Below are 565,112 nucleotides of genomic sequence, written 5' to 3' on the forward strand. Positions count from 1 at the left end.
ATCTCAGGCTCGTCCGTTCCGTTTTTTCTCCCAATTGGATAATTGAATTTCCTCTTTGTTTCGAAAAAATTCATTTACCCGAATCATTCTTATTACTTTTCTTTTCTCATTGGAAGAATTAGAGTTTAACTAGCTTTTTTAATCCTTTTCACGATCGAAAGAATTCTTTGTATCATCGTGGATGGTATTGCTTCGTGATTTCTTGAATTAATCAAACAGATTGCAGAGAATCGTATTAGACCGTAGTAATCGTAATCATCGTGATTCTAAGAAATCGCCAAGTTCTAAGAAACCACCACAACGACAGAGTCGCGTTCACCGCACAAGCCAGATCCACTTACCCCCGATTTCTAATGCGTCTCGGTTAGCCCGCGGTTTTCCTCGTTTCTCGGTGGAATTTCGCAAGCTTCGACCGGCTTGTTACGTAAGATATACCGCTGAACTAAAGTATCAAAGTATGAGCGAAAACTCAGCTCTGCCTCGTGAAACAAAGTGGAAAAATATTGGACTGAATGGAATCTGTATTACCACAAACATATATCGATGTTCTCTTCATTTTTGTCTAGTCCAGAACCAAAGAAAATTCCAGTCACTCTCGAAGCATCGTTTTTGTGTTTTCCATCTGTCACAGGTCCTTTATACGAACAGAAAGACGAAAATTGAAGAAATTAAACATTCCGTGGCGAAAAATACTTTAGATTCTTCATCACGGAACTAAAAGACGCTCTTCTTGTTTTAGACTTAAACAAAACTGTCCAATTTTCGTCCACGTACCATTTTGGTATCTCTCATCCTTCATAAATACTTTAAACTCATAAACTAACCGAAAAATGAAGGAAGAAAATACGCTAAAGGACATCATAGAACTGAAAGCTTGCGTCCTGTTCATTCTAGAATCAAAAGAGGATTCCTTGTCATAGAAGTAAAATATTCATGTCTCTTAGAGTCGAAGCATTGATTAATACCATCTACCTGTTTTTATCCTCCATTTCCTAAGATCGATGTCGATTTAAAGAGAGAAAGAGGGATAAGATAAAAAGAGTCGTAGCCGTTTACGAACTTTCCTTGTTAGATGATGGAGGCCAGAAATCGCGCAGAACGTCGTCGGATTCGCAGGCCAAACCGTTATAGCGGAGACGTGGGGAACGGTATCGTGGAGTAGGTCCGGTTGCCGTGATTGGGTAATGAAATTCGCGCGTCTAGTGGAATTCAGAAATTTGATTACCGTTGCCAGCGACCACGCTGACGCATTCTGAACGGAGTTGACACCTTGGCCTTGAGAAACGAGCGAGGACAACCGCGGTTTGGATGGAATGCGAAGAAAGAAACGAAACCTTGATTTCAAGGGAGCTTGAGGGAAAAGTGACGAGTCAACTGCACAGGAATGCTGGCAAAAGGAAACCGCGTCTTGGTTGATTTTACTTGAAATTGCAAAGAGAAAGTTCTTTGTTTTTTGGAAGATGATATTTGTTCTATCTTGAGATGTAAATAGGACAGTATCCTCGCAGAGACTTGAAGAAAAAAAAACGAATTTTAAAACACGAATATTTGCAATTTTTTACGGCCTACGAAATTTTTTGCTCATTTGTTAAACCATGTACGAAACTAGCTGAAGATGAAATATGCAACGTCACGTGGTAAGAATAATTCTAAACTAACAATTCTAAATTGACAAAGCTTTAACAGCATGTATAACCAAAGAACACAATATTGTATCGAAGAAATAAAAATCTGGAGAACATCGTGAATTCTATAAAGCTTCTTGTCGAGGAAAACGTTAAAAGATACTAACATATATTTTTATTATATTATACTTTGTTATATCTGTACTTATCTTTCTAATGTTAAAGAGGCTCCAATTACACTTACTTGGAAAAATTCTTAACAAAAGTTACAAGTAGAACAAATGTCGAATTCCTCGAAGATAGACTTCTGAAGAAATCTTGATTAAATATCGTTTCTCACAGTTGGATACTTTGACGTTTAAAGTTGCAACACGTACGGTTCGTCGCAGGCCGTGAGAGAAACAGATTTACGGATTAAAAGAAGTAACCCGACGATGATTGTGTGTGTGTTCCATGGACACGTACATGGAATAAAGTGGATCCCCTTCTCCCATAAAGAGACCTGGAACTACGAACCTGCTCGCTTCTCTCGATGGCAGTGACCTGTTATAGGTCTCTCTCACGGGGCCTCATGCTTTATGCTCACGTGCGATCCCTCGGTTAAATGCCAGGCCTTTTGTGCGGCTAGGAAATTCGTCCGTCGATGTTATTGTTCGCCATTACGCAAACCTAAACCACGAGAAAATTCGTAAGGTAACCGGGCGACTCCAGTGGATTCCACTCGGTCGAATTACTCGCATTTTTAACTTACGCTTTTAAAACATTTTCATCGTGGGTTGATCGATAATGGATAAACGTTTGCTTTGTCGTTTGAGCAGCTCGATTCAGATACTTTTACAATTAGGAAAGTTCAAATTTGTGATATTTAGATGGTAGATTTTTATGCAACTATAGGATATTTGAAAGTGCAAAGACACATATAATGCACACAGTATGCAAGAATATATAAAATATCGGAAATGTAGTACTCTTTATAACATTTAATAGGCAAAGCAAATCTCTATCCAGATTCTATTCTTTTAATTGTATCCATGAAAATATTTGCATAAAAATTCACAGTAACTACTTAATAATTTTCCATTTCACACCAATTTCTCAGAAAGTTTATTTCCCCGGTTTTCGTTAATCTCCTATGAAATCGACAATTCGTTTCTGAGAAGCTACGAATTCTCGGTATGCAGAACAGTCTTCCAGACTAAAGGATACCTGTCTCGGCTTCTTTCTTTTGGGCCATTTTGCCGGACCGTTTCCCATTAAGATCACGAGATCAACCCTTCAGAATGTGTTCCTGCGAACTCACCTTGAAACCTCACTTTCCTAAAATTTCTGCAGCGTAACGAAATTAGGAACGGATAGAGAAAGGTCGACCATCCTGGGATTCGGAGCAAAATCGTGAAACGAGCACGGTTCAGTGCACAAGCATCGATGAGGTCGTAGAAAGAATTCGAGTGGTATTCCGCGAAGCGCCCATGGGTGCACGTCACTCGACGCTGTTTTCGCATGAGTTTCATGTTCGTAGCTCCTGCCATCAATAGTCATGTCGATGTATTGCAAGCTATGACCCGATGACTATCTAAAGGCACACGGCTACGTGACGGAAAAGCGGATATTCCGTGCCGGAAGTTCCCGTTGCTCCCGATGCGCGTACCTGAAAGAATTTTTCTAGTTTCTCCTGCGGTATTCGCGCTGATTATGAATATAATCCTCCTTTCTTGGTGTTTGTCAGACAACCGAGAGGCAATTAAATCATGGTTACTAATTAAGGAAGAAAGTCGAAGGGAAATTTATTACTTCTCATGGATTTTCTTTCAATCCTAATCGATATGACTTATTTATCATTTTCTTTTTTCATTGAAATTTTACAAGTTTGCTATAGTATAGTCTGGAAGATTTTAATAACCTTTTATGTAAAATATATGGACAAGGGTTTGTACTTACTTATTAGACCACTAGGAGGCAATTAAAGACAATTAAAACAAAGTCAAAACTACAGAAGCAAAGATCATTTTCGTATGTACGAATGGACTCTATAAGAACATGTAATATTATTCAAATCGATTCAGAAAGCTAGATATCGTGAAAACGAAGAATAATTTCTAGATTGCGTGCAGCGAAATGATGTTTACAAAATGTGTTTCTCAAATATTAGAAATTTTACTTTATCAAACATTTCGAATGCATTTCTCGGAGCATTCGTGAGAGCATTCTTGAAAGACTATCAAGAATGTTTGGAGCAATGTATCTTGGTGCATATTAAATGAAGTGTTAATTAATAGAAGGAATGTTCAGTGGAACGACACCCGTTAGATTGGCAGGGCAACGACGTCTTAAGTCGGCCGCATTAGTAAAAGTGAACCGCTATGGAGCAACACACCTCATCTCTCCTTCCGTTATTCTAACTGACTGGAGATTTCAATGCGCGCATATACACAGCGCGAACTATATCGACACGATGCAGTCAATAGACGGTCGAGCCTTATGGTTGAATGAGATTACCACAACGGTCGTACTAAAAAGGATACTTTTAATATAAAAATGTAAAAATTCATTTTTATAGTTCGTTAAACCGTTTCTTTGTGATATTACCTCTATTCAAATTGTATTCTTATTTTAATTTCAAATTTTAGTTCATGACATCGAAATTCATCAGAAGCAAAAATTGATCATTTTCATATTACTGTATGAATATTTATGTATTTATGAGACATTTAAAAATACGATCGTATAAGTACAGTACTCGTATGATGTTCACCGAGTGATAGAAATTTGGGTAGGTTCCATTTAATTTTCTATAGTTACGTTCATAAAAAATATAAATTTGCATAAACGCTCACCATCTATTTGTACATGTTTCGAAAGTAAACGACTCAGTTTAATGAGCGAAGTCGTAAAACAAATCACAGGAATAATCATCAAACAATTGTCCAATTTTCCAACCACCGGATCAGTAATTTAATTATAGAAAAACGTTCAAGCTGAACTCCTCGACTTTTACAATTTTGTATTCGTCTAGCTTCGATACTTGTTTCATGATAAAGGAGAAAGTTTCGTAATAATCGAACTACAGATATTTTCTCAAGACGCAAAAACATTCCGAAGTAATCGCGCCTATTAGCAGAACCGATTTCGCGTTTCTTAGTCGCGCTTTCGACGGATCGAACGTTAACCAAATCGTCTTAATTAACACTCTACTCGTTTGGCCAGTGGCCGAGTCGCCACGTAACCGGAAGAGCGATCATTACGTCAATGCAACCCCTATTTTTACGTTCGATGGACTTTCTCGCGTTCCTGCGGCTCTCAAACGATCGTTAGACTGAAAAACAGCTTTCTTAGTGTTGGAAAATGATGACACGAGATGGAAAGTATGAGGTGTTTTAAGTGTTAAGGAGAGATTCTTACGTGCGTCTCATAGCCTACGGCTTATTTGCGTAGAACTTTCGAAGCTTCCTCGGCACGAGGTAGTAGAAAGCAGTCAAGATCGTCGACGTGCCTTGCAGACGATTGATCTACGACTCAAGGATCTACATGGTACGCGGCAAGGTTGAACTTCGCGGAAATCGTGTACAGAGCGCTCGGATAGAAACGTAAGAAGGAACTATTTAACCGATTAGATAGTTTGATTACGAAACAGAACGGTAGAAAATTTAAAAGAACTGTGTATTTTGGGCAAAAATAGTTGATATTTTTATATTGAAATAAATGTTCTATAAATAAAATATTCGAGATATATAATATAATAAATATTAATATGAATAATTGATGATATAAATGAAATGTTGAAAGGTTATTTGAGTAAGTGAAAGTATTGAAGTATTTTAATTTTTTAAGAATAATGTGACTTAAATGTTCCTGGTAAATAAGACATTCCAGGGTTAGATGAATATAAATTTCAATTATTTAAGAGTAACTTGGTTTCCATGTGCTCGCTGAATAAAATATTCAAATTAATCGACATGAATTTAATTTGACTTTTATCAGGTATAAATTACATTAGGATTTAATTAAATCTGCTTTAGGTATATGTCTATGATATAGTATTATAAATTTGAATATAATATTCTCGTATATAAAATATTGAAAGATTATAAAATTAATCGAAGAAGAATTTAAGTTGTTTAAAAATAATTTCGTTTTAAAACAAGTTACTCTCTGAAATGATGAAAGCATCTTTTCGTCCATGTCCAAAGGAAACGAAACATTCAAATAACGATTCCACAGACGAATATAAATATTTCTTTTTCGCAAAGAATTTAAAAATACACGCGAAGCGCTCGGTTCGCAGACGAGAAAGGATACTTTCTTTCCTTTTTATCGGGGTACCGTGACTCGAGTCGCTAACGGTGAGGTTATTGCATTTCCACCGGACAGGATTCTCTGCATATCTCTTGGCTTTTCTTCATACCGCAATTGAAACACACTGGATCATCTCATGTCATTAGCTCGCTCTTCTAATTTCTCGCTCGAAATTATACCTCTTTTAATGATTAATATTAACTGTACCACTTTTTCACGTTGCTCTCTTGAAAAACATTAATTCCTTAGCTGTCAAAGACGTTGATAAATCGTGTAAAAAGAGAATCATCAGCTGCGATCGTTCACACAGAGAGCAATTAAATTAAGAAAAAAGTCGCCGGTCTTTTTGAGGATGTTTTTAGCAAATTCGAAACGGTATACCGTTTTATACCGGAAACTTGAGGCTGTGTCATGCATCGACGCTTAGAATATGTTGACCGATATTACTCTTAGTCATGGGAAGGCTTTTTGTCGCAGGCTCAAGCCGATCAGAACGGTGATTCGAAAAAGATGTCAGCGTTCCTTCGAAAGATTGCAATATCATTTGTGCATCGTAATTTTTCTTTTTATTCGTATTACAGTTACGCCGGCCATTAGTATTTGGCAATATAATGCAGTTCTATCAAATGGCTGGTATTTTCGTTACTAATGGATTGATGAACTGTTTGCAAACGTACAATGAAAAACATAATGTTGCAAAGCATGGAGGAAAAAGGAAACGACATCGTAACATTTCAGGATCATTAGAGGATAATTAATGATTTTTGTAGTAAAATGTGCTACGTTTAAGTATACAAAAAAGATACAGTCACCGAATTGAGATTCTTCGACGAAATCGGTATAAAAAAATATATAGAATGCATATAATGTAGAATTTACTGGCTGAAACAAATTTGTGTAGGTTTCACTAAACTTTCACAAAAATTGTATTATTCAAAAATTGTTCAATTATTAAAATAGTAATTTAATTATAATAATTTATAATAATATAATTATTTGGACACGCAATGCAATTCGATGAAAATGTTGGTATTTCTATTACAATTGGATTGACGAGCTGTTTGCAAATGTACAATGAAAACTACAATGTTGTGAGGCGAAGTATGGAGGAAAAAGGAAACGAGCAAGTGTCCCAACATCGTTAACCCGGAAAAAGAGAAAGAAGATTGCCAAGTATCTTAAAAGCTTTCCCCGGCTACCTCGAGACCGGTATTGCTCTTTTACCGGAAATATAAGTGGGATTTCTTTGTAGCTTCGAACTCTCTGGTAAAAGTTTGTCACGGTTCTGGTATTACTCGTTACTCGACTATCATTATTCGTAATTATTCAGACGCAAACCCAAAGACGCTAAAGCAATTTGCTAATAAATATCGCACAATGGAGTATCCTAGAATGGGCAATTTTTATCAATAAATTCAGGATGTTATAACGTTATAACGAAAGCAGTTACGCTATAACGATCGCAATTTATCCTCTTCATACGAGTGTTAGATTATTTATTCTTCCTTTTAGGGAAAGTTTATTCACGATTTAACAAATAACGGCATATGAAATTTAAATAGATCATTATTATTATTATTATGTTATTTTTATTCGACGATGGCTTGGAATTTCCCTAAATAGAAAATTTTAATATTTTAATTAAGCTGTCGACTCTAGTGTATAATTAACTATACTGTACGTAAACGGTTTCAATTAAAATAATGTACGGAAAAGGCATAGGTCTGAATAATAATTGCTGAAACCATTTACATATTTTCAATAATTGGAAAAGTTTCAAATTGAAACTCGTCAAAATACCAAATCTCGCTAGGAAAAATTAGGCTAACGTAACCCATTGTGTAAATTTCGGTATAAAAGACATATAAGTGACTTGAACAAAATATGATTTATATGAAAGGAATGTACAACGAAACGTTTCATTTCCATGTTGCCATTGTCGGAAATGGCGAGAACGAAAAGTAAAGGAGGAGAAGCGAAGAGAATTCCTGTACAAGGAGGTGATTGCTCGAGGTGTACGCAGCCTCTGGATTCCTCGTAATTAACGTGACAACGACCCACTGACCCACTCGATCGACGATTTCAGGAACCTTCGAAACGTCAGGGTGCAACCCACTCTGTTCTGAAATAAAATCGCTCAACAGGAATATTTTTCACATACCAACGATATTCTCACCCATGAACCGAACTAAGCTATCTCTCCTATAAATATAGAATCGTCGTAAAATTTCTAAGAAAGTCTAATCTCTTTACCAAGTAATAACGTAATCGATTTATATAGATATTAAATTTATTATTTAGCAAAGTTTCCGACAACGATTAGAAAGCTCGTCTTTCTTAACGTTCTTCTCATTTTCTGCGAAGAAAATAAAATTACTAACACCATTGAACAGTTCTCTCGGCGTCGATAAAAAGCAAACACGGCACAGAAAAAGACACGGTTCGAGTTTAGATAAGATCGCAAGGAAAATCATAAAACGAGGATACAGCGAGTCGAACGATTTACGTCGATTCCAACGATCGTCCTTCGAAGGATCTCGCGTGGTTCCATCTTCTGAAATAAATACGCGAACGAGTCGGCCCTGGACCCATTTGCATACTAATGTTCCATTCTCGACTGGTCCAGTGTGCTCGCGTGTTTTCGGCATTCTGCCTTTTTTATCCACTTCGAACGAGACTGTAAAGATCGGAAGATACGCCTGGTATTCGTGATATCTCCGCGGAATTTTATTTTCTAATTATAGAAGTTAGTGGATTCTGTCGAAACTATTTTGAAGTTTCTTCAATGCTTCGATGCTTGATTCCAAGTTGTCTAAATCTACTAATACAGCGTATAATGTTCATTATCATTTCTGATCGTCTTTGATCGATTTGACAATTCGCTCAAAATGTTAAATTTTGTATTCTAGTTATTATTCTAATATATTTTTGAACGTTCTTCCTGTCAGAAAATTTTGTTACAATGGTTTAAACAAACTACTAGATTTATTTAGAAATAGACGCGAAAGTCGTCTCTATTGCAAATTCGTCTACCTGACAATCGTGCAAAATATAATTAAAGCGCTGTTTTATACAACAATTTATTCGGTAATAAGTATATGTATACCTGAATGATTACTATAAAACGATATTTCCAATGATAAATTTTGCATTGCCTTTTTTATCATTTATATTTCGACAAGAGCAAAATCTGGTGACTTTTCGTCTATTATAATTTCAAATAATAATGAAAAATATTTCCTTTGCTACTGACCAGGTGTACAAATAATTAACGTCCAACACGCGCTTCTTTACAGAACAGTTTATTCAGTAACATTACACCGTCTTTTTATAATCTATCCTTAATTTTAATTTTAATTAACATTTACGATTTATTTTCCAAAGGTTGAAATATGCTTGTGAAAGAACTCTTCAGTCATTTTATTCCATCATAATTTCCACTAATAAAAGTGAAAAATATTTCTTTTACTACCGTGGAATTAAACGATCGAGTGAAAAAAAAATACGAAGCTATTAAGAATCCTGTTTGCAGCGTCATACGCAGACTATGAGTAATTCCGGTTGGAATTTCCGGCGTGGAAGAGCCGTTCCCCCACAATTTCTACGTCTTCCCTTTGGATTAAGAGCGGACGACGTTTTCCATGTAATTAGTCGCGAGTACAGGAAGCGGCGAGGAATCGTAGAACGCGAGCGTGTCACGTGAAGCCAGAAAACATGGAATCAGGGTCGCGTGACCGAAGACCCTGACAGTGGCCAACTCGCGAGATTTTGTCTTGTGAAACCACTTGAAAATGAATAATCATATAAAATACAGGAAATGTGACTTAACATGTTTCCCACTTGTGGTTTTCAATCACGGGGCATCCTGTAAAATGAACAGATAGATGGAAAGAGAAGTTAACTAAGAAATCGTTAAACTTTGATTCGATTTAGAATTTATTAGAAATAAAAGCAACGTCTATAAATCTTTCTCATTAGCGCGTGTAATTAATGTTTCTTATCGTGGGTTATTGGAGTGTGAAATTTTCAGATTACGAAGTGTAGATGTTAATTCTAGATGGAGGGAAAAAGTTGATAATGCAACGTGTACCTAATGCGATTTATAGCGATTAAATTAATTAAAGAATTCGTGCCAGATAGAAGTTATTCGACTGTGATAAGCGGAGAATATCTGAAGATTATATACATGTATGCAAAATGATAATTAATTCCTAGTATATGTATAATCACTCACCAACATTTACATGCTGTTTCTTCTTTGGAACTAATAGGGGATAGTTTGAAACATATGTTGTTTGATATCTGACAGCCGTCCGTTTTACGTAATTAAAAATGTTATCTCCAAGAGGTAAGAATCGCTAGATCTCATAAAGAGTATAAAAAATTTGTATATCACGGAATGACAGAATCGTTGCAATTTCTACTACGGGTTTGAGGAAGTTACAAGAGATTTATTGCAAACATACACCGAGTAAGAAATTAATATACACTAGGAATAGTAGTATTAAACGTGCAATTAATGCATTATATATAATAGTAAATAAGTAAGTATCGTGGCTTATTAATATAGAGAATAATTGATTGTTCGAATACTTTGATTTTCTCTGCTTCCAGCTTCTAATATAAATTTTCTAATCCTTTTCAAGTTTTATCCATATGATCATGATAGTCTTATTACAGTGCTAATAAGATTTCAAAATGTTTCCTATAATATGTACATAAGAAGTTTCTAGAAGTGTTTGAATATTTGTATGAATCAATGGTCGCACTGTCTACGATGGCTAATGGTCTTCCTCTCGAATGAAATACAAATACGTTGCAGATAAAATGACAGATGAGAGAAAACTAATTAAGTGGCAAGTATCGAACATTTTGACACCTGTATGTAAGATCACATATGCCGACCTGTCCTTTATAGGTCAGAGACTGCACGATCACAGTGAACGAGGTGAACGCTTACAATTCTCTTTTGACAGAGGCCGATTCCAGGTCTCCAGGTCGAGTCGTCTGGATGTCCGCTTCGCTTCGCGGCTCGTCGCGTGGCCACGAAGGCGAAATCGCGAATATTTATTGCGCAACTGCACGAATCGAAGCATTCGCCGTTAATGCTTTGAAAAGGGAACGCGTCTGTGAAAATCGAATCATTGCCATTTAATGGTAAACTGGCGTTGCAATTCCTTTCGTTATCTAATCCACTCTTTATTCCTAGGAATTTCTGATTTATTACGTACACTTTTCTTTAGCACTTGAATTTGTGTTTGGCCTAACAAAATTCACAGCGCACTTTCATCGAACATTCGATTTTTTTTTAAACAAAGAAAGAACATTTGTGTTTGGGAATTTGAAGAGACATTCGATGGCTAATTGTAATTTTGCTCCTTATATCTTTTGTTTCTCTTCTGGAAAAATTGACATAGTATTTTGAGAAAATTTGGAAGAAGTTTTCGTTGGAAAACGTATCTGTGATTTAATCATGAAAAGGACGTTTGTCACTAGAAATATATTGTACCGTAGTTTAAAGGAGAGCTGAATTTCAAAGTTCAGACGTCGATGCTTAAATCTTGCCACGAGATATATCGCTGCGACGCGAAACTGCTTCGCTAAATATTTATGAACGGGGTATTCATGAATTCGATCGTAACGTGTATCGTTTTCACGAGTAATCCGTGTTAACCCTTTCCCTGCGATTTCGTCCGTAAATCAGGGTGTCGAAAATTCTGTGTCGACACACAGACTCTGTTAATTTTCATGAAAGCTGCCTTTGCAGCACAAAACGCGTACTTTCTTCCACGTTCTAAACTGCAAGATTTAATCATTCCTTATTAATATTAATAGAACTATCAATGTGAAAAAAATTCTAATTCTTAAGTTCTCAGATATATGTCAGATTTATAAAAATGCCTTTTACCGAATTTTGTCTGATTTGTCGGAAAAATGTATAAATATGAACGCGCCTGTTGTATCACAAAATGTGATATTTGATACACGTTGAATGCTTTTCATTAATTTAGTTGTGTGCTTGTGTCTTAAAAAAAAACTCGTTGTTTCATTAGTATAGCATATATAGAATACAAAAATTAAATAAATTAAAACTTGTTAGATTCTGCAGAAGATTGGTGTCTTAATACCTGCATTTAGTAATGCACATTGTACATGGTTTTATCTTCTCCTGCATTATGTAACTTTTCTTATACCATTCATTTTAGTTTCTTTGGTGTTATTTCCAGCAAATTACTTGAATGGCATCGAAAAAAGAAAAAGGTGGTACCCATTCGTTTCTTCTCTTCCGTAGCCATAAACTCTTCTGACTATAAAATTTACGACTTCGCAATTCAAAACTCATAATTAATTCTCAGAAATGCTGTGAGTATCGAAAGTGATATATCAGATTCCATCAAACCGTCTCTTCTTCCTCTTGTTTTCATTTTCTTGAAACTAACTGGAATAATTTTGAATCTTAGAATCACCAAAGTGACCAAAATAAATGGTTCCTTTCAAGTTCTCTATTTTAGCCAAATACTTAAACGTAATTTTCATGCTTCGTTCCTCGCTAATCCTAATCCTAATCCTAATCCTAATCACTTCTCCATTCCCATTACAAATTTCTCCAGCTTCCTCCATCGTCATCAGGAATTCATTCAACCGAGAACAGCTCGGAACAAAACACTGTTGGTTGCATCACTCGATTCCGTGAAAAAGAAGTACGATGATAGAAAGAGAAGGCTATCGGCGTTCCTCGGCAAAATCGGCTCGGAAGAATGTCCATTTTCCTCGGCACAGTTCCAGACACCCCATCGGACGAAGGGTTCCCGAGGCAGATACGGCCTTTGTCAGGGAGTGCCTTTCCCGAAGCAGAAAAGCGGCAGAAAGAGAATCAGAAGAAGAAGGAAGAAAGAGGGAGAAGAAGAAAGAAAGAGAGAAGGGGCCTGGTGGAATAGTGGGGCCCAGTCGGTCGAAGTCTCACGCCTTCCGTCAGTCCTCAGTCTGACGGGGAGCGTACAAGCGTCAACAGCCTCGCTGTTCAATTCCTACCTTCTCTCCGTGCGCGTTCTACCATCAGAAACCTCGCTGTGGAACACCAATCTCGTATTCCACTTCTGCGTACCCAACACGATCCTCCAGGGACCATAAACAAGAAATAAATTCGTCAAAGTGGGACCAGTCGTCAAGTGAATGCGACCTCAGCGCCATCTATACGAAACACAGTACAGTAATAGTGTAGAACATCGGAAGTAATCATTGAAAGTTCGACTAATAATATCGGATAAACGAAATCAGGGCATAGGTAGACGTATATCTGGATATTTATCCAAGTTGTGAGTGCCGATGAGACATAGAGGAACGTCAGAGACGACGGCCTGCGTGGCTGACGAGGCCTGTCGACCGCGCCTCTGGATTCCAACGGCGGCGACACACTCAGCGTGCCCGTTCGATCGTCGGTGAGCGTTCCCTTGGTAAAAAGAGTGTGTACTTGTCGGTGGATCGGTACACGTGGAGGTAAGGGGCAACCAGGAGGACGTAGACGCCACTGGTGTACACCGCATACCACAGGAGGACCTGGCTTGAGCGGCTGGTAGAGAAAGGTGGGAGAAAAAGGATTGGTGGGGGGTTGAAAAAGGTTGGTAAGAGTCGGGCCGGGACGCGTTGGTAGAAAGAAAAACGGACTGACACAGAGGAGGAGAAGGCCAGGTAGAAGAGGAGACACGGCCAGGTAGCTAGTTGGTGGGGAAGTCGTCAGAAGGCGGCCATAATGGCCTGACGCGATCTCTCGCGAGCGGCGGCTACAGCTGCTGCGAAATAGCCGAGAGCGGCTCTCTCGTCCACGCACGCGTATTTTGCAACCGGGCTACGTCTTTGGAAAGTGACTGCGTAATCGCGAGTGGAGTGTGTTACCGGGTGGAGTCCTCTGTAACGTTGTTCCGTGTGTACCTTACGGTCGCGTGTGTTCCTTGAATTTTATTCAGTCGAATCGATGGTTACACGGTGTCCGATGATTCGATGGTTCTGAATGGTTGCTGGCTTCTTTACGCGTAGTATGTTTCTGCTCCTCTTCCGAGAGTATTCATCTTGATAGAAGAGGATAATAAATCAAAACGACGTAAAAGAAACATAACAAGAATCTTCGGTCTACTGATCAGTGATCACTAGTATTGGATCCGACGGTCTGACCTAACGAATACAAAAATGAGAGGTGCCAATCAGGATACGGCGACGCCGTACTGTCGCTGCAGAGTCCTTTACTTAGGCAGCTCGGTGCCCCATGCGAGTAAGGAAGGTTTGCTAGGGGTGCAAGAACCTTTGAGAGAACTATACCCAGAACAGGGTGCCTTGGGAGCACGTGGACTGGACTCCTGGCTGAGCGTCTGGAGCAACGGCCTGCTGCTGGAGAATGTGGACGAGCACCGCAAGAAGGTCACCAGGTTCTTTCCCATCGAGGCGCTGCACTACTGCGCTGCTGTGAGGCATGTCAAAGGCGGAAGCGGCGACGCCTCGAACACGAGGTTCCTTCCCTTGGACTCTCCCTTCGCTAGAACGCCCAGTGCCAACCATCCGCCGCTTTTCGCCGCGGTTCTGCGACGAACCACGGGTATCAAGGTTCTCGAATGTCACGCATTTATATGCAAGCGCGACATGGCGGCCAACGCCCTGGTCAGATGTTGCTTTCACGCGTACGCGGACAGTAGCTACGCCAAGGGCCTTGATCCCTCTGCCACGACGACCAACGGAGTCACCAGTGGACATCCTTCGAATAACAGTCTCTACCACACTCTAGGAGGATCCAGTACTACCCTAGATAGTCCACAAGCGACTCGTTTAGACGCTACCTCAACAGACGACCTTAGCTTGTACAATGGAGATGAGAATCATAAGGTCTGGGCCAGAGGTCGAGAAGAGGTGGACGGTTTATATCAGGAACAGGGGACTCTGAGAAGCACCAAGGGATCTAGACCTCGTCAGCTGGTCGCTCCACCTCCTCCACCGCCTCCGCCCCCTCCACCTTCTCAACCTTTGCTCCTCGAAGAATCTTCATCGTCCTCAGTCCGCAGAAAAGCGAACAAGAAACTCAAGAAGCTCAAAAACCGATCCTCTCACGAAGATCCCTTGCAACAAGCTCACCTTCATCCTCAGTTGCATCAAGGAATATACACTAACGGTCATGGACACCATACTCTGGGTCATCCAGTGAGGCAACAGCACTATCATCCTCATCCTCTGCCACCTAGCAGTCGATCAGTCGCAGGAACTTTGGCCAGACCAGCGCCAGTTTTATTGGTACCAGCCGCAACTTTACCTAGGAAGGCTCACCATCATCCTAAAGGGCTCAGACCGATTCCAGCAGCCGCTCCAATCGTTCCGGTGTACGCTCCATTACCTGTGGTGCCTCCACCCGCTGCAGCCATTTATCCAGCTGGAACTTACGGGACAGCTGGAAATAGGGGCAGAAGACAGCATCTTGAGGCGGATTCTTCGACCCTAGGAGCTTCCAGAAGACTGGCTGCCTCTCACGCGGATCTTACCACCGCAGAGATGAGCAGAGCAGCTGATAGCCCAGAGAACGAGTCGCGTTTTGGAACTGGAATCTATAGAAGAAAGGGCCACTTGAACGAAAGAGCGTTCTCATACAGCATTCGCGCGGAGCATCGTAGCAGAAGTCACGGAAGTTTGGCCTCTCTGGGCTTCAGCGGGCAAAATGGAAACGCGCTGCCCAAAGAAGAGAAGAAGGACAGGGAGATTGCTCAGTTGGTGGCTGGTTTGAACCTGGATGACAGTCCTGAGAGGGTACAGCCGATGCCAGCTAACTCGAGGAGCGGTTACTCGCACCATCAGCAACAACTTCAGCCTCTACCTAGGCCACGACCTCGTTAGGAATTTTCCGGATGTCGATTCTTATTGTAATCATGAGAAATAATCGATGAGTCAAGTCTGGAAGTTATACAGTCGGTCCAATATGAAGGCAGATGTTGTTCTATTTGGATTTTGGTTGTTGAAGACGCTTTGTTGCTTCATGATAATGTGAAAAAGCTTGTTTGAGACTGGACCGTTTAGTCAGAGACCAGATAACAGTGTGAACAGACCACTTGGACCGATTATCTTTCTGTTTGTTGAATAAGAACGTATGGTGTTGTCCATTGTTTTGGATGGAAAGTGATTTTCATAGGAAATTTGGACTCGTTTTCTGGAGTCTATGGACTGTTAATCGAGGCACTAGTTTATGGGGGAAAAGATTGGTTCGTGGTGTTAGCGTGGAAAATCGCGATGGGTGGTCGAGTGCCCGACTGGTTCAGTTGGCTTTCGTTTCTTAGAAGAACCTTGCCCGAGTAGGAAAATTACGGATAGGCAAAAAGCTGAAGAACACCCGGCCTCATCTTCGTCTCGCTGATTTCTACCTGTGACCTCGATCGTCTTATCTCGAGAGTCGATCACCTTTGTCGAATTCAGGACTTTGATCGTGGGATGCATTGAAAAAACTCGAGCAGAAATTCAATTCGAATAAATTGAGTTTTAAAGTATTTTTGTGAATTTTCAGATGGGGTTTTAACATTTTTATTCTTTTATTTAGAATCTCTTCGGTTTTATTTATATCTTACTTGTTTTCTTCGTAAGTTGTCAACTTTTGCTATTTCTACTTTTTAATTTGGAATTTTATAATTTTTATGTATGTCTCGATTCTCTATATAATTTGAAATTTTTCGTTCTTTAACACTGATTATTTCTGTTGTCGTTTTTCGTTTGACAAAAGGTCCGAGAATTTTTATCGCGGTTGGCGGAAAAGATTGACGACGACGTAATATTTTTGCGCGACCTTCCTGTCGCGAAATGAACAGGCTAATTGGACGAGCTCGAATTATTGTCGTCCAACGAAGATCGTTCTAATGGCTGGAACTCGTTAGACACAGACACGCAACTTTGCAATGTTTCCTTCCAGTTGGCAGAATTACAACTTTGTTTAGGATCCTCCTTCACTAACAGAAAATTACTCAGGAATCGTTAAAATTTTTCAACAGTCAAAAAGTTGTCTTTTTCCAATATTGCAATCGTTCTTTATTTGACAATTCGTTAATGAATTTATTGCGCACGAATTTTTGAAATTTCTACAAATTAATCATAATATAAAATTTTGTTTAAAGTAATTAGAGGGTTTATTAAGAACCTTTATAAGAATTTTCTCTCTCTTTATCTTTTAAACCTTAGAATTTCTTATACTCGGTTACAATATGAAATTTTGTATGAAACAATTGGAAGATCGTTTTTGTTTAATGAAATGGTCATTTTTCTTTTTATAATTTCTCTATGTATTCGATTGAAATTTCTTTGTTGTATTAATGATGATTACCTCGCTATATTTTGTTATAATCGAGGAATCGTATCAGTGGTTTCCCCTAGAAAAGATTACGCGACGGTTCGAATCTCCGACGCACGAGTTACAGCCGACTTGCTCGTGAGAACGTGAACGTTAATCTTAATTGCATGAGAAAAAGTTATACGGCGAGGGTTTCGAGAGCCTTAAGAAACAGAGAACTTTGCATTTCACCGCCTTTCTTTCGTATAATGCTTCGGGAAAAGAGCGAAATAATTAAGACGCTTAGAAACCATGTTGATCAATTCAATGTATTGAAGCACAGCAAAAAATAACGATATTGCAAACATTGCTTTTAAAAAATCTGTCTTGAAATTTACAATTATTTATCATAAATGAATTTATGAAAGTCAGTAAACTTGCTCTTCAGAAGTGGTATGTTTCATAATATCAAGGCGATCTTGCGCAGTTAAACTAATATCATTAGTAAAATTTTACAAGTTATAAGTTATCGGTATTAACTTTTCTATATAATAATCAACAAGTTTGACGAGAAATGAAATTTTAAAAATTGTGATTGGATTTTTTAGGGAGACTTTCTAAAGCGTAGAATGCATATAAAATGCGTATAAGATAAAGAAATATTCAAAGTGTAGTATTCGTTATAATATTGATTATAATATTATTAGTTATTAAATTGCTGTGCAAGAATGCTCAAATATAATAAAATTAACTAATTTACAAAAGACAGGATAGAAGCAGATTTTGACTTCCGAAAGATTCTCATTCAACATTTTCTACGCCAAAATCCTTCATCAATAATTTACACGAATCTATCAGAAAGTTAACGCAAACACGAAGAATGAACGATCAACGTTATCGCTTTCACGACAAATCAGGTTTCGTAAACGCGATTAATTGCGAACCGGCCTTGCAGTATTAGCCTCAAATCCTGTTACGACCGCTAATTACTCAGATCTATGAAATATCCCACGCAACACATGATAATTACGATCGTTTGCATGGTGTTCGCTTCTTTATCTTTTTATTTGACCCGCAACACGATGAGAAAAATGAGAGGAGATTGTAGGGGCGCCAACATTAACATGAGGGGGATTTGCATCGCATTCCTTTGACGTACGGCCTCGTTTTTCCATGAGAAAACACAACGATAATGAACGACTGTTTAATAACCACGGAGACATCGAGATTGCTTAAGTCTAATAGTTCGACGCGATTTCGCGCTTATGAGAACGAAATCTGGGAAATCCCAGATGCAATCTCGAACACTGTGCAACAGTATCACCAGCTTACGAAGCTGGCAAACACGTTCCAGACAATTAACCTAACGATCGTAATTAGAACGCGGTTTAATGGCGAGGAAAATTTCGCGAGACCTCTGATTCTCCACGTTCTAATAAAAAATTGAGAGATCATTTTGATCTCTGCGCCTTTTTGTTGAAAATATTTGACATTCGAAAATTTACACAGATTGATCCGATTTTTGTCCTTGGCGATAATTTGAAAAATGATATCATTTCCTCCTTCTATTTCGAGATTAAATCGATGAAATTTTCGTACTTTGAGAGAAATATTAAAAATTAGAAGAGCGAGCCGAATAGGTTGGATTCTCGTTTTTCAATATAATAATTATCAACAATTTGGCGATAATAAATATCAAATTATTTGAGAAATATCATCATTTCCTACTTTATTTGGAGGCTATATTATTGTTAATTTAAAAGAAAGATAGATATTGTTTTAAAAGGATGATAGAAGTACAATATTTTCGGAAATAAATGAATGCAGCGAACAATACATCCATAAATAATGAAATAAAAATGTTTAGTAATGGTTGTTTTAACAAAATGATGAACATACTTGGATTAATAAGTGGAAAATATTGAAAGATTATTTTTTAATTGAGATAAATTCTTCGTCCGTCGAAAAAATTACGTGGAGGGATTAGAAACTTAATTAACAGCATCGATGAAAGGGAAAAAGGGTCTGAATTAATTACCTGAAATTTTACTATTCAATTCAGAGACGCGTGTTTGCTCAAGCATCGAGCATGCCTGTTTCGAAACTGGTTACAGATACCTCGTATGCTCGGATGAATACACATTCCTATCGTCGCGTATGCATATACAATTAGGCTCAATTATTATCGATTCGTGGCCGACGCGAGTCTGCTACGCTTGCCGCGACATATTTCGTTATTCAACGTGGTTTTCCTCTCTGGCTTTCTCGTCTGTGCACTTTGAAGAAATATGTACTTTACCTCGATGAAAATGAAAAATACCTTTACTCATCGAGTCATCTGTCTTGTTTGACTTTGAGAATATTTTAAAGTTATTTTTATAGATTTATTAAGCCATCGAATATGTACTTATGAACATTATTTAAATATTTAAAAAACCAATGCATTCGAAGCTTTAGCTTAAGAATAATCCATGATCATGAGACTGAGAGGGACTTTTCGTTAAGTAAAATAATGTCAGTGAGTTATATTTAATTATATCAGCAAATAACAATGAATAATTTCATCAGTAAATGTGCATTTTCTTGAAAAACTTACTTCCATCGATCTTATTAAATCAAGAATCGAGCACTATTGTAATTTCTTCAGTTTATAAACGTTTCATAATCTCTCGGGAGGAGCAAATCTTCTTTTAACTCCTTGTTTTATTATTAAAAGACGTCAATCGCCTGTCTGTGGCTGGAAGGAAAACAAAATCGGAAAGATTACAACGTCTACGATTCTCGACGTTCCTTTCTTGCTAGTCGAGATTGCGCAGCGATCTTCTGACAGGACGTGAAAAAGGACCTAAAAAGATTAAAGGCATAAACGTGGTTAATGATCGGCAGACGAACGTATGCAAATGAATGGGTATCGCGCAGCATTGCCTGGAAGCGTTGCTTTTTACTGCTCGCGCTTCATCGATCGCATTGATCGACTCGGTGAAAAGTGTCGCTTCGGTTTCGCAACGAGTTTCTCCGTTCTCGCGACACGTAACTCGCGACGATTGCAATAAGAGGGAGAGAAAAAAAGAAAAAGACTGGAGAAAAAAAGAATGAATTGCGTGGTAATTTCAAGGTATCGCGAGTGCAATGGACCGAATTATGCCGCTGAATATATTATTCATAGATAGGAAAATCCCACGTGCGTTGCATGATTTCGTTTAGCAAGGTCGTAGATACATTTTCGATGGAAGAATTGAAAGGAGAATTCAAAACAATCCTTCGTGGAGTAAGATACATAAAATATAGCAAAATTTTCAAGAATTAGAGAAATTCTGCATCGGAACGAAGTAATTTGCAAAAATTGCTGGAGTTTGCAAATTTTCGGCGAAGGCGCGATTAAAATAATGTTAATAAATATATGAGACTGAGTAAAGAATCTTTTTCATAATAAAATATAAAATTCACAAGAATTGTCCATACAAACGAAGAAATCGCTAAAAATCAGAAAAATTCACAAGTTTTTCATAAGAACCACGTTCAGAGTTGATTTTTCCAAAAGATATATTCACGATCAACTATTTCGTCTATTCTTGCCTCCACGATGTAGTTATGGGTTTAACAAACGGAAACGAGTACGTGGACAGACCACGTAATCGCTTTTCGTAACCACATTCGGTGGTCGAAGGAGTTTATGAAACACTGACGACCCACTGACACTTATCAGGCAACAAACTGAAGTCTCTATCTTGCGACATGACGAAAATTCCTTTCACTGTTCGCAAATTGATTGTTCTCGAGTGGACCGTTCTTCAATTCTGATGGCGTCACTATCTCAAACGAATCTAAATACAGTCTCGTCATAGCAATCAAAGTGTTTCGAAAATTTCTGTTGAAGAAATTTCAACGTTAATTCGATTTTATGCAAACGATCTTCCAACTGTTCTGTTCGTTATAGTACTAAAAATGATTTGCTAAATTGGCCATTAAAAGTTAGAAACAACTGGAAAAATACACAGAAGAAATTTCAATTTCAATTGCATTTTATGACAAGGATCTTCCAATTGCTCCATTCGTTATAGTAATAAAAAGAAGATTTGTCAAATTGGTTATCCAATTTTCCACGCTAAAATCACAAATTCTTCCCTTCGACAGCGAATTGTTAACTATGCACGCAAGCTTTTATTCTGTAAAAGTTCGATAAACAACGACAGCTTTAGCAAAGCGTTAGCGAAGCGTTAGCCAGCATGGGAATCAGTGCCAAACGCCATAAATTGTCCGACTTTGTAAAATTGTATCGCGACTGTTTTTGCTCCTTTCAGAATGTCACGTTTAATTCCTTCGCTGTGCTGAATTTAACAGAAAGAAGTGTCCTGTTCCTTCAAACTTAATGGGGATGACACGCGAGTTTTCGTGAATTCGCCTAGTCATTAAGGTTATCAGGCTGGAACGGAAGTTTCGCTCGTTTGTTCCTCGAGGTTGACAAAAATTAGTTTTAGTAGCCTTTTTAACACGTTGTCTACCACGATGAACACCTACGTTACTGTATCTTTTTAGTATGTTTAAAAGAACATAAATTTCATGTACTAAAAAATTATTAACAATATGAATGACTTAGGTAACATTGTTAGAAAAAGGTGCGCAAATGTGATATAATATTTTGTAAAAATCGAATACTACACGATGCAGTATATTTCAATGTATTGCGAATCCCAGTGCAAAATAGTAAATAAAAGTGTATGTAAAATTCGCGTGGCAGTCAACGTGTTAATTACCAGGTGGTACCATAAGTAATCTCTGGACAGCGGATTTTTATGCATTTGTAGGAAATTTGAAAATGCAAAATGGTAGAGAATACACATAATATAAAATATCCGAAGCAGATAGCGCTTTCTACGATACTTGGTAGGTAAGACAATTTTCTACCAAAGTTCTACTTTTTTAAATATATATTCACATATATATTCATAACATATTTATATTCTCGAAAATATGAATTTGCATAAAAATCCGCGATCTAGTAATCTTACTTTTTATTTTGCGCCTTGATGCGAAAGATAAAATGAAATAATACGTAGACTGCGGATTTTTACGCGATTGTGGTATATTTGAAAATGCAAAATTACACGGAATACACACAATATATGCAGTAATACAGAGAATATCCGAAGTATAGCACTCATTATGATATTTTAACAGGTAAAGAAAATTTCCGCTTAGGTTCCATTCTCCCAGTTGCGATCAGAAAAATTTTAGATTTGCATAAATATCCGCCGACTAATAATAAGTAGTATGAAGATTTATATCGATGCTAATACAACGCGCAACCATTGAAAATACTTTACGATATAGTAAAAATCGATATCACATAAAATGAAAGTTATATTTTTCATTCCTGCTAACTTTAATACATTTATTTTATTCTAAAGTAAAATCTACTCGAAAATAAAATGAAAGTATTGAAAGGGATACTAAAAATACTTTGTCCGCTTTTCGTCGAGATTATCGAATTTGTTATTCGTAAATTTAGCTTCACAGCGAAAGGATCGAACGAAATCTCGAAAGGGCGATACACGGCTGCCTTCGACGTTCTTAATCGCGATCGAGGACAAGGTTAACAGTTCCGTAACAGAGATCAGCCCGGTGTCATAAAAGAAGAAGAAAGAATCGATCTTCGAGAGTTGCAAGTCGAGCAGGAGGTGTGCAACTGGAACTTATTTATTTAATCGTATGTGCCAGATGATTGTATAGGAAGTTTCAACCAGTGGAGTGTTTTCAACTCGACGATAATTATTGTACTCGAAACAAACCCTTCGATCGAACAGAATCGTATAAATCGTGGCAAATATTTGCAGAGCAAAGTTTTCTTATATTCCTTCCTCGATGAAATTCAACTTTCGATAATAATTGCATTGCAGATAACAAAAAGATATCGTGTTTTACTCTGCGAATAATTGTACATTTCTGTTGAAGGGTGAAACGAATCGTTCACGGTCGATGGTAGTTACAGTTTCTTAGGATTTTCTCGCCGGAATTATTGTTATTAACTCTTCGTTTGACGAATAAAATCAACACTAACCATTAAAGAGTAAAGCAAAAGAGAAAGAGGTGAAAAGAAATTAACAGATCAAGGGAGAAATGGGCTGCTCAAACGAAGAGTTAAACGAAAAGCGGAGATTGGGCCATTCAGAAGTCAAATTTATCGAAGTCTCATTTTTTAGAATCTTTTTATTTTACTTCAATAATAATAATAATAATAATAATAATAATAGTAAGCAAATTATTGTTAATCGTTGTTTACTAGAATATTATGATTTTACGTCGTTTAATTTTTGAAAAAATACAAAATAGATGTGGATGGAGTTGATAAGTTTGGTTTCTGTGTGACTCAGTTGCGCGAGATCATGACGAAGCGCAAACGATTATTTATTTATCGTGGTCTGTGCTTGTTTCGCGGACGTGTACCGTAATGAAAATGTATTTATCACACGGCGAACGCGATGGAGTCTTCTCGCATCTGTTTTCTGGTAGCTTCGTGTTGCCCTGCATAATGCAAACTTCTCTCGTGACACGCTTATGTCTACATCCATCCTCTTACGTAAGCCTTTTAAAGATCACCGATTCGAACATGCAGAGTGCTATTTTCTTGTGCACGAAATATTCAATAAAAGTCGACGAGTTTCCCTTTCAACTATTTATCTTGTATTTTTTTGGAATATTTGTGTAGTTTAAAATTAAAAAGAACATTAACTCAGGTATTCCTTTATTCTTAAGATAATGTAATTTTTGTTTCTATTGAGATCTAAATTGATATGAGGTATAAAAATTAAAGTTTCGCTGTTATTAATTAAAGTTTATCGGTGTTAGCCACTTCTTTTAAGAAAATAACTATCGCTCCGAAAGAATGACGTTGGAAATCATAAGATGAAATAATTTTATCTTCGTCATTTTGGAAGATCGACCGGCATATCTGATTTAATTCGATTCAATTTTGTTGTGTTCCGGATTTTTTATTTTTTGTTCCATATTTGGTTTCTATAGGGTGCGCAAAAGTGTCGTGATAAATTTTGTAAATCGGATAGTAAGCATTCTGCATGGGACGAGTATGATTCAAGAAGAAGAAGAAGAGAGCGAAGACGTTTCTTCTAAAAATGGCGCACATGAAGTACCAGAAGCGGAGATCCGTCCTATCCTCTTGAATTACTTGTGAACATATTATGTATATTGTTACGTGTCGATTGCCATGCAAGATTAATTAATAATAAACTAACAATGCAACTAAAAATCGGGCAGCAGAATTTTAATTTCCGATTTGGGAAAATTGTTCTTAAAACAAATGAAACACTGAATATATTATAAAAAATAGTATAAAAGAAGTATATTATAAAAAAGAAAGCTTCTATTACCTAAAACAGAAATATTGCTAATGGAAAAAGAAGAGAAATGCAATTCTAGATGTGGATCATCTTACGAACCATTCAGAAGCCACATTGATCAATTCCATAAATCGAAGAGTGCAGAAAAGCGATGATATTGCAAAACATCGCTTTTTTCTATTCACCTTACAATTTACTATTATTTACATGACATCTTTTTACAATAGGCAAACTTAAGTCATTTGTTCCTTGAGAATTAAAGATTAGATACTAGAATCGTATGCCGATATGGCGAAATTAAAAAAATTAATAAAAAATGGAATTACGATCAATTTGAAGAGGTTCATTGATATTTAATACTTTACAACGCTAGACTGCGGATTTTTGTGTATTTAGAGGAAATTTGAACTTTGCACATACTATGAAAAAATACACGAAGTATACAAAGTAAAGTACTTATTATCATTTGAGTAGATAAAACAAATTTCTATCTAATCTTCATTTTTTATCTATATTCATAAGAATATAAAATTGCATAAACATCCGCAAGTCTATTAACAACAATTGTATCGTTATGTAAGTATAAATAACTTTATGACAAATAGTACAGCTTTAGTTTTCCTGGTGAGATACACAGAATTCGATAGATGTCAACATAGAAAGTAGCCTTAATAAAATAAGCAATAAATAACGTAATACTTGAGTGGTGCTATGTGCTATGTGCTATTTTCAGTCGATAGCGATAATTAGTCACATGTGTAGACTTTCGTAATTGACTATACGCTGGTCTCTTCACACTCACACATTCGTCGACCACATTCCATTCTCGCGTGCAATTTTCAGGGTTAACCACAGCCGACGATACGCCAGTTTCGCGATCGCGGTAAACGTCCCTGGAATGCAAATCGCCTTGATTGGCAGCCTAAGTGGAACGCTTCTTTCCTTCTTTATTTCTCCTCGACGGTTTTGAAAACGAGTCTCGTTGAACTCTTCTATCGCGAATCCTTCATTGGTAGACCTACGTTAGACGTGTTGTATTTCCAATCCAACGTGTCGAGAATTTTAATGAAATTTCCTTGGATCTCCTTTATTGGCTCGTTTCCTTGTTTTCATCGACTTGTTCGCTTCGCTGGGATTTCTTTGGAAATCTCCATCATGACTGACTGTAGATTAAGTTTATTAATAATTGAAAATTGATTTCAAGAATGTTAGCTTCTAAATCGTCCATTCGAAGATTCAGATATTCGCGATTAATACTTCGTCGTAGTAAATTAGAAATTAATCATTAGAGATTAGTTGCGAAACGTTTGACTTCAAAACGAAAGTTTTGGAGGTCCGAAAGTTCTCGATTAATAATTAATTACAGAAGATTAATCTCGAAGCGTAACAATGATTTTCCCGATATTTCTTATTTTTTATTTGCGCCACTTTTAAGACCATAATAAACAGGATTGCCATTAACTCGTCTCCAATAAACGGAACTAACAAGTCTCCTAATCACGAAGAAACGTGTCTCGTTGCACATGATCACTGCCAATCGTCACGTTTAATCTGCAAAAACAGCATCACGGTTGATCAGTCTTAAAATTCTCGTGATACGTAGATTACGGGGATCGAGGCGATGACACCAGCTGTTTAGACGTGCCAACCTTACGACAGGTCGAGTGCATCCAACCGATTCGCGTTTCTACAGCTAATTATCGTATGTTACGTGTTCGTATGCCACTTTTTTTCCTCAGCGCTATGAAAGTCTCGGAACATCCATCTAAATTACGATTGAAATTACACTGATACTTGGACGAGCTTCTAGAATAGTCCTCGATGATGATAGACGATTACTTTGAACGATGACAAGATATAAAGAATATAAAAAGACAACCTTGGATTATGAACGCGCGAGAATCGACCTTCGTTGTGCATCTGCACCTGACGTAACTCAGAAAATCCGTGTCCCATCTTTTAATCCGTTTTCCTTCTTTTGAAATCATTGATATCGCTATTTTTAGTTTTATCTTTAAAACTTGGACCCTCTTGCATAATTTATCATCTAGTAACTAATAGATTGCGGATTTTCATGCAATTATGAGATATTTGAAGGTACAAAGATTACTTTATATGTATTAGTTATTTTCTTAAATTTAAGAAATAGATTGTACGATAGTTGAAGATAATTAATTTTGTTTGAAGAAAAATTATAAAAGAAAATTATTCTCAAGGAGGATACATTTTGCTTTGTTTTTTTTATAAAATCCTTCTTGTTCAAAGGATTTTTCAATTTTAAATAAATTGATTTTTCCCAACAACTATACCGTATCAACGTGGGAGTGAACGGTATAACAGTACTTACTAAAACAATGGTAACACAAGCAGTCCCGTTACAGATTGAAATTTACAAACAAGAGTTACCGAGCACTGCGAATAATTCATAAATTATAATATGATGGCGATTTACGCAAACTGTCGGCAACCAAATCGTGGGAAAGATTCGGAAGAATAAAGATTCACCCCCACCGCCAATAGAAACTTCTCCAAAATTTGTGCATACATGTTATTCATAATAATTACATTTTTTAAATAACTAAATTTTCGGCATACCATTATCTAAGTAATCGAAGATTCTTTTAAAGAATTTCACGAACGTTCAGAGACTTTTTCGTGGAGACTTTTTCCTCTAGAAAACTTCCACATTGATTATGAAATAATTATTTTCAGGATTTAGATTTTTTAAATACAATTTTCGATAAAGTACTATCTACAACTTCAGAGAATTCTTAGCATATCTTCTCTCGAAAAACTTTCAGATTCTTTTCAAAACTATTTTTCCAAGGATTTTCCGCAATGAAAGTATTCAACTACAGTCGTAATTACAATCGAAGGACGAATACGCATAATTTTCTAAGACATGATTACCAGATAAGAAACGCGTCCTCGTTTAAAAAACACGAGAGAAGGGGTGAAAATGTAGAATTGAAAGATCTCACATGCGTAACTGTGATTTTCACATTGAAGGTAATCATCGATTGGAATGTGCCATCGAAAAAATTACTCGTTCCATTCGAAATACATGATTTTAGTTTTTACCAAAAAAGTTTGATCGAGCAGTTTTCATAAATTTTACGATAATTGGAGAAAATTAATTTTAATTGAAGAAAAATTAAAAAAATATTATTTTTCTCTTTTTACGATATTTTGTTCCTAGAATTTTTAATCTTTCACAATTAGAGAGTGAGCAAGATTAGCAAGAATCATCAAAGAGAAATCTTAGTGTCAAGAAAATTCAACAACAATTCAATGATAGAACAAGTGCATGTATACTGCTGTTTTTATTGAAAAGCTCTCACAAATTATTTTTTATTTACTACTTTAAATTATAAGACAGATACGAAGCAACTGAAATAACAGATCTGTAGCAAAATATCTAGAAGATAAAAGCAAAAGAGATAAACATTCGATTTGTACGAGACATCAGAAAGTGTTTGAAATAGTTACGTTCGACAATGTACGCAATGCGTAGAGAGAAAAATGATCTTTGTTAAGTTTCCATGTAATTTCGCCGTGAGAACATCAATAGCCTGCAATACAGTTAGAAGGTAACGCGACAATTTTACAGTTACATATACGTGCACGCACAAGCGTATACACTTTTAGGTAGAAACAAGGTCAGCAACGAAACGACACGGTCATTCGTGAAATTCCGTGCATCAGTTATCGATCGATATCTAATTACTCATAAAATTTATTTTTCTAACGGGACTATGTAATTGAGGCGATTTGCGAATCGAACGCTGCACCGTTACCATATTGCAGTGAAAATTTTTTCGTAGTATAACGACTTTGTTATCTGCATCTTCGATCTTTTGACGAGCAAGAGTATTGGTACTTTAGAGATACAGGGATATTTGCAAGAAACGATGCTAATGTAAATATTTTCTGAGAAATTCCAAAAATGGTAAAAAATTCAGGAAAATTATTGTATTGAAATAGAAAATAAAAAAGAGATACTTCAAAAGGTTTATAATAATATAATAATATCCATTTAATAAGGATATGGTGATGATTACCTCGAAAACCCTACATTATCACGATTAAGATTGAAAATGCAAATTATTACGAAATGGAAAGTGTAATAATTACTATTTTAATTATTTCTTTTCTGGAATCTAGATTATGATCGAATTATTTTTACAAATTCAAATGACCATTCGATTCTTTTAAAAATCTCAGTTATGCTAATTATTTCTAAGAACGCAAGAATTTTGGCAAGTGAAGGATTTTTAATTTCTAAAGAAAGGCAAGACCAAACTATATTCGGGTACTTCAGTTCGCACGAGAGATTTTCCTCTACAAATGTGGCAGATGAAAGATTAAAAGAGGCCTCCAAAGCAAATTACACTTTCAATCGTCTAGGTCACCGAATCCGAAAGAAACACGAAGGTTAAAAGACGAGGTACGATAAATTCCAGTATTACCTCCAATTGTCCACGCGTTTCTCAGTCGTTGACAATCGCGCGTTCCTTTTCGTACGAAGCAGACTGTGTAATTGCATCACGCATGCTCGCGACTGGATCAAGAGGAAACAAGCGGAGAACAGCACAAAGGAAACTTTTAAAAGAGGTCTGCATTATAAACGGGGAACTTGTAAGTGGATAATGTATCCGGTTTTGAATAGGAATGAGAAAGAAACGACCGATGCATGACGCGAATTAAATTAATTAGATTAAAGTTGATAATGGGGATTTTAGTTTTGTTTTAAGAAAGAAACGACAAAGGGCTTATTGTAGAACAATTTACTAAGTAATAATGTCAGTCAATTGATAAATTGTCAATTGCAGATTGTAAACTTTTCTTTTCTAATTTTATAGCTTTATGTCAAATATAATAATCCAATAATCAAAAAGTATGATGAATCGTTTGATAGCTTATCATAAGGAAACATCAAATTTCAACCTGGTATGTCAAAAAAAATTCAGATTGTTCATTTTTATACTATTTTTCTTATTTAATGGTATGTAAATGTCTTAACAAAATTCTGGAATATGTTACAGAATATTTGTAGATCCTTTTGCCGCGAATCCTAGACGCAAGAAATGAGAAACGCTAAAAAATGTAAATTTCGTGCTAGGATTTACATATTGGCGTAATTACTGTCCTCAATATTTTTGTTCAAAGCATTGATTACAATATTAGTACAATAAATACAATCGACAACACCAATGAATGCAATAAATATTGTCGTGTTCGCTATATTAGGAAATATATGTCCGACATCAAATGGCATTAAGGACTAACGGTCAGCCATTTTTTTCCAGGAATTCCAATTGTATTTCGCTCCACTTTTGCAGAAGGATATAATTGAAGAGCGATTATCACTGAAACATAGTTTCAGCGTCCATTTGTCGCCTTCAGAAGGAGATAATAGAACCAATTATGAAACCAATGTGAAAATATGATTGAATGATATAATTGCCGAACAAATAGCAGTGCTAGAGATAATTTCCGAAGATCAAAGGACACTTATAAACTTTGATAATTGTGCAAAAATGTGCAATAACCAGAAATGCAAAAATATCGAACCTTCGAAAGAAAGCAATGTAAGTAATTGAAGAATCAATGTGAAAATATGGTTAAACGATATGATTATAGAAGAAATAACGATGCTAGAGATAATTAGCAAATACCACAGGTATATATTTATGAACTCGGATATTTGTACAAAAACGTTGCATAACCAGCGATTGAAAAAAGAAATAGGAGGCAGCGACAGCTGCGAAAGCGAGTCGATGAAAAATCAGCGGCCACGATAACTTCCGCTTCGAAGCGGTATCCACCAGCTGTCGTTAATGAAACGATACCTACGTAGCCGTATAATGGTACAATGCATAAAATAACTGGACATTATTGTAAAATTGCCGGCATGTATTAATCAAAGTAACCGCAAACATGGGAAAGGAGGAACTTCGCCTGTCTTCCGAGAACCTGAAGAGTACGTGCAATCACTTTTTACTGTCAATATCGATTCTTGCAGCTTTTAACAGCCTTTGTCCCCCCCCCCCCCAAGTTTTACGTTCCTTTCGAATAAATCGTAAAAAAGTGGCCAGCTTTTTCTTTTTCACCGAAACTGCGTCACAGATGTTTATGCAAGTCCTTATTTTTATAAACCTAATTAAGCAAATGTAATCGATTATAAGTAGAGATTTATTTCATCAATTAAATATTATAGCAAGTACTGTACTTTGAATGTTTTGCATACTTTCTTGTATTTCTATATATTCCGGTATACTTTTGTATGTTGTGGAATAATTTTACATAATTTTGCATAATTTTGCATATTTTTTCATATTTTTGTATGTTTTTGTATATTTTTGTATATTACGTGTATTTTACTCTTGTTTGTAATTTTACTTTTCCTATAAATGCATATTATTTAATTATTATTTAATTATTAACAATGCTCTCTTTTCGCTAATTATGTTTAGAATGAAAACGAAACAAATCTTTTTTTTTACGAATAAGAAAGAAATAATTCTCAATTACTATGAAAATAGTTTTAATTACAATATCGTGTTTCATTTTTAATAAACCTACTAATGTTGACAGTAATGTTGACATAATTTCCAAATTATGATTGTTTATGAATATATATAATTGGAAGCATAGGCAGGATCTGAAATATAAATTTACTAATTCAAGGGCTAGTGAATAATTGTTTACCTTAATATCTAGAATAAATAAATCATTGATATATCAATTATTGCCTGTGTCAAGGGATTATGTCTCAAACATTGGAATTGAAAAAAGGGAGGGCTTAAGCTAAATTCGTGGAATAATTGTCGGTAGAAAGCAGAAGAATTTGCTGAGAGCGCGTTTATCGTTCAGACGATTACTTTCGCCGCGATAATGTCGCCATAATGGAGAAAAAGGCGATCAGATAAACAAGGATCGTAAACAAGAAATTAAAATATGCAAATGGTTGGACAGGGAATATACCTATAAACGAGGGTACTTTACAACGTTCTTGTACCGTTAAAATTACTATTTCCAAGTCCACCTTATTTCAAGATGAACTTTGATCTCGTCGTGTATGAGCGATCACATTAGTGATTATTACATAAGTATAAGCGTGTCTAATGCGATCCATCTAGGCACACACAGCTTGAATATCAAGTTCAGGATGAAAAGAAACGAAACATTCGTGTGGGAAAATATTTTTTTATGGAAATATCACTGGATGCATTTTTCTCCTAGATTTTTGTCGTGGATTTTTCTCATAGATCTTTTTCATCGTTCGAAATATAAATTAGATCTTTAGAAAGTGCCAATGTATTATAGAATATGTCGATTTTGCAACTTGCAGATGTTTTTATAAACGTTATTTCAAAATGTGCGTAAGCAATTTTAAAATCGAATAATCAAATTCCATATTACCAAAACTGTTCTTTTAATTGGTTATGAACTTACACGTGTATTTTTATGCCCTCTTCACCGTTCAAAAAATTAACTTTTTATTAAAATTTCATAGATATATTACCCATTTTCAGGAAACTAAACTTGTATTTTTCAAGTTGTATGACTATCGAAGTTGTTTGAAATAAGAAAGATGAACAAAAATGGTCGTGTCTCGTCCATGTGCTGCATCTATTATTAACGAAATAAAAGTTAATATAATTGTTCTGTAAATATCCTTTACTTTAACGGCAACGATCCTGTTGAAGTCCAAGAGCGACTAATTGTAAGAAACAAATTTCATCCTTTCCCTTAAAATTAAAAATTTCATTTAATAGCCGCATATGTAAATCCTTTTCTTACTGCTTTCTCATTATCACTATTAAACCTCGTCTACTTGATATCCACAAAATTACCATTTACCATTACATGTTTCCAAAATATTCTCCTTATCAATATAATCCATTCAACCCCACATCTAATTTTTTTAATTAGATATTTCATTTAATCGTCACTTACGTAGAACCCAATCTCCTGCTCTCCATTTTTCTCAAAACCTCTTTCATTGCCACTACTAAAATCTCGCCTATTCGGTATTCGAAAAAATTACCATTTACTGTTACGTATTCCCAAGATATTCTTCTTATCAATTTAATCTACTCCATACTTAATTTTCTAGCATTCCTCCGTCAACAACGTTCCTGTCGAAGGCTAAAGAACGACTAACAATCATCCGTGTTGCTTCGCGCTCGCCGGTCGGCGAAGGAGCAGGACAAATAAGACCAACTAGTCTATGGTGGAACAGAGAGGGCAACTGCATCGTTGGAATAACAGTACTCTCACATTGGTGAACGCCGTCGAAGCACGGTACCGTTATCGGCACGTTACCGCGTTACCACGCCGACGAGGACCAGCGACGGAAACCAGAGAATCCAGACTGCTCCTCAGCTTCTCCCGTAAGGCTCCTCCTCCACCTCCTCCTTTCTTTCTTCGTGTTCTCGTTGCTCCATGTGTTTCCTTGACCCCACGCGTCCTTTCCCGGACAGAATAAAGATGTTGGTCACTAGATATACGATGCCAGTGAAAAGTATTATTATCAAAAGTACTATTAAAAGTATTATTATAAGTATAATGATACTATAATGGTATCATAAGTATACTGATATTTAGTATGGATCGAACGCTTCTCACTGTTTCTAGTTTTTAGTTGCTTTATTACAAACCTGTTTGTTATTTCTTTTGCGTCATGCCTGTCTTTATAGGAATTTTATGCAACTTTGCAATTTCAAATTTTCTACAAGTGTATAAAAATGTGTTAATAACTTTTGTATTAGATATTTTTCACGATGTTGTTGACAGTCACTTATTCTGGAATTTATTCGCGTATATGCTCGTATAGCAATCTTTATATTAGATATCTTTTACTGTGTTACCGATAGTCGCATATTCTGGAATTTAGTTTTATACATGCACATATTAATAAATGGTGACTTGTATTGAAGATTTAAACATATTTTGTAAAATTGTGCCAGCTTTTATTAAACTTTCTTCCGTCCGCTACCGTATATATTCAGAGTAAATCTCGTTATAGTTGTTTGATAGTCTGATCTCGGTTGAACATTTTGGTTTATGAGCTGTCTTTTTGAATTTATAGAGATGAATTCGGGACGATGTTAATGGATTAACAATTTTGGTTTGCTTTCTATATGCTAATCTCAGGTCGACTCTTTGGACTTTGTTTGGACCGGATAAAATGGCATGGTTTCTGATGATTGTCGTTTAGTTGAGTGGAGGATTTTAGGGCTGGGATTTTTGGATTTTCTGAAAATTGTAATTAGGTACTAATTGAAATTTATTGAAACTAAATTTTAAAAATTTTAATTATTAAACAGTTTAATTGATAGACATTTTCATTAACAGATCATTATCTGAATAGAAAATATTCTTTTTAGAAAGTATTCGCTGTATTCTTTGGAATAATTGTTTTTGGGCCGCAAAAGTCGAAAGAGTTAAGAGTGTCGGTTATTTTCTCGAGGGAAATTGTTCGTTAGAAAACGTCTCGAAATTTCTTCGATAGTAATCACACGTGTGCCTGCTGTGAGAGACAATGGAGTTTGGTTTTCTTCTGTAATTCTACTTCGATGTAAGTGTTTCAATTTAGTATTATAATGGTAATAAGAGACAGGAACGTTTTTCAGTTCCTCGATACTTTCGGTCTTCCCTGAATGATGGTTACCACATTAAATGCACAGTAATTAGCATAATATACGTAACTAGTTTTCGACCTACTTTCCTACTGTTGAATTTCTTCGGCTTGCTAAAGCGCAGGAGTTTTAATAAACTATCATTACCAGTAATATATTGTAGTTTTCCAGTACCTTTTGTTCCACAAAAGCACTCATCGAGTACGTGGAAACGTTTAATCGTGATCTTTGAAATTTCGAAATTGGTATTCCCGTGTGTCCTACTTTTTCTGTCTCTTTTTGAAGAATATTCCGTATGATAGATACAGTGGAAAAGGAACGAAAAGAAACAGGAATGAAACAAATTTTGTAAAAGATGTTTTTGGAAAAATTAATACCTAAATTTGTAGCGATTGCTTAAAGAAACATAAAATGTCTTTAATTAATTGTTATATTCTCACGATCGAGAAAAGATTGGCATTTTTCTTATTAATATTTCCTACTATTCAAAATTAATATTTTCCTCTTTATCTTTCAAAAGGAAAATCAATACTTCAAATCATCGAATTCTGTCTCAAAATATTGAAGTGTACAATTCTCCTCAACAAGCAAAATAAACAAGAAGAAAAATTATCTCTTCACATCTTCCAAACTATCCACTTCCCTCAAAAGTGCAATATTTCTCCAAAAAATAATTCTCTAATATATCCCAAACTGTGTTTATTTTCTCAAAAAGGCCGATAGTGACAAATTTTCCTTAAGAATCGAACGAAAACTAACATTTCTTCAAAAACTAATTTTCTAAGATCGTCTATACTCCGAAAAAAAAAAATGATAAAATACCAAATCTCCATTAAAAATTCAAAAGTTAACATTTCTTCAAATATTCCAAATTTTTGTGAAAAGCCCAAAACCGTTAGATTTTCGTCGAAAATCGGTCACAGCAACACTTCTCATTTCTTACCCACGCCACGAACGTCAAACTCATGAGAAATAGATATCGATATTGGACCAATTAATCGCAATGATGCGTACGTGTCAGGCGAGGCACGACGCACAAGATTTCCGGTAAAAAGCCACGACCAGACATTCACCCTTCCCGTGGAACAGCAGAAAGGCTCTCTCCGTCGATCTTCATCCTCCTGCTCCTCCTGTTCTTCCTCCTTCTCCTCGCTCCAGCGTGGAGGAGCCGACTCACTGGCTAGAGAACTCGAGTCTCTCCTGCGGAACATCCCCGGCAGTTTCACGTCGACGGTCATCCGGATCGACTCGTGGCCAAGGTCGATCATCAACGGCAACGTTCTTTTCGCGTGAAAAACGTCGGTTTTTTCATATTTCTTGCTGAACAGTCGATTGTCTATTGAAGATCTGTGAAATTATAACAGCTGATTATCCATTGAAAATTTGTGAAATTACAAAAATTGATTGTTCATTGCGACAGTTGATAATCTATCGACAATTTGTGGAATTACGCCAATTGGATTATTTATTTGAATATTTGTGAAATTACAAGAATCGATTGTCCTCCGTTACAACGATCGATTATCTGCTGAAAATTTGTGAAATTTGAAATCGAACAAGTGTTTCTTACATTTCATTTCATATTGTGGTATCGATACAAAGAAGATGGAGGAGTCCGGAGAACCGTGGATCTACACGATCTAAGTGATCTATACGATAATATGGGATTCGTGGCGGTGGTGCGCTGGTGTTTTTCGAGAAACTTTAGAAAACTTTTGTTTAGGAGACTCTGTTTGAGGATTTTTGGGCGAAATTGAGATCGTGGAGCATTGGAAAGTAAGTGGATGAATTTTGATATCTTGTTGCATATTCGAGATCACGTTCTACAGAAGCGTCGATGGATCTCTGACTCTGGAATACTATGGTGGGGTACTGTGTTCTCCATTTATTTTTGATTTAGTTATTTTTTAGATATCGTAGTTCTCTGTTATTTACACTTTCTTGCATCCGACACGAGACTGTTTAATCATTGGTTTGAACTTGTTTGAAGTAGATATTATGATATTAAAATTGTACTTTTCAATCATCTTAGTACCCTACTTTTACTCATTCTCATTATGTGTTAGGCTGTTTAGAGTTCACATTTGCTGATAATCTTCTGACATGGAGAAACTAAGGTTATTTAATAACAGATTTGAACTTGTTTAAAGCGAGTAGTATGTCAGATTATGAATATTTTTCAACCATTTAAAACTATCTTTCTATATTCTCCCTCATATATCATAGAATTAGAAATACAAATGAGGAATTAGAATTAGAAATACAAATATCATCTACCTCCTCGATTTTAAGCAGATATCTTCTTCCATCATCTGAAATTCGAACGGTTGCTTAAATTGTACTTTCTTCTACCTAGATTTTATTTATTTGTCCGAAATTGGCATTTCTACCGCAAAGAGACGACTCCGATACGATTTTCCCTGGCACGCGAACAGTTTCGTGCGTCCGGTTACTTCCGTTCGTTTATTCGATTCCCATTAGACCGAACTCGGCTAGTAAACGAACCGTGAACTTGGTAATTGCAAGTTGAACGATCCACACACGCTTTAAATCCGGCCGCGCATGTTAGCTTCTCCACGCGATTCGTCGACACGTGATGCTGTAATCTGTTTGTCGACCTTAATACCGTTGCCTTCAACGCGGTGAACGAGGATCCTTCGTCATCCGTAGCGCTGACAGTCGCCTAAACGTCCAACAATTGGTTTACCTTGTAATTGGCTGTAAATTAATGGAAACTGGCAAACCAAGAAAACCAGTGGCTTAGAAAGATTAATAGCAGAGTAGAAGAACAAATGTTTTAATATTTCGATAGAGATCCTGAATAAGAATTTTTAAAATAATATAAACCTTCTCCCTCGGATCATTAAATTTTGAATATCTTAATTTTTGAATACTTCAAATATCAGATATTTTAAATTAAAGTTGATATCGTTATTATGTTTCAAATGTTTGAATCTTTTAATATTCGGAACTTCAAGCTTTTTAAATTTCGGCAAACTTACATTTGTATTCAGTAACTTTCAAATCCTACAGGATTGCAGTGGATATAATTCGGTCTCTTTCCTTCCAAAGATTTGAAATTAAAGTAGAAAAATTAAATAAGCACGAATCTTGTCCAACGAGGTTTAGTCGAGACGAAAATAGGAATATTTAATTGATGTGGCTAAAGATCAAAGAGACGTATAACTGTGAATCGAGTCCAGTTGTAAAATTTACCCTCGTTATTCATTTTGAGTAAAAATTAAACGCATGCCTTAATTGTCCTTAATTGACCGTGCCTTAACTTAATGAAGCATTCAACAAGATTCCATTTTGTAAACGCATCTGAAACAAAATAGTGGTCCATAAAGTTGAACAAGATCTGTTTCTCGTGTTCACGATGCGTTAACTTTACGACTACATCTTGTCAATTAGATTCATTTTATTTTTAAATCAAAAAAACAATACGTTTTAAAATAAATTGCCAAGGAATTAGATTAGAATTTTATCAGTCGACTTTCGTCGTTTCATAGTATATACGTGATACCAAATATTCAAACGAAGAACATAAAATAAAAGTCACTAGGATTTAAACGAAATTTTCATGATATTTATAAACGAAACACATACGTAGGATTTTCCAACACAGAAATATATTTATACAAAAATTATTTATTGGCACATACGTAGGATAGAAACTAAATCATTAAAACAAATCTTGAAAGAAATCTGCAATCGATATTATTGTGTTACTAAATCAAAATCATTAGATTTAATATTAGTCCATAATTCGAACGAACAAGTATTCGAATTGAAAGTTCAATTGGAAATCTATGACCAGGATTCCAACCATGATCATCTCGAAATCGATTCGTTCCCGTTGCCGTAATTAGCTGGTTGGATCGGTAATCGTCCAATTTTCGATAATCAGTTTCGTCACGACCTCGGCGTGCAACGGTGAACACGTGAACAGATGGGCTCCGTTTACGTGTACGTGTCAGCGACAGTTATTCCCCATAATACGCGAGCCGACAGACGCCTTTCTGAAAAGTCCCTCGATCCGGCTAACTGTAAAAGATTTCACGCTGCTTCGTTTCCCAGCAGAATACGACGTAAAATTAGAAATTCTAATTACCAACGGATACGCTGTACCTTCGACTTATTTTCGACAGAATTTCATACGGTTCGCGTTAGAAATTCTTTTATCGGTTATTCTTTATTCCTTTTTCTTCCATTAGGCCACTTATACAGGTTTGAAGTGGAATGATAAAGAGTAGCGTTAATCACTAATAATGACGACATCGCTAACGTTTTTGAGGATATCAATATCTAAATGTCGAGTGGATCAATTTTTATATACAATCGGGGACAAAGTTTCGCAATGACATATTGGGTTTTACGTAAGTGAGAATTGAGTGGCGGATTAAACGAATTCTTTCGTTGTATAGAGAACGATGAAATTTGACAATAAATTGGCTATTTCTACGAAAAAAAGAATTGAAATTTTGTAAACCATTTTAATTCTACAAGAAAAGAATGAAATTTGGAGCCAAATAGAAATAGAAATTGGAATACACTTTTTGTTTCGAAAAGCGTGAAATTTAAGAAGGAAGAATTGAATATCGAATAAGGAGGGATTGCGATAGATGTTTGGCTCTATAAAAAGAGGATGATATCTGCGGACGATGGATTGGAAATTTAATAGTTAAGAATAGAAAAAAATAGAATTGAAATTTTGGAACTGTGCAACAGTCAACGTATTAAAAGAAACGCGACGAGCCTCGCGCTGAAAATCGAGCGGCGGTAAGCTGATGGCATGCACGCGATAATTCTACACGAGTGGATATCGAGTACCGCGTGCCCGCGATTTCTACCGCGGTGAACAATGCTATCTTTCGCGAAATGCAATCCCTTCTTCCCACTTGGAGAACCATATTCTTCGTGTGATTGGCGAGCTTGTAAATGAGTGACGGCGCGGCGCCACGAGTGTGAAAATTTCGCTGGAATTCGCTGATGCAACAATAGCAAAAACGTTCCAGTTATTATGTTTTGCGAGCAGACACGAACTATAGGCAAACAGCGATTCATCTGACATAGTTATGGGACAGTAAATCTTTTCGATGATATACACGAAATGTTTGTCGGGAATCATAGGCTGAGAAATGTTCGTAGGAACGATATTATTAGGTTAATTAGACTGATGATGTTTATGCAATTTCATGTTCTATGAATGCAACTTACGATATGAAACTTTAATTAGAGCTTTGAATATTTCATAAATTTCTGCTCTTTGTTAATGTCCCCAAAACTTAAATCAACACCCGTAGAATTCTATATAAATTATAATGAACATTCTTCATTGATGATGTTTATCATTTAGAATGTAAAACGTTAGGTGATTAAGTAGCTCAAAAACAAGTAACCTGATAAAAACTTGTCCTAGCTATTTACGATCCAGAGATACTTGTTAAGATGGATAACCGATCATAAATGTCTCACAATCTCTGTTCCAACAAGCACGTTTCACGCTACATGTTTGAAAAGGATACAGTCGATGGCCTTGATTAAAAGTACCGCCTCAAAGGGTGAAATTACGAGCTGCCCGCCACTTTTACTCGAGCCCAGATTCGAAACGGTGTCTGTCGATCGTTCTTCATCCAGTCTCGTCTTGCAATTACAGTTTTAATTGCCATTATCCGACGTGATACGTATTCTCGAATAAATTTAACGCATACTGCGGACCAGCAGCAAGGGTCCGTGGAAACGAGGTGAGATCCTGTCCAGATCTCACCTCTTTCGAATCTTTCGAACTTTGTTAACTGTCAGAATTTCTGAACAAATTTCTATCGAGCATTGAGGCGTTCATTGTTTATTCTTAGGTTCGATACAGATGCTACGTGGTTGATTTCTCAATAGCGACACTGTGTAATTAAACAGGTCTATAAGTCTACATAAATCCCTTAAATATAAAATACAGTAAAATCTCTATGTACATGTTTTGAACGCATTAAGACACATATTGTTAAATATATAATAATTTACGTGGATATCTTTGTGTTGTACTTCCATGAATTAACACAATTAAGCGAAGATGCATTGATCGATGGGACAGATGGTGTTTCCATGAAATAAAACACGATTTTTTACATTGAGTTTGTATTTAACCTTTCAACATTTACATAATACCTAACATTTATATAATACTTAATATTAATTAGACTTCTAAAGAACAGATTTCTGAAATAAGTAGATCAGTTTCTGCTTCATAACACTGTATTATTTATTAACACTGTACAAATACACAGAGTGTATATAATATAAAAAAATATATAAAATATCGAAAGTATGCCATTCGTCGTTACAATATTTAGCGAGTGAAACAAATCTCTCTACTTATTTTCAGATTCTATCTCTTTACTTGCATTTATAAAAATTTAAGTTGGCATAAATATCTGCAGTCTAGTTATAAGAATTGCTGTTTGATATAAAGTAATTACTATTTCATTGGTATAATTAATCGATAAAATTATGAAAGGAGATCGCACATACATATTTAGAAAACGATTGAGACTAGATATCCTTCATAAGGATGGTTGAATTGTTCCAGAACGAATGACGTCGCTCGATGAAAACACGACGAAGAGAAAAGCTCCAGGGAGCTTAAAAGAGATACAGACGTGGATCGTGCTCTAGTTTAGATCTAGAGCCGAATATGTCTTGCGTGGGAATGTCCTGTTACGAGGATGGCTTCCGGTTGGCTGGTCCCGCATCGGAATGCTCCCTCAGAAGCAAGGCTCGCATCGATGCCCTGTTCGAAGATTCGAGGTATGATTTTCAGTTAGTAATTCAATTCAGACTCGTTTTAGAATTTTTAATACAACTTGATAAATTGTGTTAACTCGCCTTACAATTTTTAATACGATCCAGTAAAAAAGTACTGTACCAAACTCAAATAACAAACGATACACTTCTTCATTAATTTCGCAAGACAGTACAATTTTTATAAAAAGATTCCTAAAAGGCTACAGTGAAACTTATTGATTCAGGTCGATCTACGGATCGAACATTGGCGGTTGGTATGGCGCGGTATCAACCATGAACTCGAATCATCTGGAGGACATGGGGGTGGACGAGCAGAGAAGGGTGAACAGCGCCGTGCAGGCGAGGATCGAGGCGATGTTCGCTTCCGTGGAAGCCGAAAGCGAAACACCTGGAGAATGCGCCGCCGCGATTTTACCGGTAAATATATCGATTACTTTCCTCCGTGGTTCTTCGTCATTTTCGTGCCACCAAACACTTTTCTCTAGTCTTGGGAACCTGTAGAACGATATTATCGCTCATTGTTGGTATACTCATTAATCAAACTCATCGTTAGTATCACTGTTAGTAGCGTATTGATCCCCAAAGTATGCATACAGTGGCGTTTATGTTAAAATGTTCTAGCCTTTGTAGCCTTTGTACTTAAATATTGCAGCGTAAGTTTCAATGCACTTAACTTAATATTATTAAATACTCGACTTACATTCAAATATTATTAAAAGATGTTTCTTTTTATTTTTACTGTCAAAGTTTCTTACGAGGGAATTTTTCTTTTATTAAATATAGAAAATATCACAGTATAAATGTTAATGCACTTGTCGTTTCAAATGTCGTTAGAAGACATTGCTTTCCTTTCATTGTTGAACTAGAGTTGGCCAGAAAATTCTACGTTCGAATTTCTTCTATCGTTTGTATATTCATTCGTCGAGATACGAGAACGAAGTCGATTCGATCGAAATCAGTTGTCGTAGAGTCGAATGCAGCGCGGATCCGCGCAACAAAGATTTCACTGCAATTAGACGGGATCACGAAGAAAAAGAGGATTTTCACTTATGTTAATTCGATCGTACGGCCGCGTCGCCGCGTCCCTGCCCCCGTGCACAGAAAAATCTCGGGGAATGGCCATTCGTTCCACTCTCGAGACGAGTTCGCAGCTGTTCGCGCCTTGGCCAAGGATTCACCTACTTCGCGGCCTGAAAATCGCCTCGAAACACGCACCGACCGCGTATTTCATATTTCGCTACGAAAACCTTGGACTTTTACGGACGTTACACGAAAACGCCTCGCTGTCTTTCCTTATTGCTTTCCTCGTTTAATTTCATTGCATTTTTTAAAAGAAATATTAACAGAGCATACGAATAGACTGGGGATTTTTATGCATTCACGAGGAATTTGAAAATCCAAAATTGTACGTAATATGGAAAAATATTTAAAATCATAAAGCAATATTTTGCCTGAGTTTCATTTTTTTAATTATATCTGCAAAAATATGAATCTGCATAAATACTCGTAGTCCAAATATGGGAAATATGAGAATATAAGAAAGAATGAAATATTCGAAGGTCAAACGAGTTTGCTAAAATATAAAATGTTCTAATCATTTTATATAATCCTCACTTACTCGACAATTCGTTCGTGTACAAAAATCAACGAATATATCGGATACATTTACGAATGGAAATAAAATTGAGATCGACGTATAATTGGTCTGGTGAACTGCTTGCTCGTTCGAAGACGAAGAGAAGCGAAAAAATAAAAAGATAGAAAAAGGGTAATAAAAATAGAATTTTTGCAGTTTTGTGCTCAACTGGAATATGGTCTAGTGTTACTTCTAGTTAAGTATGAATTTAGGTGGATGATTATGAAGAATATTTTTCGAATATTTTTGTTTAATGTCGAATTAAATATCTTTGCTATCTGATGCTTCCATACAGGCGTGTATTAAATAATATTTAGTTGAATGAGAGTAGAACGAAACGTGCTGGCAGAGATTAAGAACGTCGTAACACTTAATATTGCGTACTACTAATTATGCGACACGGTCGAGCGCAGTTTTCATCGAGTAGGAGGCGAATATCGTTCTTGATGTCTAGGGAACGGTGGAAAATATGCCAATGAGGATTGTTCGTACTATGGAAACATTATTTTCGTTCGATTTCAAGTTCCATCGCACGATATCGTGCCATAATCTTTTTCAAAATTTGATTTCTCCGGGGAAAAGCCTAGTTGAAGTACATAGCTGAAGTATGAAACATAATTGGTGTAGAAATCGAACGATATATTACATTTTCTTCAATTCAACAGAATGATACAGGACTTTCTTTCTTTTTTTATTTTTCATAGTTCTTCCTCTCCAAGTTACATTTATTACATATTGATTACGTTTGATTTACACTTATGGTCCACTTTTTAATCAGCAAGCTTAACATTTCTCGTACTTAACATTTGGACTTCAAATCTACAATTTAAACTTGACCTTAGAATGTACAGTGGAATCTCGGTTGTTCGAGCCCCGTTCAACCGAAGTGTTGTACTATCAGAGGTGCTCTGAACTTTACGGTAACTTCATTTTTTTTCGAAACTTTAACGCGAAGAGTACGAAAGTATAAATAGTCAAGTATTGTGAAAGTAGTTAACAAAACTTTCAACCGTTTAAATAATTAATTAAACCTAAATACGTGTTCAACATCGTACTATCAAAAGTTTTCTACGATTTTACGATTTTATAATTTATGAACTTTATAATTTAGAAAAGTTAATAGATTATTCCGTATTATCTCTGTTTTCAACTATCCGAGATCGGCCGGGTCCACATCACCTCGGATAATCGAGATTCTACTCTACCTCTTGTATCCTTATTCTCTATACTTTTACATATAACATAACAATATAAAATATAAAGATGCAAAAATATAATATAAAATACACAAAATAAAATTTGTTTTTTTCCAGTCATGTCAGTCCGGTGCTGAAAATGTAAAATCACATTCTCCCGAACGTAATTACATAATTAGAATTTAGATAAAAAATTGGTTTATCTGTTAAATATTGTAAAAGGTACCATACTTTGGATATTTCATATATTTTCGCGCGTTATATACATCCTGTGCATTTACGCATCTTCAAATTTTTCATAAATACTAAAAAGTCCGCAGTCTCTCGATAAGTACCCTAAGTCATTCTTAAAGACAAATTGCATGACTTTCCTCGAGCGGCCGTGGTCCCAGCGATTTTTAATCATCACTTTCATTCCGTTCACGATTCGCGAAGCGTGACGGGGCTTGCTCCTGACTATTTGGAGCATTGAAAAATTCCCCTTCGTTGCCGCGGATCGGTATGCGGATTTTTCTTATTGCCCCGCTTTTATGGCCTCCCTCTTCCGCATCGTTTCGTTGCGCCATCCTCGATGATGCCTTCGTCGAGGTCAGCAACAACTTCAGATCATTGCCTCGACGCCCATAGAGATACAATCTTAAGACCTGTAGAATTTCATCCACGCTTCGAATTGACGAGCTTTTATACTTATCAGCTCTTAACCATCCAATATGTAAGGATAAAGAGCACGTTTTATGAAAGATAGCGGCTCTGAGGCTGCGATGGGACGATAAAGAAAATGGGTAAGTAGGTTCATGAGAAATTTGAAAAAGGGACGCAAGAAGAACTCATACAGCGTCTCATGAAAAACGTATTCGAACACTTGTAGAAACTTTCATCAATGCACGTATATAACGTGTTACGTGAAACATTCTGAAATTTCATTAACACAGATCTATGAAATTTTATACATAATCGAGCAGAGAATCATTTTCTAAATGTACAGTGGGGTGCAAAAGAGATACATAATTAATTCTACAAGTAATTGTAGGACCGCATTTTTAACATTAAATTGATTATTTAATTTTTCAATTATTGAATCCTGAAATTTTGAAATATATATGCATATAGGGGTGACAAAATATCTAGTACAAACAATATATGATAATGATAGTAATATTAATTTCACAAAGATTATACATTCAAGATAGTTATTAGTGTTTTTTGGATAAATATATATCTCTATTAAATTACATACATTTTCAGAATATCTTCAAACTTGACCAATACGATCATGAAAATCGCGTCTCGTTAAAAATTTTTAAATGCTATTAATTTACTGCAAATAATTCGTAGAATTTATATGCATATTCACTGGAAATTATGTACACACTCGAGCTTGGTACATCCAATATATTCTTTTACGTATTTTATAAACCGTAAAAATGTCAAGGTATCCCAATTACAATTCTTTTCAAGTATAATCCATTACCATATCGACTATTTGTCCATCATCTGCAAATATGTGTCCCAATATGCAAATCAGCCTCGTCATTACATCAGAGGATGGCAAACAAAGACTCGTAGAATGATAAAAGAATATGTCACGTTGTTGTCTCTTCCAGAACAGGATAAGAATTCGTCATTTTACTGCCTTGATTATAACCGCATAATTGCGTTTAGAAATAACTTCTTCATTAAGATCCATTACAGTCTATATCTTCATGAAATAAATATCCATTCCTTAGAAGACACGAGAGACCGGAATAAAAATGGCACTTTATCGCGTGTTTTGATGTTCTTCCAATGAAAACACGCTGCGTCCCGTAACTACAAAACCTCAGAGAAACTTTCAATTTTTATATATTGTATCAAAAATATTTTACATGTCCAAACGAAGTTTGAAATTATATTAAGAAACAAGTTAGCCTTTCCTTTCCTAAAAAAAAGGCTAAATTACGTTCAATGGAAAAAAGAAACTCGTTAGAACGTAAGAAAAAAGTAGAGAACCGTTTATCTTCGTTTCATAATTGCAAAACCAGCATGACATCCAAATTGTACAAAAAAGTGGAATTGGACAAGTTGACTCAACAATCGAACTCGCGACAAAAAGAAATTGCAATAGGAACTTTCAGTTTGGCTGCTCACTTCTAAATATTTCTAACCGGACTTATCCTATCTGTTATATCTTATATCAAGTACCTGTATAAAAATGGAGAAAATGGTTTCGCGCTTATGACAGGCAATATACTTTTCGTTTCGTTCATGGAAGATAAGGAGATAAGGTTTAGTAAGTATTCTAAGCGTGAAGATAACCGATACTTTACGTTTCGCTTTTAATGGAAACGTGTTTCGCGCGCATCGTGAAACGTTTTACACTGGTCGTAGTTGGGGCTAATGGCCGATGAAAACTCCCGATAACGGCGCACCATCGATTAATCTACGTAATTTACACCGTACTTGCATCTTGGTGAACTTTCATTATCCTGTCGTTCGTGGCGCGTCCTTGTGCTTCTAGTAGAGCTATTACCTCTTTCTCATCCTGGTGATGTCGGTAAAAAGCGAGGTGCCTGCCACGAACATGATGCTCTTCGATATTTTCTAATTTAGAGTACTATAACGATGTATCGAAGAATCACATTCTATTGTATTTCTTGTAATTTGGTGCACTATGAAAAAGGGGCTTAAGTGTCCATTAAATGGCCATTAAATGACCATCAAATTATCCTTCCAGGTGAAATATATGGGCGCAGCACCTGTGGGAGGTCGCGTGGCAAGCGTTCGAGGCCTCCAAGAACCCCTACGTCAGCTTCTGGAAAGAATCCAATGTTCTGTGCGGGCGGAACTCGAAGTCTCCAGACGAGGGTTGACTTTCCGCACGTCTGACACCTGCGAGAAGAACAACCCCTTTCGCAGGATCGCCGTGTGGAGTGCACTGAGGCTTCGCAATAAACGCATGCCATCGGGAGAGCTGCATCACGCTTTCTTGCCGTTGGTCGGTGATCACGAACAGAGCCAGACAAGCGAGGAGAAGCACGCAGACTTGTACAGGTGAGCATGGCGATGGAAAGCGCCATCAGGTGAAATTAATAGCGTTGTGGCTACCTGTAATTAATTTTCAGTTCACGCTTGGATTGCAAAAATTACTTTGAAAAGGTTTATTCGGTTGATTTCAGGGAAACTTTGGTTTGAGAAACTTTGTTCAGGATGTGGATATTTCAGATTAATCATTTTAGAGTTTTATGTATCTCAGTATTATCATGGTTTTAGATATTTCAGACGAGCATCTTGAATTTTTAGGTATTTCAGGAATTTTTAGATAACCTTTTTGGGGTTTTAGGTGTTTTAGATAGCCAAATTTATATCTTGTGGTATTTCGGATAATCGTCTAAAATTTTTATATATTTTAGATAATCAGTCTGGCTTTCTAGATGTCTTAGGTAATTATTTTAAGCTTTTAGGTATTTCAGGTAATGAATTTAGGTTCTTAGATTTATTATGATGATAGATATAAATATAAAAAACGATTGCTTTTTAATTACTCTACATTATTCTCCGTTTTTGAGGCGTATTTTTCAATCGTTGGAATAGTTGATATTTTTTAATTAGCGTTATACTTCATTCAAACAAAAGTCCAAGTAGAACTACAAAAGTAGGTTTACAACGATTTAGGAAATTACAACTAAATTTAAAACACACGTGTTTCAGAACAATGCGTGGCCTGAAAACGACATCAGACCACTATTCACCGATATTTGCAGTAGTAATGCGACGACCAGGGGCGACCAGGTTACTAGAATGCCACGCGTTCGCGTGTGAGACGGAAGAGGATGCAGTGGCTGCTGCAGCGACCCTCTACAGATCTCTACTCGCTGATTTGGACGCGAATCGACGTCGGCCAAGGCACACGAACGGCGTCGGTTGCATGAGCATAGCCTCGGTAGCCTCCAGCGTCAGAGAACCGAGTCCAAGCAGCAGGCTCAGCACCAGAATGAACATATTACAATCGGAAGCTATCAGATCGACTCCTCAACATCCCGTGAGACCTCCAAGAACGAAGAAAACCTCCGTGTCCAGTTCAGTAACGGAAGAGGAAACTGAAAAATCATCTGGTTTACAAAAAGCTCCCAGAAGAAAGAAGAAAAATTCTGATATCAAAGCAGAAGACGTTTTGGAGGCTCGAGGAAGAAGAAAAGAGGCTAGTCCGAAAGAAAAAATTACTCCAGTGGTCCAGAGCTTCAGTCCTATTCAGACGAACTTCGACTCGAAAGTTTCCAAGAAAGAGGAACGCGAAAATTCGAAGAATAAAACGTTCGGAATTAAAAAAGAATTAAACGCTCCTGAAAAAATCGAAGTAGAAAACTCGAATAATTCTGCGAACAAGATTTACGACATAGGGGCCAATGGATTCTATGAGACAGTCTCTAACAGATACGAGAAGCTTCCAATAATTGGAAAAGCGGGGAAAATCGAGAGCCCGGCGCAAGAAACTCCGATTAAAGAAGCAGATGACGTGGAGGAAAGAATGTACGAAAAATCTCACGGTTCCTATGACCTGAATAATCCTGTGTCCTCGAGAGATGCGTCTAAGGATCAAGAAACACACTCTGCGAGGTCAGACGTTATAATCTACGACAGGATCGACAGATCAGGCTGCAAGAGCGAAGAAAACGCATTGTACGAACGAGCTTTGAAGAGAAACAGCAAAGAGAGGCTCTATGAGGAACACTTTAAAGATGTTGATAAAATATACAGTCTTGCCCAGGAAGAAATTTACAGTGACAGAGGTAGCAAACTGGGACCAGGGAAGATAAAGAGTTCTCAAGAAGATATATTCTTTGGTAGATCCTGTAATAACGAGATTTATCAGTTGAGCCAGGAGAGTCGTGGGGATTCTGTGTCAGTGGAACGAAGAAGATCCAGGGACCAAGAGAAGATCACACCTGGAAGACGAGTGAGCAGAGTGGTTACCATGGATAAACCTTTGAAGAAGCAACTCAGCGACTCCACGTCGAATTTGAATTTGATGGAGCATAATCAGCCAAGAGTCAGGAAGAGAAGCAGAGCTGGAAGTGAACCACCTGTTAGCAGGTCTGAGGATGCTACGAAGGCTCTCGAGGAGACTAGATTGAAGAGATCTCAGAGTGATATAGACGTGGACAGAGGAGATTTGATGACCAGAGTCGAGTTGCCCAGGAGAGGAAGCTTTTTGAATCCTGGAAGCGCTAGGAGACCTAATAGCATCAAAGGTGGCACTCCTTTGGGATTTACCGAACTTTTTGATGAGTTTAGGAATCAGGAGGGTCTGACTAGTGTCGACGACATCTTGGCTGCTATTATCGGTAAGTATTAATCGAGAAAGCTTCAAGATTGAAGATCTCCTATTGTTTGAATAATTTTAAGGGACTTGAAGATGCAGATTTATAGTTGACCACATTGGTTTTTTTATGAATTACAACTTTCTCTTTTATAAATTGTATGGGAATAATATAAAAACGATGACGAGGAAGAAACGTATATTATTATACCAATATTATTATAACACTTCCTCTTACTTTTATGTTAATAATATTATATGTATTCTTTCCTTTTATTATCAGATTAATTAAAAGCCAACCTTTCATTTGTTATTTTTTTTCTGTCAACTTATATTGTGAAATTCTTTTTCTTTTATACATATAAGTTTCGTTTTTTAATTAACTTTTACACGTTGTGTACTATTTCACTGTGCCTAGTCCTTAATAGGTTAATATGAAAAATGCTTTTCTATTTCATATTAAATGCTTCTTCTATTATCACATTCTATTACTATTTTATTTGATTCCTCTAGATCCTGAAGGCATGTCATTCAACGACTTGAAACCCTTGTACAAAGAGTTCTTGTTAAAATTAGCCGCCACATTGACACAGGATGAGCTATATCAGAGATCAGCGAGCATAATGAGGAGGCGTCGAAGGCCGCAACGAAGACGATCCAGTCGTCGAACCTGCTTACTTGGCAGGGCCATCAAAAGGTCTGTGTCGAGGTTGAAAGGTGGACCGACGGAATTCACTTCCGTGATCTTCCCTGCGAGAAGACTGAACGATAGTTTCGGTAGTAGCTCTTCTTGCGACGCCAGGAACAATCATAGGAATCGTGTATTGGCTAATAAATTGGGCAAGAGAAGATCTTCGTGGAGGACAAGTAAAAATGGCGCCTGCCATACTACTTCTGAAGATAGCGACACTTGTAAGTATTGTAATATATTTCAGCATCGTCTCGATATTTCTAATTTCTTAATATCTGACATTAAGATGATACAAAACCGATGTATCCGTAGGTGTAAAACTTTCTGAAACAACGTATATGTTTATATACCGTAGAACAGTTCGTACAAGCATTTTTCAGACAATTCCGACAATCCGTCAAAGAAATGCTTTGAACAAAAATATTAAAAGTTTCAAGACGACCTTAACTTTTTATGGGATTCAAAATTTATTGAAAACTTTTAATATCCAAAATGTATAGCGCACTGCTGCAAGTTGACTAACTTTCGTTCCAAACGTTTCTTTGGCAGATGATCGGAAATGTACATATATTTCGTTTATAAAGCAGAAAATTTTTGTATTAGTATGAAAATACTAAAAAATGATACGAAACTTAATGTACTTAAACCTAATTAATTAGTATGTAAAATAATGCAATATGTTCAAATATGTTTCTCTTTTTTTTTTCTTTGTAGCCACTGTAAAATAAGTTTTACTAAAACCCGATGATATTTCTGTTCAGGCAGAAGACTAAACAGAAGCGCAGGAGCGGCAGCGAACAGGAGCAGCAGCGGTTACGTGAGTTGCAGCGAGTGTAGCTACGATTCGGAGTCGTGCACCTGCGTGTCAGCGGACAAATGCTACTGCTCGTTGTCGAGGAGGATCCCGACGCAGCCTCACGTTCCTCCAAACACGGTGGTATGTGCTTGTGACACTGACAGCTGCTCTGAAAGCAATAAGTGTTACTGTGCTCGGCAGCCGATCCGGCCGACGATACTGGAGCAGTTAAGGCAGAGAGGCATCGTGCCCTCTGAAGGCACCCTCAGCCGAGCCGGAAGCCCGGACAAAGCTCGAGCGGTCAAGACCGGCAGATGTCGAACGCCTTCCCAAGGTTTGGATGTACTCAAGGTAATTCGAAACGTAAATATCCTAATTTCTATACAGGGTGAGTTGTAAATGTTCGTATTTCAAGAGATGAATCTATAGACATTGCGATAAGTAAAAAACATCTGATGAAAACACGTATCATGTACTTTAGTTTTTCAGTTATACAGGGTGGTTGGTAACTGGTGGTACAAGCGGAAAGGGGGTGATTCTACGCGAAAAAAGAAGTCGAAAATATAGAATAAAAATTTTTCGTTCGAGGCTTTGTTTTTGAGAAAATCGACTTTGAATTTTCGCTCGGTACGCGTGCACTTTATCACGTCTCGTTATAACGGATCTCACTGTAGATCGTTGTCTCGATTGACGTTATTATTTTAATTTTTTAAATTTAAAAATTTTTAAATTTTCAAATTTTTAAATATTTAAATATTTAAATTTTTAAATTTTTAAATTTTTAAATTTTTAAATTTTTAAATTTTTGAATTTTTAAATATTTAAATTTTTAAATTTTTAAATTTTTAAATTTTTAAATTTTTGAATTTTTAAATTTTTAAATTTTTAAATTTTTAAATTTCTAAATTTTAAAATTTTTCAATTTGTATTCTATATTTTCGACTTCTTTTTTCGCGTAGAATCACCCCTTTTCCGCTTGGACCACCAGTTACCAACCACCCTGTATATAAAATTCGATATATTGTCCAGTAATTCTATATCGAAGCTATCTTTTCATTCGATTGTTTGATCAAATATGCGTTTTTCTCGTTCTCTGGAACGCTTAAACAGTTTCAATAACATTAACGACACAGAGTAAGATTAATCAAGTTAAATTACATCGAACTGTAGGAAAGTTACCTCATCTTCGATTCCAATGATTTTTGGATATGTTGTAGAAATCGATATTTTGAACAACCTTTTCATACGCTGGTTTCGCTTAGTTTCCGAGATATTCGCAAAACCCTGTCGGTAGCGCTGCAGTGAATTCTGCCTATAGTTGTAAGTTTTGTGACAACGTGTGTATTAGCATTGGTTGGTAAATTAACGTAGGTAGTAAAATAATCGTTTCCTAAATTGTTGATTGCTGATTGTTTTATCAACTCATTTTCTAATCTCTTGTATTTCTTCATCTTTTATAGAGGATTGTTAAGATGAGAGGAATGAACGGTTCGTCAATCTATTCCAACTATTAGAAAAAATGTTTGTTTGATTATAAATGAAGAAATTTTAGTTGATTATAGTACGATGAACGAGGCTTCTTATTGTTTTTATTCGTTTCCAGAAGCAGTCATCGTCAAGCTACGGTAGTTCGAACAACTTCGCCCTAGATTACGACCTGTTCAATCCAGGACGAAAGTCTCAACAGTCTTCAGACAGCGAGAAGGTGCTAGTCGTTAGTGCTAGAGACACGCAGGGCCGTTTAGTGTACGTCGGTGGCGCTGACAGAGACAAGAAATGTCTTTCCCATTGTTCCAGTCGATCTGGAGCGCATCACGAAGCCCTTTCGATCAAGAAAAGCGCGGAAATCGCGGCCATCTTCGGCGCTGAATCGAGTAGAATCAGCAGGCGAACCAGTAACGCTTCCAGCGTCAAGAGTTCCATTAGTCTGGAGGCTGGTTTAGGCTACTTACCATGAAGATCCTTTTTTCCTTGATAAAATCACACCCTCTACTTGATCTGGTCGGCAAATTATAAGGATTAGAAAATATAGTTATATCACAGGATGATTGTAAATTAAATTAATGCGTCAAATTATACAGTAATGACATTTACACGACCTTAAGTAAAAAATAAGATACCGAGAAGTTTAAAAGATTTAAATTTATTATTTAAATTTAATTTTAAAGATTAAAATTAAATAAAGTATAAATCATTGATCAATCGTCATGTTATAACTTGACATCAAAAAATATAGAAAAGTCTATTCTTGAAAAAGAATTTTCGATCAGATTTAGTAGATATTATACATAAATATACATATATATATAAAGTTATTTTTTTATTTTTTATTAAAAAAAGACACCATTCAGCAAAGAGGTGTAAATACTGAAATAAATACTTCAAAGAGAACGTCCAGGAAGAAATACGTAAAAGATATCGAATTATTTTTTACGAGGGCATAAACGCTCCAGCGATAATAGTTTCTATTTTTACTTTTAGAATATTATTTGTCTTTTACTAAAGAAATACCTTGAGCTCGCGTTTTCGATATTCAATTACTATTTAATTGATTCAAGCTAATTGGCATGAAAAATCACGGGAATGTAATGTCTACGTATATATTGATATTATAGCGCGTGTATATTAATTAATAACGGTACTGTCATTTACATGGTTCGCAGAAATGTACCAGTTCTTTCCATAACGGTACCATATTCTCGTTTCTGCGAGACTTGATCTCAGCAAAAGTGGCTCTGAGTCGAGCACGCTAAAATTAGCGATTTACTGTTCGCACTACAGACATTACAAAAAAGGAAAATATTCAATATCGTCATTCTGATAACGTGTACGAATATCTTGCAAGTACCTGCATTATCACTTGTAAAATTTTCTTTCCTTTATTTTTGCATTCTTGACAATTATTTATAGATCAAAGTATCTATTGAGATGTAAACAATTTTTTTATTCGTCTTTTTGACTGCTGTTTAATGTATGCGTGAAAATAATTCGCAATGATAGCTAATCCAATTTAGCATAGATCTGTTTGTAAGATTTTTGGTTGAATATGATCAATTATTAGTTTGTATTTTTGTCAATCCTCTGTTGCTACACAGGACCTGATAACTCGACTAAAGATAGTTTAACAAACGAAGCAAGGGAACAGTGCAATACCACGCGCAGCCTCGTCTCTCCTGAGGTAAATTATCGTTTTATTATAATATGTACATTTCTCGTGTAATATGTATGAAATATGAGGCAATTCCTATTGTTGCACCGATACTTCTTCATGTACTATTAATAAAATCTTGATCCATTTTATGGAATTTTTCTGTGTACTCCGAGGGGACTTCTACGTCTTTCAGATTATCCAAGCCTATTTCCTCTTCTGTCCTAAAATTTAAGAAATATTCGCTAAGAATCACAATTTAAAAAGAATATTGGAAAAGATATAAGATTGTAAAATAGGAGCAAAATTTCGTACCTGATCAAAATATCTACAACATTCTCACAGATTAACAACGCTTTCTTATTCTGTTCCCATTTATGATACTCTCTGAGTATTATATATGTATTTTGTTTTCTCAATATTTCCCTGCCTTTCCTTGTTGCACAAAGTTGAGCTAAGGCTTCTAGTAATATGATCCTAAAACGCAACAAAAAAATAACAATTTCCATTTAGAAATATTATTGATTTCATAGACACGTTTCTGCACCTGATATCCAAGTCTGGCTCTCTCGTTTTCGTCTCTGACAAATATTGCAGAGTAGTTGGTAATTTATCATTGTCCTCGTCATCAAACTCTTCTGGTCCAGCCAATGGCAACAAAAGGTATGACAAAATATCCACTTCAGGACTTAATAACCATTCATGATTTTGTACATCAAAGCAACAGTTTTTTAAAGTGCCAATAATTCCACCGCGTCTCACTAAGCTGCTTGCATATTCTGTAAAAGGAAGCAGTCTCTGGATGACACTGCGGTCTTTGTCCATTAAATACCTATGGACATTAAATTCGCAATTTAATGAATTATAATTTATAAACATATTAATTAGCGATTAGATATAAATTATAAAGGATTAATTAATGATCACCTTCTCACATGTGGAGACTGACTGAGATTACTGAAAACTGGGCCTAAATAATGAAGGTTGGCTCCAGAATTGTTGTAATGAATTGCAGTGAATGCTGTCACAATAGAGTCCCATGTATAACCGCTTGTTTCAATAAGTGCTATAACTCTATCAACCAAGTGCTGTGGTCTGGTCATATTGGAAAGGATCATGCAGCATGGATCTGCCAAGATGCTTTCTTCGTCCATTATACAGCTATCAAGAAAAGCAAATGATGAAAAAAAGAAAGAAGAGTGTTATTTGGTCTTGTTAATAATGTGCTTACCTAATACAAACATGTATTAAATTGTAATTATATTTTCCATCCTTTGGGTGAGTTTCTGATATCAACAAAAATGCACTGGTTCCCGCTTCATCCGCAGTTATGTTTATTAAAGCCAGAGCTGCATCTTTGGAGATTGCTGCAGAAGAATCTTGTGTCAACGCAATTAATTGCGTCAATAAATCTGGAAGTTTTAATAGCAGCTCTCGTCCTTCTGTGGTTCCAGTTACGCCTGATATTCAAAGATTATTATGAAAATTAATAAAAATAAGAGGTTAGGATCACAAAGATTGAACACTTTTTGATCACAACTACTCACTGAGGATATGTTCTAATGCAACAGCTTTTAAGTCTAGTCGCGTATTCGGATTTAAGTATTGACAAATTTCTTGAAGGGACTCCATTGTAATTCAGTAACTTCTTAAAATAACATATGTATCGTATATTGATCGTACACGCGTGAGAAAACGATTATAGTGGTATCTAACGGTCAACGCGCTAAACTGAATAAAATTACTACTAAAGTTACTAGGGTAACCATTGGCAGTACTTGTTGAAGTCAAAATAAGTCACGAATTTATTTTGGGTAGAAGTTTCCAGCATATGTTGACAGATGTCTCTAATTTATTAGGACCATTTCCAATATGGTGCTCGTAACCACGTGGATACATAACCTATTCTAATTGTTTACTGGTAGAAAAGCAATATTTGTTTATAATACTGTTATTGAAATAAAATTATTAATGAAAAATGACGACTGACGAAAAAGTAACCACAGCAGAAGAAATATTGAGTGACAAATTGTCTGATATTGCAGACACAAATAATATAATTATTACCAATAATACGAAAAAAGTTAAAGCTAAGAAAGAAAAATCATTCGAGCAACAAATTCCAAAAGGTAAACCAAAGTCTGGTAGGATATGGAAGGAACAAAAGAAGAGGTTCGTAGAATAAAGAAGAAAAATATATCTGATTTTGTTGAGGTTAACCTTAAAGGCTGTGTTTGTTTTATAAACAGGTTTTCATCTATCGTGAAAACACGAGGCATACGATTGTCCTTTGACAAGAAACAAAAATTGAGGGATGATTTAAAACACGTTAAAGAAATGTCAAGAGCGATAAAGGCAGAAAAACAAGCAGAAAAGGAGGCAAAGAAAGAAAGAAGGAGGGCTAATCTAAAACGCACAAAGGAAAATGAGAAGAAGGGTGAAGTTGTACAAGTTGTAAGTGTCATTGTTAATAATTGCAATTGTTCCAGTATAAAATTAAATTAATAATTTAAAAAAATGTAAAATTACGATTAAATATAACGTTTATTTATAGATTACAAATACTGCAAAATTAAAGAAGATTAAGAAAAAACATCTAAGAATGATACAAAAAAGAGATACGCTCAATCTGTAGAAAAAAAGGATTTGTTGAAACTAATGTTTGTGATATATATAAAATCTAAGACAATGTCATTAATGGTAAAAGTTAGTATATCATGTGATATATCAACAAAATATGCATTTCGTTTACAAATACAGTTTTTAAATTGAATATATGTATATACTTTTTAAATGTTATCACAATTTGTAACACGTACGTAATCTTATTAAATATCATCATATTTCTTAATTTATCCAGTTTCGTTAACTGTTTGTAATTCCTAATTGTTTTTCTTCTCTTGCCTTTTGTTTTGATACAAAGTCTTTAAGATTCTCTCTCAAGTTGTATCCATTTTGGTTGACCCACTGAAAATAAATCATTAATGAAACTATTAAAGCTATTAAAGCAATGCTAAGTTAAAATGCTAAAAAATTTACCATTGTTTTGACCCATTTTGGGAGATTTTCCTTATTTTCATGCATCAGAAACCTAAAGAATAAACGAATTAATCATACTTCTAACAAAAACTTTTCATTTATATTCTGCTAAATTATCAACAACCTTTCATCGACTAGCAATACAGCTCCCCAATCGTTAATATGTCTCAAGCAACGACCTAAAGCTTGATTCAATGCCCTAAAAGCTTGTATACTGTACCACTCTGAACCCTTCAACAATCCTTTCTTAACGTTCGTATCATTATAACTCAGTTTCATATCAATCACAGGATCTTTCCTTACTGCATATGGTATTCCAACCTAAACAACAATATTGTAAATTTGTTCGTGATTTTCTCTTTTCAATTCTATTAAAACGGTCTAAGTAGTAGAAACTTACAGTAATGACACAACGTGCTTCATTATCCTTGAAATCAATTCCTTCTGCTACTTTTCCTCTGAAGACAGCCAGAAATAAAGCTCCAGTGATTTTTCCTCTTCGTTTACCAGATGTCTGTTCTATCACTTGACGATATTCATACATGATATCTTTAAGATCACCACCATAGCGTGGTTCTATGAAGATTTGCTTCACACTGGTGATTTTCGTCCAAATGGAATTACTTATCCATCTCTGCATTTGTGTGTGCATCACGTTATAAGATGAGAAGAAGCAAAGGATTCCATGTGGCACCGACTCACAAACATCTAACAATACTGCACCTAGTTCATCCTGGAAAAAATCATATATCAGCTATCTCAAACAGAACAGGACAATACTTTGAAATAATAAAAATCTCCAATTTAGTAACGCAACGACTAAAAAAGCGATTTTATTATAAGTGCTAAATTATTATATAAAGGGAAATTAGAAATTTTATCAAAAGTTAAATAAAATTGTAAAGAAAGCGACATAATACTTGAAAGGTCGAATTTTAGTATGCAATAGTGAATACGTTAAACTATTCTCACGAGAAAATGTGTAATTTTGTTATTACAATTATAAAGAAGGAAGTATATATGCATAACATACTTGAAAAGCCCAGCTGTTCACAGATTGATAATTCGCCCTTAGTTTAACTTCATTCGGTCCTTGAGGTACGCAGATTGCGTAAACTTGTTCCTTGGGTATCACGTGGCCGGTGTTGAGCACGTGTGCAAATGACGTTCCCAATTCGCTTTGGAACGACGCAGTCGGACTCAGGGTACCGGACGCGAGGATTATAGAGCGCGCTTGTCGAGCAAGCGGTGCAAATGTCACACCCGGATTCATGCACAGTAGTTTCAAGGTTCGTGCACGCTGTGTACACACTTTCGATGACAACCATGTATTCTCGATAGCCTGCGATTTTGGGAAGAAATCAGAAATTCTGTGATTTCCTTTTAAATACAATCTTTTTTAGGGGAACAGAGATTTTAAATTCTATTAAATCAATTGGATCTGAAATATTTTAAAATAAGAGAATATAAAGAATTTGTAGATCTTAAAAAAGTAAATTTATCATCTTTTGATTCTTAAATCCTAAATATAATATCATTGGCGGCTGCACAATTTCTTAAAATAATCGTCTTAGAGAATTCTTCTGTTTCAAATTATTTTTTTCACTCATAACTTGGAAAAATAATTTATATGTGCCTTGTAACTTTATTTCATTTTCTTCAATTAGACGCAATTGTGAAAAACGGATTTTCAATTTTACACTTACGTATTTGAAATCCTTTACTGTGGTTTCTGTTACACAGGCCCTAAAGTCGTTCATGTATTCGCTAGAAGTGATCATCCGTATAGTGAACATTAGTTGTTCAATTAATTTCTTAGTAGTGGGTGAAATGACCGGCTGTAACACTTTCTGAAATGTTCTCCTCTCCTCTTTCGCTCTATTCGAATCTGCAATTGCTGCGTTGCACGCACCCAGGAACGTGGTATACATGGCTTCGTTTAAACCGTTCATGTTAAATAATTCCAACAGCTCTGCACCGGTCCAGTACGGACTTGAAAGATTGTCGCTGTTATAGCCCTGTTAACAGAATTTACTATATCGCAATTTTAGAGGAAGATCTTTAGAAAATATTTAACTGTTCGAAACAATAGTTTTACAAATTGAGTTAAAATGAATGTGGTAAAAGAATTAATAGATTAGATTTCTCTAGTATTAAATAGTTTGAAATTAGATTAACTAAAAATGAACTAAATACTAAATAATTGTGGAATTTCAATTAGATTAATTAGATACCATAATAAAATACATAACAAGGTATAATATCTTCAATTGAAAACTGGATTGAAGTGCTATAGATATACCATACGTATTTTGATATTATAATCAAGCGATCGTGTAATTTTATTGTATAAATAATTTCTTGAGTAATTAACAAAAGGCTTACGACTTTATCGACGACCGTGATTTTCAGAAAATGCACCAGCTTGAGGGAATACGTTTGAAGAGTTTCATAAATCTCGGAATCTGCAGCTCTTTGTTTCATAAGAGATTCACATTCATTCGCAACGGCTGTAAGATGATCCTCGCGAAAACTAACGCTTGCAACTTCTCTGCAGATGTCTTCTATATTATGAGCTTCGTCCAGGATAATCACATGGCCGGTCACATCGAGTTGCATCTGAATCAATTATAAGATATTCTATGAAACTTCAGTAGAATATTTTCTACGTATTATTTTAATAAATAGACTCACACTTTCACGAATATCGGGATCGACGATGTAGTTATAAGGGCAGAAAATAATGTCCGCGTGTTCCGCTAAACTTCTGGCGGCAAAATATGGACACAGTCCTTCGTTTTTTCCGATGGCTACCAAGTCTTCGATGTCCCATATATCGTCCAAACCTCGACTTTTCACCCCGCGAAACGTTGCAATGGTCTTTTTGTTAGATTCGTTGTAAAACGGACAGCCTTTGTGCTACAAGAATTTTTTGCATTTTTAACTACATTGAAAAAAAGTAGGGAACAAAATGTAGAAGTTCGTCTGGACGACATTTTTACGCAAAGCAATTGTTTGGAAAGATTATCGAAGAAATTTTGGAAACTTTGGAATTTAGGAAGTTGGAATTTTTCCACGAAGATTTCCTTTTCTTGAAACATTGGAACATTTCTTCGAAAATTAGAACTTGAGATTTGTTCACGAGGATTCTTTTTACAAAATTAGAATAGGGTCAAAGCGTTGGAGGCAGTTTCGAAAAATTCCACGGACAATCAGAAAGTCGATTAGTTCTCGGGATCTGAGTGAAAACAAACATTTTGAGTGTCCAACAGGTCGTTGCAGAGCTCAGTTTTATTTTTCGTAGTCTCTTGGATGCAAGTGTGCTCTCTACTGCTCAAAATAGTCATTCTAAGAAAAAGAAGAAAAGGAAAGAGCAATTAAATTAGAAATTTCCTTCCAATGTAAGCTACTGAAAAACTTCTTCTTACTTTTTGTGTTTGTACGAAGTTTTCCTTAATTCCCTTACAACCTGTTCGATTTGCTTGTGCGTTCGCGTACCGTAGAATATTTTTGATATCTTTATCTTCTTTCTAAAACGATAATATACATTTATACTAACAAAAACGAACTGAACAATTTGGTTACGAAGTTGGAGTAATTCTCACGATTTTTCATACGAGTCCTCGAAATCTTCCTCCTCGTCATAGTCTTCGCAATAGTCCGTACATTTCGTACTCGAGCTTTCAGGAAGGTCTTCTCCATTGTTTTCGTGCGACGTCGTTGATTTGCAGTCCCCTGAAACAAATTCCGCTTGATAAAAATATTTAAATCTGTCCTTTACCGTCGTTGAGTTCAAGAAATTATACTTGAGATTCTTTTACGAGAGAAAAGGTATGTCAATAATTCTTTTCTTCGGTAAGTATCTTCCTTCTGCAACCATCCTTTTTACAATTTATCCGCTATCAACCGAAGAACTCGTGTTATTAACTCAAAACCTTCCAGCTTTTTCTTTCACCTCTTGCGCCCAAAAATACGATAATACAAAAAAATACAAATTATATATAAATTTTCTTTCTATTTCTAGAAGCTTTGTTTCATTTCGTTTATTAAAGAATTTACTGATTCCTTACTAAAACTACTGTAAAAAATTTAAAAAGAATCTGTCAGATCTATATCCTCCTTAATCTAATGTTCTTCCAATCCCTGCGTCTTCTTATACACTTTGAATTTGTTTATTTATATACGATAAAAATACAAAGATAAGCAAAGATGCGAAGTATAATAAAATACAATAAAACACTATATAACAACAAATATCATTCCATTGGAAAAGCTTGCGAATTTGAAATTTATATGCGCTACATCTCAATCTTCTTCAACCCTTTCTCTCATATCTTTCCTTATATGTTAAAATTTTTGTGGAAAGAAATTCTACGCAAAGATTATTAAAGAAATTACGAATTTTTCCCTGAAGATTTCTCGAAAACATGGAATATTTCTTCCCGATCGTTCATAGTAATATATTCCAAGATCTTGTGCACAATAAAAAAAGCCGAATGCGAAATAAGCAAAAATCCGCCGATTCGTTCGTGCATCGTAAAAAGTAGAAAAAGCAACTGCAATAAAAAATATCACATTCTCAAGAAATTTCCTAATCTCGTATAATAAAAAGTAGCTCTCAAATCTATATCCGCTATATCTCAGCCCTTTTCAACCCCTTCCCTTATACATTCCAAGTCCCGCGCCATTTATACACAATGAGGAAGCCGAATAAGAAATAAGCAAAAATCCGCCGATTCATTTTCAGATCACAAAGAACAAAAAAAAAAAAAAAAAGAAACGGAGAGTAGAAAGAAGAAGAAGAAGAAGAAGAAAAAAAGAAAATAAAAACGAGGCCAAGGGGCGAAACGTCGGAAAAGGGACAGGAATCTTTCATCGAATTCGCATGATCCCCGGGCGCATCCTCGATGCGAGCGATTTCTAAGGGGCGCGCTCGACTAACTGAAAAGGATTACGCTTATTTAGGAAGTTCCTCGCCGTTGAAAAGGATCTCTTCTCCGCAATACAGACAGGGAGAGAGAGAGAGAGAGAGAGAGAGAGAGATCATCTCTCCTCTCGTTTTCGCTCGTTCTGTTCTATTAATGCCTGTGAAAACGAGACGAGGAGACGAGCGAGAGGAATGTCAAAACAGCGGGATCGGTGGCAGGTGAAAGGGCAGGGAATCCATTGAGCGGGATCAATAGGGGTGGTTTAATCCACCCTCTCGCTGGATGTCGACAAAAGGGGCCAAGCTACTCGAAGGAAACGCACAGATGGGGCCGAAGAAGATGGAGAAGGGGCGGTTTTAATCCTTTCGCGTGCCTCGGTTTGCTTCGAGTCAGAAAAATAGAAATGATGGTGAAATGACAGTGAAAAGCCAATGAAATGGATGTTTATTCGTAAGCGGATTTCGACGAACGCGTACGAAGATCACTGGCAGAGGTCCTTCACGGGGTATTCGAAGATTTTCGAGAGGTAAATCCATTTCTCGATGCAGATGGGGTAGTTTGATGAATGATATTTGACATGATGTTTGACGAGCAGGAATGCGAGGTGAAGCCATTTCGTGATTGAGGACACGGTACTGTGATGGATGATATTTGACGTTGATAAGATTCGAGCAGCAGGTGGATGAACTTCTACCGATGTAGATGTTATTTTTGTGTTCGTTTACATCGTCTTTATACAGGCAAGTTTTGTAATATCGATGAGATTTTATTTTTATATCGATATTTTGTGTGCATAATATATTTTAGATTGTCTTTAGACTGTATTTTAAGATTGTATTTGTGGGTGGTTGAACCAATATCGATAGGATACAAAGATTCCGTTTTGGAGGTGATATTATTATGAATATTAATCGACATTATTTTAATGATTCTTCGCGAGTTTCTACATAGACGTATTGTAACATTGTGTGATAAGATTATTTATTAATTTAGGACGATCATAAAGTATCTGATTTTATTTTATCGCTTCTCACGAAAATTTTTCTTGGAAATTTAAACTGACAAATATTTAGATTGAAATGTAAAAAGTGTGTCGTTTCCACATTAAATACATAAAAGTTAAAAAATACACATTTTAATTACGAAACTATCATCTTCTAACGAATTCCACGTCGAGCCATTTCCTCGAAGCGATGTCTCCATCAATATTCGATATTCAATATCCGTATATGAAGGAGAAAATCTTAAGTTTCAACGTGATATACAGAACGACCTATGAAGACGAAAATATTTGTTGAACAAAAAGGAGATTTAAAAAATTAATACAATAAAATCAAATTATAATACGTACACCGTAGTGTAAATAATTAATAATTCATATACGTATGTTATAACACCTACTTTTACAATCCTTTAAAATACAATTCCATTTTCATAAATGATTCACTCCAAACGCAAAGAAATGAAAAGTTAAATACCAATATGAATAAATAATCCTACTTTAGAGAACCACTTACGTACAAATACAAATATTTATTTCGTAGAAAAAAAAATCTACAGGACAAACACAAAATTCCAATTATTCCCATAGTAAAGTAATCTATAAAACAAATTTGTCAATAATTTTCTCGAACTTTATTCAAACGTTAGTACATTTATAACTAACATCCTATAGCTATGAACAAATAGCTAACAATAAGAACAAGAAAAGGATATTCAAAATCTATTTCTTTAAGCGGAAATTTACACGTTCATGGCTTTGGCATAAACGGGACGATATCATGTATAGTGTAAATAATTAATAATTTCTCAGTTTATGCCTCCGTAAGCAATTTCAGCCGATATCGACTATCCTATCGAAAATTCCGGCTTAACGAACAACCATTTTCGAACGAATTCGAGGTGGAAGCGTGTCCTCGACGTCTCCATCGATCCCTTTTGGCTGGCACGAACGCAACAACCCGCAAGTGTCCGGACGTCGAGGGCGTAATTCGATGGCGACGTTAAAGGGGGCGTCTCTCAGGGGTGCGATAACTTTCGGCGTCGACTGTATCGCTGGATGATACCCCTCGGGGTTTTCTCCCCTCGGGTGTTGGGGTGTGTTTCGTTGCCAGGCAACGACACCCTCAAAGTCCCCGCTCTGATTGGCCCCGTCCCGCTTCTTCCTGTCTTAGCCTCTCTCTTCTCACCCCCTTCGACAATCAGCCAGCCGCGACCGTGCCTCCTATCGACGATCAAAACCACCCTTCCCCTCTTCGTCCCTCGTTTCGCCCATCGAGCTGTTCCTCAGCGACGAAAATGAAAAGTCGAACACCTTTTCTGCGCTCGATTGAACCGAATTCGATTTATTTGATATCAATCTCCACGATTTTGCTAATACGCGATTAACCCTCCATTCATGAGTCACCTCTTTATTTTTCTGTACAAAATCGTCGAAGCGATTTACATCTCGTATAGATTTATTATCGAGAGAACTTTAATGGAATAGAAAAATTAAAGTGAATAGAAAAAAGCAACAAAGGAAATATCTTTGTTCGTTAACTTACGACTTACAAACAGCGTGATCTGCTAAAATTAATAGAATAGAACGCGATTTCGAATCTCTCGACTTCTGTGATTTCTTCGATCGTTTCGGGTGCAGTGGATCGAATTCAATTTATTCGATGTATCTACTTGTACGAGTTTCGAATATGATATGGATATTTGATTAATTTTCTTCACTTGTGATTTCTTTGATCATCGCTTTCGACGAGTAAACTATAACGCGGTTGGATTTTATAAAATTTTTCATTAAGATTTTGTATCTCTTTTCCTTTTGGTTTGATACAAATGTACAGTTTCGATATAAATTATCAGTCATGTTCGAAGCATCGATTTCGTGCAGGATTCCGTGTTGAGGGAGAATAATCTCAACTTGCCCCAAGGACCTACTTTAAGAACCTTCTCGTCGAGATGTTCCATTTTTCGTTTGTTTTAAAGTATCATCACAAAGTTTCTGTTACATTCTCTGTAAAGTAGAACGCGAACGTTAACCTACTCCAACAAACGATCCATAGATCCACAAATAGCAATAGTTTCACGACACTATCTTATCAAACGATGTATGCAAAATGCATGCAAATGAGTTTACAAAAAACGTCAGAATTGTATCTATAAAAATATGAATTTTTCTCAAACATTTGCAGTTATAAAACAAGTTTATAAAATAAAATAAAAGTAGATCACAAAAGTAACAGAAAGCATTCGACTTCTGATTAGGCACAGCACAAGTATTAATACTTATGGGTGGCGGTATGATTGCTAGAATCGTAAATTTCTAAGTGAAATAAATAAGTTTAACAATTACACTTTACTACCTTGTACTATTAAATTATTTTAACTAAATAAATTTAGCTGCTTACGTGTAGCCAGTGTAACCGCTAAAAGTTTACATTTTCGGTATAAATAAAAAATACTGATCGCTAAAAGCTCCAATAAATTATTCTAACGAGATAGATTGAACTACAGTTGATGCAACTCATTGCGTAAATGAATTGAAACAATTTTGCTGATGGTGAACGAAATTACAATATGAGATAATAAAAACTGTGCGGTATTCGAATATCAAAGTTACTCGCTGTACTTAATTATACGATGTACAAATTCAAATTGGAATTAACCTCGTCGAAAAGCGATACGCGAGAAAAGTGTTGCATTCGAAGATCATCAGTTTGGCGCGCGAAAATGTCAACGAGACCGCTCGAATCCGGCAATTAATTTGATTCTCGGTCCACACGAGTTAATTCATATCACCGTGGCGATATTTTGAAATTTATTATACGGCGCGTAAACCGAGCTTCCTCCGGCAAGCAATTATACCAATTAACCATCGGCTCTCATTTCCATTCGTCGATTCGTTAAAGTATCGCGCTACTCTTTCATTCGATCCATCCCCTCTTCTTCTCTGAATTAAAATTATCAAACAAAACATTGACCATAAAAACGGTATGACTGTGTTAAAAATGAAAATCGAACGCAGAAATATGCGCTCGTATTTTCCATTGATCGAGAAGGATTTAATTGATATTTAATCGCGGAGAACGACCTTTGTTTGGAACGAAATCGAGGTCAAGATGCGTTCGATGATATCGCGCGTTATTGAGAGACCCCCAAATGAATCGTCCACTGTGCCGCTTCTTATCTTTGCGAATAATTCTGGCCGAGAAGGAAGAAGCAGAAAAAATGGAAAAGAAGAAAATCCAAGAGGAACAATACGGTGTCGTGTCCCGTTGCGTATTTCATTCCCATTCATCGTGGCCAGTATGAATGAACTCGTTTCACGTCGATCACTCGCTCCGTATCTCGCGCATACTCGTTCACGTATATCGCGAATAAATAAACAGTTGATTCCGCGAGCATAAAGCGGTCGATTCTTCGATTCTAGCCTGTGGATCGTTCGTACGATTTGCTGCGGAGGATAATTAATATCTGTTATCGTAAGCATAATCGCTACTTGGAGAGAATATTGGAATATACAGGGTGTGGTCGAATAACATGCACAAATGGGTACGAGATGATTCTTCATGGAAAAATAAGAACGAAATATGGAATAAAATTTGTTCATTTAAAGTTTAGTTTTCGACAAAGTCGAGCTTGAAAATTTATCAAGTATACTTGAACATGAACGTGTATGTAGAGTGATGAAAAGAATGATACGCGAGGAATATACGCGAATACTTCTACGTCAATTTTTCTCTCATTTAAAGAAACGAAAAATATGTTCTAATTTCGTAACATTTCGAAAAGATGTCGAACGTAAAATTGAAACGAGAACACGCATGCCAATGACATGTTCTTCCATTTTGTTCGAACAAGAGACAATTTTTAAAATATCATGGGTCAAGGAACGTAGCGGGGTTAAGCAACAATGGGTAAATAACCATTTTTCAAAATTCGCGCGAAACTAGTTTGCTCCTGAGTTACTAGCAAACTCCCTTCGAAACTATCTCTCTTGAAAAAGATCTGAATTTTTACTTCTTAGAAACGAAACGTTTTCTTAAACGTTATCCATCAAAATATCCGTATTTTTTCCTATTTTTGTCTCAATTATCGCAGCACGTCGTCGATTAATCGACACAGAAAGGGATAAATATCAACATATTTTTGTGCAAAACGAAAGAAAAACGAGGAATACGAGGGGATAAATTAAAATATGATTGGCATCGTAATATCGTAAACGAATTTATCGAAAGTTGGAGCAGCCTCACCCTGGCCTTCCTTTTGTCCGAAGTTGTCCAGAGAATTAGAGATTATTAGCAGGGGGATTTCGGTCTCTATCGATATGGCTTTTGTCTCGGCTCGCCATAAAGTTTCGCGAGGCACCGCAATCCAACCAATTAGCAACGATTTGCTAAATCAAGCCGCAGCCACGAATTAATTGGTCCTCGACTTTCTTCCACTACCCCAACCCCCAGCCATTTCGCCCTTTCTCGTTTTCTTCCTCGTCTGTCGTCGACAACAAATACTCTAAGTCCTCTTCGATGAGAGAAACCACCGCTCCTCTCCAAGGTTCACCTCGTATTTTTCTTGCTCGTTTTTCCCCGCCTGGCTGGAATATCGCGTTAAGAACACCGGAAGAAGCCGCGATCCGGGATCCCAATTATCGGTTCTGTCGAGGCGATCTCTTCTTTTTTAAGCAAGAATCCTTTTTATTCTTTCCTTCGGGACCGAATAGGGGAGACAGTGTTTCATCGATATTTTAGAGTAGGATAGAACGACAAAAAAAAAGAACACTCAAAAATAGATATTTTGAGATCGAGATACTTGCTAGATGACGTCTGACTTACTATTTGACCGAAATAGATTGTTGCTCAGAATTATAGCATTCATTTATTCTCTATCTATAGCGCAGTTAATTAAGTATTGTACGACTCTTCCCTACATGTATTCTTTATAATATGAGACGTATGTGGATCAGTGAATTGGATTCTTTTTTAGAAACGAAGTTAACACAGTCACGAACTAGGATAACGAATTGTTTCTTATCTTCGATTTTTCGAAACGCAATACCTGGAAACGATTCTTTCCTTCTCCTTTCTTTGTTCTTGTCGGCAGGCGATAAACGAAAAAGAGAAAAAAAAAAAAGAAAGAAAGAGGAATCGATCGTGGCCATTGTACCGCTAGGGATGGATTAGAAATTCTGCGATGCCGTGGCCGTTGACAAAGGAATTACGGGAATTTAAACGATTCGCCGTAGTTTACGGGTGCATCGTGTCCATATGTCGCGCACATCGGCGCCGGCATTGTGTCGCCGGATCGTTTTGCAATTCGCTCGCGCAGCGGGTGCATCGCGAAAACGCGGCAATTTCAATGCGAACGTTTCTGCGATGCTGCGCCCGAATGGGGTCGACGCCAGCTCGTTGATTAATTCGCGAGATTTTTCTCTTTTTTTCTTTCTTCTTTCGCTTAATTATTCGCCTGTGATTCGAATGCAGTTAGAACAAATTAGAATTCCGAATGAATGCAAGTATATAGAATCAATATTCAACGTTGTGCGACGCTTTGAATTTATTGTATGTATTTTACATACGTAATTTTATTTAAGTTTTTATTTGTTATATACTACTAAATATTATAATAATTAATGGAGATTGATATTTTCATTGATATCTATTCTTACTGCCTGTCCATTTATTTTTCTACCTAACTATATATGAAGAGCAAGGGAAAAACGACGAATGTCGTCATTTTCGTCATTTTCACAGTTTTATAACTGTGACACATTTCGTTTATGAGAATTGCAAAACTATCAAATTATAACGATTATGATGCTTCGAAATTTCTGCATAAGACAGCATTAAAGATTTGGTGTAGGTACTGGTTAAAAACAGGAAATGTTCACTCTGTACTCGAACAAAACACGGATAAAAATATTTTATAAATCATATTAGAGTTCGTTTTATTAATCATTCCTTTCTTATGAAGTTCATAAACTTCATTTTATGAACAGTGCAGTCGAATTCACTGAATCTTATTCCTCTTCTGATGGACTACAATATTCAAAATTAATTTTCCAAATAAAACCATTTTGTGACATTTCCTGTTTTTCTCCTTTTCCTTCAACAATACGTATCTAAATGGAAAATAATTTCGAAACTATTCCTAGATTATCAATACGGAATAAAAGAACGTTTTCTTTCAGATCCTCTTATTATCCCTCGTTCTCTTCTGTTCATATAGAATTTTACTAAACTACTCTATCTTTTATTTTTTCTTTTGTAAATTTTCCCTTTGTTTGGTGGAAACAATTATAGTACGATATAGATAGATGGAGAACCTTAAAACAACCCCTGAATTATCAATAGCGAATGAAACAATAGCCTTTTTCAGTTTATCTATTGATTCTGTGTGGCCATTTCAAAAGCTGTTCATAATTCAGTAATGAATAATCTATCTACAGTGTGCCGTAGAATTATTCGCACAGTCGAGAATGAAACAGAAATTTATGAAACAATAAAACAACGGAAAGGACTTCTTAATATTTGCTATTTAAAATTGAAAAATTGTAGTTTGAAAAATTATGAGATAATAAGTCATGACAATCCTTGAAAATTTTGCCACGTCAAAAAATTAACGCTGACAACAATAGCAACGATACTAAAAAAACAGCTACTCTAAGTTATAACGCAAAAAGGATATCCTACATTTCAATTATTATTTCACAATGAAAAGTATTATTTTCAATTCCGCTATTTGAGAATCTCGATCATATTATGTCTAAATAAAAAGATGTCAAAAGAACCAATTTTATTAAATTTTCACCTGTTGACGTACTAAAATTAATTCATGGTACAGAAGACTAAATTGTAAGGAAATGAATGAAATGGAACATCAATTGTCTGTCTTTCCACGTAAAGCCAGAAAGAATTAAAATTGCAGCAATGGAAGCTACGCGAATGGTGGTTGAATATACGCCATTTCTTTGGCGGAATAAAAGCAACGTGGAATCATTACATTCCTGGGCAAATAGGGGCGACGTGATCGCAATCCTCGGCAATAGTTCACGGCGTAGAAAAGACCGAGCGAGTGGAGGCGGCCAAACAAAGGGGGTTGCTGGCGATCGAGGCCTCCTCGTTCCGTGAAGAAAACAGGCAAAGAGTCGACGAGAATGCGGCATCCGGGATAGCATCCCCCGTGTCGTACAGAAACGTTATTAGCACGAGCCTCTGCTTCTACAACCACCCAGTGACCTCATCCCTGTGTGCGTTGCCTTTGCAAGGATGAAGAGAACGCGGAAGAGGAAAAATTGAGAAAAAGAGAGTGCATTACGTTGTAACGTATGAGATGCACGTTTGAACGTTCCAGATTCTTAATCTGCATTGCGTCGAGAAACGAGTACGTTCGTAAGCGTACGGTTATCGATAAGAGTTTATGAGAAATTTAAATAAAAAATCGTTCAGCCAAAACTTCTCACTGAAAAACCATTCGATGTGAGAAGCTGCGATGAGAAGTGGACGAATCGGTTATGAGAAATTCAAAGGAGTATGCCAAGAATCCGAATCTAGTTTGTAGAATTATTTACGAAACACGTGGGACAAATACAACGGAAAATTCAACAATGCAAATACCACAAGACGATCGATGAGATGAAAATGATACGGATGAGACAAAATCGTAGCTATATTAGGAGGTTTCCTTTATATACTTTGAGATTCTAAAGGAAATTGTAATTTCAAAGGTTGTAACACGATTTTTGCTTGTTAGCTAAGTTGCTAACGATTTTTTAATAACATCTAGTATTTACGAAAGGAACTGTATATCTATGCAGATTCGATAAAGTTTAGAACAAAAGTATCTTTCGAAAATTAACGGCCTTAAAAAAATTAACGATACTTCATTAAATCGTAGTAATCAATGAAAATGAATAGTAAAAAAGTAAAAATCTTTGTATGTTGCGATCTAATAAGATCTAAGAAGAATATCAAAACTATTTTGATAAAATAACGAGAAAATAAGAAACGAAGAAAAGATGAGAAAAGAGCCGAAGTTTCTAATCGAGAATGCTTAAGGGCAAAGCAAATACGCAGGGGAGAAAAATGCCTGCCTTAGTCGGATCGAGATACGGTTACTGGCGGAAAGTGAAGAAATAGGTCGAGCAAATACATAAATAAAAGGAAAAGTAGCGAGAGGAGCGTTGGGATTAAAGTGGGATGGGATCGGGGAGGCAAAGAAATACTTTCAGCGTTGGAAATACTTTTCTCCCAGCTATATTACTTTTTCTCGAACCAAGAAAACATTAGCTCCGAGTGAAAATGAGACACAGAGAACCTGGCAACCACGTCGATATTACGTTGAACGAAAAGAAAAAGGGATGAAAAACCGGTTGGAAGGAAAAACGCAGAAAAACCATCAGATGGAAGAACAGAAAACTAAAACTCAGAAAATGGACAAGTTTGAAGGAATAAGATGGACGGGAGGAGAATTGGAAGAATCGTGAATGATCTATCGGTACATATGTCGATTACTGTCGTTAGCTCTGCTTGGAGGAAGGGAATAATCGGGAAATGACGGAAAACCATCCAATTCTAAGAAAACCATTAGAAAGAACAAAATGGAAAGTTGGAAATGGTGCAAGAATTCGAATGACCGAAAAGCGGCCAAGCAGTAAGAAAATCACTAGAAAGAAGAAGAAAATTAAAACTCAGGAAATAGATGAAGATAGAAAAAACGAGTAACCAGCGATGAGGTGTATGACGCAGGAATTCTACGTCAACTAATACCACTAACGCTAATGCTGTCCCTACTCGAAGAAAGAAAAACTTTGAAAACTATAAAGAGCCTTGCGATACTATAAAACTCATTAGAAAGCAGAACAAAATGAAAGCTCATAAAATAGACGAGATCGAAGAGAGTTTCAACGTGGAACAGTGTACGGCGCAAGAATTCGAAGAATCGCGGATGATCTACCACTATACTACAGCAAACTTGTAGCACTAATACTACCCCTTGGAGAAAACGAAAAATCGTAGTGGAGGAAATGGTTCGAGGAGGAAGCAAAGAGACAGCGAGAAACGAAGAGGGAAGTGTGTACCGAGGGACAGGAACCGGTGTTTGGTCGACGGGGGTTGGGCGAGGAGGGTTCGGTCGCCATGGCGACAAGCAACCCCCGGGACCCACGGAGCTCGTCGCCGGGGTTGGTCGAAAAGGGTGGCCCAGGGCGTCTGTCGGGCAGGTTAGGCCGGGCGTATAGCCCGAATGTCACTCGACACAAGGGGGACACAAGGATGTCCTGGACGCGAGCGAGACGGAACGTTCGTTCGTGGGCTGTGTGAGCGAGCAAGAGGTTAGGGTGCGAAAGGTAGACGGGAAATGGGGGGATCGAGCTCGGTACAGAGAGAGACTCTGAGCGGAGGAGAGGGTGCAGGCAGGCCAAGATGGCCGACGACGCGACACCCACCATGTCAATAACACCCTTCTTCGACGCAAAACCGAGCCAACCTCCCTCGTTTCGCCCCGAGAGTCACCCTCAGCCCACCCAACGTCGCCCACCCACGCCACTCTCTCACCCATCCCTGCTTTCTAGCAGCTGCTTTTCCTTCCACGACCTTTCGTCAGCCAGCCAGCCAGCCAGCCAGGCCTCGCCTGTTCCTGGACTATATTCACCGAGGACGACGATGATGCGCTCTCTCGCCGCGATTTTCCCCGGCTTCTTGCCTCCGCTCGCGGTAATTAACGCGACGGATCCCCTGCCACCAGAAAGGGAAACGACTACGAAGGGTGGCAAGAGGGAGAGAAAGAGAAAGGGAAGAAGAGGGAGAGAGAGAGAGAGAGAGAGACTATGAGAGAAGGGAATTCACCGACACACGGAGGGAAAGCAGCACTCGCAGAGGCCATTGCTAGCGAGGGCGTAATTCCGTTAAGTGTCTTCGTAAACTTCGTTAGCTGCATTTCCCGACATTACTCACCCCAGCGCGCGTTTCTACGCACCCTGCGCGCTCGCTAGCTCGCCCCTGATACGTGTACCGAGCATGTTCGATGTATCTCGGGCTACGAGTACGACCAGTGAAAGTGCGAATAGTTTTTCTTTTTTTCTTCCTTTTTTTTTCTGTTTCTACCGAGTGTTCCTACTCTGAGAATTTAGAGAATTTAGTAGAGACGAGCGTAATGTCGAAAACTTTTCTGATAAAACGTACGAGCTTCTCGGAGACCATGCTGATCAGCTACAGAGATTAAAATGCAAGCGTTTTCTAAAATTTAACTTGGAATTTGCGATTATTTGTGTCACATCTTTGTGATAAATAAATTCGTAGAGGAATATCCTCTGTTTTTTTGAACAGTAACCACACGCGTAGGTACGTGGCTCGTAAATAGGGGACTTTATAGAAAGTGGAGTCGGTCAGTTTGGCTTTTGAGAAGCCTGTATTTTAATTTAATAGCGAACGATGACGAGATGGAAGAAATATTTGGAGATATTTTATGAAATAGTCGCAAGAGGGGATTTATCTTTATTGGAGAAATCAATTACTAATATTCGGATCGTGTAGTTAATGCGCGATTGTTCTTGACAACTTCGGCGCTAGCAGGCATTAAACGGTATCAAACGAACGCATTGACAATCTGTTTGTGCTTGCTAAGCCCCCTTAGGACATTCGATTTGCAATTCGTGTCATAATTAACGATCATCATTATCATTCGTAGTCATTGAAATGAAACTACAATCGGATTCGCAACATTAATATGCTTTACATATTATCGACGGAATTAATAACCGCGTATGGTATTCATTACATCTCTGCCGGGCCGTGCATCAACATCACTTAACATTCTAATTTAACAATAAAATCATTCGACCTCGTGTCCCACGTTTCCGTACAATTTTCAATGACGATCGTACTTGCATTTGTTACCGTTCGATGTGAATCTACCGTATCTAAACAATTTTGATTACGAGCACGCGTTACTTTATCCATTAAAATTGCTGTATACATTAAATAGTTAAATATAATTAATCATAAATATTCCACGAATCATATGGTTTGGACTGCAAACTTACTTCTATCAGAAAATCAAGGACACACTTCGATAATCAAATGCTCCAGGATTAACCGATTAATATTGGTTCGCGTTATTAATACGTAATTGAAAAAAAAGTAATTCTTCCTCCCACATGCCAGAAACATTTAGAATCGTTGAAAAATTCCTGAACTTCTTTAATCTAACGTTTTCCGTATTTTTCTTTAATTCCTCCACTTTAGTCGAAAAAGAACAACAAAACGGCAGGAACGAAACTTCATTTGAGAATTATTCGAGGGTGTGGAAACTATTTTCACGGCGTGTCGTCCAATTCAGCTTCAAGAATTGAACGAAACAAGTTCCTGTTTCCTTTCGAGATAATCAATGCGGGTCGAGCTTTCGCTTTTCAAAAACCGGCCACGCGTTGTACCGACGCGGGAAAAGCAGATGTTGCAAAATCGGTTAGGTCTATTAAATATAATAACCGACAGGGGTTTTCATGGTTGAACGAGCTGGAATATGTTACGTAATATTCTTCGTTCTTTTGCTGTCGGCCCTGCACAATGGAAGCAAGAGGCTGGAAGCTATGGACGATGCCTTGCATCCGCTTCGAAAGAACCTTTTTCCATCGCGAACTGTTACCATATTTTCGACTAGGTTAACCATGATTAACTTACGTGAAATATCCTCCTGGATTTGCTTTTCCAGTTTCTGGTTCTGCACTTCGGCTGGAACAGAGAAAGTATCGAGCATATTAGAAATTTGAGCTATATTTACACGTATCGTGACATACTGTTTGAAATCAGTTATGCAATTAGCTAGACAAAACTAATCGTAATTTCATAGGAAGGGAGTGTTGAATTGTCCATTGTCACCCCTTTGGCTCAGAATGGCTTTGAGATTATACTGTCGCTTATAAAAAGTAACTTAATTTAATTTAGGCACACGTTTTTCAAAGAGATCGCAACAATTAAGCGGTTAACAATAACCGGACATAATCTAATAATATTCTCATAATAAATGCGTAAAGGTATCTTTTAATTTGGCAATCAGAAAGAAATCATAAAAATTTATTTCGACTGATTAACGCGTAAATCGACGTAAAATTACAAATATAAAGACATATATGTAAAGATTATAAAAATTACATATTTTTCTGTGGCACATCGAGATCCGCAAAATTTGTTTGAAGTTGTTTCACCGACGTGCAACAATGTTCCAGCCTTATACAAGCTTAAATATAAGAAAGTTAGAATACCACAGTGCAATAACCACTATTTCGCTATACCTAAAAGGGAAGTCCTTAAACGTTAACGTTAACGTTTCAGTTACTTCAAGAACCCACGTCGCCAAGTGCTCGTACGTAGCTGTATCACGAGTCAAAGAGTGCCAACATGCCCGAAAGAGATCGCAGCCGCAGATTAGCGTCGTTTCGGAGGTGATCCCATTCGAAACGCTTAGCACGCGTTTTCCGGTAGCACCCAGTGGCACGCATCGGCTATAAAGCTAGACTCGATCTAGGGAGCGAGAGCTGGCAAAGGGTAGCAAAATGGAACGAGACGACGAATACTAGTTTACCGTAGAGCATAAGAAAAAAAGAAAAAGAGAGACGAAGAAGAAGAAGAAGACAGAGATCAAAGGAGAAGGGAATTGAACTGAGTAGTAGGAGGCAAAAGAAAATATCCCAGGGCAGGCACACACACGGCAACCCTCTCAAAAGATCTCCGCTAATGGGCATTATATTTTTCGTTAGGAGAGCCGACGGGATTATGGGCCTGTCAGAGGCCTAATAACTGGTCCCTCGGTGGGCCACCTCGCATCTGATACGGGAAACGGGGCCCTTCTCTTTATACAATGTGCGCATTAAAAACACTAATCGCAATGCGCACGAGCACGATCGCGTATTGTACTAGCGCATGGGATCATCAAAGGCCGCCGACCAAAGGCCGGGGGAAAAGCTTTTGCACAGTGGCCTCTCTTCACCTCTCTTTCTCTCTCGCTCCTCTTTTTACCGGCCGACCTCGTGAGACTTCTTCCAGGCCCAGCGAAGAGTTTCGTTTCTATCGCCGCCCACTCTTTCGCCTTTTGTGACCCCCCGTTTGCCTCGCGGGATTGATTTAATTTCTTGTTCCGCGAGAACTCGGTAACTTCGACAGAAACCGTGGTACGATACATTTTTTCTTCGTTTTCGTATTTCTAATACGACTTTCGCGCCATGATCCTTTTCCATAATAGAGAAATAACTCGCGGCTCTTCGTAAAAATAAATTTTTTTAACGAAGAGAACAGAACACATTCGGAATAGATGTCTCGGAAGAGAACTCCTTAGCTCTATGTAATTTGAATATGGAGCGTCCTATGATCTTTTCCTGAGTCACGACCTTCTTCTATAATGGGGAAATAGCTAACCTTTAATCTTTTCGTAAAAGAAAAATTTTGCAAGAAGGTATATCATTTGTTCTATAAAAAATATTCATGATAAGGTAAAGAGACACATTACAAAATAGAAATTGCAGAACAGAGTTTTTCATTTTCATTTCTTTTCAATATAATGTCTTCTGAGTCACGATTTTTTCTCTATAATAACCGAATAACTTTAACTCCTTTGTGAATGAAAATTCTCTTAATACTATAAAGAAAATACATAAGAGAGGTGTCTCAGAATATAATTCCAAGTTAAAAACCTTCACCACTAGAAAGATCACGACGACCCTCGAATAGAAAACACTTTGCGGCTCAATATACCATTGAGAACATAAGTTCCATAAAAAAAGAAAAAAAGAAAAAGAAAAAAGAAAAAAGACGAGTTATTGAGCGAATGTAAACTGACTTAGAAACGATGGGCACGATTAGGAAGGGTGCTAGATCGAGTGGTTGACATACCTTGCTTTTACGTGCTTCCTTTTGTGCTAGACTCGTGTTTCGAGTACTATAGATTGATCTTTGTTTTGTTGTTTTCTGGTGAAGGGGATATAGATGTAGGTTTTTTTGTTGATCGTAGAGGCAGGATTGAGTGAAAGGGTTGTTTCGGGGATTGACAGGGTGGAATGACTGTGGGAGATTATCGATGAACCGTTTCGCTGATTTCGAACGATGAATATGAGAATTAAGCAGGGATGAAGCACTTTACAGAGGGTAGTTCAAAATTTGAAATAAAAAAGGATAACCAGGATTTTTTCACTGTAATGTTCTAATAAAATAGATTTGAACGTGACGAAACGTAAATTGTAAAATGATTTTAATTAGTTAATCTGAATCGAGGCTCTCGGTCAATCCGATCAACTTAGCTTTCTCTTAATTTCTCAATTTCATTACGTAAGTACACGATTAACGTTCAATTCTTAGAAAGAAGCAAATTATTTGCTTTACTACTTTCTTCGCAGAAGAAGATATAAATAATAGGAAATCCCAAAGCAAATTTAAAAAGATAATGTTTGCAACATCATCCTCTTTTTTCTTCTTTTCAATTTATGGAGTTGATCAATGTGAATTCTGAACTGCTTAATTATTGGTAATGTTTTATTAACCAACGAGCTGGCGCGCCGCGGTAATTTCTGGTGAATTTGTAATCGGAGTCGAGTGTTAATCAGTTTTGACAATTTCGTTGGAATTAATTACGTGCACGCGATTTCAAAACTGCATCCGATATTCAGCTCGCACTGGAATACGTGATCCCGATAAACGCCGATTTAATGCAAAAAACAAACACCTTAACGAGATTTATCAACATCGATTTCGCGCGGGAATATTCATAATTTCATTACCAAAATTTTCCACGAGGGAAACTTTTCTCACATTTCACTTTACTTTCTCGTTTCTCATGCACTGTGCTCCTTCTTTATATAATTATGTAAGAAATTTGTTTCGCCCTACGAAGAGCGTAATATATATTTCGTATATTTTTGTATATATTAATAATTAACTCTCTAACGAACCCTAAAGAATTCTCCTTTCATCTAACATTCATCTAAATTTCCCTGCAAAGAAATATTAGTTCCAACTAATCCTCCAATCAACTCCAAAAAGTTTTCTCCGTCACTCACCATTCCCATTACAAATAAATCGCTATAACTAACCCTATAAGCAATTCTAAAAATTCCCTTTGTCACTTATCTTCGCCTAAATCCCACTAGAGCTAAATACTAAATGTGGTTACTCCTCTAAACTATCCTATTAAAAGATGTCCTGAAATTCCGCACATCCTATTGGAATCACAACTCCAGCCACGATAAACGATTCAACAAATTTCCCGCAGTCACCTATCATTACCTAAATCCCTAAATCACCGCTACAATTAAAATGCTAACCCCCAAACTAACCCCCAAAGCTATCCAAATCTTTCTTTCTGTTCGCCTGTCTTCGCCTAAATCACGCTAGAACTATATACCTATACCATCTACAACTACAACTACCCCTCTAGTCGACCTCTTACCTTACTAAATGTTCACGTTTATCTGAATCTCACTGAAATGAAATATTAACGAAAACGCAGAAAATGAAAACTGGATCATCGAGATCGGCCATTTTCCGTGATCGAACCGGCCCCTCGGCGTGCCGACAATTTCCTCCATCGTTTCGTGAAGGGGTTGCGGGTCTCCTGGAAGAAGGGGGGTTAGCGGTGGTGACGCGCTGACGGCGGAGGGTCGCTGGTACGGAATTTGAAGCCTGCGGGGACGGCCAGCGAGATATCCGAGGATATTATCCCTCGGGAAGCCGTGTAATGAAACCGTTCCGGCGCCCCCGTGCTATTATCCCCCCTGGCAATATAAGCCGGACAAGGATATAGGTGGCTGATACGTGGCGCATCAGCTGCACCCCGCCACGCCTTTCCCCCTTTTATATCTTCGCCAGCCGCAGCCCTCACCAATACACCACCCAGCTCGCCTTTCGCAGATAAGCGGAGGCGCAAGATAGGCATGCCGCGTCAGCGGAATAACGCGACGTCATCGTCATTCGAGGGTTCGCGTAATTGCCTGACCGTTCCAAGAACCGAGCAGCAGCAGCCGCCATCTCGCGCAACCCTTTCGCCAAGGGTGGCAACGACGAGGCAAAACACCTCAACGGAGGAAGAGGATAGTGGTACTACGACAGGAGCAGACGAGAAATTCTTTGGAGATTTTTATCGGTTCTTCTCTTAGGCGCTGGACTCTGTTGGTCTTTTCTTCTTTCAGGGTTTGAGAGGAAAGTCGATTTAGTAGATTTTTTAGTAGGAAACGAAGCTGGCTCGATAATTATTGTACGAAAATAATTGAATATTATAATGGACGGATTCGTAAAAGTCGTCTCGTCCAACTCAAGGGATAGTGTTTCGCAAGTGACGATTTAGATTTACGTTAGGATACATAGTTAATGATCTCCGACGTGTAAAATATAGAAATTAACGCAACAAAATTAAATATAATCTAGAAATTCATAACTTGGCATCAAATTTGTCGCGCAAAATACAGAAATACAGAACAAACTTAACTAACCATCATCGAGAAGTATCGGTAAATTTAGTGAAAAATGCAACCTAATGTTAGGAGAAAAAGCAAGATTGATATGTTCATTTCTGATTAAATTCTTTTATATATTTCATGAAACACGTAAATTACATCGGGGCGTTGCATCCGAAACGCAAACGATAACAAGATTGACCGCGTGGTAGGGGATTATCTCTCGTTTTTCCGCTTTTCCACCCTCGTTTATTTCGTCGACGAACGAGCGGAATAAGGGCGCAGGCTAGCAATTACACCATTTTTTGTCTCCCTTGACCTTCGCGGAAATTAAGCCGCTGCGGCAAAAAATAATTCGCCGGTGAGTAAACATTTCCGCCAGGCCGATTTTTACCTCGGCGTCCCCGTGTTTATTCTGTTTACGGTAATTAAATGTTCGCTTCCGGACCAAGCATTTCGTCGAAACGAAACGGAACCGTGTCGTGGCGCGATGAGTCGAATTAAAGAACCAGCGAAAACGTCGAATCATCCCCTTACTGTCTCTGCCGTAGTAAAAGAACGCGTATCTAACATTGTTTTCAGAATCTCAAAAGACATTTTCACGCTATTATAACCGTGCAGTGTAACTAATCTAATTATGACGTCTAACGAACGCAATGGAAAGAAATGGAATGTGAACAGAAATTTATTTCATTCTGTAAACGTTATAGCTAGACTGCAGAGTTTTCTGCATTAACGAGAAATTTAAAATTGCAGAAATGTACAAAATGCACGTGATAAAAAATATTCAAAGCGAAATACTCGCTACAATAATTTAATGGGCGAACAAGTCTTCATGTAGGTCACATTCCGTCAGTTATGTTGATAAAAATATGGAATTGTATAAAAATCCGCAGTCTAATCACGATCTACCATAAACCATCTTCTCTAAAAAAAGTCTGTACGATGTACTCCAAGTGGAAATCCTACGAAAAACCATCTTCTTAAACAAAAATCTATGAAAAACTTTGCTCTCCTTGTACAACTTTCTTCGACGAATGAATCGACGTCTTTTAAAACCGATCACGAAGATATCGATTACCAAGTGTCGTAAGAAAATTCAAAGCAAAGAGTAAAGTTTAAGATTGCCAGAGAGCGTGGTGGTAACGAAAGCAAGAGAAAGAAAGGAAGCAAGAAGAAGGAGGAAGAGGAGGAGGAGGAGGAGGAGGAGGAGGAGGAGGAGAAGAAAAACCAAGAGAAAGAAGAGAAGAAACGAGAGAGGGCAGAGAGAACGATATATTCCGCTCTCGGCACGTGCACGCGGTTAAAAAGGTTCGCCGCAAGAGAGAAGTTTCGACGTGCCGCGCGCTGGTTTATAAAAGCGGAACCGGCTGTCGTGATACGGATCTGACCAATCATAAAAGCCGCATAATGGCCACTTATTCATCCATGCCGGGCCGTGGAACGAACAAAGGCGGAAATTAGTCAGCTTCGGTATGCTTATTAATTGACTGACATTTCCGTCATATTATTGTACAATGAATCGAAAGCGGACGGTAGAGCCCTCGAAACCCCCGCGGCCAAGTTCTACCCCCCTTGACAAACCCCCTCCATGCCGCCCGTCCCTCCATCCACCATACACCATAGTCGTCATCGTCGTCGTTACTTGGGGGTTGCACATCGGGTTTCATAGAAGATTTGGAACGTAATGCCCGCGTCTCTCGTCGCCATCGATGCCTTCGTCGTCGATTGGGACGTTTGTGTTAATTGTACGTGGCACTCTTTCATTTAAATTTCATTCGAATATTTTTATAGAGGGTAACAAAAACGTACACTGAACGGTTATTCCAGTGAAAGACCCATTTTCGGGATGGTTTTGGTGATCTTTTTTACAAAGAAACTATAATACTCTTTGCAGTCGAGCTTTCAGGATATATTTATACATATTTTAATAACATTTGTCGTTTCTTTCGTCGAGAAAGAATCGAAATTGATGACATCACATGTCTTACGCAAGTGACAAAAAAAAAGCTTGTCTCGCGATATCCGCGACTTCGTTCGTTCTACTTATTTATGGTGAAAACCTCAAAGAGATTGTTAATTAAGATGACTTTAGCTAGGGCAGGTATTAAAATTAAAAAAAAGTAGATGATTAAAAAATAATCAAAAAATTGGCCATACTATGCAATTTAAGACTTGTCATGCTTTCCAAGACTTGTCATTGCCATATTGGCAATTATTTCTATTATAGCTATTAATTGCATCGTAGAATTAAAAATCTATTAATTTACAATCTGTTTATGAAAAATCATAGTATGGAGATTACAATGAGATACAAGAAGACACAAATATCTTCGTGATTTATAATTTTACTAGTTGATAAATATACAACAACGAATGGAAAATCTATTAGTTTATAGATTATTTTCCTTCCTGGCGACCCGATACAAGATTAATTAAAAAAAAAAGACGAGGAGAAACAAAGATAATTTCACAAAGAGACAGACAGAGATCCTTTGGAAACTGGAAGCCAGTATTAGGCAGGAAGCAAACGACAGAACGTCGAACATGCCGAATGGCGAACGAGCGGCCGACTAAATGGAGTCGCTCCCATCCTCGAAAACTAATGACAGTCGAAAACGCGATCGCTTTGCGAAACGAAATGGGGTGGCTGGTACAACCGAACCAACCAACCAACCAATCCTCGCCACAACCATGGATGATAAAAAAGAAAGCAAAGAGTGAGAGAGAAGAGAGAGAGAGAGAGAGAGAGAAAGAAAGAGAAGAGAGAAAAAAGAGGAAAGAAAGGAAGGAAGAACCGCATGTCTCAAGGGTGCTTGGTGCGATTCCATCGCGAAGGACTCATCCTCGGCAGCCTGAATACTATGGGCATTCAGAGCCCTTTTTTCCACGATAATTACACGCGAAGCCACTAATTACGGCTTTGCATGGCGCGCATCCTCCAGCCAGGAGAAAATGGAAGAAAGAAGGAGGAGGGTGGACCGGTTGAGAGACAGGGGGTGGAGAGATCGCGGAGAACAGGCGAGATCCGGGAATTGGAGATAGACGAAAGATGGAAAATGGGGCGGAAATTAAAACGTTCGCCGCGGATTTCTTCGATTTTCCCACGAGCCAGTTCTCTTTCTTTATTCCTTTTTTCGAAGGAGTTCCTTTATATTTGAGGTATATTTCGAGAGAATTTGATACAATAAACGGAGGTTTGTAAATAGAAATACATTTACAGGTAGAAATAAATTTCTAAAGGGGAATCATTGTTCCTAATATTTAATAATTACAGACGTTATCGTAGGATTAACGATCATTGACAGTCTCTTTTTTCCGAATTCCAGTCACTTCTTTGTGTTGTGGGTAGGTAGGTAGATTGGGGTTGAAGGAAACTCTGTCTTACGTTATTAAACGATCGTTTAACTTTATAGCGAGTAATATTAAAATTATCACTGAAAAGTGGGTAGAAAGGAAAATGAGACATCACCGCACTAAGTCAGTAAGGCTATTAAAAGCTCAATATAAAATATACGACAAAAAGCACACAATACGCGATATCCAAATTATAATAAATGAAAACGAAACGAGACAGTTGTCTTTACAAGTAAAAAACAAGTAAAAAGAGTAAAAAAACACAAGAATCAGAGGATGTCGATTAAATGTTCACTGATTGAACGTGTAAATATTTTATCGAATTTGAAAAAAACAAACGTAGCACTCCCGAGGAAGGGAAACCTGTCCTGAAACGTAAATTCAGAGAGTGCCCTGAGGGAGCGCCCTGAGGGAGCGCAACCCCGGACGACACTTTCATCCCGATTCCTGTAATTAGAATATTAATCGCGGGGCTGTTCGAACCCGGAGCCTGCCCTCTCCCCGATTATGCATTCCGTTTTCCATCCCCTCGCCATTCAGCCGGTACGCGAGTCCCATCTATTTTGTTTCTCCCTCGAATGATGTCGCGAAAGGGGTTGAAAACTTCTGTGAAGATCACCGACGCTTTAAACGTTTTCATTTCGTGCCACTGTCCTCTCCTCCATCTTTCTCGCGCCCTTTTTTTCTCCACGTGAACAGGCATCAGAGCATGAGAAAGAGAGAGATAGCGAGAAGAAAGAGAGGAAAAGGAAATAAAAAAGCGACAGAAGGGGAAAGAAGGAAGGAAAGCAAAGGGGAGAAGGGTCGCCATGGCGTCCACGGATCTGTAGCTGATTGGACGATGGCAAGGGTACGCGTTTTTAGCCTCCCTTCGGATCTGCCCTCATTGTCATTTTAATTTCAATCCCCTCGGGGCCGACCAAAGGTGGAGCGAATCAGGGGCGAGAGCGGTGCACGCACGGCACCCTTCGCAAGATTACCACGACGACTTCGGTATAACCAAGGGGACCCTCTAACGGGTGTCCCCCGAGAAATTTCGGATACCACATGGATTACCCGGGATGAATTTTATGGGTAGACGACTCGTTTTATTGCACCGCTGAAAGCTACGGTTTAGACGCTTGAATGTTGATTTGGTATTGAGAAGCGTGGTTCTGGGGTTTGGTAGTGGTTTTTGAGAGCGGCTTTTATACCTATCGACAATTTTTACCATATCGGCAATAGTCATTCGTTCTATGATATTTAAAATGGAAATTTTACTATTGTATTTATTCGTTTCTCTTTTCTTAAGATATACATTCATTTTGTAAAATTATGACGACACATTTTTACGTTTCTCTATATAATAGGATTTCTTAAATGCAAATAGAGGTTTATTAAAGAACAAGAAAAATACGTACTTCAGGGTAGAATCGTTAATTATTGATTTCCAGCTTTTTTCCGAATTTTATTGTCGTTCGCGTATTTTATACGCCACTATCCTTCTGCAGATACTTCATTAACCTTTAAAAGCTACCATCAAAGGAAATCACGTTAAATTTATTGAGGGTAAGATTCCACCGCGGCAGATATTTTCTCATTTTAAAGATCAATAAAGTCAAACAAATGGAATTATATATTTTACTATTTTTTAACATTAGACGAAAAGTGCCGAGATTATCGTAATAATTATAAACAATATCGATTAATATCGCTGATGGCCTTTAAACTTTCTGTGATAAAAAGTTTCGCCTTTTAAAAACGTCATATTCGTCAATTAAAAAATTAAAAAGGTTCAACTTTTAAAAATCTCAAATTTCAAATAAAAAGGGTCCAAAGCTCAAAGCGTACAAATCGTCAAGAGGTACGCGCCAAAAACAGTGAGGTCAGCGTCAAAAAACCTCAAAGCATGGAAATTTGCATATTTACGAATTAATTCTAGCTTAAAAAATTCAAGCTCTGAGAATATCCAGTTTCAAACGAGAATCTTTCAAAAGCGGGAGCATCCAGATTCCCACGCGTACATACGGAAAAGCTGCAAGACCAATGGCAAGAAAAATCAAGAGGCAAGAGTTTCTCGCTTTCCCGTGACTCTCTGCGAGGTACAGAGTTCATGAGCGGAAGTGTCGTCGGTGGAACTAGTATTTCCGGGGGTGTTCCACGGGCGAGAAAAAAGCCGTGGCAGCCAGCGGTGGTTGTTCTTTCGCCGAAATTAAACGAGCGCGGTTCATACCTCAGCCATCCGGCAGCTTTTATTCGATTCGCGATGCGACAGCCGAGATAGCCGACACACACCGTGCGGCTTATCCTCGTTCCCTCATCCCCCCTTAGACGCCTCTGAAAGCTTTTCCACCAGTCAGAGGGAGTAGATAGGAGACGGGGAAAGACACGAACCGTAGGAGAGGAGAATAGAAGAGGGAACGGCCAACGACGACAGAGATTCGAGATAGAAAAGGCGAGATGTTAGGTATAAGAAAGAGACAGAGACTTAGCTAAAAGAAGCGATATAGAGAAGGGAGTGGAAAAGAGAGAAAAATGAAGCAGAGAGGGGGTTGAATGAAGGAGGATGGCTGATGTTCCATCATGGGGAATGAAAATCAGGGACCCCCTGGGGGCTCGGAATTAAAATGGCTGTCACACGCAACCGGGGGTTGTGCTCTTCCTGCGGAAAACCTCACCGAGAGGAGGCGGCATGAAAAGAACCCCTTCCTTCCCTCCGATCCTATCCTCTTTCCTACTTCTGCAACATTTTTTCCCTCATTACCTTATCTCTCTCTTTTTCTCTTTCTATACTTTCTTTTTTGTTTTCTGCGCTACGCTTTTCCCATCGCCCTTCTCATTTTTGTTGCTTTTTCTGTTTGTTGTTTCCTTCGAGGGGGTGGAAATATCCGTAGGGGATGGAAACGCGCGTAGTAGCTGTCGTTTTATTTCGGTGTTGCAAATGAGGTCTAGACGTCGATTATTGTAACCTAAAGTTAGGAAAAGTTTACGGATGGCGAAGGGTTGTTTTATGGACAACGTGATTCGAAGTACGGTGTGTAGACACGCGATTGATTTGAGTAGGTTGTAACATATGTGACACGCTCGATTCTCAAACGAATCTTAAAAGATGTGTCTCTTAAAGAAGGTAGATTACAGACGTGTAGAAATTAAAAGGTCGGAACTGAGGAAATTTAATGATTCAATTGTCTTGAAAATAAGGGAATTTAATACATAGATATGTTTTTATTGTAAAGATATTTATCTACATTTAATGGAGAAAATTTTAATCAAAAAAATATGGAAGCACAGTTTTCAAGGTAGAGGAAATGTATTTCTTCATTCTACATTGCAGTGAAAAAGCATTTCGTAGCAAAATTAATCGAATTTGTCTATTTACCTATTCATAAGCCTGTTGGTACAGTGTTTACAGATTTTAGTATGATACATTTCAATGAAAAATAATAAATAACATTGAATGTTCAGCAGAAAGTCGAATGGTAAAAGCGATCTAACTGTTCGTATCTACAATTATGTCTAAGTGGAAAAAACTGGGGTAATTTGAAATCGCTAGGTTAATGGAGCGTGACTCGTCGTTTAAGCGAACGTTTCAGCGACTACGTTCAATCAAACGTGATGCATTAAAGTACTCGACGAAATACACGAAGAAACGGTATTCCGACCGGTAATGAGCTATAAACGTTTCTATTTATTCAACATTACTGACACGAAAGATCTTCTTCTACATCAATATTTATCGAACTAAAACACACACACATACAAAAAAAGAAAAAGAAAGAGAAATTGAGTAAATTATTGATGAATTAAGCAAGGACTCTATAAATATAAATTTTTTTGAGGCTTCAAGAGGCATGCATCGATCGTTGGATCGCGAACCGAATGAAAACCATGCCGCTTGAAACGCTGGCTTTTAAACAAAAGTTGCAAAATCGAGATAGCCTATAACTCACGCAGTGTTTCATGAAATCCAGTCAGGATAAAGTTGCGTTACAGTTAATTGGAAGTCAACTGTGATCGCGTTTGCCCTGTTTAAAATAGTATCAAAGGGAAAACCATCTAGCAGGATGCTTGCTGAGCCACTTTGAGCCGCGATAATCGCGGAATATACAGTGAAAGCTCGATTTTTCTCCAATAACGACCTCCTATTCGTCTCCGAAACCTCATAAGTTAATAAATAATTAACTAGATCAAGTAAAAAAATATTTATACACCATTATATTTATTATAATATTTACATACTAATTAATTGCAGGTGTATTAAATTTTGTATCATTTAGCAGCACTTTACATGATTGTGGAAATGAAACGTATATGGAACCTGATAAATAGATGCTCTATAGGAAAACAAGATATGCGCAAATACTGTACAATTCGCAGTTACTGTACAATTATAAAATAACGTGGAAACCCACCACGTGCTTCATAGATACGTTTGCAAATATCGGATGATTTTTCGTTGGAGGATCGAGCCGACCTTAAAGTCGATCAAAACTACCCACGTTAACTCCGTAACATACAGAGATGTCTGGCACATGTAATTTCTTTCGTACGTCATTTTAGACGCTCAGGTCTGCGAGATGCCAAGAATTCTACATAGTACTGTACAAAAAAATGCTATTTTTAATACACATCGAGTCCTATTTCATTATAATCGTGCAACTAGAAGTTGAATTCATATATGTATATTGGTTGAACCTCCAAACGTTAGTAATGGATTCTTGTGTAATAACCTGTCGACTAAAACTTGCCTGGTACAAACGTGACTTAACCCAGCATACCTTTCAATTAAAAAACGACCCGAAACCAGCCTGAACCCGAATAAGAAAACGAGAAAGAATGTTAAAAATTAAACCTTGCCTAATCCGCGCACAACGTAACCCGCGAAACTACACGCTCGCAAAAAAATTACACAACAAAGCTAAACAACCCCTAAAAAGAGAAAAAGAAGGTAGTATTAAAAAAGACGAAGAGAAGGGCAACAAAAGGAAAAACTGGCGGCTGGAGCTGGTCGAACGACGTGGCCTTTCTTCGCCGCGAGGCTAGACGAGGGGTTAATCCCCCGTTGGCGGTCGGGTGATATCACGGGGGGGTGTGGGCGCGACGCATGCGAAAATTGCGCCTTTTTTTCGCGACGATGCCTTTTTCCCGGGCGTATCTGGCGCGCGATATCTCGCTGTGCGCGCCGTCTTTTCTTCTCATTACCCGGCTGCCCCATTCCTGGCGTCTCTCATCCCTCTTTTCTGGTCGTCGACGGGGGAAGAGGGAGATGAGCGTCGCCCGTGCAGCGTCGTCATCCACCCCTGGCCTCACTGACTCATCGGGGGCGTCTAATAATGTCGCCAGCCAGGCGTTCCGCGTACCACACCCCCCTTTCGGCTTCGGCCACCCTCCTCCACCTCCTCCTCATCCTTCTCCTCCTTCCCTATCCTCACTCGTGGGGGTTGACGGCGGTGGAAGGAGGGGGTGTGACGGGTGGCGAGATAAAGCGGGGAAGACGGACGGAGTGAAAAACGAGGCGAGGGCGCGAGTAGACGGTGACGGGGCGCGGTGGGTTCAGGTGAAAATGTGAACAGAGGGAAAATACGGGAGGGTGAGAGAAGGGAGAAGTGAGACAGGAAGAGACGAATAGGATAGAGGGAGCAGAGAGAGGCCGCACCATCTCTGCCGCCGACAAAATGAGCCTCGCCAGCCACCGTCCTCTTTCCCATCCCCTCTGCCAACCGTGCACAGCCCTTCTAACGCAGGCTGCAACCCCCCGCAACCGATGCAGCCGCGGGAAAAGCAGCGAGAAAACGATTCGCGCCATCGGCTGTGCTTTCCTATCTTCGTTTCTCTTTCTCTCCCTCTCCATATCTTTCTCTTTGTTTCTCTTCCTCTATTTCTCTGTCTTTCGAAATGGAGAGGAAGAGTTTTCCAACGGGCTTCTGCAACTTGTCCCGCGATTGTTTCGTCCCTTTTCCTCTCGTCCATCGTATCCGCCTCCCTGTCTGCAATACCTCGCGAGTTCCTCGTCTTTGTTCTCGCGGATTCGTCCGCGTTTCTCGCAGGCGGCTGCACGGGTATCATGCCAGCTAGTGGAAATTTTGCAGGGTTTTTTGGTTTTCCGTTTTGGTCTCGCGGTGGGTCCGTTTCTTTAGCGCACCGGGTTGATTCTATCGCAACGTTTGACCGAGTCGCGACGCGCCGCTTTTTGACGCGCCGTGTGGCAATCTGTAGACATGTTTTTCAGACTGCAAACTGTTTCAGGTTTGGATTATTAGGAATTGTAACGCGAATATATAATTCGTTAAAATATACGAACAGATATAAAAGACTACAAAATGTATTATACCATCCGTGTCACGTTCGAGATTTCGAGTTATTAAAAATTCGGACGACGATAGCGCCAAAATATTTTTCAAACGCTACAAAATGTTAAGTTTAGGATTGCTTTTATCCTAATCTTTCGTCTAAAATGGTTTCTAGAAAAGGTGCTGGAATTTTCATAAATTGCTTTCCATATTATTCCATAAAAACCAATCGTAAATGGAATAAAATCTAACTTTTGTTATTACATCCCTCTGCATCGCTCGGGTTGTTACGATCGCTTGTAGATGGATTAAAAGAGCCAGTAAATGTTTAATACTTTAATAGGGAAAGGAAAGCGATACCGCGTAAATCGAGTCTCGCAATATACGTAAAGCCGGCTTCCTGATATTGACAGGAACCGGGAGAACTTACTCCCCTATCGCGACGATTTGTTTTGCCCTTATACTGCCAGTGACACGTTGCGCAGATAGGTGTGGTGCATGCCTCCGTATAACCACCCCCGCTTGTCAAGCTCGTGTGCGCACGCGGATGCGTGAAACGGTGGAAGCGGATGGTACATCAGCGACAACCAGCAATAATTAACTGGAAACTAAATAAAGTAACCTCGTTCCGTAATTTGTCCGCAGAATTGTTCAGTTGTCGCTCGAACAATTTTTAGTTTATATATTTCGAAAGTTGAGAAATTTATACGATTGGCAATTGAAAAATTGGGAAATTTAGAAATTGCAGATTTTTACGTTTGATTATTGGAAATTTGTGACCGACGAAGATTACAAATTTGCAGGGAAATCAAAATTTCTACATTTGTGGAAATCGGAGTTTCGAAATTTGTATGACTAATCGAATGTTCGGGAAAGTGGAAACGTAGAAATTTCTATATTTCTGAATCGAAGCGTGGGGGTTTCTGCGATTGGAAATTTAACGATATCAAAATTCAGAAACGTCGACATACGCGACTTGGAAGTTTAGGAGAATCAAAAAGCAGAAATTTCCATGCTCTCGAATCGAAGTTAAAAAATTCGTGATCTCGAAATGACTACAATTGTAAATCAAGAGTGTCAAAGAATGCGAATTTCTACAAAGAAGAAAACGCAAAATTTCAAGCTACCCAAATGAGCTGTAAAGTTTCCAAATTTGAAGTACAAAAGTGACAAGAGAAATTTTGCAGGTAGCAGCGTCCGAGAAAACTGATGATCTGCGCGTTATTAATTCTCTCCAAGTTGCACACATTGCGCGGTGTAATTCGAGTTTCTCGTAGGATCAAATTATTTGCGTTTTACACTTCGTTAAATGAATTGAAACATAAGTAACCAACGGTTTAATGAACGCAGCGCAGAGTTCGTTTATTTACGTTTTAATTATTCTCGCTTTCCCTTCGCCGGCCCGAATAAACACGCCCTTAAAAATCCACCGCACGAAAGAAGTTTATTATTTTATGCTCATTACCATGCACTGCACGGCAAAAATCAATTATACCAAGATCCGCGAAAAATTGTAATTTTCTACCATGCTGTTAACGCTAAAAAATAATGAATAAAATTAATTATGCCGAAAATCGATATAATTCCACAGCGAAACTTTTCTTTCGTTTTATTTCGATTAATTCGTTCCATCCTTCCTGTCTTAAATTAATTTATATCATTTTACGCTTCTTCGATTACTGTTTTTCATTCGATAATAGCAGAAAATAAATTTCTATCGTTATAATATAATTTCATTCATGAAATTTCGTTCATTCAGGGATCGTTTATTATTTTTTCCCTCGCCTCCTACGCATGTCATTCAATCTCCCTACGTTATATTTCCGAATAAGAAGATTCAAAGATTCATCTGAGAAAATTTTTCACAGAATCGCTCTTTTTTCTTGTCTTATTCTACCTTTCAGACTTTTCAAGAAATATATCGTCCACAACATATCTATTACGTTATTATTGCAAGATGAATGGAAAATCGACTGGCTAACGACGTTTGTGCGAGATAAAAGTCGAAACGTAGAACGAGTACTAATTCAGGTGAGCGTAGGTCGCTTAGATCGTAATTATCATTGAAAGAACGCCTTCGTGATTCCTTTTTTCGTAATTTAATCCGGCGCGGTTCGCGTTCCCTCTTTCCAGTCAACCTAATCCGCTCGAGTTATTTTTGTTACGAATTAATGAAGCAACAAACGAAAAAAAAAAAATAGAAGAGGAAGTAAAGGAATGCACGTTTGTATGTGTGTATATTTTTTATTATGAGAATTTCTTAAAAAAGTATGTATGTTTATTTCCAGTACCTATATTTTATTAGAAGAAACAAAAAAGACTTTACAAAAGGAAATTTTAATTTATCAATTGTTTTTATAGTTCATATTTTATATTTGTATTATTAAATTGCGTAATTAGTTAGTTCGTCTTTTCGTGACGTATTTAATACGGTGTATCAACGAGCAATAAGATTTTTAATTTACTAAGACAAATTTTGATATACATCTAAGACAGAAAATTAAAGTAGTATATCAGAAACGATTTTTTCGCACATTCTTCAAACTTAAGTTGATGAACCATAAAAAGCCACGATCGGGTCTAGAATGGTTCAAGAAATTATTGAAATATTTATTGTACTACTAATGTTAGAAAAGTCGCAAAACGTAATAAAATTACCTTCTAACGATCGCTTCGATGATAGAACAAAATCTGCAGACTTAGAACACGTACATTACTTGATCCATTTACAAAAGATAGTGAAATAAAATGACACCTAAATCGTTATTTAAATAAAGATTACACAAGGATCTTTATCCTTTGAAATAAACACGAACGAACTTGTCGCACGATATGAATACATTTTTATCTTTCAAATGCTGCGAACTGTAACATTTTCATTTTCGAAAAGTCACGTCCGTTCGAAAAAAGAAAAGAAACAAGAGAGGGAAAATAACCAGTGGAAACAGTTACATTATCGAAACGAGCGTTCTCAATTACACGGAAAAAGAGCGCGCTCGAAAACGCCCGAAAATAAATATGACCCGAGGCTAGAATGCGCGCGAACGGCCTTCACCACCCCCTTTGTGAACATACACAGAGAGAAGGGGTGGGTGGTTAGTGACTGTATTTTGACTTCTACATCGTTCGTTCTCACCCCGCGAAATATAATCTCGCCGATCGCGCACCGCCATCAAGTAGCAATATCCTGGAGTAGACACGTGCAATGCCGGACAAAGCGCTTCGATTTCGCTGATAGCGATCAAAGTAACTTTGTTCGCGGTTCGCCGAGCTCTGTATTCTCGTCCGCCGGCCAGATTGTTTCTCGTTCGTGTTCCGTACACTCTTCGCAATTGTCGCGAAAAATTTCCCTTTTTTACCTCACTCTTTTATCAATATCCCTTTTTTCTCCCTGTTAATAATTTGACAGAGAAAAATGGTCGACGGAGAATTTTTATCTCGCGAATAGGACTGAATTTTGTTGATTAGAATTGACAAAGAAATTTCGAAGTATTCCTTCATCGTTTGTCCTTTATTATTTGAATGTTATTTGTCTTTTATATTTTGTATAAAAATGTTGGAGAAACTTTCGTTGTTTGTTTTTTAGGTAAAACAGGTAGAAATAAATTACATTCGAGAAATAAATCGAGATCCTTCGTTTTATTTAATATATCGTTGAATATAATTTCTGTAGAGCGCAGAACGTCTATCAGAACCGGAAATAAAAAAGCAGAAGGAAATAATTCAGCTGTTCAAGAAACAGTTAAATTCATTTTAACTAAACTCGAAGGTCGGTCTTGTCCAAAAACTTATCAAATTCCATGTAAAGGCTTCATCAAAGCGAGAAATAAAAAATAAAAGGAAGAAACTATTTCAATTTTAAAGAGACACACAAATCCGTTCCGAATAAAATCATCTTCCTCAAAAGAATCTTCCAATCGCAACCTCGTAAAGAATCTCTGCAGAAACTAGGAATAAAAAATAATAGAAGAAAGCTATTTCGACCTTCAACAAAACAACTAAATCCACGCTACACAAAATTAAAAGTAGACTTCATTTTCCTGAAAAAGATTTTCGCACAAATTACAACGACCTGTAGAATCTCTTTGCCATAATTAGAAATGCAAAATGGAAGAACGAAACTATCGCAATCTTCAAAAGGACATACAAACCCTATCCAAATTGAAACCCTGTGCAGAATCTCTGCCAAAATTAGAATTGAAAAATAAAAAAAAGAAGCGATCTACTTCAACCTCCAAAAGAACAACCAAATCCGTTCTAAACAAAATCAAAAGTACACTTTATTTTCATCCCCCGAAGTTAATAAATTACAATTACCCTGTGCAGAATCTCTGCCAAAACTAGAAACAAAGCAACTGTTCCAACCCCCGAGAGAAGCTAAAATCAATTCTAATCAAAACGAAGACTAAACTCCATCGTCTGCAAAAAAATCTTCAAACTTAAACCAGAAACAAAAAAAAAAAAAGAAAAAAGAAAGAAGAGGAGGAAGAAACTTGGAAAAGAGGTTAGGTCGAAGAGTGGAGCTCGCGCGTAGGAGGAAGAAAAGGCCGGCGAGGAAGAGGGAATTTCGTAAATCGAGTTGGCCTTCCCGTGGAGGGTGTCGGTGCGTCTGTCCACCATATTGATCGCGAAGGCACCCCCGGTTGCCTATACAGCCACCTACACTCTCGTACCCACTCGTACACCCTCTCACTTCTCTCTGCACACACAGTGAATCAATGTGGCAGCCACAGGCGCACACACAGACGTTCACGTCTACAGCGAAAGATACACGTCCACGCTAGACGGTTGGCGCACATAACGTATAATATGTACATGTATACGTGTATGTACGAGAGGACAAGAGGGTGGAAATAGAGAGAGAGAAAGAGAGAGAGAGAGAGAGAGGGAGAATAACATAGGAGAGAAGTACATAGAGATCCGTTACAGGACCAGGGTTTAGGGGTGGCTTTCACCCTACGGTCCAGAGGGGGCTGTCGGCTGGCGCCGGAAGGAGGGTGAGAGCAAGAGGGTTGGCGGCTGCTGCAGGCGTGGGCGAGGGGTGGCTCCAGCTCGCGGGGGTGGCCAGGAAGGGAGGGAGATGAGGGACTCGGCTGGCGTTGGAGCCGACACTCACGGGTGCCGGCGTTTCCATGGCTACCACCACCCTCGCTGTGAACAAGCCCTCCACGTCATATTGGCATAGTATATTCCCCGCACCATAAAGCCAAATAATCTACCGAGTGATCCAATCTGAGGGGCCGCGCGATATGCAGGCGCACAGCTGCGTAGCGACACGCACCGCACGATCATCCCGTTTCTTCCCTATTGCTCGATGCCTTTGGTCACGAGGAGTTTGGCGAAGAGAAATAATGGGCCAATGGAAGCCATCGAGAGTCTATTCTGTAATGATGACTGTGTGTAGCTTCGACCCCTTTCCCTGTTCATGATTTTGCAGTCGACTACATGGTGTTCATGATTTTTTATGGAGTATGTGGAGATAGGAGAGCTTCTTTATCTGCGTCTTAGGATTTGCGAGTGACAATTGGCAGCTGGCATTTTTGAACGAATGAATCGTTAGTTTGAAGATATATACCAATTACCATTTTCCGGAAACACTGTATATATGAAAGTATTTCGATACTTATTATACGAAGCTTTTATGTATATATTGCATGTGTTATACTAAACATTTTGAAGTTTCATTGGCATTATAATGAGACAAGAGGGTCATAATTATGCTGGACAAATTTAAAACTAATTTGGAAACGCATATAGAAGCCACAAGATAGTTGCTGCAGACATACATTTAGTAAATAATTAATATACAGCATGTTAAAGATGATCCCACTAAATATTGTTGCTTATTAGTATAGTAGATAAATTGCTATTTAAACATACTTGTATAAAATATCTTCTAGTTACTATGTACATTTTCTGATTTGTTTCAAACTTCGCCGATATAATCGTGATAATCAAGTCTCACCACAGTACTAATGAAATTTCAATATGTTTTACATAAGACAGATAATATATCCATAAAAATGTGTTCGAAAAAAGCAAGTGTTGTAATACTTTGGTGAACAATTTTATTATTTATATAAACAATGTATGTCATTATATGTACGATATTGTCACATTTGTGATAAAAGATATAAATAGTCGGACGAACAAGAATGATTACGTAGAATGTTGATGATGTTTCTGCTGGTCGAAACTGTTTTCATCCGAACAAACATGTGATCAGTTGAAGCGAAACTAAATAACCGGAAATCTACCGGAGATTTTGTTCGTAGGAGTAGAAGTGTGGGCAGAGATCTTTCTTTTTTTCCTGGAGAATGAGACGCGGGGAGGTAGAACTCCTACGTTCTCGTCTAAAACTCTTGGAAGCCTGAAGAACACTCGCGGATGGAGTATTCCAGCATCAGCTTCTGCTTAGTACACTCTCGCTCGAAAACTTTCCATCTTTGTAGGTCGTAAATAAAACTACGTGCAGTTGCTTGCTGCTGTTTAACTTCCGCGACACCCCGTCGTTACATCGATGTGCTACACCGAGTGTGGTTCTATCAGAAGCTCGATTTTCCGATCTTTCGCGAGTTTCATCTTTGGAAATATATCTATTCAGATTAATCGAAAAAATATTGCAAATAAAAGCTCGTTGATATGGCGCGAAAAATTTACCGATGTATAAAGATATTGAAAAACACCATAAAGAACAGAAGTTGTTTCGTACTTTACAAGAAGCGTCATAGTTTTTATTCTATTTATTTACATTGTAGAGGAAGGTGAATTCAATGACGTTTGGTGGAATGTGTATCATTGTATCGTCGCTCGAAGAGATCGTAGCGTTTTTGTTAGATAACAAAATGTTTAAACAAGCACTGCTTTTTGTTAGACGCTAAAGCGAGTTAGAGGCAGAATCATGCAAAATTCGTTAATAAAGTAGGTTCTCTTTTCTCAGTAAGACTATGTCGAACCTCACATATACAAGAAATTTTGCATCATGGCTAGAACTTTTATCTCTGTCTCATTCGCCACATACGCTATAGTCTAATTATTATTTATCAGTCTTTGCAAATCTTATTCGAAAGACAGGCGACGAATAGCGGTAATTCTAATCCCAGTTAAACTTTTCTTAACTTTCGTCAAGAATCTTTCGATATTTTGTGATTTGTGGAAATGGAAATTTTCATTAGAATTATAACGTAACAAGCTGCTTGTACTGTTTGTTTCGGAAATGTAGTCTCTATTTTCTGTTTTTAAACGAACATGGATAGCTTTCGTCGAGGAAGATACACGGTTGGTAAAAAATTAGACGCAGTACCGACGTATTGGATCGAGACTGTGGAAACAAACTGACCGCCTCGAGGTACTTTCCGCGAATCGTTTAGTTACATTTGTTTTCGCTCTCTGTTTCTGGACCATGGGTTTCCCCTTTTACGTGTACGCGTCTCGCGATAACTACTCGACAAAATTGCACAAGCCGCGATGGTTATGGGTAGTCGCGATTCGCCACCATCACGCGAACCAAATTATGAATTTTTCTCGCGATATTTCAAGAATTTTCCTTTCTTCCAATTGCAGTGAACGAAAGGTTCTATTAATTTTTTTTTTACGCAAAGATTTCTCGTTGATTTGAGAATTTTCCTTTTATTATTGTAATTATTATTGTAGTAGCAACATCTTTATTTGTTAGCCTGACGATGAGATTATAACGTGATTTAAGAATTTTCTTAGTTCATTTAATTCGAATTTTTATAATTTCTTTTAATTTGCAAATTTTTCTCCGATTTGACAATTGTTATCAGCAGTTCTATTTGCTTTATTTGGTAATTTGAAGGCGAGAAGTTATACTTAGGTTTAACTTCGACCATTTTCTTCTTGCATATACACAGTGGCTACAAATTGAAATATACAGCTATTTTTCAATAAGGCGTTTCTTTTACACGCTTTCACGTTTCATTCCGAAATTTCCATATACGTATGAAAAAATTCTACGAAATTTAATATATCTGCACGTAATTTTCCTGTTACGTCATCCAAAATAATTTTGCAAACTTTGCTTTGCCAATAACAAGTAGTTTTACCAATTCGAAAGCCACAGATCGAGCCATGTGGACTTACAAAAAATTATAGCACGCAGCATAGCGGCAACGATATCGCCAACCGGAGAAATTCAATTCACTGGAACTGGAAAGGAAAAAAGAAGAAACCGCGTTGAAAGTCGATCGAACGAGTACGGCGAGAAAAGCAAGCAAAAGCTCCGGTCGGATTTATGAATTTATATCGCGAAACGTCGGCGACGCTCGATCTTCCCTCGAATTTGTTAAACAAATCTTCGCGTGCAAACAGGTCGGCTCGCCGGAAGCGAGTACGCGCGCGCGAATGAAATTAAAGCCCGCGCGTTGTTCGTGTGCGATCAAAGAAACAAGAAGAAGAAAGAAGAGAGAAAGAACGAGCAGAGGAGAGTGGGGAGGAAAAATACACGAATTGCAACGATTCAAGGGCCATCGTCGAGAGTTGAAATTACGAGTCGATTTATAACGCGAGACTGACAAAAGCGATCTGAAACTGGTTGATATAGGTTTTAAATTTTTTACCCGGAGAAATAAAAAAGATACGTAGGAAGGAAGAGTAAGGGGTAAAAAAAATTGAGGATTATTAAAATATTTATCGACGCATTTCTTTACGATCGAACACGTCGGCTCCAGTCTCGAATTTTAATAAAATGGAAAAAACGTTACGAGCTTCGGGTGGATTTGACAAACGCGAATATAATGTATAATCACGGTTTCATTTTATTTTAAACCCGTATAGCTAGAATTTCGCTTCCTCGTATGAGAAAAAATTCTCACTGATTGTAGTCTCTCATCGAGATCTAAAAATTAGAAATTGGTTATATTTGCAAAGGATATACAAAGGATGTAGAATGCGTACAGTGATGGATGAATAAAAATGTGAATTACGAATTATATATAGATTGATGTAAATTTCAAGTCACATAATGTTGCACAGAATTATATCGTTAATGGCAAACGTTGTATCGTTGCGATATTTCATTAATACTTTTCTTAAACCACTAGATCATCCAATAATCATTTCTTGATCGATTTAGATACATTCTAGAACTCTGTTTTTTAACATCGAAATTATGAAAAAGAATTTGTTATTTCAAGGATTTTGTCGTTGTTTATAATTCCATCCGAGTTCTACAATTTTATGAAACTCGAAGAAACGGAGATATTTCAAACATCGTGGTAAATCATGGAAGTTTTTGTTCTTTTACGTTGTTAATTTGTGCAATGGATTTTTGTAAAATACCTATTATTCTAAAAAATGTTGTTTCTAGTACGAATACTTAGCTTCCACGTATTATATCGATCTTAATAAACTGAAATTCTTAAAATGGAATAGAAAAGGATAATAAATAAATTATGGAAGAATATAAAAGATCGACGTGATTATTCACGTTTGGCTCTCTCATGACAAAAATTACATCTAACTAAGTCCTCCTGATTTTACTGTTGCGTGCCGCCACGACTCTTAATTACGCCAATAATCCGCGACGGGCGAGGAGTTTTCGGGACCCCCGCTTTTTCCAAATAAATTTCACATCGCGTACGCGTAACTTATGATAAACTGCCTCGTAACGACCGGCCAGAATAATCGTATTAAATTAATGGTCGCGCTCCTGAACGTCCAATTAATTACAACTTTTGCGATAAAGCCGGTTTAACGCGTTAACACGCTTTAGCTTCTGCCTTCCCGTAATTCTTCAAAGAATCTATTATTCACGTGTTTTACGTATAGGGTATTAACTGAGAGTTTCGTGAATCTATTTTCTTTATATCCAAGTTAATTGGCATCAACCGGATTGGTGCAGGTTTTATGAAAATGTAATTCTAAAGGATACTTCACTTTGAAAAATTTTCTGAAATTGAGAACATGTCGCTTAGTTAAGAAGTTCCAGAATTCTGTCTAATTCTATTGTAATTTCTAAAAAGCTCTGCTTTTATTTCGTTTCCATTTTCGTGGTTCTGTTTCGTTCTATTCTAACTATCGAAAGGTCCTATTTTTATTCCACTTTAATATTCTTAGGGTTGCACTTTATTCTGTTTCGTATTTGTAAAATTTCTAGTACACACGGAAACGTGTAATATACGATAAATGTACTAAAAGCACATAATATGAAAAAATGCCGTAAAATTCAGTGCAAAGTATATTTTAGAGAAACTGTGCTGATTCATTGTAAATTAAGTGAAATACGAATGAACATTGTTATCATTATTGAAAATTTGATGCAGAAAACCAAATAAAGTAACGTAGGTATTCGATCCGATACAAAGTAAGGAACAGACGTGTTGGAAAGGATGTAACAGAGATAAAAAATAGAAAAAGAGTAATCATTTCTAAAGATATTAAACTGATAATGAGAGAAGGGAAGAAGAACGCACGAATAGAAAATTTCTCAGACAGAGATTCTCAAGGGATCGGTCTTCCCTATCAAAAATACGTGACGACGAGGAAACACTGGTGTCGCGCATGGAAGAGCAATTAATAACGCTCCCACGGAATTATATCGGCTACGGAGAGTAGGGCTCAGGTGTGCAAACAAGCCCGCGGCTGAAATTACCGAAAACTCTCGGCTGCACCGGGATTTAATCTCTCGCCTACGGCCGATTGCCTTTGCTTTCCGAGCGCACACCTTGTCGCCATCGGCGATGCAGCTAACCCCTACTAAATATACCCCAAATCTAATTTCAAACTGAAGTAAATAGAAGAAAAAATAGAATTCACGAAAAGAGAAAAAAAAACAAATAAGAAGGAAGCTGTATCAATTTTCTTTAAATCTTCAATAGAATAAAACCGCGGAATAAATTCAAATGACAAAGAACGACGTCTATCTATGGTGATTTCTTATTTCGCTTTAATACACGTTCTTTATACGTAAATTAAATACCGATTTCTGGAAATATCGATTGGCGAGGGAAAATTGTGGAGGGCAAAAATCAAGAAATGGCAAGAGGCGGAATGGCTGCTCCCAGGCGGATTTCCTTTGCAGGCAAAGTCAGGTAAGGGAGCGACAGTTGGCCCTTTGAAATTCGAATTGTTCGTCAGCGGCGAGTGAGCAAGCGTTTCGTCGGCTTCTCCGGTTTCAACCGTCTAACCGCTTTCAGCACACTTCGGCCTGGACACCGTGCGACAATAAAACACATGAAAAAATGTAAAATAAATCGTGGACCGCTTCCTTTTCGGGGACGTGGCCGCCAGGGCCACGGACGGAACCGCGGCTTATTTGCTAACACGGCATCATCCGGCGCACGCTCTTTTAATCCTACGATTATACTGCTCACGATACTCGTGAAAATTTCTCGAGATACAGCTGAACAGATTCTAAAGAGAGAGTTGAATTTTGCACGTTTTCAAGGTATCTATCTTTCCCAGCTGATCAGAACAGGAACATTGAAAAATTCTGATTTGATTTTTTTATAGGCTGCGAGAATAGAAATGGGTTTACACGTTTTTCTGGAATATCTGAATATTAATTGCAAAAGTGTTTGAGATGGTACGTGTTCATTATCTGTTTGAATTGTTTGCAGACTGCAAGAATAGAGTGGTAGTTAGCAATTTTTCGAGTAGCCGTTTCAACTTCCAATTTTATATAACAATTCTTCTTAATAAATTAAAAGACCCTTTGGTTATTGAAACAAGAGCAGCATCGGAATATAACCATTGGGGACTGCGTTACTTCGTAAAATATCGTTTTCAATCGGACCATTCTTCTTTCGGTGTTGTGGAACAACGGCGATGTAACGAATTTCAATTGGGAAATAAAATTTCACCAGTGATTGCACGTAAAACTCGATACATTTTCAAGGGAAACCAAAAAGTGAATAGAGTATTGCATCGAGCGGTTTAGCTTGTGTTACCGCATCCTGCTAATTTTTGAAAAATGGAAGAATTGATTTGTTCGTTTCAATCCATAATTCACAAATCTCTGAATCGCTCGAAATCTACTTAAAAAACTCTGCTTGCTTATCCGCACACTGTATTCGTATAATCTCCAAACCAATACAAACTAAAAATTATTCGATTCCCCAATCCTAACCAGCTGCAAGGCTGTAAAACTATCCAATTATCCTACTCTTTCTATCCTAAAACGGTACCGAAATGTCCTAAAAATCGCCAACTTTATTCTCGCAACTTGCAAAATCTTAAACCTGTTAGAACTGTTCGCTAAACTGCGCGCGTTATTGCATTTTTGGGAGATTTAAGGTTCCAAAAATAAATGCAACATTTAATATAGAGCACTTACTACGATATTTAGTAGACGAAATAGGTTTCTATTTAAACTTCATTTCCTCGATCAAGTTCGTAAAAGCATAGAGTCGTATGATCAACATCCGCAGTTCATCGTTCGCCTCGTCTATCCAACTCGAGAAACAGACAATTTCACAGCAAATCCACGGCTCGAAGAATCAAACCTTACAAATACCAATTATCCATTCCGATTCGTACGAACGAGGAATTCGTTACGCGATGTTTATGCCGCGTGTAATGGACTTAATGCGATAGAGAGACAGAGTCTGGTACGAGGTGGTCAGATGGACGCACAAGCGGCAAGCTGATTGATAGAAAGAGAGATCCATGGAATAGGTAAGCTCCGAAGCTGGGAATTAGCAATGCAAGTGGAAAGCGCGCTCGTGCACGCGCCGGCTGACCAATCAAAGGCCTCGCGGCTCTCTCTATGAGGCCTATCGGATCCCTTACGTTTCACCCCCGTGTATGCATACGGGCACACGTGCACCGGGAACGTGGACGCGTAGCCAGGGCACCCTATTAACTGGCCGGTCCCTTCCCACCCTCGATTGAATTTCCATGTGTGGAATTAATTGCACGCCGCGCAACGGTTTAAAGCTTACAGGATGGATGCGCCGAATAGCCGCACGCGCGATGCGTAACATCGTTTGCTCTCGCGAGAGACCATCGACCCCGGTGTTTTTCTTCGTCGAGTCATCAGGACTCTAGAGAGGATCCTGGCTCGTCTTTTGTTCGTTCCTGTTGCTGTCGATGGCAGTTTGGCACAAGCTGTGGGAAGATTTTTGACGATGATCGGTAAACGACCAGATGGATTTTTAAACGATTGGATTGGATGTACTAGGTGTGCAGGGAAATGCGTAGAATTATTTTAGATGGCAGAAGCATGGACTAAATTAAATATACGCTGCAAGTTTCTATGGAATTTTAGAACGAAGGGTTTTCTTACGCGAGCGAGTTGAATATTTAAAGAGCTTCTTGGTGCATCGGTTAATAAGAAGGATTATCGTAGGTGAGAAAGTATAGACCGAGCTAAACATGTGCCGTAAGATTGTTTTTTACGGATTGTCAGAAAGAAAATTAAAATTAAAAGTAAAATTACCTTTATGAAAAAAAAAAACTATTTCTGGAGTGACAGTATCTTTTCCAACGACCTAAGTTAAGCTTCAAATCTCCAACACTTGAATCTTTCTTCCAGGTCACCAAGAGTAGAACCGGGCTGACTCCGGTACTCGACAACCTGACGTTCAGCCCGAAAACGCGAGAAGCTTCATCGTAGAAAGACAGTGACGGAAGTGGAGCCGCTTGTTCGTCATTTGCCAGGGGGTTTGTTTGCGCTCGCTGTTCTCGCGTAGATACCGGAGCCCTATTATCGCGATGGCCGCTTGTTTCCTTCGCCGTGACGAGGGGAAAAATGTACGAAGACTATACGAAGGGGAGAAAACACAGAGAGCGAGAGAGAGAGAGAGAGAGAGAGAGGGAGAGACAGAGAAGAAAAGAAGCGAGGAAGCTGGATGCTTGTTAGCAGCGGTAACTTGTTAGTCGAGCCACTCCAGTAGAAACTAGAGGAGAAGGACTCTTCTCCTCGGATTCGTTCCAGAGAGACGTTTCTGACGCGAAACTCGCCCCAAGAACAAGGAAATCCCTAGGTTTCTTTCGCAGCATCCTTCCTCCGGAAAAGCCACCGGAAACCGATCGAATCTCGATCGTTCTACCAGCTCGATACGCCCTTAAGCGAGGTTCGCCTTTGTTCGAATGACCTCTGCTACTTTCTTCGAGAACCATTGTTGCTCTTCGATAGAGTCTTCCAAGAGCTTTCTTAAGCTTTCTCGCGAGCGACGTGATAAAAGATTTATTAGGAAATCGGTACGAAGTTTGTGTACTTGTGATTTATAGGTAGATGATGAAGCGTTTGGCAGATTATGGGATTTTTGTGATCTTTCTTGAAGAATCTTTCAAAGAAAGATATATAAAATATATATTGGCATGTTGATCGATATTTTGTAAGCCTATTGTTCTCTTCGTTTCTTCATGTTTGTACCTCTTCGTGTATCTCGTTTTGGTTGAATAATTTGTTTCTAAGAAATTTGGAGTAGACAAAAGGGAAATTAACATTGAATACTACAACCAAATAATTAAAAACTATCGATATTTTAGTAACAAGATGTAACGAGCCGAGAAATATAGCGAGGTTAAAGTTTTTTAGTATTATTTATATCATTCTCTTACAATAAATAATTTTATAGAAGTAAGTCAATCAAATAACGTACTAGGCAATGAAATTCTTTTACGTCAAGTAATTTTGTGCGAGTAAATTATTTGTTTCTGAGAAATTGAGTATCAATAACGTACTTTAGTAGTGAACTAGTGAAATTTAAAAATTTGTAAAAGATGAAATAATAGATTAGTTTCTGAAGTGCACAAATACGTATGAATTGTGATATAACGCAATGTGAATGATCCAAATATGTACAAGATATAATGTGCAAATAATAAATTTGTTTATAACCGAATTTTGTCAGGTTATAAGAATATTTATGCGATTAAGTGATTAATATGCGCAAGAGATGTTTCTATGACACGAAAAGGGGTTGTTCGATTGGAACAGGCCGCGTACTTTTGACTGACACTGTACACCACTTACGTGGCGAATATGGGCACCGTGAGGGCAGAACTCCCTACAGGGTTGACGATCAGGGTAAATATGGCCACTGTAATGGCGTCCATGCGACATTTTACTCTTTGACGTGCCGAACGCCTTTACCAAAGGGATACCCTCTCTGTTTTACAAAACTAACCGGACAAATTCGATATTTCACTTTCAATCAATTTCAGCTAATCAACGATAGAGGAAAAAATGACATTTCGATCAGACTCGTTTATTTTCCTTTCGACATGTTTCGAAAGATCAAAAAGAAATTTATTTTCTGTAGAATACACGAAAGCCATCGAGTGTTACTATTTTAGGAGATTTCTTTTACGAATTGTTCAACCAAGCTCAATTATATTTTCCTTTTTTTTTCTTTTTCAAATAAAAAATTTCGGACAAACAAACAAAGAATTTCACGATTCCACAGCCAAGTTGAAATAAAAGATCGTGGTCCATAGTTAAAAACATTCGACGAAGCACGCGTATAAAAAATAGAGAAAAAAGAACGAATTCGAGAGGCAGAAAAAAAAAGAGTTCGTGTTAGTGTTATAAATGCATTAAAATGGATAATTCGCGTGCTGACGTTTCGTGCGATATATCGGCCGTTTTAGTCTTTTTTCTCTCTCTCTCTCTCTTCTCTACTTTTTTCTTCCTTCTCTATCACTTCTTTTTTTTTAAAGCCCACACGTTTTTTTAGTTTGAACAAAGTTTGACCACGTTGAAAACTGGAACGTTCACAGCTCTCGTGTACACGAACGGACTTTGTTTACTTTCATCGACCACATGATTTCATTTTTACCGACGATCTGCTTCAACGCACCCCAAGTGTTCTCCCCGAGCTTTTTTTCCTCCACGTACGCGGAAAATACCATCGGCGGTTTTTCAGGTTAATTAAGTCCGTTAATTTTTCACCGGCTTTTCGTATCACCACGACAACTTTCTCTCCTTTTTCTTTTTGCACGTTGTACGTTGTACTTTAAGAAGGTTCTCTTTCAATTTCGGCGTAAAAATTAAACTTTACACAAAATCGACTCAAAAATTACACACAAACATCCACATTAATCAAGATTTATATTATTGGCGGAAAGTTTGAAATTATTAGGCGTTCCTTAAAGCTCAGAACTATAAAATTGTCTGTCCTTAAGAAACATATTTGTCAAAAATCTATCGAACTAGAGGATACTTGAAGAATTAATTCAGAATTAACAACAATATATATCCATGTTCGTGGTCTTCGATTCTGCGCGATTCAATCGCGAAAATTCCAATTCCAAATTCCTAGCCAATAATGTATTTCTTATAAAAAGAAAGAAAACAGAACATGATACACACAGCTTCGTTAATTCGTTTCGTCAAGAGTATTCGACAGGAGCACCACCTCGCAACTTCCACTCGATGTTCGACATCACTCTGATGATCATATCATTTTACCATTTCAAACGATTCTCGTCGGACGAATCGTTTTCGAAGGTCGCGTCGCACCGAAGAACGCTCACTCGAGAGCGGGAAGGGAGCTAAAACGAGGAAGTAGAAAAACCTTTATCCTCGTTTAAAAAACACACCACTTCGATCCCTTTATTAGCCGATAAACGAGGAGAATCCGTCCTCCTGGTCTGAAGATCGCGTTCTATCCAATTAGAAAAAGAACGAATCCTCCCTTTTTCTTCCGGCATCGATCCTTACTCTTTCTCTCTTTTTCTCTCTTCCTCTCTTATAGGATACACGCGACGAAAGAGATAAAGAAGAAAGAGAGAGAGGGAGAGAAGGAGAGACAAACGTCTGGCTAACCAGCTCGGAGAGAAGGGTGCAGGATATCGAGAGGAGAGACAAGAACTCAGCATTCGTAAGGAGGAAAGGAAAGAGAAGAAAACGAATGTCGAGGTCCTGCGGGGATCCTCCCTCTTGGCGGGAAACGAAAACCTCGGCAACGAACAAAGAACAAAAGAGGGACGAGGCAGCAGCTTCCTTCATAAAGGCACAAAAGTACCATCTTCCTCGAGGAAGCCTCGAAGCCAGCAACCAGAAGCAGAAAAAGAGACAGTAAGAAGGAGAGAGAAAAGGAGAAATAATAAGAAAGAATGGGATATCTATTCGGTAAACAGACGGACAGACAGATGGACGGACAATAATGCTCATCGTTCGATGGACAAAAGCGTCTATTGCGTAAACACTCGAGGAGGAGCTGACCCGGACCAGCCCGTGCAACACAATGCTCCAGCCAGACGAGAAACAGGTCGTCGTGCAACAGCTACTTTTCACCGTAGATTAGCGGGATCAACAGGAACCTCTTCGTTCTCTCCTCCTGCCCCTTTTTCCATCAAACCGTTTCCCTGTTTCTCTACCGTCGTGTGTTTCGATCGATTTTACCGTTTGATAGGATTCAGCGAAATTCAACGGAGGTTCACGGAGGACGCGGAGGTTAAGGATCGTTTTTCGCGCAGGGTCCGATTACCATCGAGGTTTCCGTTTCTATCACCGAATGTGTTTCTATTATTGAATAGAGTAAACGATCTGATCTGCGGTCGAACCGGAGAGGTTACGATTGTTAACTGTTGCAGAATGGGGACATCGAGACGATTTTTTGGTACAGGTTTCAAGAGTTCTCTCGTCTTCTTGGGATTGTTTTGTACAGTGGGACGAGGATTCTTTGCGAATGGTTTCGTTCGATGGAATTCCTTGGGAAGAAAGTTTCGATTGGCGATAGCAACGCGATTACAAGCGAGGAAGCCTGCTCGTGAAAGAAACAGAGATATCGGGGAGCGTAAGGTTTCCTGGAAGCTCCGTGAAATTTCATTTCGATTAACTTTAAGAAGCCTTAGAAACGAGCAGGCGTGTCTTCACTGTTCTAAATCTACGATTAATTTTCTTGCTCGAATTGGCAGGATTAAATTCGGGAAAATTGGAAGATGGTTTCGATAGTCTTCTCTTTAATGAAACTACGTAACGCGCGATATACTCACTCTATCTGTACATTGTAATATCTGTTTTCGATTTAGATACAGAATTTACCATTGCTGGTATTCAAATATTGAAATATAACAGATATCTCGAAGTATAGCTTTACTTATACCTTAAACCAACATATATATACACCTATTTTTTTATCTATATTAAAAATGTCTATCTCTGTCACTCGTAAATAAACTGCGGATTTTTATCCAAGTTAATACGTTTATGGTCACGATTAAAGAAACAGAAGTTAAAAGGAGATTCGTTTTACCTATTACACCTTACAACGAGTATTCTACTGCACGTATATCACGTACCCTCCACACGCAGTCTGTATATTTTTGCATTTTCACATTTCGAATAAAGGCATAAAATATTCGCAGTCTACTTATAAACGTAATTTATCATTGCAAGTGCTAAAACATCCAAATATTACTAATATACCGTTGTAAATGATTCCAGTTTCAAAATACGAACATATTCTCGCTTCGCGTGTAGCTAAGCAAAACGCGTACGAGGAAAGGAATTAAGGAGGATCAAAGGGGCCAGATCCCGGAGTATTTAATTAAAGGAATTAGAAGCTATGCGATAGACCGACGGCCGGGATTACCAGTGTACGCGCTACGGAGAAGAGGGATACGAAATATCCCGCGGGACACTTTGCTCGTCTAGATTTCCCAGCAACGGTTGCTTATCGTTTCCTCTCCCTTTCTCTCTCCGGGGAATGCGAGTCGATGAAACGAATTTTGCGGCCCTCCCGCGGGACTAAATTAAAAGCTGCAACGCGCCCGAATCTAGTTTGCCCTCTACTAGACTGTTTTAATCATTTAGAATGCGCTTCTAGAGATCCCTAGACCGACAATCTTAGAATTTTCGTGTTTCGCAAAGTCTCGATGAGAAGTTTCAAAAATTACATTTATTTATATTTCCTATGATAGATCCTTTCTTTCGCAGATATACGCAGATGGAATATAATATATTTCGTGTTTCGCAAAATTGAGAAAATGAAATGAATTTGTTCTTCATTTTTTATAGATACATAAGATAGAATACGATACGTCTAGCGTTCCAACTATGCTACAATTCTCGAATTGTTTACGTGTTAACCCTGTTACATTTTTCCGATCATTCTCGATCTTTTTATATTTCTTTAACGCTAAAAGATACCTTCGGTTCGAACGAAATATGGGGGAACACCTTAAAACACTTAAACACTTAAAAACATCGCAAGTTGTTTGTTTGCCAGGATGAGAACTAGATTGAAATGCAAAAATTCGTGCATCGTAACAAAATTAAATCTCTAGTGCAACGAACACCATGATTGACTAGGATTTCCAAAATAAAATGACAAAAATACATCTCGTTTCTTCTCTAACTTTAATTACTTCAATCGAAAGGTGATTAATATTACCTATAATCTCCAAGTTACACAGAACAAAATGTTAAACTGCAAATTATTATTTCACGAAGATATCGCAATAAATCTATATGATATTGATAGTAGAAAGTAATTACGCTTCTACTGAGAAAGAAAACAGTGTTTTTTTTTTTTTATCGAGTACATACTAGCCCCAATTCTCGATTTCATTCTTATTTGAAGAGCACAGGCTCTTCGCGCTCCGTTTCCGCACTCCTTTCCCCCTTTAGTTTTCCCAACCGATCCACCACTTCTAACTTTTCCTCTCTACATAATAGTTCGTTTACTGACCATTTCTCTACAACTTCTCATCAACCGTTCCCTCCGTGCAAGTTCACGTTTCGTTCTTTTTTTTCTTTTTCTTTTCTCTCCGTTCTCGTTCGTTCAAAAGCTTACAGGCCATCCCTCTTCTCCACGTTCCATAGCGATAGATCCTTGGATCCTTCTTTTTCGCCCTCGAATACTTTCACGAAGGTCTACGGAGCATAAGAAACAACTTGCCCCTTCGGAGGTTGAACCTTGCACCGGTAATAAGATTTTCAAGCAAATCGATCGATGCTCAAGAGTAAATAAATAAGACGAGTATGTTTGATGTTTGTCGAAAGGAGAAACGTCAAATTGGATCACCAAAATCGCAGCAAAATAACGTTGAACTTGTATGATGTTGTTGGTGATACTGGCGAAACACCGTGACTTTCATACGATAAATTATCCAATATTTAATAAAGATAACAAACAAAATTGTGGATTTTTTTGGTAAAATATTATTATTATTGAAAGCGTAACAAAGCGATGCAGAGAAAGTAAATAAGTTTTCGCAAATGTATGAAATTTTCTATTTATGCTCTCGTTGTTATAAACCGCCAGTTTTTTGTTTTTGTAAATTATTTTCGAATAAAAATATTCATCTCGAGTACCTAATACAAACAAACTAAATTAAAGCTCCCTATTTATATTTCCAAAACCACTGAATGTATCAAAAAATACGAAAGTGCCTTGAATAAAAACGTGAAATAAAAAAAGATCGAATTTACCTATTTATGTTTTTGCCACTATAAAAAAGTGTATGAAACACAAATTACACAAAGTATGAAACATAAATTAAAATAAATAGAAATTATATTCTTCAGAAATATCAGCAAATGGCTGTGCCCAAATGAAAACTTGAAAAACTTTCAAGACGATCTATACCATCTATGATCTATGAAAGCTGATAACCAGAAAATTTCACAGCACCCGTTATACCGTGCGTCAAGAGTGGCGTCTAATGTCTGCGTTCTCATCTAACTTCGCCAGCCTTCTCCGGTCGATCTGGAGAAACAGGGGGAGAAACGAAAAAACAAAAAGGGGAAAAAGAGTGAAATACAGGCAGAGAACGAGAGGAGAGAGGCGAAGAACAGAGAGAAGAGGGGACGAGTTATAGTGGAGGAGGAAGAAGAGGCACGCTTTTCTCCGGAAGATGGAGTAATGAGTACGGTCAGCTAGACGAAAGTCTAAAAAGCGAAGTAGCTTCGTCCTCCTTCACATGTGTTCAACAACAAACGGCTTGGCTGCCACTCGAAAAACTCATCAGTGCTCCTAGATGCGCCTTGTCCCTCCTAGGACCAGCTCAGCGATAGACTCGATCCGATCTCTGGTTCCAAGCAAATGTTCTCCTCGTGAATGTATAAAATATAAAAAAATATATTCTTCGTTCGTTTTACGTTCTTTTGTAAGAGCGATGAAAATTTTAGGGATTTTAAGAATCACATAAGAGTTACAAGGATAGAATTTGTTCATAAGAATAAATGAGAAAGAAGAAGCGTAATTAGAAGAGGGTGTAAACTATCTAAATTAATTTCAGAGACAATTAAATTGGTAATTTCTTCAATTCTACTTGGATATGATTTTGGAAGCTCTACGGGTAATTCCAAAGTCTCCAGTTACGAGATAATTTTCTTTGGATAATTTTAAACTCAATTTGAGCGCTTTTTATTCGTAACAAATTTCGCAATATCGAAGAAAGGCTCGCTGTTAATACGTATAATTTCTTAAGTGTATGCTATATTATTTCCTGAGGCACTAAAAATTCTTGTGCTCCCTAACGAGATCGTAAAAATTCCGAGGCTGCATCACGGTTAGTAAAAAGTCTAGACAAAACGTTAACGAGTTTGACATCTCAATTTTGTACGAATTATATGCCGAGTTAAAACAAAGTATTCCATGTGCATCTTCATGTGCAAAAGTAACTTTTTAATTTTATACAGATAGAAAAACACGAGCAAATTTGATAGAATCTAAACCATCCTCGGATCGATTTCATCAGAGCAATACAAAATCAATGCAAAGAGAATTCAAGAAAGCTTGCCCCATTTTAATTCTCACCGCGACAGATCCAAAGACAGAAAGTTGTTTTTGTTGCCTAAAGTATCGCGACTATTCAACAAACGTATAACTAATTGCAAGTTTAAATCTTCGATACTTAAAATTCTTTCACAAATCTCCACCTGTCGATTCAGAATAATTTTGTAACATTTCCGCTAGAAGCTCCAACAACCGATAAAAGAAACTAACCTACGCTAGTACCTACTAAACGCTTGAAAATATTCTCATGCAAGGAGACGCTACTGCCAGGAAGTTTTCCACTTCCGCTATCCTATCAGCCACACTATGACTCTGGCTCTAATCACAAGCCAGAAAACCGCAAGCCCAACCTAAACCTACAGTACCGAGAGTGAACGTGAGAGCAGGTGGAGCCAAAGTCCAGGGTGCTTAAATTATTCAAATGTAATCGCATAATCGTCCACTCGATTCCAGGAATATTTCCTGCCTCGTTATCTCGAGTAGTCTGACAGGAGATGATTGGCACGAGCCGATCGCGACAAAGGAAGTACAGAAATAAATCGCGGCCGCGGCTCGGAGCTCTCGCTAATAACTCTGCCTCTCTCTTTTCCTCTGTGTTCCTCTGTTTGCACGAGGGTAGCCTGAATCCCGGTTACACTCTTCATCCGTCGCTCTCCACGGAGGCTCTCCCGGTCCCTCCGGCTGGAAACGGAACCGAATAAGAGAAGCGGGAGAGGCGGCGTGGCAAGAGAGCCACAGAAAAGAAGGGTAGGACTCTACGTAGGGTGTGCACAGAGGGCAAAGAGACGACCGGTGCATGTGCAAGGAGGAACACGCCTGTGCACATACACGCTCGCATGATTCTTCATACATACACGCACGCGTGTGCATGCGTTTAATTAAACGTGTACGTGTACACCTAGGTATGTATAAACACATATAAACGCAAGTAAGGAACGTAGGTACATACGAAGAACACGTATCTGGAACTTAGTGGATATACATATGTACACACGTATATGGAAAACATATATTAAATATGTATGGGGAGAATATACGTATAAACACGAATAAGGAAGAATATACATACAGACGTATGTACGAAGAATGTTGCATGCACATATGAAGAATTTATACAGTACATATGTACTGTAAATTCCTCATACACATGTTTCCGTATATTTTTTCTTATCTGCGTATATACGTGTTTGTACGTATAGACGTACACGTATAAACGCAAATAAGGAAGAATATAGGAACAAATATATATATTAGCAACTACGTACATACTGTTATACACTGTATATACATATATACTGTATAAATTCTTCATACGTATGTGTTGTCCATTATTCATATACTTTTAGGTACTAGAAATACATATGTATGCATATATATATATACATATAGATGTGTGTGTATCTATACACTGTACATATAATACATACACATGCGTTGCTATGTATTCTTTATACCATATATATTCTTCATACCTGTTCATACGTGTATTGTGCACACGTTTCTAGATATACACACGTATACATGTACTTACACGTATAAACGCAAATAAGAAAGAATATACGATCGCACACGTATAAGTATGTGGAACAGAGGAGGAGAGAAGAAACCTTGTCCGGGTCGGAGAGAACCAGAGGAGAGAGAAAGAGTCTCTCTCGCTTCGGAAGCTATAGGTGAGCCTCTATAGAAGGCCAGATGGGCGTGGTGGCTGTGACGGTTTTCGTCCAATGGGAATTGAGGATCCTCCTGGCTAGAAGGACAATGTACATGGGCATTTTGCGTGTGATGGAGACCATCCACGAGGACGGATCCTCGACAAAGAGCACCAAGTCGAACGACGAATGCCATCCGCCTCGGCGAGATCCCTCAGAGAGGCCTCTTCCTACGAGCAGCATCCGGTTTAGTCGGACGCGGAGGACCGTCGCGGAGGGAGATCCCGTGGATCGATGCCACTGATCGATCCGAAGTGCACTCGTATAATACGCGGCGGAGACGTAGGTCTTCCGACACGATTCCACGATTCCTTCTCGGTGATGGAAAACGACCATGGTGTTCCTCCTGGGGATTTTCAGGCAACGAAGAAATTGCGACTGCAGGATATGGACTGAGCTGCTTTTTAGACTCATCTTCTCTTCTTCAAGTCCTTTCTGTTTCAACTATCGTGCTGTTGGTCTACGCGGTCAATTGGAAAAGGGAAATTCTCTATTGTCTATCAGAGACGGCTCGGATTGTCGTTTAGTCTTAAGCGAGAAGATTCTTAACTTATTTTTATTATCGGCGTTCGTAATCGAGAAAACGAAGAAACAGATATTCCTGTTTTCACCGGAATTTCGCAGATTGTAATTTCCAAATTACAGAAATAATGGGAAAGAGTGTAATATTAATGGCTGTCGTTGATGTTCGTGGGAAATTGAAGAGCAAGATTCCTGTTCTTGCAAGCATCTTCGAGATTGTAATTTATTTCCACGCGAACAGACGGATAATTTTGATCCGCGTATGAAGCCGAAGGAAAACGTTTCTGTTGTGTATAGAGGAATTCGTAAGGCTGTAATTTATCCTCTCAACAGAGAAATAGATCATTTTGATCAAGATAAATGAACGAAACGGTTGTTCTTCAGAGAAAATGAATTGTGTTTGTAATTTATTTTTAACTAAAAAACAGCATAAATAAATTCAATCGAAATAATAGGAAATTCCGGGTACCTGGATTTCTTTGAAGCTCTCTCTAAATAATTAATAATATACGATTGCTCGGTGAAAGATGTATTTTCCGGGAAAATAGAACGATACGCCATCACGATAATTGTAAGTTAAATAAATTTAATGACTGTAATGCACAAGTGCTCGAAAATGTGATATATATCGAAACACGATAATGGCAGAAGGTAATTTCGAGAGTGGCGATGTTTAATAACGCATCAGGCACGGAACGCGTAGTCAGTTTCCAGCGATGAAGGTTGCGGATCGGCGTTAATCCTCTTCCGGATTTATTAAATGTAATATTTAATTCTCGATTAATCGTCCGCCAGGTCCGATTCAGGCGTCGATGCAAATTACTCTCGTCGACGGGCGGTGGCAAACAAATCGCGGGATACCTTGTCGAATATCGAATTTTGCAAATATTAACTCGACAGCTTTCACCACTTTCGCGGGCAAATATATCGTCCGCTTTCACTCGCGGTTTATCCCCCTTTGAAAGAAACCGTGTAAAATGTTTACCAATGATAGGTAGAGATATTATATAAGCATACTAATTTGATGCAATTTGATAGAAAATTGCAAGTGTAATAAAAACAATGGCGAAATTAGAGATGGAAAGAATATAAGCGCCGGTTTAGTCGAATGTAAAATTCTAGGCACGATATACATTACGATGTAAAAAATTGTGGTTTTATATGAATAATATAACGAATAAATATCGCAGGTTCTTTTTCTATGTATAATTCTTCGGCTGAATATGTTCATTACGTATGAATAGCCGTAATGAAATTGATATAAGGACAATAAATTTATAGATAAATATAACCGCGTTAATGCCTGAATAAAAGATGAAATTATCTAAAATTAACAGAAATAATTACGAAATCGAAAGGAGTCTAGAAAAAGGATAATCCTAAACTATAGGAATTTTAAAGGAAGCTGATCCAAAAACCAAACTATTGCAAATCAAACTACTATATTGGGAAAACAAAGTCAAAACTCAAACAAATCTAGAATAAATCTACTGCAAAACCAATCAAGAATTATTCAATAAAAATGAAAATATCTTTACTGATCATTTTCCCGTGTATAAATCAAAGAAAACTAATCCAATGCAAACTATGATAATCCAAAGAAAACTATGCCAAACCAGAGGAACCTAAAATAAATTTAATCTATCGTTATATTCTCTAATAAAAACAAGAATATCGCATGAACATCAAAGTAAACCTATTGATCATTTCCACGTGCATAACACAAAGATACCTAACCCAACCCAAAGCATCATAATTGAAAAGAAACCAAACGAAAGCCAAACAAATGTAAAATAAATCTACTCCACAAACCAGAAAGGAATTTTTCAATTAAGAAAGACGACAAATATCACATAAACGTCAAAGTATCCCTATTGATCATTTTCTCAGTTATAATTCCAAGATCAATCCAATTGAATCCAATCCAAACCATTATAAGGAAATCAGGAAACAAGGAAAAAGTCAAGATCAAACAAATGTAAGATAAACCTACTGCAAAATCAAAAGAGAAATCTCCAATAAAAAATGAAAAAAGAAATGCCAAATATCAAATCAATAGAAAAATAAAACGCATCTATCGCTTCCTAATTCTTATTCTCCCTAAAATAAGATTATTGTCTGAGCCAGAACGGCGAAAGGCGCGTAAAATAGAAGCGCGTGTATCCGTGTTTGCCGTCGGCGTAAAACAAAATGGAAGCCCTCTCGTTAAGAGGCGAACGGGACTGGTCGTGTCTCCTGGCCGATCGATATTATCATAACAAATTCCCATCGAGTGGTCGAATGCCCGATGAAGCTCCGTACCGGTGGTCTCATTAAACGCAGCCTCGTATAGCGCGCGCGGCCACGTAATGAGAATCAGTTAATTAGTGCCGTAGCACGGGGCGGTTTCGCTTCGTGTATACCAAGTGCATCACGTGCATGCTCGCCTTACACGCGTGTGGAAGGGAGGAAACGGATATCGCTAGCGTAGGTACCGAGAGACCGATGAAGAACTTACGGTACAGACGTACCTGACGTATACTAACGTACTACACGTTCATATAGTACCACACGTATACAAAGAAGTGTAGACGAAGAGGGAAATTGGAAGAAGAGAGACGAGGGATAGGGAGCAGTGAGTGGTCGTGAAATTTACTGCAACATGGAAGTACCTTCTCTCTCTCTCTCTCTCTCCCTCTCTCTCTCTCTCCCTCTCTCTCTCTCTCTCTCTCCCACAAGAGATCACTGCTACTACTCTTGATCATAGATGGACTGCGTATTTCTATGCAAATTAGTACCTTTGGAAATCTAATTAAACAAATGGAACCTAAGTAAAAACTGATTTTTAATGCAGTGAATATCACGACAGATGTATATATCTAGTCAGTTTGCGAATTCTATATTTACTTTAACGTGGAAGTATCTTCTCCTTCTGAAGTGATCACTGCTACTCTACTTGCTACTCTTGGTCATAGGACAGACTTTCTCTTGAGTTAGAGTTAGGTCTTCTTGTTTGAGTAGACGAGGTGGTTGAACTGCTGTGATGGCCATTTTGGGAATCGGTTGTCGAATTGTGACGAAGCTACACAAGTTCTCTTGTCCTTGATTAAAGACTATTTCATGTACTGTGGAATTTTCTTTCTGACGTTTTCTTTATGGAGCTGTTGAGTTATTTGAACGGTCACTTCGAATACGACGAATTTCTACGAGGATGAGATTACTTTGACATACAAAACTTGACGTTCCTCTACTTTTGACTATAATTTTTACTTTTTGAAGTTTCTCGTAAGAATCGACTTTTACTTGCGATCTTCTCAGATTTGCGATGACTACTTCGGGAATAAATCGTCCAGTTGTACCGAGGAGAATCGATCGATACAGGAAATTTGAAGCTTCTTCGTTCCTTGACTAATTGCAATTTTTTGTCTATTGGAATTTCTCTGCGGTTTTATTAATCGCAAGCTTTACGATTAATATAATGTAATCGAATTTTATGTATATCGCATTTATTACGAAACAGAACACAGGTAACACTGCAATTTTTCTCGTGTCCAGAATTTCGTTTTCCTCGCCGCAATTGACGCAGCATCTTGAATCGGCGCATCTTTTTTGACGATGCTTCACCCTCGAGGACGAGTCGAAACGGCTACGTTCTTACCCTCTGTTTTACGTATCACGTGGCCGACAGTCACGTAACTGTAAAACCTCCATTGCCTGACTACAGATATGTTGACAATAGATCGAAAGATAGAAATACAAACATGGTCTTTTCTATATTTCGCTTCCATGCCCATCTTTCGTGCTAATATTGCCGATTATAATTCTCTATTCGTCAGATTGCAGTTCACATAGCATAAATGTGTTTTTTGAACCGATTCAAAGAGAATTCGCAGACTATTTTCGACGTATTATATTTCGAAATACAGGATCTATTGACGGGAATGGAGAAAAGTTTTCGATAAAAGACGCGAGATCTCTGCAGACTCGCGATTTATACCTTCATTTCGATACAAAACTTGGGAAGTTTTATCAAAGCAACATGGGGTTGAGGATTCAAGAAACTTCTCCAATATGAAGTTCTCATGTGTTAGATTCGAAGATCACAAATTAACGCTACGTCTTGTTTTAATCTTTACGGAAAATTATAAATTAGTCATTTTAATTCTTTCACTATCAGAATATCGACGAATTCGGAATCTATCGATACTTAAACTCCACAGTCTCCGTAAAAATAGACGAAAGTTCCTCGAGTGTTTCCAACCGAAAATGAAGGACAAAGGAAAAGATGAAAAGTATTTCCTTTTTGTAGCACGTTTTGATCGTGGCAACTAGGATTATAGAACTATCAAAATGTGTCCATAAAATAGCGTGGAAATTGAACTAGCAATGAAAAACAGGGGATGTTCACTTTGTACTGAAATGAAACACGAAATTCGACGAGAATTGTAATTACTCTAAAATCATTACTCGAATGAGGATTCTTACGGTAATTGATATTTTTAAAAATATAATTAAGGAAACAGAAGCCAAGTAAAAAACTTTCCTGTGGTGCCTAATCAAGGTAGAAGCTTCATTCTATAAACGACACAGTTAAATTCATCGAGTATCGATCGCTGAAGATGGGCCATATGTTACAATCTAATATAAAGATACTAAAATACTGAACAGATTCGAAACGAGCGCAGGAAACAGCCGCGAAGTTCTTCGATGCCCGTAGATATCGGTGGGATAAACCGAAGCCAGACAAAAGCGCGCGATGGAAGAAGAGGGTTGGATGTTGCAGAAGGAAAGGGATAAATATTCGAACGTGGTTTTCATGGAAGTTCATCGACGCGACGCGTGGAGGGCGCAGTGACGCGAAGGCGGCTTTGTTTCCCATGCTCGGGAATATCCTGGAATCCTGGAGGAAGCTCTCGTCCCAACTCTCTTGCCTGCGACTCCTTTCCAGCCGCATTTTTAATTTCCATTGTCGTCGACCGTACCTCCTACCGGATGCATCGCGAACGCCCACGACCAGCCACTTCTCTCTTACCCCTCTCTCTAGCCACCCCATTTCAACCCCTTCAGTTCTGCATGCGCAAAACGGAGACGTCGCGATAAGCCTTCTGGCCCGCGCGATCCTGCCGCGTTCTCCTGCCGAGAGTAATCTTCGCCCGACTTCACTTCGAGTGTCCCTGTATGCTTCTTTTCGAAAGAAGCTGCGGAAATAACGAGCAATTTGGTCGGTATCTCCGATTTTTTTCCAATTTCAATGCGTTGAAACGCGTGGGTGTTCGAATAAACAGGGTATCGCGAAAAAGAAAGTATCGCAAACAATTCTACGTACTTTTGATTGTGAAAGGTAGACAGGTTCAGAAGAAGTTTAGTTTAATGTATATTAGTAGAGTAGTCAATTAACACGAAAACAAATTCAACACGTGGCTCGAGTTAGGATTAGATTTAGCGAAATAAAAATGACGAAATAAAAGTTAACGCGGTATATGCTACACCGAGGTTTAGGTAGCTTTATGCTAGGTTGGCAACTAAGTGATTGCGGATTTTGTCAATACCACCTAACGACAAAACCCGCAATCACTTAGTTGCCCAATAGTACAATTAAAAGTGCTTACTTTCTTACGATATTTTGCTTATTTAAATGGCCCTTTTTAACGCGTTAGAGCTGAAACAGTCGAAGATACAGACCAAATTGTTCACCGTCATCGAAGCTGTATAGAAGCTTTGTTTTTTTGAAGGTGGAGGCTGCTAGTTAGAGAGAGAAATGTTTGGCAAATGTTGAATGTTCGTTACTACAGATCATCATTCATTGTAGACCTAATAACAATTTAGGGTGGTTTCTTTCAATTCGAATTAATTTATTCACACGTAGAAATGGTTCAGCGACGATGAATATTTGGTAGTACAGAATATTCCTCTTGTCTTTATAAATCTATTTATGGTTTCAATTGATCAAGTCTAGTAGCAATTTAGGGTGGTTTCTTTCAATTCGAATTAATTTATTCGCTTACAATACAATAGTTGAATTTATCATTATTGATCACAGATGTAATATCAACTTGAATAATATTTGCATATCTGAATTAATATGTCTATAACCTATATTTATTACTTTGTCCATTGACCGAAATGATTGACGAATGTTGCACATTAATTACAACAGAATGTTCAAATTTATTATTTCTCAGAGATCTGGTCTTAACTCGGACAATTCTTTCCGATCTGACTTAATTTATTTATAAAGAAAAATGATTATTATTATGATAAATAAACACGATCAAATATTAATCGCAACAGAAAGTTTCAATTTAATTACCGATCACGAATATCGTATCAACGTGGATGATCTTTGCAATCATGACTTAATTTATCCATTGACAAACATCGAATATTAATTACAAAGAATGTGTTTATACAGAATACATGTTATGCAGAATATGCAAAATGAACTATGAAATAGCAATTTGTACAACTTGCTCAAATTGGATTTGCTAATTCAATTTCTAATTTCAAGTAGGAGCAATTACTTTTAAACAGATGAAAAATTCTATCAAATTCGATAAGCCAATTCAATTTGACGAGTCATAAATGACTCGTTGTTCCAACTGACTGGAGAAAGAGGTATTAAAATAAAAATCGAATCATGACGGTTGAAATTTTTGAAACTGAATAGGTTAACAAAAACGTTCGAAACGAGAATGAAGATGAAGAGGACAGAATAGGAGGCAAATACCGCGGACAGACGCTTTTATACGGCTACGATCCGACCAAGAGGAGCGCATAAGCTTTCCAAACGAATTGCTGCACGAATTTAATGCTCGTTTCCTCTCTATGCGGCTCATTTAAATTTTTACATACGCATGACATAAATCCCACTTATTGTAATGAAATAGTTGTCCCTCTGCAGCCAGTTCATCGAGTTTCCCGGTATTCTGTTCCGATTCGTTTTCGACTTTTACAGTTGTACGTTTTGAGGTATTATACTTGCTAAAATACGAACTAACGCGTGAATATATGATGGATGAATAGATAAATCGACGACTAGTTTACGTGGAGAATACTCAAAGACCTTGCGTACAAAATTTTTTCAACCAAGATACCACAAATTAGAAGATCCAGATTTTTACCGTTCTTTAACCTTCTCCATACTGCGTGGGACACAAATATTACACTAATCCACTAACTAATGTACTAACAATTTGTACTAAATATCAGCATGTATCCTAATACATATCGCTAGCAGTGTATTTATCACTCCATACTTTAATGCAGTCAAAAACGATATTTTTTAATCAAATAATGGATCTTCGTTCCTGAAAAAAGAAACAAACTCAACTTTCTATCCATAAATGAATTTCTCTGCAGATTATTCTCAAGATTTACTTATGAGTAGACCACGGGATCTCTATGCAAATTTACATTTTTACGAACACAATTATCTACGAGGAAACTTGCTTTACCCACTAAGCGTTTGTAACGAACGCTTTAAAAAATCTAGACATTTCGCATATTTCTTCACGTCGTACACGTTTTGTACATTTTTGCTTCTTCAAATCTCTCGTGAACCTTCCAAAAATCCGCTACAGTCTACTTACGAGTCACCGTGTATATAGGGTTCTGTTCCATTCTAACCGCGCCAGTAGCTTCGCACCGCCTCCACCAGATGGAGACACGTACACCAGACCTGAAATTCTGCATGGGGGCGCGATCAGAAAATTCGTGACCTTGAAAAATTAATCAAAGGATCGCGCGGAAGGATCGATCCATGGTAGCATGGCCAGTCGACTGTGGGAAAGCATAAAGGGGCTAAGCGTAGCTCTCTGGAAAGTCACGGGGCGGCATGAGTGCCCGCGGATCGCCGCGATCGCCAGTGACCAATTAAGAGAATTAAGGGTCATTAATTAGCATCCGCTTCCGCGACTCGCTCGACGATTCTTCGCGGCTGTGGGCACATTATTCGACGAAACGATGTGCCCGCTTCTCTCTTCCGTTTCGCAATCCGGCTGAGTAGTCTCTCATCGCCGGCTGCCAAGAATTTTCTCACCTAGTTTAATTCACGTCGTTTTGCGCTTCGATCGCAATGGCGGTTCGCCGAAGAGCGACGAGGAGAAATACCAATGCGCCAAGGGAAAACATAATAACGAGGAATCGCTTCGTGGAATGACAGCACCTCGAGGAACTTGCGAACTCCGGTCGTGAGAATCTGGTGTTTCGATCGAAAGCTCGAAAGATCACGAGCAGTTAATGAGCACACGAGGAACGACCCCTTGTTCGCGTTTAGAATTTCCCAGGACAGTAAAAAAATATTTTAGAATCTTTCGTGTCTCATCAATATGTAATTTCAATCTTTTTCTCGAACGAGAGCTTCCGGATATTTGTCCCTGATTCTTCCTCGTCTGCAATATACCTCTGTCACCCGAGCACTTAGCAAAGCATCGAAACACGTTGTTCGTACGTTTCCTATCGTTCGGGACAAATACGGGGGTCCGTAGAATGGAGTAACCACGACTATAACGATATAATGTGTAGATTCAATGCTACACCCTTCAAATAATGTATCGCTGTGAAGATCGTGTTCCTTTACAAAATTATCGACGGTAGGTTAATTGAACAGCTCGCATTAATCTTAATCTAGTGAAATTATGTGTAGACTGTTAGACAACCGAACCTATTTTATCAGGCTTCTTACACCACTAAATACGGTCATGCGGATACCATTGGTAGAGTTTGCAACACCGCCAACAGATTTCACAATAATCTCCATCTTTTCTCCGATACCGTCGATAAAGTTGAACATTCTATATATTGCTTTCTTCGCCATACTGTTTCTGTGCCGGACTAATCTCAGTCGCCTCGATCCATGTTAACCGATGTATTAATTCGCCTTCTTTACGGACCCACACCACAGATACACTAACATTAACTTGCGTAACCTATGAATAGTGCATGGCCCTCGCGCACTATCTCTACTTTGTGCTTTTCATCGAGCGGAGCATTTTATTTCGTTTTGTGCCTTCTATATCGTAAATGTATTCTAATTGTGAGGTTTTCGTCGTATAAGTCCCGGAAGGACTTTGCTCGTTTATTATACTGAATAAAATAAAAAAGATAAATAAAAGGTTCATCTTACTATGTGTTCGTAATTAGAACTATATGAAAGGATCGTGACTTATCAGACGAAGAAATTGAAATATTGTAATTAACAACGTTCCACATAGTTTTTGTAAAATCAACTGTTGTGCGAATACCTGTTACACCCACTGTATGTCGTTTTACATGAAAATGAATCGATTATGTCATGAGGCCCGCGTCCGATTATTGCACTAATCAGTAATTTACATCATCAAGAAGTTTAAGGAAGATCATTTTTAGGAATAACTTATTAAGAATCTAAAAAGTGTTTTTTTAACGCACGAATAGAATAGGCATCATTCACGACAATTACCGATTTTCATCTTGATCGGTTATCGATTAATTACCGATAATATTTGATAAAAAATATTCGATAAATATTTATATAAATAGTATATTAGTATAAATGGCATATAAAGGTTATATATATAATTATTTATACATTTATTTAATTACTTGTATAATAGTATGAAAAGGAGACGAAACTGGATTGTTTCGAGAGGAATGCGGATACAGTTCGAGAGGCTGTCTTCGGCATGTGAGAAATCGAAATCGAGCAGAGGCAAAATAAAGGCAGAAACATCGTTCACGGTACTTTAAAGTTCCATGAAGATGAAAGAAGACCAACATACTGACGAGAAAGTTTTCTGAAAGCACACGCGTTTGAAAAGTTCTGTACTTAATTCGCTATACTTGAAAGTTTTCTCGAGGTATATTTTGACGAAGATTGTTGAATGCGCGTTCAGTCGATAACGTCGATGGACTTACGAAGACCTACCGCAGCCTAAATGAAGACATTTTTTTCTGAAACTCATATTTTCGCAATTGTAGAACGAAAAGTTCATCGAAACAATAGACAAATTTTGTACATATGTTGTCCAAACTATCGATTCATTCGCGTTGCGGATTAAAACATTCTGTCGAGATAAATATTCGGGGTAAATGAAGATTTATTTGAATCCTTCTTCGAACTTCGAATCACGATTTTCATAGAATCGTGTAAAATAGAACGTCCTACATTTTGCGCATTTTTGCATCCTCGAATTCTTCATAAAAATAGAAAAATACGCGCTCCATTTGCCAATTTGTTCGAATCGTTCGTTATTTAACCCTATTGTGGGTAATCAGGTATCTACTTATATATTTACATGTTCTAAGAATCTTCTCATTTTTTTAATAACAAAATATCAAAACCATTGTGAATTCTCACACTTCTATATCAAATTTCGAAGCATCAAAACTTCACACTTACTCGTATAATTACATATTCAAAACTAAAAAGAATAAATCGTCTCGCTTCCATCGAACACTAGAAAATCAAACTCAACAAGAACATCGCAAACACAACGCCAACCTATTCCTCGATGCTCGACCCGAAACTTCGGACACCCGTTTAAATACCCGATATCGTTTATTTGGCTCGCAGGTTGCGCGCTTATGGCCGCTGATAAATTTCTGCGGCAGAAAATCAGGCGCGACCGTGGTTCTCGTAAAACGAGAAAGAGTAGAACGAAAGTACAAAGAAAAAGAAAAAAAAAAGAGGGAAAAAGAACACGAAGAACAAAAATCCAGCAACGAGCGAACGAGCGAGATAGAGAACGTTATATACGGAGAATCTACGGTTCGCGTAATGTACACTCGCGCGAATAAAGCTGGTTGACGTGGTGGGGGATTGACAGGGGCCGCGGAGTGGGGGTAAGAGGAACCGCAGAGACGCAGGAGAAGAAAAAAATACGGCGCGAGCAGAAGCGAGAGAAAAGATAGGAGAGAAGGTAGGAGAACGAGGAGAAGAGAGAAGTGGTCGATTAACCGGCGGAGAAACGAAGAGGAAGGATTAGCAGAGAAAGGAGGGGGGAGGGGTGGTAGAAAGAAGGTGGACGGCATCCTTTGATCTTACGCACACACGCTGCTGGAAAAAGGACACGCGCATATCTTCCGCAAAGACCCATACATATTCATGATGCCGGTGTGCACGCACGCGCAAAAAGCCGCGCGAACACGGCTCGCACACAACGCCACTAGCATTCGCCGGCGACGCGCGCTATCGCTTTTGTTCAACGTCGTGTGCACGCATATTGTGCGTATACACGCCATAAATTCGTACCGAGAGAGAGAGAGAGAGAAAGAGGGAGGGAGGGAGGAGCGCGCAGAAGTTTCTGCACTTAACTAAGCGAGGAGGGTGTCGCCCACCTTCCACGGCCGCCACCATTCCTTGCTTTTCTGCAAGGTAAGGTCCCAGAGTCGTTCGGTGAAGCTTGCGATAATGAAACGCTGGACCTGGACACGCGATCCGATCCTACGGAATGGCGCGCGAAGATACGCGCGCAGTTCGCTGGGTTCGTGGGAAAAGAGGGTTGCTTATGGTATAGTGCGTTTAGAGCGAGGGAGCGGACGCTCGCTCTTCGTCCGCTTTAGCTTAAAATTGGAAAATGAACAGATCAACACGGCGAAATTTTGTCTTTGGTAAAATTTAGAAATTACGGTGCAAACGAGGCGAATGTTTAGTCGAGAGACGACTGTAGGTTAATCGTCGTCGTGAAGAGGACAGTTGTTCTGGCTGTACAGGTGGAACGATCGACGCGACCTTGATCTTTCTCGAACAGCACGTTTACTGCACTGAGAAACGATGATCTTTTATATGGAGAGCGAACAATGATCAAGGCACGACACATTTTGACGATTAAGTAAAATACGGAAGCTTCGTAATTCACGATGATTAAATATACAGCTGAACTGTTCGAGCCAAGAGGTATGATTCTGATTTCTTTCGTCGTTGGGCGATTGCTTGCTGAATCGGACATCGAACATCCATGTGATTTAAGAATGCTTTATGTCTTGCACGAACGCGATCAAGTAAAGACCGTAAAACTTAGACCGAGCAAGAATCGAACGAGCATTTTTGTAGCATTTTATGGCAAGCGAGTACCAAACAGCAAACTTTCTAATTCCATTTTCTCGAAACTGTCTTAAATGGAAAGAATTATATTGTACATTTTCGATGCGGATTTTCATGTTGAATTGAAAGATTCTTTAAAGCGTACTGTTCAAAATGCTTCATAACGAAAACAGTTTATACACTGAATTAAATAATTCGATGTTATAGATATTATATGAACGAAAAATAGGGTACACCATAGTATGAAAGATTCTGTGTGGCAGCGATAGCCGCAACAAAAATGTCAATCATCGCAGCGACATCTAGAACACTAACCTACTTTATTATCACAAAAATCGTCAAAAAATCACTACACTCACTCGAAACGCTAAAAAAACCACGCACGCTAAAAACAGTTCGTGTAGCAAAAGAGCACGCGGTCTCGTGTTATCGCAACTTTTCGCGTCGTTATCCAAACGCATTCGCCCGAAAAGCTTAAAACCCAGTACAAGCTTCTCTCCCAAACAAAAAGCGGAGGGGAAAAAAAAACGGAAAAGTCGCTGAAAAAAAACGAAGCGTTTCACGCGATCCAGGGGGCTGAATTTCGCTCTTCTATCCGCGTGTTCTGTTTAGATGCGCACGGGGTTGCGGGGAAAACAAGCTATTTTTATATCGTTGAACACAGCAAACTGTGGAAACAGAGGTGGAAAAAGAGCGAGATGGGACTCGCCGATCGCGAGGATCAAGAGGTCGAAGGTCCAGCCTTCGAACAACGGTGGGGAAAACAATCGAAATTTCGATGCCGTTAATTCCGAGAGATTCCACTGTCTGCGGTCGGAAAACCCTTCGGTTCCTGGAACACGCGAAATTCCCGCGAAATTGGAGCGTTACAGTGACGATTAAAAAGCCGATTGATCGACGCTGCTCGATCGGACGCGTCGCGCCGCCTATCAAAAATTTATTTATTTAGACGGTTCCCTGTACGATCCTGTAATTCGACAAACTGAGTTTCCACGTTCCGAGCTTCCGTTCGACGAGGATTCCGAAGCTACGAAATAAAAACGAACGAGATAAACAATCTCGATAACCACTTTTGTGCCTTCGTTCGTTCCATTTTTACATCTACTTTTGTTTCGTTTTTTTCGAAGGAACATCGATGCACGATTACGTAGAATATCGCATATCTTATGAATTGTAGTGATTTTGAAATGCGTTGTCAAGGCCAACGTGCTGAGTAGTTTCATCGATACACGTAACAGTCGCTTGACCTGGATTTCTAAGATACGTGTAAAGGACAGAATTTTCGATGCTACATGTCGTATTTCTAAGATTTAATACATGCTTGAAATAGCCTTTGATTAGATTTAAAATACGTATACGTCACTACTCGAAATTATTCGAATTACTTCGATAGTTCCTGGACATTGCCTGAACGTAATTTAAATATAAAACAGTTTTTATAGCCCTGTGTTTGGATATTTTTGCATATTCCGTGCATTTTATGTATTTTGTGTATTTTTATGAAATTCCTCGCGAATTCGCAAAGATCCGTAATTAATTTATATAAAATACTAAAACGTGAAATCAACGATGGTTAGATGACACATTGAACGTGAAAATTACTTCGAAATCTGCTCTGAAGAGTTGAACATGGATATTCTCAAAGCATCGGAACGAGCTGGAATATACCTATAAAAACGCAACAATTACTCGACCAACTGAGTCTCCCATGAAGATGCTACAACTTGATAATAAAGGCAAACAGATAAACAATCATCCTTCCGTGATAACCATTCATCTACCTTCGTTTGCTCCTCTTTCGGATCCATCTTTTCCCCTGTTCTTTCTTTTCCTTTTCTCTCTCTCTTTCCCTCTTCTTCTTTAAGCTTGGAAGGCTGAAAAGGAACTCGAAGTTCCAGCGTGGGAAGGCTGGACGTTTTGGTAGCTGAATGTTGCCGTGCAAAATAATTCCGTTCGCGCACGACTCATTAGAAATTCAGACGGCGCGCAATTCGTTCGGGAATATATGTGTTTTACTGTTGGATTATGCCGAATTAAAAAGTCCGAATTACTGCGATCTTTGGCGCACACCAATTAAATCTAATTAGCCGATATGACTGGATACTTTAGTAGAAATAAAGGAACGTCAACCTCGCTCCTCACCATCGTTTACGGCCTTTGCCTTTCTTTTATTTTTCATATTTAGTCGCATCGTCGAATCGTCGCGTGACATCTCAAGTTTTCGAGATCCCTCGAGGAATATGTAAATTTCGCCGCGCTCGAAAAAAGTATCTTAACGATGTTTGCACTTTCGCCACGTGAAAATGCTGATATTCCACTGGCTACCGGTATTGGTCCCTGTAATCTTCAAGGCGGCGCCGACCTCGAGCTAATCGGTTGGAATTTATTAACACGGTTCGGCAATTAGCTTTTACAAATTGATATATATTATGTGAATCCTATCGTTTGCAAGTCTAACAGATTTATAAGTAGACTGTGGATATTTATGTAAATATATATTGTTATGAATTCATCGAAGGAGATCGTCGAATGTAGACACCGGACACTGAGTTTATCGAATCACAAAATTGGACAAGGAGAGCCGGTTAACCACCTGCACGAATCGTAATTTTAATGTATGATACTATCGATAAGATTTTAAATATATAATTTTGATTTCATATGATATAAAATGACGGATAGGAGAAAGCTTAAAATTGATACAGTGTGTGAATTTTAGCAACATTGTACTGTGCAAATATTGTACTGTATCGTACATTGTTACATTTATTCATTGCTTTTACTAAATATACTTTATACTTTCTTTTATCCGCCACTGCGTATCTATTCAGACCATAAGAAAATAGTAAACGTTCTTTTTAATTATCAATTTGTTACTAAGGGAATCACAGAACCGTATTCGAAGATTGTCAATCAATCTCGAGGTACGTCATTTATGAAAATCACCGATAAATTAAATAAAAGGCTCAACACACACAAATGCGCGCAAACGGGTACGTATTCCTGTCACGCCAAATTTCTACCTAACATTTCCAAGTAATAATTCTCCACTATCTAAATCATCACTAACATTCTCAGCTCCATTGTTCGAATCACTCATTCTAACTTACACAGACAAACAGACAAATCCTACATTGATCTAGGAAAGCCAACACCATGTGGACAATTTCGAGCAACTCAAAGTGTCCACTCCCCTTCGTTCTCCAAAAAAGTATCTACCATCGAGTCCTGTTTTAGTCTTCCTATTTTTTTTTTTTTTTTATTTTATTTTTGTACAATGCGTATAGCACGGTGGCACGTCACCAGGACGTTAATCGTGACGGAAGAGCCGGGTATTCGAAACGAAATGAAACGAACGAACGAACGAACGCGAGAAGGCGAAATCGACGCGATTCAGGAGGGGGAGAAAAATTGCTCGCGGAGGATCGGCGTGAATTGGCCGAGCTGGGGCGCCTGGCGCCCGCAATTTACCTGCAAAACATTTCCGGCCGAACGAAAAATGGCCACAGCACGTCGGCCCGTTCCACACAAATATACACGAACGCACACAAGCTGTGTGATACACACGAATACAGAGAGGATCGATTCCACGTGAATTACATCAGGGAATGCGCGGTCGAATTCGTCGGACGAGCCAATTCACCGGGCCGCGGATCATTCAAGGCCAACAGTCAATTTATCTCCAGACGGTTTATACGCGTCATTTTTCATTAACTTCGAGCAGCGCCAGCCGGAAGAACTACGAACGGGAACACGATCGCGTTCCCGAGGGCAATGGATGCTGGTTTTATGGAAATTAAGCAGAGCTAAGGAGAAGCATAGCCGACAGAAAGAGAGAGATAGGCTCATAATGGTCCTCCGAGTGTCGAGGCGTAAGTGGAAATCTATGGTAAAAGGTAGCAGACTGATTGGTCCACAGATGTTTTTTCTTTCTTCTTGAAAAGTTAAAACGATAAAAGCTTAAACATCTTAGCGCACCTTCTATTTCATTCAATGAAACTTTGATATCTGACGTGGATCGCAAACTTTAAATTACGCGTGTTTTTTGAGAAAAATCTGTGAATATATTACCATTTTATATATCAGCTATTTTGTTCGTCACGATAATATAAACTAATTATGTATAACGATCTGAAAATAGTATAGAAAATCTAAAACTGTCTTCTACATTTTTAATTATATTCTCAAAAATATGAATTTTCATAAGAATCCAATGTAAAAAAGGAAAAGATATTGAAATATGTATAAACATAAACCATCAGAAAATAATATAGACAGTCCGAAAATCGTTCGTTTTCATGGTTTCGACAGTGTATTTGATGTATCATAGGTGGAGTCGCGTAAGGAACTCGATCGAGCAGCAGCGATTGCACGCCCGGTTTGACCAAGCTGGCGGCTCCACGGCTCCAGGATCTCCCTCTACTTCCGAGAAAGGATTCGCGATTCAAAAAGCGCCGCCCCTGCAGATTCCAGACGACCCGCGATCTTACATAATTCCGCGCGCCCAGCGAGAGAAGATCGGCCGCCGTCCTGGAATCGCCCGTTCCAGGAGTTCTAGGGCTGGGCTAACGATTCCAGATAGCCGGCCCCTGCTTCTGACTAGCATCTCTCCCGCAGACCTCCGATTCTTTTAATCCGCCGTTCCAGAAATTCGTTTCTTCCTCCAACACCGTGCGCCCTTTGTTTCAGCCAGCACGCGTTTCCAAGGAATCAACAAACGTTCAAACAAAGTTGAAATTTTAGGGATTAATTCGCTTTCCCTTGTGATTTTCTTCCTTTCTGGCAAAATTTCAGGTCTCATCTCCCTATTTCTGTGTATATTCATGTCCGAAGCAAAGTTGCGATCTATCGATTGTTATTTCTTTGGTAAGAAACGAATTAATGATTCCTTTCTTGTTCATGAAAAAATATCATGAAAAAAGATCGTTTGTTCGAAACGAAGTGGGAATTTCCTGGTTTAGGATCATTTTTTCTCGAAAGCATTCAGAATTTTTCCTCGTGTACCTATATGTACGAAATCACATCAGTTAACTTTGCTATCAATTCGAAATAATGCTACAGAGATATCGATAGAAATCTCCGAGTATTTATCGAGTATTTATTCCGCAACTTGTATTTGTACCAACGACTCGCAAATTCGTCTGTAAATAATTTATTTATTTATTTGTTCAAAATATATTTGACGGACTGCGACAGCAATATTTCGCTCAACCTAACAACGACTAAATCCTCCACATTAGTGACAGAGATCAGAATTTCAAGCAGAGTTTTGCCATTATGAGATTCTTTGTTTCACCGGCGCAACATAGCGATATTAGATTGATAATTAGAACAAGTTTATGAAGATACTCTACTTTGCACAAGCTAGGAAATATCCCAAATTACTGTGATGAATTCTCAAACCGATATCTCGACTAATTCAACAAATACAATCCCCGAAGAAGTCGCGTCGTCCATAATAAAGTGTTAACTATGACCCGTAATCGACACCTACAGAATATCTACTTACATATAATCGCGCTAATAATCATCATCCTCGCAAGGAAAAAAATCTGAGACTCCACCTCTTGCTGGAGTTAGGCACGAACCGGAAAGAGTTAGAAAACGGTCGATGAAAATGGACGAATCATCATCGTGCAAGGACGAAGAGGAGCAAAGTCGAAGAACAGAGCGCGGAAAAGGCACAGAGGGGTGAAGAACGAGGAACGTATAAAGGGAAAGGGTTCGGAGAACGTCGGGGACCACCCGAGAGAGGAGTTCAGGACTGGTTGGGAACCGGCGGCGCACGCCATACCTTTGGGGGGTCCCTTATCTTCCGCGTCTGACCAGAACCATCCGGGACAGGCAAGACCTGTCCGCGAACCTTTTGCTCCCGCGAGCATTCTGCATCCTATTATCGATCAATAGCAGCGTATGCTCTTGCATAACGTCACGCTGTTACCGTACGATCGTACCTACCTTTTTGGGAAAATTCCAGTACATCGTATTTTACGCAGATACAGGTAATTCTTGCTTTACGAGTTTTTCCGTATTTTTATTTTGACGGATTTTTATCTTTACGAATCTTTTGGGTCAGAATTTTTACTTTAATGCTAAATATGTATATATATATATGTCGGATCACGATTCGAATTTTGGGCGCGCGACGACTCTTCATGTGGACTAGCCATCGTTTCACAAAGCCGAGATTTTATTTACACGTATATACAGGTCTATCACTAAGCTTAACAAATAATAAGTACAACTAATAATAAGTCTAACAAACACTAAGCCTAATGAATAATACGATCTACGAATAATCAAATTAAATAATACTATTAGCAATGTTTGAGTTCAAACGAATCCACGGTCACCGGGATAACTCCTTACTAAGCGAAACTAACTTAGACGCAAATGCGATCGTCGAAAATGCTCGATGTATCACTCTCCAAGGCAATCGCAAGAATGCCAGCCTCGTGGAGATTTTTCTCCCTGTACGATTGCATTTTGTTTTCTATACCCGTTTGGAAGCATCGAGAAGGTTCCAAACGCCGTTGCTAGGCACACTCGTTGGAAGCATTGAGAAAGTTCCAAACGCCGTTGCTAGGCAGTTTCTGCCTGGAGTTTTGATTACTAATACAATGTATGTCCCATTGCATCGGCACCTCCGAGGCAACATCACACGTGGCTAGGCCCGCTCTCGAGGCCGCATGCCGCCACAACCACATTTCTCGGAAAACACATACAACCACTCCAGACCTCCGTTAGATAAAACATCCATCCCGTGACCGTGGCTACGTTCAGCGACCGATTGTCACCTCGAACCCAATCTCGCTTATTACAAATCTTAAGCAATTACAACTATAATAAAATCTAGGCTAAGGTACTAGAGGATGTTCCCAAAATTTCCAAGGAAAGGCTTCGGCTTTCCTTTCATCTCCGACATATATATATACATAAATCAGTATAATTTGAATGGTATTAATTCAAGTAAATAGATTTATATAATTATGCTTCAATCTAGATAAAAATCGATATTGATTTTGGGAAAAATAGAGCTGTATGCTATTAGCAATTTTGAAGAAAAAAAAACCTAAAATCCGTCGTTTTGACGGGCTTGGCGGTTTTTCTGTTGAATTGTAGGCGACGAAGAAGACTGCGGATTCTAATACGAGTTTGTATTTTTATTAACATAATTAAGGAAATGGATCCTACTATGGAGATCTATTTGCCTATTCAAGGTCATAACAATTACTTCAAATTGAATATTTTTAATATTTTTGCATGCTACGTGCATTCTGTACATTCTTGCAATTGTAAGTTTCCCATAAACGCATAAAAAGTGGCAGCCTAATGACCATGTATGTTCGGGATAATTAAGCTTAATTAATCAGCATTCTGATTATTGAAAATTTTGAAACCTGTATCGATAGGAGATACGAATCATTCGAAGCTGACAATTGGGAGAGAGCTGTACGAATACTTTCGTGACTCGTATTTGTGAAATTATATCGTATTTTCAAGCTGTAGTTTGTATTTACAAGACTCGAGCCAATTAATGATTCATTAAATTAATGTGATATTTTTAATATCCGAGATATTTCAAGATCTCGCGCTAACAGTTAATTATAGATCATGGTTTTCGAGAATCATATGAGAATTCAATCTCAACGCCGTAATGATTGTTGGCTGTTAAGCTTATAGAAAACTGAAGAAACAAGAAGCAAAGTTACGTACGAACCTCAAACATCACATGGCACGTGATGTTTGAAAATTAATGGGGATACGTACTGAAACAACACTACTTTGCATAAACACAGCATAGCCGAGGATAGAAATAATAAAGAGGAATAAGAGGTAGCCGGGAGCGACACGAATCTTCCCTTGGGACACGTCCACGAGGCTGGGTATCGGTGGATATCGGTAAACAGAATAACGATTAGCCGATGTATTATTTTTTCAGCGTAGTCGGGGCTTCGTATCGACTGGCTGTGAATAATTGGCCTCGTTAACCGCCGCCACGCAATCAATTACGTTCCCCGGCCCCGTAATCCCTGAACGCCGCGGTTTATTATTGCAAACTTGATAATTTCGAACGTACCTGCTTACCCCCGAGGAACCAATCATCCTCGTCGAATCGAAAAATCGATCGTCAAAATAACGTCAACGAGATTAAAAAAGGGAACGAAAAAAAAGAGAGAACTACCACGTAAGCTGTCGTGGTCATTGAATCATAATAAGATCACATCCAAATTGCTCGGCTGCAAATCAGATTGATTAATGGCATAATGATGTGATATAACACGATGCAGCATATTATTCTAAATTACAGTAGCTCGCAAAAGTGCTTCAACACTCGTAGAAATTTTTTAGGAATATAATTACGTGTGTTATACGAAACGTTTTGAAATTACCATTTGACATTGGTCGAATTTGAAGCGAAATAAAAATGTATATGAAATCTGCAAGGCATCTATCGCAGATATATAGATCATGCAAGTATTTGAGCGAGGCAATCTTTGCCGCTAATTATATGTTTAAAATCACTGTTTTCGTCACCCACGTTTTCGCTCGTTCGTTCTCTCATTTCTGATGTTTCTTCTAGCTGAACTTAACATGTATTTGCAACGTTTTCTCTTTCTTTCGTTATTATTCCATCTCCACCGATCATATCTCGTTATTTGCAATGATTTTCATTATCCTGTACCAAGTTTCAGAACGATTACCTCGCTACCTAGGACCGGCTCATCTGCCAAATCTCATCGAAACCAAAATAGAAAAAACTGAAAGAATCATGGAATACGAAGCAAGCGTGTTGCTACTAAAATATCAAACCTCTCAAAAAACTGGAGTTAACCACTTTGACATACGAACGGCTCATGCAGTACACATATGGTCGTGCTTCTCGATTCTTTCTGTCGAACTTCACAGACATTTAGCTTCCCCCTATGAGGAATAATCGCGTAGCGATCGCACGAGCCCCCAACGAGAAAAATCGGCTCTAACGTTTCGGCGATTCGCGAAAAAGGAGGAACAAGCTCTACCTTGCGCGTATGCCAAAGCAGGACAAAGAGCGGTACGCCGGCTGAAAGCTGAAAAGAGAGGGAAATAAAGGGAAGAACGGTAGTTGAGGAATGGTGCAGGGCTACCCGCAGAGCACGCTACTTGCTGTGGCAGCTTCACGAACGAAAGACAAAGGAGGGCCCACGCTTTCATCCATGCCGACATTAAGGTACCTACCGTATACGCTCTTTTGGGACACAATAAGGTCCGCATGCGGGTCCAACGGATCTCACGTCTTCTACGTACGCATACAGCTTTCTTCACAATGAGAATCTGTCTCTCTTACTCCCCTTCTGAATCTCCCTTCCCTTCCCTCCTCTCCTCCAGGGTTCTCCACTGTTCTTGTCACTCTATCTCTCGATCTCTGTTCCGTTTGTTGCCCTCCTTTCGCTCCCTTTCGATTTTCTCTACGCTTTTGTGTCTTCCTTTGCTCGCTTTCGCCGACATTCTCTCCCTCTTTCGCCTCCCTCCGCGATTCTGTCTCTTCTTCTCGCTGTTTCGCAGCGCCTTCCGAAAACCATCCTCCGCGTGCTTCGTTTTAGTGCACTCGCGCGATGATACGGTTCTTGGTTATTGATACAATTAAGAGAAACTTGCGAGGCGTTTTATTTTGTTCCTTTTTCTCGTTAGGAAAATTGGATGTCAGGATGTAGAGGTTCGAGTCGATACGTATTTATAAATCTGGGTTTTGTCTCATAGTTTCTCTTCACAGGGCTCGAATATTAATCGTAATGTACATGTAACCATTTGTTATCTTGCACTTGAGAGGTATTCGGTCTTTACATGCTGTTTTAGAATAATCGCGAGTGGCGAGTAAAATCATGAATAAAATTTGCGATAGTGTTACGAGTGTTCGACAGCAACACGAGTGTCAACGTCAATGTGTACCGCGACAGAGTTTTGAGAAGATCGGAGAAGACTAGAAGAATTTAGATTAAGGTTTTTATCGATAATCCGCATTTAACAGAAAGGACAATGCATCATCCAGATGTATTCAAAAAATAAATATCCTCGTATGGTATATTGTAAAGAATGATCGTACAGAATACTGAAAAAGAGAAAATACGCAAATAGGAAAAAATCGATACGAATTAGAGACGATTTGGCTTTGAAGGAGGAATAAAGTGGGATTCGTTTTAAGATTGGGTATCATCTACCGGTGAGCCATTAAAATTTCACGAGCCACCAGTTGAAACCTGCAAAAATTCTACCTCCGCGCAGCCCTTTAAACCATTTTCTCCCTCCACTTTTTTTGAGAAAAATTCTCTCAGAAACGCGACTCCATCAAGAAACGCGATCCCGTGAAAAATGTTATGTAACTTGAAAACCAACCGGAGAAAAACATTTTCGCTGCCAGTAAAATATTCCATTTCAAAGGTAACAGATTTTAGTTTTAGCTACGTTTCAACGTCAACGTTTCTGTTAGACCCGCTTCCATTACCAACTCTTGTTCAAGATGTCTAAATTTTAATAGACAAAACCTCAAGGGAACAAATCCCTTTTCCTTTGCCAAGAACAGACCGCCGGCACTTGTTCTCCCTTTTTTTGGTCAACTTCAAATGTTCTGCCACGATCCTCCAAATTAAATATAATAATTAACCAACATGTAAAATTATGAAATCGCACAAAGTTTCGTTGGACGTTGGAAAATTGCCAACTTCTACTAAATCGTTTAAAAAGATAATTTAGAATTTAAGATAAGGAGATGTTAACATATGATCGAACAGATTGCTGGTTCTTCGTAGCTCGCGATAGAATCCTCTCAGTTCCATTCAATTCTTGAAATTGCCTATGTGTAACGTAGTAATCGAGCAAGATAGAAGATTACGATTTTACAATGTGCAAGTGAAATTCTACAAAATTTCTCGAGGGTTCACAAAATTCTACAGGAGTTTGTAAACTTGCATGAAAATTCTACAAACTGTCATGAAGTACTACGAAGTTTCGTGACATTTCCCAAGGATTCGCGAAATTCTACGGAATTCAATAGAATTTACGTGAGATTCTAGAAACATTGTCAGCAATTCTATAAAATTTCGCAAAATTTCAACAAATTGTACAAAGTTAGGCAAAATTCCACAAAATTTCCTCAAGTTTGTCGAATACCTGCTGAACTTCGTCTTTCACAAAATTTCCTAAAACTTGTGAAACTTTCACAAAATGCTGTAAAACGTCAGAGAACTTTCGAAAATTCAACAAAATCTCTAAGATTCCTTAAGAAGCCACTGACAACCCATGCCAAAAGATGCAAATAAGCTTGGAAATCAATTCAGACAGCGGTATAAACAGACGATTCGTGCAGCAGGAGCCGGATTGAGTGCGGTGAAGCGATTATGTTCGTTTCTGGGAACGATGCTCGACGATGGTACCACGGTTGGTACCTTTCGTCGCAACAAAAGCCCCGGGAGGACCCGGGCCGCGGGTTATTAATGTCAGAACGTCACAGAAGAGCGTACTCCGCGCGGTGGAGTTGCATGCTGAGGCGCAAAGACGATTCACGACGACGTCGGGGCCGACATTGCCCGGGACACAATATATAATTCCCCGTTCGCCGATAATTATTGCGACTCGGCAACTTTCATACAATGGCCCCTTCTCCGTGGGCCAGCCTATTCCGAAACTCTAGCTCGTACACGGAGAGTCGAGACGAACCTGCGCCTCGTAATAAAGTGACATTAGCCGGCATGCGATTCCGCGATAAACTTTCGAAATTTATACCCCCCACGACTTCTCACGATACACCCCTTTATCCCCTCGAAGGCAGAAACATCGTTTATTTGCTGTTTATACGGTAAGAGACAATTTCGACTTTGCAGATTCTTCGATAATGGCGAGGAACGCCGGGTTTTAGCGATGGTTGACTAATACCAGCTGAATTCACGAGATAATAAATCTTTGGTTTGACTGGAGTACGCTTGTTGTATGCGCTTGTGCGAGCTTGTTGTTTGGTCGAGTGTTTTTGCAGTTTGGTGGACGTAAGGTTTTTAACCCATCAATAGATTGGGTCGAGAGAGACTCGTTGTTAATTCTTTATTAACTTTGCCATTTAATCGAGAAAGTAGTTATTATTAGACTAGGATTTTTATGCAATTTTGTATTTCCTGTAACATAGCCAAAGGACGCACTTTACACAGCGATTTATCGCGTAATTGTTCGTTCTAAACTTTCTGTCATTTTGTTACCAAGGGACTGGGAGAGCCAGTTGTTGCGTGTTACGTTCACGTATTTGAGATCAACGATTTTTCTCGTGTCCGTTGTTTTATATCGTAATACGGGATTCTGACAATTTGAGAAGATGGACTCATTTGTGGAATTACTGTTTTTTTTTTTCTTTCTTTTTTGTTGGAGAAGAACGACGATGCTACGTGGTCGACATCGAAATTTTTCGGTAGCTTCTAGACGTCACTGATTGATATTCAGATCGAGAGGCATAGCAACTGTCATATGCGGAATTTAGATTTTTGGAATTCGTCTACGTGCTCCATTTTGATAACTGTTTTGTTGCTTGCCATCGTTGAATAATATTTAAATCCGCAAGTGATCTTAAAGCCAATTCTTCTTTCATAAATTCTGGAGCAATTATTAAGAAGATTATACGAATGTGTAACTATCGGAAATTTCTAATTTATGGAACCATATCTCACCGGACAACCAGACAAACCATGTTTCCGTTACGTTTGCTTAAATAATGATCAAAAGAACATAGCAGGATTAATTTAGTTCGAAATTGTATTGAGAAACAGTCAAGTTAATCTCTGTTACACCTTAAACATACAAAACTTGAGCAAACATATGTATAACTTCAATTTCCAATTAAAAAATTTCCTTCTTGTTTTAAGGAGCAATTTAAAAAAAAAAGGACGGTTCCATCCTGTAATTTTCATTATTCTATATCAACAAGGTATTGTATTACATTCTTACAGAATGTCGTGCTTCTATAAGCTTCTGTATATTCATTATTTTTTTTAGTGAAATCCATTCGTAATCGCGACTTGCTTCAAGACTATATTTCTAGCAACACTTGTCCCAAGAAAATTTTCAATGTTACGCAATCTCTGTCCTTTACTAAATGTCAGCACGATAATCGAAGAAACGAAAGAGAGAATGAATGATTCCTGTTTGACGCTAACGAAAAAATGAAGAGATAGTTCCCAGCATCGACGTTATTTATACTTAAACATCAGCGTGCGTGATTAGACACAGAGAAAAATATTCAAAATATTTCAACTGAGCCAGAAAGTAGGAATGTACTAAAAAATTTCATTCAAGTTTCGGGAAAACTGCACATTATATGCATTTCTTCATCCTTGTCCCGAATCCTCATTCAAATGTCGCACTGTGCGCAACCTCGATGGTCATCGTGGATCGCGTGTATCGATTAAACCAACGTCATAGGGAGAATTTTCCAGCAGTGGTTGGAGGAGCTAATGATTTATTTCCGCTCTCTGAGGGCACACGAGTCTACGGCGTTTCGGCGGCTAGCAGTACCACTCGACCTCCGTGCTGGAGCGTGACAGTGGCAGATTTAAAGGAGCAAGGGAATTATAACTGGAAAAAGGAGCATGTCGTGCCCGGGCCGAGTCGCAGGGACAGGCTGTCATGACTAACGCTAATCGAGGCACCGCAGTACACTCTTTCGTTCGCCTAATTACGAATGCGTACTACAAAGCGTATCGAGTGTCGCGCGACACGAGTGTTGAAATCAAAGTAGGCCGCCGGGGATCCGCACGCGCCTCTTTCGATCACGTTCGAGGGCACCAAACAGCCAATTTTTGCTCAATATGAAGTAGGAAAATATTCGAACGCTCGTTCCACATCTTTTTTACGAGTACGTTAAGTGTGTTATGGTTGCACAATTTTGAAATTTCGCTGGCACTGTTACGAGACTCGACTATCGTGATTATATTGGTAAAATGTGAAACACATGTGGCAGTATACATACACAGGAATTAGAAACACAAGGTGTATTTAATATCAATTATATATTTCACGGAGATGACAAAAATAATTAAACAATCTGTTATCTGTTATATTAATATAGTAGGAAAAGAGAAGAAATTCTGCGAGATTTTACACTGATTAATATTAAGCAATGATAACTTTGATCATCCTTATTCCTATCGAATCGCCGCACGTGTTTATATACAAATTTTGTTCGTCGTTTTAATACCTACGATATAATCTATAAATATCTACCACATATTTCGTAACGCCCTGTATAACGTATTTTCTCGAAGATTTCTCACAATTAATGTTAAATATCGGAAAAACGATCCATAATAGAGAAATTAATAAAAATTATTTAATTTAAAAATTACTGAAGAATAAAATCCTGCTATTATGTAATATATCTAATCTGTATTATCTTCCTATGTTACTATTATTATTTTTCAATCCAGAGATCAAAGATTCAGTCATTTTCTGATTGAAACGAGTACGTAACACCTTGCACGATTTTCCCCTAGCAACGCGACATAGCGTGGAAACGCGAGGGAAACTGCTGGCAACGATGATACGCTAGCATCAGAAAGGTACCAATTAATCCCAGGATTTCCTTCCTCCACGCTAGGACACATTCGATCCGCCAAGCGGAAAGGGGTTTCACGTGCTCGATAATTCCAGATTCACGAGGACGTTGTCACGAGAGAAGGAAGAGAAGGCGGAGGAGGAAACCCGGGGAGGTTCCATCCGTGATTTCGGAAGCGGAACGATGCGCTTCCTGACTTGTTCCAATTGCTCCTTCGACGTTTTCAATGGGAAAATACACAATGCACTGTGTTTCTCATCGTGGATGAACAAAATTTAAGCACTCGTGAAAATGCAGAAATTTGTCATCGACGATTAATGTGGCAGAGAAAGACAATCTTTTTGTTATATAAATTATATGAAATTTATACAAATTACGTATTCTTTCTTACGTATTATTACGTATTATTACGTACTCTAATCTTACGTATTACAGACGACTAAAATACGAAATTTGTATCAAAGAAACGTGAAAAATATGTAACAAAATATATAACGCAAGAAGAAGCGGGACAAAATTTCGTCCAAAAAATCAGCCAAATCCTGAATAACACATTTTTTTTAATACTGAAACTACGGACAATTAAGATGTGTAATGCAAGGAGAAAAATAAACTAAGACATTATTTATATATTTTATAAAAAATCGTTTAAGTCTCCAAAAATACAGAATGGTAGGAATCTATAAAATTACAAATCCATCACTTTGATCACTCTGATGACGCTAGTATTAAAGACTTGTTGCTTTAATCGCATTAGTATTTCAGTATTAAGATTCTCAATTACACGATTAATATTTTACTAATGAATATCTAATAAATCGTTCAGAGCTTATCAGAAGCTGCTACACAATTCGGCGATAGATATCACGAATAGAAGGAAGAAGAAGCGACGTTATAGTCTCCATTCGGTATCCAGTCGAATATTAAGATCACGAGCTATGATACGTAACCCCCTGAAGAGTTTGTGAATCATCGGGCCCGACTCTCGAACCTAACCCCACCCCCAAAGAATTTTCAGAGAGACAATGGCCCGTCTGCGTCGCGACTCTCCTGCCAGATAAGAAATGACGCGATTGTCGATAGAGAACGCTCATTTTTCCTCTCCTCGAACTGTAAGAAGCATCAGATAAAACGTTTACGAATCTCAGATTGTTCTCTTCGACGATCAATTTTAGATACAATTCTCGCGTCATATTTATTCCTTGGAAAAACACATGAAAGATAATTTTCATATTATGCACTATTAATTATTGCGAAATATCACACAACCATTGAAGAATCTCAATGTAAAGAAACGTTTCAGAGTCATCGTGTCACGATTTAATAAACTGTGAATATTTATGCGAATTCACATTTCTATAAATGCAAATAAGAAAATGGAATAGATATATTAATAATAATTCTAATACAATATAATTATACTATTATTGTGATACAAACGTAAAGTATAATGTATAAGATACACAATAAATTTGAAGTACGCAAAGTCGAATAATTAAATTTACACAGAATGTATATCTGTCCTGTACACTTTCGCAAACTTAAACTTCCTACACACGCACGAACATTCTCAGTCCACGAATTACAGAAGAAACTTGGATCACTTACTTTCCTCTATTGCCAAATTTTACGTTTATTACATCGAACAGCCAAAATTAGCTTCACGAAGTAACATGACACGAAACATTGGAAATTCCAAATGCTCGTAATTTTTCGTTCTTCGGTATACCTCTAATTTTAGCAACGCTGCCATTTCATGCCCCTAAATCAACCGCCAACGATAGTTTCCACAGTGGAGAAAACTACCGCGACAAAGTAAAGTAGCCGAGCAATTATGCAAATGCGAAATAATAACCGAATGGTAAAACGCAGACGCGAAACCACCCGGAAAGGACACGTAGTCGTCCTTTCGCGAGCTGGTACCGGTAAGGACGAGGCGATTGCGACATCCAATCTCGATTCTAATTGTTTAGGAATTGCGCGAATCGCGACCAATTAGCGGCATGCACCGTGAAAACAAGCACGGAATCCGGCTAACGTAAGGGCTAACCGAAATGGTCGAATAATTTAAATTAATAGGACAGCCGGAGGACAAGCTGACAGCCGGTTCACCCCGACTTCCACCACGGAACTTCTTAAACGTTCTCCTTCTCGTGCTGCTAAAGTCCTTGATTACACGCTTCGTACTTTCCGCACGCCACATAAATTCCTGCTTCGAGCGATTTCGAGTGAGGTTTTAATTATATCTTGGCGACTCTTTATTTTATCGGAGATAACGACTGCTGTAGAAAATTGATACTTTCTTTTTTTATTTCCTGTATTGGAAATTCAACCTCTTAATACAAAAAGTCTTGTTTGATTTTTAAGTCTACGCTGGCGATTCTTTGTTTTATTCGGCGAGAAAATTGATTCTGTTGTTTCTCGTATTGGGAATTGAGAATTGGAGAGGAAAATTGAAACTGACAACGCACAAATTTTTCTTTCGTCTGTTCGATGCATCAAACTTGTTTAGGGTAAAAGACAACGACGAGAGATACGAAAAATGATAATAAAAAGATAATAATATAAATGAACATTATATAGATTTATAAAGATTAACGACTAAAATAAGTAAATATTCAAACAAAGGTACACCGATTGTATCTATTGTCCATTTGGTTGCTAAAATTCGAATTTTCCTTTTTTTCACTTACGAATATTTAGTATGTATTAGAATGAGAAAATATCTGGATTCCTATTATTTCACTGCATTGACTTTCAATTCTAAAGAAAACTTGGTTTACTAGGATAGAAACTTAAATTATGATCTAGAATCACCATATTTCGTATGGAAGAAAGTATGTACAATAATCAGAAAGCTTGAACTCTAGATTTCTAACTTTCTACATTCTAATTCATAAATAAAATCTTAATATTAAATAAATATATGTAAATGAATTTTGGAATGCAAGTATTTACTCACCACGTTTTTCCATGGAAGCCGTCCTTGCATCAGACATGTAAAAGCTACTACATGTTTATTCTAAATAGATGGTTAATTTTCCAATCATTTCTCGAGACCGTTCACGACAGTAACAAGTTCCCGAAAAGTTCGCGAACTCGAGCAGCGACGAGCCGGCCAATTTAAACGACGAAGACGTGGCGCGACGTGGAACATTTTGCATCTCCCGCGAGACAGAGCACGTCGTTTGTTGTACTGACGCGTTAAGAAATTGTCTGCGAGACTTCCTGAACTTTCGAGCGAAACTCGAGGAAACTTTAATAAAGTAAAGCAGACAGCTGTGTTCAAGTTTGGAATTTGTACAACACTCGAAAATCTGTCGCAATGAGGTGAAACGTTTTCGATCGAACGCAATTTCGATCTAATAACCGATTATCAGAAAGTTATTGCGAAAAGTAAATACGAAATACGAGTTATCGGTAAAATAGAACAAAGACATGACGCGAGAAGACAGGTTTAATTTACAAAACTATTTCAATGACTTTGACATGCGGACTGAATTAGAGCGCAGATAACGTCAGAGTTTGCAAACAATATCAACACCGTGACCGTAAATAGAGAGGTTCCGTACTCGATACATGTAAGTTCATTTTTTCTATTGCCCGATAAGACATTGAAAATTTGTAATATGTTGATGTATATAATTTATATATAATAATGTAATAATGCAATATATATTATATTATTTAATATATATAATTATGTAATAATATAAAACTATTGTGTATATAATTTATAATTAATTAAAAAATTAATTAAACTCACCAACATGATGATCATGCCACGCCAGGACACCACAAAGAAGAGCCAAAGTTTTCCCACTTCCTGTTGGACTCTCTAGAAGGCAATTTTCCTGTTTTATACAACCTTGTATGAGCTGTAAAAATACAATTATTATTTACCATTAATAAATCATTTTACCAATATTCCATCTCTTCAATTAGATACTTAAATTATAAAAATTCTTACCTGATTCATTACAGCCACCTGACACGAGTAAGGCTTCACAGGAAGCTTTACTTTAATTCCAGATATCATTTGCTCGTGTTGTATACTCACTTGAGCCACAGTTTCTTCTTTTTGTTTATTGTTTGGTTCATCTTTAATTTTGGTTTGTTTAATGTGACTACCTTTGTGTTTCTTCTTTTCCTGCTTTTTTTTAAACCATGTTGGTTTTGAGTTGAAATCATCAGAAGAATTGGAATCACTGTGATCGTGCATGTTTCTTTTTTTTGGACTTGGGCCTTGTTGGTTCCAGTTAAACATGGAGGTCTTGGATTTCAAACTTGTGTTGTACGTAACTTCTTTAATATCTTCATCTGATTTTATACTGTCTGTAGATTTTTGAAATTTAGATAGTGTCTCTTCGTCATAACTTGTATCTGTTATCGATGGGTTTGAAGAATCCTTTTCACTTTCTATTATCTCATTAGTTGGCACAATATCACTTTCATCAGAAGATATCTCGATATTATTTGGGCTTTCTGGACATAAACTTTTCACCTGGGATCTTTCGTACGTCGAATCATTTCTTTTCAGACGTAATCTACTCATTCTATGAACAAAAATATGCACAATAAGCTAGAATCAACAACGAATGATACTTAAACAAGTATCTTGAAATAAAAAAATGTATGATATTTTAGAAATGTCTTGCAACTTAAGAATTGTTTTAACAATTACTGCATCACTGTGAAGTCTTTTTAGTGATATTCATAAAATGTCATACAAAATGAATGCAAAAATCTGAGGAAACAGAACAATAAGCTAATATAACCTAAAAAATCATATATTATCACGTGTACAGTTACATACTTTGTTTCTTCAAACCACTCTTCTAGTTTTAATTTGGCTCCCGTGTAGATGATGAATACGATCACTGCACTAATCACATAAATCACAAGCATCGATTAAGACTAATTAAAGCGAAAAGAAACATCTGGTGATTATGACCACACGCCACACGTGTTTCCCGCGTCTTTATTTATCCTTCGAAACGCGACAGTTCATATTATTCACATTGCGCGCGATATTTAAATTACATTTTCAAAGAAATTCATAAATACGGTTGCGTGTTACAACGAATGGAACTATGAAAGTATAAATTAAACGTGAAAAATGTAACTCTGTAAGACTGATAGATGTCAAGTTTTTGAACAGTCACGTGACTGAAGTATCACGTGCACTATATTTGAATTTTGAATGTCTTTCGTGGAAAAAGGTAATCTTATAATTTATTTTCTAAAATACAATTATACATCGTTACAAACATACTTTACAGAAAAAATTACCGGAAAATAATTATATTATGCTACGTATCATTTCATAGATACGCGATACGATAGAAGAAATATTCATTATTATATTTTCTTTCATTTCATATTATATTTTCATTCGTTCAATCTTTCATTTTCATTTTTGAAATTCATATTATCTGATTAATTTTATAATCTCTACTACTTTGACCAATGTATGACTCATTTAGACATTATGCGCAATATTTTTTCAAAAAAGCCAAATTTAACCTAAGAAGACGTTATGTGTCTTGCGATAATTCGCTTTCATAACATATAAAGGAATCCTGCCATCAGCGTCGACTAAATATACGGGACATTATTCCACACGAATCTCACCGCGGAAACATAATTTCTGAAGCGAACAGGATTAGACAGGTGAAACGCGTAGCCCCTCGGAGTCTTAATTCCGATGTTGTTCGGTGACCTTCATAAACAAGATACGTCTCTTCCTGACAGAAAGACGCGGGCAAAAAGGAGAGAAAGGTAAAAGGAATATAATTTCCACGTGTGATTTATGCCTCCTGGCTGGTCCAACGGATCAAACTTCTGATTTACGTGGCTGTTGTGTCCCGCAGTTTCGAAAGCGGTCCCCATCAAAGGGGGCCACGGAATTTAAAAGCCATCCGGCGCGTGTGCGACTTGAATAAGGAATCTTACTCTGTCCATGAGAAGAGAAGCATCTCAAGCTGACATGAATCCTTATCAAATTATCCGAAATTCCCACGCGCGACTGGATACACGACTTTCACGTGTACTTATGTACAGTGGCACACGGAAATATTTGAACATTTATAGCAACATGGGATTATTTTCGTTACCTATGCTTCAACGCTATAAAGTTGAATCGTGAACGTTGCATAGAATAATCAAACTCGTTGTACACAGATTCGTGAAAGTATTCGAACATTAGGACTAAATATTACGGGTAAACCTTTCGTGAATATTATTGTGTGTCAAGTTTCCGCATTTCGAAATCACAAAATTAATTTAAGAAGTTACAAAATATTTAGTACAGGTACTCGTATATGTGTTTTAGAGATTGTACAAACATTTAAGCAATCAATTATCCATTATATTAATAAATCTTAGTTTTTAGCGGGGCCGCATTTAACATTTATTATATGCTTAAGACGGATGTTCATGATGTATAGTAACTTTTTACTGAATATACATTTGCAATAAACGTAATGAAATTTCAGAAAGTTTCGTACAACACACATAGTATATCTGTAAAATTTTTTATGCTAAATTGTCTCGAATACTTTTACGAACCAGTGTACGTACGTCCGCACGGACATGAATTGAACGTGTACGCGTTCATGTTTCCATATCACAAACGTAGGACGTCTGAGAGAGACCGTGTCACGTATATGCAATGAAATTACTCAGACTGTAGAGAGCATTTTCAGCTCACGTACTTTTACTCGAATGATCCTCGCCGAGGAATCCTTGCGTTTTCACACGGTTATGATGTATATCTTAATGATAACACGCAGCATGGGCGGAATACGTTTCTCTCGTAACTCTCGATTTACTTCGCTGTCTCTGGTAGGTAGTCGAAAAATGTGTAGATGAAAAGCATATATCGCTGGTTCCTTGATCATTTCAAATCCAACTTTCCAATCGCTTACAGCATCCGTGGAACGAATTAGGTGAGCGAATGTAACAGAATCAGTGGTACACGAGATCTCAGTTACAATAGCTTCGAAGAATAGATCGAATGAAGTAGCTTCTCCAAAGATACTTTACAAAAAGTTAATAAATTGCCAATAAAATTAAAAAAGTTGAATAATAAACAATGTATGTCCACATTTGTTATTTCATTACTTATTTTGTACACCAATGACAATTTAATTTTTAAAACCAACGAATTAGAGCAAATTAGTTGATTTTATTATTATTCATACATAAAATGGAATAATAATTTATTCCTTTACTTAACAAATATATGTGATTACTGATTCACGTAGCATTTAGTATCATTCTAGTTTCTTTTCATCAGTTTATTAAAAATATAAATATAATCGTTAACTTGGATATCGACGCGACTGAACAAACGTGAAGTTTAAAATTTCTTATTTTATCGATAGGAAGCAGAATCAAAGATGTGCGGATTAATAGTACGCGACTATATCGAATACGCAATATACGAGCCATAAACGCGTGCCGAGTCTTCAACATTTCGGTTTTACGATCAACAGACGTGATTTACTTCTTGGTTGCCGGCGTCTGGTCGCTTCACGCTCAACGAGGGTGAGCATCGTGTCCGTCCACTGGGCTGTAAGTTATGCACAGCCAGTGTGATATCCATAAAATACGCCGAAGGGGCCGAGGAAGTCATTACTATAGGAAAGTGTGGCAAATTGCGTGTAACACCCCTCCCGAAAAGTTACAAAGAGTCCTCGGCCGGGTTTACGCGCCGCCGACTGTGTGACACGTCGATGAAACTCAACTCTTTTCCCGTTTCCCATGAAACTGCCTAAATATCCATAAAACGATCAAACAATATAAACATAAAACAAAAAAACACATATAGCTGTAATACGCGCAGCACGATGAATCACGAGTATCGGCCGCAAATTTTATACAAATCTTCCAATCTGTCGACTTGTTTTTCAACAATTCGCTAATTGCGCAACCCATCGACGAAACTCAACTCTTTTCCCGATTGCCAAAGTATCTGGCCAGATTGTAAATCTGCGTCAAACAATTCACCGATATAAATACCAAAAAATGCACACAATACAACTCTAATGTAACGAACGAATGATCGAATCTTCCAATTTTTTCATCTGTTTTTTCAACAATCCGCCGCCAATCGCGCAACGCGTCAACGAAGCTCCACTCCCTTCCCGCTTCTCGCGAAACTGCCTAAGTATCGAGTCTACAATTGCGATCTCCATAAAACAATTACCCAATACAAGCATGAAAAACGCACGTAGCTGCGATACTATGTGACGAGTGGCGAGCGGCTGGCACAAATTTTACACAAATTTTCCAATTTGCAGGCCTGTTTTTCAACAATCCGTGGCCGAACAAACACAGGCTGGTAAATAATGTCCGCGTTGTAATAACAAGCGGGGAGTACTTCGACGAATTAACACGAGTACCGTTCACGGTGTTCAATTAATCAAGCGAAACACGGGGGTGAGGGTTGTCGCGTGATCCCATCGAATGATCTGGGTCAAACCAGCGCCCTCTCTCCAATTCCTATCAATGCGTGCGACTAGTTCGAAACGGCGAGATACCTTTTGGACAAAAGCTTTCCACGAAGATATGCCTGATTTCAGGGTTTGGGTTGGTGGAATGGGGACGTGAATCGAAAGCTGAGGCGAAATTACGGGGTACGGTGGGAAGGAAAAAGAAAAAAAAGGAAAAGAAAAGAGGGAACAGAAATATGAAAGAGCGGGAAAGATCCCCCTGTCGATCTCGCTGGTATCCCGTGGTCACCCTGTGCGAATCCCGGGAATCGGTCTTTCTCGTGGTGGTCACGAAACCGGCCAGTGGAAGACAGAGAAAGAAATATGAAATATAAATAAAACATATTCTTACCAACAGCAAGTGCAATAAAAATGCGGGGAGATCAAGAGGGATGCCGGAGGAATACGTAATGTGCTCTCTTCTCTGCTCTCCGCCTATCCTGCTCTCTATCTCGTATCTCTTTCAACGTTCGCCTATATACTCTCCGTCGCTGCGTTTCTAATTTTTATTTTCCTGCTGGTCGATGATCGAAATACGTAAGAATTTCTGAACATTGACAGTGAGATTCGATTTTAATATACGTTTCTTTCCTTCAATTTTTATCTATATACAGTTCCTCGCTGCGTTCGCAATTTTCATCTTTTTCGTGGTGCATAGATCGTTGAAATATGTAGATATTTTTGGACATCGACAATGAGATTCGATTAGCAACGACTTATCTTTCATTCTGTCTTCTGTAAAATAAACCCGTCTCTATAAACCGAAGAGTAAAGAAAAGTATGTGGAATGTTACAATTTCTTTACAATTCTCTTGGAATTCATTTATGCCACTTTCTTGCAACGAATGATCTTGTGGAAGTAAATAATTTCCTATTCACGATACATATAATACGCAAGGATACATAAACTCTTCAAAATAAAGTACTCGTAATATCTAATAATTAAAGCTATTCCCTAACTAGATTCTATTTTTCATAGCCGCAATCTATTAATTAGATTAGATACTAAGAAGTTTGTAAACGATAGAGCAGAGCAATCTGCTTTCTGGAAGGCTAAAGTATACAGTAGCGAACAAAAGAAAGTGTATAAAATAAAAAGCATAGAAAAACAAAATGGGTTTACATGTAATAAGAGCGACGAATAAATATAATATACGTGACAGGATAGACGACTGTTACGAATATGACAAAAAAGTTTTACTTCGCAAGTTATCAACATTAAACGTTCTTTCATCAGTTGCTGTATCTATCTCCCTTTACACCAATTTTTTCCCCCAGAAAACGAACACGAAGAAGAATAACGCGAGGAAGAGACACGAGAGAAAGAAACAATTCCATAAACGAACGTAACGTCGCTGTATTCCCGGCAGCATCTTCGTCACTGAGGGAAAGGCACGCGGCAAACAAGCCAATAAACCGAATAAACGGTCGTCGGGACTTAATTAAGGAATGGCGACTGCATCCACGCCAACGGTGCCTTCATTTCGTCCGGCAGCTTTATCGCCGGTGCTTATCTATCGGCCATGAGATAAGATAAAAGGGTCAGAGTCGAGGGGAACAGGCGTAGATAGCCACCACCCTCTCCTCTTTGCCCCAAGTACGAAACTTTCGGGGGTGGAGGATACCATATGCGACCTTCTTCGTCCGCTAGAACGGTCCTATGTTCTCTTCTATCTTCCTTCTCGCACTCTCTGTTCCTCCCTTTTTACCCGGGGACAGAGACTTTTCCTCTTTGTTTCCTCGGGAGCTGGAGGGTCGAAAATCGAGCACGTCGCGTCCAGGAGCACGGCAGAAAGTAAAATAAAAGAATCATGCTGGCTGGGGACCGGGGAAACTGTCCATGTGCCAGCTCCTACGAGATGCATATGTTTTGTCCTCGATTGCATACTTTTCCGGGACTTGTTAAAGTCGAAGACCTCGAATTTCATCCCTCGTGTCTACAAGATCGAAGAAAAGTGATTTACACGGAGCGTAAAACGCGACTTGTTTGGATTTTGGAACAGTAGAATTTTCGCTTGAAATATATGTAACATTCTAACATTTGGAGACGCAATAACCTAAACTCTAAAATATCAAATACGTTTCCTTAGTTCATACCTTGGAGATCGAACGAACTGGCTATAAAAGTGTCTGTAGTTTGATCTGACCGGATCTTGGAAAAATGAAATTTCCCGAGGTGGTTTCCAGTTCGAAGTATAATCGTAAAATTCTCAAATACAAAATTGACAAGTTGTAAAATACCGTTCTAAGATTTCAAGACATAGTACCCGAAAATACGAAATGTTGGAACCCCTATAGAAACGTGTGCGATTTCTTCGCTGTGGATTTCGGAAAAGTTCAATATCCGGCAATGATTCCTAATTTGAAACGTACGATTCCAAGATCAGGACGTGGTTCTCTAAAATATAAAATGTCAGAACCTGTTAGAAATTTCAAGAATTGGAATTGTGTTCTATATATCAGTTAGAATCGCTGGGATTTTGGAAAAGTAGATTGCTGGAAAGGCACAAAGTTGTAAAGTTATGAAACATTGCTCCAAGATTTTAGAACGCCCATATCGTAAACGTCAAAGACGTTACACGACGAATCTGTAACGAAAGAATCTGAGTTTCAGAAACAGGGGAATCACGAAGTATAAAATTTGATTTCGTGGAAATTTTCGATTTGTTCGTGCTCGACGATATCGTAGCAGCTTGAAAAATTCCGTCGAAGCATAGGTACAGAAGGTAAAAGAGTGGAAGGCGAGGGCAGGACTGGAAGGAGCACGAAGGACAATAACTTCTCGACGAGGGCAGTCGAGGGACATCGATCAGATGCGATCACGGTGGAATTAGCCGTCCCTTGCAGGACTCTAGAACTCCTTTCGCCACCCCCTTTTGCTCGGAACCACCCTTGTCTGTGTTTCTTCGACCTCGACAAAAGGTTCGTCGACGATAAATGATTCTATTAGTGTACGCCGACAGAAATGCGTCTAGAACTGACGTAAGGATAAACATTTAATTCCCTTTGTCACAATATATTCATGTAACCATCAAATTCGCGTTACCCTTTTCGCTTTACTTCTGAAAATTCATTTCCAGATATTCGTACACATTTATGCAAAGTTTACGAAATACGCGTAATATGCAGAAATATATAAAATATCTCAAGTGGAAGTATTCGTTGGAATATTTAGCAGGCGAGGCAGCTTCTCGATTTACATTCCATTTTCTTAATTATTCTCACGAAAATACGAATTTATATAAACATCCATTGCACTCTGTGGAACAATTAGCGGCTACAGCTTGTCGTAATAGAAATAATATATCAGAGATTCTGAAGATTCGTATGTATGTGTTTTTAACGTTTATGTGTGTGTGTGTGTGTGTTGGCTTGTGAATGAGTAGCCACAATATTTAAATTAGATCCGGTAGTTTAACAAGAATCCATTCGCTGATGTAAAAGAGAATTTCGGAAGTGTTAGCATTCCTTAAATGGCTCCATATATTTTCATTATGAGAAGATGACGCTTTTGATACGTCGATAAATTCTTTATGTTTTCGAATTTGATGCCAATAAACCGTTGTTACACTTAGATCGATTCGTAGAACCCTCTGTATATGTATACAGTATATATACACTATATTATATACTATATATTATACATTTTATAATACAAAGTATCGTTAAATTGAATAAGGTAACATATACGCGTTTGAGGATTGCAGGAACAATTTCGGAAATTCGTAAGCAGCTCGCAAGCCACAATTTGTAGAGTTACGGAATGCTTGAAACACGTGTTACGAGGGTGAGCGATCAAGAATGCCATAAAATAGCGCTATAGTCGAGGACCTATCAAATATTGCGCGTGTTCCAACGAAAGACGCGCCGAGGAAAGTGAAAATACAAGGAGAGGGGTGGGTCGGTATGAAATATGGATAAGTTCGGTCTGACGCCACAAAAGGAAGCGTCATGGTAAATTAATCGGTCGGCGAGGAACACGCGAGACGTGTGATTTAATAAAAAGCCTCCCTTTTAGGATGGAAGGGGTGGAAACCAAGTCGCCACCCCCCGTCGTGTAATAAGTTTAGTTTCCACGAGGAGATAGTCATAAAACAGGACGTGCGTTCGCAGCGTGGTGCCTTGTTCTGCAGATTTCGCGAAGACGTTTAGGGGACAAGCGTTTTTCTCCCTTTTACCACCATGGTCAATGCCGAGACATTGTTTCGCTTGAAATAAGGTTACAACGTCGTTACTAGATTACGGATATTTATGCAAATTCAGACAATTAAAGAAATGGTACCTGAAAAGAAATTTATTTGACCATTTAGATATTGCAATAGGTGTTATACTTTGGATATTTCACATATTTTTGCGTATTATTCTGTGTATTTTGGCGTCCCTATATTTCTCATAAATGCATAAAAATCCACGATTTAGTTATAGTATTTTTTGGTAGGATTCTCTTTTTCTGCACATAATATCGCCGAATGTGGTATTTGTGAAAAATCGTACTTCAGAATCGATATTTCCCTTCCCGTATATTCATCTCTGATGTAATTCGTGTTTTGCTTTATCGATATAACACAACGTGTTTACGTCGTTTACTTTTCTTTCACTGCCCACCTTCTCTTTCTCTTCCTTTTTTTCTTTCCTAACGATGTAGAACGTCTGATTTAGACTGGGCGTGGCTGAATCTACTTTGCGGCAAACGGCTAATTAATTTCACGTAGACGGAAGGTGTGCTAATATGGATATTTTTCCAATGGCCCACAGGCTGAATTTATACAGCGAATTAAGTCAATTGAGTATTTTTGTGTGGTTCGTTTTTCTTTCCTTTTCTTTTCCTCTTTGTTCCTTTTTCCCTTTCTCAGGATGTAGAGCGTCTGATGTAGATTGGGCGTGGTTAATTCTACTTTACAGCGGAATGGCTAATTAATTTCACTTGGACGTAAGGCGCTAGTTTGATTTAGTAACAGCCGTACCTCGCATATTTCCTTATAAAGGCATTTAATTCGGTCACACCGCTTATCTTATTACTCATGCAATCTTTAAGCCGCCGCTTTGATAATTGCATAGCAGGTAATCGCGCCAGGTGGCTTATTCGAGAAATCATGGTTCCATGTTGCTCGCATTTTATTCGACGCCCGCGTTTAACCTGTTATATTACACAATTGGAGGAGTCGTGTTTTCAAGCCTGCTGAATATTAAAAGGTTCAATTAAACTGAGATAAGCGTCGTCGAATAAAAAACGCGAGGAAAGGATCGAATTATATTCTCTTTTCTTTTTTTCTTTTACCAAGCCACCGTGTCGTTGCAATTTCCTCCTTTAATCGTGTGTGTACGTGGTATTCAACGTCGCCCCGTCATGGTGTCCGCGTTTGTGACATAAGCTGTCACGAGTACGAGCTACGGGCACCGCGTAAAAGAGCGAAGAAACAATTGGAGTTTCGCGTACGATTCTTATCAACACGCGATCGTCGTTCGTCACGCGCTGGACAATGTTAATTTTTTATGTTTTATCACTTCCCTCTTTACAATCAGCCCGGGCCTATTATTAATTCATTATCGCGGCAACCAGCTGGTCATTTAGTCGTTTATGGGGATCTCGCGAGCCTAGACCCCTTTAAGCTTCCATTAAAACGTTGTTAGCAATATTTTCTCAAGGATCTTTCTCGTATCGTCGATTTATAAAACGGCGCACTCACTATTCCTGAACCTTTCCTTCGTAATAATAATTTTTCCATACGAAATGATCCGTTAAACTGTCATTAATTCTGCCTTATTACACATTTTGAGTGTCGAGTATCGAGTGGCACGGGAAATTCGTAGAGTTTTTGACAGTTGATATATTTCATTGTAATCTGTACGTTTATTTGTAATTTGTATTCTGCATTCGCGAATATTGTACGATTCGCTTAAGCATCGTATCTACTGGCCGTACTAATAAAACTACCAATTGGAAATTAATTGCTGAAAAACACGACTGGTCGATTAAATATTACAAATTTTGGAGGAATTGAAGTTATTAATGGGACGTGAAATTTCTGAGAAACTGCGCTTCGAAATAAATATTTCCTTTGTCCGATATCTATTTGTGACTCGCTCGCGCAATAAATCCACAACGTTACAGCGAACGAAATTAATTTAGCCATCGCTGCCGGCATCGATAAACATATCGTCGAATCCGAAACCACCTTCTTGCAGCAGCAATAAAATAACGACAAACCAGCGTGACCAAATTATTGTCAGCCCGAACGAGTGGTGTCGTCATCGACTCGCCACGCGTTCTCCCCGCGATAACACGAACAACCCCATGTTTTCCATCCCTCTTTCGCTCTTCGTTGATCCTTGACCTCCCCGTTGGATCCTGCAATTAATCTGGAATTGGATAGGGCGTCTTCCGTGGCGCAGAAACGCGCCACGCGAAAATATCGAGGAATTGCGAGAAAAGAGGGGGTGGGGCTAAGCAAAAGAAGGAAAAGGAAAGAAAAGATAAAACGAATCGCGAGGGAAGACTCGGAACGACCAGCCGCGTTCGAGAAACAGGGACGATCGTGTAGAGGTGGTGTAGTCATCTCAATTCTGTCGCAGAAAGCGAGGGGGTAAAGTTCAGTCGAGTGAGAGGGCGGTGATCATACAGGACATTGAGCATCGCGACGCCGACTGCGCCAAATTATAACTTATTTTATGACTTTTTTGCACCGGCCATTTAACCTGCCGCGCTACAGGGGGTTGCTATGGGGAGCTACAGTGTCCTGGCGAGAAATTCGGAAACGAAGTCACACCCTAATCACTTTCAGGTTTTTCCGAAGATGGGGTTGGATCGGCGTTTTCCAGAATCTTCCGTAAGAAACGATAAGCGACCTTCTTCCGTCGCAAAACCATCGTCATCCTAAATAATTTAACTGCAAATTAATGGTTCAGAAAACTTCTTAGATCGTGGAACATCATGGCAAGGCGTTATTTTATATCGAGGATACTCAATTTTATTTTGCCTATCTCCGCGAAACTTAGGTTGTCCTAAAAGTGTCTTCCTTTTGCAAACCTGTTTTTTACAACAATGCACCTTCGTACAGACGTGAAACCAAGTCTGTGAAATGTCGCGGTGTTTATCTCAACAGAACAAAATCGATCGTACGTAATTCAACAAAATAATATGAAACAAAAAACGTGCTTATAAAACGAAAGAAACTTTTCGGGCAACCTTTGCCATTATTAAGTTGATGTTGATACAATTCACGTTTCGCTATTGTAAATTTATAATAATTAGGAATCACGTAATTCTAACGTTCTAGAAATACAGCTGTTACAGTCTCTTTCGTGTTCCACGGCAGTTTCTTTTCAAACAACTTACCATACATTGGAAAACTCTTCAACAACAGATGGAACTACTTTCAAATCGTTACTATACGCAAAGTATAAATGAATATGCATAAAAATATAAATTGACATAAAAATGCACAATCTGATCGTAGAATACTTCCCGGCGATTTTTTACAGAAGCTTCGACTTGCCAGAACGTCTCTACGAATCGGAACGGCCTGATTATTATCGTCGCAGCGATTCATCGATCCGCTGCTCTTTGTGCGACTTCAGCAATTATCATGGCGGAGGGCTACGTGGGAACGTCGGTAGCGTTGATACGGGGCGACGTGGCCGTGTATTGTAATGGTTATTAGCGTCATTTAATTTTCTGTCGACGTTCGTTAATCGCGGCCCCACCCCCCTCAGGTTCTGTACCCGAGGAAATGGTCGATCCATTTGTCAGCGGCGCGCCGGAAGCGACGAAAGATTCGTCCGATGGACGGACGCGCAAAGGACTTCCTGCATATCGAGCATATTCCTATTTATTTCACGAGGATTATTTATTCCAGAGGGAATAAGCACGATGCTGCCGGTGTTCCATGCGTTTACCAGCATTTCGCTTCTCTCGTTCATCCGGTTATTAGTCGTAAAATTGGGAAAATGCCACGTCTCTTGGGCAAGATCGTGTGATCTCGTCCGATATTTACTGGCTGCACCCTTATTCGTGTTTTCGACCTGCATTCTCACGAGTCGAGATATTGAAAACATTAATTCGCGAGATATTAAAAATCGTAGAAACGGTTTTAATTCGTAGCTTGGTTTCCGTGCTTGAAAAATAGCAGGTTCGGTAAATAACAAAAATAGGTGACCGTTAGCACAAAGTATTTGGAACAGATTTAAGTGATATTTAAGACACGATAGAATTTTTCGATTCTTAGAATTAGACGTAAGATTTTTGAAGAAGGGATGCTTTAGGAATAGTAAGAGAAGAGAATAAGAAAGTTGAAGGGCTCATAACGAAAGCAAGTGTACGAAGAAAACAAGTGTTGAAGAGTAGTGGATTTCTGTCGCATATTTTTCTATATATATTTTTCCACTTGCTGTAATATGAAAATTATTATCGGTTCTAGAAAAACTCTTCTTGTCATAATCTAAACCTTGTATTCTATTATAATTTATTAGTTTATTATAATTTAATGAGACAATCTTCGTCCGCGATATAACGACAAATATACGTACTTATAGGAATTATGCGACATAATGAATGTTTAGTTTATTAAAAGCGAAACATATTGGACAGGAACGTGGATCCTTTTCGTTACGAGCCTGTCAATTATTTAAGAAGATCGCCTGGTCTATTTCCAAACAATTCGACTTTTCCCTGTCACGCGATACGATTAGCTTTAAGTTCCAATATCCCATTCAGACGATCCAGTGATACTCGGTTTCACCGATCCTGGTCATCCGACAAGCGATCCTGGCTTATCTCCGCAAAATAATCTCTTCATCCACACCGAGGGCTAATCCTTGGGGTTGATCCCCTTAGAGCGACGATCCACAAACCAACAGGCTAATCAGTGTGTCCGCACGAATAATCGTCCCTAAGACAGAAGAAAGAAAGGGGCCCACTGACTTTCGGATACCTTCAAAAGACGAATTCGAGCCGGCCTCGTTCAGTTATTCGATCAAGAGGAAAATTCTTTCGAAAGGAGGCTCGTTGAAGATGTTCCCGGAAGGAATGTTAATTTCTGTTACCCTCGTGATTGATCGTTCTCGCTTCTTGTCTCGAAACGAATACGCTTTAGATTATTTTGCGAAAGTGTATCACTCAGATTAGATTTTATTTAGAGTTTGGAGAAATTAGAGTTGATTTCGAACATTATTCTGCAAAATAGTAATTTCAATAACGAACCAATTCGTGAAACACAGACTGTAGGGTTCATGCAGATTTTTAATTTTCCAATGTCACTAGCAGAGGCTAACGTTGCAACGAGTACTACATTTTGGATATTTTGTGCAGCTTTGTGTACTCCGTTGCATCCATTCTTGCACTTTTTAATTTCTCATAAATGCTCAAACGCTGTAATTGTAATTGTACTATATAATTAAATAGTCTTACGAATTAAAATATTTCTACAGATCGTATTAGGATCTATAAACCGTCAATAGCTGCTTATACGTAAGTAATAAGTAAAAGAAGATTTTTATCAGTATCTGAATTAATTTTTAATCTGCAAAGCAGCAATTTTTGTTTATAAAGTACTTATAAAGTAAATATTGTACTATAGGTAGTCGTCTGTAAATATATCTATAGAAATTTGAGAGTTAATTTGAAGATAATGCACAAAACACTTAAACTATTGGTACTTAGTGATGACCAAAGACATGATCTCTTGCGTAAGCATGTTGGAGCCATTAAAAGAGACACGTCGTTAAAACGGTTTATCACGGGTGAACAGGTGTACCTCGTCCGTTATATTCTCTTTTTTTCTCCTACTCGTCGACCTTTAACTTGACTCCATTGGGTCGTTTAAGGGCAACACGACATTTTCACTCCCCTAAGGACACGCTCGTTATGATCACCATATGTAGCCGTCATTTGGGGCCGGCTGCTTCACGGAATGCCGCTCCAAGGAATATCGATTACGGTAATTACGCTTATCTAGTTTACTACCCGTGTAATCGATTCGGCTACTAGAAACCTCACTTAACGCAAAAACTTTATTATCTGCCGGTCAGCCAGGAAAAGCTGTAAAAACTTTTATGTCGTCGTCATTGCCGTCGAAGAAAGAAGACGAGGAACCAACCATTCCCGAGACGATGACGGAATTTTCGGACGAGGAGAAAAACTTTGGCCGAAAAACGCAACAGCAACTAGCGAACGATCGAAGGAACTTTTCAAGCCTGGAAAAATATCCCAAAAATCGGAAGAGGGGCCATAAACGTTTAAAAAATTGGAGGAAGATATTTTGAAAATAAGAAGAAATTTTGGAACCAATAGAATTCTTGTCAGCCATGAAACTTTTGTATTCTACGTGAGACGTGTGTATACGTGTAATAAACGATATATCGATAACAAACGATACACCGAACCTAGGCATTGTTCTCTTAAAAAACACCATTGTTCATTTCGACCGAATTTTTCCCATTGATTCGTCTCGTTACCCTCTACGTTTAACAATTCGTTGCCTTATCGTTTCACATAAATTTACAGTAAACAATCATCTATCTTTGACAAGCGTATAATTAAGAGGTCGTTTCACCGAAATCTTGCCGCAACCACGGAAACTGGAAACTAGTGGCACGCGGACCGATACGGTAGTTACAATCCAAACTGCCGATCGGAATTGGTAACAAGGTTTCCTCTGACGGTGGGGAGTGGAGGGATCAAGCGGAAACGATGGAGCCGCGAGCGGGGGTAGCGGAGAAGCGCCATAAATCTTGGTACAACCGAGGGTGTGGTCAAACGCAGTGTCGAATGACCGTGGTCTCGTCTACAAATCTATAAAGGGACGGTGGTGGCCGCCGCCCCCGCTCGTCCGCGAGCGTTGCACGCGTGCACGCTCCGATGCGCGTGTCTTTGCACGGCGCAGGAACAAACGAGCCTGTGGGACCGCTGGTCAAACACACTGCACACCTCTCTGTCGTCCGTAATATGTTCTCGTCACAGCCAACCGCCGTTTTCCCCTTTCGCGGAAATTGCCGTTTTTCGGTGATTTATCGTAAACCACCCCTCTCGCCCTGCCGCGTTACCTCGTGTCGTTCGTCGCGATGCTATTTTCCGACTGGGAGGAAAGAAGAGACGAGAGCGAGTTTCAAGGTGTTCAGCACGATTCCTGGTTTCTATGCAAAGTGTGCTGTGATGGTGTGCAGGGTGGCTCGTGGCAAGCTTCTTCGAGACGAACGTTGAGACGATCACTTTGTACGTAATTGGACATAATGGTTTAGCCTACAGCGAGTAGCGTTAACACGAAGATATATATTTCAAGAATTTTAGTCAAAAGGAGCGTACGCATTAAGCCTGCTGTCTTCTTTTCACGATCTTCTTTATTAGTCGTGTGTTTTTATCACTAAAGTCTTGGTTAAGGAACAATATCTTGGTTGAAGTAATTTTGTTTAGGAATAATAATTATAAATGATCAAAATTCTTTTCGATTCCCGGCAATCGTCAATGGCCGGGTTTTTTACAAACCGCATTTTCTCAGTTCTATCGCTAAAAGTTCCTTAAGCGCCAAGAAAACGCAAAAGAACTGTTATCATCGCGCGTGAACTTTTATTCCAAATTTTTGCCCTAAATCTTAAAGATTCTTTTTATCAATACTACGTCTTTTTGTTCGTTGAAACAATAGCGAGATTGGAATATAAAAATTCGTGGAATACATCAGGGTGAAACATGTGAAATAATACGTTCCTCTACCAACTACGTTAGTTCAACACATTAAAAAACCTTCAGCTGGTTAACTGTTACGAACAAATGTATACTTCGATAATGTCTCGCACACTGTATACCCAGAAACCAGCGTCTCCCGCTCTAATTTCCCTTTTTTTTCCTTCCTTTCACATGTTTCAACGTTTATGCATCGAGTCTTTGACAGCGTAGAAATTTTGGAGCAGAATTTTCCATCGGAAATGATAGTTATAGGAAAGATGCACCTGTCCGTAACGCGCGTATCCCACATATTCGGCGGCCGTTTAATTTCCCTCGGAACGATAATCGAATCCTCGTCCGGCGGGCGAGCGTGACGCTTATTGGCGTGCAGCACACGCGTGCACCGCGGGACGCGGAATAATGACGGTGAATCGACGCCGGTAGGAAGTGTCCCATATGTCAAATCGTTGCTGGACGACCGCGACACGCCAGTGGTTTCTGGTGTTGCGAAACGAACGGAGCCGACGTTTAGGGGAAGACGACAACGATGGTCTGCCGTTACATCGCGCTATTGTTACATCCTTTCAAACGTGAAATCATATTCGGTTAAGGGAGAATAAGTAGAGTAACAGGACCCGTCAGGTGCGATCTTATCAAGAAAGTCAACGTTGCGTCGATTTGGAATTTTATGCCGATTTCGAACAAACTTTCCAATTTTTTTAATTCGCTCTATTTCTTCGTTAATATCATTTCATTCGTTTTATAATTAGTTCTACGTCGATTCGTTTCACGTCGATCGAAGCTTCGGAATTTTGTGAACTCGTGTTTATTTCAATTTGCTTCCGCACTAATTTTTTGGATCAAGCTTGAGCTTTGGTCTTTCAGGGAGTTTGGTTCTGCATGCACTTTGATTCTTCTTTGGTTAAGTGAATCTTCTTAAATTTTACGATGCTGTAACCTTCTAAGATAGTTTCAATGCGACGCAAAATCATCCTGCGATCTTCTATTTGCAATATTTCAATTGGATTACGTGTCTCGAAAATAGATGGACGTCGACATGCTCCGAACTTCAATTTTGGTAGTGCAGCTTTGATAAATATAGGTCTTAAATGGTAGATACATGGTAAAACACAACATTGTATGGTAATACCGTATCATTGCATCGTATGAAATCGAATTTTGTAATATTACGTCATATCGCATGAACGTCATGAATCTCATGTCATAATATCATATAATTATATCGCACGAATATAATATTTTGCGATAATATTATGTCATTATACCGTATGTAACATAATATTCCGACTACATTGTACAAATCTAATCTTCTTATAATTCCACGCAACTTTCTCTACGTTTAGATCCACCCAATGCCTGGCATTCTAAAGACAGAAATATTTCGAAACTGTCTTGCTTCGAGGAAGCAACGATACTTTCTTTGAAGTATCGCGATACTTCCGAGAGATTAATTAACCTTCTAACGGTTGCAACAGTGCGTTCTCCGGAACCATATGTCCGTAGAAAAAATCCACGATGATAATGATTGACGTGTTCCGCTAATAAAAGACGCTCCCCAAGCGGTCTAGGAATTTCTCACAGCGAGACAGGAAGGGACACCTGGAGGATTCGCGTGGAACACAGGTGGATCCGTGAAGTTGCCGCTTCGACGCCGCGCCGGAAGTCACTTCCTGCGAATCGCCACCAGCAGAAATTTCGCCTATTATTATCCCTCGATTTTGCCTGTCTTTTCTCGGTAAAACGTAACCAAGTCAATTCTTACGCGTGTCGCTAACCCAACTATCCATTTGCTTTCCTTAAATCAGGATAATAAAGAAGAGTCTACATTGGCTACAGAAAGTATCGTCACACACTGCGATCGTAACAATTTCAATTGGACTATTAGCAAATTGCAAGAGTTACGATACAAGGATCAGTACTTTGGTTAAAGCAATTTTGTTTCGGAATAATAATTATAAATGATCAAAATTCATTTCGATTACCGGAAATCATCAATGGCTGGATTACTTTCAAAGCGCTTTTTCTCAGTTTCTACAAATTCGTATGTGCATTTCATTTTTATAGCGTACTACGAAATCATACGAAATTTAGTATGTTTGCCTATGTTTAAATAGCATAATAGATACAACTGTGTACCGATATTTAAGATAGACTCGTTATCGTTATTTAAACATTGTAGAATATTCATTCATCTGTGAAACTTTCAGCTTCTCTTACGTAATTAGATTCGGAAAGTAACTATTTTCGCCAGCTTCGTTCGGTTCTTTGGATTTAACATTTGCTCGTTCGCGAAAGAAAGAATTAAAATATATCGGTTAGGATTTCCTGTACTCGATAATCTGAGCATTTCGACTGCAACCGAATCAGACGATAAAATCACGCTCTTAACCTTCCAAAAACTCAGTAACCGTTAAACACGCGTATCAAAAGATCTGGCTACCAATGAGCAACGTTCTTGACCGACCACCGATCTCTTCGAAAGACGCAGGAAGTGTTGATATCAATAAAACCTGAACTTTTATTCCTCCCATGGCTTATTAGCCAGCATTAGGTGGACAGTTTGATCGCCGGTCTACCTGCTATCGGACACTACGATCGCCCTGACGAAGCGGAGGAAAAAGGAACACAATAAACAACTCTTTAGGGTCCCGGGTTGAAAAGAAGAGAGCAGCGCGCGATGCAGCGAAGGATTAAATTTCATGACGACCGTCTACTAATGACTCCGTCCGAAGAATTGGCCGATCGAATCGATTATAACCAGTCACCGTGGGCCCTCTAAAGAAGAGAGAGAGAAAGATAATAAAAAAGGAAGAAGAAAAACGATGAGAAGGATGTCGAAAGAGTGAGAGTGAGAGAGAGAGAGGAGAGAGAGAGAGGGGCAGAGAGTCCTCGTTCGTCGTCTCAATGGATCGTAAACAGGAAACGGGCGGACCTTTTTTCAGTCGGCACCCAGGGTCCGTTTTTCTGACCAATTTGCAGCCATTAACGCTCGTCCACGGGACTCGATCTTTCGGTTACACGCGCAAGAATTACGCTACGCGGGGCCGAAGAAGGAGACGACAACCGGGTATCGACCGTTCCAACCCGTCACAGACAATTTAACACCTGGCCTAAATGGTTTGTTAGCGCATAATATCGGCCGGCCTCGACAGGATACGGGACATTACAATATGGAAATGACGGGGACCCACCGGCCCGTCCATTGGATAACGCACCTCGGGCGCGGCCAATTTCTGTCATTTTAATACGCCCGCTCCGCGGACGAATCTACTGATAGGGAAACCGAGGACACGCGGGTAACGATGTTTCGGTATAGTAAGCTTTGATCTTGTATGTGGAAGAAGCGATGCTTCTCTCCGATCCTCTGTCTCCCGTCAAAGTTCGATTCGTCATTTATATCACATACTGTAAATTTATTTCCGAACAGAATTTTTCAATTTCTCGTTAGATCGTTAGACGAAAAGGTACAGCTACAGTAATGTCCTGAACTAAGTATAATATGTGTAACATATATATAAGAATGATCACTTTATGTGTGTCACGAGAGGAAAAAGATTGAAAATCGCTGTTCTAAATGTTTGTTTAAAACGTAGTACGGTGGAGTCTCTGATATCTCCGATATCCAAGGATATCGAATCGCGAATGCTTAAACGGCAGAAGTGATTATATGGAAATTAATTTCTTAAAGCTATAAGGTCTGGATTATCCTCGTATAAAAAAAAAAAAAAAAAAATACACACGTTAGGTAGTGTAATAAATGTGTATGTAACTGAATGATGTAAATCTGAACTTGTATGAACTGTAAATGAATATGTATATGTAGTGGATACGTCGTTAGTATCAAAGTTGGAGTAAGAAAAATCACGGTCGTGCGAGATAAGGAAACCCGGTGCATTAAATTGCCAGCCCGGAAACAATCACGTTGCCGGTGCTAATGGCGTACGAGCGAGCTTCGCGACAGGTTGGTATATGTAATATATCTTTTGGCGTGTGCAATTATCCTGATGCTCGAAAAAGGAGAGGGAGGACCGGGCGGATCTGGCGTGGACGCGTAATCGCTCTAAATTGGCCGGAAAACAGGCGAAAGGTCCCTCTGTGTTCGGCACACCGAAACGCGATCTTAATCCTCGGCCATCCTTGAACGATTTTAATGCCATTCATTGCTCACCACTAAGCTTTTGCACGAGTTTAATGCCGCTGATCTGCCGAATTTGTAAAGCGTGTGTTGTACATGTATTTCGAATGAATCGAGATAATCGTTTTCGTTGATACGCAATTCCTGGAAGACAGATGGAAACTGGTACAACACGAGTGACCTTCTAAAAATGAGATACTTGTAGGATATCTATTTTCGTTTTGCATTCTGAAAATTTTGTCATTTATACTGGTCTTGTTTCAAAAACTTCTTGTCATAGCGTAACAGTAACGTTTCGACGTAATAATTTTTATAAATGAAAGAATGATTCTCGAGTGTTTAAAAAATCTCGCAATTTTAACGTTAGGTTAAATCACTTCAAGCTATTCTTTGTAGACAAAGAATTCACTTTAAAGTACGATCTAGTGGCAGAAAGATCGGTTGCAGCGTCTGATCTCAGCTGACAACGAGTTGCCAATAATCTTAACGATCTGTTGTTGACTGCAAACGATGAATCAGTCAAAGAAAAATTGGAAACTTCCTGGTGAACGAATAACGTTGGATGGTGACCAGCGTTCAGCGACCTGATTACAGGGAATTTAAACGACGATGAAGTGACACCGAAATAAAAAGAATCCGCTGTTTAATGTGTTCCCACAGCACGTGTGAATTATACCGTAGAATCTTGTCTTTGTTACACCACACCTGCGGTGTCGCGGAATAATTTCTATTTCCATGAGCATCTGTGAAATTTGTCTAGCCACCCTGTAATTCCCCGTGTAAACGTCAACGAGGCCGATTAGTATCAGCAGGAAACGTAATTTATGCTCACGAATTAAAGGGAAGCCGAGTTTCTCTAAATTCCGCTACCCACAGCTGTCTTCAATTACTCAACCGCTATAACAATCGCTAACTTCTACGCCAGACTGCTGTCACAATTTGCCTGAAACGAGGAAACGATCTTTCAAACGCTATGTGAATGCAGATCCTCGTGACGCGAACACTCCACACAGCTGACTTGGGATCGAAGATTTTAAGACTTGAAAATTCTAGATAATATTATACCATCAAGGAACGACGTTGCATCAACGCGACATTTAACTTGTAATCTTTGTCCAGTCAATCTAAATTAATTGAATCTTCAATTTCAACATTTTAATTACGAGAGAGTGTTTCAAGGGTTTATTTTATATCCTCCCTACTACTTCTACATCTACTTCTTCCTTCTTCCAATTATACACATTCTACGATATAATGAAATTTGAAGAAATCCAAGTGTAACAAACTATGATTTTTTAAAGTTCCCTTGCCAACTCAATCTGTGACTTACGCGATGAACCTTCGTACAGTTTCCCCTTCGATTTATATTTTTTAAACATTCTGCCACAGTTTGATCTTTCATGAATGTTCCACGAACAAGTGTCTCATTTTGCAATACTATGAAAACGCTGCCAGTCAAAGTTATATGTGCGCTTCTGTCCATAAGTCACATTCAGACACTTGTCTACTTTCAATAAAATGATCGTTAAAATTAAAAAATGGACATATGCTCGGCATTACCTGACGCCAAAACGTTCCACGCGGAAGCTAATCTTATTTCGTAATACAAAATCGTACAATTCTTGACTGAATAACTCACGACCAAAGAATGAGACGAATTAAGAAACTCGAATCTATGTCGTACAATTCAATTTTGCTCAGAGGGAGCACGTGTAGGATGACCTGGACCTGGAGGATCGTCCATAACGTTGACGCGTGAAACAACGATCTCGAAAGCGACTCAAAGCCACTGCTACTCGCGCGGTTGGTCACAGTAAGTGAGCATACCTCGTAGCGATAATTTCTCCGCGGAGAACGTGAAACACCATCAAATAAATGCGTGGCCCCACACACTCTGTTCCGACTGAGACGCGTGGAGGAGGACAGTACGATGGTCTCGCGTTGCGCGTTCGACGAAGATAGGCTTCTGGGCCCTGAACGACGGTGGTGGGGTGAGTCAGCTGGCGGTGGCTTCTGTGTGGGCCCCTAAGCAGGGCCCTAAGGGCCTTAAGTACGGTGGGGCGCCTTATCTCGCCTCGTTACTTCGCCTTAACGGCGGCGAATGCTTGAAATATCGGCGCGGCGGCTTCCGTAATTCCGTATAGAAACGCCGCTTAATTTGGCCATTAGTGCGACCACGGTAATTCAGACGACCGCGATTACGCTCCGGCTTTACGGAAACCTCTGTCCGCCAGCCGATTTTCACCTGGCACGCCCCTGTCTTATCGGGATTCCAAGATTGTCTGCGAGCCGTCGCGTCCCCGGGGTGAGAACACCGCTTTTAGTCGGCGTTCGAAGAGGTTTTTTTCTCTGCTAAAAGATTGTCTTAGCACAGAGATTTCGTTTGCTTTCGAGCGTATGGGTCGCAGTGGTGGCTTGATGGATGTTTGTACCGTGATCGAGAACACAGATACGTAGTTTGCGGTAGAAACGAGCGGTTGGTTTTTAACGTGGTTTTGTTGAGGTGCGAGAATGCAGCTTTGAAATGGCCGAGATACAGGGATTGTGAAATTAATCAAGTAGGACATTTTTCGTGAAACGTAACTTAGCGAGTAGTTTTCTTGGTTCAAAATTGTCGATGTCTTTTTAAATTTATAAAGGAGGATTTATTAATATTTAGCATAAATTAATTTAAAATATAAATAATTCTGAACGGAAACAATATATGAACTGAAACTATCATTGGTTTCCTACTGCATAATTCCTATTCTTCTATGATACTATTAGGTTGTCCCAGAAGTTTCTTTCGTTTCATAAGTGAAATAATAGATGCACAACATTTTTTGTTTGTATTTTTGTAGTAATAGAATAAAATGGGTCAAACGTAATTCAATAAAATAATATAAAATAAAAAATGTCGTGCATCTACTACTTCCTTGTAAAATGAAAGGAACTTTTGGGAAAACCTGATACTAACCAAGAAACAGTATTCATTTTCAAAGATCATAACATACTGAATCTAATCTATCGTCTTCTTCTCAAACTTTCATTATACCTGTCGAACTCACGAATTTCCATCAACTGAGGAAATTCTTCTGAAATTTTCACCCGATATATATTATCAAACATAAACTGTGCATACATACCAGAGGCGGACGAACGATCTATTGGTACGTGTTCCATTTAATTATCCAACGCTGGTCATTATGCAAATACGCTCGGCGTCATCGATAATTCGAGTCCATGACTGTCAACGTTTCCCGTTGGAATTTCACCGATACTACAGTTATCAAAAGATACCCTAAACGATATTTGGTAACGAATGGTTACTCGAGTTACCTGAAATTCAGCATTGTGAAATTCAATCTTCAACTTTGCACGGAACAATCGAAATTTCTCATATCGTGGGTAGACTACCGATTCTTCTGAATTTATGAGAAATTCGATGACGAAGAAATAGACCGAATGTGCGCGTACTACGAAAACACAAATATAGAAAATACCGTAAGTATAATACTCGTTGTAATATTTACAGCAGGTGAAATAATTCTATACCTTTATGTACCATTTCGTTAATTATATTCGCAGAAATATGAATTTGCATAAGTATCTGCTAGTCTAATCAAGACAGACCACTAGTCGGTAATACGCTAATTAGAGCGCGGATGTTTATGCAATAATGGGATATTCGAAAGTGCAAACATACGCATAATACGCAAACACGTATAAAATATCTAAAGTACGCCACTCGTTTGTAATAATCGATAGACGAAGCAAGTTTCTCCCCAAATTTCATTTCTCCAATTGCCACCAGAAGAATTAAAATTTCCACGAATAACCGTAGTCTTTTCGTCATCAAATTTGCCTAATTACCACGTGAATCACTTAACTCGACTTTAATATACTTCTGGTTTCAAATAACCCCTAGCTTACCCCTATATTTGGGGGTTCGAACGTTCGGTTCTGTGCGGTTGGGAACCGGTTTTCGTCGCAGAGGACCGCGTTCCATCGTCTTTTCGCAATATCGGGAGATTGCATGAGACACGCCAGCTAGCGTCCGACCATTACGAATCAATAAGGGAACGAGGACGAGAAGAGACTTTCCGTGGGACGTTTAATTTGCCCGATGGATCGCGGGCCTGGCTTTTAACGACTGAAAACTGCGAACCGAGGACGCCGGTACCGGCTGTCACGGGACAGGGAGACAGGATAACGAGACGTTGACGGTCCAATTAGGTCCTAGACGCGCCTCTAAATTGCATTGCGAAACGATTCACGGATATGAACCTTCCCGCCGTTCCAATGGATCGTCCAGGCTTCCTCGATAGGTTAGGATTATTCCATGCGATGATGGCTGTCTTTGTACGGCTATTGATCCGAATTTGTTCGATGTTTAACCCATTCGTGATTGAGTCTTTCGTTTCCTCTTTCTCTTGCCGCTATTATTTCAAGCTTACAGAATTTTATATTCCTTAAAATGTCTTCGTTCGTAGTGAGGCATATAAATTATCGTTGGTGAGAATTTGAACATATGGGTTGGATCGTAATAAATTAATGTAATTACACGAGATCATTATACATTAGACAGCGATGTCGAGTTTGATTGAAATGTACAGGTTAACGATGAAATTATTATATATAATCGGAAGACAGTACTCGCTATACTTTTGTGGAATCAGCAGGCAATGAACTAATTTGCTATATAATATTCTGGTTGTTATTTAATAGTTGTTATTTAATACTATTGCCGCTTCGTCTCTGAAGACTCTCGAAAACGCTTCTCGATTTCAAAACTTGAATTTTGATTTGTGTTTAAAGAGCAATTACTAGATAATACCTGTAGATGTTAATGGTAAGTATCATATATGTGTTAGAGCATATATAGCAAATTAATTGATAGTCTGCCGATTGCACGAGCACCTACTGTCTTCCGATTACAGACTTATCGTTAATTCGCACAGCTTAACCAGTTAGCTGTTGCAAACCTCTTTGAAAAACATGTCGTGAAAGATAAGCTATGACGAGTATATTCGTCAAAAACAACTAACTAGTTATTACTTGAACAAAGATCTAAATAATGCAAAGCGAAGCTCTGGAAAGCCCCAAGCCAACATCCGAGGCGCGTCCTGCACCATCATCCACCTACTCCTCCGCGTCTCCTGAGAAACTCACACGGTGGACTCGCGTTTAACGCTATCGTCCGATTTATCGAGCGTCCGATGAAGATCGGAACCGGTCTCCTGTGTCCAGCCACCAACTTCCATTCCGCCGTGTTCGCCGCGTCCGTAGACCGGTCCCGCGCGTTCTCGTTCGAAGCTTTTGCCCGCCGCTTCCGAAGTCACTTTATTAAGCATAGCCAGCCAACCAGCCAGCCAGCCGCAGCCTCCGCCGCCGCGAGAAACGACAGAAAAAGCGAGAAGAGAGAGCCGCGAACAAGACTCGGTGTGAATCTCATCTTTTATTCAGCCAGCAGCTACTTGTATGCGCTCTGTGGCGATAAGAAGGGCGAGGCGGTGTTGGTGGCCGGAACAGAGGCACCGCGCCACTTAGGGTGTGAAATCGGCGACGTGCCATCGAGAAATCCGACTGGAGCACCCCGCTGTCCCCCTGGCGAATCGAGAGTCGCCAGGAACCCCGATCGAAAGAATTCAACGAGAATCCAAGCGACGAACGCCGCCCATAAAGTCGTCGTGGTCCTGGTATGCGGAGCGGAGCGGTCCGCGTCAAATCGTGCGGCACTTGACACGGGCTACGTTCGCTCGTTTCGAGTACAGGTATTTCCAGATGGTAGAACGCTCCTTCTGCAGGGAGGTATGGATGAGTGGAAGGTTTTGGATCGTTAGCTTTTGTGGGGTGAGAATGGTGCGGTTGGAAAGGTGGAACAAGGTGGTTCTTTAGATGCGCGCTTCTTAACCTGCGGCTCGCGAATCTCTTGCAGCCGCCAAGTCCTTGCACGCGCGAGTCATTATCGTATTTTTCCGATAAAACATATTTAGCACGTATATTTATTTGGTTGCAATAGCGCTTCTTCCCAAATTCGAATCAGCTGATGAGCATTTTAAATAGACACGTTACGTATTTGCCGCGTTATGCATTTGAATTTGGAGTTAAGTCTTGAGGAATTAATTGAAAGGAATACGCGGTTGCACGATGAACGAAAGGTTAAGACCGCTACTTTAGAACAAGAGAAAAATATTATACAACGACCGTAGATTAAAATTTAGCGTATCAGACGTCCAATTGTATTATATAAATTTGCTAAATTGATAAATCAAATTTGTTATCGTTGTACATTATTTATAATCTTTCTTCAATGAATAAATTCTCATTAGGAAGCGTTGGAAGGGAATTTCGTATGTAACAACTCGATACCAACATTCTACTGCTTAATCATAAAACGACACGCAAATTAGAAAATCGTCATAAATGTACTTCTCAAAAATCGATGCTGCTTTATAGAAACCAAAACTACCATATTAAGACGAAGAATATTTTAACGCTACAACGAGCGATACTTTTGGAATGTTAAAGAAGACGAAGAAATATTGTTTCCAGAATATACCAGCTTCGACGTTATCTCCTTGGAAAAGAACTTATTTCCTTGGTGAATTTCTTGCGTCCCTCTTTAATTCTCTCCGGTAGCCGGCTAAGGGCAATATTTGTTTCATTACCTGATAAAAATTCATCATAAAAACGCAACCAACTCTTCGAACAAGCTCCGATACTTTCTCCAAATTGAGGTAATTTGAGAATTCCACGGCATTCGTTCGAGGAGAATGTCAAAGTTACGGGAAAAGCGGAGTCACCGTAGTGAATTTTTGCCATAGCGAGGGTCAATTACCGAAGGACAAAGTTCGAGCAAACGGGTGCCCTGCGTGTCCCGTGGCAGTCATTACGCGGCCTTTATGGCCGGTCATTTAGTATGCTTTTTAGCTGCGGGTTTAACAGCTGTGCGTTTCACAGCTATACGCGGCCTGGCGTGCCGCGTTTCACTCTTCGTCGCAGGGAATGCACGCAATCGTCAGAAGAACCGAGTGCGTGCGGCCCGCACTGTCTCCGAGGAACCGGGACAAGCTGTCGAAGAACCGATTATCCCTCGGAACCTCTCGCGACTTACCTACGACGATTCCGCCACCGGGATATCGAGCGTTGTCCGCCTGCTCGTAAATTGCTTCCATAATTGTCTCTCGGATGATAGGTCGGCCAATTAACGATGGTAATTAACAGAGGTCGCCGCGGAGGATATTCTCGTGTGGCAGGAAGATGCCGCGGCTTCAACATTTTAGCTGAACACGTACTAGATCGTGCAATTATTTACGGTTCACTTTGAGGAGCAGTTAACACGACGTTACCTTTACTTGCACTTTTTAACAATTTTTATCTACGTGCAAATTATTAAGACGAACGTGTTTGTTTTCGGTAAAATTAGTTCGAAATGTTAATGGAAAGAATTTATGGCCCGAGTGTGAATCGGTTTTAATTAAAACATAGTAAATCGAAAGCATAGTACGTTTATTTGCACTTATATAAGTAAGTATATTTTAGTGTTCGAAAGCTTGACATCGTCGAGGGAAAAACAAATCTGGATACGGAAAATCCAAATCAACATACCGTTTGAGAAGAGTGCAAATATACAAACATGTTTGGCGAAACATAGGAAAATACGTGTTTTTTTATTAGCAACGGTCAAGCAACGGTTAAAGGAACGTTGCATCTCAGTTAAAAGAAGATTTAATAATTTCTCAAGCAAGATTCTCCAAGTAGAAGCAAGAATTTTCATAGCTATGTTTGGTTTCGTAGTCGAAACATTAAACTACTCTATTACGCTGCTGTATCAGGGGAACCTTATAAATAAAACTAAGAAATTTTCAAGTTATCGTTGACAGGTTTGACAGGCTGAATTTTAAGCTACCCTGTTACTAAGCTTAACTTCAATGGAGATACCTCTAAACAAAGAAGGGACGAGTTTTCATGCGACCGTCAATCACGATCCACTACCAGGGATCTCGGTACCAGCTGTCACGACGTCTTCTTTTAACAAAAAAAAAAAAAAAAAAGAAAGAAAAAGGACAGAGAGAAAAAGAAGGAAGGAGCTTGGACTACGGCGAAAGAATCAGGATAACGAGACGTTGACGGGCCAATTAGACCCTAGAACGTGGCAACAGTTTCCTCAGGAATGACACGTTATGCCAGTTTTAGAGGGTTGGCGTTTCCGGTTGAAGAAACCCCTTATTTTCTATACCGATCGAGATTTCAGGAAGAGACGAATTATCTTTAATTGAGATCTCAGTCGCGATTATTCTCGATAATTTCAGATTATAGAAACATATCCAGATCTCGATCGATTTTCAGACTAAATTTTTCCTCTACGAGTATTAAATGTCATAATCAGAACTTAAAAGAATGAAAATTCACTTAATCTTCTAAATTAATTAATTTACATTAAAATTTATTTACCATGTTTCTTCATTTGATCATATCTTATATAAGGATTGATGTACGGACATAGGGAATTTTGATTACAATTTAGGGAATTCACTGCGATTCTCCTGATTTTCTTTGATTCAAAATTGGCCTCAAGAGAAACAGATTTTTCAAGCGATCGATTAGCAATTCTTACAAAATTCTCTTTATATAATAATTTTTCTCTTTAAGAAACGATCTTTATTAAATACTATGATATCTTAGATCACTATAGAAAAGGGAATTTTTACGGAAATCTCTGTCATTTTTCTTCTTTCTTGGAACTGGTTCAAAGTTAATTTCGACAGACCAGAAACGATAGTTGCAACAGGAATTGTTTTAGCGATCTTTTTTTGAGGATCCAGAAACTTTCAGGAAATTCGCAGTAACTTTCCTCAGGAATAATATTCGTTAAATTTATCACGAAATCTTGAGAAATATCGATCCTTTACTCTCGATTACAATAAAAGTACAAATCTTCGTTATTAATTCTCATTTTTCATCGTGATTGGCATAGATCTAGGAACTTTCTGGGGAAACGCGTCAGATCTAGATCCCAGAAACTTTTTCCAGGAGTGGCCAGGTCGAACATAGAGTTCTCGTTAGACACCTATTTGCAATGCAAAGGAGAACGCGTTGCAGAAATGTGTTGCTCGTTAGAAAAGAACCGGACGAGTGGCTCCCCTCGCGAGTAAGTTTCGTGCCGCTAGTTTGGCCAGCCTGCCGTCGGCCGGTCGAACGGGAAGCCCCTTAAAACTCTTTGCGTGTCCGCGTTGGGAAACGGAAAACAGGAAAGGAAGATAGGAACGAACCGTTCTGTTCTTTTTCCTCGAGATTTCCTTTATCGACTGGTGTGTCCTGTATTTCTTGGCTACTCAACTAGTCCAGGAAATAAGAAATTGATATGTATCTTTGCTTTTATCTGAGCAAACTTCAGTACCACTATCATCGCTTCCTTTTTTTAGGACCTGACGCTTCCGCGTATGACGGTTTCATTTTCGTACTATTTCTGTTCCGCAATTGAGAAACTTCCTCGAAACAAATCTCGTAAGGACTTATAATTGACGAGTGCATTGTTAATTCTTGGATGTCGAACTTTCACGATGATTGGATGTCACGCCTTCTGGTTTTCGAACATACTCATTGCCTTTTAATATTTGTTAGTCAAATTTGTACGCATTTATGGGAAATCTAAAGTTGCAACAGTGCTCGCAATACACATAGGCAATACATATAAATAATATAGCCTTTGTTACGATATTTGCTAGATGAAACAAATTCCTATTTAAATCATATTTCTTCTTCCTTTAGCTACGTCCATAAAGATTCAAAGATGCATAAAAATCCACAATCTAGTTATTACGTTTGCATTGACACTTATAATGTTCAAAGAAGCGTCATTCGGAAGCACACAAGGGTATATTATATTTGAAGTTAGAGAGTACAGAGGGAAGAAACCCTGTACCAACGTTACATTTGTTTTCGATCTCTCGTAATTAGCAGATTGGTCGCATCGAAACTCGGTATACGTAAAGAAGAAAACGTAAAAATCTTAGGTTTTCGAGAAGCAGACATCCGACGCTGTTTTTCGCAGCGACAACTGTAACAGGTCGTGTGACTTACAATCCCGTTGTCACGGATCGTGTTAATTGGTCTTTACAGCCCTTTACAGCCGCGCGGCGGTTTAATCGTGTCGCTTTACAACCCGCTTGGAAACCCTTAATTCGTTTACGATCGCACCCACGAGGCTGGACGCGTAGGTGTCATAGTAGAGAGCTCGTTTCGAGCCCCTGGATTCATTAAAGTCCGCCTTCGCGTCTTTTGCTTTTACTGTTACACGGGCGACAAGCTTCGGACAGCTGGAATCGTTCGGTAGACTTGAGTTGAAAGATTATGTTAGTGGCTGCAATTAGTGTTGCGAATCGGTCACGGATAAGATAAACCGCGAAGGAGATCCGAGTTTCTGCTTTAAGATTATTTCTCGTGATTAATTTCAGATTCCGCTTCCAGATTAGATACTTTTTCGTACCGGTATTCGAAGACGGATTTATTTGTACAATTCAGAGGAGATATTTTTGTTGCATGTTGATTCACTCGTGGTTTGCACAGAATTTTTTAACATTTGAACATGAAGTTCTTTATAAAATTTGGAGAAGACATTGTTGTTTGACGTTGATCGGTTTCTTGCCCCGAGATTATCCTTTTTAATTCATTCGTAAGTTGGAGGATGAATTTATTTGTAAAATTTGGAGCAACTGTTTTAGTTTGAACTGTTTAGTTTTAGTTCGCGCGTTACCAAAATTTTGACTTGTTTGAGATACAAACCAGGTAGTTTTCCATCCTACCGAACATTTCGAAAAATCATTCCTTGCTCGATCGTCTGCAAAATTTGACAAAGTTTTACTCTCAAGAAGAGTATATTTGAGAACCTAACGAATTGTTCGAAATTACGAAGTTAACAAAACACGAACTTCTCGCGTTCTTCTCGTGTGTTCTTCGTATATCGTCGTTCACGAACGTGACCCTTTCGTAGGGAATTACAAAAAATCCCAAATATTCCTAACCTCAAAGATACGAATATGCAACGTATAACACATAAGAATACTTCACCCTATCTCTGTAAAAATCACCGAAAGCCGTCCGTGAGGTTCAGAAGCCAGATTCTATCGACCTTTCCTCGTTATTTCCTGCGCGATTAAAAATTTCCACGCGCGCAGCGTGTCACGCGTCGTCATTGTAATTCCTGGTCGTGTCTGGCGAGCGATCGTCCCTTAGAAAGTCTCTAAATAACGAGACTGGCTTATCTGGTCGTATCGAGGCGAGCCACCCTTTGCCTTTATAGTGGAACGCAGCGTGCGTTGAAAAACGTGCACGCGTGTTTCTGGGGACCAGGTCCGCCCGTTAACGGGAGGCTGAGGTGTCGCTGTTATTTAAGGGTGGCCGTGAATGGGTTCTGTGACGCGTTACCTGCGCCACCGGCTTTTCTCGAGGAATTTTTCCGGAAGCCCAATGGAGAACTGGAAGGATTTCTTTTTCTTCCAAGGACGATTAATGACGGTTTCTAGTGTTTCTTGGTGGGGCGAAAAATGATCGCAGTACTGTTATAATTTGCTGGATAATTTTTTAATCGAATACAGAAATTAGGTGCTTTTTCTTGTTACAGCAATTTCTTCTTGCGTTATCCTCTGAAGGACAATTAATGATAATCGTGGGACGATTTACAAAATCGACAGAATTATTTCAGCGTTGGAATAACGCGATAGAATTTCCAAAATAGCCAATTTTTCATCGAATATAGAAATTTGATTTATTTCTATTGCATGTAGGTTATAATTGTTACGAGGAAGATTTGTCCTTCTTTTATCGACGAGTTCAAAGTAGTTAGGGTTACTTTGCATCGTCTTTTACATATTTACGGTTGTGAGAAATTACACAAATTATTCGATTACTATGTATTTGTATAATTGAAGGGAGGAAAAGAGTAAAAGTATATTTAATTTGGCAAACCTGAGGATAAACTGGCATTTTAATAGAGAAATTTGCATGTTAGAATTTTAACATCTGTATGTTTCTAAATATTATACTTGTTATATCGCTGCAGATTAACTGCATAGCAAACAGTGCAGATAACAAAACTCTTAAATTAAGTACGAATTTTATACATCATTTGCTGTACTTATTTTGTTCGTGAAAAAATACACGTGTTTCACCATTTCTCTACTCAAACCCGCAATTTAATATTCACACAATTACTACCAGGGAAACCAAGGTATAGTTTTGTTTCATTTTAAATTATACAGCTATCAGTTGGATTGTTTTTGCAAAAAATTCATGAATATTATGTTCCAAATACATGCCACTTTACGCATTATATTTGCTCAGTGGATTTCTATTTCTAAGACTTATCTTAATAACACAGCTGCAGAATTTATCGTAACTATCACATTTCTGGGTGGCAAAATCCTGTTTCACTTAATTAGCTCAGTCCTACTTAATTATTCGCTGTGTGTGTTTTATTCAATAAATTACATACATAATTGTTTCATATTAGTTAAGTGTGCAGTCCTACTTAATTATTCGCTGTGAATGTTTTATTTAATGAATTACATACATAATCGTCTGACATTAGCTAAGTTACTCTAAGCATGACTCTATATAGAATAATGCGTTTTATTTATTCCATCAAATGAAATATTTTCTTTGATATTTGCTGATCCCAGGCGTCGAAACTCGCGCATACTCGTTAACGAATCGTAGAAGCGACGTGTTGCGATTGATCGAGCTACTGCGAGTCAGAATTTTTCCACGGAAAATTATCGAGCACGTGGAACGCGCGACACGTTTCGCTATTTTTCCGCATTCTACATCTACACTGTCCACCACCACTTTTCCTCTGGCTAAATGAATTCTGCAATTAACAGCGCGCATAACTCACTGACCTCGCTAATTTACTACCGATACCTTGCCGCTGTAAATCACTTTTTCCGCGACGGATATACAACGTGGCGCAAAAGACATACATATAATCGGAATACATTAGCTACTTCGTTACTCCTTCGTTTTTCTCTTTAATTTTCCGACGCCGCGCCACCACATTGTAATAGTCGATACAACGCTATGTTTATAGTCGCAACATCGCAGCCGTGTTAATTGGTTTCGTGCTATCAACGTCGTTCCTTTAACGTCTGTACTCGGATTTGTAATTTGTAATTAAATCGCTCTGTTGGTAAATTCTCATTTTTACTTTTGACGATCTCTGACATCGCGAACAATTTTCGCGTTTCTTTATGCTTCGTTGATATTTACCAGCGCCAAAGTTGGAACTTGATGGATTTTTTATCTTAATCGAGGTAGCGGATTTTACCCGCGCACCCCGTAAGGGATTTCTGAAACTAAATTCAGCAGTTAACAGGTTAATGGCTACTTTTTCCAATGTACAAAACGATGACAGAATATATTCGTATTAAACAACTTGCTGGAGTTGGTGTAATTACGTGTTAATTAGCAAGCTACGCATATAGCTACAAAGAGAGCAATATGGCCGTGATAATTGATCGAAAGTGGTTAATAAAGAAACGTGGAAACCTAGCATAACCTAACATAACGATGTAATGAATAGTTTCACCGATGCTGCCATAAGAAGCTCATAAATAATCGATTTCATGGGGGTAGAGATAAGTTTGAACAACGGATCGGGCGCTGCGTATCGAAAATTAAAATCGAAGTGTCGGATCGCGCAATTACGCCGCGTATTACGACTTGCGACGTGCACACGCTGTGGGCTTTTAATTAAAAAGATAAAACATCGGCGCACAAAGGGCAATCGACGCCACGTTCGATAGCAGTATATTTATTAATTAATAAAACGACCTATTAATAAAACGATTAACAGGATTTATTAGGTAGGTCGGCGGAAATTGAATAATACACGTCTCGGTAATTTCACGCTGTTACAGGAGATTTATTATATTTATCGCGACCTAACAGCTGCCATTTTTATCGTTTTCTCGCATTGATGTAGCAACGTAATTGATTTAAAACGATTCTCGCGGTCATAATCTTCATGTCTTGCTATAGTTTACCTTCTGCTCTAAGAGATTATTTTTAACGGTTCGTAGTGGACCGTGAATCACGTAAATTGAATTATTCGATGATAAATTCAGAGAGAAAATTATTTAATTATTAAAAAAACAAACAGTGAGACAGTGAGAGAAATGAATAATCTTGTTTACGACAAATATTGGTCAAATTGATTTCGCTATGGATCGAATCAAAGTATGCGATACTTTAGCGAAAAATATTGTTCTAACGCTGTAGCATGTCGTTTAAGTTTTCGATAATTCATTTTCGTGAATATAGAGAAAATATCTGGACAGTAAAGAAACAAGTTTTCAGCTTCTTTAGTAGGAAAAATTTTCTAAATGTATACGGTGGCGAAGAAATATTGCAACCAGCACTTGACATGTTCTTAACTTGTCGATTTCAGTACAAATGTACAGAGAAGTACGTGGACCTATCCGAATCACAATGCGACAAGTTTCTAACCATAACGCAAACAATTTTTGTATACTATTTAATATTTATTATATAATAATACTTTGTAAAGAAGAAAAAATCTTACCTGGGCATAAACAATTTTTGTAAGCACGTAGAGTGATTCGAAATACACCTGCGACCTAACTAAAAATACTGTAGCTACAGTGTGAAAGAAACTTTACCCTGATAATGAACAATTCCCGCAATTATATAGAATAATTTAAAATACACGTCCTGATTTAAATATCGTAGCAATCGGTGGTAGACAAATTTTTATTGGGCTTCCATAATCAATGTACGAAAATAACGGTAACCTAATCTGACTGTAGAGAGGACAGTGCTGTGCCTAAAGCAGCCAGCGCCCCTGATCATCGAGCCTGGAGGAAAAAATAGAGAAGAAAATCCAGCTGCGTGGTAAAAACGAGGGCCAGGACGTAACGGAGAATGCACTGTTGGAATTAAGGTTCAACAGGAATGAAGGATGGCGGACGGAGGTGGAATGAGGACAGGAATGGTCCAACGACGCCAAGGGGTAAAGGGGGTACCGGTAGAGAATACCAGAAGACGACCGTTCACCGCTGATGGATGGAGCTCGGTGTCTCCATTGGCGCCGAACTCATCGTCGCCTTTTTTAATAATTTGGTACATTCCTAATAAATTTTAGAAGAACCATAATATCAGATACATCGCAAGTGCATTGAGGTTGTCATCTGACGAAAGATTTGTTACCATATCTGCGCTATCACGATGATTATAGATAGCCACGAGTGACAGAAACGTATGTTGCAACGAGAAATTGAGATCGACGTTTGTTAATCACGCGCGAGGGTAAATTATGCTACGTTTCGAGAATTTGCTTGCGGATAAAAAATTATGCGATGGAAGAAAGAATCGTGAAATCGAGCGTACGTTTACCCTCGACATCCAGACTCGATTCTAACGTTCTTCGTAACATTCTTCGATCTTGACGAAGATTCGCCCAGAATCAAATTCGTCAAGTCGAGTGTAGCATCAACCACGTATAATACCATGTATCATCCTCTGACCTTCAACCTTGTTGGTCTCTTTTTAGCCGTATCATATTTTCAAGTAGCAAAAAATATCGCAAGTTTGAGAAATACGTCAAGTCGAGGCACAAAGTATGGAATAAGATAGAATTGAGAAATATAGAACAATCTAAAGAATCGTTATCGACACGTGTAACATCTTCTATCGATTCTATACAAATTGTAGGTTTGCTTAAGAGATGAAAGTGTCAGTTAGGGCGAAAATTGCCATCGCGGACTTCCAGTATCATCGAAACTCCGCGAAAGCTGCTACGTTCACGGGATGAAACCGAGCAATTTCCACGCCATTGGTCGACGACCAGGAACGTCCAGTTTTTCACGAAGAGACAAGTGTCGCTCGACACCATTGCCCCCTCGCGAAAACCACGTTCACGTGTGCTACCTGCTGCAGAGGGATCCTCTGACTGGTGACGCTCTTCCAACGGCCGGTCGGACAGGTAATAACGACTCGGAGGTCGTTTTCTCGGCTTTGCCTCGCCTGACATCCGCTTCATCCGTTTGATCCCGGGCTGCCGGCATGTCGCCGGAGAACGAGGAATTAATTAAATTGTTGCCGGGTAAGGTTCGACTGGTGGCGGTTGCTGCTGCGAGTTTGCTCTTTCGACCAGGGGGTTGAACTCAGGTAGCTGTATCTTAGATCCTGTACCGATCGGTTCGAAGGTGTCTACCGATGATTCTAGAGATCTCTGTTCCTTCGAGAACGCCATTCATTATCGCTTCGCTCTCTGTCACGGACTCTCTGACACTGAGCGTTTTTGCGTATGGTGGTAGCACGCAGCGTTGATTTTAGATAAAGAGATTTGTCGTTAATTAGGCCACTTGGGTTCGGATTATTTTTTATGTTATTCGCTATTTGATCACCTTAGGAGTGATTTTATGAAGGACAGAAAGAGACGTTGTTCGAATTATCTCTTATTTGCGATGCGGACATACGATATCCGATCTTCGAGATCAGTATCGACCTCTTTACATGGCTGACGCTAGAAAAAGGACCATACGCTAGACGTAGACACCATTCAAATAATCTGGCAAAAGGAATTTCTGCTCGAAGAAACCATGGTCAGACGTATGCTCAAACGTTTTAAACCCTTGGACAATAATAATAGATTGTAACTCCATCAGCTATGCTATTAAGAAACGAAGATATGAACCGATATGATCATCGCTGCACTGATTAATTAATTGAAAGATTTGCCTACTGCGATGAATTAACATATGGCTGGACATATAATAAGCGTGGATGAAAAAAAAAACATTTATTTTTAATCAAATTCATTCTTGTATGGTGATAAAATAGAACCTTGATCGTAAATAAAAAAACTTGTTGTTAATTAAATTAGTTACGTTAACATTATGTTCGTACACTGTTCCTTTCAAGGAAGAATGAACTAACTTACTGATTGTACGTTTAAGTAACGAAAATTTATTGAAATTCATAAGTTGGTCGATTCAGTTTCCAAGAGACTCGTTAATATTCGTAGCGATAAGTTTTAAAAAATTAAACAAAGTACAAAATATTGATTAATCGCCAATGAACGTTAGAAGACATCGGACAACTGACCTTGAAGTAAAATATCTAATATTAAATATGTGCAGCTTCGATCGAATTTGCTTGAAAGTATCCAGAGACGATTTCCAAGATTTGTAAAGAAAGGAGAGGGTTAGGCGAGTCGTCGACGTATCGAACGAGTGTTCGAATAAACAAAAAGCTGACAAGTTGCTTCCGGAACAGTGTCGTCTTTATCGGCGATCTAATTGATTGCGAGAGATCGAGTCAGCTTCGTATAAGGTCACGGCGCGCGGGCTTCGCTGAAATTCCGGTTCCCTCTTCAGCTTCCTCTGGTTCGCATAAACGGCCACTTAAGGTCTCGCTGCTCGACCAAATCACCGGATCGTATCGGCAGGCATGCAACAAAGCGAAGGAAAGCGACCAGGGGCCAACGGTTATCTCCACAAGGAAAGGAGGAACTGCGAGTGCTTTTAAATTCACTCCATGGACTTCCATGGAGCAATCCGCTGACTTTAAACCTTATTCTGCTTCTGAAGTTTCCCTTGTTCAGCCTGCGTTCGACGAATAATAGTTGTCTGCCATTATTTTTTCTTCTTCTTTTTTTTTTCCATTATTGGTAAAAGGAGTAGATACACATTTTTTTGAAAATTTTTATTCCTTCTGAATAGGCGATGGTTAATTGACTTCTCCGGATTAACCGAGTTTAGTTAATTTTTTAGGTCGTTGATTATTTATATAGAACATACCAAGATTTTTATAATTAATGCAAATATACATATATGTCAACAATCTTTTGCATAGAACTCTGTCATTATCGATCGAACGACTAGGTGTTCGTTTTATCAACAATTCGTACTCGTTTTGGACGTAAACGAAGGTTAATCTCTTCGGATCAGCTGCTTTGATCGGTCTTCAAGTTTGCCGAATATTACGTAAGATTGTTAATTTTTACAACTATCACAAATATATCTCGTTACTCGGGTCTCTCATCTTCCGCGTTCAATTATTTTACTAATCGTTTGAAACTTCGACTTAATTCTAAAAATATTTGAAATTCGTTTGTCTTAGTCCACTTTCGATTTCGTGTTCGCCAGAAATTTCCCGTTAAACGACAACTCGGTTAACGATTTAACAAATTAACCATATCAGATTATTGTTCCATGAAAATCAGTAAAAAGCACACGAAGGAGGTTACATAATTGAACATCTAGCAGTCGGAACAAAATTTCAGAAATTTCACGCTCATTATCTCTAAATAGATATTTTAGTTCCACTATTTTTCATAAGATCTCATGAATACGTCGTCGTATTAAGACGCCAAGGAGTTGTAGGGCCGGTTGGAACTCTGATTGCGCCACGATCGTTGGTTATTAGTTATTAAAGTACTGGCCGGCCATTACACTGGCCGCCTTTTCGAGGAACTTTCCTGTAGTACCTCACGCTCGTCCAAGTTTAATAGACTTTATTGTTTTACGAGCCAATTATAGATTACTTTTACGAGGCTAGCCCCGGCCGCTTCTCCATGGGCTAATCGTACGTTTCTAATGAATCTACCAAAAAAACCCTCACAAATTTCGTGACCCTCCCCACCCTCTCGCTCTTTCACAGCTATTAACTTCCTGCTCGATCCCGCCGTGCCACAAATTTTATCTGTTAGTCCGCCGAGTACGTTATCAGACGCTTCTTCCTCTTCTCTTCCCCAACTGTTCCAATTATTTTCCTCTGTATCAAATACGGCAAGAGATTGATCCCACGTGATCTTTGAGAATTTTATGTAATTTTACTCGAAATATCGTGTTTCTTGATTCATCTTTTCGAAATGTCTCTACCTCTTCCGCATATCTTGGATTCTCTTTTTATTCTGAATTTTTATCTTCCATATTCCACGTTCTTCGTCCAACTTCCAATACTTTTTCCTTTCGAACCTATTGAGACATTCTCTTTACCCTGTTTCGTTTATTCTTCCCAATTTTTCCAATTTTCATCGCTTGTTACCGCGATACTTTCGCCTTCTTCGCCAGAAGCTTTAACAAAAACACACGAGAACCAACGAAACTGCGAAAAGATTCCCTGTGCTTCGATTCTAACCCTCCTCCGTGGTTCGAACTTATCGGGTCTATTAACCGACGAAAACGCGACAAGAATTTGCAGCACGACGATCTCGCAGTTTGCAAAAAGTCGACGCGAGCTGTCAAGTTGCAAAGCAACGTCACTCCGCCTTCCGCCTTTCTTTGATCTCGAGACTGTAACCTTGGCTTCCGGTGGAGGAGCGCCTCTTTGTGTGTCCCAGGACCCGGTGTCTGGATCTGAGACTTGCATAGAACGTGGAGCGCGGTGGGGTGGGATGGGAGGGGTGGGTGGACGAAGAGATGTTTATATCAGGTTGGACGTTGGTTTCTGGGTGGACGAGGCGCGGGTGTCAGATGCATTCGAGATAAAAAACGTGGTCCGTGCACGGTTTCCGGTGCACGTACTCCCTCCATCGAGGGGGAGGAAGGGGGACGAAGGATTCTTCCCGTTGCCTTTGGCTACGACCGCAACGAAAACCGAAAACGTGGTGAAACTACGAAATATCCTCTCAACTCTTTTCACGAGCGAAGATAAGGATCGACGACCGAGCCTCGGACCCTGTCCTGCATCCTCGAGATCAGGATTACGCTGCAAGCGACATGGCGCTCGTTTCCAGGCGAAACGCTCGGACAAAAAGCCCTGGGAAAACGTGCTGTACGAGAATGACGCGATTCTCTGGTCCACATTTGCGGCCGTTGGTGAAATTGTGCAGGGAAATTTGGTAAACGGAACGAGGATTGAAACGTATGGAGAACGAATGTATGAGAAACTCGAGGAGTGAAAAGGATATCTGACAAATTTAACGAAACCACGAGGAAGGTTAGTATTGGGTGAGAATGAGTTTTGTAATTTCGAAGAATGATAGATTACGAGGATGCTGTGAAATATACTTGAAATTTGATATAATCGTAGAATTTAGACGAAGGATAATATGTTGATTAATTGGAAGCACAAAGCCTGTATATAGGTTGCTCTTAACTCGATAATATCCAATATGATTTATAAAATGCTGATCGAAAACTTAATCTCGAGTATCTGCAACGACTTACAAGCTCATATATCCAAAGGCAGATATACAAGTGGAACAAGAAGAAAAGAAGCGAACGCAAGATTTACCTGGCGATCGTCGAAGAATTCAGAAGGATTTCGCCGGCAAACAAATTGACGATATCGGCCTGTGAAGTCACCGATTCATGCATATTAAACAGTTCTCTTTAGGGCCTGATTGCGAACCAGGCATTAATCGCTGATTAATTATTTCAACGGCCGTGTGCTGGCCTGCTTATAAACGATATACAGTATGTCGCAGAAATACTCGTACCGTCGCAGCTATTCAATTCGAATGAAGATCGCAGCAGGGATAACTGATAAATTGTATATTTTTATCCATCTCTTTACTTCCCTGTTATTTTATTACTAACGAGTAGCACTTTATTTAATGTAACATGAATGAGAATGAAAAGTACGTGCTATGACCAAAGATGATGTCCTTTTTTCTTTTTTTAAATATCGTTGGTCGACGAAGGTTTGTACGAAGCTATTACGAAGCAATATTTACGAAGCAAATTACGGGGAGAATGTAAAAACCAAATAGGAAGACGAATTTGGTAACACTGTCCTCCTCCAATAAACGATAAATGTGACTTGTTATGTTCTTCTCCTTTTTAACACGAGAACTACCACACCAGTGCAAATGATCGGTTTTACAATTTCACGAATGTGCCAACCCTCGTTTAGGGATCGTAGTTCCAGACGAATTAATAATACCAAAAATGTATCACATAACATGGAATATAAAAATGTCCTATTATTATGTATTTTTTACCATTTTGACTGGTTTTGGTCTTCTCTCTGATATTCTCCGACAATATACAATTGGCAAATATCTATCAGTGTAGGTATACAGAGTGGTTGGTAACTGGTGGTACAAGCGGAAAGGAAAAATAAGTCGAAAATATAGAATAAAAATTTTTCGTTCGAGGCTTTGTTTTCGAGAAAATCGACTTTGAATTTTCGCTCGGTACGCGTGCACTTTATCACGTCTCGTTATAACGGATCTCACTGTAGATCGTTGTCTCGATTGACGTTACTTTTTAATTTAAAAAATTTTAAAATTTTAAAATTTTAAAATTTTCAAATTTTCAAATTTTTAAATTTTTAAATTTTTAAATTTTCAAATTTTCAAATTTTCAAATTTTCAAATTTTCAAATTTTTAAATTTTCAAATTTTTAAATTTTTAAATTTTCAAATTTTGAAATTTTTAAATTTTCAAATTTTTAAATTTTCAAATTTTTAAATTTTTAAATTTTTAAATTTTTATTCTATATTTTCGACTTCTTTTCACCCCCTTTCCGCTTGTACCACCAGTTACCAACCACCCTGTATATTAGAGTGTGGCAATTAAGCTTCTGATTGAAATATATCGTTTTCTAGAAGATAGCAATTGGCGACGATATATATGGAAATTTAAAGGAATCGTCGAATTCGATAATTGCGACAGTGCGGATACTTCTGTGACTTACTGTACGCACCAACACAGCCAGTTTCTCCTTTTTGCATGAGAACGAGGCAACCGTTGGCGTTTCTATAATTGCACAGACCGACGCTGTTAAGATTAATGCGCGTGTCCACTCATTCTGATCAGCTTTGGCCGAGGCGTAATCAAGATATTTCGCCGAGGCGGAGCGCTACAGTTTCTTTACGGTCAATTACACATATCATGCAATTTCTCTTCGGGGCCCTGAGTATTTACTTCGAGCCGTAGTTATGCACCCCGATTGTTCAAGATTTACCAACGCGATATTTCGTCGAACGATTCACGCGAAACTAGGGCGCATCCGATCGATTCGATACACTAAAACCAGGAATTTTAACACACCTGTTTCTCCTTCACTGTGATCCTCGTATTTGCCCTACTACGTGGACGCTTATTTATTTCTGGTAGAACGTAATACAGGGTGTGTCATGACACGTGGAACTCGCTTGGGGAGTGGACAAGAGACGCAAAAGCAAGGAGAAGAGTTCACACGAACATGCGTCCTATTTTACTCCGAATTTATGGGTGGATATATAAGTTTCTGTGTTACAATAATCCGAAATCGATTGTGTTCATAAAAGACGATGGAAATGGCTATCCTAGATCTATATTATTCGACGTATACCTGACATTTTTGAAAAATCGCGAGATTTCTTTGCGCGACGACCGCAAGCTCGCACATAGACCGAAGGTAGTCACTTTGAGCAGCTTTTATGTAGGTGAACAGTTGCTGATTATTGAAACTTAAAAATGATTACAGTTCTGAGGCAACGTCAGATAGCACGTACGTGCGTATGAATTATTTTCATTGCATCTGTGCCGCTCTTGAAGTGAGTCTTACGCTTTACGTAATTACAAAATTATAATTAGAAAGATTCAGAACGATTCGATCTCTCATGAGAACTATCATAGAGCACTATGACGCGACTAAAAATTAATACGTGGTCTATACGACGGAAGAACAAGTGTAATTTTATAAAACATTAAATACCACGGGATTAACGTAACTTTTCTATTATTACGATACTCATCGAGTCTACGTACGATAAAAAACGATACATATATACGATAATTAATAAATTTTATAAATATTTTCAAATTCCACGATCTATGTTATTCCTCTTCGATACCTCGACTCTGTAAAAAACGCTAAAAACGATGAAGATCGACGACGATCGAATACAGCTGAACTCTTGTAGCCCCAGGCACATTTATTCCCCTCAAAATTATTAAAATCTGCAACCTTGCGCGATCTTTATTCCGCCATAATGTCTCAATCCTGGGCCAAATCGTTTCCAAATGCACACCCTTACGAAGGGACCACCACCAGAAGCAAATTAATCGTCCGGTCTCGGCGTCATAACGATCGTAAGTAGGCGCCTCTGGTGGTGTCATCGGTTCTGGCTATCGTGCCATCTCTCAACCCCTTCCCCGGCGATCGCCCCTTAAATCAGTCTGGCCCGACTATAGGGAACATAATCGAACAGAAGGGGAAAGAGAGCGAGGCAGAGAGAGACGGAAGCCTTTTTCGATTTATTCCTCATACTCGGAGGCCGGTGTGGTCGGGTGTCGAAACACCTCGACCAATTATCGAGAAACTGGAATCCGTGGCCGAGGCAGCGGCCACCCAGAGGGCCCGGGCGTCCTCGGGGCCCCGCCAAACGAGCTCGCCCCATCGTCCGCTCTCGGAGTTAATTAAGCCCGATCTCTGCGCTGGCCGTGGACTTTATGCGCCGCGGCCGCGGCTGCGCGGCGATAGCTCGAGAAACGTGAAGTTCGGTGTCGTTTAATACTACGACTGCTCCGAACGAAGGATGCAGATATCGAGGCGAAAGATACGCATACATTTGAAAGTAATACAGGCGAAAGTATTCCGACACTCGGCATAGAATATTTTTGCCAATGTATTGCTTGCTGAACTTCATTAGCTATCGCGTAGCGAGACTCGACTGTCTTCATTGTACTGGTACAATTTCGGACAAGACATTTTTAGCCATTGTATGTATCGTAATATATGGTAATTGCATTTTCGGCGAGTTTTTTATTTTAACGACACTTTATACGGAAGAATAGTATTTTAATACGACGTAGCTGAAAATCGGAGGAATCCGAAGGTAGAAACGATTTAAGAGCAGCTGTCCATGTTTTAGGAAACCAAAACTTATCTCGAATCAGAGGTACGACATTCGACTTTTTCGACAATTTAGTATCACAACAGCCACTTTGCTATAAATTTTAAAAACGTTAACCAACGCGTACATACTTCTCCTGGACCACCCGGTTTATCACAGGGTACGTAGGCTAAGTGCATCTAATATCGCTCATCGAATTCCAAATCGTCCTCGTGTAAAAGATAAGGGAAACTTGTATACGAAACCATGAAACGAAAAAGACGTTAGTTTCATGCACGTAAAACACATCTGTACGCGATGTAGACTACAGTTTCAGTTCGTTGCCGATTTCTACCAACGCTATTTTTCAAAATATTACGCGTATTAGGCATATTTGTACTTAAAAGACTAAAACACTTACTAAAAAAACGAACAGAAATTTTACAACATTATAAGACACATACTGGACAAACGAAGTAACAGATTTATAAAAGCTACACTGATGTACATGCAACGAAGAGCGATATTGGGACGTTCGACGGTTCGTCGAGAAGAGTTTGCGTTTGCGAAGATGAAATTGCTCGCCGTTGACGAAGAATAATTTCTTTCGCTTTGTCGATCTGTGCTTTGTCGACTTTTGTATAAAAACCACACGAATTTGTGAAAAATTTCATTTTAGTCCTATGGCTGAGGTAGACTCCAGAAGGCATCGTATGTATTAAATATCAAGAGCTGTCTTGATATACTCATGGCCGGTAGCGTATATTAAAAGAACACGATCGAGAGATGCTGGAGGATTGGCAAGACGTAGAATCGAGCGTGGATCGTTGTTCGTGGGGCGCGACGGCACGAATAGAGAGATCGGCCAGACCGTGGTACGCGGTCGAACGCCGGTTTTATCGGTGAGGGTGTCGAAAAGATAGACATCGCCGGGGAATACGGCGACCAAAGCGAGATCACCGCCGCTGCTCGAGATAAGATCACGTCGGCCCCGCCAATACAGATCGTTTACCGAGACCGATCGGAGATCGGCTTTACGGTGTCCCTGCGGGATCCTTCGGAACCGATGCAATTAGATCCGAACAGTGGACATCCACGGAATCGAACGATTTTTAGACCGTTCCAACCGTCCGAACGTTCTCTGGCTTTCGAAGATTACGATGAGAATCGTACAAGTCCCAGAGTCGTTTTCAGATATTTTTATTACAATGTCTTTTCAAATGGTACTTTCAATGGATTCTTGCAGTAGATGATTTTATTTTTCGATATTGGAACGTTTAACAGTTTGTCGAGGAGAGTTTGCATTTGCGAAGATGAAATTGCTCGCCGTTGACGAGGAATAATTTCTTTCGCTTTGCCAACCTGTGCTTTGTCGATTTTTTGTATACAAACCACACGAATATGTGAAAAATTTCATTTTCGTCCTATGCCTAAAGAAGATTCCAGAAGACATTATCCAAGGGTATAAAAGAAATTCCATCAAAAGATAGAATTTCTAAAGACAACTCTTCCGTTCTAAAAGACAAACCAGTGCAACCACAAGACACAGAATTTCTATCGATCATCGAACCAAGCATCGCGCACGACCAGCATTTAAAAAGGTTCGTGTCTTTCACGAGTAGTTCGAATAATCGAGAGCTTTGTATCGCTGAATTCGAACGCGTTAAAAGTAAACCGAGAAAAAGAAGGAAGTCCAGAAGTATCGCGATAGATCTTTAAAAAAGCTAATCAAGCTTTAAATCGTTTAATTTTTCCCGAGATCGGAGTTTCCAAAGTCTCTTCCGCATCAACCGGAAGATTTTCATTTTACAAACCATCGAACGGGACATCGTCTACTTGCCATTATCCGAGAGCAAAGATTTCCTTAAAATATAAAACTTCAAAGAAAAAGAAAAAAAAATAGTCCCTGTCTAAACTGAGAATTTTCATTTTACAAACCATCGAACGAAACGTCATCCTATTCGCGATTGCCGGAGAACAAAAATCCCCGCAAAAACACGAAATTTATAGACGAATATAGGAAAATTGCCAAATTTCCAAAAACAACTCCTCCTCGTCCAATGAAATCCTTCAACGATGCTCGAAAAACGCGTAACATCGTCCTGCACGACGTAAATCCTCCGAAAATGATTCGGTTCGCCTAATAACTATTATAAACCGTGGCCGTGGCTCTGCAAGGGACAGGGTAGTGCGACTAGAACACCCTCGGTTTCGCTAATATCGACGGCTATCGTGGATCGCCCTCGGTGGTCGCTCGTAGACACGACAAAACCAGCACTAATTTCACAAACGAATAAACGCGGGCTGGCCACTGATCGTGAACGAGTCGAGCGTGGAAAACGAGTTTCGGGGGTGGAGGTTCTGCGAGAGGCGGCCGAGATGGAACGTGATAACGCGTGGGGCGATACCGATACACTGCTCGTCCGACGGAGATGAGTCAGCTGCGTCGACGAAATCGACTCACCCCATCGACAGGACTCACCATTCGAACCATGGGATGCGTTCGATGCTAGGTGACCGCGATCTTCGTGCACTATCGATCATTCTGAATCCCCGGATTTCGAATCGGTGGAATGGGCGGTAGTCCCTATCGGTTAAAATTGCTGGATCGAATTTGCGATCGTTAGACCGTGGATACCGTGCTACGGATTCTAAGTAAACATATTTGAGGCTGTGCTTCTTAAAACTGTTCTATCTGCACTAATTCGTGAACTGAGAAGATCGAGTTGAAAGTTTACGAAGTTTAATACGATTGTCTGGAATTAGGAGTTAGGAGAATCGTGCATTTGTTAGTTTTCAAGTAGAATTTTCATCGTATCATGATACACTCGTACTCTTTACACGAATGAGATGCACGTGGACTGGATAATTATTGAGTTGGCAACTAAGTGATTGCGGATTTTGTTATTATCACCTAATGACAAAATCTGCAATCATTTAGTTGCCAACGCAATATATTCTTTCTCAGAAATACAGTTAGAACAGTTGAGAAGCGGAGCAACGATCTGTATCTGTGTGTAGTACAGCATCGCTTGGAACTCGTAATCTTTAAGACCGCGATCTTCACCACGCAACGTTGAAAACGAAATTGATCGTGAACGAGAAATCGGAATATTTCGAACGTAAAACGAACGTATATACGGAAGAACGAGGAGATCGGAAAGAATTACAGGGTTGGCTCGGTGAATGAAAAAAGGCTCGGAGAACAATGCGGCGAGCCCCCGCTGAAGCCGCAAACTTTATAACGTCGGGACCGCGAATTTTGCAGAGCAATCTCCTTCCCGACGACGAGATTGCGGATCACGCTGATGACGTGAGTCAATTGTCACGCGAGCCGACTGAATCCAATCGACCGGCGACGCCCTTAATGTCGGATTTTAACAAGCGGCTTAATCCTTTCTCCCTTTTTTTCTCGCTCCCCTCCGCGATTCTTTACCCTCGCCTACTCATCCTCCTTTTGCTCTTTGCTCTGTCTCGAACCCTCCCCTCTTCTTCCCCCGTATTCCTTCCTCATCTCGATTTTCAAGATTTCTCATATGTTTTTTGAAATCTTTCGTCATTTTCCTCGACCTCGTGCGAAATCGCTCGCTTCTTTTCGTTTCACTGTCGCTCTTCTATTTTTCCTTATAAATTCCTCCCCTTGTCTCTTCTTTCTTCGCGAATTTCCTCGTAACTCGCGCATCTACAACCTCCTCTCCGCGCGTTCCATTTCCGCCGTATAATTTTCTTCCATTTCTTCGTGAATTCCCTCTTATCCTCGACATTTACGACTTCTTCTCTATTTCCTCCACTTCCGTCGTTTTCTTCCGTTTCTTCCAAATCCCTGCTTCCTTCTTCACAGTCATTCCTCCGACAACCCTGCCAACGCGTTTCCCTCGCCATCAAAAAGTGCGAAAGCTTAATTGGAGGAATTGGATCTTCCGGCCGGCTGCACGCAATCAGATGATTCCCGCAGTTCAAGCTCGCTGAAAATCCAACCGTGGAACCATGGGCAACCATGCGACCCAGGAATAGCAAGTGGGAGGGTTACGGGGGTGGCAGACGTCGTAACAAACGACGGCCAACTGTCTGCCCGCCATAAGGGGCTTTTCAGCTTCTGGATTATATAGAGAAGCCGTAACGGACAACTTTATACCAAGCCAGGTCTTCGACCAGTCCCTATCGATTCGCTCGATCGCCGATCCCTTCGTCTTCGCGTGTCCAAGATCTCCAACTCTCGTCTCTGGATCCTGGTAATTTCACGCGATTCGCTTCTCTTTCCACTCTCTTCATCTTCACATCTTTTTCTCAACTTTAACTTCATGTTGCCATGTAAAGATCGTACAGGAAGAATACGACGTGAAAGTAGGATTTTTATGCAGGTTTATACCGTTTTGGACGCGACAGAACAAATGAAACTTGTGCCGAGAGATTCGTCTCACCTGCTAAATACAGTGGACTGGAAATGTTTGGCTGCAAATGTTGATTTGTTGTATTTTGGGGAAATTTAAAACTGCAAAATATATGGGAAACAGATATATACAGAATGTATGATACATAAATACACGTATGTAAAATATTCCAAGCAGAGTATTTGTTATAACATTTAGCGAACGAGACAAACTTGTACGTCTAATTTGCATTTCTTCAGTCTCGTTGTTAGAAATATAAAATCGCATAAATTCACAGTCTAGTGTTTAAAACGGTGGAAATATACGTACGTCGATTAGGTTCGCACCTGGTTCGTTTATGACCACATTAAAGTATCCTTTCTTTAGTTGCAAAGCGACTATTAAAGTGACAAGATCAATGAAAACGTACTCGTCATATTTTTCCTATTATTTTCACGAGTTCTTCCACGTCTTTTCTTTTTCTGCTTCTCGTTTTCGTCTTTGGTCTTCGAGTTTGGCCTTCCGTTTCTGTTCGAGGGATGGGGAATTTGTTGCATCCGTTCGCTGCCACGTCGAAGATGGTCGTTTCGGTTCATTGCAGCTTCAGTCATCGATATCGCGCATCGATCGCGTTACCCGAAGCCCTGGGACGAGGATACGCCTGAGGATCGGTGTCGTTCGTTTCCTGATTCGTTTTCTTCTTTCTCTCTCGTGGCTTTCCTCTATATCGTTCGCTCGAACGTCGATCCGGGGTTTCTCGATGTTTCAAGCTTCTTCAAAGTGTCCCTCGTTTCCTGCTGACGTTATTCTTTCCTTTGCTTCTTTCTTTTCCCTGCATTCGCTTTATTTAATCCTTAGCGTTATTCTTTCCCTGCGTGGATCGATTCTTCGATTTTCTAGAATATTTTCTATTCAATATCTTTAATTCTCTCGTTTTCTAATATCTCGAGGTTATTCCTTACTGTTACTTCATTTCCTCTCCGATTTCTTGAGCCCACGTTTCTGCTTTTCTATTTTTTTATTTTTTACATTTTAGGGAATACTTTTTTAATGTTCTAGAAGATCGTTGAACGTTCTGCTCTTTTCTGACTGTTTCTTTCGTCGGATTCTTTTCCTAGTCCAAATCTCGACATTTTTATGTTAGTACAATACTTGGTCTTTACAAACGCATCGGGTAGAAGCGCGTTTCTATTAAAAGATCGTTAAGGATCACGGGGCAATCGAAGTCGGTAAACTGGCGAAGAAGTTGAAGCGGCATGCTGAAAGCACTTGCGCGTCGATCGATTTCTGGACTAGTGGAATCGATTGCAAAGTCGACAGGTTCGTGCAAAGCTGCCACGAGCAGACTGTAAGACGGTGTTCCGCTGTCAGCTTAGGGCAAAGCCGATTACACAGCGATGAAATTCGAAAGATAGAGTCTGCTAGCTGCATCCTCCACGCCAATGAATCATCCACTCTTTCCTTTTCTTTTATTTCTTCGTCGAAATTAAACAAGTTTTCATCCATAATGAAAACATACGAATACCATAAAACCTCGGATGTAGAAATGATTCAATATACGAATCATTGTATGGCAAATAATTCAGCATATAAACTATTCTAATTGTACAAATATAACTTCTTTAACACTTGTCGTATATTTGAGGTGACAATCCGTGCTTACATTAATTGTTTATTATATATTTTCAATAAATATTTCATAGTTTCTATGTACAATCTCAAACTAGTTTCAAATTTCATCAATATAATCGTGAAAATCGTGCCTCGTTACAATGTTAATAAAATTTCTGGATATTTTATGCCACTCATGAAATTTTTCTCTAGTAAATATTCAGATACTTTCGCGTGATACGATAATTCCGCAGAGGACGAGATGCAAAGACAGAAATTCTAAAATTAAAATCTATTATTCGGTGTAATAAGAAAATTAGGGAGTCGTCTATTATCGCGAAACTCGGGCTGTTCGGATGAACGAGATTCTATGGTGAAATTGCAAAAGCACCGGCAAAGTTGAAAACGAAGGAAATTTGGTATTTCGACTGGCAATTTTGCGAGCGCGTGTATTTACACGAAATTATTTACGCGATTTAATTTCATATTGGAAGGATATCGCGCGACGCGCCAAATAATCGACGTGTCGCTTTTTTTCCTTCTTTTTTTTATTTTTATCGTTTCATCGCAACCGATGCGTTTCAATAACGCAAAATCAGCGAATCGATTTGTCAATGTTATGCCGTGCCGATTTTTAACTGATCGCGCGCCGTTGAAGAGGCGAATCGCGTAATGGGCCCTTGCCTTTCGGCGCCGATGCGATTTTACGCGGCGCTAAATCGAGAAACGTGCGCGAAAAATTGTCGCACGACCGACGTCGAAAGCGAGAAACGCATAAAATCGGCTCGGTATCATTCACGAGCTTCTCCGATGACTGGAAAATTGTGAAGTGCAATCTGTGGAACTGAGTGAATGAGAGAAACAATATGCGATATATCTGAGTGAAAAAGGCGTTGGCTTTTAGGTCGGTTTTCGTATTATTGAACGTGAACGACTTAAAGAGAAAGACCTCGAAAGGATCTTCAAAATTGGGAAAAGTATTCAAGAATTCATAGAAGGAGTACTTTAGAAAAATTGTTAGTAATTCATAGGAAGAATTGCCATGAAACAAATGAGCAATGGAAGGAGCGATTAAGGAGAAAGGAAAATTAAGAGAACAAAAGTAGTTACGAAAAAATAAGAGGCCACCGATTCAAAGTAAATAATCGTAGGAAAAACTCGTATCAAGGAGAGGAACGTAAATTAAATCCAACTGGTGTGAGGATTCCAATGACTTGATTGGACTTTCTAAGGGTCCATTGACTACGACGAGTTTGTTTCGGAAGAATAAAGAGAAGAAAAAGAAAGCTTGAAAAGAATGAAATATATTTTTGAGAGAATCTGAATAATCGCATCGATAAATAAAACTACCTGAAAGCTAAGTAATCATTACTAATTCGAAAAAATGTCTATAATCCAACAGAAATTTGATCCTGGAAGAGTTAAGTACAGGAGTTTTTACTGAATTATATCCCAAATTAAATCCAACCAGGGTGAGGAATTCATTGACTTGATTGGACTTTCTAAGAGCCTGCAAGAAGTTTGTTTCAGAAGAACGAGAAGTTAGAGAAGAAACTTAAAAAAGATCGAGAAATCCGAAGAATTGGAATGACGTTAGACCTTGGAATTTTAGGTTGGAATTGAGCATTGGAATATTAGGAACAAATATACATTTAGCTACAAATATAGTTCTTCTATAAGGTTTAATTATAAAGAATAAGTATAGTTTTGAATATAGTTTCTTTATAATCGTTTCGCCGGACACAAAGAAATTTTCACTTTGAAGAGTGCGATTTTCGTTTGGTCGCAGATAGATCAGCTTGAAAATATTCGAGCTAATTAGACCGAGCTAAAATTGGACACCAGCCCAATAGTGGAAGCTTCATGGCTGATGTTCGTCCAGAACCAAGTGCCACCTGATAAGATCTGCTCCCTTAGAGAGCTATCAGACGGCTGAAAATAACAGACCAGCGAGTTTATGACCTGTGACAACTTTTTATGGAATATTTTCAGCCAGCGCCGCTTGTAATTGCCTGCATTAATTAGCCTTCGCCAATGATCGCCTTTTCGAATGCCCATACTGTTTAAGGTTCTTGGTTACGGGATCTACTTGTCCCTGAAGATGATAAAGATGATAAATATATTTCCATAAGTCTCATTGCGTCTCTGTATTTTTCAATTTGTTCCACGAGAAATTATTTTTAAACGAGGATAAACTAATCTGGACACGGTGTGCACTAACTTTTGCATCGAAGATTAAACTAATTCGTTTCTAATTAATAAATTAAACTAATTTCTATAGGTACTTTTTAAATACTTTAAATACTTTTTCGAACCGTAAAACCTGTATGAAAAATTCTGACGATAATGGTATCAAACGAATACACGAATCTTCTTTCACAGCCACAATTTTAAAGAAATACCATTATACGATGTAAATTAATTGAAAAAAATTGCAAACGAAGAAAGAATAAATGATGACGTGCGACTTCCAAACGGCAGCGCATTTCCTGCAACAAATTCTCCACCGAACCAATCTTTGCTACATCGACGAGCTTCTAATTGATCATCGCCAGGTCGATAATCTCGTGGAACGAGGGAATATACCGAAGAACCGCGCGAAAAACAGTTCGAAACGAACCTGCCCGGTGAGCCTGCGGGCCGTTCAACACGATTAACAGGAGGAAACGAAGGAGAAAGAAAAAAAGGCGTACGAGGAACGCGATAATCAGTCGCTGGCCGGAAGGTGCTAACGGAATTAAGCCAGCGTTTCCTTACTCCTGGCTAATTTCTTGTGTGGTCCTCTCCTTCCTCTCCCTTCTTCTGCAACGAGAGGGCTAAACGAGTCGATAAATCTTGCCCGCGTTCGCTGCATGCACTGCCGCATAACGGCGTGCTCGTGTCCGCTTTATATCGAGTGGCGTAATTAGGCCCAGAGACAACAGGTGAGCAGCTTGTGACACAGCTGCCGGTTTCCTTCGAAATGCTGACGTTTGGCCGGGCTTTTATCTATTCCCTGGATCGACCGATCCGACCAGAGAGCTTCTTCCTGATACGCTTCGTTGGAGCTGGCCAACGTGCAACGACAGGGAAATGGAAAATTGGAACGACGTTCGGAGAAAAGGAATCGTTGCGAGCTACGTGGTTCTTACGGATCGCTGGGGTAATTAAGGCGGATGGAACGGAATAGGAATAGGAGTTTTGGATAAGCTGCACTGTAAACTGTGATAACCGAGAAATGGAAATTTCCAATGTTGCAATTAGTTTGCGAGGAGTTGAAAGATAAATTGCATCTGAATTGCAGATGAACAGTGTGCATTTTTGCAATGTGTATTTTTACTACAGCACGATCTTTCGAATTGACTTTGCTGGAGTTGAGACGTCGAGGAAACGAAATTATATTACATCTGTGGGTGAGAATTATTGAAGAATACGTGATTTTATGGAAAAGGTGAAACTACCGATTAATTCGTCGATTACTTTAATTATCATACACGTGAATTCACAGAAATGGAATTTCTTGACAAAACTGTTTCTCTTTCGAAAACTCGTTCACTTCGAATTTCATCGACGATAGAAAGGTCCAAATATTGGTATTCTTAGAACCATGAGGAAATTATAGGACAGTCAGGCCGCGGATTTACTCGTTAAAGAATCGACATTGGAGCAAGAGCCACCCTGTATGCCTCGCTGGCAAGCTCAGACCTCCCGAAGATATTAATCGCGAGCGTCGCCGTTTTGCATAATTTTGTAATGCATCCCGTCAACGAACGATAGCATCTTTCGCACGGCGAGGGAACGCACGTGGGTGTTTTGCACCGCTCTCGTACTCCGTGCTTACGTAAGTCTGATAGATTGGAATTATCCGCGAAATTTATGTAGCTCGCCGGTCCGCACCGAGGAAACTCGCCCTCGTGAGTTTATTAACGCGCGTACGCCCCGGGTAACGAGATACCCGCCGTTTTTTCCTCATTCACCGTTATTATAGCAGAAAATTATACCAGAAAAATCCTCTTTAACGTGGGTTAACAATTTTTTTTTTTTTTTTGAGATCATCGCTTTAGCAAAAACACCGTCGACGTTGCTCTATTTTTTAACCTCGCCCCCTTTTAATTTTAGAAGTTCCGCCAGTGTTTCGTTTCACTCGATCTATTTTATCGTATCGTGGAAAAATTATGGCAAGAAGAACTGTACCCCTCGTTTATTTTGGCGATAGAAAAATATCCAAATATTTGGATCGATACAAGTGTCGGTAAATTTCTGTCGCAAAAATTGCCGAAAACGAACGTTCGTTAGACATTTCACTCTTTTACGGGCGTAGCTAAAAAAAAAGTTGGATTTACGTACGTGGAAAGAAACGTTAAATAATTAAGATACATGTAACGTATTTTTGCACATTATGCGAATCCTGAAGATCTTTTCCGTAAAACAGTCTATCGATAACGAGAATAAGAAGCAAAGTTATCATTGATCCACGTTCGTTTACAATTTTACAACGGACTTATACTCTGTCAAAAATATGTAAACGAATATTCGAATATTTCCAAGAAGTAATTTGTCTAAAAAGCGGAGAAAATGGATAGATCTCCAGAAATAAAATATCAAGTCGCGTTTCACGAGGGACCATCGCTCATAGGATCTCCACGATTTCCCTTTGCGCGGGCTCATACGTCAGAATCCAAGGCAGCCCGCTTCTAACAGCGAGCACGACTCGTTTCACTCGGACTATTTGTCGCGGCGAATCACGGCGATTCGTAAAGAAAAAAGCCGACTTGACGGATACCCAACGGACGACGAAGCTCGTTTAACGAGCCGTTGCTTGTGAAATAAAACAAAAAAAAAAAAAAAAGAAACAAAAAGAAAAAGAAAGGAAAAAGAAAGGAAAGTAAATGGTCAGAGCATCGGGGTCAAAAGAAAGCACGAGGACATTGTAATCGTTTTGCACGATAATTTAACGGGCCGTCAGACACGGCTACACGAAAGCATCGTTCGTGTTTCATTTCACATTTTCGATTAGCCGAAACACAACGTTCCTTCCCCTTGTCCATTCCCTTTTATTAAAGCCTCTCTATTCCCTGCGACTTCTTATTCTACTTTTTCTCTCTGGCTGTCTTTCATGTTCTTGACGTTGTTTTCGGGTATTTTTTGGCCCCTCTTTGCCTCCGTATTTTTAACCCGGTTTTCCATCTTTTATATTTCAGCGTTTCAGCAAAGGGGCCAGACTTCTAACGCTTTGACAAAACATTTATATGAATTATTATGTACTATTCGAATACTTAATCATAGTTTATCGATACTTTGTTAAAACACGAGACAGTTCTTAAAATTATAATTAGATCGAAAATGAGCTGTTTCTCATTTTATTGTTCGTATTCTAACTCGTACAGATCCATCTAATTTCCTCTTTTCTCTTTTACTCTCAACCTCGTAGCACTCGATTTTACTTCGTTTCTCTTACCTTCCCTTAACACGATCTTCTTCCTTCTTGACATTTTCCTATATATTTTCTATATTTCATCTTGGTTCATCTTTCGTTCTTCCCTACGCATCTTAACTCGCGCAAATCCGTCTAATTTCACTTCTCTTCTCCTACTCTCGGTTTGTTCTTCTCCCCTACTTCCTCTCACGCACTCTCTTACTCAATACGCGCCTTTCCAATACTTCAACATCCACTAACCAGTTCCTACCTCGACACGTCCATTGTTCTCTTTCCTCAATCACTCATTCGCCAACATCCTCTAGCCACTTTCCTCATTTTCCTCTTCCATCCACTCCTTTCACCAATTCCTCCCATTCCGAATTTCCTCTCTCCGTCTTGAAACGCACGCAAACACACGTATACGCCGTCGCAGCCTCGAATAGCCCTCTTTCCTCTGGAAGTCGGGCGGCTGTGTTCGCGCGGCCTCCGGCTCTCGACAGCAGGCGCGGCAATAAATTTTCGCGCGCCGACACCGAGCAATATTTCCTTGCCGTTTGTACGCGCCAGTTCTCCTCTTTTTGCCGGGGCCCCCGGTACACGCGGATAAACGCGCTGCGTATTACGGTTAAACGGCGAGAAAAAAACCCGCCAGCCCGTTCCATTTCAATTTGCGAAATGGCGCTCTGCGGCTACCGTGGCCCGTTGCTTGTCGCTGCTGTCGCCGGCTACCTTTCGCTTCGTGAAATCCGAGATCAGGATTAGGTCGCTTATTACGCAATTGATGGCCACTTTTCAAGGATTTTTCAGAAATTCCACCGAATTTTGATAAATCGCTGGCTCGGTATTTTCGAGGTTCAAGTAATGGTAATATCGCTGTTTCACCGGCTACCATTCGCTTGGCAGATTCAGCATCGGGACGAGCCGATTCAATTTATCGTGGAATTGATGGGAATTCTTGAGATATTAGGTACGGTAGTTCAGAGTTTCGAGGATTCAAGTGTCAGTAATTGTAACGTTTACCTGATTATCGCTATTCCGCTGGCTACCTTTCGCTCAAATTTATCACGTCTTTATTGCGAACGTTCGAGATATCAGATATGGTAGTTCAGCATTTTGGGAGTTTAATCGTCAATCATGATGATAATTAATCTGATTGTCCCTGTTCCGCCGGCTAGCTTTCTCTTGGGAGATTTCAGAATGAGGAAGAGACGGTGGATTTTATCGCGGAATCGATGAGAACTTTTGAGAAATTGGTTATGACAGTCGAGTATTCTGTAGCAGAATACCACGCAAACTCCTTCCGATACTTTCTAATTAACCAAATAAAAATTGTCACGATAAAACTATCCTCCTCATCGAACGTCGTGACGACGTTAATTCTCGATAGAGATTATCACGATCGGAAAGATCGAGAGCCAGGGTGGCAATCGGTCCGTGACAACGACCAGCCAGAAGAAGGACACGAGAGTCATGGCTTGTTCGCGTGGTTTCCGCCGCTGGTTCCCGCGCTCTTCTGCTTACAATGCCACATAAAATCGGGCCACAACGCACCGGCCAGCTTATTAAATTATGCTCGTTAGGAAGTTTCGAGTTGAAGCCGACGCGTTTAACATTCTGGCCATACCAGCGCTTTGTCCCGCGGTCGCGAGGATTCACCAAGGATCGAGGACCTGTTTCCTGTCTGCATCAATCAGGAATTTCCTTCTTTCGTTCTTTCTCTTAACGTACAACATCTTTTTGCCAACTTAGGATTTTAATGGCTCGTTGATGCCATTTACCAACTGTTTTATCATCGAGCAAGTAGTATACACTTTCGCGTGTAATACTTTTCATCGTGTTTGCTTCATTCCTGTAATATTTTTAATATGGCTGAGTTTCGTGGCAGCTCGATGACGGTGTTTAGTGTTTTCCACTTGCTGTTTTTCTTCAACTTAGGTATTTTAGCTATTTTCATTTATTCCGCAGTAATCTTCCGGTATCGTCTTTCGACGACGTAATCTTTCGCCTTAATCTTCGTCGCGCGATTATTAATTGACTTAGAAATTTCACTTGGAAGTAAGAAATGTATGCACGTTTCGATAAATGTTATCTATGGTCTTCCTCGTAGTTGGATTAAATTATGAAATTTCTTTTGTCGAATCATCCATGCGAATGTTATTCTTTCTACAATTTTACAACGAACTAGCGACAAACTATTTTCAGCATCTTCGTATACTCTGTATTCTTGCAATCGTTGCTAACCTTCCAAAGCATGTAATCTTTTAGTAATTTTAATTTTCTATACTTATTGATTCATGATCGATCCTCTACAAGTAATCCATGTGTGTGAAATATTCCATCGCTATATATTTATTAACCCATTAATTAAAAACCAAGCATTGGTTCGTCGTAATTTCATAAATACTTCAACTTCGTTCAGTTCCATAAGATCGTAGCGACGTGAAAAATATTAGTCGAATGTTGGAATTCTCTTTCAGAGCCACGATATTAAAAAAAAAAAAAAACAGAATTCGATAATGTAAATTGATCGAAAAGAATTCATCGCGATCATCATCGTTGCACCGACAGCACATAATTTGTCGCTTCCTGCTTTCAAGTAAAAGCGAGACAATTATTGCTTCCTATACGCGTATTGTACGTTCCAAATCAAAATGAAAAATCGTAACCACCAACAATCTTCGTCTTATAAATTCCACTCTGTTACACAGGGTTATTATTGCGATTGGCATAACGAGCTTATGTCCTGTTTTATCGTTTAACATTGCAATAAGATTTTCTATTGAAATCGAGAATCAGGAAACCTGATTTCCCAGTGTGGCAGGCTAATCCAAGGTCCATTGTGAACGCGGAGCCATAAATCAACGCGATCGAAAGCTTTTTCCGCGGCTATCCACGTTTTTCCCCCGATGATTCTCATGATAATTATTATTTACGAGGTCCCATAGTATCGTCGGTTGCGTTACGTTACTCTACGATCATTTTTTCATTCGTTTCTTTATGTGTCCTCTTTACTGGCGCCTCCTTCTCATCGTCGCTTCCTGCTTCGCAGCCAAGTCGTTCCCATTTTCGCTAATGCGCCCTTTGTTGTTACCTTTCCCATAATTGTTGCTGCCCAACACGATCTTCCAATAACGATCCTACCTTTTTATCGCTTTTGACGATCGTCCGTGCCATTTCTGTTTCTATTTTGTCCCCGTTTCATTTTCCCCCTTTTCAGCCGTTTCGTCGCTACTTATCGTTTCATTTGTTTCGAACACGTCACGAATTTAGAAACGTATGAACGAAGGGTGAAACGTAAAATTGGTTTATAAACGCGAATGATAAAATTTCATTTAGCAAGAAGGAAATTATCGTGCTTAATTTTGATTGGTTGCGTTCTCGCGTACAGTCTGCGTTGCTAATTATTGTCATGTCGTTAATTATATGCCGTTAATTATAGATTATACGTCTAGATTCTTATTAAAGTATAATTATTCGTGAGCTTCGTTGATTATATTAAACTTTATAAAACGAATGAAAAAGTTGATACTCCGATATGAAAATAATTTACAATTCTGAATCAGTAGCAAATATACCTTGACCGTCTGTAGCGTGCAGTCTCATTCCGCTCATTCTTACGATATAAAATTCATTTAAGCGAACATTAGCATCAACGTTTCAAAATAAGTCTCGTTTAAACCAGCATTGACATCGACATTTCTATTTTATAATTCGTGTCATTTATTTAAATAAGGTCCGTTTTATCGAAAACAGTACTCGATAGTCGGTACAGTGGACCGTTTCAAGTGCTCCTGCCTGTCAACAAATTGGATGCTGTAAATCGCGAGCGAAAATCAGAAGACCGAAAAGCAGCTGGGCTTCGCGGGAATTAAACGCATGGCCGATTAATTGCGGCCACGATACGATCGTTTCGTTCCATTCGTTCGTTATCTGTGTGATCCAGCGTGTCCTCATTACCGCCTCTTATCTGTATTAAAATTAATAAAGAGAGATCGCGAGAGGCGTGCAGCTGCGTTGACCCGCGCGGATCACAGTTTCAGCCTCTCGAACGACGTCTGATCCCGTATAAATTATAGTCTTTATACTCGGCGTGAAACCACGATAGCGGTTTTACAGTGATCTTCGTTCTACGGTGGAATTAGTTCACCAGCTTCATGTAAAATTAATGAGAAGGAAGGAGCTGCACGGTATAAATGTGCTTCGAGTTTTTCGATTTATTCCGCAGATTAAAGTTCCAGCAGTTGTACAAGATTGTATTAAGATTGTCAATAAAATTCGATAGCGGTTTCACAGTGAACTTCATACTACGAGGCAATCGATTCACCAGCTTACTGTAAAATTAATTAAACCCAAGTGCTTGGTAAGTCGTCCGACTTGTCGTAGGCAGTAGGTTTTTTTCGAGATTAGATAGAAAGTCGTGTTGAGATCGTCAGAAATGATCTTAATCTTTTAGTATCTTAGGTATTGTAAGGTCAGACATAACCATAGTGACTCCTATGATCCAGACTATAGTAAAGTGCTATAATCCTTTAAACCTTCTTTCGTCTTCCACCATAGTCTCGAGTAGATTACCTAATTCCAGTATTTCATTCGAAGGTGTATTCTACGTTCTACACAGAAGATAATAATTTTCTAATCGCGAGAAATATTTCTAAAACGTAAACGGGAACGAAATACTCTGAAACGAAATATCTTCGTTCGAAACGCTGTACAGATCGCCTACGACTCGACAACGCCAATTGATGTTTTGTATGCAACAACTATATCCAATTATAATAAAAGTCGTAGTATCTGTAAGATTGCGAGGCAGGCAAAAATCGTAGGATGAAAATGGCAGAGAAGAGAACAGAGTGGGAAAAGAGAGAGAAGAAAGAGAAGAATCGGCGCGACGCGGCGCCCTGCGCCGTAAATCCTGTTACTCGGTGCCGGCGAGGAGAGGTGCGCGCAGGTGTTGCCGAGGTATCCTCGTTATTTATTGATTTACTTAATTCGGCCAACAGAGGACCGCGGGCCCCTGCCCGTTTGAAGAGAGCCGGCTCATTTCGTGATTAAAAGACGTTACGGACGCCTCGACGCAGCATGTGTGTGGCGGCAGTCGGCTCCTTCCCAACCCACACACCGCCCTGCACACCGTTCTGCACGTCGTTTGCACCCCTCCGAGCCGGTGTCCATATTTTTCCGGTTAACGGCTCTCGCCTTTCTCGGTTTATTGCGATTAGACAAGCCGAGAGTCGGATAAGCGCGGCCGAAGGTCGCTTTATGGCCGCCACAACGTTTAGGGACTTTGTTCTAAGGATTTCTGGAGACGTCTTAGAAAACCTAAGTTACAATTAAATATATTATGTTGCATAAGCAGTTATGAACAAATAAAAGTGAATATAATACAACAAGGTAGGTGAAATATCGAAAGAAATTTAGCGAAGGAAACAAATCTCTGTTTAGACTCTGTCTCGTTATTTGTATTCGTAAAAATAGAAATTTGCATGAAAATTCGTAATCTTCTTGTGGCGAGACAGGCAGAATTTCATTTGGCCGGTCTACGAACATTATACCAAACTTCTTCCAAGAACAGAAAGCCACAGTTACGATTGATGCATATTCGAACTGGCGCAACGCGAGGACGTGGCCTGCAAACGTGCCAACGTGACCTGCGAACATGGCTAGCGAATTCTGATTTCTGTGCGGAATCCGCGTTCAAATGCCACGCCGTCTGACGTTTCCAACCATGCAAAGGCTACACTCGTACACTCATAGCGATCTACAGTGGCTACAAAAAGTATCGGCATTCTGTTTATCCTAACATTTGTATACTAATTAGTCAAGGTCCATAACATACTAATTAAAAAAGGCTCGAGTCTATTAAATTTCGTATCTTCCAACGGTACTTCCGTATGTCTACAAAAGTTTGGTACCATGAAAGAGAAACGTAGGACCTGGTAAAGGACCGCTTCGTTAAAAAACGAGACTATGTGCTAATACCTCTTGTAGCCACTGTATATAACTATTCGATTACATTGATAAATATATCGATTTATCCAGACTCGTCCGAACAGGCCTAACATCCGCGAAATTCGACTTTGAATATTGGGTTGGCAACCAAGTGATTGCAGATTTTGTCATTAGGTGGTAATAACAAAATCCGCAAGAACTTGGTTGCCAACCCAATAGAACCTCAGTCCCACGAATCGAAATCCTCGATCGTCGAAAGTGATCAGGCTGGATCGGAGCGAGTGAAACCCCACTGCAGGACTGGACAGAGCTGCTCACCAGCCGGGGGTCCCTATTAATGCCCATTTCGCGTTTAATCTGATCGCTGATCTCTCAGAACGCGAACGGTCGCGACTGACCGGCAGATAGAGCGCGAAAAGTGATGAGAAGCGCGGAGATAAGGGAACGTGGTGGAACGGGTGGTTAGGATGACGGCCACGAGGCGGGAAGAGCGACAAGGACGATGGAAATACTAATAGCGGTGGGGATATCGGGCCCTGGAGCAAGCGGGTCCGACGCTGCGGGGGGCCTCACACGCACGAGCCAACACATCGCCTTGAAAAACCAACATCGGCGCCGACAAATAACTACCCATATTATCCGATCTTGTAGGCTACCATCTCACCACGAGCCCTTTGTGAGGGGGCCAGCGTTATGTATAGCGGGCCCCATGGAACCGAGACGGTAAAATACAGCCGTCCCCACCACCGATCTTCTTCTTGGTATACCTTTGCGTTTCTCGTTTATTTTAAACGAAATTTTGGCGCGCGTATTTTTATCAAGTTTGTCTTGTTGCGATGTTTTATTCTGGGATTAGACGGTTAATGTATTGCTTGGTGTCTTTAGATAATTAAATACAGCCGTTCTGTCCATTGCTTCCCTCCTTTCGCGTTTCTTGTCTGTTCTACGTGAACTTTTGCCATAGTATGCGTTTGTAGTGAAGTTTGTTGTAACGTTTAATTTTGAGATTAAATATCTAGCATTAGCTGGCGTCGTTGTAACTTTAATGCTACAGTGCCACTTGATTTCCTTCGTGGGATACCTTTGTATTTCCTGTTCATTTTCAATGAAATTTTCAGGATGTTTAATTTTCAGGTGGTTCAGGATCACGTGGTTAACGTATTGGTTGACGTCTTTACGTATACGATATGTCTATTATAATATATAGCCGCCTCCTCTACTGGTTTCCTTCTTGGTACACACCTTCGCGTTTCTCGTTTATTCAAAATGAGATTTTGGCGTACGTCTCTTTATGGAGTTTGTTCCGTGATTTTTGTTGTAACGTTTATTTCTGGAATTAGATGGCTGATGTCTTTATGCAAATTATACAGCCAAAGACAAGAAAAGAAAAAAGACAGAGGTTTAACAGACTTGCCAGTCCTAACGTTAAATTTATCGAATCTCCTTCCTTTCTCACCATTAAAAATTGATTTCCTCAATAAATCTATCTCGTACCATTTCTTATATTTACTTCGACTCATTAACTCAATTTAATTCCACCTTTTACAACTGATAACAGACAACGTTCTGCTTGTCTTTCGTGACCATCGAAGTGGTTCACCGAACAAATAATAAAGTAATTAAAAGAGTGTGTCGTTGCTGAGGAACCAGTCTGCCGGTCGCTTATCTCGCCGTCACAGCGAAGCGAAATTTATATTTCCTGCCATTATTTTTGCCGCGTATTCCGCAAGAGTCTGGAAACGAATAAAACTCGCCCGCAGTACCAGGAGACGATACCGTTACGCGTAAATCCGCCGTTCTCGCCTGATACTAATAAAGACTGACCTGTCTGCTCGTAGGTGCGAAAAACGTCTCGAGCTCCAACGGAAACGTCCATTCAGCGATAAAACGGGGATTAATCAAAGCGATAGAAACGTTTTAGCGACTCGAGAACCGCTCAAGTAGTAGAGCTCCTTTCTGAAGACTTTCAGATTGGATCGAGAAACGAGATCTTACGCTTAATTGAATCTCGCGCCATTGAATCTCTTCAAGTCGTTTACTCAATATTTCTCGAAATGTATACGGTGACCCACCAAACCATTCGAACATTTATCGCACAATGTTTCTGCGGACATATCACGCACGTTGTACGAAACTTTCTAAAGTTCCGTTAGCACCGTAACGAAACACGACTATCGCGATTACAATAGGAAAATTTGAAATCAAACGGGACACGCGTGTAGAAGTTACAAGATATTTATTGCAAATATACGCTGAGCGAAAAATTGGTATATGGCTTGTATAGTACGTAGTAGTCTTAAACATACAATTAATGCTAAAGATCGTCACACTGTATATCGTGGCTTGTTAATATAGTGAATAATTTGATTGTTTAAATAGTTTGCAGATACGAATGAATATCTGTAAATATAACTTGCACGTATATTTTTGCATCCGTTTCAAATTTTGCCAATATAATCGCGATAGTCGTGATCTCGTTACAATGCTGATGTGATTTCGAAATGCTTCGTATAATATATGCATAAGAAGAAGGAGCCACTGTATATAGAATTTTTCATTGCTTTTGTATCTTCGTTGCTTTTTAAAACGTATCGATTCGATTAAACCAGTAAGTGATAAATGAAAAGGAAATGTTAAATGTTAAAAAAAAGAAAAAAAAAAAAGAAATTGAATTGATATATTTTGACATGAAAATTTGTAGAACGACGTGAATGACATTTAATAAGCAAGCATAGGTGTATCGAGGTATTAATTAACGTGGCATCAGCGCGATTAACGAAGGCGGGAAATTAATTAGTCAAGCGCGGATTTGACGGGGCGGTGGTTAATGAAGTGTAGAATTGTCGGAGTTTTATTTAATTACTCGGTGCCGAGTCGAGGACGCTCGTTAAAAAATTATAACGTCGTTAAAATTTTAACGAGGCCGACTGGACAGAATTTTCGAAATGTTCTATCATCGACGCCGCGAGAAAGTTTTTAATTAATTAGCCATAGATTCCGCGCAGAATGTCAATGAATTTGTTATGACGCTATTAAAATGCCGAGCAATTATTTATAAATCTGACAGACTAATAGCTCGATCATTCAAAAAATCTTTCCGTTGTTCTTCCATTTTTTTTCATCCTCCCTTGACTAAATTTTTATCCGTTTCCTTTTGAAGTAACCTCGAATTTAACCCTTTCATCCTTCCAGAACGATAATTCCATCCAATGTTTTATGATTTTTACAGTACGTTCGCACTATGCAATATCCTTTTCCGGAACTAATTAACAGAGAAATACTACAACTGAATTAATACATCGAATCGAAAACTCAAATAAAGAAAGGTAATTTGGACAGATTTTTTCAAATAAATTTGGACGTACTCGGATTAATATATCACCTGAAAGAATCATTTCCTATAATCTCCGCTAACACAGTATTTCAATGAATTTCTTCAGAATAATTTACGTAGTCAAATATATGACACTCGCGTTAAGCCATGTACGTCATTCGGACTACTCGGATGGCATATTAATAAACTTCACAAATCAACAATTATCACATCATCTTCTTACAATAAGTAATCTTATAGAAGTAAATAATTCGTTTAAAAAAAAGTCTAATTGTAGAATAAAGGATAAAAAGTGTCCTACTAATTGTATGTATCCCAATGAAATTGAGAAAGTTACAAAACACGATGTTGATCGATTTGACTTTTAAAGCTTCGTTTAAGAGTGCAAGAAAGTAGCGTAGAATGTTAATTAGATGCTTCCAGCTGGTTCCCTTTCCTATTCACGCGGCGTAGCTAGACAACTAGCGCCATCAGGCCAGATCTCCTTCTAAGAGCATTCGAAGCGCCACAAAAGCGTTCAAGCGGAGTGGACGAAGGCCGTGCGACGTTTACAAGGCGTCCGATTAATTTCTCGTCGGTCGGGATGAATCTTTCGGTCCGCAGGAGGAACGTAAGGGCCGGTCTTCTGGCCTTTCATGGCCAGGAGACGCTGAAGGCTCCGCGGCACCCACGGCACCGATTGTAAATTAGGGCAAATTGATCGCAAATCAGCCGCGCCGGACGAGAGTCACTCCCACACGATCCGTCCGGGAAAGGGGAAGAGACGCAAACATGCCCAGCCCAGGACTTTGTACGCGAGACCAGGCCTTGAACGACGATGAGAGAGAAAAGTAATGCCCGAACGGTCGCGGGTTTATTGGCCATCTTAGTTTCCAACGATCGCCGCGAATGTAAATCCTCTAAACGACTAACGCGTTTAGCTTTGGTGTCTTAGCTTCGGGGAACGTTCCTAGGATTGGTGCTCGTTTATGCGCTCCTTTAAACAATTAGGCGATCGTTCTTCGCGTCATTTTGATTTTTATATCCGGCCTTTTGCGGTTCTACATATATATACACCCTGTTCATAATTATTAGCACAGCGTAACTTTATACCATAAGATGTGATGATTGGAATAAATTGTCAGGAATCAATCGATCGGACAGAATTTTGCATTCATGCCAGATAACGATTCAAAAATGAGAGGAGCAATTATGAACATTAATAATTATGAACATTACAAATGCTAAGAGGAAAAATCTGGAATCGAATAACAAGAAATAATCCGAACGTTGAAAATGATTAAAATAGTCGAGGAAAGACATAATCTCGTAAACTGGTTTACATTATGACACTGAATGCATGAATTTTATTTATCCCACGTTCTATAATCTTTATCTGTCTTGATCTAAGGTCTCCAATCTTGTTCCAGATAGATGAACCTTGGCACTCACGTTCTACCGAAAATTATAAAATTGTAGTAGAAATATTTCTAACCCACTTGTTAATATACAATGATAATATTAGTTGGAAAATTATTGTGCAAGAGATGGCGGGTTTAAAGGAGTGTAGCCCACCAGTACCTAAGAATCTTCTTGATAACGATTTTAAAAGGATCCTTGGAATCCCTGACCATCGGAAGAGCATCGTGTCGTCGAGCTCTGTCCCGAAGCATCTCCAGAATTCAACCACCCGTTCTCACCTGGACACCAGAGAGGCAGGCACCTTTCGAGGGTGAGAGAACTGTACCAATGTAACAGTTCGGTGCCTTTAAGCGGCTTCGAGACGGCGGCATCGGCGCCCTCAAACGCGCCGACAAACGTTGTCCCGCTAGAAAGCCCTCGTTCCGCTAACCCTTTCCCAAAGCCACGCCGCGTCTCGTTCTCTCATCGTGAAACGGCGATCGAAGGACCGTTTTCGGGGACCAGGTGCGAATGGAGAACAGGCGGAAAGTTTCACATCGATGTGGTCTCGTTAGGCATTCGCAAACCAAGGATTCCATTCGATCAATCGCTCGCAATACCATGAAGCTACCCTAAAATTTTCAATCTTTATGCTATACTATAAAACGCAATTACATCATCAGAGGACTGCAAATATTTCGGCTTCATTTTTAGCAATACAATTGAAAACACGGAATTTAGGTAAAGAACTTGCTTGACTTATCGAATATTGTACAAAGTAGTATTCTTTGGATATTTTATATTCATTCTGTACGTTTATGAAACTTTAAACATAAGATTGGATAAAATCTAATTACAAGTAAAAGGTTAATTGGACAGTCAAGCTTCTAAGGTTCTTGTCATAGCTTCAATCGTTCGTGTTCCGTGTTCAACCTTTGCACAAAACTTCTAGGACATTAGCCATCTTCAATAAAACTTCCATACTTGGTGTGGGCTATGACTTTTAAGTAATATACTTTCTTCGTCGTCCAAACTGTCAAGTTATGCAAAATATTGGAACACAATTCAGCTATGCAACTCTTTTCAACTTTCAAGAAGATATGGTAACTGTCGTAGCAGTTTTGGGCTACGGTGTGCATGCGTGTAGTACTTCATAGTCCAGTTCTCAAGATTCCACTCGCATCGTACTCGCGATAGCAACTTTCATCACAAACAGGAACGATCAAAAAGCTGCATCAGAATGCCTCCAGTCTTCCTTTATCCCAAAGCAAGAACCCAAACAGGAATCCCAATGCCGAATCTCTGAGAACTTAAAGTTGACGATGTCAATTAACAATCCCAGCCGCGGCCCAATTAATCAGCCAGGGCATAACCGAAAAACGAGAAGCAAGAACCGTGGACAAGCATCAATCTCGCGTCGGTTGCCAGCGTAAATCCGCTCCGTCCGACACTCTCCGTTTCCATTATTCCTCTTCCCATCGAAGACACCAAGCCAGGACCGAAACAAGCCGAGTCCCGAGAGAGAGAGAGAGAGAGAGAGTAGAGGTAGAAGGCTCGAGCCAAAGCGACCAAAGCCACGGATATCTATAGCCCACGACGAAGAGGTGTACACGACTAGAGAGGATGGCTCCCGGTCGCGCTGGATGGACACGGACAGGTCCGCATTGTATTCTGCGGCCAGTAAATCCTGGTGCTCGTAGTGTAAATGAGAGCCAGCCGGGGCGGGGAACGGTGGTACCCGGCTAGGCTTGGACCAGAAAGGGCCAAGGCTCCTCTCCGCTTCCAACTAACGCGCCGACGATGGCGAAACAGAGACGGAAAGATTTATCTGCGAGCCGCGAGCACGCCACGGCAGCCCTTTGTCGCTGGCCGCGGTGAGAAGTTCGCATTTTTCGCCATTTTTTTCCTACCGTTCCGCGTCCGTTTCCGTCTCCTTCCGATCCTTTCGTCGGATTTTTTTCATAGTTTCTTCTTCTTCTTCTTCTTCTTCTCCTGCGGAGTTCTTCGTTTGGTGGACGCAAGGAAAGACGGAGGAATCGAGGGAATCTGACGGGGCTCAACGTGCTTGATTGTCCACGATTGTTAGAGATACTTTGCATTTAGAGGAGAATTGCCAGATGGAGTATGAATTAGAAAAGAAGTTGGAGGTTGCATGATTATGTCTTAGGGGAAGATCGATTTTATGTTTGGTTTCGGTAATGGATACTGGAGGGTGGGTTGGCAATAGGTGACACGAACCAGATACGAGTTAGTGTCGTGTGTGCTTCGCAGGGAATTTGTAATTAATCCAGCTGACACGTTGTTGACTAGGCGTGACTAGGCGTGGTTGCTTTTATTTCCTATCACTGTTCTTTATTTCTTTCTACTAGAGACAAAATAATCGACGATTATATCTTATATAAAGGTTAATCCCTATATTTTGGTTGAACCTATGATAATTCGCGAGATCTTAGGCTACCAAATAAGCTGTCGGTTTCGTTAAACAAACAGCTACATGAATTTAATTTAGGTCGAGTCAGGGATCGTAGTCACCATGAAAAAGCAACAGAAATGTAAATAGTTACATTTCTTACTCCGATATAAAGTTTGTGAAACGACACGAAATATACCAGGCAAGCTACAAAATTCACATTTTTCGTCTTCAACCTTTCCTCTACTCGATCCACTTCCATTCTCTCCAGACAAAGCCATAATTACAATCAATTCCTCTCGATCTCGCGATCATTGCTCACGAAACCATTCCAATCGTTCAGAAGCACACTAACGGCGTCCTCCATCATTTCTTCCATCTCTTCCAGCCCGAAAACACAGCCACAAAAGTCCGTTTCCCCCAAAACCATCCAGCCCAGATAGACAGTTGGGTCAGACGTCGGAGACAGATCGATCGATCAGTCTAAAAACGCGTGCAACCTTAATTTCTCCGCATGGATCGTCACGTAAGACGTCCCTTCGCGTTCCAGAGGGTCGGCCAAGAAAGCGAAAGCCGACCGCCGAGTCGGCCACTTTGCATAGTTTAGCGCTGCGACACCTCCCGGTGTCAATTAAATCCTCGTCGGCTATCGGACTGTGTCGAGTGGTCCATGGGTCCCCTTCAACTCCGAAACTAGCCCCCTTGCCTCTGTCGTGGACGAGTTTCGACGCCGATCAAAGACCACCGGGCATTCCAATTGCTTCCTAATCTTCGTATCGTCGGAGCCAGGCTTTTTTCTTACCTTTTAGCCTTTATCGGTTACGAGTTTTTGATTGATCTATATGGTTCCCTGGGGTGGTATTTTTTTCTTGATAGGATAGCGAGCAGGGACCAGTTGTCTCGAAGTGATTTTATCGAGCTTCGATATTCGAGATGAAGTTCTTCGTGGAAAATCATTCCGGTATAGAACGATGCTATGATTAATTACTTGATGAAGATAATTCCGTGTTATTGTATATTAAATCTACTGTTTCATTTGTATATCGTTATTGATTTATTTATGCACTTCAGCTTCAGATTAATGAATTTCAAAAAATATTTACACAGCTTGAAAGGAAGTATCGAAAAGTGGTGATCGATTATATATTCGTGGCTATGGTTTTCTATCGCGAGGAAACAAAATTCTAATTATAACCACACTTAATTATTAAACTGCGAATTTCCATGCGCTCGTAGGAAATTAAAAATCGATTACTAAACATCGTTAGAATCCACATAATATGCAAAAGTACGGAAGATATCCAAAGCATAACGTTAATCGTGATATTCAGTGGATGAAATTAATTTTTTACTTAGGTTCCATTTGTTTAATTGGATTTATAAGAATACGAGTTTGCATAAAAATTCACGGTTTACCGATCGCTAACCCTAAAACTACCCCTAAGAACTTCTTCGACGCTTCGAAATATCTTGCAGCAAGAAAATAACAATGGCTATTAATTTTCCCTCACTTTCTATTTCGAAATGGTTTCTCGGGTGGAGAAGCATTCTACGTGGCAGACAGACGCGGAAAAAGGATCCGTGCCTAATGGGAATCGAAGGAAACACGCGGCCCAGCCGGAGGTCCTCGCCGAACCAATTTGTATGCTGATGGCTATCTCCGTGGAATAATTTATAAACGATATTAAACCGTGCTCTTTGGCCGGAGCACGCTACACGCTTGGTACCGGCCAGCCCTCGGGCCCACCCCTTTGCCAAAGGGGGTGGTCTCGAATTTATCGTCGGGAATGCAATCTGTCATCGCGTATTGGCCGCGACTTCTGCGACTATTAAATGTAAATCCGTTTCGATCCACCGGGAACGAGTCAATCGATTCTACCACTAACAAACGACTCGCAAGGTGTAAGTGGGTTAAAAGGGGTGATTTTTAAATGTTTTCTCAATGGCCAATTCCCTTTAATTTATTCGAAATTTATTTATTACTTTCTTAAGCTTATATCATAATTAGGAAGCGGGGATATTTTTCGAATTTATTTTCTATTTGTCCTTTTCTTTTTGGAGAAGCGTTTTGATCTATCGAGGAGGGAAATAGGGTTTCCAAATATAGTATTGGAAAGTGGAGTTTTCGAACTTTTCGAGGAGTTTTATGAGATAAAATATGGAGATCTTAAGTTTCATATTGGACAAATAAAAAACTGAACACGATTCCAAATGCAAGAGAAAATTTAACCCGGAAAATTCCACCGAAACGTCCACTTTTAATTCATAAAAAAGAGCACTATACTGCTATCTTCGAAACTCAACAAAATAATTAATTATCATTTAATTTCGATAATTACCAAGAGTTGTATTTTCTTGTATGTAAGCAAAGCACCGAATACAATAGAAAATTCAAGCTGAGAAACCTCAACCATGCGAGCTTCCATCTTAAACGTTCCAAAAAGATTTATGGAAACTTATCATGGTCATACGAAAGTTATTAAGAATGACGATAGCCTAACCCTAATCCTAAACATGGCATCTGTTTGAATTTCACAAGGGCGCAATTTGCGCATAAATGTTGCTAACAGGGAAAAACACGTTAAGGGAAGGAGTTTCGTTTCGCGAACGACTTTTTAAGAAACCGCTAATCCAACCTCGAGGGGGTGGCGGCTATGCTAATATCGAAGCGGAAGGGGATACAAGGGGGTTGGCCGTATTCAGAGACAACGAAAAGACGAGCAGCTTTCGTGATCGAATCGATTACCGCGAAACTGGCTGGCTGCTCGGCGAACGCGCGGAATAAAATCGAAAAACGAGCCGCATAAAAGTCAACCGATACGTATCTCTTGCCTCCGCTGGAATCCCTGAGCCCCTTCCAACTGTTCCCGTGTTTCGTGATGGTTAAGTGATCGCGTTTTACGTGCCTCAACTCGGATCGTCGATTATTGCTTTCGTCGAGTTTAAAGGGCAGGACATTGATTCGTTATCGAACCCGGCAAATTACTTCTGCTTGTCTTTCGGCGTTTGAAAGCAAGGAGGACATTGAAATAAGAGGGTTAAGAGAACGTAATTATATTAGGAATATTGGTTTCTTTTGCAGATTTTTCTGCTGATAAGTTTCTATTACTTTAAATAAAGAGATTAAACAGAACACGATGCAGTGTATTAAGTAAGAATATCGATTTCTTTTATGGATATACTTGGCTTCCAACAGAATTTCTATTGAAACTACAAGCCAACTTTAATTCGATGCTTGTAATTCGTTGCTTGTGATCTTTTTCTTCATTCAAATGTATTTCTGTAATTTAGATATTAGACAATCTTCAGTTTAAATCGATAAATAGATGAAATTGAAGATGAGAGAAATATCTGATAACTGTGACACCTATCGTAACTGAATAATTACCTTGCTTGTTTGTGACATGTATTAAAGAATATGTCAGATGTTGAATATTAAAGAATATTTAGTTATAAGAAATAAATAAATAAGATGATGGAAGTAGGAGGAATAATCGTCTGTTTTTGCTGAAAATTGATAGTAATCCAATCCTTTTCCTCTCTTTCTAACTTACATGTTAGATATTAAACTTAAACAAGTTGATAAATAAACTAATGAAAAGAAACTAATTAACTTCAGTAACAACTTATTTACAGTAGTTTAATGTTTTCCTTTCTTTTCTTATGTCACAAATTATACATGTTAAAGAGTTCCCTTAAAAGAATAAATAAATGACAGAAGAGAGATAAACCTACTAAATTACTTTCTGAAGCAATTTACATTTTAATGTAATTGAAATTTCTGCTATCTGATACGCGGTCTCAGAATGAAAATTATTCTGTGCCGAATGAATTAGTACGATTAAATTCTACGCAACTGGCAAGGTTCATGAAGTGTTTCAAAGAGGAAAGTCTGAACATCGATGGAAATAATTCTGCTAATAGTTTCATGCTGAACACTAATGACAGCCTTGCTACAAGAGTTTCCTATAATTAGCGCCAAGTCGAACTTCAATCTCTTTGGTGCCCGCAATAATTCACACCTGCAACAGCCGCTCCCTGTCTTATTAACTTCGATACAGGGAGATACTTTGTAATTCAAACGCGTCCCAACCACCAATTAGCCAGAAGGAATTCCATAAAATCGCGAGTCTCCCGAGTAAACTGTTATATCTATCTATCAAATAGTTTCGTCGTTCACACTATTAACGTTTAATGAACATCTTTCTAAATTCCTAATATCCTCAAGTTTCTATCATAACATTGGTAATTTACGAAATAAGCTTTGAAGCATAGTCATTGATCTAGCTAACTTTAACATATTAAAGACTAAATTATCGATAGACGTATATAAATAAATAAAGTAGATAAAAATGTTAGATATCTGCATTGTATAAATCAAAGACATAATAGAGATTTCTGTAGTTTAAAGACAGTGCTATAAACGGTTCAAGTTCTTCGAATATTATTAAATTGTAGTATCTAAATTTTATTCTTTATTATTACTTTATTATTACTGCCAATTATAACTCGATAAAGATTTATTTCACGTACTATATATTATAGCGAGCGTTTCGCTTTAGACGTTTTCAGAAATTCTTACACGTCATGTAGGTATATTTCTGCACTTTTAAATTTCCAATAAATGCATAAACATCCGTGATGTAATTACGATTATGGAAGATTAATACTCTGAGGCATCGAAATTACCAACATAAATTTCATTAGTGGCATCACACATAATGCAGTTACTAATTATTTATTTCCTACTGAAACCTCAAGATATAAATTTTCTGTATCTGATACAGAGATGAATAAACGCAAGACATTTTGAAGATAAAGGGTCAGATAAAGATCATTGTTTCCTAAATTAATCGCACTCAATTTTTTGTCATTTCATTACAAGGAATTAAATGATCTCTTGAGCTTATAGACAGTATTATTCGTCGCAAAAGAAAAGAGAAATAAAACGTGAAAGAAAGAAAAAATTCGGGTGGAACGTTCCATTGGTAAATAAGCGGGCAGGCCATGACCTACTCCACCGCAAAACGCTCGAGACCAGCCACATTTCCTGGCAGTTGGTATTTTCTCCCGACCCGAAGGTTCTTCCTTCCCTTCAATTTCATCTTGCTTCCTGCAAGACTATCCTCGACTTAATAGCGTTCGCGGATTCGACGTGCACGCACGCCACTCGTAATTGCCCGCGCGGTGTTTGCAGATGTAATTGTGTCTCGCGGTCGAAGCGACCACGATAGAACATTTATTGGCACGAAGTGGTTGTTTACCCTTCGATTTTAATATAGACGGTCCTGTGGATTTTGCTTAATCCGACACGAACCTTTGTTTGCCTCCACTTTCAACTAATTCGTGTTTTACACGTTTACTTGTTGGTCAGATTTCTGTTATTTATAATGATACACGTTGACAGGTGATTTTATATAAGACAGTCGTCTATGATATGTTGTAAAATTTCATGAATTATTTGAGAAGATATTGACAGGATGATCATCACAATGGCGATGAGTTCAGGCTGGAAAATGAATATTTGAGAATATTTTATTATTTACGATGCTACTTGTTAACGAGGTTTAATTAACCCAGGCTTAAAATAAGTTTCCGTCGTGGGAAGTTGGACTGACCTAGGTATAACCGAAATTTAAATTTGCATAAACCTAATGGAATTTTAATTTAACACCTTGTATGTCAGTAGAATCTGAGCTGTTCAACGCGAGAAGTTATTGCCACATAATGCAAATCATCTCTAAATGATAGCTTCCTGATTCTCTTCTTTTATTATCTACTGTACAGTTGCTATGGAGACAATATACGTCATGCATATTTGTCGCATGATATCTTAAATTCACCTCGAGACCTGATCGAAGTTAAATATATATCCAAAAGCAATTTAAATCCACGTTAAATCAAATTTATTTAATCTTATACGGAGCACGTTCAGTTCCTGTTTAGTTCGAGTATTATTGCAAGAGATGAACCAAAAGATACAAAACACAGTATCCAAAGATGTAAAGTCCAAAATACACTACGATAACTATATACGTAATATCTACATTATTCCAAAGGATAATATAAAAATACGAAATACATAGTGGCGGTCGAAAAAAAGTAAGATTGGAATGGATGCATTCGAACAATTTTTACATTAAACACTTCTTACTATGTTAGTAACAATTGTCAATTCTATAATATATATTGCACTTATTCATTACATTTTAACTTTTAAAGTTCCTTTGGTTCGTCAATCTAAACTCCAAATACAAAACCCAGAAGACGTACTAATGATATATAATGAAATTTTGTTCAGCCATCTGAAGATATCATTCCAGTCTTATCCACCAGATATAAAATATAGAAATATCTACTAACCAAATACAATTAAAAGATAAAAAATAATTACATTTTCTCACCTTAATAAGCTCGTTCCCGCAGAGATTAATTTGCACTTAATGCAAGTTAATCTATAATCAAGTTCTATTTAACCAGGACTTAACCGACGTCTAAATCACAGGGATCGGTAATGAAAGAACGCTGAAGTAATCCCGTGTTCGCGTTCACCGTTCGTTAATTGATTCCGTTTAGCTGGAACTAGGCAACAACTTGGACGAGCAATTATCGCCTCTGGCCGTGGTAAAAAATCGGCGGGAGACAAGAGTGAAAGGATTGGAACGGTGTCAGCGGCGGCGGTGAATCGATTGCGTTGCATTAATTGACCATGAAAATGGAATGTCACGGCTCGTAGATTTTCCAGATTAGGCATTGCCGTGACTGCCACTCGTTTCTGCCCGAGAGATTATCGCCATATTCTCACCGACGTGTCCAACAGTCCATGCGTTTTTTTCAACCGTACCAACCGTTGCAACACCAACGTGGAAAATCTGCACGATCGTCCGCCATTTTTATCGTATATCTATCTGAATTTCTCACAAATATAAAAGCGTTTCATTAGACTTTCATTTTACCTTTTCGTCCCTCCAGTTTTATAACGTTTTTCTACTTCGTTCCACCTCTATTCATTCTTTGTATCTCCTTCTGTTAGTTACTTCCGGTTTGGACCGTCTCCATCGTTATTTGATCCTTTACAGTAAAACTCCATTTACCTGAATTGTATTAATCGAAAGAAAATTTGTATTTATGTTAAAAGTAGTAACGTTGACAAGAATAATGAGAAACGGATAAAATAATATTGGGAATATACGTTGTATTACCAATGTATGCTGTTAGTTAAGTAATAGGTAATGGATAGAATTGATGAAATGCTATTTTAAAGTTCTATTGTATTTGATTTAAAGATTTACGCCTTTTCTGAATTACCTCGTCTAAACATCTGAAGAATATAAAAAAGGAACAAAGGAAGAAGAATAATAGTGGAGATGGACATCGTTAATTACAAATACTTTTCAATTTTATAATGGCAATGGAATTTCGCGGACACGGCGTAAAATCGCGCACATGAAACATTCATCGCGCTCGAGGATAATCGAAGGAGGTTAAGCATGCGACGAATTCGCCCTGGCGAGCGTTTCAAACATTTATGGATTAACATTTTCATCACGCGACGCTCGCGGTTCGTGCACGCCGAGCGGAAAAATTTATTTCCACCAAGGGCCAAGACGAGAATCCTGTAAATTTTTTACAGGTTAATCGTAAAAGTCTCCGACGCCGGTAAAATAGTCCTCTCGTTTTGCTCGCTTTCTTCCATTCGACAGAATGAATATAGTGCCTCGTGGAATCATTCGAAAGCTTACCATAGAAAATTTTCATGTACATATTCTATTTGTTATGTAAAACATTTTAAAATTTCATTAGCTGTAACGAGACACGAGTGTCATGATCATGTTGAGAAAGTTTGAAACCAATCTGAAAATGTAATGTAAAAATTACAAGATATTTACTGCGCAAATATATCTAATAAAAGTAGTAAAAGTAGTATACAAATTAATTTATAAGAAATTATTATAGAGTATGAATAGCCATCTTGAACATTCTATGTGTTACAGGTGGTTCCATTGAATATCGAGGCTTACTAACATAATGGACAATTGTTTAAACCATTTGTGGTAAGAAATACATATTTGCACCTAAATATCTTGCAACTTCTATGCATGTACATTTTCAGATTAGTTGGAAATTTTATCGATACAATTACAATAGTCGAGTCTCATAACGGCGCTAATGAAATATCAAGATATTAAAAAAAGTTATCTACAAGTGTTGGAATATCTTCGCGAGCTACTGTATTCTCGAAAAATAATGGAGGGAATAAATATTCATACAGAGAGACCGTCTGCGCGTTTTTCGATACACCTTGAATCATCATCGTTCATGGCCCCGGAGAAAAAACGAGGAAGCCATTAAAAAATTTCAACATCGATTACGGTGATCGTTCGTTTCTTAAAAATTGCAAAATTAATGGGGAACACCCAGGCGAACCAGTCGACGTTCCGGAGATTTCGCGATTACGCCTTAACAGTTACAACGTGTTGCCATTGAGAAAAAAGCTCATAATTACAACTCGCGGCGGTAAACCGTCTTTTTTCACCTTTTTCGCGAACGGAGGTCCGGCTCGAGACGATGCGCCTCGTGAAAGATGAGAGATAATTCATCAATCGTTCCATAGCCATCGATAATCGAACTTTACTTTTTAATCGAGTACCAAGAAATTTCAAATACACCACTATCTTCTTAGGTCTGTAGCCTGATTAGTCATCGAGGTTACGAGGTTTGACGTATTCACGTACAGTAGCTTACGAAAGTATTCGAATTCATTATATGTATTAGTCGGGACACTTTAAAATTTCATTAACATTATAATGAGACCTGGCTATCAGTAATAATTTGTTACTATCTGTTGCCGTATTTATCTATTTAATTTTGCTTGTCAAAATGGATAAGAATGAAAGTTGAATTTTTTTTAAATAACGTTCAAGAATGACTAAGAATGTGGGACATAGTTTTGAAAAATAAGACATTACTTACGCAATCATTTAGTGATTGATATTAAATTAATATTAATAAACCACAATACTTAATGCGACCATCTTTAGCACTAATTATATATTGACTGCGATTGTCTACGCGATTTTATATTTTTCTTAATGTGATTAAAGAAATAGATTTAAAATAAAAATTCGTTTTATTTACTGAATATTAATTAAATATTCTAATAACTATCTTACTTTGAATATTTTATACATTTTTACGTGTTATATGCATTTCGTAAATCTTGGAAACCTTAAGTGTCCCAAAAACGCGCAGACATCCGTAGTAATTTGATAAATGTATGTTGTTCCTCATGAAAGTGCCAATGAAATTTCAAAATGCTTTACGCAACATACGCACTATACACATAAAAGCTTTCTATGACAAATGTTCGGATATTTTCACGAGATAGTATAGGTTAAACCTACCATGATACCATTGTTGCACGTTGGAGTTCGATTGGGTCGAATATAGGTTATAGCCGGGTTAACCTAGCTTAAAACCACTGAGCACGGGTATTAATGCCATTGTTTGAATAATAACGATATGGTTCGCTGTAGTTAATCAAATCTGCACATGCAAATACTCGCGACGATTTAATATGTAAATGTCCTCGGCTCCCCATCGAATTTGCACAAAATTAACAAGCAACCCGAAATTTCCGCGGAAGTGACCCCAATAACAATTTCCTCGTCGTTACATCGTACACACTCGCACACGCAAATCGTATACGAGAATTCATCGCGACCACTTTACTTCTTTTTTTGTTTTTGTTCGTAAACCTATATGTATACAAGAACAGACTCTGCTCTCTCCCCTCCCCTCTCTCTCATTCACTCACTCACACTCCCTCTCTGTCTCTCTCTCTCTCTCTCCCTTTCTCTCTCCGGCGAATTGGCGCGCGTGCATGAATTATTTATACTCACGTAGGCAGCTTGTTTACAACGTGGCCGCGATATTTCGTGGTAGGAAGAAAAAGGTAGCCGTGGAGCCGCACGTTTCCGACGACAAAAATGCCCGCTTACACGATCCCGGCCGGTTCTAATTATACAATCACGCAATTTGTACGTTCACGTGCGATTAAGTCGTTAGCTTTTATGGCGGACGAGGCGGAAAAATTAAGAGACTCGCCCCCCCTGAGGGACCGATTTTTAATGGTCCCGATTTTATTTATTTCACCACTGTATTTTATCGTATGCGGAGAATGACCGTGTCCGCGGTGCTACAACGATTATTACGCTACTTACGCTAAAGATCGATCACGTGATTAACAGTGATTACTAGATCCGACGCCAGGTGGTACACATTCGCCTGACTCGTTCGCGCGCATAACCAACTTTGAAACTTCTCCTTCGTCCGTGATTCCTATATAGGTCAGCTTACCTGATAGATTTCCGATATCGTGGATTATCGTCTCATTCTTTTTGCGGGAAGAAAACATGGATTGGCCGCCTAGAACGCAATCCGTTGAAAGTAACCGGTTCACCGGGGCCGCTGTATCAGGTGATCTCTCGTTACGGAACGCAGCCCCGGAGCAGCTTCTTCGGTAAATTTCTGTTCTCGATCTCGTTTAACCTCACCCTAACACGAATCCAATCGTGCACCTGGCGTACGAGCTCGATCGAAAATTAATAAAAACCACCGGATCGAATTTACACGGAAGTAAAGTGGTTGGTCCAGGCGAGGTCTAATTATCGAAATAATGAAACTCTTTGAGCTGATTCAAATTGAATGTTTGCGGAGATAATGACGTAACGGAGCGTCATGATGACGTTAATCGATCTGTTATACTTTTTAGTTACGAAGTATTTCCTTTTAGTCGTATCTTAAAGTGTATGAACGTTGTTCGTACACCGTGCAAAGAAAAGATATTTAATCACGATATAGGGTGAAAAGATACAGAGAAGAAAGTCAATGTCGTATTTTTAAATTAATATATGTATATATATATATATATTATATAATATATATATATAATTCTTAGTCACGTGGATCTCGGAGGGCGTTTCTGGGAGGTAAGGGCGTAGCAGGATCGGGCTGGATGGGTGTACAATATACAATGCAAACCACGGAATATCACGGATTCTCGTGTTACTTTAGAACGTTTCGATTCTCCTCGAGTTACACTTGTTTCTTTGTTTCCTTTTGTTCATTTATTTTATTGCTTTTCTCTCGACAACGTGTTCTCTTTTCTTTCTCTCTCGCGCTTTCTTTCTCGCTTTCTCTCTCTCGCATACTTTCTAAGCACATAGGACCGCACGCAACGCGCTTCGAGAAGTAACCGCAATGAAAATACAGGAGTGAAACGAAGATAAACAAAACGGGACCGATGATGGTTGAGCAAGATTCTCACGGAACTTCGATTGTGGAAAGATCGCAGCTTGACGTAGGGCCCCGTTACTCGACGATACGGCCCTGATTTGCGCACCAATACTGCGCGTTGCATTCGCGTCGCTTTCGAGCCTCGTTTGCGCTCGAATCTTATATTTTCGCTTCGAGTTTTCTCATACTGTCATTCAATGGTTCTTTTTCGGTTTTTTAGAGCCGAAGAAGCGACATTTTGCTCTTACAAAATTTCCTGTGCAGTTACATTTTCGTTCCAATCGACAGATGTGGCCACGTTTCACTCGTTTTCCCTAAAACAGCCCTACTTTTGTATAATTTTGAATTTTTCTCTCTCGGTTCAATAGTAGTACGATTATAGATTATAGATTTTAAGCAGCGGAAGTGTCGAGGAAAACGAGCTTCAGTCGCGGAAATAGAACTCGATCGGTCAAGTCTAGTAAACTTAACGCTGTTAACCCTTTGATCTCGACTTCATCAAATGAATATTTTTTATGCAACGATATTGATATTTTTAACAAGATTTTTTGATTTGCCACTGTGTCAACTGTTTAAGTGTCAAAGGAAGGATGGTGTTGGATTAATTTGTTTAAATCGTCGGGATGCAATTTATACCCTAAAAAGTAGAGTAAATGAAGGAAAGCGAGAAAAGAAAAAGAGAGCGGGAGAAACATTTAACGCATTTATTTAAAATTTTAAATAGGAAAAAAATATTTTAAAAATCATTATAATGACAGTTTGTAACTGACAAAGTAGCATTAATTAATTAAAAAAAGACGTAGGAACAGAGATATAATAGGTATTCACATTTTTATACAATAAAACACGTCGGAGGTATCACGAGTTGTTCTATCATAGAATTAAAAAAAAAACAAAAAAAAAATTAAGAAGGACCTTTCGAAAAATAATTCTAGCGACGCATCAGATTCACCACAGCTGTAGTTCAGTATTTTATACAATCGCAACATTGCGTGGTGTTACAGAACACGACATTTACATAGGAATAATATTTCGACTACCGTTAACCACAGTTCGCAAAACTCGAACAAACTATAACGTTAATCACTAGAGGCGGATTAAACGGAACTAATTACAAAACTTCACATTTTTACACGGTAACAGCAACAAAATTTTATATCGTATACTACAATCCGTCCCGTTGCTACATTCTCATTAAAAAAGAAAAAGTGAGGAAAAGAACGAAGGAATAAGGAGAGGAGCTCTTTATCGGCATGGAAGAAAGTAATTTTACATTTACACATACATCGATTGACGAAAACGAGCTCCGAGAACGCAAATTGCACTCCAACCCCCGATAAGACATCCACCAGTACTATCACCCTTCCTACAACCAAGCAGTTCTATCAATTTTCATCCAGTACGATATTAATCTGGTCGAAATAATCACCAGAATTCAAAAATGTTACCGACCAAAGGGTTACTTACGAAGACGCACGAAATTGATGTTGTTGCGAGCATTTTTATCTTCCAGAAACAACACAGGTCCTGAATTTCTTCTTCTCTTTTTTTTTTTTTTTTATATCGTTCTTGGGTATTTTTATTTTCGAGAAACTGATTGCTCGATGTTCTACGACAATTCCCGCGATTAATCTACATCGATCGCTAACGTTTATACAAACAGGAGGGACGCAAGGGTTGGGAAGGGCGAGTGGTGTTCCATTTTCGAAGCAACGACGTCGAGATGGGGTGGATGAACGCCTCGAGAGAAATCTTTCAGTGTCGTTTCGATTCGGCTTGGAAACGTTCATGAAACGAGGTTGGTGACGGTTGTGCCCTCTATGCAGGCACCGAATCGAAGAACGACGATCGATCATTCGGTTTTTTACTTTTGATCATCTAAAACACGCGTCGACGCGATTTTCGCGGCCGAATAGCGAGTCGAATCTTTTTCTATTCTCGAATTATATCGTTCGTTTGTTGCACATCTTCACCACTTTCTGTATGGTTTGTTTGTTTGTTTCGTTTTCTTCGCTACTTCCGAGGGCGTCGAGGCGTGATCGGGTAGCGTGCGTTTATGCTTCGTTCACGTCTCTCTAATAATTAATATAATATTATATTCAATAATTAATACAGAGAGAGAGTAGTTATTTATATATATATAATATATATATATATAGTATAATATAATATCACTAGGGTACATATGTACAGGGGCTGCAAATAGTAGGAGGTGCTCTCGTATTGCAATGTCTCCCTCTCGCTTACACCTAAAACGCACGCGGGTAGAACGCAACCACTGTCGCTAGCCACGCTATTCGTTAATCTTTCCATCCTCGCGAAACACATTCATGGCTTTCTAGTTACTTTCCGAAACACTTCGAGCGTGACATCTCTTGAAACCCCCAAAAGATCAACCACTATAAAATTGACGATCATTGAAAGCTTGGAATTTCAGAATTTTGTACTTCGAATCTTTCACACGAACTCAGTGTCTAAACAATCGATCCGAGCAATAGCCAAATGTATCTATACTGCACGAACTCGTTTCCAAGCGTTCCAGGACCATCAACCAGAGAAAGCCATTTCATGGCTTTGTCAAGAAGCTAATCGTTCAAGATAATTGGATATCCCGAAAGTGTTTTCTCACACTCTAAGTGATTCGAAGAGTTCCTCTTGAAATTGTGCCCCGAAACAACTCTCACGTCCATGTAGCAAGGTCTCAGCCCCATTGAACCACGCTCGTCCCACCCTTTCGTGCCCCGTAAACAGAAATGTACACCAGCAACGGTCGTAGAGTCTTGAAGCAGTGTCCAACGCGCGGAGAAGCCGGGCCCCGCGCGATTCATCCCGGCCATTTTATGTACACACTCGCAGGAAAACGGCGTGGTGTCCCGGAAGATCGAGCCCGGCGAACACACGGCCAGTCCTCAGGCTAAAATTGCACTTCGTTATGTCGAGCGTCCCTCGTCCAGGTGCCCGGGGCCCGGCTCGCCATGGACCGACCCGGATCGGGGCACGGAGGATGTCAGAGACCGACGACCTTCTCCCCTGCTACGACGGCTCGGAGGTTGAGTCCGGCTCCCTCTCGTCGCCGGATAGCTCTTCAGGCTCGCAAGGTTCGGCCAACTGCTCGTCATCGGGGTCGTCGTTCGTGCTGGTCACGGGCTCGTTCTCCTGTCACGGACTCCCTCCGCCAGCGTCCGCGTCCCCCCTGTGTCCACCGGGTGTTAGACTAGGGCTACGCCTCCTTTTCTCTTGTAAGCCGTTCACCATGTTCTCTATGGATTTTAGTTCACCCGCTGAACTGCCGCCCGACGTTAGGCCAGCCGTTGGTGTGGGAGAGCTAGTTGGAGGCCTTGGAGGTGGAGACCTTGGGCTGAGTGTCCTACTACCAGGGGTGACAGTTTCGAACGCGGATCCGTGTGACGGTGCTGGTAAGGTATACGGCGCGAATCGATGTCCTTTTAGTTGATGTAGAGGACTGGCCAGGGGGTGAGGATAGTGAGCGAACAAGGCTGGGTGCTGGGACGCAGCTAAAGCCAGTTGCGCGTTGAACAACATGCCTGGAGTGACTCCACCATGGATTCCCAGGGGACTGGGTGGTATTAGAGGCCCTGGTCCTGGGTATAACCCAGGTACCGGTGGATAGAGGTACGGTAACAGGGGCGGATGAAGCGGTGGACCAACCGATACGTCCGGTCGAGGCCCTTCTGAACCCGTTGGGCCTGGTCCACCGCCGCTCTCGGAACCCGATGACTCGCTACCCTCCCCTCTTTCGCTTGTTCGATCGTCCCTCTCGCGAGAGTGTTCGCGCTCGCGTTGATGATGCGCTGGATGGGGTGTATCGGGTCCCACGACGTCTAGAAGTTTGTCCTCGTCATCTAAGAGGTCGTTAACCGAATTGGAAGAACGACGCTTCTCGGGGGATGCTGGCCCACCTGCTGTTAGACGGGAACCGCCTCCTGACACTGTCAACAGCGCCTGCCTTCTGCAACAACGACGCGGAGTTAGCAATCTTTTAGGGCTCGTTGGGATGTTTTCTTTTAATGGATTATTTTTTTTAGGAAGGTTTAGCTTCATGGAAAGCTTTTTGGATTTTTTTAGTTACAGGAGGTTAGAGTCATAGAATTTTTGGAAATCAGACGGTTATCATAGCTAGCCTTCAATAAGTTTGCTGCAGGCCAAATATTTGACAGACGAAATAAATTTTCTTCCACTTTTTTTCCTATTTTTCTGGCTAGTGTATTACTTTAATATCATTACCATACAGGGACAGTTGGCCAAGTTTCTTATTAATTTATTCTTTAGTTACTTAGCAGCGCGTATTTATCAGCAATTTGCATCACATTAGTTGAATACTACTTTAGTAATTCATTGTCAGAAGCATTATTGCATGAAGTGTAGAGAATATTGATCCGAGGTCTTTTATTAACGTTGAAAGTCATGTTATATGTTATAAAAAGAAGGGTTGTAACAATAAATTTTTACAGATTAGACTGTGAAAATAGAAGGATCGATTTTATGAAATATTTTACAACTATTTCTATTCAATTAAAAATTCTATATATTTTAAACTGTTACATTTTTTTTTTTTTAGAGTCCAAAGAGTATTATAAATATTATTCCAGCGATATTTAAGGTAAATTCGTTGTATGTCAAAAATGTAACAATTATCGGTTTAGTAGATGCAATCATTTGAAATTCACCCTTTAATCGAGGTGTTTCGCACCTGTGGCAAATTACAGGCGTTTTAGCCGTCGCGTGTGATCGTTGTAGCGACACTCATACGGCTGTTGCTGGCAAGCGTGCGTCTAAAATGTGTATTGATCGTGTGTTGTATGTATGACGTGTCAGTAGATCGATTATATTGGACCAAGTTTGTGCAATAAAAGACTATGTTTTAATTTTAATGCAACGCAAAATGTTCGATGCTTCGAAAGTACAGCTTCAGTAAAATTATAATCAGACATGTAAATTCATCTTAATTGTAGTGAAACTTAAATTTTTTCAATTTTTTCAAATCGGTTGCTCGAAAAAGAATTTTATTTATAATTTTTCTTTCTAATTTTTAATTATAACTTTGTGTTTATACTTTCGAAATAATAGATACGTTTAATTGTATCTTATTATTTTCATTTCAAATTCTTTGATAGTTTCGACATATCGTGATATACGAAGCAATTTATTTTTAAACAATGACACGCTTCAATTTTCGAAGCAATTCCCCTCGAAAACCCTGGCGAATCCAATTTTCAAACCAATTTATCCTAAGAAACTTGACGATTTCGGGTTGAAAACCAATTTACCCCAAAAACCGCCGTTGCTCGACACTCAAATCGACCTATCTGCGCGCCTATTCCAAATCTCAATTACTCGAACGACGTAACTGGAAAATTTTATCAGCCGACTGATGTGAAACGAGTCGTCTGGAAAATTTAGGACAGCTCGCGCCAATTATTATTTCCAACAATAATAAAACAATAAGCGTAAAGTATTCTAAACAAAAATAAAAAGCATACAAACTTGAAATATCTATGAGCTTGATGTCTCTCAGACAGAATTTCCTATTTATCTCATTAACACTAATATTACTCTACAAAAACACTCTTAACAATTCTCACAAATTTCGAATCACACTACCCACTTACTTACCCTACACACACGTAACCAACAAATTGACAGAGCCAGATACTCTAAACCACATTCTCCTAATATTAGTTCCAAGCACACTAGATAATTTGAAATTTCACATTGTATCGCGTCTTCCCACCAAATGCCAACAGGTACGATAAAGCTTTTTTTAAGCGATCATCATGCAAATCAGCGTTTTTTAACGAACACGTTTCGGGAACGTAAGTATCGTGTAAGACTCGGCTTGAGCCGCTCGAGAGCCGGACGTAACGAGAGGCTCACCGATGCCTTAATGCCGCGTAATGCGATCAATGCACCGACACAGCCGTGGCAAAACGTCGACAAGGCTTGAAACAGAGAGCAACCGAGTCGATGGACAACGTGAACACGATCGAGAGAAAGAAGGAGAAACATTAGCGAGTACATTGTCGGTGTACTGGATGAATCCGTGAGCGTGGAAAGGGTGTTACGCTACTACGGTTCTCCGGTTTCCGACGCGCTTAAGTGCAAAAACACGTTAAAATCAATAGTTTGCGTGGACGACACGGGATTTAGTAAGCGAGCTGTACTCTCTTTTCTTTCCCTCATCCCTATGGTCTTCGATGGTGGAACGATCTGAAAGATCGAGAAGGGGAGCTTTCCACAGACTTGGAACAGATCCACGATATTTACTTTTACCCGGAGTCGAGGGCGACATTTTAGGGTGAGATTAGGAGAGTGATTTGTATCCTTTGACGATGGTTTGGGATAATTTGCGAAGAAATTTTCAGACGCGTGTGAGAAATTATTGATTAAACGATTGAGAAATGATTAACCTCCGTCCTATTTCGTAAGTATCGGAAGATGTGGTGGCTTGATATATAATTTCTTGAATTTGTGATGATCGAGATTTTGGTGATTTAACGAACGATTTATATCGTTTCAGATGGCTTTCCTGAGACTAAAAAACAGAGGAATGTTTGATTTACATCCCCGTTTAGAAGCATTAGCTGACGATTGCAACGTTGAACTTGCAAACGAGAAAATAATAATTTAGTAAATAGTAATTTCCATTTTTGACAATTCTCCTTTCTCTTTTTCTTCTTCCTTCTTTCTTCCTCTTTCTCCGAAATTTCTACAATTTCTCACGTCATAGCAATTCGAAGATCGAGTATACTTATGGAGTAGTTACTTAGTAGTTTCTCGTTTCCTATTCTAATCTTCGCTTAAGCATCTGTGCATCGGCAGTGCGATTCAACGGCTGACAAATCGCAAGATTATCCGCGGAATACGCGCGTCTCCTCGACCGATCTTGCTGTTACTTGCACACGCAAGTAGGATGAAGCAGGTAATTGGATTCACTATGTGTGCTTCTGTTGTGCACGCGGTCGTTCCAATTTCCAACTAGTTCACGCCTTGTACTCGTGATTTCAATGTTCTTATCATTCCAAATACCTTCTTACATCTGTCTCACCATAATCTCACGGTAAACCATGAAACAAACAACAATTTCACCCTGCGATATCTGCAAATTCGTGTTTTGACGAGCAAAAAGAAAGTCGCGAAGAAACGTACAGATTTCTTTCTCTAAATATTCAATCTACGATATTTTCTACATCTTCTCACATTATCCATTCTACGTTTAACACAGACTTCTTCAGCCCTTCAACATAAACCTAAAGCAACTCCTATCACTCGCACCCCTCTAAATATTACAATACACTATGATCATTATAATACTTCTTTAACCCTTTGCCAAAAACCCAAAGCAACTTTTATCACTTGCACCCTCTCGATAATCCCTTAATGAAAACGCAACGCCTACAAAGAATCCCACTAATCCTCCTAACCTAACCACCAAACTGCTAGCACCCCCAGCAGCCCTTTTTCTTAAACCGCGATTACGAGACGAAGGGTGAGGTTGACTTCGTTAGAGGGAAAGAACGAGTCAAAGGTGGCGCATAATTTCACCATAATTACCCAGGTCGCCGATCGAGTGTCTGTGATCGCCTGATCGAACGTTCAGACGGAATAATGAAAAAATCCAGCAGCCCCGGGGTTTTGCCTTTGACGTTCGGCCTTTGGTGTATCGGTGTCATCCCACCCCAAAGATCGTGTCATCGTCGAGGATTTATAATCAACCCCTCGAAGCTTGCTGGGCCCTCGTTTTTGTGTTTCCACCACCACGTAGCCACCCCCGTGGAACAGCTTCGGTTCTCTCGTTGCGCACACCCCCGCTGATACCCTATGAAATTCTGTCAAGGCTCGATGATTCCCGTCTTCTTAATGGATCGTTGACGGTGAAAACGTCTTTCTCACGCTACACGTATATATATAGATGCGCTCTTCTTTTTTCCTGAGATATTGTCAGGATCGCGGAAGGGGGTAAGGGGATGACGACGATACGATGACGGTTGGATATCAGGGGAATTATTATTATTTCCTATCACTCGAAAACACACGAGGGCGCGGGATTCGAGTGGCCGTTTCAGCCACGATGGTTCTGAATGCTAGCTGACGTATCGCGGAATTTCAGTTTGGAGCTGTTTGGGGTGTGATAGAAGAAGGAGCACGGGGGTTTTAGGTTTTCACTATGTTGATTGTTTTAAGTGTTTGCTGGCAAGTGGAGTTTCATGCTGATGGCACTTTTCATTGGTTTATCGATTATGTACTTTGATGATCCTTCACCATATTTTTTCATATTGCTTCGTTCATTGTGTGTTGCCATGGTTATTTATTATGTAATATTTTATCTAGTTTTTCAACGTTTCTTTGCAAATGAAGCTCTATGCTGGAGGGATTATCTTATTGGTTTCGCGATCGGAGAAATTATAGTCAGTTGGAGAACTGGTTTGTACATCGAAGAAATATCATGACAATGGGTAATTAGAAGAAGAATTCGTTCGTAGATACAAAGCTTCTTCGATATTAATACAAATTCTAATCATCTCAGTTTCAGAAACAGAAGATTCAAAATCTAAAGTCTTTTGGATACTCTTAGACCACTTCGCCTTGTATTTACAGAAAAGTAGAAGATACGACGTTTATACGATAGTTCTTTACATTTCAAAAATTAGCAGCCAGTTTGTAAGATTCATCTTCAATATCATTATCGAAGTGTCAAACCAAGTTCAGTTTAAAAATACAATAGTAAATAATTTACTGACAGAAGCGACTGAACAATAAACTGCATCTGGCGACTTAGGTTCAAACGGAGCCTCATAAATTTAGAATCTCATCCCAATGTGATTCACAATCGTTACAAACGATTCGTAATTCGTGCTACAACTATACCTGGGCATGACGGTCTCTAAGATTCGAGGATTACGTCGATAGTGTCGCGTAAACGCAACAAATGACGAGGCGTGGCGATTAATAACGCGAAGCCAACGTGGAAACGTGGCCGCGGACAGATTGATTCTTCGTGAGGCACGATACGATCGTTCCGGCGCGCGCCTTGATAAATGACGTGACAACGAGCCACGCCGGGGCCAGTGCTGCCCTTTTTTTTTTATCTCCTCCTTCGCTTCGTTCTTTTCCCCTCCTTTTTTACACGAGGAAAATATTTCTTTTTAACCGGCATGACGAATCGACTGGCCACGCTCGAGCAGCGTTCCGCGCCTCACGACTACTCGCAACTTAAAAACTTAATGAAATAACGTGGCCGAACTCGCCGACACTAGGCACGCGATTATACCAAATCTGTCCAGTCATCGTGGCTTCTTTTTTAGTTGAGGGAAAATTTGACGATCGACTTAATCGAGATCCAACAAAGAAGATTATCGAGGTTAATATTAGGGCCCCATTTTTAAGGATTCGCCCTTCACTGTATGGGCATTATGGCGCAGGATGGCGTTCATACACGCGAAAATCAAAATGATATACAGATGACGATATGTCTAGAGAGACGAGAGTATTCGTTGAAAGAAATGATTCGAACTATTTCATTTGTTATAATCTAATTACGTTCGTAGATACGTAAACGAGGTTCGACGATATGATCATTTTGCCTTTGAAACTACTTAAATTCCCTGATTTGCTCAAATTTCCCGTGATCTTTAATTTGAATCACTTAGTTTTGAAAAGAACGAACGTTCAACACAACCATTGACTCGTCTGACCATTTTAAATTAACAATTTTTTAATCATGTTACTTTGCATGGTATCACTGTATAATCCGAAATTTTTGTAATTTTCGAGAAGGAAAGCAGTCGATTAATACAAACTACGTCGTATGTTTTAAGAATCTCATGTCTGAAACCAGGTGTTCCTGCTCCGTCTAATATGTGTAACGATTAGCCTGGGGACATTTATGCAGGTTCATATCTTTGAGAGTAAAATTAAAAACGTAGAACGCCGATAAACAATTACTTGCCAAATATTATACTTTGGATACCTCGTCTACCTTTTCATGTCATGTGCATTCTGCGCAAATTTTGTACTTGCGAAGTTTCTACGAACGCGAAAAACTCCATATGAAAACTCTAACAACGATTTCTACGTTCCTTTATCGCGACGAGAAAAGTGGCAGTGACGTATCGATACGGAGGATGTTTAAACCATAAGCAGGGAAAAAGGATCGAGAAAGGGAATAACGAAAAGAAAGAGGAAGGAAAATAAAGCAGGAGGCCTTGTACGCCGGAAGTAGTCCGCCCCACCACGAAACCGGCCTTTATGCGCCAGTTACTGGCTGTAGCGGCGATATAAAATTCAAAGCCACCAAGTAGCACCCTCCACGCTAACGACAGCGCCGCCCCTGAGCATCAGTATGCTAATCCGATGATTGGCTATGTTCCAACCCCGTTCGCTTCTCCTTCTCTCCCTCTCTCTTTCCCTTTCTAACCAGCGTGGCTCCATCTCCTGGTTCTCTGCGGCTTCCTGATGGGATCCGACCACCCTTAACCGAAACCATAAGCCAAAACTAACCCTTATTCTAATTAGGCGGCGCCACGACGCGCCCCCCTGCTTTGCATATTTTCTCGATTAACCTCGCCCTTTCTTTATCCGGCCGGTGCGTCGGGCGTCGCTTCAATTTCCGCGGAATTTCCTCCGTACTTTGCCCTCCTCCCGTGGTTTTTCCCATCGCCAATTCCACCTCCACCCTGCAGGGCACTTATCTAAGGAACCGTTGAAACCAGCGGCCGCTTCCGAGTATATTTTACGTTCTACGTTTGGGAAATAAACCGAAATTCGATGGCTTCAGACTAATTGTCTTTTTTCTTGCGGGGGTGTTTTTTTTTTAACGACGTTAGATTATTTCTGTAAAAGAACGTTTATTAAGTTTGAAGGAAGAATTTCTTTTCCTTCATTCGTATTTCGTATTCCACGTTCTGTTCGCTCTGTCTTCTTTTATATTTATTATTCTATAATATTTTTACAACGTATAATCTACCTTATCTCACTGTATTTCTATTTTGTATCTCGAAATTTCCTTAATTCGACTGCAACAGAATTAAATAGAAAAATGTGAAAATCATAGACCTATTATCTCTACTGTAATAAAAATGTCATGTACCTTACGCTTTATTCTTCTAATTCGATCCTATAATAATTAGAAAGAAAGACAACGACCCATCCTTCATCAAAAAATCACCCAGCACCCAAAAATCCAACTGTATTAATTATAAATTATTCTCTTGATTCGATTCTAAAATAATAATGAAGAAAGGTAACAAAGACTCATCCAGCACTCAAAAAACCAAGCTCTCATATTAATATACAGTGTACCTTAGCCGAATTCTAAACTAATCGAACACACCAAAAAATCACGTGTCACTGAAATTCGCCGCAATCCTAAAGCCAAGCTTGTGGACTCAATTAAATTCCCATAAACCACCCCAAAGTCCGTCTAGTTGGTCCGTTTCTCAAGGTCCTCAGTGACGATACCTGAACGTCCCGCAGACGACAAATTGGCGAAGCTTTGACTCGCGTGTAGCAAGGATTAGCGAGGTTAACGAAGCTGGCACGAGGTTTATATGCATAGAGCGACTTAACCTCGTCAAGATCCACTCGAGGGCCAACAGAAACCCCCCGGATGAAATTGAAACGGGTCCGAGTATATGCGACCCTCGCTTATATAAGCTCGTAAAGCCGCGATATTGAATACAAATGGACGATACCAGGGTGCAAATGAGCCCCGGTGGAAGCAACCCCCGGCCCTGGGGGCTGACCCCGAGCCCTGATCCGTTCAGCTTAATAGCGAGAACCGAGGGGAGAGCATGGTAAGCTCGTCGATCAATTAGGTCCATCTAGAAGACAGGATCTGGAATTGCTTTTTGTTCGATGGGGTTACGATCCGGAGAGAGGGTGGACCATTACGCGGTTGCCCCTTTCAGCTGGTTTTTAAAGGACGATTTTTTAGTTTCTGTTCTTTAGTGCGAGAAAATTAGAGTTTTCTAATTTTTGTGAATTTTTATCCACTATAAATTCGTTTGTTCCTTTCTACAGAGGCCTTGAAAATATTTATCGATGATAATTTCGATACAGGGAATTAAAATCAGAGCTGTTTCTGCAGGTTAATGGCTTTGGTAAAATATCTATATTTTATATTATTTTCTTTATGATTCTATTATTAAAATATAATAATTTGTGGTTGGTTAATTGGAATTGGATTTTTACCAAGGATTTCATCTTCTGACAATGACATCATTAAAATAGTAAACTGAACCAAAATATTTGACAACTTTAAGCAACAAGTCTTATTTTTTCTACTTTAATGAAATTTTGAAAGCGATACTCACTTTTTCTCGCGCTTCCCCGCCCCCGTGTCCCGAAATCCCTTCGCGAACGGGTTATTGTCGATCTTCAGCTGGGTGATCTGCAACAAAAGGGAATTACAATGCTACGGCATTTCGTTAATGAGATATCGACATTTGCGAGTAACACAAAACCGAGAATAATTAATCGAATACGCTGTCAGTGTTGGACAAAGGCCTCATTAACAAACATCCCTGCAAGAGATCATTTCGACAACACTGTTACACATCTCTATACATTTTGCTTAAATAAATGGAAACTCTGTTTCCACAATGTCTTCAACAATTCATTTCACATATTACGTCAAATTATGATAAAGCAGATTTAAAAATTTTAAGCAAATATCTTCATTCTATTATCTTAATTTCTATAATTCCTACAAATAATATCGTACAATATCTTACAATTCTTCTAAATAATAAACACCAAAATGTAAAATAAAAATCCTGACCCTATGAAACAAACCTATTGTTCATAATCACGTCCGATTTCCGTAACAGATACATTGCAAAATTTCAACAAAATATCTTCAAACTATTAGCCCAATATTGTTCGACGTCCCTTTAATTTATGTAAATAGTACAGCTTTTCCTTCGATAACGAATATAATAACGAAACTTCAACAACGAAATACGTAAAATTTGCAGCCAGATATGAATTAAACGCAATTTTTTAAATAAACTATGAATTTATATAATGAGATTTTACGTTCCGGTTGCCTTCACACATACATTATACCACCTTTTGCAAAGAGTTGAAAACGAATCTTAAGGAATACTAAAAAATTCAGTAAACGTTTAAAAAATAAAAGAGCATAGTAGTTGCCATTTATGCATTCTTATTAGAAAAACACAAATCTCTTCGATCGACGTTGAAAACTTAGCCGAAAGTTTCCAAAGAATAAAATCACACTGAGAAAAGAAAATTCCGCTGGAGATCAGCGGGATGGATGGACAATTTTTTCGTTGGTCCAGATTCGGTTAATTAAAATCGCCTTTGGCGCGTAGAATGGCCAGATGGTTCCCGGAAGCTGCTTGCTTCCCGGTACGCGTTATTCTTGATTCTTGCGCGCGGGCGCAAAAGGGGCCCCTTGTCCGTATTTTTCGTCGCGCGATTCTTCCCTCTGCCGTTATCGCCTCTGTTTCCCGGTATCTCCTGCTTGCCAGAAGAAAGATATCGCCTATGTGGATCTTTTCGAGTGGCCTGGCCCTTCTGAGTTTCTCGAAACCCGGCTGATCTCGCCGGTTGTTTCGTGGGATCGTCGATTCCTCGTAACTTGGACCGATCGTTGCGGTATTTGATTATTGAAAAAGAGTTCTGGGAAAGAACGATCGCGTACAGAGGGTGGGACAATGGATGTCGAAACGATTACGGTGGACTGATGGTAGAAGTTATTGGAAATAACGGAGCTATGTGAATAACCTGGAGATAAGGATGTGATAACGTATCTTTCTCCTTTGGCTTGCGAACGAATTTCTTATAGAAATTAAAGAAGAATGAATAATATTCAGTTTCGACAGAGCAACAATATTTTCTTAGGTTATAGTATTTATTTGTAAAAATATATTTGTCAAAATTGGAGGCTGGAGACTGGATCGAACGACGCTTATGCTAGATTTATCTTTTTACGAGTACAATCAAAATGAACATGTATACAGAGATTTGTTTTATCTGCTAGATATTGCGACGAGTATTATGCTTTGAACATTTTATGCGTCTTTACATACTGTGCTTTCTATGCTTATTTCTACGGATTTGGATTTTTTTTTTAAATTAATAAATTAGATTGCATGAGAACATCTTCTTACTTCTTAAAATGTACCTAATTATTATAGAAATCAAAACGTTTGAATCTTTTCTTACAAAAACCTTTATCTTAAATTCTGGAATTACTCGGATAGGGTTAAAGGCGATGTCAAGGTTTGTTTGATTTTTAGGTGACACCGTGATCGTACATTGAATTGCCAAAGGGTTGATAAAGATTAAAAAGCAATGTAATTTGTAACTGGAATATTCTTTACTCTAATTGACGCAACCCCGAATTCGCCGATTAATTCTTTGCTTTGTTTTTCGCCGTAATTTCGCGAACAAACGATTGGAAGCTTGTTAATTAAATTGTCGAGGTTGGGCTGCAACCCGACCGTTAATTACAACATTTTCTTTAATTAATTTAATTAATTCGATACCCGGCCCTACCGGCTCGGTCCTAAACTTCGATAATTAATATGCAAAGGTAATGGCTCGATAATAAATTTCCAATAAAGAAACGGATAACGCTGTTACACTCAATCACCTTTGCACACACGAATAATGAGACTAAATATTAATTGACATGTTAATCAACTATTCTACGAAAAACATTTCTCCAATGCCTATTACGATTTCCTCTTCATCTCTCAAGATACCTCAACTATTTAAAGTTTCCCGCGTTTCTTATCATCATCATGTTCCCCTATAACCTTCAATTATGAATCGAACCGTAACATTAAAAAAAAAAAACTAGTACTAAAATTTCCTACATAATTTACCTTATTCACCATTTCGTTTTAAAAACAGAGGATAGTTATGCAAATTCATAATTTTTCATATCATATTCATATTTCTATAATAAATAATAGCAGTTTCGCTAAATATTCCAACGTTAACTTGCGTGTTTTCTATATCTTTCTATTTTACCCAAGTCTCGCGTATCTTCGCACCTTCAAACTCTCTACAAATGCACAGAAACTCTACGTATAAGCTCCTCTACCCCGCAAGCTTCTCAATAAAAGCCGCGATCGATCCCCGAAACTCCTGTCCATAGAAGCGAAACTAAAAAAGAGAAAAAGAAAAATCCCTATAAACCTGAAAAAGTCTCCAGACGACAATTTCCACCTGGAAACTTTTCTGCGTGGTAGAGACGAGCAAAAGAGACTGAAATCGAACAAAACCGTCGTCTCGACAAAAGGCCAGAGTCGATCAGAGAGTTCGTCGAGACCAGCTAGACTAACGAGTTTTCCCTTAGCGTTTTCGCAGACTCGATCGAGTCTGCCGCTAGCCGTTAACGGAAGTAGGAAGCAGACGTTCACTCACCTTCTCGTTCTGATAGGCGGTCACCGCGATAAACTCCGTCTCCTTGAAAACGTAACTCCTGAACGTCGAGTAGGGAAGCTTCAGGATGTCGTTGGCCCGCACCAGGTGAAACCTCGGCTGGTACTTGTGCATCGAGTTCAATATCGTCTGAAACAACCAATGGACCGTACATTGGGACAGACTGTTTCAGCTCTGAGCTCGTGCTCGCAATCGTTTCTCATTCTCTCTTCCTCTCTCGAGCGTGCTTTTTAGGAAATCGACTGGCCGCCACGAGCAAAACCGCCTCCGCGTACAGGTTATCTGTGTAGGTTGGCAACACTGCTGAGAATACCTTAATGGCGGATCTGGATCGTCGATTAGAAATTTGAATTAGAAAATATTTTTATTTGAGAATTTATGATATCAGGGTCTGATAATTTATCGAGATTACTGGACAGTTTTTTTTTCGAGATGGTAAATTAGTGGCGATGGAATTTTTTACTAGATACAGAATACCGAGAAGTCTAACTAGGGAATTTAATGATTTCTAGATATGCGACTTTTGGTAGTGGAAATTCTCACTAGACGTGGAATACAGCGAATATCATTTAGCAAAAGGTGAAACGTGAAGATTTAATTTTTCGAAACTTGCCTTGGAAGCTTACGCGCTTTCGATACTAATTGAGAATGACTGGACGATTTCTTTTAGACAAAATAATGTCTCGTTGATTGAATCTTACAGTAGATGAATTTTATTTTGTAAGATGATTATAAATGATTGATTTACTGGATTTTACTAATAAACTTGGACGCGATCTAAATGTTATTTCATAGACATATTCTCAATATTAGTAGAGGAATTTTCGAATGAAATAAAATTCAATTTTTTTCCATCTTTGTCTTTACCTTCTTCGGAAATTTACAGCCAGTGTCGGTCGATTTCGCTTTCAACTTGCTCTAACATCAGCCCATCACGAATATACTAGTCGAACACGATTCGGAAATTTACTTGCATCGAAGTATCGTCGATTTCTATACGAATCAAACTTTCCAGTTACGTGAAACGACGTTTTGTTCGCTAATATATTATACGCGATGGGCTGCTACAAACAAGCCAGATATCCCAGCAGAAGGGAGAAACCACGAGAAAGAGGAAAAGCAGGACAGAAGAGACACGAATTCTAGTCGGAGTTTATCATGCTCGTGGCATTCCAAAAGCGCGGTTTACAGATTGAGAAGATTATTTCGCAAAGCGGCATAATCGTTGCTCAAGTTGCATCATGCACCGCTGATCGACTCGTATAAACTCGTTCTAAAGCTCGTCTTTCTTTCATTTGTAGAACCAATGTCTCCGCCACGACGATGACGACTATCGTTTTTATACCTTATGCCAATCGTATCATCTCGATTTCTCAATTTTACCCTCAATCTTACCGTTGTTAGCCTCCAATTTCCTCGCTACTTTCAAAATCACGTTACGCAACAATCGTTTATTCCTTTATCAATTGACTTGAAACCAAGAAAAAAAAAAAAAAAGAAAAAAGAAAAAGAAAGAGGATATAAGAAACGTAAAAGCTCGTATAAAAGCGATAATAATTTTTATCAATATTCTTCGCTGTATTTATTTATGAAGTACACAACTCCGTGATTTAATTGAATACAATTCTTCAGCAATATAGCACTCGTAGTACATATATACAACATACATGTAATATAATGAATATTTTCGAACCAATTAAAATCCGTTGGACAAGAACCAAGAACGCTAAAGTACCTCTGCTGCGTTTCTAAAAAAAGAACAAAAATTGGCGTCTGCGTCCTTTCCTTTTGGAACACCTCAGTTATTTTCCAAGTTTCCCTAAATTTCGTAAATAGACGGCGAAATCTGAAAATGCAAAATTGCACAGGATACACGTAACACAAAAAGATACACAAGGTATGCAAAGCACAAGGATTTCTATAATAATATTCGATAAGTGAAAAAGTGTTCTTTTCGCTTTTTTATTTGTCTAATTATATTCTCAAAAATCAGGAAGTTGCAAAAAATCGGCAGTCTAATTGGAGGTAGCGGAGAAATCCGAAGGATCACGGAGAACTGTAGGATCCAGAGAACACGTGAGAATAAGAAGCTTCGCGAGGCTGCTTTTTGAAAGAAACGCCGGCGCAATCTCAGTTTTTAATGGCGAACGCTTTAAGAGCGATTCGTGGCAAAATAAAACGATCGGTTCGCTTTTAGTCGCGTCTGGTTGCACGCGCGCCGACGATGCAAATGGCGCGGTAGCAGCTAACAAGATTGCACAGGACATTCCATCGTGGAATGGACGCAGCTTCGTTGGCGTCTCGATAAATCTACGTTCCATCCTGGAGTCGCGGTAATTACGCCGCGGAATTTTCGTAATGGAGAACAGCAGGCCGGTTACTATTTTATAAGAAGACGGCCGTGGCGAACGATCCTCCGCTTCTGACGAATGAACTTTCAATGGAACGCCATTTTTCGTTATTTGTATTAAACTTTTGCGTTTTTCAATCCCATCGCTCTTTACCGATAAATATTCAGCACTGTCTATGGACAAATATTTATACAAAGAACGAGGATATACTCTGTCTATTACAAAATGCAGCAGTGGAAGAAATTATACCATTTAATGGAAAACCATTTTTGTTATGTTATGTATATTGGACTTTTGTGTTCTTTAAATCCTTGTCTCTTTTTCTTTTCTTTTTTTTTTTATTCATGAAGTAAATATTCAGATTTATTAGATCTTTAAAAAGGATCGAACGACGAAGGCGTGTCTGTGACAAAATGTAGGATCGGGAGAAATTATGGTAATCCTAAGAGGAAACTTAAGCATCGGTCTCTTTTATCGTCCCTTTGAATCAAATTCGCTATTAGACACACTCTTATTATTCCATCGTTATATCTGATCGTGTGGACGTAAAAATTACATAAATCCAATTATACAAGTCTCACGAAATACTGGCTAATCGACGTCATCGATTGGATTCGAAGCTTGAAGTTAGAAGATAAGAACATTTCTCATCGAGCTATTATAATTCAATGGCGTTAACGCACCATACGTATTTTTTCTATCTAAACATGGTTTCACGATATTTTTATAATATTCAGGCTGCGATTAAAAATCAGGAAAATCGAGCAAAAGAAACTTCTCTAATCATTCGAAATCATACGCGAATATAGTAATTCACGCATACAGCAGATTTACCATATACAGATGAAATTATCTAAAAATTCTGAATTTGCATAAAGAGCGGCAGTCTAATTACAGCGAATGTTATACTTTCTTTACACGTGCTTCCTCATCGCGTGTATTCTGCATATTCCGTACCATCGTATTTCCCATAAACGCATAGAAATCCCAATCGTAACCAGCATTCAACCACCTCCAACCGCCTCCACCTTCAGCCCAGAAAGCTTGCCTAGCCGACAACGAACGATAAAACGAACCAACAAAAACTCATCCATCTTGTCAGGCAAAGGACATCGCGCGACGTTTCTTGTCCGCGCCCACGTCGTCCGCTCTGAGAAACCAAAGTCCTCGAAAACGAACGTTGGTTAGAAACGAAAGGGGAGGATGAAGGGCAAAGGTCCGCGCGATAACGGCCCGGCAAAGAGAGAAACGGTGTCCAATGGAACTGTGGATAGCGAACGATGAAGAAGAGAAGGGGAATAGCTGCGACGGATCCGGCAATAAATAAAACGGCGCGCGTCCAACGTGGAAATCGCGATCACGCGAAAGAGAGAAGCTGGCTGGACCGCGACGGCCGCCATTACGCGCGGCTCCGCACAAAGGGGAAATAATTAGCGCTGCTCGACTGATAAGCCGGCCAATCTAGGCGTTTGTCATTAGCCTATCAAAGCCAAATACCAGCGAGTCTTCTTGCTCTTTTATTTACGATCCGCCTCGACTCGGTTTCGTTCGAAGCTGCGAGTTGGCAGAAGTTGGCGTTTCTGCTATCTTCTTTCCCTCTGCTGGACCTTCGGCCTCGACACGCCTCCGGCGCCGTGCAAAATACGTGCGAACGTAGATCGCTGCAATTAGTACTTCTCCTCGGTCTAATCGTGTACCTGAGCTTTCCGCTTTCCTTTTCCGAAGAATTCGGCAGATGATTCTTTGAGAGAGGTTTAACTGCGGCGATTTCGAACGGACGACGAAATGGAAGTCAGGAAATTGTTGAAGTCGATTTTGATAGTAAATATTCGTTGTATTTTGTTATAATTCTATGTCGAGTACGAGAGCTTCGTTTGTTACACGGTAGCAGGACGATATTATCTTTGAATGAAATTATTCAGCCACGTTAACACCCGAAACGTCGTAAAGTCAGCTCGAAAGCAACCTTACAGCGTCATCATCCGTTCCAAACCTACGAAACAATCGTCCACCTACATTTCCAGCCCTCGAATAATCAACTACGATCCACGCGTACTAGACATCATCGATCTCTCAGAACACGAGAAACAAAACTGTCGTATATAGGTGCCAGGAAGTATGAAAAAACGACCAGCTATCGAACAGCCAGCCACAACGAGTGCCACGCTTAGAACGTTTTAGATACGCACTCCGCTGCACTCCCGCGATTTTACATTTCCCATAAATACATAGAAATCCAAGACGGAGTGCTTACACAGAGACTGCGGATGTAAACGGAAATTCGAGTCTTTAGGAATACGAGTAAAGAGATGGAAACTAAGCGAATATTTGTTCCACTCTCTAACTATTACAGCGAGTATTATCATACTTTGGATATCTTATACGTTCTTTTTATACGCACTGCGCGTATTTCTGCGATTTCGAATTTCCCGTGAACGATAATTTCATCGTACAAATATACCAAGACGTATGTATGATAGAAGGTAGTAGCGTGAGCGTAAAGGAACTGGAAAGCAGCGAAGCCAAGGTACGAGGAGAGCAGGCTGGTCATGGAGACGACTCCGGCGACTTACATACGTATCGTGCCGCGTGAATTGACCGGCCAGATAAAAGGGGTGGGAGAGGCGGACACCGGAGGCAGGAAAGGGGAGGCCGAGGAAAGTGAGAGAATATCCTGGCCGACACAGAAGCCGACGCTGCTAATGACTCTGTCCGCGGTAATCTCCGGGTGTTATCTGTCCTGGCTACCTGGGGCCCACCTACTTCGAATCACGAACCTGCACACGCTTCCACCTCGTTTCCTGCCGATCAGCCGCCGCTCGAACGCGCGTCGTTCTCCGTTTCCAACGACTTCGCCCCGACAACACGACCACTGGTAGCACTTTAAGCTCGCTGCTGATTATTTCCCTGGTTGATCGCTTGCCTCTTTTTCTCTCAGCTCCATGTTGTAAAGTTAAAGGATGGAGGGTTATGGGTGGCGGATTTCGGAGACGCAATCTGAGATGGCGAGCCGCCGTGAATTTATAGACCAGCTCCTTCGATATTATCAGAGCGCGGATTTTTACGTACTTCAAATTTCAAGGAAAATGTAAAGATGCACGAGTGTACGGAATTCTCGCAAGGCACAAGGTAACGCAAAGAAATCTTTCGTCGTTGTATACTACGATAGCCGTAGGCGTATATCGCAACACCTTTGGATCGATGGAGGTCCGTGAAGAAAATCAGCCGGGAAATTGATCTTGTCTCTCGAATTCAACGTCAAATTCTTATTTATTGCGTGGTATTCTGATCATTTCGAGAATCAGAAGTCTCGAAGAAACCATAGAACTCGATCGCTCTCTTGAAAGGAAATGTTAATGTTTGTTCGAACGTCGGCGAAAGCCAAAATAATTCAGGCGAGATGGTTCTTCGCCGAAACAGTAAATCAAAAACACTATACTCGTCTTCCGTAGGTACACGATGATCTCCACTCGAAGCCAAGCAACATCCACCAATATCAAACACTCGATCCCCGCTAATCCCCTATATTCCAAATGGAGTAAGACGTTCCAGCTTCCTACTCAACTTCCTAAGCCAACAAAGAGAGAGTACAGATTCTATAAGAGGAATTCCACGGCGGACACGCGTAGTCAGCGAGGTCCTGGCCGCGTTGTTTGGTCAACCGATCTTACAGAAGGGCAAACAAGTCTCTCTGAACGCCGAAAGGGTTTGCCGGCGAAGGCTGCACGTCATCGACGGCTTCTTTCCGCGCGGAAAGTCGCGCGGCGAGAGAAGCGGACAAACGTGGAGACAAAGAGGTGCCCTCCAACCCTCTTTCTCCCACTCTCTTCCTTTCTGTTTCTTTCTCGCCGCGGCTCGAGGCGGCCCTTTTCACTTTGAGGGTTAAGAAGTTAGCTGATGGTTCGAGGATTACTTAGACTCCGTACATAAGGCAACTGTGCGCAGTTAGTTTGCGGTGCACACAGCCTCTGAAACGACCGGAGAGAGCTTCCTTCGCCTTTTTTCCTCTCTCGGTTTTCCCAACGACCGCCTTTCTCCCACTGAACTCGGACTCGGCGACGCTTCTGACGACTTGCCCCGCTCTCGGCTTCAGGATTTCGTTGTTTCCCCGGATTTCTGGTATTTTCGGTTTTAGAAGCGTGTTATCGCGTTCCGAGGAATTTTTTAGGTTCAGGTGCCAGTTCTGCGAAGTGGCGGACGAAGGAAAGTTTAAATATCGTTTCAATTTTATGGTAATTTCAGAAAATGGACTTTTATTTCACTGTGAATAGACGCGATACGATATCCCGAAATGCATAGTTAGGGTTAACACGGTGAAAAGTATCTGGTACAAACTTACCAATACTGATATGTCAGTGATAATTTCAAACTTTCTTTTTGTTGTACGTCGTCAAATAGTTTTGTATAATAGAGTTAGGGATGATATAATAATGTATTGTTCTACCTAATAAAATGAATCATGCATAATTCCATAAAATAATATAATTTATCAGACGTAAATCGATAAAATAATATAAAACAAAAAATGCTGCGCATCTGTTATTTCCTTATAAGACGAAAGTAACTTTTGGGACAATCTAATACTACTCTTTTGTGCTATTCCATACGAAAAGTAAGATAATTTTAGTGTTTACTATAGCGTGGTTCGGTGAAAATAGAAGATTACTTCATGGGAAGCTGGAAGACTGTTTCGCAAGAATGAGCAGAAATATCAACATTACCTGAAACCATTATTTATCTGTTATCACTCATTTTAGAACTATCATTATTACGCTATTACGTAAAAGCAGAAGGTTACTTTATAAGAAATTCGTAACATCGTTTCACAGATTGTTTCACAGAAATCCTCAGCATCTACTCGTTGCAACTCGTATTACCCAATGTCCTTAAACAGCGCCTAATCGTCAAATCCAGGCACTGGCGACTCTCGCAAAGCCTTGAGAGCCCATCTCACTCTGAACCTGTCGTGCAACCTGTCTCAAGCAACCAACATGTCCGAAACATCTGCAATTAACTCGTTCCTCTCCTTCTCTGTCTACTTCTGGCTAATCGCTATAACTAAAAAACGTAGGTCGAAGAAGAAGATCGCGTCCTTGGCGCGCGCGAGAGAGAGAGCACAGAAAGAGGAGAAAGGAAAAGGAAAGAGGAAGAAGTCGAAAGAAAGAAAAAATAAGTCCATGGGAAGAACCTAAGGGGGTAGAAAAGACGTTAAGCCGCACGCGTCGTGGCGAAGGGATGGAAGAGAAAGAAGAAGGGGTGGTGGACGAAAGGGTGGCGAGAACTGTGGCGCCACCTCGGCAGGAAACGGCAGAGGAGCGAAGGCAAGGCGCGCAGAGGGTCCTCCGTGTGTCGGGGGTGCGAGAAAGAAAAGGCGAGGCGGTGCGGCCAAGGGGGATGGAACGCGGAAGAGGAGAAGGAAGGAGGTGGTCGTCCTAGTATCGACCGGCTGAAAAAGGGGTGGATTTTTCTACCCCTGGGCGGAGGACCAGCATTAGGGGGACGTGTTCTGGACTCGATTACAACTAGCCCACCTCTGATCTCCGCAAGCCACCAGGAAACCCCTCTACCATACACTTTCACCCTGTCTCAACTTCTTTCCAAGATTCCTGTTAGGGGTTGCTTCTCCACTTTCTTTCATCTTTTTATTTTTACTTTTCCTCTTTCTCGTTTGTGCACTGTGTTTTTGGAACGTTGTCTGCGCTTGTTGGAAGTGTCGGCGAGTCTGAAGGTGAAAGTTTTTTATGGTCGTTGTTAGGGATTGCGTCTTGACCACGTAATATCCTTTTCTTTTCCTTTGGTTTCTGAGTTTTCAGAACTGGCTTTGGGATGATCGTTGTGGATGTTCGAAGGGTTGAATACTGGTAGGATTTTCGTTTAACATCGATGATAGGGTTTTTTTGACTTTGTTTCATCTTTCTACGTAATTGAGATTGATTTCATTAATAGAACGTTGAGTTTAAAGAAGTTCAGGTATCGAACAATCTCAATCATTTTATACCAAAAAACTGGCAAAATGTAATTTATACAACGATTAAAACCAACCAATTTATGCAAATATTTAACAAAGTCCACTGTCGTGTTTTACAACGAAACACATTCAAATTATTTTAATCGCATGTAAAAAAAAGAACCATTCAACCATTTGTTGAATTACAAAACTATCTCTTCCGTTTAGAACGATAAAATCCCTCTCAACAATAAATCGACCAAATTCTCCCAAATTAAAACGCTAACTATTCTGCCAATTAAAAATACACAACTCCTAGCAGGCGAACACCTCGACAATACACCTAAACAAACCTTTCAAAATCGCACTGTCGTCGCTGAATAAACTAAATAACCCAAAGTAACGCTCTAAACAAGCCAACCTTCTCCTTAACAGAGGAAGAAGAAGAATAACCGGAGTTCAGAGGACCGATCTATAGTCTAAAGTGTCTGTGAAACGAAAATCACTGGCCCATTCTGTCCCACGCGGCCATCTGAATAGAAACTGTGCGAGTTAATCGGCCTGGCTGAACTTCGACACCGGCTCGCTTCCCCGGAATCCAATTAATCCCCGGATCGGATCTAAGTTCGGGGAAGTGACGCGTGGGACTGTTCGCGTACCTCTTCCTCGAACGAATTACGCGTCATCCGCGATATCGTCGTCGTCGTGGTTGCTCTCTTGACGATCGTGCGCTGCAAAGAATCCGAAGAGGGAAAAGAAAAATGGATCCTCGGGGGCTTTCTCCGGCACTTTGCTCGGCCGGAAGCTAATTGGCCCGAATCGAGGGTGGCTTTTCCATCATCCGGTTCACGGCATTATGGCCGACTCGCACGTGAGCCTCGCCATCGACCAATGGGAACGCGAGTCGATGCACTCGAAGAACGGGACTCGACCGCTTCCCAACGATGTTCCTCGCCTTTCTTCCTTCCTCGCTTCCTTCCTTCGGCCTGATTCTGCCCGATCCGATGCGATAAAACCCCACGCTGAACTCGATAAACGCGTCTGATTTATCGTGAGAGAGGGTGCTTTCGAGATTTTCTAATCTTCTTAGGCAGGTCAGTCCGCTGCTCGGTAATAAGCGGTTTGAAAATCGGACGATCCACGAATTAAGGAATTAAGGGATGATGCACGAGAGGGCGGCGCAGCAGGAGGGTCAGAGGTGCCGGTTTTGGTTACAGAGAGACAATTTTACTCGGAGAGAGTACTCGCTTTGATAAGTTGCTGCTCGATCGAAATATTAAGTCCGTTCGTTTCTGGTGATCGTTGGCGATCTGACGAATCTTTGAGCATTTTAGAATTCTACCTTAAGAAGTTATTAATCAACCACTTTACATATTGCTACGCTATAAGTGTACGTGCATGTTTGGTTTTGGCGAAATTGGCCTAAGATCTTGTGCATCATACTTTGTCAAAGCTGAAGCAAAAACGTGTTTCTTTCGTTGATAGTTGAGAAGAGAGAACTTTTTCTTACGTTTCTAAAACAGATATTGTCTTGGTCAAAAGCCTTCTGCCGAAGCAGAATAAACGTTATTGTTTCGCTGACACTCTTTTCTGTTTCCAAGAGAATAAAAGTTTCCTATTCATACAAAAGTGAAGCAAAAGTTTCAGAGGATACACTTCGTTTTGTAACTATATTTTTTTTCTTCTGGAATAGAAAAGATAGCAGTGAAGAAATTACTGTTATGTAACTAATTGGAGATTTGAATAGTTTCGTCCGATCTTTGGATAAGACGATGGAATATGTTCGAGACCTTGCTCCTTATTCAGGAGGAATCTATCGTTGCCCCGGTTAATCGTAAATTATCAAAGCCAGTGTCGAGTGAACTGGCCACGATAGTACCTATTTACTTTCATTCGATGATCAAAGAACCGCGTTGGGCCGATAATTCTTATCTGAGCGTGGACAGTGGTCCCATTTAGTCTTTGAAGTGCGCGTGAATTTGTGTGCAATTCCGGTGTCGAAACTAGAACCGTAGAGCGTCATAATGGAGCCAGTCAGTAGAGAAGTTACACTGATTTGATTCAAAAATTGAAAAATTAAGAGATACAGTTATTTTTGATGCTTTAAACTTGGAATCTACGATTCTTTGTATCGTCTCCTTGCAATAAATGAACCATAATCCAACTTTAATCTAATTTTAATGTAATTTTAATGCAATTCAACTTTAATCGTGTAATTGGGCGAGAAGAAAACGAAAGGTGCGATTCATAATTAAATATTAATGGAATAGTCAAGTATTAACGTAGCGATTAATGTAGCAATTTTATTATCGAAGTAATGGAAATTAAATTAGAGTATTTTTAATAAATTACGAATTATAATGAATGGAAATATTGCTACGGGATAAGTAAGTTCTCCTCGTTTAGATTGTACGATGAAGTGATTTCGAATGTTGTTTACTCGGCTCGATCAGCACCCGGTCAACAGGGGCCAAGATGGCTGAATAAGTCGATTAGCGAATCGATTGAGGAAATTAATAATAATGAGGATGGTGGTGATTCTTGTCTCTTTTCAACAAGTTAGAACCGATTTAAAAGAACTTGGGAGAAACAAACTTGTTAATATCATCTTCAATCTCTTTCATTCACGAATACAACATTACATAGGTGCAAACTAAAAAACAAAAACTAACAAGTGCCTTTGGAAACTATTCGCCTTCCAATATTTGACGATTCACCTTCTCATTAACTAATCGTTCTATCATGAAAAAACAGAGAGATAAAAGGTACCTAAAAGATATTCGTCCCTTAACGCTTAACACTATAGTTTCTTCGCTTAACGATCGTTTCTATCGATCGTTTCGTTAAGAAGAAAAGCGAAAGACTAAAAAGATAGAAATATCAAAGAACGACCAAAAAGTGTCCGTAAAAAGTAATCGCCCTTTAACGCCTCATGTTTCTTCGTTTTCCGCTGATAATCATTTCTACCGATCGTCCTGTCAAAGGAAATGGAAAAGACACGAAGCTGGAAAAATTAGCACAGAGATAGACAGCGTTTCTGAAACGTAATCACCGTTTGACGCTGAATAAAATTCAGCCTTTTCCCTCGCCGATCGTCTGTATCGATCGGCCCGATGAAAACGACGATCGAGAAAGTAAGGGAACGGGGGAAAAGTGGACAAGAAAACGCGATGTTCGAGAAATCCAGTGTTTAAATACCCAGCGACGAAGGAAAAGGTAGAAACAGCGATCGAGGAACGTGTGACGCGGCGTCTTTTGAAAAACCACCCCCTCTGGATCTTTGCACGATTTCCATGCGGCGCGGAGGAGGAAAAAAAATCAGGCTGTGGAGAACGTTAAACGGAAATCAGCCGGCTGCTTACAAAGAGCCGACGCTTCTGGCGGGGGTGGTAGACGGGAAGAAAAATTCTTTGATGGTTGGAACGGTGGCGGCGGGCGTAGAACCGCGCGATGAAAGATGGGAAACGCCGCGGGGACACGGAGGTGGCGGGGGTAAGTGTGAAACTGCCGCCGATGTTCCGACAGGAATACAGGAATTTTCCTTCTCTCTGTCGCTGAATATTTTCCGCGGCCGGAATGCTTCAGCGCGGAATGTTCCTGCCTTTCAACGCGCCGATGGACGCGCGGAACGATATGGATTTATTCTTGCCGCGGTTCCCGCTATCGGAGAACGTTTATCATCGCTTAGATCGAAGATGTTTGAGCTTGCGAATGTTAGAACGTTCAAAGCTTCGAATTTTTGTCAGCGTTCGAATTGCTGGATGTTCGAGCATTCGAAATTTTCAAATCGAACTTTGTGCGCGAATTGCTGGATGTTCGAACATTCGAAACTTTCAAATCGAACCTTGTGCGCAAATTGTTGGATGTTCGAGCATTCGAAACTTTCAAATCGAACTTTGTGCGCGAATTGCTGGATGTTCGAACATTCGAAACTTTCAAATCGAACTTTGTGCGCGAATTGCTGGATGTTCGAGCGTTCGAAACTTTCAAATCGAACCTTGTGCGCAAATTGTTGGATGTTCGAGCATTCGAAACTTTCAAATCGAACTTTGTGCGCTAATTGCTGGATGTTGGAGCGTCCAAAACTTTCAAATCGAACTTTGTGCGCGAATTGGTGGATGTTCGAGCGCTCGAAACTTTCAAATCGAACTTTGTGCGCGAATTGGTGGATATTCGAGCGTTCGAAACTTTCAAATCGAACTTTGTGCGCGAATTGGTGGATGTTCGAGCGTTCGAAACTTTCAAATCGAACTTTGTGCGCGAATTGCTGGATGTTGGAGCGTTCGAAACTTCCAAATCGAACTGTGTGCGCGTATTTTAAATTGCTCGCTAAGTAACTCGATAAATATTTAACGATGCAAGCTGGAGAATTCGAAAGACGAGGAGTCCACGCGATTTCGATTTTTCGTATTGACGTCCTGCGATCGAACATTCGGAATTCGGATACTCGCAAAGATAAAACAGCTGTCGCGATTACTTGGTTTTCGAAATTTCGAATTCGTCGCGTTTCAGCTCGCGAGATCGAGAACTGAAAATAACAGAACTGGCGCGATTTCGATTCTCGAGATTTCAAATTCTCCATTGCGAGTATCGAAGTTGAATACCTACAAATTGTTTGCAACGTGAAACTCGAGAAATTTTATGCCTCCTAAAATAACGAATTCTCTAAAAGATAAATATGTGATTCTGAAAAATAACTTGCACACAACCGCTACGCAGCAAATTTGTATTAACCGTGGCGCAACTCGCGTAATTCCAATCCGCGGAAATCAAAGTTGCCAATGCGAAACTCCACGAATTTAACATTTCTGAAATAACGAACTCCCTGAAAAAAAATGGATATTTCAAAAAAAAAAAAGAAAAAAACATTCGTGCAATTGCAACGCGGGAAATATAAATGAGGCGCCGCGTGGTTCGACGAAATCAACCTCGGAGAATAAAAAAATTCGCTGAATTCGAGCACGTGCACGTGTGCGGCGCAGGAAATACGAATTCCGGTGATTAAAATCCTGTTTGCGACGGCCAGTACGTTGCCCTAATTGGAAAATTGAGTTGCGTATGAACGAAATGCGTTGCAGAACAGCGCAATCGTCTTTCTTCGAACGATTAGTAGCGGATAGACTTGGTAGAAAAAGTGGCTTGGTTATCGTGTTATCGCCGTGCACTTCGTATTGTGTACCCGACAAATGCTTAAGCTGTTGCTCATTAGCTAATCAATTACAAATTTGCCCGATACCAAAGCAAATAACGCTATAAAACTGCGAATGTCGCGCAAAAAGAAGTCGCTTCTTTATCGTAACTGGTGACAAACAAGATAAAACAGTCGCGAACCCGCTTGTTACGCAACTGTCGTTTACTTTTTTACAATTTTATTCTCGTTAAAATAATAAAACAGAAAGAGAGAGGCAGAGGGACATTCGTTTTTCTGCGTTTAAATTGTAAAATCGTGAACGTTACAAGGGGGAGGGGGCGGGAGAATGACCAGCCGCCTTTTTGCAACGCCGTTTAAATGAATTTTCGAGACGTAGATTCGATGAATCTCCACGGAAGAAAAATAAACGATAAATGCGTCGATAATGAAATATGTATAAAAATGCTCGTTCTGAAGCCTGGCAGACTGAAAGGGTGAGATACGACTTTGTTACTTTTTATGCAATATTAATGTCCGTCTATAATGTTCTCTTTTATATCTCTCTGTTTAATTACGCATAGCGGAATCTTAGCGTAATACGTCTAGCAAAAATATTCCACTAACTGGAAGATTCAAATGTAAAAGATTAACGTCGTCGAACAAATTTATTGAAACCTTGGAAGATGGAAATTACAGAGAATAAAAGTAGCTAGTTCGATACGTTTAAGAAAAATATTCCACCTGTGGACAAATTTCGGAACAAAAAATTCTATTGTATTGAATATTATTCGAGGTACTCGAAGATAAAAATCGAGAAGAATAGAAATATCGCGTAGACAGTTTCAAGGAGAAATTACGTCATCGAATATTCCTCGAAGCATCGAAAGAAGAATGGTAGAAAGATTAGAAACGTTCCTACATATTAAAAAAAAAAGAAAAAAATAGACTCCAACATCGACAGTCTTAAGTAACCACGAGAAATTACGCGTATCATCGAAAATATTCTACAAGACATCGGGCTTGTCGAAGAGACATCTCGATAAACATAATAAAGATTATTATAACCAATAAAGAATATTCCACGAACCTCGTAACTTCGAAATTAAGAAATCATCTCGTCAAATATTCCTCGAGTGATGGAAAAACGGCGGAGTAAATGAACAGAAAGAAGATTATCTTTTAAACACTCCCCTCTGCCCCTCAAAATCAATCTCCAGTACCAATTGTCCCAGGAAACAGAGAAAAGAAGATATTTTACGGACGATATCCGGATGTTGCACGGTCGTACTCGATCCCTGTAACAATTTCCCGGACAGTTTCCCATCGAAAAATCGAGCAACCCCCTTCCACCCCCTTCTGAATCGAAGATCACGATGACCAACAATGGTGCTGATTGAAAGCAATTATCGGACCTTTCTTCCTTGTACTTTTTAACTTACCGCCGCGGTCACACCCCTGTTGGCTTCCGCTCGAGATACCGTCAGCCCTGTGATTTTCACGTGGGGTGACGAGGTCAATCGTGACCCACGAAGAGAAAAAAAAAAAAAGAAAAAAAGAGAAGGAGAAGGAAAAGGAAAGCAGAAGGAAGGAAGGAGAGAAGAGGTAGCAAACAAGGGAGAAAAAACTGAATACATCGCCACCCCCTACGTTTTCGGCTCGCGTCTTTGACCACCCCCAGGAGGCTGCTAATCGAGCGCCGCTTTTTTTCCAATACAAACGAACCCCTCTGGGTGATATTTTTCTTGCGCTAGGCGGAAACCAAGGTGACCAGCGTGGATTCTTGGCGCAGAATGAATTTTGAGGGGGTTGTCGGGGGTGTAATTCGTGGCGGAAGACCGGATAGGGCGAGTTCGGTGCGTGGAATTTGTTTGAATAACATTGAATCGATCGGGGCGGTTCTTTAACGCGTTGACTTGCACGCCAACTTGATGTATTTGGCACACTGGCAGGCCGTGATAATTTGAAATATACTACGCCATAATATTTAATCTTTGCAAGGTATCTATCACGTTGTATTTGCGCACTCCTTTTCTGCCGATATTATCTAAATCAGCCACGCTGCTGAATATTATCTTATTTTAAACGTTCTAAAAAAACTGAGTTATCGAGGTCAACGGTGGCTACTTAATCAGCGTTTCAAGAAAGAATGGCAAATTGAGGTGATATTTATCGTCGTCTTCAGTGTCTAACAGCTTTAAATGTTTATCATTTTCTAGACTGTATTTATTAGAATTATTCCAATATATGTTTAGAATGTTGGCCGATCTTTATTCCGATTATTCGAGTTATTAGGTGAATTCGGTTCTATCGCCACCTTTTAACTGTATTTTATATCTCCACTTACGAATTAGTATACTTATCTACTAATTGTAGGTAGTTAAAGCGTATAGCCATCCATAAAAAAACTTTTCGTACGTTCTAAGGCCATTCTCGTTAAAAAAAGGATGCTACAAAATTTCACTGCGAAGCGTGTAGACTACGAAGGTTGGAAGGACAGAATATTTTAATGATAAAAATCAAAAAAATACAATTACCGCGAACAAACGATTTACCAGGTGGACAAAAAGCAATCGTAAATGTTTCAAATTGATCTTTTCCATTGTAAAAGAAACGAGAAAGGATGAAGTTTCCTGATTAATTTGGTAGAATCGATTTAGTTGAATAATAGGATATCGCTTTTGAGTATCATAAAATTTGAGAATGGATTCCACTTTGGTTGTACAGATAAGAAACGCCGCTAATCGCGAAATACGTGTTTCTTAATGTGGTCGATTAAACGAAATGCTAAAAATACAGATCGAAAATGTCAGCCAGCCACGCTGATATAAAAGGAACGAAATCTGTCCGAGAACTACGAGAGGACCGCTCTTTTACTTTCCCTTCGAATAATCGAGAAATTAAAGTCGATCCAGACGACGTATAATAAATTCATTAAGAAGTGGCGAGCGCGTCGATCAGCGCCGATCTAAAAACATCCCGATCCTTCCGCCATATTTTACTTAACATCCATCAAGCAAAAAGCAGTTTATCCTTCCCTATGGCAATAAAGTTAAGTAATAAAACTAAAATAGCGGCGACGTTAAAGACGCGACAATTAACGAGACACGATAAAACTAACGATTAACCGTCCCTAGATCTAAGCTACAAATTTCCATTCGAACAAGTCACAGCTGAAAGAAGGAAAAAATGGTCGTTTAACCGTAGAAACTGTCCTCACTTTCTCAACGATTTAACTGCGATGGAAATCAAAGGCGACACCGCGCGACATGTTACACATTGACAAGATCAAAAAAAAAAAAAAAGAAGAAAAAAAGAAAGGAAAGAGCTAACCTCTAATAAAGAAAAAATCAGAAAAAAGAAACACAGAGGCTCGTTAACAATTAAAGCGTTGACAGCAGATGATGAAAGGAAGGATACAAGGCGTTTCGTTTGAAAGACGATGCCTTTTCAGAAGGACCCTGTGAAAATATGTCGTAAATATGGGCTCGTAAAGAAGATAGGAGGAGCTAATACATACACTTTCGTTTAAAAGTTTGGAGATTTCCTTTTTCCAACAAACACAAGCTTTTTCTTACCCTTTTCCAACGTTTGAGAATATTACGTTCGTACGTTTTGTCTTTAAATGAGATACAATTAATTACAAGGAAAGGACATTCTTCTGCCAATTATAGTCTCGAGGCTTTCAATATTTCTTGCAGCATGACACTACGAAAGAATCTCCTGGGCGTAATAAAATATTTATAAATTCTACGATTAACAAATTTTTAAATCCATCCAAAAATCTCTCGTCTCTTTTTACGAGTCATTTTATCATGGTCACCAGTTGATTACGTTGTATTTACACTTGCAAGCGGCAAAATCCATCTAACCGAGACTCGTCTGTTCCTGTTAATTGTTAATTTTATAGCTGCAGATATTTGCAATTAAAAATTGCTTTTTTTTGACGCATTGTCGACAGCAAACGAGGAAAATAAAAAGAGAGAAAGTCGCGGAGAAATTTGTCATTTTTTAAACGTTGCGAACGAAGAACACAGGGAGAATCGACATTTTTCGTTTTATCAAACGTCGAAGCAAGAAACCATTTACATTTCACGTATTTTCCAAAAAGGCGCGGCAATTGGAGTACAATTTATTGCGATTTATTGCAATAAAATTCTAATATGTGGGAAACTTTTGAACAGGAATGTATACAGAGAATCGACGTGTGCGTTAAACGTCGTGATCGCTTGAGAATTATACTGTGTGTATATTTATTTGTTGGTACGTGTGTAGGTTTTCCGTTTCTCGTTTCATTTTACGACTTGGAACCGTCGGATTTCGTGGATCAGAATTTATCACGAGAATATCCGTGACCCCGGGAGACGCACGGATAACCTCGGGACTGGGCCTCTCTATCGCAATCTGTCTCAATAACTCGACGCAACGATGCGTGGCCGTCGATGCTGGTAATTGACGTGTCGACCCGTTTTTTCCGTGGGAAGCTAGGCGATCTAGTTTTATTCGCGCAACTTGTCGCCAAAGAACCAGAAGAAAGAGACAGATCTCGTTTGAGAATCGTAGATTTCGACGAACATTTCGATTGGAAATTTTCAGCAAATGCAGAATGAAACACATTTTCGATCAAATGATCGTCATTCGAATATAAAAAGCCTATAATCCTCGATAAATTATCTATTCATCGTGGAAATATCATTTACTAAAGTTTCTCAACAATTTTATAAAGTTATCTGAAATACAAATACAGGAATGATAGTCAAGAGCAATCGATTATTATAACATTTCACGTCTAAAACAAACCCCCAAAATATTCCCAACACCATAATCAATCAAATCGATTAATGAATGAAATCACGCTATCTAATACAATGTACAATAATACTATTTCACGAGTAAATCTAAGTTAAAAAGATTCTGAAGAAAAATTCGCAAATAATAGTAAACATTAACTGACAATAATATTTCATATATGAAACTTTGGAGCCCAAAGAAATCCTAAGCACAGCAACTAAAACCTCTAAAGCAGCTAAAAGAATTCTAAACAGAAATCTGTGAATAATAATAGTCCACAGTAATCGATACAGTAACATTTGTATCTAAAACTATCCAAATTCAGAAAAGTTCCAAACACAAATGCAAGAATTAGTCCAGAGTAGCTGACATAGTAATATTTCATATATGAAACCATGCAGCCCAAAGAAATCCTAAACACAAATCCAAGAACAATTGTCCACAGCAACTAAAACCTCTAAAGCAGCTAAAAGAATTCTAAACAGAAATCTGTGAATAATAATAGTCCTCAGTAATCGATACAGTAATGTTAATATCTAAAACTATTGAAATTCAGAAAAGTTGCAAATATAAATGCAATAGTAACAATCCAGAGTAACTGACATAATAATATTTCATATCTTTTCGATACGTTTTACTGTCAAAAAGCTTCCAAAAAATTGCAAACACAAGCGCAAGACTAACAGTAGGATAGTTAACCATCTAATACGAGTAACAACGTTTCACGACTAGACGTATTTAATCGAAACGCGGACCACTATAAAGATATCTCACTGGACCGACGTAGCAAGTATTAGGTTGTCCGAAAAATGTCTTTCTTTCGCAAACATGTTTTTCACAACAATACATCTTCATAGAAACGTGAAATCAAGTCTATGAAATGTCGCGGTGTTTATCTCAACAGAACAAAATGGATCGTACGTAATTCGACAAAATAATATAAAACAAAAAAAGAAGCATCGTGCGTCTATTATTTCCTCATAAAACGAAAGAAACTTTTCGGACAACCTAAAGTACTCCATCGAAAAATCTGTCGTTTCCAGAGAAATATTCACAAAATGATGACTTCGGTAGTTGAGTGGCCGAGTTCGGTGGACAATCAGGAAACCCCGGTGTGTAATTAGACATGTTTGCAGAGGCATCCACGGAGTGGCACAAAAGGTGTCCACGGGCCCTAGGAAGCGCCAGAGAAATCGGTAGGAGAGCAGAGCACAGAGAGAAAGAGAGAAAAAGAGAGAAGAAAACCATGCAAACACACGGTTGTCTCCCACGGAGGCAAGTAAGCGAGAGGTCGAGGTCCTAAAACATTCAAACGACAAACAACAAGGAGTCGCCTTTCCAGCGACTGTCGTTCGAGCGTCCGCTAATGGAGTTTGCGCGGCGGCACCTCTGATGTCCGATCGACGAACATCCGTGTCCCCTGGACCCTCGTTCGAGAAACGGGCGCCGCGACCGACCCGCGCAAACAGCGCCATCCGACTCGCCTTTCCAAATCTTCGGCTTCCGTTGAAGGTTTTTAGGCGACTCTCGTAGCAAAGAGGCTTTTAGACGGTTTCCAAACCGACGAAGAAGTCTCGTGTTTTTAGGCCAATTTGTTCGTTTTTAAGATTAGAAAAATATGGATTAATTTCAATTTAGTGACTCAGTTTGCGTCGCGATTACAATCTTTTTCGAGTCGCGAACGATCTTCTGTTAAGAGTCTATTAGGCAATTCTTGCGGTGACAAGATTTTAAATGGTTTCGCAGCTGTGCAAGGTGTTTTTCAAATTAAATTTCTCGTATTTTTACGGCAATTTAGTATTTTTCAAGGGGAAATGTAAATTAATTCCAAGTTAAATTTCTTGGAATTTTCAACGATCTTCCGTTAAAGGTCTCCGGTAATTTCTACGGTGAAAAGATTTTTGGATGGTTTCGAAGCTGCGGAAGGAGCTTCTCAAATGAAATTTTACGCATTTTTACAGCAATTTAATTAATTCAAGAGAAACCGCAAATTAATTTCATCTTAGATTTCTTGGAATTTGCAACGATCTTCTGTTAAAGTCTTTATCGTGTACGATCATCATTCGCAATTTTCTTCGAGCCAAGATTTTCCGCCGTTTACATCGTTTTTCCTCCGAGCTGTCCGATTCTACGATAAAAAGCGGCGATTAAGACCACGTCGAAGCGGCAGACGATCGAAAGAGAGAATCGAAGGACGAGGAAGAACGAAAATCAGGGTGGATTGTAAAATCGTGACGACGTCGTTGGCGGCGCAGCTGTTCCGAATTAGAGGCGCCTATAAAAAGGCTCGGTTCCCGCGGCGAGCCGCTTCTGGAATCTTATCACCTCGGGCCGAGGGTGATAATTAGATTTCGCGAACTGCCAGGCGATTCGTCGAACTGCCGTTTGAAGTTCAACGCCACCGCAAGACCGTCCTGGCCTTCGTTAAAGCCGCGCGACTTTTCAATTAACGCTCCTCGAAGCTCGATCCACGTGGTATTTTGGGAATACGTGATCGTTTGATTTTCGACATAGACGACGATGAAAATCATCGTTATTCGTAGATCATGGTAAATAAATTTTAATAGAAAAATTGCTACAAAATCTTCGTTCTAAATGTTGTACGTTCTTTTATCAGCTACCGTAGATATTATAAAAGGCACGATAGCAACCCAACGAAGAAGCACAAACACGTCAAATATTGGATTATTCGAAATATTAGAGAACATTTTGTTTCCAAGCGTTTTGCAAATATTTTTCAAGTTAAAGCGATCCTGGGTTTAAATGTTTGTAGAAGCGCGTCGTATTTTTGGCGCACTCGCAAGTGCTTCTTATCTTGATTTCTAAATTTTATATGAGAACAGCAAGCGTCAGACGTATAATACGCGAGTCGATAGTTTATTTATGGCGACTAAGATTATCTTGCTGATGTAAGACTTTCGTGTGAGTGATTTATCGTCGGATTCGAGAAGAAGATTTTGTTCTGGCAACACTCATACCTCTGTTCCTTAATATTTCGCTACAGCATAAATTACAGCTGTTAATACAGCTACTCGCTTGTAACTTGATTTTTTTATACCTAAAACGACTATTTTCAATAACAATAGAGAAAACTTGCATAAAATTAATTCCCGATATGAATTGGGTTGGCAACTAAGTGGTTGCGGATTTTGTCAATACGACCTAATGACAAAATCCGCAATCACTTAATTGCCAACCAAACGGATAACAACTGTAAAATCAACGAATTGATGCAATGGTTAAAAATCAAAAGAACCAACGAGCTGCCCAATTTTTCTACCATACGTTGACTTCTCTAACGTTTTCTCGATTCGCTGTTACGATTCCATGAACGCAAGTGATTTTTTAAATACGCTGCATCGATCTGCAGCCAAACGTTTCAGGTATAATTGTTATTACTCGGAATTCGATTTGATCGGTAAGCGATGGAAGTGGCAATGATAGTCGATGATAGTGGAAGAAAACGGTTGTTCCATTATTGCGTCGACTAATGGCCGACGACGGTAACCGCGAGCACGGAATGATGGCCACGCGTGGAATTCGAAGGATCCCGAAGAAAATCCGTTTCCGAGCGATCGGCGCCTCGATTTCTCCGAAACGCAGCAAGGCCGGTGCACGTAACAGCCGTTTCGATTCTTTCAGATAAATCCTTACAAATCTTGCACGCAACAAACCCAGGAAATTCTAAAAACAAACGCCTAATAAATTAAATATCGAGCTATAGTCTCGAGATAAGACGTAGACTTTGGAGCAGATGAAATTCTTTAACAAATATCCGCATTTCTAAAGGAGTACATGCGCAAGATATTCCGAAGGGAAGAATTAAATGTAGGAAAAGTGTACTGGGATCAGAAACAAAGTATAGATCGTTCAATACGTAAGATTCTTAACCAAATATCTGCGCGTGAAAAACGAATCTCTGAAAAAGTACATCCAAATATCGAGGAAGAATTAAATGCGCGAGAAGTAAGCAAATACGTAGATTCAAAACGAATTATATAGATTTCACGATGCATAAAATGCTCAGCAAATAGCGTTTCTAAAAGATTCGGAATAATAATTCTTACCGTCTATGAAAATATCGATCTGCCCCTCGGTCGCTCGGAGATAACGATTTTTTAATCTAAACGTGTCAATGTTGTCGCGCTACTTTCGTGAAAATTAAATTCCATCGCGTTTATATCTGCAAGGATTACGATCAGTCAAATTCCAACTATCTCGTCGTTATTAACTTTCAATTCTCTAGTTACAGCGATTTCCGATCCAGAAACACGACTCGTTGTTCGATCGTTGATGGAATTAAACGGTCGAAGGAAAAAAGATAGCGAAAAAGAAAAAAGAAAGAAAAAGAATTATTACACTCTGCAGCTTCTTTCAAACTCTGCCAAATCACGATTAAGTAATTTGCCCAATTTTTTTCACCGTTGCATCTCTCGCTGCAGTTCCCGACTTTTCGCAAAAACTGTGATCTCAGCCAATCTGAGGAAGCTGGCCCACGATCCTGAGGGACGTCGCCGGTCTGTTTTTGGCTGGTCGGTGGCGGCCGTACAAGCGGCGCCTTTGAGCAAATTGAAAACATCGCTGGATTCGGCCAATTACCGAAACATAATGAGCCCCGTTCTACGACCCGCTCTTTTCCCGCGCGATATAGACGTCTGGCCTCGGCGAAATTCTACGGGCCACGGGTGTGGCGCCACTCGGCTACGAGGAACTCGCCGGTTCGTGGATTTCCGGCTTCTGCCGATTCCACGCATCTGCCGCTTCCTCCATAGGCCGACCAAACGTTCGCTAAATTCCCGATCGAGCTTCTTATTTTTAACACATTGTTGACCTGAGACGTGTTCGATCGTCGTACAGAATCACGGTATATGCAACGTTGTTAAAGCGTAATTGCTTGGTTAGCCCAAGGGGGACGGATGGTTGTCGCGTAACAACAGCAAGAGCAAGCGATTTTTATGAATTTTTTCTTCCTTTTTTAGGTCAATAGTCACATGGGACTAGACATTTTTTGGGATGTAAACATGGAAGTACAAATGTGATCTTTTCAATTTTAATTCTTCTTATCGTCTGTTAACATTTTTAACTGCCACAACCTCGACAACTTTTTAAACTGGCCCGCCCGATAAGTGAAAGATTAATCGATCAATCAGGTTCGGGCAACGCTCATTCGTTTCGTTACGCATTTCCCCGAGGATTGAATTTCAAATTTCTACTCGATTATTTATTCGTAAGATTTTTCATTCAAACAATGTAAACTCGATTTTTCTACCAGGGAAGATAAATTTTTCCTCTAAACGCTACAACTTTCTAATCATTCGTGTTTTTTTCTCGAAGACAGGTTCGATCCTGGTGTAAAATATCTAACATTAAGGAAATTTCGTAACCTCTGCGTTCCGATGACTGCGACAAACGCTGCACTGCACGCCAACAATGATTACATTGTCGAAGACGATCGCAGGACGTTGTACAATGTACAAATCACTCGCTTTTATCGTCGTTACGCGGGAATCCCTTCTTAAAATTGACAGCGTTCATTATGTAATTTGTGATCGTGTTCGTCATGCACCTTTCGTCACGTTCGGTTTGAGCCTTCTAAACCTACGATTTTTTAAGCCTTCGTCCATTCCAGAGAACTTTATTTCGAAACTTTCGTTCATTTCTGCCGCAGAATCTATTGCGTTACCGGTCAAAGTAATCTCGTTTATCGTATCTCGTTGATCTTTATGCAGTTACAGGAAATTTGAGAGCGTAATTATTGCGCAGAATTCACGTAATACGAGAAAACGTATAAAACATCGAAAGCATAGTGCTTTCTACGATACCTACCAGATAAAACGATTTTTCCACGTAGGTTCTGATCTCTCGATTATATTCGAAAAAATACAAACTTGTAGAAGAACTCGCGCTCTGATCATCGTTTTAACCACATTTCGTGGTTGAATTATCTGCTCGTTATTATGCATTGACAGTGTGTTACCAGCTGATTATTTGCGACGAAAGACTCACGCTTGGCCGAGCTTCGAAACTTCGAAAAAATCCAACGACAAAGGAAAATTTCCTAACTCTACTACGCGTTCTAAAATAGAATAATATCGCAGAGTTCGAAACTTCACAGTTTACATAGACGAACTTTCATCACGTACAAACGTGCTGCCTGACTTATGGATGACCACGTCCGGATCAACTTAAAGATACATTCGAGCTAAAACGAAATGCCTAGCCAATATACGTACAGTCCACTTTTAAACTAAGGAACAGAGAAATGTTTCACTTATTCAAAGAAAAGAGTTGCTGCCTGTAAGCCATAGGAAACGATGATCGAAAGTTGGATTTCCGGGTCACATGTCCCTCTGGAAATAACCTATCGCGCGATCCACTTCACACGGGCAGACGCTCTCTATAAGGAAAATGACTAGCCATTCTATATATCTTTACAGTAGGACAAACGACACCAATTTCTATAAATAACGACGTACTATAGATCTGTTCGCGACAATGGATCAACAGCGTATAAACATAGTGGAACTTAAAGACTTATTTTTACCGTACGTCGATGGCGTGTTTGGCGCGTCGCGTGTCGAAAAGTTCGTATAAAGCTCGAGAGAGAGCCGATGCTCTTTATTCGACTTGTTTCCAAGCTCGAGTAATATTTACCCTTTCTTCTAATGCGACCCTCGTTGGGCTGCTGCTTCACGCATGGCTACGGACATTTGCATTTCGAAGTGGTTTTGTCGTCACTTTTTCACGTTTCCACGCGATTTCTCTTTCGTATCGCGAATTGCCAGACTTTGTTCGCACTCTCTCGCACGATAATCCAGCGATTAATAATCGGATCAGGGAGCCTCGTGCAAATTTGTACACGAGTTTGTTTTAAAATAAAAATTCGAGAAATTACTGTTAACGTTACGTAAGAATCTACTGTGTGGTCGACTAGTAGACTCTGAGTTGGAGAATAGTTTGTTTCGTCTAATAAAGATTGATAAATTATCAAGGAATTGTAAAGAACACAGCTTGTTTTCCGTATCTTACGTGTACTGATATTACGTGGGAATTCTATGTGTACCTGGCCAGTACACCGTAGAATTTGTATATTTAATATTAATATTAATATAAAACATTATTTTTTTAACTTGTCTCATCCAGCGAATATTAAAAGACGATAGGAGAATTATAAAAATTCTACTATGTTCTATCTCTTTACGCCTTTAAATTCTACAAAAATGCCGGGAAATCTGTGGAATTAGTTTGTGGATACTGATAAACGAGAACAAAACAGCAGAAATACAACCAACAACGTAACCAGTAATATTTTTTAAACGTCTATTCGAGAGAGTAACAAACGTTCACAAAAAAAAGCAACTTCATCGATATAAAATTCATCTCCAACGTATCTACTAAATTCCTCCTCCCTCCAAAAAAAAAAAAAAAGAAGATACCATTTTTCCTCACAGTTTTCGTCCTATTTTCAACGAAAAGCAGGAACGCGTCGTTAAAGTCGGCGAGAAAACGACCGACGACTCGAAAAGAATGCGCTGCGAAGCGGCCAGAGCTGGACGGCCATATTGAAAAATGAGTTTGAAATGATAAAATACAATCTCCCGAGCTGGAGGAAAGGGGGAGGGCGTTTAATGGGTCCGCTTCGTCGGGACGGCTTCCTGCTTAACGCCGAGCCACTCGGCCACGTCCGCTCGTTCCCCAATTCGCTCTTTCCCTTTCTCCCTCTCTGTCTCGCTGCCCGACGATCGGCCCGCCAATCATAATTTCTATCAGAGCCACCTCCGGGTGACGATAGCCGACAATTCACGAGATTGCCCGGACGCCTTTTGTCTCCGCTGCCCCCGTCGCTTCAACCAATCTTGCCACGCGTTCCGACGACCACACGCTCTTCCACTCGCGTCATTGCGTCCGATTCTCCTTCCTCCCTGTTCGCCAGACGCGATCTTCAATCGAGCTTCATACCGTTTCAGTTGGTTGTAGAGCTTTTTTTCGCTCAACTTTTTCCACTTCGTCAGAGAATTCGGGCTAAGATCCATGTTTTCCAACGTTTGAGCTCCTTAGAGTGTTGCGGGGGTTGGACGTGTCCGATTGTTCTTTCTTTTACGAGTTAGGTGCGATTCGATCGAGTTTGATACCGTTTCACCTGGTTGCAAGATTTTTCTACCTAATCCTTTTGGTTTAATCGGAGAACGTTTGGGATCCTCCAAGGGTTACAGGAGTTAGACGAGTCTGGTTCTTCTTCCTTTTAGGATTCAACCGAGTTTGGTACTGTCTCAGGTGGTTGGAAAAGTTTCTTATTGAATTTTTCCGCTGTTTTCCGCCACGTCTGATCTTTCTTCCCATGGGAAGACAGTCGAATTAACGTCTTAGAAGAGGCTGTATTTCATCTGTTAATATTCACTGATTTCAAACTAGCTGTTTCAAACTTCCTCAAACTGCTGCCCACTTCGCGAGAAAACACAAACATTTAATCGGTTTAAAAAATTTAGTAACGTAGCCCATCGATGACCGTCGCGCCAGTCAATTTGTTAATAGATTAATAAAAAGAAAAAAAAAGAGAAGAGAGAAGAAAGAAGAGAAGAAAAGGAAGGAATCGCGTGAAGCGAGTGAACGACGTGTATCCAACCCTTTAGCCGATTTACCCCGTGGACCGTGAAAGCGTCGCGACCCGGTGACGTCAGTTTCTGCGAGCTTTCAGCGCGGAATCGCGGCCAACTCGCCATTCATCGTATTTCAGACGCGTCACGGAAATCCACGCGCTGTTCCTTCGCGTGTACGCGTGTATACGTAGACAGAGAGAAGAAGAGGGGGTTGGAAAAAGCTTAGAGGGTGGTTTCCGGAAGGAGCGCGTCAAAGAAGCGGCGGCCTCGTCGCGCACCTTTCCCCAGCCGCGATTGTGCGAGGAATCCGCGTAATTAAGCGGCTGTTGCTCGACCCGCAGCCACTCCCAGAGACTAGCGTAAGAAACGCGAAGAAGAAGTGGCCCTGGCTGGGTTAGACACGCTCGAGAATTCACTGCAAGTTTTACCAACAGAAAGAGGCAACGGGAGGTTGTCGCGTCTCGCGTTTCTGTGCCTCTGGACTTTGAGTTTGGACTCTGCAATTTGAAACTGGCATCGTTTCTCAGCTCGTGATTGGAGGTGTACGGTCTCTAGAATTTTCATTTCATCTTTCTTCAGATTGAAGCGAGTTCGTCGATGTTTTATCAGGTAAAAGCTCGTCGAATGGACTCTCCAGGAATTTGAGTCGACCGGAACTTCGTTCTAGATTCAAAGAATACAATTCCTCTGCTCTAAATTTGGTTAAATTAAATTAATCTTACACGTCAGTGTTTCGAAACGCGAACCTGCATCAGCCAAACATTTTTCAAACTAGAAAATTCACTTGCGCAAAAGCAAGCAGCTTCTTAAACCGGGAGCAAATAAACCAGTCAACCGATCGAATAATGTTCATTTCAATTTCCCTGTGTATCGGGTAACTTGCCTCCCAATCGTCAAAACCAAAATGGCTCACCCGTTTTCAGCAAACTTTTCATCTTCGAGTCGAAGATGACCTAGCATTGGTGAAGCACTGGACAAGCTTGTTCACCCTGCTCGATTAACTCCCCCGGGGACTAATTAAGCAATTCTTACTTTAATTTTACTCTGCATTGGCTAGTTTCTCTGTGAGCCGTCAAAAGATTCCGTTCGCCCATTTCCAGCGAACTTGTGATCTGCAGGTCGAAGGTGTCCCAAGAATCGCTCTCAAGCCCAGAAACTCTGTCTCATCCGCATCTCGTGATGATGGCGTGCCACGTAGCTCAGCCTGCAGGCCACGGTTCGCTGCCTCGGCTCCTTCCCCGTCTGTCTTTCTCTTTCTAGCGCGTTGCTGTCTGCTGAACCAGCCTGGGAGAAGATGATGGATCCAGCAGAGCGGGAGGGGATGGATGGTTACCTTGGTAGGCAGATATAATGTAGCCAGCTGTAGGCAGTCGGTAATCACATGTTTGTTTAACCTCCAAAACCCCTCATCTACGGGGTCGGCCCCTCGAGCACCCCGGGCCACCCCGAGCTTCGCCAAACAAAGATGTCGTTTCTTCTTTCTCCTTTTTCGTCCATCCTCTCCCTTTCCCTTGCCTCTATTCGTTCCTCTCTCATTTACGCTCTCGTGACTGCTCCGGTCTTCGTCTAGAGGCTGCTGGACGCATCCGATGGGCGCCAGCCTCACAAAGTGATGGATGACCTCGGTCCACGGCGCGTATTAATGGAGCAGAGATTTCACGCGTCTCAGAGCCTCGTAAAGCACGGATTAGCCGCGTTTTTCACGCACCAGACGGCTTCAGGGACACACGCGGCTACCTTCTCGCTTTTGGCCGAGCTGCTCTTTGCCATGATTTATCGTCCTCTCGTTCAGATAACCCAGGGATAATTGTATTTTTTGAGAAGATCAGGCCGAGGTGGGTGGAGGTTAGGCTGACAGGATTATTAGCTTCTTTGTTTACTCGAAAGGATTCGCTGCTTTTGTGGAAGTGAAGAATCTGTCTAGCCGAGGTGGTTTGAAGATGTCTAGCCTTGTGTTTGGAAATATTGATGAATGAGAGTAATTTACTAAGTTCTGTCTGCAGCACAGAAACTGTATCTCTTGAATTTAGAATGTGAAGCTCGAGCTCGCTCAAATTACTTCTTTCCTTTACGCTCCGATATCTGTTCTATCTTTAGCTCGTTCAACATCGGCGCGTGTATTAGGCGAATTAACCTCGTATCGTTTAAGCCAGTTCCATGATTTCATCTTCGCGATTAACACGATTAACACACCTTTCAAAATCACAAAATAAAACCTCAACCATTTTGTCCACTCATCCTGCGCTCCTTTAACGATCGCTTCTTAACGACCATACACTTCATTAAAATATTAATAACTTTTTTGCAGGAATGCAACTCTCTTGTTATCGAACTTGGAATGATCGGTCTAACGAAATCAAGGAATAGCAGATATCATTTATTCTGAGACCCGAATCCAATCCAATTTCCCAAAACCTCGCAAAACGTCGTCAAAATTCCTAGCTAAAGAGCATTTTTAAAAACTCTCCGAGAAGACGTGTTCGATCCGACGATAGCTGGTTGAAAAGTTGATCGAAAGCAGCCTAACATCTTCAACGAAAATTCCTAGCGGACGATGCCGAAGGTAGCAATCTCCGTTTCCTTCCCACCGATCCGATAATTAGACGTATTTGCGAATGCCGTGGAATATTCGACGTCGAATCTGCAAAATTCCTAACGATTACCCATTACGCTGTTCTTCGAGCCAACGAATCGAACGTTCGTTCGATTAATCCCTTCGCGAACATTAACCGAACGCTTGGGCGCTGCTAGGTTTTATACGGCGACGATACGCCATCGTTGGCAACAGTCCGATCCAACCTGATCCAGCTACGACTCTCCCTCCGCTCGTTGCACATGCGCTCGCAAATTCGTTGCGGATACTTATGACTACATTATGGCTGTGGATCGGCCGTGCAACAGGAATTACCGCGGCCGTTATCGAGCAAAGCGCTGATCCGCCGAGTTCCCGACGGAAGTTGCCTTATCATCCTGCATAATTGCGAGAGGAGAGGCCGCGCAAATAGGCGAGCTTTCGGTTTTCTTGCCGAGGTATTCCTAGGCGGAACCAAACGGATAAGAAAGAGAGCCGAGGTTATTGGTCGCGCAGACACGAGCAGCTCGGTCTCTTCGTTACAGTTCGCCATGGACCATCTTGGTGCGTAATGTGGATTCCTCCGAGGATATAGCTTCGCCGTGTACGGAGCAGCTTCTGTTACAGGCTGATTATTGGCGGTCGAACAACGTGGAGAACCAGAGGCGTGTCGTTTTAACGAATGGCGGTTGGAATTTTGTGAAACGGTTTGAGAAATTCTTGGATATTTAGGCTGACTATCGGTGGGATTCGCGGCTTTCGTTGCGTCCAAATGGGTGAAATTGTGCAATCGGTTTCCAGATCTCGCATTTAGTTCGAGATATAGTTGTAGATGTTACATAGTTAGGCATTGTGAATGCCATATATCCCTAGGGACGTCAAATAGGTTAAAGGAGAAAAATAAGGATGAATCTGAGAACGTAGTGTTTCAAAGTACGGCGGAATCTTTGCTAGAGATCGATCGTTGGAAGTTGAAACGCGGAGAATATTGATTGCAGTTTCAACGGATGGTGCGGACGATGATGCGGAGATATACGTGAAACGGAGAAATTATTACGACGAAAAATTGATGTTGCTCGGTTAGGCGAACTAAATATGCACTTTGGACATGAATATTTTCTATAGACGAGGAAAAATTGTACGAGGAAAATAGTACAAGGTCGGGCGTGACTACAAAGGCATATAAAATGTCAAATATAAAATATACAGATGGCATAAAATATTTAAGAGATAAGATGTACTACTTATTACTCAAGTTTCATTTTTTTTTATCAGTTTCTGTAAAAATGGAAATTTGCATAAATATGCGCAGTATAGTTATCGTCATTACAGAAGCATCGTACCATTTTACTATACGTCACTATAACATTATGCAGAGTAGATGAAGCAGTTACATTAAAAGCCAGACTAATGAACTTCATCAAGGTTAATCGTTCGATTTCTGCGGAATTAACCAGTTAGCTGATTTCGACGAGTATACTCGTCATGAAGAAATAGCGATATTTTGCGTTATGACCAGCCCTGTAACCAACGAAATTAAGAAATAAAACGGTAATTTCATTACAACTTAATTCTATGTTATAACAGCCACACATACTCTGTGTTTGACGAGTATACTCGTCGTCGCTTACTTTTTGCGACGCATTTTAGGTACACGATTTTCAAAGAAATCGCAACAGCTAACTGGTTAAATACCCATCACGTACTCTGCTACTAAAATTACGAATTTTTCAAGAATATAAATATAGTATAACAACCACGTACGAACCGCCATATATCTAATCTAATCAAAGCAAAAGAGAGCAGTACGCTATTACATAAGCGAAAATTCTGCGCGTTAAATCGGCAGAAAAATAAAAAATCCAGGCGCCAGATTCATCATCCTCTCTTCTCAAAAAATTCTCCGTAAATTCTCATAGAATAAATAAAAACGCTACGTTGTTCAACGACTCAAACAATCAGCACCTAAAATCTATCATCTCCCAACCCAACGTAAAGTAAACGTAAAGTCGCAGTGTGTTCAACGACCTAAAAATCATCGCTTCGGAAACCACTATCTCATCTGCCTCCCAAAAATCTAAAAGACACGAAACGCCACAAACTATAATATAACTAAAAACCCTGTGTGTATTCGACGACCGAAAAAATCAGCGCCCGAGAGCCAGCATTTCCTCCCCCAAAGAAAATCTCTTTCTCCAAACACGTATCTACCTATATAACCCATACCTGCACTATAACTAAAAGGCGGTAATACCTATAACTAAAAACTTTGTGTATTCAACGACCCAAAAATCACCGCCTAAGAGCCACCATTTCCTCTCGCAAAGAAAATCTCTCTCCAAACATCACCTCTATACATACGCCTACATATAAGCTATACCTGTATAAGTGTACATCCACACGCTTTCACCAAAGAGGCATGGGTGCTCCATCAAATTCCTATCGACGCGGTCGGTGCAACGGCGGCCGAGGTGTATCCTTTGGTGGTCGCACGACGTCGTTCCACGGCTGGCAGAAGGGGGCAGAAGGAAGGCGGAGCACCGTGGCGCCATGTCGCGGGGGGTCCAACGGCACCCACACACCCTCACCTTCACATCCATGTTCCTCTTCACTGAACCTTCCTCTGTGTTTCACCAATATCTCTCTCTCTCTCTCTCTCTCTCTCTCTCTCTTCCTTTCTCTCATACCCTGACTCTCTCACCAAACCAACACCACGAAACTTTACAGTCGAAGGGTGGAGGCACACCGACGCCAGGCACGGTTATTAACCGTGGACTCTATCGCTGGAGGTGTGCTGATGGAGGCTGAGATTTGTGATTTAGATGAGCTCACCTCCGGACAACGTGGCTCGCCCCCTTCTACCTCTGCCCCTCTCACAAACTCGAGAACCGCCGCCGCCGCCGCAGCCTCGAGGGCTTTGTTTTAACTGTTCAAAGTTTCAGCTGCGGCAGGCCCTTAACTAGTCGCGGCCAGGTATACAAACCAGGGACCCCCTCCGTGAAAAAGGAGGATAGGGGAGGTTGATAGAGGCTCGCGTTGGGGGTTCCAGGATCTTGGAGGAACGTCCTCCAAGGGACTGGAACGCCGCGGGGATTTGAATATGGGCCGGGGTCTGTCTTTCTTCTTGCTTTTGCTTCTTTCCGTTCGGTCGTTCGTTCGTTTTTTCGCTTTTCGACTGTTCTAGGCTCTCGTTGGTGAGCTGCAACTTTCTCATGCACGCGAAATCTTTCTTGCCGTTTTGTGACGCTGGCTGCGACGTGAACTCGCTTTGGAAATATGTAGCATACTATGTTTAGCTTGGACATACGAGTGCAAGTAGCGGAGTTTGCAATGTTGGTCATGGTGCAAGCGACAGTGTACTTCTTTGTGGATGGTGTACTTTTGAAATACCAAGCGAGATGAAAGTAATTGTGGTGTGTGACAGGTGGTGTAAGAGTCTTTTCCCATTCGGCAGACTCGTTTTTGGCTCTGTCTGTGCGCTTTTTAAATTTTGGGTTCCAGTTGGAAACTAGGAACTGTTGGAAGTTTCTCGTACAACGAGATATTTCTTCCTTGGGATCTTTAACGTTCGTTGTGACGTACGGTTGTTTTTTAGAAAGCGTAGTTCTTTATGGGCAAGAAATACGCGATGTTCCTCATACGTCCAACATCAGATATACTCCAAGTCATACATCAAACAACGTCCACGTTTATCCCTCCTCGTATTTCTTCATCGACTTGCAATTAACAATTCACAACTGTCTGCCCGGCTTAATCTTCCCGATTCTTTTTTCAGAAACGTTTCTCATCCATCAGGAGGCACGCAAAGACTCTAATCTCCTGTACAAACCAGCGTAACAATTCCATACTGGAAACGAACACGTAGCTCGTAGAAATCACTGTGGCGTTTTAAAAACGCCACAAAGCCAGAAAGGCCGCCAGTTAATAACCGTAATGTAAAATATAAAATATGGTGGATGAATCTTTCATTCTTGCATGGAACGGAACGAAATGGGCTTGGAAACGCGACGAATCGAAATAACAGCGTTTAATGGCGAACGGACGAGGGAAAGCGTATTTCGACGCTCGGTTCAATGCGGACGTCCACATGAACAATTTATTCCCTGCGCGATTTACATGACCGGCGGTGCGCGCTTTTATTTACCCGCGACGTGGAACGCGTGTATTTTTCTTCGTTTTTATTTCTTTTTTTTCCTTTTTTATCGAAGAAAAAAAACGCTCCGCCCCCGGTGCGTGTCGTCGTGAATACGACACGCGACCACCGTGCGTTTCGCGCTATAATTCACTCGCCGCGCTCCGGCGATCAATTATAAATTTTCATGATCGGTTGACGTCAACCGTTCGAATGACGAACGATGAATACTGCATTTCGCCGAGCTCCTTCGACGGCCTGGCGTTGCGAAACCAACGCGAAAAGAAAAAAAAAAAAAAGGAGAAAAACAGCAACCTGTGTACAGGTGGGAAAGTGGTTCTTGGAAGACGTAGTACTACGCTCTAACCTTGTAACTTTGAGTCATGGAATAAGGTAGCGATAGAAGGACTTTGGAACAGGGAACTTTGTTCCCTGGAAGTTAGTCAGTTTGAAGTTTGTTTTAATACGAAATCGAATTATGAACATCCCGAATAGCTAGACCCTGGTATTTACATAAATTCGTATTTTAATCGGTGCAATTAAAAAGTGGAAAATTGTTTTATCTAGCAAACGTTATGGATAGTACCGTGTATCTTCGATATTTTCTACATTTTCTATGTGCACTTTTCATCGTTTACATTTACACTTATCATAGGACTAATAATACGGTTTCAACGTAATACGGAAGCATGTTAAAACACTTTGACTGCCACGCTGAAATCAAATGTCTCATTCAGGACGCCACGGGAGTATTTTTATTATTCGAAACATATAATGACAAAATAATAATAAATTGGTGGTCTAAGACAATATTCTTCCCCTAATGCAATTTTTATCTTATTGGTGGTCACGGGTGACCACCGTGGCGCCTTGATAACAGTTGATAACGCCATAATATAACAAGGCTTCGTTTATTTCGACAAACCATTCGCACTCGTTATTTTGTCGTAAGCAAAACGTGCAGAATATATTGTTGAAACGTGTAGAAGATATTAGTAAACGGTATTTGCTCATTCTATATATAATAGCAAGGTATGTTCACACTTCTAACTTCAATCGTATAATTATAAAGCAGTATTTACGATTATTTTCTAAGCTGTGTTTATAATAATATTCGTAGATTACTCCTGAAAGATATGGATGCAAACACAGTGCACCGTTAGATGCAAGATTTCTTCTCATTTTTCTTTCTTTTTTATCGATGCTCTAATAAAACTGTTTCATTGTTCTTCAAAGTATCTTCTATTTATCGGTCACATTCAAAATGCCCTAATTGTCAATTTTCATTCAATTTTTACAATCGTAAGAAGTTCAAGCGCTCCGGTCACCAATGATCAACGTGACAGTCAAAGCGTTCAAATGGTTTTCTTCGAGCTTTTCACGCGTTTGTTAACATTGGAGAAACACAACTGAGTAGAATATGATCGAAAGAACGATTAAACGATGACGATCGACGGATTTGAAAATACTACGAACAGAGTAACCATTTCTGTCCCGATAAAGATCGTTTCGATCTCGATCGAAGATACACGGCGTTCTTGAATTTCACAGAGCTTAACACCGTCAGCGCCATCGTTTTAAAAATTCATAGGGAAGCCGTGTCATCCCGTTTACGAGATTGATATCGCGTTCAGGTGCTGACACGTCCAGCAGTTTTCCCGCTTTGCCTCCATTTTTAATGCGGCTGACTATAGCGCCAAGGCGACGCGATAATACGCCAGCTGTCAAGAACGGGTGCTAAGGACGATGAAATAATAATTCGCGGCAACTACCGGTCAGTCGGCAGCGAAAGAATTTATTCACGAGTATAGACGCTTCTTCGCGCCCCCCACCACCCTCTTTTTCACCCCCGTCACGTGTAAAAGCGAGAAAAAGTGGTTTTCCGGGCTCATAGTGTGGAATAGCTTATTCGCTCGAACAGGTGTTTCAAGCCGCACGATTTTCTTGACGCTACAGTGATTCATTTTGACGTTATCGTTGTACACGCTTCTCGTGGATACAGGTGAGACAGGGAATTTCTGTTTAATCGAGTCATCGATTCCAAGTTGTTTCGTAGAACGTAGAAATTTGTTCAACAATTTTCGCCTTGAAAAACTTGGACTTTGAATTCCTTGGAAATTCAGCACAGCTTTCCGAATTCTTTATTTTATGTTAAAATACCAAACATAGTAAAATTTGATAGAGTTTCCAAGTGAACACAAATAGACGTTCTAATACTTGCAATTAGTGTACTGTCGCTCGTAAGCGAACGCTTTGCTCGATTTACATTAACGATACACGAATACTAGTAAAATATATAAATCAGTGGCAAACTAATGATGAAAAGTGTCTATATTCTATGTGTCGTAGCTCGAATTATTCGCTATATAATATCTTCATCAACCTAAGACAACCTTCTCTGTTTTACCTGTACGTTGACAACTGGCAAACAGGCTGAAGATAATGTACTTTCCGTATAACACCGTACTGCACCACCATGTTTCACGCTAAAATAACAGATACCAATTCTTCTATCGCGTAGCTTATACGTTCAAAAGTAAATTTTGTCGTGTCACAATATCTCTGTACCTCGGCTCTAACGAAGCACGAAATAATCCCGAGTCTCTCTGCACGTGTTTTTCTTTCATATTAATTAATTATCAATTAAACTAATTTTTCAAAATTTAATTTGCATTTTTTAATCTAATTTAGAAATTAGATCGGAGAAAAAAAACAGCTATCTATACACTTTCGGTAACCGAAATGATCCCTACAGCCGCGAGAAAAATTCCCCAGAATCAGTAGGCGGGAGAATCAAACCTCGCAGATTCGGTAAAAAAATTCCTGTTCGCTCGGTTTCGCTATCTATTTCAGGATTGCGGGGCGGGTTCTGGGTCGTCCTTCCAGGAAGATGGAAACGGGATCCGGGCGAGCGCGTCGATTTAATCGGTAGCCGGGAAAGGGGTCGCATAAATAAGATCTATCTCGCGTGGAACACGGGAATCCTTTACCGCGTAGATAAAAGCCCGGGACACCCCGTAGATAAGGCGCCGCCTTTCATCGCGCCGACCCGATAAACTGTCGTCTTCGTGTTTCTTGACGTTCCTTAAATCCCACCGGGTACACACCGGCTACCGCTCCCCTCTCTCTCTCTCTCTCTCTCTCTCTCTTTCTCTCTCCTCCTCCCTTCCCTTTTCAACCCTTTACAGTCTTTCTCACTGCGAGCGTTTCTCGCCTCGACTGTTACCCGCAGATCTAATCTCGATACTTTGCTCGCCGAGTGCCAAGCGTGATATTGAATTTTAATGCAGGCTACTTTGTGCTGGCCGGCTTCGATTAACTCTTTGAACCCGCGGCCTCCGCAGGGGTGGCTCGCGATCTCGTCTACGACCTTCATCTGTGCGATCTAGTCGAGGCAAATAGGCAAAACCATTCGTGGCTTATGTACAGGGTACGTGGAAGTTCCGAGGATCCGGACGCTTTCACCGCTGATAGAGAAACGAGGAAGGACGTTGAAGCGAAATAAATTGGATTTAGAATTTTTTGAAAAATACAATTGTTCCTTTTTTATATTTGTGGGGATAATTCATTCGTTACGATCGTAAAGTAAAATGTGTCTTCTTGCGACTGTAGCTCCTCTAGCTTCCACTTAACTCGCGTCTGACTATGTTTCGTGATTCAAGAAGAAATTCGGATGACAATGAAAAGGTGTTAATCCTACTGCGATCTTCGAATTTTTGTATTTCCTTTGAAGAGAACGGGCTTGCAATATTCCAAGAGACCACTTTGGTCGAACTCGAGACGTCTCTTAATACGCTAGAAAAGTACGATTGTGCAATAAAAGTTAATTCAGAGGGTTGACAACGCAGTACAAGTGGATTTATCTTTGAACGAGAAGTGTTAGGTAGATGATACATTTACACTGTACATGGGAGTGTGTGTGTAAGCGTCAGAGGACGTCCAGGTCCTAGTTGAGACAAAAGACTGTTAGTGGGTGTTAGAAGCTTCTAGAACAGTCTGTCTGACAACAAGCGTGCGTGTAAGAAGGTCTTCAGAGTGTAATATATATGTATCGATGTTGTGTGCTAACAAAGTTATTAATTTGTTATACCTTAACAAGAAGAATACAGGAAATGCTAGGCAAAATTCCCATTTACGAATGTGATTTTTAACGATGGTTCAGAAGACCGTTTAATCGATGAGACTTGTCTTACTTCGATCGTTGGAAGAAATTCAACGAAACATGGGTGACCGATCGGATGAGCCACGGAAGACGCCAATAGAAAGAAGCAAGAAACAGGAACTGAATGAAGTTTAGGAAAATAGAAAATCATCGCTATCGCTACAACGTTGGTAACACTTCTTGCGTTCGATGCATCATCTAAACGATGCACGCAACGATTCACGCGCTCGCGGAACAGGATGTTTCCCACGGTGTATGAGTGGCGTGAAATTTTTCCTTTTAAACAGAGATTTATTGCTGGATGTTAAACGGTGAGGTTGAACGATGGTTCGTTATCAATATGCTCGTCGGCTGCGTCGTCTAACGCGGTAGACCGCCTTTATTGGCGACAGAGCTGCCAATTGAGGCACCGGGCATTAACATTAATGCCAGTCCCCATTGTGCTAGTGTCCTCAAAGCGAAGGTGAAATCGCAGGTTCCAGGCAGAAATGGAACTCACGATACGTGGCCTTCGAAGTTGCATCTAGGTACGTTCTATTGGAATCATCGAATTCGATATACATTGGATAGAATCGACCACCGATCGACCATACTTTTCCTGTCATCGTCGTATCATGGTAGCGCTATCGTGGAAACAAGCCTATCGAAAGATATAGGTGTGTTCTTTTTTTGCAAATCTCGCAAAATCTTCAACTTCGCACAGTGGATTTTTTCAACTCTAAGGTAGAACTTGGTTCGCAGACTCTTGCTCGTTGCATCCGCTTATTCGAATTATATTCCGAAATGCCATTGCATAGACGAAAAACCATAGATAATGGGGAGAATCGTAGCCGATGGAGAAAACTCCTATTGTATAAATTGTTTAATTCACAATTTGTATAAACGAAGTTTCACTGTATTTTTAGTTCAACTTTTCTAGATCGAAACTCTCGTCCTTCTGCGCTATTTCTACAAGAATGGAACAGTATTAATTGGATATTTACGCATTTTTGAGAAATTTAAGATTTCTACGACGTACATAACGACGTATAGAACTATACAAAGTGTACAAAGTGTACGAATGGATGAAAAAAATTTCTATTTATTCGGTCATGTTCAGACAAATATAAAGTTGTACGGACATCGGTAATCGTAAGATTACAGGAATTTTTGAGTAACCGCCAAGATGCACAGACTTGTAAATTACAAGATCGATACGTATCTTGTTAAAGTTTCATGCGAAATAAAATTCTTCGAAGCTAATTTTCTTTGCTCTGCCGATATTTCGCTCAGCTCGAGGTCCCTTTCAAACTCGATAGATTTCGTTTGATAATTTTCCATATTCCATTCCCAAAATTACGATACAAGTGAGAATCGACCGAAAGAACGAAGCAGAGTTGGAACAGTTAGAAAGATATCCCACGATAGAAAGCACGGTGACTCATCGTCGCAGGTTACTCGGCTTGGCCATTCCGCCGACTGTGGTATCGCGTCCAGCTTCAGTCAGCGCTAAAGCCGACTACTTGTTCCCGGTTAACAGCGTGGCATTTAGCGTGTCGACCGGCTAAATACCGATACACGTTAGAGAGAAGGCTGCCATCGACTCGTCGTCGGCGTTCCTGCGAGCTGGCCAAGATCGAAGCTCGTTCTCCTTTGCGTCCGGAATTTTCTGGTCGGTAGGTGGCCATCATCCCCATTACACCGGCTCATTATGCTCCGACGTATTTCCATAACGACTTGTTAGCCACGACGAACCGGGCGCGAGCGTGCTTTCCAACCATGTACCTACCTGGACGTGCACCCCGCCGTGGGTGGCGCCCCCGTGGGAAACCGAGCTATACGCCTTTTTTCCTTTTATTTCATTTTCGATCTCGTATCCGTAAAATGAAATTGAGAAATATCGAAGAAATATCAGTCGATCGATCTCCGTTTCTAAACGAATCGTATCATGTATTATATAGAGGTTCGTAAGCTCAAAATTAGTCAATATTAGGGTATCTTAAAGGATTAGGTATTCTTGACGAGTATACTCGTCGTGAAGAAATGACAATATTACCGACGAGTGTTGTCGGTAATAAAATAACAAAATAAAACAGTGATCTCGTTAATTAAGCTTAATTCTATGTTACAACAGCCACGCGTACCTTACGTTCGACGAGTATACTCGTCATCGTTTATCTTTTTCGGACACGTTTTAGGTAGATACTTTTCAAAGTTTTCACACAGAACGCAACAGTCAGCTGGTTAAGGCGTATTTTATAAAGGATATGTTAAATCGTCGAGGTTTTAATTGATCGTCATCAGTCTTTCTACGAGGATTTACATTTTTATGCGAACGAGGAGAAAAGATGGAACGTAAATGGATATTTGTTCGTATTATTTCGCAGATGGAGAAGTTACGACAAATACTCTACACTTTGGAAGTTTTGTGCAGCTCTGCCTGTCCGAAAGGTGACCATGCGAAAGATGGTGAAAATTATTTAGAAGAGTGGCGAGCACCTCGACGTGCCCATAATCCTCTCGATTTAATCGATCGACTAATTATTATTTCACTTCTAACTTCAGTTACTATTATCGCTCTAACTTCTGATAAACTAGATTTACCGCGATATAAATCGTATTTTACTGCGTTGTGGGCGGTGCTTGTATCGGATACCGAACCCACCGCGTTTCTATCATTCCTTTATTTCCCCTGGCTTGTTTTCCTTTTTATTTTACGACGGTTTGGTTGCCATGGAGCAACGTTTCCCTCGTTTCCCGCCACCAGACCCCATAAGATTTACTCAGTTCACGATTACGCGGTTTTCAGAGGGGAGAGAGGAGAGGGAGGACGGTGGTTTAATTGGGAACGCGCGGTCAAGCCTCGATCGCCACTCGACCGCCTCGTTACGGATTTTGTTAATGAAGACGTCGAACCCTCAGGGATCTGCACTGGAACGAGTTCTGCTCGGTCAGGGGATTTGAGTTTGCTGCGATCTTTTAGCTTCTCTTCGTGAAAGAAGACCAGATTTGGTAGAATTTGCGGACAGAATTGGATACACTGATTTTTGGGATGATACGCGAGAGAAATATTTTTTTTCTTGTATATGAAACTTTGTATAGAAATATCGAGTAACCGTGTATAGTACACTAATCGATCATTGGGAGAAAAGAACTCGTCAAACGTATACACTGGTCATGCATGAACCAGTAAAACGATAAATCTAACGACAAGTATAACAAAGTGTCCCTAAACGATATAAAGGACGAAAAATTTTCTAATTGCGACCATTTTGGAAAGCGTGTACCTAAAACGTGTAAAACGAGTATACTATACAGTATGTGCTACAGATACGCCAAAAAGAATCAAACACAGAGAATACCCGATCTACTTCACACGCACACACGCGCGTTATTCTAAAATTAAGAAAGGAAAAAGGGAATCAGATTAGAGAAACGCGGTAGCACTCACTGGAGAACCATTGGTATACTCTTAATTATGTAATAAATATATAATAATCATACGATATATCACATAAAACCAATTAAAAATTTTACGCGAAAACTATTACGTTCACCAAGACGAAAAAGTGTACCAAACAGCCCAGGTGGTAAATCGTTCAGGCCGAGCATACAATGACGAAAGAAAGGAAGAAGTTGAAGCGTAAGAAACGTGGCGGATAAGGCGAAGGACAGTAGTCGTAGGTAAGAAAAGAGCCGCGAAGAGATCCATCCAAGAGCTGCGACTAACGAAGGAAGAGCAAAGGGAACGAACGCAGCGACGCGACGCGATGCGACGCGACGAAGGTAACCGCGAGTTTCCCGGCGTGGCAGTGTTCCCAACATGGCAATAATATGTGGTATGGACACTTTTATGGTGGTGTGGACGCGATCCAGCCACCGATCCAAGGCCTCTAACTCTGGACAGGTAATTTACAGGGACCTTCGTCGTCGATTGAGACGTCTGCTGGATCGCGTGGAGGCATGCAACACGCACGTTTCCTCTTTTCTCTTTTAAGCGTTTACGCTCGATGTGCTCCGCTGCAAGAGGCATCGCATGGTGTTTCGCGGCTAAACAATTAGATCGGGTAGGACGAAGGCATCGAACAATCTTCGCAAGCGAGTTTCCCTAGCGGGGAAACAGCTGCGGATCGATCTGCATATGGCTGACTCGCGCGAATGTATTGGCGAGTCGCCGATATCGTGCTACCTATATCAGGCCAGAGCTACCAATGGAATGCGTTCTGAGATGGGTAGGAAAACATTCTATGGGGAACGATTCCTTTTTGGTAAACTTGCGAGCGCGCTTTTCGACGATCTTTGTGATTTAGTGTCTTTCAGGCTGACATTTTTTCGTGTATTATCCTGACAGGTAATTGGGGATTTACTTGTTCTTTCTTTTGCATAAATATCGGGTCTGGTTTTATTTAGAATATGGGAAAATTGTCGTTCACAGGTTTGCTTGAATTATTCGCTGATTCTTCTTTTTCCTCTGCGCTTCTTCTTCTTGTTTCGGTAAGTTGGACGCAAGCTGTTGTTCGATCAAGGGATGCTTTCAGCGAAATACTATTTTGTTCTTCGAGTTTTATAATTTTAGCCCTTGAGAATAGCGAAAAGGCGAGAAATTGTTCTGGAAGCACCGAGATCTTTAAAATTGATTATTTCGCTCGGAATGTCAGATCGCGAAGAACTCGTATTTCTTCAAAGTCATACGACAGCCGATATCAAATATTTTTCTCATTCGCATCTATCGCATTTCACGATCAACGTTTTCTTCGTACAAGTGGCGACACGCGAGTCGTTCGATTTGTAAAAGTCCAATTACTTTTATCAACCACATTCCGGCAGACCCGTGGAACTCTTCTGCAACCTGAATTGCAATATCGATATCGATAAATATTACAAATCGAACGAATCATAATATTACTTTACCGATAGACCGTGGATTTCTATGCGCTTGCAGGAAATTCGTAAATGAGAAACGCATAAATTTACGCGTAATATGACAAAAACGTTGTAAAATATCGAAAGTACAGCGCTTTCTACGACACTCGTCTAAATACTCAGCTATAGCCATAAAATTCTCGCTTCTTGCTCTTGCTTGAAAATCGCCATACTAATCGCTTGTCAGCTTCTCTTTATCGACAACTTGTAAGCTACCACTTTCTGTTTCTCAATATCGAGTAGCGATGTTCCAGCTCTTCTCGATATTTAGAAGAGCATTCTCTCTCCGTTAGTCGACTGGTTTCAGTCCAACTGGTTAGATACTCGGGGCATGGGGAGCGTTGATTTATAACAAGCCTCGATTAATAGCAACAGAGTCCGGTTGATTAAAATATCAAGCGGGACGAAGTTTCTCTCGCCAACCGGGGGCCTCTTAATCTTGGCGCAATCTGCATTCTGGTAAGTCGCGCCGCGTCGACACGCCGCGGACTTGTACGCGTAACTCAGCTGTATGCAGATGCGACACGCAGCTGCGGACTTGTTAATTCACCGACGATTCTCCTGGCTATTTTGCGCGTTCGCCGCTTCGCCTTACGAATATGATGTTAATGTAACGTTACCGGCAGCTTCTTTTTGCGCCCATCGGCCGGTTCCGATTTACGGACGAAGCGGCGTAAGAAACTCTACGTTGCTCGGTAATTAGACGGCGGATGTTTGCGCGAGTTCGTACTTCCAAGGATACAATTGAAGAAGCAGAGAATCTCGATCGCAGGATTGTTTCACGCGTCATGAGATCAACTCGATCGAATGTACATGAGATCAACTCGATCGAATGTACTCGTCGTTCTTGTAAAAATTGAGGTGAATGTGTTGTCCGTGATGATTGTAGATGCTGGCTGTAAATGTCGCTGCTGGGGTACTGCTATTTTTCTTCCAATTTAGACGCGTGGAAGAAAAATCGGGTCCCGAACGTTCGTAACCTAAGGCGCTAACCACTGCGCCACCGTCGTCCGGTAGAAGTTAGTGTCGAGTGGCGGTATTTGTCGTCGAGTGCCGCCACAAAATCATCGTTCGCAAATATAAATCTGTGGCCAACTTCATCTGTTAGCTGCAAACGACTACCACTTCTCCATGCTGAACTAGGTAGGGTGCCCTTCCTAGCCTGGGATCGCGTCTGTGCACCGTAAAACGCGGAGAAGTAAATTTTGATTGGACAGCAGCGAAGCGAGAGGGGCGGTTAGCCCGAAAAGAACGTCGATTCTTTTCCGGATAAAACGTTGGAAATGGAAGAGGGGGTAAGAAACAGGACGGTTATACCCTCTTGATGTATCGTATCGAGGATCTATGATCCCTCGAGGTCCTTTGCGGTGGACCGTAATCCCGGAACCCCATATAAAGCCACCGTAAGAGATAGTTGGCCGTAATACGATAGAGAATCACGAGAGACCGAGAAAGAAGAGATAGAAGGAGAAAGAGAAAGATTGTGGGCCCTTTATCGCGTTCGACGATCGGCATACACGAGCCATATGTCGTTCGTTCCTCTTCTGCTCTTCGTTTATGTTGCCCTTTCGTATTATTTATCCTCCAACCCCCACCCTCCTTCGTTGGTTCACGGGGAGAAATCCCGTTACGCCCCATGAATTATCCAGAATTGGCGAAAATTGCAGGCAATTTTCGTCAGCCCACTGACCGAACGTCCGAGAACTCCAATTCCAGTTTACTTTGGTCCTTCAAGGGAGCTGTCGCGTCAGCAACATGCTGCCCAGGAGGACAGGTTAACGCCGTTGCACACGTGGTGTCTCTTGTTGTACGTACGCGTAATTGCAAATTGGACAATCGATGGGCGGAGGGGTGACAATTTGCATGACGGAGGGCTGCGTACAGTTGCTCGCGAGAATATTCGAGGAAACGTCCTGCGAACATGTTCTACGCGGACCATTTTGCAATTCCATTGTCGATGTAACTAAACAGCAATTAGCATTGGCAAAACTCGTTACGTCTTTGGCAGACGACGTGTGAATTTTTTAAAGTAAACGTACACGCGTGACGAAGCTGAAAGACAGTTGACCGCCAACCACTGCTAAACAACGAAATACGGTAGGATCCCCTATAGCGCGAGAGATAAAGTACGCTGTAGGTTGCACCAATACGGGACCCACAGCCAGAGAACTAAAATAAATGGTTTTCCTAAGCGACGCAACTAATTCTTTGGAAAAATAACCGTCACGGAATATGCACGTTTCCGTTTACAAAACTAACGGTGTAACTATGATTTTCCAGGCGATTCAAAAACGCGTATATTATTCGCATGGCGGCCGGTTTCGTCGGAGGCACCATGAAGACATCAAATACGGTGCGAGATCGTTTCATCCTTCAAAACGATACGACCAGTGTTACCTCGCTCTGAATATCTTCGTGCTATATTTTTGCAAATTATGTACGCCTCGTGGAAGACAAACCGCTCAGAGGAGAACAGAAGTCGAAACGTCGGCGAGGTTTCAAAAAGCGAGAGACACGATGAATGCAAGTTAGAATCAGAAAGTTGACGGCCGGTTTCCCGTGAAATTGATGATCTCTCGTTGGAGGCGCCACGAAGCCACACGATCGGCCCGAGGCAACCCTGGATTATGAATGGACCGCAGGTTTTCTCGATTGTTTCGCGCGCAGGTAGAACAGACGTACACAGCAACGACACAACCTTCAGAGTTCGTCCCACCGAGGAAATTATACGATGCCATGGGATTCGTTAAGAAAAATTAGTGGCCCGAGGCCCTGGCGGATGCCCTCCTTCTCCAAACCATCGATTCGACCGGCAAATTACCCGGACCAAGCCGAAACAGTGCCACTCAGCGTCTCTCGATGATAAATACGAATGGAAAGGCTACGGGCTTTTTCGTGCATTTCGAGCTTTCCACGACCTGTTTCTTTCGACGAGAGAAACACAGGTGACTGAACGAACACTCGGCTGTAACTGCATCGATATTATTGGCGAAATTTCGCGAGACGTATCTTCCCAGTAAATTGTGGATTTTTATTCAGTACAAAATTGCACAGAATACGCGTAATATGAAAAATCGTATAAAATGTGTAAAATTTTCTAATAATTGGTAAATGAAACAATCTTCTATGAGTTATGAATAGATATTAGTATGTTCTTTTGTGTAATAGTAATCAATTTGATAATAAAGTATATATAAAGGAAATTTTAGAAATCGTCAGGCACGTGATCGTTCTACTTGATTGAAAATTATGAAATTAAATACGCAAGTTTTAAAATAAGAATAAAAAAAAAAAATAAGAACGCAAGTTTTCTAGTTTACAAGATTGCCAGACAATGTTGCAATTTGTAAAGATTTAGAAATAGAATAAATTTACGAAAAAAAATCTCTCAATTCGTCATTGGTACTTGCTAAGATTTGTAACTAGGGTTCCTTCATAAAGAACGTAATTATTGCACATCCTGTCAACGACAAAGGATATTTTTAAAGTATCAATCGGTACATACAGTCATGTTTCTGTCACAATAAAAGTTTCTATTAATCTTTTTAACCACGCAACTCGCAAACCCTCACTTTCGTATCTAAGCCATCCAACGGGGGTTGGTTCGTTACTGGGGAAAATATGGCGTGTTCTATGGGTTCTCGAAAAAACTGATACTTCGGGGTAACGTTGCTATCGTACCCGAAGCGCAGCGCGCGACTTAAAGATGCTTTCGAAGCAAAGCTCCACCGAGTGCTCAGTAACTGAGAATTTCCCGATTATTAAACCAATCTGGACTAGTTCCAATTAATTCGAAGCAAAGAAATGTCAAAAAATGCGTGACAGCGAGCGACATTTATTTATCAAAGGTGGAAAAAATATCAATGTGCGAAAAGTTCAAATAATCCAGACGAAACTTACTATTGGGTTGGCAACTAAGTGGTTGCGGATTATGTCAGTACCACCGAATGACAAAATCCGCAATCACTTATTTGCTAACCCAATACATTAACTTTCATAGGAAATAGGGAAGATGAAAAAGCTTTTGTATCGCGATTAGCGTTCAAATAACTGAATTTCTGTTGAGAGGGTAACGTGGAACGGTCCTTGGAACGAAACGTGTTCATTTATATCAATTTCATTTACTGAATGCGCGAATCGCAGGAAAAGAGAGAAAAGGGCGGCGAAAAAGAATTTTATCGCTGACGTGTTAAACGTTCCCAAATTTAGCCAGTTTCACGATGATTTCGATACAACGTGGAAAAACTCGGAAGCTTTATGCATATCTGGAGCGCGAAAATCGCGTCGATGGTTTTCATTTAGATCGATTCCACCAACTGGTTGGCCTGCATCGACGAAATTCAATTCTCGTCGCTATCCATCTGATAATTTGCTTTTTATTTACTAACTGCTCGTATTTCAAAAATGAAACTACCGCAACATCCTCTTCCTTTATCCTTGTAGCGGCACTCGACAGTCCTATCCACCTCGTCCTCCTGTATTTCCGCGAAAGAAAAATCGAACCATCGAAATGCAAACAACGTACGAATCGTCATTTCCATCGAACGACTATGGTTTAACAAATATTTGTTCGAAATGGATGCTAACATTAAAATTCGTCTTCACATTGTCAATTATAATTATTTCTAACATAATGAATAGCCGTTTGCAATTATGTTTCAAATATACAAGCGTGTTTTAAACCTAAACGTATTATATCTTTTTGAAGGTAAATAGCAACGAATGGATAATATTAGTTGATAATAATAATAGCATCAATTTACTTAATACTGGCCCCCACAATTAATATCATTAATCTCTTTCGAGTTTTCCAGAAAGTGATCAAAACACGTGTTTAATCCCAAAATCAAATGCAGTAGACGCTACTAACTAATTGCTAGAATTGCTGTTCCATAAACGTTGGAAGATACGGTTTATTCTATTGTTCGCTTCCGATCTTCCTATTGAAACGCTCCGATTTCAGCGACGACAAAAGAGAAGGAAATAAACTTGGAAATCAAAGTAGCAAAATGCGAAGGACAGGTAACGTTTGCTCCCCATGCGTCAGATTTTTTCGAGAACCGACAGAACCACCCCTATTTTCCCCAGCAACGAACCAACCCCCGTGGATGTCGCGCGCTCGCCAAGGTGCAAGCGCGTCCCTCGCGCGCGCGAATCGACGAGATAAAGCGGCGCGATTTTCGATTGAAGTTTCAAAGGGATCCGCGGTGGCTTTGTTGCCTCGCAGACGCAGCTTTTTTTCCCGAGTAGGGGTAACGATAATCGAAGATTAAAAGTACCCGAACCTCGTGTCCCCGCGGAGTACGCGTTTTTGAATTTCCTCCGAGCTTCCCCCCCCCCCCCCCCTCTTTTTTTCCCTACTGTCTAGTCGTTCAAACCATCGCCGGCTAAGTAATCACGGAGAAACGAGCCTGATTGGTCCTCGCCGATTCCACTTTGCTTCTCATAATGGAGAACACTTGAACGATACTTGAAAAATTTCTCCAACGATCGAGTCGAATTTGCGCTTCGAAACCAAAAGATTTCGAATTTGTTAAACGTTTCGTACATTATACAGGGTGGAGTGAATTTTGTATCGTACAGGGCGGGTCAAAAGATTTTTCAGAATATTCGTTACGAATTTTCATATCGTTCGAGCGATCTTTTTATCCGAACGTATCGTTGGTTTGCTGAAAAGAGTGTCGTTTAAAAATTGTCGATTTTAAGATCGTCCTGGTTGTTTGCATCTTTTTCGAATTCTGCTTGTTTAAGTAATCCATGAATTTTCGTAATATCCAAGAAGTAGCATCTTTCTGTACCTGGACATATCGTTGCTTTGCTATAGAAGGGTACAAACGAATGTTTAAAAAGTGCGAAATTTGGGATGTTTTTTAATATTTTTTAAATACGAGAACGAGGTATTCCCTCTGCCAAGAATATCATAATCTTCGATTATTCGATATAATTACGTACAGTATTGCAAAAGGTACTGGCAAAGGCTCTTGTTTTCCAACGAAACATTCTTTTATCAAATTGTCTAAATCTTGTCTAAATCTAAGAAATTTAACGTATTTTAACCCGATTAACCCACGTAAATACCATCGTAAATGTAACAGCCTAATATACTAATACTAATACTGATCTAATACTATAAATGACCATTGTTTTCGTAGCTGCTGTAAATCGAACACTTTAAAAGATTTGAATCCTTCTTGATAGTAAAATGTCTAATACGACATAAGATATCTGAGAAATAAGATAAAAGGAAAAGATACGCACACGCATACATATGTTCGATCAACATAATAAGTGAAATGGCGAAGAATTTAGGGGCAGCAGGGAGGAGCGAAAAACCGTGGAAAAAGGAACGCTTTCGACGAGAGCTTCAAAGTTAAACACAAATGGGGAGGAATCTTCGGAGGCTTTTTGTGCCTCTTCTTCGTCCCCGCTGCGGCAAGACAGCGGCTCGAGAGCCCGAAGAGGCCTCATAATTTAGCTGTTTGCGTGAATTTTAAATTCGACGAAGCTGCCACTTGCCTCTCTAAGCCTGGTCGTTGCTCAACGTTCTCGCTCCACCGCCAAAAAGCTTGTGCTATTAATATTTATCGAAACGTTTCGACGTCCTTATCGAGAAACTGACTGTCGATTCGACGTGTTCGATGCTTGTTCCGTGGCCATTCCGCGTGAATATATAGCACAAGGGTGCTTTTATCTTCATCGAGTTGGAAACATGTGACGCGGAGAATCGGAATCCAAGTGGAAGCGAGCCTCTTACGATTTGATTGATTAGAGATTCGTCAAGTATCATGATAACGAGCAAGTCTGATGATGGCAGGAAAATTGGAAGGAGAATTAGAAATACGAGAAGTTTCAGGATGATCGATGGAACATCGACGTTTCTTTTTATAGAAGAATTCGAACATTACATCAATTGAATAACAAATATCGTTTGCTTTGGTTAGAACGTGTTAATAAATATCTGTAGCTTGTTTTAAAATAAAAGTTTTAATCGAAGTGAAACGTCACCACAGTGGCGAGGAAATCTGGCGACGAGAACAAAATTCGAGACATTAATAAACTCTGTAAGATCGACTAAAGCTTTATTTTTTAAAGCAGAATTAAATAGGTCGCTTTTTAAATAAAAGAGGAACAGTCCTACGCTTCGAGAATATTAGAAAATTCCATATCTCCGACAAAATCCTTTAATGTTACACTTGAAAGAATCGCCAATTAAAAGATTGATAATTTTCAAATTGCATCGTCGTAGACCGCATGCGTCTCGTTCAAAGAGGTCTGTAATTTCATCGAACCTAACATAACATTTGAATCTCTTGCTCTTTCATCGAGTGGAAACAATTCGTTTAAAGGGGGCATGCGCGATCGTGGATTTCAAGCGAGCAGATATATAAAAGGGAGAGAAAAAAAGGAAAAAGAAGGAAAAGCAAGGCGAAGACCTTAGGAGTCGGACCTTATTAAGCCATTGGACTTTCTCCTTTGTCATTTCTTCCCGCGTGGCCTCGCACTCGAACAAGAGATACAGAACGTTCCGCGTTGCGTGACTCACCCCCGCCGCGGTTTTCTTTCCATTTGCGCAATGGAACGATGTCTTTCCTTCGTACTTTGTCTTCGAGGGGTCGCCTCACGTGTAATTCGCCCCGCGTTCCTTTTTCTTTCTATTCGCTCGCAATTGGATACATCCCGTCGTTTATCCAAGTTTCCATTCAGAATTCGTTTAAATAAATAACCCTTAAGCTTCTCTCTGTTTGGTAATTCTTGAAATAATTTGTTTTATATTCGGCTTCAATCAAGTTCTTGTTCAAGTTTCGTTTAACATATGAAACAAATACAAGTCTCTGTGTATGAGTCGGAATGAGAATTCGAGTAACTTTGAGAATTTTTGATGCAATGATTAGAATTATGCCGGCTTGAGAAAGTACTTTCAGAAAATACGGTGTTCAAGAAAATACTTTCGGAAAATACGGTATCGAAGAAGGTGCTTTCAGACAGCACGGTATCCGAGGAAGTGCTTTCAGACAGTACGGTGTTCAAGAAAATACTTTCGGGCAATAGGGTATCGGAGAAAGTGCTTTCAGACAGCACGGTATTCAAGAAAGTGCTTTCAGACCGCACGGTATTCAAGAAAGTGCTTTCAGACAGTACGGTATTGAAGAAAGTATTCAAGGCTTAATACAAGCATTTAAGTCCAGAAAAGGATTCGATACAAGCACACAAAAATGTGTTTGAACATTTGTGGAAATTTTTGTGGATATATCGGATTGTAACACAAAGTCCTGTTTTTATATGTATTATAAAAATGGCGAAGACAGGACAAATGTTTGCAGGTTACAATTTAATATTACGAATTGCAAGGAACATTTTGGAATTTTACTAAAATTGCGAGAGGACAGGAATTCGATTGTCCCGTTGAAATTGTAAGTCGTTTACTGCCGACAAATAAATATTCGGTCAACAAATTACTACACGTACGTACTACGAATAACAGTTTAAACGCTTAAAATACGACTTATAAAAAGAATGGCAAGAAACATGTATCACGCACCGTTTCACTGTAATATAACGACAGATGAATTGCGTGTAAAAAAATTCAGAAAAAACGCGTATCATTCCCTCCAACAACTCATTCGATCCTTTTACATTCCCACTAATAAGAGTAATCATGCTCGAACACTGTTCATCCTTGCGTTATTCTCTTTTTCCTCTGCGAAAGCAAAGCAAAGCTATCTTCACACTTGTCCACCATCAACGATCAAGCGAAACACGCGATACACTGTAGAAGGATCGCAGTATCATCATCGTGGTGGATTTCTGCCGCGTCATGATACGAAAAAACGCGACTTCTCGCGCTAAGCTCGTTCGGGGTGGTCCAGGATCAGCACGAAGCGTGGCATTAAAGGATAACCACGGGTAATCGCGACTTCCTGACCGCCGGCTCGTTGCGTGGTCGTAGCAAAAACCGGTAAAACTTTGTTCAAGGGCCTCGTAAAATAGCCAGGTACGCGATATTAATGGGTGAAAACGCGAGAACGCGTCGCCCACGGCGCTGATCGGAATCCACCTCGCCCCGTAATCAACGAATCGTTCGGGCTACACGCGAATAGTTACGGCGAATAGTTACGACTTTTCCCGGGACAATTTTAGTGATTTTCTCGGTTTTACTGTACGCAAAAAAATATAAATGATTTTAACGTCTAACTGCCGCGATGAAATAGAAGTTGCATTATTTTCCCATTTTCCCATGGGATTCTGGAATATCTGAATGAAAATTTGAATTTCTAGTTATAGTTTGTAATTACAAGGCTCAAAATAATTAGCGCTGCATGCGAATAGTTACGACTTCTCCTGGCACTATTTTAGTGATTTTCTCAGTTTCATTAGACGGAGAAAATTACGATTTTAGCTTCTAACTGCCACGTTGAAATAGAAATTATATTAATTTTCCCATGGGATTCACGGGTGTCTCAATGGAATTTTCAACTGTGACTCGCAGTTTGTAATTATAAGGCTCGATGTAATTGTGACTAAACACGAATAGTCACGAATTTTTCTCGTACTATTTCAGCGATCTTTTCAGTTTCGCTGTACACGGAAAATTATAACTTTAACTTCTAACTGTTATAATGAAGCAGAAATAGATAGAGGGTGTTCCAAATATGACATCGACAAACTCTGTCAACATATTTGGAAGGTTACTTCGAGCGAAAAGTATTATATGCACCGTACAGATAAAGGTATCGATAGTCTTTGCCAACCAAACACGTTGGCAAAGTTTACCAATCGAGACGTGCAATAGCCTGTGCATTGATCTTCGTTTGAACGAGAATTTGACATTCGATTTGTGGTTTGTAAGATTTTCAAGATGATCGAAGATTAGTAAAACTTTGTAAAATGTTTATGATATCTGCGATACACCAGGCAATTAAAAAGCGATTAAATATAGCAATTAAAAATTGAAATCCCTGTTATCCATCGCACGTCGTGAAAGTTATTTTTTCCACTTGTGCACCCGATGAGAGTGCCACGAGAAAGAGGAAAATCAATCATTGCGAACGCATTCTCAAAAAACGTATCGTTTTATCCAACAAATGTTTTAAACCTAACATATTCCAAATGGTATAGTTCGTAGGCAATTCGAATGCACTAACCTTACCCTACACAGGGTGCACCAAAGCGAGGATCAAAGTTGCGAAACAAAGTGTCTGCGATTTATTTCATTTTCGGTCCACGTGCACATTTTACTTGCTTCGGTTGACAACGTGAACACGTGTTCGTTGTAATCGCATTGTAATCCCAAGCTATTAAAAGCTGCGCCATTTAAAGGCTAGAAAAACTACGAAATCACGATTGTCAGGGAATTTGAACGCGATATAAAACGAAGATTCGAGGAAACGGGGACAATTTCTACTAAAGTGTTCGCAACGTTTCACATGACTACTTCTGCATAATCTCGTGGTTTCTGAAACACTTCCGGTCGATTGTTACCGGTTGCAACATCGACAGTGTTCCGAGTGTTAACCTAAACGAACCGCGGGTTCCTCCGATCCGAGACGAAAGGGAGAAAAAAGAAGTAGAACGACGGTAATAATTATGGGGGAATAACAATTACGACGAGTGGAATGCAACGTTTTAATAAGAGGCTCGCTTTTTCCTTGGCTGCATCGGAGCTGCACCTGGATAGCGCAACTGCGCCTTTTTCTCGGACGGAATCACGCGATGCTTCTTCAATGATCCTGCTCGTTAGTTCGTTCGTGAAAGGTGTACACGGAACCGTGGCGCATCCGCAAAAACGTTTAGGAACTGTGAAACATACTTATGATTGCTCTTCAACTCCGTTTTAAAGTATATTTTCCTTCGTTTTTCATTTATACTCGATCTTCATCTTGCTCCGTTCTTTCCATTATTTTCGACCCAATAAAAGTCATTTACAAGCTATAAACAATCTACTTTACTATATTTCTGGGTAATTAGTGTCTCTAACACACTTCACATCGAAATATATTATCTTTCTTTCTTCGAGTTGTACTCCATCTTAACCTTCCTCCGTTCTTTCCATTATTTTCCAACCAATAAACATTATTTCTAAGCAGTAAACAATCTAACTTTACTGCATTTCCGTATGATTAGTCTTAAACTTCACATCGAAATATATGACGTTTATTTCTACGAGTTATAACGCGTCTTAACCTTCCTCGTTTCTATCGATTAGTTCCAGTGCAATAAAAATCATTTCTAAGCTGTAAACGATCCATTTTCATATATTTCTCGGTGTGATTACTCTTGAACTTCACTTCGAAATGTATTATTTTACTTTCACCGAGATATACTCTATCTTAACCTTGCTCGGTTCTTTCCATTATTTCCCACCCAATAAAAATCATTTACAAGCTGTGAACAATCTACCGTACCGTATCTCTCCGTCCGATTACTCTACGGTGTATTTTTATTTCGCCGAGACGTACACCATTCGAACCACGTTCGAACCACGCCACGTTCTTTCCATTCGAAGATGGTATATTCGAAGATGGTATCCCACTGGGGGTAGCCATCCACATGTTATATTATTATACCACTAAGCTATAATATTTTACCAAATGTCCTACTGGACAAATTGTAAAATGTAGATAAATAAAAAAAAAAAAAAAACGTTCTTTCCATCATTTCCCACCCAATTGAAAAATCATTGCAAAGCCGAAAATGTTGTTATCGTGGCTTATACCTTCGAGTCCCTGTTCGAGTAGAAACGAAATTTTCAATTTCAACGCGAGAAACTTTCGTGGGATCACGGGATGACGCAGAAATTACTGTGCGACCTATACTTGTATCAAAAATACCTCGAAATGCAAAGAGTTGCCTCGGCTAAAAATTCGGAAGCTATTGGCTTGGCAACTAAGTGATTGCCACCTAATGACAAAGTTCGCAATCGCTTAACTTTCACCGTAATTTGCACGATGTGCGATGAATAACAAGGATTTCAATTTTTAATTGCTACATTTAGTTGCCAATCCAATAGCTTGCGAATTTTTAGCCGAGGAAACTCTTTGCAATTCGAGGTATTTTCGCATTCGAAACTATCATTGTCATATTTATAGGCTGGATTCGTTTCAATTCTGTCGTATTTATTGGGTTGGCCACCTAATGACAAAATTCGCAATGCAAAGAGATGCCTCGGCGAAAAATTCGCAAACTATAGGGTTGGCAACTAAATATAGCAATTAAAGATTGAAATCGAAAGTTACTTTTTCCACTTATGCGCCCAATGAGAGTGCCACGAGGAAAAGGAAACTCATCCTCAAACAAACGTTTATCCAACGTTTCAACGTTATCAAACGTTTATCGTTTTATCCAACAAATGTTTTAAACCTAATATATTCCAAATGATATAGTTCGTGAGCAATTCGACTCCACAAATCTTACCCTACACAGGGTGCACGAAAGTCAGGATTAAAGTTGCGAAACAAAGTCTCTGCGATTTATTTCATTTCCGTTCCACGTGCGTATTTTACTTCCTTTGGTTGACAACGTGAACACGTGTTCGTTGTAATCGCATTGTAATCCGAAACTATTAAAAGCTGCGCCATTTAAAGACATTTAAAGGTAATGACATTACCAACTAATGACAAAATCCGCGATCACTTAGTTGCCAGCCCAATAAATACGACAGAATTGAAACGATAAATATGATAACGACGGATTCGAAGGCGAAAAGTATCGCGTAGAAATAAGCCTTGTAACAATTTATACGACGAAAAAACGAAGTAACGAATTTAAGAAAAAGGACGATAAAGCGTCTTCGTGGTATAATTCTCGAGCAACCGGCCAACGATAGGGTCGAAACGATTAGTATCGAACTACAAGCGGTGTTTCCCGACGGTAGCCGATGATAATTGTCGGAGATAAATGAAGGAAGGGCCACTCTCTCCGCGGTGGTAGCCATCGGTCACAGGGAAACAACACGAAGCCGTAAAAGACTAAAACGACTTTCAGGCCAGATGACTCGGTTTTCGATCGGTAGACTGCTTCCCATTGCTTGGCTCGCTTGCCAAGTGGTTCTCCCTAACCAACCACCGTTTTTCGAATACGTTATCGGCCCATTTCGACGAGATGACGATCCTAAAGCTGGAAACTTCGTTTCATCGCGTCGTCTCGTACTTTTGGAAATGAATTAACCAGTGTCAGATGTTTCGAATATAACGTGAATTTTTCGTACATTTTTATTATTCAGGATACTGCTTGTTTTCTTTCGTCATTTTGGGATTTTCAACAACCGATGCTGACGTTTCTAAAATACAGCGTGAAATAAGAAGAATTGCGAAAGATGAATCGACACGAGTCAGCTTCTTGTTCCAAAGTGTTTCTCGATCTTCCAACGAATCTACGACTTCTAACGAATCTTGGATTCATGAGAGACGAACCTACATTTATACGATAGAACACGAAACAATAAGAATAACGAAATGAGAATAGCGGAAAACGGATAAACACGAGTCAGCTTCTTGTCTGAAAATGTTCCCCGACTTTCCAACGAATCCTACATTTTCAACGAATTTGCAAGCTCAAGTAAAGCTTGGATTTACGAAACATAAGACACGCGTATTTATAAAATACAGCGTGAAATAATAAGAACGAGGAAGATAAGAAAAATAATAGAAAAGGAGGAAACACGAGCCGATTTCTTCCTTGAAAATGTACCTCGATTTGTCAATAAAAATTCTACTATTCCTCATCGTATCAACGACGATCAAATTTCTAGATTTACGGTTATTTTACGAATCTACGACTCCGAGTAAAACTTCTACGTTCTACCGAAACTAGAAACACGTTCCTCTTCGTCTCGTCGCCTCCGGCTGTAAACTAACCTTGTCAAAAGAAAAAAAGAAAAAAAGGAGAAAAAACGGAAACTGAGAGAGAAGGAAGCAACAACGACGTACAAGAGGGTAGCAAATTACAAGGAAAATTTTCCTTTTGTTCGCCCGTACGAGGTAGAGAGAGTTATTTTTCGTGGATACTACTGGTGGATAAGGCGAAGCAACGCGATGGCGGCGTGGCGTGATGTTGTTGGAGGGTAAATATTAATTAGCGCGGGCTCTGTGTTCATTTCGTTGTGCGCCGCTTTCGGCCCCGTTTACACGCCGACGTTCCTCGCAGCGGCGTTAACCCGAATAAACACATTTTCGGCCGGCGCCAGTCACACCTTCCGGGATTTTGGCTTTCCCGAATAATTAAACGAGGCCCTGAACTCCATGCCGCTTCCGGCCGACGAATTTCCGCGCTCCACCGGCCGAATTTTACGCTTCGTATCGATCCTTCGCTATTGGTCAATTGGAATTCACGTATTGCATAAGTGTCGCTACACACGCTCGCGTTTTACAAGTACGCGCACGCTTACGTATTTACGAATTGCAAATTCTTGCGAGTAAAAAATCATAAAAAAATAGCAAAAAAATAGACAAAAATCGACAGAAGAAACATATAAAATATTCAAATGATAATGAACGAATTTGTCAGTATAAATATCTTAATATTTGTTAGTATAAGTATCTTAAGCGAATTTGATTTCTTTTACGGATTTATTAGGTTGTCCTGCGATCTTGATGTTACCTTTGGACGATACAAGCGATGTTTATTAACAAGTAATATCGATCAAGTTATTATAAAGACAGGTAAGAAAACGTGCATGTAGCAGTGGTACGAGTATGTCAACTTTCCAACGGTTTGGTCTGCCGTTTGTTCTTTTCTCACGGTGCAATTCATTTAACATGTTTATTTCTGCTATTGCCTGGTATTTGCATATCTTTGGCTGCGTGTCAACAGCGTCAGATTGCAACGATGCAGGCGTTCAGGTGGTGATTTTAGTACCAGTATACAGTCAGCGGTACAGTGATCTTTCTCGCTTATTCTCGCGCGTGGAATGATGATGCGTGCTGATGATGGTTTACTCGTACTCGATCGGTAATCGAACAGGTTCGAGCGTACTCGCGCGATTTCTCAAACTCGATTTGACCACAAAGCGAATATCCCGGACTAAAACAATTTTACCCTGCGTTCTCTTATCCTTTTACAAACAGACCGCGCGTTTTCCTACATTTTCACATCTAACTAAGCCAGTAGACGCGTCTTTGAACCCTCGAACCTTATGCAAAAAAAGTAATTGCATAAAAAATCGAGGCGAAGAATGACTTTTGCGTTTGTACATGTTATTCCAACAGACCTTATATTCGTCGATTTTTTCTACCGTTTGTCCCGTGGAGTTAATCGATTTGGCAAAGAAGCGGCTGATATCGGCCGGCTCGGCGAAACGAACAATCGGGCGGCAGAAGTAAAAACGAGGCTGCATGAAAAAATCAGAGGCGAACAGAGCGGTGAAAAGCAAAGGGGGTTGACGAGTAGGAGGAGCAGCAGTTTTCTGTCGCTCACCATCGAAGCGTGAGGCGGACAAGTCCGCGGCTCTTCGTCCCGGTTTGTCCAAGCTAAGCCGGCGCGACATCTCGAAAACCACGACACGTCCTTTGGGCCTTTCCTCGTCTTTTGCCACGCTGCGTATCCTTCGACGTGTCGCGTTACGCAATCCGTCGACCAGGGAATTTCACGACGCTCGGATTCCTTTCTCTCTCTCTCTCTCTCTCTCTCTCTCTCTCTCTCTCTCTCTCTCTCTCGGTTTCTTTACTACAGCTACCGCAAATTTTTAAACGTTTGTGGGAAATTTCATGGTGTAAGCGCAAAGATAAGATGCAAAGTGTTTTTGAAATTGTGCTGCGATCGCAAAAGGAGGCGCTCTCTCGTGAAAGACTGAAAGTAGTGGAAATTGAAAATAAATGTTAACATTAAAATGAAATATAATTGAAATTCGATGAAGTTCATGTCGAAAACGCGTATAGAGTGAAATTTGTTCGTACGAAGCCGCGAGACTCGAGAGACTCGAATACGCGCATCGTCGAGACCGATTTGGTTGCTACTGAAATTAAGAATAGCGTCGAGCATGGTACACGGTTTTGGTTGCATCTTTAACTTTAGAGTTACGATATCGATAAATATTTTGTACGTTTAATATCGTAACGCTTTATTGTGTTTTGTCTTATCGTGTATCTTGTATATGTTTGAATAAAGAAATATCGAGATAGATTCGATGGATGAGTTTTAAATATCGTACAATAGCTGAGAATTTATCAAATATCATTCCAATTATTTTCGTATTTGAAACTTCCTTAAGTTCCATTAAATTTCCAGAAATTTATTCACAACGGGAATCAGTCTCAGCTACAAACCTAGAAACCTACCGAAGCAAAACCTACTAAATTGCAAACGAAGTACTGTAAACGAGGCGTCTTGGTGGCGCGAGATTTAAAACAGAAATTCCGATGCGAAAAGCGTTCGGAAAATAGAAATTCTCAGATAGTAAAATTCGCAAAGACAGCAATTGATGAGTATCGATATTTGTAAAGATAAAAATTCGCGCGGATAAGAATCCGCGAAAGTAAAAATTCGCAAACGAAAATTAAAATTCGCAAAGATAATATCGGCAACTAAGTGATTGCGGATTTTGTCAATACCACCTAATGGCAAAACCAGCAGTCACTTAGTTGCCAACGCAATAGTTCGCCGAGGCAATAATTTGCGAAGACAGAAATTGGCAAAAATTGAAATTCGCAAGGACGGGAATTCAAATTGAATATTGAAAGCAGTGGACATATAAATTCGTGGTGATAAGAATTCGTACAGCGGCGATTAACTTAACGCGACGAGTACTCGCACGTGTACCTACGCGATTTCTGTTCACGAACGCTTTCGCTGGTGGAAGAAAAAGTGAAAGGAGTCGATGGCGGGTGCAACGAAGAACGATAAATTTCGGTCGGAATATTCGAAAGGTTCGGTGTCCCTGGTCTATTTCGCTTTGGTGGCGCCATGCGTGAGCCGGCGGAGGGGCGCGCCCGCCGAAAGAATTCCAGGAATTCCCGTCTCCCCGAACACGGGGGAATTCTTCGCACTGCCTGGACCACTTTGTCCCGGCGACCCTTTATTTTCCTTTCGTGCCGCTTTTTCTGCGGACTCGCGCGCCCGACACGCGCGAAATCGTCGCGGAAATTCGGTCGCCTCTAGGAAAATTTCGCTGGAGGAAATGGTCGCGAAGGGTGAGCTACGAGACTCGAATTCTTCGTTTCGCGTTATGAGAGGATGCTTCCCCGTGTCTCGAAAGTCAGCTCTATGACGTTCCGAGCGTTTATGGATTTTTTTTTTGCGCGCGTCAAGGTTCCCTTTTGTTTCTCTTTTCTCCCTTGCAATTCTTTCTTCAGCCTCTTGCTTTCACGAGTTTCTATACGAGGTATGGTAAAAACGCGTTATTTTGAGAATTATGCTTTCCTCTTCTTCTTCCTTCTTTACACTTCTTTCTTGCACTTTTCGTTCCAAGAAAGACATTTCTACGTAGACGATCAAACTGCAAGTCAAATTTCCCGATTAACGAAACAACGATTTACGAACGACGTTTCAAATGCCACGATAACTTGATTTTAAATTGAACAGCCGAAAAACGAATTGTAGAAGGAGGATAAATGAAATCGTTGGCTCGAAGTACTTGAAAGTTATTCCACTCCGATCGCTCAAGCCTAAATGCAAAAGAGACGAAGAGAACGCGACTTCCAATTTTCCCTTTCACCCTCTAAGAAACCATCCCCTACGATCGATTTTATCCAACAGTAGGAAGACCGGTAAATTAAATTTACCGCACGAGAGCCGAGAAAAATGTAATACTCGAAAACAAATAAAATAGAACTGTCATTTAATTTTCCATCGCCCTCCAAGAAACCACCCCTGACACCGCCTAATTGAACAAACGCGATCAGTTAACCAAATTCTGCGAACCTAACCAACTTCCTACCACCAACCCCGTGAACGTCCCTCGTTTCCTCCGAATCCTCCATCCTCCACGAAAAAACCACCCTCGATCATCCCTTAACGTCGCACAAATTACGACACCTCGAGCGCGTCGGCGAAAATTGCCCGACGAAAACAGTTGTTTCGACAGGGTCCAGCAGCGTGTGGGATTAAACCAACCCTTTGCCCAAGGCTCTTCCACCCCCTCCACGCGTCTCTTACAGCGATCCTTTTCGAAGGCGCGTGCAAAAAAGGAACACGAGGGACAGTTGGATCGGTGGAAGGGACTGTGTCTGCCCTTCCACAGGATACACTGCACATTCCCTGTCTCGCTCACCCTCTCCCCACCCCTGGCCCTTTGGCAGACACGTGGTGGGGGCGGCCGACCGCCTCCAGAAACGCCCTTCTTGCTTCCCCGACGCATATGCTGCGTCGTATGTGCAATATGTGCACGCGCATGCACGTTTGGCCCGTGAGACTGAGAATGCCTGATAGTGTGTACGTGTAGATGCGTGCGAGTGTGCGTGTTGGAGCGTTCACACGAAGCGCGAGCGCGCAACGAGGGAGAGGGATGGCGAGGAGCGGAGTGGTTACGGTCTTTGTCGTCTTCTCTGCTCTTTGTTAACAAGCTTTGCAAATCGGCCTCTGCCTTGGATGAACTTCTTCTTCTTCTTCTTCTTCTTCTTCTACTTTTTCTTCTTCTTGTTATTAGTCTTGGTCTTAGGTTTGCGAGTTTCGGTTAGGTTTGTTGCATCAAACAGAGGTGGAAACGATACGACGGGATAGTTGGGAATTTTTTTCAAGCTTTGCCTTGGTTTCGGGTAGTTTGCATTCTGACAGGATCTGCGAGGAAAATGCGTTTCTCAAACTTCTGGGTTATGTTTGTTTTTCAGCGCGAGGGTGGCTATGATACGAGATGTTTGGGGATAGTTTCGATCTTGGTAGAATTTAAGAAATATATTTCTCAGGTTTCTTTTTATTATTGTTATTCTTCATACTATTGTTATTATTATTATTATTGGTCTTAGGTTTTGAAGTTTCTATTAGGATTGTTTTCGTGCAAGGGGTGGGAATTTCGGAGGGTATGTTTCTGAGACTTATTATTATTATTATTATCATTAATATCGTTAGTCTTGGCCTTGAAAGTTTCAGTTAAGTTCGTTTAACATAGGAGTGGGAATGATACGGAATAGTTGGGAACCTTTTGCAGATTCAACGTTGTTTTTGAGTAATTTGAATTTTTACAGGCTCTGATAGAAAAATGTGTTTCTGAGATTTTTTCTTCTTATTATTATCATTATCGTTAGTCTTGGCCTTTGCTTTGAAAGTTTCAGTTAAGTTCGTTTAGCATAGGAGCGGGAATGATACGGAATAGTTGGGAACTTTTTGCAGATTCAGCGTTGTTTTTGAGTAATTTGAATTTTTACAGGCTCTGATAGAAAAATGTGTTTCTCAGGGTTTTCACTTTAAATTATTTTTGTATCCGAGCCTGCAAAATAAAAGGCGAAATAAAACAGAAGAATTCGAGGGATTAAATCGAAAGAATTACTACGAATTTTTGACAATTTGAACTTTCTGGACATTTAAGAGCAAGATATGGGAAATTCTAATAGTATAGTACCGTAAGAGGATGTAGAATAGCGGTGGAACATTTGATATTTTTTTTTACAATTTTACACTACATCTTGCGTGATTTCCAATTAATGATTTTCACATTCGAGAAGTAGAAAATAATGCGAGACAACAAAGAAACAGGCGTTTGAAGATATATCTAACGACTTCTAAACGTAGCCCGCCTACGATTCTCAGGATGAAGATATTTTCTACTGACGCTTGAAAAAAATCTTCCAAATATAAAACCATTCTCAACTGGAGAAAATTAGAAAAAGTGCGAAATAAGGGAAGAACGTTTCGATGGAATATGTTACGCGATTCGTTGCTAATGATTCAAAGCGAAGAATATTCTGCGGCAAGTTTTTCAAAATCCGTGGTGTAAAAAACGGCGTTTCTTTGAGCGGGTCACGATTAATTTTACAAGAAGAATTAACAAGCGTGGATGATATAGCGCGTTAAAGAATTCTCGTCTCGAATTACAAGAAACTTTTCCACCGTGTTTCACCGGGATAAAAGCCCGCGGCTTCCTTCAGAATTCTTTCTTCCACGCTCTCGCGGCGTTTAGAATTATTCCAGGCGAAGCGGCCGGGACTTTAGCGTCAGTTGTTTGCGAAAACATCGTCAAGGGTGGTAAATTACCTTCAACGAGAGAGCCTAGGATCCCTTCTCCGAGAAAGAACTCTTTCAGAAACATCTTCTTACCGACCATCCAAGAGCCGCCAGGATTCTACAAAAACTATTTAGCTGCTTCGAGGTTACACTTTGTCGACTGCCTTGAGAACGAAGGTTTCAGATAGTCGACGTACGAAATTTTATGCCGCCGCTGAAACAGCAATCAGCCTCCTTTTAGAAAAATTCTCAATTTCTTACTACCCTCGTCTTTCAATTTTCCATATTCGCTAGCAGTATCTTCGAATTGACTATCATCTCAGAATGGAGCGAGGCAATTTAGAAGTTTCGATATTAACGATACTCAATTACAGCTGAATAAGTGTAAACGTATAGTTCGATCGTACATTGCAATGAGAAAGTTGGCCGATGGAGCGAACTTATTTCGCTCTCGTCGTTGAGGAAGAGAACGAACCGATAGAAAAGTCAGTCGATGAATGCAACAAACTAATAGAGGAATCATTAATCAAGCGTCAAAATACTTTCACGAACCAGCGTATCTACTACACAGTATCGATTAAATCACGCGTCATCAATCACTAACAATTACTCGTTGAAACGGGTAAAGATAGAAAAATTGAGCAAATTATCTCCAATCCGAGAATCGCAGAATGTATGGAAGAGAAAAAAGTTTCAGAAATTTTTTCATGAAATTCTCTGTAGAATTCGTTGTTGATGATTGAAAACTAAGTAGATATTCTGTATCATATAGAGATAGAAAAATTGGGAAGATCATTTTCAGTTCGAGAAGTGGAAAACGCGCGAAGAAAGGGAAGAAGATTGGACAAATTTTTCCAAGAAATTTCCTCTATGATTCGTTGCTGATTAATTCAAAACCAAGCGTCGTACAAAGATAGAAAAATCGAGGAAATCATTTTCAATCCGAAAATTGGAAAATGTACAAAGCAAGAGAAGAACGTTTAAGAAGCTTTTTCCTAGGAATTTCCTGTGTGAAATGTTGGTTATTGATAATTCAAAAACAAATATTCTCGGGTGAAAATCGGCGCAAGAGAAAAATCGTCGGTTCAATTTTCCTCTCCGTCGGGAGTGGGTTTGACGGAAGTAAAAGCGTCGGGGGCAATTTCCGCGTTCCGCCTTTGAGCCGTCCGTTTTTTAAATCCCTGTTTTTCCACAGTTTTTCGCCGCGCGTTCGACGATCTTCAAACGCAAAGGCGATGCGAAATACAGGCAGCAGAACACAGCCACCGCCGAACTCCAGCTCTTTTCTTCGGCCAGTCTCGTCAAGGAGCACGCGTTTCTTTCCCTAATTAGAGCCTCCGTGTCTTTTGTTCTTTTTCGTCTGGCCTTTGTCAACGTTCGATTATTTTGATACGTCTTTCGTCGACGTGGCCCCGAGAAAGTCGCTTTCAAACTCTCCGTTTCTGGGTTACAACAAGCGAGCGAGTTAAGGAACGTTGGTTGGGTTTAACCCTGTCGTGTTCTTCCGGCTAATTCCGACGCGCTTTTTTCCTTTTTTTCTTTTCTTTTTTTCTGGTTTTCAGCATCGAAGAGTATCTCGAGTTTGAGCAAAATATAGGAGAATCGTTGCTGATACGTGTGACTTTTTCTTTCATTTTTACGTTGAATATTTCATTGCGACGTTTAAAGTCTTCTGATTTGCGGAAATACGAGCTACATTGCGATAGGTACGAAAGGTATAGTTGAGTAGTTAGGTGTGTGTATAAAGAAACGCGACGTTTCAACAACAGAATCGCCGACGATTAAGGTACAAAACTTGTACTGGAGAAATTTAAGTGCAAGGTGTATGGAAAGATACGTAATGCGGTATATTTGACAAAGACATAAAAATTTGTGTATATAAAATTACAAAGTAGTCGTTTTCATTATATTTGTTACAGGCTTGGTTTTTGAAAAAGTTACAGTACAGTGTGGTAGATCGGTAGATCGTTTACCGTATATTCATATTTTGTTCTTTACGCGTTCAATGAACACAAAGCAATAATCAGCTGTAAAAATCGTACAGAGGAAATCTACGCAGAACTGTACAGTAGAATCACGGAATTATCGCTGCTTGATATTTTCCAATCATCAAATACAATTCTATATGTCATTTTGAATTTCTATGGGAACAGTGGACCATACATAATTCAATAAAATAATATAAAACAAACAATATCGTGCGTCTATTATCTCCTCATAAAACGAAAGAAACCATCAATATTATCCGGCAACATATCAATACTATCTGGTGATACTAAAATTCCATCGACGGTATTTCAATACCAGTCTCGTTTCTTTATTTGTATTTATTGCCAGAAACACAAATTTGCATAAAAGTTCGCAGTCTGCTTAGGAAAATACTCTCGCGAGGTTGCCACGAGTTACGCAACTTTTTTGAAAAACATTTCCAAACCATTGCGCAAACAGATCGTCCTTCAACCCCTCGACACTTTCAAGTTTCCGTATGGAGAAACCTTCGCGTATCACCTAAACCTTCCTATCCAATTATCATTTGCCTGGCCCGTGAAAAACTCACCCTAAAAACCTACTTCCATCAGCCATCTTCCGGAGCCGCGAAACTCCAGTTGCTCCGTCCCTCCATATATACCGACATATGTACGTTCACCCCAAAAAAGAAGCTAGTGGAAACCCTCTTACAATTCGTCCGGCGACTCTCATCCCCCTTGTGTCCCACCCCTGACACACGTAAAACCATTCAGAAGAAAAGCATCCGTCTCTGTGGATCGCCATTACAGATCACAAGAAGATCCGCGGGAATCCATCAGCATCGCCCTTCGCGTGCAACTTCGTCTTCCGTTAACGCCAGGGGTTGCTGTGCGTGTTTTCGTCCGCCGGCAAGAGGGTGAGAAACGCGGCGACTCTCGATTGGATAAGACTGGATTGGCAAGACAGATCGTTCGGGATCGCCTTACAAGCCTGTTCGATTCTATTAAAACGAGCCGCCGGGGGTTGCGACCGCCCCGAAACTTCCACCGCCCCACTACCGAACATAAACGACGGTTCTTTGCAGCTGTAGGAGACAGCCGTAGGTTTCTAGGAGTCTGGTCGTCCGACGCTGTGTCGCGGGGGTGGCTATCGTCCGTTATTAATGGATCCACAGTGCCTCGGAGAAGTCAGGACAATGTGGATTATTTTTCTTTTTTTGGAGGGGGGGGGGGGGGGGAGAGGAGAGTTGGAGGAGTAGTTGGAATCGTAGACAAAGGACGGTCTCGTGTATTTTTGGAGCGGTAGATATTTTTGCTATCTACTGGAGATCGCGAGGTTGAAGGATTTCTTCGATTTTATGGTTTTAGATCGCTTCGGAAGTCTGCCTCTCGCAGCGATCCTGTAATTTTTATAGTTTCATCTCGTTGACGTTTTAACGAACGAACGTTCACGAGGTGGTGAAAAGACGTTTGATAAACATTCTGGAAACTGGAATTTTTGTTATAAGAAGCAGAAATTTTGCATAGGAGCAGTTAGAGGAGTATTACGATTTTGTTATTGGTAAAAATACATTGAACGTTTTACGCTGACTCAATTAGAACGTGAAATTGCGCGCAGGGACTGGCCAAGAGAATTTTCTCATACGTTGAACCTTAAAACACAACCACATTTTTCTCCATTCCCTTCAAATTTCAGACATTCTTAACGCTAGGGAAATATAATCGCAGCAGGAAATCGAGACAGTGGTTTGGAAATTACCGAGCAAAGTGGGATTGCACTGAATTTGCTCAACTATCGGCGGAACAAGACCTCCAGTCAACAGATCAAAATATTCGACCGAGTTGCAGGAAAGAAAGCAAGCTGCCCGAGCGCCTCCCTATCCATCGAGGGCGCAAGTAGTAGTCGCACGACAGTCGACTCGCGGCCTGATAACGCCAGCTGACATTCTAATTCACGATTTATGGCGGCGCGTGTCACCTGTCGCGTCCAACTTCTTCAAAGAGAGACGATGATCGACCGGAGGCAACAGCTGTCGCGGTTTTGCGCCGTGTTCTCGATCTCTACAATCGACTATCGATCTTTCCAACTGGTTCACTTACGAATTCACCCAGACAAAAGGAGCGTCGGCGTGTGACAGCTGTCAGTCAGCCGTCGCTTTTGATGAACCACGAAGAGAACAGAGCGGCGAGAAAGAGAAAAGAGAGAGGAGAGAGAGAGAGGATCGTTGTGCACGAGGCTTAAGCTCGCCGCGAGGTCAACCTGACGGTTCCGTGTTCCCACTGTAATTTCGTGGCGTGCGCGGTGGTCTGCTGGACTTCCGTGCCGCGGTCAACTCGACCAGATAAAGAGAGAAGCACGCTTTGCCTGACTTCTGCCCGGGCAACTGGCATTCGCCTGTAATTTCGCCCGAAACGCCGAATTTGGGTCGGTTTCGTCCTTTCTTTCGTTTTTCTTAACATTTGAATAATCGGTCCATCGACTTTCCATTGGAACGAAACGATTAATCCGTTTCCAGAGACCCTCGATTTAAGGAATCGAGTATCCCCACTTCGCGTCTTTAAATCTTCTGTAAATTGTACAAGTATACGTTTGACGTTAAATGTGACGCGCTTTGGCAAGAAACGATTCAGATGAGAAAAAGTCATTTCTTTTTTCTTTTTTGTACGGTTTGGTAGACGAAATTATTAATTATTCCAACGAGATCAAACTGAATTTGCCAAATGATTATCGACTTCGGAACTCGCAATTAAAGTAACGTATCAATAAGGAAAGCAGGCGCCTGTTTATCGCGTTAATTAAAATTACAAAACGTCTTTAATTGATCGTGCGAGCTTCATTGCTCGAAGATAACGTAGAGTTCCTATGTATAGTACGTAAGCTTGGTCAAGCTTAAACGAAACACGTAACGCAGCTGGTAACGAAACGGGCAGCCCCAACTGCATAACTTCGAGTGCATAATTTTCAACGAGTGCGTAACTTTGAACGCGTTTATCTCGCAAAGTCACCTTCTTAACTTCTTTTTACGAGAGCACGTCGCATGTACGTGCCCCCTAACCGCGATCGATCTTTCAAAACTCTCGGAAGCTCTTTAGCTACGTCGCGAGACGAAAAAATTAGCAAACGAAGGAAGATCTGTTCCGACACTGGCCTTGAACCTGACCGACTCTTGATCTGTCCCTAATAACAAACGACAAGCAGGCTGGTTCTTTCGACTCTCAAACTGTCATCATCGAGCCACTGGACGCCGTAACAATTTACGACTAGATCGTTTAATTTCGAAATTCTTCGTTTAATTCAACTGTACTGCCAGCGATCTCGAGAAAAGTGAAATACGAAAGGCGCGCATAATACGAAAAGAAATAAAATACGAGATAAAATGACTAGTAACGATTTCCGTTATATTAGCAAAAGTTCGTGCGTTTCATTTTATTTCGCATTTTTATTTCTAATGCAATAATTTGATGATTAACAGAACGAGGCCCGCGTCGCCGGACTGCCACTAGCCCTTGGTCGTTAATCAGCACCCGCATACACCGTCCTACCTCTTTTCCCTTTCTCTCTCTCTCTCTCTCTCTCTCTCTCTCTGCCACCCTTTTTGTCCCCCGTCGATCGCGCGCGAGACTGCAGTTCATGAATAACCGCCTTTCGCCTTGTTCGGTTCTTATTGGCAGCCGCGCAGGTGCCAGCCGCGCATTAGCATTCGACACGTGCAATTCGACGTGAGCCGGTATCGTTTTCCAGAAATTGGCTGGAGGTAGCCACCGCATCTTGTACGAATATACGTTATGGTCCGCTTTCTCGTTTTATTTTCTGCATAGCTTCAGGCTTCTTATTATATTGTCACGAAGTTTCTGGCCATGTCGAAAGTACGAGACATACGCGATGCTAAAAAAACCAGCTTCTCAAAAGCCAGACTAGTTCATTTTCTATCGATTTCTCGTTACGCGAGTATCCGATTAATGACCGATTTTCAAAAGAGAATTATCCACTTGCTCGTTTATTACAAAATCACATATGTGAGTAATCTGGTAGGACAAAATTCCAAGATAAACTGAGAAAATGGCGTTTGGAATATTCTTGGTTCCGGTTTACGCGGTTCTCTAATTGAGTAGCTTCTTAACCACCGGAACGTGCAACGGTGTCTGAGGAAATTCAGCTTGGCAAATAGAACTCGAGTAGTTTCCGCATAAATCGCGCACAACGTTTACGTAATCAAACAGTTTACGTATCTAGAGATACGCACGTATGAAAAAGTTCAGTATCTTTGCTAAGCTGTTTCAACGGTTCTTCTAACTCTCTTCCTCGTCCAATCGAGTTTAAAGGTTAAAAAGCGTTACGAATTTCGCTTAAAACGAGTCGAAATATATTTTCATGTTTCGTAAAAAATTCAGTGTCTATTGTTCGAGCAATCAAACGATAAGAAACTCGTTACTCGACTCGATAGAGCCTGACAAACACGGAACGCTTCGCTGGGAAATAAACGTATTGCGCGCTAGTGTTGGGTTGTCCGAAAAGTTTCTTTCGTTTCATAAGGTGATGAGCAACAATTTCTGTTTTATATTATTCTATTGAATTAGGTACGATCCATTTCGTTCCTTTTCTATTACTATGTTCTAGACTGATATAAAACAAAAAACATCGTGCGCCTCATTGAGATATGTATAATTTTATGTGCTAGACTAGGTTAGTTGCGTGATACTTGTATGTGAATATCAGTGTGTGCAAGTATGTGTGTGCGCTGCGTCTCGAAAACAAATGAATGTAAACCGTTCAGTCAATTAACAGTCGAGTATGGAAGAAAGTGCTGAGACGCGTGCAAGTGTGTATCGATGAATATCTTTGAAATCGTTCATCAAATAAATATATAATTCCAGGTGTAAATTTAGTATTCCCATACCATTATTTCGGCTATTAAGATGCAAAATTCTCAACGCGTCTCCTTATAAAACGGAAGAAACTTTTCGGACAACCTAATTCTCGTCGTAGACTTTACATCTCGAATGCTCGAAACAATTTCATTCGACGGCGGACAAAAGACGGTCAGGTAACTCCGATAAAAGCACGTAGCGTCGAAACTGGCGATTACGATCGGAGTGGAGCTGCTATCGGCGAGGATAATTGCACGACATCGGTGTCGGAGACACCGGCTAACGAAGTCCAACGAGCCGCGTGCTATAAAGATTGTAATCAGTCACCGCGATGGACGGCAAGGGTTGTTAGGGCCGGAGGAGTAGGCGCTAAACAGCAGATAATGAAACGAGTCGGCCAAGTAATTTTATCGTGGAATTAACGCGGTTCGATCAACCCACACACGCCTCTTGCCGCCTGGAAAACCGATCGTTCCTCGCCAACACGTTGACTTTCGTACGCCCACCTGGTGAGTGTGTTGTACGATAAAGGTACGAAGAGACGGCAATTTAAGTATCTTTTAAGGACAATCTTTCTGCCAGACTATAAGTCCAGTTATTATACACATTGGGCGTGAGAGATTTGCATGGGAAAATTTAATCGCCTTGCGGTCGATCGCAGAAGGTGGAGATTCCGTAGAACGAATCTTATGGTGTTGTATTTGGTCGAGCTAAATTGCCGGTTTAATGAAACCAAGCGCTGTCTTTCACCGTGTTTCCATAGGATGCCGGTTATAGACAGAGCTCGCGAGGAAGTTTTTTTATCAGACGTGATTATAGGAACTGAAGCAATTATAAGTAGAAAAGTGGAAACTTCTAACTGTACGTAGTTCTAATTTAGCGTTGTAGCGTCTGATTAGAAGGTTGTAGTCAGTTGCACCCAGAGTTTCTTAACAGAGTTGGATAAATACTCGATTAGACGTATGTAGATTAATCTTAATTTTCTCCGACGAATATTCGATTCCACGAAATCCGGAAACTGTATCCCTTCCGTGGAACAGCGCTCCCGTGAGCTCGCGCGTCAGTGATCCTAGCAGATAATAGTCGACCATATAACAATCCAACGAATTTACGTAAAGCGAAGATCCAAAGAGGCGAAAGTTGATGAATCGTTTCGATAGGAACGAAAAAGAGAAGTTAGATTTCCTAATTTTCTACAACAATTCGAGATTCTACTGTTCCCGTTAAATGCGAATACACTGGTCGCTCGATTTACACGGAGTATCCGTGGGTTCGTTTCGCGCGAATAAAATGAGGGACCAGTGTACATTTATCAGGTCGTCCGAAAAGTTTCTTTCGTTTCATATTATTTTATCGAATTACGTACGATCCATTTTACTCTATCAAAGTAAAGATCACAACGTTCGACAGATTAGGTCTGTAAAAGAAAGACACTTTTCGGACAACCTAATACATGAAGAATCAAATAGGAAAAATTGCATATTCAATCTACGCAATAAGAACGTCTATACACGCGCGTAACTTATTAATTTATACAACAGAAAATACATAATTGCACAATGCAACATGGATATCTAAAGGAACGAACAGTGGTAGCTAACGACAAGAAGAACGAACGAAGGATCTCACCCGTAAAGAAAATCGTCTCGTTTAGGTCTCACCCTTGCCATAGATAGGAAACGAAGGGAACAGCGATACGCTGATGCAAACGCAATAATTACGCGTATCTGGCCCCCTCGACGTTCGTGACGTACCCGTTATGTCATTATCCCATTTATTATAACGATCAGCAGCCACTATGGACCGGATTCCACGCCCGTTTCTCGCTCGACGAACGCAAATTGCCCGGCACTGAATCGACTCGACGCGATGATGTCTTGATATGGAATGCGCGATCGTTAATCGACTATGGAACACGAAGCTACGTCGGCGTCGGCTACGATACCGTACAATGATAAATAATTGTCGGCGATGAAAGAACATCGGGATTTCCCGTCCGGAAGATTGGGAAAAACCCCAATACCCTAGTCCAGACTTTTACTATAGCTACGCTTAAGTAATGAAAATAAGAAGTAGTTCTAATGTTCCAATCTGGCTTTATGACGATGGGTTCGGGCTCGAAGTGACATAGCGGGTCACTGAACGTAGCCACGGTCACGGGAGGGACGTGTAACTGACAGAGGTATGGAATGATGATATGGCTCTCCTTAAAAAACAAAGATTGACCCGAGAAGTGGGGTCAGGAATATATAAGGGCAGTTTCATTTGGATTACGGGTTAGTTAGTTAGTCGTTGGACGAATTGCTGATTGACGAATTGTGTATTACGTTTGTACTCGTCATCCCGTGGACCGTGGATTCGTTATCGAACCTGAATTCGTTGTCACCATCATCTCGACCATCCTATCGCCGCTATGGCTCATGGCCTCTTGTAGTGTCCACATTTGTACCGATAAGCATTAACTACATCCGCGATGGTAAAGTAAGTAAAGGTTCATCGAACGCCCCAAAATTCCAACCTGACTCCGACATACTAATATTAGTATCGGAGTAGCAAGCACTAAACTGAACAGTACGAAGAAAGCGAGAACTTTGAGTTCGTTCTTGGCTCGTCTATAGTCTCTAGCACTTGAATTTTCCACGTTGACATGGTAATACACAGTGGTGGGTAAAGGAAAATTTCAAGTTCGTACACTATGAAAATTAGTATCTAAACAGAAAGTACTAAAATGAGCAATACTAACCAAGTGACTACTTTGAGTTCAGCTTTGGTGTACGTGAAATCTCTGCTTGAAAGTTTAACGCTGCTACGCTGCGAATATTAACAATTTTTGTATTATCAACTCTTCGTCATATTGATAACTGGGTTGCTGATATCAATGCAAATTCCAGATTTTATCGATGTAATTAAAAAGAATTGAATTTACATAGAAGATCGTTTCACCTATTAAATATGGTACCAAGTATCACACTTTGGATATTTTACATATTTTTGTATATTATATTTCGCGACTTGGAATTTCCCAAATGCGCAAAAACTGGTAATTTATCGATAACAATTATATCTCTTTTATGCTATATATTATATTTATTCGTTGCCCTTATTAAATGTAAATTCATTATACTCTGTCTCTTTATACTTCTTACTTTATTTCAACTTTCTCTTCGCCGCCATAGTAAATGTGCATGTTCAAGGATCAAGAATGACGAAGATCGTCGACTGGGTGGTTCTCCATGTTCACGGGAAAGGTTTGTCGACCGCATTGACGGCGCTTTTTGCTAACCACGCGAGCCATTTGTACGGCTGTGTGGAGAAAACTGATGATCGCGAACAAAGTGGGACGTTTATGGTATTTGGCGATATTGGTGAAGTTCAAAGTAGTCATCGCGTTTTTCCTCGTGCGCACTAACATTCTCGTGAAAGTGGTCGTCAGATCTGACGCGTTCCACGTATCTGTTTTCTGTCTTTTGTTTGCTCCTTTTACGAAGTCAGGACTGTCGTACGATCGAACTAATATCATTAGCGAAATTTTGTAACTCATCGATATTAACGAGTTGGTTGGCGGACGATAACGACTACACGAGATTTTGCGCGTTTCTCATCGAAAAATCATCGACGCAGCCAAAACACGGGTTTTCAGAGGAAAAAGAAAAGGGAGGTAAAAGCAAACGAAAAAGAGATTTAAAAAAAGGCTTTTATTCGGGTATAATCAGAGCCGAGGGACGTGCAAATTCACCGGAGCCAGAAAGGAACGTGTGAACGAGCCCTCGTGAAATCCACCTCTTCGCCACCCCCATCGTTCCGGTTAGAATCTGCCGCAGAATTCGCGCGCGCGATCGTTACCGTAGAGAGGCGTCCCCGAGGGAAATCTGCAGGAGTGCGTGCCGAATGTGGTCATGCCAAACGATTCACAGCGACGTCTGCGAGAGAGGGTCTAAGCCCTTCCCTATCCTTATACTCTTCAAACACGATTGATGACATTTCGGAAAATTTCAACCTGATCATTCTTATTCGATCTCATCAGCTGTTTAAGTGGCAGTAATTCTATCAATATTGGGGATCGTTCTGTCCATTTAGAATACACTTCTTAATCGGTCTTATAATCAAAGACTTAAAGAATTTGCACATATAGATCCTGTAAAGTAACAAAATTGTTGTATAAGATATGACGATCACAAACGCCAGTTCTATAGTTATATACTGACTTCTGAATATTCTGAAAATTAATTTAATCGGGTTTTTATATACTATCATATATACAGGGTGGTTGGTAACTGGTGGTACAAGCGGAAAGGGGGTGATTCTACGCGAAAAAAGAAGTGGAAAATATAGAATAAAAATTTTTCGTTCGAGGCTTTGTTTTCGAGAAAATCGACTTTGAATTTTCGCTCGGTACGCGTGCACTTTATCGCGTCTCTTAACTCGCGACGTTACTTTTTTAATTTTAAAAATTTTCAAATTTTCAAATTTTCAAATTTTCAAATTTTTAAATTTTTAAATTTTTAAATTTTCAAATTTTTAAATTTTCAAATTTTCAAATTTTCAAATTTTCAAATTTTCAAATTTTCAAATTTTCAAATTTTCAAATTTTCAAATTTTCAAATTTTTAAATTTTCAAATTTTCAAATTTTCAAATTTTTAAATTTTTAAATTTTCAAATTTTTAAATTTTTAAATTTTTATTCTATATTTTCGACTTCTTTTTCGCGTAGAATCACCCCCTTTCCGCTTGTACCACCACTTACCAACCACCCTGTATATATAATTATACATATAGCCAATTCACAATATTTAACAGTATAGAAGCAACTTTTTATTCAAAGCCCAGTTTAACGATTATGTTCGGGGAAAAAATGAATTTGCACGAGCATTCACAGCAGTCTAGTCGTCAAATTTCCGAAATCTAACACCTGATTTCACGCTGCGCTTTAAATACTATTGTATTAGGTTGTCCGAAAAGTATCTTTCCTTCGCAAACGTGTTTTTTTACAACAGTGCAGCTTCGTACGAACGCGAAACCAAGTGTGTGAAGTGTCGCGGTGTTTAACTCAACAGAACAAAACAACAATATATAGAACAAAAAACGTTGTGCGTCTATTACTTCCTCATAAAACGAAAGAAACTTTTCGAACAACCTAATACGAGTACGTAGCTGCGTATAAAACTCTGCCTCACAGATATGACTATGAAAGTGTTGATTTCGCGAGAAAATAGTAAACAGTAATTTTCATCGTTACCTTCTTATAAATTTATATATTTTAAGTAACATTCGCGTATTGTTAATACAAATCGACCAGAGTGTCAACATACTGCAAGTACGTGTCCACATGGTCCTAGCTCGAAATCAAAGAGGGTGTAGGCGGCAGTGGTGCAGCGCAATGGCGCGTGCAACACGCTCGCGAGTGCAGGACACGCGAGTGCACGGAACACGAATCGGGTCGGTGTTGGTCGCACGGCGAACAGCAAAATGGCCCCCGACCACGGTCGAAGCTCACACGAACGACGCCTCGACGCGCACGCGATTCCGTAATGAGACAACGTGTGCGTGTAAACGAGCGAGCGCGCGCGTGTGCTAAGCCGCGTGGGTGCGTGCACGCAACGAAAACGCGTGGGACTAGCGTACAGAAACAAACAAAAAAAGAAAAAAGAAAGAAAAAAGGTAACCACGTCGAGCTCTTGTTCAACGAAAAGTAATTCGTTGTTTGTCTGTCCCTGTTTGTTTGCCCTTTTGTCCCTCTTTTAGTTTCTGTGTATTAGGATGTTGTTACCGGCAATCGGCGTTGAGAAACGTGTTTTTTTAGGGTTTTCGGGGGAAGAATAGGGAGGTTGATGGGGTTTTTTTGTTCAATTAACAATGGTGTTTCTGTGCCCATTAATCACCGTGAAGTATGAGTGTGGGTTTTACGAGTTGCCAACTTTAATATCGTTCGATATTTCGCATCCACATCTCATTTTCATATCTCGTTTCCACGTTGTTCTTTTTTCCGATATTCCACGTGTACTGGGGCAAACTGATGCTACGACGAGTAAAATTCTAGAAACGATTATGCACCCACTCAAAGGTATTGGGACATAATTATTCTAACGTGGTAGAATGTAATTATTATATTACAGATATCACGATCGTTGTATCAAACTTGTTATATCAAAACTAACGTATACCGAGGTTGAATGAGAATGTGAATGACAGATCTATGTAAATCAATTTTACTCTATAGTCGATAGGCAGAGATCAATAAAATACACACATGGCGCATACATTAGCTTAAAATTCGAATGAGATTACGTACACAGTGAAAACACCAAGAAATGATATCTACGCGGTAAAGAAAACGCACCATTTTACCAAACTACCAAGATTTTCCTAAAGACAGACTTTTCAAAGCTTTAATTCTAGCATCATCTTAGCATTCTAATCAAAAGAAACCTCCTAAACCATTAAACAACTTTAGAAATAACATTGTCTCTCCCCCCCCTCTCTCTCTCTCTCTCTCTCTTCGACCACCCCAAAGCCCACCAAGCGCACCCATCAGCCTCATCACCCGATACACTTCAATTTTTTCCACTCGTGATGACTGTTCCGCGCTCGGAACAATTTCGATCGCGAGTCACCGCGGGTAAAATGGGAAAAATCAACGATGGGATGGGGTGGGGTGGTACGGGGTGGAGGAATGGTAATGGAACGCTAAGCGACATGTCGACAGGGCAGAGAGGCAGAACTACAGGTGTGCAGGTACACGCTAAGCAAATCACGGGACGAGGAAAAAAAACGGGAGCGTGCAATTTCCCGCGTATCGCTCGGTTCCTCTCGCCAGTACGAAGCTTTTCCACTCGCGATCGAAGCCTGGACACACTGGATAATTAAAGCTGCGAGGCACGTTTGATCCAGTTTCGCTCGATTCGTTCGTCCGCGCTGATTGTTTCCCGTTTTAATTTTCGGAATATTGGAAAAAGGATACCGGCTCGAACGGTGCACCGCGGGAAATGGACATTAAAACTGATTTTCCGACCAACCTCCGATTGGACCTGTCTCTGGCTGATTCCATTTTTTTTTTTTTTTTTTTGCTACTTTTATTATATTTTTTTCTCTTTTTTAAGGTTGTTCGCTTCTCGAAGTTTCTCGCTGATGTTCGACGTCCAACGTGGCCGAGTAGGATTTTACATTTTGTACGAAGGTTTGGCAGGTTGACTGGATTTTTAAATAATCTTGGGTGCAGGTTTAACAAGAGATGTTGCGGTGGTGAAGGAAAATTTGAGGAAATACGAGAGGCTTAAAGCTGTGCAGCAGTTGCAGGGTTATCAAGTTAATTGGAGCGGCTGCTCTACACAGAATTTCTTGCTTATTTTAATATCTTTCTATCTATCTCTAACCACCTAGTGATCTTCAATTTCTAATATTTGTCATCGTCTGCTGTCAAAAGTGTTATTCGCTTGACGAACATTTACAAACGCCCTTCGCGAGAAACTTCGCGTATTCTAAAACAGTTTGCCAAACGAGTTCTAAGTTACCTTTCCATTCAATAATACACCCTGTTACACGCTTTACTTTGTCGACTTTGGCGTATCGCTAAACTCTATTTGACACGACGAAAGCTTAGAAGATTTCAGCAGAGTCTTGCGATCGATCGACGAATCGCTAACAAATATTAAGAATTTCCAAATGCTCCAAGAGTTAACAGATCGCAATTTCGTAATTCTAGGATTCCACCCATCTTCCTATTAGGAGAATATCGGTCAGATTTGCATATGACAGATTCGAGGAAGGAAATTCAGGTTGAAAAATCTAAGAACGACAGATAAGGAGATAGATACTCGCGAGAAAAGCGGTGGTACCGACGCCAGACGTGGAGAGGTTGCGCTTTTGTCGAAGCACTCGAAAACGAGGAGTCGCCGGATCTTCTTTATGCCAGCAGTTGGTCGATCCCGGCTGAAAGGACGACGGATGCCTGCTCGCGGCGCGGATTAAACGCCGAGATCAAGTATTCTTGATAAAGGTAGCGGATCAAGTGGCGCGGAGAACGACTAAATCGAGGGAAAACCAGCGACTCCGAGCCTCTGTCGCTCCTACGTCGTTTCTCTGTCCTGCAACTGACATACAACTGGTTCGCAAAAGTACTGGACCGTTTATCGTAGAAAACATTTACGTACGTTTACGTTGTGACGCGTTATGATAAAAGACTCTGAAATTTTATTTTTCGTTATTAAACGAATGCTGAACAGCGTACAAGGGACTTACAAGAATCCCGCGACGAAATTGTTTTGTAACTTTTCCAACCACTTAGGGTTGGAAAATGACCTAACGGAACGAGAAGCCAGTCGCAGACTGACGAGCTTCTGTGTATGTATAGATACGTTTTCTTCCGTCTTTGAATCTCGAAAATTTACTTCAAACCATCAGTTGCAATTAAAGGATTGCCTGAACCCTATTACCATTCGAACACTTTTCACCTTGCGCGACTATTAAACCAAGGCTTCCTCCAGAACTAACCAAACGAAGATCCATCAGTAGACAAACGACCTTCCATATGTACAAATGAGCCTTCAGCAGCACTAAACTACTGCGTTTGAATCTTGAAAACTTTTAGGTAAAACCGTGAGTAGCGCTTAAAGAATGTCGAAAATCCCGCCATTAAAAGCTCCATCCTCGGCGCGCTTATCGAACCAAAATCTCCTCATTTAATAGCTTCGCTTTAAGTCAATCACTTTAAGGACCGTTTAAACAAAAGGCGGATCGTTAGAAGAGCTTCGACAGTCCCAAGAAAACAGTTTCAGATATCCCTGGAACACGGACCTCGACTTGAATCTCGGTGTTTCCCTAATCTTCCTCGAACCACAGCGCAATCGGAGGACAAGTCGAGCGAAAATCAGGAAAATTAGCGCCAACAGCACTCGGACTGAGAGGGAGCGGACGGATCAGTAATCCTCGGCTGCCTTTTGTCGGGAAAATCCCATGGCGGCAAACGAAAATGAGACACTCGACTCGACTCGAGTCCTTCGAGATGGCTTCCTCGAGTGCTCGTCTTCAGACCCCTGGCACACGAGCAAACACAGCTCCGGCTAAAGGACCACGAGGTCAACAAACACCGGGGAAAACGGTCAGCTCCTGTTGCTCCCGTTTTCCTTTTTTTTTTCTTTCCTTTTCTGTTTAAAGGAGACTTCAAATCTTTGTGAATTTGGTTTCCCAGGAGCGCGGGAATTTTTAGGATCGCCCTGTTCATCGGACCGTGTCTTCGGGGTTAATGGATTCGGACTTTGGTCAATTCCTCGTGGAAAACTCGATGAATTTTGTCGTCGTTTTTGGAGATTTTCTTTGTTACCTGAGATGAAGGTTCTCGTGGTTACTTGATAGACACTTCGGAACTGTCTTTTTAGGGTGGAAGAGGGTTTGTGAGCAGAGGTGTGTTTTTCGAGAGGGTCTTACGCAGCTTGAAGGATGTTTTCAGGTTTTTGAAAAGTACTCGAGCAATCCTTTTTAACAGCTTTAATTGGTCACCCATGTTAGTATACGTTGTTTGGGATACTTCAATGCAAATGTACTCGAATGTCTTAGTTTTCTGTACACTGGAACAAGGGACTCGTGGTTGCCACTTTGTCTGCCTTTTAGCCGAGTTCTCCTGCAAACTACTTTTAATTAATTTTCGAAAGAAACTGGAAATTCGAAAGAGTCAGAGGCTGCTCTTATCAAAGTGACATATAATATATTCGCGTGAAATTGGAGAAGGTTTAGGTCATCGTTTCGTTGCTTTCGAATCTGTTTAAAAAATTCTGCGAATTTCACAACCTTCGCCTATTTTTATGAAAACGGACTGCATTTAAGATTGAAACATAGTCCGCGTGGAAAAGTTTGCATCGTTTTAACGAGATACATTTCTACATAAATATCAAAATCCATCGGAGACCGCGTACGATTAGAGTTTTATTTAGGAAGAACGACTCGATCCATGTGACAAAGGGGTTGAAAGCCGAATAAAAAGCCTTCTAGCTAACAACACATCTCCGAATTACTCAAGATAAAGGTCCAGCAGCTGACGATCACCTCTGAAAGCCTCGTTCCGCCCCACATATCGCGAACCAAAGCAATACTTGAAAACCGTGCTCCTCGAATCTTCCCCGAATTCGGAAAGGGTTGACCGACTCCGACAACCCTCTTAGAACTGCCTCTTGTACATTTTCTGGGCTCGTGCACAGGCTCATAGAGTCTGGAAGACACAAGTGAACCGTGTTTAACACGGTGGTTACCTTCAACCTCATCGAGGACCCATTCAGAATAAAATGGAAAGACGAAAAAAAAAAAAAAAAAACTGAGAAGCCTGGTGTGGCGTATCGGCAGCCAGTGCTCCACCATATAACGATAAGAAGAAATCAAAACATCCAAGAGTTAACAACGAGACCGACCCTAATTCCATTCGTCTTCCAAATATCGTTGTTCATTTATCATTCTTTATCTTGGAGTTGCTCGTGTAAAGAAATACGGAAAACACATATTCCATCTAATTTTATTAATTTCCAAACATTGTCAAACTTTGTCATTATTTGACAACTGTCACCACCATTTTACGTGGTAAATGTATTTCCATAATTCTCATCACAAAATCTGCAAATACGTATTTTAGGTGTCTAACTCTATCCAGGATCTATGTGCAACGAACTGAAGAAATCCAAGGGAAGACTGAGAAAATGGGAAACCTGTTGGCGCATATGACACACGGTGTTTCACCATACAGCGGTAGGAAGAGATGGAAACGAGCGAGAAGTTGACAGATATATCGATCCTAATTCCATTCGCCTTACCAAATCCAAAGTTATTCGTTTATTCGTCTCTATCTTAGAATTCTGCGCATAAGGAAGTGCCAAAAACATCTCTTCCGAATTAAACTTGAGCCAGACACCATTTCACACGATCGTATTAACCTATTATCCGCAGTACGAAGAAATTGGAACGATCGGACCAGAAGAGCGGAGCAGAGAAGAGAAGAGAGAGACGAGAGTAGGCTGAAGGGATGAGGAGGTGGAAGACGAGGAGGAAGAGAAAGGCTGCTGGTCGTAACAAAGGTCGGGCTGTGCCAACCATTGACATCGCTCTGGGCCCCGGCCTGGAGGACTAGATTTCACGAGCCAGCGATGCAGGATCCTTCAAAGGACGCCGACATGGGACTGCCGCAAAAAGGATTCGCAAAAAAGGAGAACGGTGCAGCGTCCACCGGGCAAAAGGGGGCCAGGGGAAGTGGTGGCCGCTGAAAGAACCAGGTTTCTTTGGCCCGACGTTGGCTTCCGCAGACCCACGGCCTCCCCTCTCTCCCTTTTCTCTTTTCGTCTTCGTCTTCTTCTCACAGAAAACGATCGAGAGACCACTATATGCAACCCGGCAAGGAGGCAGGAAGAGGCAGGGGCGAGGCTAATAGAGAGGAGCGGACCAGGCCACCATCGGGACACCGGCTGCTGCAACTACTTGACGCCGAAATCCATCGCGATAACTTAATCCGCTGGGATTATGGGCACACGAATTCTCGCAGATAGGTTAATTCGAGTGCTTTCTGCACTCTGCGCTTCGTACAGGCCAACGTGACAGTATATCATCGGCTTGTCGTTTTCTAAGGCTGAAAGGTAGAAAACATGGTAGTGACGTGTACGAGGTGATCGCTCAGATTGTTAGATTTTTATAGTATTTATAACAGCCATCAGGCATAGATTAATGCCAATTTAGGTGTCTGGTAGATTTTATGCTATCTATAATAATTAACAGGAACAGGATGATACCACCTGCTTTTGAGATTTTGATATAGGGAAACGTGGCAGTGTATTGGGAGCTCGCTGTTTGTTAAGGTGGAGGTGGAGAGTAGAGCGAGCGAGTTTGCTCAAGTTATTAGATCTTACGAGCGTATTCTTGATCTTAGGAATGGCTTGTGTTTTAAGTGGTAACCTTTTATGCTAATGAATTTGCAGAGCGATATGGAAGATAGAAAATTCACGACGTAGACAGGAAGTTGTGAGAGATCGACCACTCGGTTGCCACGAATTAATCTTTCGCTTTAATAAACGTACACTGTGGTATAGAAGGCAGAACATTGAGAAAACATGCGGCAAGTTTTAAGTGATAATTTTTTCCATCAATTAATTTGTAGGCTCGTGTGGATACGCGAAGTTGTAAGCGATCGACCAAATAGATTAATTTTTTGCGTTAATAAATTTATATGTTAATGTAACAGATAGAAAATTGGCGAAACGAAGAGGCGAAGTAGTAAAATGGTCATCGTCGAGGACGGAGACTGCCGCGTGCACGCGGCCTAACGAGCTTTTAATCGGTCGATCGTTAGGTCGTTAGCCGGGCAAACGTTAGCGATTAATTGCGAGACTCGGAGCTCCAACTTAGGCTAGTAAGTAAGTAATTGTTTGGTTGGCGTTACGTACAGTACTTACAAAGCCGTGCTTGTCGCTGATGTTGTTAGTGAGTTTGAGCTTGTGGAAGCTCACCACCTTCTGCATCCACTGCTCACCGCTACTCGGCGAATCAGGATGGATGTACATCCTCTTCGGCATTTCCGGGTCTGCCTTTCCCGCTACCATCCACCTGCTACTCGACAAACACGTTCAAAAAATCATTAAAAATCTTTTCAATCTTAACATTTCTTTATAAAGCAGGAAAATTTACATCTTTTCCAACGATTCGACAGATTCGAACGTATTTCACGTGCTCGTCCGCTTGCTACATATTCAAATTGCAAACATATTGAAAAAAAGATCTCTTCAATTTCTATACAATTTGCTTTTAGAGAGGGACACATCGATTTTTTCATCTATCGCGCATGTCGATCAGAGATTGCTGATGGTTAATGATATCAGAAGCTCGCGTTAATCGAACAATGATATTTGCCTAATCTTGCTACGACTCTTAGATGTTCATAGTGACAAATTTCGCTGCAATTTCACTGCTGAATATTTTCAGAAAAATTTCAGTATAAAATCGAAACAACTATTCTTCCAAGACAGTGTCGATAAGATGCAAAGTGTTGACACTGGCAACGATGAAACGATGAAGTTTCTACCAGGAAATCAGAATGACAATCCTTAATTTCTATTCTCTACAGAAAAAGATTAAAGGAAATCGCCACAAACGTACACGGCTAGGTCTCCCCATAAAAATCGTTGTAAACTACGTGTACTTAAATTTTCTACGAAGAGTTACGAATTGACCATCTTCGGCATAGTTTTCACGTTAAGTCGAAATTTCCAGCTACTTCTGTCCCGTTCTAGACCAGGACCAGACACTCGATACAGAAACAATTGGCGAATGCAACGAGAAGCAAACGGCGAGATCCACGAACAGAGAAGTCGACACACGGCCAATCGAAAGGCAGACCACAACGAACGATTACATCACTCGGACGACCGCAGCCACTTTGGAACTCGTTCGACGAGTTCTTCTTCGTCCGCTCGTTTTGACCCACCTGCGATGGATTCGAACGACCAGACACGCCTCCCTTCAAAGACAACAATCGTGATAGCCGGTGCTTAGAGGAATCAGCCGAGAAACTCGCTCGATCGACACCTTTTCATCCGCTTCCTATTCGCTACCTGGTACTCTAGTTACTCTAGGTACTCTAAGTCTACTGGACTTGGCGATTTTTCTTTCACTTTCAGATTTACTAAAGTTCGATATTAAATTGTTTCCTTAGGATTCGAGAGTCGAAAAGCGCGTAATATCGTAATCGTAGTATCGTAATATCGAGAAAAGTTGACGTTTACGTTTGGGGTGGAAATATTGGATTGGCAACTAAGCGATTGCGGGTTTTGTCATTAGGCGGTATTGACAAATCCGCAGTCACTTAGTTGCCAACCTAATATAACGGCCGTGGAATCTTAGAAAATTGTTATTCAGGTTATTTTAGCCAATAAATATGGCAAAATTTATAGACATTTATCTGCGACAAATCCTCTTTCTTTTCGTCCAACGAATAACTTTTCGCATTGAAAAACATCAATCGAGAAGAGAATTATTTACAACGATATACGGCGTTCGTGTAAGGTGTTGCGTACATTTTATTGAAAAATTTGTCGCCAAGAGAAAGTAGAAAAATTAGGACAGTTCGTAATATACGATTATTCGATTAAGTTGAAGCATTATTTTAATTATATATGAAAACGAATCGTATTACAGGGAGAATTATTTAAAGTAATCTTCGAGAAACTAAACGATTAATCTCGACAAAGTTGGTCACTTTTTCTGTGTAACTCAATTATCGTTTAAATTTTCCACCATTATTGCACCATTCTACGTTTCACCAAAGAAATCAAGATTTCTCCAAAGGATATCGCGAGTTTCAAATCTCGCGCCACCATCTCCGCGCTAAAGAACCTCTAAATAAGGAGATATGGACTGTTTAAGACAAACACCGTGGCTCTAAAAGCGGGAAATGAGAGTGCATAAACGATTTGGCCGACGCAAAAAAGCGAATAGAAAAAGAATACCGTTTCGTACGTTCGTGAGAACGAGCACGACCATAGCGGATCGCCATTTACGTGACAAGGAATCTCGAAGCCCAACGTGATTTTCGCGAAGTCGGTCGACGAATTTCCCGGCTGCTTTCCCGGCAGGCCGATTATGTTCCGTTTAGCACCCTCGCGACGCGGAAAAACGTTAAACGGAGCTAGACGATTGTGGCAACGCTCGTGAGAACGCGTGTCTGCACGTTTCGGCCATCCAGGAAAAAGTTAATGGCGAGCTAATGACTGGCAGAAGGTTGAATCGCTCGGTTGGAATCATTGCAAGTTACTTTACAAAGCAGTTTGTTTGGAAAAACTGGAACAGCGGCGAGGTTTCTTCTTCTCCTACTCGTTTGCATATTACTGTGCAATCGTGGGTATTTACGTAAATGTAGAAATTTTGAGGATTAAAGAAAGTAGAATTTTATTTAACAACGTGGGATGTCGATCGAAGAAAGTAGAATTTTATTTGGCAATTTAGAATTGCAATTGAAGTAAGTAGAATATTATTTTGGTATTCGGAACTCTGGTCGAGTTAAGTAGAATTTCATTTAGAAATTTGGAATTCTACACCATGGAAAATATATGGTGACAACGTATGACACCAAGAGAGAAATTTAGGCTACAAGTAAAACACGTTGGTCGATTAAAAGAGCGGAAGTTACGATAGAAAAAGAAGTTCGATTTCCTTCCTCGTTAAAACTCTCTTGTTTACATTTATCATTTTAATCAGACTTCGTGGAAACTATAATTTTCATGAACACGTGGATCAGGAAAGAAAACGACGAGTTAAGTTATAAATCGATACACGTGGTTAACGGCTGGCTTCGATTTCAGGCTCGTTATTTCAAGTGGCGCGTAATCTTCGAGCCCTGATAAGCATGAGGCGCTAAAATCGAAGCGAAAGTGTCGCCTGTGTAATCCAAGTTTGGTAGGTGATAATTTCGAAGTATAAATCTTTTTCCTGAGAAAAATGTCGGTTAAAATTGCCGGCTGAACGCTATCGGCGGATAAACGGTGCTTTTGGTAACTCCTCATTTCGAGACATAAACTTCTCGCCGAGAAAATTGGACGGTATGAAACGCAGTTCGACAGTTATTAACCAAGAAAAACTTCTATCGTTTCGTTCGTGATGGAAATAAAAAGAAGACCATAATTTTATTTAACAAAGTAATGTTATTATTATTTTAATGAACCACTTTCTACATTTTTCACATCCTTCGTTCCTTTTCTAAAAGAGAAAAAAGAAAGAAGATGGGTGAACTTTCTTATCCGACATGAGGCAAACAATTAAATTAAGGTAAAAACAGCTAATGAGAGGAAAAGTTGCTTTCAAGTTTTTTTTTTCGTTAAAAATTACAAGTCGAAGAAAAAGGAAAGAGAAAAATATGTTCCGGTGAAAGATGTCGATGAGGAAGTGGTAACGTACGAGTAATCGGATAATTGCATTAATTTCCGTGTTCGCGGTCGTCACGAAAGCTTGGACGCAACAGCTTGGCGGTTCGTGATCGCGATTCGTGGAACTATTCGAATCGTTAGAGCGTTCTACTCATGACAATTATACTGTTACAAGTTTCACCTAGACCCTTACCTGTTGTGGAACTTGTATCTGTAGTCGTCCGCTGCGACGATGTCCAGCAGGAGGATGTATTTGGCCTTCGCGTCCAATCCGGAAACTCGGAACTTCATCTGAGGGAACATCTGCCTGGAACCCCCGATCAATAGACACAGTTCGATCAGATAATTGCAGTAACATTCATTGGAATAAAATATAATTATCGAATAAAGTATATGGTTGACAAAATTTTGATTAAATCTGCGACTATATATTGCACACAAATAATTAACATCGAGTTTAATCATCTTGCAAATGTTCTCAAAATTTTGTCATCTATTGATTAATTTGTATTTTAAACCAGCCTTCAGCCAATACGAAAGAAGAACGTAAAGAAAATGACGTATTTTGATTCTATTCGAACCCCAAATATCCCAAACTCTGTCGCTTATTTATCAAATCTTATTGCATCGTTCGCTTACGTCAACTTTCCACGTCCGATAAATATATCACTGTAATGTCCATTAAGAATTTGCAAACACACATTGGGCTCTTCTCCCTCGTCTTATCGGTACAATTTTCAGCCAGCAATAATTCAACCTACAAAGGACAGCCTCAGTTTGTTCCCAAAACTCTGTCACCTGTCTATTCATTTCTGTTCCACAATTTTCCATCTATTGGATTGGCAACTAAGTGACTGCGGATTTTGTCATTAGGTAGTATTGACAAATCCGCAGTCACTTAGTTGCCAACCCAATATTCTAACTCGCACTCCAACAAACATTAACCAAAGCTACGCAAAAGGCATCAGCCCTGAAATCCAACGTATGCCAAGCATTCGTTTGGACTTTGCATTTCGACGCTTATTGCATCATTCGCCGACGATCGTTTACTCTTTCTACCACGATGAGATCATATCAGTGCGATTCCCATTCTGTTGTGCTGCGCTCTTTCTTCTCCGCAGACAGTCTAAGTTTGTTCTCAAAACTCTGTCACCTGTCTATTTATTTCTGTTCCACAATTTTCCATCTATTGGATTGGCAACTAAGTGACTGCGGATTTTGTCATTAGGTAGTATTGACAAATCCGCAGTCACTTAGTTGCCAGCCCAATATTCTGACTCGCACTCCAACAAGCATTAACCAAACCTATACAAAAGGCATCAGCCTTGAAATCCAACTTTGCATTTCGACGCTTATTGCATCATTCGCCGACGATCGTTTACTCTTTCAACCACGATGAGATCATATCACTGCGATTGCCATTCTGTTGTGTTGCGCTCTTTCTTCTTCGCTTACCCGAATATTAACAATTTCGAGGGAAAGAGAATTAACCCCAAGTCTATTGGTCAAATTCTACAGGTCGTAGACGAGCTTACTCGTCAGATCCTATTTCATCGTTCAAGCGACAGTTCTATGAAGACGTATCACTGGAATGAAAAATCTACGATGCTCGCGTACCGCGCTCTCCGGTCCCCCCTCGTCTTATCCACGGGATTTTCATTGGAATGCCGAAAGTCCGGAATAGAAACGTGCACGAGTCAATCGTGGCCGCTGTGACAGCGGACTGAGGCGCGTTCCCGCTGAATAAAAAGCGGATGCTGTCGCGAGAGAGGGCATCAGCACGCGGCGAAGAGCAGTTAGGGAGGAACTCGGTGCACGCCGTGGAATTATCATCCCGCGGGAAGAAAGGGCGCCTTCTGTCGCTGAAGCGCGCGTCACGGAACGCCTGGCCAGGCATTTCGGCGTGTTTTCACTTTTTCTAGCATCTCTTCGGACACCGCTGCCAACCGTTGGAATGTCGTGGCTTCGTGAAAATACCGGCCGTGGTCACGCGGAATTGAAATCGTTCTCCTCCGACTTTCGACGTTCTTGCGACGTTCTCCGCGAGGCTGAGGGCTCGCGGAACGTAACATGTGCCCCAACTGCGCGCCGAGAGCCGCTCCAGGGGCCCAATTGAAGTTTCCAACAGGCTACGAAGCACAGGTGAGAATTTTATTGAAACGTCGGCGAGCTGAGCGTGCTGGGCAGCGTAAACTGTGGGAGTGGCTCGCCAGCTAAGATGATGGTTCGATTTCGGACGAGATGGATGCTTCTTGGTAAACTGGACCTGTTGGTAGGTCGAACCTCTCTTAAGTATATACGTTCCGTGGAATTTTTCCTCTTACTTTTGCACGCGAACATGTTTCTTCGCGATGAATAGGCTGATTTTTGAGACGTCGAGCCCGGACACTTGTTTCTCAACTGATTATCGCACCTAATGCGACTGACAATAACCGATGGTTACAGCTTGAGCAACGTAGAGCCGAGCTTGCGAAACGCTTCTACGATAACGATTTAATACTATAGTCTCTATTGTGCTCTGACGTAGACAAACTTTGTAAAGAAAAAACCACACAAAAACGTAGAATAAAAATGATAGACGCTACGCGACCAATTTTCGTACACCATGACCGAAGCTTATGGGACACGAAGATACCGAGAATAATCTCTGGAACGACGTTAAAAATTCCTTATTTTACAACAAAACGCAACGTGGTATATGGAAATGTAAATAGAATATAAAAATACTAAAACGAAGATCGTCTAATGAAGAATGCAACGTTTTTCTTGATCTGAGCGTACATAAAAATAAGCAACATGGTGGCTCGTGATTAACATTTGTAGCATACGTGTGAACATACTGAAAATCTTCGAACGAAATCAACATTATATTTCACGGAACCAAAGGGAGAATATTCTTAGCGAAAACGATAATGAAAATACAAAGAAGGAAATTTCGATACTGCAACAAAGACGCGTGTAAATTGCCACAAGAGCGACGAACAAACCGATGATGATCGAATCATCGGATCGAAGTCAAGGACGCTTGGTATACCGAGAAAGGGATTATTCTTGCCAATATCGTACTTAGAGAAGAAGATGCTCGATAAAAGAGCATGAGTGTCGCAACGAGTGTCGCAAAACCTATGCGCTATCGTGTCAAGCATGGAAAAAACTGGCTACGATAAGCTTTGTTGACTCCATAGCGTTGGTCGGAGCTGGTGATTCGCGCGGCAGACATAACACGATTAATAAAATCCGAAGAACGCCCTCAGCCGCACGGGTTCAATTGCTTTGACATTGATTTTGCTGCAACATTCTGCACCACCTTGTTCTACGGCCGCTTACTTCCATCCGAGCAAGTCGTTTTAGACAACGATGAAGGTTGCCCGTAACAAATAATCCACCATTTAAACAGCTTATCGTATACAAACTGGGAAATTATGGCGGAACTAATGAATCGACGATTACGAGATGTTAGGGAGATTAGAAAGACGAAAGAGAAATTAGAGAGTGACAGGTCTTTCTTTCTTTGTCAGATATCTCTGCCTTTATCTTGCTTTATTTAAACTTTCTTCTGTTTTGAACTTGGATAAATTTCTTTGAAGAAACGAGAAGCTTTCAAACGAGTAGGTGAATGAAAATCTTTCCGTATCATTCTTCTTTCGATTTTTTGTTAAAGAAAAATTGTAGAAAAATTGTCTGCTAGTAGCTTCCTCCGAGAAACGAAGAACTAAAGAATCCTATTTCGCTCGTTACAACGCCTTTCTGTTTCCTAAGTAGCCTCCTTTAAAATTCATTCATCAACCCTGACACCTGACACGAAGAAAAGAACACGGACACGGCTATAAGAAATAATTGCCTATCTGTCTATTTTCCAACGAAGAATTTTACCAAATAATACGAAATTCGATGAAACCTGATCTGAACCTAGTTAATGAAATACACGCTATACAAACAAAAGCAAGTGTACGCGAATACTTTTTGTAGCCACTGTATCTCCTTCCGAAAAGAAACGAAGAGGAAATTTAAGAAACCTCGTTCCTCCTTCCAACGCACACCAAATTCCGTAAAATTCAATCATCAACGCCGACGTTCGACGAGAAGAAAAAAAGGCGAAAAAAAAAAAAGGAAGAAAACAGAAGCAGAAGAGGTGGAAAAGAGAAATAACGGATGGATAAGTATACTGTTCTAGGGGGTCAGGAAATTAAAATTCCTCAAGATCGGGAGCTATAATCCGAACGTTCCAATTTACACCGAGCCCACGGCTGGTTGCCGTACGTTGGAACGGCGTGGCTCGGACTTCCTCGCCGGGGCGAGCGGTTTCTCTCTCGAACATCGCAAAAAGAGTAGAGCGCACGTTCGAGAAACGTTTCGCGTACACCATTATGGAAGCTGCGACTGCCTTAAGAGAAATCGCTCGGTGCGCCTCCTTCGAATTATTGTACTTTTGTATGCTAACGGCGCGAGTATCCTTAAACGTCGTCGTTATAACGGCCGGGCCAATTACGGTAATTAGCCGCCATAAACGAGTAGCGTCTGAGAAAGCACCTTCGTGCACCGGTTGAACCCCTTTGAACGTACCACGGAACAATACGGCCGCTTCTACTTCTACCGATAAATACAAGTCAGGTTGTCGCCGCGTGGACATCCGTTGCGCCGATCCATTGTTTCAGGTCTTAAGACTCTGATAATCAATTAGAGATCCTAAATGTGGATGTACCGAGTGTGCAAGCGCAGCTTTCTTTTAATAGATTGTTAGTACTTACGAATTGTGAGGTATCGCGAGTTGAGCTACGACTCGAGGGAAGATTGAGAGTCGATCCGAGTTATCTCTGCGCTCTGACTGACTCGCGTGAACCTCGCATGCTCGAGAACGGAAACCGGAGTTTTAAAATACAACGAGATCAAGATGCCAACTCTCATCTTCGTCTCTAGCAGCCAGTTCGTGAGCTCAAGACCGAGAAAAGATTGGTTCAAAAAAAAAAAAAAAAAAAAAGAAAAAAGAACTGACAGATCTAGAAGAAAATTGACGAAGAACGAAAGCCAGGAAAAAATAAATGTAAAAATCACGAAAGATTAGCAGACCATCGAGTATCATAAAGCGAAGTTGCAGAGAACTTAAACTGAACGGGGAAGAAGGGGGATGAAAAATCGGTCGATCGGACGACTTTAAAGGCCGTTCAGGGATTTTTGGTAGCATCTGCCTACTGTGCTGAATATCGTGACGAAGGGTGGGATCGATTCTCATTCACGTGGAGCACACAGAAGGACGGTAAGCCGGATTATCCTTGCGATGCTTCGGCAAAATATCCCGCGGGAGGATGCTGACGACCGACTCGAATCGCTGGACTAACCTTCCTGAAAAACTTCCAGGCTTCTTTTTATCGTTTGTTCCGCCGCGCTTTCTTTGTTTTTCGAGCAACGGTAGCCATGAATAAATCAACGTGCAAGCCTACGTGCGGTGAACTTCGTTGAGACTGTAGGAAGTACTCCGTTGGAAACGTAGAATCGATTAAATATTCAAACGAACATAAACATCGTATCTAGATTTATTGCACATAACGTGTGTGCTGTGTTGAACAACGCTGGTTCTTTGGTAGAGAAGAGACACGAGAAACTTTGTGCTTACGTTATAGACTAATTACATTGACTCTTATGCAATTTTTATTTAGGGAAAAAGACGTACATACGTTTCCTGGTTTAAGTAGAAATATGTTTAAGCGAGCTTTTCTCGGGAGAGGGAAACTTATCCGAAAGATAGTTAAGCGGAGACTTAGATAAATTCCATCGTAAATTTCACAGTCAATCAAGAAACTAAAAAATTTGCCTCAAACTTTGAAAATTCAAGCTTCTATAAATCGAGAATGAACTTCTTCTTCGAAGATACCTTTACGTTTAATACAATTCCTGTTCGTTGCCTTCTATCGAATAATTCTAAACGTAGTAAAAATCGATCAAACCCGATCGTCGCTCTAAAAAACGTGGAAAAATTAACACGATTCGTAATATGCACAGGTCTACACTCTTAAAATCCTACTAATCGATAAACCATTAAAAACGCTCGTTTCAGTAGCTTGACGCAGCAGTTGCGTCGTCCTGCAATACAAAATCACCGGTATACTTGTCGAATGAGCAAATTATCTGTTCGAACATCTCACGAGACCGCTGAAAGCTGTAAATCGTCTGATAAAACTGCTCTTTTCACTGGCCCATCTGTAACTTTTAAAAAACTGTAACTTTTAAGGCATTCGATAAGACACGAACAAGAGAGAAAGAAAGAGAGAGAGAGAGAGAGAGAGAGAGAGGCGAAGGAGGAACGGTAGAACGACTGTGTCGGTTTGTAGAAGAGACGACGAACGACGTGGCACGGACCGTTAACGAGCATCGAGGAATCGGGGGCCGTTTTGGTCGATGAGAAAGGGCGTAACCCCGTGACATTCCTTTCGACGACGAGGCATCCTCCGGTTTAATGGCCCCTCGTACAGATTACGGAAAAAGAAATTCGGCTCTGCTTCTCCGTGGAACACGGACACGTGTTCGGCCTTATGATTTTATAAGAGACGAGTACCCTTACGCTCGGTTGGGAGCACACTCTTCAGGAGGATGGGTTAGGTTCCTGGAACGTTCGGATCCGGCAACCTTCCTTTTGCCACGTTTTTTGGCCGAATGGTAGGTTTCGAACAGAATTTGAAGGGTTTGGAGAGAAGCAGACTGGTTTGCAAGAGTTTTTGTTGGTTCGATAAAGTCATAATACCGTGGGTAGGTTTGATGTTGATTGGCAGAAAAATTACTGTCATTTTCCTTCAGGGTAAATGTTGGAATTATTAATTTCGTTCTGAGAATAAACTTTTATTTTTTTTTTGTAATTTAATTAATTAGAAGTTCTGCGAAGTTTCTTGGATTATGAATGACAGGCTCCACGGAAGAATATCAATCCTTCGCGGAACCTTCTTCCGTGTCATATATCGACGATCTGTTCCGTAATGCCATACGTATCGATGTCTTATACTTAAACACCTTGTGGCATTCATCGGATTGTCGAAACGAAGTGTATCATTTTGCCTACGCAATTTCATACGACTCTGCGTACTATCAAACAGATTACTTGCTGCAACGTCTTCTATGGTGGAAAAATCTACCGCCTTTGCTTATTCTTACGTAACAAACGCTTCGATCGTCATGAATAACTAAACCGGCGTATTGTTCCCAATTTTTCTTCCGGAACTTATACTCCTTCAATATCGGATGCATCGACAAACGTCATACAACGCAAGCAAACTTTAGAAACACTCATGATACTTCTTACGTCTCTTCTAAAAATTCCAAACGACTATTTCTCTGTTATCAGACTTATCGTCAAATCTCGAGCAACTCAGTCGAACAATTAAAATATCCAATAAAACTACCGATGCAAAACCCGTGATCTTCCTTATTTCCCTTTCAAAAACCTCGATTCCTCGATATCAAACGCGCCATAGCGCGAATCTCACATCAAACCACGTTCAACAGTGTCAAACTTCGAGGACATCTACAAAATCCATAATATTCCCCGTGTCTCTTCCAAAAATTCCAATTTTCCGTTGTTGTCAAAGCTAAACTCCTCGGTCAAACTCTCAAAGCACGAAATATAATCGCCAAACGAAAACTACTCGTCCTTTTTCCCTTCCAAATCTAATTCTCCGATATGAAACGTATGATCGGCGCGAACATCGCGCGAAATCGCGCCAAACTTCGGGAACACCCAGTACAGGCAATGTTCTCGGTGTTCCCGCAGTGTGTGGCAGGTGGAAGCGAGCTCTCGCTTCCAGGAAACCTCAGGAGCCCGCGGTGATGTGCGAGAACGAGGAGGACTACGACGACGAGGACGATATAAGCGCGGTGAGCAGCCACGTCCCTAAATTCTTCTCCCTTTCCCTTTGTCTCCGGTCGCATCCTCGTCCCACTCGCTTTTCGTACGATTCCTCTGTCCTCTTTCTCGCCACCGTCGCTCCTCTTCTTCCTTTTATTCGATAGCCGGCTCGCCGGATCCCCCTTCGCAGTATTTGTTTCTCAGACGGCGCTAATTTTCGGCGTTACGGCTCTATCGGCCGAGGCCGATCTCCAGATCGCCTCGGGCAAACTTTGGCTGCCTTCGACCGCGGCCTCCCGCCTCGTTAACCCGCCGAATCGAAGAAACTAGACGATTCACCAGGACACCTGTAGATTGGCTCTGTCACTTGGTTTACGCACCTCGATGTCTGGCGCGTGTATCAGCTTCTGAATGATTGCGAGAACAGATTGTTGAAGAGGTTCAACGATTACGATGAGAAAAAGTTGCCAATTACATAGTGATATGCATATCTACGTATTTACGACAGGAATGGGACGAGAGGTTTGACGAAGTTTGTGTTTGTTTTGATCGATTTGATTGCGATAATGCTTTTGGTTTTTCTTCTTATTTAGCTTTGGCCTTTTTAGACTTTTCCTGTAGGTTCATTGCACAAGAAGATTGCAGTAGAGGTTCGATGATGACGACGACGATGATGATGATACGAGAGTAATAATTATTTAGCGATATGCATATCGTTTATGGTATAAGTGGAACGAGACGTTGGACGACGTTTGAGCTCGTTTTCAGTAAATTTGATCGCAATGGAGCGGATGGTTGTCGGAGAGTAATTTGTAGTTGAAGGTGGAATTATAGAATTACGATGTTTACTGTCTGAGAGACTCGACGATTTTTTATTCGTTTAGTTTGATTTAGTGTAAGGTGGTTGCAGCACACCGAAAGGAAAAAAGTGAAAGTGTATAGATTGGTTTTGACGTACGATGAAAAGTGAGGAAGATAAGATGTCTCGGTAACAGGAGAAGATAAATTTAACGAATAATTACCAACATAAAATTAATGTCTCGTCATTTTTCATCGTTTTTTTTACTCGTTCTTTTTTTTTACTCTTCTATTAGAAATTATAATCTTTCTGAATCTGCTACATCGAAAGGGTTCCTAGTAATAGAAGATGGTGGAACGATCGAGAAACGTTGTAAGAAACGATCGATCGAAGCATTTAAATCAGTAGAATCATACTTGTACAAACAGCGACAAGGGATTATCCTTTTCAGCAGCCGTTGGATGAATAATAACGGCAAATGGGGAAGAAGAGAAAAGGCCGCACGTGTGCGCATAAGTGCGTCATCGCGCCAACATACGATCGCCATTCGATAAAATCCACCACGGATTTACGACGATCCCAGGATCGTTAGATCATCCGGCGCGATCCTCGCGAAATTTGCCACGTTCCAGCCTGTGTTCTCTGAGTTATTGCCTTGTTCTGCCTCGAAATGGCGAATATAACATAACGTTTCCGTTTTTCCTTCTCCAAACATCGTGGACTATGTCATATTAAAAATCACCAAGGCTTGTTTCATTTATTTCACGTTGACCCCTCTATTCGTAGAAAATATCATGTAATTTAATTACTATCACAAGATTTGTATAAAAAAAAGAATTCGATTTATTCATCAGCACTGACAAGATCTTAAAATAATGAAGAAAATTAAGATCTTTGTTCGGCAGTGATATTTAGATCTATTATTAAACGTTTCTAACTTCCAGATACGATGCTTACGATTAGGATCTAATAATGAGAACGATAACAGAATAAACGTAACGTCGTCGGTAGATGTTAATTAACGCTCTTATCTAGAAATATATTAACAACCCGTTTATGAAAACCGTACGCCTACAAAATAAATATTCCTCTTACTGTTCCTACAGATAAAACATACAGCACCGTTGACCCATTAAATTCAATGGAAAAAATCGACAAAAATGAAATGCCTCGTCGTTCTTAAATCCCTCACGGACGCGTTAAATTATCGCGGAGAATCTCGCTCTGGAAATCACACGAAATAAATATCCCTTCTCTCCTTCCACCGACTCTCGCCGCTAATCCATTAAATTCACTGGAAAAACGAAGCAGAATTAAACCGAGATGCTCTCTATCACTTTAAATTCCTTAATTCCTTAAGAACCAAGAAAATAATCTCGTTGGCCGCGAACCACGCGCAATCCAGAGGAAAAAAATAAACGACTGAAAAAAAACATGGAAGAGGGAATATTCGTTGGTAGCGAAATCCTTGGCAAAAGGCGTGGAATAATTAAATCCGAGGCATCGAGCAGCGACTACGATTCGTCTCGCGTTTTATGCTCGCTGTGTTCCATAGCGGGCCGGTTTTTATATACGCGCGTTGCCGCGCGTTCGCCTCGGCCGATAAATCGAACGTTGAATCGTTATTTACGGGGCGTGATTACCAGCGCGACGTTCGCGCCGAAAGCGCGCCCGCAACCCGGTAGCTTTCCGGTTAATTTATTTTATCGCTAAGCTTCGCCTACCGATGATTTGCCGGCCGTTGCGTTGGCCGCCTTTCGCTTCTCCACCGCCGACGATGCCCCCACCGTGACAATAAAATTGAAAGCCCCGCTGCGTTTTATGGCGAGATTAAAAAACGCGCGGCGGCCAAGGCTTACTGTAAATTGCGGGCAGCCGCGAGCCGAAGCTCCAACGGTGAGCCATCGAATGGAAACCAGGATTCCGTGAGATAACGCCGTAACACCGGCGCAGATTGCCTCGCGAAAAGCACCCGGCTAAATCATGGATCGCTCTCTTTGTTTAAGAGGATCGCGTGATACCAGCCACTAGTAGCATACGCTACACTCGATATATTACGTTGGCCGCGTAATGCAAGAGACGATCGGCATTCGCCGCTGTGGGTAAACCTGGTTCATCTTTGAGCATGGAATGAGGATGTTTGCGTTAATTGAACTGCCTAAGACGAATGCAAGGGCAGTTTTAAGAATTCCATCATATTTTGCGTGTTACAGTCGAACAATTTAAAAAATTTGAGGTGGTTGTTGGCGAAGGTGCCCACGAGAAATACTTTTGATGTTCAACAAAGTTTATTAAACTATTAACACAATCAACATTTAGCAATTTACGGTCAACAATTAACGATTAACTATCAACAATGATTAACGATTAACGATTAACTATCGACAACAAATAACGATTAACTATCAACAATGATTAACGATTAACGATTAACTATCGAGAGTTAATAGTCACGTATCTGTAATAGTGTTTGCTTCGCTATGACGCTAGCCCTTCGTACTTCGCAGCTCGTGGCAGAATGAATCTTTGTTTCGAAACCAAACGGATTCTTGTCTTTGTTGCCCCTCGATATCCTCACGCGTTTATTAGATGCCCGCGACGGTTGCCGCGTATGCATTCTTGCGAATATTCGGCGAAAGAACCGTAGGGATATCGATGGTACATTAGGCACGTCGACCTTGCGCTTTCAAGGTATAGCGCTTTGTGTCGCGAAGCCGTTGGAAAGTTCCGTGGTCTAGTGCCGCCGTGTAAGAATGTATCGAAATATGTATGCCACTTAAAAATTAATTTCTTCTCATGCCGTATATCGAAACAGTAAGACAGAGTTTCCCTTCGCCGCATTATTTGCCTACACCTCGTCTATTCTACTTTACGCTTGCAACGCTATCTGCAAGCGTACTACCATTACGCCGATCAGATCACATCCTTCACTTTCTATCTCCGAGAAACGTTTAGACAATCAAACGGTAAATCTTCGATACGTAACAGTGTTCCCTGTTGGATAACGAAAGTGTTAAAAAACCGAGGTAAATTTCGTCATAAGAAATTTGTACCTTTGAAACGAACGAATGAAATTGTATCTTTGAAATAAATGAATGAAATTGTACCTTTTAATTACCCTATCTCGGTATAATGCTTAAACGACGAAATAGTAGATCAACGACGTAGTATGACTTTCTTGCAAAGTTGCGAACGAAGCAACAAAGCAGCGTTCGAAGAGTGTGTCCGAATCTCACCACGAAGCTTAGCTTCCCCCATCCGGATGAAACATTTGAAACGACGCGATGCCTAAGGAGAACTGGTTCCCCGAAACGAGCGTTTGAAAATGAAACTTCGTAGATAGAATCGGCAATGACGTGAATTTTCACGACACGAAGAATTCCTCGCTTTTCGTCGTTTCAACGACCACATAGGAGTCTCCGTTGTAAAAAATGAAAGTCGTCCCTCTAATTCCTAGCAGCGTGAATTTTGCCACCCGACTTTCCATCCCTCGTCTCGATGAAACATTTAGACAATGGCCAAGGAGAAAAAACGCTTCGCCGAAGCAAGCGTTTGAAGATGAAGCTGTCGTCGACCGGTGGATAGAATTATTGCCAGTGGCGTGGATTTTCGCCACGCCAAGGCTTTGTTTCCGGCGATTCCATCGCGCCGAAGCGTGGATATCGCGCGCGCGTTCGCACTTCAGTTCGGCTTGCGGGGGGATGCTCGCGTGCGTCGCGTGCGACTTCCATCCGCCAACGACAATGCGCTTTTTCCTCGAGTCGCGTACACAACGGGCTCGCTCGGCGTGGAAACGAGCGGCGTGCGCGGCTCGTCCCATTATTTGCCCTCCGCGGCGCGATGTTTCTATCGCGTTAAAGCCGGCGACGATGACAGGGTGCGATCCGGAAGGGACTCTTTCACGTGTCGGGAGACAGGTTTTCGTCTTACGAGAGCGGACGAACCGCGAGATAATTAAGCCTGATGCTTCGCGTTCGGAGCTTGCAGTGCCATTCGAGCGATCCGCGCTTTGCTCCACTTCCAATGACGAGGTGCGTGTGCGAAGACGAAGTTTTTCCTGTTGTCGATCTCTGGCGAAATGGTTTGACAATGGGCACTCTGAAGTAACGAAGGGTCTCAAGTATCGGTCGATGCACTTTTGTGTATGTTGTATATATTAGGTTGTCCGAAAAGCTTCTCTCGTTTTACGAGGCACAACGTTTTTTGTTTTATATTATTTTGTCGAATTACGCACGATGGATTTTGTTCTGTTGAGCTGAACACCGCGACATTTCACAGACTTGGTTTCACGTTTGTACGAAGCTGCACTGTTGTAAAAAACACGTTTGCGAAAGAAGGGCACTTTTCGCACAACTTAATAGATCGATGCAAGTATCGTGTGTAAGTACTCGTAGATTAGATCCTAACGTATGAATGTCTAACTCTTGGCCATTTGCACGTTTCGAGTTTCTACGTGGATTGATACAAGTATCATCAGCACGTAGGTATTACGAATATCGCGTGCAAGTATATATCAGATAATAGCATACGGAATTTTCCTTTAATATTTTATACTGCTTCCGTAATATCGATATATAATACGCCCTAAACACGACGTTGAAAATTAAAACCATCTATGAAAGAGGAAATTTTAAAATGACGTAGGAAAATGGAGAAAGTTATTCATTGAAGGAAATGACGAACGATATACTAGAACTGAATCGATCTAGAAAATTGGTGTAATAAAATTGGACGTTTAATACGTCGCAATCTTAATAGACTTTATGGAAGTATTTCATTGATAATATAAAGTATCGTAAATGCTAGAAAGATTAGATATACGCTACATAGACAGTGTGTATTTATAGCCAATCATCCACGAAAGTCTAGAAAATTTCAGAAACTCCGTCTGAAAATCGAGAATACCCTTTCCATCGACTGTTCCGCCAAAAATTATATCATTCGTCCACGAACAAAACTCCATTAACGCTTTCACGTCCGACTGTTGTCAAGTAGTCGCCGAGTGCATGCAAAATGTTACAGCACGTTGACGTGACATCGTCACGCGCAAGTCCATGCTTTGCGTAAAGTTTCCCAACTTGAAAATTACCACAAAAACTGGCTATCGGCTAAGGTTGTCGGTAAATCAATGCGAAGCGTCAACACGACAACGACCGGCTGGTAACATTTACCAGGAGCCGGCAAGCTCCGCTAAGAATTCGCAAAACGTGACTAATCGCCCAAGATCGCATGACGCCACAGTGGCTTCGTCAGTTAGTTACACAGCGTTGATCGAACAAAAGCTACAAAATGCCCGTAGACAGGTTAACCCGACGAGTGACCGCGCGAAAGAAGGATCATCGTCGCGGAAAAAGGGATGGACGCGACGAAATCGAGGGGGTTAGAAGGATCTCGCCTTCCGAGCAAGCGTGAGCGGCCGAAGGAAAGAGAAAGAGAGAGTCTTGTCGAACAAATCGGTACAAACGATCGTCGTAAAGCAGTTAAGGCGAGTTTATATACGCGTTTCTCTCGCAGGGCCCCGTGGAGGCGGTCGAACCGAGATGACCAGCCCCGATAGGGAAACCGATAGTCGCTGGCCGAGACTTTCGAAGGCTTCCTTTATCCTGGGGCCGCGGTCCAGAACCCCCGCGGCGTGGAACTTTTTTAACTGGATCCACGGAGTGGGTCCGCAGCGGACTGTACCTCAAAGTTGCATCCTCCTCCTCTGCTCTCTCTTCCTTTCTGTGTGTTTGAAAATTTAAGTTCTCTAAACGCGAACACAGGTACGACGACCAGGGCGGAGACGGATCGCGTTGCCCGGACGATTTAATTCCGTTTTCCTCGCTCGGGTCTGGAACGAATCGCCTTTGTTTCTTCGTTAGTCGCTTTGTACGACTCTGTGTTTCGGTGAAACCGAAGGGTGGACGAAATTGGTGTTTAAGGAATTTCAAAGGCGATACCGTGCTACACTGTTCATTCGTAACCTCCTTGTCGCTGTTCTCGATGTTAACTGTGATTTGATGAAATCCGGACAGCTGTTCTTGTAATTTCTTTCGTTCGTTGGCAGCGTGTTATCGATGCGTTGCATCAGAACCTTTTAATCGCAACGTGTCGTTCATACGTGTTATCAGAATCTTTCGATTTCAAGTGTTGCTAGACCACACTCTGTTGGAATCTTTTCAGTATTATAGATATATATCTACTATGTATTGTTTGCTATATTTACTACACATACATAGAGCAACATTAAAATCTTCTAGATTCAAGTATATTATTAATACACCATGTATATTAGAAGCTTCCAATTCCATTTAATTTCAAGTACGTTAGACACCTCATTTAACGGAATATTAATTTTAATTTCACTACCTCCCTTAATCAAGCGTTTTTAGTACAAATCGAGGAAAATGTCAACGCATGTGTGTACTTATGGGCGACAGTGTAGCTCGCTGAAAAATGATTCACGTTCCTGTCTTCGCGTGTACGCGTCACCTCCACCACAATGAGCCGTGCACCGTATCCACTTGAGCGGTTGAAAGGGGATCCGAGGTCCACCTTTCACGCCCGAGGACAATAATTACCCGCGTCTCATTTATACCAGGCTGGCCGGGGAGCGGCTCGAAAAAAATACCGTGCTCCTTTTACAAAATAACACTCGAACGGGCAGCGCTGTCCAAAAGCCCCGGAATGATCGGCCCTCTAACAATGATCGACGGAACGCGGCTAATTGCATATTCATTGGGCCAGACAGCTCGTAAACAGAGCCTCGAACAACGCCACAAAATTCGGGAACAGGGAGCAATGGTGTTTGAATCCATGGGGCGTTAATCTTCTTTTGGGCCTTTTAGGAAATATTTCTTGGCAGGGAGGATGTTTTGGAAATTGGGTTTTCGGAGCGATCTGATTGCATCGTGAGAAACTTCTGGCAAGTTGCATTAGGAACGTTTTAACGAGTCGATAGCGAAGATTTAACAGCCAATAAAGTATAACGTGCATCGTAAGGATTCGAAGATTACAATAGACACTGTATCTATCCTTAATTACACACATCGATGTATCTCCGATCGCTAACGTAAGTATGTAACGTCTCCGATTACCTTTAGAGATTATCTTTAGCAAATCGTCGTGTTGTAATTAAATGAGCAATAAAAAGTACAAGTCTTGGGCAGAGGTTTCTTTCGACTATCAAGTATTGCAAGAAGCGTCGTACTTTAGATATTTCACACGTCCCTGAACGTTACATTCGTTCTATTAGTTGCTGTACTTTTTTAATTTCCCATAAATCAGTAGAAGTCCGTACTCTTATGACTAATCTGATATAATTACCCTTCGTGTCACGGGGTATATCAACATCTTTTATCGATCGATCAGTCGCCTGTTTCAAAAATTCACGTTTCATCGTACGCACGTTGAAGCTTTAAAACGATAAGAAAATAATTCAATGTAAAGAGAATTCAATTAACTGCTACACCTAAAATCTCGAAAAAAAAAAGAAAGAGAGAAGAAAAAAGAAGGAAACATATACGTTTATTCGCAACTCCATTCACCAGCCACTCAACCTCCCCAAAAGCTCGTAAATCACGCTGCAACCTCCGACACCTCGCAATCATCCCCTCCTTCCTCTCGCTCTTTTACAAAATTCGCGGAAACCAGCCGCACACGGTAGACGGGCGCCGCACGAAACGTCGTAGCGCAGTCTCCGGCTGAATTTTCGCGGGTTTCTCCAGCAAGTGGCCGACGAAAGTCAGAAAAGGAGGGTAAGAAGGTCCCGTGCTGCACTGACTGGACGCCGTGGTTTCCTGTGCGCTCGGCCAAGGTCAGCGGTCGAAATTCCCGCGGCCGGTCGACCCGGCATAATTTCGGCCGTTTATGACTCGCCAAGAACAAATAATAATTTAGTGGGCGTCTACCGGCTTCAACCCCCCGAGATACGTAGGCCTCGGCTCCCTGGCCGCCTAGCCAGGCCGACACACTGTATAAATAACGAGTGGCGCCAGCCGAACTTCCACTGTTACATTATCTCTTATGGTTTACACACGCCACGGCCCCCATTATACCCCGTCCCTATCCACACGGTTCACTCTCACACACGCGTCAAACAGCCGAGCCTCGTCTCTCTAACGTCTGCCATCTTTCACCCTCTTTCACGTTCGCAGAGGAAGAGAGAAAGGTTTCTTCTGCTCTTCCCCTTTAGACCTTATACGATTTCTTATTAGTCCTCGAGCTAACTCAAGGTGTGAGAAACTTGGAGATCGCTCATCAGTATACCGGGTGACTCTTCTCGTCTCTGGAAGTTGCTTTTAAAGAATGGCTCTACTATGGCAGCTTTTACTTCGTCAATGGGACTTTCGGTTAACAGGATCGTTCATAGGTGTAGGTGCGTTAGCAGTTCGCCGATAGATCGTCGGATCGGGCAAGCACTCGACATTAATTTTGTACCTGAATAACGAAACTGAGAAATATGGTACCGATCGATGGCGTAAATAAGCATAGGGACAGGTTATACGTTAATTTATTCGATTGGTTGCAAATTTGGAATGAAATTTTGGGAGAATTTGATTCCAAAGCTTTTCGTGTCTGTAAAACACCTTCTGAAAAATTCTTCTTCCAGTGACTCTTACCGCTGTCTTTCGCGATTCTTATACCAACGATTTCTTTTCTCATTCCTTTCTATTGTTCTCTTATTCGTAGTAGGTAGATCGAGAGAGAGAGAGAGAGAGAGAGAGAGAGAGAGAGAGAGAGAGAGTAGGGTTGTGAATGTTACGCGATAATTTGAAGGAGCTTATTGGGAAGATTGGAGAGGAAGACTAGTGCCAGAGGGCTCTCGAAGAAGGCTAGTGAAATAGATAGAATACAGTAGGAGAAACGCTGATCGGCCGTTTAACCTCTAATTTCAAACGAGCTCGAGATTCGAGCGAATTAGCTGGAGAAACAAACCGGAGGGTTTATCGATCCTCGCTTCTAGCCGACGGTTGTTCATCGAAGGTGCGAAAAATGTGAAGGCCTCTCTTGAATTATAATGACGCGATCGATATGTACCGGGTGTGCCAAAATTAATTTCGCTAATTTCCAACATTGCGAACTTGATGTTGTACAACGGAAAGAAATTAAAAGAATCGGACTATGTAGTTCAATTTTAGATGCAATAAATCTACGAGTGAATGATTGCGTTGCTTATTAAAACACGTGTAGCCATAAATTCGATCGAAACGCAAGGGATTAAATTACCGAGTCTTCATCAGACTTCCTCTACAGGTACATAAAGATGAAACAATAAATGAAACGACTGTAGATTAATCTTCTGTAAATTTTCAGATTATCGACACTCCTCTGCAATTTTCAAAGCCGATTATTTTTATAGCGTGTAACAAAACACACAAATAAATCGATCAATTCCATTAATGAAGTTTTTTTATTCTTTGAAAATTACACGCTAACCTTGCGTCCTGACGCTATAACCGAGAAATTTTAGAAAAAATAAAATTAGCCAGTTGAGTTTCTACGCGGCTCGAATGTTCAGTTACAAATTCAATGTATTGGGTTGGCAACTAAATGATTGTGAATTTTGTCAATACCACCAATGACAAAATCACTTAGTTGCCAATCCGATATAACCATACGGAAGATTGCAAAGTCCACTCGTAATAATTTTTACCTCCGCCTGGTAGATAAACTTACAATTTACTGTTTTAAAATAGCCCAACGGGATTTAACCAAGCGAACAACTCAAACTATCCTAAGCAAAAATTCGAGAAAATTTCAAAAGCTTCACAGACAGCACCGGGACGTATCTGAAACCGACGTTAAAACGATGGAGCAGAGGCTGTCGCGTTGAATGATCCCGAGAGGAAGACGAGTCAATTAATTGGCGGCTGGACGCGGCTCTTATCGATTTAAAATCCATTCGCTCCGCGGAGTAGCGTATTCTCGCGATTAGTATCGTAATACGTGGCCCGTTGAATCGTCGTTTGCCCAACCCGGCATTATTTTCAACGCTCCGTGTGTTATTAAGATCGACGATAAAACCGGTGCAGACACGAAAGCGCCAACGATCATTGTAACGTAGACTCGCTCGTTCGTTCGTTCGTTGGTCGTTGGTTGGTTGGCGCGCGCGCGCGCACCGACACAACCGGAAGACGAGCTCGAGCACGTTCCTCCGGCGATCGTGTAACCCGTGGCTACCGTGCAATTATGTCTTTGCCGAGAATTTCCACGCGTCACGGCCGATGAAATGCGCAAATACTGCGATTAACATCGGCGCTCTTTTCATTTTTTTAATCGAATTATCTACCGCCTTTCAGCTTCTATTCTAAACACTGATCGGCGATAAATAGGCAATTGAAATGTGTATTATAAACGGCGGAGGTGTGACAAAAAAGAAAGGGGCACGATTCTGTCTTAGTGGAAAGAAATATGTGAGTGGTGGAATAATTTATTTCAGCATTTACGATTGCGGTAATTGGACTATAGCGAAGCATAGTGAATTATGATAATACAGCGATTGTAAATGGAGATATAATTGTAAGAGATATTTCGAGCGATCGAGGAGACGAGAGTACAATTTAGGAATAAATAAGAATTTAATTGATAGGCCTTTTGTTATTTATTATTCGGTTCAGTTCGTAAGACGGACGATATGCTGAAAGTTTACAGTACTCGAGCGATAAATCAGACGAGTGTTATAATCGAGAAATATGTGCTTCTTCCATTGAAAATTTTCACTACTTTGTCTGTATCGGAAATTTTCGCTAAATTTACAGTTTGCAAAAGAAAAAGAGACGATATAGATATATCGTAAATACGAAAAATGACTTTCTGAATGAGAAAGGCTGACACGGTAGCTAACAATACAAATTCTAAAATAATCTATACCAGCTTCTACGATTATCTCAAGAAGTTTCACATCCTAATTTTACCGCGATCGAACAAGCTTAAATCATCAGCATCGATTTGACTTTTTTTTTTTCATTTTCCAGAAATTTAGAAAAATATCAAACATCGAAACACGCCCGTCTATACTAAAAATTTTCACCTCTGCGACGTCATTTATCATTCAAACCGCTGAAATGGAGATGAAGGATCGTTAGTCTCGCGATGCTTCATTTGAATGCACAACTTGCGATATAAGTAGATTGTTATCGACGTTCTGGTTAGAGGGAACAAGTCGTTTAAATAAAGGTCAAAGTATCGCTCGGATAGGTAGACGATGGCGTACGTTCGTTTCTTCAAGTACAATTTCCATTCTTCGATTATGTGAACGAATAATCGAACAGGTTGAGTGCTTTCTGTCTGGCTACCTACGCTTTATTATACCAAACTTGCCAATATTTTAACATACATTTTCCACGGATAGCTATTTACGATTTATTCTAATTCCTCAAAATAAAAAATATTCTCCGACTGTAAATTTTTCCCTACAACTTCCTTATCTTCAACCACGTTGATTACGATCGAACGAAGGAATATGCGATGCCTGTTTTGATTGCTGGCGAATTAACGAGCGGACGTAAATTAACAGAAACTTGCGGTGGCGCGAATGAGTGATCCTGTACCCTTCGAATTAATACGACCGGCTAAAAGTATGCTGGCCACATCCCGTGCAGGCTGCAGTGGCAGCTGGCGAATAGCGGGGTACCTATTAAAGTCCTCTGGATAAAGCGCGAGATTAATTGCCCGCATGCAATGGGTAATTGATCAGATCCAGCTCACTACTCGCCTCTGCGATGCACGTGGATCGAGGTAACGCGATCCTTCCACAGAGAAATATTTTGTTCGTTATTTATTTACCTGCCGATATCATTTTTACTCCTTCCTCTCTATTTTTTTTAATCTGGAATTAATTGCGTAAAAAAAAAAAAGAAGAAGAAGAAGAAAATGTAGACTCCTCTCGATTAAATCGTTCCGTATCGCTTCGCTAATTGTATTTGTACTTCTTGAAGATGGAATTCTTGTTTCATTCAGGGAGAAAGATATGTACGTGTTATGTATTTTTATTTCTTGGAAATTTGAGTTCTTCCTCGATCTCGTGCACTTTAGTTCTTTATTATTGAGTGTAGATTAGTCATTTCAGTTGGGGGACAGTCGATGTTATTTAATTTGGCGCAAAATACAAAGAGCGTGGTGAGTTTTGGTAAAAAAAAAGACGTGGGAAATTTTAGTGCTTCCGTGATTACTGAGCCAAAGAAAAATTCTGCGGTTAATAAGCATAATCGGTGGCTGTGACTAATACAATTAATTGGCCTCTTAGAACGATCCGGGAAACAAAAGTTTAACATTCATTATAACTCGTATTGTTCGGTAGTTATTTCCCATGATGATATAAATTATAATATAATTACACCTAGTTAGACGCTCGTATTACACCTATTATAATTCCATTTAAAAAACATGCATCTGATTCTTGCAGAATAAAAGTACAAAGTACAAAGCCCCAAGATAAACTGTTTCAAACTGTTCACGTGTTTCTCAGTCAATTTAAATAATTCTACTAAATGATTTTAATAAGTAGTTTAGAATAATTTCGTTTTCTTTCGCGACTGTAAAACGCAATTAACAAATTTCGCTCAATATTTCAAATTCATCGACAAGATTCAAGCTTTTTCTTTATAAATTACGAAAATTTCAACGTTCCCTTGTACTTCGTGTAGCGAGGTTCGATAAAATCGTTACAGCTTAACGAAGCAACACGTACAATGACTACGAAAGACATTTCCATATAACCTAATTTTCTAACGAAACTATTTTCTCGTCAGACGATATCAAGAAATTTTCCTCGATCGCTAAATTTTCCATCGAACAGATTAACGTGCAAATGCTATGATAAATACAACGATGCGCAAACACTTATCCCTCAGTCGACGCTCTATGTCAATCTATTTCCATCCTTCGATAACATTTTATCCATCCGCCTATTTTATTCTTCACCCATTTCGCTGCTTGAGCTTTAACGTAATCGATAAAAGAAGAAAAAAGGAACGAAATTACGGTTAAAGAATTCTCGCCGTCTTTCACAAGCTTCCTCTCTCCTCTAAACCGAAGAAACGTATCCAAATTCCCGCGAAAGAGCCCGGCAATTCCAAAGAAACCGTGAAACACGCGAGCGAGAGAAAAAGAAGGAGGAGAGTGGCGGCGGGCCAGAAGGTCGACGATATCAATTAATTCGCGAGAGAGGGCGAAAAGACGACGTTTGCCAGGGTGAAAGGGAAAAGGGTGTCGCGAAGACGGGGCTCGTCTCGAAGAATAGCCGCCACAAGAGCGAAGAACGTCGCGGGACGAGGTGAAATGAATTCGCGCGCGTCTGCAGCCGCTGTTCCCATCTCTCTCTCGTTTGCCACGAATTTCAACCCTTCCTCGCGTCACTGCCGCGCTCTTCTTTTCTATTTCATCCCCTCCACCCCCTTCCTCCAGGCTTTCCATCTATCTGGTTGCATTTCACATGGAATTCACACGTCTCGCGTGTACACTCGGTGAAAAAAAGAAAGGGGTGTAGGCGAGTGTATCCGAGGGGTGTAGGTCGAAAGAGGGCGAAGAAGGCGGCCGTAACAGCTTTCTATTTGCATACTGCCTCTCCCTTTTCATCCGCGAGCTCCCTTTCGACACCGGCGTTATTTGCATTCAGAAATTGGCCGGCAACCACCGCCGCGACCTCCTTCCTTCCTTCCTTCCTGCCTCACTCACTGCCACGAGCAATCGAAACTACCCTCTAACCATCCAACCAAGATCAAGATTTTCATCGACTATCTTGAATCTATGATTTTTGCAAGATTTTTGCCAGAGATCTGTGTGCGATTCTTCACGCGTACAGACATAATTGAAAGAGTAGAACGATTATTCGTAATGAAAACGGGTATTTGTATTTTTTAATCCCACGAAGAATTTTTCTTCGAAATTTCGAAAAGAAACTAAATCTTTAAGTATTTGTTCGTGGTGTTTTAAGAACCTGCTTCGAAATTTCTCTCGAATTCGTAAAGAGACTAGATATTTGAATACTTATTCTCAATTTTCTGACAATTTACCCCTGAGTTCTTGGGAAATTTCTTCTCAAACCAACTGCAAACTTTCAAATCTTCTCTCTCTGTTTAGGAGAAGTGAGATTTGATAGGAAGAAAAAATGGAGTCGTGTCGAAACACTCGCAATTTCTTAAGAACCTTCCTTTCAGTTACTTTCAAATCTCTTTTCGACATCAACCACGAGACCATAAATCTCTGACTGCTAGCCACCTTCGAGAAACGATAAAACCATAGATGCAAACGATCAAATTACTATTTTCAATGTTCTAAACGTCTTCCTCTGAATCGTAATTATATTTCCAAATATATGTAATTCAATTATACTTTCAAATTTCTTTCGAATCAATCATAAAATCTGCCACTTGCTACTCGCCATTCACAAGTTCCAAAAACGATGAATCTTGAAGAAAAAGGATCAAGCCACATCGAAATATATATATATACAATCTTCTTCAATCTCCTAAAAGCTTTGCCTTAAGTTACGATATTTCCAAACTCCCCCGGAAATCTACCACGAAATCTCAAACCTTTTACTCCCCATCGATAAAATCCAAAAGAAAACGAGTCAAGCCACACCGAAGGACGATACCACGTACGTATATTGCTTCAATTTCCTAAAAATCCCCTGAATTACACTATTTCTAAATTCCCTAGAAATCAACCAGCAAATCTCAAAATTATACTCGCCATTCACCAAATTCTACGAACGATAAAACTCGAAAGCGAACGCAAAACTAAATCGCCTCAAAACACACACACAGACACACACATATTCGTACATATTTCTTCAGTTTCCTAAAAATCCCCTGAATTATGCAATTTCCAAATTCCCTAGAAACCAACCAGCAAATCTCAAAATTGTACTCGCCATTCACCAAATTCCACGAACGATAAAGCTCGAAAGCGAACGCAAAACTAAATCGCCTCAAAACACACACACAGACACACACATATTCGTACATATTTCTTCAGTTTCCTAAAAATCCCCTGAATTACACTATTTCTAAATTCCCTAGAAACCAACCAGCAAATCTCAAAATTGTACTCGCCATTCACCAAATTCCACGAACGATAAAGCTCGAAAGCGAACGCAAAACTAAATCGCCTCAAAACACACACACAGACACACACATATTCGTACATATTTCTTCAGTTTCCTAAAAATCCCCTGAATTATACAATTGCCAAATTCCCTGCGAACCGATTGCAAAATCTCGAGCCTCTTAGTCGCACCATTCGCCAAATTCCAAGAACGATAAAATTCCAAAGGAAAAAAGAAAGAGGAGGAAAGAAAATTAAATCACTTTCATAAGTCAACCCTCCGGCTACCATTAGCGGATCGTGAAGGACATCTTGGTATCTTGCATGGACAATGGGCGCGGTCGAGATTCTGGAGAAGCAATCCAGTCCACAGGACAATCTGTCAGCGTTGCTGGTAACCGCGGCGCGTTACATATTCGCAGATACGCCGATAGGCGTAACCAGCACGGTACAAAGCGAGGAAAAAAGCGGCAGAGAGACGGTCACGTCCTGGTAAACGGTCGTTATCTATTCACACCGCTCGGACACCAATATAAATGGTAAGTGGGATACACGCAGTACACACCAACAAGAATGTACATGTGTTTCTGGACGGGCGCGAGCGCCCTTACGCGCCGCGATTCAACCCTCGTAATTCCTTTTTCGTTCGGTGCTGCCTTCGTTCGCCGATTCTGCTGGATTCTTCTTTTCTTTATCTTCTCTCTCACTTTACTTCTCTTTTTCTCTCTATCGTTGAATAAGCTTGGAGAAAACGTTTTAACGCGAAGCTATTCACTCTCCCAGATTTTTATTTATGCAGAATTTGATCCAAAGAAAGATTCGAGCAGAGCACTCGATCTGAATATTAAATATTTTTTCTATTTAAAGTTTCTATCGAAGAAACCAAAGAGGAACTGCGAGAAAACGGTAGAAGATATAAAAATAGTTGCGACATGTTCGCGAAAGAAGAAAATAAAGTTAGTGAAAGCGCGACTTTTCTCTGATTAAAAGAAATTTGATCCTGAGCGTGGAATATTTCAGCGAAAGAGAGTTTTAAATACGAAGAATTCAACGCGCAGAGAATTTTAGTCAAAGAATTAGGCTGCAAGCAGACGTAGAACGTGCAAAATTTCGTCTAAAAGAAATTCTCAATATTTCACGGTCAATGTTAACTTCCAAGCAAACTTTCGCTGCAGAAAATTCAATGTAAAGAGAACAAAGCACATGCGATTCAAAGAAAATTTTGAACAAAGAATACAAAGTGATTTTTCTAACCAGAGAACTCGATCTAAGGAAAATTTTAAGTACGAAACTTTCGACCGACAACTTTCAACGTATAGAATTTGATGCAACCAGAATTTCAACAGATCGATTTGACTCAAAGTAGGCTTCTTAAATAGAAAAAATCGAAAGAAAACTTCCAACTTTACTATATATTATTTATTTAATTATACATTTAATTATAACCCTAATATCATTAAGTCTACCAAATAAAACTCCAAATAAAAAAATCACAACGAACTCGAGTGCATACAAAACACACGAAGGGTAATTTCGAATGAGTGGATTCGAGAGGCATTCACCGTGATATCGATCGATTTTCGATCTCCATCACGGCTAGAACACATGTTCGTGCTTTCACGATCGACGGATGGATCGATCGATCGATGGTAGTCATCGATCGCGATGCATCCGCTCGAATTCGACATGTGCTCGTATGGATTATTATACGCGCACGTGCATGCAGCCAACTGTGGTACATCCTCGCGATCAACTTCCGTATCGATTTATGCGGTTCTCGACGTTTCGTACCAGCAGGATAACATGTTTACACATTCGGTTTATTTTCACGGTAATTTCAATGGTAAAGCCATTTTCGATTCTATAGGTTATTTATTTTACAAAATATGCAAGATTGGCATCTACATCGACGCGCATTTCAACGTCGAGTGATTTTGAGTATGTGATTCAATGATTTCGTTGCGATTTAAGCTCATTTGCAAAACCAACGTAGTGACACGAAACACGCTTTTTCCGTGAACGAAGTTCAGCCAGGTGAGGTTCTACCACGAATAAAGGATGGTACACTGAACTCGACGAAATAATCCGAAAAATTCTGCGAAAAGAACAAAATTCTTAAAAATGAGAAATCCTAAACTACCCTGCCCGTGAAAAAAAAGAAAATAAAATAAAATAATAGAATCCGTATGAAAATTTCAATTCTAAAAACATCGTTTTTACGCACGAAAATCAATGATAAAGAAAGAAGGAAATAAGAGAAATAGAAACAGACCCTACGCTTTTACAAGAACGAGTATAAAACTAATAAAAACACAATTTTTCTCCGATTAAAAGAACGACAAAATTCCATACCGAGATAGTTAATTCCAGTCGCGAGATAATTAGAATTATCGAGAATAATCTCACTTTAGATGGAAAATTTCATAAATAGTTAATATTAATTATAGCAACAGATCGAACGTGATATTTCTTCCTGCAGCGTTAAATACGAAATAAGGTAAAAATCATAATAAGTATTTTTTAAAATTGGAGAAACTTTAAACGAAATGCGTAACGTGTTAAACATGTGCGCATGTGTCCGTAATTTCGAAGCCTTAGTCGAGAGCCGTGAGAATTTCGTGGAACAACCTCGAGTCTAATTGCGAGATAAAAGGTGCACTTCCCTCGCGGTGTTATCGCTGCGTCGGCGCATAACGTGTAAGTTACACGCTCGTAAGCCCGCATTACGCATGCTAGATAATAGGACGCTAATTATTTCTAGCCGCGGCCGCTCGCTAATTTATTATACCCGGTCAGAGCGCTTCTTTCAGCTGGCACCATGGATCATCGGTATATGCACGTTGCCGAGTACCGCATCCCGCTCGTAACCGCGCTAAAAAAATCCCGGCAACGATCGATGATCGATGGGCGGAAATCCTGGCAAATTTTTCGTAATCGTTTTCATCATTATCATTCACCAGGTTTTAATTACTCTGGATTTTCTATTTTTACTGCATCCACTTCTTTTATTCCGTTTTTTGTTAAAACGTTGGCGATTTGTTCGTTTCTGCTATATATATTTTTCGTTTATTTATATTTTAAAATTGCAATTATGAAAATCGTCGCTACGTTTCCCAATTCTAAAATAATTAAGAATAATCCTGATACACAATTAGAGGTTGAAAAGACGCGTGTAAATAATTTTGCATTTTTTAAATAATTAGAACATTCCAACTAAAATTCCACACTCTACCGGTGTAATACTATCTCTTTCAAAACTGATTACCATTTTTCTCGATTACCATTTTTAATCTATTCGTCAAAATCTATTTATCCCATATTTTTAATAAGTAATTTTCTGCTCCATCCAAATATAACAGAATTCTTTCTTTTTTTATAGTTTAATACGAATTTTTTCAAGAACCTACGATGTAATTTCGTCTGGGAATTGAAAGAAGCGGAAAAGAAAGGACGGTCCCATGGACAACTTGCCTTTAGATTCCTCCACTTTCTGCAGAGTTGGCTTTTCCTCCCCACTCTCGATCCTACTCATCCTCCGGCTCCTCGTTTTATTCAAACACGAATGTCCTTATCTGGGATGGCACTTTGCAGCGTGTTTCAAGGCTACAAAAGCCTGTACACGCGATTACGAGATAGGGGATCGCGCGCACGCGAGCCCAACAGCTTCGGCCTTCCTCGAAGCCGAGCGGGTTTCGCGTGGACGCGAGGCGTTGAAGGATGAGCCGTCTGTCCGCTCGCGATCTGCCAACCGATCTGAGAACCAGGTTGACGCGAGTGGGTGGCGCCGATTGTCAGATCCTCGTTAAGAGTGCAACGTGATTTCGCAATAATCTCAGGTCAGTGCTTAGGACAATAGAGAAGGAGAGACTTTTTGGCTGATTTTTCTGCTGAACTTACTCGCGCTGTTAGGCAAGTTTGCTTAATTAATTTAATTACTTGGCAGTTACTTTAGACCCGTTTTTTCTCCATGATTAAACAAAATTTTTGTTTCGGTGCAAAGCTCAGTGACGTAAATTTTTAAATAGAAATATAATTCATATAAATTTACTGGTTTATTTGATCCTTTTAGAGCATGTAAATTAATATCGAACATGTACACTCGGTCATAAATATTAAAACACCTTGCTGTTATTAAGTTGGTCATTCCAGTTGATGATTAATCGATCAAATTTCGATATTCGCGCAAGGTTTTTTCTCCGTTCTGCGCTTCGTAAAGGAAATCCAACGACAGTTGTCTGAAACGATACTCGAAAGAAATTTTGAGATGTCGAAGAATCAGCCACGTTCCCATCACAAATCCGCATAAAAAAAAATTTGTGATTTGTCGGATAAAACAGAAACATTCATCGATTTAGGATACTTTTTAATGATATTTAAAGAGAATCCATTGATATTTAAAGGGAACGCGAGAGAAATAAAATTATTCGATGGCATAATATAACGAAACTACGAGCACACTGATAACGTGAAAATTATCTAAAAGGGAAGAAAACTATTATATAAATAAATTGACGAACATTTCACTTTTTCAAGCAATATTTCAATTAACGATAAAATCATAATTTTCAAGTAATATTATTAAAAATATATCTGTTGAAGTTTCTAATCGATCGTAATGCCTGCTAGTATTTTTCACATATTTATTCACGGTGACTCAACTTTCGAAAAAGTGACGCAATCCCAACCAATTATCTATACTCTTCGCGCGTGTATTTATGATAATCCTCTTACATATCGTAGAAATAATCGAAACGCAAATCGAATTAAAATCGAACACGGATCTCCGCGGAATAAGCGAGCCTCGAGCGGTTAATTGGCATCGAATGCACGCGCTTTAACTAAAATATCATTCGATACCCTCGATCGACATTAATTCCATGACGCGGCGGTTTCTTTTTCCTCGGCAATCGGTTATGATTTGCACACGTTACGATAGCCGGCTAGCCTGTATAGTTTTTCCTGGGAAACTCGATTGCAACATTAGCAGCTACTGGATACGCGTATTAAATTATTTACTATTTATTGAAACGTTATATCTTTGGCGTGCGGTAGCCGACTAATTTCTCGCTGCAACGCAATGATCCCGACGCAATTCCATACTGGTTCTTGTGCAAATTTTTCCAAGCCTTCGTTCGAACGTTCCAGTTGGAAAATTCTAAAATCGTTGGAAGGAATTCTTCCGAGTGTTCGAGAATAAAGAATTTCGTTTAGATATCGGATAAAGTTATTTTGAAAAAGTCGAAAGTTCTCGCCTGGCATAGCGAGAATTCTTTAGTTGGAATAAAGCGGGCTCGTCAACGTCGGCCAATCGTCCCACTTAGATGAAGAGAAAATTGTAATAACATCGTAACTCTGTTTTATGTCGAGATACGTGTGCGATAGATGTCAATTAATTAATGATCAGCTTAATTATCCTGACACTACATTTCTCTCTTGTCGTAAATCGTTTTCCAACCACGTCGTAAATATAGACTAGCATAAAAACGATATAATTGGAAGTATAAAAGGTAATAAAGAAATTTGTTCAAAAACATAGGCAGAATTTTACAATGACAGTAGCGATTCTCGTGAATGATCCTAACAAACCGTTGGTGTTTAAGTTGAAATTTCTTATACAGTCCTTATCCTTTTATTCTCAATTCATTTCGGAATCGTAAAGTCTATAATTTTTGTCCTCATCTTCCAAGCAACAACTAAGATTCTAAGATCTCTGAACTATGTTACGTCTTGCACAAATTCTACGACAGTTTTATAAAATGACAGTCGATACGATGTTGAATAAACAATAAACAACTATACGACAAAAATCCTACGTGTTTTTCAACATAACAGTATACTTTTATATTATTCGACCGACTGATAAGAACCGCTAATTGCGAAAGTGTACATCGAGAGTATTTGTTAATGAATATATTGTTAACTATATTGCAGTTTTTCTTCAGCACCTATCACGACCTATCCACCTCATTAGTAAGAAATTCGTGGAAAAGTCAGACGTGGGATACGAGAAAGATAAAAGTAAAAGAATGTTTGTTTATAATAAATTAATTCGCAAACATGCTGATCGACCAACTATGTTACGAAAATCCAGCTACGACGCCTTCCCTTCAGCACGTCGTAGAAAATCAACTCTAACAAGCATCGTCATGCTCTGATGCTATTTCAACGATTAATAAGAATTAACAAGCAACTCATCCAGAAATCAGACACGCGTAGAAAAATAGAATGAAACTTGCGCTGCGCGAGGAAAATCGAAATAACAAAAAAAAGTTCTTAATAACAGGGTTGCATCGAGTTACACATGGAACGCATACCATCACCCCCCGTCGCTTACTTCACTGTAGCTCTATTCTCCGCGCGGAGGAGGCAGAGAGGCGTAGAGCGCGCGAATAAAGAAATACTCAGCGACTCGACAGACCTAATTACGAGCCACTAAACCGAAAGCTCGAGCAATCAATCTCGCGCGCGTCGAAAGCGCCCCTTCTCGCTTCGCATCTACGACACTGACGCGCGTTTCTTTTGTTTATCCAACGATCTACACGCCGCGCGCTTACACCCTCCACGCTCTGTCCGACGTGTGTTTTTCCAAGCAACTCGAACGCATCTCATTTCCCGTGTTAGTTCGCACTTGTAGACCGCGTCACGTCGAGAAAAACACGATATATACTAAGACAGGATTATAGAGAATCAGTCGAGATTCGGCATCTTAATTTTTAACTGTTACTTTTTCTTTTCTCTTTTTTTCATTTAAGGTTTATAGTGAACGTTTATAGAAAATCGCGAACGACTTGGTACAATTGCAATTACATTTATTTATGTGATAGTGGAAATAAAGGTTGGGATATTTATCTACGTACATGGTTCTACACGATATTACATATGTTAAAATCATGGTGAATTTATATGCATATACGCGTTTAGTATCTCCATTTGTATAGTTGAACGTGCGTTTTGATTTCTTTAAGCAATGTACACTTTCATTGTTAATATCTTCGCGTAACTTCGTCATCTCATTGATATTGTTTTATTCTGGGATTACCGAGCCATCGTAGACTGTGACGAGTTACAGTTAGATTATTTAATTTTGCGATTTTTAATCCAATTTCATTTTATTGAAAATAACATCTATCACAGAGAACGTAATATTAAGCGTTTATATGGTAGTACTTTGGAGAAACCAGTAGAAAATTTCAGGTTGGAAAATCCACTTCCTTTGAATCGTACGATGATTCTTCGAACATTTTCTTGCGTCTTTTTATTGTACGTCTGCCAGGGCGTGGTACGTGTACTCGAGGGATCGTTTACTGAATTTCGATGTTTATACCATAAATTTGAAAAATTTAAGATAAATTATTACGGTCATCCATGATAATTAATTAATCTTAAATGGGCAATTTTTATTTATTTAGCTGTCGAATTTCATGTGTATTTTTATGACTCTCTTAAACATTTCGAAAATACTTATTTTTACTAAATACCTTGATTTAATTTCTAACATTTACTATTTAATATCTTAACAAATTCGTATCGTATCGTATCAAAGTATTTTCTTTTTCCTTTAGCCAGCGAGTAATATAACAACACAGAAAGTCAACAAAAACGGAGACATCGTGTTTTCTGAAGAAAACTATGCCGCCAATGTGATATTCCGTGGTGTGTTGTAGTCGTAATGGGAAAAGTGTCACGCGAGCGTTGCGATCGAGATAAGCTCGGAAGCGACGAACGGTTTCGCGCCGATAAAACGCGAATATTTGGCAGAGAAGGGAGGAAAATTGGGCGGAGCCGCGCGGACAATGCCGCGCAACTGAGCACCCCCTGTAAGGGGATGAAATCGCGCAAGCGTTGTAATATTTCATATGTTAGAAAACGTTTGATTGCTATCAAATTGTAACGATTTCGTAGAAAAAGGAAGAGGATCATATAGAACAAATAATAATAAAAAAATGCAGAACGGATATGAAATGTTGAAAAATACGACGAAGAAAATGGACCAATAAAGGAGAAAATTTGGAATAACCTAATCGTTGGCTTAAATAATTACCACGGCATTATTTATGTCACTTTCTCGTGTTTCGTATCTTTCCTTGGTGAACCTAAAGTACACAACGATTCCTTCGTTCTTTTGTTACCAAACTATGGGTGTTTGCATCTACCAAAAGTTAAAAGTATAAAAATGTATGAAACGTACATCTACAAAGATGTAATATACAATATTCAAAGTTACTATTCGTTGCAATATATTCAGCGAGTGTATGAAATAGCCTACATACGAGACGTTCTTTTTATTTATGTTCCATAGGAATCGGTATATCTACTCGTACAATACCACGTGTTCAATAATTTTGAGCAAAGTTCAAGATTGAAGCTTAACTTCACCTAATTTCCGATTTAGTAGATGTTAACCCTTTCGTTGTACGAGGTGGTTATTTAAACGTGTGTCGCGTCTAGTTATCACAAATGTTAATACGAACACGATGTATTAGAAGTAACAACGAACGACGTATTATTAAAATAGGCAGGCGTTTAGAACGCTTGTAAGTTTACAAGCAATGTCAACAAAGTGCGAGCTATCGAGACGTCATTCGTAAACAGTGTCGACTTTCCTTACACGCCTGTCGACGTTATTACCGTTCCGAGGTTTAATTAACTTAAAATTGCATAAATTATCCTACGTATCTCACAATTACTGTCATTAATATCTTACAATAAACGTCATTAATATCTCACGATCTTGCAATAACCATCGATCTATTTCCATTATATCTGCCACAAACTATTAATGTCATTTAGTTCTATAAATAACAGTAGGATTTATTTTCTAACAAAGGTAGAACTTTTCATTTGCACATTGCGCGTATCTCCTCGCGCAAAAGTCTTACCGCGTCCTTCGTTTCTAATAAACTTTCTCTGTTTGATACAAAAACTATGAATAAGCAACGCGATGTTTAAATTCCTCGATAAATACACAGATACGTTTGTGTTTCAATACTCGAATGGACGCACCATATGCGTCAATGTCAACAATATACGACGGCTACAAAAAGTATTTGTACACACCACTATTTTTCAATGAAGCGTTTCTTGAGCAGCTTGTATATTTTCTTTCCATTGTGCCAAATTTTATAATCGTACGAAAATACCACTGAATAGTACGACATTTACTACAGTTGTACCTAACTAAACTACTATACAAACGCTACAATAAACATACCGCGTAACTCCATTTATTGGAACGAAATTTTAGTTAACGTTCGATTAACCAAACTTTCGCTATTCGAATTCGCTTATCTGAAATCGACGAGCTCCTATCGTATAAAACTGTATAGATATCGATTGATATTAAACTATGAATGCAACTGTATAAACTATTTGCCCTGCGACGAGCTCAAATAAACCGAGTTCGATCGCAGCGTGTGTAAATATTTCTCTCGTAGCCGCTGTACGTTGGCAACCAAGTGATCGCGGATTTTTGCATTAGGTGGTATTGACAAAATCCGCAATCACTTAGTTGCCAACCCTCAAATAAATCTTCGAACGAAAAAAACAGAAACAAAGCTCACCGCAACGGTTCCACCTGGTCCGCGCGAATTCGAAGAACAGCTCGCTGTCCCGAGGTCGACGCCACGTGGGAATCGTCCAAGCGCGGAAGGGTGTAGCGGGAGCACGGAAACCCGGTGAAAAAGACGAAAGGATGGGGTGCTGGAGGGGTGGCGCTGAAAGGGCGCCCCCGCGCCTTTCCCGGCTGCTTTCGTTTCCTTCTCGCCGCGGAAACGTCGATACACGGCCGCCTGCGATACCACTCTCTGACACTTCCACCACAATCGCAGAGCGCATTTTCAGGCGCGCTCAGGCCACTACGGCTAATTACCAACCCCCGAACGCCAGGGTTGAACGTGGCACGAGCACGACCACGAAGGAGAAAGCATCCCCTTCGCGGCCAAAAGAGAAACTGAGAGCTCGCGCACATGCGCCACCAGCGGCAAAGGCGAATACACGCTGCGTGTGTGCGTGTACGCGTGTATGTGTGTGTTGTATACAAGACGGCATGGTGGGGCACAAGAGAGAGAGAGAGAGAGAGAGAGAGAGAGAGGAAGAGACGGTGCGATGCTTGAAATATGGAGGGAGCAAGAGAGACAGCAATCGCGGATTGATGCCACAGGTAAAGGGCGAAGCAGAGTAAGAAGACACGAGGGAACATGGACAAATGTAAGTTTTTAAAATTGCTAATTTATTTGTGTATGTATACGTATTAGTAACTTTTACATTGCGTATTCAACGAGTATGTATCGTTAAACTATCGACTTTTACGCAAAGTGGAAAAATACGTGGAATTCGAGTAATTCACATAATAATAATAATAAGATAATATTTTTATGATAATGTAGCGGCACTCGATAACAAAACATTCCAACGGTTTCGTATTTCCAAGTATTATATATAGGTCGTCGGAAAAGTTTCTTTCGTTTTGTAAGGAAATAATTGATGCACAACATTTTCCGTTTTATATTATTTTATCGAATTACGTATGATCCATTTTGTTCTACCAAAATATGGATCTCTCCTTATTTAGAATATTTTTGTTTCGCTAAATTCTATTTTCTGCGTAATAACGGCCTCCAGGTTGCGGATATACATAAATGACGATGTAGAGTTTTCCTTCAAGTAATTACTTGAACAGTTAATAATCGGTCCAGTACACACGTATGATAAATTTGCAAATTTCACGAAAGTTTCACGAGAGAAATTTATTCCACATTTTTTACCTACTTTTATATTTAGGATAATATCCTATCGATTATTTTCTCCTATTTGACCTGGAATTGACCATGTTCAAATATACTTGACAAATTTTCAAACTCGAAAACTCGGTCTCGGACGAAAAAATGTTATTCTACGTTTCCTTCCCATTTTTTTCGAAATATACGAAATCACTCGATCGCACTCTGTACGTGAAATAACGTATTGTATAAAATATGCAGAATACGGTAGTAGTCTCTACGTATAATATTCAATGTACAATAAAACAATTTCCCACTTAGCTTCCGTTCTCTTCATTATATTCATAAAGACTTTGAATTTACATAAAAATCCGCGGTCTATACGTTACATTTATTCACCGCCCTTGTCAAACATAATTCGATTTTATAACGTGTTTACATTTAAACTTTCTTTTTCGCGCTACTGTATTTCATAGAGGCGGTCCGCGAGACGAGCGCTGAAGAGGAATAAAAGAAAAGATGATTTTTAAAGAAGATGAAATAAAAGAATGACAAAAGATTCCAGTTGTTCGGAGGTTCGTACAGTTTTTGAAACTTTCTGAGGGAAGAAGGAAACTCGCAAATGGTTGTGAGATGGCAGCCAAGGCAACTAAGAATCGCTGGAATTTGGAACAAAAACGAAAAATGATAATCGATGATCGCGATAACGGATACAGGGGACAAAATCGAAAGTGTGACACGCGATTCCTCGCGATCCTGCTACAGATAGGATTGTTACGCGAGCCAGGAACCGGCGATTAGATTATTTCAACGTTCCTCTTCGACACTGACCTTTTTTCCTACCTCGAATAAATCGCCAAAGAATAAATCGCCGCCGATCGTTTCACCGATACACACGCGAACGCGTGACGGAAATCGCTTTTGTTTCGGCCGTTCCTCGCGAGAAAGTCGCGATAAGACGCGAAATATCGTTCACGAATTTCTGTGCTTGTTATTGCCGCTCGATTACTTTGTCCAGAGCCGAGTATTTGCTAGCGAAGGCGGAAATTTTTAGTTCCTAACGAAAAGAAATGAAGAAATTTTCCATCAGATAAGAATCGTTCGCGAACCTTCGTGTCCGAAGAAGTGGAATTTTTAAAGATTTGCCGTTGATTGGGCGTCAACGAGAACGTGTTGTGTAAAAAAATACGGCACACGAAGTTACTGATAGTTTAAACGGAAGGTGAATACTACGTTCAACGTGGTCTAATAGTAACGAGACTGATTATAGTGGTGGTTCGTAAGTACCGTGATTAAGTCGCCTGTATTTTTCTTTATACGACCTCTTCATTCACATTGACACTAATAACATTATACCACAAGTTCCAAACCTTTTTTCGGTCAACATGTGTTACTATGTTTTATCAATATGAATACAGTACAAATTTGTTTTACACACGGACGATCTAATATATGTACAAGATATAAGAGGATATCTATGTCTGGTAAAGTTTGACTAGAATTTTATAATTTCCCTTTGTATTTATTTTTCGACTAAAAATCACCCAGTGTTTTATATTCTTCCGAAATATTACATCGTATATTTTTATATTTATACAGAAGTTCAATCAGAATCCCGTGCAATTTTCCTTCTTCGATCGACGTTTCGTAATTTTCCTCGACCATTTCTTCCTCTCTGCAAATTCGTCTCGAGGTTCGAGTAGATTTTTTCAAGCGATCAGACATAACGTGTCTCTCACCGAGGACGTGCAGACAGGTGTCGCGTTAAGGCACGAAATTATCGTGCATTATCTGTTGGACAGGGTACAGTAATTTCACGGTTACGCAACGAAATGCGACATCGCGTCCCCTGTCGCGATCGAACACCGGCTATCGCATGATGAAATATACATGTCCATTTTGACGTTTGAACTTGTACTTATCGTTAATGTCGCTCGTCACCGTTATCTCTGACGAACGCGGCTTCTTTGCAGCGACAGGAAGTGGACAGTTATCGAGGGAAGGGGAAAACGATCGTGTGAAGATACCGGCGTTCCTGTTCGTTCCACTGCGATATCTTTTTTTCCGTCTCTTCGTTCCATTTGTTACTTTCGTGTCGTTCTGTACGCGTCGAATCAATACGACCAGCGAAACGCGCAATCTTCGATTAAATGACATGCACGATAAATTAATTGCAAACAATTTATGAGCTCGAATAAAGAAAGATGATCGTTATCCGTAGAAAATTCTTGTAGAAAATTGGACGAATATCCTGATGTCTTTAATTTCTTTCCATGAGTATACTTCAACTTTTTAAACGAGATATTCATCGTATTATGCAATTGTCGTGAGTAGATTGTTACAATAACGTTGGCTCTTAAACGTGGTGAAAATTGAGCAGGTTCTCTGCTACTTTTGAACGATAGCGTATTTTATAACTATAATTATGCTCAATAACGACTATGAAATTACATTTTACTACGAGTAGTAGCGTTATAGTAAAATCGACCTATACTTATGTAAATGTTGCGTAATTATGTCGTATGTGTAGGGTGTGCAAGGGAAAACAGTTCAAAAGTGAAATTTCAGTTTCTCGTTCGCGAAGAATGAACAAGGAGGAAGATTATTTTCGGCCGAAGCGAAGAAAAAGTCGCAACACGTTTGCAAAGAACTAAGATATGAGAGAATTCATAGGAGAGACGGTAAAAAGGTTACGAAAATTTCGACTCTTGACGCAATTATTAAGATATTCAGTGATAGCATCTTGATTTATGCTCGAACTTAACGTTCCTACTGTCTCGAGTTTCCAAAATGTGTAAAAATTAATTATTATCGTCGAAAATAGATTAATTCGAAGGTAGACACGTGTGTGCGAAGATAAAATTGAAGACAATTTTCGAACGAAAAGGAAGAAAGAAAGTAGCGAAATCTCAGCGATGAATGAGAAAGGAAGAATTTAAACGCGAGACGGGAGAAATGTCAGCAAAGTTTCGGCTCGCCATTCTATTACGTAAGACACTGAGCGAACCCGTGGACAGCTTTATGGTTTGTTGGCTCGCGTGCTTGCCGCCGGTGCTTTATTTGATTTAAAAATCAGTGAAATTAAGTTCCATAAAGCAGCCGCTAAACGATCTCAACGGACTGCGAACAGGCGAGCCCGCTGCTAACCGCATCAAATCGTCAGAAAGTTCTCTTTAGTCACGGCCAGAGGCCCCCGTTCTCTTCAACGTATGCTTAGACACTGTCTAATTGACTCGTTTAACCGGCCACTTCTCCACTTTCCTCCGTCCAATACGCTGCCTCCAATTTCCACGTTGTACTTCCGCTTGTTACACGCGACCAAAGCTGTAATTAGGCGTTTCTTCAGAAATTTAACGCGAGTAGGTACCATTAACCAGTTGATTTTCTCGGAACGATAGCTGCACTGAAACGTCGAACGTCTGTACGGCCGCTTAATTACGCTGAATTTCATTAACGTTGCAAGACACCGACGAGCTACCGATCGCGTGAACGCTGCACAACTTTGGAATCGGGCACCGTCTTCCAGGACATAACTTTATTATCGCGATGTTTAATGCAAGACGCGAGAACGTTGCGAGCTTTCCAAGAAATAACCGAGAAAGATACGATCGCTGTACGGTTCGCCAGCGTGCACGGAAACATAGGTCCTCGGTGTCAGAACCAAGCTGCAAATCGACAAGGAAATTATTATTATATATATATGTGTAATTTATATGTGAAAAATTCCATGTACAAAGCCGACAGTATATACAGAATTTTCTATTTGAAATTAGTTTTAATTTCTTCGAGTCTTAAGGTCTTAAAATATCTATAATCGTAGGTATCGGTTTATCGTTCGATGGAAATTATCATTTAAGAAACTTTTTCGATTTTGTACTGACAATCGAATCTGAGGAGAACATACAGAAGTTTGCTATAGACACTTTGCATGGAGACTTTTTGATCCACGATATGGCTTTGCTTGAAGTTACTTTCGCAACGAATCATTCGAATCAACTTCGAACCGTAAAACGGGATAAATGTCACTTTACCGTCATCGACGATGTAGCAAACATTCCTACGACGCGTTAAGAATGTTTCAAGCCATCTCTTAAAACAGTGTCGCGTATAAATCTCGAAAATTATCTCGCGAAACCATCCGCAAGAGAGTGCAAACTAACACCTCGTTGTAGTTCAATTTTACGACGAACTATTTCCCAGATCGCTTTCAAGCGGATAATAAAGTTCATAGAAACACAGTTCACGCGACATTTCCAAAATTACCTGCTAAAAGGATCCCAAAAAGACGGGCAAAAATAATCGTCCTCCGAATTACCCTCTCGCCTGATTTCCAACGAACCATCCGAGAAATCCATCAACATCCTCGCCACCTGACGTTCGCCGCTCTACGTTCCAAGAATCCTAGACGAATCCTGGCAACATCCCCCAGTTGTTGTCTAGGATAATCGGACAGGCGGTCTGCGCTCTAAATCAATCTCTTTTGCTAAATAATAAGCATCGAGTTAAGGGCAGAAAGAGGCCGAAGACGAGGTGGACGACGCTGCACGACGATCACGGATAATTACACGCGCGGAAATTGCGGCTGGCCCAATCTGCGTCCGGTGGTCTACGTCTCAATACACGCGCGCTTCTTTCCCCCCTTGGTCCCTCTTCGCCCCTCCTCTTTCCACCACGTTCGTTCCTGACCTGTACCAGTGGCCAACCACACGCACCGTACAACTTGACGAGGAAATAGGCGCGAGAAGGACGACGAAAAAGAAAAAGAGAGAGAGAGAGAGAGAGAGAGAGAGAGAGAGAGAGGAAAAGAAACACAGTGAAGCGGCATAATGCCCAGGGTGCTGCAGGGCCCAGAGAACTCCGGGCCTCTCTCCCCCTCCATAAGTATAGGGCTCGCTTAACGATGTTTGTTTTATACATTGGCAGCCTGTTCACCGAACCTGTAATCTTTCTAAACGAGATATTACCCGGGCCCGTCCGCGAAAAACGAAGCTGCCCGCTCGCTACAGCTATAGAACTTGGCGTTCTCTCCTCCGGGTATCGAACTGGCGAAATTGGCCCACCAAAGCCACAAATTGTTCGCCATTCAAGACTACGCTCTGCATAGACAGAAAGAAAAAGAGAGAGACTCGTGTTCGGCATCCGGACACGGGAGGTGAACTTAGTTCGGTTGTGAGAGTCCTTGGAAATTTCTGGAGCGAGCGATCAGCGGACATGGTCGTTCCGGGGACATGAGGTCGGTGAATGGATTGGAAGTTTAGGGGATCGTGACATCCTCGTGGCCTCGGTGTAGAGTTTCGTGCAAGACATTCTACAGAATGCGAAATTTATGTCGCAGCGGAAAGTTGTAGGATAAGTTCGAATTGGTAAATTAGTTCAGTGGTTGAAACATTGGGAAAATTAAAATTGAGAGTCCGAGTGTTTGGAAATCTTGTAAAGTTCCTATAGCAGAAATCTTTGAAAATTTATCGAGAAATAGTGGTTAGAAGAATAGGCTTGATGTTCAGGAGATAGGAGGATCTTAGTGTTTTTGGTGTGAAGTTTCATGCAGGAGGTTTTTTACAAACTCTACATTGGAAGAAGAAACTGTACAGTTTGGTAAATTAGTTCGGAGGTTGGAAAATTGGAGACTAAAATTGACAAGGTTTCTTTTTAAATCTTGGAGACCCGGAGCGTCCAAGCGTTTGCGAAATTCTGCGAAATTTCTGTAATACGAGTACTTGACATTTTAGGAACGTCGATTAGAAGAAATCTTCAAAAATGCAAAGCAAGCTCGATGAACGACTTCGAAGATTGGAGAATACATTCGTCGAAGTTTTTGGAGCTTCGTCAGAGTTGGAATATTCAAATGTTTGAGAATCTTGCGTAAAGAACCTCGACGAAATATAAAATTCATGTCACGATGAATGAATTATCATACGAATAATATGAGCTATACTATATAGCGAATATATTAATGATATTTACATATACAAATCATGTATTATACATTATATAGTATTACTCAAGAAATTAGAGATTAAAAAGAAAGAGATTACTCAAAAAATACGTGAAATTGAAATTCTGTATATATATAATTCTATATATAATTATATATACATATTCTATATATTAGTACACGTTTATTAGTTACATAACTGCACAGTTATGAATATACGCAATGTATCGTAGAACCAGTTGGCGAAACTACAATTTTCTAAAACGTTAACTTGCCCGAAACCAATGCACCTAAAAATTCACGAGCCTAAATATTCCTTTAACTTAGCTTTTGTTTTCAACTCCCGCGCAATATTTGAAACGGGTAATTTGAAATTCAAAGGTGCGGTAATTATTGAAATCGCAGGGAAAAAGAAGAAAACTACAGACGTAGGAGAGGAGAGGTTAAAGGTAGAAGAAACGATAACAGAACTAACAAATGCGACCATGGTATATAGTCGTGAGTTGGAATCACGATCCAGATACACACGCGCGTATTGTACGGCGTATGGTTCTTTCCCGAACTATTATAGTTCGCCTAGATATCTGTCCCCGTGTTTTCCATCGCTCTCGAAACTACCCCTTTTACGTATTTCTCCCCTTCGTAAAAGTTTGCGCTTGAAAGGATTTCCGATCGTCGAAGGACTGGGGAAAGTGTGCGCCGACCATAGAGGCTTTGAATCTTTAAAACGCGATGAAACGTGGTTCAGGACGGGGTATAGTCCGAGCAAATCGTGTGATTGGTAGATCGAGACAAGCTAGATTTTACGCTCTACTCTAGCCTAGATGAAGATTTCAATAGTAAATTAATTATTAGTAGGATTTCGATACATTTATGCGACACTTAACGAGGCAAGAACGCGCAGGATGCACGTGATGCGAGGGAAAAAGCACAAAATTTAAAGTAGACGAAAGAAATCTCTCTTCAGGAGTTGAACTCAGGAGTAGAAGTTGAACTCTTCGATGTTCTACGAATTAACGGTTTGATTTAGATAGAAATTTCTTGCTTGGAAAAACTTCGAAGACAGTGGAAAAATCTCGCCCTCGCTCCACTGATGTAAATCGATTAATTTTACAAAATATACGCAATTAATGAAAATTTTGCTTATCACGATCCAATAGTTTATGAATTAATCTTTGAAATTGGGATTGAACCTTCTTCGAAAATGCGCATATTTGGCAGGCAAAGAAAAATAGCTGCTCTGTTTGCGAATTTGCGAACGAAACAGGCCAAGAGCCGATCAACGCGATTTTCTGCGGTTTCTCGTGGCGACTTCTCGTGTTTCGCCTGGCAATCCGTCATTTTTCTCACGACTCTTGCCTTACGCAGCTACCTTCCGTCACGAGGGACAGCGATCGGTAATAAGTCTGGCTCAACAAAATCGCGACACATCGTCCAAATTAAGTCAAATCGCGGAAAAAGCGCGACGAGTACATTTTTGTCCACTCGACTTGCCAAAGAAACTTGATATTTTATAAATTACGAAGAAAGTGGAAAAGTACGTGTTTAGTTTTAAAATCAATTAAAAGAACGATTTTGATAATTTGAAGAACGATTGACAGAGAACTGTACTTTAAAACTGCTATTTTGTGAAAAATGGAAAATCTCGCTTATCACGTTTCTTATATGTACCCTTTAAATATAATGTCGTAAAATTTGTAATGTCTTCTATCTTTCTACCAGGTATATCGAGATTGAATTTTGCTTGGCCAATTTAAAATATTAGAATTTCTAGAAATACACACTGGCTCACATGTTCACAGCTAACAAACGCAGGAGCACGCTCCCTCTATTCGGTGATTACAACAACCAAATCGATTCCAAGAGTTCAATCATTAATGGATAACTACCGCCTATTGTCATTCGGAACAACAAGTAATCAAGTGAATCAAAGAAATACATACTATAATTGGATAGAAACCTCAAATAAGAATATAGAGCACATTTTCATCAAAGTTGATTTAACGATAAAACATGGTCCTTCAGTCGATCGTTTCAGATATACACGGTCGCAGATATTTTGTTGCAAAGTGATATAATGTTGAACACGCGAAGCGCGTTAGGTATGAAATTTATGCAACAGCGTAACATACGAACCACCGCTTCTTCTAAAAACGAATTAAATGTTCTTTAGACGCTCACTCGAGGTTTCCATTTAATCCAACAAAATGAACACTTACCGGCCGCTTTTGGTGATGACCATTTCCGTGCCGAGTTTATGGAATTTTTCCCAGAGTTCCTTGCCCTCGAGGGTTACCTTAGGATCATCCACGACACCGTCTTCCTCAGGATGATGAGGAGGTACGAGGGGATGGTGAGGCCCTGCGAGGGGGTGATGCGGTGCCAGAGGGTGTGGCGAGGTGTGCAACATCCCCGGGGGTAAGGGAGGCCTGAGTGGCCTCATCGCAGGCCCACCAGGACCACCCTGATGATGGTGGTGCAACGCTGCCGCCGCGGCCGCCAGGACAGCTGCTTCTTCGGGCGTATGTGGGCCTAAGCCTAAACCTGAAACAAGATTTTTCTTGTTAGTTTTGAATATCGAGGTGCGTACATATTTTTAATACAGTTCAATTAACTTCGTATCAGAAATTTTTAGGTAAATTCATCGGGGATTATATTTATTGTTAGTTTAAATTTTTTATTTATATATAGCATTTTTTTCTTGGAGAAACAGCCTTTAGATCCACATAGTCTACTTCGTATGCCATAATAAATTCTTGAAACTAGGACGGATCGAATGTGATTGAATTAAAGGAGATATTACAAAAAATTGTATGTATTAAATTTTAGAATAGAAGCGTGTTCTGCATCTATTCTGTATTTGTTGACCTTTAATGGGATTAATTGATTAAATCAATGGATACGTAGTTAGAAATGCGATGATTCTCTTACAATCTCTTTTGGTTTCATTGAACGAATTGGACTAGAACGATGTATTGGAAAAAAATGTTACTATTCTTGGTATAAGCTCTGAAGAATTAGATGAATTTCATTACTAGATACAGATACCGCATGTAGCAGAATATACTACTTTTTTAAAGGTTCTTTCAACTAAATTCCAACTATAATTCCAACTTCTCTCTTGATTTATTTCTATTCAACTAATATCATGGTAACATATATATTTCTGTTCTCAGTGTTCCAATTTCCCTCCAGTTTCTTTCATCGTCAGGCTTAAATTTGGTTCAAATACACGTACTACTTTATTCTTCGTTTCGATACTCTTAATTATTCGATAATCGTCTTAACGTCAAAGAAATACCATGCTCTTTTCTCCCATCAGCTGTTTTTGTAGATTCGTATGTAGAAAATTCCGAGAATTAATTCTGGTCGTTTCGATAATTGCCTGGTACAGATCCGATGGTGAAAGTGGAACTGCATGAGATTAAAATACCGAGAGAACCCCGAAAATGATTTATTTTATCGCGGCAACTGTTAAATAACTGTAATGCACGGGACGATAAACTTTATCTTCCGCTCTGGCCGCCGTGAATCGACAACAATATGCGACCGCGAGTGCCAGTTTGATAATGCACATTTGCAATTCCCTCGGTTGTTTAATTAAAATATTATTAGCGTTTAATTACGACCGAATTAATACCATCGCAAAAATAACAATAACGTATCACTTTTCGCTCTCGTTCGACGAGCGTAAACCCTCCATGGAAAAATATCCTGCGCGGAACGTTTGTTCGCTGGTGACCTCCGTTTCATCATCGAAGAACGTAAAATTAACTTTTTATTATGACCTAATTTTAACAATCACTGAATCTATCTCGGTATTCAAATGAAACTGAACTTCAGGTTTAAAGTACTAGATAATAATATACATCTAGGTTTGAAAATGCAATCAGCGAGACCTGAAAATTAATCAGAGCTGATTAAAATGTACTGTAACATTTATTAAGGAAAATTGAATTTCATAATATCAATGAATTTAATAATTTGACGATAATATCTACTATTAGATATGAAAGAATATAATCTCGGTTATGTTCAAACTGTTTCTCTAACGAATCGGAATAATTTTTGCAACCTCGTTTCATCGCTAATCGTGTAATTAACTTAAGTAACACACTGAACTAATAATTGTATAATGCGCGACATCGTGTGGCAAAAATACAAATCTGAGAAGAATCGTCAATGTTACAAATATCAGAAGTTTGTGTCGGATAAATATCGAACGATGTTCGCGTTCCGAGGTTGCTTTCTCAAAGAATCGAAGGGGAGAATCGAAGACGTGGTTTCCATCGCGATCGATGCGATCGATACGAGAGAAGGGCAATTGGCTGGAACAGAGATTGCTCTATTGACCCTCGAACGCGTCAGCTCTATTTTTAAGGTGCTGCGTATATGTTGAAAGAATTGCGAAGAAGCGTTCGCGAGCCGCTCGCGATTTCCCTCCAAAGGAAGGAAGGAAAAGAGAAGAGAGAAACGAATGTACCTTCCGGCAACTTTCAAACTTCTTGCAACAGAGCAGCCAGAGGGCACGAGAACAGGGGCTGGAAAAAGTAACCAGTAGTTTGAACGGGGGTTGGAAACTGTCAGCCGATCCACCCTCGCCAACTTTAAGCGGCTGTCTTTCATTCTTTATCCCTTGATCTCGTTGATTCTTGAATCTCTGAGTCGTCCCGTGTCGCCGATCGTGTCTCAATTGCCACGACTATTGCAAAATCCTCTTTTCTAAACTGTGAATTCTTTAACAAAGCGGAACGTTGTCTAGTAACTTTGACTTTCTTCAGGTTCTTTTGCCATTGTTGAACAGAGTACGGTGAAATATTCGAGTTGATAGATTTTTTAGTTGATCATGAGTAATATTAATTTTGCTAAGATTCTACCGTGATCTTCGAGATCGAGGTTCAACCTTGAACAAATATGGTGAACAATATATATATATTACACATTGTGTATATTACATATATGTATTGTATATATGAATATGGTGGATATATAATATATAATCCTCCAATATATTGTACATAGATCTTACGATTTGAACGTGTACTAAAAAAACACTGGACAAGTATCGTGTAAACTAGAAAAAATAACGTTTGAGTAAATAGCGCACACCTCCGAAGGAATTAATTTTAATCTTTTTTTAATAGAACCCGCTATTTAATCACGCAATTAGCTAAATGTTTTCAGTTACTCATCGCGTTATATCCTATTATAGCAATGTTTGCACAAATCGAAGTTATATTATTATATCGTCTAATTTATCGTTCTATGATAAAAGTAGCATGGAAGTGGACGCGAGATCTTCATAAATTCGTCGGTTCCCTTTCAAGTAAATTAAGAATCAATTACATGCGACACTTAAGATAAGCAAAGAAGATGCGATCGACTTTGAAATTCCTATTAGCGGTATCATCCATTCGCTTAGTTTATCGATATCTTCTTCCCAAATGAGATTACCAGTCCCAATTAAACAGATTGCCGTTTATTTTAGAATTAATAATCGCTACGCTAACACACACACACACACACACATACACAAAAAAGAGAGGAAAAGAAAAAAATCGTTGGCAATTTTTACCAACAAACAATCTGCATGGGAAAGAGAACCTTCTATCCGACCATCGACCGCTTTTTCATGCGAACAATTTCATTATTTACAGCAGCCTATCCTTCGATTCCCAACATGTTTTCTCTACTTCCAACCAATCACGAACTACCTGTTGCACCAGGGGCAAAAAAAGAAAAAAAGAAAATAACCAGCACTTTCGTTCGCAAAAATTTCGTTCGACCTCCGACCGGTTACAAAACTACACTTTGGTCTAAAAAAAAAAAAAAAAAAGAAGGATGTTAACTACCATACAACCTACACTTTTGTTTTATTCTATTCCATTCTATGAAACGATACACCGTCATCTTCTTTGTTCCAACAATTCTACTTTTTGAAAGAGTAGATCGTCGATTATCGTTAGAATGTTAATCACAAAAATATAGGCAATTAGTAACGTATATATTAAAAATTATATATGTATATTTCCCGATTTAAATGTTCGATTTCAATTAAGAAATTACTATAGAATTTGTTATATAATATATCGTATATATACAAATATAATATGATATAGTCTGTATAATATAGGGAATAATAAAACGCAATAAATTCAGGTAATACGAACATCCGTATTTGAAAATCGTACCATAACTTGTTAACTAGAATTTTCCAGATCAATTGCGCGATAATGGCTTATTCAAATGGACTCGTCACTTTATTAGTTCGAATAATCGACATTTTATCCTCTTTAAGTACTGTAATTTGCAAATTTTGTTTTCATCGCATTCATCCAACCTCTGATATATCCTATAAATAAATAAATAAATAAATAAATAAAAACAAAGAGAGAGATAAATTGCTAATTACATGTCTACCTAAACGAAAATGATATTTCATTCCGAAACTTTCTGACGTTTCTATTCTTCTTTATTTTTATTCGCCAATAAAATCCCGAAATTATTCATAAAAATTGCAAATTACAGACTTTAAAAGAAAGAATATTCTGAACTTTTTCACCATTCTTTTCTTTTTGAATCTTTATTCACCGATGCAATTTTGGCACATCGAAATTGCAAATTACTCTACTTCCTTAGAGCAAAGAAAATGATTCTTTCATTAGTCCCGTTTCTCAACTTTTTCAACGTCTCTGTTCTTCTAAATTTTTACATATCAAACCAATTATCAACAAATTACCATCTCCACCAAATCAGCTTAACGATTCGCGTTTACGGAGTTTTACTTTGCGGTGACTTTTTATCCATGATTTTAAATGAATGTAGGTACTTGACCGAGCCGGCTGCGAATTATCATTCATAACGATGCAAATCACGATTATATTATTTATGACTAATGACGCGGTTAATAGTTAACAACACGGACACGGCTCCCGGTATTTTCTTTCCGTTTCAATCAATTACCGAGCGCGACGGGGAAAAATGCAAACCTGTTGCCACCGTTAATGACTTCATGATTGTTATCATACAAAGTCTGCACGAGCCGATCATTAACTCCATACTGTTTATCTGTCTCGTATACCGTTCCTTCGTGCATCTCGTGTTCTTAATGTTCACCGCCGGTCTCCTTCATACTTTTTACGTACAATGAGCTTCGATTTTGTTATAGTCGAAGGAATAAAAATTAAAGTCGCTATTTGCATTCTAGAATTTTGCACAATCGAAATTAATACATCGTTCAATAGACGTGCAAAATGTTAACAACCTTAAAATCGATCGACTCTTTTTAATAACCTTTGATCTTTACCTGTCACTTACCATGCCAAAGACATTTCTGCTTTTAAGAAAAAATGGCAATTATAAGATTTAAGCGACGCCTTTGATTCTTACATATTCGATAAAAAAGGAAAAGTAAAATCTAAAGTCGTGATTTCAATCCCAGCATCGTCACTGAAAAATTGGGCAGGTAATCTGGTTGAAAGTAAAAGCGTAAAATTTGAAGTTTCAAAGTATAGGAAATTTCGTGATATTTCTCGCGTGGTTAAAATTGTTAAAATTCGCAGTGGCCGCATATTACACGCAGAAAGCTTGTACAATTTGCTTGTTGATTTTCTTCCACAAGCTTTGTAACGGAGCAATTGCATCACGATGTTGATATTCCTCTCGGCGCGCAGCGGAAACCTGGTTATTAATAATTTGATAATATTATTTCAGCATAAACGAACGATCCACGCGGTGCAATTAAATTGCATTGTTGTTGCATCGTCGTTGAAACTCGCCGGCCCCGTGGATATTTCGACGAATTTTCGGCAAAGAGCGCGACAACTTTGGAAAACCAGTACCTTCAACGTTTCGCGTTCGACGCAATTATTCGTGCGTTACCACTGGCCGAGATAATTACTGCTGCTCGTATGTTTTATATTTTACATGTTAATGACGATGATTCATCGAGGTCGTTGCATGTTTCGATTTCCAAACCACTTGTTGGCTCCAATCATAGATAGACAAAAAGAATCCATATCTTCTTGATTTACGTTTACATTAAAATATTTAATATTTTAGAGTACGCGATAAGGACTGAATTATTTTTCTCAACTGAAATTTATATTAAAAGATTCAGTGTCTTAAGACACTGATAATAACGTGATAATAACAAAGTATATATCTTTCTCTACTTAGATTTATAATAAAAAATTCAATACCTTAAGACATGCGATAATAAAGCAATATTTTCCTTGACTTGTATTATTACTCTGAAATAAATTTCAAATTTCACCATCTGAAAAGACACGTACGAATTTAGGATTACCATAAATATTTCATATATTTTTCTCGATTTAGATTCATATTAAGAAATTCAATACCTTTTAAAATACGTGATAAAAAGTAATATTACCACAAAGTTAAAAATACTTACTTTTTTCTAACCTAACTCGTCTCACTTCAGAAAATCGCTTCATAAAGAGGTTAAATCAGAGTATAAATACCAATACATATACAGTATTATTATATATATTAAGTATGTGATTACCGTACAAAGCTTCGTTCTTCTTTTGAATCGCTTCAAGTAGAATTCCAGCGATTGAATTTCCAAGGGAGCAATTATCGAGGTAGAACGTCGATTGAACATGGATCAGAAGGAAGGCAGAAACGATTTTCCGGGTGAATCGCGTACAACAGGAAAAATCGAGCGGTCAGTCTCGATAAACGATCGCTCCATTTTTTATCCGAGTGAATTTCACCTGGAAACGTGGACTACAATGCCAGCCGCCATTAATTGCGCCGCTTTCTATCGGTCGTCCGTTTTTATCCTCCCCCCTCCCCCCAAGAGCGGAATACAGGGTGTCTCGAAACGTGCATGGCTCGATTCAACTCGATTTCTTCCACCAGAAATATTGCACAAAATATTTACACACGCACACCCGTTTTGTTAAAAAATCGATTTGTATCTGACACTTCCATTTTGTTTAAAAATCAGCTTCGAAAATAGAATGCATTTATCGACACTCATCATGATATAAAAAGTTCTCTGTACTATTAATCAACTGAAACTACTGACGTTCGTTACCACTTACAGAAAATATCGTAATTCGAAAATATGATAGCACGTAACAATGTTACAAACAAATAAAATTAGATTAACAACAGGACACATTCCTCGATGCTTGTCACGATACAAAAATATGATCGATTCTTTCGTACGTATATATCGATTTTTTCTATGCGTATTATACTACCAACTTTTTACATATCGATTATACAAAACATGTTATAATTTGAAAGTATTATGACACGATAAATAATAATTCAACTATTAATCGAGCTTATTCTAATGAGATATTAATTGTGATACATGGAAACAAAATTTAATTCTATCGATGGTTGTTATAACGTAAACGATACTATAGATTCTTTAATATATCGATTCTCTTACGTGCGCTACTAGCATTCGTTATCGATTATAGGAAATGTTATAATTCGAAAATATGTATTAATTTATTATTTGTAGTTGATCATTTGAAAATATTCAGAATTAATTTCCAGAAAAAATGTTACGATAAACCAACGCTTATTATGACACGAAATATTTGATCGATTAATTCTTTGCTATATCGATTCTTCTCTTTACATTATTGACAATCGCAATCGATTATAAGAAGCGTCATAACTCGAAAGTATTATAGCACGACAAACAATAATTCGACGCTTAATCAAACTAATTCTAAAGAAATAGTACCTAGTTTTTAATAGTGATGCTTAAATGATTCGTGGAATGAGAATTTAATCGATATGAAGGAATCGTGAACAAGATACAACTGAACGAAAATCTTAATTATTAAAGAAAGAAGAAAATACTGTATTTACGAAGAGTTACATTACCTAAGCTTTCTGCACAACAGCTCGCACATTACACAGGTAAGTACGCAGTACATTCACTAATTCACCAGTTAACCAAACGAAAACAAACGACCAACAATTTATCAAAGTTCCGCGAACACAACGCTAACCTATCTTATACCTGCTTCGTATACGTCGCGTCTAAACTAAACATCAGTAATTACGAAATCTGCGTAGATGTCTCTGCGGTCGGACGTGTATACCCACCATGGCGCCTATATTCAAATCGAAATCTAATTAAATAAATATTCCATTAAGCTGAAATAACGATCAACTCTGAATATTTTTGCGCAATAATTTACCAACTAACGATATGAGATAATTTACAGATTATAAATTATAAATTAAAAATTGATACACTATGAGTTTTAGTAACTGTTATACTAAAAATTGTTCATCATATTGGTAACAATCATCTATAATATATATTATATTTATTCATTGCCTTTATATATAAATCCACTTTGTAAAATTATAATGCCTTTTTACATTTCTTATTTTATAAACTTTCTTTTGCCTGCTAACATGTGCTATGTACATAGCACAAATAATTTCAGAATTTTACGAGCAATAGAATGATTTCAAAATTCGTTTCTAGAAATTTCCTTGTTTATTAGTGTACTTGTTATATCCATTATTTCTTATTATCGTAAATACTTGCACTGTTTCAAACACTGATATTGTTTCCTTAAAAGTCGATGGACTTTTCGTGTATAACTATAAATTCCCAATACGTAACAATGGATTTTAAGACGCTTGAGCTGATATGAGAGAAATTTGAGAACTAAGAAATGGTTGGTAAAGGAGCATAGAAGATTTGTGAGCACAAGAGTTTAGAGTTCGGGCAGAAGCTATATTATAACTTGAATAGTTCTTGAGCAAATTTCGAGTAAACTTTGAGTAAAAATTTGAACAAAATTTGAGAAATTTTGGTAATGTAAAGGATCGAACCGATCGAACGTGTTTTCCTGGAATAATCGACGATTTCGCGACACCCGGTCTGCTTTTCCCGTTTTCTTTGGGCGTTTTCCTCATTCCGGCCGTTTTCTCCGGGACCACGGGTTACGCGGTGAAGTACGTGGCGCGAATTTCGAATGCGGCGAACGTCGGTCATGCCCTTGGCGAGATTAATCGCTGACCGGCTGCGGTCAGTTGGCTAGCAGCCCGGGTAGAAAAGAGGAAGAGGCCGAGAAATGACGGGACAGACGGCCAATAAGAATGACGGATCGCTTGTTCCCAATGACGTATCGGGGAAAAGCGCTACCGTGCAACTTTTCTAATTCTAATGTCTATAAATCGCTTTCTAAATCACTAAACTGATCCTTTCGCAACAAGATTAACGTTAGAAAATTCTTCAAAGATAGATGACGTTACGTGTCAAGATTGATCCATTAAAAAGAAAAGTTGTAGAAATTCTATTTATGTTTTATCGAGGGTAGACTCCGTTTTATTAAAAGAAGAAGTTTCAAAAGATCAGCGGATGTACGATTTATGGATCACTTTCTAACTCTACTGGTCCTTTCTCAAGCAGGTTAACAAAATTCTAATTTTCATTGGGACCTTTCATTAGAATGAAAAGTTTTACAAGTTGTACGAAGATTAAATCGATTCTCGAGTTGCGGTCAAATAAACCGAAGATGGAACAGCGATGTTTCAACGAGATTCTCCGAATGGTTTTGTATTAAAAGAACAAGTTTTAGAAGTTTGACGAATGTACGGTATACAAGTAGCTTCCTACGTCGATTTACCGGTCCTTCTCAAGATGTCAATGTTAGAAAATTCTTCCAAGGTAAACGAATTACGTACAAAAATCTTTTTCGTTACAAATAGAAGTTGTAAAATCAGCTGAGGATTGAGTTCCACTGTATCGAAGATACAAGAGCGATAATCGAAAGAACATTTTTTTTTATTGTATGTACAGTAGTCATTGTATAGTAGTTGCATGGACGTATGATCGACTTAGAACGACGTTCGATGGTGTTTGCAGCGAACGAGCGAGTGCTTTGCATTTTCTAGCGCAGTAGCTTAAGTTTAGCGACAAACGATCAATAAAGACTCCGCGGTTTAGGAGCACGCTTCGCGCCTATCGCCTTCGAAACGAGCATCGGGCGGCTCTTCGTCGACGGATATTCTTCGCACGTCTCGAGATACTCGGGCCGAGGGCCGCGCCGGGGAATGCAAACTGACTGCAATTTAAGAGCCGAGGGAAACTGCGAGACGAGAGCGCGAAAATTTCCGCCGTTCATACCTGCCAAAATCGATCCGTCTCCGCTTCTTTCAACCACCATTGTCACATTCTCTTCTATTAAGAATCGTTCAGGCTTTTTCCACTAAGAAGCTTGCAAGCTTTATTAAACGAGGACCACTTGTACAGAATAGTCAGAGTTGAAAGAAATCAATCGATATATTGGTTTTCCATTTAAAGGTTTGTAAATGGAATTTCGTATATTTATGGGGAAAAAGAATTGCTATTAATTATAGCTTTTAACCAATATGGCTTCACAATTGAGAGTATCGTTAGCGTGAGTTTCGATTAAATTCCATGACCGCATTTGCACCAATTACCAGAGATTTCAATTGTGCAGAATCTGATCTCACATCCTTGACAATTTCGGCAAATCAACGAATGCGTCTCGAAATATTCGCAAGCTCTCGCAAACCATTTGAATCTGTTCCAAAGACACCGAGATTAAAATTAAAGCGAAGATTAAAATTCGAGATATTCGTTGAGGTGTACAAGATTCGTGTACAATAGCGGCACTAATTTAATTATGAAAAAGCGTGTTGATGCTACATGCTTTACGGTTTCGAGTTTTCGAAACCGTTTAGAATCGCAGAATTCTCAGGCCAGCGTGTTAATTTCTTGAAAGAGTGCGGTTGCTCGATTGGACCTGGTGCGACGAGTACGCAACGAAGACAACACGTGTCGACGGGCTTGGCGAATTAATTCGTCGTTGAGGTAAACGAAGGGAATAACTAGCTGAAGCGGATGAGGTGGACGCGTGTAATAACGAGATGTCAGATAAGACATCGAGCGAGGCGAGTCGGCTGAAAATCGCTTCTCTCCGCGCTCCGATTCGCTTGTTCGCGCTGCTAGCGTGACACGCAGCCGCGTGCGACCGATACTCGACGCCGATCGCGCTCTGCACGAGATCCAGATCGCCGGAAATCGGTTCACGTCACGTTGCGCAGCTCGAAGACAGCCTCTTTGTGCGCTCGTCACGTCAAACGTTTGCAACTTCTTTTTGCACAGACTTTTGTTCAACGATCGCGGATGATTGAATCGTTCCTTTTTTGTGGTTTACCCTGACTATTGAATAAAGCTTCTTGCGTTCCTTTTTGGCACTCGAACGTTTGGCCGAATTACGTCAGAATAAAGATCACGTTTCCTTGGTTTGGCACCAAACGTTTTTCCAGAGTTTCGTCCAATGAAAAATAAAAGATCGAATTGTTTCTTCTTTCGTGAATTTTCCTTCCCGTTACCCTTTCCCGTTTTAATTTCCCTTACAGCGAATATTTTCATTTCCAGGTTTCGTTTAGTTGAAATGAAAAATGGAATTGTCTGTTCGTTCTATCTCTTTAGTTTGCATAATTGACATCGACGCAGTAATTGTAATTTTGCAGTTTGATTATTAGGTTGATCGTGGTTTATTTGTTTAGAAGCGAAGAGTATTTCGATACAGAAAATGATCGAAAGTGAAAGAAAGCAATTCATACACTGTTCGTATTCTTTTTTAACTAGAATTTTTCTTATTTCTAAGGGAAAAGGATCGTGGCTATTCTTCGTTGGAGTTTTGAAATTGCTTTGAAGCAGTCCAACGAAAAGTCGAGGCGATTTCGTGATCAAATATTTATGACGATTAGAACAATTATAGTACATTTGAAATATCTTAGTCGCCATCGTTTATGAATAATTTATTCGTTCAAAAGTAAAATTATTATAATTCTCGACGTTATTCAAAGTCAGAGGACACGCGTGACACTTCAAGGCGCTCGCAGTTTTGCATTGTCGATAGAAACTTCCAAATATTTCTAGCTTCACGTTTTCCAAGAACTCAATTTCTTCGAAAATTGTTCATTTCTTTTGTACCATTGATTCGCGTTTTCACACTATATACCTTCCATGGACACTTACGAATTCATATAAAAGGAATGTTTCTTCCTAAACAAACTGCGTCAAATCTTCCACTTTCCTTCGCGGTATTCGTCGAAAAAAAAAAAGAAAAAAAAATGGTTCAGTATTTTCCACGAAGAATCACAGAATTTTGCTTGCGTACGTTGCATTCAACACACCACTGTCCTTACGAGTTAACGATTTTCAAACGCGAACGTTCGAAAAAAATTAGAAATTTGTATATCAAACGACGAACTCTCTCGCGACGTCTAAATCAACGAAGTTGATTCGGCGGCCCTTGTTTTTCAAAACTAACGATCACTACTGTCCCCTAAACCGTTTCCAACGCTCACAAAACTGCAAAGTTTCACTATTCTCACGAATCACACTGTCACAATCGCAATTGATAATATCACACCACGAGTGCTCATTTCGTCGCCGAAAAAAATCTGCCAAACGTGTTCGTCTTCCTCGAGAAGTTTCACAGGAACAGGCGAACGCATAGCTCAGAACGAAAATCACTAATTGCTGTGGAAGATTGGCGCAGAAAATCGAGCGGATGAACTGCCCGGAAATCATAGTTGTTCGTCGTCAGTTCGCGATCTCAATTTGGCCACCTTGCCTTCGTTATTTCATTGATTTTCCAATGGAATCCGGATCGCTGTTTTTGGCTGGTTCGTTATCGGCTTCTCGATATCCGGGAAAGATACAGCAAAATCCATTTTTCCAACGATATTGCCTGCGCAAGGATTTTTGGAGCAATTTCCAGCGTCCGATTAAACCGGTAGCGGTTGCTGCCTTTATGGTATCATTGCTCGGACGATTTCCAAGTTCTGGAACGAGCAGGAGCAGCTGTTAATCATCCTGTTGAAGCAGAACCACGGGCACAACACTGTGACCCGCGATGGCTATCAACGCCGGATTAATTCACAGTTTCTCCGGCCGAGATTTATGGAGATAGCGATGCTTAATTCCTTGCGGTGCGGCTCTGTTGACAGCTTTTTTATCTATGCTCTGTTCCTGCTAATGGATCTTGAACACCGCGATCGCTCTTTTCTGCCCTCTCTTCGATCATTCGTGTCGTTTGCTTCCATCTATTGTATTTCTTGCATGTCGAAAACTTGAAGATAACTGATAGAATGCTTCCGTAATCACGCAGTTGAAATCGCGTCAGAAAATATTTTTGCTAACTTCTCTTTCCAAACAACGTAACACCGACGCTCGAAAATTTCCAGCGCTATTTGAATTTTGCACGAGCACCAACTTTCTCGTATACTTCTTCTACAATAGAACCAAGAATATCGTAATTCCAGCTTTTATCTTTAGACGTAGTTAATAATATAGTTTGATGTGAGAGCGATATTACGAATAAAATTGTTATTTACTCGATGAAGTGATTATTTAGTTCTTTCGAAATACCAACACGTAGCAAACCTTCGAGTCTTTGAACGAGCGTTTCTTTCATATTTGAAGAAGATCGAAAACTTTAAGAGACAACTGATAGCTGCTGAAGTTTTCGACTTGTTCGTGTTAACGAGTGTCGTTTCCTTTTCTTATCCGTCGTTCCTTCGATGACTCGTGGATTGTTCATCCGAGTTGCTCCGTCTTAACAGCTCCGAGAAACACCTGACAATAATCGACGAAGAATTTTCATACTTTTAGCCTCAATTTCTTACTCTCTTTTTTATTTCCTGTGAAAAATTTCCTTTTTAAATGACCTGACTATGGGTTTCTTTTTCATTCGAAGAAACTTTAAAGGACACTTGATTACTCGCGAACAGCTTTCACCTTTTAAAGCGTATTTTATCGAGTGAACTTTAGGTTGTGTTTCGGGTCCTTTTTCGAAACAAACTGAATTTGTTTCTTTTAACTGGGAAGATCTGCTAACGTAAAGGGGGAATTAGATCTTTCTGACGAATAAAACGAATAAAATTTCTCTGATGGCGACGACTACAATGCGCCAGCCGCTTAACAACATGGCCGACATTGCGCCAAAGAAACGCGCCAAGAATTCTTTGCGCTCCTCAGCTCCGTCTGCTACGTTCGACGCCGGGAAAACAGAAGAAATCCTGAAACTACACGGAGTAGCTTTTCAAAGTGTTCTGCATACTACGAACGCGACACCACGTTGATTAGAATCGCCAAACCACCATTGCATTCTCGCATAGTCCAAAGTCCAAATTACCGATCAAAGATTCGAAATCGTTTTCAAAAATAAAATCTATATTGATACAATATCTTACGTTTAAACTACACTGACATCTTTTGCCAATTGTATCCTGAATTCGACGACATCGTATTACCAAACAGCGAAATTCCAAGTGGATCGATTTTCTCAACTAATGGTTTCTATTGAAAATTTGTTTGAATTCGTAAATTCTACTCAATTCGTAGGTTTCGTAAAGTAGCAATTTCAAACATTGGCTCGATACGATCGTCAGACCACGAAAATAATTGTATCCTCGTAAAATTCCTATGAAACATCATTCGCAGAATTAATTCGCGCGGAAAACAGTGTCTTTACAAAAGTCGACATTTACAATGAGAATCCGGATCGAATTATCAGAGAATTTAATAAAATATTAGTGAAAAGGATCACTTTGTAATTCGGATGGTCGTCCGCGATAAGCCAGAGGATTTAAAGGCGAAGAATAATTACGGGGCGTTAATTAGCCGGGTTTTGCCGCGTCGGACGGCGACCAGACGGGTGTTTGCGAACAAAAGCACCACTTTTCCAGACTTTTCCCGTCGGACGCGTTGCGTAAGACGCGCGACATGTGGAAACCGAGCGCACTTCCGGTTCAGGATGGCACAGCGCCAGGACACAACCGGCGAGACGCGAGAACTTTGTCTCGGAGCTTGCGGAACTTCAGAATTCCTCCTCCCCCACCCTCTTTTTTTTTCTCATCGCCGAGAGATTTTTGATTAACCTGAAAAATACGAACTTTGATTTTCTCATTGTCGTACGATATTCTAAATCATAGTGTGCACTAATATTAGTTGAGTTATCGGACATCGTAACGTTGCTAATAAATTTTGAGGAGCCTTCGAACTATTTCGAATTTGTTAAATAATCTGTAAACGAGTAAAATAGAAGTGGAAAAATGTAAGCTTCCGTTTCGTACGAGCAGAAAGTGGAAGATATTTTTAAATAGCTTTAGGACACACGGATATTTTTGTTAATTTCGTGTGATAAAAGGTCGTTTGAAACAAGTGATTTATGGAAGACAATTGATGATGGTGAATTTGAAGTATGACAGAGGGCAGCTTGAGCTTCCATTTTGTATTCAGCTGACACCTGACGCTCACAATACACGTTTGTTTTAATTCCACTAAATTATTATATTTACGACAAGTTGATTAATTCTCATCTTCCTCGGCAGAATTCCTTCAAACGTTCATTGTTCCTTAACTGTCAAATAAGTTTCTTACGAACGACGGATTCAATGTACGTTCTGTTTTAAATTGGAATAAGCAAGAACAGCAGATCGTAATCAAAAGACTAAGACTGTCGTTGATCGACTTTGAATCGACCGAGGAAGAACTTCGACTTTGGTTTATTTCTGCAATTTGGGGGATCAGCGAATTTTTCCGCAACTTTAACTCGTTGCTGCGTCGAGTTTCCGCTTTAATTTTATTTTAATTACCAGCTGGCACGAAGACGCTCGAACTAGTAATCGAGGCGTAACGAATTTTCATTTCCTTTGCTTCTCCTTCGTTTGGTTAATACATTTGTCTTCGATTTTTGAACGCCAGTCGATGATGGAAAAAATGACACTTTCAAAGTGAATCTGCGTAAAAGCATCTTGCTAAGAAGCAAGCAAACACTTTGCCAAAAAATTGTTGTGTTATTTTTTCACGTAAAATCAAGAATTGTTTACTTGAAAAATACCTAGCAAATTCTACGTCATCAAATTAAAACATGTACATTGATCATATTCCAAAACGAGTTATTAAAATTCTTTCTCTATTAGCGTAACAATACACCAAACAATTCACTTTTCCTTAAAAGTTGTTCTTACTTATTCGCGAGAAAAATCACTCTCACATTGTTTCGTGAAAACAGACACGTAAAACGATGCAATTTCCATTTAACCAAATTTTTCCCCCGGATCTGTCATTGATCTATAACAAATCTCTGCAAAATTCTCTGCGCATCAATTTTTCTTCGCCTTCCAAACGAATTATTCTCGCTCGTCTTTGATAAACCTGCACGAAATTCTCCTCACAGCAATCATTTTGCGTTTGCCAAACAGACCAGTTTCACTGTGTAATAATAAACGATATAACGTAAGAGGAAAACATCGAAACGGCAAACCATGTAAAAGCACGTAATCTCTGAACGAAACTCGGTAACAACGTCGTCTGATTAAAGTGACAGGCGGCGAGGCAAGAATACGGTTAACAAAGCGAACGAACGTGAAACGTCGCTGCAGCCAACAAATGTATCCGCGGCGTGGATGAATAAGCGATGAAACGGTTGCATCGCGTGGCAGACGTCCGTCTCTCTCGATCTTCGATCAATCGTTGGAGAACCAGCAACGTCCAAACGATCAGAATCGAGAAATATTCCGATTTCTGCGATCAGTGATACGCGAAAAGCGGAGAAAGTGAGCGGCTCGGGTGAATTCCGCGCCGAAATCGCGGCGGTTTGCGCAAACCGCGCGCAACAAGTTCGACGCTGTCGCTCGTAAAACAAACCAGAGCCACGGTAATTAAATGCCTGTCGATTTTTCCGCGGTTGTTGCTGGTATTTCGGCGAGCATAAGGGAATCGTGCGACATGTATAGATTGGCGGATTTTTATGGACATAATTTAAAGCATGAAATCTAAATGGAGATTCGTTTTAACAAATAAAAATCACAACGAGTATTATACTTTCTAGCGTGTTCTATTCGACTGTATTCTTTCTGGTTTTTCCACCATTAAATTTCCTATAAATGCGCGAAAATCCGCAATCCAGTCGTGTATTTTTTCCACACGAATTTCCTCGGTTTTTCGATAAAGCTTTTTCGATTTCTTGCCGGAGTCCTTCGATGTTCCGCGCGTAACGATGAATTTCGTGTAGTCTCAGTCGGTTCGAGAAACGGAAGATGATTTATGGATGAACGTAGGAAATTTGTATGGCCGAGAAAGGATTTTAGAATTTGAGAAGGAGGTATATTTTGATCGAATATATCGAAGGCTTGTTTGGTTGGAAACAATTTCGAAATTTAAGAAGCGACGGTGTATCAGTTTGAAGTAGAATCTTTAGACGAACGCACTGAGAGTTTAGTTTGGATTAAAATAATCTGAACATTCGGGCAGTGAACTTGAGAATAAAATTTTGTGTCGGATTTTTCAATTTGAAAAGGACCTGTGTTTAAATTTCAGCGTTTGCAAACCGCATTGAAAGCTTATCCCGAACAATATTATTTTCCAGTCTGACAGATGATTCACCTAAATGCGAGAATAGAAGTTTCACACGGAGGAATTAATTTGTCCAACGCAATTTTGGAACCGAGAAAACGATTGTGTTTAAATTCGAGAATAGAAGATTCTGTGAAACGCGTTGCAAGCTTTTTTAAGGAGAGAAGATTCACTTCGGTGAATCGCAATTTGATTTCTTTGCGAATTTCGAATTTTAAACTACGATTATTATGAACTGCAGGCTCGTATGAAAGTTTTATGGAAAGTTTCTCGGAACTTGTGGAGTTTCCTGCCGTATGAATCTCAAAATTGCCAACTTTGGCGCTCGAACAATGCTTTCTGTCAGATCTCTTCACACACTAATACTAAACTTCGAATATTTCTCAGAAACCTACGAAAACGAAAGCAAGCCGCCTGTACAGCGAATTCTACATCCGCCAAAAATCCAATTTTCTTCCCAACTTACCAAAAAACTAACTGCTCTTGTCGACTGAAACTTCACCGACAGAATCAAACAGAAACTCATCCACGTCTCATTTTGCAACTCGCGTGGCATGTTCGCGACCGATTCAAGAAATTCCACCGCATAGTTAGATCGAATTTCAAGTTTGAGCAACTTGCTCGCTGAATTCTAGCCGCGAAACTAGTATTCGAAACTATTCTTAAGGAGATTCTAGCATTCGCGTGTTGTCGTCCAGTGAAACGAAAATCTCGTACTCGTCGCTACTTGAACCCCGAATTAAACACTCGCTGCCACTGTGTTTTAACGTCTCAATTTAGATTCTACCGGTAGCCAGAAGCAAGATCTACGAGGTGTATTTGTCGCAACATCTGATTCATCCGATCAACGTGTCTTTTTGCGCTCGAACACGATGTTTATCAGATTCTACGATTCGCTTATCAACGAAACAACCTGTTCTCGCGTTGGACATGTCGAAAGATTCTCAATTGGAAGCTAAAATACGTTTAGCCGAGAGATTGACGCGTGATCCATGTTTTTCGTCCGTTTGTTTTAATAGTTTTTTGTTGTATAATTACTTGTGTGAATGGTTACCGAGGATCTGATCAGATCCAGGCAGTTTGTGTAAGCTGTGTTTGTATAAGATGTTGCTTGTTTCGCAAAACGATTAACCAGCAGCGGATGAACACGATGTTGCGTTAAATGGCGATCTGCCGCGAAGAATGAAACGTTTACTCTTCGATTTTGTCGAAGATAAACGTACTTATGTAGATGGCTTAGCAATGATTCGTGCGTTGTTAACGAAAGTACGATTTTATTTAGTATTGTTTCATAAAAGTAGGTTCCTCCTTATCTATCTGTAGCCTGTATTATATCGGGAATATTGTAAAATAAATCTAAAGGTTGTACAGTATACTAATTTAGTACTGTACTTTAGAAAATTAAATTTTCTTTCAAAAACTTGCTTATTATATAGTAGCAACTGTGCGTATGATTCGCAAGATGTTCGCAAATTAACAGTTCCATCTATCATTCGTTCTCTTTTCCACGTATTTGGACTTCCAGGAAAGACTTATCGTACTCTATCAAACCTAAAACACAGAGAACTTGGAACACAAGTTGTACGGTTTAAAGAAACTAACGATTCTGTTCTGTAGTTTCTTGCAGAGAAGACTTCATCCTTTTGTATCGACTCAAAATTCTTATTTGAACCAAGTTTTGTGTAATATTAATAATCTAACGATTGTATATAACACATTTTTCATGTAACACCTATTGTCATTTCAAAAAAGACACCGACCTTCCTGTTTCAACTAACCTTTTCACTTATCATCCTCGAAACTCTAAGCGCGACTTGTACGACATTAACAAACTATTGTCACCTGCTGTCTATTATTTTCTTCCGAACAAGACTATTGATTTAAAATATCTACGTGTTACACTCAGAACTTGAAACATTAACAAACTCTTTACATCCGTTGTGTTTCAGAAAATATCCTAACCTTCTCTATCGACTTAGAACGTTTAATTATTTCTGGAAAAATTCCAAGAAGTTTCAAAGAATGAATTTTTGTCGAATCTACTGTCTTCTAAAAGATACTCCGATCTTAAAATCAAGCACATTTCCTACAACGTTAACAAATCAGACATTTCTATCTTCTTGCAGAAGAGACTTCAACCTTCCTCCGTCAACATAAAACATATTGTTGTACTGACAACTTGAAGCATAATTCCTACGATATTAACAAACTCTTGCCACCTACTGTCTTCTAGAAAATAATCTAACCTTCTCTATCAACTGAAAACCTTTAGTCATCGAACTGAAGTTCAACGCGAACAAACAAAATTAATTCCTGCAACTTTAACAAACTCCTCCCACCTACTGTTCTCCAGAAAATATTCCAACCTTCTTCATCAACTTCGAACCCTCACCTACTCCATCGAAGTACAACATCACCAAAGCAAATTTTCCTCCTTTTCTCTAACAACCGAAACATCTATTTGTTACACTGCGTTACACCTAAAGCTGTATCAATTGCACTGCAACCTACGAATCCTAAAACCGTGCACCTAAACCTGCAAGATTTACACATTCCACGTGATTTACATCTTCCACATCGTCGCTACTTCCTTCCGAGCCTCGGATCACTTCTTATCGCTCGTATTACACCGAAAGCTCGGCTACGTGTAATCACAAAGCTTGATCCTGGCCGAATCACGAGACACTGTAGCTTTGGAAACCGGGAAACCGAGTGTAATCTGTCATATGTCTCACCTGGCGGCGTGATGCCGTGAGGATTGAGATGCGGATGATGATGCGGGCTGCTGAGGATCCCTTTTCCCTGTAGATGATGCGCCGTCGGTCCAGGCGAACTCGTGGCTGGCAGATGCGCCGCCGGATTGTAGAATCCAGCGGCGGCCAGGGCGGCAGCGCTGAAGTAGCTGGCCGCTGCCACCGCCGAGGACGGATGCGACAATTCCCTCTGGCTTGGCAACGGGGGCGGCGTTTCCGGCGCGGCGGCCGGGCTTCCCGGTCCTCCGGGTGGCGGTGACGCGCTTCCCTGGGACGACGAGCCACCCAAAATCGGCGGATGTGTCGTCGCAGCGGTCAACAACGACGAGACGCTGAAGTCCGTCGGTCGCGGGGCGGCCGGCGCCGGCAGGTGGCCGCCGGATATGTGTCCGTTCGGGTTGCTGGACGGCGTGCCAGCGATCGAGGTCGCGAAGGCCGAGTGCTGATTCAGAGCCGTCGCTGACGCGGGGTACGCCATCCCAGGCCCCCCCGCCTCGGCCCTCGGCCCCGTGTTTGCACCCTCGACCACGTTAGCCTCCAATTCTCTGCGTCTACGTCGTTGACCCTCGATGTCCTTCGCGGAGGAGTCCACCTCCTCCTCCACCACCTCCTCGAGCCGTGATCGCTGCTGTAGCGCGGAGGGTTGCGGAGTGCTGGCGCAGTGGGTACCCCTGCACGCTGTGTCTTGTTCGAATCTCATCGAGACGGGCGGGTCTGCCGAGTCGCGCGAGATTCCTCTTCGAGTGACTCAAACCGGAGAACGGCGTCTTTTTATACTCTTCCTTCCTTTCTTTTTCTTATTTCTGACGTTTGTATCGATCTCGGATTTTACACTTAAACAATCGGATTTCAAACACGCACAATAACACAGATACACTTGGCAATGTTGGTGGAAAATCTTGGCGATTGGTTTTACACTTGGTTGCGGGTGGATTTCACTGAACCTCGCGATGCCACGTTGTCGACCGTCGTGTATGTCTCTGGTGGTCGATTCTTCGGCATGCTCGAGTTTGTCGAGGGTTTAGGAGCAACGTGTTCGAGGTGTTCAGGAGCGTAGGCCGAGGTCCTCGCTGCGTTGTCGTCGCGCCCGCTGCGAGCTCCCCACAAAGTCCGTCGCGAGTCGTCCTCTCGACATCGTACGTCTCGTGGACCTTGCGCGTTCTCGCGATTCCTCGTTATCTTCGAAGCGCCGCCAAGGCTTCGATCCACCACCAAAAAATTTCTCCAAGACGTGCTGTCAAGTCCCGTGCTGTCTGTGGAACTTTGTATCCGGGGATCTCAAAGAAACACGACGAAGCACACTTTCTCGATTCACCCGAGGAAAGATCTTCCTGTAGAATCGGCGGTGGCGCTTAGACAGAGTCACACCGTAAGCCAGAACACCGATTGCTCGGACAAGTACCACTATACGTGCACGTCGAGGACGTGTTAAATCCTTGTGTCGTTCACTGTTCACTGACTCACTGTGTCGTCCACCGATGTCCACTCGAGGCCAGTTCCGCAGAGCACTCACTTCCTCGACACGAATATCAACCGCGTTCGAACGAGGCGAGACAGACACGGCGAGACGCGACGCGAGCACGCGACCAATAGGGTGGAAACCTGCTTCTCGTCGTTGTCTTCGCGAACAGTGCCGGGAAGAGCGGAACGACACGAACGAGTCGGGTCGGAGCAGCGTCCGACGGCCGGACGACACAGGCCGGGGACGAGGACAGTTCGGACTAGCTTCCGATATCCTTACGCGAAAACGTAAGGCAAGAGAGACAAAAAGGCGAAGAGAGAAGAGAGAGGGCTCTCTAAACGAGACACGGTGATCGGGTGCTGTGCGCGCTGGTCGCCTCGGTCGGGGCTGGAGAGCGGACGAAAGGTGTTACTTGGGTGGCGCCGCGATGGTCACTGAGCAGCGCTAGGATTGACACCTCCTCTGGGGGCTCACCCCCACACCTCCCGCGGAGGTGTTGGTGTGCTAAAGTCCTCGTCCGGATTCAGGGCGTGTGTACGCGCGCGTCTACGTGAAGACGGGGGGCGGCCGCGTGTGCGTGTGTACAGACGGAACGGAGTGTGCCTGCGCCGCCGAACGGACGCGGGAGGCGTGAATGCTGGAGGGCAGCGACGCGAAGACTGAGACGGTGCAGGGGCTCCTCCTCCCTTCCCCTTAGACCGTTCGTGCAGCCGCCTAGTGGGGGAACCTGCCACGACAACCTAGCCGAAGCACGATGCACTACCGCGTGGAACGAGAACGGGACTACTAACCGGGTCGCGTGAACAACGAGGAGAGAGAGCTGTCTACCGAAACCCCACCACTTCTTCGAACGGGCGATAATGAGCGCTCGTAGTTCGGATTGGCGTTCCGGCGCCAATCCGAGCGGCGTTGCTCTCGACGCCTTTTCCGACGTTCCCTGTTTCCCTTCAGCGAACGATGCTTCTCTCTCTCTCTGTTTCGTTATCCCCACCATGCACGGATTCTACACACAACGCTCCGGACGTTCTTCCCTCGACTCTCTCTCTCTCTCTTTCTCGCGCGCGCGCACGGCCCCCACCATCGCGCGTTTAAGGGTGTTAACCGCGAGTACGCCCATTAACACCACCCTCCCCGCGGCACCGGGTTGTCGAGCGGGGGTTTACAGGGGGGTGGGGACGATCGACGTTGCTCGAAGCTTCGCTGTCGAGAACGATGCTGATTGACACGTTGCTGGATTTTCACCGGCCTCGCCGCACACCCACCGATAAAACCAAGCTGCTTTTCGCGATAAGAGCGTGACGCTCGCGGTACGTTTAGTTTAAGAGCTTCTGCAGGGTGTCAGATTCTGTATGACACAGTCTTTTGAGAATATTCTCAATCTCTGGAATCTTGGAAGTTAATTATATGTTACTCTTTCGGATATTCTCAGAGTATTCTTGACATCAAAGATATTTGCCGAAAGTAACGTTCTCGATGCTTCGAATCGAAAGTTATTTAAACTCGCAAGATTGCAAATCTCAGCTGATATTTCTTCGAACTGATAGATAAATAATCGCACGACACAAATATGCAACCAAAGTTACTCATATTCCAACAATTTCATGCGCCTCCAATTTCAGCCTCCTGCATAGAGCCAACAGGAATTCTCGTCCCCGCGGCGCGCCGGGTGCGCGCCGAGCCTCGACAGCCGGTTTTCACCATTAATCCGGAACGGCACTTCATCAGTCATAATTCAAGCCGATTGGCCGTGTCAAGAGCCGTCCGAGTTTTCCGCGAAAAGCCGAGTGAGAAATTTTCGCGAGCTGTGCCAAAGTTCGCGCTAGTCAGCGTCACGAGCATCACCCCGCGTCTCTTCCCCTCCCCTTCCTTTCTCGTACGGATCGTTCGAAGCGACCTGCGCTCTGCACCGCGAGAACCGTCAACGGAGGAGAAACCATTGATCCCGCCCATTCCGCCCCCACTCGCTACCCCTATCCCCTCCATCGCGCGTCACGTGACGCCTCCCAACAACCCGGTTCTACGTCAGTATCGTGGGTTCCTTCAGCACCTTCCCCTACCCCCATCCCGGTTCCGCCCCCCACCTCCACCGCGAAGCCACTCTCGGTTTTTCGCCCCGGTCGTCGTGTGGCCCCCTCGTCCTTCGCGCCGTCGAGTGTTAGCGAGACGCCCAGCGCGTCACAGTGTTGCCAAATCCGCGAGAGCTTTTCCACCGTGATTTTCAGAAACACTCTGCGCGATAGCCACGCTACGAAATCGGCCCACAAGATTACGTTGCTGCGCTGGACGAGGCGACCCGCTGCGTTATTCTATAAAGGAGTCGGATAATCGAGCATGTTTCTGTGGTGGTTTTTCGAATAGGAAATTTTATTAGGAAATATTTCGAAAACATTTCGGTTGATATCGGGATCGTAAAGGAGATTTGAAGATTATTTTGGAGGTTTTCGACATTTTTTATGGATCTTAGAATCTTTTTCATTTTTCTGTTAATTGAGTGAAGAGAAAATTTGATTAAACTTTGGAGATCGAAATTGGAATCGTACAAAGGCGGCGAAGGTGGTTTTGGGATTTTGGGAATCCGTAACAGTTGTGCTTCTGTTAAAGTTAGGGAAAGGAAATTTGGAAATTCGAAATTGGATTTCCAGAGGAATTTACGATTATTTCGAAGGGCTGTAGGTTGCTTGCTAGTTCTGTTCCTTTAAAAAAGATAGCTCGGTTCTTTGAATGATTTTAATAGTATTTTTCTATCGTTAACGAATTTCATAAATTTGAGGAACACGTAAAACGTTAAAATTATTTTTCGAAAGCTTACTTTTCTCCGAAGTTATTGATATTCGTGCTGTTTCATCCCAACGTGTCTTAGACATTTCAGAAATTTTGTTAAGGAATTAAAACTTTTTTCGTTTGTCAACATTCTGTCACAATACTTGGAGGATTCTAGTAAGGTTAACACATTCGTTGGTCTTAAAATATCGTCTATTAAAAGTATCTTTGTCTCAAACATCTAATAACGACTATTCCAGCACACCATTGTTCTTTTTAATCTTGCGATTCGTTAGCTCGAAATGCGTAAGGATAAAAATGCAAAAGTTGTGACAGATGTATTTTGTGGACGCAACGTGTGCATCAATAGCAAATGAATGAATCAAGGAGCATTTTTCGTGACGACATTGAAGGAAGCCTGTGACGATCTTCTCTACAAGTATCAATCGTACAATCGATTAATATTCGAATAAAAATTCCATTTCTTTTCTCCTGTAAATCTTCCCTTTCGTCAAATTCTCTCAAATTACAAAGAAGATTCGATTTATAACAGTGTCAAGGCTCTTATCTAATCTGTATCGTTAAATAAACTCACTGTAGAGCTTTTTACGCAACAAATTACTTTCATCGATCCTCTCGCCTCCAAAAAACGTAACGTTCAACAAGTTCCACTCAGCGCGAGCCAATCAATTAACGAATGACACGAATGGTTGAGTAGCGTTCGAATCGATGAATCAGTAAGAATATTCCTCGAATCCTTTAACATCCAATAATAATTCGTGTGTAACCATAACTATTAGTTTCGCGTCTAAATGTACAAATCAAAGTTAAATAAAATAATATAGCGATGAATGGTAACCGTATTGTCCCGAAGTGATTCAGCTTTGATATCCAAATCTAGCCGCGACCACATTGAAACCCGTTCACGCGCATTGTGAATCGCATGGCCAGTGTAAATAGAGTCCACGGACCGCGATCGATTCGGCTGGCTATCGTGTTTCGAGCCTCGACAGCGTTTATCGTAGCGCGAGCATTATTGTTTACGCCACGATTCTTTCCTCCCTCGAATCTTGAAAATTTTGAAGCCAAAGCGGGCATAGAGTTTGTTCGAAGACGACCAAAATTATTTCGATATCACTGGAGATTCTATCGCGGTTTTTATTCCGTGTCGAAAAATTCGCTGGAGATTTTATTCACAAATTTTTATTCAACCCTTTCACGCTACACAACACTGTACTTTAACGAGCTTTTAGCTAATAAAATGGTCAATGTATTTGTTGTATCTTCTTTATAAAAAAAAATTGCGGATATTAATAATCGATAGAACGTAACTTTTCCTTAAAAAAATTCGATCCTCTAAAGTTTAATTAATGCATGCTCGAGTTACTAGAAAACCATAAATATCTTTTTATTTTCTATTTGTATACGAGTTAATCTAATAAAATATGACCGTATGCATATACCTAAGTAGCGAATTTTGATGTAATAAATTTACAATTTTCGTGAATCGTTCTTTCGATTTAGCAGACAGTCGTTCACGTTAACTCTTTGCGGTCCTATGTCGGACCCAACTCGAAATTGTATTCCGTTCGATGTTCAATTTCAATACATAAAATGTGAAATACCGCGGCTGTTATATAGCTTGTCCAGGTTTCTCGTACTGTACTGCCAAATGCTTAATATACACTGTTAGCTGTCGAGTATCTGTCAAGCAAACAACCAAGAGCCACCTCTGAAGTAGCAAAGAACACACTGCACGGAACAATCCTTAATAAAAATCTCGTTTAATCCCATTGCATAAAGCAATCTGACTCTTAAACATTCTAATGGAACGACTTTTTGCTATCATTTTGTCTTGAAAAAAGTTTAAGATGCTTTCACCCGGACCGCTTCCGATTTTAATATATGCCATTCCACGCAAGAGAGAGAGAGAGAGAGAGAGACCGGTGAAATGGCCATGGGGAAGGTTTCACTCTGGATAATTGGTTTCTTGCGAAGATCTTGCGAGGGTTACGGCCGCTGCAGGAAAAGTGATTCCGAAAGGAAAAGTAACGCGAAAGAAGTTACCTCGTTTTCCGGGGGAGGCAAAGAAGCGGCAAGTTACGCGCGATACAAAGGCTCTTCCGTCTCGATCGATACTGCTTAACATCGGTTTCGATGGTTTTAAGACGCGCGGCCACCCGAGCACAGCCGTTCGAACAGTTGCAAAGTTCGCCGCGGGAGCAGCAACAAGCTGCACGGAACCGTATGCTGCTGCGTTAAGCCCTGTACACGCTTACGAAATTATTTTATTATACTAGGCATTCGTTTTAAGCCGAGAAAACCAGTTAACTCGTCACTTGGATAATAACCTCTTCATTTAGAGATCCTCTATCTGCTTACATCCTTGTTTAGCTGCTGCATTAAGCCCTGTACACGCTTAGGAAATTATTTTATTATACTAGACATTCGTTTTAAGTAGAGAAAATCAGTTAACTCGTCACGCGGATAATAATCTCTTCATTTAGAGATCTTCTATCTGCTTACATTCTTGTTTAGCTGTTGCATTAAGCCTTGTACACACTTACGAAATTATTTTATTATACTACACGTTGGTTTTAAACGTGACAGATGAGTTGGTTCCTCATTTTAAGCACCGTTTCTTTTGAAAATATACGACCAATATTATTTGTACGTTGTAATCTGTATGTAAAATAATGAACATCGCAGTAGAATTCCATGTATTTGAACTGCATTTAGATATCCATCGGATGAAATTTTAGTCAGTGTGCAAAATAATGAACATTACAGTAGAATTTCATCTGAATGAACTCCATTTACATGGCTATTGGAATGAAATTTTAATTAGTGTGTGGCGCAATGAATTCTCGTCGATTGAATCCACTTGTTCGATCATCAACTTCTACCGCATGAATGAAAATTCATAGCTAGCGAAGAAAATCAATAAATACTATTACTATCTTAATTCTATTTACGTATATCAACTTGTTTCATTAAAAGTAATGATGAAAAGTGACGTACGAAAATATCTCTTTAAATTTACGTTCAAAAATTCACGTTTGCTTTCTATCCATAGCAGTAAGACATTTGTTTCTTGAAAATTTAATATCAATCACCTCGCCACTTGAATAACAGAATCGACAAATTTGTGAAAAGTGAAATTGTTCATATGTACTGTGGTCATATATTGAAGCTTTTCTCATGATCAATGCTGTTTTTTTCTGAATGAAAATATGAGCATTTAGAAAAGAAGTCTACTATATATAAGATTGCATTAAATATTTAACATGCGATATAGAGAACAATATATTAACGCTCATTGATTTCTAGAACATAATAAAACGAACTTAGTTTACAAGTAAGTAATATGAACTGTTACCATAAACGTGACTATAACTTTAATTGATTCGTATTACAAGCGTGCGCGTGGTTTTACAATACTTATTTCTCCGAAATAACTTATCTTGTAAGGTCGTATGTACTGTAACTTGTTCTATAACTTCGTACGAACAAATATCTACATGTTTTACAAAGATATTCCGAAATGGTAATTACATGGTAATTACACGTATTTTGTAGCGTGTTCAAGGCTTTACTCATTACCAGACTCGCAGTTTACTACTCGAGGCTGGTTAATAGCTCCATTCACACATGACTCTATAATCCTAGCGCTGTCACGATGCGGATATATCAATACAGAAACACTTTCATTTTCATGCTCCTATTATTTTCTACTTTGCCACTTTGTCCTCTATCTAACTGGTATACGTCGACTATAATTCGAAGCCCCGAGGCCAATACTTAAGTAGTTCCGACCAGTATTAATGACTCATCAATCGATAACTACGGACTGATTTTCTTACCACCGAATCCCCTAGGACCTTCGTGAAATCCATACTCTTACAATGTGACTACATAGAAGATCTCAAACATATATTCTCATTGACATTATATTCGTTATATATTCATTATAGATGCACACACGATATTGTAAAAATCTGGAAATTACTTACGAACACGCAATGCATACTATAGAGAGTGATATTACTTTGATATTTCACACGTCATAACATTCTGTGTATCTTCATAACTAAACTAAGCATTATATGCAAATTAAATTCTTCAAGTCCCGTATCAGCCACGTTTGTTAAATATCGGCATTTAAAATTTCCCATAAGTCGATGAACATTGCCAATCTACTCGTCAGCTGCTCAACTTCCACCCCTCTCGTTGCACCAAAATGTCCAGATTCTCAAAACCCCCAAGAGCCCCTTATTCACCAAAGGATCCAAGAAACTACACCAATTTATTCCTATCTCTCTAAAACAGTCACCCATCGCCTGATAAGTATCTAGAATTCGACGCTGGTAAGCGTTGGACGAGACAAAAGCTCGGCCAGGCCAGGGAACGCGTCCGACGGGCTGAAGCAAGAGCAAACTTCGCGTCCTGGAAGGAGCCGGAGAGTCCAGTCGGGGCGAGAGGGAGATGGATCCAGCTTCGAGGAGGAAAGCGCTTAAAGATAGGGGGGAAGAGAAAAAAAAGGGAAGGAACAGGGATAAGAGGACAAAGAGCGTGCATGTGACGGGGATGAAGAGAAGCTAACCAGACGAAAGAGAGAGAGGAGAGGAAGGGAAAGGAGAGGTGGTCATAATCGCGCAGACCGCGTCATAATCCGCGACGAAAAACATTTGACGAGCGCGCCTGGCTGGTAAACGGGCAGCGGGACGGGGCGTGGTCTGAACTGGCTCCGCCCGCCGCGAACAACAATCCCCACTATCGCGTTGTAGCGGGTCGCCAAGTGGGGGGTTCCCCGGTGTCGCGGAACGCGCGGAATCGCCGGAACCGAGGGGTGGGGGGTCCGCGAGACGAGGACGGAGACTGGCTCGGCATTCGTCCCGTGACCACGACCCGAGCAGGACGGAGAAACTCGGCCGCGCCGCTTCCTGCCTTTTCTTTCACGCGCTTCTTTTTTTTTACACTGTGCCTTCGAGCACGTACTCGCGTATATACGTAGCGAAACGCGTCCGCGACCGCGCCACCGGGAATGGACACCTACGGCGGCCAAGTGTATCGATGTTCGAACGCCGTCTTTACGATCGACACTCGCCACGCTCTTGCCGCGTTCCAGATTCTGTCCGCTTCTTCCCCGGATTTTTATTTGTCATTATTTCGAATTAAGCAATGTGTTTCTTAATCAGAGATTTCTATAATTATAGAATTAGAGCTAGCGAAGGTATTATTAGTTCCAGTTAGGTCGACTTCAGTTCTTGCAGGTATAGATATAACGATCATAAGAGAAGAATACGACAGGGATGTTCGTTTTGATCTTGATGTCACTTTACGAGTAAGAAGGAATGTTTCGATGCAACATGGAAAGAAGTTGTTTTCGTTTACTTCCCAAGTAGATTGGACATATGTTTCTTCTAATGTCTCAGATCATTTGGTAATTATATCGAGGATGTTTTTGTCGATTCTCTGATTCCTTATAAGTAGGAAGGAACGTTTTAATGGAATATGCAATGAAGTCATTTTCCATTTACTTGTCGAGTCAGTTAGACATCATTTTGTTTCACACAGTGTCTCAGATTATATTCTTCTATACGTACAAATGCACAGAATACACCTTCAAAAATATAGAAAATATTCAAAATGGAATACCAGTCACAGCATTTAAAAATTTCCCACACAAATTTCCGTAATCTAGTTATAAAAAGTAATTTAATACAGTTATCCTGCCTAAGGTTCTTTTACAAATAGGAAAATTTTGCAAAATTAGAAAATCAAATAGAAACATAGTCTTCTCTTATCGACGAGTGATTTCCATCTTGGTTGACGAAGCTTATCAAATATCATCTAACGGACTAATTTCTCCTTTGCATAATCGTCAACCTGCCTCGACCAATCGCCATCAAAAGACGTATCGACTGACCAAAACCACAATTCCAGGATCTCGGTCCTCCGACCGGTCCACCAACTGTTGTTATCAATTTTCTCCATCATATTTCCTGTGCATCGATCATCCTAACGCTGAAATTCCACGTACTCACTGTGCAACATCGAAACCGATAACCGATCTCTCGTCTGACTGTTGCACGCAAGAAAATTGACTCGCGGATGCAAAACCGTCGGTGATAGAAGATTATAGCAGACGCCTTTGAGAGGCGGCGAAGCGGATAAGAGATCGGCAGCCACGGCCTGTTCTGCTTTTATTAGGACGCTTAGCCTCGCTGTGAGCTCGGCCAGGAGATAGTCCGCGCCAGATATTCCGTATTTTCTTGTATAATACGGCCCGCTAAATAAGGAGTTTCCAGGCGACCGGATCCCAGCCGGCGGTTCAACCATCGGCCAATCACCGTGTACCGATCCGATCGGGAATTTAATGCCGGTAATGATCGCGAGCCACGGCTGGCCAAGCCTCCGTAAACCGGCCCGAGTAAGATCTAATGCGTAATTGCCGGTGCAACGGAGTTAGCCCCAGTCGTTAACACTTTGTTCGTTGCATCGTGTTTCCAGTGCCGTTTCCACTCATCACGTTGCGCGCGTTCTATGATTCCACCATGTGATAAATTCGTTGCAGAAAACGATTTCGTTATTGCCAGAGGATCGCAGGATGATTTTCCCACCGCGATTCCATCCACACATTTTTCCTCGGATTTTAATTGACTTTGAGAAAGGAAGAATCGATGGATGTTCCTTTGTTGGTTCCTTCTGCTTGGATTAATCTTGGTTGTTTCCGGCGTTGTTGTCCGACACAGTTATTCTGGTAGCCACAGAGATATGTATGTAATTTAATCGAAGATGGTTTATATCTTTACTCGCGAGGCTTTATTAAAGGGATGAAAATTCCTGACGCGAGAATTATGTGGTCTCGTATATCGTCGAATTTCGTTGAATTTTTTCGTTGTTTCGTAGACTGTTGGAAAGTACCTGTGATAGCCTGAAATACGTAGTTTGATTGAAGATGGTTTATATCGTTAGTTGCGAGGCGTTACGTGCAGATTAAAATTATTGATGCGAGTTTCTTGGTTGTTTCATAGATCGTTGGAAAGTCTATGTGATAGCGTGATATATTGCGGATCATGAAAGTATTCGAACACTTAGCGTAGGAAAATTTACTTTGTATCATATAAAACATTAGTGCCATATTCATTGATATATTTATATTTATGATCGTGGTATATCTCGTGATTATGGTTTCATTATAGCGCTATTAGAATTTCAAAATGTTTCGTACAACGTAACATACAGAAAATATGATCATAGCAAGACGTCTAGAAGTGTCTACGATACTTTCGTCAGCAACTGTATGTAGTTTAATTCGATACGTCGTTATACATAGTTGTGCGATTTTATAAAATCATATGGCGTTTCTGTATATTTCTGGTTCGTTTCTGGTAATATGATTTCATCAATTCAATCAAATTTGTTAATGAAAACATCATTGAGAAGATTTAATCGTATATTTACATACACTGGACGGGAGTAATTGTTATCTTGAAACTTATACTAATACAATGAAACATGTGTTACGTAGGGCGAGTATAATCATGTGTGTGATTCTTCAAATAGATTTAATCTATGTATTTTTATATATTGTGTAAACAAAGCTAATAATTTATCATTACATTATACCGTAATTGACGAGGGATCAAACTAAATTATACCAATTACATAGAAATACATTACAGCAATTTTTACATTTTCATTTTATTCTAAATATCATATATTTTTCATATTAACCCTTTATGCCTCGAATAGCATTTTCTTTCTACCGCTACAAATATTTCACGCTGTTATTTCATAATTTGCTATATCTGTACCGAAATTTGTATATCGTTACAAACATGTATTAAGTAAATTTCACATGGAAGTTAGCCTCGCGTAAGAACATCCTCTTCGTCTTCTTTTTTTGTCGACCGCAACTATTGATTTATGAAGAAGTTTCTATAAGATAAAGAACGTATACTAAGTAATCATGCGATTTATGGAATAGTATCGTCTAATCGTTAATGATTTATTTCTAAAGTAGATCCAAGGAATAGTACATTATATAATTACCAAACAGTGCAATTATAATTACAATTACAGTTTTCTCAAATTCTATCGATTTCTGGCGAATTCCGAGGAACAGGATCTTCAAATAACTTGCTTTCTAACCCTCGGAATTTTCTAAAACGAATTTTAAACCTTCGCATCGCGCCAGGTGCATTTCTAATGCGTTGATAACGCTGTTCGAATAAAACATTGCACTTTGAAATAAAATACCATCGTGAGTACAAGCTTTCTCCAAATCTATCGATTTTTTGACGAAATTTCGTAATTTCGGATTTTCAGATAACTTTCCTCTTGATCCTAGCAATCCCGTGAAACACTTTGCACCACCGAGCGCGTCCGCAACGCGTTAACGATATCATTCGAATAAAAAATTGTACTTGATGGAATATGTCGAAAATATAGGATACGATTGAAGAAGGATTAATGACGAAATGAAAAGACAGGGACGGGGAAGAGTCGGTGAGACGACAGAACGATCTCGCAAGCGACTCGCGAAACGCGCATCGACCGGTCACCGAGCGGATATCGAACGTTTTGTTGGTCTCGCCGGTGCGATAAAAACGGGCCGCTCTATCATCCCCGTAAATCTCTGTCTGTTGGTGTGCATTTCCTTTGAAAGTGTTTCCTCCGTCGCTCGGTTCGCTGGCCTCCTCGGCTTCTTGCGCTCTTGCGACTTTATTTATCGCGATCCACCTGACGATTCGTCCGCCTCCAACCAAATGTTGCGCAACGTTGCGTTGAATTTCGCGCGATATCGCGATCACTCGAACGATTACGACGCTTCTACGATTACTCTCGCTCGATTTTTAACTGCGAAAATATAAATCGGGTCGGACGAGTCTCGGTGTGAAATTGATTTTCCATTTAATTTATTTCTCGGCATCGTTGACTCGGTGAAGCTACGAAGCCGGTAGAATTAGAGTTCCTTGACAGTGGTGTTCGTGATCGTAAAATAACCGATACCCTTGCGTTACGTAAGACTTCTTAGCGATGATAGAAAACGAAAGAAAATTATACGAAACCGTTGGTTTCTCACAGCGAATTTTGTGTCGATCATGGAAAAAGGGAAAACCGATTTAGTATTTAGCATCGACTTTGAAACTCTTCAAGTTGCAAATAAAGAGAGAACGAACATTGTTTTGCGTTATATAAATAAATTTTCGGATTAAATAGAAGAACATTGGGAATTCTTGATCGAGCAGTTACATTACGCAATTCTGGAATCGATGACAGCGTGTTCGTTGGCGAACGCGACAAAAACGTCGTTTACGATTACGTAAAAGAGGAGAAATATCGAAGTTTGCTACGCGAGCTCCTGTTCGCGAAATTAATAATTCCTGCAACCAATAAATATATTCTGCGGTTCTTGAGTTCCACGTTATTAAAGAAGGTAATAAAAGATGGCAGATTCTTGCGATATTAATTAGTCGCAAGGTGTATATGAAACCGTAAGAGAAGGATCGAGACTCGGCAGGGTAAAATTACTTTGATTTCGTGAGTAGTACGGATACGATAGGATAAGGCTTGATGTTGCTTTGAGCTGATCTTTGGAAGCAGTTTGCATTTGTGGTGCGCATTACCTGCGGTGTATTGAGAAACGAAGACAAGCAGCGAGCGAAACTAATTAGTTCCACCGTGAAAATATTTACCTGCTACTAGAAATTGATACAATTCCTTGAAATATTATACCGGTGAAAACACGATATTATATGAAATTCTGTCGCGTAAATAAAATTTTGTGTCACTTTAAATTTTAGAATAAACTACACACGAGAATTAGTCAAATACACGTTGCTACGTGTACTTCTCAAGAACCAAGCTATCAACGCAATTTGGACACACGAAACTAGGACCACAGTGTGCATGATGGCGAAAGTGAATGGCAAATTTATCGATTGGAAAAAAATCACGTCGAGAATTTCAACTTTTCCTCTTTCGAAACTCGTCTGGCTTTTCTTGCTCGCGCAATCTCAACTTCGTGGACCATCTTGCGGATGCGCGTAGCAGTATGAGCGTCGAACTAAAATCCATGAATTTGTCATTCATCAATTCCAAATTGTTAATTAAACTTTCCTCCTTTCGTGGAAATTCATCGTAAATTTTTCCTCGTAAAATCTGAATCCTATCGGCCTACTTTACCAGTAAAAGTATTACACGCAAACGATCGATTTGTCATTCGTCGACTCGTCAAAAATCCATACTTCCCTTCGTCTGAAACTCATATGGAATTTTTTCCACGCAAAGTCTGAACCCTGTGGACTACCTGTCGCGATTCCACGCCGCGGTTCAAACCTCCTTCCGCCACGGTCGTATTTCGAGAACCAAGATCTAACAAACCACGACGCATACCGGCCGCGTACATCGTCGCGCGGCCTATAAATCTCCTCGGCCCATAAACAAAGCTTTTGATGCAAAAGGTCGTTGCAGCATATGCGTGACGAGTTGGTCGGCTAGCAGCTCGCGATGCACACACGTACAACATACGGATGTGCCGCGCGTACACACAAAGACACGTATATGACGCGAGAGGGCGGGTGGATGCGTTGCCGGACGAGCCGAGGGAACAGAGTTGCTGACGCTGTTGCTGAACCCTGCTGAAAGCTCTCTGACGGCTGAATTTAACGCCAGCCCCGTCGACCCGCCGTGTAACTGGCAGCCTTTGCGCTCCAGGAACGTGGCCAGTTTCCACGATCGCCCTTTTGACTCTGCATCGAGAGACAAAGAGGGATGCTTGCCGCGGGTACATGGTGTTTCGTGGCGAACGTTGACGAGCTTAGCACGAACAATCGAACGTACAGCGGAGGTGATTTTTATAGTTTTTCGAGCGATTTTTCGAGGTAAAGCAAAGTGGAATTGGAATCTTCTCCGATGATTTTCGCACTCTATTTTTTTTTTTTTTTTTGTCCTCTTTTGTTCGCGGATTTTTAGCGTTTATCGATCTGAAACGTACGTTTGAAAATTTCGGGATTTGCCGGTAGAAGAGGAAAGTTTCTCGAATGATTCTAGAGCTTTGTGAGTTACTTTTTAAAGGGGATATTGGCGAAGTGGCGAGGTCGACGTGATCGACGTGAAACTATCGTTGGGCACGAAGCGGCATGATTTTTATAGTTTTCGGTGGTTCGGAGATTTTCCGAGGTGGCGCGAAAGCTCAGTTGGAATTTTCTTCGGTTTAAGAATTTTGGTGTTCACGAGCAGAGGAGAAAAGTTTCTCGAGTCATTCGTCGACTTTGTGGGCTACTTTTTAAAGGGGATATTGGCGAAGTAGAGAACGTTGACGAGATTGACGCGAAGCTATCGTTGGAGTAGGTTGATTTTTATAGTCTTCGGTGGTTTTTCAAATTTCTTCGGGACTTTCTTCGATGACTTTTTCACTCTTACGGGTTTCAGCGTTTATTGAGAAATATTCTCGAGACGTCGAACACGATTCCTCGAGAATTTTGAAATCTGTAAGAAAAGTGCAGATTGTTACATTATTTATGAGCTTCGAGGATTTTTTTTCATAGGAAATATTTGTGAAATGACGAAGGTTGACGACATAAAGTTGATTTCTATTATATTTTTCAATCCGTTTCAACATTTTTTAAGAAAGAATATCGACATTGAAAAAGTTGGTACAAAACAACTATTAAACACAGTAGGATGGTAATTTCGCAAGTTTCTGAGATCGTTTTACAAACTTCGAACGCTTCTTCTATTTCTACATTTCAATCTCTTGCCATTCTACTCGGATAACATCAATATCGAGTAATACAAGTTGACAAAAGCTTATTATTAATGTGAAATATTCATCAAACGTAAGACAAAGGTTTGTTAAATTTGTTTCTTCGATTTGTGAATATTAAGAAGAATATTAAAATTAGTATTAATTTATTAATTTAATTCCATTCGTCGATTCCCAGTCGTTTTATCGGAAAACGTTACTACTGAACTGTACTATAAAAGTATAGGATTATCTTGTAACTGAAATGAAAGATGTGGAAGAAACTCAAAGAGATATCAATCGGCTGTACATATCTGTAATGGATGCGATTAGAAGGCGTTGACTGTCAGCAGAATAAGAGACTCGTTTTCGACGTGGAACCGTCCGCGACAGTAATGGGCGTTGCGTGATATAACTCGTCACAGGTGTGTTCACCACGATATCTCCATATGTTGTACGTCTCTTTCCAAAGGCACCTTACTTCCACCCATCCTACGCTGTTAAACATCAAAAAAATTTGTCTTACAAGCAAAACCTGCCATCGATTGGCATCTCTTCGTGGCAAATCTTCTTCGACGAATATGGACGGAAATTTTCTTCATTCCCACGTTACGTTATTTCCACGTCGACAATTTGCACGCTGTTACTCCATTTTATTTCTATTAACAGAGAATAGGGAAAAAGAAGATGGTTAGCGTAGATGAATATATTTATTGATATTTATAACATTCTTCTCTTCCCAAAACACTCAAGTTGAGGTAAGAAAATTCTCGAAATATTAGGTTGTTCGGAAAGTGTCAGACACGCCTTTTACAACGATGCATCTTTATGCAAACATGAAACTTAATCTGTCGAACGTTTTTGATAGAACAAAATGGATCATACGTAATTCGATAAAATAATATAAAACGGGAAATGTGCATTCATTACTTCCTTATAAAACGAAAGAAACTTTTCCGACCACCTAATACAAAGATGCCTTAACACTAAACTGTCAACTTGCAATATGCGTATACCTAAGCGTGTTATGCGTAATTAATCAAAATAAAATTAATATAACGAAATAGGCAAGTATATAAAATTGTTGAGAATTGTGGATCTCTGAAGTCGAAATAATGTTATAGGAACACTAAATTTATGTCGAGGATTAATATTAAAATAGTAATATATTTATTTCATGGACGATTTCTTATATATTCATCGATACACACTTGCACGCGTCTCAGCACTTTCCTCTGTACCCGACTGTTAACCGACTGACTAGTTCACGTTCATCTGTTTCGAGACACCGCGCTCACACATTCCTCCGCACACTGATATTCACATACAAGTATCTCTACTACGCATTTAACCCAGTTCAGCACACAAAATTATACATATCTCAGCAAAAATGAACGCTAATATCCTCAAAAACGCTTTAAAATTTTTTGGAAAATAAAAAACCTGATCTTCCATGCTTCTATCGTTAACCCTGCTGCGAGCCTCCAGCTTTTACGTTCGAATCTCTCTCTTATTTCGACGATCGGAAAGACCGATGATTTACAAAATCTCTGGCGCGTTTGCTTCGTTTTCCTCTGCAATGGAGGAAGCTTGTCAGTGATAGAAAAATAAGGATCGATGATTGCTCGGTGTTTCCTCTCGAGCTTGAGAAATCTGTTAGTGACAGAGAAATACGATCGAGTGGAAGATAACCGAAATAACGCAACAGGGCTAAACCAATGCTCAGCCATTTGTAACTCGAAAATCGAATCTGAAAATCTTCTGCGCCGTCCTCTTCTTCTTTAACCCGTTCGAAAACCCGCAAGAAAACGAAAGAAAAGGTCGTTAATCACGGCCGCAGACCGGTGGCCGGATTTCGCTGGCGACAAACAGCCGTAATCATACACCAAGCGTATTACTTACCGCGAAACGTGGGTAATATGAACTGAATCACAGCCGTGGTGATTCCCACATTCCCGGAATAGCGTCACGCCGACGAGGCCGAGTTCCAACCCCATCCACAGGCCGCCTCCTTTCTCTCGGCAGTCTGTCGGATCGTCAGCGACCAAACCTAAAACCGCGACATCCACGACGAACCAATTAGCTTCTCGAACACAAAAATTACAATCTCTGGAAAGGATATTTCGTATTATCGTAGCTAGAACGGCGGATAAACGGAAATTTGTAAAATAAGAAGCAGACACAATGGTGGAGTAAGTCAGAAGGAACAAGCAATGCGAGAAACACTAGAATTTTAGAAAAAAGTGTCGTAATTGACAAGGACAATCGAGATGACCTGTTATCGACAGATGTTTGGCTCGACGATATTAGCTTTTATTTTCTTTTTTGTTAATGTTGTTTATACTAAATGTTAATTATTTTAACAGAAGTTATTATACACAAGTATGGATTTTCAACTTCCATTTGTCCGCCAAGGCGTAGAAAGACACCATAGGTTTACAAAATGGATTTACGTTTGATAAGAGCGACGAATAAATATATTGAGTTGGCAACTAAGTGATTGCGGATTTTGTCATTAGGTGGTACTGACAAAATCCGCAATCACTTAGTTGTCAACCTAATATATACAGTGGCACAGTTTCAGTGCAAAAGTTAATAAAATTCACAGTGTATCGATTATAAAAAAAAAACGTCAAAATGTTTCTTACAATACACGCGATACGTGCGTACGTTAATTTTATGACAGCAATGATAGTTGGAAAATAATTTCCGAAATCGTTGCATGCTTATTACGTGTTCTGTGTTTTCTACGAGAAGAAGAATACGGTGGATGGAAAAGCGAAAAAGGGAAGGGCAGTCGAGTAGCTAACCGGCGAAACGGCCGGAACAAACAACCAAATGGCCGAAGAAAAAGCTGGATACGCCGTCTGCGCGGCGCCTCGCGATTTTCGAATTCTCCGCTCGCGCGTGTGCCTCGGTCCTCTTGATAAGCGTTCGTGCTTGATCGATCGCGGACTGTCGTGGCGGATGAGACGCGCGATTAAAGAGAATTCCACGGTCGAGTGTCTGATTCTTGGATGACAGTTTGGGGGGATGAAAGGTCGACGACTCGTCGGGTTTGCTTCCGATTTTCGAAGCAAAAATCCTAAAATCGTCATTGCTAGACTGCGAAGTTCGATGCATTTATAGGACGCTTAAAATTACTAAAACGCACGCAATATGAAAAAATATACGAAATATCCAGAGTACGACGCTTGTTATAACGTTCAACGAAGGAAATAAATTACTTAGCTTTCACTTGTTTAATCACGTTTCTAAAAATACGAAATTACATAAAAATCCGCGCTACAGTCATTTCTGACACTGAGACGTCTACCGAGAGAGGACTGATGGATTTCCTCCAGCAGAATGGAATTTTCATAAGTCCTCGTAAACGCGTGAAAGTCTCGTCTGAGTTTCGGTGTTCACGCAATTTCACGTCCTCGTGATATTTCCTTGAATCTAACGAGATTGCCGTAATTTTTGATTATTTAACATCACCAAGAAGTGTATCTTACGTGAAACCTATCCGATAGTTTATTTTCTAAATATTTTTCCAAAAGTGAAAGACGCCAGAGTTTTAGACAAATAGAACGACATTTCCAAAAAGAATGAAAATTCAATAAAAAATTAGCAAGATAGAAAATAACCAACTAAACTGGTGGAATTTCAAATAAAACAGGATTTTCGTAAAATTTCAAAGACAAAAATACGAAGAAATTGGGAAAGATTTAAACGAAAGAGAAGATAAAGATCAAGTTCGTTCGACGTATATGGATACTCGAGTTAATTCGGAAAAATCATGCGGAGGAATAGTTCGTCGGGGTAGTTTTCAACGCCATAACAACGCGAATCTGATCGACGGATAACGAGGCGAAAGTGGGAACGCCTAATTGTTGAACGATCTCGTGAAGGAACCCTCGACCGCGATATGTACAATTATCCGGCAACTACTCGGCCCGATTCGTAACAGTCTTGCCGTGTACAACGTGCAGGGACCTCGAATTGTATTTCCAGGAGCCGACTACCCGAGGTTAATTGAATTATCTCGTACGTATGCAGCCTGCCACCCATCCGCCACGGAATATCGCATTAGAATTCGAATATCGTCGACCAAGACCGATGCATTCGGTTCCCTCGTGAAATTTCTATGTGGAATGAAATTACTGATCGAAACATTATCGTCTCTTTTATCTTGCAGCAGAGTAAAATTTTTCTTTTCGATATTCGATGAATAGCAGAGGGAGGAAAATTCGATAAGAAAGTAATTAACAAGATTTCCGGTTAAAATAATCTGCGTTTCGATTAGTACAACTTTGTTCATTTTCTACCATCTTCATCCACGAATTTTCTTACAGAATACTTTTGTCAATAGCATCGCTTGCATTTTTTTTTTTATTGAAAGTTCATATATGATAGCAAAATGTACGATAGCGATCTTGTAATGGCAACTGTAATACTTTCACATGGGTAGATATAACCTTGGGCTGAATTTAAGAAGCAACAAGTGAAGAATAATTTTTTAAATGAAGTACTTGCTTCTCAAGAAGGAATAACAAATATATAAAATAACATGAAATTTCTATACATTCGTAAAAACAGAAATGACCTAAGAATATTGTCGTAATATTGTAATACAAGAAGGTGGACGATAAAGATAAGACGACCAATATTGTACGATATAACTTGCCGCGAACTAATGCAATTTTCCTTTCTTTCTTCCTCTTTTTTTTTTTTTTTTTTATACAATATAAGACTTGCGTCGTACTATGAAACGTAAAAGTACAATAAAGAAGATAGTCGAACCATCGATAGCGCGCGATAAGTAAAAATTCATCGATAGATGTCGACAAGATGGAAATCAAGAGCAAAGTAGAATATTCGCGGCGAAGATCAGACAATTAATCGAACGCGAAATAGCAAATCGAAGAAGAAACCACCGCGGCTCGGCCTTTTTTCCTCTCTGTTTTCCCTTTCTTTCTCCCTCTGCAGCCCGTTTACCCAAACTATCAATTGATGTCGAGGCACAAACAGCGGCGGCACGGTTTACACACACGCAGCTGCACCCCCGAACAGCGTCGATCCAAACAGAGCGGATATATCTGCTCGTCCATCTGTCGTTGTGTAACGGAACACCGGCTAATAGTATTAGAAATATATATATATATATATATCTCTGACTAAACTACCCCGCTGTCAAACCACTCGATCGACGCACCCCTGCCCCTCCGTTGGATTACGTCTCTGTAAACGCCTCTCCATCCAATTCTACCCCGAAAATCTGCTAAAACGACTCATTGTGCTCGTGCACGGCACTGTTGAGTCACCGTTACGCTTCATCTCGATGACTCCGTTACGTGTTTCCGGTTGATTCTTAGCGGTGGACACGATGTTCTTTCGAAAACGAAGATCGTTAATACGGTTGAGAATAGGGGTAGGTTTGGGGAATTGTGGCAGCCACAGTTAAATATTGCAAAGACTGTAGGAGATTCTGTGTTGAACTGTTCTTAATTGATTTCTTTTTCATTTGTTCGTAGGAAAGTTGTTGTCGGTTCTTTGAGAATCGAAAATCATCGATACGGGTGAAAGTAGGGGTAGGTTTGGGGAATTGTGGCAGCTACAGTTAAATATTGCAAAGATTGTAGGAGATTCTGTGTTGAACTGTTCTTAATTAATTTCTTTTTCATTTGTTCGTAGGAAAGTTGTTGTCGGTTCTTTGAGAATCGAAAATCATCGATACGGGTGAAAATAGGGGTAGGTTGGAAAAGTCGTGGGCGCGATTAAATACATATTGGAATAATCGTAGAACATTCTGTGTAGGGATTTTATTAATTTCTTCTTTGATTTGTTTGTGTGAAAGTTATCGACGATTTTTTTTAGAATAAAATCGAAGACTATTAATAGAGATAAAAATAGATGTAAGGTTGGAAAATTGTGAGTCTAATTGGATATTGGAATAGGCGTAGATGATTCTGTATGGAAGTATATTTAATCGGTATCTTCTTTGATTTGAGACGATATTAATTGCTTATTCTTTTTTTTTATTTTTTGTCAAACAACCGCACGAGAATTTTTGCAAAGTGTTACGTAAACTGTAACTCGCCACTTTCTCGAGTCGCTTCGCTGTTTTACAACAGAAAACTGCTTGAGGAACTAAGAAGCTTCTCAAAGACACGTCAAAGAACCCTTCAATTAAAAGAAGCAGACACTCTGCTTGACAATGGCCCAATTAACCTTTCTTGAAACTTTTAGCAAGGAAGCTTCCAATACAATAACGAATCCGCGTGTACCGAAGAAAGTACAAAGATCAGGAAAATTGGAAAATTATTTCTAACTTTCCTTCGTTTCTAAGCAAAATCATTCCTCTCAAAAAGAATCTTCCTTCGAACAAAATTTCTAAATTGTCAAATCTAAACTTTAAACTCTTTAAACTTTTAAACTCCAACGACATTTCCTTGTAATTTTTATTCGCTTTTCCAAACAAACCTTTTTTTTTTAACATTCCTTCTAAAACAATTTCTTAATTTCTAAACCAAAAGAATTTCGTCCAGAAAATTTTCACGATAAAATTTATTCCTACGATCTCTTTCATCTTTCCAAGCAAAGTAATTTATTCCCAGGAAATTTTTGAATGTCGAAGCAGAAAGAATCCCGTGCCTACGAAATCTTGGCAATAAAATTTCCACGCGATTTTCATTCACCCTTTCGACCAGAGTCACCTGTTTACCAGTTGTGGTTTAAACCGGAGGACTTCAGCGACTATAGTATCTTCTCTAGTATAGTATCTTCTCGACAGGCATGCAACGTCCACCTTCCGATTGTAAACGTGGACGCGACAAGGGTTAGCACGGGTCATGCAAAGCCACGTATTTCCGTCTGCCGTCACTCACCGCCGCCCTACATTGTTGCGTTTGCACCGATCTCTTCGAAAAACGCGCAACGAACGTCGTGACAAGTTGAATTTTCTACAAAAGCCCGGCAGTAAACCGGAGTCAAAGCAGATTCCTGCTCTTCGTTGCTCGTGTACTGGACGCGAGCCATTATTAATGTCTTGTGGCAGGAAATTTCAATTTTACTCGACGCGATATAGGGAAATTTTCTACTTGCTATTTACACGTATACTCTTCGATTCATCGGTTGTTTCACGACGACTAATTTACTAATTTAAAAATAATTTTCACGACGATTAATTTTGCGGTTGAATTAATTTTAACGACGAAGAGTTTTACTTATTCGATTTTTCTTCTCGTTGAAAATTTATGTGCACATAGATTTTCTACGAATATACTAGTTACATATAATCTTGCATCATTCTGTGCTTAATTTTTCAGCAAGTTAAATCGAGCTTTCCGTCAATCGATGTTCAATTTTCTAGAAATCTACATTTGTTTTTCCAACAATGTGAGATTCATCTTGCGGCAACTTGAATTTCATTTTTCAGGAAATCTACATTTAGCTTCTCAGCGTCTTATTTATCAGAAATCTGAGAGTAATTTCTCAGCGATCTAATACAGATATTCTAGGAAAAATAAAAATTCCTCGAGACACGTATTACGTTTTGATAAAAATATGTAACAGGCTCTACTGATTTATCAAAATTTACGTTTTCTATACTCTCAGAGTTACACGATTATTGTTTCAAAATTATCAGAAGGAAGTATTTCAGCTGGAAACAAGGTGAAGCGTTGTCTATTCGTAGTTCGACTTGAAATAGTGACGCGCTTAGGCTGTCAGAGAGTCTAAAAGCGACGTATCGATTAAGCAGCGACGTTCTTCGGGAGAGGGAACACTGTGGGCTGGCAAGTGAAATTGATCGTGAGCATTAACCTAACGCGAAAGACTACGCTGCTCGATGTTCGTCTCAACTTCGTTTTTTTTTCTCAAAATCTACGAAGAAAAAGCTTCAAACCTATCGGCACTGTCTTAGTCCATCTACGATCGAACTTACGCTAATTACGTGTAAAACACGACTTACGTATCAAGAGGAAAAATTCAAGACATTTTAAGGAATCCAAAAAGATTTTCGGATTTATTTTTTACACTTTCCCTTCGTCTTCAAACTCGCGGAATGTGGTACACGATTAATTCGAATTCGAATTTTCTACTCTTCGATCCACAAGTATCTACGTTGACTGCCATTCGATGACTTCTGTGCGAAAAGGAAAAATTCAAGAAGCTTCTTTTTTCATTTTTCTTTCGTCTTTGAACTTCTGAAACATGTAATCGATTCGAGTTCGCGTTTCCTTGTCCTTCGAGCGAGATTACGTCGAACAGATCCAAAGATTTGATGACTTCTGTATAAAAAAGGAAAGTTCAAGAGAAGAAACGAACGAACCAGACATTTTAAGGGAAACGACAATTTGAAGGAATTTCTTTCCTCATCTTTAAGCTCGTGGAATGTTGTTGATTCCAGTCACTCTTCAACCGTGATTACGTTAACAATAACTACCACATAAAAGAGAAATATAATAAACTGTACTGAAAATCTGATATTTGATTAATCCTAACGACTACTCGATACAAAGGTATCTGACTCATACACACGTTTATTGCTTCTGCTCAACGTTCAACGCTTATAAAAACATCAATGAACGTCGATAAAGCTGGATGTTGCGTGGACGATAAAGCAAAGGAGAGTTTCGTACTGAAGCGCGATGCACGAAATTAATCTGTAAGCAGAGTGATAAATCGTGAAGCGTAGATGGCCAATGAGAGATACAAAACGCCTAATTACTCGAAGAAACAGCGGTAATAATCGCGATGCCGAGGATCGAAGCGACGATCGTGCAACGTTTCTCTCCGCGAAACACGCGAACCACGTCATTATTTCATTGAATTATTAATTCTCGCCTCTTCGTTTCTATCTTTATCTATGGATATAAAATTATAATTTTCCGCCCCTTTCGTTGTCCCTTGTCTCTCCATTTATTTTCCCTTTGTTTCTTGTTTCGTTTTTACCCTGCACGTAGAAGCTCCGACGCGTCGACGACGCTCAAGCGACCAAGGGACAAGTTTTCCCTGGCTAAAACTATAGTTTTCTTGCCTTCTAGATAAAAGTCGCGGACATACGACGCGATTTTATTTTCCTTCCACGGTCTATGTCTCTATAAGAGCGCTAACGTCTCACGTTAACAGAGGAGTATGGTTTATCGCATATTGAAACAAGTTTCCGCGGTGACACGTGCCTTCCAACTGTTTAGTCCATCAAACTGACTTTTTAATGCAAATAATCCGACGACAGACTCGCGAATATCTCTGAACAGACAGAATTTCATAAGAGTCTGCTGCAGGTTATTTCCGAAAGCCATCGAAGAAATCTTCATTCGAACGTCCGTTTGCTCCAACGTTTTCGGACAGTTCACCGCGCGCATAAGGCTACATCGATAAAGATTAAGGTACACAACGAAGATACGAAGAGCGCAGTAGCATTTAATTAGACGAACTCAGAAGTTGCGTGCATTGATAATAATCAAAGGTTCGACTGGATCAACTTAAAATCTAATCGAAGCAAGATTATAAAATTGCGGAACCTCGTCAAACCCAACGTCATCCTCGCCTAAGGATACCCGTAATTCAACGAAACGTAAACTCACGCACATGCAGTTAAAACTTGTACGTCAAGTTCGCAGCTAGTACCTTCAACATTAGCAACTTCGCGGTAAATGTTTGAAATGCAATTCAGTTGCTCTCGTCTCGGCTTCGCGTTTACATATCCGTGCGTATCTTCCTTAAAAAAGTTGGTTCGGTAAGTTGGAAACGGTAAGATTCAACGACGTTAAATCCCGAAACCAACAATTTCTCGATATCTCGACCGTATCCATTGGAATATAATTTTCATTTCGGGGTTAGCCTAACCCCGGAACGACAGAGTCGAACCACACTCTATTAATCTTCGAGTCTTATCCAAGTAGAATCACGAGAAGCCCAGGAACCTCGAAAAATCCGATATTCTAAATGCCGAATGCCAACGTCAACGACGCGGATGATTCAATGGCGCGTGAACCGACATACCCGATGGGGGGGCTCGAATTTTCCAACGGTTAGAGAAGTTGCAGAGAGGGCTACGAGCGAGTCAGACCTCACCGCGGAGGGTAAGAAACGACGATGGTTAATTAATGGATCGGCACGCGAGGAGGGCCCGATGGGCAGGCTGCCGCGTCTCGGTCCCCCTGGTCCCCCGACCGGTGACGTGAAAACGCGCCTAGCTGCATCCTCTTCTTTCCAACGTGGGCCCGTTTCGGTTCTTCGTTCGCCCCTCCACAGCTGGCCACGAATCTCGCGGCGGAGCACCGAAAACCCCCCCTATTGTCGGGCTGTTTTGTCCCGTCAGTCCTGGCCGCGCAATGCGATATCTATGGGTTTCTTTTGGGGGCCTGTGCCGAAGCCGCCATTATACCGGCTCGCCAACCCTCCCCTCCGAGAACCCGGACTCGCCCTCTGCCCCCCTCCTTGTTGTACCCCTATTTAGCGATGGGCATTGAATCCTCTCGCTCTCGTTCTACGTGACACGCGTGCTTTCCAGAAATTTCACGCACCTCATGGCTAAAACTTTGGTTTGGACAAAAGTCAGATTCGAGACGGTCTTACGGCGCGGTACAGCGACTGAGAACAGTATCGGCGAGGTATCGTATTCGTCACAGCATTTACGAGCTTTCGGGCGCAAGCATATCGAGCTTCGTATCTTTTCTACGACTGCACGAATTTGATACGTAGCACTTGGACTGTATGGTATAGACTGCACCTACTGTACGTATTATATTGTACGTACTGTATGTAGTAAATGGAATGGATGGAATGGAAGAACCTGGTAAAAATACGCTTGGGTAGAAAATAAATAGCTAGGTATTTACATGGCAATACCGTTTGTAGCCGCTGTATAGGATTATGCTGTTATTAAGTTTATGATTATGGGCTTTACCGCGAACCTTGTTCTGGCTGAAGAGCAGCGTTTATACGGTGTTTGTGTGTTTTCCAAACTTTTGTTCGAGGATTTTCCTCCGCGACAAAGGTGATAGAGGCCGATAAAAGGACGACAGTCGTTATCGGAGGAAGAAAGGGTTGGATATAAAGATAAACGATCGGAATGGATTCCGAGGGTTCGTTTTTCGGATTTCTGTGGATCCTTAAATATTTGGACAATTAGGACGAAAGTATCCTACATTAACATTAAGCACCTATATTGAGTAGCAGAAAATACGTGAAAATGAAACGTGTTCACGTTAAATAGAAATCTGTGAAATTTACCTGATTCCTTCTGTACTACCGAAACTCATAGAAACCGAAATGCCAAGCTAATCCTCGATCAGGGACCTACATACGTGGCGCAGGAAGAAGCGATTACATGCTCGAGGCCATCGCTAGCGCGAGCGCGGACACGGTTCACAAGGGACGTGACAGGCTGGCGGGACAAGTCGACTCCCTCTCTTTCTACCCTTTCACTGGGAAACGTGTGTGGAAGCCGCGGAGGACCGGTGCCCTCTCGGTACCTCTAGTTTCGCCTATTCACGGCGGCGCGCACGTCGAAAGGGATGAAAGGCCACGGGAACCGACACGACTACCGACCAGTCCGCCTCTGGACCCTTCTTCGAGGCGACAGAAAGAGCCGACGTTGCTGTGCGTCCTCCCTTCTCTTCTGCTCACTCCCCCTGCCTCCTTTGTCCTTCTCTCACGTCCATTTCTCTCACATTTCGTCCCCTTCTTCATCCGCCACTTCTTCTCCTTCTTCTTCTCTTTCTCCTGCTACGCTACGATCGCCTACTTCCACCCTTTCTAGCTCTTTAAGCAGCCTAATTATTGCCCTATCGACATAGATGTCTTGGATCGGATTACGCCGACAGAACCTCGGAACCCCTTGGACAACGATCCGAATTTTCGGAGCCTTTTTAAACCATCCAGCTTCGCCTCGTGATCCCCGTGATTACGTTGGTCGAGGTGAAGAAGGTGAGAGGAAGATGGAGAGAGAGAGAGAGAGAGAGAGGATTTATTTCGAGGATTTTCTTTTGTCTCGATGAAGATTATAGTGTTTTTATAAGGATGATTTTTAGATCAGTCTGTGAAGAAAGTTTGTGAATATTTGGTCACTTTTACTGTTCCATTTTATTCTCACCGTTTGCTTTTTTCTCGATGAAGATCTTGGTGTTTCCAAATGTCCAAATTGGACAAATTGTGAGTGTGAAATACTAAATAAAAAAAAAAAAGAACCCTGAGGAGACAATTCTGGGCACTTCGATCATTTTTGAGATTTCGTTTTATCCTTACGATTTTCGTTTCTGTCGATGGTGTGTTTATAATGTGATCTTTAGGTTACGCTATGAAGAGAGTTTCCGAATTTTTTCCATTTTTTGTTTCTTTTCTTTTTTTTGTTTTTGGTTTGATTTTTATTCTCACAAAAATTTTTATCGTAATATTTTTGATTCCGTTCGTTACGATTCTACTTCACCTCGAGGGAGATTCTGCTGTTTCTGTAACGCGATATTTGGGTTAGTTTGTAAAGGAAGTTTGGAAATTTTGGTCTGGTTTTATCCTTAGAATTCTTCTTTGCTTCTTCGATTTTTAGGCGAATCCGTAGAGAAGGTGTGGACGTTTCTTACGAAGATTTTTATCGCAACATCTTTTATTTTACTCTTACGACGTTGCTTTGAATTAAGAAAAGAAAACGTAGAATCGTACGGTAACATAACTTTTAATTGATTTAGCTGCGTGGGAAGTTAGAAAGACTATATAGTGGAAATGTTAGAAACTTTCCATCTTCTTTTTTTTGATATTACTATTTTACGTCAACTGCACACGGGAATCTAGTTATAAAACAAGCTGAGTAACGTAACAAACATAGTGTAAGGAGCGAGCTTCGACGCAAGTTATTCTTTTTACCCGTAACCCACTTTACAGGTTGTTCTTCAAGGTAATTATTGTTGTAAGAATGCGTAAGTTGCACGAGTACGTATTGTTTGTTTTGTAGATACTTTCCTGTTACGCTTGGAATCTCCGGTATACGCTTCTTTGTTGTGACAGAATTTTACGACAAATACAACTAAATGAAACTGCAAGTTAAAATTGCAGTTTTTCTATGGCACTGTACCGTAGCACCATATAATCATGCGATAAATTCGTAATAGCATTCAGTCACAAGTTTCGATATTAACTTCCAGTACACACCGTAGACTGATCTAATAAATTATTCGCATCATACCTCTTCCTCCAACCTAATTTCATTTCTTCTCGGATGAATTTTTACTCTTGCTTAATTATAATCGTACATTTATCATTGTTGTACGAAATTTTCTTCGAAACTACGTTAATTTATTAAGAGGGTACCGTCGATTATAGACGAATTTAATCAACGAAACGGAACATCGTATAAGTAAAGCTAAATTGTGAAGTATAATTTTCAACACTCATCCAGCGGAGGTATTGCTACCACAGCCATTAAATATTTCACTTTATGAAACGAGCAGTCCATCAAGTCCACTTCTCACCTTTACGTAATAATTAAATTTACTAAAAAAAAAAATAAAATCGTTTAATCGAGTAACAGCGTTTAGACACGATCTAGCAAATAATAATTCACGACCGCCTTCGCCTGCAAGTATTAATTAAAATTTCCCTCGCGTAAATTTCCCACTCGTAATACCAATTAAGAGTTAACCTACGCGAACGATCGTTTAATTGCGACTATGCGACTGTAGTGTCTAATTATCCAACGAAAATGAACATTTCGGAGGGTTAAAGGCGCGTGATGGAGGAAGAAATTGCGAAGAAAATCTGCCCTGCCTCGTGCAGGGCGAAAAATATCACTCATCGGAAGTAAGGTTGTCGATGCAGCCAGCACATGAATATCCAAGCACACGGCGGCCATCGATAATTCAATATCGCACGTACAAGTCCCCTTTTGTCGTGGCATGTCACGCCATAATGACGCGTCTCGTTCCTCGTGAAAATTTCATTCCGCTTTGCAAGACCTTTTCCACCCCCTTGGTACCGATGAAATTCTGCTGCTGCCTGTCGTTCTACTCCTTGTCGTTCGCCTCTCCTGTGATCCCAGCACTTCCGTTTCCATCCACAGAAACGATATAATTAATATCGGCGAAGGTTCGCCTTATAGACGATTCGCCGGAGGAAATTGACTTTACGGGATACCGGTGAAAATTGTTTCTCGAATCGATTAGGAAGGGTCGTTCTGACGAAGGTAAATGGCAATTTGGCATCGTAGTATTGTGTTAGAATTTATTATACGTCTCTTTATCGAAGGGCTGTCTCGATAGACGCAAACGATAATTTCGAAGAATTGCGTGTTTCTCGAATTTCAATTTCGTAAAACTGAAATTAATATTCTTCCATCCTATATTCTCTCATTTAGAATTCCACGACTTTTAGTCCTGAATTTTAGTTTACTTTAGACTTTTTTAATTGCAGGGCTGTTAATAATAATAATAATAATATATATTAATAATAATAAGGGCTGTCTCGATAGAGGCAAACGATAATTTCGAAGAATTGCGTGTTTCTCGAATTTCAATTTCGTAAAATTAAAATTAATATTCTTCAATTTAGAATTCTACGACTTTTAGTTCTAAATTTTAATTTACTTTAGACTTTTTTAATTGCAGAGCTCCTATTAATAATAATAATAATAATAATAATATATATTAATAATAATAAGGGCTGTCTCGATAAAGGCAAACGATAATTTCGAAGAATTGCGTGTTTTTCGAATTTCAATTTCGCAAAATTAAAATTAATATTCTTCCATCCCATATTCTCCCATTTAGAATTCCACGACTCTTAGTCCTGAATTTTAACTTACTCTAGACTTTCTTAATTACAGGGCTGCTATTAATAATAATCTTTGGTATAATAAAAATCCTCGAATTTTAGTTTCCTATGATTAACATCGATATTCCTTAGTTTATTTCGAATCTTACAAGTTTGATAAATATTAACCTAGTTTACATTTCTTTATCGCACTGTTATCTCCTCTCACGAGATAATTGGCGATCCGAGTTGTTCGAACGTTCGAAAATTTTAGAATCCAGCTGAATCTTTCAGACGATTTAAGTCAAGTTAGCGTACGTATATTTATCGCATCTTCGACTTTCATATCAAATGCATAAAAATCCTATTTCCTTACGAGATGTGAAGGCACGAAATTCCAGAAGAGGAAAGTGTTTCCCCCCGGCGGTGGCCACAGGCTCGACTTACTCGAGGAATCGGGGAAAACAGAAGGAAACTCTTGTACAAGTCTATCTATAGACGCGTTCCAGTTCGCGTGGCGGAATTCACGGTGGGGGATGTCGAGGGATACGATGTCCAGAACTCCGGTTCCGCTTGCTTAGACCTGGCTGAAACTTACTAGATAGGATCGATGAAAAGTTTCGGACTCGCCCCGCCTAAGCCGTCTTCCTTCGACCAACACCTGCGATCTATACGACTGCCAGCCTTTTACGTATTCATTTCCGAACGATCGAAAGCGCGCTGATTCGCCGGGGACGCTCGACTTTATCCACGTGGAAACTGGGTCTCTAATTCGTTGCCCCGCCGCTCGAGCTTCCATTCCGCGACTTTCACGTGGTTCTACTTGTTAAACGATCGCATTTCCCCGTGCTAAGACTCTTGTATATTTATTGACCTTGATTACTTTTTATATTTTTTCTCAAATATTCACGGTACATTAAGATTCCTCGACCTACTATCCTTGGAACAACCACTTCGATGTGCTAACACACCTTCAAAACTCCGCTTCTCCAATTATGCGTCTCAAAATTGAAATAAATCAACGATCTTGTGTTCTTCATCCCGAAATTCTCATCACAGCGTGTTAATATTCCTTAACCTGCCACGTTAACGTTCCTCCAGTTGTCGAATTATGCATTTCAAAATTTGAATAAAATCATTTCTTGCTGTACTAAATATATTCTCCACCCCTAAAGTACTTATGGCAGCGTGTCGATATCCCTCAACCTATCAGCCCCAAGATATTTACTTCGGCGTACCAACGATCCCCTATTCTCGAAGTCCATCCCAACGTTTACTCATCCTGCTCCAAATATCTTGATATTTTCTTTAAAAAAAAAAAAACCCCTATTCTCTAGACTGTCACCCTAACGCACAAAAGTTCACCCCGCCACTGAAAACGTCGCCGCACTGCAGCGTGTCACCGTGCAGCGGTTAAAATCGCTGGCCTAACCCAAAGGCACCCAACTGCCAGCTGGTACGATTCGATTCGCGCGAATAATCGTAGGGATAGCTTCTAATTAATTCAGAGGCGCGGAAGGTTGGCTTCGCGGCCTCGCATAGGCGAGCCGCGTGGGTGGAAAGGGTTGCAGGCAGCAGACCTGGACACCAATCGCGAAGTCCAGAGTAGTTCAGCCTTGCACAAAACGTTTGGCTCGCGACACCAGTTACTTCCCGGCCACTTCTATGCGTCTGCGTTGCCTCTGGGTGGCGTGGGGGCGAATGGGATGGGTTTCTAGCCTCCTGGCGAACAAAATGGTGCCACCAGCTATCTACGATTTTAGACACCAACCCTGCGCGATTATCTAGAACCAACCTGAGGTAGTTTTTCTTCCATCAGTTCTGTCGGCCGAGGTTTTCAGCGAGGCGAATTATTTTCGTGTCAGCTCGAGGTTCACCTTGGAAAGCAAGAACAGGGGTGTAAGCTAGTGCGTAAAGAGACTGCGGGGTGTTTTGTGGTATTATTTGTGGTATTATTTGCGGTATTTCTATGGCACGATGAGTCACTATGAATTGCCATTCTCTAATATTATTCATTTATCGTCACCGTGACTGTAAGTGGACATTCTCATTGGTAGATAGGATACTGTTGGTTTAAAAGGGGTTGGAAAGTTCTTCGAAACATTTTTCAACGACAGTGGACGATTATGGTTATTCGCGTCGATACGTAATTTGTATCTGCATATTTAGTCGCTGCATAGGAAATTGAATCGCTCGCAAGCTTTTACTTCGCTGATAAATATCAGCCAAACCGAATCCCTTCGCAGTTTTTCATCGATTGATAAACATTATCCAGTGAATTTTGTTCTATCGTTAATCATACAACATCTCTAGTGGAAATATGAAAACTTCTTTATCGACTATTGTGAACATGCATTCGCGTGATTTTCTTGCATGGGATTCAGTTCGGAGAGAGCATCGTGAAATTGCCAAACGATCTAACTTTTTATATTTAGCCAATTTTATATTCAGCAAAAGTGAAAAACGATGCTTAATCGTCGGTTTTTGAATAGATAGTGTAACTGATAATTATTATCAGGGTTCACAATCTTCTACCAAAACTATCTTGACGAGTAAACCAGTAGGTCATTGGAAAGGTGCATTGAATCCTGTACAAGTTACATTGAATTAAACACATGATATTTCAAGAAAACTAACGTTAACTGTGGTTGAAGTTCCGTTCGACAAAATGACAATTTTATACGCTTCAATTTCATAAGTTCCCCATTGGGTTGTTCAGAAAGTTCGTGGAATTCTTAATCCCTTGCCCTACTATCCGCTGTAGAGGAAGCGAGTCTATTCGCGCTACATACTTAGACGTATCGTATAGCAATTTTATGCGGGTAATTACGATATCAACGTTGTCAACTGGAGGGTTGATAGGATATAATATCAGTAAAGGTACAATATCCACGATCTTCTGAAAAATTTCGCGACGAATTTTCTAAATAATCTAAAATGGATGCAGTTCAATTATCCAACTACGGGAAGAGACAGCAGCTTGAAAAAAATGTACGACCAGCTTCTTTCTACAACTCTGCAGTTATGAATATTCTGCATTCGAGTTTGGCAAAATTACAGTAAAATGCAATATTCTGCTAAAAAAAGCTCGCTACCATGTTTGCTGCCTTTGAACGAAACGTTGCGCAACGAAACAAGAAAAGCAATAATTCTACTGTAAAATATCGTCGTCCGAAACGATTACTCAAATAAACTTGTACTTTACAAGTTGATACTCGTAAACTGCGAAAATTCGAATCTTTACGATTGCAATTAATAAATTAGCTACGCGTGGATCTGTTTCGTTTGCTAAATATTTCAAAAATCCCCGTACCTTGCCATTCCGTTAATTTGCCACCAATTGATCCTTCAACGAACCTACTACCTTCGGACAAACGCACTAACCAAATAGAAGCTACGTCTCACTTACCGACTATTATCAGGTTGTCCAAAAAGTTTCTTTCGTTTTATGAGGAAATAATAGACGCGCAACGTTTTATGTTTCATATTATTTTGTTGAATTGCGTACGATCCATTTTGCTCTGTCGAGATAAACACCGTGACGTTTTACAGGCTTTGGTTTCGCGTTTGTACGAAACTGCACACATTTATAAAAAACACATTTGCGAAGGAAGACACTTCTCGGACAAGCTAATACAAAGATCCTCGCACTTGTCTATTAACTTGCCACCATTTGATCCGTCGACGAACCTACAAATCAAATACAAAGTCTATCGTCTTCAAATACAAAGCGATATTCGCAAACGAGAGAACCAAAGGGCTAAAAGACGACGAGAAATCGATGTCAATTTTCCAATTCTCCACCGAATACTTGGTCCTTCGACCATTCCGTATCTTTCGACACTACATACGTAATAAAACCGGCATTTTTCACTCCGGTGGAGAGCATCCTCTCTTGAAATCCAACGCGAAGTCGTAAGAACACCTCGTGGAAGGCATCCACGGTGGAGCACGGCTGTTCTCGGAATGCCGGGAAACGGGAATTCTTGGAACGAATTCCGCGTGTCTGTTCGCGAGGACTGCACGAACAGAAAAGAGAGAAACAAGGGCAGAAGGGAAGAACGGAAGGCGGTCAGAGGTTCAGGAAACACGATCCATCGGCGTTTGGCCGTGAAAACCGCTCGAAGATGGAGGAAACCCATGGAAAATTCCGGCCATTCTATACTCCACAATAGGAATGCTCGCGTGTGTTTCGGAAATTCTCGAATGTTACGCGGATTGGAGAGGGCAGGGTTGGGGGAGAGACGTTTCTATTATGGGCGACGCTTTTCTCCTCACTCGAGTCGAGGGTGCACAGGGCGTCGTGCATCAGCGCGAAACATTTTGTGCGCACGAGGGCTCCTTTCTTCGGCGTAGCTCCGGCTGTAAAAACAGACGTAGAGGTGAGCGCCAATAGAGAAACGCCCTTAGGGAACACCCTGGTCCGCCATAGTACCGCGAGAAACCCCCTTGCAAATCGCAATTTGCATAAATATTCGCATAATTAAAGCGTCCTCGGCGAGACTAGAACGGAGTTGCACGTTGTTTAAGTTGTACGAACAACGTTCTCAAACTCGATCTTCGATTTTCCAGAGAACGATCAGATTTGTATACTGGCTACAAATGGTATTTTCTGCTGCCCCTATTTCTTCATTAAACGTATTTACTATTGTTTCACGTTGCGCGAATGATTTCAACCAATTTGATATATTTGGATTGAAATAACTGATATATGTAATTAGCGATTATGTTATAAGTAGAATGATGTGCTGATACTTTCTGCAATCATTTTATACTACAAGGCACCGATGGCTTTAGTATAATAACAAGGGAGCCTGCACTCAGCTAATTGATAATTATAAATAAATACAATACAATTAAATAAATAAATTAATTAATGAATAAAAAATAAATTAATTAAATACAATTATAAATAGAATGGGAATATTTTTTGTAACCAATGTATGTTAGGATGCATCACTAGCTTTTTAAATAATGATGGAAGAAGAAGATATCGTGTAGTTTAGGTGGAAGAACAAATTCCAGAAATGGGAAAATTATTGGAATAATATCGTGGTTTGAAGAAAGTTTGAGTTAGCGAGGTATCGGCTAAGAACTAATAAAATAACCAATGAAACAGCTTGACCAAACAATTAGTACTTGCGATATTTTACACGTGCTATCGAATTACGATGATTACTATCGAGAATGTTAACGTTAGCTGAACAAGCTTCTCGGCTTTCGACGAATAGAAGTTATACCCTGATAGTTGTAGAAGTTGTGCTTCTCATTTTTATTACGCTTTCGTATTTTTACTGTACTTACTTCTCATGAATTACCCTCCTCGTTTGTCGTGAATTATTCTCAGTAGCTTTTTCCAGCTTTCCTTTTGCTTCGTTCTTCAACGGAATCTTACAAGCTGCGAATTTTCGCACTGGTTTCGACGTTTTCTCTCAGCTCCAAATGCTAAATTTGTGTTTCCCATCGACTGTTTCAACTTTTTTTGCAAGTTTGAAAACCAAACGTAAAATAAATTACAAACGTTAGTCCAATTCTTTTTGTTCCAAACGTAGATGTTCGCTCGTCTCGTTACGATCTCCATTAACGATAAATCGTGGATTTTTATACGTTTACGAGAAATGTAAAAGTGCAGAGATATAGAGAATATCCGAAGGCACGAACGTTACAGGAAAATATTAAGGTGGAGCTGTGAATCTGCTGCTTTCGGCGTAGCTGGCGTCTGTTAGAAACCGTCACTGAGGTGAGCGCCGATTGAAAAACGCCCTTAGGAAACACCCCGACCCGCCATCGTGGCGCGACAAAACCCCTTCGAGGTAAACCCCCGTTCCAGAACTGGAAATACTCGTCTCTTCATTTGACGAGGGGAGGGGAATTTCCTGGAATTTTCGTTTTCGAAAGAAGAGAGGGAGAGAGGGGTGGGTTTTTTTCCTTTGAAGAAGAAGCGAATAAAAGCTTGGAACAGATTGTTAAACAGGTCGTCGTTCCACTTCTTAACTGTTCTATTTCCACTAATTTGTAAACTGGGAAAACTTGAGTTTAAAACGATTATCACGTCTAATATTATTTTGTGCAGGGGTTTTAAAGCAACTGAATATTTGCTGCTTTCTCAGTAGAATCTTCATTGTTCATTTCGTATCATCGTGAATTTGTATTCTTTATATCAATGACGTGAACTGGTTGATTACATCTCTTTGGAAAATTGAGTTGGAAGAGTTACGAATTAGGACGAGGAAATAACGAATCTCTCTTGTGAAGTTGTGCAGGAATGCAACTGTCGTGGAATATTGTAACACCTTCTCAACGTATGTCTATCCTACCTGAAAAGAAATATGGTCAGGTTTTTAGCAAGTACGATGACTCGGGATTAGATCTAGTTTATTGTAATAAATTGACTATTTGCAAGCTTCCATCTGTTCCAACCTTCGTTCAAGAGTCCACACCATCGAGCAAAAATGTTCCTCTTTAAGTGAATTTGTTATTCATGTTCCTTAAAAAACATTTATGAACATTTTCTCGTTGTCAAGGTTTTGAAAGTGAAGAACGTCGATATCTTGAAGAGAGAATTCGCGTCGAATAGGTTTAAAAAAAACCTCGCTACGACTTCAAACTCATATTTTTCTGACCAACTTTGTCCCAAAATCCAGTAATCGCTCCAAGAGATATTCGATTTCTTTTTGCTAATTAAAATGATTTTTCTGACCAGCTTTGTCCCAAAATCTAGTAATCGCTTCAAGAGATATTCGATTTTTTTTTTTTTTTTTTGCTAATTAAAATGATTTTTCTGGCCAACTTTGTCCCAAAATCTAGTAATAGCTCCAAGAAATATTCGATTTTTTTGCTAATTAAAATGATATAATTATTTGATAAATGTGTTTCGTATTTTCTGGTCCATTCTGCTTTATACGCGTATTTCAAATATTTTTATCTTCTTTTCACTTCTAACTCGCAGTTTCTTAACGGGATACACGCAACATGGTACACGAGAAATAAATAATACTCGCGATAGGTAGAATCGTCGATGGGTGGTAGGTTGGCGCGTTTTCCAGTGGAAACGGGAGGGGGGAGGGGGGAAATGGGGACTGTAGAGGTTGAACGCAGGCCGCAACGTGGAACACAATGCGGCTCGTTTCACGGCCGGCGAATGTCAGCTGACATTGATTGCGCATCAGACATTCAGTGGCTGCGATTCGCGCCGGCCGCGCGTATTATGCGCCTCCGGCTCGCTTCCGCGCCAGCTCTGTAATTTATAATTTCCAACTACGTATCCGCTCCAGCCTCGACAACTCCCCGCTGCGACACGTTATGCGTTTCGTTTTCACCAAGTTTCACCGATCATATTCCAAGTGAACGATGAATTTCGTCAACGCGGAACAATTTCAAAGATCGACGTTTGCCAACTTTGAATAAAGGAAAATAAATGCAGACGTTTTGTCACAGAAACGACGACGAATTTCATCGACGAGGAAGAATTACAAAAATTGATGTTTAGCATTTTTGAACGAAGAAGAACACACGGCTGCGACGATTTCTTGCCGAGGAAACTTTTTGTACAAAGATAGAGGAATTTTTGAATCCTCGACTGGTACAATTGTTTCTGTGCAAATTATAGGAAATGTTTGAAGATGCAAAAATCCATAGAGTGCGCGTAATGCACAAAGACAAAATGAAATATCCAAACGACGATACTCGTTACAATATTCGAGTGAATCAATCGCTCATCGCAGTTCCACTTTTCTAATTATACTCGCAGATAAGAATTTGCAGAAATATCTATTGGGTTGGCAACTAATTGATTGCGGATTTTGTCAATGCCACCTAATGACAAAATCCGCAATCGCTTAGTTGCCGGGTCGACAATAACGCGTGAAACGAGCGAGGAAATCTCCGCTTAAATTCTATTTCTCTAACGAGCTTACGAAAATGAAAATTTCCATGAACATCCGCGGTCTCTGTCGACGACTGAAATTTCCTAACGCGAGACGTTATCAACGACGTATGTACCTTTCGTTACGCATTAAAGTGGAAGAAACGTATAAAAGGAGATGGAGTAGGAGCAAAGGAGAAGGATAGAATAGCTCGTGGGTCGGCATGAAGACATTAATCGCGATGCCGGCGACGAGAAAAAGCTCGAAACAGCCGAGGTGGGATGTTCGGCCAAGGCTTAACGATTGCCAGCAGCTGGACGGCCAGTTCGCAGAATTTATCATTATTCGATCATAACTCGTTAACCGTGCTTTCTTTATCGGTCGACGGATCCACGCGGATCCGGCTCGTTACAATCCTCTGCGCGAAATTTGCATGATTCCTGGCCACGAGTAATTCCGATACCCGGCTGTGATTTATCTTTTATCTCTGCCCCAACCACTCGCCGCTCGCTCTCCTTCTTCTTCCCTTTCATCTTACTTTGCTTTCGTTTTGTTTCGTGATTCGAGGAAAACGAGTTATTAAGCGGCAGTCGCGTTGCGAGGACGACTCGTTTTTCGAGCAGCGTTTGAGAGAAGATTGGAAAAAATGATCTTTCAAACGAAGAATTTTTATTGTATTCTTCGGGCTCGCGCGTCTTTAAATTTCCCAAAAATCCATCGACAGCTTATATTTAGCAACAAGTATAGGCAGCTACGTTGTTTTTATAATTAATCGATGTCGTCCGTTTGAAAATTCTCGAATTTCGAGCATTGGAGGGAAGGTTTGAATAAAATGATCTTTCAAATACGTGAATTTGCAGAAAATTATTTTTCAATTCTTCTCCCGAGTATTCAAACGTGGAAGATTGTGAAACGCAGAATATCGATGGATTTGAAAGGCAACACTTGGAAGTCTCAAATAGTCGTTTTAGTACTTGTACTTTGCTTGGAGCAAAACGATACTATTCTGCGTTTTCGACTTATTTTCTCAATCTATCTACTTGTCAATTAATCAAATACACGTACGTGTACTTGACCTTCGATCTAATTTTCAACTTCGATCTTCTCAAAAACCAAAACCTCCAACGCAATTTCGTTATTCTCTATTTTCGCCTTACTTTAACTCATAAAGTCTCTCTGACTTCGCTCGTACCACGAATTTAGTAGATGAAACCTGTTTGCGTTCCATTTCTTTACTTCCATTCGTGAAATTATCAAATTTGCACAAATTATCCACTTACATTATTAGCTATATTAACATGCATTGAGAAAAAGAATTAGTAAAATTTTAAAATATTCCACACAATACATCGGAATACGAACATAAATCTTTTCCATACCAAGAAATCAACCACCTTCCCGAGCCAGCGCGTATCAAGTTCGAAACTTTATCGTATTAAACATCGAATACGAGGAGTTCGGATTCTCAAACAAACTCAAAAAGAAAAAAAGAAAAAGCAAACGATCAATCACGGTGGTAAAAACGAATCCCACGTTCGAATTCGGGTTAAGGTCGCTCGTAGCCGATTTCACTAGCTTCTCTTCTCCCTTCTCTCTCTCTCTCTCTCTCTCTCTTTCTCTCTCGTGAATCAACCACGTTGATCGTACCGGTGTTCCGCCGGTTCTCTCAGTCCGTCTTCCTATTCTTTTTCCTTCTCTCTTTTCTCCTTTTTTTATTTCCCGCGGCGCGTGCATTCATAATGGAGGCACGTCACCGGGGCCAAAGCGGAATTAATGACAGACGTCGAAGAGCGGTCGTGGAAACGCGGCAGCCGCGGTTTCACAATGGCTGCGAGAGCCGCGGCGAATACCGGGCCGCGTGCGACCTGGTGGGAGTGCCTCGGATAATAAGGGGTTATTTTCAGTAACCGGGCGGGGCACGGGGTGACATGTCACCACGTTACACGACCCGTTCCACGTGAAATCGCGCGGCCAGCAGCTACCACGGTTCATTGTTCCGGTGTCTTCCATTTTCGGGCAGATTCTTCGTCGAGTTCCTTCGGGACCCTCAGCTTCGGCGCCACGTTGCCGGTGTTTATGCCTTGGCGATCCATGGAATATATGTATGTGTAAAAACGATGATAAAGACGTTGTTGAAGAGTGACATAAAACTCGTATGTTTGAGATGACACGCCTTTACCTTTTATCAACATTTCATATGTGTAAGAGAACATAAACGATAGGTCTTTCTAGTTGAGACGAGACAATTTTAGTTTTCATCAACATTTTACACATATGTGTAAGTAAACATCAATGGGAGACGCTACTCGTATGTTTGAGATGAGACGCCTTTAGTTTTCATCAACATTTTACATGTAGAGATGAACAGCAATGATAGATACTACTCTTACAGTTGAGATAAGACGCCTTTACCTTTTATCAACATTTTATATGTGTAAGCGAACATCAACGATAGGTGATGTCTTTGTAGTTGAGAACAGACAATTTTAATTTTCATCAACATTTTACACATATGTGTAAGTGGACATCGATGGTAGACGCTACTGTAATGTTTGAGATGAGATGCCTTTAGTTTTCATCAATATTTTACATGTTCAGGTGAACATCAATGATAGATGCTACTCTTATGGTTGAGATGAGACGCCTTTAGCTTCCATCAACATTTTGCATGTTCAGGTGAACATCAATGAAAGATGCTACTCTTATGGTTGAGATGAAACGTTTTTAGCTTTCATCAACATTTTACATATTCAGGTGAACATCAATGATAGATGCTACTCTTATGGTTGAGATGAAACGCTTTTAGCTTTCATCAAAATTTTACATGTTAAGGTGAACATCAATGATAGATGCTACTCTTATAGTTGAGATGAGACGCCTTTAGCTTTTATCAACATCTTACATGTTCAGGTGAACATCAATAATAGACGACATCTTGGTAGTTGAAACAAGATGCTTTTATCAACATTTTACGTGCGTAGATAGACATCATTGTCTTTGTATTTGAAATGAAATTTCTTTAGTCCCTGTCAACATTTTACATCTGTAAGTGGACATGAGTGATAGCCGATACCCTCGTAGTTCAGACGAGACACCCTTAGTTTCTATCAACATTTTACAAACTGACATCAATGATATTCGAAAAATCTATTATTTTCAAGTCACGTTAATCACAAATATACAAAATCCAACTAGTATTTTGCTCCAGTTTCTTACACTAAATACATCTTCAACGAATATCTTCTAACTCCTACGTACGTTTCCAGGTTGGTTTCTAATCTTATCCGTCGTAATCATGACGCTTATGTCTCGTTACAGTGCGAATGAAACTTTAAAATGTTTTCCACAACGTCAACAATATTTCATATATTCATATTCAACAATATTTCAGTCTGTGAAATCCCAATAAGTTATGCAATGTGCACGATGTTTCGCACGCTGTTATCACAAATCGCATCATCAACCCCGTGTACATCGACGGTAAATTTGATCAACCTTCAACGAACATCCTGTACCCAACGAAAATCCTGAAAAATCGTTCGTAGAAAAACCAACGACAGCAACAATGCCGTACAATTGGTCGATTCGAACAAAGCGTCGGTTGGTCCCGAATCTCGCAACGCCGCGAAACGTGACGCGGCAAAGGGACCATCGGTTTGCGTTTTCCGGTTGCGGCGGAAGGGGGGACGGGCGAGGTTTAAGCAGAAGCTTGCGTGGACAAGGCAGAAAATTAGCGACATCCGCATTCAGCGCTAAACCGTACTGCTGTCTCTCCGTCTCTCTCCTTTTTCTCTTTATCTCGCTCGGCCATTGTCGCCGGCTCCTCGACTGTGAAACTTTTGTTGAGGCCTCCGTTCCACGCTTTCCCTGGAAAGCCTTGGGTCCAGGCGAAATTCAACCACCCCCGAACCAGCGTCGCCGGCGTCGCCAACTTCGAATCGATACCGAAGAGAGGACCGTTTCTCGTGCGGAATCGCGCGATTCAATCGCGCGGACGTTTATTTTCGCTCGCTACGAGCTTCGATCGTGTCTCGAGGACGCGACTCGGACTTTGCTCGCCGGATGCGATATCGTTTACAGCGGAGGTTGGGCCTCGTGCTCGATGGATTCCTGCAGACGAACGTATTTTTACGATTAATCGGTTTATCGGTAGCTGGTATTAATATTTCGAGATATAAAACGCTTTGCGGCCGGCGATCTTCTCCAACTTTCGTTTCGGTCGTAAAACCTACTTCGATATTTGAGTAGAGAACGAAGTCATGAAATATCAAATATGTCGATATCTTAGGTGCAAATTGATACAATAACGTCTCTATTGTATATTGTATTATATCGTAGTGGAACTGCATATGTTTGAACTAATAATTCGCTGACTGTGATTCGAGCTTTTCAGGAAACTATCGACTATCCTCGTGTTTGCTCTGATTGAAAATCATCTTAAACGAAGTAACCCATTCCAAACGGTTTCTTAAATAGAACAAACAATCCTAAAAATTATCTTAATCTGTCAACGAGATAAGACAAAGTATCTCGTCGTGCCAAGTAAACGATCCTACAAAATATGACGACATCGTAATTGCTCAGCACGTACGGTCGTACGAAGATAATTACTCACACATTCCAAACATGTTTTAACACAGGAAGGCAAATATTGGCCGGCTTAGCGTTTAGGCAAACTATGTTCCTGAAATTACTTGCAAAACCTTAGGCTTCAGAGGATCGAAAAATAGTCCACGTGAAAAATGTTAAAGGAAAAAACCAGTCTCGTGGTTGCTTCGAAACAACATACTCTAGAAAGTGGGCAAGACCGAACACGCTAAAAACATTCTGTTCCGTAGTTGCTAGAGACAACACTGGCTTGGCCTGGTTTGCTCCGGTTCTGTTATTTTTCTATTACTATTGCACCGCGGCGGTTGTCGGCGCGGAAGAAAGGCCACGGCCCTTTTTATTTCAGTATTTTCCCCTTTGTGCTGGACCAAGGCGGCCCCGAAGGGACGATGGAAGCGCAAGGAATCCTCGGCAAAGGGGTCGGAGAGGGGAGATTTGAAGGCAGAATTCGTAAAACCGGCATGAGAACCCGCGGAATGCTTTCGCATAAAGACGCGACCCCATAAGACTTCATCCCCCTTTTATACGGAACGGTTTTCGCCCCCAAAAAGCGCGTCCCAGCGAGCGTGGACCGTCGTACGCGTGTGTTTGTGCGAGCACGCGGGATCGATGTTTCCTCCTTCATCGGGGAGTGTAGCTCGTGCGTAAAAACCAACCCCCGACAGCCCACCCTTGCTACGCCGCTTCGTTTCTTTGCTCGCGAGCAGAGAAAAGCTGCGTGTTGATTATTCGATGGGACTTTCAATCAATGGAAGATTCTAAAGGCGATTTGATCAGGCTGTTAGTCGGAAAGACGAGTAGATTACGAGAAATCGTAATCAATTTCTTCGATCACCGTAGTGGACGAAAGAGAGTTTTGGGGTTGATAAATAATTTTTCTCTATATGCGTTTCATATTTTTTATCGTTGCCGACAGTCACCTGTTCCACAGGATGTTCGCCGCTTTTATCCCATGCAATTCCGTTTTGAAGAATTACGATATCGTTTGTACGAATTATTCTTAAAACGAGAAAGAGCCTCTAAAATAAAAGAATTACAAGAGAACGAAGCAAAACCTACGTATCGAGCTTTCCACGTACAGAAAATCAAGGGACAACTGTCCCATTTTCTTTCGTTTTCAGTTAACCTTCAACTCTTCGAAACTCCATGATATTCTTTAGAATTATTGTACATGTTCCATGGAAGCATAGTTCTCTCAATCAGACATTCTCTTCAAAATATTTAATCTTGCTCGCTGGTTCTTAAATAAAATTGCTAAATCGCAGAATTCTTTTCCATGAAGAGTTAACAGCCGCGTTTTCTAATAATCACTTGGATCTGACATTTCAAAATCACTGCACGGGATAACTCAATCGCACGGAACAGAGGAATTCGAAGGGTCGCGTGACGCTGCGAAAAACGTCCGAGACGACCGCACGCTTTATTAATTTCTATATAACAGTGATTAGGTATTCGAAGCCGATATCATTACGGGGCCACCTAGAGGTAGGCGCGTTTGGCAATCGGCTGACCACAGCCGACGAAGGCCGACTTTTGTTTGGCCGTTTTGCCAGCCCTGGCGCCACAACGGGATCACTTTAGCCTCCATCCCCCCCGGGAGCAAACGTCTCTCCAGCAACCCTGTGGAAAGACGACTGCAAGCTTCGTGGCCTCTGTCCTCTTCGTTATCCTTGGGTTACTGGGTCCAATCGATCGCCTCCTTCATCGACAAGCCGGTGTCTCTCATACTTTTCACGACACGGCATTTTTCCCGTAAGATACGTACGTTAGCGTACTTACACTCATGTCGCATAAAAATAGCGGAATAACTGAAAAGACGTAAATTTTAGAGGTTTTTTCAATTTTACAAAGAAACGTTCGCGAACTTGGGGGATTTTTCAACGACGTTACGAGGCTGACTGTAGGGAAGATTCTCGCGTAACAATAACAAAAGCAAGTGATTTTTATGAATTTCTTTTTTAGAGCAACCAGAATTTATTTTTTTAAGAATAGCTGTTTTTGCCATGTAAATACTTTTTCAACTGTCATCGTTTCGCAACTTTTTGAAGCGGCGTGCAGTAAACTGAAAAACTGTTTGATTAATCGATTTCCAACGAGGCTCAAGTTTTTATTCGTTCGTCTACTTGTAATATTTTTCGAACATCTTTTTTCTTGTAAAAATAATAATTTGTGCAACATTTCTTTCTACAAAAGTTTCGTTTTATGAGGAAATAATAGACGCGCAACCTTTTTTTGTTTTATATTATTTTGTCGATTTAATTATTTTACGATCGATTTTGTTCTTTTGAGATAAACACCGCGACATTTCACAGATTTGGTTTCACGTTTCTGTGAAGGTGCACTGTTGTAAAAAACACGTTTGCGAAAGAAAGACACTTTTCGGACGATCTAACACGAAAGACCTGGTTATACGAACCGCAGGTTAAACGCAGTTCTGTCGTGATTACAACATTCTTTGGAAAAATGTACCGTCTAAAAGCAAAGGTACTCCAAACTTTGAAGCAAACTATAACGAAGAAGAATCGATCAAGTTAGACTTACGACCGACCTATGTCAGACTTTCCTGCGATCGAACTAGGAAAATAAATCAATTTGACGGAGAAGTTGGTCTAAAAGCAAACGGTGGAAATGGAGATTCGATGGAAGGAGGATGAAAATAAAAGTGATAGACAATTCGCTCGATATTTTTCTCAGTTTGGCGTTATCTGCCGGTTATTAGTGTCATTGGTCACGAATCGATCTTAGGAAACTCGCTTTAGTGACAGCGACAACGAGCGTTCCTCCGGCCTTTGTCCGTTTCCCAAGTAGCCGCCCTTAGCCAGAGGGGTGGCTTTTATCTCTGGGCGGGGTGTACAGTGAGTCACGATAATATTCGCACTGTTCCCACTGCTTGCAACGATACGGTGCTTTCCAAGTGGCGTGGTAGAGGCGCCACTGACAGGACTAACTCTCCGCGTCTTTTAAGTGTACTGTCTCGCGTTAGTTTCAACAGAAGCGTGGAATTGCAGCTCAACGAAGAAATCGAGATCGCGATGGTACGATGGAATTTGGCTTTGGAAGATGTCTGTGGCAGTCAATGGAGAAATCGAAAGTAAAAGTACTCGCGTTGGTAAGAAACCGAGATGCTCTGTCGTCGTATCTTTAGAATATCGAAACATATTAAGATTAGAAAATCGAAAGATATTTCGATCTCTTTGGCGAGGTTTTCGATGTGCGTTAGGAAAGGAGAAATTAGGAGATTGAAACCTTCGGGTGTTCTTTAATTTTTAATTCGATCCACTTCTCCAGCGAAAAAGCACTTTTCGAAAAGGAAATATTTGCACCTTTTGGCGCTGTCCTAAAACGCATCAGTGAAAAATTCTAATTTCTATTTACAGATTGGATATTATAATATACAGGGTGGTTGGTAACTGGTGGTACAAGCGGAAAGGGGGTGATTCTACGCGAAAAAAGAAGTCGAAAATATAGAATAAACATTTTTCGTTCGAGGCTTTGTTCCCGAGAAAATCGACTTTGAATTTTAGCTTGGTACGTTATAACGGATCTCACTGTAGATCGTTGTCTCGATGGAAAAATTTAAAAGAAAAAAACAATTTTTATTCTTCATTTTCGACTTCTTTTTTCGCGTAGAATCACCCCCTTTCCGCTTGTACCACCAGTTACAAACCACCCTATATATCGTCATATAACAATGTTATTCCCAAATTATTCAAACATCTGCCCATCAGTTTCTGCCTGTTATATCACAGATCGATGTTGATATTTAGCCTGTTCAGAAACAGGATCAAATTTATCAACAGTTTTACGAATAGTTTCTAACGAGAGTGAAATTTTCTATAAATCGTCGCACCACTACGTATCGAAACGAAAGTTAAACCACACGTTTCCGTGTGATATTTATCAACAATTATGCGAATGCTCTGACCGATCTTATCAAACTGACCCTCGTCCGCCAACAAATTGTTCTTAATCGGTTCGTTGGTCCGTGTTGCGAGTGCCGGGACAATTTCAACCACCCCGAAGAAACAACCACCGAGGAAACAGGACTCTCCCGAACTTCCTCTGCAAGTTTCCTCAAGCTCCAGCGGATGTCAGTCACAGCGTTCGCGTTATCCACTCGAAACCGGAGATCAATACCTTCCCCGACATTGGAGACCAGCGTTAAACAAACCTAACCCTGTTTGATCCTCTGCTTCCATCCAATGGTTAACGAAAGTTATCGATCGAGAATTCGATGGAGATCGCATGTTTTTCCAAGTTTTAATCTACGATGTCTCGATGATCTTTCGATTCAAGTGATTTTTAATACGAACGTCTGTCGTGCGCGTATTGTAGAAATTTTTTTGGGCGATTCCGAGACGCACGCAGCGAACATTTATCAATTTCGATAGCTTTGTATTATTTTCTTTCGACGTACTGTTTCTCCTAATTGGTCAGATTACGAGACGTAGGCAGAGGAAGAATTGAGCTTCGTAATTAGCGAAGGATCGCATCGACTACAGGCAAACAGAAAGTTTCCTTACTCGTTTTCTATCGTTTTCCTGCATCCACGCTCTTACGACGTACGAACGTCTGAGAAAAATATATTTGCAAACTCTGCGACACACGCTATGAATGTATTAAACATGAGACCTATCGTTAGAATGTTTGTGTATTCCCTGTGAAGAGAAACAAAGAGATGGAACCTACATAGTAATTTTGTTTCGTCCGCTAAAGATTCTGACGAGTGCTCCACTTGGCATATTTACATCTTAACTTTCTTTCGTCTGCCAGCCTAACTCAACGACCGAGACTCAACCTGTAAGTAGGCGCACACAAGGCACGCGTTAAGTGACAATCGCGCGTTGACCCGTAAAAACCAGGAAAAATCGATTAAAAAAAAAAAAAGAAAAAGAAATAAAACCTACGTAGTAAGAAAGAGATCTTTCGTCTACTAAAAATTATAGCGAGTACACTGCACGCTTTAACTTTCTTTTGCCTGCTACGATGACCCAAAAGCTCCGATCCACCACGTCCGCGGCCAACGTGTCAATCGACGATCGCGCGTCCATCCTTAAAAACCACCCCGAACAGCTCGAAAAAATTGGAATTACCCTTGGTTTTTCCGGATCATCGTGTTCCAGGTACTCACACCAGCGGTACAGTACGCGTCTGTTCTTCCTATCGAGGTCCGTCCTTTTTCTTCCAGCCTCATGGCTGTCAGGAGCGCTGTTGGCCATGGCGCCACCATACGCGGCGCGGCAACGCGACCAAAGAAAGAAAGAAAGAAAATGAGAGAGAGAGAGAGAGAGAAGGGGAGAAGAGAAAAAGAAGGACGAAGAAAAAGATAGAAAGAGCTGAGAGCCGGCGTTGCGTCGGGAGAACGAACGAACGAACGAACGAAAGTGCGCGCTTGCTGGTCGTTTTCTAAAAATAAAATGGCGGCCGCGCCGGAGCGACGTTCTGCCGAGGGGACGAAAGAAAAGGGTGAAGAAGGGGAACGAAGAGAGGGGTGGCAGACGGGGTGAGGGGGCAGGGGGAGGAGAGAGAGAGGACCACCGGAGAGCCGTTCTGCGATTAGACTTACAAAACAAACGGCCCGCCGGTTCGGACCACGCAGACCAATGGCGTAGCACACTGATCCCGACAAGGGACACGAGATAATTGGATCAAGAGCCGGCGAGAAAGAGAAATGGAAATCGCCCGGAGAAACGAGGAGAGAGGATTTCGCGAACCTGCAGCCACTCGTAATTTTCGATCGGAACCAAGGGCGACGACCTTGACTCACCACCAGCATCCACCTTTCCAACATGCTGAGAGTAGGGTTTGGCAAGAGTATGTTAGAGATAGCGCATTTGCTGGGATAAGACGTCGTCCGGCTGCGTCTCCAGAGTTTTTGGACTTTTGTCTTTCGAAGAGTCTCAGGGGTTGCAACGGTAGTCCGAATGATTTTGAAGGTCTCAAAGCGTTTCGTCATTGTTTGGCGGGATGAGATGCTGCGAGGTTGTCTTCGATCGAGATCCAGTTTCGTTTTAATCGTCGTCCGACTGTTTCTCCAGAGTCTTCGGACTTTTCTCTTTCGAAGAGTCTCAGGGGTTGGAACGGTAGTCCGAATGATTTTGGAGGTCTGAAAGCGTTTCGTCATCGTTTGACGGGATGAGATGCTGCGAGGTTGTCCTCGATCGAGATCTAATTTCCTTCGATCCGACTGTTTCCTGGGAGTTCTCGGATTTTGGGGTCGCATTAGTGGTTCGAATGATTTTCAAAGGCTGGAAGCTTTTTGTTATTGTTTGACAGGATGAGATACGTACTATGAGATTGTTCTTCGTTGAGATTTAGCTGCACTTTAATTTTCGTCCAACTGTTTTCTGCGAGTTCTCTGACTTTTGTGTTTCGAAGAGGTTCAAGGGCTGCATCGGTGATCCGAGTGATTTTGCAAATCTGCTAGCTTTTCGTTATTGTTCGTTGCAACGAGATGCTGCGAGATTTTCCTCAGTTCAGATCTAATTTCCCTTGATCCGGCTGTTTTCTGCGAGTTGTCGGATTTTGGTGTTCCTGCAGAGGTTTCAGACGTTCCAAGAAGTCTGCTGATACCTGAATCCGTATCGTGAAATCGCTCGTAGCATACATGCGGACAAATAACAAGAAATACTATAATAACATGAACATGAGAAGGGGAATTAGTTTTATTATATCAAACTTCCGAGATTTCACGGACAAAAGAAAGTTTAAAATTGATATTTGTACACATGAGTGTTATATGATGTTACTAGCTTCTCCACCAGACATTTCTACTACATCGACAACAGCCAACTACTGTACCTCGAACCATATGTACACTACGCCTATTCGTTGCTCATGCCAAATTAATTTCCCCTCATAAAGTCACAGTATCTTTACCACACTTCTTACAACATAAGTGACCGCTGTATCCAATTACAAATCTAACGTTTCAAATAACACAATGGTTGTCAAAGATTTCAATAATTTCCCAATGATCTTGCGAGTTCCCTTAATGCTTCACAACCATTTTAATACCTACGAACGAGGCTGTACATACGAAGAGCCTCGATACACGTGGCCCGATCGTATGACCCGGATCGCGGTCTCTCGCGCGATTAATCCCGGCAGAAAGAGGCGCAGGACACACGTTGGTCCGGGAATCGAACAGAAGGTGGCTCTCCACCTAGACGTTTCACATCGTGGTGCACACGCGGGGATGGCGTACAAGACAGAGACAGAGAAAGACAGAGAAGCAAAGAGAAGAAGAGAGAGAGAGAGAGCAAGGGTGTCCACCTCCTAGAAACGTGTAGTAGCCTCTAGCCTCTATTGATCGAACTGCCCTGGGCTCCACTGGAGTGGACTGGACACACCAGCAGTAGCAGCAGCAGCAGCAGCAGCAGTAGCAGTAGCAGCAACCCCTAACCATCTCTTCGTAGGGCGGTGAACGTGTGTGGGTGCGCACGAACGCGAAACCCTGCCGGCCAAAAGACGGCGAAAACGGCTCGAGGCTACTGGTCATCCCCTGGGGGTGGCGGGATACTTGTGCTACGTGTGGCCTCCGCTCCTCTCTCAATCTTCTCCTAGTATGCGTGTGTTTGTGTGCGGCCACGTTGGTTGTGTTGGATAGAGTATATCGAACGCGTATGGGTGCGAGCGTGTGCGAGAAAGAGTGCAGGATACGTACGTAGGTGTGGGGTCGCTTTATTGGACACCGGGTATTGAGCGAAGGTGATCGTCTAGAAGGCGAACACACCGGCGAAATATGAAATTCCAGGGCATTCGAGAGGAGAGGCGAAACGAAGATCTTGTTTTTTGGAAGTTGGCAGATGAAGTTTGAAGATGTTTCATGATAGACGCTTACCAACAAGAGTTTGCGGCAAGTGTGATCATGTACAGGGTTTGATTTAATTGATTCACGTGCTTCTCTACGAGGGTCGATTCCGCGAATTCGATTATGGCGTATATCCTAAAGTATTCGATGGGAAATTCCGAAGCATTGAAACTGAAGCAATGCGGTGAAAACGGCTTCAGGAAGTTTGGAGGGGTTTTAGAAGGAGCTCGAAGGAAGTGTGACTATGTATTCGACTCGTAATTAATTTAGGTGCTTCGCGGTGTGGCTCGATCCTACAAATTTCGTTATAAGGTAAATTTTAAGGTATTCGACGAGGAAATTGCCAAGCATCGAAGTCGAAGCAAAGAGGTGAAAACAAAGGTTTTCGCAAGTTTGAAGAGGTTTTTCGAGTTTGAAGGAAGCTTGGTCACGTATTGGCTTTGTAATTGATTCAAGTGCCTCTTGGCGAGGCTTGATTTTGCGAATTTGCCTCGAGATACTCAAAATGAAATTCCGATGCATTAAAAGTGATACAAAAAGGGGACGATATTGTTTTTTCGAACTCTACAACGTTGCAAGATAACGTTCGTGAGAAATTAATTCTTAATTGGTCACTGTGAACGACTCGATTGATTTACAAGCTTCCAATCGAATTCATTTTTCAGACATTAATTATTTAAATCTTTTATACCGAAACGGTACAGTATACGGGGTTTCAGTTATTTTTATCGAATAAATTTGCAATTATTTGAGAATTATTAATGTCTTGCAATCTATTAGGTTGTCCGGAAAGTGTCTTTCTTTTACAGACACGTCTTTTACAACGATGCATCTTTATACAAACACGAAACCTAATCTGTCGAACGTTGTGATCTTTAGTTTGATAGAACAAAATGGATCATAAGTAATTCGATAAAATAATATAAAACGGAAAATGTGCATCCATTATTTCCTTATAAAACGAAAGAAACATTTCCGACGACCTAATATTTCGAAGATAATTCTTTGAGTTAGTATCTTGTTTTTTAAAAATCTAAAATAACTTTATACGGAACAGAATTTTAAATTCGACAGAAGTTGTAGGTTTTCTGACGTCTATATGTCGTCCCAGAGAAGTTCTAAGTTGGTAGAACCTTCGAATCCCGAATTCAGTCGCTCGTAGGCGTTCTAACTTCTGCACTTGGACGTTAACTTCATCCTCGCCCACCTTGCTCGGAATAGTTTAACCTGCCGCATTAATACAATCACTTAACCATAATATATCTATCCTGTCATCGTCTAAATTCTTTAATCTCGTCACCTACAGTCTATTTCCACCTACAGGCTAACGTGCCTCGCAAATACCGTTCGTTTCATCGGACAAAATTAAACAAATAGCTTCGAATTCTTTCATCAAATTGTTTAAAGATATTTCTCATTTCACGCAGTAGAAAATGAAGAAAAAAACAAATAGCTTCTCCAGTTCTTCTAAATCATTGTACAACGTTCTTTAAAAATAAAACAAGTTAAAAATGTTCTTTCTTGGAGAACGTACTTTTCTATCTTCTCTCCTTTTAAGCATTTTATATAATAATTTAACAAAATAATTCGGAAACCTATGTGTTTAATTTCTTCCATCTTTCTTTCTTCCTTTCTTCGGTGCTTGTATATATAATGATACGGAAAAAAGAAAGAAGAAATTGAAAATTCTTTTTTCGCAAATACACTCCTCTATCGTCTCTTTTCATCGAAATTTATCCGACGAGAATAGGCCAACGAAACGAATTTAAAGGACAAATAAATGAGCAGACTGTAGGTCACGCGAGAAGAAACGAATTTTTCTGTTCCATCCGACGATTTAACCGACTAATCGATTTCCCGGGGGTTGAAAATCCGGGCTTCAACGTGGTCGCGTGACAATTCCAGTTATAATGCGATATCGTTGACAGTTCCATTAACTATCGGCCCCGAGCCGCGTTATTACCACCTTGTTTGTCTTTTTCGTGCTCGATCGAGCGGCGCGTGCTATTGAAATTCACCGGGTTAACCAGCGTCGAACCAGCAAATCGTCAGCGATCATAATTTGTCCACGCTTCGACCCGATCCTATCGGTATTTATTATTCCGTACAACATGCCGTACCGTTCGTTTTACCATTTATCGTTACAATAGTTTGCATTACGCGGATTTTTTAAACGGCGAGGCAGATTTCTTGATTTGAAATTGCACACGTCGATACGTTTCTATTAATTTCGATTTTTCATCGCTTTTTACGAATTACGTATTACAAATCCTTTACCTTTAATATCAAATTTATTTGTTTGTGGCTGCGTTGTTTATAATATAAAATACTATTACTATTGTGTAAAAAATTGTCTTAAAAATCTGTATTCGGATGAAAATTAAATTCGTACTTTGATAGTTTCTAGTAACGCGTAGCAAGATCGAAAGCTTATCGATCTTGTAAGAGGTATAACGTTCGCCTTATTATAAATTTAAGGCCAGTCAAAAAATACAGAAATACGTATTATAAATACAGAATATTCGAATTATACGACACTTGCATTATTATTGCTTTATTTAACTTCTTCACGATTATAATGTTTCCGAATTATTCGAACGCACGATTGTCCATAATGTACAACTATAATCAATAGCAAATTTACCAAAAACAAATCGTACCCGATTACCCAATTATTTGACACGACGGATCGGATCCGCAGACTAAAAAGGCAATACACTTTAGATTTAAGCATTAGATTCAACTAGAATCGAACATACTATAAACTCTTATAATCCAAGTTACAGTGCCACGCCAAAATAATTTACTTATAACTCTCAATGAGAATTGATTGTAAAAAGTCTACCAAATAAAAAGCAAAAAAAAAAAATCCAACAGAGTGACGGTTTAAAGTGTTACGACAGACTGGTCTCGAGCGCTTATTTGGGATGATTTTTATACTGACCTTTTAGTCTCTCTGGAGGGGTTGTCGTCCGGTGTATGTCAGAGACGACTATTTCGTTAATACTTGATTTAATAATATAATACTTGGTTAATATTCGGTTGGTAATATTTGTTTCGATATCTGTGGCATGCAGGACGTTTAGCCTATCCTATTACTGTTTCTGAGCGTGTGACAAAAGCATAAAAATCCGCAGTCTGGAGATCATAGAAAACGAGTTAACGAGCCAGAGGGACGCCGTTATATCTGCCACATATTCGAAATAAAAAAAAAAAGAAGAAAAAATGCCGATTAGATTACAAAGGCCTGGTCCGGTTTGTTCGTTCTAACAAGCAGAAATCACGGTGATTTCGCGCGATAAAACTGGCCAGCCTGTTGTTGCAGGCTGCAGGCCTGCTATGAAACAATAACACGAGCAAACGACAGAGAAGGGGCAGAACACTCCGTTAATCTGTACGGACACGGTCGCGATCCCAAACGATTATCCTCGTCGTAAGATATCGCGAGGAAACCGGTATTCGCGGAGCAAACAGATCGCCTCCGGTGCGGCTACCATACAGCTGTCCATAATGAACTATTCTCGCGGTCGTGATTCGCGTGTCGTGACCACGGCCACGCTAATATTTAAATGGAAAGTCACCGGAATTCCTGTTGCTGTGTTCTCTGTACCGAACGTCAGATACACGGCTCGATTTATCGCTTATTATTAGACCGACGTTTATACGCTGATGGGAAATTAAAGCGTGGAAGAATGTTACAGAATACGTTTAACCCTTTGCACTCTTACGCCGATTGTGACTCGACGTCAGTTTTTATCTCAGCAGCTGCTTTGTCGAGTCCCACTCGACGTTCTTTCATGTTCACCTCTGTTTTGTGAAACGTGCGAAAGAAAAGCAGAATTGCATCTTGGACATTGTTTCAAGATATATCATACAATTAGAAATTAGGAAATACAACAATATTGCGAATAAAAGTGGTATTTAAACGAATTTGTTTCTTCCTTTATTTATTTAAATTGTCTTATATTTTAGTTGAAATAAATTTCGAATAAAATACTTAAAAGCATTGGGAGATGCTGATAACGAAACTGGTGGTACAAGCGAAAAAAGAAGTCGAAAATATAGAATAAAAATTCACTTTTTAATTTTTTTTTTAATTTTTCCATCGAGACAACGATCTACAGTGAAATCCGTTATAACGTGCCGCACGCGTACCGAGCTAAAATTCAAAGTCGATTTTCTCGAAAACAGAGCCTCGAACGAAAAATTTTTATTCCATATTTTCGACTTCTTTTTTCACGTAGAATCACCCCCTTTCCGCTTGTACCACCAGTTACCAACCACCCTGTATAATATGCAAATTTCTACAACAGAATGTACGAACATGCATCTACGTAGGTATTTATCATGCGATTTTTCCATTCGGTGTGACTCAGTATTCATTAACGTCCTTATCCTCCTAACTGTACCTTTCGAAAGGAAAAAGAGTTACAAACCAAACAAGCTCAAAACTATGAATTACACGTGCAAATATTACAAACAAATATTCATCGATGAATAGTATTCATATTGTTAGAATAATCGAGAACCTCTTTAGAACATCGACGAACGCAACATCAGCATCTGCCTTGGAAAAATTTGTATTTTTCTATTTTGTCAGTTCTGTACAAAAGTAAAACTTTTACCTTCAAGAAATTTTCTCTATCTGTTGTCATCGGAACTTATAATGTGAGAACACTTTCCAGGAAAGTTCCACGGTCCATGTTTTAAATAGAACCTATTAAGAAGTTCCATAACTCTTACCATTTCTGCTTTTAAAGAGCCTAACTCTTTAAGGCTGTTGAAATCACACAAACGAACAGACAATCGTTTTCTACGTTCGCTCGTATTTCTGTAACGTGGGAAATACGTTGCAATTTCGTGTCATAGGGAACCTAAGGCGCGGAAAGTTCGAATTAAAGAAAAACGTTCGTATAGCAACATCGTAAACAGGCAATTTTTATTCATTCTTTTTGGATTAACTACTGGTTATAGGAAATTAGATCTTCTTTCAGGACACAGATGGTTAGTCTCCTAGTAGAAACGTAATTTTTCACTTCAATTCGTTTTATCGCTTATTGTATTATACGTTGTACGTGTCTCGCGATCATCTTTGACGGTGCAACCATCGTTGGCGTGCAGTGTAGCATTTGTCACAGTCATCAGAACGAGAAAGTTAAGGAATTTCATTAAAGTTAGATAGCGTACGCTGCGATTGAACGTACCTTTTAGGGAAGAACCACGAAAAACTGAGAAATTGTAGCATTTAGAAGAAAGATTTACTTTCTTCCACGGATAAATGCAGTTCGTACTGTTATAAATCGTATTACCGATAAATGACGAAACAAAAGTTTCAGGTTCGTTCCATAGAAAAATTTCCATACAGAAGCGAACGAGCCTCGTCCGAAATTGATCAATTAGTTTCTCTTTAAAAAGCCATTAACCGTGGCAGTTTAGGAAGTTAACGAACGACAAGAAGAACCGAAAGGGAAGAAATTGCGTTTGAACTCGAAGACTACATTTACAGTCTAGTCCCATATAACTAACAATTATAAAAATTAAAAAAAAAAAGTCTCGTAGAAATTGCTTGGTTTTATCGTCGTTACACGAAAGTCCCCACTCTTACAATTTTCGTCTTCGTACAAGGGAAACTCGAAGAAAAATTCGCGATCTCGTCGTCGAATCATTCTGCTGCACTGCTGAATCAAAGCAACTCCTACTACCGTACCAAAACACTAGCGAAACTATTGCAAACTATTTTTAACAAAATCCTATTTCCGTGAACCGGGTCTGAAATCTGCTGCAACCATCGAACCATGCGAAATAGCAGTCTAACGTAGGATAATGAAGCTAGTATAAACCGTTGCACAATGTACAGATCGTCTGGTGTGGATTTTTTTAGCTCGTCGAAGAATCTCGAGCGTGAGCGAGTCGATGAGAGTCGTGCCGGATAGAGATATTTAGATTACCGATCGGGACCGATCGTAATGGAGCTACTTAGCTTACGACCGATCCCGTGAACTGGATCGACCTAACCGTTTGCCGATTTCCTTCCTACGAGAACATCGTTGGAGAACGTTCCATGCTGCACGATAGTTTCCAGCGCCCAGCGTTTTCGTCTCGCTTCGCTGAGATTCCAGATAAATCGCAGCACTTAGAGGTAGAAAAACACGGTGTTTCTGGGTTCCTAACTAGAGACGATGATTAGGTCTCTTTTCGGAATTAGGTCAGTAGAAGACATTGGAGCAACGTTCGTACACCAGCTTATTTATTATTGCCTCTTGTATCGAGAGATTAGAGCAGGTTAGAATTTCAAAAGAAGCCAGTTCCACGGAGCAACGAATATGTTTTATTTGTGATATTTATTTGTGATATGTTTTATTTGTTAATATCACAAATGACGATTACATTATCCATAAATAATCTTGTACGGGTGACTTTCAGCACGAATTTGATTGAAAAGGTTGATGCAAGATACGGTAAAAGGTAAAGTAAAAAGGTTGGAGTAAAAGGTAAATTTGTGTTGGTAGAAGGCGGCCGCGTCGCGACGCGTTACGTGACGACGCGGCCTCGCAGCCACCATTAAGTCGCACGCTTGATGAAAATACAACTCACGGCCGGCTTGTCGTTGGACTTTAACGTTCGCGTCGAAAATAAACAACGCCGGCCGACACAACGATTCGTGTCCCGGGCAGACGTGCAGTTTCGTAAAATTCCACGGGTCGTTTAATTACGCGCGAAACGACGCGCGACACGCGAACCCCAATCACGTTCACGTCGCGATTCTTCTCTCAAACGTGCTATGATTCATCAGGGATGAGACAGAGATTGTCGACAAATTCTTCGGAAAACCGATCGTACGACCATCCCGTAAATGGTAAAACGTCATCGTAAAAAAAGACGACATATAAACTGTGTAGTAAAGTTTTAGTTCTGCAAGCGCGCGTTGTTTCTCTAATTTTCCTAAATACTACGAAATTTCCTGTCCAGACTACTTGTAGAAAATTTCTACGAGAGATTGCTATCCAGTAGATGATGAAGAGTACGATCGTAAAAGAGATCGTAATACGTCGAAATTCTTCAAGAAAATTCTACGAACCTTTCTGACGAACCAAAATTATCCACTAGGACGACTCATGAAATAAAATGAAATTCTAATTCTTCTCGCGCCGACCCGTATAAAACATGCAGGAAAAATTACATGTACGATAAACGAAAGATTAAAATTTAGTTAGAAATTTCCATCATTTTCCACGATCCAGTAATTAAGCGTCAAGTGATGTTTCCAATGTTTCGATCAACTTTGTCAAACCTTGACGAACGTTCTCGCGAACTATCGAATAACGCGTTAGTTCGGGGAGGAGGTGGACGATAGAGGGATAGAAAATTGGGGGAATTTGTTCGGAAAAGTTTAGAGGGGGCGCGAATTCGAGCGGTTGGAAGCTTTTCGAAGGCGATCGGCCGAGCCATTATCGAAATCGCTTGGAGAGGATCGATCGGCCGCTAGGCTATTATCGAATTTGCGTGTTCTGGCCATGGTGCACGCGTACAAAGTGCATCGGTGACATGAAATAAACAAGGTTGCAACGCGTACGAAGTTAGCTGGGCGCATCACGGCACAGAGCCTCGGAAATTGAGGCAACTTGCCATTACGCCGGAAACACCATTGTCCCGTGGCCGACGTAGAGCTCGTTCAATCGAATTACGCGAGTACTCGATCCCCGTTTCACGGCAAATCACCGAAGCGACGTGTCGAGTGCTTGTTTTTTACGGAAAATTCATGGGAAATGTGAAACAAAATTGCCTATTTATTAATTCCGCACGAAGGTCCATTTTTCGAAGGATGTTGATTCATTTAGCGATGATTGTCATACCGTCTATGGACCACGTGGATGAAAAGAGATTGTTCGTGAAATATGCCGAGAGTCGATCGATGCGTTCATAGGGAGTTTGAAAGTGGAAAATTACGCAGAATTTATACGATACGAAAAAATACTTGGTGTAATACTTGGCGTAGGCAAAGCAATTGCCATTATGTTTTCGAACCGTTTCACCTAACTCGTAGAGAAAAGCAACAGTATCAGCCTCCGTATAGCCTCAGCAAGGCAAAAAAGAACTATATCTTTATACGAAAAATTGACCTAATTCGCACGATTTCAAACTATAAGGCGGTTTGTATCAATGGAAATTGCGAGCCAAGCAATCCAATCTTAAATAACTTTAACCAACAAGTCACCGATGGATACTTAACCACCTTTCGCTCATAAATAGCCCGACTCACCTGAAAGTTAAAATTCTATAAACGATAAATCAAAAAATTGGATTCAAGGAAATTTAATACCATCGATACGATACAACACACTCAGCGTTACCTTCTCGAACCGCTTCAGCTACGTTGTACAGAAAATCAGCATTATCGTAACTTCAACAGGGCGTAAAGGAACGAGGTCCCTAATTCCACGGGCCGATTTTCACGGTCCGCCAATAAAACCGAGTCTCTCTCCTCGTGGCAGCATCTTCAGGGACCGTCTATCCACCACGTGAACTGTCCTCCACGCTCTGATAACTGCCACCCCCGGTTGACTTACGACCCGCTGCCTCGACGATGCCGTCCTCCTTTTCCTCCTTCTACCCTTCCATCCCACCCTTTTCATCCCTCTGTTGCTCGCGACATTAAAAGGAGGGGGTGATAGATGACGGGAAAGGCGCCTCGAAGGGACGCCTAGCATCTTCCATTCCTTTGCAAGGAACACGAACACCGAGGCCGTGCACCGGATACGCTTTCGCGGGGACGTAGACGCGCGTGCCGCACCCCCTCGCGTATTTCACCCGAGCAACGTCACTCTTCGTGCTAGGAATTGCCCTCGTGGACGTGGCTGGATCGGATGTGTTGGGGACCCGCTGATGCATTTTGTCCGCTGTAATGCGTTGTTCGCTGTAACGTGACTTGTTTCTTCTCTTTTTCCTCGCTTCTCTGCTTTTCTTGTTCTTTCTCTTGTTCGCATTTTCGTTCCAAAGACGGAAGTGATAGGCGAAGTTACGAGGTATCGGTACAGATTTTGGGGTATTCGCGCGACTACGAGATAGATGGCAGTTTACGATGGGAACGTAGTTGTTACAACGTAGGTTCAACGATCGCTTAATTATAAATGAAAATCTTGAAAATTGGATGCTTCAACGCACTGTTGTTCTCTCGTCGGGATGGTACGAAGCGCAACAGACGCAGATATCTCGATAGACGTTTTTAAATTATTCGTTTCGATGTTTGGTACAGTAGCAAAATTACAAAGCACGTTATATTATTTTTATGAACAACGTGTTCCAAATACGCTGCTTTCTTTCGTCATGTTTCGTTTCGATTTTGGCTGGAAAGGCTCGAGACAGAACTGGCTTGATTGGAGTTACGGAAGACATTGACACAGATCTTGGGGCAATTCTAGTGACTTCGAACTGGTGGTGATAATTTTGCTGGAGGATCTTGCTCTAATTTAGATTCAGTGACCACACTTGGCTTAGTCATAGTTGGATATTTTATATAAACCGAAATAGATGTTCTAGTTTAATAAACATTCCTAAAATATTTCTTTCGATATTCAACATAGTTTCCCTACCTTTTACCTACATTTCATGTCCGAAGAGATACAAATGCGAAGAGGTGAGAACAAGAGTGTTATTTTATTGAATTAAGTTTGATACATTTCATTCTATTACCACAAAATGGATCAAACGTAATTCGATAAAATAATATAATATAAAAGATGTTCTGCATCTACTACTTCCTTATAAAACAAAAGGAACTTTTCGGACAACCCAATACCATGGAAATGAAATTCTTAAATTAAGTTACATCGAATTAATCAACTTGACCGATCTAAACGCTACTTTAACGCGATTTATTCCGCCCGATAAATACGACGCACTCGAGTTTCCAGTGTTTCACCGTTGGATTGTAAAGTATGTGATTTGTTCAAGTTGATCTCGACTCGAAATAAAGAGAAAACGATTTGGGTTAGGTTGGCTTGGCGGAAATGAAAATTTCACGGGATGTTCCTCGGTCGTAGTCGACGTACGCGTATCTGGAGCGAAACCACTGGGGGTGACAGAAACATTCACGAGGGCTGTTTCCGCGGGGTTAGAGGCGAAGTCTTTCCCTGGCTAGTTTTGCTGATGACACCGCTCCCGTGGTGCTGGCAAACCGTTTGTAAACTCGAACGATCGCCATTCCAACACCAGCGTCCTGAGATTTTCATCGAATTGGGTACATCTTTGATTACGAAAGAAAGAAAGATACGCATGAATTTTACGTTCATAGTCTTTCAATTTTAAACTCGTGTTCGCTCGTGCGACGGATGCTTTCGAGACCAAATTCTGTTTAGAAGAAACGGTATCCAGACGAAGCTTCCTTCTTCTTCTTCTTCTTCTTCTTCTTCTTCTTCCTCTTCTTCCTCTTCTTCTTCTTCTTCTTCTTCTTCTTCTTCTTCTTCTTCTTCTCCTTCTTCTTCTTCTTCTTCTTCTTCTTCTTCTTCTTCTTCTTCTTCTTTCATCGACTAGTACGAATTCTATTCCATCTTTTATCTTCAAACACGGGACATCATCCATCAGTTTTGGGGCATTTCGAGTTTGAAATTTATCCAACGTCCAGCTGGACAAATTGTAAAATACAAATTAAATAAAAAGAAAAAGCTTTGGGCTTGAAATTTACCCAACGTCCAGCTGGACAAATTGTAAAATACAAATTAAATAAAAAAAAACTTCAAACTTGAAATCCTAATTTAAGTTGTATAAAATGTTCCTCTCGAACCAGCCAACTAAACCTTCTATTATCGAACGTATAAGATACTTGCAATTTCATCCATAATTTTGCAAAATATCTTAGACACCTCAAGCACGAAATTCTGAAGGTTTGTATCATGCACAAGCCTCTTTTAATCGTCAAACATTTTTCCAAAGGAAGCTGATCTACACCAGAAGGTTTCCATACTGATAGCTAGACCGTGTGTGTGTGTGTGTGTATGTACGTATACGTATGTTTAAAAAGTTCAAAGATTCAGGAAGATATACAGAGCGATCGTAGCGTGTATCTACGTAAAGTAACGATTTATCAAACATTCGGCAAATGAAACAAATCTGCGCCCTGTTCGCAAAAACACCGTGGAAATTTGCATAAACGTCGTCGATCGTTATTAACAACCATGCATCGCCAGAGAAATCTCGTAGCCCGATAAACCGATACAACTCTCTCCTCTATCAATCGTCCCATCTCCAATAATCCATCAACAACCTCTGCTTCTCTACAAACCAAATCCTCGCTGCGCTCGGAGAATTACCGAAGAATTCCTCGAAGAACGTGCGGCAACCCCTCGGAAGATTGGCAAGATCCCTTTTCAGGGATCGGCTGACATAAAGAGGAACAAGAGCGAACAGAAGCAGCAAGTGAAACGCATGTCCCGGCGCTTTTTACGGGGTTTCGGTCCGACGACATGTTCCAGGGCCCGGAACGAATGGGCCAAAGTCCCGAATAAGAGAAAAAGAGACGATAGACAGGGTTTAGAGAGGAGGAGGGAGGAATAACAGGGAGGTGGGAGTTAACGCGACGAAGAAAAGGGACCGTGGAACACCCCGGAGATCCGAGATCGAGTTAAGATAATTGCTCGTTTGTTTAAACATTTGACCGACCGATGGGGCGGCTTTTTGCTCGCTTTCTCACCGCGTCCATTCTTTTTCATCCTTTTTATCAGCCTCTTCTTATTGCTCTTTACGGCCATTGGCTCGTGGTACAGCACACGTATTTCCCTAATCTTTAAAGGGTGAGTTTTATACGAGCTGAGGTTAAAGAACGCGATCATCAGGCTGCGAGTATTCACGCGATCTTATATCTTTGTGAATGGAACTGAAGAAATGGAATTTGAATAGAAATAAATGGTAAAATTATTAATTTACGAACGAATTATCAAATTATGAAAATTTTCATCGACGAGAATCTTCCTTCGTACTCGTGAAAAATGCGTAGAATTGTTTGAACATAGGTGGCGAAACGAAATGACCAAAGATTGTGGCATGTGAATTTAGTGCAGCGTTTTTTTTAATTATTATTATTTAATTTGTACTTTACAATTTGTCCAGCTGGACATTTGGTAAATTTTTTAACTTAATTGCTAAATGTGGATGGCTATTCCCAGCGGAATACCATCTTTGAGTTTGACTATTTTATTTCTTCAGTAAGATCAGTGGGGTGTTTTCTTCTTAGTCCTTTGATGCAGCGTTTTTTTTTTAATTATTATTATTTAACTTGTACTTTACAATTTGTCCAGCTGGACATTTGGTAAATTTTTCTAACCTAATTGCTAAATGTGGATGGCTACCCCCAGCGGAATACCATCTTTGAGTTTGACTATTTTATTTCTTCAGTGAGGTCAGTGGGGTGTTTTCTTCTTAGTCTTTTGGTGCAACGTGATTCAAGAAATAGTTTTTCAGAGTTTAAAATGTTTCAAAAATAGTGCACGAAATTACAGATATTTTGCGTGTTCTAAGATGAACTTTCGACCAGGATAAAAGGACAGAGTGCAACAAAATGTTACAGTATCGTGCAATCCTAAAAGGATATGGTCTGTGTCTGCAAGTCTTGATTCTGTTATCTCGTGAGTTTAAGATGCTTAGTCTTTTAACTTGTTCCTTAATTCCAGATTCAGATTCCCAGCTTAGAAATTATTGTAAAAAATTTGAAGTTAAAACCGAGAGGATTGCGGACATCAACACAGAATTTGTAGTCCGCTACTTTTTTATAATTTCTGCACATGACATTGAAAAATTGTTTCCCATATGTTCTGAATTTTTATCTTGTACGACAACAATTCTGACCGATTAATTGGTGTTTCGACAATATTGATAAATTTTATATGACAACTGCAGATGTTTTAATCCTCGTGAACGAAGGCACGTAAATAAAACTGAAATTTATGGTCGATCAGACAACATGTGTTCTGACTCTGTATCTTGTATGAAGACATAAATACGTTCCATTAATTGTTTTCTCGACGATCTTGCTCAATTATTTTATAAGAACTACACGTATTTTAATTCTCATGAACGAAAACGCACAAATAAAACTGAAATTTATGGTTGATCAGACGTGTGTTCTGAATCTGTACTTCGTACGAATACGTAATTTTGATCGATTAATTGTTTTCCCAAATTGATCAATTTTTTATAACAACTGCAGGTATTTTAATTGTCACGAATGAAGGCGGATAAATAAAATAGTAATTTATGATCGATCAGACAACATGTGCTCTGAACCTGTATCTTGTACGAATACGTAATTTTCATGGATTAACGGTTGCCTCGACAATCTCGATCAATTTTGTATAACTGCAGATATTTTATTTCTCACGAATGCAGGTGTACGAATAAAACTGAAATTTCTAGTCGATCAGATAATATCCGCTCACTGCTTCGTCATATTTATAAAACACTTTTCAAAGGACAGCCAGCAGTAGACTATCGACTGATTTCAACGAGATCTCAATCGATATTAGATGATCCAGGTTGTAACAACAAAAATCACACGTACAATTTGTAGCAAAACACGTTCGAAAAATCACCTCTACGGCCACTTGTTCTGCACACAAAGAGGAATCATCTCTATTTACCCAGTACTCCACCCTAACAATAGTTGGGCGTTTATCTACCCCCGTTGACTCGTCACGGATCCATCTCATCCAACAAACAGCTCAATCAAGAACCCGTAAACACGTTCAACCGCCTCAACCCCTCTCCCACTAAAAAAAATCCTTCTCTCTCTCTCTCTCTCTCTCCCTCTGTTCAACCAAACCAAAAGAAACGTTCTATCGACGAAACCGAACGGTGGCATAAATTCGATAAATCCCTGGTTCCTGTATCTGCTATTCTCCTAAACGGGCCACAGATTCCTTCAATTTTTTGCTCTGATCCCATAGCGGAGACGAGGACACGGAATTAAAGGATAACAGTGACGAACAGATATAAGAATCCTTTTGCACGGATGGGGGATCCGCGGGCACGATGGGTCACGAGGTCTCCGAGGCACGCATGGTTGCACGTAATCAAACACAATGGCCCCAAGGATGCAGAGGCGCATCCAGTGGCAAAGAGACAGTCGTAGAAACCATTTCGCGGCCGGTTGATGACGACACAATGAACGAAAAATCCGGCGGAGCAGGCAGAATGGAAAGAAGCTTGTGGAAGAAGACGCCGCTAGACGAGGATGGATCTGTTTAACAGGATGATGCAGCCTGATGAAAAGGAAAGAAAAGAGCCTGGTGGAGTATTTCTGAGTCGATCGTTTTCCCCGTAGGCATTTCAGGCCTAATTTCCCGCGGACAAAGAACAAGAGCAAGGCCCTTCTCGCCGTCTCTGTTCCTGACCGATGCTTTTTGTCTAGGCCAACCAGTCTCTCGAGTCTTCCTGCTTCGAACCAGACGATCGGCTCCTATTTCTTTGATGTTTCATCAACGTCCTTCCATCGTTCTTTATCTTTCCAGCCGTTCGTCGTTTTGTTGCGAGATTCTTGTTCTTGCTCCTTTTCTTCGTGCTACTCTTGCTTCGCTTTTTTCCCTTTCTTCTTCCTCTTCTCGGCAATGGTCTATCGGTTTGCTGGTTTTTGCCACTAACTACGCGTAGCTTGGATGATTATGGTGATGTCTGTCCCCGGGATCCAGCTTCTTTATGGCTGATTGCCTTCGCTGGAGACGTGTATCGCGCGAAGGTTTAGATCGTGTCGCGATGAAACCCTTCGCAGGCCACCGTAGAGGAATGTGCATCGCAAGAGTTAGCCATCTCTGGCCGATTGGATGCCGCGCATCCACGATCCTTCGCCGTGATATTTTTTGTTCAAGTGGCAGTTAAATTATTACATGTTACATATATATACGTCACTTCGGATAACGACGAATAAACTTGTAAATAATTCCTTGTTGAAATTCAACATGAACTATTTGGTATTACGTGCTACGTTTCGAATAATGACAAATTTAATTAATCGCCTTCTGCAATCTTTCTTTCTAAGCGTTTTGCAATTAAGCGTAAATAGGTAGCTTCGTTGGAAAGAAGAAAAGAAAAAAAATCAGGTTGTTTTAATAAATCTGTATCTCTATCTTAACAGGTGAAGGTTACTCGTAGATACATAAGACTTGCATCTACAATAGCAAGTTCTTCTCGCAACGAACAGCACCGCCTAACGCATTCGACGAATACAGCCACTCATAAATCACGCGGAATCTCTTTCTTCAATTACGAATCCGCTTGTCACTCGAAATACCAAAACAGATTTGCAAAAGCCGCAAAGAAAGCGCACGCATCCTTCGATATTTCCAAAATTCGATCAGCTTTTCGTTTTATCTGCTAGGTTTGACCACAAAGAGAGTCCTCGAGTGCGCTCGGTTACCGCGACAATGGCGCTCCATAGTTGAAGCAAAACGTTGTCGGTCTAGAAGGCCTAATTTTAAGCAAATTTAGGCCCCGTTCTACCATTTGGGCATCGGTTAAGCGTGTCGCCTGTCTACCTGGCCGAAAAGGAGAGGCCCGGCCCCGTCACGCTTATCCAATATTTCTCGACATTGTCACGCTCCCCGCCTCGAGCACTTGCCTCGTCATTGTCAAAGACCCAGGACTCTGAAGCACCGTGGCAATTGGATTAAACGTATCCATTACCATTGGATCTCGTCCTTTCCCCGGATCTTCTTTCGTTCTTCGAATTTTGCAAATCCGCACGGATACGTCCAAATAGATAAATAGAGAGAGAGAGAGGAATTAGAATTAGGAGGAAGCAAGGAAGAATGGGCTTTTCTTCGAGTTTGTGTTTTCCATCGTTTCCGGCTGGTTAGACAGAACATGGTCCAAGAGTTTGGAATGGTTCCAGGCAAGCGTTCTTTGGGGTTTTAATGTTTCTCGGGATTTTTAGGACTCGAAACGTTGGATTGTTAATTTTGGAGATTCGGCTTTCAGAGGTATTTACGTTTTATTCGTTGCCTCTAATTCCAGCAACTTCCAATTCACGAAACAATGTGAAATTTCTTTGTTTGTATTATATTATATTCGAATAAAAGCAAAGATATTTCGATCGATCTAATTCTGTGAACGAGTCAAACAATATCAGACTTGCAAAACTCGCGAGTCGCACGATACAGTAAGACGATCCAACGATATTAAACTTGTAAAATCCATACTTTCCATGTGGCGTACAAGTAAAGGAATAGGGACAAACTCTCAAAACTGGTGTCTCGCGAAACAGCCAAACAACATCGCCATAAGCGACAGACCAAGTGGATTTCCTATTCGGTTGCGAAATTCTTACTTGCCAAGTCAGAAACAAACGACAGGAGGCAAGCAAATTCCCGAAACTTCTGTCACAAGCAAACAACACACATTGCCACAAGCGACAGACCATGTGAATTTCTCCTATTCGGTTAGAAAATTTCTACTCGACTTATCACAAATAAATAACGAAACGAAAGCAAATTCGCAAAACTCCCGTCTCCCGTATCACAATCGAACGATATCGTCGGTAGCAACGAAACAACTTGAATCGATCAGTTTGTCACGACTCGTGTTTTCCATGGTCGATCGAACAAGCAAAGAACGCGAAACTCGGAAAACTCGGTTGTACCGCAACCAAGCAACATTAACCAGAAGCAAGAAAGCCGATGCGACCGAGTTCGAAAAGCTGGCGGACCAGGAGGAGGGCCGGTTCCCGATTACCGATCGCGACGATTTATTCCGTCAGAGCGACGAGCAGGCTGCCCTTTGTTCTCGGTGACTTACATCGATAATCCCGCTCGGTCCCGACACGGTGGCCCCTCCCGCGTCTCCCCTACGTGTCTCGTGGCGCAATATCTCGACGGCGAGGCTCGCACGCATAAAGGCAAACCAACGGCCCTGCTGGGTCCAGGCTGCGGTGAAACCGGCGCTTCAGCCTCCTCTCTTCTCTCTCCGATCCTCTACCGTCTCTTTCCTTCTCCATCTTCCCTTTCGCTCCGCTTGTGTGTGTACGCTTGTTCAACGTTCACCGCCCCCTCGGCCTGGCCGTCCTCGTGGCTAACAAGAGGATTCACCATTCACCTGTCACCGGGTCCGAGGGCGGTTAGTTATAGTTTATTTATCGTTTCCACGTAGGCTGGTGTTTGAAATACGTTTACACCGCTCGTATGTTCACCCTTTCTTTCGGTGTGGGTATGGCGCCGGCGTGTGTGGTCCGGCGCATACCAGCGAACGCGGACGGACAACTATTGTCCGCGCGGCGTGCATCCGCGCGGACAGTTGCAAGCCGACCGCCTTGCACCCGGACCAGAGATGTCTTAAGCAGATTGCCCCGGACCGCGCATGCACCGGCCAACGAGCCGCCACGGAACGCCACTGTAACGCGGCAATTTCGACGACTCGCGATATTTTTTCACTTTCCATTTCACTGGCATACGCTGCTTCTTCGTGACAGCGTCGTTCCGCTTTGCTCTTGCAACTTTGTGCCAAGTTTTTCGACGCTCTTCGCTGTTTCCAGGTACGTAGATACACGTGGTGATGCTGGTTTCTGAAACGTCGCGTGGAAAGGTTCTTTTTTTTCTGATATTTGCATTTTGTAGCGTTCGCGCAGCTCGAACGTGAGATACGCGGCGTGGATTTCCTTTATTTTTAGAATATATCGATTCTTCGGAGTGATTTTTCTAGCTCAATTACGTGGGTACGTGGCGTACTCTGGAGCCTCCGATTTCTGGGACGGAAATCTCCTTCGTTCGATGCGCGAAGCGACTGGAAACCTTCCGAAAACCCTCGAATCTTTCCCTCTGCTATTACATCCTTCAAAATGATAACTTTGTTGAAAGTTTCCCTGCGACGCTACAATCCTTTCCTTAGCTTTTCCGTTTATCGCATAGGTTCAATATGAGAAGAGCTTCCTAAAAGTAGCGTTTGATCTGTACATGCGAAGCTTTTAGTAAATTAGGTATTTGTAAATAAAGATAGAAAGAGAATCGGTAACTTAGAACTACCCAGGCTACTACCCTGTCTCCACGACCATAGTCCCATAAATCTCAAAGAAGAAAGAAAAAATAGGAAAATTAACCTAACCAAAGCTAACTTAACGCCGCCTTTCCCCACAAATATACCTCATTTTCCATTTCCCTAAAATTTCATCGAAATATCTTCCGAGACGCGTAAGATTTCCCGATTTTAAAGACATCGCCACGTTGCACGAAACGCTGTCTCCTGGCCGCAAGAGCGGTAACTACTCCGTCATCGTTTACCAAAATAATTAACGTGGAGCAGAAAAAGGACGCAGACCTATGGAAGTGTATCCAAAGTATTAACGGGACGCAAACATTAACCTTATCCGATCGGCAGATCTCTCGACAAGGAAAAAGAGGAAGAACGACAGAGATAAAAAACAGATTCGATACTGCCGGAGACCCAAAACGTAAAGGGTAGTTCCTTGTTGGGTAAAGAAGGGGGGATAAAGAGCCTTCTTTTCTTTACCTGAATATCATAGGCGAACGTTTGACACGTGATGACAGCTCATGGCGCCACCAACCCCCTGGTGTTCCATGGCACAGCGGGGATTCCGCCTCGGGGCCCAGAGATTCTTTTGTTTCAGCCTCATTAACGTGTTGCCAAACCCTCGACGTTCCACCTCGGGGAGCGTCCTGGCTCCGTCAACGACCTACTCGAGAACCATGAGCCACCACTACGCTCCACTGCAACTTTCTAACGGTCGCACGAATCCCGCGGTATACGCGTCATCCTGTCTTCTGGACGTTGTGCAACGACTTACAACGACTTCTTATTTCGTCGGAAAGCACGATTCTAATAGCAGGCAGATTCTAATCTTATTTCCGAAAATTGACAGACTACAGAGATCGGTGGATGATGATTTCTGATTAGACGGGGTGCATTGGTTTGTGTATGATATTTTTTGTGGCTATAAGGTTTTATTTATTGCGCCTTATGTAAATCTTAAACGTAGATGGTGTAGAAGGGCCTTCTCCTAGTGAGAATTTTCATAAAATTGCAGCGGGAGGTCAGAGTGTAATTTCCTAGGATTAGGAGATGCGACGAGTCTACAGATGTTGATATCTTGGGTAGTTTGGATGGGTCGATTCGTACAATATTTTTATTTCGTCAACATGAGGAATGTTTTTATCCGTAGTGGGTTGTGTAAATTTTGGATTAAGAATTTTTATAAGACTGTAGGTCTGTGTAAAAGGGCCTTTTAGATTGCATGAGAGAGATAAGAAAGATCGATGATAACATCTAAGCGATACAGCACGAGCTACTTAGTTTGAAGTCAGGGAATCTACGAAATAAGTTTCGACGTTGGAAATTGATGAACTAGAAGTCGTTAAGCGAAGAGATTGCTAGGCTGATGTCGGACAAGGTTTCGTCAAGCGTTGTCCTAGGTTTCAACAAATCTCAGTCAACTCTGACTTTTCCTTTCGGGGACAGATAACTCATAATTTACGAGATTCCTCCAGATCTTGACAGAGATAGCGCAATAACTCTTTCCGACGCCTTTTGGACATCTCTGAGAATTCTCGCGACGTTTTTGGATTTTCAGTTTGGAATTTTTAAAAGCTCCAAAAATGATCGTACGTAGGACAGTACACGATATACGTGTGTGTCTAGAAAATTTTAGTGTGAATACCCATATCTTCGACACTTATGCAGAGGTACACAAATTGCTCTAGAAGAGTTCAGTTTTCTCAAATTAAAAATACTCTTCTCTGTAATGTCTAAATTAAATATTTAAATTTTCTATAATGTCTTTTCCTTATATTTAACTCCGCCACGATCCTTGTATTTTGTATATTTCAAGCTTACTCTTTACCCTTTGGATTTAAGCATTAGATTCAACTAGAATCGAACATACTATAAACTCTTATAATCCAAGTTACAGTATCACGCCAAAATAATTTATTTATAATTCTCAATGAGAATTGATTGTAAAAAGTCTACCAAGTAAAAAAACGTTCGACATAGAATTGTAACGAAAAATCACGTGCACCAACGATTAGACCGCTGACGCTTATGCAATTTTATATCTTTGCGCGTGTGATTAATGAAACGTTTATTAATTTACTCCAAATACTTTGCATTTTTTATATATAATTTGCAAATTACATGCCGTCTGTGGACTCGCGGAATCTCAAATTTCCCAAAACTGCGTTAACACCAGTTTATCGATAACAATTCTTTCGTGTAATATTTCGCTGAAACTTAAGGTGCTTTTGAATATTACGAAAAATACGACTGAGCCGATAATAACCGAAAGAACGCAGCGGGGTTATTTTCACGCTCGCTTATTTCATGCTCGTTTCTTTGTCCTGGCGGGTTACAAGCGATCACGCGGAATTTTTTCGCGAAATCAGTCGTCAGCGATGCGTGGACGTATTGTTCGCGACCTAGGCACCGTGTTAATTCCTGTTTCGCGATGGTCGAAAGGATATACACGCGAAACTACTAACAAAACTAACAACGCTGGTCCTCTCGTGATGGAAAGACATCAAAAAATAAAAAAAAGAAAACGAAAAATATATATATCTATACATATATTCAACGGCGTTGGTCGACTGTTTGTAATGCAAACAGTATCGATCGACGAGGGTGGCTGGGGGTTGAAAGTGGCGGAAGGTGTAACGGTTTGTGTTTCCTTGCTGATTAAATTACAGCGAGCGTGAAAATGCTTCGCTGAAACCACTAATTTCTAACGGAAATAAAAATACAGAAGAGCAGGTAGTTTGATAGAAATATTCGCCAGCAATTTTCAGCCCAACTTTCGCGACTGTACAAATAAAAAAAAAAAAAGGAGAACCAGAAGCTATCGAATGGCATGTGCGTGCGTGGTGTAAAGAGTAAATCGTTTCGGTTTGCAGATTTAACCGATTGCTTCACCTTCTGTGAACACAATGGCTCGCCAAAGTATTTTTGTAGAAACCTTTCGTAAATCGTACTAAGCGCTCTGAAATTTTATTTATAGCAACGTTTACGATTTAGAAGCGTACGAGAAGAATCGTTCATGTTATTGAAGATCTGTGAAAATTTACAACGAATCAGGTAAAGAATCGTTTCTGGCGTGTTTCAGGAGACACGAACGTACGTGTTTAATTCCACGACCGATTAAAAAGACAGTTTGGTTAATACTGTGTTGATCATCGAGTTGACAAATTATTCGTCGTGTTTTGTGCCTGTGATCTTCGATCATGTTAATCATATTAAAGTTTGAAACGGCTAAATGACGGCATTGTCAGACTTTACCAAAATTTCTGTAACTTTCGCATACACATTTTCAAATTTTCGCAAGTTTTACCAATACGATCGCAACAATGGTGTCTCACCGCAGTGCTAATGGACGTTTAAAAGGTTTCATAAAATACGTACGTTAATGTTGTTTCAAACGATTAGGTTGAGAGCATAGTAAATGATCGGAAAGTGAAAGGTTTCGATCCTTTGGCCGATTAGGATCCTAACGTTGTTCGGTTTCGTGTACCTGCGACGAACACTTAACTGGAAGTAGTTAGCTTCCTGTGCAACTAGAATTGTTTACATACCACATTGTTTCTTTTGTGGTTCCTTGGACAATGACGTTTTTCGCAACAATTGTGATATTGGAAGTTTTCCATATTAAAGACCATTCATCGTTAACAATTCTAACGTTCAAAATCCAATTCGTCAAGTTGACACAACGAGACTCTTTTCTTTGGATATTTCACACGTGTATTTCTACATCTTAAAATTTGGCAATAAAATAAGTAACAGCTGAGCCTCGAAGAAAATTCTAAGAATCTACACGCTCTTGAAATCCCTTTAACGCTAGAACTACCACACCAGTCAAATTGACTGGTTTTACCATTTTATTCTAATATTCCTACTTCGTGTTATATTTTTTCCTCCACAATGATGTAATGACTGTCGCAACGATAACTAAAAGAATAATATAACGAATTTTATTTTGCTTTTTATGCATTCAAACTGAAAATAAATTTGTATCAAGGCTACCTATACCAATACCAGTCAAAATGACCGATACTTGTCAAGGTGTAAAAGGGTCGTGCAATTTGTTTATCGAACTTCAATTAACCGGTTTCCTCGTTTTGTACAACTTGCCACACGTTTTTCAAATTTTTACCGCGTATCATTCGATATGACGATATCAGTTATCGAGAAAATTCCGGATCGATCGCTGGATCGCTACATGCTAACGCTAAAAATATCACACCATCCGAAATGACTGGTTCTACAATTTTATAAATTTGTCAAGCCTCGTTTAGGGATAATGGTCCCAGATGGATCAATAATTCCGAAAATGTACTACATAACGTGAAATTGCTTCTTTAAGAAAGTAATAAATCAATAAATATAAAAATGTTCTATTATCGCGTATTTTTTAGAGACCAGACATTTTCACTGGTTTTGGTAGACATAGCTTCGTGTTAACTATCGATAGTTCTAGCGTTAAATACCAAAATCCAATGTACCAGTGTAACGTAACAAGCTCCTTCCTTTGGACTCCTCATATATTTCTTTGTATTACGACAGTAGAAAGGAAACGTAAGGTTTCTAAGTAATATTCAGTGTCTTCCCTATTTGAGCCTTTTCGCCACCTTCTTAGCAGCCGCCTATTTTCTAACGAATATTACATTTATTGACTTGTCAAACGCAATTCTATTTCATAAAATTTATATTTCAACACTCTTTTATCCCCAACCGTACATTTCCGTGTCTATTACTCTTTAAGAATTCCCCATAAAATAAGAAACCATAACCTGTAGCGGCACGCGAGCTACAGGACAATTCGAACTATGTTGTTTTGCCTCGGAGTATGAACATCGTCAAGACATACATAATGTAATAATAAATAAACTCCGGTCCAAACAGTGTCGCCGCTACGTGCAACCGTCGAACAAAGACGGATTGAAATTTTCCGGTACTCCCCCGACACGATCGTAAGGCGACCAATTTTTCAATCTCAGTCTGCAGCGATTTTATTAACTTTATACACAGTGTTTAGCGAATCAGTTTGCACTGAGCGTCTTAGCGAACATTCTCTGTATTTATTAATTATTTTTAAATACATTTGACGCTTTCCATATCGAGTAATCTTGTCATTTAAACCACACGACCAACCATCCTCTACAAACGGAAAGAAAACTCGGGAAAACTACACAGTCTCTAAAGACGATTTAACCCAGACAAAGTGCAGCATGCAAACTAAGAGCAACGCCGAGACCGACCAAGACTAGCGAGCGCAAACGCTCGACACACGACCGATCGTGTCTTGAAACGATAGAATTCGGCGGGACGACGATTCCCGGTGGAAATAGCGAGGAGTAGATCGATGGGAGGCGGGTGCTCCGAGTCTGCACGGCACGACCGCAATTCCATCCTTTTCAGCGGCCGCTGGCCGCGACGATTCCCGGATGCCGGAGTCCCGCCGCCGAATACTGCGAATTCCACGGCGTCCCGGCGGCGGATTCGGTGATTTGCCGCCGCGACACGCCGGACACGAAGCGGCGCTTGTAACGCCGGCGTGTTCCGCCAGTGCCGATAAACACTTCAAACCCGCCTCGATGTCCTCGCTTGACAGTCCAAGTTACGCTGATGAGCCGCGAACGAGAATCAGAGAAGAGAACACCAGCACCGACTTTCTTCTTCTTCTTCTTCTTCTTCTTCTTCTTCTTCTTCTTCTTCTTCTTCTTCTTCTCTGTTTGAGAGGGGAAAGAACGAAGATAGAACGGTGCTGATTTCTGAACGTGGCCTGCAAATTGTTCTCAGTCGACGATTCGATTGTTTTGGAAATACGAAGTAATAGGTTGTCCGGAAAGTTTCTTTTGTTATATAAGGAACTAACAGACGCACAAGGTTTTTTGTTTTATCTTGTTTTGTCGAATTGCGTACGATCCATTTTGTTCCGTTGAGATAAATAAAGAGACATTTCACAGACTTTTTTTCGCTTTCGCCTTTGTATGAAGCTACACTGTTTTAAAAAACACGTTTGCGAAAGAAAGATATTTTTCGGACAACCTAACGGAACAGCGTTTGACAGACGCTGTTTTATTTTTAAGTTAAGTTTAGGGTTAGGTTAATGGGGGTAGGTTTTATCGTCTTTCTTAAGGTTTTTCTCCGTGGCAAACAACAACTTTGCCGGAATTAAATGTTTAGAGATCTTCGTTCGTGTAACCTTGTTACGTAATCCTATGATTTCGATCCTGCGATAAACTCGTAGAAAATTACGCTGAATTTTTCATTTATCACGCGTTACAGATTATTCCTTCGGGATATCGAAGTAGAACCACGAAGAAGTTTGAAAGAAACGTAATATCAATTGCACCGAGTATAACGAACACACGAGGATGCTGTTTCTAGACTCTCGGGTAAGTCGAAACAAACTTTAACGAAATAGAGTGGAAATTTCAACTCGCAGCTTGTTCAAACCCATTTTGTAACCTGCGCGATGACGTGGATCGTTAAAATCGCCACGGACAACGCAACCCGTCTCATCGCCTCATTTGTCAAATGCCCTAACGAACCTCGAGAAAGTCGAACAGTATCGACGGCTAAAATTTCAACTTACGATACAACGATTTCAATTGCAAATTCGATAGAGTGCAGATTCCGAGGGAAACGTTCAAGAAATACCAAGATCCTCTGAAACCCTTCCATCAGCTCGTAATATAAACAGAATCCCCTCGTCTAAAAAACGTAGTGAGGCTGCCGGAAGTCGCTCGATCAGCGCCAAGCAACACGAAATACTCGATTCCACCTTGTCTAACCAATCCGGCTTATCACTATGCATAAGACGAGAGAAGAGGTGGGTTGGTTCGATAGAAATCGGACAGGACATAAAGACCCGGATCGGTATACCATTAATACTCCTCTCTCATCTAGCCAATCCTCTTACTCGCAAGAACAGTATCCTCGCGCCTTGAGTCCCCTTTAATTAGTCAGCCTTGAAGAGAGGACAGACTGCGGCGTCTGTGCATAAGAATCGGACAGAGAATCGCGCCGATTCCCTCGCTTACTTAACGAGAAGAGGAATGCCTGGCTCGCCTTCGTTAGACAGAGAAAGATTATTAATTTCTCTGTTGAACCGCGTGCCTGAGAGAATTCGATCGACACGGTTGTAATATCGCAGCGAGACGAGGATGAAGAGATAGATACTTTCTCGGCGATTCGAAGATAACGACACGGCACTGAATTTCAGTGTAAATTATTTTGTCAAATTTCGAAGCAGAGGGGCGAGTTATTATTTCGTATTTTATAGCAACAAAGTATCTCCGGAGATCGAGGAATTTGCATCGAATTCGCCGATGTTTCCAATCGACGATGTATTTGGATCACGCGACTAACGTTAAGTACGGAATTGGCGAAAACTTGCGAAATTTGAAGATGATCGAGGACTAAGATAGCGTAGTAGGTTGTTCGAAAAGTTTATTTCGCAGGTGCACGACGTTCTTTGTTTTATATTATTTTATCGAATCGCGTACGATGGATTTTGTTCCAATAGAGTGAAACAGGGATATTTTCTGTTTTATATTATTTTATTGAATTACGCACGATTCGTTTTTCTTCCTATAGAGAAAAAAATGTGCATCCGTCGTTTACCTGTACAACGAGAGAAGCTTCCGGGACAACCTAATAGTAAGAATTCTGGGAAATTGCGAAATTTCAAAGCCTACGTTTCCGGTGCACCGAGCCACGAAGAAGATCCAATAAGAACTGCTATTTGATCTCTGAAAAATTTCCAAATTTCCAGATTTAGGCTTCCCAGCGTAGATAGAGCTCTGGCAAGTTTCGGAATTTCCAACTTCGAGCTCTCTCTCTCTCTCTTATAAAGAAAACTCCAATGAATTACACGATGAAGTTCCAGAACTTCGATCTTCTAATGCAAATGAAATTATCACAAATTTCACTGATACACGTGCATACATACGTTCACGTATATGTACGTAATATGTACTGTAGCTAATTGTATAAATATAATACAAATAAAATAGCCGAAAAATAGCGAAGAGAAATGTCTGGCTCGCCTCCGTCAGAGGGAAAGATTATTAATTTCCGTTGAACCGCGTGCCCGAGAGAATTGGATCGACACGGTTATGTATGTGTGTGCGTGTGTGCATTACGTATGCGAGAAAGAGATGCAGATAGTGGTCCTACGGTTGGAGGATAATGGCCCAGCACCGCGACCAACGCCGGACAAGGGAGCACGAAGGACGAGGAAAGACTTCTGGCGCCACTCCGGGCATACCACTCGCTTTCGTCCGGCATGGCCTCTCTTTTCCTTTGCTTTCTTTCTTCCTCCACTTCGTTCTTTCTTCTCTCTTCTTCGCCCTGTCTTCTGCAGTCTCTTCGCTTCGACTTGGCTCGGCTCGCTCGCGTACACGCTCGCGTCTTTCTCCGTTGTTCCAGCCTCGATCCCACACTGATATCAACCGGCACCGGAGCCTAACTTATTGTCTTATTATTGGACCACCTAGAGAAGCGGCCTGCTTTTCCATTCTCTGGGTTTGAGAAAGGGACGAGGAGATCGAGGAGAATCGTCGAGAGACTCGGCCAGAGTGTTGGATGATCGCACGCGGAGCTTTCGGTGGCTGCGAGCGTTGGGAGAAGAGCGCGGGATGACGAGGGTGGTGACGGAAGCGAGCTTCGGACGATTCCGACAAGCAACCGATCGATAGATCGCGGATTTTCTTCGTGCCAATTCCTATCTTCCTAAACGTAATTAAGCGAACGCAGTGCAAATAGGAATTTATTTTATTCGTCGTGCTCTGTGTATTTTGTACACCGTACACTTTGTACGCTGCTTTCTCATATCGCGGCTTTAGGCATTTTTGCGATCTTAAATTTCCCGTAGACGCGCAGAAATCCGCAGTCTACTAATTGGAAACGAGATTGATGGTAAAAGTTGAAGGAAGTTTGAAGTAGTTTGCTGTTTATTGTATTTCACAAATGGGTATTATGGTTGCCTTGGATTTCTCATATGTAATAATTATGCATATGTTATTGGGGCAGAGAGAATGGCTCCTAACGGCAACTAATAATAATTATTAGATAGCTATATCTAGCAGTAATATTTCTTTCTTATGTAATCATCATTTTATGTATTATTACGTACTGCCATTTAATAATTAGACTGGAGATACTCTAAAATCGATACACCACAGACTTTAATAATTTTTCTCTATTAAAAATTATTTACTATATCGGTAACCGTGTTCCATACTGTAGCAGTTGCGATCATTTATTGCTCTTGTTATTATACAAATCCATTCTGCGAAATTATAACGTCTCTTTTACTTCTCCTCTTAGAAACTTTCCATTGCTCGACGTTATGTTCGAACGAGTTACGAATAGCGTGAATACACGCACGTACAAACAATTCAATATTCGCTAGAAATCCTTAAACAGAGATATATTACGGTAAGCGTGGATAATAACGATCGTAAAGGTAAAGCGTTGCGAAACCAACTGACAGTATCTTACATTAATAGATGATCGACGATCCACTCTTTATAACTTTTATATTAAACGATGCTCGATCTGCGACATTACCAATCGAAGCCAATAGATCAATGGCGAATTCTAAACTTTACCAGGCCTGGTCAAACGATCGGTTTCAAAATTTAATTCAAAGTTGTACCTTCGTTGATACTTCTTTCGTTCGACTCTAACTTCACGTAAATTTTCCTATTAAATTAAATCGGAAAATTGATCGATCAGACGACCGAGAAATTTACGCGAAGTTAGACGAACGAAAGAAATAACAACGAAGGTAGAGAATTGAAAATGAAATGTTGGAACCGGTCGTTTGACCGAGCCTGGTAAGGTAAGCGTTAGTGTTAAAAGCACCGTAAGAAGTCGCAGCCCTCGTGCATACGCGAGAATGATAATGTTCGTTCTACTATAGTAGACAAGAAAGCGACAATGTCGCCAAATTGTCAATCGTACGTCGTATCGTCGTTCTCTGTGTGCATTAACATAATGGTAGAAGAAGTTTGAGTCGAAGAAGCGCCATTATCCGCAGTTACGAGTGAAATCGTTGCCATTACAGGGAATGCCTTATGAGCTCGGGCGGGTGCGTAAAAGTGCCACTAACTAACAGGTTCTATAGAACGCCATCGGAGGGTATAGTAAGCAATAAATTGCGCACAACAGCCGTCTAAGGACGGAAACCAAAGAGACACTTAAAATCCACTGTCTCTCTCGTGGAACTGCATAATTTAACTCGACTCCATTAAAACTTCGGATAAAACGGTAAAACGGAACCGTGGAATAATTACGATCGAGCAACTGCGTTCCCGCTGGGCTGAAATTCCCAGCTGAAATTTGAAAACCCTACAATCTTTCCGTAATTTTCCTGCTTAATGTACGAATGGCTGCCAGAAGTATTTATACTTCTCTACGTATATTTACTTTGCGATGAAACGTTTCTCTTATCAGTTTCTTTATCTCATCTCGATCATATTCAATTTTTGTCGTCGTACGAAAGCAATTAGTACTTTTACGCTACTTCGACTTCCTCAATTACAACGAATGCAAATAGCCTTTACAGTGTGTTTTAACCAAACAAACAAACAGAGATTAGATTTATTTTTCTATTACGTAATTCTTAATTGTCACGTTCATTTCTACATTTAATTCAATTTTTGTCCTCGTACGAAGGCAATTAGTATTTTTACGCTACTTGGGCTTCGTCAATTACAACGAATGCATCTGTGTGCAAATACCTTCTACAGTGTGTTTTAACCAAACGAACAAGCAGAGATTAGATTTATTTTTCTATTACGTAATTCTTAATTGTCACGTTCATTTCTACATTTAATTCAATTTTTGTCGTCGTACGAAGGCAATTAGTACTTTTACGCTACTTGGGCTTCTTCAATTACAACGAATGCAAATACCCTTCACAGTGTGTTTTAACCAAACAAACAAACAGAGATTAGATTTATTTTTCTATTACGTAATTCTTAATTGTCACGTTCATTTCTACATTTAATTCAATTTTTGTCGTCGTACGAAGGCAATTAGTACTTTTACGCTACTTCGACTTCCTCAATTACAACGAATGCAAATACCCTTTACAGTGTGTTTTAACCAAACAAACAAACAGAGATTAGATTTATTTTTCTATTACGTAATTCTTAATTGTCACGTTCATTTCTACATTTAATTCAATTTTTGTCCTCGTACGAAGGCAATTAGTATTTTTACGCTACTTGGGCTTCGTCAATTACAACGAATGCATCTGTGTGCAAATACCTTCTACAGTGTGTTTTAACCAAACGAACAAGCAGAGATTAGATTTATTTTTCTATTACGTAATTCTTAATTGTCACGTTCATTCCTAGATTTAATTCAATCTGCGTCCCGATCGAAGCAAAGTAAATTCTAAAAGCCGCTGGAGCTACAACATTCTTCCACCGATCATTCCACCACTATTCTACCGATTCTAAATCTCGACGTTGGTTCCCTAAATTTCATTCCAATTTCCAAATTTAATTCTGTTTCCCTACTTCTCCCGATAGAAACCACGTAAACATGCCGAAGCTTCTCATCTCTAAAACTGTGGTATTTCTCTCAGATCGATCGTTCCACTATTTATCACTTCAAAAATCCTAGATTTTCGCTTTTTCCAATCTCGTTCCGTTCGAATCGCGAGCCCCGGAAACTTGTCGACGTCTCCCCTCCAAGAAAAACCAAGGATCCGCGTGACGCACCCTCTTGGCCCTGAGCCGTGTCGCGTCGTAAAGCAATTAACAGTTATGGTAATAATCGCTAACGATCCCCTAAACAAGGCAGGCCTAAACAAGGACAGGTCGAACTGAGGGGAAAAAAAACAGAGGAGAGAAGAAAAAAAAAAAGGGAGGAACGAGAGGCGCAGGGCAGTGGAAGGAGGCCGAAAAAGGAGTGGCCTGAGTGGCTTTGGTAGCAGGAGGCAGAAGAGGCGGCGGCCTAACGCGACGCAGAAGAAAGAAGAAGAGGATGACTATGACGATGAAGAAGAAAGGGAAGGTCGATCGAGCGAGGATTATACGACTGGACATTTCGGGCATTTTTACGAAAGGGACGCGCAGGAACGCGTGTTCTATTAGCTAAGACAAAAGAGCGGCGCCTAGGCGGGGGACGGGACCCCCGAAACTGTCCGACAGCGTTTATTTATGCGGCGAACCGCGGAAAAAGATGTAAGTCCCCAGGGTCCCTTCTACGGTGCATTCCGGCCCCGGCTCTACCACCGACCGACAGGGATATTATCTGCCGCAAGGATATAATCGACGTGTCCTCCGACTCGTGAGGACACATTTTTGCCGGCCACTCGTACGAGAACCAGCGTCGCTCGACACGCGTCCTTCACGCCGCTGTTTTTCGATGTTTCAGGAACCAAGCGGTAAAGAGCATCGTCGTTCTCGATCTGTGCTTCGCGAATGAAAAGCTTTCCGAGGGACGTTTCGTTTTTTGCGCTTTCAACGATGCCGATTCAACGATAATTGCAGGAAACGATCACTCGATACGCGAATCTTGCGTGCCGCTGTATTTTTCCTGTTTAGGAATCAAGCGATAGAAAATTAACATTTTTGAACTGTGTGTTTGCAAATGAGACGTTTGCGAGGGATATGCGATTATTCGAACTGCGACAATTTTTTAACGGTGCGACTGATCGATATGGAATTACGAGAAACGATTACAAGGTTCTTGGTACCCTGGTTCGGGAATGAACAATTTCTTAGCTTCTCACGTCCATCGAAACATATACAAGTTGTAGCTGGCGTTATTTCTCGATATTTTCTAACGTTCGAGTAATCATAAACGTACTCGCAACTCGTATATGAATCACGATAAATATAAAAGAACGTCGCAAATTTTTATTTCGCATAATATTCCCAAATTAAATGCAATTGGATTTAATGAAGGAACTTGCCTCGATCCAAAGCCTCGCCACTCCGCGTAAAATTCCGACTGATACGAAATTCTTAAATAAAACGAGCCAACTCGTGGAAAACATTCATCTAATAGACGATACGTGCACGTGTATGAAATCTATGAAAAATTGTCCAAGTACTTAGGAGTTTCGTTCGTGGACGAAGAACGAGCCATTTTTCACGACAGTCACACCTCGTAGATAGGATCGGACATTGTTGCAGCAACAACAGTCGGTGGACGCCTTTTTCGCTCGAGCAGGCTGGCGTTTCTTGTTGCGTTTTATTTTGCACAATGTCGCAAAGCAGAGAGAGAGTGGAGCCTGGCGCAATAAGCGATGCACTCTCGCGCAACTTTATCGTAATCGATGCAAATTTATTCCGCTCCTCTCAAAGGACTTTGTTCTGGCCTGATCCTCGATATTCCTCCTCCCTTCTGCCACCCCCTTACGACGTTCACTCCCTTGAAAGAAAGTAGATCTTGCAGTCGACTTTCCTTCTTTTTTCTTCCTTCTTCTCTTTAATTTTTTCCTCTCTCTTTTTTTTCCCTCTTTTTTAATGAATAAAACAAACTGCAACTCGTCGGTGCAAATTCGCTATTGCTTTTCGTTTTCCTGTCTTTCTTTTTGGCTCAAGTAGCGCAGTTCCATCGATAATCGTCGTCCGCAGGACGGAATTATCGACGAAGTGCTTGGTAATCGAATTGCGTTTCAGACGGCCAATGCAAGATGTTAGTTTCGGAATTGCAATGTTATTTCACGAAGGTGGAAGCGAATAAGCGGAGGAATGGAGGTTCGCGAGCTTCGAGCTAATTTATCTTATTTCGACAAGTTTCGAAGGAATAAAAGAATTTTCCATTTCGTAGCGACAAAATCTTGAAGGCTGAAAGTCCGCGATATTTGCCAAAAAATCACAAATATTTTGAGTCTGAAAATTTTGTATTTCTCGCACGAGCAAAAGTCCGGAAGCTCGCACCACTTAAACACATGGAATTTCGAAATTTCGAACAAATCTGACCATCGGAGAACAAACGTGAAATTTGTAGACATGCACGCGCTATAAATTTCTGTCACGCGGCACGCAGTAACGTGAAAATATCCTGGTAAATAAATACGCGTACGTTTCGAGATTCTCCACGATATTTCCATATACGAATTTTATTTCCCAGGCCTCGGACAATCTCGTGGAGCGGTTGTTGAGCGATTAATGAAGGCGTGCGCGGCGCACGAACTTCTACTGATATTCGCGTGCCGTTTCGTGAAAAGGACGATAATTATGGCTGGCGCGAAAGCACGTAACGTTCGTGTTACCGTAAATTGCCGGTCGAGCACGGCATTGTGCTCTTGAAATCGGTGATTAAAAAAAGAGAAAGCTGGCAATGGTTTCCTTTCTTCAACCGTTTCCACGAAATAAACAGACGTAGATGGAAAAAACGATGAAAATTCTTCCGAATCTAATCTTTCGCAGTTCAGTAGGCTGTGTTCTTAACAACTATAGTCGTATATTTTCAAATCCATAATCTCCAATCGTTTAATTTAATCCAGAGGATCGACGCATTCTAAATAATTCAATTGTTGAGTTATATGCTCCAGCCTCGACAATTCCCCGCTGCGACACGTTATGCGTTTCGTTGTCACCAAGTTTCACCGATCATATTCCAAGTGAACGATGAATTTCGTCAACGCGGAACAATTTCAAAGATCGACGTTTGCCAACTTTGAATAAAGGAAAATAAATGCAGACGTTTTGTCACAGAAACGACGACGAATTTCATCGACGAGGAAGAATTACGAAAATTGATGTTTAGCATTTTTGAACGAAGAAGAACACACGGTTGCGACGATTTCTTGCCGAGGAAACTTTTTGTACAAAGATAGAGGAATTTTTGAACCCTCGACTGGTACAATTGTTTCTGTGCAAATTATAGGAAATGTTTGAAGATGCAAAAATCCATAGAGTGCGCGTAATGCACAAAGACAAAATGAAATATCCAAACGACGATACTCGTTACAATATTCGAGTGAAGCAATCGCTCATCGCGGTTCCACTTTTCTAATTATATTCGCAGATAGGAATTTGCAGAAATATCTATTGGGTTGGCAACTAAGTGATTGCGGATTTTGTCAATACCATCTAATGCCAAAATCCGCAATCACTTAGTTGCCAACACAAAAATTGAATTATTTCACTAAACTGAAAAGTACTTGGAATAAGAAGAAAAGGAGGTTCGTTCAACGAACACGATCATAAAATGCGAATATATTCTTTGAGCGATTCTTGGCAAACAAATTTCTATCAGATGACATCTTGGACGAATTATTCTGATAGATGAAATTCGAATAACTTTGGCCTGCAATTCCCGCTACGAAATAAGACGTAAAGGAAACAAGAAGATATAAGAGAAAAAGGGGCACGATCGGTGATCTTAAAGAAAGGAACACGAAGGAACGACACGATCACAATCAGAATCACCTCGGGCCCCATTTAACAACGACAAGCATAGAACACGACCGCAGATCAGTGGTCACCCCATTTGACCAGGGCCCTATCGTTGATCAGCGCTGGTGCGAATGACAAATGTCTGTAGGGTCATCGTCCACTTGTACATCCAAAATACCAACGACAAAACGTCTTCTTCCCACGAATCAGATCCTCCTACTATATACAGTGGCTACTACAAAAAGTATTAGCAAATCATTGAATCTATTATATCTACACTTATATACCAATTAATTAGATCCGACTATAATAAATTTCATTATCGCAATAACGTTCCATAATGTGCCACGTAATAATTTTTATTACCATTTAGTAGTATCTTTATATTGGGTTGGCAACTACGAGAATTTCTTGCTACCAAAAAATGCTTCAACGTTGAAAAAGAAGGATTTATAGCAATACTGTCTTGTTAGCTATCGTAATTCGAATAAGAGTAAGTCATTCGCGAAAGTTACCATATTTTAGGCGTTCAGCATGCGATGTTGGTCTATGCAGATGGTGCATTTGGTATCTGAGAAAGATAGCTTATTGTTCCATGAGATTTCGTATAGTGGCACTGTAAGTGACAAACGTCAAGTTTCTTGGAAGCGAGAAAGAACTTCTCTGATTGATCTGAAGCGAACAGTAATCGAAATAAGAAAATGTTCTATTGTTCGCACTGATGCGGTAAAAATTTGTCAGAGAAGGAATTATATTTGTAAAAAAGCCTGAACGTGCCATTCATCTAAACTTGCAAATACAGAAAGCACCAATTCTGTTCGTCCTTAAATGAATTGTATAAAAACAAAGAACATGTTCTTTTTACATTTATCACAGACGTATGTGTTTTATAACGTGAGACGATGTTGAACGATGTTGACATCACCTTCTAACGCTATTAATAATTAATTATACCGCGGATGTTTAAGCAATTTTATATTTTTATAAATACAATTCAAGAAATGGAATCCAAATAGAAATTTGTTTGCTCGAAATCGTAGCAAGCGCTTCGTTTTTTAATATTTTATATATTTTTGCATATTATACGCATCCGGTAGATTCTTGAAACGTTAAAATTCCTCAAAATGCATAAACATCCGCGGTCTATTAATTATTTACAAATGAAAATTGCTCTTAAATTCCGTATCACGATATTTCCACTGGCATATTGGACATTATTCGATAAAAAGAAAGATAACATCTTTTAATTTTTCCACTTGCAGTGTCGTCTGGCAGAACTCTTCGATTATTGAGCTGTCTACGGTGAAGCTCGTCGATATAGTTAAATCATTATGATAATCGTGCTGCCTTGTTGACAGCAGACCACTCGATAAACCAGAATCTAATAAAAAAACGCTTCAGCGGAAAGTAAGAGTATAAATACTCTTATTAGTATATATTCGTACTGCTAAAATACGACTCGTCAGTCGAGAATTTTCTATATTATTTTTATTTCGCGTGTCTTCGATAGACATCGTGCGAAGAACAACGAGTTGGGCCGGTTTATCTTGTCCCTGATTGATAAATTAATCGGCATTAGGAGACATAACACCGACACTGTTCGCCAGATCGAAATCGAAACGAACGTGGTTCGGGTTCTGAAGATTCCAGGCCTCAGCTCGTTTCACGACAGATCATCCAACCACCCTGACATCATCAATAACGTATCTGCTGATGTATCTAGACGTGTCTGAGGGTTGACACAAGACTTTCTTGCATCGTCGTTTTGTATAAGATTCTGTGAAAAGCTTCCTGCAAATATAACGAACGTTTTACGAAAGAGTACATCCTCCGAGAATGGTAACATTCTTTGAAACTAAACTAAAAAAAAAAAAAAAAAAAAAAGAACAAAATGGAACGCAACCAAACTAAGAAACCTACCTACAAAAGTATCCATAAACGATAAATCCGCTAAAAAGCAAAGGTCCGCCACCTCGTAACAAGTATCCAACAAAGAGAGCTAAATAGGAGAGTTAAAAGTCAACTGTCCCATAAACGAAAAGCTGAAGGAGACTAAACAAGAAAGTCTACCTGCGGAAACCGTATCCCATAGAAACGAAGAATAAGCCGTAAGCCTCACGGCAAAGCAAACTTTCACCGCCTCGACTAGCGAACTAAGAAAATTGCATACGTATAGAGGAGGGTGAAATTTTAACTGTCCCGTAAACGAAGCAAGGGAAGGTCCCGCGAGAGCCCATCGAAATACCTTTACGTCTCCATAACGCGGCAGTCTTTCTCTCTCCCCCTTCTACTCGACTTTATAACGCAAAATTAATAGAGCTTATCCCTGGCAATTTATCATGGGATTACGGTGCAAATACGTCAACGGAGGGACCAGTCGTCCATCCCTTCTCACCCCCTTTCGACTTATCGTCTCTTCGTGGCCTCTTCCCGTGGTCCATGGCGCGCCATAGGCGCAGCAATCGCTTCCTGTGTCAATAAACACGGCTCACCCCGGCACCCTAATTCAAACCAGCACCCAGGGGGTGATCAACGAACCGGTGCCATCCCTTCTCCCTAATGTTCCTTCCTGAATTTTACAGTCTTTCCTTTTTCGACTCCGATACCAGAGGACAGAGACTTCGTTACCACGTAATCGAGGGTGAGCTGTCTAGTCGAGGGTGAGCTGGTTCACGATTGGACCGTGTCTGTTGCGTGGGGGAGGGTGGAACAGGGTGGTTAAGTAAAAAAGTAGCTAATGGAATCTTGTTCGTGATTTTTGCCCGCTTCTTTTTTCATGGTGTCGATTGGGTTTGGTTAAGTGGAAGGTATGGTGCGTGTACGTGTACAAGGTGTGCGCACGGCCAGGGTGGTGGCTGATAACGCTGGGAAGATGCACGTCGAGTGACTTTTAATTAACAAGAGGCACTAGCGCAGGAGGCAGACTTTTTGTCTTTTTATTTGTACGTAAGTTACGTTTAGACCGCGGATCTTTCCGCGTTTATTGGAAGTTTCGAGGTGCGAAAATGCCCGAGTTCTATCTTTTTTCATATTCACGAAAATATGAAGTCGCGTTATCATCCGAATATCCGAAGTCCAGTTACGATCGAACGCTCAGAGGAGAGTCAGATGTAAATACTTGGCAGGTTGCTTGTTTTAGATATTGTGAATTTAAATGAAGATATTTTATGGCGAAGAGTATATCGTATTATCGGTATATTAGTACCATCATAATATTATTTAGTTGAATTTAGAAACAGAATTAAGAAAAATTCGATCATCTTCCGATGGTAAGTAGGAGAACAGTCGATATACTTAAGAAAAGAACGAGTTTGATGATTTTGTATGAACCATCGCCGCGTTTTGCTATTCTAAGAGGAAACTTATAAGACAATAAAATCATCCAGTGGAGAATAAAATATTGTATCATAAACGACAAATTGTGCGCACAACATAGTTACCTAAAGGCATCCAAAAGTTAACGATGTTGTTTCACATTTGTTATCAAACTACAAGAGATTCTTCTATCATCCTTCTATCTATCAGTGCCAGATAATACAAAACATTTGAACAATTTCAAGCGAGAAACTTTGCAAGCTACTTGTAATACTTATCAGAGAAATACGATGAAAAATTCGACACAGAAAAATCACAGTTATTAGTATTAGAAAATTAAAAGAAATTCCAAAGGTATGTACGATAAAACATTCACGTAGAATTCACATAAAAAATCAATAAGAACGTGGAAAATTTACACACGAGATTTCACTTCCACGAATTCGTTTCGTCTTCGAGGGTCACTGATTTTATCGCACTATAAGCAGGCAGGATTTGTAAAAAAATATTCGTTAACATAGTCGTGGCGTTGATCGTCACGAGCAGCCGAGCAATTTTTTGTGACAGTGGTCGAGGAAAGGGTGTCTCACGGGCGATTATGCGCGAAAGGATGAACACCGGCTCGATTTCGAGCATTGGGGTCGCAGACGAAGACACGACACCCCGTCGTATCGCTGTCTGCCCCCCCGGTGGCTGCATTATTTGTTAGCAATTTTCCGAGCTGTCGGCCGGCCCCTTCTACCATCCGATCCGGCTCGATCGTTATTGCGGTCATTGTCATTGTAATCCGGCCGGGAATAATGCATAATACGAGAGAGTGTGCCGCGTGTGCGTAGCATCCAGTCACGCCGATGCAGCATCACGTCCGCGAATCGATCGGCTCACGGATCTCGACATATCGTTGGATTAATCGTCTCTTACGAAAATACTAACGTCGCCTTCTCTGTCGTATTTGTTGAGGTTGACTGATAAAAGAGCGAGTGGATGAATTTGTAATAGGAAAATATATTTAAATAAATAAAGGTATAAGTTTATGCTGATCCTCATTCTCATAGTGTTACAATACGATAGAATCGATAGGGAGCACGTTTATATGTTTATAACAAAAGGACATTACCGAAAAAGTTAACTAGCTTTAGCTAAAGGCTACAAGGAACATAAATAGAAATTTGTTTATTAGACCTTGTTCCTAGACCTTGTAACCCAAAACATAATGCACATTCAAATCTCTCCTTATTTAGAATATTTTTGTTTCACTAAATTCCATTTTCCGCGTAATAGAGGTCACGGATATACATAAATAAAGATGTAGAGTTTTTCTTGAGGTAATTACTTCGACAGTATTGTAAATATATTTTCTAAAATTCTGACGTGTATTCTAAGTATATTTTCAGGTGGTAGGAAATAAGATGCTTTTTATTTTCGTCGTTATCGTTGGATTAATCGCTTCCTTGAAGGATACTTAAATGTAAATGGTCTAAATATATTTTCAGGTAGAATAGTGAAAAAATTCTTTCTTATTCTTACTGTTATCGTTGGATCAGTCATTTTCTCTAAGAAAGCAAACATCGCCTTCTCTATTGTGCACTGAATATATTTGCCAGTATACTTTCTAGAGTTCTAAATATATTTTCAAGCGATTGTTAAACAGATACTTCCTTATTTCTGAAGCAAAAATTTTCTATGAATTTCCCGCAGCCGACCGAGCAACGTGGTTTACCACAACGTTATAAATATTAAATATATCAACTGTCTGCGAGATATAGTTGAGCGACTATGAGGGTACGAGGGAAATGGAGAAGGAAGAGCTAATTGTGTGTTGCGAATAAGAGAAATGACGGAGAAGAAAGAAGAGAATCGAGCCAAAGTAGAAGAGTGCAGTGTGTGATAAATCGGGTGGTACAATTCAATGCAAACGTAGTTTATAGTTGCTTGGTTTAAGCAGAATTATCTTAAATAATACAATAAATAAATAAATACACCATTTCTCCAAATTTCATACAATTATTATAAAATTATAAAATATAAACATAAAATACAATACAATATAATACAAGAAAAATACAATATAAATATACGAACTTCTGGAATTCTCCGTCACAGCCACAGTATTAAACCACAGAATTTGATAACATCGATCGATCGGCAAAATTGCGCGAAGGATTAATTGCGTCAACGCAACGTTTTTCCTTCTAATAAATCGAATAACACGAGTGGCAAAACCCGTACGTACATTATATCGATGTAGAATCATCAGCTCGTAAATAGACGATGATAAAGCCGGCCACCCTTCACAGATGTACGAGGTATTAATAAAGCAAAGGTAAAAGGGGTGGTTACCTGGTTACAGGTTCTTACTGTCTTACTGTCCACGTGAACCGGTCGATGTCGAAATCCGATTACGCAATAAAGATTCGCAAGGGAGTAAATAGAAGACGGCGAGGCTGAGGCGGGTTTTGCGGTCCGTTTATCCCGCCACGAATCGTAATTTGTAATATACCGACGTCCCCGGGATGAAAAATAACGCGCTCGAACGGCGAATAACGCGTCGACGTGGCCGACCTGTCGAACGGTACGCCTCGATGAGCCAGGAAGACGTATACCGGGTGAGACAGCCGATGTTCGTTCATGGAACCAGTCGACTGATTGATGAGACCTCTTAAGTAACCCTGGATTTGCGTAATTTTCAATTTGCGAAACCGAGAGGGCGATGTTCGATGTTTGCAGCGAGGTGTTGCACCCACGTTGTCTATAAGCGAGTTCCACGTGATTTGGATAATTTTCCAGTGACATTTTTATAGAAAATTAGTAGGTTTATGAGTACATAGAGATAATGCAATTTGAGTTTCAATAAAAAGACAGCTATCCATTAGTCAACCTATAGATCGACATCTCTGAGTTTGAGAAATTTGAAATCGAGATGGAGAAGACATCTAAGTTCGAATCTATTTACAATCTTTTTCCTCCGTACGGTGTCATCGATTAAATCAGCAACTAATTAAAATTTCATCCGAATAATCGATATAAATGAAGTGATAAGTAGCTGCTTTATTACCAATACGATAGAGTATAAATCTATATCATTCTTATCTCGTGCACAATTTTCGTTACAAATTCTACTATTTAAAAAAGATTCATTCTTAGAATCTTGTCCGCTTCCAAACCGCATAATCGTTTCATCTTCTATCCTCTTGCCTCGCTATCCGGACTGGAGATATTTTCGTCAACAGTTATAGAAAATTTCAGAATGCGAAAATACACAGAACTCGCGTAAACAGTGAAAAATGTAGAAAATATCGTAATAATTAATCGACAGAGTCAATCTCTACCTAACTTGCATCGTTTAAGTTAAGTTGACAAAAAATACAAATTTACATAAACATCCGCAGACTACCCGCTATTAATCAATTCTCCGTTGACCGGCAATTAATTTTCCGTTTCTAGTACCGCGTGACAGAATTCTATAACTGTGTCCAATTTACTGGATCATGCAGCTGACAGCGGCCACCCGGTAGATCGCGTGGATCGCAACGTAAAGCAGCGTGAAAAGAAACGAGTGCCGGCTGACACGTAGCCCTTTGAACCAGGACAGGTACATAAAGATATACAAGTGCAGGCGTCGCAATTCGGCCGGTTCCACGACGTGTAATCACGTATGCAAATGGCGACGGTACGCGCGCGCGCCAACGCCAGTGGAACGGGTCGCAAGTAATGCGTAACTGTCGATATCGCGGCCGTTTCGCACGCTGACAGGACAATGTGCACGCGCGACCGCCCGCGAGCTGGTAATTTGTACCAGGGGAACGTCCGGTTGCGCTCGCGCGAACCCGCCGCGGCTGTTTCGTCCCACCAGACGCGTTCTAACCACTCGTCTCTGTCATTCTAACGAAGCTTAGCGATTTAGAACGGTTCGACGATCGTTAACCTCTCGGTCTATGATTTTTAAGACACGATATCTAATTAACAAGTCGATTGGAATATTATACGCAGACTGCAGATCTTTGCGCAGCTCCATATTCTAACGAAAATAATTTGAAGAATCGTAACGCACGTAGAAAATTGCGAACGCCACATGTTGACATAATTCGTTCGAATTTCTACTCCAACGTCAAAGGTGTCGTACGCGAAGCTGATAAAGTTACTCGGAAAATCGGGGGACTCTCACGTGTGCACGAAGAATCTATTTCCACCCCATAGGATCCATGGATGTTATGACAATGATCGCGATGAAACGACGAACGAGAAGCGATTCGACGCAATCACACGTGGACCTGACACGCGATCGTCGTCACTGGTTGCATCCGTGGAAAAATGCCACGTGAAGGGGAGGAAATGTCACCGAGCGGAACCCAAACTACAGCCGGAAGTCGGTGGTCACGTGGCCAGGGCGACGCGCGACATTGTGTACGGTATAATAAAGCGTAGCCTATGTCTGTCTTCGTGGAAACGTAATAGTTCTCTGTCTCTCTAGCACGCTGATTTATGGTAGGATACGTAGCGATCGCATTGGGACAGCCCCCTTTCTGTCCACGTTGGGGTTGCGTTAAGAGGTCGAGGGCATCGGGATCCGGCCAGAGCAATTGGGTTTACTGGTCCCGGGGATTGGTCGGGATTTGCTTTGGCTAGACTGATAGTATCCGTGGCGATTAGTAGATTACGTTCGTTTATGCAACATTATGTAAGACCTTGGCTCTTGAGAGTTGACTCCTAAACGATAATCTAGTTGGACGTCAAATAGGCTATTTTTATGCAATTTCTACATCTTCGTTGATACGATTAAGGCACATGGAACCTACGTATTGATTTATTTTACCAGTTAAAGATCGTAACAACTACTTGGAATATTCTTTCGGGTTAGGTTATCCCAAAAGCGTCTTTTGCTATCTGCACGCAGCCGCTTTATCCGGCAAGGTTTATATTTACAAACGTGAAACCTAATCTGTTCAAGTGTCGTGGTTTCTATAGCAATGGAACAAAATGGATCGTACATGATTCGGTAAAATAATATAAAAGAAAAAATGTGGTGCATTATTTCTTTAGAAAACGGGACAATCCTTAGAGACAATCTAATACTTTGGTATATTGTACGCATTTTATACATCTTTGTTCTAATCAGAGTTTCAGTAAACGTATGAACATCAGCGGTCTACTCACAGAGGACTATGATAATTTACGTTGAATTATTAAGATCGCGGACATTTAATTTTGTTTCGTATTTTAAACGCGGTTAGATAAAACGCAATCGCTTACATTCTTAACTCTAATAATCGAAATCCTAACAAGAGAAGATACTTTCGTAATACGTTTCGTCCCAACGTGATTTTTCGTAATCTCGCGGAATAGTTGCAGTATCAGTCTACATCCGTAGGTAGAAATTATTTGCAAATAAAATAGTAAAATCTATTATCGACGATAACGTAATACGGTTTTTCAACGTTTTTACACAATTTCATCGAGCTTGATAACCAAATAGCCAGCCAAACCGAAAAGGAAAACGAGAATGTTCTTCATTTAACGAACGAGAAAATCTTCTACACCGAGACGACCACTAACCCAGCAAATCCACGCAAAACGTCCCTTCACTGACCCGACAAAAATCCATATCTCCCCGGCTGGACAAGCCAAAGAAGGGTTGTTAACGGAACATTAACTCCATCTCCTCGAAGCGTTTCACATAGAAAAGAAGCAATCTCTTAATTCTCCGACTCGGTGGGATCACAAATTTCCTAACTCATTCTCATTTCGAGCACGTACCCTCGGAAAAAAGGAAGAGAAGGGAAAAAAAGGAGGGGAAAAAAACGGTCTGGATAGGTCGGCAGGGGCGGGGAAATCAGCGTAATAGAGAGATCGGAAGGGGAGAATGGTGAGTCGAAGCGATCGGTCACGGTGTTCTTATGTTAATACCGCGACGGTTCTGCTCTGCTCGTCTATTCGAGCGCGCCGCACCAGCGTGGCGAATCCTCGAGTTTATCGCGGGGGTGTGTAGCCACTGTAACCACTAAAACCATCGTCGAAGCGCGGGGAAGGTGGCGACCAGGGGGTCGCGACGACGACGACGCCGCAGAAATTCAACGTTACGCCTAGGTGGAAACGGGAAAATCGATAGAATGGGAACGACCGTGGCTTGTCTAAACAGATCGTAGTTGAATAAATATATCTGACGGCAAGATTACCAGATATACTTTCGATTTTATATCTTCTATTAACTTCTAATCGAATTAAAGACAAAGTCACTTTGAAGTAAGGTAAGCGGAGCGACAGATTTTGACCGACGAACAATCTCATAATCAATGAAATGAGAATTAAAGAGTCTTCCGAAAATTTCCTTCCAATTATCCTAATTACCTAAAATCTATAATTTCATGGAAATTGTTAGAAATCAGACCAAAGACCATTACGACTTCAGAGCAGCGAATGAAAAATAAAAGATCTTGTAACGAGCAAAAATTTCCTATCGAACACTTGAATTATCTAAAATCCACAATTTCGTAAAAACTCGCAAGGAGATCGTATCGAAAGTCAATACGATGTCAAAGTGTTCGATGAAAGATAAAGAGTCCTCTGAGAACCAAAAACTTCCTACCAGCTACTTTAATTCTGCCTAGAATCCCTAATTTCGCAACAACATCGTAATCTCAAAGTGTCTCGTCCAAAATGAAAAATCCTCCAAAAACAAATAATGTTTCGCCTACTCGTCAAAAAGTTCTCATCAGAATACTCAACTTCGTAAAATGTGGCCAAAAAGAAGATCACGCGAAACAAGATAGCCGCGTACATCAAACTACTCAATGAAAAGCGAACGAACTTTGTTGAAACGCGCGGTACCAAATTCATCGCGCGATTGATCAGAAGGAGCAGCCATTAACCTCACGTCGAAGAGTCAGTCGTGTTGATCGTGGAGCTCGCTGGCGAATTATTAATCGCGCGTTCAAGTCCGAATCAATCAGGCGAGTGACGCGACCGGCTGATAAGAGGTTCCAGGCGAGTAGATGGAGAGACCACCCTGGACGAAGTCGATCCGCAACAACCGAGAGACCAGGGGCCGATAGTTTCCGCGATTGTGAGAAACCATCGGTCCAGGGAAGCTGTGTGCCAGTGATGTAGAGGGCTCTCCTTGACCCGTAGGTAGAGGGAGGGCCTGGTGTTGTACCCCGCGGAGGTTGACTCCGGCACGGTGGTCCAGGTCAACAAATCATAATCGTGGCCGCGACCGGGTAACGAGAGGAGAGGCTGAATGCATCTTACCCGTGAGAGGTTCTTCTGTATACAGGGTGGCTTTCGTTTCACCGAAGACTCGGTCATGTTCGTATCGTCGAGTGATGGAAATATGGTTGTTGGATGGACGGTATGGCAGTATAACGGTTTTCAGTGTGTTTCGGGGGATTGGACGTGTTGAGAATGATAGTTTTCGTTTCCGACGAAAATTGTTTTGAATCATCCTGTAGAGACGATCTATCGTTATACGGATCTTTGCGAGTAAAGTTGATGTAAATTCGATATGGATGATTTGCAGTGTTTTGACATTGGATGATACGCGAATTGGGGATGTTGTAAATGGTGGTTTCTATTTAATTTTGGTAAAAGTTGTTCTGAATCATCCTGTAGACTCAATCGTTATACGGATAATTTATGGGTAAAGTTGATACTGGCTGGTTAATGCAAGTACCAAGATTTCGAGAGTTTTGTAATTACATGATTTGCGAATTGCGGATTCATGAATGGTTGGGTTTGTTTTCGTTATACACAGGATGGCTTTCCCTTCATGGAATTGATTCTGCATTGCTTGTTGATGTTGAATGGACGATGTACTACGAAAATTTTTTAAGCGTTTTGCATCTAGGTTATTTATTCGTTGTAATTTTATGAATAGTCTTTTCCTTGTTCTTGCTAAAATTTGTTTCCAATCTATGACTGTTCCACTGGTATTTCCATCGGTATTAGTCATCGCTGTATTCCAAATCTTCATCATAAATTCACCAGTAGCCAGAGAACGTTTGACCGAGAGGAATTTAATTTCCACTGCTTGGTCCAGGATGACCTGGCCGCTAAGCCACGGACACGGGCGACTAGGATCATAGTATTTAATTCGTGGTTCATAAATCGGGGGCATTCGTGCGGGCCCCACGTCCGCGAGTCGACCCATTGGGCTCCGGGACCACCTTGTCGCGGCGCGGCCGAGCGTGGGCCCCAGACGCTCCGTGCGCCACGTTACGACCTACCTGCTTCTCTTGTTCTTGCTCTTGTTCTCGCTCATGACCAGCCCCCCTTCCTCCTGCGCCATACTTTCTCCCTACGCTGGTTCCTCCACCTTTTCCGCGTGTACACTGGGTGACTGTTTCTTTTTCACTTCACACGATACCATCTCTATGAGATAGCGAGCATGAGCGAACACGAATTCGAGCTGAGAATCATTGTGATGTAAATCAAGATTTGGAGAATTCGAATCTGGACACGCGTGTTTCGATCCTTACAGATAATATCGCCTCTTTGGTTTCTTTGGTAGAACCTCGAAGAGAAGTTCGAAGAGGTTGGAATGAGTTTGAAGAAACTCGAAGACAGATTGGCGATGTTTAGGAGGTTGGAAAGGGAGGATTGGGGTAAAGGTTAATATGGATGATGATTGTAGAGATCTCGAGGAAGAGTCTGTGGTAAGGACACCTGGGATGCGTCCGTTTTGAGAAGCACTTAGGGGAAATTGGCCTGAAAGTTGCTTGATCGACGTAATTTTGGAGGTCTCTATTGGCCAGATGCTTCTGCTTCAAACAATAACAAATCAGTCTTTGCCTCTGGTAGGTCGGTATACGTAGAATCTTTTGTAAGTCTATCGAATTGCCCATTTGTTTCTAAGCTAGTCGCTTCTAATCATCACAGGAAGTCTACCAAAATCGAAGGAATCTGCTATTCGTCGCTATAAGCTTACGTACAACGCTATCAAACCCAACCAAACTCCCTCAAACATAGAAAAAACCTCGTGAAACCTCAGAAACCAGGGAAGAATCCTCCGTCTTCGGTACAAAACGGGTGCATCCCGAACAATATCAGCGATCAATTAACAAAAACCAAAGCCAATGAGAACGAAGAACATGATGGATGATGGTTGAATCGCGGCATCGAGAGAAACGAAGCTCTCTGGCTGGCTCATTACCGATGCACGCTCCTAAAACCAATTCTATGGATGGGCCGGTGGTGCGCGACGGCTAACGAGACGTCTATATTATTATGCCTTGGGAAGAGTGGCGCGACGTGGGCCCCGAAACGGGCAGGCTTGCGTCGGATATTAGCCGCGGGGCCCCCCTCTCGTCAAAGGGGCCCACGGATAGAGACGAGGAGAGCCATTCGGAGCCGGGGACCACCGTGAAAGAAGGGAGTACACTCTGGACCTCAACAGCTCCTCCTCGTTCCTCCTTCTCCAATTCCGTCTCTCGCTCTATCCCGCTACGCTACTCTCTCGTTCTTCAGCATCTCGCTCGCACTCCCTCAATCAGCATCGTTTCTCTCTCTCCTTCTTTCAAGATCAGTCTTTTTTGCCGCTTTCGCCTCACGGCCGGCCGTCCACTCGATTCTCAGCCGACGAAAGCGAGTTTCCTCGGCTTTACAGCCCAGCCTGCCAATAACCGCGAACACGTAATTTCCTACAGCGCCTACCATACGCATTACCCGTCGATTTTTTGCCCCACGGCCCGCCTAACCAGGTGGAATTTATTGCGGGGAAATGTCAGTTCGGCCGCCACCCTGCGCGAGCCACGGCGATCGTTAGATCCAGACCGGAGAAAATGGCCGATACCGGCCCCCCGCGCTGCCAACAGGAAGCTCGGCGGTTTGAAGACGTTGGAGAACGTTTGGCCGAACAAGGATCATCGACGTTCGAGAACCACTCGTGTTAATGATCGCGATCCTGTTAACAGGTTAGAAGCTTGAAGATGCCGGACTGTAACAGAGGGTTTTTTGCAATAGTTTGTGAAGAGTGGGTGGACAGTGATATCGAATAAACGTGTTGTGCATTTGTTACGAAGATGTCTGGTAATTCTCTATGGAAATTTTAAAAGGTAGCTTCATTTTACAAACGTCGACGAATCAATTTCTGTTGTTGCATCTTCTTATTGAAAACGAACATACTGTTCGAAGCATTTGAAGGAAAATGTTGTATGAAACTCAAGTTTGCACTGTTTTTCTGTCACCTCTATAGGAGGAGAAATCTGAACGATTTAACGAGAAACCTCTCATTAAGCTTCTTGTCCCGAAACTCAAATAATTATATGTATATTCGAATTAATATTCGTGATACACGTCATCTCGAGTTCATTTCAACAAGTCCTGACAATTAAAACACTAATCGCTGATTAGACGTTTAATAATCCTCGCTTTCAGGGGCTGAATCAGTGGCGCACCTGCCAAGCAGGTGCAATCGCTATCCGACGCGTTCTATCAAACCAGTTTCTCTTCTGACAGAATCTTGATCGACCCCGGTTGAATCAAATTCACGGCTTTCAACCCTGGGTGAGCACACGACGTATCAAAGACGTTCATTTTACGTCCACTTTAAGTCTGAACCACCTAATCTCACCACTTAATATGCGTGTCCTAAAGATATCTGGTACAAGACATTTGCATAACACTATAGGTTATTACTTTGGAATTTCTCAGCAGACAATTATTTTCATAATATTGCAGTATAATTATCTCATCAAAAAGCTAGAATAGGTAAGAATTTTTACAGTAAGAGAAAAGTTTGTTGTAGAGAATATTGAAACGACCTGTAGTAGAAGCAAAAAGTGAGGAATCGTAAATTCACTTCCCTTGAGATAGAGAGAATGGCACAAAACCAGTTTAAAATTAATTTTCATAAACTACATGTGACAGTAACACCGACAGCGAAGACTTCCAACTGTTAATTCTGCTACGCGTGTGTGCCACCTTGTACATGATGCTGTTTCCCTATAGCGTCACACTTTTTAGTGACATTCTCTTCGATCCTCCATTCGGCTTCGATTTTCTGGTGACACTGTCGCGACAGTTATTTCTTCTCGTGCAACCGGTATAGATTATTCGTACAGGTTTATTCAGATTATGCGGTATAGCTTACAAAGAAAGGAAAAGAAAATACATCCCGACATACTTCATTTCTTCAACGAATATCGAAAGCATCGTGTCTATGGAATAAGGTAAACCCGCGTGTTAAAAAGTAACTAGATATCGTGGTATTAAATTGCGTGAACATAGCCGCACAAAAATGTGCAACCCTGCGCTGTTATACAGTGTCGCGTGAGAACGTACCTTAAATCCCCAGAATTTCCCCCAGACATTGAAACGTCCTATATGAGGAACAAGAGCTTGGAGATGTCACGCAACGGACTAAGAAGTTTCATACTTTGCCACAGCGACACAAATACTGTGTGAAATTATGTTTCGTAAGTTAGGATCAGAGAGAAGGATCAGCTTCACGAACTCAGGAAGTTCAACGACAGCCCAGATCCTCGAAAATATCTTCTCCGAAAATTGAAATAGCATGTATGCAGCGCGATAAGCCGAACATCATGCGTCTCCTCCGGCGGAGAGTGGGAAGCTCAGCTTCCAGTACGTGATCCCAGGAAACGTTGACGAGTGGTGAATAGGCAGGGGGTGGTAGCAAAAACAGCGAAAGGATCTTTATGTTGCCGTGGAGGGATGTGTCGGACGTGGTGCACAGCGGGCTCTGGGTAATTAAAAGACGCAATTGTCACGTCGCGGAATTAACGTCGGGCCGTGGTGACCGGCGACGTATTTATTAGCTAGCCTCGCGGATCGATGTACCTCAGATGGCGCCACTGTGCCTTTCATCTGGGTGGTGGGGGAACGGCGGCGATTCGAAATGAAATTCCACAGGGCTCGGCTGTGACAACAGTTCCACCGCCATCGGTGGATCTTCTCTCCCGTGTCTTATGTTTTAATTGTTCTCCGCCGCCGCGTAAATCCTAATTAAGACTGAATTATTTGGCTTGGCCGCACGCGAGCCACCGGCCGAGCGTAAGAAAGCGGAGCCGCTCCGATCGCGAGAATTCCGCTCGGTTCCAAGGACGATCCGTTCGGTCGGCCCCCGTCCCTTCCTCTTAGCGTTCTCGTTCCTCTGTTACGGCCTGTTCCGCTTCCTTCTCGCAAGGAACTCGCGCGCTTTGTCCAACGATCTAACAACTGGGGATCGACGCTCTCGCCGATTTTCTTCCAACTTGACGTGAAATTAATTAAATACTGAGAGTTAGAGGAATAAGGGAATTCGACAGACTGTCTTCGAGAACATCGAATTAGACGAATTGACAATTAAAAACTATTTAACTTCTATTTTACCAATTAATGTTAGCCTGACCTAGATCTACGAAAGTAAAACCTATCGCAGCAAACTCTTGGATTTCCCGATTCTCCGCAAAATGATAAATATCAAGGACAAAATTAATTATCCGCGACTCTACATCTTCGTGACCCCATTCGTTTCGCTTGCCATGAAAAAAGCCAGCAAAAAGCGGTCCTCTAGTTCCGGCGCCAAAATAACCACCCTTACAACACTTGGAGTTTCTTGCGCGAGATGATGTATCATTGGAGGACACGAAGAAGGAGAGGAAAAAAAGAGGAGGGAGAAGTAGAAGGGTTGGTAGACGCGGCGAGGGGGTGAAATTTCACGCTGCGCATACGCAGGACCATTTAACGGCGTCTGCCACTGAAATTTGGTCGCGCGACGCCGAACCCGCCAAGCGGAAATCAAGAAAGGCGGTTTGGGAAGAGTAACGGCCACTAAAAGTTCCGGAGAAATTACCTGCAGCCGCCTAGTACTAATTTGTCAAATGGACTTCTCGTTTTTCTTCTCTTCTTCTACTCTTTTTTCCGGCAGCTCCGGAAGATAAGGCGAATATATTCCAAGTCGGAGAAACTGGGTTGATCTACGAAAATTCCGTCCTTTTCAAAGTCTCTGTGCTCGCCTTTATTCACTTTCGTTGCTGTTGCTTGCTTGCAGCTGTAAATCGATCGATAGTGCAACTGTAGTTGTACATTCATCGATTCTTCCTCGCAGTTGTAGATCTTTGGTTCCAGAGGATCGTTGGATTTGCTATTACCACAGGGCAGGTATATTTTCGTTTAATCTCCTTCCACTTCCTGAGCGCAAATTTCTGGCATTTTGGAGCTTCAGAATGTTCAATGTTTCCAAATAACTTCCCTCCTCAACTCTTCTAACATGATTTTTCCAACATCCACGATTCTCACTATTTTCAGAAGTCACCTGTTTAACACTCTGACATCCCTCAAAATACACCAGTGCAATTCCAAAAGACACTCGACCACCGTCTCCATAATTAAACGTTCAACGAGACGGGCAAACGTTTAACGTTTAGACTACCATAGCAATCGATAATGAAATCGGATCGAACAAGAGAAGAGGAATCTAGCAGAAAGAGACAGAAAGATAGAGGAGAGGAAGAGGTCTCGGGAGGCGCCTCCGACAAGGACGTCGCTTAAAGCCCGGGATCGGTGGATGACTGTGCATTATCGCTGATTCCTAGGCCAGCCACGGGATTTCCATGTCCGGGGCTGGCAGAGAGAGGAGCCACCGCATCGCCATCAGCATCGCCCGACCCCACGACTCGACTTAGCATAGATTAAAGTCGCGCACACGCCGGCAATCTGCCGGATGTTTGTGCGAGCTCCGCCACGAGAAATCCAGCCGACCTATTCGAGGTGGGGATCCTGGTTTAGATAAAAATCGGCACGATCGTTCCTCCACCTTTACGAGGTAAGCGGCCAACCCGTTGCCGACTTGCAGTCAAATCGAAAATTTTGCTGAGAACGTAGGACAAAATCAGCGGTGCGACTCGATTCAGGTCGGACGAATTCGGCAAGTTCTCGCGACGAGTTATCGCGTCGCGATCGCGTTACGAAGTTTCTTTTTTCGGAGCTTTCAGATATTTCAATTTCATCTTTCATCTTTCGAGTGAACATGTTCCTCTGGTGTTTTGTGCGTTAAAAACAGCAATATCGTGCGGTCGTAGAACAGATCTTCTAGAGTCTTTGGATATTTCAATTCGCTTGGTAATTTGACGATTTGGTTCTCCTAATTCCCAACTTTCCCTGTTCGACAACGATATACTGGAAGATTTGTAATATTCTCTATTGAAAATTCCATTCCACGAAAAAGGAAAACGAAAGACACGCAGAAATCGACCTGCAAGAAATATCCGCAACATCATCTACCTGACAAATGTTCCGTTTATAGCCACAACGCTATAAACCGGCTAAGCTAAAAAGTTTCAACGACATCCATAGAAGTTGGTCGAATCTCGAATCGAATGAAATAAATGAATCACCTTGTAGATTTCGCGGAATGAACCGGTAGGTCCTGGTAGGTGGTAAGTTTATTAAGGCGGGTTTGAAGACTGTGTTTGAAAATTCACAGGCAATTCCCGAGCCCCTTTTACATTGTTGGCGGGTGGTGCGGCGTCGGCAATGATGTTACCGGTGAATTTTGGCTATGGGCCAGCGTGCTTCAGAGGATTTACGTCTGTTTAATTTTATGGTATTTCACGGTCCGGCTGGGGATGAAGCTGGACCAGTGTCTCTCAAAGACTCTCCCGCGAATTTCCTGGCAAAACCTAATTTCCGGATCTCACCGATGTTCGACCCATCGACTGCCCTCAACTCGGCAAACGCGCAGCAGCTTGCAAAATGTTCAATTCCACGTACGATGTTTCACATATTTAAAATATCTTCTACGCTATATCCCCTTTTCGACGATAATTTCAAGAGGATTTTAAAGCACAGCGCGCGACTTCATAACGAAAGTAAAGCCGTGTAAATAATATAGCAATATTTAGACTGCGCATGTTTCTACATTTTGTCTGAAAATTTAAGTCTGTGAAATACTGTGTAATATACTGTGATATGCTTAAAACATCCATTGCACTCTGCTCGTTATAATAGTTAGCGGGTGAAACAGATTTCTATTTAAGCTGCTCTGTACAAAATGAGCGACTAACTGGTAACGCGTACCGCGAAAAGACACTGGGAACCTGGCGTGGCGATAAGGCTGGTCGGAAGGCAAAAAGGGCAGAACAGAGGCGATCCGGGTGAGCGATGCCGCAATTAGCCAGGATGTCTCCGTGGAAGCGGCGGTGGCTTGGGAGCAGAGCGTTGGCGTAACACCTGGTCGCCGTGTCCGCGTCGTGCTGCGGTTATTGCCGCTGAAAATTTATGGAAAACGACCAGCCAGCGTTGATTAATGCGCGCGTATTACGCGCGAGCTCGCGCTGCCACCGGCATCGGTACACGGGGTTAATTGCCGCCGGATTATTGCGTCATGGTATTGCGGGTCCAGCTGAGCTGCGCTCTACACGCGACCAATTTTTAACCGGTCAACATGTTGACGCGTGTTCAACACGAATGCGACCACTTACGAACGATCTTTATGTTATACAAATCATTTTGCAATTTCATTGCCGCTGGAACGAGACGCGACAACTTATCGCGATTACGTTGATAGAATTTGTAGCGGATCTGGAAATCTACGTGGAAGCTACAACGTATCGGGTACAGGTACATACAGTGGCTACAAAATGTATCGATACACCGTTGTATTTATAGAATTTACATGCTTAATTGGATCTATTGGGTTAGCAACTAAGTGATTGCGGGTTTTGTCATTAGGTGGTAATGACAAAATCCGCAATCACTTAGTTGCCAATCCAGTAGCTATATTAAATTTCGTATCGGTTGCAAGTATCTTCGCGTGGCTACGAATTTTCATGTTACGAAAATGAAGCGTAGAAACTGGTAAAAAGATCTGTTCATTGGCAAATACGTATATTTTGTAGCCACTGCGTTTAAAAAGAAAAGATCAGGAAAGTACTCGAGCGGTCAATCGTTCGTTCCATCAATGAGCTCCAGTATTTTCTCAATGGAGTCGTCCTTGAGGTTTTTCATATATTCCAGATGATTATTCAAATTGCACGCTAATCTTTTACTGGGTGTATATTTGTAAAAAACGTGTTTCATCTTCTATGATACATTTTCGGAGTCGCTTGAAATTTCATCAACGTAGCTACGACACTCGCGCCTCGTTACGGTGCTAATGTAGTTTCAATACGTTTCGCATAACACACACGATATATGTATTTCAGTTAGTGAAAAGTAAGGGTAGTTTTCCTTACGCTGTAAGAGAGATATGACTTCCTTTAATATCGAAAGTTGTTCATCTTCCAGAATTCTCATCTAAATGTAGAGTGGCTCGAGATTCGTTAACTCGACGTAAAAGCAAAGATAGTGAAATCAAAATAAAAAGCCCTATACAAGTTTGCTAAATTACATTCCCACTTCCTACTTTTATATAACAATAATTTTTCTTAAATTGCTCATCGACTAATTTCGCGTTTCAAGAATCTTTTCTAGTCTCCGGCTCGATCGACGTTTTGAAAAATGTTCTCGCCTAACTCGCTGAACCTTGGCTTCCCGAAAGAAATAATATTCGCTGGAACGAAGAAGACAGACTCGTCGACTAATCCACTCGTAGCCACCCCCTCTAACGTCGGTGTTGCACGAACAAACAAAACAGCGTCCTCAATCAGCCACCCTCTTTCGTCACGAGTTAACCATGCCGGATCCTGGCCCCAGGTTTGACCCGTTAAATCTCCAGTCGAATTACACGGGGTAGGAGGGGGTGAAGAGAGGGCGAGTTTGGGAAAGGGTAAGGAAGTGGAAGAAGAAGGAGGCCACTAAATTTCGCCTGGTTCGTGCACACACCGAGGCATACGAGTAGGACGAAGCCAAGACGGATTTAAAATTTAAATTTTATTTGATTATATTTGAATTTAATTTCGTTACTTGTCCCCGGAGGGGTGGCTCCTCGATCTCGCCACTTTACGCTCGCGCGCACGCGTGTGCACGTCAAGAGTGTCGCTATTTTTGTGTCTGTGCGAGTGAATGTAACAGGGGTGCAGCTGGTATTAGAGAATGTTTAATGGTAATGACATAGGGTGGCTCTGTATGGGGGAGATATCGCGGTATTTCGTTAGCCGAGAAGTAAACAGAGGGAAGCGTAACAGGCTGGATGATTCCCTTGGAAACTTACACCGAATGTTCGTCTAACGATGCTATATTTGTCAAATTTTTCAATTTCATTATCATTACCATCGGCGTTAGATTCTCCAAAAACGGAACAACTACCCCGCCTCCAATTAATTAATTTGTTACAGCGGATAACGATTTTTAACTATCCCTTGGCGTCGTTTAGCTTATCAAAACACGCGTCAGATCTAACAAAATCTACTAAATTAAATCGAACCATTCGTCACGAAGAGCAGTTTAAAGAATCTAGCGAAGTATCGTGAGTACTTTCCAATTCCAAAAGAAAGATTCGAGCAAAGCCTGTGATCTTTGCTACTCTACAACCCCGAAGCCTGGCAACTCCCAAAAACGCTTCTTCTCGCCATCTCGCCATAAGAAACCGCCGCTGTTTGCAAATCCCAAATACGATCTATTCGCGCAAGAAGTCTTGAAAAAATTCCAAAACGTCGTTCCAAAAATTCCAAGAATCCAAAAACGAGGGACACGAACGTCTAAAACCTCTTGAGTCTCTAAAATCTCAGGATCCATCAGCTTCTAAAAAGCCCCATCCCTTCTCCTCGCTCTCCAAAAAACAACCGCCCTTAGATCCGATCCAATCGATTTATCCGCAAGAAGCCTTGAAAACACGTGCGACGCAACGTGCCAAAAAGAAGCCACTTTTATCCAAAAAGGAAAGTGCGAGGAGAGTCGGATTACCATCCGGAGGCAATGAAGGTTCGCGGTGGGGGAGTAGATTCCGGTAGGATTTTCCGTACGTGTTCGGCCCTGGCGGTGACGAGTATCTCGGCGGCGGGGTTGTTCGGGGGTGGGTGTCATTCTGTGTCAACCACAGTGCCCTCTGACGATGACATCGTGGAACGCGAAAGGGGATGAAACTGGCTGCGGCGTTCAACTCTGGCCTGGCCTCGCCAACCAAGCTGTCTCTCTCTCTCTCTCTCTCTCTCTCTGGCTTTGCTTTCCAACCCCCACACCCTAAAACCTTCCCTCTATTCGTTCCTCTGCACACCCCTTTATGTAAGTACAGGCCGCGCGCACACAGCCAGCGTTTGGCGTGGAGTCGTCGCTTCACACGGACGCGTCCAACGGCCGCGGGGGCGGTTTGCTGGAACGGGGGTTGGGCGGCGGTGGCGACGTAAACGCGAACATAGGTAGAAGCCTCCAGGGCGGCAGTCGTCGGGTTTAAGCGAGGGGGTTGGACTCTGCCTCTTATTTGAAGACAAAGTGGATCGGATTAGAGATACAGATTTCAATTTGTTCGCTTCCACTCCCCCGGACTCTCACATCCAACCCTCTCTCGTTTGCGAGCCGGTGAATATGCCCGAGTTCTTTCCCATTCTTCCATTTACCACGGTACATTCTTTGCGACTCGAACGCAACAACGTATGAATATTTTCCAAAATATGTTTTTTCAATTGCCACGTTTACGCGTCCGCACTTACAACGCTGCCAATTATTAGGTTGGCAACTAAGTGATTACGGATTTTGTCATTCGATGGTATTGACAAAATCCGCAATCACTTAGTTGCCAACCCAATATATACAGCGAACGTCTATGAAGACTTCCTCTACGTAGAAGAAAGAGGAGGAAGGTTGCGTTAGGTTAGGTCGAGTTGCTTCTTTACGAGGGACATTTAATTCGTAGAATTGCGTTATTCCGGAAAAGTATTTTTTTTTCTTGTTGGATGCTTTAGTTCGAGAATAAATTTTGACGGGTCTGACTATGGTCGAATATTAACTGCGTGGACGTTACGTTAGGTTCGAATAAAAATTCTTCCGTGGTTTGTGTACTTTGTACGTATTTTTGAGAAAACGTAGCGATTAAAATTATTTTCGGGGTGCCATAATACCAAGCATAGCCGAGCATAGCAGCGACAAAGCGGATTTCGGTTAAAAGTTTACGCGGAAGAATGAAATTTCCTTAGAAAATGTTAGGTTTCAAGAAAACAGAACGATTCGAATTATTTTCGAGAATTCGATAGCAATGATAATTACACGTTATTATCTAAATGGAATAACAACCGGCCGTTAGTACCATGCACGAACATATTATTATCACATATTACGATCACTATCTTCGATTAAACGTTACTTGCAAATACTAATAGCACCGCCATAAAAGTGTATACCATGAAATTATGTTCGTAAGAAAGTGGGGCGAAAAAATCCCACCGAACTCTTTCCTCTATGAATAAATGTAATCGTGAAAAGGCCACGTTTGATAAAATAGTTGCAATTCCAGTTTCGAGAGCAGACGACGTGAAAGTGTGAGTTGGAAGGATGGTGGTGGAAAGTAGCTGTAAAGAACACGGAATCGACAATCGCCGCAGGAAACGCAGAAACGTTTGCCGATCGTCGAACGTTTTTGTTATCAGTCGACGTTTAATCGAACGACGAAACACACTTGACCCGATCGCGAATTAGGAGACAGTCGTAGCGTTCTCCTTGCAACGAAAGCATCGGCTCGATCTCGCCATTTTTCTCAAACGATCCTCCAGTCCGTTGAAAACATTTTTAAAAGCTAATTTATTCATCGATATCCGATTTTCGTTCGTTCGAATAATAACAATCGTTGCTGTTATTTGATATCGTGAACGAAAGTAGATATTTGTTGAGTTCTACGTCGACCAATTTGCGATCGTGATAACGATAGAACCAAGTGCATCGTTTTATGTAAATAGTTACGTTTGTTTCGAATAAATATCGCGTTAACAAAATTGCTGGAATTATCGTAATATTTCGTGATAAAATAACGGCTATTCGATACGTGTTCTTGCACCGTTTGTCGTCGATGACTTAATTAGTGCGGTTACGTTTGCGTTCATCGTGGTAATGAATTCGACGCAAGATAAGGTACCTTGCGTTGTAAATTCTTCAGATTCCTAGTAAGTATGACACTAATTGTAAAAATATTTCTCCGCATTCTGTTTAACTTAAACCTTCGCCTGTTCCAATTTATGACCTGATCGAAGCATCTGATTCTATGTAACACGCGAGACGTGATAGTATATTTCAACACCTTGCAAGAATCTTATTTTTCTTAGCAGCGAGATTAAAAGTCATTTTAAAAAGTCAATTCAAAACGTCTCTCGAAAATCTTGCAAAGAAAGTGGCATTGTGCTAAGAAAACCCGCAATCTTTTCCAAAAACCAACATCAATTTCTCTCCGAACCTATTAAAAGAAACAAGAACAAGAAAAAAGAAAAAAAGCAAATGCAACGGGTTTGCAAAAACCACGAGACCTTCAAAGAAGAAAAAAGAGAAAGTAAGGCAGAGAACGAGGAAAATCGAAAACTAGCAAAATCTGCAAAAGAAGACAGAAAACTGATGGAACATCGTACCAAGAAAAATCGTTTCGAAATTCCAATTCCACCATCTCTTCGAAACTTCCGAAAGAAGAAAGAAGCGAACACCGAACTTAGAAAAATCAACGCCTTCAAGAACCAACCTTGATATCTCTTCGACATCTCTCAAACAAAAATAAAAAAAAATAAAATAAAAATAAGAAAAGAAACAAAAAACGAAGAAAACCTGAAACCAACAAATCCAAACGCCATCTTCGAAATCCAACCTATCTGTTCGCAACCTCCGGAAAAGAACGAAGAAAGAAAATGAACGTGAACGTCCAAGGGACGCCAGGAAACAGCTCGAAATACTTTCACCGGCGAACAAACGGTGCCCGTACCGTGACGAACAATGACCGAGACGAAGAAGAAGAGGGGGTGAGAGATCGCGTTCCGAGATCGCGTCGAAAGGGTTGAACTCGCGGCCTTACAAAGGAAACGCCGACGTTCTTCTCGCGATCGTGGCCAAGGATCTCGCCCATGGTTTCTCTCAACCGGTCGCACGTATATAGATCGAGTGACAGAGCGAAGAGGCAGAGGGGAGAGAAACAAGGGGGTAGGAACGAGGGGGTGTAGAAGAGATGGAAGGGGATTACACACACCGTCGACAGGTCGGAAGTCGGACCTCGGTAGTCTGCGCCACTTCCTTTGAACCCTCTCACTCTTTTTCTCTCCCGGTTTCTCTGTCCCTTTTTCTTCTTCCTACTCTTCTTTCTTTCTTTTTCTCTTCTTTTTTTTTTTTTTTTTTGGAGGGAACGCAAAAGAGCTAATTAATTTCTCTCCTTCCTTCTTTCTCGCCCCCCACCCAGGGACCAACCCTCCGTAGACGCGTCTCCTCCGCCGTTTATTTTCGCTGGCGGCGAGAGCCTCCAACGGAGGGATGGAGATTCGAGAACGAGGGTGAAGAACAGGGGCAGCATACGAAGGAAACGGCCTCGTTTCCACCGAAACTCACAGGATTACGCCGCTGTTCTTACGAAGTTCACGGATTTTTCTCTTTCTTCTTTTTTCTTCTTTTTTTCGGACGTTCTTCTTCGCAGAATTTTACGACTTTGTTGTTCGGTTGGTGTTTAAGGAATCGAGAGATGGTCGAAGATTCGCGCACAGGGATTCGCGGTCAGGCTGATTTGTAATAGTCTTTCGAGGATTAATTTTGAAGCTCGAGAATACTTTGCAAATTTTATACACGTTGTCCTCTATTAGTCGAATACTCTGTTATTGTATTGTGCTTTATCTACGGGTTACGACACTGCGATTCTACGTGATGGAGTAAATACAGCGCACGAATAGTTAAGCGACAGGAGATGTTAGTTTCTAAAATGTCAGATAATCTCTTCCGCAGTCAGAAGTCGAGTAACTTTCCTCTCACTTATCCTCGGAATATTCGCAATGAGTGAATTTTCTGATTTCGTGATCTGCCATTTATGAAATCGACAAGTATTTAAAAATTCGTAAATACCTAAAATATCAGTTGTTGTCCGTGTAGGTTCTTCTTCGTAGAATATTCGTAAAGATGAATTTTCTTCAAAATCGTCGACAGACCGTCGATATTTATGCAAATTCCTACCTTCGTAAACTGGATTCGAGAAACAGAAATTGAACAGAGATTTGTTTCGGCTGCTGAAAATTACAACGAGTACTCTACTTTGACAATTATCGATCTTGCGCGTTCACGATTTTCGTTATCCGTGAAATCTCCAGATAGAACGAACTTGGAACGGTAGGTTTGAATTGTACGGCGATGCAAGAAGGGAAAGGGACAAACACTGTCGCGAGAATGGAAAGATCGGCCGAAACGGGGCGAGGCTGGTGTCGGTAAATGGAAAAGCTACGACTCGTCTTTAATTAAGTCGCGAAAGCCGGGGCTAATGAAGTCGCTCTATAATTACTAATTAATGTAGAAAAAATTGCGAGATAACGAGAGGCACGGGGACGAGTTTTTCAAGGAGTTTGAAGCTGTTCGCGGCCCGCCGGCTGACACCGCCGCGTTGCCACGCTCGCATATTCAACGCGCTTTCAGAGCGCGTGCGCGTCGTTTTTCTTCTTACAAAAAAAAAAAAAAGGCAGAAAATGTGACTCACCGTATCTTTTGCTATAACCTTCGCACGTTATCGTCTTTACAATTAGAAAACCTCGTTCTAATTCTTTATTTGCCACGCGATGAGAATCGTGAAGTTACAATGTAAATTGTATTTGTTGTTCTATATCATCGCGTGTTGGTCGTCTAAAATGATATTTACGTCCGAATCATTTTCAGGAAAGTCACCATGTTCGTAAACGCGCAGCAACACGGTAAAATTTATTTTTGACAGAGAAAGAAAAGATGCGACTCGTCGTATCTTCTCCTATGATCTTCACGCGTTATCAGCTTCGCTGTTGCAATTGCAATTTTTTATCTGCAACACGAACGTAATGAGAATCGTAAAATTGCAACCCAGATTGTTATTCTATCCTGCTTTACGTTGATTGTCTAAAACGTCGTTTATAAGTGAATCTCCGAGATGCTCGCGACATACTTCAACACCATCAAACTATACAACTAAAACATGTATAATACAAATAAACGCACGATGTAAAGCAACCACCGGATGATCGTTTTTCCCAAACTTTACTAAAATCGAAGCGTAAACGAACGTTCTTTCTCGGTCTCGATATTATTGGGTTGGCAACAAAGTGACTGCGGATTTTGTCGATACCACCTACTGACAAAATGCGTAATCATTTAGTTGCCAGCCCAATACGTTAGAAATAAAGAAGTATAAAAATTAGATGAAAGAAAGAAGTACATTAAAAATAAAAAATTCCCCTTTCATTCCATACTACACAAGCAGCAAACCAAGTATATAGCCATTCATAAGAATAACAAGTAGCAATAGCTGAGAGTCTCAGACGAAAGTAATTATTTTAATTCGAAAGTAGAAATTTTGACCAACGACCCAAACTCGCGTTCCACCGAATTCACGACGACCAAACCGCAACATCTCTACTTGAAGATCAACCACATCGCGACACATTGTCGAATAAATCCACGAACAAGAAGCCCGACACATACAAACATTGCCTTTGGATTTCACGTAAGAAACGCTACCAACAGCCATTTCAACCTGACACACGGTCGTTCGATGGAAACGTAGCTTAACGCGCAGGTAACCGCCTGAAATCGTTGCTGAGAATACGAGAAGCATGTCCAAGTGCACGTCGAAGGAGGTAATCGCAGCTGAGAAGCATTCTACGCGGTAATTCCACGGCGAAGACCAAAGAGGGCTCGTTAACGAGCTGACTGACGACAAAGACGAGGACGCTAAATAGCCAGCCGCTTATTAGTTTCCCCCCATTGTGCCGGTGCAGGGCGAGAAACGGGCGCGCGTGTTTCATCCGCGCAATCGCGGAGCGGCTCGCAATTATCGGCGCGAAACGCGAGCCGGATAATTGGGACGTTCGCTAATTAGAATATTGCGCGACCACCTGCACGCGTGCCCTTTGACGCGGAACGTCGTTCCGCCGAACAACCGACAAACCGGCTTTTAATCGGCCGACTCTCAGACCTGGAAAATCACATCGCGAAGCTGCAGTTGAGAAACCGAACGATCTTTTACGCTTCTTCGGAGATCTGATGTGTTTTAAGTTACGAGAGTTGCTTTACGCGACAAATTCTGTGGCTTTTCACATATCTGCGCGAGTTTACGATATTTAATCGGTTGAGAAACTACGGAGCTTTGAAAATTTTAAGCGGAAATGCTTCAGGTGGAAGCAACTTTTGAGTATTTTTGCCAACACGCCAGGTTTTTAGCAGATTTCTGGTAGAAACGGAGGGAAATTTCTACGTTGCAATATGATCAAAATAGACCTGAGAATATTTTCACCAATTTTATAGGTACAAAGGATGCAGATCTTTTTCGAGTACTGTCGGTGTACAACGTAAATATTTTCAAAGCAGTGGCAAGTGTCCCTTTTTTCGTTGCGAAACGCGAAACGTATTTCCGACGTGCAGGGCACGTCGTTTCTCAGCAAACGCTTCAAAACTGAATCTACGATAATATTCTTGTTACGAGTTATTTTAGTTTTACGAGGTAGTTTGGTCTCGACGTTTTATATTTCGTGTCGTTTTTTTTTTTTTTTTTTACTTCATTTGTCCGATAGTTTATTAGATATTGGATCGAGATTCGTATATGCTTATAGCGATTGCACTATATACAGTTATCATTTTCTCTGGCTCTCTCATAATACCGTTGTTGATAATAATCATGAAGATGATAATTTATCAGAATTTAACTCGGCTATCATAGTTTCGTAATGCAGATACCAGCGGTTAAGATCTCTAGGTTTCTACAATGTGCTTGGAATTAAATCGATCGAACGACTTCGATGAATGATTGCATTTAACGGATCTGTGGAATTACAAATTTCTAAACTGTTCGTAGTTAAGCAGAGCATGAAGAACACGTGCATCTGATTTCCATAAACAACACAGCCCATCGAATACTATTTACAAAGATTTACATATAAAATATGAAAATAAATGAAAGCGTGTGAGAAACATTTCGAAACTTGAAAAATTCCCTTCCAATCAGCACAAATCAACGTCTACTTGTTCAAAATATCAGCTTTTCTACGACTAAGATTAAACAGTTACGTTTCTAGATACTCTTCAGGAAGCTCCAAACCCCAAATGATCGCTTTCAAACCAACACAAATCAAGGTTCATCGGTTCTACACAACAAGCAAAGTCTGGAAGCTTCCCAAAACGCTTCAAACCTGAAAAGTCGTCTTCAAACCTACATAAATCAACCTCCGTCGCATCTTGTTCGCGAGCAACGTGGAGAAGCACCCAGAACAGCTTCAAAATCGTTCTCAAACCTACACGAATCACCGTCTATCGTTTCTGCTCAACAAGCAACATCGGGAAGTTGGTCAAACGTCTTCAAACGCGCAGAAGTCATCCTCGAACCTGTACAAATCGACGTCTCTCGCCTCTATTTACCAAACAACGTGGAAAAACGTGTGAACGATGTTCGGATCTCGACTAATCGGTCTGGAATCAACACGAAGCAACTTCTATATCGCTTCAGCTCCGCGATCACCGTCGGAAAACTGTCAAACAACTTCAAACGGCGGAAAATCGCGTTCGAATCGACACGAATCAACGTCTGCTTCTGGCAAAACATCAGCTACTGCGTAACCAAGATCTCGAAAAGCGACGTTTCCGGAGCTGAATCGGCGGGAGATCGAGGGAGAGCCAGGGAGAGAGCGGTCGATTGACGACTGGTCGCGCCGCCAGAGGGCTCCAGCTCTCGCCGTCGGGGCACGAAAAAAATGCGAAAGGGGGCCGGGAACAGGACTACACGAGGGGGATGGCGGAGAGAAGGCGAGAGGGAGAGAAGAGGAAGAAACGGAGGCAGCTCGCAGAGGTGTGGCTAGCCGAGTGTTCCAGAGTGGTTCTTCTGGTTTCTGGTTGGCTCTACGGCCGACGGGAGGCTTAACCAGCGAGAACCGGACCCGGGCTTCCCTTCTTTCGCCGGTTTTTGCCCGCGTCCGTGTCTCATGGCCAGTCGTAGGTGTCAGAATGCGCTTCGCTCGGTCTGGCCCAGCCGATGCGATGCGGCGCGCGGCGTCGAGAGGCGAGGGACGGCCGCGCGCCGGAATTACTCGGCTATTGAGATCGGCAGATAGCCCCGAAGAAATCATAGTGGCCACCCACGAGACGGGGCATGCTCGACCGTGCCCCTTCGAAGACCACTCGCTCCGTTTGTCCGCGCGCTGGTCGACTCCGACCCACACAGATCGTACCAGCCTGTCACCCCGGCCAAGCTGACGCTGCGAAACCGCCGATTTTTCTTCCTATTACGATTTTTCTTTCCTCCCACTCTGACCTTCTTTCTTCGCCCCTTCCATTTTTAGAAGCATCGGTATTTTCACGAGTTTCGCAGCTATCGAGCTGCAGTTTCGGTTAAGGTCGATCGATGGGTCGATCGATGATCTTTGGAAATACGCTCAAACGTTCAGAGATCATACTGGGACCTCGAAGGAAACGATTACTTGCTTATGTAAATAAATATTTTATTTACGATATGGTACATTTACAACTAGGAGCTTCATCGTGTATTTAGTTGTGATATATTTATTTGCGCTATGTACAATATGTTTTGTGGTATCGAAGATGTGGTTAATTATATTTAGATATGACACTTCTAATTATAATATGCTTGCTTCTCGGACAAACATCAGGAAACATCTGTTTCAACCGAGAAGCGAAGATTGTTTCGATCTTTGAAGTTCGTACGTGTGCGTGTTTGGTGATAGAGCCGTTGAATGAGTTACAAGTATACCACTTTATCACGATCTTTCCTCTTTCTTTGGCTTGCAGATCCTTGCAAGTTGAATTTTCAACTGGTCTCAAGTTTTCGCACGAAAATTGAAAGCTTCGTCAGATTCAAGAAGATTGAAACATTGCGGAGATTAGATCAAGATGCAGAACTTTTGCACATTATCACCCCAATTTTTCTCGTAATCTCCTTTTCCTTCGTCTTTCCACTCTAAGTCGCTCGAAGCTTTTCCATAAAACATAAAAAATTAGTATATCTTCGGTCATTAGAAACATTGAATCTTTCCTTTATATTCATCTTCATCGTCAATTTCGTCGTTATATCACGAGATTCTCGTTCGATTCTCGTTCGACTCAGATTTGAAACGGCTTTTTATCCGACTCGTTGCAACTATATTTTTAAGAACGCGTTTTACGTCAATAAACTGTCAAGACCACCGATCGACGATATATTTCAGCGCGTTGAAGCCGCAACGATTGAAACAAATTTGGCTGTCGAGATAACGTGACCGTGTCGATAATTCCGCGAATCATCGCAAGAATCGCGCAGCGCGTTTAATAAGCGGTTAAAGAGCGGAAGCGTTGCCACGCTTATATTATACTCATCTCGCATCGCCAGGATGTGGAGTGCCCTCAGCACCGTCCCCGTGGAATGAGAGTTATTTATTATCCAACGGTGCCGACAGCGAATAACACCGTACACCTATGTTGTAAAACTGTCAAAACACGTTTGTCCACGCTGTTGGCGATTCGACGATTAAGACGAGCGAATCGTTGCCATGTCGAAACGTTTCGTTTTCTTGGAAACGCTGTCCAAACGATTTGCATTTAAATTACGAGCGTATATCACTGGCACGTTGTTCAGTCGCTTTTAGCGCAGGGGAAAAAAGCAGGAATTATAAGCGGAGCTTCGAAAGGTACGATGCAGTTTAAATAAAGAAATTGGCATGAGAATAGAGGTGTGAATATTCCTTTGGATCTTGAGAAGATCTCGGCTCATCTACGCGGTAATTTGCCTAGTATTACTTTGCACTGTATTTTCTTCTATTGCTACAAAATGAATTAGACATAATTCGATAAAAAGTGTCGCGCGTCCTATCGTTTCCTTGTGAAACGAAAGAAACTTTTGAAACAACGTGATATTTAGCGAGTAGACTGTGTCGATCCTTGTACGTTTACGGGAAATTTGAAATTGCAAAAATACACAAAATCCACGTAACACGCGGAGGCGTAGAAAATATCGCAAATGTAGCTACTTGTTATATTATTATTTAATTTATAATTATTTTAATAATATATACTTATTATATACTTATTATAAAAGTACGAAATTCCTTAGAAATACGCAGTCTATTTAACGGTGAATGATATTAATAAATTGACAAGTTGCAGGTCGTAGATCGTAGAGGTTCCTTTTTCCACAATTTTATAATCGCGCAACAAGATAGGTAATTTGTCAGTTGTATTTACTTGCGAAATTTTATTCCTTTCATTGCCACACCTTTCGATATATTAATTTCGTGGATGTATATTAATACTGGAATCTTTTACAATTTCACTGATAATATTCGTACAATTGCGCAAGACAGCCTAAAGATGGTTGAGATTTGAGGATACAACGCTGCCATTTTATTAATCCTCGAGTAGTATCGTCGTAGGTAAACATGGTTTAGGCTAGCTTTAAATTATATTAAATAATTTTCAGGAACTTAATATAGCATAACAAAGCAACGCAATTATAGTAATCCAATTGTACAATAATTACGAGTTTGTTCGACAACGTGATATAACGTACAACGTGGCGACTTACAAGGAAACGATCTCTGCACGCACACTGCGACAGCTTCGATGAAACGATACCGCCAACTAAACTCCTTGAAACTTTCTTCAAATACATCTGAGAATTCGAAGAAATCTTTGCGAAAGCAACCACGCAATTGACAAAAAGTAAGTGACTAAGTGACTGCGGATTTTGTCATTAGGTGGCAATCGCTTAGTTGCCAACCCAACAGAAGATAATTAATTTTAACGTATCGTTAAATAAAGTCGTAACGTAAAATCGTAACGTGTGGTAAAATAAAGAACCTGAAGAAGGAACGCGACACGAGTGGCGAAAGAAAGTCGATGTTATACGATCGAGAAGGGAACTGTCGGTGGAACATGACGAAAATTTGAAGAGGACGTGAATCGCGTCGCGGGACGAAGGAATTTCGAGAAGGAACGCGACGGAAGGATTCGCGTGGAAATAACAATCTGCCGGAGGTGATTACCTGCTTCGACGGGCTTGGGCTAAATCGTAAATTTCCGTGGGATCACTGTAATCTGGCTTATTGTTACATTCTCTCGACTACGTGGGTGTGCTACCGCCGTCAGGCTACTCCGGCTCGCTTCGTATTTTCCTCCGAGCGATAGTGTTTTCTTTCAATTTATAGAAAAATATCGATGGCACGGTCGATCGTAACGAAAGGAGCGTTCTTGCTTTTATAAAGCTTACTTCGAAGAAATCCTTGGTTTTTTTGTAAATATGTATATATATGTCGAGTTAGCATTGGAGCTAGGGGCATTTACGAACCTTCATTTGGATTAGCCATTTTTTAGTATACGATATAGATGATAGTTAATGGTAGAAATATGATTATTACAGGATAAACTTCGTTGGCAATAAGCAATTTCACTGCACAATAATTGTTGAGGTTATTGGATGTATGAACAGAGGAACGCGTGGATAAATTGTAAAGTAGGAAATATATTTTAATACATAAGTGTAAATGCAAATGGGAATATAATTTGAGTTGGTCCAGATCCGCACGCTAGCAGTGTTACCCCATAACTGAAAGTCCCGAAGCCATCGTCGCCTGTCAACTGTCTATGGTCTGCCTTCGTCTCAATCTATTGTCTATACCGAAGAGGTGCTACCTTTTCGATTAACTCGGGACGCTCCATAGAAAAGTCATGGGCTCTGCTATAGACGAATATCGAAATAGTTGGACAAACTTCCAACGATTCGAGAAGCAAGCAATGTAAAAATCACGGGACGCCATTTATTAATATTCGTAAATATTCCTCGACAATTTAATTCGAATTTTCTTGATAACAGTTGCGTTGAGAGAAGGATTTGACAGACGAATTTTTAGTAAGCAAAAGATAGAATATTTCGCAGGTTCGGTGCATTAATTGAAACGTCCATGGAGCTCCAAGAAAAGCCAAAATACTCGAGATGTGGGCGATTAACGCGCGAGGCAAACAGAGAAACTCGGTCCGAAATATTTCGAGAATTCGGTCGGATCTCGTGTGCGAATAAATATCGACGACCAGACGTAGGTAGAAATATGCTAATTCCACGCATTATGCTAATATTAGTCCGCGTAGACGTTCGCGTGGCCACGCTTTCAGCGAATTCGCTGGCCAACTTGCCGCCTATCTGTCGTAATCGTCGATGAAATAACGCGTACGTGTTCCATCAATTAATTTCTCGCGCTCTTTGCTCACGCCTCTGCAAATAAATTGATCGAACCTATGGGAATCATCGGTGAACCCGATCGTGTGTACGTAGTCGACGTTTTTTCCACGCTCGAGGAATTCTAATCAGAGAAATCGATATTCCTCCAACTGTTATTATCGCCGCTATTTACACGAGTTTGAATTTTTACTGCTCTGGACTTTTGGACCACCTTGTATTTCATTTTATTATTTATATTTTTGTCCGCTTCAGCACAGATCATTCTGAAGAGAAATGTCTTCACAGTGATTCCAAATCATACTAATCGGTAGTTTATGGATTGTAATTTGGAAATCATCTAGTAGTATTATAACTTCTTTTTTTTTTCTCTTTAAACTGTTCATAAATTTCATTGATAAATAACGGCAGAGACTATGAGAGTGACTCGAGTCAAATATTTCTCACGCAAATATTCTTGTATATTATTGTAAGGTAGATTGGTATAGCAGACAATAAATTAGAAATTCAGCTTCTTTAAGTTTTATGCTTTTTTTACTTTTAGACACCATCTTCGCGATCATCGACACGATCAATCTCTAGAATGATGATTCTTCTCTTGAACTTCTATTTATAAATCTGCTTGTATAATCGGCATTTTTAGTGTGAATTTTTGCCCATAAATCAACTTATACAATCGTCCCTATTCTTCGACATTTACTCGTGAGTCACTTTATAGCGATAATTAGACTATGGATATTTATACAACTTCATATATCTATAAACAGTATAATTAAAAAAACAGAAACTAGGTAGACAGTGGTTTAGTATATTTACTATAGCGAACACTCTATTCTGGACATTTTATATATTTTTGCACATCACGTCCACGTTTTGTAAATTTCTCAAAATTCTCATAAACGCGACAAAAATCCACGTTCCATATATATAATTTTCCAAATTACTTACTTAATATTCATATCAATTATAATAAAATTCCAATTTCCAGTTCAAATTCCTGCCTGCGAAACTCCCCACAAAACAACGGTTCAGCAAGCAAAAAACGCGCGTTACATCGTAGAATGGCGAACTCGAAAAATCTCGCAGTTTTGCGAGAAGCGGCGAGGAAAATCACAGGCAGAGCGCGAGGACGCGGTGGCCAGTCGCACGGCCGCGCAGCCCCGTGACAAGCGGTCACGCGAGTTCCTTTAGGCGCGCGGGTCTCGCGCTGCTGCCCTCAAATTGCCCGAAATTATTGGCTTCTTTTGTTTTCCCGTCATACGCCGCGTGCTTCGTCGTTCCATGTCATTTCTACCTGTCTCCGTGACGCGCCACTCTCCCACCGCCCTCGCGCCTGCCTTCCACTCCTCCGCCTCCTCTTCCATCGGCCTCAACGCTTGGTTCCCGCGCGGTTTTCCTCGTTCGCGCTTCGAGGATAACCAGAGTTCGATGAACCTGCTCTACTGAAGGTGCGAGATCTGATAGCAGTGGACAACGAAGATTCGAATATTCGTGTGGGAGAATTGGTACGAAGATGTTTGAAGGAATGGTTTGATGGGGTTTGCAAATGTTTCAGGGTTTAACGATCAACGCCATGTTTCATTTTTGACACTTTTTCGTAGTTGAACAGTGAACGAATGCAGCGGATAGTGGGAAATTCCTATTAAATGTTTGCTAGTGTGGTTGCATTGGGTTTGAGAATGTTTAAGGACTTAACGATTAACGCCATGTTTCATTTTCGACGCTTTTTCGTAGTTGAACAGTGGACGAATGCAACGGATAGTGGGAAATTCCTATTAAATGTTTGCTAGTGTGGTTGCATTGGGTTTGAGAATGTTTAAGGACTTAACGATTAACGCCATGTTTCATTTTCGACGCTTTTTCGTAGTTGGACAGTGGACGAATGCAGCGGATAGTGGGAAATTCCTATTAAATGTTTGCTAGTGTGGCTGCATTGGGTTTGAGAATGTTTAAGGGTTGGACAAACTTCTAACGACTGAAGAAGCAAGCAGTGTAAAAATCACAAGACGCCATCTATCAATATTCGTAAATATTCTTCGACAGTTTAACGAATTCAAATTTTCTTGTTAACAGTTACATTGAGAGAAGCATTTGGTAGACCAATTTTTAGTAAACAGAAGATAAAATATTTCAGTTTTATCACTTTCCGTAGCTGGACGAACGTTCTTCGCGAGAATAATTGACCGGGTATGAAGATGGTTAGATGAAACGTTCCATGTTCGTAACCTTTCGCTGATCGAACTTCTCCTTCATTCTGATCGCTCTAATAACTAATTAGTAAAATACTGCGACCCTCCAAAAGATAAATTATATTTGATTCCATACACGGTATTGACAGCTATCGTTGTTTCGGTTATTGCCATCGTTTCAGTTAAGAGAAAAGAGATTAATGCCCCGGACTAAATGGTCAGATGTCGCACGTATAAAAAATCCTCGCTGCACACAGTGTAACAAGATAAAACTCAGCTTTTTAGATTAAATTCCACGTAAATCCTACTCCAAACTGCGTAAACTCCACGGAAGAGCATCTTCCCATTCATAAACCTGTCTTACTTGGCGTAACTGTTGCCGGTTTTGCAACCTCGTTTCAAAATCGATTGGAAAATTAGGCAAAGCATGCGATACTCTTCATCATCGAGGAATTCGAAGCGAAATGGCCGGAGTTCAAACGATCGGGCGGAAATTTGCGAACAAACATTATATGCTTCCTGATACACAGATTCACGAGTGGTGATCCGCAGGTCTGTAGGAACGAAAGGAACTGCGGAGGCGCAGGTAGGAGTTTCTTGGCCGGAGTCGCTCATTATTGCGTCCATTGTCGTCGTTAACGTGGTGGCATTGTGCCGCAAATGGCCTGTGAATATTACCGCGGTGCTCTTTACGAAACCGGCCCGACTCCATCGCCCCGCTACCAGTCCACCGACTTTACGAGGATCGCCGAAAATTCCGCGCGGCCGTCGCGAGTTTCCCGCGATTTACGCGTTTCCGACTTCCGGCGAGCGCGACGGATTTACGGGCCAGCCGGCTCGCGGCCAATCCAACCGCTTTGCATTCGCCCATTTTATACGCGCCACCGGAAAGATCCCGTGGATAAAGTGTAAATTTCTACGACAGAAGTTCACCACGTTCGTTTCATCTTCTAATGGGAATTTTAAGGATGAGTTAAAGAGTGTTGGAATTGCTTCGCACGTAGGATTTAAGTGAACACTTAATTAGACATCGGTATGCAAGTTTCTGAAAGAGACCTGAATTTTTATTTCTCGCATACTATTACCATTTGAAGAAGAATTTTTAGAAGCTATTTTAGCGGTAGACTTTAGTATCTACCTATCGTCAATTGTAAGAATCACGTATATGTTTATATTATATCATTTAACGTAATAGTCGTATTGGATTTATGCGCTGTATGTAAGTTAGATCGCGTTAGAAATAATGGGGAATTTTAGAAGCTGCAGCATTTTAGTGCCTAGCTGTGATTAATCGTAAGGTTGTTCCAAAAGTTTCTTTCGTTTTATAAGGAAATAACAAACAACGTCTTTTGTTTTATACTATTTTATTGAATGACGTACGACCGATTTTGTTCTATTACTACAAAATCGATCGTACATAATTCGATGAAACGATACAAAACAAAGAACGTCACAAATACATCAACTTCCTTGAATTTCACAAAATCCTACACTCTGGATAGAAGAGATAACGAGGGGAAGCTTATTAAACATTCATCCACAGCTACCACGTTGGAAAATAAAATTGGATACTGTAAAATGAGCGCAGAAACAACTGTAAACGAGAGGTTGCATTAACGTAACCTGGAAGCATGACAAACCGGCGAGTTTCACTTCTGCGTGACTCGAGTGGATTCGCACAAGCACCAGGTTATCGAGGCGAGGCCCAACGTATATCCACGACGCGGACACCTTTCTCCCGCCATTACACCGGTCGTTCGGAAGCCATTACACGAATAAAATTAGGCGACGGTCCGCGAGCGAGGCGGCCCAGAGAAAAAAGCGACTCTCGGGATAAATCTTAAGCAACGTAAGAAGCAGCCACGGCGAGTACGTTCCTCATTCTACGCGGGCCTCGATCAACAGCTGATTCGAGAACCGACTCGAGACTCTGCGTCCGCCTGGGCAAAAAAATTGATTTCTCGATTCCGAGTACCGGATCCGAGGCATTGCATCCCCGTTTCCGATCGCGTCGGGTTCGCGGAACGTCGAGGCAATCGAGCGAATTTACGATCAACCCTCCAGCCAACGAACAACAAAAGTCCGAGCACCGTGTTACCGTCTCTTTCTCGTTCGGGGATTCGTATTCGTAGCCACCCTTATGCCTAATACATCGCGAGCACTCGCGGCGAGCCGACGTTTTTACAAGAGCCGAGGCCGAGACCGCAGGAGATTTCGTCTCCTGGAAAGGTGATGCGACCGATCGAGGCCCGATATCTCGATCGGCCGGCAATTAATAACGTTGATACGAGAGCCGCGCAGTGACGCAAGTCCTACGGCGATTCTGCGCCGAGAGAACCATCCACCGATCACTCGCAAGATGAGAAGCGTTCGTGTAATACAGGATGACTTATAACCGACGTTGCCGCGGTTCAAAGAGGGTGATTCCGCGGGGAATAAGAAGTCCAGGACATAGAACGGATTCATTCTCAATGGAAGCTTCGTTTCCGAGAGACTCCGCTTTTGATGTTCGGTTTGCAGCGTGTGTGCTTCATTATTCGACTGCTACAAACGATAGATAAGACGATACACCAGCGTGATAGAAATAAAATGACAACTTTGGTAACGTCTTTTGTACCGATATTTAGGTCGGTTGAGATTCATGTCGAGTCCGGTGAAGATCGGGCAAACTTAAACCGGACTAGGTAAATTGTCCATAGTTTGGTACAGAGACGCGTACTCTGTTTGCTACTTGCGTGACGATCGAGAAAGGTAACTGACGTAGAAAGCAGACGAGATTATCACATGACAGGCAGCGTGACCAATTTTCCGTAACAGCGTGCGCGTTGAAAATTATTTAGGAATCTTAGACAAGCAACGATTGATAGAAAATATATAAAATTTTGAACAAAGGATTAACCTACCCTATTTTGTCCTACCTTGTCCTCATACCCAAAAATCGTACCATACGTTCCTCGCGTGTTTCCCACGTAAAATCATCCCTAGTTACGCTACCAATGGAAACCATCCTAGTTGTAGTACCAATGCCAATTACGGAGCACCCTGAGCACAACGCAGAATCTGACGCGAGCTAAACGGAGAAGAAACGTTGAAAGAGCGGACGAAGGTGAAACAGAGACCACCGTAGGAGAAGTGGAAGAGAGAGCAGTGGATTACGTTGGAGTAGAGGCGGCAAAACGTCCGAACGAAGGAAGATTGACTCGGTGCGTGTGGGCCGCTCTCCCAGCATCAATTAGACGGCGCATGGAGGAGTGTGCACGCGTGCACGGGCACACGGATGGTTGCGTGAGTGTGCTGTATGCACCGGTGCACCGGCGTTGGATCGTCCATTGTGTTCCATCGGACCGGTGGGCTCGCAAAGATGGCCGTCTCCGCGGAGCGGAGCGGCGTGGCGCGGCGCGGCGCGGCAAGCCGAGCCTGGAAAACGGCAAAAACCGAGGCCGGCCGAGACCCGCCAAGTGTTTCGGGGCCGCGACAATTAACGACCGCCGGGCGAAAATCGTTTTATGTTTTCATCTTGGCCAGGCCGCGCGATCCTTTCTTTCGGACCTGCGAGCTGATCGACGCCGAAATACGCCCGCCCATTCGTCGCCTCGTTGCGAGAGGATAAATTGCGATTGATTTGTGCGGCTGGTGGATTCGTTGGATGGACGTCGATGATCTTCGCGGCGTTGCTTGCGTTTCTTACGAAACGCGTATCGAGTTTTTTTTCAGACTGAACGACGAATTTAAGAAGAACAAATATATCGACGATGCGATTGGTTTCAGATGCTGTTAACGTTGTCCGAAGCGAAGATTAAATTTGTTACGGTAGGTTGAGCTTCGGGGGTGAAAAGGCTGCTTGGAAGACACACGCAGGAAGGGATGAACGATCGTAAAGTGTGAATCGTCGAAGATACGATTGCTTTCACGTGCTGTTAACGTTTCTCGAGGCTGGAGTGAATTTTTTTATCGAGTTTAAGCTTCGAGGGTGGAGAGGTTGCTGGGAAGAAACACGAAAACGGGTGAATAAATATATCCGAAGATGATTGTTGTTAACAACATGCTTTGCATGCTGGGAGAGTTGGTTGAAAGAAGTCGAAGAAGAGATGCGAACGAGTATACCGAAGATGAGATTGGTTTTAAGAGACATCAGAATTTTTGAAGCGCGGATTAAGTTTCTTGTGGAATGTTAATTTTCGAGGGTGAAAAATTGGCTGCAAGGCATCCAAGAATGGATGAATGAATATATCGAAGATGTAATTAATTTAGGAGCCACGTGACATTTTTAAAGCGTAGGTTAAGTTTCTTACGAAATGATGAGTTTTGATAGCGGGACAGGTGATTAGGAGAAATCTAAAAAGGAATGTGAACAAACATACCGAAGATACGATTGGTTTCGGAAGATATTAACAATTTTAGCGTGTAAATTAAGCTTCTTATGAAGCTTTTATCTTCACTTTAATTAATATTAATTACGAAAAAATACAAAAATTAGTACATCGAAGACGTAAATTCTTTTTAGAAGCTATTAACATTTTTGTTAAATGTAAATCAAGTTTCTTAGGAAACGTTAAGTCCTGAAGGGGAAACGGTTCGTTAAAAGAAATTCCAAAAGGGATGTGAATGGATATATCGAACATATAATCGTTCTTAATTCTTTTTATTTGACACTTTTAGAATGTAAGCTACGTCTCCAACGTAATGTCAGGTTTTGACGAAAGAAGAGTTTGTTGGAAGAAATTCACAGAGGGATGCGAATGTATATATCGAACATTTATAATGTACATTACGTTTCTTATGGAATATTAAATTCCAAGGATAGAAAAGTTGATTGAAATACAGCCAGCGTTCATTGGATCGAGACAGTAATCCGATATTACGAGTGTGATTCTACTATTAAAAATAAGTTAAAATACCATCGTAAACGTTGCTTAAAGATGATCGAGATAATATTCTCGTGTGGAACGTTGCGAGGAAGATTGCCGAGCGCAAAATGTGATTCCCGATCGTCGAAGAGAAAGAAGACAAGTAATTAACGCCGTGGCGGACGGGCCAAGATGAAAACATAAAGCGACTTCCGTCCGGCAGCCATTAATTGTCGCTCGCATCGCGGCTGATACCCCGCGGAACCGATCAGTTCGCTTTTTATCGATTTCTCGTGCCGGGAATTTTTAATAGTGACACCACGCTTCACGTACTTATGAGACCTGGACCATTCGCTTCTAATTAAGCAGCACGCTCGACCGATCCTTAAAATCAAACTTCTCCATCGTTATTCATGATTCGGGGAATTTATTGCTTTGTATTTTCTGCTTTCGACTCGCTACATTTTAATTACTGCCGGCATTTCCAAGCGATATCAGGTTATCGGTTACAGGCATCGAGAAATCGGAATAGCGCGAGGAAATAATTTGTCCGTAATCTGTCTCGCCTAATGCGTACTGCAAAATAATCTGTTGGACAGAAAAGCAAGTAATCCATTGGCTTTTACATCGTTTTAAATTAGATAATTATATTAGATAATTTCTAAACATCTGGAATTCGTGTCTTTTACTTAGGATTCCACATAGAAAAAGACGAAATAAATCCTTCCTTTAGTTGCAAACTAAATTAACATTCGTACAATGGTATCAACGTGTCGCAGTCTTTTAATAAATACAAATATATCTGGGAAATGTTCATTCGCGACAAGCAGATGAAAAGCCATCGAATATCAAAGTTCAAACGCTTCTAATACCTAGGAATCTGATTGCAAAGAAAATTGCAAGGACCAAGTCCGCGATTCTATATAGCCTTAACTCTTCCTGCCACGATCGGATGGAAACTCAAAGAAATCCTTCGCAAAATCCTCGGCCACGATGTTACCGTACAAACAAATCTCATAAGACCAAGGATAAGTATGTATATTAAAAAGCAGGATTTACCTGCTTTATCAAGTCGGTCGATTTCCCCGAGAGGGATTCATCGCAGCAACTTACGGAGTGGTGCGTGAAAAGGTCATTACGCGATTAATAATCTCACTCCTTGCTTTTGTCACGTTTCCATCTTAGTTATAAACGAACTCACCGCGCAATGGAATAACGTTTTCATTTAGAGCGAGTTTCTTCAACCCGCCAACCCCTTTCTCGCCACCGCCGCCGCTGCCGCCGCCCTCCTCCATTTTTCCTCTGAAACACCCCCGGTCTTCGTTGAATTTTCATTCGCGGGTAAACCCGGCGCAGCCACCAGCCACGGGCAAAACGAATAAAGTAAAACAAGCGGACGACGTCGCGGAAGGAACTCGAGCAACCCTCTTGATATATGTATTTGCATTCATCTAGTACGAAAACGTGCACAGCCGCGATATGTACGTAGAGCGCGCCGGTGAAACCGCTTTTCTCCTCTTATTTTCATGGATTTACGCTCAACGAGAAGCACCCTGCATTATTATACCACGCTGGACGATATACGAGACACATCGCTAAATATCATTCCTTGTTTTTGTTCCGCTAATTTCGCAACGATTCCTCTGTTTTTCAAAGGAAACGAAATGTTGTTCATATGACTTCTCGTTTGATTTTCTCGTGTTTGGAAATCTCCGTTCGATTGCACCTTTGGAGGATGAAACGTGCTCCGAAGGATACGTATCGTTAAATATCCTTGCGAACTGTTGCTCCGTTAATTTCACCTATCGTCCCTTTTCGTTGAACGATCGATGTTTGGTTTTTAAATTTTCTCCCATTTCCCGAGTCTTCTTCGCCTCGACGAAAAAGATACGCTGCAGTACGTAGAGTATCGTTAAATGTTGCTGCCAATTTTGCTCAGTCTTCTTTAGGACGGTTGTCTATCGTCTACGTAAATCGAAGCATTTGTACGTTAAGAAACGAGGAACGAATGCAGTGATTCTATCTTGGAAAATACCTAAATCGAAGAAAAGCCAAAGCTACGAAATCCGAATATAAATCAAGTTTCAAAATGGAACATTGTAATTATACAATATACGCATACACTAGAAACTATATATACACGATACTCTAACTATATTTGACTATATAAACAACATATCGTAAGGTTGTACGCTATAAACTGTACATACACCGATACGGTAAGCGTACGCATTCTAGAAACCATAGGATACACCGTACATTAACATTGCAAACTTACCAACGGAACGTCTTTCTACTTGAAACCCCGCGCCAATCCAACCAAGCTATGCAACCCCACCGAACAGCCGAGTAATCCAGCCAAGAAACCGCAAATCCTCCCGCAACGAAACCGAAGCTAACGCCGCGCCGCGCCACGCCGCCAACAAGAACAAAACGACGAGAAAAGAAAAAGAAAAAAGGGAAGTTCTACAAATCTCAGAGGGTTGACATTCGTCGTAGTCCGCGTTCCGTAGAACCGTCAGGCATCGTGGACAAAGAAAGAGCGCCGCGGTTCCCCCTGTCGAAATTATCCATCGCGGATGAATAATCCTTCATCGACGAGCCTTCAAAGGCAACGACAGCCGGCTCTCTGTCGGAAGCAATCAAAAAGATCCAACACTTGGCCTCGGCCGGGGCCCTGTGACTCTTCGTTCCTCTTCGTCGTATCGTCGTCCTCGTCCCCTCTGTCGCCGATAAATCTCGTCGTTTTGGATTTCGCCGTATTAAGAGGAGCAAAGAGGAGAGGCGAAGAGGGTCTTTTCTCTCACGGCCGAAAATAATACCGGGAACGGGGCCTTTGGCGGTGTTGGCCTCCGCATAGCGCCGGCGCCTACGTTTTTGCGACGCGTCCCGTCGCCCAAACGCCTGGCACATGCACCGGGCAGAATAAATCCCCGGGCATGCGAGGATTACTTGGTTCGTAGTGGCGAGAGGCCGCAGCCACGCCGAGGGTTGAAGACCCCGTTTCCAGTAAATTCGCGCTCCGCTTCTCTTCGCCTCGCACGAACACGCGGATGCTGCTGGGTTTTCCCGTTTGCGAAAGAGGGCGGACCGCTTCCGACGAGGTTTCTCCAGAGTACGAGCGTATCTCTGCTTTCGGCTCGGTGGCTGATTCGGATACCTTCGAGCATCGTCCATGGTTTTCCAATCCAAGTTCGAGGATGGTAGACAAACGGACGTTAATCGGAGCTTCTGTGACTGCGACAGGATGCCTGTGGGAATTTTTAGAGGCTACAGACACCATGTTCTCGAGAGGATGATCGGTGGTTGATCTTGTCGCTTTGGAGTGCTATCAGTAGTTGGCGAATTGAAATTGCAGGGTGGTAGATACACAGATGTTAGTTGGAAGGTTTCCTCGGAAAGTATACTACTTTTATATTTTCGAAGAATTATTTTCCATATCTTTAAATTATCTTCTTTGAATCATCAATTCTCAACTGGTATCGTCCAGTCGCTAACGAGCACGACAGCTTCGATCGAACTATTAAATCATCCATCTACTTCGTATTTTATACGTCCTATATATCGCATTTTGCATGATAATGACGCTCGATCGATGAAAAATACCAATTAAAATTAATAGGTCCGAAGTTAATAGGCTGCGAATTGAGAGTGTTTGAACGAGAATAAAAGATATCGTTTTTTAATATAATAGACGCACGGATGAGACTTCAAAGGATCATCGACGAAGAGACGCATCTCTCTCGACGAGTGGTGGTTCGATGAAATCCGTGAGAGTCGAAGTCCGCTCGGTCGGAATGGCCACGGAAAGAGAAACGGAATGAAGAATTAATATCCCCGAGCCCCCGTATAATCTGGCCTGTGACGGCTTGGCTTTCCCCGGATGCCGGAAAACGCGAACCTGTGAAATTAAAAATTCATCTGGCTCTGGTACCGGATGGGGGTGGTTGGGGGCGGCGGTAGAAGGCGTGGAGCTGTCTCTGGTGAAAAATTGGCAGGCATTTATTTCCTCGTTAACGGGACACTGCAGCGTGTCCTGCTCGTGTCCCCGTGACCCGATACTATTAATTTCCTTCTGTTTCCCTTTCGAAAATCAGCGGAACCCAGTGAAAAATTCTAGGGGCGGGACGTTTTTCCACAGTCAATTACAGGACCTTTTCTTCCGCAAATTCTTCGGCATCTTTCAGGATACTTTCCTTCTGAAATTTTGTACTTTGGAAATTCTCTTTCCAGTGGAATTCTCCTCTCTCTTAAAATCTTTTAATATTCTTCCGCCAAATTTCAGAAAATTTTTCTTTCGGAATTCTTCTCTTAGAGATCAGCATCCTTTCATTCTGAGATTCTCTGACATCCTTTTACCATCCTTTATCTTTATCTTTCTTCCGAAACTATCGAATATTTTTCGCACGATAAAAAGCTTTCTTTCTTAAATCGCAGAAATTTTCTTTGTGTCTGTGATAAACACCACCTGTAATCCGGAAATTTTTATTCGTCGCCCAATGTAATATCGTCTCGTTGCAGCTACAACTAGCGTTCGACAACAAGTAGATGCGTAGATCGTCTTCCGCCTTCGAACAAGCAGCCGCTTTCACCGAGAATGGGGAACGACAGGGTAGAACGTTAAAATATTTACGAAAGCAGACCGACACGCAGAAGACCCACTTTCACGACCAAGCACTTGCCAAAGACGTTTGTCCGTTCGGAGAACCTGACCTCCGCCTAATGAAACGGCCAAGTTGCACAGGGACACAATGAAACGCTCGAAGGTGTCTTTCAGAGGATGTTTAGCACTTATGATAATCGGCGGTTGGCCAGAGCGAAAAAAAGCAGCCCTCGCGACAGAAGAAGAACCAACGCAAATTACAGGGTAGACCGTCTCTTAAAAATCTACGCGACCCATAACAGGTGCCTGGAGAATCGACTGAAAAGCTAACCTGAACCGACGTCAGTCGAACGTTTCAACTCGGCTGCTGCTGGCCATTAATCGATTAGGCCTCTTTTGGTTAACTGAAACGATCAAACGCACTCCTCTGATTCGCCACGTCCAATTACTTTGACCAACTTCTGTCTAATTAATTTTTATAGGACACCCTGTATAAGGCTAACGAACGATTCCAGCTTCCGCTGGAATATAACCCTCATATATGACACAATGTTTCCACGTACGTGGTCTGGCCATAACGTTTAATTATGTACCCTGCTGTTATAAAGGGTTCGCATCAAAGAAACAGACTAATTAACATTTTGTGTATCGTGGTAAATATATTTTCATTATTATATTATATTTCATTATATGTATTTCAGAGGTAAATTGGGTCGATTCTATTTCAGTCTATTTTTTATACCGTTCCGTGTTCCCACAAAGTTCGACAAAATCCTGGGATGCTCGTCAATGCGTTTACAATTTTCCTTAACTGATAATTCGATGAAGCAAAGATAATAGAAGACAGAAATAGCAAAGAATTTAAAGAAGATTCAGCGATCTAAATTGCCTATCAAATTGCCTATCAAACAAGGCCGACAAACACCAAAAATAGCGTACATCTCGCTGAAAATAATTTCTAATAATTTTGCAAACTACCGCCTACGGTAAATTTGAAAGAATAGTCTCTACGATATTTAACAAACCAATTAAAAAAGAAAGAAAAGTCCTATTTAAAAAACATATACATGTACAACAAGGTAAATAAAAAAACGCAGTCGGAAAACACCAAAGTTAAGTTTCAGTGGAAATAACTTGATAAACGTTCGTCCACGATAAATTCTAAAAACTATACTAGCCAGGATTTCGCTATTCAACGAAATATTCTCGATGAACCTTGACAGAAAATTCTACGGAGAAGTTTATTCGGCGTCGTTGCATCGTAGCGTTTCTCGCGTCGATCAATTCGAAGCGAACCGTTCAATTCGAAAACCGCAGAGGCAAGTCAGCTCCTTTGAGGCTCACCTGCTGCCACTTCCTCCATTCGACCGCAAGTCGTGGGCGAGTTCGCCGTCGAATATCTGCAAATGTTTCGCGACTACACGCGCGGAACGCGCGATACACGTACCGGAAATCCATCTGGGTTCGCAGAAGCGTGCGTGCACGAGTCGTGGATTCTACGCGAGGAAGAAACACACCGCAGTATCCTTCCGGCTCCGGAAGACTGGCTTTCATCGTCCACTGAGAACTCGAGCGGCGGCGTTGAACACCGGAAATACGCGCGCTTCCGAGTATAATGTCTGAATTACATGTTTATTGAAGCATGATTTTTCGTTCGCAGATCAGGGTAAAACTAGTTCTTGAAATTTTGAGAATTTTAGTGCCAAAGTGCTTGGCCCGTGCGTGTTCGATATAATTTCATCGACTTCGATCAAAAAACAAAAATTGTATAAAAACGGAATATACGTGGATTTGATGACAAGTTCAGGATTCAAGTTTCTTGATAGCGCGATAAATATTGATAGTTATATTTACTCAGCGTAGGTGCTGGATATTGTATTTAATTGGATGTGATCTACGCGGAAAGCTTGGCGAATACGGTGTGTTCACCTCGCAAAAAGAATTGTTCTATAGAATTTTTCCAGGTTACGGCGAATATGTGTTAATTACATTTTCTCAGTGAATATTACGTTACATTAACGATGTTGTGTTTAATTACATGTAATTTGTATGGAAAAAATACATGTTCATTTTGTGAGAACTGTTTTATGGAATTTTTAGTCGAGTTCAGGAAAAATAATGTTCAACTGTGAAATAAATACGCGAGTTTTTTTAATTAACATCACGAATATTCCATCTAATTGCATATGAACTTACGTGTACGAAAAATGTTTCGATTAGATGTTGACCTGGTGCAAAGAGTTTTTTAAAATACTCTATTTTCTATCTCGGAAAAATATCACAAGCTTGATGTTTCGAACAGTAGAAGAATGCTACTCGAAGTACTCGGATTTATTTACATTTAAATTTCTTAACATCGGTACCTGCTGATAATTAAACGAATTCGCGAAATCTATACGTAGTTACACTTTTCTGGGAAATAAATGGAAACGCTCGTTAATTTCTTGAAAAGCGAACCTGCCGTTCAGGTTCATAAATCCACAGATGGGAATGTTTCGCGAACATTCATCATCGAGTGTCGTTATCTAAACAGCGGCGGTAAATCTGACGGGGGAGCGCGTAATCGGAGATTCTAATTAAAAAGAGGGCCGATGTTGTTGCTATTGTCGAGCTCTTCCACGTTGAGGAACGCCTCGAACCGTGACTATCTGAAATCGCGGCGGTCGCGTGGTGCCATTTAGAGAATGACGCACGATGTAACCGCGGCATTAGAGCAATGTAAACGTTCAATTAACGCCCGTGCTATATCATTACGCTGTCCCGTTTTAAACAGACTTACTACGCCTCTTTTTTTCAGTCACTCCGTTACACATATTAATTTGTCGCTAAATTGCTCCATTTTCTTATCAAACGAACGCGTCAAGCTTAGACTCGAAGGATTTCGTTCAAATGTAATTTGTAGCTCGTATAACTTCAGATAAAATAAAATAATATACTAGACAACGATGGAATTACAGATTCGTATTTAATTGCCGATCTCTATTGCGATCAAGACTGATATAATCGAGCGATTTATGAGCGCACTAAATCATTTTAAAGAGAAATTCGTTAAGATCGTAAAATGATATATAATTGTTGCTCATTTTTCAAGTCTCACTTGTAGTTCATTGTATTTGTGAAACGTATACGAAGATATACGAGGTGAGTTGAACTGGAACTGAACTCGAGTTAAGGAAATGGTAAACAGTAGCTTGAATTTTTAATTTCCACGTAATTTTAATCGGAGAAGGATGGAGACGATTGTAAAAAATACAAAGATACTGCGTATCTATAGGCAAACACATACACTCCTAAGCGTTGCTTTTAGATGCGACAAATCTTTCTCATTTTTCTTTTTTTCTGACAAGAAAGAATATCATAAGTGCCATATCACTGAATCTAGTTAATCACAGTTTTAACGCTATACAAAATATGTTATATATGTACCGTGTTGTATGTGTTACAGTGTTATACGTCATATATGTTAAATAAAAGTCAATTTTCTCGTAAACTGAGCCTTGAAAAAATCTTATCACATATTTTCTCCTTATTCGTTCATAAAGAATCACCTCGTGCCCGCTTGTACATGTCATTCGACCGCACCCTGTATATATAATACACGAATATAACATGGTAAAGTATCATATCATAAATAAAATATTTATTCACCAAAGGAACTCGTCGTTTCTTTCAAAACTCTCGCATGCTCTAAACGTTTGAGCCGCGTATTTTTAACCGTGTAATTAACCGCGAACATTTACCATTTCTTCGACTCGAACGCGCAGATACGCGTCGAGAAGTATCCATGAAAAGATTAAAAACAGAAGCTTCTTACCAGAGCCGAAGCCCCAAAAGCTAAAGTAAAGATCCTCGAGCAATTTAGTAAATGGCACAAGGCAAAAGAGAGAAGTTGACCGGATACGCACGCAATTCGGTGCCATCTGCACTTCCTCGTTGATAGGAATGGCCACCGCAGCGCTTTGCTCGCGTGACGTAATATAGTAATAATGGTCCTAGTTTTTTTGTCGGGTAGACGACAGACGTTGGTACGGACAAAGGACCGGCATGACGGTTTCTGCGGTTTTGCGGACGAACGTTTTGCGGGCCCCCGAATTTTCGAACCTCACTGAACCCTTGTTTCCCTCGGGGACCTGGCCTTTCACACCGTTCCCGACTGACGGAAGCGACGGAAGGGACAATTGGACGCGTCCGCGGGGAAACTACTTCCTCCCACTTACGCTAATTGCGAGAGCAACCGATGCCTCGCTCGAGGACAACCGGTTGTCCAAGAATTCTTCGGAAAAAGTATAAAATTGACGTGCCTTTCAGAAAGAAGGAAAAAGGACATTTTTATTTTCTTTTTTCTTTTTTTCTTCTTTTAAGGGAAAATTTCTAATAGCGCTTCTTTGAAAACAGATAGTAGAAGAACCGAGGAGTAATCGTTGGAATATACTCTTCGCAAGTTTGAAGGCTGCAGAAATCGCAGAAAGTTACCGAGGACTTGGAATACGTTGGGAATAGGGTCCCGAAGAATTGCGGAATTATTGAGAATTTTAGGGAACTCTGGGAATATTCGCAAGTCCGATGCAAAGGCTGGACGAGGATGAAAATTAACGTGGAATTTTGATGTCACGAGATTTTATAGGACGGAAGTTCGAGAATTGTTTTAAGAAATCTGAGAAAACGCACCAGTCGCTGCAAAGTATGGAAATTAACGGATCGAACTTGAGAAAATCTTTTTCGTGTCAAAGAATCGTAGAACACACGGTACGCGACTAATCGGAAAATTTTGCGAAATAAGAAATGGAATTCAGGGAAATTCGATACAGAACGCAACGGCGAAAATAAAATTCTAAAGTCGTTGATTGTCCGAAACGTATTTCTAACATTATTCGGAGCAGTGTGTGATCAACGTTGGCTTTATTTTCGTCGAAACGAATGGAACCGATGCTAAAACGTCATAACGCACGGTATAACTGCTACGGTTTGTTTAATCCGATATTCAACGGGGGTGGAGTTGAGAAAAAAAGGCAGCGCCAACGGTGGAGAACTTTTTTCTCGGTGTCCGCTAATGAATCGACAATTTACGAGAGTTTCACGGGTCGCTGCAGCCCCGTACATTTTGGCATGCTCGTAGCTGCTTCTCATTCATCCCTCTTTTTCTCCTCCAACCGGCCAGCGATTTTTTCTCCACACTGCTCCTAAAGAAAACAGCCGAGGATCTTGGAGGAAGATCGTGAACAGGCTGTGTCAGTGATCGATGACTCCAACATCGGAAGGGGTGGCTCTTCGTATGGAAAACGAGGGGAAAAAGCGGACCTGAGTCAGGGAAAAGCAAATTTCGCAAGCAACTATATACTTCTTCCCCATTTTTCCCTTTTCTTTCTTTTCAGAACGTTAGATTAGCCAGAAACTTTACAGTAATTACATATTTCACGTTGAAATTGTTTAAATAAATACAAATTAGCAGATGCTGCGACAGGGACGCAGCAACATTTTTTAGAAATTTATGTTTAACCAAAAAGTCGAACTAAAAATCAAGTATTTTTCTCTTATAATAAATTTAAATACTAGAACTGCCTTGTTACTGCTATCCAAGTGATCGTTCGTAATAATCATTCTCTGACCTGTACCGATAATTTTGTACAGTGCAGCTTCGAACGAACGAATGAAGGAGAACAGTGAACGAACGAAATTTAGGTTCTAAAGCGTTCGTCTTTAGTCTCCGAATTGAATTGGATAGAAATAAGAACTTAACAGAGTGAAACTGCAATTTAAAGTTCTCGTCTATGGTAACCGCAGCAAGAAAAATCTTCCTGTCTATTATAAGCTCGTTTGTGGACACGCTAACGTGACCGTCACGCCTCCGCTTCCTGCGTTCCACTTGTAATCTATTCCATCACGGCACTGTGCCGTCGATAATTTCCAATAATAACAAGAAAACAAGACGAATCGCCTAACCTGACGTTTCTCCTTCAAAGTAGCTGATCCGACTTACGCACGCAGTTTATTCTGTTTAAAGATCCATCGCGTAATACATAGCATAACGTCAAGTGCGATAAATACCTTAGCAGGCTGATCGAAGATTAATTTCAAGTAATCGTCCAGCCAGCTGTTCCCCGGTGACTTCCGATGACACTTCCGGAATGGAAGCGCTCTTTAAGATCCGCTGCGGTCGACGTTCTTCAAGCATTTTAATATCCTTCAACAGTGACATTTCAGTGCTTTGACACCTCGAATATAGATATTTTTAATATTCTAACTTTGTAATTCTTGTTTTAGTAGCGAATATTTTTAACGGTATTTTAATATCTGTAATATCATATATTTGAATATTCTAATTTCAAATAACAGTATGTTTCCACGTTCTAATATTTTTTAATATTTCAATATTCTCGCATGTTCGATATTTTTAATATTTCCAATAATGCGATATACACGTGTACACCAGCTTTCGATCGTGCTACAAAAATACAGAAAAAAAGATTATTTTTGCCGTTAAAAGGCCGTAATTACGTCCCGTCATTTCAGATCCGTACGAAACGTTCGAGTCTTAATATCCAGCCGTACGTGTATAATGGAAATGGAAAAACAGAGAGGAACGAGCCTGGACGAAAGAATGAACGAAGGGCGTTCATTAGGAATCGTACGGTCGGAATTTCACGGTGGCTAACTGGCAACGAGAGACTCCGCTCGGATCGGCCGCGCATACTTATTTTCACGACATCCGCGGCAAAAGAAGCGACTATTCGACACGGTCCGCTGCGCTGCCGATGATAGTACTTCGAGTGAAATTGGTCAGTGTGCTGGGCAACGGCTAAGGTCGTCGAATCGACCATAGTTTACGGTCAAGCAACCCCACGTAATTTCCATGGAACACCCTATGGCTACTTCCTTCTTGTATCTTACCGCTTGCTGCCACTTCTTTACGAAAAATTTGTTTTTCCTTTAAATTTCTTTTCAGAGGAAGAAAATAGTTTATTTGGTAGATACGGTGGCTCGGGAAATTGTTTCGACACTTCGAGAAACCTTTTATGGTACGAAGTTTACGTACCACTTGCAGTGAATTTCGACGTGACCTGCGAGGGTTAAATAATTTTTTAACAACGATTTTTTAGCTTTTTGTAGATAGGTAGGTAAAAGTAATTGACGTATCTTGAGTTCGTGAGTATTGTGTTGGCAACTAAGCGATTGCGGATTTTGTCATTAGGTGATATTGACATAATCCGCAACCACTTAGTTGCCAACCCAATAGTAAGGGATCTGTGTCAAGGTACAAATCAGGAGGCAAGTACTTGCGAGTTTGGAAAATGATACCTGTGAGTTTGAAAGATTAAAAAATCAAAGTAGATGAGATATATCACGGTAATTTTAAACTGCTTACAATTTCTCGTTCATATAGCATTGTTAATTAAATCGGGTATTTCCTGCACGCGATTATCGTGATTGTATTGGCAAAATTTGTGCATCTAAAGATGTGTATACGACAGTTACGAGATATTTATTGGCAGCATACACTTCCAAAAATCATCAACGTATTGAATCGGTCAGTTATTGACTATGTTAATAAGCCACGATATTTAACGAGACCATAATATTAATTTAATTGTACGTTTAATTAATATTAGTTTAATCGTACATTTAAGACTAATATTCATATTGTATACTGTATTTTGTAGTATTCTAAAATACTAATTTTGTACCGTAACTTCTATGTACATACTTTTTCATATGGATTTCATATTTTCCTAATGTAAACGGTGCCAAGGAAATATGAAAAAGCTTCGTATAATGGACATAATAAATTCGTAAAAGAAACTCTGTGCTGAATGTTTGAATATGTCCGCGAGTCGCCGTAGATTAAATAAAATGAGCGATTCTCGTGTCACGTTATGGTGTAAAGGAAATTTCAAAATGTTTCGTACAATGCAAATAACATATTCGTAAAGCAAATTCCGTGGCAAGCAAACCAATATTCTCGTGAGCCATTGTAGCTTAAAATGGCTTAAACAGGCGGAGTAAAAGAGCGAGAGAGAAAGAAAGGAAGTTGGAAAAAGCGATGCATCAGGTGGAGAGGACAAGAAACAGCGGAATATCGCGCGACCATTCTGATTCAAATTTTTCGACCACCGTCCGTTTCCACCCCCGTTTCACGGGACACCAGAGCGTACAACGTTACCAACGGCGTTTACAAAACACCGTTTGCCCGGAACACCCGTTAATCGTCCCGGAAACGCGAGTTCCCTCTCGAAATTGTTTGTCGCCCGTTTTCCGGCCCCGAAATCCCAAAATACCTTGCGCAATTATAAACGTGCGCGGCGGACATGTTAAACGGAAACAGAGGCGGGCGATGAAATTACTATGAAACTACCGAAAGAATGATACAAGAACGAAATCGTCTCGAACGCTGGATTTTATACGTTTTGCAATTTACGACGAAATTTCCGATTTGCGATATTAAATAAATTACGAAATTAAAGTAAAGATATGAAAAATCGTGTGAAACTTTTATCATCCAAAAAATCACGACGATCGATTAAAAAGATCTCGTGAGAATTGTCAATAAGAAATAACAAATATTTGTGCAACGTTGAACGAGAGAATTTTCTATCGGGATAATGTCAGAGTCAAGGTAATGTAAATTGACAGGTTTTCGCAGAAAGAACAATTAACTACGATTGCCATTTTGCTATACGAAGGAATGTTTACGAATAATTAACCGCTGGTAATTAACAGCGACATAGCGTATCGGTTTAATTAACGCGCGATCTCTTCGAGCGCTAAAAGATTCACCGTTTAATCGATCCTGTTGTTTGCAGGCTCCAGATTCGATTCGACACGAGGGAATGAAACTTCCACGAGCTTATTAGCATCGTACGAATTCGCGATTTGATATCTCGTAAATTAGCGATTGAACGAATTTCTCTTTTTTCCTTGTACGATCAAAGGCACGTTATACATTAAGACCTTTACGTATTTCCTGTAAAAATGACGTATAATAATGTTTTCGGTCTGAAGATTACATTTCCGAAAGTTGGAACTTTATTTCGCTGAATCAAATTTCAATAAATCCTCTGGAATACTCTTATAGTATTATCAGAACGATAACAGTAACAATATAAAAAACTGTATGTTCAAAGGCAGGAAACAAAAATGCAGATTTTATTTCAGCAAAACGAACTTAACCGAGTCTTGCAGGATATTTTTCAGTATTCCGTGTGTAAATTATTGCTGCGAGCAGTGGATCATGAAAAACAATAACGGTAGTATGAAAAGAAATAAATAAAAATTCCAATTTTAGTTTCCTAGACAGAGAGGATGAACTAAACAAGCTGTAGCAAACAAACGAAACTTTTCAAATAATTTCTCCCGTCGAAATTATCGCCAGAGGCAGCGGATCATGAAAACCAACAACAGTAGAAAAATTCCAGATAATAGCACCGTCTAAAGCTTACGCTATTTAATCGGCGTAACGCGCGAAACACCTCAACTCTATTTTACCAACGAAACAAAAATTTCTTAAATACAAAACATACGAACTAAAACGACTGACTAAGTAAAATTTCGCGGAATAATTTTTCCGCGCCAGAATACGTGCCACCAGACGCGATGCATCATCAACTTAAGACCCTTTCAGGCATCGCCGAGCATCTGGAAACCTTCAATTTTCCCCGCGATGCCGGCAAGACATCGATCCAGCCATAAGGCCGCTAAGAAACAAGCGCAACACCCCTCGAAACGGCCGTTAACGCGATGGAAGCTCGTTCCCAGGACAAGGCAACGATAATGGCCCTGTTTTGACAGCGAGACGGCCCCGTTCGTGAAAACAGAAGTACGCCTTCATTGTTGTCGGCGCGTGGAAGCAGAGCGTGCGGGGGTGGCGCGCGACAACCGAAGAAAAGTAAATCATGTCCGGCCGAATCATCCCCCGTCGAGCTGTGTTGGCCAACAATGACCATTGTCCGGCCGATACGCAACCACTCGAAATGATCTCCGGTCACAAGTCATTAGCTTTCCATTTTAAACCACCCCCGCGTTGTACGCTCGCTCACTCTGGGGACAAGATCCTCTCTGGGGGTGAGTTCTAGGGATCACGCGAGATTCAAGCTCGTTGCTCGTTCGTTCATTGTTCGACGACCATGTATCTTGTCCAGGGAATTTGACACACTCAGGGGTGAGTTGTTTGAATTGTTCGAAACGAGAGATGGACGTTTAGATGCGAGATTCGGGTTCGAGTTATTAAAATGTAATCTGGCGAGCAGAAGTAGCTCGACCCATATTAGCCACTTTAGCAGTTTCTTCCTTCGTGAAGTTATTATGGTTCTCGTTATAATTTAACCGGGAAATGCGTTTAACGTGCGAGATGCGTATGTTGGTGTAAAAAAAGGATCCTCGATTTGGCTCAGAATTCAGCTTATGGAGTTTGTACGAATTTGTTTGAATGAACAGTCAACGAGTTGAATTATGGTGGACAAGGGAATTTAATTTAGGATTTTCTGTGGACTATCTCTATTATTCTGTGCTTCTTCGCAACAAGTGTAAAGATGATTAAGAGAAATAATTCTTTGCGACAGAATCCACACCGATCATGTACAAATTCTACACAAAATTCGAAAAGGATTCATTTCTAACCTAAGCCTAACAATCGCGCGACAGATTATGAAAAAGATGAACATGAAAATCATTTGAGGAATATCTTACGAAAGTGTCAGAGAATCGTAAAAATCGCAACGAGACTCTACGATTCTGAAACTTTATCAATGAAACTCTGCTAAGTGGAATTCTAAGGAATTCTTCGACAATTCCAGATTCCCGTACAAAAATTGGAAAACCATACAAGTGGCTGCGAGAATCTAAGATCGAGGAATCTTAAGAAGAGCAACCTGCGCGATATGAAAAAAGCAAGGACAACCGATCCCAAAACCGAGGAAAAAGGAGCAAAACGAGAGTCTCGGTTGTGGAATGATTTACGAGCGGCAGAGGGTTGGTGGAAAAGGGGCGAGGATGAGAATCCCTGACGTAGCAGAGACAAAAGGACCCCCCGATAACCAAGTACGGACGGACTGTCTGTCGTCGGGCTGTCAGTGATCGTCTACGAGCGTTTGGCCCGTTCGTAAGGTCCACGCGAGGAGGATGGAAAGAGTTTTGTGGAACCCGCGCTGCAGTCGGGCAGACAGAGGCGCCATCTTAGTCTGCATTCCATTGTTTTAGATGATTCATACGCGGCCCCAGACCCGGAGGGCCTCCTAATTTATTAGTTTGAATATCGAGCAGAGAGAGAAAAAGAGTTGGGAAGAAGAAGAGGAAGAGGAGGATGAGAAGGAGGAAGAAGAAGAGGAAGAGGAGAATCGACGAGACGGGCCAAAGAATGGCGAAGGGCGAGAGGAGCCGACTATCTGGGTGGCCGGGGACCGTCTCTTGTTTATACTCTCGTCTCCCGCCCTCTTCGGGCCCTTCTCCGCCACCCTTTCGCCTCGCCACGTCTTCTTTCCTCCTCTTCTCCTTCGTTCCACTTCGTTCTTGTCGCTCTTTGCGTTAGCTTGTCCCTTCTATTTCTTATTTTGCTTGACTATTTCGAATTTTGCTCATTTTTTTGCTAGGACCCAGCAGTTGGTCGTTTTCTGACGAGTATACTCGTCATGAAGAAATGGCAGTATTCTGTGCTACGACGAGTATACTCGTCGTGCGTAAAAGTAATTAGAATTTGCCGCTTAAATTGCAAATTAGCAATCGCAGTAAATTGCAATAATAAAATTAAGACAGATTAATTCCATGTTGTATCGGTCACACGTACCATGTGTTTCACGAGTACACTCGTCGTCACTTACCTTTCGCGACACTTTTCAAACTGGTCGCAACAGCTAACTGGTTTAGCAACGCGATCCTTACGAGTGCAAATTTGGAATATTTTGATGTGGTGAAACTGGGGTAGTTTGATTTAATAATACGTTAGTAACACGGTTTTTCAGAGTAGAAGTTTGAAGTATTTTGACGTGGTGAATTTGGAATAGTCTGATTTGGAGAAATATTGGAATAATATTTGGTTTGATTGTTTTAAAGCTTGGTCAGATTAAGCGGAAATTTGGAGTAATTAGACGTGGTAAGTTGGTGAATTTGAGATGGTCTGATTTGGACGAGTATTTGAACAATATTTGGAGATCATTTTAAATTTCGATTGATTTTGGGAGAATTCAAACTCTTTCAGTGATCTCTTTTCGTAAATGATAACTGTGGGTGCCTCAGAGCGATGAGTTACTAGTATTCCCAATGAGAGAATGAGAATTTGATCTGAAGAGAAATTTGACGAATTTTTATTATATTTAGACAACAATTAAAGAAAAAAAAGTCAAAGTGTTTAGTTCATTTTAGAAGAGTTGAGTTTGATTCTTAAAAAAGGCGAAATCGATGCATTGTCCTGTACGCAAACGAATACAAAGATGAAGATATTTTTTTTTTGGATGGAGGATACTCTATCGACGATCGTGGAAGCTAATAATAACCGACGAAAGCAGCGGGGCGGATTTTTTAAATGCGCTTCGCCGCGCTATGTAAATTCCGCTTCCCGGCATTTCTTTTCGTTCGCGCGATTCCCTCGCGAAATTCCGGGAATAAAATGCTATTCTACGGATCCGTGTGGCACACCTGCTGTACGTGATTCGCCTGTCTAACGTTGAAATCCTCGGGAAAAAGCTGCCGACTACCGAGAACCCGCACGATCAGGGGAAAAACGTCGCGTATTATTAGGAAGACATTACCATGACATGTTCATTGAGATATATAGACCCTAATTGATCTGTACGCTCCTAAAAATAAAATAGGAACGTACTTCCAAGTCTTCCTTTGGTTAGTTAATCTCTGCCTACCTGGTCAAAAATTTGGAATTAAGAAATACTCAGGTAACTTGTCTTTTCTCCCAGATGGACGTCCGTATGTCTGAGAGTATGAAACTTGCATCAAAAAATTGAAATGAAAAATACGAGGAAAAATACAAAATATGAGAGAGTAACCAGACTTTGGTCGTATAATATTTTACGAAACATTTAAATCGTCAGAGATACACCGTTGCAAATTTATACGATTATCCTTTATATCCACTAAGACGCGATAGTCCCGATAATCCAGAGTTCTCGTTTCAAGACTTCCTTTAATGAATCAATACATTTCTATCTGTTCAAAACCTTAGAATTAAGAAATACCTCCTCTTTTCATCCAGACTGACATCAGAGAGTGACTATCGGCGACTGGAGTATGAAACTTGCGTCAAAGAAACTGAAAGGAAAGGTGCATGACAAAATACACCGTGTTACCCTTGACTCGACACCACTGACCAAGTAGCAACATCTAACAAACACGAAGAAAATGAACAATTGGTCCAATTAGAGACCAAAGGATATCTACGAAATTTATACATTTTATCTGCGTAAATAAGAAAAGAAATTTAATTTTACCATCAGTGACATCCACATACTCTGACACGTATATCAGATACGAGATAACCCAACACTAATAGCATTATGATCAACTATCGCTCGGACCTCAACCGGGTTAAACCCAGTAGCCAGTGTTACCTTTGACTCGCCATCATTGACCACCTTCATTGTCGCTGAATTAGCGTCATCCTCTCGTCCCGTATCTCCGGTGGAGCTTACGCAGCCGTTTACGAGCGGCGGTTCCCATTATCCTGAGCCATGAGGCCCCATTCAGCTCTGCTTCTGCCACTATTCCCATCCCGTGGCTGGCGTGGCGTGGCATGGGCCTAGTTTTCATTCATCTCCAGTCCGCTGATGGCCCCGTTGACCTCGACCAGGACCCGGGATGAATATTACGTCGGTCCGTGCCGCGCTCGTAATACACTTCTCTCTCTTCCCCTTTGCCCCTCTTCTCTCGTCTTCCTGGTCTGTTTTAGCTCGCGTAGTCCGCCTGCTGGCACGTCCTTGTTCCACCTTGGTCAAGCAAGCCACCTTGCTCTTGCTCCGTAGCCTTTTTTTTCTACGTTTGGCCGCGACCCGGCCGAAACGTTCCCATAAGATGCGTATCTGGATACGTGCCGTGAGGCCGAATCGTTTGACGGAACTCGAGCCCTCTCTTTTTCCCATTCGACGCGTTCTCCACGACCAGGTTCTCTAGCACGAAGACGTGACCGCGTCTTGGATAAGTTTATCGCAGAGGATGAGCTTCTGGCGGGGGAGGTGGTAATGGGAGGAAGTGGTGATCTTTGGCTTTGCTTCTTTTTGTTAGAGTTTGTCTGTCGGAGACGGTTTGGAGAGGTTTGTTGAGGTTTGCTTCGGTTGATGGGGATTCTAGAGTCGATTTCGGAGATGACGATGGCATAGATTTTTACATAGCCCACTTTGAATTACTATGAATTATTGATCTTTGAATTACGTAAGTGAATTTCTTTGAAGTTCGTCCGTTTTGACAGAGCGGTTTGCCGCGGTTTGCATCGACGGATGAGGATCTCGGGACTGATTTTGAAACGATGATGGCGTAGATTTGCATGGTTTAACGATAGATTATATAGATTTCCCTATAATAGGATAACGTAACGATCTCTGAATTGAGTAAACGAATTCTTCAATTTTCATTCTTTTTCGCAGAGCCTGTTGGACACGGATTGGAAAGGTTTGTCGCAAGCTGCTTCGACGAATCGTTATTTTAAATGGGGATTTCGGAGATGATGATGGCGTAAATTTCTAGCTAGTTTAATGGTAGGTTACATGAATTACGGTGTAGTGGAACAGCGGAATGATCTCTGGATTTAGTAAGTAAACTCTTTGACTTTCGTTCTTTCTGGCAGAGTCTATTTGTTGGATCGGGAAGATTTGTCGCGGTTTGCTTTGATGGATGAGGATTTTAGAGTTGATTTCGCAGATGTTTATGGCATGGATCTAAATAGTTTAGTGATATAAATGATATAGATTATAATATACATGTCCCTGCATTAGGATAACGATGTTTGAGTGAAGTAAGTGAATTCTTTAACTTTGAATTCTTCTTAGCATGGGGTCTGTTTCTTGGAGGATTTTCTAGCTGATTTCTTGGACATGGAGGTAATAACGAGGTAAACCGATGGTTTCTAAGTTAGGCAACGAGCTAAATGATCTTTTAATTTGATGGTTCCTCAACGTTATTTGATAACGATCGAATAAGATGATTTAAACGTTGTTAATGATGTACTGTGACGTGTACACCAACCTCTGATGAAATGAACCCTGTATTTTCATCGGAGATATTATTCTGGGCAAAAAAAGTTTGTAACTTGAATCCACCGTACGTCGTGCATGACAAGACATTCGAGGTGGACGTTGATCGCGGAGACGAAATCGTAGAGACGCGAAATGATAGCACGGCCAGTCAAGGGGACACGCGAAACCGGTGAATGAAGCACGTCGGCCTCGAAAGTGTGGGAATCCTTCTTTTTCCTAGCGTATTTCAACGCGGTGTGCTCTGAATTCAAATAGACGCCGGACTGTGTACACGTCCGCGAATACGCGTTGCTCTTCCTTCGGCTGCAAAAAGTTCTCGTATCGCGGGACACGTACGATCCTCGTCCTTTCCCGTCCCGCGGGAAGGTGCACGAAACGCAAGAATTTTATAATTCTTGCTTTAAACGCAGAGGTTCTTCGTTTCGAGGCGAAATTTCATCTCACCGAAGCTTCGCCTTCGTTTCGTTAAATATAATCAATTCTAAGCTTCGTCTTCGTTTCTTTAAATATTTATCAAATCATTGCATAATTCGACGTCGTTTTCTCTTCGCTTGTTTTTTGTATCGTTTGAACGTTGAACGAACTCGCTTGTCGTCTTCTTTCAAGTTTTTAACGCTAGTTACGATTTATTTTCCTTCGTATTTTCCTTATGGCTTAGAAGTAACTGCTGAAGAATAATTTACGGTTTCATAATTTACATCCATCTGATATTTCTAGTGTCAAACTAGAATGTGGTTACGATTGAGCCACTCAAGGTTCAAATACCAAACGAAATTTACCCTGATACACTTGGAAGAGAAAAAAGATATATATTAATGACGTTATCCGACATGGTTGATCATTTTTGGTAATTTTTGTACAGTGGTCAACATATTTTCTTACATCCGTAGATATAATTTCTTGCCTTTGTAATTGCAGAAAGATGGTTTCGGCTTTCGTTAACGATTCTCGCTTAAGAACGAGTTATATTTCTTTGCTGACGACGTTTTGAAAGATTGAATAATTGACTGTTGAAATTTGATTATATTTAAGAGGTAGTTTGATGGCGGACGAAATTACACAAAAAAGGGAGGGTTAAGGTAAATGAAAAATAACGAAGAACCGCTGCTACAAACGAACAGATGCGACAGTTTTTCTGATGCAAGTGGTATTTTTCGGGATAAACAGCAACCAGGATATTTATCGTCATTACCGCGGTGAATTCAACGAACTGCACAAAAACCACGACCCTCGTCTTTCCGAGAGAAACTTCTTTTCTCACTGCTGCGAGCTTCATGCTTCATGCTTCGAACATGTGCAACGAAGATGATGTGCGTTAAATGTCAACCGTCTTCAAAATTTTCTACACTTTAATATCCATAGCATATTACGGTAATTTAAATTGCTTTTAAATTCGGAAGGATCAAATTATTTTTAAATTATATCAGCCACAAGAGAATGCGTGCAACGTGTTATTAATACGATTATTCTACTAAAACAACTAAAATACATCAGAGATAAAAGAAAAGATCGCGTAATCACGTTATACTGGAACGATTAAATATTACAACGCGGGTTCTTCGTCAACGACACACGAAAAACACGAATTTCTCATAGCCCAAGAAAAAAACGAATTCGCTGTCGAAATAATTAAAAACTAAGAAAAGCTCTGTCATAGCCGAAAGAAGAATCCTTTCTGGAGATAATTAACAGCTAAAAAAAAGAAAAAGAAAGAAAGGAAAAAAGAAAAAACTTGGAGAAAAGGAAGCGAAGAATCCGGTAAAAAGGCCGCTATACTCAAATTTTCTCGCCCGTCAGAAACACTCGCGCGCCAAAAAGACCTTAACAAAAATTACGAAGAAACACAGGAGAACGAAAAAGAACTACGTAGCCGCTGTTACTTGTCTCGACCATCCGCGAGATGAAAGGGGTGCCGATCGCGTGCTAATTAAAGGGGAATAAAAAAAGAACTATCTCGCGGCCGCGGTGAGAGTTTCGCTTGGCCATGTCAAAATCACAAAGAAAAAAAGGGGTTGCGATGGTTGGAAGACGTTGAAAGAAGAACGAAAGGAAGGAAGAAGGAAAAGAAGGAGAGGGAGGCAAGAGGAGGATTACACTCTTCCTCGGGAGGGTTCTATGAAAAAAAAAAAGGGGCGAAGCTGGTCGAAAGACGAGGCTCTCTGAGAGGGAGGGGAGGGAGAACAACCCCCTTCGTTAGGAAACGAGGCGAGTCCTGAGAGGTTCGCCAAAGAGTGATGCACTCGAGGCCTGCATCCCCTAAGTCGAGCGATGAAAAAACATGGCCGACGACGAGGACGAGGACGAGGACGACGAGTCGAAAGGTTCTGCCATCGAATTCATTATCGACTCTCCGCCTACCGAGTCTCGATCGACTCCATCGGACGTCCGCCGAGGAAATTTCTTCGTCTGTCGTTTTTCTTACCTCTTCATTTTTTCCTCTCCCTTTCTTCTTTTTTTTTTTTCTTTTTTAGTTTCTCTTCAGCGAGATTTTAATTGCAGATTGAAAATTCCGCGACGACGGTGGACGACGAGCAGTCCATGTGGACAATGAGATGGACGGGGTGTTTGACTTACTTGGAACGTAACTAAATAGGGGATGAGAGATTCGTTGTAGAAATTTCAGAGTACGAGATGGAAAGATGAGAAAGTAAAAGTTTTGCAATATAAGAATCTTTAAAAATCTCTCGTCCTGAGCTATGGTTAAACGTCAAATCTTCTTAAGAATATTAGAACGTTACGTGTCGTAAGCGATACTTAACGATTTATACGAACGATAGACCTCTACAACTTCTTAAAACCCAAACGAAGCTAAATTTGTTTTAATCTTCCGTAAAATAAAAATTGAGAAATCCAAAATCACAGAATATAAAAATTCATCTTTTACTAAAGTCAAACACAATCAAATAAAAAAGTTATCACGATCTTAAAAGTAAAACTCCATCGAACTCCATTAGAATTATCCCTAAAACTTACAAAAATTCCACATATCGCAATCTCAAGGTAAAAACCTTTTCTACCAACCTATCCAAAACTTTCAAAGTCTTTTTAACTCTTAAAAACTTTTATGTTACGACGATTCGTAAAACTATTTAAAATGTTAAATAACAGAATTCCGATATTAAAGTTGAATTTAACCAAAACTGTTGAGAATTCTGGATCTTAATCGCCGAAATAAAAGTAAAGGAACACTAAGGTTACACTTAGAATTCATATTAAAATAGTTCTAGATTTATTTAATAAACGATTTCCAGGATCTTCGTCGATATATATTTGCACGCGTCTCAGCACCCCCTTTGTCTCGCCATCTTCCATACCACACTGCCAATGGAACAGTTACATTCATCTGTTTTTCGAAACGTCGAGCAACACGTACTTCCAAACTACGTGGACAAACTAGCACACAAAATTATACGTATCTGAATAAAAACTTTCACGATCATTAACAGAATAAGAATTCGTAAGACTGTCGAAAGGGTTAGAAAGGGGAGTGGGGAACGTTCATCGACGTCGTAATCGGCCATTATTTCCACCGGTGCTGATTGAACGGTCCATCCAATCAAGTTGGTCGCATTTTCCTAATAAGTACCGACTATAAATCCATCGAATTATTTTTGCCCGTTCTCCAATGATTCATATTGCTTCTTTCGAGACCTCCTGCGAATCCAGACCGTGGAAACGTGCAACGAATGTTTACTTCCGACGCGACCACAAGGGGCTGACCCGATCAACCTTAATTCCAGCTACCATTCTGGCGAACGTAGATCGTTTACGGTCACTCGAGGTGCAAGTATTACCAGTTACCTTCCTATGCACGCGTCTCATATCGTAGAACGTTTAAGATTCACCGATTGTTTTTGGATTTTTAATTTTTCACGAGGGAACACTACGTAAATCATTCGCATTTTCTATTGTTCGTTCCGTATACGACAATTGTAAAAACATTCGTGAATATTCGAATAATTTGGTAATAGGAGATGAAAATCTTGAAACAGATAGGTTTTGAATATTTTCTGCTGATTTTTTTGATACATTTATCTTTCAGTCTTGTATGAAACAATTATGGAAGAAATAAATGAAGTTACAATGCATTGACTATGGATTCCTATACAGTTTCATAGTTGCATTAATATAATCAAAAAAGTATTACGCAAACATTTATTTCATCCATTCTATTTCATTAAATCTAATAACAAGTATAATTCACTTATAATATTTTTTATATTTTTCCACGTTATTTTTTTGCACGTTTTTTGCATAAAAATCTGCAGTCTAATTGTACGACATCGATATTTCTCTCTGCTTAACGATCGATACAAATACGACAGAAGAATGCTACGCTTCAAAATACAAAATTCCACAATACGTGAATATTTGTACATAAAATAAAAAGAATTTCATATTACAACATGAATTGCTTTAGTCAGCAAACCGTCTGAAATATCTATCTGCTCCTTCGATTAACGGGAAGCTTCAAGACAGAAAATAATAGTCTTCGATGCATCGTGACCATTTTTTCCACGATACTCTGAACCGCCATTATCCCCTCAATTACCAATTCAAAATTCGACTCGCGAATGCTTAAACCAAATAAAAGCAACGAGCACTCGATCGAATTTTCATTCGCGACGACCCAGCGTCGTTCTACTCGGTGCACTGATGGCATCCCATGAATGGTACCTCGTCTATTCATGCGATCCGGCAAAGGCCGTCGACAGAAGCGTCTTCGAGCGGTTCGACTTGACTAATTGGCAATACTTGACCGTCGAACACGGCCATAAACGAGCACCGCTCGATCGGCCACGGAGAATTAAGCGCAAAGACGCGTCCCTTTTGCTAAAACGTGTCCTATCATTCCGATTCCAGGATCTAGCTGGTGCATTTATGATCGGCGCTCATCGATAGACCTTTGGGAATTCCGTATCTACACGTGAAACGCAGCTGATCGCATCGACCCGCTAGTTATCCTTGTTACACACGGAAATGCTGCCGGCTTCCGGTCCGGTCTATAGCTCGAGTTCATTTAACGACCACTTTCGGCGATAGATCGTTTCACCTGTGTACTTGGATTCCATAATTGGCCTGTGTGTTCGATTTCAAATTCTTTTGATCGTTTTCCACACGATCTTTCCAACGTCAAAACGTATCATCGGTTTGAACAAAACATGAAGTGCCATAAAAAGCACAGGGTTGACCGTATTTCTTAAACGACTTCACCTACGAGATAATTGGTACGATCGTACGATGACGCCTCTTATGTTTTATTCGCCTGATCGTGCATATAAAACTGTGCGATTTTGGTTAGTTAGCTGGAAAAAGATCGTACATTGAGGGATTAAAGAAGCAAACATTCGAACGAACATTATGGCACGGGTGACGAAACGGTCTCTTACATGGTATGCCCGGCGGTCACCGATCCTTCGGACCATCCCTGTCCCCAGGTTTCGCAATCAGGCAGCGTAGGCCGGTCAGTTTGTTCTAATCAGTGGTGACCGCGAGTGCCGAGGCTAACTCGATCAGCTAACGAAGCTAATTTTCCGCCGTCGAACCGGCCGCTGGTTCCGTTCACCTAACCAACGATCCCAAACCACCGCAAACACTTAACCCGTTGCTGCTCCCGCGGGAATCCACGGGGGTGCTGGAATCGGTATCGCGATCACGTGGACGAACGCTACGTAAAAGAATATATGCCCCCGGTGTCCGGTAAACTGACCGCGATTCCGCAGATTCGAACAAATATGTACTGAAACTGACGGGGAACGTGAACGAATGGGATTCTCTCTCTCTCTCTCTCTTTCTCTCTCTCTCTCTCTCTCTCTCTATCTCTCCCCCTCTGTGTGTGTTTTCGTAGTTGCTTCATGTACCAAGAGATCCTGCAGGGTCGTATGGACAGTGTAAATGCGGTTGATGGTGTTTGTGCAACGAGGAATCGGGTGCTGATGTTAGAGCAGTTTGAAGACAGCGATTTTGGTTTCCGACTTGGCTATTTGCAAACTTTCGAATCAATAAACGCGGCACGTCAGATTGGTTCTCGAGTAGAGAAGGATATATGGCGAATGGAATGGGTTTTATCGGACGATATGATATGGATGTTATCGTTGGTGCGCAAACATTGGTAGATGCGAAGAAAAATAGCTACACCGGGTGTGGTTTACTTATTTACAGATGAACACGAGGTGATTCTTCTGACGAGGTAGCGGGATATTATTCCCAATTGAAAAAAGTTAGTATAACATGAATTTTGAAGGGTTCGTAAGAAAAACATTCGTTAGTTAAAAATGTCTGCTTCCATTGAAAACAAGAATCTTCAATTTCTATACTATAGCTATAAAAAAGAAGATAACTGATTTGTAAGAATTATTTTCTAATAACACACCGACGCGCACAACACATCAAGCGCGATGATGGGCACCATAAAATTTGCAATCCACGTAATCCGTGGAATCGCTCGACTTCCTAAAGGAAGTTAAAAGATTCCATCGAAAATGTCCAATTTCTCTATTATAACTGTGGCAAAAGAGCATACTCGTGTAACGATTGTCGCTGAAAACGTTTTTCCGCCGGCACATCTCTCTCGAATCCCTCGTACCCCTGCGCTCTATCGCTGCAGTGGCCCAATCCATGTAGAAAGTCTACCACCATCGTATGAATCGAAAATTTCCAGCTGGATATCAGACTCGAACAGCACGCTATTGCGTAATATCAGCCGATATCCTCCGGTTGTCGGCGTCATAGTAGAGGCGATTTGCATGCGTGGCAAACAAGCGGGGGCCTGGTCCTGCATAAATCCAAATTTGAGTACGCCGGGGGACAACAGTTCTGCCGGTCTGTCGGCGCCCTTTCATGTTGGATCATACTTCTGTTTGTCCCCCGAGGGCTTCTGTTGCTCGCGTCCTTTCGGACTTTGGCCGAGAGGAGAGTCCGCGGGACCCGCCACGACCCGGACGCGAAAAGACCAAGAATAGGAAGAGAAGGAAGGCCAGACACGAAGAGAGGGACGACCGAGGGAACCAAAAGAACCAGAAGGAGCAAAGGGAAAAAAGAAATTCACACACATACGCGCAGCCAGAAAGCGAGAGAGTGAGAGAGAGAGAAAAGAAAGGATTAAAAGGAGCCGCATTGTCCTGGCGGATCCGCAAGAATCGTCGGCCGCCGGATGTGCGGCCAGAGTACAAACGCGAAATCGTCTCTTTCTCTCGGTACCGGCCCCCTTTTCTTCCTTAAGCTACCCCCTTGATCAACCACCACCCCGTCGATCATCCTTCATGAATAGTTATGATACCGTTTCTCGGTGGAACTCGGCGATAACATCAGGACCACACATGGCGGCACTGCGTTGATTGGCGAGTACGGCTGTTGTAATTAGTCGGTGGACGGGTCTGGTAGCGTTTTGCTCCGGCCACGAGGCTCTTCGTCGCTTTTTGTCGTCAAGTCAATCTGGCTACGGATCGTACAATCTCGCTGTTTTTCTTCTTTTGCTGGAGACACTGTTACGCGGTTCGATCTCGTTTGATGGGGCATCGTTTGGCTGATTCTTTGCGCGGTTCACGCATAATCGATCGCACGATTCTTAGGAAATTGAGTGCTAATTGTTGTTTTATTGCTTGAAGCGGTGAAACTACTTTTTAGATTGTTGCAGAAGGTTTCAAGGGAGATTTATTAGAGGAACTTTCGTCTAGATGGAGCAACGTTCCTTCTTCAGGATCATTTGGAAGGATTGTCTGCGTGGCTCTTGCATAATCGATCACACGATTCGTAGAAAATTGGGTGCTAATTGTTGTTTCATTGCTTGAAGCGGTAAGAATATGTTTGTTAGATTGTTTGAAACGGTTTGAAGGAAGATTTATTAGAGAAACTTTAGCGTAGATGGAAGAACGTTCCTTCTTGAGGATCATTTGGGTGATTCTTTGCGTGACTCTTGCATAATAGATTGCATGATTCTTGGGAAATTGGATGCTAATTGTTGTTTCACTGCTTGAAGTGGTAAGGTTTTTTAGATTGTTCAGGAAGGCTCAGAGGAAGATTCATTAAAAATTTTATATAGTTTGAAAAATGTTCCTTCTTGAGAATCATTTGGATGAATGATTTTTAAGAAATCAAACGATACCCGTTAATTTACTATGGGAATATCGGACACCAAAGTAGTAGGAATTTGTATCGTTTGATTTAGTTTGTTTGAAAGAAGATCTATTCGAGAGAATTTTCTGTAATTAGAGGAATGTTCCAAATCAAACGCTGCTTATTATCTCGTTAGGGAATTTTGCGTTGAGTTAATATTTCATAATTCAAGATCGCAAGCAACACGATAATTTTTAAAAATTTCGATAATTTTTCGCGCTTACCGTTACTATTTATACCAACTTTTTACATTTATCACGAACGAGGATTAAAATATCAATGAAACTGATTTCTAAATAGTCGAAAACGATTGTTGCATAAACGATGGCTTTTAAATTGGATTTAAGAGGCCCGAAGCTAATTCCACGTTGAATACGCACAGAAAAGGGCACTCAATTTGCCGAGTACTTTCACTGGCCAGCAATTTCTCACGCGGCGCTTACTCCAAGACGGTGGATCGACTTTTTCGGGTGGATTTCCAATTTCGTGCAAAATTCCAACGTTTCGCAGGTGCACGCCGCGTTAGCCGCAAGAAACTCCGCAATTCCCGATGCTGTCCGTTGGTTTTTCTCCTCCCGTTCGTTCCTGATCCGTCGTGCCATAAATCAGCCTCGTTTTCGTGATACGTATGTAAGTAACGTATCGTACGTGCGAGCTCCGTGAGAAACTAGAGCAGAACATGACCGTTTTCGCTTCTGAGTATCGATGTTTTCGCTCAATCATTACGATCTTCTCTCGTTTGTATTTTTCCAACGAAGAAATCCCTTTGTTAAATTGTTCCATTCTATCCTGAGATTACGAAACTTTGGAACTCGTAAGTTTGTAAAATAACAAATAACCGGAACACATTTTTTCCATTATTACGCAATAATGCCGAATATATCGAGAACGATACAGATAGTAACAAACAAATATAATCCAATATTTCAATTTTGAAAATTTTTCAATGTAGAAATGTCCAATTGCGACCAATCTTCGATAGAGAAGCAAAAGGTATCTGTTGCCATACAGCGACACAAGATCTATCCTCTGATGTAGCAACAACCAATTAAGTCGCCATATTACTAAATACCATTAACTATTAAAAGCACGTAATTCGATACTAAAATGCACGACTAAAGGCATCCACAATTAACTCGATAAATTTTCTCGGTTCGAAAACGACTTCCAATTAAAGACCACCTAGCCTACCAACGTAACACCTTAACCTATCAATTAGCCATCGACAATAGTCCCTGAATCCTAATAACATCGTCTTGAAAGGTCCATCCACTTGATATGGACACCCGGTCCTAGCGATCACTCATCGATTATAGCCGGCGTACAATTATACACGAGTCCCAAACGGCTCTTAACAACCTAAAATCAGCTCTCCCTTTTTCCCTGCGTTTCACTGCCTCTGGTATCCGCTTCTTCTAGTATTCTACGAGCGTGTTTGGTATCGTTTGGTATCGGTATCGACGCGAACGATCGCATTAGGGGCGGACGACGCACGAGTACACAGTGTGTCTGTTTCGTCATCGTCGCGTTTGGATGACGGTCACGATCGCGCGACATCTAGCATCGAGCTGGTTTCTCGTCACCTGGGCCCTCGTGGTCGATCGTGTTCGGTTAGAGAGGATCGTGGCAGGTATTCCTACAGCGACTCGTGGCGGATAGACGCGAGACCTTTCACCGAATTTCGCCGCGTAAAGGAGAAAACGAGCGTGGTTAATAGCGCGCCGTGGACGCACGTACCTACCCGCCGGCAAAGGATCAAAGGATCACGTCGCTCCTACGCACGTCGCATCGTCCGGCTGCGGCACGCTGATTCGTGATGGGCATCGCACCGATTGCATTATGAACACCGGCTTCCTCGGACGAACAACCGAGAGGAAGTGGAAGAGATCGTGCAACTCCCGAGCAGAATGATTCTGCTTCGTGCCTCTTTGGTATCAACCGGAGCAAGGATTATTCTTGCGATAAGGAAAGCGATGCTTCTATATTGCTCGCAATTGTGAGTTGCTATATGGCCTTATTCGTATATCAGCCTCTTTGTCAAATCGGTTGACTTCGCGAAATAAAAAGAAAAGAAAATTGACGATGTTGCACGAGATACTATTTCAAGTAGAATTTGATCCGTGTGCGGTTCATATGTGACGTTTTTGAAGACAGAACACGCTTGGCTTTAAAGCTGATATTCGTGTACGAACGTTGATAACTCTTCAACTATCTTGCGTATCTTCCTACGTTTCTGGATATCTGTTCGAGACAATACACGCGTCGATTCATTGTTCTTGTTATATACGAGTCCATGTTTAACAATCCAACTGTAATAATTGTTGATAAATTTCCTTTTGTCACTGTGTACGAAATTTCAACATATAATTTAAACCCGTCTTTTATCATCGATTTCTTACGCTTTAAACGTTCTATCTTGTATCTTCTCGAGAAAACACCTTCTACCATTAAAAAAGTCTTCTTGTTCCGTGCTCCATCTTCGAAGAGGTGTTGTACGAGTCTTTTAGCGGAGGATCGATGGCGGAATAGATTAGTGTGGTTGTGTAACCGGCTTGGGTCTCGCGATGCAACCGGTGGAGAGGTATTAGGTCAAGTAAGTAATCTTTTAGCGGTCACGGCAGCCAGTGAATCCCTTGGCCACCACGATGGATGTATATATCCTGATTGGTTTCCGTCCCTTCGATCGTCCCTCGGTTCTTCGTTCCACGGCCCATTTTCGATATTAACGCTAATCGTGCTTGTGCCTCGTTGTCCACCGGCTTCCACCACGCCAGGGACCTTTTGTGCCACGAACAAATTCGCTTCGACAGTTTCCACCATCGGGGGAGTTCTAGTCCCTCTTGGTTATAGTATAGAGCAGCCAGGGTTGCTACATATTCTGATAGACTTTGAATGTCGATCCAAAGTTCGTTTAGCGATGTCCGCGAGGTAAGTTGATTTCTTCGGAGAGGTTTTAGGTTGTTCGAAGATTTTTCAAGGACTCGTGAAATTAGCTTGAAACTATTTCGTTTAAACGACTTAATCCATCGTCGATTCTAATTCCTAACTTTTCTCGAATAATTGTCACGTATTATAATAATCGCTGTGAACGTTGAATTATTTACAATTCTACCAATTCTTTCACAATTTTCGTCAACGTCGATTCTCGTCATCGATCTCGGAAAGAAAGTTGGCGAAATAAATAGCACGATACGCAGCTGTTTTCAATATCATTGAACGTAATTAGCGAAACGAAGAAGTCGATGAAAGTCGAACCTTTCAGGTTCTAACTGAGCAACCAGAAGCATCGCGAGTCAGTGGATGGCTGGCAAAACCGTCGAGCAAGCTGCGCCACGTAGATCATCGTATCTTTCAGAGCGATCGGTAGACGACGGCGTCGTCGACGACGCAGAGAAGCTGCGCCGTGACGCGCTTGTAACTCGATGACTCGATGGACCAGGATAAAATGTCCCAGTAAGGGGATGGAGAAAGGGTGACGCGGTTTTATCTTATCAGATCGAGAGCGGCTCCCGTGGCGAGCTCAAAGTGCTAGGCCAAGCCAGACCGACACGACTACCAACCTCTAAAGATAGCGATGGCTACTGTTTCCAACTTCGTTTTCATGTAATTCTACCTATGACATTTTACATGTAAAATTCAAGAGAAATTACAGCAGCACGCCTTATATTCGCTTGTTACATATCGCTAGACTGCACATGTTTGTGTCAATGTTATTAATTTTATAATATTTTATGTATTTCTTTACACTATGCGCAGTCTTTATATTCCTGCACATCTCTATCCTTAAATTTGATAAAAATTAGTATTTCTCATTCTCAAATTTCTTATAAGTTTCATCGATATTTTTTAAATTCCCCAAGTTTCTTATAAATTCATTAAGTTTCTTATAAGTATCCTAAATTTCTTATAGAAATCTTCACATTTCTCGTCAGTTCCTACTTCTTCTAAATTTCTTCAATTTCTTATAATCCCCTTGAACATCCTCGCTCTACGTATCGCTGTATTTCTACAAGCAACAAAAAATTGCTATACTCTTCTCTACCAAACACTGGTCAATCTCTACGAAACACTTTGCTCTGGTCTCAAAGCTATCGCTACAATGAAAGAGCTAGTGATTCCCTGCTGCCTCATTACCGTAATTAGAACCTGCACGATGATCTCGAAGCAGCATCTCGTTTGGACGAACCAATGGCAGCTTACGAACATCCAAAGAGGAAGAGTAACCGTGCCTGTTTCAATCGAAAGTTTTTATAAATCCAATGATCGTCGAATGTAGAAGCTGGTCCCAAGTATGATCGACGCTAAACGATCGTGTTCCACAGAGGTTTACGATCGATCGCGGTTGAAAATGACTGGTCGAACCACGATCCATGATAATATCGTGCATCGTAACGAGAACGCCGCTCGTAATTAATAAATGTCGCGTCGATTCTAACATCGCAATTGCCCGGCGATCAATTGGATTCGCGATGCATCGAGATGGCCAGATGCGCCAATATCTTGATCGCGTCGCGTCCAGTTGTCAATTACATTTGTTTTAACGCGCTATTCGCTATTTTATTCGCCTTCGTAGGTAAACGAAAACGGGAATAGCGAAACAGAAACACGAAGCATTACTTCGATAATTTAATCGACGTACCGTGTGCGTCATTATCTCGATCAATGCGTCGAAGATATAAATCATAGACAACATAATCCTGATGATTACGACTATATATAGAAGTTTGAAGAAAAGTTCTAACTGTATTTTGACTGTATTTTCGCCAAAATTCGATCATCGATGCGACTATTAAGTTCAATCACAGGTCACTGTCGAGTTTCCCTTGCAACCTTTGAATCAAGTCAGAATCGTACCACCACCATCAAACTCGAAAAGATCTCCAACCAGTGTAAGATACCTGCATCCTCGACCATGAATTCAATTATTAAATTCAATCATAGATTGCAATCATCTTTTCCCTTTCGATTTCTCAAACATATTGGATTAACCATCGTCACGTTCTAAAGCATCTGCAGCCAGTTTAAACAATTTAAAATCTCAATCATAAATTGAAGCATTAGATTCAATCATAGATTACAACCACCTTTTACCTTTCAACCAAATCAGAATCCAAAATGTTACCATCTTCGCATTCTAAATTAAAGCATCTGCGACCAGTCTAAAACATCTAAGATCTCGACCATGAATCGATCTCTTCAATTTGATCACAGATTGTAATCATCTTTTCCCTTTCGATTCTCCAAACATATTGGACCAACTATCTTCACATTTTAAGGCATCTGCAACCAGTCTAAAACATCTAAAATCTCAATCGTGAATTGAACTGTTAAAATCAATCATAGATCGCAACCATCTATTTCCCTTCGACTTTTCAGCCAAATCAGAATCATCCCACCATCGCCGTGCTCTAAAGCATCATCGACCCGTTTAAAACATCAACAAACATCAAACAGTTACCATTTGACCAAACAGTCAAGCATTTCCTCAAGCCTTCATTTCGTAGATTAATCTTTAAACACCGTCAAACAGAGTTCCTCGTTGTACTAGACGGCACAGGAGGCGTGTAACGCCGATGTCAAGAAGCTTCTTGTCCAACTTTTGCGTTCCGAAAGAAGCAACACAGTCTAAATGGCTCCGAACGAACCTCGTCTCAGCGTGCAAAACCAAACACAGAGGAAATTCTCAGTCGATTGCCTCGCAAGATCGCGAGTCTTACAGCCAGGCAAGAAGAAGCGGATCTCAAAGGATCTACAAGATGATCTGTGACGCGAGGAGGCGACAGCCGTCGACTCCTCGAATAGACGCCGTCCGGTCATCTCTATTTCTGTCATCGGCGAGGTTGCGTAACGTGCACAGAGGCAGTACACGTATTACGTATGTGGACCAAACGCGAGTATCGGCAGATGCAAATAACAAGGATGACGATTAGCGTCCGGCGACCTGACGACCTCTTGGCCGGTGGTCCAATTTGCGGCTGCTTTGTCCAATTACCAGTCATTAGCCATTACCATCGGCTGCCGCAACGACTCCTACGCCGCGCGTTTAGCTTCCTCCAGGCCCGGCCAGGAACCGTCTCGATCGCTTCCAACCAGATCTTAGCTCGGATTGTTTGACGTACGTAGATATGGGATATTTATCGATACGCTGATCATCGCGATGGTCATCGGTGACTTACGTTACTACGTTCTTTAGGACGATTCAAGTACCATAAGATATGTTTCATGGACTAAACAATCTTCGACGATACGTTGAAAATGTAATATTTTGCAAAAATTATACGTCGTGGCGTAGCATATTTCGATCTATCGCGACGTCGTGGGCAAAATTCGCGTGTCAGTCAACGCGTTAAGCTCCAAGAAACTTCTCCTAAAGAGAGTTGTACCATTTTATGCCACTTTTCAAAATTAATTAAAAATAAATCAAATATTCATTGTGTTTCTTAACTCTTTACGAGAAGATATTAAGACTTTTAATACTCTCGATATATGAATCCTGGATCATCAGACGATATAATCCACGGGTTTGCGCTTACGTGGACAAAGTCTGCGAAGATTTAACAAATACTAAAAATTTGTTACACGTTATAAACTCAAAAATCAAGTAGAATGAACTTCTTCGGAAATTTTTTAGTTCGGAATATAACACGATAGTTTAGAAACACAAATTTTGGCATTGTCTCGTGAACCGTAGGAACTCGAGGAAGCAAGAGGCAAACGGTCGATTTGTCGCGGCCATTCTTACGGCAGCTTCCAAATCGGCGATGGTAGGGAGCGCGAGTTGGCACGATAGCTGGAGCGATTTACATGCGTGAGACGCTGCTCGATCGTCGTAAATTGGGTAAACCAGCTAATCGGGTCGAATACGTGTTTTAACTCTCATTACAAAGAATAAAATAGCCACTTCTAATAAATTCTGACCCTGACAGTCTCTTCGAGATCTCACAATCAGACACAATCGCAAATTTTAGGAATACTCTGTGATCTATTTAACTGATAATCGCCATATTATGGATGAAACACGAGACTTTAGATTAGACAAATTATTTAATTTTAGATTTTATACTCCGATATCAAATAAAGATAAAAATGAAACACTAAATATGTAATGCTAAATGCTAAATCGTGATTGGAAAAAATACGATGGCTTTTTCAAAAATAGCAACGAATTGATTTATGTCACGATTCATGACGTACTATGATTCTCAACCCTCTGTTTAAGGGTGCGTATTATCCTGACACCAGTCACCTGGACATCTCAAGGCTCACGCGACACCATAAGAAGCTCATTTCCATGCCATAGATTTCATTAGACAAGTGCAACTTTAAGGTAGCTCGAGAAGAATATCGCGTATCTAACGCTATAATGAAACAAATACATAAACAGGATAGAGAAACGTGCCAGTGTCCAAACGTCCAATAAAACCACCCTCTACGTCATAACCAATCACAAGCTCGAAATGGCGAGACCCTAATAAATTCCTGCTCCGAGGATACCGTAATCTTTCCATTCACAAACCTCTTCTCAACGAACTACAACCAGAGCCATCCAAAAGGAGCCCCAAAAAGCACCCGAAATAAAACCAACGAAAAGACGAAGAGGAAGAAGAACAACAACATACAGCGAGAAAGAAAGAAAAAAAATAAAGGGAGGCAGGCAGAACCGGTGCCAGGTTAGCGCGGCAAATTATCAATGAACATCACTCGGATCCCTGAACTCCGTTAAAACAACAAGCTGCGCGACTCTAAAACTAGAGAAAAATGGACGCGCGGAGAGGCGTGCGTTGCGCGAGGGATGAACGAAAGTCGAAAACGAGGGACGATCCTCGCGCATACAGCGAGGATTCCCCGAAATTCGGGCAATTTTAACGGCGCAGGCGCCAGCTCTCCTACGAGAAGGGGCGCTGAATGAGCGGCTCAACATGGTCAGCGGGGCCCCAGAGGGCTAACAAGCCGGGCCCGCCTCGCGTAATGACGGGTTTCGCGCGCGCGGGGCCCCGCACTTATTGCCTTTTATTTATTTGGAATCGTCCAGAGCCACACAGACGGACCCAGGACGGACGTGGCACGGTCGAGAGGCCCACATCCGGGCCCCAGGGGCTGGCATGGACCCGTACCTCTCGCGATTCATTAGCTACACTAGGATTAACGGCCAATACCGAGAGACTGCGCACGATTTATGAGTCGTCAGATTCGAGATCTTCGCGACGCTCATAATTCTAACGGACAGATGACGTGGTTCGGGTTAATTGAGCAAGGTCGCGCGTTCATTCGGATTATACTTGGCGAGACACGGGGCCTGGTAGAGATTTTGGAGAACATGGCGTTATCGCAACGTGATCAAATATGAAAGAAAATTATTGTCGGCTGCAGAAAAATTTCCTCCAAAGGAACTCTCTTCTCACGATTCTTCAAATCTGTTAATGGGGTGGTACGTGTATGTAGTCAAAAATATGAAGGGAAATCACACTCTACCGACTGTAATAATTTTCCTCCAAAAGAACTGTCTTTCCAGAGTCGCCCATGTCCACCAACAGGACAGTATCTTCTAATGTATCTAATGTGTGAATGTTTTTAAAAACGTAAAAGAAGATCGTTATCAACTATACAAATTTTCCTCCAAGAGAACTATGTTATCCGAATTCCTCGAGATCCACAAAAGTACGGAAAAGTTCGTGGCCCGTTCGCCACCTATGGGGCCGAGTCGAAAAGCCGGGATCCCAGCGCGAAGAGGGGCAAACGTCATCGCCGGCGTCGTTATCGTGGCCATAATCGTCATGGTGGCCGGTGACCGGCGTCATCCGGCTAATGGCAGAGCCTCGAACATCTCACCGTTTAACGACTCGCCGGATCAGCAGGTCGTGTGTTTTCTTAACGACACCACGGGCTCGAGGAACCGCGGCAACATATAATCAACACATTTTTATGTCCCGCAGCCAAACTCCACTCTTCTGAATGGCGAAGCGCACGCTCTCCCTCTCTCTCTCTCTCTCTCTCTCTCTCTCTGTCTCTTTCGTTTACTTTCTTTTTTTTCTCCTCCTCTGGTTCTGGTTCACGTGGATGAAAAGGAAGAAGAAGAGTAAAAGAGATAGAAGAAAGCAAAATTACTCGACCACCTTGGGCGCCACGTCGCGCGCGCGCGCTGCCTTCTCTCGCAATTTGCCAATGGAAGGCCTCGCGGATCCACGAGGAGATCGTTCATTTGCATTTTACGATTTTTCGAAGTGCAATTAACGCGGCGCCTTCCGCTCCTCGCGAGCCTTTCTCTTTCTGCTGTGTATCGTGACACCCGACCCAGCACGGTCCAGAAAATTAAATCTTTTGTCCACCGTGGAAGCTCAGTCGTTTCGAGAAAAGTCTAAGAACGCGTGAAAGAATATTCAGTGACATAGAGGAATTTGTTTTAAATTATATATTGAAAAACCCAATTGAATAATTGAAAAACCCAAATTATCGTCGATCAACCCTATGGATATTATCAAAATTCTTGTATTGCTTAAAATCACTTTTGAAATTAAGAACAGAGTAAGGGATTCTTGAGACAGTGAGATATTTGGGTCATATTACATGGTAAATTTTCTTTGTGGTTTGCTAAATTTAGTTATAAATCACCTTTTTCTGGGAACTATATTTGGAAATAGATTGTTTAATTCGTGTCCTCATTACTCTCTTAAATTCTAAACTAAATTAGATTTAGAATAAACTAAATAGCTTTACTCTAATAATTCTAATTTTAAGATATCTACATCCTTATAGCTACTCGATGAGATTTTACTGGGAAAACCAGCCATGAATGGAATAATCACGTCCTTCGCCTGTGGTCCTCGTGTAAGCAACAAACAAATAATCCATTATTAATTACCAAGATTTGCTTGCTCGTTACGTGTAATCTGATGACTAGACATTTCTGCAATAATAAACTATACGTATAACGTGAAACATCCTGTTGGGTGGTCTAACATATTGGAAAAGAGAATCTTCAACGTGTTCGATACGAATATGTACAAATACAGAGAACTCCAAGAATTTGGTCAGTTTTTAAAAGTATCTGTTCGATTTTATGGAGCACGAGAAACTGTGGGAATGAGACAGAATCAGTCACTCCAGAGGAACGTTTCTTTTTCTTCCTTCCTGTCCTTTTCGTTCTCTTTTTCCTTTTTCTTTTTTTTTTTCTTTTTTTTACGGACAACGTTCTGTTGGAGCTGGTAGAATTACATCATCGGTTCAGAACGCGCGGTTGGGTCCGCCATTAAATCAAAATCTACATTCTCGAACGTGCGATCGTGCCTCCTAACCATAATACACCACCAAGCCCGGAATATTCATGAGAAACGAACATTACAATAGCCTTTGAAACATTCTAGTGACTCATAGGAAGGAAAGAAAATTCCAAGAAAAATCAATTGAATTTTTCAAGAAGAATAAGAAAATATGTGCAACAAATTTAGAATAATTGAGAAATAGACCCTCAGGGTTCTTGCACAATTGAACTAACATTATTAACGAAATGTTACAATTCATGAGTCATAAATTTATCGCTGCTAATAGATTTAATAATTGTAGTCGCTTGTGTCTATGAATTTTAATCGACGAATTAAGCTACATCTTCTTTCGAAGTTCTTTTATCAAATGATAATTCACTACCGATTATCTCACAAAACAAGAATCTATAGAAGATTTTATAATATCGTTCCAAAAGCTAGATGCGAAATGATGTAACTGATCATAGATGTAACTCAAAAATTGTCCGATTTTACCTCTCACCTAAGGCGACTCTTAACATTTTAATTAATCATTACCGCACCATTTCTAAGCATAAATTACACGCTCTAGAAATGTGACTCTACCCAAACTGAGAAACACGACATTTGGTATCTTACAGATATCTTAAAACACTTTAAAAAATGTACACAATCTGAGATATCTACGGAACAAAATTAATTACTTTTTATATAACAGCTAAACAACGATTAACATCGTCGTGTAAACTTGTTAGGAACCACGTTTAACAGACGTTTAAATGTCGCGAATTTGTCAAAGTAGAAAAGAGGACGAAGAAATAAAATGGTAGCAGACTGTTGGATGGCTGTTCCGCGAACGGCTCAGGAAGCAGTTTTACGAGGATCGGTCACCGTTCGGTCGTGGCAGCATGGCACTACGATTATCTCGTTTCCACGGAATAGCCGAGAAATGCTACCTTAGAAAACGAGGAGGTGGACCTGGACTCGAGCGAAGCCGCATAAAAATCGCGCGCAATTACCGGTTGCAGCCTGGTCCTCTCAGCCACGAATTCGTCGCTCGTGGTGCCTCGATTTCTCGTTCATTTTTTTCACACTGACCAACCGTGACCCACTTCTTCCACGCTTCATACGATGGAACTATCGGTGTCCTTTTTACGCTCGTATCTGTGGATTTTCCCTCCAGACTTGATGAATCTTGAATATAAATCTTTATATTCACGTCTAAAATATTAAAATTGTTTCTTTGTTATACTATTCGTCATTCGAGAAAATCCGAGAAAATATACTAATGACTGTTTGTAATTGCAAGAGAGAGGTAAACTAAACTGCCACATCTTGTTAATAAAATTATTTCTGGAATTATTTCTAATTTTATTCCAGTTGTATATAATCGAACTTCATGTTTGTTAAAAGACACTTTTATTTCATTTTATTTCTTTTATTTCTTTCAGATCTGTAATTTATCGAATATTGCGTTTTTGAAGTATTCGGAGGTTCAACGTTTGTTTCTATGGCCTTTAGAAAATCGGCAACGAAGAATATTTTTTTTTGGACAATTCGTCATTCTGAGGTTCAACACCTTACCACGATTAATTATTTTAACTCTCCAAAAGATTCATCATTCTAAAGTACAATATCATACCGCAATTAATACTTTCATATCGTTACATGTTATGTATTTTATATTGTTATATCAACATCGTTACATTACGCAATTTAATTTAAGACGTTCAACGTAGAAAATATTTTGTAAAATCTTTGAAGAAGGATTCGGCCACATTTTGACCGAAAATATTTCCGTTTACCTTTGGAAATGACCGAGCCAAGATTTAGACCATATTACACTTCGTAGAAATAAGAAGCATCTCCTCGAAATAGTACAAGTTTCAAGAGGCTGATGGAAAAAGCCACAGTCGTACAATTAGCCGCGGTAATTAGCGAAAATCGCGGTTCCTTTCGAGTGCGCGTAATCTTCGAAACGTATTGAGAAAGAGGGGAAACTTGGCCACTAAGAAGGGTAAGTTTGGCCATCATTCAGGGTACTAAAGGAGAGCAAGTTCGTTGCGAATTAATTAGCCAAAAAACGAGCCGTCAAACTTCTTATTCTACTAAAGCTATTCAATTATACTATTCAAGTTATAACACCTGCTGAAGCAATCGAAAACCGATATCTATGAAACTCTTTGAAAAACCACCCCTAAGATACCCGAACCTGAAGAACATTGTTTACTTCAGAGAATATTGTCTATTATCTTTTAAGAAGAAATATGAGTATTTTAACATAATGAATTATGTTTGCTAAATTATATGGCAAAGATAATTTATAAGAATTTAATTTATTTTATAAATTTCATTTATAAGAATGTGTCTTATAAATTAAAAATAAGGAGAGCTAAACGAAATAGAATATTAAATATAGTTCAATGTAAGGAAGCAGAAGTTTAAGCACAGAATATATTGTACTATGTATAATATGTTTATATGATACACGTATATTGTGATACAATATTCTTATACTTCATAAAAAGATATCATATCGAAAGCAGTAAGAAAATGATAAGAAATTCAGAATGGAGAATTTAGAAAATAATTGCCTATTTTTTCATCGTCAAGCTTCCAAGGAAATAATAATTGCGTTCTGCGTGATGACCTAAGATATAAATTTTATAATACCGTGATCCACGATTTTCTCTAAACTCTCTCTACACTATGATAGTGTGAAATTGTGTTTGGTAACAAACATCCCAAACTCATCGATCCCAAAAAAGAAAATTGTATATAATGTACTAAATAAAAAGAAAGATCATATTATATTGTTACACATATAAAATAATAACATTTCATTAATATACGATATTAATAAATTATCTAGAACGTGACGCTGATACGCAACCTCAAAAAACAAAAAAGAAGCAGAGTAAAAGATAGAATTCTCTCAGATTATCACCCCAAAAGGGAACTCTCACCGGAAGCTTGGAGGACAATTAGAAGATTCACCTGCGTTTTTCGCGATGACCCGACGATTATCCTCCCGTCGACACCGCTTCTTCGCCCCGGGGGTGACACGCCTCTTGATCCTTGGACCAAGCCACGAGTCACCGTCGTCATCCGCCATTGCCGCTCTCGCTGTTTCACCCCTTAACCATCCCTCCGTTCCCTCTGTTCCTTTGATTTCCAAGGCTTTTTTGTTCTCGTTCTCCCAACCCCCGGGGCTGGTTCGCGCGATTCCGCGCGCTAGTTAAGCCGTGCCGCCGACCACACCACCTTTTTCCTCTCTCTGCGTTAAAGTCGTTCAAGCGGGCAGAAGCGTACGCGCGCGCTCCACCAAAGATCGCGTGGGTAAAACGAGGCCCGCCGGGGGCGTGGCGGCTCCCTGGTGGTCCATCACTGGCCTGGCCTCCGGTTCCTTTGCGTGGGCAACGAGGAAACCCCCAGGGAACGCGTCTTACACAATACTTTCAGTATATTTCGATATCAGAGTTCGTGTAAACAGGGTTGGTTTCGTCGACGTTTTGGGGAGGTTTCAGGTTTGTTGAAATCTTAGAATAACATCTTTGATACGATCTTTGAAATATAGATAGTCTCTAGAACCCCGTACACGAGTAAATCGACGGCACACTTAACGATAACCCTAAGGTATATTAAACATTTTACGATTCAAAGTTCAACGTTTCTGACTCAACGATAAGTACTATGAATCTTCGAAAGAGATAAGTATCCCTAAACTTGCGTAAACGATCAAACTTACGTCACGTGCCATCTGCAACCGATAAACACTCACTTCAGCGGAAGTTGGAACGTTGAAAACTCAAGACAAAATTATGAGACATATGTCAAACATTCTACGATTGCAAGTTGAAAATTGTTAACCACCGATAATATTACAATCGTTTAAAGAAAAAGACAATGACAATTCGCTTCGCCGAGTCCCGGAAGTTGAAGAGTTCGAGCCATCCGAGACGTCCCGAGGAAGACGATCCCAAGGCAACGCTTTCTTCGCCTTTCGATTCGCTGGATAACGGCGACTCCTCGCTTCCCTGTTCGCGAGGCCAGAAGCCTGAAACGTTTCTCGAAGACGCGTCGCGTCGGAGATCTCAATCTCGCCGGATCACGATCCGCTATTAATAACCACGAATGCGGCCGAGATGGCTAATTGACCGCGGCGCTGTCCATTAGGCCGTCCTTTCGGCCATTTCCCCGAGGCTTCCCGCGCGACTTCTACTCGATTCATCTGTCCGTCGTCGCTTACTCGTCTATCCTCTCTCGCAGACGTGCTCACAAGCGGATTCCACTGGTAGAACGACAACGAAAACGACGCGAGTCCGCGTCCCAGAAATCGTAAAAGGTAAGTTCTCGATGCCGATCGCGGAACCGAGCGAACAGACGGTTTTTATTTTACGTAATTAGGGGTTGTCGAGGAGAGGAAACGACGGCTACGAAGAAACCAACGACGAACGAAGCAAACGGGTATCGAAACGTCGAATCTGCGTTAAAAGTTTCCCTCGAGGATTACGGTGGAATCGGAATGTCGATTGGGCGACTGGCTAACAATTCGCTGCTTCGGCGTAGGAGTAAGTCTAAGGGTTGTTCATCCATCAAGGGCCAACAGTTACGTTGTTGTATCTTCTCATTTGCAATTTTTTTCATTCAATTTACATTACGCAAGATAGATTAAGGATTTTAGTACTGTCCTCTGTAAAGTGTTTTATGAATATGATTAGCAGACTGCAGGTTTTTATGCAAATTCATATTTTTGAGAAGCACTATACTTTGAATATTTTACATACTTTTCATGTTACGTGCATTCTGTGCAATTTTGCACCTTCGTATTTTCTATAAATTCATAGAAATCGTAGGATTTTTACGTAACATGTAAAATCTAACGATAAGAAATGTAAAGTACTCTAGGTCTTTATATGTATAACGTGAAATTATGATAGACTATCGCTTGGCCCTTGATCGATTAAGGTCAGTTTCAAATGATCTGGAACGCCCGACGAGGGATTTAAGAATTAATCCTGTCACATTTTTTCGGTCATTTGTGCGCAGTTGTATTATACTTTTCTAGTGTTATAATGAATATAAAAAAATCCAAGTGTCTTATTAGAGTTAACTAATTTCCTTGGTTATAGTTACTGACAATATAAGGAACATAAAAATAACATGAAAAGAATTAACGTAATTTCCTTTGGTAGTAGTTTCTAAAATTAATATAAAAAGCAAAAGTTTCTAAGATAAAGTAGAGAATTTTTCCTTGCGAATCCATCCAAAATGGATCTCTCATAAGAACTCGAAGCAATGAAACGCATACATATATGTATTTGTAAGAAACGAAATACAAAATATATTCTACTCACGTATACCGCAATGGTATCATCCAACGATTCATCATGAGACATCGAACGTTAACGATGGCTCTTCAGAGTTTTTCTTTCCCATTGATTCGAATGTTCTGGTGACCGCCACCCGTGTAAACTCGGTATCTCGCAGAAGCATCGCGTGGGCCGATGGCAGGTGGGAAGATCAAGGGGTGTGCACCAGGAAATATTCCTCTCGCGGACCTGCAATTAGAACGGACGCGACGTGGGTGAGTAAAGGTGGACAGTAAATCAGCCCGAGTTTAAACTACGACGGCCTCAGGATGAAAGCGAGCATCTGCAGTAATCGACGAGATAAGGATGCTGCATCAGGTGCCACGTTGCACAAATATGACTTTTCCTCAATTTCATCTTTTCGACAAATGTACGATATACGTAATAATTGACTGTATTCGTTGAAATTTAGAAGGTTTTAATAATTAAAAAGTTATAAAGAATTCAAACAAGATAGAGGCTTGAAGAAAAGTCTTGATCAAGTTATGGGAAAGCAGGTATAGAACGGAGTACTTTCCCTCTTTTCTAACATGTAACAGAAATTTATATAAAGAATATACAATGGATATTCTAATTTTTACTATAATATAATACTTTGAACAATCTTGCAAACTTCACCGTACACACAGAACACGCTTTAACGATTCGAGGCTAAAAACGATTCCCCATGCCGAACACCATAAATCTCTAGGTACCAGATCTAAGAATTTTCTACCATTCTGACCCTACTACAAACCTCAATCACCACCCCAAACCAATCTCCGATTTCCAAAATCCACGAAATCTCACGCATAACTCCGAACCCCAAACGTCAAAAAATTAATCACGCCGGTCCCAGCCCGGCGCCAATAACCACAAGGGCGTGACACTGAAAGGCATCAGGCCACCGGGCATAGATAATAAAACCAAGCAAATAACGACGCACAAATTCGTCACGGCCGCGATAAACGATGGAAGATCGAGACCGTCACCCTTAACAGACGTTCCCTGACAAATAGACGAGGCTTGGCTCGTACAGTTCGAGGGTGAGGAGACTCCTAGGCGAATTCATAGACGGCCAGGAATGCGCAATATTGTCGGCAGTCTGTCACACATTCGATCCGGCCAGCCTTCGAGATAAGGCAAACGCGCGCGCGGTCGTGCTCGTTTTATTACACGCGTCCAGCGGTGGCCCGCAGATGTATCAGACAATAAACTACGGCCTGTTTGGGATTTGTGGGCCGCGTATTAATCTTACTGTATTTATATGCCGGCCCTCCAGAGAAAAAGCGGCCTCTGGATCATCAAGAGACGGGGCAAGAGCGCGAGCGCGCGACGAAAGCATCGATTTCAGATAAAATCGAGGTTTACCCTTGAAAAAAAGGGATTCGTCCCGGTAAACGACAGCACTGGGGATTGTTCCGAGCGTGGGTTAGATCGGACACGCTTGTCCTCCTTAGCTGGACGATTTTTGTTTTCTACCTTCGTTGGTGGCCCTCCTTTGGCGCGGGGGTTGGATCGAAGAATTGGACAGTGTATTTCGTGGACGATTCAGTGGCAGAGGGATGCTATCTGATTATTATATTTTACGATGATGCTTTTAGCTTCGGAGCAGGTGGTGTTTTTATTCGGTTCTCTGCGGAATAAAGAAGGAAAATTAATTGCAATCTTTTACAATGATTACCGAATCTATAAGAAGTTTGAATTCATCGATTCGCGTTGTTTCTTAACTTCTTCTTTTGGAAAATTGCGATACCCATAGATACTATATAGATTCATTGGATTCACGCGCAGTTCGTTTTATAGTAGGTAGCTATGTAATGTTAAGTATGTTTTACATATCGCTATATGTCTCTTTTTTAATTCTTTTACATATGCTGTCTTTTTCGCATCAATGTGATGCAAGTATAGAATGTTAACGCATTTATAGAAAATTTAAGTGCGCGCAATACGCAATAAATTTCCTAAAGTAACGTATTATGATAATGTTACTACTCATAATCTTTAAGGGTAACAAAGCTCTGTTTAGTTTTCATTCTCTTAAGTATGTTAATAAAAAATGTGAATTTATAGAAATATCCGCAGACTAGCTATAAATAATATTTCTACTTCTACATGTATGTTATAATTTAATAGAAGAATTTCATTACACTAATAATCCACTGTTTAAATATTAAGTTTGCAGAAATAATTATTAATAATTTTGCATTGTTCTCAATGAAAATCAAAGAGAAGAACGCAAAGATATATTCAATAAAAAGAAATAGTAGATTGACGTACTACTCGTCTTTCGATTTGCGTTTTTCGTCGAGCAGGTGCGTATCGACGTTATGTTAATGGGCATTCAGAAGATTTTGGTTAACCATATGCTATCCAACGAGGGTGGAGTGAGGCCAGAAATACTAATAGAAGCCGTTCGCAGAAGCAAGCTTGAATAAACGGTGCCCCGTCCAGCGAGGTCTAATCATTTCTGGGCGCCTAAGAAACGCTGGAACGGAAGCCAATTTGTAAATTGCCTCGATAAACCACCAAACCGATGCTAAATTTGTGGCTGAACGGCTCTCCACTCAGCTTCTAGCTGATGGTTATATCGAGAATCTCTTCTTATTGCATCGTTTTCCTGTAATTATAGGGTTTTCTGTATTCTAGTTGCTGGTACTAAGACCTAATGTTGTCTTTTTACATATTTATTTCCTTCTTTTATTTCCTTCTCAATAATTTCAATACAAACAAATTCTTTTTCAACTAAACGTTTTTATGGAAAAAGTTCATTTCTATTAATTTTTTTTCTTCTCACAGTAAATGTAAGTCTTCCAGTTAATTATAGTAATCCTTGATAAGCACAATTCTGCAGTTTATTATGTTAATATTAACTTTTACCAAGTTACAAACTGACATAATGGAGAAAAATGAAACATCACTAGTTTCCAATTTTTATTATCTGTCTTAGACAGTTTCCAGACTAAACTCAGCTTTTGCTAACTGTTTTCACGCTCAATGTTCAAATTTGATGCATTACACAACGAATCTCAAGACGTGCTGTTCTGCGAATGCAGGCACGATCGGCCGATAAAAATCAAGTTATCTCGGTGTTCCGCGACGATCAGCCGCGTAACGCATGCGCTGACGCCATTAGAATATCGTGGCCACATACCGGGACCCAAAAACGAATGCCAGCCAAGGGAAAAGGGGTGACAGGGCCGACCGAAATGGAAGGGGTTAGCAGGATCGCCGGCGCCTTTGACCGGGAACCCCGTGGCGCGCGACATGCCTCGTCTGACCGCCATTTAGCGTGAACCTGTCTCCAGTGCAAACCACTCCGCTCTCGAAACTAGCCGTTTCGTTTTCAAAAACGAAATGTTTCATCCGGTGACAAATACTTTTCGTCATGGCAAACAAAATTGAAAATGTTATGTACTGAGAGAAAAAGAAAGGTTGATGTTTACAAGATGTTGCGAGTTTTTCAGATAATGAGTAAAGAAGATACTAGGAGAGACACTGATGATGATAACCTCGCGAAATATACACTTACTTACGTGTAAAATTGGAACATCATATTTTAAAAATTCTATGGAGAGTTAGGACAGCTGCTACAATAAGGAAGCAATTCCATTGTACAGTAATTTAATTAAACCAGCTCAAAATCGATCAAATTCAAATCACTTTTAAATATAATAATAATTATTTCTCTAAGATACAATCTAAATATTGGAACTACTTTCTTATGGCTGCAAGTCGTTTAATTGTAATCGATTGTTGTTAAAGAACCTTAGTATGTACTTACTGTTCGTACGAAAGTGCTGAATTATGGATGTTCAAAGGTAAAATAAAAGGATTCATGTTGCTGAGGTGTTATGGATTCTTTAGATGGTAAACATATGTAGGAGACACTGGAAGAGTGAAAAAAAAAGGTAATTATTTTTTATATATTTTATTAGCGTATTAAAATTAATTACCATTGAGAAAACTTACTATTTGCATAAGAGTATTAAATTATAGATGTTCAAAGATAAAGTAGAAGGACTGATATTGTTGAGAAATTATGAATTCTTTGGATAATAAACATAAGAAACACTGGGAAACATTGGCGATAATTATCGGAAGAAATACCTGTTTATATAACCATAAAATTAGACAATCGTTTTTTAAATACCCTATTAATTCACGTTGATTACTATTAAAAAAGAACTTACTCTTTGTATGAACGTTGCGTTGCAATTATTTATGATTACGAAAGAAAGTTGACGTTCTCGGAATGCCGTCAATTGTTTGGTTAGAATACGAGTCACTAGTAATAATTGCTCCATACAACATCTAATTACTAATCAATCAAATTACTAATCGATCAAACTATTTTATAATTATTCTATAAAAAATTAAAGTCAATCATTGCTTAAAAAAACGTATTACTTACTATTTTCATGATGTGGTTAATTGCGACTGCAAATGCTGCAAATATTACTTCATATAACGCTATCACAGATGGCGTTACAATGAACGCGCGAAGAGCATCCATAATTGAATAATTATATTAAATGCAATCGTGTTATTATTCCTTTGATCTTAAAAGATAAAGAAATAATTATGAGTCAGTGTTAGTTCGGGGCTTAAATAAATAAAAAAAGAAAGAAATACACATAACATAACATCATTTAACACGATTCAATAAAAGATTAATTTTAATTTACTTACTTTTAATATTATTTACTTTATCACTTTCATCGCGTCAAATATAAAACTGTGAAGAAAATAAAATAATGTAAAAATTAGTAGATATGCCAACGATACCACTTGAGAGTTAATGGCATTGATATTAAAATATTTGTCCAAATAAATTACGCTTACAGAGTCATTTAAAATTTAACATTTATGTACCTAAACAATCTAACGAGTAAAACTATGCGACGTCTTCTTGGTTGGCAAAAGCGGTGCCAGGATGCTACTCCATTCCACCCACGCGAAGTCGTGGTCTGATCCCGTGGTCGAAATTTCTGTGTGTTTGTCGAGCGGCGGTAGTAGGTCCCGGAGTTATGTTACGGCTGGCCATAAACGAAATGAGAAAACTGTCCGGCCGCCGTTGAAAAATCTCCGCGGAATACAAATGCTTGATTTTTTCGGGCGGCGCTCGCTTTTGGTTGGCCGCGCCTACGATGCTTTTTTCGGCCCCCGGCAGAACGTTTCACCTTCGACAAATGGCATGCTGATCGTAATTCCAGAACACGATGATAATAATAATAATCGAAATTTTGTCGGTCATAGCTCAGATTCATGATTAATTCAATCTCATTAACAGATAATATTGTTGTTACCAATATTATCCAGTCGATCAATTTGATCAAGTTTATCAACTTTATCAAATAATTCAAATTATACAAACGAAATAATCTACCATTAACACCAGAACTAGCAAAGTCGTTAAAATGACGGATCTCAAATTTTATATTACCAAAAGCGTGTAGAAATTTTTAGAAAAATTATCGAAATAGAAAAATGCTTATAAAGTTCTATATTTCGTTTCCATAGCATCAAATTTTTGTAGTGATACGAAAGTACTACGAAGTATTACGGAATTTAATATATTTGGGCCTAATTAAATTGTGCATGAATGCTATAATAAATACAATGATATGCCAATACCTCCTGTAACCACTGTATAATAGAATCACCGAACCAAATATATTGTATATTTCGATGCTTGTTGTAAATCAGTAGTTCTAGTGTCAAATCAGTACAACACAGAAATTCGCCAACTCAAATCGTCAAGAAACACCAAGTTGTCATCGTATACCTCGAGTGGCTCTCCATCAAATCTCTCCACGAAGTATGTCGAGCATTTCCAAATTAACCAATAAATTAACGAAAGTCGGAGAGACAGTCGGTCTTGACCAGTCGATCGGTGGCTTTTCTTTCGATTCATGGCTCGCAATTAATCTCGATCTTGTTCCCGTAGCATGCTGCCGTGGGCCTGCACGGTCGTTAATTCGGCGCTGACGAAGGCACCCGACGTGGTGGTGGGGCTGGACGGGTAACAGAGGAGGGGAGCTGGGGCCCGCTTTCGGGGCCCCGTTCCGCTTGTAAGAAGCGAACACGATGACATTCGTACCAGGGCCCGAGAAAACGAGTCGGGATACATGGAAGCCTACACGAGCGAACGGACGATTCGGAATCAGATGTTATCTTTGACGAGGGCTGCCGCTGGTGGGGGGAAGTCGGGGCCCTTTCTCGGTGCCCCGCGCCAAGATACGGATCTCCTTGGCGCCACCGTCTCCCGGGCCCTTCGCCACGGGGCCACGCAAGTAGCGATGGCCACCTCTGTTCTTCTATTTTTTGACCTCGCGAACTTTCGTGCGGTTTAATTGCGCCTCGGCTCGGTTACTTGCCTCCTGATTGTCTGCCGGTGCTGGTGATAAAGTAATCTTTCTAATTTTTGTTTCTTTTATCGTTTTTTATAATTTTGATGATATCGTTTGACTCTTGATTCAAATCTAATTTCGTTTTTCAATCCCTTTTCGCTGAAGTAGTATTTTTATGGAGAAAAATTTTAATGTTTGAATTGGTGATTGGTTCTATGATGCATCGAAAACATTGACGAGTATGTTAGAATTCTTTTAAATGTCTTGACAACCTAAAACAATGAAGAAGTGTGGCTTAAACATAAATGGTCCATTTTATTCATGGAACGTGAAAAGGTATGCTCGCCTATATTATGCTTACCTTATGATTAACCCTGCTACATTCTTTAGGTCCCTTTCGATCTAACTATGTTTCTCCATTCCTTAATAGTAATAATTTCTTCCAACGTTTCTTGTCCACCTTCCAACAATAAAGACAGTTTCACAAAGAATCATACATCCACACGATCTTCACCTCTCCGAAAGTTGGCACTTGCGTATTCCTTGTCTCCTTTCTTCACAGTCTCGTAGCATCCATAAACGAGCATTTCCCACATTCCACTAACGAACGGTGGAAAACAAAAAGAGAGTCTGGCCGATCACACCAGGTGATTCGTGGCCTCTTCAGTCCATCACTACGACAACGTGGGCTGCTGTCGGGGCCTCGAAATGCTGGCTTTCGAGGGCCCTAAACGCGGTTTAAACGTAACCGATACCCCAGCGGGGGTCCCAGCACCGGTCCTCTTTGCGTCCGCCATCGAAAATTCGTTTTGACGATTGACAACGGCACCGAACGAACGATGAAGAACGGCCGGTCAAACGAACGAAACCACCGGTTTTCCTTTACCCAGACCCTCGCGTTCATTATCGTGGGCACGCGTGTCTACTGTGCCTTGGATGATCCTCCTCGTATCGAGGGATCGATCGAAGCCGGATATGTCCGGTTGAATTTACCGAGGGGACACCGTGTTCCAACCGTTATCCTGAAGACGTTACTCCGCCTGGACCGTGAATTATCGTACTCCCGTGTCAAAGAAACGCAGTTAATTTATGGTCCACAAATGGTCTCTCTTGCACAATTCAGGTAGTATTAATAATGAAATTTTACAAATCACAAGTCACAAATTACAAATTACCGGTATTAACAAATACCTTTGCATTATAAAAAGAAAGGGAACTTCACAAGTAGATTTTATAAATTATAACTCCATTGATTATTCCATATTTCCCCAAAAATTATAAAATCGTAAAAGAGTAATCTATAAGCTATAACTTATAACTTGTCGGCTTATTGTCATTAATAGTTAGTCAAATATCGCGCAAAAGAGACCGGGGACGTTGTTTTTCGTGATGCTCAGCCAGATGGCGGTTCCTCCTTGACACGAAATCTACGGTGAAATAAAAATGAGAAATTGGTTTATTTGATTTTACAAATAAAGTGATTTTTATACTATCGTCTATTTATATTTATTATTATATTATATATCTTCGCTACATTTTCAACGTTACGATAGAAGAATGTTCCTCTTTTGTCTTGCCTCTTTACCTTATCCTTACCTTTTTTTGTAACTGGGCTGAAATTCTCTGCAATTTAAATTTAAGTTAAAATAAAAAATGTACCTGCGTTAATAAAGTTCCATATTTATCCCTAACGAATAGTTAACATTTTATAGAATCTATACGAACTTTTAGAACGTGACTAGAGACATATATCTCAATCGCTTTAATATCCTCACATTAGACAGACACAGTTAAAAATTGGGAAACATGAGAGAAGTTGAAAAGGCAAAGGACACTTCAGAAATCGAGCCCACAGTTGAAAGCTCGAGCAGACGAGATTTTAATAAACGCATCTAACGCTGCGTCATTTCGAACAATAGAAAATTGCACGTACGGTATGCATCGGCATGGTTGAGCAGATACAGCGTATAATTTAGTAACAGGGGCCGGGGGTTCCATGCAAATATCGAGAACAATGAAACGACGAGGCTCGCATTAATTAAGTCGTAAGCAGAATAGGAGACGTTCTTCGATTCGTTGATCGAGCGTCGTCGTCGCTCGACTACGACTCGCGAGGAGAGCCGAGTTAATTGGCTCTCTAACCAAATAATTGACAGTAAGTAGGAAATGAGAAGTTATTCCTCGTAGGAGTTGTTTGTCGTCTCCCACTTTTCTTTGCCCGTCGCTATCGCGAATCGACTTCGGCGAATTAACGAGCGAACGTCGTAATTAACCACTGTCAGGGAATCAGACCCCCCTCTTCTCCTTCGATGTTGAAACTTCTTAGAATTCATCGAGTTCAACCTCGATCGCAATAGTGTCGTTCAATGAATATTAGACGGTTGTTAGATCTCCAACTATACTCAACTATGCTCCACTCTATGCCTTTCTTTACGAAGATTATCTTTCATCGAGATAAACCATTCATTCACAGAAGAGAGACTTGACCGCGTGAAAAACGGGATTTACAGGGACCGATAATTGGTAAATAATCTCTTCAAACTTGTCCTATGCCAGAATGATCATCATCTACAACAGAAATTGTCGCAATAAGCTTATCGCTACCACAAAGGATTTTCCTAGTTCCCGGTAAATGGACTCTCTCTAGCATAGCAACATCCTTTAGTGTAATCCTGCTAAACTAGACTTACGATCAATGATCCCAAGTCCCTCAGATTTACTGAATCGCGCTCGATTGTCATAAAGCTGTTGTTCCAATGTGTACCTGAAATATTCTTTCTTTTAAAATGGATTCCACCCCAATACAAATGCAATTATGTATTAAACTAAAGGACATGACATATTTTTAAATAAAATCTTAGTTTGTTTTAAACATGACTCAATACACTTTTTGAATAACTATCTAAAGTTCACTATTTCAAATTTATAAGAATGGTCATTTCTAAATTAAAAAATTCCTATAATGTATCTAAGAACAGTATTGGCCCATCGAATTTAATCCTCGGAGGAGTAACATCTCATATGCACCACCTTAATCTGCGCATTTTTATGTTTTCTTAATAAATTATATATTTACAGGCTCTGAGATATAGAAATGGAAGGGTACCTATAATAATTGAGGAGAGAACAAGCGACGGTCGTAATGGTCATGGAAGGGAGAGGCTGGCGCCGTCGAAGATGACCAGGAAAACGCCCAGTCTAGGCAAGATGACGTTGTAAATATTTTCTGTCATCGGTCGGCTCTGTGTCAGCGCCCGGAGTCTTGTCTTCGCTTTAATAAAGGTACTGGCAGCATGGGTACCTCTTTGGAAAGTGCGTCACCTGAGCCTGGTATCGGACACTGATGGTGCGGATAGCGGCCCTTTGTGTCCTTCGTGTACCCCTCTCAGCCGAAAAGATCACCGCTCTCAAAAGACCTGCCCTCGCCATTCATCACTTCCGCCGCGCTTTCGGTCCCGGGAGCAGCGAAAAAGTCAATCTGCTGATTCTCCGTCTTGAACGTTGCTTGATTGTCAAAGAACGAATAAAAAATGCTATAGAAATTGTAATCGAAGTCTTCGATGTACAGTGGCTCAAAAAAGTATTTGAACACTTACCTTAGTAAACGTTCATGTATATACTGTATGTCTTATACAAAATGTTTTGAAATTTCATTAGTGCTGTATACAATCGTCCCGGAAAGTAAGTTAATGCTGCTGCTAAAAGTTTATTTTCCTTTAAAAGTCCGTACTTTATATAACGTGCATAATGTATTCATAAAATATTTCTACAAGTGTTAGGATACCTTTGTGAGTTAGTGCTCAGGAATTTTTCTTATCAACGCTAATAGGCTGCTCGTTGTTAGTGATGAAATCATGGCCATTCTTACAGACGATTCTCTGTAAAGAAGATTCTACTTTACTATGGATTCTATTATAAAAGCTCCGTAACATTCGAAGCTTTCAATTGCAAAACTTTTCCCAGTAACTATAGGGTATGGTTACCTTCGAG

At 40.4% G+C, this 565,112-nt stretch overlaps 7 protein-coding genes and 1 long non-coding RNA gene across 16 annotated transcripts; 4 read left to right on the forward strand and 4 right to left on the reverse strand.

Moving 5' to 3' along the window:
- Positions 1–12,672: 12,672 nt before the first annotated feature.
- On the forward strand, positions 12,673–23,872 carry LOC126873621 (uncharacterized). Its single transcript, XM_050634686.1, has one exon. The coding sequence runs from the start codon at positions 14,103–14,105 to the stop codon at positions 15,783–15,785; it is 1,683 nt and encodes a 560-aa protein (XP_050490643.1). The 5' UTR covers positions 12,673–14,102; the 3' UTR covers positions 15,786–23,872.
- Positions 23,873–24,608: 736 nt separating this feature from the next.
- On the forward strand, positions 24,609–33,519 carry LOC126873889 (uncharacterized). The gene is made up of 3 exons (XM_050635224.1): positions 24,609–27,659; positions 28,962–30,537; positions 32,677–33,519. Exons 1-2 carry the CDS (start codon positions 27,393–27,395, stop codon positions 29,202–29,204), a joined length of 510 nt encoding a protein of 169 aa, XP_050491181.1. The 5' UTR covers positions 24,609–27,392; the 3' UTR covers positions 29,205–30,537; positions 32,677–33,519.
- A 1,625-nt stretch (positions 33,520–35,144) lies between these two features.
- LOC126873611 (uncharacterized) lies at positions 35,145–53,934 on the forward strand. 2 transcript variants are annotated; one of them, XM_050634652.1, is made up of 9 exons: positions 35,145–35,977; positions 40,788–41,005; positions 41,227–41,419; positions 46,548–46,864; positions 47,522–49,155; positions 49,644–50,042; positions 50,583–50,758; positions 50,819–50,968; positions 52,221–53,934. In XM_050634652.1, the coding sequence occupies exons 2-9, from the start codon at positions 40,893–40,895 to the stop codon at positions 52,572–52,574; spliced, it is 3,336 nt and encodes a 1,111-aa protein (XP_050490609.1). In that variant the 5' UTR covers positions 35,145–35,977; positions 40,788–40,892; the 3' UTR covers positions 52,575–53,934. The 2 variants fall into 2 exon arrangements, with proteins under 2 accessions (XP_050490609.1, XP_050490608.1); XM_050634651.1 differs by having other exon boundaries at positions 50,583–50,968.
- On the reverse strand, positions 53,787–55,480 carry LOC126873626 (protein HGH1 homolog). Its single transcript, XM_050634692.1, has 6 exons — positions 55,313–55,480; positions 54,997–55,225; positions 54,693–54,926; positions 54,313–54,597; positions 54,081–54,242; positions 53,787–53,989 (listed from the first exon to the last, which is right to left on the reverse strand). Exons 1-6 carry the CDS (start codon positions 55,395–55,397, stop codon positions 53,884–53,886), a joined length of 1,101 nt encoding a protein of 366 aa, XP_050490649.1. The 5' UTR covers positions 55,398–55,480; the 3' UTR covers positions 53,787–53,883.
- Positions 55,481–55,608: 128 nt separating this feature from the next.
- Positions 55,609–56,538, forward strand: LOC126873633 (coiled-coil domain-containing protein 86). The gene is made up of 3 exons (XM_050634708.1): positions 55,609–55,937; positions 56,015–56,219; positions 56,320–56,538. Exons 1-3 carry the CDS (start codon positions 55,744–55,746, stop codon positions 56,398–56,400), a joined length of 480 nt encoding a protein of 159 aa, XP_050490665.1. The 5' UTR covers positions 55,609–55,743; the 3' UTR covers positions 56,401–56,538.
- Positions 56,489–223,611, reverse strand: LOC126873612 (Fanconi anemia group J protein homolog). 6 transcript variants are annotated; one of them, XM_050634658.1, is made up of 18 exons: positions 221,678–223,611; positions 218,732–218,846; positions 218,180–218,647; positions 144,057–144,125; positions 143,211–143,796; positions 143,007–143,118; positions 74,401–74,451; positions 60,410–60,551; positions 60,233–60,334; positions 60,059–60,152; positions 59,499–59,723; positions 59,190–59,423; positions 58,511–58,822; positions 57,838–58,146; positions 57,205–57,537; positions 56,929–57,125; positions 56,805–56,856; positions 56,489–56,732 (listed from the first exon to the last, which is right to left on the reverse strand). In XM_050634658.1, exons 5-18 carry the CDS (start codon positions 143,793–143,795, stop codon positions 56,631–56,633), a joined length of 2,850 nt encoding a protein of 949 aa, XP_050490615.1. In that variant the 5' UTR covers position 143,796; positions 144,057–144,125; positions 218,180–218,647; positions 218,732–218,846; positions 221,678–223,611; the 3' UTR covers positions 56,489–56,630. The 6 variants fall into 6 exon arrangements, with proteins under 6 accessions (XP_050490615.1, XP_050490613.1, XP_050490614.1 ...); XM_050634656.1 differs by having other exon boundaries at positions 218,732–218,869; XM_050634657.1 differs by having other exon boundaries at positions 218,732–218,869; positions 221,180–223,611.
- Positions 223,612–223,948: 337 nt separating this feature from the next.
- On the reverse strand, positions 223,949–388,646 carry LOC126873616 (optomotor-blind protein). Of its 3 annotated transcripts, none has more exons than XM_050634668.1 (7): positions 386,364–388,646; positions 366,428–366,752; positions 324,089–324,202; positions 320,434–320,587; positions 238,494–238,640; positions 235,406–235,482; positions 223,949–227,043 (listed from the first exon to the last, which is right to left on the reverse strand). In XM_050634668.1, the coding sequence occupies exons 1-7, from the start codon at positions 387,079–387,081 to the stop codon at positions 226,233–226,235; spliced, it is 2,346 nt and encodes a 781-aa protein (XP_050490625.1). In that variant the 5' UTR covers positions 387,082–388,646; the 3' UTR covers positions 223,949–226,232. The 3 variants fall into 3 exon arrangements, with proteins under 3 accessions (XP_050490625.1, XP_050490623.1, XP_050490624.1); XM_050634666.1 differs by having other exon boundaries at positions 320,425–320,587; positions 386,364–388,644; XM_050634667.1 differs by having other exon boundaries at positions 223,949–227,040; positions 320,425–320,587; positions 386,364–388,643.
- A 9,398-nt stretch (positions 388,647–398,044) lies between these two features.
- Positions 398,045–554,765, reverse strand: LOC126873638 (uncharacterized). Its single transcript, XR_007692472.1, has 3 exons — positions 552,416–554,765; positions 404,261–404,408; positions 398,045–403,017 (listed from the first exon to the last, which is right to left on the reverse strand). It is a non-coding gene; the product is annotated as an uncharacterized LOC126873638 (long non-coding RNA).
- Between the last annotated feature and the right edge of the window lie 10,347 nt (positions 554,766–565,112).

This window comes from Bombus huntii, chromosome 15 (genome assembly GCF_024542735.1).
Source record: "Bombus huntii isolate Logan2020A chromosome 15, iyBomHunt1.1, whole genome shotgun sequence".
NCBI classification, from domain to species: domain Eukaryota; kingdom Metazoa; phylum Arthropoda; class Insecta; order Hymenoptera; family Apidae; genus Bombus; species Bombus huntii.

Bases quoted from the DNA above. Each gene is read 5' to 3' on its own strand.
- LOC126873621 (XM_050634686.1), top strand. From the start codon at position 14,103: ATGAGAGGTGCCAATCAGGATACGGCGACGCCGTACTGTCGCTGCAGA.
- LOC126873889 (XM_050635224.1), top strand. From the start codon at position 27,393: ATGAAAGTATTCAACTACAGTCGTAATTACAATCGAAGGACGAATACG. The intron at 27,660-28,961 runs TCATAAATTTTA...TCAATCGTCTAG, and splicing joins AAAGTTTGATCGAGCAGTTT to GTCACCGAATCCGAAAGAAA.
- LOC126873611 (XM_050634651.1), top strand. From the start codon at position 40,893: ATGTCTTGCGTGGGAATGTCCTGTTACGAGGATGGCTTCCGGTTGGCT. The intron at 41,420-46,547 runs GTAAATATATCG...TTATCCTTCCAG, and splicing joins GCGCCGCCGCGATTTTACCG to GTGAAATATATGGGCGCAGC. The intron at 46,865-47,521 runs GTGAGCATGGCG...CACGTGTTTCAG, and splicing joins AAGCACGCAGACTTGTACAG to AACAATGCGTGGCCTGAAAA.
- LOC126873626 (XM_050634692.1), bottom strand. From the start codon at position 55,397: ATGGAGTCCCTTCAAGAAATTTGTCAATACTTAAATCCGAATACGCGA. The intron at 55,226-55,312 runs GTGAGTAGTTGT...TTTGAATATCAG, and splicing joins TGCATTAGAACATATCCTCA to GCGTAACTGGAACCACAGAA. The intron at 54,598-54,692 runs GTGATCATTAAT...TAATGTCCATAG, and splicing joins CAGTCTCCACATGTGAGAAG to GTATTTAATGGACAAAGACC.
- LOC126873633 (XM_050634708.1), top strand. From the start codon at position 55,744: ATGACGACTGACGAAAAAGTAACCACAGCAGAAGAAATATTGAGTGAC. The intron at 55,938-56,014 runs GTTCGTAGAATA...TTTTATAAACAG, and splicing joins TGGAAGGAACAAAAGAAGAG to GTTTTCATCTATCGTGAAAA. The intron at 56,220-56,319 runs GTAAGTGTCATT...GTTTATTTATAG, and splicing joins AGGGTGAAGTTGTACAAGTT to ATTACAAATACTGCAAAATT.
- LOC126873612 (XM_050634653.1), bottom strand. From the start codon at position 144,148: ATGCTTGTGATTTATGTGATTAGTGCAGTGATCGTATTCATCATCTAC. The intron at 143,119-143,210 runs GTAAGAATTTTT...GTATTTTTACAG, and splicing joins AGGTGGCTGTAATGAATCAG to CTCATACAAGGTTGTATAAA. The intron at 56,733-56,804 runs GTAAATTTTTTA...ATTTATTTTCAG, and splicing joins CAAAATGGGTCAAAACAATG to TGGGTCAACCAAAATGGATA.
- LOC126873616 (XM_050634666.1), bottom strand. From the start codon at position 387,081: ATGAGATTCGAACAAGACACAGCGTGCAGGGGTACCCACTGCGCCAGC. The intron at 366,753-386,363 runs GTGAGACATATG...ATCTTGTTTCAG, and splicing joins TCACGGCATCACGCCGCCAG to GTTTAGGCTTAGGCCCACAT. The intron at 238,641-320,424 runs GTACGTAACGCC...TGGTTGTTTCAG, and splicing joins AGCACGGCTTTGTAAGTACT to ACGATATTGAACTCGATGCA.